Source organism: Bubalus kerabau, chromosome 3, assembly GCF_029407905.1.
Source record: "Bubalus kerabau isolate K-KA32 ecotype Philippines breed swamp buffalo chromosome 3, PCC_UOA_SB_1v2, whole genome shotgun sequence".
Lineage (NCBI taxonomy): Eukaryota > Metazoa > Chordata > Mammalia > Artiodactyla > Bovidae > Bubalus > Bubalus kerabau.
In genome coordinates, this window is record NC_073626.1 from 87,965,742 (window position 1) to 88,542,457 (window position 576,716).

A 576,716-nucleotide genomic window follows, 5' to 3' on the forward strand; every position below is an offset into this window, starting at 1 on the left:
TGTTGTGGTTTTTTTTCCTCCAGTTCACTTCCTATACCCCAGTTTCAACAATCTCTCAACTCCACAAACACTTCTAGTCCATTGAGCCTACAAACTTTTCACTGGTTCTCCTTGTATCCTCACTCGCTTTCCCATTATCCAGGTTAAATTCCATGGTCACTTATTATAATCACTCCCGTAAATTTGCTCCCAATTTCTTTGCCTTGCTCTTGCTTCATCACACTCTTTTGGATTAAAGCCCTATTCTAATTAAATACAATGTCTGCCTACTCTATACCTATACCTTCCTGGTTGAACTTGCCTAGAGAAAAATCCACTGATGACATCAATTGAAATTCATGATTACCAAAATGTTCACAAGTGAGTCTTTCCTTAATGGACACTTTCATAGGTCTCCAGTAGGATCGCTCCTGAATGCCTCCCCTGAGATTCCCTTGTCTCAGACAGGCAGATGCATCCTATTATGGATTGTCAAGCGAAGGGTGACCAACCATCCTAGTTTGTTTGGTAGTACCCCTGTTTCAGCATTTACAGTCCCATGTCCTAGGAAACCCTTCAGTCCTGGAAAAACAAGAATGGTGGAGCATCCTAGTCATAGGTGCCCTGTACCCCTTCATTAATCTGATATCAACGCCAACTGCTGGCTTCTGGTCCTTCACTCATTTAGGGCATTAGATAAAATCAATGATAATCATATATTGATTCACCTACACAAGTGATTCACGTCTCTGGTCCACAGAAAATATTCTCTGGCTGTTTTGAAATCTGGAGGTATAAACCCTCCATCCTGCCTGAATCCAAATATTTGCAGTGGTCATCTCCAAAAGCAGCTTCTTGTACTTCCCCTCCTTTTCCTAAGAGGAATTAAGTGTGTCTTGGGCCCATTGGAACAGATTCCTCCCCATGGCCTCTGGGAGGGTTTGGTGATGGCCAAGAGGCCTCAACGGGGGTTGGGTTTGGGCTTCTCAAAAAGATACATGTTCCTCACAGATGTTGGTCATGTCTGTATATAACCGTTATGATAAGTATGGTGAGCCCATAAATAACCCTACCCTGGGCCTACCTACCTTGCTTACTCTATGGTGGAATAATAAAAACTTTAATTACTGTCACCTTTTAAAAACAGTAGCAATTTTAGTAGAATAATAAATAAAATAAAAATGTTATTTTAAGCAAAATAATAATAACCAATACCAAATTTTAATATAATAAGATTTGTAATAAAAAAAATAACACTTTTTCTTGTTGCCATTGCTCTAAGTCTTCTGAGAATTGGGCAGTAGTCTAGTGAGAATCTCAACTGCATGAAACATGTTTCAAAACTCTCCAAACAGACACACTGAAGTCTCTTCTTACTTAAGTTGCAGTAAAGGAAATAATGATGGCTCAGACGGTAAAGAATCTGCCTGAAATGCAGGAGACCTGTGTTTGATCCCTGGGTGGGGAAGATCCCCTGGAGAAGGGGATGGCTACCCATCCCAGTATTCTTGCCTGGAGGACTCCGTGGAGAGAGGATTCTGGTGGGCTACAGTCTATGGGGTCACAAAGCATCAGGCTAGACTGAGTGACTAACACTTTCACTTTCATCATTTCCTATAATGGAGCAACTTCTCTTCACAAAGAAATCATTTCAAAATTCTCCTCCATATCAGCTCTCTCCATATGAAAGTGATTGAGGAGTTTCAGACACGGAATGTAAACTTTTCACATTGTGATCTGGCTACGGAATATTATCTCAAGTCTATATTGGAGTTTCGGTCTCTAACTTTAATTTGAACATTCTAGTATACAAGATTATCCAAAATAAAAACTGTACCCAGTAAGTGGCACCTGCAGAAATATGTGCAGAATATTTGTAGCAGATTGTATTTTCCACCAAATGTGATAGCAATATTTATGTTCTCATATAACCTTGACATCCTTCCATCAAGCAGTGGAATCTATCCTTCTCTCTCCAAATATGGGAAACCTCAGTGACTCACTTCTAAAAAATGCAATGTCACGGGAGCCTGACTTCCTAGATGAGGTCAGAAAGGGCCATATAGCCTCTGGCAACTTCTCTTTCTCTGGCTCTCAATCAAGACCAGCTAGATAATTGGGACCCAATACAAAATGGGACTTCCCTGGTGGCTCAGATGGTAAAGCGTCTGCCTACAATGCGGGAGACCAGGGTTCGATCCCTGGGTCAGGAAGATCCCCTGGAGAAGGAAATGGCAATCCACTCCAGTACTATTGCCTGGAAAATCCCATGGACAGAGGAGCCTGGTAGGTTACAGTCTAAGGGGTGGCAAAGAGTCGGACACGACTGAGTGACTTCACTTTCACTTTCAATACAAAATGAAAATGAGCAGCCCCTTTTGCAAAACTTAAAAATTTCAAGACAAGTACCACAGAACACTACACCAAGCATGAGATGAGTGTGGGGCCTTGTGTGATGCACAGGTCACCAGCCAGATTTGCTGAAGATGCTTACCCTTGAAAACCAGCCACCATGTGGAGAGAAAATCTAGGCTAAACAGAGCAGTCATGTGTACCACTTCTAGCTGACAGCCCTAGAAAGACCCTCAGCCGATAGCCTCGTCGCCCACCTGACACGTGAGTAAAGGAGCATTCAGACAATTCCAGCCACCAGGCCTCTAATCTTCTGGATGAAACTCCAGACCTAATAAAAACAAGCTGCCTTCCTTGTTAATATAACTATAGATTTTTTTTTAATGCCACTATATCTTGAGATTGTCACACAGCCATGCTAAGTACAACAACCTGATTTACAGACACAATACGTGAAAGACGTGCAGCCGGCCACACCTGCCCTTTCTCTGCTCTTCAAGCGTCTGCACACAACCTGTCTCCTCAGACACCAGAGTCCTGTGTTCTGCTGAAAAAGCTTCAACCACCGCAACAGCACGGTAACGGAACAAGTGCAAGTCTCCCCTCTTCCTAAAGCAGCTCCTGCCTTTTAGCACCTTTGCCAGCATCAAAGTGTAATCTCCTTGAACTTCCTTGTCCAGCAGTTAAGATTCTGCACTTACAATGCAGGAGGCATGGGTTCGATCCCTGGTCAGGAAATTAAGATCCCACATGCTGCATGGAGTGGCCCAAAAAAAAAAGCTTAATCATCTTTCACATTAGAGCTCCTTTAACAGGGTTTCAATCTCAAGACAAGAGAGCCACTCAGAACATCTAGCCCTGACTCCACAGGCAGCCTTTCAGGTACACTTACCAATGGGACAAGCTTCCCGGCTGTAGTTTTGGGGTTACTGTTCCAGCAACCATGTATATTAAACTTGCCCAAGGGAGTGGCTTTAGAACTTAGACCAGGGATTTTTATTTATATTTATATCAGGGTTTCTATGAAAATGAGGGTCTACCTTTTTGTTAGTTAAAAACAACAATCCAGTCTGTAATCACATACAATCCATCATTGGGCTTAAACAGCTGTTGGAGGCCAATGACTTCGTCTTTCTGCCTGTTTGTTTAGTGACTTTGGAAGTCATATCTCTCAGAATTTAAAACACTCAACCCAAAGCAATTTAATGTTATTGCACTCTAGAAAAGAACTACAAAAACCAAAGATTCCAACTAAGAAGTTTAGGTTTTACAAATTATGAAACCATGACCACAGAAAGAAGCTCATCTATTATACAAAATGATGTCATGAGTTATTTTGAAAAATATAGGAATGTTCTCAAAGTAAATGTTGTTTTTACCATAGTAAGTTATTCAGTGCAACAAGTCCCTGAAGTATCTGTCTGCTCTACTCTTGATAATTCCCAAATTTAGTCATTCCTAAGTGAAGGTGTCTTTTATCCCCTGACTTTTCATGTCAGTCATATATTAGTGCATGTACCATTTCAATGCCATGCAAGCATTAACTTAGATAAATACACACTTTAAAAAAATCTAAATAATCTCCAACTTTGAAAAGATTTCTTGGACTTCCCTGGTGGTCCTGTGGTTAAGAATCCACTTGCCAATGCAGAGGACATGTGTTCGATCCCTGGCTCAGGAAGATTCCACATGCCGCAGGGCAACTAAGCCCATGTGCCACAATTACTGAAGCCCACACACAGCTATAAAGACTCAGAGCAATCAAAAAATAAGGTTTTAAAAAATAAAATATTTCTTACATTTCTCTTTGGCATCCAGTTGCCAAACAAACATAAATTCAGATTTTATCAAACTTGTTTTCCATACCGAAAATGTAATTATTTGGGACACACCAAGCATCATAACACTGAAGAACTGTTGCTTTGAACTGTGGTGTTGCGGAAGATTCCTGAGAGTCCCTTGGACTGCAAGGAGATCCAACCAGTCCATTCTGAAGGAGATCAGCCCTGGGATTTCTTTGGAAGGAATGATGCTAAAGCTGAAACTCCAGTACTTTGGCCACCTCATGTGAAGAGTTGACTCATTGGAAAAGACTCTGATGCTGGGAGGGATTTGGGGCAGGAGGAGAAGGGGACAACAGAGGATGAGATGGCTGGATGGCATCACTGACTCGATGGACGTGAGTCTGGGTGCACTCCAGGAGTTGGTAATGGACAGGGAGGTCTGGCATGCTGCGATTCATGGGGTCGCAAAGAGTTGGACACAACTGAGTGACTGAACTGAACTGAAGCATAATAAAAATTAAAATTAAAATAAAATGGCACTGTATCCTTAAGGGATTAAATTTCATTATTAAAAAATAAATTTGTGAATTTCTTTTTTCTGTTTTTTTTTTTCTTTTTCCTGGACCAATCCAAATTGAACCAAGCAGGATCATAAATTGGGATATCAAAATACTCACAGTCCAGATTCTCTAAGGGACCATCCATATCACCGTAGCACGACAAAGTAGAAGTATCAGTAAACTATGAGGAAATGTGAACTCCTTCCTGGGAAATCCAAAAACAGGATGTTCAAGAACAATGAAAATCTGCCCTGCCTACTGGTGTATGAATGATGAGAGTGACTGGCCAACCAAATTCTGTCATGATATAAATGGAAACAGTATCATTTGATTAAGGACTGGGAATGTTTTCACAATATTTAGCTCCAGATTAACTCACTGTTATAAGCTTGCTAAATAAAATCATCTTGCTTATCTCATTTTTTTCCTCTCTACAACCTCTCAAGATGAGTAATACTATCCACCATTACTGGAAAGAAGTCCTGTGTTCAAGAGCTACTGCCTATGTACAACACTCTTTCAATATGACAGTCAATCAGATACTGCACTCATCCATCCATCTGCCCATTCACTTACTCTTCAAAGCCAAACTTGTGGTTAGTACATATGAAGAGCACACAGTCCCAATGGGAACAGATGGGGAACTTGAACACTGCATTCCAGACTGAGTGGTGCAATACAGGAACACGGTTGTGGAGGTATTCAGGGCTCCCTGGAAGAGGTGATACATTGCTGAACCCTGAGTAGAGGTAATCTAGTGAAACTGTTTTAATCCACATATTGTCTAACTCAGCACTTCTCAAGCTTTGTTCAAAGGAACACTAATGTTTGGCTTAATATCAATAAATATCCTGTGGATGATGGAATATGCCTATTAGCAGCAGTTACCCTGTGGTCTGACCTAGCATTTCATTCATTTTAAATAATCAAAGTTGACCCACTGTTTCACCGATAAACCTGCTGAATTTGATCATTCAGAATTAGTCCAACATGAACTGGCTCATTTATGCAATAAGACTCCACAGATGGGCTAATAGCTGACTATTCTGACCTGGTGGGATGAAGACATACCCCAGAACAAGTGTGGTATCATTGCACCTGACCACAATTCTCAGCCTTCCTGGAGCTAACACTCTGGGTAGCTTTTCTTATTTGCTTAAGGTGAAACTGGACATTCTTTGGATGAATTTAGTGGGTGTGGTTAAAAGATAATTTATTTAAAAGCAAGCCAGAAGTGATGAAAGGTTGTTGCTGAACCACACAAAGACGCCGGGAATCTTGGCCTCCAGAGGAGAAGAATTCAATCTGGGGCCAGAGACAAGGCTTGATCGGTCAGAGCTTTTATGTAATAAAGTTTTATTAAAATATAAAGGAGATAGAGAAAGCTTCTGACATAGGCATCAGAAGGGGGCAGAAAGAGTACCCCCTTGCTAGTGTTAGCCATGGAGTTATATACTCTCTAATTAGTTATTACAGTGAATCAAAAGAATGTCTGGAGGTTGTAAAGACCTCACTAGACCTACTCCCATAATTTACACCTTAAGATAACAGGATCAGCCAGAAAGTTTTTTCCAGAGACTGTCCTCAAGCACATAAGATATATAATCTTAAGGAATATAGAGGGACAAAAAAGTTTGTCCTTAATTCCTCCGTGAGAATTCCAGACCTCTATCTCCTTGGGGACCCCTAGACTTCTTATCAACCTGCCTAGGAAATGACTCTTTAATTCCCCCCTTTTCTTTTAGGAGAATTATGTTGCCAAGGGAAAGGGGCGTTGTTTTCATTCCATAACTACTTCCTGCTGTTTAGGGGCGAGGTCCCTAAATTGTTGAGGCAACATATTCTCCTAACCCTCATATTGAGGGTCTCTGATCCAGGGGCCCCAAGTAATAGTTGGAGGAGGCTGTGGCATTTGTAGGAGCTTGGACAACCATTTGTAACTTTAAAGCTTTTATACAGTTACAGACGTAAGGCAAAATAGTCATTAAACCAAGTTAAAATCAAAATGGAAAGTCACATTATGTCCATAGTTACATCAGTCCATCTTAATGTTGTTAGATGTCATCAGTTTAAGAAGAGGCATTGCATATGATTGTTGTGGAAGGTATTTGCAGACTTGGAGAAAGTATTTTCCTTGAAGTGGAGATGTCCACCACGGGAAGCCTTTCACTGATGAAGAGGGGAGTGCTCCAGAGACCCAGCAGTTAGACGGATTGTGAAATCCTGCGTAGGAGTGAGCCCAGGACAGGAAGGCATTGTCTTGAGGATCAAACAGCAGACACAGGATTTTTGGAGTCAGCAGAAGTAGGCTCACATAGATTATCAGGCCCATCTGAAAAGTACAAAGTCAGAGCATAGACAGTAAAGACATAAAATGAAGTCACTTAGTTCTGGTCAGGGTGTCATCTCTTAACTTGAGTGTGATGTACCCATGAACCAATTCCTGGCACTTTGACAGCTGTGGGAGAAGAAAGAATAACCTGGTGAGAGCCTTCCCAGAGGGGCTCAAGGGATGGGCCCCCAGGCCCCAGTGTTTTTATGAGGACCTCGGTTCCTGGCTCAAATAGAGGCTTGCTTGACTCAGAGGCTGGGTCAGGAGTCGTCTCCCAGAGGTCTGTTAATGTCTGTTGAAAAGCTGAGAGCTGAGTTACATAACTAGTTAATTTCAAGGCTTCAGGGTCTATAACAATGTCTGTGCATAACAAAGGCCTTCCATAAATACATTCAAAGGGGCACAGTCCCTCCTTTTTTGGGGCAGTTCGAGCCCACATTAAAGCTATGGATAGGACTTTAATCCAATTGTCCTGTGTCTCTTGAGTTAATTTGCTCAGATGTCTTTTGATAATGTCATTAGCTTTTTCAACCTTCCCTGAGGATTGGGGTCTCCAGGAGTGTAAGTGATATTCTATTCCTAGAGCTTTAGACACCCGCTGAGTTACAGCAGCTTTAAAGGCGGAGCCATTGTCATTCTGAAGGCTCCATGGCAGCCCAAACCTGGGGATAATTTCATGGATTAAAATCTTTCTAACCTCCTTAGCCTGTTTACTACGACAGGGTAAAGCCTCAATCCATCCAGTAAAAGTATCTATTCAAACTTGTAAGCAAGAATATCCATTAGCTTTTGGCATATGAGTAAAATCAATTTCCCAGTCCTCTCGAGGATACTTTCCACTTCGTTGTAATCCAGATTTTGCTAGCTTTTCAGTCTTTGGGTCTTTCTAATTCTTCCTCAGTATATTGTGGTTTTTCCTGTTCCACAGGACCTGTCCAGATCAAAGGCGTCTGTAGTGAAGGGGTTTCGTAAAGTGCCGCTTTTCTGGCTTGACAGTCAGCCAGCTGATTCCCTTTAGCTACTTTACTCCCATCTTTGTTGTGTCCTTTGCAATGCAGAACAGCTACTTCTTTAGGACAATATATCGCAGTTAAAAGTCTCTTGATCTCTCTGAAATGTTTAATAGGTTCTCCTGTTGCTGTTTTAAACTGTCTTTCTTTCCATATTGCAGCATGAGCATGTAAAGTCAAATAAGCACACTTAGAATCTGTGTAGATATTTACCCGCTGCCCTTTGCTTAACTCTAGAGCTCGGGTCAGAGCCATAAGCTCCGCTAACTGAGCACTGGTTCCCTGGGGGAGAGATTTTGCTTCTAAAACCTGTTCAGCAGTCACAACGGCATAACCTGCTTTACGCTTTCCATCCCAAACAAAAGAACTGCCACCTGTAAATATTTCCATGTCAGGATTGTCTAATGGGGTATCCATTAGATCTTCTCGAGCTGCATAGTTTAAAGTTAGAAACTGGGAACAATCGTGATCAGGTATTTCATTTTCCTTCTCAGGAAGGAAAGTGGCAGGATTTAAATTTCCACAAACTTTAAGCTTCGTTACTGGTCCTTCTCGGAGAAGGCAATGGCACCCCACTCCAGTACTTTTGCCTAGAAAATCCCATGGACAGAGGAGCCTGGTAGGCTGCAGTCCATGGGGTTGCTAGAGTCGGACACAACTGAGTGACACTTTCATGCATTGGAGAAGGAAATGGCAACCCACTCCAGTGTTCTTGCCTGGAGAATCCCAGGGACAGGGGAGCCTGGTGGGCTGCCGTCTATGGGGTCGCACAGAGTCGGACACGACTGAAGCGACTTAGCAGCAGCAGCAGCACTGGTCCTTCTAACAACAATGACTGATATTTAAGAAGCCTACTGTCTGTCATCCAAATATTAATCTTAGAATTTAAGATTCTACTCACATCATGAGAAGTCAGTACAGTAAGGTTTCGTCCATTAATTATTTTTAAAGCTTCAGGTGCTAATAAAGCCGCTGCCCCAATTACTCTTAGGCAGTGGGGCCACCCACATGAAATTACATCTAATTCTCTGCTTAGATAAGCAATAGGTTGCTGGTGAGGCCCTCGGGGTTGTGTCAAAACTCCCAAGGCCACACCTTTTCTTTCAGTGACAAACAAATTAAATTTTGACCCTCTGGGCAACTATTTAAGAAAGAGAAATCAATTTATCAAAGAAGCTTTTTGGAGCCGCAGGAGGCAAAATCATCTATGCACCAGGGTGAGGTCAAGTAGCACACACCACAGAAAGCCACTCAGCTCCCATATTTCCCTGGAGAACAGAAAAGAGTCAGGAGGGTTGTCTGTTTAAAGTAGAAAATCTGAGCAGAGGACTGTTGAAGTGGAAGTCAGAATTAGATTAGTTAGAAAAAATTTTAAGTGAGAAGAAACCTCTCCACATATCTCCAATTGTGCACAGCAGCAGCCAGACCTCCACTAAAATCTTGAGAAAAGCACACCTCTTTGTGAATTAGAAATATGGCAGCAACCTCTGTAGGTCCACTTCTTTAGTATATTTCATGTCAAAACACATATAGAAGTCTCAAATGGGTGCTGATAATTCCTTCTAAAACTTTCCCTCAGGATAAAATTGGCAGTCCTGGGAATACATTGTAGGAGTTCTAAGGTTTGTTTGCGCTTGTCATGTTCTTAAGTGTTTGAAGCAGGATAGCACAAGTTTGAGGTGGAAGGGATGCCCTTGACAACAAGACAGGACCCATTCTAACATCTAAAGAGGCTTGATAGCCCATAACACAGAATCCTCCTTATTTCAGATGATACTTCATACTTGCTAGTCAACTCCTTGGACACTGTGGGGCTCGATTAATTTGCACCAAGGCTCCTGTTTGGCGCAGTCTGAATAGTGACAAAGATTTGTTGAGTATTTGCTCTGTTCTAGCCTCTTCACATTAATTATTTCCTATCTTGGCAGAGAAGCAGGACTTTCTGATTCAGAAGTACAAAACCCTGGTTGCTGATGCCTGCAAACTTGTCCCTATGGCACCTGACTTGGGACAGAACAGGAACACACTTCTGTCCCTCATTCAGAGAGTCCTGGTTCTTTTTTCTAAGGTTCATGAGAAGGCTAATGTGCTATCTTATTCTACTGAACTTCACAGAGAGGGGAGGAGTGGGAGAAAAGAGGAACTGAGAAAACAATGCTTGGCTTTCCATATGATGCCTGTGAAGCTTTCTTCCTTGAAGCAAGCACAAGCTGCACGAGAGGGTCATGTTCCTCCTCTTTCTACATCTCTTCCTCCACCCTATTTTCTTGGCTCTTTTTCTAAAACCCATCTTGGAGCACAAGAGAGTAAAGGGTGGATTTGGGCAAAGAATGTTTGAAATAATGCTAGTTCTCTCCTCCTTATTTCAAGTTCACAAACCATGAAAAATCACAACTTTTCTCGTATTTAGCATCCCTATCTAAGCTCCTGCCATAGCTGCACTGGTTCCAAGAGTCCTCTACCGTCACACCTCACCAGCACTCCCTGCCCTGTGATAAACACATGAGTGAGGACACAGCACCATCTCCATACTGTGTGGATGCTCAATTCGTTGTTTGTTTTTTAATTTGGAATTTCAAAGCAAAACCAAATTGTACTTTTTAGAAAAACAAGTTTTCCAAACTACATAAACAAGTGATGCTTACAGGAAATTTTCCAATAAACCATTTATGACATTTGGCTTTACTCTGTTTTAAAAACACCAAATCAGTCATCACTGATCCAGTCCAGTGAGAAATGAGACTTAGAAACAAAACCAACAAAATAAAAAGACTCATTTTTTTAGCATTCGAAGGAATTTTCACAATTAAACACAATCATGTGTGTATGTGTATTTGTGTACAAGTAATCTTGTAAGTTTATTTACTAATTTAGCAAATATTTTTCAATCATCTACAATATACCAAGTTTGCCAACTCATGCTAGGAGCTGAAGATAGAGTAGAGATTTAATAGAACAGTGTTGTGATTATCTATTGCTGTATAATTAACCACCCCAAAACATAATTTTAACCTTACTACGGATGGCATCACTGACTCGATGGACATGAGTCTCAATGAACTCCAGGAGTTGGTGATGGACAGGGAGGCCTGGCGTGCTGCGATTCATGGGGTCGCAAAGAGTCGGACACGACTGAGCGACTGATCTGATCTGATCTGATCTGATAATTCATTATGATCTCTCATAGTTCAGTAGGTTGACTAGGCTCAGCTGGGTAGTTGTCATGTAGGTCTTTCATGTAGTTACAATCAGATACTGGTTGGGGCTGAAGTCACATGAAGGCCTGACTGGTCTGGATGTACTGGACCAGTACATGGTGTTTGCTTGCAACCTGGATGGCTGGACCAGCTGGAGCTAGCCAAATCTGCCTGTCTGTCTCTCTCTCTTAAAATCGCTCTCTCACCATCTGGTCTATGCTCATAGCCAAGTTAGGCTTCCTTACAGCCAGGCAGTCCCAGGTAACCAGAGTTATCAATTTCCTCCGGAGCACCGAAAGACCAAGGCAAACATTGCAAGGTTTCTTGTGACCTAGCCTCAAAAGTTATGCAGACTCAATTCCACTGAATTGTATTAGCTACATAGGACAAGACTGGATTCACTGTGGTAGATAACTACCCAAGATCCTGAATGCAGGGAGACATGGTTTGTTGGGAGTCATCTTTAGAAACTAACCTAGGTAAACAAGCATGGTCCCCAACCTCTAGAAGCTTATAGAAATTAAATACACTCTGAAATAAGAATTGTAATTTTAACTACTAATTTTGGTTTTGCCATGCTATTGTGGAAGAATTGTTGCTTTTAAACTGTTATGCTGGAGAAGACTCTTGAGAGTCCTATGGACAGCAAAGAGATCAAACTAGTCAATCCTAAAGGAAATCAATCCTGACTATTCATTGGAAGGACTGATGCTGAAGCTGAAACTCCAATACTTTGGCCACCTGATGCAAAGAATTGACTCATTGGAAAAGATGCTGATGCTGGGAAAGATTGAAGGCAGGAGGAGTAGGGGACGACAGAGGATGAGATGGCTGGATGGCATCACTGACTCAATGGACGTGAGTCTGAGTGAACTCTGGGAGTTGATGATGGACAGGGAGGCCTGGCGTGCTGCAGTTCATGGGGTTGCAAAGAATTGGACAGAACTGAGTGACTGAACTGAACTGAACTGAACTGATACTTATCCAAATTTTCTATAATGAACACGTATTGCTTTAACAACAAAAAGTATACTATATTTATAACTAGCATGCTGAGAAAAGGAAAGTGAACAGCTAATCCTTATACTTATTTCTGGGACTTGGGCTTTCTAAAATCCCCACAGAGGATGATAAATTATCATAGAATACTAGTATGATGATCAGCAAAAATGAAGACACAAGGTGGCCAGGAGTGCAGTTCACAGGACTTCAGTGTCAGCAATCTTATGAAAGATGAGTAAAGCAACAGGGTATTTCCTAAATTCCCTTAAAGGCAGAAACCACATCTTGACAAAAGAGAGAGTCAAAGGCTTGGGCTTGTCCTGGAACACTGAAGTTCTCAAGAGAGAAGTGTTTTGGCCACTTCTGTACGAATCTGTACAAATAAAAGAAGGTGAAAGAGTACATATACTTAAATATAGTATTACTCCACAGTGTATGAGAGCAAGAGATCAAGGCCACCCATTGAAGATTCCAATAAATTGAAATATTGATGGTGAAGAGGTGCTTTCCTGTCTCAGATGGTTATATAGATGGGAATAGGATGGCATTTCAGTGGCAGGAGCCCATGCATGGTAGCCAGAATCACAGACTTAGTGGTGAATGTGGTGGCCAGATGAGCACTGAGCCATAGCTCGTGTGGCTCAGCCTCAAATCTAGGTCAGAGACAATGACATTTAGTACAGAAACCAAGGTTTTATTTCAAAATAACTCAGATTCTTCACTTCACATCTCAAGGACTGTTAAAAACATTGAACTACACAGTCCACAACACCACCTTAAAATTATCTTCTCTTTCGGTATGGGATGTCTGCTATTCCTCCCCTCCAATGAGTGTTTTCCTTTCCTTCATTAGGCTGTACATCTCGAATAAAATCAGACGATTCCCAGGTGTGGTCAAGCGACTAAGCAATTTCCTTAAAGAATGTCGGCAGGCCCTCTGTGTCCCTTCTTCCTTTATGCTGGCAATAATACAGACGATTTGGCTGGAACTGAAACATCTATTTTGGACCATGGGAGAGCATGCTAAGGTTAATGGAACAGGAAAAGGATCACAAGTCCTTGATGGTCTGGAACTTCCATGACGGTGAAATACTACCTGCATTTGGACTTTGTAAGTGATCGAGGAACAATCTTCTATCTTATGTAAGCTATTATTGTTTAGAAGTTTTTCTTGCTTGCAGCCAAACATAATTTAAACTAATTTAAAGTCAAATCTGTACATTCTGCATTTTCCTTTCCTAAAATTCCTGAGAGAAACACCCCCCTACATGCAGTCTCCAGAATCCCAGCCCCAAGAGAGAAACATCTCCCCTTTCTGATGAAAGGAATGTCTGATGATTAGAGGGAAGCCTCTAACCACTCCGCCCCCTCCTTTCCTCCAGACCCCGAGGCTCTAGCTGCCTGTCCTCATTCTCAAATTCTGCAACCCACATTCCACTTACCTGGTGGGCAACAGGAGGAGGAAATAACAAGCAGGCACAGCCTAACCTCTCTTTAGGAGGAGGGGGATAAGGAATTAAAAGCTGTAGGAAGATTCCTACTCTAATTGCTAAATCACACCACTATTTTCAAAGTAAAACAATGAAGGAAAAATGTCAGTGTCAACAAGACACCTTTTTAGATGTGCAGATAACTTTATTGAAACATGTAATTTTTATTTTCTGTTTGGAATGAAAAATTGAAGAGGGAAAAATTGCATAACTTTTTGGAGATGATATCTGAGAAAGAGCATTATGGGGCAGCAATTAAATCTTTTCCACTCTCACATTTACCTGCTGTTTGAATGCATTACTTCATCTTACCTCTAAACAACCCTGAGGGGTGAATATTATTACCATCCCCTATATACAAGACAAAGTTGAGGCTCAGAGAGATAAAATGTCTTGCTCAAGTTCATGTAATATGTCAAGTTGTGTTTTTTGTTCTCCAATATTGGCTGCCTGGCACCACTTGTAGGATTAGATGTTGTCACATCTTTGACATCAAGCTTAATGCTGTGATGATCTGCTTGAGGAAAGGAAAGTAGTAAAAGTGTTGACTAATAAGAGTTGTGTTAGTTGTGTTCCACTCTTTGTGACTTCATGGACTGTAGCCCAGCAGGCTCCTCTGTCCATGGAATTCTCCATGCAAGAATACTGGAGTGGGTTGCCATTTCCTACTCCAGGGGATCTTCCCAACCCAGGGATCAAACTTGCATCTCTTGCTTCCCCTGCATTGGCAGGAGGATTCTTCACCACTGTGCCACCTGGGAAACCCGAAGGCCAGGTGCCGATTCCCAACACAAACTGTAAAGCAATTCTTCCACCCTCTTTTTCCTGGCATAGACTGCATGCCCCAGGTAACTGCTGGGTCATTGATCAAATACTCAGATTTGAGCCCCAGATGATGCACAATGCACATGTAACCGGAGCAAGAAAGAACAGCATGTTTATTTGTGGGTCATTTATTCCTGTCATATAATTTAGACTAAGGTGATCAATGTACAAAGTGAGTGAGTAAAAATCCTGGGGCTGAAAGATCATCCCATTTAAGGCAGCATTTGTTTAGCACCACCAGACATTCCAGCAGGACCCAAAGAGCAGAAGGGGTTAGAGGCAACTATCCGCTCCCAATCTCATCCCCCATCTCTCATGGTTGGAAGTTCTCCAACCTACAGGTAGATCTCAGAGATAATGCGGTTTGGTTCCAGACCATTTCAGTAAAGAGAATATCCCATGTGCATTTTTTTGGTTTCCCAGTGCATTTGAGTTATCTTTACCTTATACTGTGGTCTATGAAGTATTCAACAGCACTATGGCTAATAAAGCAATGTAATGCCTTGGTTAAAAATTACTTTGTTGCTAAAAAATAATAACCATCATCTAAGCCTTCAGCGAGTTGTAAGCCTTTTGTTAGTGGAGGGTCTTGCTTCGATGTTGATGGCTGCTGACTGACCAAGGTGGTGGTTGCTAAAGGTTAGGGTGGCTGTGGCAATTTCTAAAAATAAGACAACAATGAACATTGCCTCGTTGATTGTCTCTTCCCTTTACAAAGAAATTCTTTGTAGCATGCAATCCTGTAGCGTGCAATCCTGTTTGATAGCACTTTGCCCACAGTAGAACTTCTTTCAAAATAGGAGTCAATCTTCTCAAATACTACTGCTGCTTTACCAAGTAGTATAACAGGCTCGTGTAATATTCTAAATCTTTTGTTGTCGTGAACTGTACCAGTACCTCAACTGTGGCTGCCATGGCTGCCAAGAAAAACCCAAGATCCCCAGATTTCACAGCAAAGAATCAGCTTGAGAGCTGGGGGACAGAAGCTTAAGGGTCACGGAAATCCTGCTGGGTAGGACACAACTTGGTCATCCTCTCCCAGGCTGTTGTGGCCTGAAAAACATTATATACAGTTTATTTTTCATTAATACACTGATTGTATTTGCCATAGCAGGTGCTTTGTTGCTAAAAAATATTTTTCCACCACCAACAAATACATGGACTACTCACTATGCCTTTGAGATGCATGAAGGTTCCCACATCTTACTATCAATAGAATCACCATTTATTGCTATAAGAGAATAATGAGGACATTTTCAACATCTATAAGGAAACAAAACTGCATCACTTTCAGTTTTATGGAAAATTACTGTTTGACTTTTATTTTTTTGGAGCCATTATGGATTGTAGTAACTCCTTTGAAGTTTATTTTAAAAACTCATTTCCTCTAAGGCTTACTGAAAACACTACAGTATAGTAAACTGAGTGGAAAAACATCTTTACCAGGGCAAGTGATATGAGGAGATGTGGAGAAAAGGCCCGGATACATTTCTGATGTTTTTGTGGCAAAGATACCTTCTTTGAAAGGTCTCTGTAAACTTACTAAGAACCTGTTTATCTACGCAGGGGGGCCACACTTTAGCTATTTGACCCAGTCCTGAAGAGAGTGAAGTCTGATGGCAAAGGAAGAGGATTAGAAATTGGAACAGGAGACAACTCAAAGATTCAAAGGAGTAACGTGTGCATTTGCCAAACAGGTTTGACGTGCAGTACGGAATTGATACCGAAGCCAGATAAGGTGATATTTTACTTGCTACCGAACAACTTGACTGTGTTTTGTAACTGGATCCATTTCTATGTTTAAGTGTTCCGGCAAAGCCGTGTGTGTGTTTCCCAAAAGCTAAGAAGAAAGGGGATTTTCCCCACTGTGGCAAAGCTAGCTGAAGAAACCTGTTTCTAGATGCTGTAAAATCCTGTAGTGGCAGCTGCTTTAACTGGATAGCCAGGGGAGAAATGCAAAAGGCAAGATGGAAACAGCCATTGTAACTGATGCTATGCCGCTCACTCCTCCCTGAAGATTCCGTTCATAGCTGTTAGTGTTTTTTCACTTTTTGACATGAGCTCTGTATTTTAACACTCTTTCCCCAGATCTCCTCATGGCCACTTTCTCACCTCCCTCAGGTTTTCCCCCGATGGCCCCTTCAAGTGAGCCTTCTCCAACCTCCCTATTCAAAATTACAGCTCTAAGCTTCCCTGGTGGCTCAATGGTGAAGAATCCACCTGCCAGTGCAGGAGACACAGGTTCGATTCCCGGTCCAGGAAGATCCCACATGCCGAGGAGCAGCTAAGCCCGTGCCCCACAGCTATTGAGCCTGTGCTGAGTCTGGGAACCACAACTACTGAACCCATGCAGTGCAAATACTGAAGCCAGAACACCCTAGGGCCCGTGTTCCACAACAAGAGAAGCCACATTGAGAAACCCAAGCACAGCTAAAGAGTAACCTTCATGTGCCGCAACTAGAGAAAACCCCACACATCAGTGAAGACCCAGTCCAGTCAAAAATAAATAGATAAAATTGCAGTTCTTCCCTCTCTAAGCCAACATTCCCTATTCCCTATTTCTACTTATATTATCCATAGTCCTATTTTATTCTTTTAAAGTATAATATTTAATGCATACAAAAGGATATACATATACATGTAAATAATAAATCATGTTCATAAAATGAAATAAAAGTTCACCACAACTTAAGAATTGAAACATTTTGAATGCTCTGTCCTCTTTCTCATTGTGTCCCTGATATGTGCGCCAGGAGAATGTACATGATAGCACATATAATCACAACACAAAACTGAAAGCAACAGAAATACCCATCAAACAAAGAATAGATAAGTGAATTATGAAATATTCACCGCATAGAATATTCATTTGGTGGAAATGAATGAACTACAGCAATACACAATGAGCATGGAGAAATCTTAGAAACATAATGAGTAGAATAATTAAGTCCCAGAAGACCAAACTGAATATGATACCATTTATATAAAGCTCTAAAACAAGCAAAACAAAATTATTAGCATGAATCTTAATAAATGTTAGCACTATGATATATTCATCATCTTTATCTTAGTTTATTATCCAAAGAGGACTCTTCCAACTTCAACATACATACATGTAAAATAATGTTTTATAAATTCATGCCAGTTTTAAAAACTCTTAGTTCCAAAACCGTGAAACTATATTTAGACCTCTAAGCTGAAAACAAGAATCAATCTTGATATCTTTTGTTTCTTGCCCACCATAAAAAACTGGCTACCCAATCAGGTAACTGCCTCTTGAATCCTGCCTCAGTCTTCATCCAAGGTCAGATTATCCTTAGATCAGGTGATCAACTTTGAATTCTAACATTTAATAATTTCCTAACTCATCCTTCCAATTTAGTCTATTCATAAAGTATCTTTCTGTGAGTTATACAGAAGATTAAATTTTTTAGTTTTTATTTCAATGATAAATTTCAAATTATTTAATGAGCATAATTGACTTCTCAAATAGCTTAAACCTGACACAAATTTGTACTGGAAACAGTTTTATTTATTTCTCCAATTGCCACATTCATTCATACTAGGATAAACCCTCCTTTCAGGTTTCCCAGGTGGCGTTAATGGTAAAGAACACACCTGCCAATGCAGGAGACATAAGAGATGCTGGTTCGATCCCTGGGTTGGGAAGATCCCCTAGAGGAGGGTACAGCAACCCACTCCAGTGTTCTTGCCTGGATAATCCCATGGACAGAGGAGCCTTGTGGGCTACAGCCCATAGAGACTAAAAGAGTCGGACACAACTGAAGCAGCTTAGTATGCATGCACACAAACCTGTCTTTCAGTCACTTTCAGATAATTTCTAATCTAGTTCATTTTAATCCAGCTAAAACTTTATTCTCATAGAGCTCCCTCCCTCCCACTCTTAGCTCATGCTGCTTGACCTTTTATGGCTTGAAATCTGTAGGGCACAAGAGTGCCCTGATTATTGCCTCTTCTCTGGCAAGTATAGGTGGGTGGGGGAAAAAGAGTTATGGAAAGGGATGACTGGGGACTACCTGAGATGCTGTTGTGGTTCTCTCTTGACTACACTGGTTACTTCTTCACTCCCTCAGTATAGCAGGAATCCAACTGATGCTTCTTTGTGGGGGCAGAGTGAAGTTCACTTTGGGGCATAGTGTGTTCTTGTTGGAGAACATCACCATTTGATTCTGGGGATAGGAGATCCGATCCAGCTAGACTTATTCCCATCTCTTTATCCTGTTATCTGCTGCAATTGTTAAATTTTTAGAAATTTTGTGAGCAGGATGTTAATCTGCTGGTAAGCTTGAAAACAGCCATGGTGGCTGCTTTATTTCTTTTTGGCTGTGCTGGGCCTTTGTTGCTGTGCGGGCTGTTCTCTGGCTGCAGTGAGCAGGGGCTACTCTCCAGTTGCCATGCACGGGCTTCTCATTGCAGTGGCTTCTCTTGTTGAGTAAGATGGGCTCTGGGACACATGGACTTCAGTAGCTGTGGCACATGGGCACGTGGGCTCAGTAGTTGTGGCTCCCAGCCTCTAGAGCACGTGCTTAATAGTTGTGGCGCGTGGGCCTAGTTGTTCCTCGGCATGTTCCTGGACCAGGGCTTAAACTCGTGTCTCCTGCATTGACAGGCGGGTTCTCTACCACTGAGCCACTAGGAGAGCCCTTTTGGTATGATTTTTTGAAAGTAAAATTTATTAAAGTATAATATATATATACAGAAGAATGCCTGATAGATCTTCATACAGTGCAACATCCATGCAGCCAAAAGCCAGATAAAAATCCAACATCAGGGTCTACCTTGTGTTTCCTCCTAGTCACTTACAGCAGAAAAGAGAAGCCATTCTCAACTCAGTCTGAATTCCTGACTCACAGAATCTATCAGCATAATAAAATAGAGGAAAATCTTATCTGACTTCTAACTTCATAGATGATTTATGCCTGAATAACATCTTTATTGAGATATCACTCACATTGCCATACAATTTAATCATCTAAATTATGTAATTCAATGGCTTTTAATATATCGATGAACTGTGCAACCATAAGTACAATCTAAAATTTTAAAACATTTTCATCAGCTCATGAAGAAACCCCATATTCATAATCAGTCATCCCCTAGTCTTCCTCACTCCTCCTTAGCTCTTTGAAATAAGACTTTGAAATGATTATCTCTTCACATTCTTGAGATCTGACAACAGAAAAACTTAATTCATTTATCTGCAACTAATTAAACATTTCTAACAGCTGAAATTATAAACCAATCTAAATGGCATTTCTTCCCTTAGCAAATCTGATATTGATATTTCCTATTAAAACATGAATGGTGCTCAATATTGGCACTTTGTCGAGGATGGGTAGTCTGCATCTGGCTGGTGAAATAGACAGGTACATGTACAGACGGCAGGTGCCACCTTGGCTGTGCTGAGCACTCAGAATAGCGGCAGAGGAACATGGGGACCTCATGACACTCTGTGTTCCATGAGAAAGGAGAAAACAAAGCCTTTGGCCATTTCTTTAGTCCTAATCGGTGTATCTAATGCCTAATAGTACGCCCTCCAAAATGAGAGATACCACCTATTTGTGGTGTTTGGAATTGCTAATTTTAGAGACTAAGGAAAAAAACTTAGTTATTATTCTATGAATAAGCATACTCTGGATTATCCAGATGACTACCACATAAAGATGCCTTTTTAATGTTCCATGTTGGTTTCTTGTGTTATTCTCATAGCTGTGATAGTTTTCAAATGTGGTTGAAAATTCTTCAACACTCCTCCCATTATGACATGGGGTCTATGCCTCCACTCCCTGAATCTAGATAGACTTGTGGTCTCACTGTAACCAGTAGAATACAGAGGAAATTATCTTGTGTGACTGCTGAAGCCAGAACAGAACATGTGAAGCAAGCTCTACTTTGTGAGCTGGGACACTTGGGAGCTCTGAGCTGCCATGTAAGAAATGGGAGCTACCACTGAGTTCTGCCAATGATATGACTGCCCTGGGTTCCATGCATTGCGGAAGCTGAGTCTACCTGCAAAGGCACGTACTGAAGCTCCAGTCAACTGCCCAGCTGAGGTCCCAGCCCAGAGGTAGCATCAATCACCAGAGTGAAGATGTTGAGTTATCGCCAGCCCTTGAGTCTTCTCAGTTAAGCCCCAGGTATCCTGGAGAAAAGAGAAGCCATTCCCAGCTCAGTCTGAATTCCTGACTCACAGAATCTATCAGCATAATAAAATGACTATTTAAGCAGCTAAGTTTTCAGGGAAACTTATAGCAAATGGAGGTCAAATGACTTCACAGCATGTGATATAGATGAAAAATATGCAATAGTTTGAGCAACAGAAAGAAGTGGAAGAATTGAATTATCTTAAAACATGAAGTATTATAGGCATGCTGAGATCTCATGATTAAAGACATTAATTTTTTTCATGAATTAATTTTAGCAAAACATACTCCTTCATGTTAATGAGAATGTGAACTTTAGAATTCATATGGTTTTGTTTTTATTGTATCAATCAATTTTGGTTTAGTTGTATAAAAATTATAAGCAAAAAGAATTTATATGTAATTAGCCAAAGCCTATACATATAGGATATCTATCATAATAAAAATACATGTCAATCTTGAAAAAGTCTTCAAAAAAGATTTCTATTAAAAGGATGCATGGAATAATCACATTTGGGAAATACTGTCTTCTGCTTACGGAGAAGGCAATGGCACCCCACTCCAGCACTCTTGCCTGGAAAATCCCATGGACAGAGGAGCCTGGTAGGCTGCAGTCCATGGGGTTGCTAAGAGTCGGACAAGACTCAGCGACTTCACTTTCACTTTTCACTTTCATGCATTGGAGAAGGAAATGGCAACCCACTCCAGTGTTCTTGCCTGGAGAATCCCAGGGGCGGGGGAGCCTGGTGGGCTGCCGTCTATGGGGTTGCACAGAGTCAGACACGACTGAAGCGACTTAGCAGCAGCAGTCTTCTGCTTAATAACCCACCATTAACCTGTTGCCTTTGGATTGAGTCCAAATACCTCTATAGGAAACACAAGTATCCACTCCAGAAGTATCCTGATTTCTGTCTTCCCTTTATCCATTTGCTTTATGTTCTAGCCACCTTGAAGTTCTCCCCCATCTCTTTAGGAACTCCCCCCTCCCTAAAAGACCCATCCTCAGTGCCACTTCTGTGAAAGTCTTTCTGGATTCCCCAAAGAGTTCTCTCCTCTGTGTTCCCACAGTGTGTCAGTAGGGTCTGACAGGAAACAGACAGCACAGTCGAAAGAATAATTCGAGGACGTTTCCTGAAAGCAGCTATGACTGGCTGACAGATGCAAGCAGCCCCATGTGGAAGGAGAAGGGGGGTTCGATACCTCACCTCAGCTATCCCTTCCTCCAATCTGCTGCCCAGGTCCCCATTGGTTGAGCCTAACCAGAAGCCAAAGGGCAAAAGAACCCATTGATATAGCCCACTCAGATCAGCCTCCCCAGGGAAAGTGCAAGGTGGAGATTGAATATGGGGGCAAGGGAACAGAAGATATCCAGGTTTTTTAATTTATTCTTGAACGACATTCTATGCTATGAACTTTTTCATGATTGCTTTCATTTTGGACTCACCCTGCCATTAATATCTCCAAGCTTTGCTTGGCAAAAGCTACTAGGACTTCCCTAGTAGCTCAAACAGTAAAGAGTCTGCCTGCAAAACAGGAAACCTGAGTTTGATCCCTTGGAGAAGGAAATAGAAACCCACTCCATTATTCTTGCCTGGGAAATCCCATGGATAGAGGAGCCTAGCAGGCTACAAGTACATGGGGTCGCAAAGAGATGGACACAACCTAGTGATTAAACAACAACAATCTATTAATAAGTATTTATTGAATTGATGAATTAATAAGAAAATGACATGGATGAAAATACCAAGAACATTACTTATATTCTTGAATATTCCCCAATTGTTATTTAAATTTTTTCTCTAGTTATTAGTTTATTTCTATTTTTTGAAATCCATTTTTTTTTCCTAAAATAAGTTTTGTGATTTTTTTTCCCTGAGTAAAGCAGCTTTTTGTATTGTATTTTTGTTTGTTTGAATTTTGTTAGTGAGATTTTAGTTCTTTAAGCCAGTTAGGGTGATATCTTATAATAAATCTCATTTTAATCTGTTTTATTTTTGTGTATATATTTGTGGGACAATTTTAATTTATAAACTAGGACACATTTATGGCACATAGTTTAAAATTTTCCCTTCAGTTTTTTACTGATTTCCTAAATTCCTTTACACTATTTGTATGGATCTTGTCAATCAAATTTATTCTGTATAAGAGATTAATAGAGGGATGCTACATTATAAGCTTTCCAGTTTCCTTGAATGATTTTTAGTATTCTATAACACTTTTTTGTAATTAAGATTTAAATACCCAATCCCTCAAGACTTGCCATACAGAGAGCTGTCAATCAAGGAATTGGCAAGCTCTATGAACGGCATGATGAAATCTTTATCCCTACTCTCTGATGCCTTCAAGACCAGCTTTTGCAAGTTGATCCTTCATTTCACATGTCTTAGAACTCACTCACACTTCTTATGCTTGGAAATGTAACACACAGAGTGACAATGTAATCCACAGCTAATAAGTTAGCGGCTATAAAAATGAACATCCACATTAACTTGCCAAGCATGGAGGCTGGAGGTGTTATACTGTACTCGTGTATATATGTCTGCCAGGGCAATAGTACATATGCCTTTGGAAATGCTTCTAAGTTATGCAGAGAAGCCGACAATAATTCTTGAACTTTGTTGTCAAGATCCAGTTTCATTTAAGAGCCAAACCAACAGCATCAAAACACTTGGCCATGATCAGCTACAATCCAACCGAAGAAGAAAACATACAAAACTAGCCCTTGGGTTGTAAATTTTGTGGAAATAAGGCTATCTCGTTACTTTCTGTTGTGAACTAGTTTCGAGTATTATACATTTTCACTGAAAAAGTAATAACAATGAAGGAATTAAAAATCTTTTCTCTGCATATCTCTTAAATCATTACACAGTCAAGTAAAATGAATAATTACTATTATTATTTACAAAAAATTTTTTATCTGAAATTTATGTCATCATTACAAGTATAAAAACATAATGCTATTGCATTTTTTAACTTACATTTAAAATTGTGTTTTTGGAGTTTATTCTGTTACAAACAATATTTAAAATAATGCACTATAAAATTGCATAGCTGGTTAAAATTTTAGCCCCCACACCATAAAACTGAGCTCTACCCATCAAAATCTAATATTAAATTTACTTATCCTGTACATTAGGATAGGATGTTTGACACATAGTGTTTTAAACATTTGTAAACTCTTTATATAGACATATCCTCTTAATGTGTTATACTTATGAATGTTTTTAATAAATATAAAGCTCTCCTACTACTACTACTAAGTCACTTCAGTTGTGTCCGACTCTGTGCGACCCCACAGATGGCAGCCCACCAGGCTCCACTGTCCCTGGGATTCTCCAGGCAAGAACACTGGAGTGGGTTGCCATTTCCTTCTCCAATGCATGAAAGTGAAAAGTGAAAGTGAAGTCGCTCAGTCGTGTCTGACTCTTAATGACCCCATGGACTTCAGCCTACGAGGCTCCTCTGTCCGTGGGATTTTCCAGGCAAGAGTACTAGAGTGGGGTGCCATTGCCTTCTCCAAAGCTCTCTTACCTTTAACCAATATAATTTTTTTTTAATCATGTGGACTTGTCATCATACCCATGAGGGAAGATCATCTTGAGTCCACTGGAAAGTTGAGTAGAGATTTATGTTAAATGGAAGCTGTGCTATATGTTGGGAGAAAAAGGAAGCCAACATTATCCTGTGTCTATTATGGTACTTGTTTAATGTCTCCTATGTTGTTACCTATAAGAACCCAATGAAGTAGTTGTCATTTATTGCTATACTGATTCATATGTTAAATCTCAAGAAGGTTGGATAAACTGCCCAAATTCACAGGACTGGTAAATCATAATGCTGGGATATAAATCCAGATCTCTTTAAAAAGTGTGTGTGTGTGTGTGTGTGTTTTGTCATTCCACATCCTCTTTCAATGTACAGGAAATACTACATACTACAAGCTCCTCAAAGACAGGAGCTCTACCCAAAGCACCATTGTGAATCTGACTGTCCATCTGTCTGTTTCATCCATTTATTCCATAAGTATACAGTCAGTGTCTACTCTGAGCCAGGTACTGTCCTAGGCCCTGGGAATACAATGGTGAACAAGACAGACAAGGGGTCCTGTCCTTAAGGAGCTCGCAGACTATGAAAAGTTCAGAAAAGCAGAAAGGCAGTGGTAATATAGAGAGGTCACTGCTTCAGGGAGAGGGGAACAGATATGCAAGGGGGATTCACATTTGGCGGATCTGGGAAGGCAACTTAGAGAAAGCAGCATTTAAACACGGACAACAGATGAGGAATTTCAAACTGAAGCTGAAACTCCAATACTTCGGCCACTTGATGCGAAGAGCTGACTCATTTGAAAAGACCCTGATGCTGGGAAAGATTGAAGGTGAGAGAAGGGGACGACAGAGAATGAGATGGTTGGATGGCATCACCGACTCAATGGACGTGCTGCTGCTGCTGCTGCTAAGTCGCTTCAGTCATGTCCGACTCTGTGCGACCCCATAGACGGCAGCCCACCAGGCTCCGCCGTCCCTGGGATTCTCCAGGCAAGAACACTGGAGTGGGTTGCCATTTCCTTCTCCAATGCATGAAAGTGAAAAGTGAAAGTGAAGTCGCTCAGTGAATGTGAATGTCCGACTCTTCTCGACCCCATGGACTGGAGCCTTCCAGGCTCCTCTGTCCATGGGATTTTCCAGGCAAGAGTACTGGAGTGGATTGCCATTGCCTTCTCCTCAATGGACATGAGTTTGAGTAAACTCCAGGAGTTGGTGACGGACAGGGAGGCCTGGCGTGCTGCAGTCCATGGGGTTACAAAGAGTTGGACACAACTGAATGACTGAACGGAACTAAACAAACAAGGAGGACTAACCCAGGTTATCAAGCATTGTAAGGTATTTAATCTTTGAAGGGGCTAGTGGTCTTAATCTGACTTCTGGTAATGCAGGACATAGGGGATGCTGCTGGGGAGAGAGCTCCCAGAAAACAGTACTGAACAACCAGAGGTTGGGAATGGCACCCTACTCCAGTACTCTTGCCTGGAAAATCCCATGGGCGGAGAAGCCTAGTAGGCTGTAGTCCATGGGGTCGCGAAGAGTCAGACACGACTGAGTGACTTCACTTTCACTTTTCACTTTCATGCATTGGAGAAGGAAATGGCAACCCACTCCAGTGTTCTTGCCTGGAGAATCCCAGAGACGGGGGTGCCTGGTGGGCTGCCGTCTATGGGGTTGCACAGAGTTGGACACGACTGAAACGACTTAGCAGCAGTAGCAGCAGCAGCAGAGAAGGTGGCAGGAAAGAAGGGGAAGGGAAGCGAGGTTACAGAGAAGTGTATAGACATGTTCAAAGGATTGGAAATGAAAGGATCAATATTGCATTTGAATATAACCTCCCTGAGCTGGGTTTCCCTGGTGGTTCTGCTGGCAAAGAATTCGCTTGCAATGCGGGGGGAGCATTGATGAGGGAGGGAGAGCATCCTGTGGGCTGTCCATGAAGTTTTGTTAAATTTCTCAGGACAATTGAGAGGAAAGTGAAAGTGAATGCCGCTTAGTCGTGTCCGACTCTTTGTCTCCCACATTGCAGGCGGATTCTTTATTAGCTGAGCCACAAGGGAAGCCCAAGAAAACTAAAACAATTAATGCAGGTGAAATCCTATCACAGAGAACTCCACAGGAAACTAGTATTAATGAAAACTCCCAATGGATGAAAGTGGAGACTTCTCATAAGCTCTAAAGTATAACTCCTCCTTTAAAAATCTTAAACTGCAGCATCCAGAGGGAATATCTCTAATAAAGAAGGACTCAAGTATTTTAAGGTGTTTATCTTTGAAGGGGCTAGAGGTCTTAACCTAACTTCCTATAGGAAAGGAGCAATTCTTTCCTCTCTAGTCAAGGTGCAGTCATTCTATAATTGTGGAACATTTTCTTGTTTTCCATATAAAAAGATTTACTCCACAATTAGTGAGCTTTTTAGTTTCTCCTTATGTTTATGCTGCACGATACCATCAGATACTCATTATCTCCTTCATTAAGACTGTCTATTGGATGCGCACACTCTGAAGAAGAGCATTATCTCTTTTGCATAATTTAGAGTTGTGAATTCTCACTGTACAGGGACTAAAATATAAGCGAGGGAGTTGACTTTTGAACATTAGTCAAACTTTCAAACCCAAAATGATTCATCTATTTCTTGAAATTCCCATTATTATAGTTTATTAAAATTATTATTAATTTTTCTATTTGATTAACACTGTATATTAGCACACTGTATTCAGTACAAAGTAGTTTTTTTTAAATGAAGCTTTTTTTTTTAACTACATAGTCTTTAGTGAGATAAAGGGAGATTTCCCAAACCTCCTCAACACCCTTCACCTCTGACTCAAAGAATACAATAACTAGTTGCTTCACAAAATGTTATTGACTTAAGGGCTAGCTAATAGTAAACCAATATATTTTTTATAATTATAAGGCTCATATTTAATTACTGGGTATAAAATAACATAATTGGATCTTCTTTCATCAGCTACTGGTTTATTATCTTATGGAATTATGGTATCATGTTCCTATTTTGCAACTGTACTTAAAACAACTTTTGAATTTTGGAAATTTAAAAAATTTTTTGAAGTGTACTGTGCTACTATCAGAACATCAGTTTTACATGAGTATAGTATAGAATGAATTGTTTTATGAATAAATTCTGGACATATTAAGTTATACTATGTGAAACCATAATTACATAGATCAAAAATGGTCAAGGTCAATATCATATGGTTCAAATTAAATCTTCCCATACAGATTTTCTCATCCATTTCATTATCAGGAGGAATTAGCAATGGTTTTGTTGTTGTTCAGTTGCTAAGTACTGTCTGACTCTTTTGCAACCCTATGCACTGTAGCCTCCAGGCTCCCCTATCCATGAGATTTCCCAGGCAAGAACACTGGAGTGGGTTGCCATTGCTTTCTCCAGGGGATTTTCCAAGCCCAGGAATTGAATTCATGTCTTCTGCATTGCAGGCAGATTCTTTATCACTGAGTCACCAGAGAAGTCCTTTACCCAATCATTAAATGAATGCTTAAAGGAAGTACTGTTCATATAGCATATAGCTCATTAACCAATACCTAAAAATATAGAAGTTAAATAAGCAGGGTGACAATATACAGCCTTGATGTACTCCTTTTCCTATTTGGAACCAGTCTCTTGTTCCATGTCCAGTTCTGACTGTTGCTTCCTGACCTGCATACAGATTTCTCAAGAGACAGGTCAGGTGGTCTGGTATTCCCATCTCTTGAAGAATTTTCCACAGTTTATTGTGATCCACACAGTCAAAGGCTTTGGCATGGTCAATAAAGCAGAAATAGATGTTTTTCTGGAACTCTCTTGCTTTTTCCATGATCCAGCAGATGTTGGCAATTTGATCTCTGGTTCCTCTGCCTTTTCTAAAACCAGCTTGAACATCTGGAAGTTCACGGTTCGCATACTGCTGAAGCCTGGCTTGGAGAATTTTGAGCATTACTTTACTAGCGTGTGAATGAGTGCAATTGTGTGGTAGTTTGAGCATTCTTTGGCATTGCCTTTTTTTGGGATTGGAACGAAAACTGACGTTTTCCAGTCCTGTGGCCACTGCTGAGTTTTCCAAATATGCTGGCATATTGAGTGCAGCACTTTCACAGCATCATCTTTTAGAACTTGAAATAGCTCAACTGGAATTCCATCACCTCCACTAGCTTTGTTCATAGTGATGCTTTCTAAGGCCCACTTGACTTCACATTCCAGGATGTCTGGCTCTAGGTGAGTGATCACACCATCTCACCCATACATAAAAATCAACTACTCATAAAAAAAACTCAGTGGATGAGAGGTCCAGAAATCTGATTTTGTATATGTTTGAGTTAACTTTATGATTTAGACTAAAATAATGAAGACTGACTTGTTTTACAGTAAATTCTGTGTTTGGCTGAAACTTCAAAGGGTAGTTGCTAAACATAAATGATCTCTTAGCAATTACGCCTTTCAAAACAATAGAGAAGAGAAAGCTACTGAAAATTTTCTACCAGCAATGACTTCATAGAGAAGTGTAGGGAAAAACAGAGGCTCATCTTGGGAAAACATGAACTTTAATCAGAGAACCTAGTTACTCCAGGCTGCTTTATTTCACTCCCTTCAAAAATGAGAATGCCTAGGCCACTCCTCTGTTAAAAAAAACTGGATCTGGAGAGGACAGCAGGTCATCACGGCTAGAGCAAGAGGCATCCTATGCCTCTGAGTGTCGGAGATCCAGGAAGGAGATTCCATGTATAGAGTGGAGGTCTCTGCAGGGCCAAGGGTTGCTGTATTTTGCCACTATGTGTGATATACCAGGTGCTGCACAAAGTCATTGGATAGAAACTCTTGACAATTGTATCAAATCTTGCCAAATATAATTTTATGAATTGTATTTATACGAAGCTCTACACATGTTTAGCAACACAAGTAACTTGAATTTCTGGGTCTGTTTTATCCATATGTGCCTTCTTAGTTCCTGAAAACTAAGAGAAAGAAAAAGAAAGGTTATAAAAACAAATGTGAAGACATAGTCTCTGCTTATAAAGGGTGTATATTCTTCTCGGGCAGAAAAGATGAACTATACACAAAAGAATTAGAGAATACATCTTCTCTTACAATTCCCCTCCTCTCTTGGGACATTAAATATTTCAGTTACACTTATACCACCCCCTTTCTCAAGAGCTCAAACACCGGCTGTGGAACAAACTTGGATAAAACACTTCTCACAATCCCTTTTTAGCCAGTGAGCCCATCTGGGAAACCCATGCAGTGTCTTCATACTAATTGTAAGTTCCACTGACTTTGGGATCTACCTTAGTCAGTTTTCCCCATGAGGCAATACCTCCAAAGTCTTAGATGGAAAATTAAGAAAATAATGCTAGCAAAAAGTACTAATGATAAACTCACTCTCATTGGAGCCTACCACTTGCGCTTTCATATCTTCTGTATTTTCTTACATCAGGCTTACAATACAGCCTGCAGGTGTGTTAGTCACTCAGTCATGTCTGACTCTTTGCCACCCTATTGACTGTAGCCTGCCAGACTCCTCTGTCCATGATATTCTCCAGGCAAGAATACTGGTGTAGGTAGCTTTTCCCTTCTCCAGGGGATCTTCCTGACCCAGGGATTGAATCTGGGTCTCCTGTATTGCAGGCAGATTTTTTTTTACCATCTAAGGCACCAAAGTGCTGCTCAAAAAAGACAAAGAGGTATAGCCTGAGTAAGTCCTTGCCCTTTCTCTCACTGTATCAACATATCTCCCATGTAATAACTACCAAATGAGCCAGAGATTAAGACATGAAAATTGTCTTGGATTTTTTTGGTGGCATGACTATGAAAGTCTGACCAGTTCACCACCCTCATTCCATCCAGTTTTAAAAGTTTCTAGAAAAAATCTGCAACACATTTTAAAAAATCAATTGGTATTTAGAGGAAAAAATGTAAAATATACCTACTACCCAGGAAATAAGGGTTTCCCTGATGGCTCAGTGGTAAAGAATCTATCTGCCATGCAGGAGACATGAGTTTGATCCCTGGGTTGGGAAAATCCCCTAGAGAAGGAAATGGCAACCCACTCCAGTATTCTTCCCTGGGAAATCCCATGGACAGAGGAGCCTGGCAGGCTACAGTCCATGGAGTTGCAAAGAGCTGGACAAGACTTAGCGACTAAACAACAACAACAACCCAGGAAACACTATCAATACTTGTCACCTACCTTCCAGCTGAGTGGGATCCCAGAGCACTCAGGATATCCCAGGATATTCTTTTATAATGTTTTGCAGAAGTTTCACCTGTCATTACTCTAGTTGTCCCTTTCCCCATATCTCAGCCTTACAGAGGTCAGTCTAGCCCTATTGCACACTCTTCTCTGTGACTTCTGGGAACATCTGCTCAAAAGCCTTCAAACTGGAGTTTGGAGGTTGCTCAGGGCACTGGAATACAGACCCTAGCTTACTTTTCTCCAAATTTTACTGCAACTATTTTTTAGCCTTGGAAATCATATTTTTCAACATTTAGGTCTTTTTTTTTTTTTTTATCTCTGCTCATTCTCTCCTATTTCTCTGTGTTGTGTAATATTCCTTTGAGTTATCTTTTTCCAAGGAATTCGAAGAACTCAGTGACTCAGCTCTCCACCCACATGCCCACATGAGGCAGGAGGTTCTCCTCCCTGCTGCCCTGAGATACAAAACTGTTTGCCTCCAGAGTGGCTCTGTTTTTCCAGCTGTCGAGCAGCAGCTGGCCAGATTTTTTCCTACAGGCTGAAAATTCACATGCAGCAAAGTGGGCTATGGTGTGGCAGCGTGGATGCAAGGTCTCAAAAAGAGCACAGAGGAGAAGTGGAATCTTGGAACTCAGAGAGACAGTGAAGCTATAGAGAGAGACAAGTTTATTGATTTTACATGCCACGTACCAGGCTACTTATTGGGAATACATGGAATAAAACCTTCTCCCTGGCCCTTAGTAGGAAGAGACACAAATGTATTAGCATTTACTCATTCAATGAATCTGTAAACACTATGTGAACAGCTATTACATGCCAATCCTTACTGGAAAATGGTGGAGTAGGAGGACATTCGATCATCTTCTTCTGTGAGAACTCCAAAATTACAACTCACTGCTGAAAAACCATCAACAGGAGAATGTTGGATCCCACCAAAAAAAGATACAACATGTCCAAGGGCAAAGGAGAAGCCCCAAGAAGACAGTAGGAGGGGATAAATTGAGTTTAGAATCAAACCCCATACCACCAGAGATGCTCAGAGAGCTCAAACAAAGCACTGTGCGCACAAGGAGATGTCATGTCGCTCAGTTGTGTCCAACTCTTTGCGACCCCATGGACTGTAGCCTACCAGGCTCTGAGGAGCCTCTCAGTCCATGGAATTTTCCAGGCAAGAGTACTGGAGTGGGTTGCCATTTCGTTCTCCAGAAAGACTAGGCCAGACCTGTTTTTGAGTGTTTGGGTGTCTCCTGTGGAGCTACAGATCAGCAGTGGCATGCCACAGGGGCAGGGGCTCTGGGTGCAGCTGACCTGCATATGACATAAGCCCTCTTGGAGGAGGTCGCCATTACCCCACCATAAAGCCACCAGAACTTACACAGGACCAGGGAAACAGACTCTTGGCACAAACAAAACCTTGTGCACACCAGGACACAGGAGAAAGGAGCAGTGACCCCTCAAGAGACTGACCCAGATTTGCCCATGAGTGTCCAGGAGTCTCTTGCAGAGGAGTCGATTGGTGGTGGCCTGCTGCAGGGTCCAGGGCACTGAGTGAGGCAGTGTGCCAGGGACTTTTTGAAGGAGGTCGCTATTATCTTCATTACCTCCACCATAGTTTGGCCTCAGGTCAGACAACAGGGAGGGAATACAGCCCCACCCATCAACAGAAAATTGGATTAAAGATTTATGAGCACGGCCCCGCCCAACACAAAAAGACCCAGTTTCCCCCTCAGTCAGTTTCTGCCATCAGGAAGCTTCCTTAAGCCTCTTATCCTTATCCATTAGAGGGAAGACAGAATGAAAACCACAGTCACAGAAAACTAACCAATCTGATCACATGAACCACAGCCTTGTCTAACTCAATGAAACTATGAGCCATACCATATAGAGCCACCCAAGACAGATGGGTCATGGAGGAGAGTTCTGACAGAATGTGGTCCACAGGAGAAGGGAATGGCAAAACACTTCATTATTCTTGCCTTGAGAACCCCATGAATAGTATGAAAAGGCAAAAAGATAGGACACTGAAAGATGAACTCCCCAGGTTGGTAGGTGCTCAATATGCTACTGGAGATTAATGGAGAAATAACTTCAGAAAGAATGAAGAGAAGGAGCCAAAGCAAAAACAACACCCAGGTGTGGATGTGACTGGTGATGGAAGTAAAGTCTGATGCTGTAAAGAACACTATTGTATAGGAACTGGAAATGTTAGGTCCGTGAATCAAAGCAAATTGAAAGTGGTCAAACAAAAGATGGCAAGTGTGAACATTGACATTTTAGGAATCAGCAAACTAAAATGGACTGGAATGGGTGAATTTAACTCAGATGACCATTATATCGACTACTGTGGGCAAGAATCCCTTAGAAGAAATGGAGTAGCCCCCATAGTCAACAGAAGAGTCTGAAATGCAGTCCTTGGATGCAATCTCAGAAATGACAGAATGATCTCTATTCATTTCCAAGGCAAACCATTCAATATCACAGTAATCCAAGTTTATGCCCCAACCAGTAATGATGAAGAAGCTGAAGTTGAATGGTTCTAAGAATACCTACAAGACCTTCTAAAACTAACACCCAAAAAAGATGTCCTTTTCATTACAGGGGACTGGAATGCAAAAGTAGGAAATCAAGAAACACCTGGAGTAGCAGGCAAGTTTGGACTTGGAGTACAAAATGAATCAGGGCAAAGCTAACAGAATTTTGCCAAGAGAATGCACTGGTCATAGCAAACACCCTATTCCAACAAGAGAAGACTCTACACATGGACATCACCAGATGGTCAACACTGAAATCAGATTGATTATATTCTTTGCAGCCAAAGATGGAGAAGCTCTATACAGTCAGTAAAAACAAGACTGGGAGCTGACTGTGGCTCAGACCATGAACTCCTTATTGCCACATTCAGACTTAAATTGAAGAAAGTAGGGAAAAGCACTAGACCATTCAGGTATGACCTAAATCAAATCCCTTATGATTATACAGTGAAGTGACAAATAGATTCAAGGGATTAGATCTGATAGAGTGCCTGAAGAACTATGAACAGAGGTTCATGACATTGTACAGGAGGCAGTGATCAAGACCATCCCCAAGAAAAAGAAATGCAAAAAGGCAAAATGGTTGTCTGAGGAGGCCTCACAAATAGCTGAGAAAAGAAGAGAAGTGAAAGAGGAAGGAGAAAAGGAAAGATATATCCATCTGAATGCAGAGTTCCAAAGAATAGCAAGGAGATACAAGAAAGCCTTCCTCAGTGATCAGTGCAAAGAAATAGAGGAAAACAATAGAATGGGAAAGACTAGAGATCTCTTCAAGAAAATTAGAGATATCAAGGGAACATTTATGCTAAGATGGGCTCAATAAAGGACAGAAATGGTATGGACTTAACAGAAGAAGAAGATATTAAGAAGAGGTGGCAAGAATACATGGAAGAATTGTACAAAAAAGATCTTCATGACCCAGATAATCATGATGGTGTGATCACTCACCTTGAGCCAGACATCCTGGAATGTGAAGTCAAGTGGGCCTTAGGAAGCATCACTACAAACAAAGCTAGTGGAGGTGATGGAACTCCAGTTGAGCTATTTCAAATCCTGAAAGATGATGCTGTGTAAGTGCTGCACTCTATATGCCAGCAAATTTGGAAAACTCAGCAGTGGCCACAGCACTGAAAAAGGTCAGTTTTCATTTCAATCCCAAAGAAAGGCAATGCCAAAGAATGTTCAAACTACAACACAACTGTTCTCATCTCATACGCTAGTAAAGTAATGCTCTAAATTCTCCAAGCCAGGCCTCAACAGTTTGTGAACTGTGAACTACCAGATGCTCAAGCTGGATTTAGAAAAGGCAGAGGAACCAGAGATCAAATTGCCAACATCTGCTGGATCATCAAAGAAACAAGAGAGTTCCAGGAAAATATCTACTTCTGCTTTATTGACTACACCAAAGTCTTTGACTGTGTGGGTCACAACAAACTGTGGAAAATTCTTCAAAAGATAGGAATACAAGACCACCTGACCTGTCTCCTGAGAAATCTGCGTGCAGGTCAAGAAGCAACAGTTAGAACTGGACATGGAACAGCAGACTCGTTCTGAATCGGGAAAGGAGTACATCAAGGCTGTATATTGTCACCCTGTTTATTTAACCTATATGCAGAATACATAATGTGAAATGCTGGGCTGGATAAAACACAAGCTGGAATCCAGAATGCTGGGAGAAATATCAATAACCTCATATATGCAGATGACACCACCCCTATGGCAGAAAGCCAAGAAGAATTAAAGAGCTTCTTCACGAAGGTGAAAGAGGAGAGGGAAAAAGTTGGCTTAAAACTCAACATTCAGAAGACTAATATCATGGCATCCAGTCACATCATTTCATGGCAAATAGATGGGGAAACAGTGGAAACTTTATTTTGGGGGGCTCCAAAATCACTGTAGATGGTGACTGCTGCCATGAAATTAAAAGAAGCTTGCTCCTTGGAAGAAAAGCTATGACCAACCTAGACAGCATATTAAAAAGTAGAGACATTATTTTGTCAACAAAGATCCACCTAGTCAAAGCTATGGTTTTTCCAGTAGTATGTATGGATGTGAGAGTTGGACTATGAGGAAAGCTGAGTGCCGAAGAATTGATGCTTTTGAACTGTGGTGTTGGAGAAGACTCTTGAGAGTCCCTTGGACTGCAAGGAGATCCAACCAGTCCATCCTAAAGGAAATCAGTCCTGAATATTCATTGGAAGGATTGATGCTGAAACTGAAACTCCAATACTTTGGCCACCTGATGTGAAGAACTGACGCATTGGAAAAGACCCTAATGATGGGAAGGATTGAAGGTGGGAGGAGAAGGGGGTGACAGAGGATGAGATGGTTGGATGGCATCACCAACTTGATGGACATGAGTTTGAGTAAGCTCCGGGAGTTGGTGATGGACAAGGAAGCCTGGTGTGCTGCAGTCCATGGGGTAGCAGAGAGTCAGATATGACTGAGTTATTTAACTGAACTGATTACATGCCAGACTTTATTCTAAGCCCTGGGAGTACATCAGTGAACAACATAGACAAAATCCTTGGAGATTATTGGATACAAAAATGGATGGTTGGGACTTCCCTGGCCATCCAGTGGTTGACTTCGCTATCCAATGCAGGGTGGTACAGGTTCAATCCCTGGTCGGAAAACTAAGATCCCACATGTCTTTGGCAGGAAAAAAAAAAAAAAGGCACAAAAATATAAAATAGAAGGAATATTGTAACAAATTCAATAAAAATTTTAAAAATGATCTACATAAAAAATCTTTAAAAATATTTTTTTAAATGTAGATTGGATAATCATATGGAGTCTGTAGTTAGACCTCTTGGGTTCAAATGCTGGCTGTGTGATACTGAGAAAAATATTTGTTAATACTTCTCTATGCCTCCATGTCCTCCATCTGCAACGTGAGGATGATAACAGTACCTGTTTCATAGGATTTTTATGAGACTAAATGAGCTAATACAAGTAAAGAACTTAAAGGAACATCCAACTTGTAAAATAGGGTCCATAAATCCTGGATGACTCAGCAGTAAAGATTGCTCCTGCAACGTAGGAATCACAGGTTTGATCCCTGGGTCAGGAAGATCCCCTGGAGGAGGAAATGGCTTCCCATTCCAGTATTCTTGGCTGGAAAATCCCATGGACAGAGAAGCCTGGCGGAATACAGTCCATAGAGCCGCAAAGAGTCGGACAGGACTGAGCACGAACTCACACACACAATTATTATATTCGATAATTACATTGCTATGCTAAGTCGCTTCAGTCATGTCTGACTCTGTGCGACCCCATAGACGGCAGCACACCAGGCTCCCCCGTCCGTGGGATTCTCCAGGCAAGAATACTGGAGTAGGTTGCCATTTCCTTCTCCGATGCATGAAAGTGAAAACTGAAAGTGAAGTCGCTCTGTCGTGCCCGACTCTTAGCAACCCCATGAACTGCAGCCTACCAGGCTCCTCCGTACATGGGATTTTCCAGGCAAGAGTACTGGAGTGGGGTGCCATTGCCTTCTCCGCGATAATTACATTACTCAGTGACAAATGCTTTGTTAAAAAGATGTAAGCACAAAGTTCCCTGGAAGCAGAGAGGCAAAGCACTTCACTTGGACAAGTGGTGGGCAAGGCCTCTTAGAGGGAATGGTACTGGAATCTGGGAGGGTGACTGGAATTTAGCCAGATGAAAAACAAGGGAAATGGAATACCAGGCAGAGGGAGCATCATGTTTGAAGATCTGGAAGTAAAGGAGAGGACAGCAATGCTTAGAAATGCCAGTCGCTTGATATAGGTAAAAGGTTAAGGAGGTGAGCTTAGAAGGAAGATGAAGGAGAGACAAGATCACGTTAAGGAATTTGGACTTTATCCTGCATCAGAAGCCACTAACTTTAAACAAGAAAGTAATAGAGGCTTCACTGGAGTGAAATTACAATAAAAGAGGCCAGCTGGGAAAGATTGAAGGCAGGAGGAGAAGGGGACGACAGTGGATGAGATGGTTGGATGGCATCACTGACTCGATGAACATGAATTTGAGCAAGTTCCGGGAGTTGGTGATGGACAGGGAAGCCTGGCATTCTGCAGTCCATGGGGTTACAAAGAGTCATACGACTGAGTGACTGAACAGATCAGAGAAGGTTGGAAGGATGGTCTGAACTGGAAGAGAAAAAGGCCTAAAAAAGATGGAGTGAGCTTAAAGGGATGCGGACAAATAAAAGAGATGCTGATGAAGTTGATGTGTGGGGTGCGAGTAGACCCTGAGGAGGACCCTGGGTTTCTGGCGTGGGCGATGTGCAGCACTACCTCTTACCAAAGTGGGGCATGAGGGAAAGGCCAGAACTTTGTAGATAGGGCTGGGGATGAGCAGGGTAGTGGCAACAATAATTAATAATTAACTTACTCTTGGATAAATTGCACTTGATAGGCCTCTGAGTCATCCAGGCCAGGACATCCAAGTGACTCAGAATCCAGCCTAGAGATCCCAACTACAGAGATACATCAGCATGTAGATAAATGTGCAACGTTCAGGGAACGGCCGAGATTACTCAGTTATTATCTCATTAAATCTCCACAACTCTGTGAAGTAGCTTTCTCAAAAAAGACCCTTGGGCATGTAGTAATTGAATGACAGACCCAGGCATGTCTGACTTCAAAAGCCTTGCTCTTGTCTCCTCCAAGCTGTCTCCTCGGTGGTACATTCTTTGGCTAGATGAAGCTGGTATTTCTCTGTTCATAGCTTTGGTACTTTGCCGAGTTCACCCAAGTCCAACACTTCTGTAGTTTCTCAAAATATAAATATTAATGATACATACCTGCCACAGTCAAAACAGGATAAGAGAAATAGAAAGCCAAGAGATAATGTCAATGAAAAAAATTAATCTGTCGAGCTAGGAAAGTAATAAGAGAATTTTACTTGAGCAAAATTGAGGATTATAACCCAGGAAAAGCCTCTTAGAAAGCTTGGAGAACTATTCTTCCCATTAGAGGTCAAAGCACAGTTATATAACTTTTTGAGACAGAGGGCTGTACATTAAATCATGTTGATAGTTTGCACAACCCAGATCTGTAAGTACAAAGTGAGTAGTGAGTCATGGGTCATTGAAGCCCCTTACAAGATTAAGAAGCTTATCTCCTAGGGCATCATCTCACTGATGTTTGAACAATGTTGCTGTTTATGGCTGAGAAGGTATTTTCTGCCAATGAGGAACCCTGGTTGATGCATGTGCAGATATACAATGCATAGTAGAGGGGGGAGACATGGCCACAGGGAAGAGAAAAAATAGTATGCTTACATTTTACTTAACTAGCCTTAGAATATGAATTTTTGCTTCATTCATAGTAAGGGGAGTGATGGAGGTATGTGCAGGTGTATTTGCCAAAACATTTTGAAGGCTTCTGGCCTTAGAAGTCCTGACAAAATGCCTATGTCAATCCTGTCAACCTCCAGGAAAAGCTGCTTACAGAAGAGATGGAATTTGAGAGAAGAGAAAGGGGAGGCGAGCCTCTGCCTCTGGGGATTGGTTCAAAACAGATATTCCTGAAAGGGATACCATAACACAGAATAGAAAATGAAAGAGAAGAGACAGCAAGACCTGGGAGGGAAACAGAAGGAAGAGCATCTACAGGAAGAAGCCAAGAGGACTGACGACCAAACTCTAAACATCAGATCCACAGGCCAACACACTCCCGTGGTCCCTGGGAGGCTAACCTCTCCCACCCCACCCTCCCCTCCAAATGCTTTCTAGGGGTCTACTATTGTCTTTCAGTCACTAAGTCATGTCCAACTCTTTGGAACCCCATGAACTGCAGCACCCAGGCTTCCCTGTCCTTCACTATCTCCTGGAGTTTGGGCAAATGTGTGTCCATTGAGTTGATGATGCCATCCAATGATCTCATCCTCTGTCACCCCCTTCTCCTTCGGCCTTCAATCCTTCCCAGAATCAGGGTGTTTTCCAATCAGTCATCTCTTCAAATCAGGTGGCCAAAGTATTGGAGCTTCAGCTTCAGCATCAGTCCTTCTAATGAATATTCAGGGTTGATTTCCTTTAGGATGGACTGATTGGATCTCCTTGCTGTCTAAGGGGCTCTCAGTTGTCTTCTCCAGCACCACAATTGTAAAAGCAGCTATTCTTCAGTGCTCAGCCTTCTTTATGGTCCAATTCTCACATTGGTACATGATTACTGGAGAAACCATAACTTTGACTATTCAGACCTTTGTCATTAAAGTGATGTCTCTGTTTTTTAATATGCTATTTAGGTTTGTCATAGTTTTTCTTCCAAGAAGCAAGTGTCTTAATTTTGTGGCTGCAGTCACCAGTCTGCCACTCTTTCCATTTTTTCCCTGTCTATTTGTCATGAAGTGATGGAACTGGATGCTATGATATTAAGTTTTTTGGATACTGAGTTTTAAGCCATCTTTTGCACTTTCTTTTTTCACCCGTATCAAGAGGCTCTTTAGTTCCTCTTCACCTCTGCCATTAGAGTGGTATCAGATTTGTATATCTGAGGTTGTTGATATTTCTCCCAGCAATCTTGATTCCAGTTTGATTCATCCAGTATTAGGGGCCAGTTGAGTTTGGGTGAACTCTGCAAGTTGGTGATGGACATGGAGGCCTGGTGTGCTGCAATTCATGGGGTCACAAAGAGTTGGACACGACTGAGTGACTGAACTGAACTGAATGAAAGCTTGGAGAAGGGAATGACAAACCACTTCAGTATTCTTGCCTTGAGAACACCATGAGCAGTATGAAAAGGCAAAATGATAGGATACTGAAAGAGGAACTCCCCAGGTCCATAGGTGCCCAATATGCTACTGGAGATCAGTGGAGAAATAACTCCAGAAGAATGAAGGGATGGAGCCAAAGCAAAAACAATACCCAGTTGTGGATGTGACTGGTGATAGAAGCAAGGTCTGATGCTGCAAAGAGCAATATTGCATACGAACCTTGAATGTTAGGTCCATGCTAAATGCTAAGTCACTTCAGTCATGTCTGACTCTGTGAGACCCCATAGATGGCAGCCCACCAGGCTCCCCAGTCCCTGGGATTCTCCAGGCAAGAACACTGGAGTGGGTTGCCATTTCTCTCTCCAATGCATGAAGGTGAAAAGTGAAAGTGAAGTCGCTTAGTTGTATACAACTCTTAGCGACCCCATGGACTGCAGCCTACCAGGCTTGTTTGCCCATGGGATTTTCCAGGCAAAAGTACTGGAGTGGTGTGCCATTGCCTTCTCCATGAATCAAGGCAAATTGGAAGTGATTGAACAAGAGATGGCAAGAGTGAATGTTGACATTCTAGGAATCAGCTAACTAAAATGGACTGGAATGGGAGAATTTAACTCAGATAACCATTATATCTACTACTGTAAGCAGGAATCCCTTAGAAGAAATGGAGTAGCCATCATGGTCAACAAGAGTCTGAGATGCAGTCCTCAGATGCAATCTTAAAAATGACAGAATGATCTCTGTTTGTTTCCAAGGCAAACCATTCAATATCATAGTAATCCAAGTCTATGCCCCAACCAGTAATGCTGAAGAAGCTGAAGGTGAATGGTTCTATGAAGACCTCCAAGACCTTTTGGAACTAACACCCAAAAAAGATGTCCTTTTCATTACAGGGGACTGGAATGCAAAAGTAGGAAGTCAAGAAACACCTGGAGTAACAGGCAAATGTGGCCTTGGAGTACAGAATGAAGCAGGGCAAAGGCTAACAAAGTTTTGACAAGAGAACGCACTGGTCATAGCAAACACCCTCTTCCAACAACACAAGAGAAGACTCTACACATGGACATCACCAGATGGTCAACAACGAAATCAGATTGATTATATTCTTTGCAGCCAAAGATGAAGAAGCTGTATACAGTCAGCAAAAACAAGACCGGGAGCTGACTGTGGCTCAGATCATGAACTCTTTATTGCCAAATTCAGACTTAGAGAAAACCACTAGACCATTCAGGTATGACCTAAATCAAATCCCTTATGATTATACAGTGGAAGTGAGAAGTAGATGTAAGGGACTAGAACTGATAGAGTGCCTGATGAACTATGGATGGAGGTTCATGACATTGTACAGGAGACAGGGATTAAGAGCATCCCCACGGAAAAGAAATGCAAAAAAGCAAAATGGCTGTCTGGGGAGGCCTTACAAATAGCTGTGAAAAGAAGAGAACCAAAAAGCAAAGGAGAAAAGGAAAGATATTCCCATTTGAATGCAGAGTTCCAAAGAATTGCAAGGAGATATAAGAAAGCCTTCCTCAGTGATCAATGCAAAGAAATAGAGGGAAACAACATAATGGAAAAGACTAGAGATCTCTTCAAGAAAATTAGAGATATCAAGGGAACATTTCATGCAAAGATGGACTCAAAAAAGGACAGAAATGGTATGGACCTAACAGAAGCAGAAGATATTAAGAAAAGGTGGCAAGAATACACAGAAAAACCATACAAAAAAGATCTTCAAGACCCAGACAACCACGATGGTGTGATCCCTCACCTTGAGCCAGACATCCTGTAATGTGAAGTCAAGTGGGCCTTAGAAAGCATCACTACGAACAAAGCCAGTGGAGGTGATGGAATTCCAGTTGAGCTATTTCAAGTCCTGAAAATTGGTGCTGTGAAAGTGCTGCACTCAATATGCCAGCAAATTTGGAAAACTCAGCAGTGGCCACAGGACTGGAAAACGTCAGTTTTCCTTCCAATCCCCAAGAAAGGCAATGCCAAAGAATGCTCAAACTACCACACAATTGCACTCATCTCACACGCTAGTAAAGTAATGCTCAAAATTCTCCAAGCCAGGCTTCAGCAATACGTGAACCGTGAACTTCCTGATGTTCAAGCTGGTTTTAGAAAAGGCAGAGGAACGGAGATCAAATTGCCAACATCTGCTGGATCATGGAAAAAGCAAGAGAGTTCCAGAAAAACATCTATTTGTGCTTCATTGACTATGCCAAAGCCTTTGACTGTGTGGATCACAACAAACTGTGGAAAATTCTTCAAGAGATGAGAATACCAGACCACCTGATCTGCCTCTTGAGAAACCTGTATGCAGGTCAGGAAGCAACAGTTAGAACTGGACATGGAACAACAGACTGGTTCCAAATAGGAAAAGGAGTACATCAAGGCTGTATATTGTCACCCTGCTTATTTAACTTATATGCAGAGTACATCATGAGAAATGCTGGGCTAGAAGAAGCACAAGCTGGAATCATGATTGCTGGGAGAAATATCAATAACCTCAGATATGCAGATGACACCACCCTTATGGCAGAAAGTGAAGAGGAACTAAAAAGCCTCTTGAAAGTGAAAGAGGAGAGTGAAAAAGTTGGCTTAAAGCTCAACATTCAGAAAACGAAGATCATGGCATCTGGTCCTATCACTTCATGGGAAATAGATGGGGAAACAGTGGAAACAGTGTCAGACTGTATTTTGGGGGCTCCAAAATCACTGCAGATGGTGATTGCAGCCATGAAATTAAAAGATGCTTATTCTTTGGAAGGAAAGTTATGACCAACCTAGATAGCATATTGAAAAGCAGAGACATTACTTTGCAAACAAAGGTCCGTCTAGTCAAGGCTACGGTTTTTCCAGTGGTCATGTATGGATGTGAGAGTTGGACTGTGAAGAAAGCTGAGCGCCGAGGAATTGATGCTTTTGAACTATGGTGTTGGAGAAGACTCTTGAGAGTCCTTTGGACTGCAGGGAGATCCAACCAGTCCATCCTAAAGGAGAGCAGTCCTGGGTGTTCATTGGAAGGACTGATGCTGAGGCTGAAACTCCAATACTTTGGCCACCTCATGCAAAGAGTTGACTCATTGGAAAAGACTCTGATGCTGGGAGGGATTGGGGGCAGGAGGAGAAGGGGACGACAGAGGATGAGATGGCTGGATGGCATCACCAACTTGATGGACATGAGTCTGGGTAAATTCCAGGAGTTGGTGATGAACAGGGAGGCCTGGAATGCTGCTATTCATGGGGTTGCAATGAGTTGGACACAACTGAGAGACTGAACTGACCTGAATGAAAGCCTAATCATTTCTGACATTTGGTCTTGGGTTTTGCTGACAAGCTTGGATGGATTCACATTTTTTGTAAACACTGTGATCCCCCTATCGGACCTGACTTGTTCACTGTGAATTTTCCAGTACACTGCCTGACAAAGTAGCATATCAAGAAGTACAAACCTTGATTGAATTAAAGTTAAATGTAAATAAATAATCACCCACAGTAAAAATATTTTTTAAGAATCTAGTAGAATAGTTTAGCACCCAACTAATAAAAGTATAAAAAATAAGTCTTCAAAGTCTGAATAAGATTGGAAAATGCTTGATTTAGTGACATTTTTAGAACACCAACTAGTAATACCCATTTATTTTTGAAGTTCCCATTATATATTCTCAAAGGTAGGCCATGTGCTTAGCCATAAAGTAGGTCTTAAGAACTTAAAAATTATTTTCTGATCATAACAAAATTAAGTTAAAAGTCAACAACAATAAGAAAAGGTAAGTAAATAAATAAGTAATAAAATAAAAATCTAAAATATATTTTGTATTTTACATAATAGACTTGGCATATTGAAATATTTTGGTCTCCCATTAGTAGAAGGCAGACTCCTAGGCTAACCTTTGAGCAGCCACCAATTAGGCTTTCTTCTCAATATTGATGGCCATCACCTAGTTTCTATCTAAAAGTCTTTGGATGGTCTTTGCTTTGTTACAATTCACATGAATTCACAATTCACATTTTAGCTACTGCTGAATTTTTTTTTTTTTTTAGTTTATCAGCCCACTGGTGGATATGACAGAAAGTCTTAACTCTAAAGAGAAAGCATTTCTAGGAAAATCCTCAAGTAGTCATTTGAGCAGTGAGCCTTTTTCTGGACCATATTAAAATCGAAGTTAACATGTAAATATTCAAGAAAGTAAGTAACAGTGTCTTTGTATGTATAAGACTCCCATTGAATGATTTACTAAACTCTTCTGGCACTTGCCTGCATTTCCAAATATCTTTGAATATTATGACTGCTGTAGTTAAATAGCCAAAACATCACTTGAGTTATTCACACAGTGTGACTGATAAAGGACAAGATAAATAACAGCCTTTGGGATGGTTGAAGAAAACAGAGATCCATAGATGAGCCATGCATGCTACTGAAACACTGAAATGGAGAAGTTAATTATTAAACCTGTAGTGTCTCTTTAAATATGTAGGGTCTTCCTTGGCTGCAATCTTCATTCTGTATTATGGAAATAAACAAAGATCACCCAAATGAGAACAAGCCGCGGCTATTTTTTCAGAGCTTAATATAGCAAGAATCAGCCCATAACGACATTTGGACTCAAAGGGCAGCAAGGGAGTGGCAGTGCTTTACCCTGAAGGTGGTGGGGGCTTCCAGCATGCTGGACCTGGAGATGGGTCTCCTGTGGGAAACAGGAGGCAGGCTGATGAGAAGTGGGGCTTCTGACAAGATTGAATTAATGAGCATATTCATCTTTTTCTGGTTGGTTCTGGGTTGGAAAGAAGGGCAAAAATAGGGAAGCTGACAATCAGTGAAGACGTGACCACTTTGGACAGATTGTTGTAGAGGCTGTGAGTGAGAATTCAGTTGTCTGGCCCTTGTCTATTTGCGTGTTCAGTCTCTCAGCGTTAAGATTTCATACGTCAGCTTTACCAGAGTGAACTCAGTATTTCTATCCTATGCTAGAACCAGCACACTCTAAAGAAATAGTTATATTCTGGTGATCCTGAGTAATTGCCACGTCCACTCTGAAATCAGTGTCGCTACAGAGCATACATTCTCAGTGAGGGCAATATCACCCCCTTGGGAGTGGTTCTTGGGGGCAAAAAAAGGTTCTCTTCTGATGTATGAAGCACAGATTTATGTAGAACATATAATAATATGCATTTATATAGAACATGTAATACATAAACAGACATACAGAATTCAAGTTGAATGTGGGGCTCAGGAAAAAAATCTCTGAAATAGAAGTGAGAGTGGGGAGAGGGTAGAGAATAAGGAAATTAAAAGTTTGAGAAACATGCTGTAGAGCCTAGATAAATACTTCTACCTAAAACAAAGCTTTTCCGCCAGGGAGTTAAACAGCATTGGACCTTCCCTCTTGGAGTACCTTCGTCTGGTCATTTCTGGCTTGAAATTTCTCCCCAGTTGGTTTAGTTTCTGTTCTAAATACAACTACTGTCCCTTCTCTCAAAGCACTAGGTATATCGCCAGAATAAAGGTCCATACAGCCATAGCAGACTCCCCTGTAATATCAGTAAAAAGATCCAATTCCCACATAGTCACTCTTTTCCATTGCCAGAAAACAGATGTTAGTTCAAAAAATATACAATGAGAGTCATGGTTTTACTCCACCATTTTGTCAAGATAAAGGAGAGTCATGTAATTTTAACCTGTATGTTTGATCCACTAAAATTACACTACAATTACTGGACTATTATGGATAAAAAAGAAATGACAGTACACTTAAAAATGGTTAAGATGGTAAATTTTATATTATATATATTTGACTACAATTTTAATAAATGACAGGCTAACTTTTCACTCTAGTCCAATGCCAAGGGCTTTGCATATAGCAAAGACCCTTGTGTACATGAAGTCTTTTTTCCTGTCTTACTGTTCTTAACAGCGTACAATGAATCTGAAGGCCTTTCTGCATATAACTTTCTGATTATGTGCTCTACCACTCAGCATAGTATGTGTTCCCTCCCATGGCAAATTAGATATCTCAGTTTAGTTAGAGTCGCTAGCTTTGTTCTATTGGCTCTTGCTCTTTCCTAAAATGAGAGCGTCCACCAGTCAGCCTCTCCACTCCTTCACTATTGCAGCCTCATATACATGTATTACCATCACCACATCACCTCCCATTTACAGATTGCACGTGTGCATGCTCAGGCTCTTCAGTCATGTCCGACTCCTTGTGACCCTACGGACCTTATCCCACCAGGCTCCTTTGTCCATGGGATTCTCCAGGCAAGAATACTGGAGTGGGTTGTTTCTAAAGTCTCCTGCATTGGCAAGCAGGCTCTTTACCACTAGCACCACCTGGGAAGCCCAAGCCATAAAGGAATTATCATAACCATGGCCATTTTGTAAGAATCTAGCTCCAAGGATCTTAAACATATTTTCTCATAACATCATATAATTATTTCTTAAGTCAGTAGCTAATATAAGCAAACTGTTCAAATTTTTAAAAACCCATAGACTATTCAAAGAACAATCAAAGAACTGCACAAAAGCCTCCTCTCTGGCTAATGTCTGTTCTAATAGGAAGCAAGAGACCTTAATTATGTGTAAGATGAACTACTATTTGGTATTACTGATCATTGGGGCAAGGAAAACATTTCACACTACACATGGGAAATAGTTTTTAGAGACTTGTATGTAAACAAATACAAATCAACATGATTTAAATTCTTTTATGACAAGCTCCACAGAGAGAAGCACCTGACCAGTTAATTTTGCAACATCCAAGTTTATGATTCTCATCCCATCTCTAGTTCTTCCATTTCTAAGCTATCCAGCCTATGCTGTGGCCTGTTTTTTATATCTAAAGTTAAGTCTGATTGTGTTCCTTCACCTGGCAAAAACTCTAAGTGGCGCCCTAGAATACTGAATTTACTGAATTTAAGACTAAAGAATATGTCCAGGATCAACCTTTATACCCTATATCCTAGTGAAACTAAACTAATAGATAGTCCCTAAAGATCTCCAGGTTTCTCACTCAGCCTTTGTGTACAGTTATTCCTTTGGCTTGAAATTTCTTCTTTCCAAACATCTAAATCCATAGGATTATCCACCTAGCTAACTATCATCTCTGTATCTCTAGGTGGAAATTAATTTGGTTGTAAATAACACACTCGCTTGGTGGCTCAGTGTTAAGGAATATGTCTGCTAGTGCAGGAGGCCCAGGTTCAATCCCCGGGTCAGGAAGATCCCCTGGAGAAGAGAATGGCTACCCACTCTAGTATTCTTGCCTGGAGAATGCCATGGACAGAGGAGCCTGGTGACTATAGTCTGTGGGGTCGTGAAGAGCTGGACACGACTTAGCAACTGAACAACAACATCACAAGTAGAATAATCTGCCAAACTCTGGTTGGTAGGGAAGGCAGAAAATGGTATGGAAACAGATGGGGTTATTGTTGAAGGTAACCTGGAGGAAATGACTTTTGACCTGGGTTATAAAGGGCATGCGGAGAAGACAATGGCACCCCACTCCAGTACTCTTGCCTGGAAAATCCCATGGGCGGAGGAGCCTGGTAGGCTGCAGTCCATGGGGTCGCACAGAGTCGGACACAACGGAGCAACTTCACTTTCACTTTTCACTTTCATGCATTGGAGAAGGAAATGGCAACCCACTCCAGTGTTCTTGCCTGGAGAATCCCAGGGACAGGGGAGCCTGGTGGGCTGCCGTCTATGGGGTCGCACAGAGTCAGACATGACTGAAATGACTTAGCAGTAGCAGCAGCATAAAGGACATGCTAGAAAAGTCATTCCCACACAGGTGGACAGAGTTCTCTAATTAGGTGGAGGTCAAGAAGGGCACTGGGCAAAAGAAGAAATACCTTTGTACTTCCTTTACTTCTCTTGCAGAGCAGAGGGACAGGAGTAAGATCTGTTCAGCTCCCTCACCGCTCTCAGCCCTGTCATTCTCACTCTCTCCTTTCTTGCCACACATGAGATCCCATTTTTTCCTCACTTCCAGTTGCAGCCACCAAGAACACAGAGAAAGACCCAATGTTATATTTTGCTCATTTAATTTTTCATTTATTCCACCAACACTGATTGACTACTCTTTTCCAGGCATTTAACGAGGCACTAGAGAGAGAAGGATGGAAGAGAAAGATAAAAGAATAAATGGAACATCTCCAATCTTTATTAGGAGACAATTTAACAAATAATATGTAGTGTTGGGCTGTTTATTTGGTTATTTTTCATTTAGACACTCCTGTCCATCCTTCACCCTTATCTTCCCTGCCCATTGCCCCAGGAAAATGACGCCTGCAGATAATATCCTCTATTATCCAGGTTCCTTTGTCCTCTGCCTTCAGTTGGGACATACAAGCAGGAAAGACTAGAAGAAAGAGACCAGAGTATTTATTCCGTCTGTTTTTTATCTGCTTTGTGCTGCAATCTGACATTGGCTGCATCCTTCCAGGGCAATAACTCACAGGACCCTACTTCAAAGACTCCGTTTCCTTAAAGAAGCTATTACTATAAACATCTCCAGGGATAACATGGTAATCAAAACGTGTAACCTCCAACGGTGGTGTTTCATTTATCATGGGGTACTTAAGAATGAAGTTCATGGGTAACATTCTAAGTTATGGTTTGATATCACCACTTAGAAAAATTCTAAATCTGAGTCAAAAATCTCACTTTAGTTGCCATAATAGAAATTCATGTCTTTTCATCGTTTCCAGATTCAAATCATTTCGTAAACCCAAAACGCCCTGTTTGAAACAGAGGCCAGAGCCTGCAATGCTCCTACAGTACATCCTTAAATCTTCTTCCCAGTCTCCTTCAGAAAGACATGGGACTTACAGCTACGTTTGAGAATGCTCAGTGAGAAGGGATATGACCAGACCTCCCAGGAGTTATTAAATCCTGGCTCTAGGAGTTAAAACATCCATTGCTATAGAGTTAAAACATCAGCCATGTCCAGGGTACATTAATTTTTCTATTACTGCTGTAACAAATTATTATAACCTAGTGGCTTAAAACAACACAAATGTATTGTCTTATACTTCTGGAGCTCAGAAGTCTGAAATAGGTCCTACTGGGTTACAGTTGGAGAAGGCAATGGCACCCCACTCCAGTACTCTTGCCTGGAAAATCCCATGGGCGGAGGAGCCTGGTAGGCTGCAGTCCATGAGGTCTCTAAGAGTCAGACACAACGGAGCGACTTCACTTTCACTTTTCACTTTCATGCATTGGAGAAGGAAATGGCAACCCACTCCAGTGTTCTTGCCTGGAGAATCCTAGGGACAGAGGAGCCTGGTGGGAGGCCGTCTATGGGGTCGCACAGAGTCGGACACGACTGAAGAGACTTAGCAGCAGCAGCAGGGTTACAGTCAAGGTGTCATCAGAGCTGCATACCCTCTAGAGGTTCTAGGAGAGAATTCATTTCCTTACCTTTTCCGGCTTTAAGAGGCTGCTTGCATTTCTTGACTCATTTCTCCCCTCACCCACAGAGATGGTGCAGGTTCCCTACCCTATACTCAGTTAACTTCCTGCTCAGCCCAGACAAAAGATGGATTATGGAACCATGTCCATTGTACCAGCATGATAACTTCACTGGACCAGACAATACAATCCTAGTATCTGTGGCTATTACCTTGAAGAGTACTTTTTTTTCCTTCAGGGCCATCTCAAATTGCCATCACCTGGAAGGGTAAGCAGTATAATTTTACCATCTTACTTTCAGGGAAATGTCAACTATCGTGTTGTTTAATCACTAAGTTATGGCCATCTCTTTTACAAACCCATGAACTGTAACCTTCCCAGCTCCTCTGTTCATGGGATCTTCCAGGCAAGAATACTGGAGGAGGTTGCTATTTCTTTCTCCAGGGGTAGAACTGCATTGTCTCCTGTGTCTCCTACATTGACAAATGGATTCTTCACTGCTGAGTCACCAGGGAAGCCCCAACTCTCTTCTCTATCATAATATAGCCTCCTGGGATCTTGATCATCTTGAAATCCCATAGAACATCACATGGGTCCACTACATTGGTGACAAGCTAATTGGACCTTGGGAACAGTAAGTAGCAAGTTCCTTATATATTTCAACAAGACAAATATGACCACAGAATAAAGGATAAGTCCTATGAAAATGTTTGCAAGGATTCAAGGGATTTAGCAGTCTAGAACATGTTATGATATCCCCCCTAAAATGATGGGTAAGCCACTACACCCTGTGTGCCCACCAAAAAGAGGAACAGTATTTGCCAGAACTCTCTGGATTTTGGAGACACCGTATACCACAACCAGCTGTGCTTCTCCAACCTATTTGCTCGGTAGTACCTATGGCTGTCTGTTTTGAATGGAACCTAGAACAAGAGAGGGCTCCCTAGGTCTAGGCTATAGTGCAAGCTGCCCTGATCCTTGGATCTTAATGACCCAACAGATAATAGGTATTACAAGTGTCTGTGGCAGGCAAAGCTTCTGGCAAGCCCCAAAAGGAAAATCACAGATAATCTGCCTAGGATTTTTAGAAAAAAGTCATGCCCTTCGCCTAAATATTAGTTATTTTTTGATGTATATTAAGGTTTCCCAGATGGTGCTAGTGGTAAAGAACCTGCCTTCCAATGCAGGAGACACAAGTCTGCAGTTCGATCCCTGGGTGGGGAAGGTACCCTAGAGAAGGAAATGGCAACCCATTCCAGTATTCTTGCTTGGAGAATCCCATGGACACGGAGCTTGGCCGACTGCAGTCCATGGTGTCATAAACAGTTGGACACGACTGAAGCAACTTAGCTCACATACACAAAGGTAACACCCAAACTCTGGGGCTCATTTTAGATGTGGGCTACAACAGTCAATGACTATTCACTATATGAAAATCAGTTCCTCTCTTTCTACAGGGCCCTGGTAGACCCTGAAAACATGATTGTAGAACAGCTGGTATATTAGTGTGTGGGGGCCATTTAATACACAGATAGGATGGCTTAACAGCATTTCATTGCCTGACAGTTCTGGAGGCTGGGGTTGTTGTTGTTCAGTTGCTTAGTTGTATCTGACTCTTCATGACCCATGGAGGGCAGCAGGTCAGGCTTCCCTGTCTTTCACTATCTCCCGGAGTTGGCTCAAATGCCTGTCCACTGAGACAGTGATGCTATCCATCTGAAGGCTGAAAGACTGAAATCAAGGGATCAGCAGGGTTGGCTCCTTCTGAGACCTGAGGGAAAGGATCTGTTCTAAATCTGCCTCCTAGACTTGTAGATCATAGTCTTCTTTGTGAGTCTCTTCATACCATCTTCTCTCTATGTGTATCTGTCTCTGTTTTCAAATTTTCTCTTTTTATAAGGACACCACTCATAGGTCCCACCCTAATGACTTCTTTTTGACCTGATGACCTCTACAAAGACCTTGTCTCCAAATAAGGTAACTTTCTGAAAGTTACTGGGGATTGGGATTCCAGCATATCTTTTTTGGAGGTGACACAATTCAACCCATAACTATACAACCTGAACTTCAATAACAAACTGGTTGTTACCTGGCCCACCAAATGACAAAGCTGAGTATGTTCAGCCATGTCCCATGATTAAGTGAAAATGGTATCTATAGACTCAGTAGATGAGCACAAGTGATTCAGATGGCATAAGAAAATTACTTAAGCAATGAGCTTGGACTCCATGGTGCTTCTCCCTCTGCTTGGTGTTTTTCCCTAAACACACACCTATAACTGCATAGCAGTTCCTCATAAACAGGCAACAGAGAAGGGAAGAGTCCGCCTTATTCAAAGTAAGCAGGCACCAGTCACGAATGATGGCTGCTACATTATAGCCCCTCTCAGGGATGCTCTGAAATAGAGTAGAAAGAGAAATCTTCCTAACAGCGAGAACTTGGAGTAGTACATCTGTTTTCCATTGTGCATGAAAATAGAGATGGCCTAATATAAGATTTACACTGACTTACACGTGGCGGCTAATGTGTTGGCCAGTTGGTGTCTTAGAGACTTGGGAAGAGCAAGATGGAAAGACTAGTGACAAAGAGGTCAGGTGGGAGAAATTTAGGAACGAATCTCTTGAAGTTGACCGAGTGTGGAGATATTTGTGTTTTGTGGAATACTTTCCAGAGAACAAGAAGATCTGCCCATGGATGTCAGCCAGCTTCCCTGGGGCTTGCTGAAAGGATAGTGTCACGGTGGGGGTATGGAGGTTAAGCATGTGGGCCGTTGTACAGACTTCCCTTCTCCATTGCTGAGTGCACGAACCGATGAGAGCTGAGGCCAGCACTGAGCCATTCCCTGGAGTCCTTTCCAGCTCCAGTTCACAGGCTGCAACCACACTATTGATTCACCTTTCCCAGCAGCTGGAAGAGGATTCACCATCTCCCAGCAGAGGAGGAGATGGATCTGAGAAATACTTGTAAAGGCAGAACTGAGAGGAAATGATGGCCATGTGAAAGTAGCAGGAGAATAGAGAAGAAAAACTGAGATGACTCAAGTCTTTCGTTTTTGTAACTGATGAGTGAGGACACTTTTAATGTAATTGGTGAGTGGGGGTACTTTTAACGAAGACAGAAATCATCAGAGGAAGGTGAGGTGAGACTGATGGAAAGGATAAAGAGTTCAGTTTGGGCCTCTGAAGGTGGGTGTGGGTAAGTGGATGTGTCATAAGCAACTAGCGGTCAGAGGGGAAAATGATTCCTGAGTTCAGAAGTGCCGTTCAGACTGGAGATAAAGGATGGAAACTGAAATTTATTCATAATCATATGTTAATGCCCCACAGGACTCTGCATTTCGAACTTTTTACCTCTAACTTTGGAAGAGAGACTTTGTTTTGCAGCTGAGTGAACAAGTTGAAGAGGCCTTTTAGAGAGCAGGAGTGCTTATCCACAAGAGGAAGTAAGTAGAGGGACCCTAATGCAAAGGTTCTGTTGTATATTTCAGACTGAAAGTGCCAAGTGCACAAACCTCATCTATCTTGTCTCACTTCTCTATCTCTGAAATCTAGATGAGAGTCTGATGCTTTGTATCCACACAAGTATTTGTGGGATGGGTGAAATAAATGGGAGGATGTGGGGATGAATGAGTAAAGGAAAAGGGGAATGAGTGAAGGAACCTACCGGGCATCCTGGGGACCTGGAGGAAGAAGCCACACCTGCTCTTTTACTTTTTTTTCCCCAAATGCTCTTTGGAAGACTGAAAGATAAAAGGCTGTGTGGAGCGGCAGTTAAGAACATGTACTCTGAATTCAGGCTCCACGACTTCCTAGCTGCCTTTACTTGGCCGGCTGACTTAACCATCTTCTTCCTCCCTGTAAAATAAACACAAAAATGTTGAGAGCAGCTCCTGGGAAAAAGTAAGTTGCACATAAGTGTTAGCGTTATTATTTCTGGCATCATGATGAGAAGGTAAGCCTGAAAGACAAACCAGAAACCCCCTGCGGAGAATGAATCCAGACACTTAGCCTCTAAGTGCCATCCACAAGAGAACAATCACTTTTTATCTCTCTGCCTTCCAGGAGCTTTAAATACCCTAGAAATCCTCACCATACCATTCACTGGCAAAGGACAGAGATCTGGGTTTTAGTTTCAGCTGCCAGCGATGAACTCTCTGAGTCTACAGAGCCCTATACCCTCTCTGGGCTAAGTGCCCTCACTTGCCCACTCGAGGTTGCGGGAATTGAGCGCAGAGGTCCCTTTCAGTGAGGGCGGGCCATGCTCTCCCGCCGACCTGCAGCCTCCGGGTTCCACGTCGGATGCCTGCCGGGCGCCCGCTCGCCGCAGCTCGGGCTGTCACACCCCTCCAGCGCGTTCCCGGGACCTCGCACCCTGCGCGTCCGGCGGCCACCCAGTGCCCCGCGCGCCCATAGGGAGGTGCCTCTCGGGCGCCCCCCGGCCGGGACGCCAGTTCTCCGGGGCCGGCGCGCCTTCTCCCGCAGCCTGCCTGCAGCCCTTTATACCCTGCCAACCCGGCGCTCACTAATGTTTAACTCGGGGCTGAAACTTGGAAGCGCCTTGTGACTACGTGCCCGGAGCTCCGGAGCTGCACGCGCGTCCGGGCGGCTAGCCAGACTTCTGACTGCGCTCCGGCTCCGAAACTTCAGTTTCGAAGAGACGCAGACCATGAAGGTGAGTGATTAAAGGGCCCCCCCATCCCGCAAAGAGCCCCAGGGGTGAGTTGTAGATGCCTCTTCACTAAAGTCTCCCCAGATTACCCCCCACCCAAAGCTCGCAGATCGAAACCAGGGGCTCTCATTAGGCGGAAGCTCCAGAGCCACCCTCTGACAGGTGAAGGGACGCCCCAAGGCTCCTGGCTCGCTCTCGAACCCGCGGGACTAAGAACCCAGGGACCGAGCCTTGGAGGACCTGGAGAGCCACGGGCAAAACACGCCCCAGAACCCTTACTTGGCTTCTGAGGTGCGTTTAAACGCAAACATTAAACTGCCCGGAGGCCAGAAGTTCAAGGGAAAGCTCTCTTGCAACCTCCGACTCGCGAGCTCCAAACTCTCCCAGCCCCCTGTGCCCCTCTCCCAGTGTGCGCGCGACGGCAAACTCCGCTGCCTCCTGGGCAGCCGGGGCCCCGACCCTCTTACCCAGACTGGGGCCAGATGGCTGGCTCTAACTGGACCTGACCTGCCCGACTTGCAGACACCATGGAAGGTGCTCCTGGGATTGCTGGCGATCGCTGTGCTCGTCACCGTCATCACTGTGCCCGTGGTTCTGCTGACCAAAGGCAGTAAGTTTAAAACATTTGAAAAAGATAAGACAGTTGGAGACCGGGATCAGGTTCTATTTTAACATTCCAAGGAGACCTAGGAATTTTGCTGGGGACTGGGTGGGACCAGTGTGCCAGGTCGTGGAGCTCAGGCTTCGCTGGCGTGATCGCTGCTTCTAGCGTAGCCGCTAGATTCGCTTCGTTGGTCTCCAGTGTTTAGACTGCGAGAGCCCTGCACCTGCCACGTTTTACATATGGCAAAAACATACTTCCTGAAAATAAGGGGAAATTTTGAGATCTCTTTTTATCAAATTTAAATTTAGTACCTTTTGAATCTCCGTTTTTTTTTTTTTCTTAAAAAGAACTTTCATGATTGTGATCTTCAAAGGAAAAGAGACAGTGTTTAAAGATCCCAACAAGCTGTAAGGATGCCATGAAGGGAGGGAAAAAATTAAGAAAAAAAACCCCAAATACAGTTTTGAGAAAAGAAAGTCCATAGGGAACCCAGGTGGTTTTCCATAAAGCTGATGGAAAATATCACTGTGTCCATGGTGAAATTCAGGTGGTTTTCCATAGAGCTGATGGAAACTATCACCATGTCCATGGCGATATTCAGAGGAGGTGGGATCAGTTGTGTTTAGTGGAGTCTTTCATTTAAATCCACCTTGGTTTCTTTTAGCTGGCTTCACTGTTTCAGTTTAGTCCTAGTTTTTAAGATAAAACATCCATATAATGAAATGCACAGTATTGGATGCAAACAAGTGAGAATAACTAGTTTGGGTCTCCTCTGGCCCTGCTGCTGCCTCTGCTGCTAAGTCGCTTCAGTCGTGTCCAACTCTGTGCAACCCCATAGATGGCAGCCCACCAGGCTCCCCCGTCCCTGGGATTCTCCAGGCAAGAACACTGGAGTGGGTTGCCATTTCCTTCCCCTCTGGCCCTACTTCCTTTTAAATAGTTCTTTCATTTAAGTATTCACATTCTAGTCAGCTAACAGAAGTGCCTTCTCTGATGGTCTAGTCAACCAGGAAATGTGTAGACAGTGCTTATATACTGGGAGGTCTTATCTAGATTTCAAAGTGACAGTTCAGAATTAGTTTGTAGAACCATCAAAAACATGTTTGGCCAGCAATTTCAGGGCCACGGCAAAGGTGCCAAAGGTTAAATAACTGAGTCTGTTGACCTATTGATAATAACCTTTAGTAACTTAAAAAACCCATGGCTACCACCATTTTAGGCTATTAAATGGGTGGGCATCTGTCCACTTTCTCAACTCTTTGTTACAAGCTGTTAAAATATAACTGCTTTCATAAAGTGGTACTTTGTATATTTAAACAACCACACACACACAAAGCCTTCCTGTGGGGAAAGGATGGGTTGCCCATACAATCAGTAAATATTCACATGACCTACATTATGTTCCAGGAACTGTGCAGGTCGCTGCAAATCCAAAGATTAAATTTTATAAATATAAAGACCTCCAACTTCAGGAAGTTTACAAGCTAGTGGGAAACAGATATGCAAACAAATCAAAGTAACCTGGATAGTCTGTTCATGTCTAACATATTGTGAGGCACCCAGGCCTCCTTGGCAGAATGGATGAAACTATAATTGTCAGAACTTCCCTTCAAGAAAGTTGAAAGGAACAGCAAACTTTGATAATAAGTCACTTGAGATGGCAGTGAAATGAGTTAGGGGCCTGAGTCATGCAGCTGACTTCTGTGGGATTTGTTTAAGTTAACTACAGAGATTTTGTTTTGCTGGAAGGAGTATACAGACTGGGGAGGGGCTGTTTCACTATTTCCCTTAAACCATACCTAATCTCTTCTCCAAATGAAATTTGAACAAAGATTTCAAAGACATTCTCTTGAAGGGGACTTCCAGAGAGGTTCACATGTCTCCACCTAACTTTTATTATGATGCAGTGAGGAAGTTTAGAGAGGCTTGAGCAAACTTCTCAGAGTGTTAGGAAGATCGCTTCTGGGAAAGATGTCTCACAAGAGGTTTCTTTTGTGGGGAGGCCTGAAGGGTTAATATCAATTCCTGGAGGTAAGTTTTCAAGAAAATGTAGAATGACTTGTGAGTCATCTTGGAGACACAATATCACCTCCTCTATCTGGGATCGTTCGAGGACTCTTAGCAAGAGAGAAGAGTGAGTGGCAGGACTTTAACCTATGGATGATGGAAAATTCTAGTGTGCCTACAATGTGGAGCAGGACAGTGGGAAGGTGGACGGACATGGGACAAGGCTGGAGGGGAAGAAAAGGAAGTGACCAGGGGATTGACGATGCAGAGTAGAATTTGGAGGCTATAGGGATACTCAGAAATGTGTATGACTAGACTTTGATAATTGGAAACATAGGGAGAAAGGGGATAGGGTGGCTGAGAACTCTTAAACTACTGGTGGAGATGTGGTTTCATTGTGTGCTTTATTTACACTTAGGCAATCAAATTATTTTTCTCCTGTATTTCTTAATTGGCATGTATGTATATTTGAGGAGAAAAGGGAAATTATCTTGTTTCAACTCCTCCATTATCATAAGGAACAAAGATAAAAGCTCAGCTTTTTTGCTAAGCCAGCAATACCATTTCTGAACCACAATAAGGGATAACCTTTTTACAAAGGATCCAGTCACGTCACCCAAGAAGCATCCCTCGATATTGTCCATCAAGGTTTTAAAGTCAAAACCAGAAAGGAAGAGAAGAAGTGAGATGGGAGAAAGGAAATATAAATGAAAAGGAAAGGAAGTGGGGGAAAAAAGAAAGAAGGAAAGAGGAAATGAAGAAAGATTTTGATAAAACAACAAAATAAAGTTTTGGATTACGTGGAAAGCAACGTATTAAAAAGCCAAGAGAAAAAGGAAGAAGAAATGAGCAAACTCAAGTTCATCCCCCAGAGAGGTTGGTTTAAAAGGTTAAGTGTTTCCATATGAAGAGCTGACTTCGGCAGAACTCTGGACACACTTGGAGCAGAGAGAGAGAGACTGAGACAGAGAAAGACAAAGGTGTAAGCTTAATACTGTTCACAATATTTTTTTAGAATAAAAGCTTCTTGAGGTCAGGAGTTATGCATTTCACCAGGTAATATTAAAAGTTTACCTCCTTCTGTATATATACTAACAGATTGAATTTTGTTTTTAATTCCTCAAATATCCTAAGAGAGAAGGATATTGCATATTTAGACATCGTTTTTCAAAGAATCAGCAATAAAATGTATAAAAATAATTTACTCATAGTGGAATTGAAATCTTCATGGCTTAGAGGCAATAAAACTTTCTCACTCAGTATTTGCAATCCCTTTAATTCCCTCTTTATGATATATTATAGGCTGAGTTTTTAAAATAGTTGTCAAATTGTTTTATTATTGAGTTTTGTTATTTGTCAGATAGTTTTCTTACTGGGTTTTGTTACGGGATAGAGACATATCGGTTCTTCTTGTATTCTTTCCACTGCTGTAGCAGTAAATTTCCTCAGTATCTTCTTTCAGTGCATAGGAAATTTGACTGCTCTGCCATCCACCAGTAATAAAAGAAAACCCAAATGTGAAGGAGGAGACAGGAATAATCAGAGAAAAAAAAAAGATAACATCTATGAAGTTTGCCTGAGGAAGTCCAGGATCTATTCCAGATTTTAAAACACAGAAGCAAGTCTGAATGAAAGCTTTGTATATTTCAGAGGACGAATTCTAAACAAAGAGCCCTGTAAAAGCTCTAGCTGACTCCAAGCTCACTCAGTTATCAAGCTTTGTAGAGTGTTCCTGAGGTCAGTGGGTTGGCCGTTTTCAGGCCAGCTATTTTGGCTTTTGGTTCCCTAGCTATAGGATGTGCCTTAAATTTCTCTATCTTAGACATCTTGCCTCTCGTCTTAAAAGAGGTCAGAAAAAGGGAAGGCTATTTGCCTAACCAATGGTCAGAGAAAAGTGACATCAAGAGACTGACTAGAGCTAGATCAGTGTGCTTGAAATTTTAAGACTTAAACTACTGAACTTAGGAAATGTGACAGTAAGTACATGCAGGACCACCTTCCTTGTGGAAGAGAAGGTGCAAAGATGTAATAACCAACACAGATTCACTCTGTGCCAGGTACTGGGCAAGGGTGTTCAATACACTTCTCATTTGATCCTTACAACCCTTTGACAGAGGTTATTATTTCCAGTTTTACAGAAGATTTAGAGAAATCTTGAGAGGGCACTTTAGTTATTTATTACTGCATAATGAATTGTCTCTAAACTTAAAACAAATATTTGTTATCTCACAGTCTCTGTGGGTCAGGAATTTGTCAGAGGCTTAGCTGGGTGATTCTGGCTCAAGGTCTCTCGTGAATTTACAGTCATCTGAAGGCTTAACTGGGGCTGGGTAATCCGCATCCAAGCTCTCTTATGTGGCTGTTACCCAGAGGCCTCAGTTCCCTGCCAAACAATGGGCCTTTCCAAGCAGCTGTCTCCCCTCAGAATGAAGGATCTAAGAGAACAACCAAGTAGGGAACCTCAGAGTCTTTTTGACCTAGCCTCAGAGGTTCTGTACCACCACTTCTGCTGTGGTCTATTGGTCATACACACCAACCCTGACACAAAGTGAGAGGGCATTGCACAGGCTGTGAATATTGGCGTGGGGCTCAGTGGGGCCATCGTGGAGGCTGGCTACCAAAGAAATTAAGGAACTCGCTCAAAGTTCCACAGAGCTGGGATTCATGCTCAGACACCACGCTTCTACAGTTGGTACTTTGTGATCAAGTATAAAATTAATGTGGCCATATTAGCATAAATGTGACCGCTTCGTCTCTATATGACTGTATTTCATTTCATGACTGCTCATCCCTGAATGCTAAGTGTTCTGGGGGAAAGTAATTGCCGCTGCTGCCTCTGTTCCTACACAAAGCTGTAGAGAAGCAATGACTCCCAGTCCAGAACTGACATGCCACTCTTTTTTTTTTTTTTTGACTGTGCTGACTGTATTGGGTCTCCCTTGTGGCCCTTGGTCTCTTCATTATGGTACACAGTCTTCTCTAGTTGAAGCAAGCAGGCTTAGTTGCCCTGCAGCACGTGGGAATCTTAGTTCCTGGACCAGGGATTGAACAGGCATCTCCTGAACTGCACAGCAGATTCTTTATCACCAGAGAATTCTTTGTCACCTCTTCTGACTGGTCTTATAGGTGTTTTCAGTGGCGATAGTTGGTCCAGGTTTAGTACTTGGACTGGATTACACATGCTTCTAATGCATGTTATGTCATTTCATTTGATCCTCACAAAACAATCCAGGTCAGAGAAGGTATTAATTTCCTGACTTGGTACACGGAATAAAACTAAGGCATAGAAGTTTAGTGCTTTGGGAGGAAGTACTAGTACTTGGGAATTCAGATCCTGTAACTTCTAGCCTTCCCTAAGTCTGCTGATTTCCATGTATGCTCAGTCACTTCAACTGTGTCCCATTCTTGGTGACCCCATGGACTGTGGCCCACAAGGCTTCTCTGTCCATGGGGTTTCCCAGGCAAGAATACTGGAGTGTGTTGCCATTTCCTCCTCCAGAAGATCTTTCTGAGCCAGGGATCAAACCCCTGTCTCCTGTGTCTCCTGCTTTGGCAGGCGATTCTTTACCACTGAACCAGCTGGGAAGCCACTGATTTCCATGAACACTGTTTTAAAGAATTACTTTGGTGGCAACTTTTGTAACTTAATGACTAATCATTGCTTTATGGCTTTCATTACTGTAAATCAATTATCTTGTAAATATTTTTACCTTTAGTCTTCAGAGGTCCCTTGTGACCTCCCAAAGAGGGTGTGTCTCTCAATCTGAGAGCAAACTGAAACTACAAAATCAGCACTTCTGAGTTAGCTGTTTTATTTTTGCCAAGTACTATACTTGCGGTTGTGTACTGTACTTCAAAGTCACAACTTCCTAGGAAATCTTTTCAAACTTAATGATAAACCATTTGCTTTAGCTAACTGTCTGCATTAATAAGCACAAGCGATCAAGAACACAGAGGGACACAGGAAGGAGTTTCTCTGTTTCAAGTGTGAATGTGGCCTGATCTTGTTTGTATTTCTAAAATGTCTTTGACTCTGGTCTAGATCATGGTGCAGGGTAGGGAGTGATTTATCCCAGTGAGAGATGATGATTACTTGGACACGGTGGTATCAGTGGAAGGAGAAGACATAAGGATGACTCCCTGAACAATTGACTGGCTGTTCCAGGCCAAATGGAGAACTTTCTTTTGCCCTCATGGTTCTATGCTCGCCACAAGAGCTAATCTGCCGTGGTTCCCCTAACTCTCTCATCCTACTCGGATACATTTCCGCTTTCCAAGACAGGCCTCTGAGGGCCTTCTACATTATGCACCCAGCCTGTCAACATAAGGTCATTCTTTAATCCAGCAAATATTTATTGAGTATTTTCTACATCAGGCACTTTGTTGATCACTGGAGATATAAAAATAATAGACATGGCCCTTGCCCTCAAATAATTCACAATATTAAAAGAAGCATAAACATTAACTATAATAAAAAGCCCTAAGCGGCCTTCTAGTAAATGATCAAAGTGTGCTGTGGAAGGTCTACAGAGAACATGATAAATGCTGCCCAGGAAAGTTCATATGGAAACCAACCAAGCATAAAGAGTTAATAATTATTGAGCCTGGATATAATCCTTCCAACCTTGGGGCCATGAGAGTAAACTGGCTCCCAGGATTGCAGTTCACCTGTGTGTTTAGCTCTCAAAAACGTAAAACCCCTCCCCCCATCCTGATTCTGTATGAAAGTTGTGTCAGATAGAATACTTTTGGCTGCATGTAACAAAATATCTGGCCCGAAGTTATTTAAACTCTGCTGCGGCTGCTGCGTTGCTTCAGTCATGTCCGACTCTGTGCGACCCCATAGACGGCAGCCCGCCAGGCTCCACCATCCCTGGGATTCTCCAGGCAAGAACACTGGAGTGGGTTGCCATTTCCTTCTCCAATGCATGAAAGTGAAAAGTGAAAGTGAAAGTGAAGTCGTGTCCGACTCTTAGCGACCTCATGGACTGCAGCCCACCAGGCTCCTCCGTCCATGGGATTTTCCAGGCAATAGTACTGGAGTGTGTTGCCATTGCCTTCTCCGATTTAAACTATAGAGTCTATTTCATTATTACTTCTCAGGTGGTGCAGGTGGTAAAGAATCTGTCTGCCAATGCAAGAGACAAAAGAGATGCAGGTTCAGTCCCTAGGTTGGGAAGATCCCCTGCAGGAGAGCATGGCAATCTCCTCCAGTATTCTTGTCTGGAGAATCCTTATGGACAGAGGAGCCTGGTGAGCTAGAGTCCATGGGGTCACAAAGAGTCGGGCATCACTGAGTGACTGAACACAGACACTGCGTTATTGCTACTGTCTTCTGTAACTGGAGGTGCAGAAGGAGGACAGTTCTAGAGTTGCAGTGGTCCTCCCAACCTCTTCAAAAGCCTGAGGTTGCTTTCAGCTCTGCTGTTCTCATACTGCTGACTTTCATTCTCAAGCTTGTCCTCTCAGGTCGAACTGCAGCAACACATCATTTGCTCACACAGCCATTTCACAAGGCAGAGAGATTGCTGTTCCTCATTCACAGTCTCTGTATCAAGGAGGAAAACTATTTCCAGAAGTCCCCTGGCCCAAGGCAGACTTTCCCGCATGTCTCCTTGGCCAGATTTGTGTCACTTGTCTATTCTAAACTGATCTCTGGCAAGGGAAATGGATTGACATGCTTAGACTAGATAAATCAAGACTCATCTTTTAGCACCAGGAAGAAGCTCTTTCCTTAGCCCTTGGAAGGGGAAAGGGAATTACTTAAGTTGAACTGGAGATTCTAAAAGAAAGAGAGGGGAGGTCTATGTGGGCATATCAGATATTCTATGATTGCTCATTTTTCATTACATTGGAAAATTTTAATTTGCTAACAGAAGAAAATAGATGTCAAGCTACTGATTAAGCTAGCTCTGATCTCTAAAGAATCTGATCATATAACTCTCTCTCCTTCTCTTCTCTTTTTTTTCCCTATCCAAATGAATTTATTGTAAAACAGGGTGTTTTGATGCTGCCTTTTTTGGTCCTGAAGGAATTTTGAGCCCAGCACTTGCTTTCTCTTGGCATCCAAAATGATTAAGAATATGAAAGAATTAAGTTTGTAACATTTAAGATACAAATCAGAAAATGGAGTGGATCAGAAATATCTGAGGGAAATTACTCCCAAGTTTCTCATAAAAAGCACAGATAAACTGTTATATTTTATCCAGTTCATAAAGGGTATTTTTGTTGTCGTTTTAGTCACTCAGTCATGTCTGACTCTTCTGCAACCCCATGGACTGTAGCCCACCAGCTTCCTCTGTCCATGGAATTTCCAGGCAAGAATACTGGAGTAGGTTGCCATTTCCTTCTCCAGGGGATCCTCCTGACCCAGGAACCCAAGTCTCCTACATCGGCAGGTGGATTTTTTTACCAATGAGCCACCTGGGAAAAACAACAAAAGGCATTATTTACCTACTATTTGCTCCTGTATCTCCACACTCCCATTAAAATGTAAGCTTCATGAGGGCAGGAATTTTTCGTGTTTTGTTCACTCCAATCTCTAGTGCTCAGAACATTGAGGACACAGTGGACATTGAGGGGCTTACAGCAGCAATAACAAAAATATTCTTTTCACAGTTATGAAGCCTAGAGGTCCAAAATCAAGGTGTCATCAGGGCTGTACTCTCTCTGAAAGTTCTAGGGAAGGAGACCTTCCTTGCCTCTTCCAGTTGCTGATGGTTACCAGCCATCCTTGAGGCTCCTTGACTTGTAGCTCTATGACTCCGATTTTTCCTTTCATTGTTACATGGCCTTCCCTCTCTTTCTGCATGATCCTCTTCATTTTCCAAGTCAGCAAAAGCCTGTCTACGTCGCATGGCCTTCTTATTAGGACACCAGTCAGTATGACCAGGCCAGCATGACTTCATTTTTTATATTTTTATTTTAGATTGGCGTATAGCCGATTAACAATGTTGATGGTTTCAGGTGCACAGCAAAGCAACTCAGCCGTACGTCTATGTATATGCATTCTCCCCCAGGCTCCTCTCCCATCCAGGCTGCCATACAACCTTGAGCACAGTTCCCTGTGCTATATGGTAGGCAGTATGACATCATTTACTTAACTGATTACATCTACTAAACTCCTATTTCCAAATAAAGTCAACTTTCTGGGGTTTTCAGTGGACATAAAGATTTTGGGGGGTCTACTCAATGCAGTGGTGCTGGTGGTGGTAAGTCTATTCAGTCATGTCGGACTCTGTGCCTCCCTGTGAACCGTAGCCTACCAGCCTCTTCTGTTGCTGTGCCCACTTCCAGGTGATCTTCCCTACCCAGGGACTGAACCCACATCTCTCATGTCTCCTGCACTGGGAGTGGGTTCTTTACCACTAGCACCACCTGTAAAGCCCACTCAGCCCAGTACAGCTTGATAAATATTTGGTGAAATAAAGAAATTATCTTAGAGCTCATGTAAAAACATATTTTTGATGAACATTTTTAAATGTTACTTTAATTCTTTTAAAATTCTTTCATAAATATGGGGTCAAGTCATCCACCACTAGATCATGCTCACCTATTCATACAGTACAGTGCTAGCAGCTTTTCAATAAAATAAATTCAGCCTTTCAGCTTACTTACAGTCTACTTAAGATGTGACTGTTCAGATTAAATTTTTAACTAACCATAGAAAATTACTTGATTAACTGGCAAACAATTTGGTATAGGTAATAAATACCAAAGAAGATGATGGGGTAGCAAAGTGTGATGGATGGAGCCAAGGGTAATTCCAGAGCATGAAGAGGGACCATGAAAAACTGAAGACCACAGATGTGGATTGTTTACTTCAGAAATTTGCTAAGTTCAAGAGAAGAAATAAGGAAATGACTATAGGAGGCAGCAAGGTCAGTGTTTGTTTGACACGGGTGTACCCTGTGCATGCTAACAGAGAGCTGCTGCTCAGTCATGTCCAAGTCTCTGCGACCCCATGCACTGCAGCCCACCAGACTCCTCTGTCCACAGGATTCTCCAGGCAAGAATACTGGAGTGGGTTGCCATTTCGTCCTCCAGAGGATCTTCCTTGACCCAGGGATCAAACCCACATCTCCTGTGTTGGCAGATGGATTCTTTACCACTAGCAACCACCTGGGAAGTCCAGGACAGAAGTAAGCAATGAAAAGGAAGTGAAGATGATGTGGGAGAAGAGATGAAAAGCCTCAGAGCCTCTAAGAGGAACCAGGATCTGAGCCCGAGGCAGGCCCATTTCTGACTCCAACTGCCAAGGAAAGGGTTAAAAAATGGCAGAACAGACAGCCAGAAGTGGAAAGCCCAGGAAAAAGCAAGCCCCTATGGTGGCTTTTGCTCTAAAGGAGGAATCATTGAATCTTTTCACTGGAAAACTTCATACTCTTTTGAACATGTGTACTGCAGGGCCTGAGTTATTCAAAATTTGTTATATTTAGAGACAGCAAAAGAGACACTGATGTATAGAACAGTCTTATGGACTCTGTGGGAGAGGGAGAGGGTGGGAAGATTTGGGAGAATGGCATTGAAACATGTCAAATATCATGTATGAAATGAGTTGCCAGTCCAGGTTCGATGCACGATACTGGATGCTTGGGGCTGGTGCACTGGGACGACCCGGAGGGATGGAGTGGGGAGGGAGGAGGGAGGAGGGTTCAGGATGGGGAACACGTGTATACCTGTGGTGGATTCATTTTGATATTTGGCAAAACTAATACAGTTATGTAAAGTCTAAAAATAAAATAAAATTTAAAAAAAATAATAAATAAAATAAAATCTAGGAAACAAGGGGAAAAGGCAGGAAGAAAAGAAACCAGTTATAAAGCTTGCATGACTACTTTTCATGAGTGTAGGGAAAAGATGAGAGTTACGAGTTGGAAGAGAAGAAAGCGCTACAACTTTCTTTCCAGAAGTCATAGAGTTGCCATCCTTTATAACACTCCAGGGAGAAAATTTTAGGGTATACAGAAAGAATCAGTGCCCCTTTGACTTCAAAGCACTAGAAAAAATTATATTCTAATGTAACCTATCTACTGTCCCAGGTTCAAATGATGCTACCAAGCTGCCTGTTTAGATTATTTGCAAGCATTTCATCTAGACACTTCTATAAAGTCTAATGTATCTATGCTAACTCACAGAAACTTCCAGCAAGCCTTAACCATGTACCTCACCCTGCTGAACACTAAGGTTGTTTACAATGGTGGTTATGACCACAGGCTTCAGAACTCTATTGCCTAGGGCTTACTAGTCATGGGACTTGGGTCTGGTTTCTATCTACACCTCAGTTTCCTTTCCTGTAAAATGGGGATGAAAATAAGTTAATAAGTGTGTGGTGCTAGAATAGCACACAGAAGGTCTCTATGAGCGTTTGTAATGATTATTCTTTATATCTCTGGTGGCTGAGATGGTAGAGAATCTGCCTGCAATGCAGGGGACCTGGGTTTGATCCCTGGCTTGGAAAGATCCCCTGGAGAAGGGAACTGCTACCCACTCCAGTATTCTCACCTGGAGAATTCCATGGACAGAGAAGTCTGGCAGGCTACACTCCATGGGGTTGCAGAGTTGGACACAACTGAGTGACTAACACTTTCACTTTTCCCTCTGTATATATTTTTAACATTACAAAAATTTTAACAGTCCCAGAGGCATGTACTATAATAATACTTGTCTCACACTCTTGAAAGTTTTGCTGGGTGAATGCCGGAAAGGGCAATTCTGTGGTAGTTTTGTTTTCCAGTGATCATTTTCTTCATCTCTTGGAAGACAAACAGGTGTCACAGAGAGTAGTCTTGCTGATTATACCTATAAATCCTTCTGGAGAGTTCTTCAGTGACAAAGTATTAGAGCTTTCAGCTTCCCCAGATGAGAAGTTCTCTAATCAGTTTTCTCTCCAAACTAATCGTTTTTAGCTTTGATGTCTCACTACAGCTACCGACTATTTTTCAAGAGAAACCAGCCCTTTGCTAAAATAGTAGCTTGTTCCACAGGCCTCTGGGTCATTTATTTATACGGTTAAGATGTTTCTAACTTTCAACTGTTTCTCATCACCTTGGATTACACTGATTAAAGTCAGTCAACATAGTGAGGAATAAAAGCCTTGTCAATATTAATTTTGGCCACTATTATCCAGTTTCTTTATTCTCAGAAGAGTCCTAGCAAACGGTGAGGGAGTGACTATAATCAGAATTTTTTTAAAAATAGGACAATTTGCATTTCAGAAAGGAATAAAGCCATCCTGAGGTCCTGTTTATGCTGGCTTCCTGTGTGTGCAGAGCCTCCTGGCTCTTCACTGGGGAGAAGCAGGGTGAACTGGATTTAGTTCAGGCAGTGTCTTCAGCCTTGCATGTCTTCACCAGTGGCTATAGATATTTCCATCTTGAGCTGAAATTTGACACATGAATATTCTGCCAATTTCACTTCTCTGCCATATATATTGAAGTCTTATGTTGATAGTTGTGTTGTTTCAAGACAATTAGAATTTCCATATCAGCTTCTATATTTCTAACTGATCTTGGGAGCATTTTTTTTTTTTTTTCAGGATGGTTACTGACCATTCCGAGGAATGTCCAGATAGGGTCATCAAGCCATAGCCAGGGCTGACTGCCTATTTTTGCAAGTTAAATTTTATTTGGAATACAGCCACATCCATTCATTTACCTGTGGTCTGTGGCTGTTTTCAGGCTGCAATGGCCAACCTGAGAGGTTGCAAAGCCTAAAATATTTAGCATCTGGCCCTATAAGAAAGGAGCTTCCCTGGTAACTCAGTCAGTAAAGAATTTGCCTGCACCACAGGAGATCTGGGTTTGATCCTCGGGTCAGGAAGATCCCTTGTAGAAGGAAATGGCAACCCACTCCAGTATTCTTGCCTGGAAAATCCCATGGACAGAGGAGTCTGGAAGGCTACAGATCACGTGGTTGCAAGAGTCAGACATGACTTAGAGACTAAACCACCACCTATAAGAAAAAGTTTGCCAACCTCAGATCTAGATGTTGTAACCTTGTAGCCAAAAGAGACTTTCTCATTTTACAGGTAAGATGTGTAAATCTTCACAGAGATATGACAAATATAGAAATCACACTAGATGTTTAGCAGAGAAATTTGATATAAGAATTGGTTATACAAATTAGAGCAACAACAACAAATATTTCTGAGGTAAGTGAAAGACAGGAGCTGTAGGAAGGAGGTACCTCTAGGGCTTTGGAAAAAATGGAGAAGAGGAACACAAAAGGTCTGGATTCTGAGCTGCAAGGCGTGTGAGGCACGTGACTGCTTCTGACACCCCTGAGAGGCAGGATGCAGTAGGTTCAGGTATAAGAAGGGAAGCGTGAGCCAGCACGGGCACTCCTTTTGGGGCACATGCTGACAGAATGAGCAAGACAGAGGAAGACCCCCTGCTCTTCTAGTCACTCCACTCCTTCTCTGTGTTCCCCTAATGGCAGGACCCAACAGGAAGCCTGAGGATGAAGGGGCCTGGGAAGCGTAGCTATAGACTCCCTGCTCAGCATTACTGAGCAAAGAATAAAAGTGTACATTTGAGCTGAAAGACGATACGTAAATGACGGTCACAGGTGTAGAGAAGCAACATGTCCTGGTGACCGCATGGAAGGTCGGAGCCTGAGGCTCCTGTCCTGCTCTGTTTAGACCCAGCTGGCCCAGCAGCTTGGAGTTCACAAAGCTCATATTTAGAGCTGTGTTTCTGTGTCTGTGTTCTCCTGTTGATGTTGTCTGGCTTTTACCTTTTCTTTTGACAAATATTTATGAAGTACCTGCTATGGCCAGACACTGTTCTAGGCCATGGTGAGATAATAGCAAACTAAAGGTAGCACAACCCAATCAGTGTCCTCCTGGAGCTCACAGGTGACCAAGAGAGGCAGACAAGTTAAAAAATATAGTATGTCAGGTGCTATCACTGTTGAGGAAAAAATGTAAAGCCAGGAAGGGTGATACAAAGAGACTTTCTTAACGAGAAGATTGTAAACATTAGTTCAGGGAAGGAAGGTGAGGTTTAAATAAAGACCTAAAGGAGATAGGGAGCAAACTTTGGGCACATCCCAGGGGAAGAACATTGCAGGCCGAGGGTATAGTGAATTCAAAATCTCTGAGGCAGAAGTGGGCCCAGTGTGTCTGGGGAACAGAGGGAAGGCCAGAGTAGATGTAGAAAAGGGAGAGGAGAAGAGGGAAGGGGAGGAGGAGGGGAAAGAGAAGATGGAGGCCAGAGCCATGACATGGACAACCCCTCGTAAAGTTGTTTCCTTTGTTTTAAACTGTTGCTGTTCTGGAAAAAGTGCATTGTACTATTTGGTTGGCCTTTGAAAATACATTGGTTACATGCCTAACAGAAGTTTGGTCATCTGACACTCTGATCTTAGAGTAAATGCATAGGGGACACAGTCCCGGGTTCAAGGGCTCTAGCTCAATGGCAATGCATTTATCAGATGCACTTGACATCCCTGGGAAGTTTCTCTTATTGAGAAGGGAAATCTGGTGACAGTGATTATATTCCAATACCTCCTGTGTATAATAACCTTCTGTGTATAATAATCACTCCTCACAAATCCGGTAATTCCCCTAAGCTCAACATTTTCTCTCCATGTGAGAACACTGTGGATAGTATTAAACTTGTCAAAGGAGGAAGTGATGTTCGTTAGTACTGAGCAAATGATTTGATTGTGCTTATCCTGGGTGCTTTCTCAATGTGATGCTCTTGTGCTATCTTATTAGGATCATTTGGCATATGAACACAGTAGAACTTAATTAGCTTTTATTTTATATAAACACAGTGAAACTTAATTAAAAAATAAATAAATTTGCAGTCAAGTTTCTAATCTCAGCAGCACTCCTAGGTACTCCCAGGGAGAGACTCTTCTTTCATCTCTCTATCTTGATTGCCTAGCACATACTTGGAAGAAGACAGTAATAGGTAGTATAACCTATCTAGAGGACTTCCTAAATTTTAAGTCCTGAGCCAAGAACTTTACATCCACTATCTCATTTCATCGTAGTAGATCCCTTGAGACTGGATAATGCTATTATTATTTTATAGATTACAAAGTTGAGGTTTTGACAGCTTCAATAATTTTCCTAAGGCTGCTGTGCAAGAATTAGGTCTGGGCTCAAATCCAAGCTCTCTGGTTTCAAAGCCACCAGGGACCCAACCCCTTATTGGTATTTGTTGACTCATTGGTGATGGGCAGCAGACCACATATGCTCCTGGTTTATAAGGGATGTGAGCTGATTTCCAGTCAATTTCTTCTGCCTTCTTGATTTTTCTTTCTCTTTTCCCAATGTGAAGGCTGCTATTTTTCTAGAGCAAATTCTAAAGTAATACTCATTTTATTTCTTTCACATCAGTATTAAATGTTAACTGATTACCATATGGAACACAAGAACTCTGTAACCAGGTATCTTTTCCCCATGTTTAACAACTTTATGAGTTTATGAGCTGTAAAGTGTGCATTTCTTTTTAGTTGCATTTCATTAGCCATTTATTTACCAAAATAATTTAGCTTTCTGAAGTAGAAATATTTATATCATAGTTTCATACAGGTCAAAAAAATTTAGTATTAATGAGTATAAAAATATTCAAAATATCCTATAATCATAAAATAACCATTGGCCAAAGCAAGGCTAGTCTGTGGAACTACAGCACTCTAAAATTCTTTTTTGTTCAGAAATGATTTTGATCCTATGACAAGGGCTCATTAAGATATCATATACTTTGCTGCTGCTGCTGCTAAGTCGCTTCAGTTGTGTCTGACTCTGTGTGACCCCATAGACGGCAGCCCACCAGGCTCCCTGTCCCTGGGATTCTCCAGGCAAGAACACTGGAGTGGGTTGCCACTTCCTTCTCCAACGCATGAAAGTGAAAAGTGAAAGTGAAGTCGCTCAGTCATGTCTGACTCTTTTCGATCCCATGGACTGCAGCCCACCAGGTTCCTCCATCCATGGGATTTTCCAGGCAAAAGTACTGGAGTGGGGTACCATCGCCTTCTCCATCATACACTTTAAAGAGAAATTATTCTTAGGTTGAACCATTCTAAAAGCTGCTTTTCTGCCATTTTTGATGGATAGAAATAACATTTTCATTTTGTTCAATGTAATAGTTGCTCTCAGTGAAGAAAGTACAGTAAGTTCCCTACATATGAATGAGTTCCATTCCAAGAATGCATTTGTGAGTCCAGTTCGTTCTTCAATCCAACAGAGTTAGGATTCCCAACTAACACAGTTGGTTATACATTGTGTGTGTAATAGGTTCATATCATAATAGGTTTATAATATTTTTCATACAAATCACATGTACATAAAAAACAAACAGAAAAAATCAAAAACATTTTTAATCTTATAGCACAGTACACTGAAAAGCATAAAAGTACAGTGCAACAGCTGGTATACAGGGGCCGGCACTCACATTCACATCTTTGAAAGTTTGCAACTTGAACGTTCGTATATAGGGTACTTACTGTATTAAAGTTGTTTACTGTTTTCTGATTTTTAATTCAAGGAGGCGTAAATCTTGGAGTTTTGGTATAATCTGATGGGTAACATATGATTAACCTCTCTGCTTGGCCAGCACAGTGCTTTGAACGGATCAGTCAAATGAACAGCATGTTCCACCCTCACCAGGAAAACCAAAGGAGCAGCCAAAGACCTTCAGGGGTGCCCTGTCAGTGAGCAAGCAGACAAGGAAAGAGAAATGTGAGCGTGTCCTCTGGTGTTTGACAGAATAGCTTGGCAGCGAACAGTGAACTTGCTAAAGGTCAAAACCTGAACTTGGCACTCACATCTCATAGAACTTGCTTATCTAGAGGTTTCGAAAGTGTCTTCCAATGAGCGCTGCTCATCAAATGGCAAGGCAAAAAACAAGGAATGTTTGTTGCTCTGCTTGTTCCAGTTTTGCAGTGGTGTTTGGGGTGTGGGGAACCAGGATAGGGAACCCTGGCACGCAGGGTAGTTGTAAAGGAACTTAGTGAGGGTACCACAAGCTGAGGGCGGCCCAGGCCTCGCACCCATGTTTTGGGCCATACCAAGAGCACAGCATCAGTGTTGGTATCTGAACATCAGCAGATGGATTAGAGTCATGCTGAGCAGAAGGGAGCCTGAATCTGGTGGAGATGGTGGGTTTAGAAATTCTGAGGCCTGATGAGAGGATGAGTCCCGCAATGTCTGAGGTGAGTAAGGTGGTGGGAGAAGTAAGTGCCCCGTGAAGGAGAAGCAGCCTCTTCTGAAGGGGTCAGCAGGTGACATCACAGAGGACTTTTGCCCCAGTTATTTTATTATTCCAGATTGAAGTGTGCTATAAAAGCTGGGCAAATACCCCAACTTAGATAGCACTGTATCTGATCTACATTGTAGGTACTCAGTTCATTCTCTTCTTATGAAATCAAAAGTCAGTGATAGATGGGAATTCCCTGGTGGCCCAGTAGTTAAGACTTGGTACTTTCACTGCCAGAGGTTTGATACCTGGTCAGGGAAATAAGATCCTGCAAGCCATGTGTCTCGGCCAAAAATTTTTTTTCAATAGTCAGTGATAGATGTTTTATGTTGCTATGTCTGTCTTCTTATAGATATGTATGTCTTAGTATGTGTGGACTGCTGTTATAAAATAACCAGAGACAGGTGGCTTAAACAATAAGCATTTATTTCTTACCGTTCTGGAGGCTAGGATGTCCAAGGTCGAGGTGCCAGCAGACTTCATGCTTAGTTTCTTGTGTCCTCACATAGCATAAGAGGCAAGAGAGCTTTCTAGAGTCACTTTGTAATTTTTTATTTTATTTTGGTCACAAGACACATGGGATCTTAGTTCCCCGGCCAGGGATGCTACACACGCCCACTGCATTGGAAGTGTGGGAAGTCACTTTTTAAAGGGTATTAATCCAATTCATGAGGGCTCCACCTCATGACCTAATCACCTTCCAAGGGCTTCCCCTTCCAATACCATCGCATGGTGGTTAGGATTTCAGCATGTGAATTTTAAGAGGACACAAACATTTATTTGGTTGCATATATATGTGTGGTCGGTGTATAAATCGACCTATTTCTATAGATCTGTCTAAACATATTCATCAGCAGATAATATTTGGAATGTGCACATTTATAACCACTGATACTTTGATTTGTACTAATTTGGGGATATGTTTTACATCTGTCCACTTTAGACTAATAGCTCTTGATAGCATGGTATTTATTCTCTGCAATAATATTCTCTTTATAATGATTTGATATATAATAGGATGATTGGATGAATATAGGCAATTGAGGGTGTTTAGTGAACAAATCCAGATTTGTAGTTTTGTAGTCCAATATGAGTCACAAATACTATTTTCTGTAGCACAAGGCTTTATTTCTTATTTAAAAGTTAGGTTCAAGGACCAGCTTCACCCACTTGTATCTTTGCTAACAAATACAAATGTTTTACTAACCTTCAGGGGAGAAATGCAGGACTGAATTGAAAAAAACAATAGTTAAAAAAAAATCTTTACTTAACAAACTAGGCTTAAGCAAAATCAATAAAATAATAAAATGAAGTGTAGCAAGTTTATCTGCCAAAACTGAAGGTTTTATAGGCAGAAAAAAGATTATGTTATGAGATCAAATCCAAAGAAATAAAATCTTAAAAACATTTTTTGAAGTGACATTTCCTGTAAGAGAACTACCTTTCCATGGGCTGTAAAAAATTAACAAGAGAAGATGCCGCTGGCTTTGAAATCCCTCTTAAAGAACTGCAGTTATAGGAATATTATGGTAGTGGCTAATTTTGTGAGTGTTTGTTTGTATCTATGTGAAAAATATAGAGAGTTTGGAAAAAGACTTTAGGGTATTTGTAGTCAGCAGATGCTCTGGAACTGAGGAAGAGGAATCACATTGGCTTAGCTGTGCTTAATGATACCCAACACCAACCAATGAAAACTTTTTTTACTTGTCTTTATTAAGGCATGGGCTTCCCTGGTGGCTCAAATGGTAAAGAACCCCCCTGTAATGCGGGATACCTGGGTTTGAGACCTGGGTTTGATTCCTGGGTTGGGAAGATCCCCTGGAGGAGGGCATGGCAACCCACTCCAGTATTCTTGCCTGGAGAATCCCCATGGACAGAGGAGCCTGGCAGGCTACAGTCCATGGGGTCATAAAGAGCCGGACATGACTGAATGACTAAGCACAGCACAACATGTTAAGGCACACCTCTGTGCTAGATGCTAAGGTTGATAAAAAACAAAAAACCCCAAACCAATCAACAAAAACACAAAGCCTTGTCTTCAAAGAATACATGGCCTACCTGAGTAGGTCACACAGGTAGGCATGGAAAAAGAGTTGTCAACACGAGGTATTAAGTAATAGGAGCCCAGTGAGTAGTGTAGGGGCAAAAGTCAAAGGCAGAACTGAATGATAGACGAAGGAAATGGAGGCTGGAGGATTGTGACAGATGGAGAAATAGTTGAGGACGTTCCAGGAAGTAGCTTAGGGCAAGGAACAGAGATAGATAAGCCTGAGAGGATCCACTGCCTCCAGCAAGATTAGTGTGATTGGACCAGAAGGTTCTTGCAGGAAGAGAGCAGAAATAAGCCTAGAGCCTCATGTCAGATTGTGGAAGCTGCAAGTGCCAGGGGAAGGAGTCTGAATCTTCCTGTAGACAGTGAAGATTCAGTGAAAGCTTTTGAGGAAGAGCTAACCAGGTGACATTGGCACTTTGGAAAGATCATTCCAGTGATGGTGTAGTACAGGAACTGGTGTGGAAGAACGTGATGGCAGGATACCTGGAGAAAGGATTTCAAAGAAAGAGTCAATAGGGTAGATTGTTTGTAGGTGATGGTAAAAAAGAGGGAGACATCAAAATGATCTTCAGATCTTGAATTTGGGTCTTCAGTAACAGAATATAAAATCACACAATTTCCTATGGAAATCTAGTTTTGAAAGGTGGACAATTATTCTAGACAAGATATGATAGGTTTAGAGTGGGACAAGTCAAGTAAGAAGGCTGAACACAGCACTGGAAATGTGAGTGTGGGTGTAGTAGGCTAAGGTAATGAGTGCAGGTTTTGTCATTTATCTAAGTGGAAAGTATTCCTGAAGCCGCATTCTCTGGAGTTCCCTGCAAGGAAGACTGTAGAGAGAGATGAGCAGAAAGTTGAAGACTAATTCCAAAGCATTTCTGCCTTACAAGTCAATGGAGAAAAAGAGAGTCAAAGTAGGAGATGGAAAAATAATGGTCAGAGAGTTAAGAGAAGGACTGAGGTGTCACAGAATCCCAGAGAAAGATTCCATGTAAATTTTAATCAAGGTCAAGGAAAAGTGATGATAGAAACAAAGATCTCTGAACTAGGTGATTAGCATATCTTAAAGGTTTGTGTGGAGCAAGAGGACTTAGAAGTGAACCTTAGGGCCTCACAGAAGGATGATCTAGCTTTGTGTCACCCATTGCATGGCTACATGACTGAAAAAGTGCCTATCAAGTTGAGATATACTCAACTCGGTACATCAATTGCATATCAGAATTTAAAGACAATACAGAAAGGAAATAATGTGAAAAATCTCGTTGTTGTTTAGTTGCTAAGCGTGTCCAACTCTTTTGTGACCCCATGGACTGTAGCCCACCAAGCTCCTCTGTCCATGAGATTTCCTCGGCAAGAATACTGGAGTCGGTTGCTATTTTTTCCTCCAGGGGTCTTCCAGACCCAGGGATCGAACCCAAGTCTCCTGTGTCTCCTGCATTGGCAGGCAGATTCTTTACCACTGAACCACATGGGAAGCCCTTGAAAGATCTCATTAGTAACATTTAAATGTTGATAACACATTGAAATGGTAACATATTTGATATGTTGGCTAAATAAAATATGCTATTAAAATTAATTTTACCTTAAAAAATTTAAAATATGGTTACTAGAAAATGTACTCATACTATATTTCCCTTGAGCATTGCTGAACTAGACCTTTGAAATTAAGCTCATTAATGTAGCACTGTGAAACACATGCTCATCTCCACTTGAGCAGCTAAATGCATGTTTACCCATCTACTCAGTCCAAAATTTTTCAGAGTGTCTTTTGCATTTTGTGAGTGTATTTCTGTATGTTGTGATCAGTGTATACTGTAGAAATCCATTTTGAAAACTTTTATTCAAAATGAGTTATCCCTTCATACTGAATATTTGACTCTTTTTCCCAACCAACAGATGATGCTTCAACTGATAGCCGCAGAACCTACACTCTAGCCGATTATTTAAAAAATACTTTTAGAATGAAATTCTACAACTTGAGATGGGTTTCAGGTAAGGCTTTCTGGTGGAGAGAGGGGCTGATTTTTATGCTTATTTTCATTTTATGCTTAATTTCATTTAGGTTGTGGGGCACCTTTATGGCAATGAGAATATAGTCTTATATTTTAAAACCATATGGGAAAGTATTATTTTCTACTTAAGGGTGCAAAAGGAGATAAGACAGAAAGAAACCTTAGTATTTCTTTGACATGTACTATAAAAAATTAAAAGTGAATTGAACCCTTTACAATGATGATGGGAAAATGAAGGCATATTAGTGTAATATTTATCAGTTCATGTTTTTCCAACTTAGAACTTGTATGAATTTAAATCTTACATTTTTATTGCATGATTTTTTAGTTTATGAAGATGTTTGATAGCAACTTGAAATATTGATCTGGTCGTTTTCTCTCTTTAGATCATGAATATCTCTACAAACAAGAAAATAATATCTTGCTATTCAATGCTGAATATGGAAACAGCTCCATTTTCTTGGAGAACAGTACATTTGTATGTTTAATCACATAATTAATTCATGCTTTAGGGGAATTCTGGGGATTTTTTCTCATAACCTTTCAAATCATGAGTACTATCGTTTCTCATCCTGTTGGACTCTTTCTGCAGCATATGGTGCGGTGGATCTTTCTCTTCTTGGAATGCTCCCTGCCTTGGTTACTTTCTAGTCTCCTTTGACGATTCCTCCTCCTCTGCCCATTCTCTTACGTGTAAGTGCTCCTCAGGGTCCTGTCTTCACTGCGAGCCTCCCTCCTCACCTTGCGTGCTCCCCTTCAGCATATTCCATGCATTTCCACAGCATCAGTGCTTCTCAAATACACGCTTGTAACACTAACTTCCTCCCAAGATCTAGACCTCTGTTTCCAATAGCTTACTGGCTTCTGCACATGGATGGTCTGCAGGCATTTTAAACTCAGTATCCTGAGCTAAGCTAGTTATTCCCGCTTCCCTCTCCTAGCAAAGGGAAGGCATCCTATTCCTCTTCCCAGTCTTGGTAAATAGCGCCCTCCTCCACGTCACTTAAAGCTAGAAATCTCAGAATCCTCCTTGATTCCTCTGTTATCCCCCTTATTTAGCTACTCAATAAACCCTATCCGTTCTCTCTTGTGATGTCAAGTGTCTCTCAGTTTTCCATTTCCACTGTATAGCCCTGGTTGAAAGCCTTGATTAATTTTGTGACAGTGAGTACTATATTATAACGTGTATCTCTCTCCATTCTGTAAATCAGAACACAACTTTGCCCAAGTCCAAGGCCAATGCATCTCATCTTAGCCACTGTGTTGCCAGAGCATCTTTGGACAAGGCAGATAAGATTCTGTCACATCCATGTGCAAAAAAGTAGTTCATAGGTCCATTTCTTGTATTTAGACACTACCTATTTTTCTAATTGTATGTCCTCTCTTTGTCTGACACACCCTATACTGTATTCAGATTACACTTAGGCAGTCTCTAAATATGCATGCCCTTTCCACATCTGGGTTTATACTCTTGCCATTCCCCTTCACCTGAGAAAGTTCTCTGTTCCTGATCCCCACCTTCATAGCCATCTTTCCTTGCTTAAAATTAATCCTTCCCTCCCTGACTCTCTAACCTTGATCACTACCCACCTTGCCTCATGGTCATCTGTGTAGGGGAATGTGCCCCCTCTTCTAGACTGGAACCTCCCAAGGCACGAGACAAAGTCTAGAATCATACCCTCCACATAGTAGGTACTCAACAATAGCAGTTAAATGGAATCATTTAACCTTAATCATTCCTTTTTCTACTTGATTGACAGGATGAATTTGGACATTCTATAAATGATTATTCAGTTTCACCAGATAGACAATATATTCTCTTCGAATACAACTATGTGAAGGTAAAAGAAATGCTTTTTCACTGTGACATTTAAAGAATTCTATGAGTGTGTTATTTTATCACTCATCTCAAGTCTATGAATATTTAAGGTTGTTACCTAAGTCAAGCAATAGGCTCTAAAAACTCATTAATTCAGTATCAAAAGAAGAAATGGTCATTCTCCTTCATACAAGATAAATCTGATGAGTGTTTTAAAATTCATTTTAGGGTTTTCAAACACTAAAAAGTTTAATATTATCAATATAGACTAAAACTATAAGTTAATAAAGTAGAACTTATAGTTTAAGAGTCAGTTTACATGTCTGACTTGTAATATCTAGTAATAGACTGTTTTATTTCCTTTGTCTGACAAATAGTAAGACTCTCGATTATTTGCTTTAAAAACAATTAAATGTCTCATTCCAGAAGAGATTCTGTGAAGTGACTCAGACCACCTCTCAGCCCTCAGGTCCCACCGTATACAAACCCTTCCTAAGGGGCAGGCTCGGCAGCAGTCACCAGCGCCCTGTGGGGAGCACTGAGCTTCCTCCAGTCGCACAGCCCAACATCAGATTCTCACGCCTTCAGGAGCGGTTTCAGCCTAATCACACATCGTTTTCATGTGTAGTTGTTGTTGTTGCTCAGTCACTAAGTTATTGCTCAGATGGTAAAGAATCTGCCTGCAATGTAGGAGACCCAGGTTCAGTCTCTGGGTCAGGAAGATCCCCTGGAGAAGGGAATGGCTACTCACTCCAGGATTCTTGCCTGGACAATCCCATGGACAGAGGAGCCTGGTGGGCTACCGTCCATGGGGTCACAAAGAGTCAGACATGACTGAACGACTAACACTTTCATGTTTAGGGTGGCTGCCAATCCCCAGTGACTGTGACTGCAGCTTTTGATTAGTCATGGATTTGACAATGGCTGTTGAGTATGAGAAGTTCTGAAACATACAGGAAAGATTAGAAACCTGTAGAGAGATTCTGCTTAAAAACAAAACACAAAGCTGGAGATCCCGACCTCTGCCTTTCTTTTCTAGAATAAAGAGTAAATACTCAGTGGTCTTAGCTCACATCATCACTGCCTTACTCAGGTCATGCAAACCATCCCATACTCTATTTCCCATTTGAAGATCGTGACTCCCAATCATAATATTTACCCTGGTTCATTGTGCTGGGCTCCATTTCCTGGACATGAAGACTAGATCCTGCTAAACCAGTCCACCAGGAACGAATCAGAAGTCTATGCCAACTTTAACACATCTGTTTCCAATTAATGAATTAGTATTTGTTTAATTCAGTGGTTCTTATTGCTATCTACAGATTAAAATCACGTTAGAAGCATTTAAAAACTCCTAAGTATCCAGGTCCAACCCCAGGTCAATAAAGTGAAGTCTCTGGGGGTGAAGCTGGCATCAGTTTTTTTTTTTTAACATGTAGAGTATTTTAAAGAGCAGTCAGGGTTGAGAACCACTGGTTAACGATTTCCCATGTTCAAGTCAAACATATAATGACTGTAAAGATAAGATAGAAACAGCAAGGTAAATACCAGCTCAATTTATTCTTTCGCCAAGTTCAACAAGTGCCATGTGATATGTACTAACAGATATATTTCATGGGTAGACCTTGCTGGACAACCATCATTGGTAATTTGTATTTGTTGTGTCACTGAAGTTTTCATGCGCATTTAACTTCTTTTGCTGTTTTCATTCTTTTCCCTTCACCCTGCCATCCATGTTTCCCAAGAGTATCCATGCTCCTTTTAAAACCTAAGTTAGATTATGTCGTGCCTATGCTTAAACTCTTGTGATCAGTAGCTTCTCATCACTTTCAGAATAAAACCCAAACTCTAACCAAGGCAACCTGAGAAGCCTGGGTGATTGGACCTCAGTCTGCCCTTCTGAACTCACCACCACCCCCCAACCCCGCACTCACCGTGCTTGGCCTGTGCTTACAATGGATCACCTGGGGAGGTTTTTTTAAACCTCCCCCACGTCATCTGACTCAGCATGCTGCTGCTGCTAAGTCGCTTCAGTCGTGTCCAACTCTGTGCGACCCCATAGACAGCATAGCTATGGGTAATTTTAAGGACTCCCAAGTGATACAGTCTTCCCTGATAGCTCAGCTGGTAAAGAACCCGCCTGCAATGCAGGAGACCCCGGTTTCATTCCTGGGTCGGGAAGATCCGATGGAGAAGGGATTGGCTACCCACTCCCGTATTCAAGAAACATATCCAGAACAAAGAAAAGTCTAGTTTTATTCCATTTCTCTGGAAGTCTATTTCCAGTGTTCTTTAGACCCTGCTGTGTGGCTTCTCCATGACTGAGCCAGCACATTCAGAAAGATTAATTCTTACTTTTAAGTTGTGGCTATAAAAAGATAAGTGAGTGAGTGAATGAGAATGTAAATAAGTACCAGGCAGCCTAGTACAGATGTTCTCATAGTATCTCCCCACTTTACCTAATGCTGTACGGAGAGTAATAGTTGCATCATCTGTGACGTGTTCACAGGAGCCCTGCTAAGTCCTTCACGTGCATTCTCATGTTCCCAAGATTGTTTCTGTCTCCATCCTCATCTTCCTAAAGAGAAAACGGGAGCTTAAAAAGAAACCTGTCAATATTACACATTAGAGACTTGTCTTCATCCATTTGGGTCCCTATATAACCACAGACTGGGTGACTTAATAACAGAAATTTGTTTCTCAGAGTTTTGGAGGCTGAGAAGTCCAAAATCAAGGTTGCACCAGATTCACTGTCTGGCAAGGTCCTACTTCCTAGGTCATAGTTGGCCATCTTCTCCAAGTGTCCCCACATGGTGGAAGGGACAAGGAAACTAATATATGAGGAGATGAACCCCACTCATGAGAGCTTCCCCCCTGCACAGCCTAGTCACTCCAGAGTGGCCCCATCTCCAGAATACTATCATGTTAGGAGTTAAAGTTTCAACATATGAATTGGGGAAAGGAGGAGCTACAAAGATTCAGTCTACAGGAAGACTTGAGTCCAGATTAGAAGACTCCAAGCTTGTATTCTTAAACATGCTCATTCCTGTCTTTTTGACCTCTCTCTGCCATGAGGCTTTTTTTGCCCATCTCTGTGTGGCAGCCCTCTGAGACCAATAATCACCTTTTCTATAAGCCTCTGCTGCTGCTGCTGCTAAGTCGCTTCAGTCGTGTCCGACTCTGTGCGACCCCATAGACGGAAGCCCACCAGGCTCCCCCGTCCCTGGGATTCTCCAGGCAAGAACACTGAAGTGGGTTGCCATTTCCTTCTCCAGTGCATGAAAGTGAAAAGTGAAAGTGAAGTCGCTCCGTTGTGTCTGACTCTTAGCGACCCCATGGACTGCAGCCTACCAGGCTCCTCCGTCCATGGGATTTTCCAGGCAAAAGTACTGGAGTGGGGTGCCATAAGCCTCTAGGCCTCCCCAGTTCCTAATTTGATTCTTGCCTTTCCCCACCCATCCCCATTGCATGCTCTGTGATTCTTTTCTGGTAGTTTATGTCTCCATATTCCCCATTCAACTATGAGCTCCTTAAAAAGAGGGAGCCTGTCTTATCCAGTAATGCCTAATCAAGAGGATAGGTGCCAATGTTTATAGCCTAAATAGACTGATGAGTCTGTTTCAAAAGACGAAGTGAATATACAAACATCTTGGATTTCCCTTTACAGCCCCTGATAGATCTGTCATCCTGAAATGATCTCAAAACTTCTTAAATCTCTTAATATTTTTAGCCTGTACCACAACTTTTGGCTCTAGCGAGCATTATACTCTGAGGTTTCCCAGAAACAAGCATGGAGTGTTTCAAAATAATCCAGGATTCAAAAAGAAATATATGACTTGCAAAAAGAGGAGACTTAATAAATATTTGTTGACATGAGAGGATAGGAGGGTGATAAATGATGAGTTAGCAGTATTATTCAAGATTAGGAGCCTGACTTGTGTCTCAGCTTTGCCAATACAGCTCAGGGTCCTTGGGCTACCCACTTCATTATTTCAGCTCATAGGTAACATTTAATTATTTTAGTTTGGTTTATTTCTTGAATATATCCTATGTGGCTTGTGCTAGGACAGACTCCAGGTGTTTAAAGCTGAATAAGACACAATTTCTTACCTCTGGGAATATGGTAGGAAAAACAGATATATAGGCAAGTAGTGTTTAAAAAAATTTTTTTATTTATATCTGCATCCTCATATAAACATTAATTTTTCATAAATGCAAATATGTGATCATATTTTTTAAAAGCCTTCAGTCTCACTGTTTTTTCATTTTTTTGCTTGGCCCTCTATTCCTCATGGGCTTCCCAGGTGGCTCAGTGGTAAAGAATCAGCCTGCCAATGCAGGAGTCATGGGTTCAATCCCTGGCTCGGGAAGATCCCCTGGAGAAGGAAATGGCAACCCACTCCAGTATTCTTGCCTGGAGAATCCCCATGGACAGAGGAGCCCCGTGGGCTACAGTCCACGGGGTTGCAAAGAGTCGGCACGACTTAGTGACTAAACAACTACTCCTCATCTCATTGCCTTTTCCCCAGGTATCCCATGTTGAGAATCTATTGTATATTCCTCTCTATATTTGTTTATTCACTTAATTCTATGAAGATAGAGATTCTTTTTAGTTATTGCTTTTTTTATAAAAATGGAATCCTATTTTCCATACTTTTCTGTAAATTGCATTTCTCACTCAGAGATACCATGTGGATATTCTTCCAAGTCATCTGCTATGGCTCTAATTCATTTATTTTTTGAATTAATAGACTTTATTTTTTAGAGCAGCATTAGGTTTACAGAAAATGAGTGGAAAGTGCAGGGAGTTGCCATATACTTCATTATCACCCCTCCACCACACTCCATCCCTGTTATTTTTGCTAATATTAACATTTTGCATTGGTGTAGTAGTACATTTGTTATAATTGATGAGCCAATACTGACACATTATTTTTAATTAGAGCCCATCATTTGCATTAGGGTTTACTCTGTGTTGTACATTTTATGAGTTTGTACAAATGTATAACGTATAATGACTTTTCTCTGTCATTACATTAATAGTATCATACTGTACTAATCCATAAATAACTTCTGTACAAAGAAAACTCTCAGCTCAAATAATTTTACCAGCAAATTCCTTGTTATTTATCCAAATGAGCTAGAAACTTATACCTATGCAAAAAAACCTACACACAAAATTTTTACAGCAGATTTATTCATGTTTTGGCAAACATGAATATTTGTCTGTATGTATTAAAGTCTGTAGTTTACATTAGGGTTTACTCTCTGTGTTGGACATGTTTTCATTTTTCCTAAAAATCCTCTGTGCTCTTCCAGTTTCTCCCTCCCTTCACGTGAACCCCTAGGAACCACTGATCTTTACTCTCTCTGTCATTTTGTCTTTTTTGGAATGTCACATGGTTGAAACCATACACTATGTAGCATTTTCAGATTGGCTTCTCTAACTCTGCAATATGCTTTTAAGTTTCCTCCATCCCTTTTAGTGTCTTCTGGCTCATTTCTTTTTGTTGCTGAATAATATTCCATCGTCTGCATGGCTGGTTATGTCCAAGTTTTGGCAAACATGAATAAAGTTGGTGTAAAAATTTGTGCATAGGTTTTAATGTAGGTATAAGTTTTCACCTCGTTCAGATATTAACAAGAAGTTTACTGGCAAAATTATTTGAGCTGGGAGTTTTCTTTGTACAGAGGTTATTTATAGACTCAGATGTTTATTAGATGTAAAACTACTCAGATTCACACTTTCATCTTACTTTCAATAACTCATTTTTCAAGGAATTTGTCCTTTTATCTTACTTTTAAAATGTATAGGTAGGAACTTCCCTACCATGTATACAAGGAAAAAAAAATTTTTTTCTTTTCTCTTAAACAAATAAAAATATCTTAAGGTATTTTTTTTAATTACTTGTCTATATGTTTGTCTTCCCTACCATACTCCTAGGGGTAAACGTATCGTGGTTGGGACTTCACCTTCCAATCTGGGGCAATGAGGTGTTCAATCCCTGCTCGGGGAGCTAGGATTCCCACATGCTTCACAGCCTAAAACCAACGCATCAAAAATAGTGTTGTAACAAATTCAATAAAGACTTTTAAAATGGCATATCAAAAAACTCTTTAAGAAAGTGTATGGCTAAAACACATTTGACATAAGTTCTTATGATCTTTGTCTGTGGAGCCTGTTGTGGGGCTTCCCAGGTGGCACTAGTGGTAAAGAATCTGCCTGGAATGCAGGAGACACAAATTCCATCCCTGGGTCGGGAAGATCCCCTGGAGAAGGAAATGGCAACCCACTCCAGTATCCTTGCCTGGAAAATCCCATGGACAGAGGAACATGGCAGGCTACAGTCCATGGGGCTGCAAAGAGTCAGATAAAACTGAGCGACTGAGCACATATATACACAAAGCTTGTTGTGGTATCCCGTTTTTTATTTCTGATATATTCATTCATACTTTTTTTCTTACTCTCTGTTAGTAATTTTACTAGTGTCTTCAAAGAACCAGTTTTCAGCATTTTTGATTTTTCTCTATTGTATTTTCTTCTATTTGATTACTGCTTTTACCTTTATTAGGCTTCCCTGGTAGCTCAGATGGTAGAGTCTGCATGCAATGCGGGAGACCTGGGTTCAATCCCTGGGTCGGGCAGATCTCCTGGAGAAGGAAATGGCAACCCACTCCAGTGTTCTTGCCTGGAAAATCCCATGGACATAGGAACCTAGCAGGCTACAGTTCATGGGGTCACAAAGAGTTGGACATGACTGAGCAACTAACACTTTACCTTATTTCTTTTCTTCTAACTTCTTTGAATTTAGTTTTCTTTTCATTTTTTAGCTTCCTGAGATGGTTATTTAAAATATTGATGGTGTGTGTATGAACGTGAAAGTGAAAATCTCTCAGTTATGTCTGACTCTTTGCGACCCCATGGACTATACAGTCCAAGGAATTCTCCAGGCCAGAATACTATAGTGGGTAGCTTTTCCTTTCTCCAGTATATGTGTGTGTGTGTTTTAATATACATTGCCAAGTGACTTTCAAGAAAACTATAGCACTTTGTATTTTCATTACCAATGTAGGAGAGTAAACACCTCTCCTCATCACTATCACCAATAGAATTAGAGATCTTTAAGATATTTTGCCAATAAAATGGCTGAAAAGTGAACATTTGCATTTTTTTAAAACAGATGAACTTAGCATTACTGTGATAAGTTCTGGGAATTATGTTTGCACAGAAAGTGGAACGTCAGCCCACTGTGGTCCTTTGCAGAAGCAAGGCCAGAGATAAATGATAAATGAATCCAGAGGAGTTTGTACTAGATAATTTCTGAGATACTTTCTAATTCAAAAATTTTAAGACTCTAGATAGGGAACTATAAGATATAAAATGTGAGAATTATACAATGTTATATGGCTTTATCTCTCACCTGAGCTTCTATAGCAAGTGGTCAAGCTATCAAGAATCACAGAAGCCTGAAATGTCTATTTTCTTTTGTAGCAATGGAGGCATTCCTACACAGCTTCCTATGACATTTATGACTTAAATAAAAGGTCAGTGACTTCCTCTCAAAATCAATTATGCTTCTCTAGTGTAATAATTAAAAAGAAAAATTCTACTGTGATTTATCCACTTGGAAATATTTCTTTTTATCTTTTTCCAGGAAGTTAATTACAGAAGAGAGAATCCCAAACAACACACAGTGGATCACATGGTCATCAGTGGGTCATAAATTGGTTAGTAAGTCTCTCTTCTTTTCAGGAAAACAATGGCTCAAATCTTTCATTTGCAGAAGCTCCTAACCCTGATACAGAGCAGATTCTTAGGAAGGCTGTAGTCACTATCACATAGAATGTTATTGCCTAAAATAACATTTTATTAGACTAACAAAGTAAATATTAATACAATTCCTGAAAGTTTCTGAACTACTCTTAGGAAATTGTTTATTTACTGGCAAAATGTTCATTAAACTCAAATTCTAACCCTGTTGTATTTTGTTTTTTGTTCTGTTTTATTTTGTTAATTTTTTTCTGAGGCTTTCCCACTTTCTGTTAGTTCTTTGACTTTTTCTATATCACTATAGATACACCTTCATGTTCTATAGTCTTAGGAGAATGTCAGAAGTCCTGAAGAATCTAAACAGGAAGACAGACTGTTTATCTGTAGTTGACTCTGGGCTTGCAGCTGCCTTCTCTCTACTCAGCCCCTGCGGAGAGAAATGCAAAGCACACATCATTCTGTAGAAGTGGACAGTCTTTGGGATTTGCATACACTTTACTATTCAATAGCAGTGGTTGTCGACTGCTTCTTTTTGGTAGATAAAGGGTGTGTTTAGGATTATTTGGATATTATAGCATGTATACTTATACATTTAGGAACGTAAATGACTCTTCCTCCTGCTCAAATGGAATAATCTAAGGTAGTCATTCCACTTGCATATGAATATTATTTGAGGATAAAATAATAGATAAATTTTTTAAACTCTAGGATAAAATATAACATGTTGTGTATCCATCTTTTTTCCCAATCTTTCTAGGCATACGTTTGGAACAATGATATTTATGTGAAAAATGAACCAAATTCTCCAAGTCAGAGGATCACATGGACTGGGAAAAAAGATGTAATCTATAATGGAATAACTGACTGGGTTTATGAAGGTAAAGATGTTAAAATGTTTTCAAATCAGAAAATCTGTTCATTTTCAAAGACAGTTAAACTTGTCTTTGAAAACAGGGAAATTCAATAGCATTCAAAATAGGTTGTATTCTAAAAAGGTCATCAAATCTTTAGCGCTCATGCACCAGGTATCTATCTCACAGACCAAGGATTTCTTCACAGAGAATGTTACTGCTACATCCTCCTGTCACTTCAATGCTCCCATTGTCTTTGCTCTGCTGCTACAATTGACTTGTCTGTGTAGGTAGCTTTTCTGCTTTCAGTTCAGTTCAGTTCAGTCACTCAGTCGTGTCCGACTCTTTGCGACCCCATGAATTGCAGCACTCCAGGCTTCCCTGTCTATCACCAACTCCCGGAGTTCACTCAGACTCAAGTCCATCGAGTAAGTGATGCCATCCAGCCATCTCATCCTCTGTCGTCCCCTTCTCCTCCTGCCCCCAATCCCTCCCAGCATCAGAGTCTTTTCCAATGAGTCAACTCTTCGCATGAGGTGGCCAAAGTACTGGAGTTTCAGCTTTAGCATCATTCCTTCCAAAGAAATCCCAGGGCTGATCTCCTTCAGAATGGACTGGTTGGATCTCCTTGCAGTCCAAGGGACTCTCAAGAGTCTTCTCCAACACCACTGTTCAAAAGCATCAATTCTTGAGCGCTCAGCCTTCTTCACAGTCCAACTCTCACATCCATACATGACCACTGGAAAAACCATAGCCTTGACTAGACGGACCTTTGTTGGCAAAGTAATGTCTCTGCTTTTGAATATGCTATCTAGGTTGGTCATAACTTTCCTTCCAAGGAGTAAGTGTCTTTTAATTTCATGGCTGCAGTCACCATCTGCAGTGATTTTGGAGCCCCCCAAAATAAAGTCTGACACTGTTTTCACTGTTTCCCCATCTATTTCCCATGAAATGATGGGACCGGGTGCCATAATCTTCGTTTTCTGAGTGTTGAGCTTTAAGCCAACTTTTTCACTCTCCACTTTCACTTTCATCAAGAGGCTTTTGAGTTCCTCTTCACTTTCTGCCATAAGGGTGGTGTCATCTGCATATCTGAGGTTATTGATATTTCTCCCGGCAATCTTGATTCCAGCTTGTGCCTTTTCCAGTCCAGCGTTTCTCATGATGTACTCTGCATAGAAGTTAAATAAGCAGGGTGACAATATACAGCCTTGATGTACTCCTTTTCCTATTTGGAACCAGTCTGTTCTTCCATGTCCAGTTCTAACTGTTGCTTCCTGACCTGCATACAGATTTCTCAAGAGACAGGTCAGGTGGTCTGGTATTCCCATCTCTGTCAGAATTTTCCACAGTTTATTGTAATCCACACAGTCAAAGGCTTTGGCATAGTCAATAAAGCAGAAATAGATGTTTTTCTGGAACTCTCTTGCTTTTTTCATGATCCAGCAGATGTTGGCAATTTGATCTCCGTTCCTCTGCCTTTTCTAAAACCAGCTTGAACATCTGGAAGTTCACAGTTCACATATTGCTGAAGCCTGGCTTGGAGAATTTTGAGCATTACTTTACTAGCATGTGAGATGAGTGCAATTGTGTGGTAGTTTGAGCATTCTTTGGCGTTGCCTTTCTTTGGGATTGGAATGAAAACTGACATTTTCCAGTCCTGTGGCCACTGCTGAATTTTCCAAATTTGCTGGCATATTGAGTGCAGCACTTTCACAGCATCATCTTTCAGGATTTGAAAGAGTTCAACTGGAATTCCATCACCTCCACTAGCTTTGTTCGTAGTGATGCTTTCTAAGGCCCACTTGACTTCACATTCCAGGATATCTGGCTCTAGGTCAGTGATCACACCATCGTGATTATCTGGGTTGTGAAGATCTTTTTTGTACAGTTCATCTGTGTATTCTTGCCACCTCTTCTTAATATCTTCTGCTTCTGTTAGGTCCATACCATTTCTGTCCTTTATCGAGTCCATCTTTGCATGAAATGTTCCCTTGGTATCTCTAATTTTCTTGAGGAGATCTCTAGTCTTTCCCATTCTCTTGTTTTCCTCTATTGCTTTGCATTGATCGCTGAGGAAGGCTTTCTTATCTCTTCTTGCTATTCTTTGGAACTCTGCATTCAGATGCTTATATCTTTCCTTTTCTCCTTTGCTTTTAGTTTCTCTTCTTTTCACAGCTATTTGTAAGGCCTCCCCAGACAGCCATTTTGCTTTTTTGCATTTCTTTTCCATGGGGATGGTCTTGATCCCTGTCTCCTGTACAATGTCACGAACCTCATTCCATAGTTCATCAGGCACTCTATCTATCAGATGTAGGCCCTTAAATCTATTTCTCATTTCCACTGTATAATCATAAGGGATTTGATTTAGGTCATACCTGAATGGTCTAGTGGTTTTCCCTACTTTCTTCAATTTAAGTCTGAATTTGGTAATAAGGAGTTGATGATCTGAGCCACAGTCAGCTCCTGGTCTTGTTTTTGTTGACTGTATAGAGCTTCTCCATCTTTGGCTGCAAAGAACATAATCAGTCTGATTTCGGTGTTGACCATCTGGTAATGTCCATGTGTAGAGTCTCCAGATTAACATCAGGTGTTTCTCAAACCAAGTCTACCTAACCCAGAAGTTACTAAGAAAAACTAAAAACTCCAACAACATTCCAAAAGATGACAAAACATTGTCTGGAGATTGTGGAGTCCAGGGAAAGAACATGCTTCTTTTATAGAGGATTTGGGTTCATTTGAACTTGGACAAATTATCATTTCCTGTTTTTAAAGAAGAAAAAAAATAATTAGACTTAGGGCAAAAATGGGTTCAAATAACAGAACCAAAAAAAGTTAAAAAGAATGATTTTCTCTTTTAGGGTAAAGAGTTTTATAAAATATTAGGAAAATAGTATTCGTGTCTCTAGTTGCCAAGATAAAAAGGCATTTTGAGGCTATTCCAAACCCTTTACAAGATTGCATAATGCTTATTAAAGACTCATCTTTTTTTTTTTTTAACCTGTTATTTCTTCTCTATACTTAAAAAAAGTTAGTTTTTCTTCATGTCTCAATTTTGGTTCTTACCAGTTCAAGTTGAGTTCAATCAAGTGGATAACATTGTAAGAACAACAGAAAACATTTTAATAGACAAATAAATTCCCATGAACCAGAAACAAGTGTTAGATTAAAACTTATAATAAAATTTACTAACACTTGTCACTTAGATATTAAAAAGCATCTTTAACACTTGTTGGACAGCACAGCACAACCTCAGGATCCCCAGCATGAGCTGGATAAAGAAATTCTCCTCCCAAAGCTCTGACCCACCCTTCCTTGGAACAGCTGGGCATCTCTAAGATAAATACATCCCAACACTAAGGTTCTTTCTAAGGTAGATAATAGCTGGCGGAATCTTGTTTTGCCTGTTTGTGACTAAGCTATTCACAAGCAGAAGAATGGCTTCACAGTTCCAATGTGGATCTGTCTTTAAAAATGGGACTTTAGTCCCTACAGGGAAATTCCTACAATTGGTTTTGTACATTTACAAATACTCCATACTTAGAAAGAGCATACCTGTTTCTCCATATATCAGATCACTCTCCTTTTGGACCACCCTCTCCGCTGCAACCGTGAAGACTTGTTGGGATCAAAAAAGTACATTTGGAGAATCCATAGGCTGATTAGTAAAAGAACAAAGCTGCAAGATCTAAACAGGGCCATGTGTTGCCCTGGGGAGGGACACTCACAGAGGAGCCTATAATCTGGAACTTGGGCCCCCTCACCACCCTGGGTCCCCAAATAGTTTTCTCTCTCAATTTCTCTGTTTTCACATTATTTCATGATTTTCTAGTTGATTATTATTTATTTAACAAAGAGCTTCCCTGGTGGCTCAGATGATAAAGAATCTGCCTGCAATGTGGGAGATCCGGGTTCAATCCCTGGATTGGGAAGTTCCCCTGGAGAAGGGAACGGCTACCCACTCCAGTATTCTTGCCTGCACAATTACATGGACATAGGAGCCTCTCGGGCTACAGCCCATGGGATCACAAAGAGTCAGAGAAAACTGAGTAACTAACACTTCAACTTCAATGTTTAGTTAATAAATGGTTTCCTTCTTTCTTTTTTAATACTCTATCTTCTAGGATGAAGTTAATTACATAACAATCACTTTTGAGTATGAATATCATTTACCTGACCTAGAGATGAAAATGAAAATTTTGGTGAGAGCAGAGATGAGAAGGGATAGGCAAGGAAATAATTGGGAAGAAGAGCACTCCTTACCCCCAGAGGCAGTAGTGTTGATAAGCGGGTGTGTGATTCACATGGAGTGCCAACCACCAACCAGTTGCTATGCCAGGTGCTGGGGAAACAGACACAAATGCTACTCAACTGCGGCTCCCAGAGAGAGACAAAGAAGCCAGCAAATAATTGTCATGGAGCAATCTGGTTAGAGGGAGGAAACTAGCTCCCGATGGTGCCTAAGGAAACTCAGAGTGGCAAGATGGGGGCTGTGGTGGGATGGGAGGTATCTCAGGATAGTGTGTAAGTGGGTGCTCATAGCCAGTTCAGGTAGGGCTGCAAATCTTTTCTTTCCTTCATTGTTCTTCTTTCTCCCTACCCTTGATCCCTGTATTCTTAGGACTTTGAGTTTGATCAGAGTAGTTTTATAATAATGGTTTTGACACATCATTGTTATGGAAAAATGTGTTCAGTATTCTCCCAAGTCAGAAAGAGACAATAAGTACCATGTGATATCACTTACATGTGGAATCTAAATATGACTCAAATGAACTTATCAAGAAACAGAAACAGACTCAGACAGAGAAAAGACTTGTGGTTGCCAAAGTTGGGGTGGGGGTGGGGAGGAAGGGACTGGGAGTTTGGGATTAACAGATACAAACTATTATATACAGAATGGATAAACAATAAGATCTTGCTGTATAGCATAGGAAATCATATTCAATATCCTGTGATAAACCACAGTAGAAAAGAAAAATAAAGAATGAAAGAGAGAAAGGAAGAGTTCAGTATTCTAAACAACTACTAAATCAAAACATTTAACTCTACCTGCCACCTGTACTTAAACGTGACTTTACAAACCATTACCTTGCTGTCACTGTATGCATTTTATGTAATTCCATCTTGATCTGAGATTAGAACCAATGAGTAGAAGCCACAGGGAATGAGACATCGGTTTGGTATGAAGACGTTTTTAGTGGGAAGTCCCCTTAGTCTGGAGTCACAAGGCCTGTGTTCTTGTCTCTGGCAATTCACTCACTCTCTCTAAACCTTAGTTGTCTTCTCAGTAAAATAGTCTATGAATAGAGTCACCTAGGGTTCAATTAGATAAGTGTTTTGTGAATTCTAAATTGCTGCACGAGTGAGACTCGGTATAAAGCAGCCAAAGGAGGAGCAAGCTGCCTGATCAAGTAGAAGGTTTTCTGTTACTGCTGCTAAGTCGCTTCAGTCGTGTCCAACTCTGTGCGGCCCCATAGACGGCAGCCCACCAGGCTCTGCTGTCCTGGGATTCTCCAGGCAAGAACACTGGAGCAGGTTGCCATTTCCTTCTCCAATGCATGAAAGTGAAAAGTCAAAGTGAAGTCACTCAGTCATGTCCGACTCTTCGCGACCCCATGGAATGCAGCCCACCAGGCTCCTCCGTCCATGGGATTTTCCAGGCAAGAATACTGGAGTGGGTTGCCATTGCCTTCTCCGTTTCTGTTACTAGAAGTGCTGAAATAGGCAGGAATGAACAGTGGAACTTGAATTCCAAAGAGGAAAATGGATTCATTCTTGATTCTAGCAACTATTGGTCACATGCTCCCAAGTAAATGACTTGCTCTCTTTAAGCCTACCTACTTTGCTTTGCTCACCTGCACAATGAATTATTATGAGGATTAAGTGAAATAATAGATGTCAGATATCAGTGTCTGGTGCATGGACAGCAGACGTCAAATGTCAGCTTCTCATCCTTATAATGATTATATTTTATCATTATTATTATTACTGTAACTACTACTATGATTATGACTGTTATTGAAAATAAGCATCTGGAAAATAAACTTTTGTCAGGAGGCTGTGAAAATCAGAAAAGTGGGATAAAATGATTTCCTAATTCTAAGATTCAAGTTTTTATGCTTTTGCTTTTACCTTTACACTCACAGCAGAATATGAAATGTGTAGATTAAGTCTGCATAAGGACTAGAAGGCTCCATCAAATCCACTTGAATCCTCTCTTCCCAGTTGATGAAAGAGGTTTTGGCATTTTAAGAGCCAGAGATTGGAAGTCCCATGAATTGACTCCATAATAAACATAGGAAAGAGCTACCTCTGCCAGAGATTGAGGATGAGTCCAACATTGTTCAGGAAAACAGAGGGGAAAAAAAGTGTCTATCTTTCTGCAACCCAATGGACTGTAGCCCATCAGGCTCCTCAGTCCATGGGATTCTCCAGGCAAGAATACTGGAGTGGGTTGCCATTTCCATTTCCAGGGGATCTTCCCGACCCAGAGATGGAACCCATGTCTCTTAAACCAGATGGAAGTGTTAATCCAAGAGAGTTCTCAGTTTCTAGGCAAAGGAGGAGCTCCTTGGTAGGAGTCTCATGGAGCTCCCTGCCATTCTAAATCCATCCTTCCCACATCTTTTGTGCCAAGAGGAGTAAACTCTGGGCACCATATTGGTTTGATAGCCTGGAGCCACATACCATCCACCAGTACCCTGCAGAATCGGTACAAACTGTTGACTGTTTGAAAATTAGAAAGGAGAATCAGCCCCTTATGTGAGATTTACTTATAGTATATTTTGTGGCATAAATTTAGAGGATTATAAGATAAAGAAAAAAATGTAGAGTTTATATTAAATATTGTGTGCTAAAATATTCAAAAATGGTCCAATGGGTTACTTATTTTTACAATCCAGCTCTATCCTTGAAGATTTTATTTTTATTCATTTGTATTACTCTGATTTTGGAAGCCCAGCAAATGCAAAGTGGTTCATTAGTTGAACTCTACTGTAATTACTAAAGCTAATGAGAACAATATTTTGAATGCCAAAGCCAATTTATCAGTTACTTCTTGTAACAGAACGATTTCTGTCTTTTTTCAGAGGAAGTCTTCAGTGCTTATTCCGCTCTGTGGTGGTCTCCAAACAGCACTTTTTTAGCATATGCCCAATTTAACGACACAGAAGTCCCGCTGATTGAATACTCCTTCTACTCCGATGAGTCACTGCAATATCCAAACACCGTGAAGATTCCATATCCAAAGGTCTGTGCTCTGTTCATATAGCGGTTCCGTGATTTGATGGGAAGAGAATGGTTTCATTTAATCCTTTCCTGCTAATGAAAATATTGTCAGTCTCTCTTCAACAGCTTGCTGTGATTACTCTTGCTGAAGTCAACAGCATCTGGCAATTTTAAAGTATTTTTATTATCCCAGGAAAGAGTGTGATTTAAGGTTTTGTAATTTCTCCAAAAACTTTGAGGAATGACAAGCCGAAAAAGATGGGGAAAATGCTTTTGAAAGAAGCAGGGGGAATGAAAATATTTGAATGGAGGAAAAGAGAGGCTGTAATTGAATCAGAAGCTCATCTCATTTGCAGAAGTTGGATTGTGCCCTAGATAAAGTTGAAAAGCATGCCTATATATCAGGTTGTATTACTAACTAACAGATACATGACTAGTTTTAGTAGTTCTGTGATAAATTTGGCATTGATGTAAATTTCACACGTCCCACACTTGGAATAATAGTGTCACGTCTTGGTTTTCAAGTCTTTTCTCTCTCCAGGATGCATGTTTATGAAAACTGAAGAGCTTTATTAAGCCAAGGAAGAGGGAGATTTAGGAAGGGACCAGGATTCTTCACTAGTGTCATAAAAATAGTGGCCACACTATTTTTTATAGGAAAATCTAATAGTGAAGTGTTTTTGCTGTAAGCAATTTGGGGAAAGGGATTTTTATTTTTACTAACTCACTGTTCAATTTGCTTTATGAAGAGCTGCCATTTTAGGAAGACAGAGGAAGTTAAAAGAAAAAAAAATCAGAGACTAAATATGGGAATGTATTTCCAGTGGAATGTTATTTTTTGAAGAGTAAACTGGCAAAAAAAAATCATAGAACCTTCTCACTAAAAATATCATATTATTTCTAATTTGTCAATTGAAAATCTATGTGTATATATAAAATAATTTTATAGATTTCTGTCACAATATTGACTGTAAAGCTCTGAAGTAGTGAACCTGAATTTGGAATGGAAATGTTGGCTTCCTAATTAGCATTTTGGCTCTGGGCTCAGGTAAACTAATTTTACTAGTGGATTGTATCTTTGGCTGAACCCAGGTAGTCTTCCTAGTGGTTAGCCATCGGTCTTGTTTTCTAGAGTCAGGATATATTTATAGATTAAAATAATTGATTTTAACAAGTTTATCCTTTTTTGCTTGAAGTACATAAATTATGAATAGTCATTACTTAAACGGGAGCCATTTATGTATTTCTGCCTGAATATGAGAAGGTTGCATGTCATGACTCTCCTTTAAGTTTATTTTATCTATATTAAAATGTTTAAAAGTGTCTGGTTATAATTTTATGGGCACAATTTAGCCATTTTTGTATAGCTTTAAACTTGTGCAATGATATCTTTTTTTTTATTATTAATACCAATTCTGTGATTGTTTTTTCCTAGGCAGGAGCTGTGAATCCGACTATAAAGTTCTTTGTTGTAAATATCAGCAGTCTCAGCCCGAACATTAATGCAACTTCCCAACAAATTGTTCCTCCTGGTTCTGTGTTAATAGGGTAAGACTCTTGACCCAAATGGTCATGCTGTAAACAATTCCACAGTTCTCAGGGAGAAGACTTTCAAAATGAGTGACAGAATCAACGGCAGCATCTCATGGTGTCACCTGGCCTGGCCCATCATTCATTCTTCCATTCAACCACTCTGTTGGGCTATAACCCCCAAGCCTACAAGGCCTGCACTTGCCCACATTTAAGACCAAAGATAGAGCCCAGTGTCAGCAACAGAGACATCAGTGGTTTAATGTAGATCTACATGTCTGAAGCAAGGTCCTGGAGCAACATGTGCTCTGGTGACATGACAGGACATGGCAGCAGGCTTTGCTCCCAGAGGGGAAGGGGAGATTGCCAGTTATAGAAGGAATTATGTCAGCTTGGCTTATTAGTTACCATGGAAACCAGCAGAGGGGCATGCCCCTCACCGCCCCTTTGATAAGAACACTCACTAGCTGGGGCCTGGAGCACGTATGTAGGAATGTCGGTCAGGTGAGTAGGGTGTAAGTGGAGCAGGCTCTGGTCCAGCAGAAGATGTACAGAGAGCAAGAGAACAGCCATCTTGGGTGGCCTGACCCTACATACTCTTCACTGAGTACAAACTTCATGTCTTCATGCTGGACAGGGCTCTAGGGGTGGGCTTGCAGAACGTATAGGGCAGTCAGAGTCTCTGGTATCATGGAGCCTACACTCAAGGCAGGGGAGACAACCAACCAGGTAAACAAATAAGGTTATATCATGTACAAATAAGGTTATATCATGTGAGGCAGTGAAATGTGAAGACAATCAAAGGAGGGCAGGTGCGATGGTGATGGTGGGGGGAGGTCAGGGAATGTCTCTCTAATAAGATGCCTATGAGGAGTGATGTGGAGGAAGAGGGGGAGATCCTGCCACATGGAGAGTTTGGGGAGCAGTAGCCAGGCAGAGGAAGAGCAGGTGCAAAGTCCCTACAGGGAGCATGTGTGGTACCATAGAGGCCCTGCAAGGAGCCACAGATTCCAGAGCATCTAAGTGGAGAGGGGAGTGTGGGAGGAAGCTCAGGTCACACGAGTCTTTGCAGGGCCTGGTAAGACCTAGACAAATTCAGGGAAACTGGGGATTAATTTTAGGGACCACTGCCGCCCCATGATACTGATGGGTCTCAAGATGTCACTTGCTTGAATGGTGGTTTGTCACTTGCTTGGTGGTTTGAAATTCTCAGCCTTTTCTTTATTTTCCTATAAACACTAAACTGCATGAAACTTTTGGCTATCAGTTTGCTGTCTATTTTCCATTACTTATGTTGGTTTTGCCATTGCTTCTAAATGATGACTAGCATCTATTGAGCACTTTCTATGTACCAGATACAGAGCATTACAGGCTTTATTTTATTAGTCTTTAAGTAATTCTTTCCAATAATAATTATTATTGTTTTTAAATTTTATTTACTTATTTATTTTTGGCTGTGCTGGGTCTTTGTTGTTGTGCACAGGCTTTTTCTCCAGTTGCAGCGAGCGGGGTCTAGTCTCTAGTTACAGTGCTTGGGCTTCTCATTTCAGTAGCTTCTCTTGTTGCGGAGCACAGGCTCTATAGGTGCTCAGGCTTCAGTAGTTGCAGCCCAACAGCCTGGTAATTGAGGCTTGTAGTTTCTAGAGCACAAGCTCAATAGCTGTGGTACTCAGGCTTAGTTGCTCCGTGGCATGTGGGATCTTCCCAGACTAGTGATTGAAACTGTCTCCTGCATTGGCAGGTGGATTCTTTACCACTGAGCCACCAGGGAAGCCCTCCAATAATTATTATTATATGCCAGATACAGATAAGAAAATGAGGTCTAGAGGTTAGAAAATGACCCAGTAGGAGTCTGTATTCAAACCTTTCTGACTTGAAAGAAAGACCTTATAAGCACTCTGTGAGGTGCCTCTCCCTCTGTGGATTCAGCTGGTGTCCTCAGATGCCTGGAGTTATTATCAGAGCAAAACAAAAGCATCTTCCTGTTCAGGGTTGCATTGACTACATCATGCAAGCTGGAGGCTTTGCTCTATTGTTATTAATTCATTCACTTGCTTAGAAAAGATCTGTATTAACCTATTTATTCTGAGGGAAAATTAATTGTCAATTAAAAGGTTTTATTTTTTTTTCCTGAATTTGTCCAAGGATGTATAAATTTACCTGGAGGTTCTAAAATCTGCTGTCTGATCCCCTCCAGCCATCTCTCCCATCAACATTAATTAAGCGCTCACTGTTTACACTCATGGATGTCCATAGGAGTGAGTCTGCCTTCCAACACTTATGATGGGGTGGAGGATATAAACTATGTCAATAAATGACTCCCAAAACGCCTATGACAGAGGCATAAACAAAAGTCAGGAGGCATTCTGAGGAGGCGGAGATGGGTTTTCCGTGACCCGGGGAATCAAAGAAAGCATCGTGGAGAATGAGCAGATTGGGCAGGGCATGATGCGGAGGAAGAGCGTTGGAGTAGAAGGATGGCCGAGCATGCGGAAGCTCAGGACTGCCCAGGAAGGGACTTTGGATCTTACAGATGTTTTTAAGGACCCAGCAACCTTGGTGCAAGTGAGATAAAACACAGAGGCGTGGTGCCAATAAGCAAATGGCAGGCGGCTGCTTGGGTTACAGGCCCAGTCCCCATGCCCCCTCCTTCCCCTAGGAGTCTCAGAATAGCAGAACCCATCGTTGTTCCAGAAACACTCAGAATACCACTGGGAGGCACAGATGAGAGATCTGAGGCTGAAAGAGGTAAACGTTTGCTCAAGGTCACACAGCAAGTTGGCTTGGGAGCTGGAAATAGGACAGAGGCCCCCGTCTGCCAGCCAGAGTGAATACTGTAATTAAGCTGTACTGGTCGGGGATTGTGCTTGGTGCTCTGCTCACATTGTCTCATTTATTACCCACGTGCTGCTGTCTATGCTATCATTTTCACGGCTATTTCCTAGATGAAGAGATGGCGTTTCCCCACTTGGAAATCACTTTCTGAGGCCTAGTTGTGAATTTCAGAGCTCAGGAAACTTAAGCAGTTTAAAGATTTATTTTTCACCCTATATGAATGAATCCTTAAGTCTCTGTTCTTCATAGTTCTCCATGCTGCTCTCATGGTGAGGGCTGCCTCCCTCACTATGGGTATTTTCTATGGAATGTATTTCAACCAAAGAAGTGTTTTTGGAAATGCTACAGGACTGTGTTGTGTATGAAATTGCAAATCCAGCTCTGGTCTCTGTTAGCATCAGTACAGCTGCAGCTTTTCTAAAAGCAGGCTTGAGGTTCCTCTGGTGAAAAATTTTCTAGTACACAGTGATGCTCCATTTTCTGGCCTCCTGGGAAGATCAGCAGGGTCAGGTTCATCCAGGCAACTTATGCCTCTTCAGCTGCCTTGCAGCCTCTATGGTGTCACATGGTAATTCACTCACTCTTGGAGTGAGGCCCCCCTCTGCCCGTGCCCATCACTGATTTTCTTTCTAGGCTTCATCCTTTCATCATAGAGCTCCCAGCAGCTGAAATCCTACAGGAAGATTAGGCTCGTTTGTTAGACGGGGCTCCTCTGACAGCCAGTGAGAACCAGCCAGTCCTCCAGTGGCTGCCCTCAATGAATTAAAAGTTCAAGTTGATCAGATTAAACTGCTCGTTTGCATTGACTGCCTATGTTGGGAATTTTTATTCTTTATTTCTTATTTATTTATTTATCTTTGATTGTGCTGGATCTTTGTTCAGTGTTGCGGCAAGTGTGGTCTCCTCTTGGTAGTGGTGTGCGGGCTTCTCATTGCAGTGGTTTCTCTTGTTGCTGAGCACAGGCTCAGTAGTTGTGGTGCATGGGCTCTGCATGTGGGATCTTCCCAGACCAGGGAATCAAACCCGAGTCCCCTGCATTGACAGGCAGATCTGCACCACCAAGGAAGTCCTATGTTGGGAACTTGAGAGCTCAAAATATTTGGGAGAAAATAGCAGATAACGTAAAATCGTTAAGTCTTAGAGAAGTGCTTCACATGACTGGACTGAAACAGGACAAGTTTATAGGTAGGGGTTGGGCCAATCCTACAATAATATCTCCAGTGCCTTGAAGGGGGGCTTCCCAGGTGGTGCTAGTGGTAAAGAACCTGCCTGCCAATGCAGGAGACATAAGAGATGTGAGTTCGATTCCCTGGAGAAGGGCATGGCAACCCACTACAGTATTCATGCCTGGTGAATCCCATGGACAGAGGAGCCTGGCGGGTTATGGTCCACAGGATCACATAGAAACGTACATGACTGAAGCGACTTAGCACATATGCACCTTGAAGGGTGCCTGGCACATAGCAAGTGCCTAATCAATACATGTAGAATAAGTGAATAGATCAGTTTGTGTACAGATGGATGGTTGAGGTGACTTTGTGTTGGGGGGATAGGAGTTTATACAGCCTTTGTGTCTCCTCTGAACCGTTGAGGACCCTTGTTCTATAAAGTGGGGACCTTCAGGGTCTGGGATTTTCACTCCGGAGGTCAGTGAACTGGACTGAAATACGCTGCAAGGTATGCAAAAAGGAGGCACTTTCGGAGTTCACATGCCTTGGGCTCTGCATCCCTCAGCTCTGCTCCATCTCACCTCCATCATTCTGGTCCTCAGCAATCTGTCAGTGGACCCAGGAGGGCTGGCATTGCTGTCAGAGCAGAGGGTGGCATGAAACCTGTGGCAGCGCTGGCAGGATGCCCGCTTCAGTGATTCACTGAATTAATCACTCCACCACCTACAGTTGCTTTTAGTGTTGTTGTTCAGTCACTAAGTCGTGTCCTACTCTTTGCAGCCTCATGGACTGAAGCACACTAGGCTTCCCTGTCCCTCATCATCTTCCAGAGCTTGTTCAAACTCATGTCCATTAAGTCAGTGACGTCACCAACCATCTCATCCTCTGTGGTCGCCTTCTCCTGCCCTCAATCTTTCCCAGTATCAGGGTCTTTGCTCTTAGAAGTGGTATTCTTTCCAATATTCTTTCCAGTTAATAATAAGTACTTTATTTTAAGTATCTTTAACATACCAAAAGAAACATTTACACAAATTAGGGGACTTAATATCACACAACAGACATTTATTACATGCTTCCTCTTTGAAAGGCAACAGCCACTTTACAAAGGGATTCCCTGTCATGTGCTTTCAAAGGCAAGTTTCTCCTTGCACATTTAAATAGGGTTTGCTTTGTAATATTCAGATATTCTATCTATACACACTCTTGAGGAATAAATAGATTTCATAGAGTGAGAAGTTTTATCCAGAAAAGAATTAAGAGAGTGAAACTAACCAGCAATGTTTACCAGAGGGATGGGTGGAGATTCTACTGAGGGAGTGACTAGGAGCAGGAAATATGAAGCCAACTGCTTATTTTTTTTAATATAAATTTATTTATTTTAATTGGAGGTTAATTATTTTACAATATTGTATTGGTTTTGCCATACATCAACATGAATCCACCACATGGATGATTTGGGAGAATGGCATTGAAACATGTATAATATCATATATGAAACAAAACTGCTTATTTTTAATCCTGACTCCAGTCCTGTCCAGCAGATGACCTTGGATGAATTACCTAACCTCTCTACACTTCTGTTTATTTGTCTGCAAAACAAGAACTCTGACATTCCTCATAAGGTGGTCATGAGTTTTATGTCAGCACTTAGACCAGTTCCTAGCACAGAGTGGACTCCAAATGGGTTTGAACTCTCCTTGTGTCCAGAAATTACTTCACTGCTTTAGTATTAAAATCAACCGTATTCCTCTTGGACTAATTCTGTTCCAGAAGTTAGAAGAGCTGGTTGAATCACTATGTCTTACCTGGGATAGGCAGTCAGCAGCTCATGGGGATACCAGGCTGCCTATACAGTGCCTGGTCACACTTCCACCCCCTCCCCCAACCACTATGACCAGCCTGTTTTGACAGAATATAGTTGGCACCAAGGGCAAAGTGTAGTCGATGATCCCGCTTGTTGGATTTTTCTGACCTTGAGTGGGGACTTAAATCTTCCTGTAAAAAGTACAATTAAGCCATTGGTTTCCTTATGTCTTTTTCATGACTCACTGACATCCTGACCTGGCATGATCACAGATCAGGGGTGGATTATGCACCCTCATTCCATCTCCCCTGAATTCCAAATCCTAAAGAGAAACTGTGATTAAAGAGAAGTGCGTTTATATGTGAATTCAGAATTTACGGTCCGCTCCACTGGTGCACCGCATTTATGGAGCCCTCCCAGGGTGCAGAGTACAGCTTGGGCTATGAAGAGCAACAAAGGTAGCTGAAGACACAGGTTCAAGAACCTTTGATCTAGAAACAGGCAGGGAAGGCGCCAGACGCATGTGAGTTTCCTGGCAGACTTCCCAAATTCTGTTGCTCAATGTTTTCAAATGGAAAAAAGTGATTTTTACATGGCTGATTGCTGAACCTGAAGCACAATTTATGGCTTTCAGTAGATAAATTTATAGTACCAGGAGACCCACTAATCATGTTAATCAGGGTTTTCTTCCACCTCACCTGCCCCTTCCTCCTACCAGGCCTAAATTTAGAAAAGAGGAAGGCCGTTTATTTCCGGAGTCCACTATCATTATTGATGCCCATGGAGCCCATGGAAAATGTGTGCATGTGTGTGGGGAAGCTTTTTCTCTCTAGACAGAGGTACATGATTTTCATCCAGTTTACAAAGGGGTTTTGACTTAAAACAGTAAAAACTACTGGTACAGAACCAGGGTTAGCACCCCCGGGGCCTGCTGGCCTAATCCAGCCCCCACCCATTTTTGGATGATCCCACAAGTAAGAATGGTTTTCACATTTTTGAATGGTTGGGAAGAAAAATCATTAGAAGAATAATACTTCCTGACACGTGAAATTTACATGAACTTCACATCTCAGCCTCTTCTTGTTGGCACACAGCCACACTCATCCCTTACATATTGTCTCTGGCTGCTTTGTGCTGCCAAGGCAGAGCTGAGCTGTTGTGACACAGAGCAGGTAGCCCAAAAAATTGGAAATATTTACTGGCTGGCCCTTTCCTGAAAAAGTATTCTGACCCCTGGTCTAGAAAGTTAATTTCAAAAATCTTTGTTTTCTATCTTGTGCTTCATTCTTCCATTCCTTTGCAAGTATTTATTCCCTATCCCCAGGAAGATAGATTTGCCTTTCCATTTTCTCATTTAACTCCTCTGCCTTGGGCTCAGTGCAGTAGAGTTTGATGAGATGCCCTCACTCCTGGGTCAGCGGAAGCAGCGTTCAGCTTCTTAGACTCTGCAGCCTGGGGGTTTGGATAAATGGCACAAGACCTGTGATAGCCATTTAGAAGGAGGTCTCTTCAAAAAAGCTTCATGGGCAAGGGATATTTAAGAAAACCCTGAGGGGTTTCCCTGGTGACTCAGTGGTAAAGTAGTTGCCTGCCAGTTCAGGAGATGTGAGTTCAATCCCTGGGTCAGATGATCCCCTGGAGAAGGAAATGGCAACCCACTCCAGTATTCTTGCCTGGAGAATCCCATGGACATATGGGCCTGGTGGGCTATAGTTCACGGGGGTCACAAAAGAGTCAGACACAACTAAACAGCAACGACAACTAAGGAAGTTCAAGCATGTCAACTGAAGGGCAGGTTGACAAAGCTGGGAAACCTCATAGGCTGTTCATGGAACACCAGCCGTGCAGACTGGAGAGGGTGCAGTTCTTAATAAGCAAGAGAAAGGACTGAAGTAGAGAGGAGTCTCTGTGTGAATGTGGTGCTGTGCTGCTGGGTGAGGGGCTCTAGTTTTCTCTCAGCGCCTGCCACCTGCAGCAAGGCAGCCTGGAGGCCCGGGTACCGCCGGGCACATTAACACAGTGAGTGTTCCATGCCATAAAGGTGAAGGATTTAAAGTGCTTTATCTAACCCCTGGTCCATCCTAAGTGCTTGATAAATATTTGTTGTTTGATTCAGTGTCTGTGAAGGGAGCGGAGACAGGAAATGATTATCAATTCTGAGGAAGGACAGAGCTATTTAGGTGGCGAGGACGGGACAGGATTGCCCCGTCTGTTCAGTGCCACATCCACAGAACTTTAGTGAGTGCCTGTTTTGTGCCAGGTAGTCTGTTAGGCCCTGGAGATACCCCGTGAACCCTCAGAGAGTCTGCAGTTAAGCAGGGGAGAGAGCCTAGTAACAAGAGGAGGGGACAGGGAGCAGCCTGTGAAGTAAAGAAGGAGCGTTTTAGGGGGAACAGATACGGCCATAGGGTCAGATGGGAAGGGGCTGGAAGAAAAGATTCCTTTGGAATCCTTGTGACAAAAGGAAGCAAGGTTTTTATCAGACACCTAACGAGAGTGATTTAAGAACAGTCATACAAAATCACACAAGGGTGTGGGAAGCAAATGAAATAACATAAATTATCCAAAGCAAATATTTAGGGAGGCTAGCAGAAAGGTAAATTATGAATTCCATGCATCTCACTATCACTCAAAATGTAATTCCAAAAATTCTTAAAGGTATGTGTTGGAGGAGACTGCACTGCTCGAGATATTTGTATAAATTTATGCTAAAATAACAAAAGTTTCCTAATTTCTTCACAGGATTCATATTTTGACACTTGAGAAGAGATTAGTATGATACAATGATTTGATTTTCAAAGTTTGCAGAGATATGAGTCCGTGTTTCTCCCCCTTTGAAAATGAAGTTGAGAAAGGGGTCAGCTCTAGTTTCTACCTACTAGCAGGAATTTTCTAGAGAAGCACATCCAATCATCAGAAAAGACTCAAATCTCAGCCAGAGTCCCTGGCTTCACTGTAATGCTCCTTCAAGACTGCAGAAAAGAGACAGGAAAAGGTCCCTCTTGACACCCCAGCTCCACCAAAGGCCAGTTGAGGACTTGCAAAGTCCTGAGTCATGGTATGGGCCACATATGCTGCCCTGTGGGATGCTAGCTGCTTCTTCCCGTCAGATACATTTTCATTTCCATTCAGATCTAAGTTTCACTTTGTGCTCTAAGAAAGGGTGAAATGCTATGGTGTTAAATGGTTTCAACAACTATTGAAAATTGTATTCCCATGAAGATTGATTTCATTGAGCAAAATGTCTATTTGTACCAAGGTCTGGAAATAGTTTCTCTCTCTCTCTCTCTTCCCCACCCTCCCTTCCTTGCATCCTTCTGTCCTTCCTTCCTTCCCTCCTCTCAGGGATCACTACTTGTGTGACGTGACATGGGTAACAGAAGAAAGGATTTCGTTGCAGTGGCTCCGCAGGATTCAGAACTATTCGATCATGGATATCTGTGACTATGACCGGTCCACGGGAAGATGGATTTCCTCAGCGGTAAGGCTGAATTAGGATATTCTGCTTCCAAAGCTCCATGTGCTCTGAGGGCTGTATGAAAACAGGAAGAATGCTGTCAGGAAATACAGTTTGAGTTTCTATTCTTTCTACTGTGTCTGACCCTGAGGCAGTGAATAAGTCTTGATTGACGTTTAGATAATTTGATAACCTGGTGGTACTTCTATTTCACCTTCTTTCACTGCTCTGTTTTAGTTATGGTGACTATCACTTGGGATATGGGTGGTGGCTGGAAAACCAGAAAATGGAATCTGATGTCAAACTTCACCAAGTCCTTGCAGTCCATGGGCTGCAAGGTCAAGGAAACATGTTTCAATAGAGAAAACAGAGTATGCAGAGTAACTTGCTGAATATATGTTCAAGAAACAAAACAAGTATCAAGAGGCCACAAACCTATTATTAATAACCACTCTATGACTATGACTGCTTTTCAGCAGTAAACAGCTTTAGAAAGTAAATAGATAACTTCTAGGCTGACAGGGTGGCAACATTAAGGCAAGTGTTAATCCAACCTTGACGTGCTGGGGGCCTTTCCAGCCCACAGACCACAAGGTTCAGCTCTTGGATCAAATTTAAAGCCCCTTAGAATAAAAAAGTTTATATTAAAAAAAATTTATATTTAAAAATAAATAAATAAATAAATAAAGCCCCTTAGAGATCAACAGCCTCAGGAGGGGCAAGTCTGGGGGAGGTTTTCTGGCATATACCAAGGACACCTCTATGAGCCCTTTTCTGGTAATGGGCTCTGTGCCTGCACACCCCCTCTCCCTGCTTCATTCTGGGTAGTCACAGGGCAGAGTTGCCTCAGAAATCTTGGGCCCCGTATCTTGATCCACTCATTCATATGTATATAGCAATCATTGAATATCTATTTTGTTCCGAATTCTATGCATGGCTCTGGGTGGAAAAAAATATTAGGTAGCATGCCTGTCCCCAAAATGTTTATTTTCTAGTAGGGAATACTGTTATGCAGACCAATAATAATTAGCATTACTGTGAACACTCACAGTAGCCAGACACTGCAGAAACAGGCTCAGTAATGTTAAGGAGCTTGCTTAGGTCACAACATCAGCCAGAATCTAAACCATAAAACCAAGCTCTTTGCTTCCTGTGAATTAAATCATCCCAATATCAGGATAGTGTGCTCTAAAAGTATATATGTAAGGTACAAAGGAAATCTAGGGCAAACGAGATAATCAACTTGATTAGGGACAGGCGAAGGGAGATGGGAGATGACACAGAGGAGACGAGAGCAGCCTGGAGTAAGCTGCCATAAGTGGGGCACAGGATGGCATGTGGACCCTATGAGCAGAAGCTGTGCAAAGGCATCTAAAGTGAACAGCTTGGATCCCACAGGGGCTGGGGATACACAGGACTAGGGTTAAGGGAGAGGTGCAATGTTGCTGAGGTTTGAGATATAGGCTAAGGCTCGGGTACCATTCTGAGGGGTTTGGCCTTACCCTGTAAGACAGAGGGAGCTTACTTCAAGGTTTTAAACAGGAGAGGATCATAATGAGATAAAACTATCTGTTGACTGATGAAGTCATTTGCGGGTTGAGTGGAGTGGAAAGCAGATTGGAAGGAGAACAGAACAGCAGGGTCTACAACCAGGAGATCAGGGCAGTGGACCTGGGAAACCCGACAGGACACCAACTAAGGCAGAAGCAGTGGAGAAGGGTGAAAGAAGTCAAAAAGTAGAAGACAGGGGCTAAGGAGGTTCCTGTGAGAAGAGTGGGAGGCTGGAATGATTCCCAGGTCTCTGGTTTGAATAAATGGTGCCACTAACCTGGAGAAGAATAAAGGAGTAAGAACAAGCTGGCGGGGATGGAGGAAAGATGATGTAATCTTCAGTTCTGTACTCACTGAATTGAAAATGCTAGATGAGTTTTAGAGATGGCCTACGAGTTACACTCCCAGGACAGAGCTCTAGGCAAGAGAGGTAAATGTTCTAATGTAGTTATGTAAAAGGTACTAACATAAATATAAATATGGGAATAGAGATAGCTTTCGTTTCAGTACAATAAATCTTGCATATATTGCCACCAATTGCAGCTAAAGATACAATTCATATCTCATTTCTCTATTTTTCCCTCCCTAGGGACGGCAACACATTGAAATAAGTACCACTGGCTGGGTTGGAAGAGTAAGTTGTAAAAATTATGGATTTTTCTGTTCTGTGGATCAGATACTCAGAGCTATTTCATATGCAGATATAACAAACAAGGGCTGTATGTTATTTGTTATTAATAGAGATATTAGTTTTTTTCTCATAATATTTAAATGCTCCCTCTAGCGAGACCTTTTTATAGAGAATATATAACATGTTCAGTTGAAAAAAATTAAAAGGACAACTGAAAATTCAAGAGAACAGCAGATAAAACAAAAGACCTACTCCAGGCAAATTTCTAGCTCCCGGAAAGTTAAAAAACAACCGTTGCTGAGAGGCAGCCAAGATACCAAATGTCCTTGTTGACCTCATGTTTGAAGTTAGGTACTTTGGAGGCAGAAAACGTGGTTTTTGCCCACAGCCTGCACAAATGCAGAAGGAGACATGACTACCTACTGTTGAATGGAGGTGGCATACACACCACACCCGCTCTGCCCCTCTCTTTGGAGGAATCATATGTGGGTTCATACTTTATTATACCCCGAGGCAGAACTTTATCCAAGAAAGCAGGTGCCCCTCAGTGACTTCTCCCGCCTCACACTACGCCTCAGTCAGGGCTCACTGGCCCGCTGCGACAAGACCATGGAGTGAAGCGAGCTGATGAAGGCACTCCAGCCACTGTGGCGGTGTGAAAGAGGAAGATTGAATCACACCTAATTTTTACAACCACTTCTATTCAGCCCCTTTATGAGAGAAACAAAGTGACATTAAAAAACATTTCTTCTCTCTCAGAGCACAGAGGTGCGGCCCCCTGGTCCAGGAACATAGCCCTTCCAGCTGGGCTTGGAGCCCCCGCCCCCGAGCATTCACACGTCCTTTTTGTTCAGGCATTGATTGGGCAGAGGGGAGAGGTTTGCCAACATGAAAAGTGGTTTCCTCCATGGCAAGAGACATGCTACACTTCCTCACGACTCTTTGAAAAAAATATGTTTTTTCCTCTCTGTATTTAACCAGACAGATGCCACTTTTCACACATTTCTACTAGGCACAACTCCATCCAGGGGAAACAGGGAAATGTATTAAAAAGATAAGGCTGTGAACACAGGTCTAGAGAGGGGAATGTGTTTCCGAGCTCTGTAATGAGAACACCAAGTGTACTGCACGCCTCGGCTTGCTCCATAAATGAATTCGCTTTGAATCACTAAATAGAAGAGAGAAGCATTTTTCTTCCTTCCCAAAATGGGAGCTGATGAGAGAGGAAACAGCGAGGGTGAAGTGAACCAACAATTTTAAAAGACCATCTTCTACCTGCTCTCAATGTAGTAAGGAAATAGAAGTCGGAAAGAGACATATTCTTATCAGGCTGGGAGAGACCCTCTTCTGCTTAAACGACATTATGTTCTGAGAACTATCTTCTATCGAACTGTAGAAAATGGAAATTTTGTTCTATATTTCCATACAACTATTTTTTGGGGTAAATTGTTGATCCTATTTAGCAAAATGAGAAGGCTTATAATAAAAAATGATAACTATATGAATGTTTCCGTATGAAATATACGACAGACATTCCTTATGGTATCTAGTCCAGAAATGATTAAAGAGTTTCTAAGTCTGACTTTCAAAAAAATGATGTATAAGAAACAAGGTTGGGGGCGGGGCATCCCTCAAATTACAAACCATCCTCCAACCAGAAACAGTCAAAAATAATATTAGTCTGTTTCAAGAAAGCACGTTGTGACATGGAGGAAATTTACTTAATAGAACTGAAAGACTGATGCTATTTTTTTTTCACGCTTGTATCACAACATCATAGCATTATTCTCCACAGATAGAAGATGCCTAAGGGTTAACAATGACCACTGCTATATGTTGAATGTCATGTGTAATCCCCCCTACATTCTTTCGTTTGCATGCATGCATGTTAAGCTACTTCGGTCATGACCGACTCTGTGACCCTATGGACCATAGCCCACCAAGCTCCTCTATCCCTGGGGTTCTCCAGGTAAGAATACTGGAGTGGGTTGCCATGCCCTCCTCCAGGGGATCTTCCCAACCCAGGGATCAAACCTGCATCTCTTACATCTCCTGCATTGGCAGGCAGGTTCTTTACCAGTGGTGCCACCTGGAATGGAGAAGGAAACGGCAACCCACTCCAGTATTCTTGCCTAGAGAATCCCAGGGGTGGGGGAGCCTGGTGGGCTGCCGTCTATGGGGTCGCACAGAGTCGGACACGACTGAAGCGACTTAGCAGCAGAAGCAGCAGCAGCAGCCACCTGGGAAGCCCATTCTTTCATTTGCTCCCCACCAGAAAGCCCTTAGGAGTTAAATCTTTTGTCTGTATTTTCTAGGAGAATTTTCTCTTGAGACCCTCTGATTGCATTTGGCAAGTAAATGAATCATGGGTTTTGAGCATAGGTGTTGGAAGGACTTTCTGAAACTAAAACTGGTACTGAGCTAAGACTAATGTGCTTTAACATGTTTCATGTTTTCTATTATTTTCTAGTTTAGGCCTGCAGAGCCTCATTTTACCTCTGACGGGAATAGCTTCTACAAGATCATTAGCAACGAAGAGGGTTACAAACACATTTGTCACTTCCAAACAGATAAGAGAGTGAGTATTTTTACATGATTTATTTTGGGTTGATCTCCTTTTTTGGGAAACTAATTTGAAGTGGAAATCATGTGGTAAAGTCGATCACTATGTACAAATAATCAGACTAATTCAGATACCCCGGTGGTATCTGGAGTAAGGTAGGATGGGGTAAAGAGACCCAAGAAAAAGACCTGAGATTACCTGAATTCCTGATATAAATTATTTAATCCTCCCCTTAACTTGATCAGAGAGAGAATCTAATAAACCTATTTTTTTTTTAAATCCCATCAGAATTGCACATTTATTACAAAAGGAGCCTGGGAGGTCATTGGGATAGAAGCTCTTACCAGGGATTATCTGTAAGTATTCTAATCATCAGTAGGATGTCGATGTATTTGTCAGAATCACGCCCTCCTTTGCCCAGAAATAAGGAAAAAATCTTCTACAAATAAAGAGTAGTCTATTTGGAATGTGTTCAGGACTTTTTTCTTTCTAACATACGGAAGCCTTAATGATTTTCACATATGCTCAGCAGACTTGATACCATGCCACCAATCAGCACTACCTCTTGCTCTTACCTGCTTTACATTAGAAATGCTGCAGCCTCTTTTTCTTAAACGTTTTGGAACACTGAACTATTCTGGGGCATTTTGATAGATTTCAGCTGACGCCGTATGTTTAGAAGGCTTGGAGAGGCTACTGTACCTGTCTCAGCCTTCACCTGTGGCAAAAGGAAAGCTCTGTGGAGGCTCAGTGACCATGCCCAAGATGGCGGGTCAGGGAGTGTTGTTTTCCACTAGAACCTGAGGCACTTTTATAATTTTGTATCAGTTTCACCACAGAGGAGTTTTGCCATTGCTCAAAGCAGTTTTTGAAGGTCCTGTTTAAAAGTGGCTCTGCCACTCTCAGAAGGATAGGGCACCTGCCACCGAGTGGGCTGTGTTATGAAACAGAGAATATGGAAAATAGTACAGATAAATGGGGGCTTCCCTGGTTGGTAAAGAATCTGCCTGCAATGTAGGAGACCTGGGTTCGATCCCTGGGTTGGGAAAATCCCCTGGAGAAAGAAAAGGCAACCTACTCCAGCATTTTTGCCTGGGAAATCCCATGGACAGAGGAGCCTGGCAGGCTACCGTCCATGGGGTTGCAAGAGTCAGACACAACTTAGTGACTAACCCACCACCACCACATAGATAAATGGGGCTTCAACTTCAGACTAGTTGTCCAGTCTTATTTTTCTGAAAGACTTTTTTGAGTTTTTACTTGTCATGTTAACTAAGGGAGTAATCCTCATATTCAGATACTTCAGCCTGTTTAAAAAAAAAAAAAAGAGTCCCCTATTTAGAGATGATGCCCCTATTTCTGAGAAATAAAAGGGCAGGAAAAATGATACAAGTAGGGCAAGCACTAATACACATGTGCCTGTATGAACACTAATGCTGGTAGTTGAGTTCAAGGGCGTATACTTGACTTTTTCTGTAAAACATAATTAATACATTTCATTTGTTTTCTCCCCAGATACTACATTAGCAATGAATATAAAGGAATGCCAGGTGCAAGAAATCTTTATAAGTAAGAATTTTATCAAATTGTTAATGAGCTTTTAGCTAATGAACATTTTCGGCTCTTATGTTTTCATTTTTTATTTTATTTTTTTGCCTAGTCCTAATATATTAAATTGGAACTACTATCGAATGCTTTTATTCCTGTATAAACCAACCCATATGTCATCAAAAGAGCATGACTTTATAGATGCTTTGTGATATTTGCAAACAATGGGAGGTTTGAGGTTATCATGGATTAATTACTGCATTTATTGCATATGAACTCATTAAGTTTCATGAGTATTTCTTGGCATTCTGATATTTTTGAAACTAGTACCTGGCATCATTTAATTCCTTCTTTCATTTATCCCTTTATCAAGTACTTAATTTCCACCATTGGTTTTACAGAATCCAACTTAATGACTACACAAAAGTGACGTGCCTCAGCTGTGAGCTGAATCCAGACAGGTGTCAGTATTACTCTGTATCATTCAGTCAAGAGGCAAAGTACTATCAGCTGAGATGTTCCGGTAAGTTTGAACTGAGCAGAGGGTACCCACAAAGTCCCTCTCAAGTCGCTCCCTCCATCCCCTCCCCTCTCTGGACAACCTTCTCACCACCCTCCTGGCTCAGCATCTCCATCCCTGAAACCTCCTTTTCAGTGTCCAGTTTAGGAAATATTTTTTCTGCCTTGATCACTTCTCTCCTATTGAATCTGAATGCTTGAAATCACGTAAGTCCTTTTCCCTTTCACTCACGGGTAAGTGGTGAGTTAGCCATCCTTCTTTCCCGTTCTAACCAAGAGGCTTGCTTTTAGGCTGAAAGCACACGTACCCAGAGCTTATGTATGGCAGAGGCACGTGCATCCTTCTGTACACACCTAGTGTGCATTTTTAATGCAAATTATAATTGTATGCACTTGCCCCTTTAAATGAGAAAAATGTACGTAAGGCAGGGCCCTGTGACTCAGCCTGCTCACAGCTTCATCTTCTGTAACTGTTGTTATTATTGTTTTCTTTATTAAAAATGAAGAAATCTAGACAAAGAGGTAATGTGATTTCACAGGTCATGCAGCCATAAGAAGCACAAGAGGGTTTAGACAGACCTCTGCCATTAAACACTAGATTACTTCTCAAAGTGAGAGGAAGAAATTTGGATATTCTGAAAAGTTGACAAGAACTGTCCATTGCCAAAAAGAGGTCTCCTTATCTGAACCTTTCTGCATTGGCACATTTTCTTTAATGTCATATTTTTCTTCCTAGTTCTTTACTATGGCTGTTTCCAGTCACCATTTTTGGGCATGTGTTTTATGTATATTAGGCACTGTGCTCAAGTTTTGTATTCATGATCTTATTTGATCCTTAATAAAACTCTGTAATGTAGATATGATTATACTAATTTTATACATGAAGAGACTGAAGCATAGGTATGCTGTCCTAAGTCACAAAGCAGGAAAGTCAAGGATTCAATCCCAGGTCCTTAGAATGCCTCCACTGTGGTTCTGATCAAATGTAAAAATTAATAGTGTGATCCAAATGTGTCAAAATTAAATAGCTCACTAAGTAGCTTTTTCTATACATTACCTTCCACTCTGCAACTACCACAGTTGGGATAAATAGTGAAGATCTGAGCGTGTGAGAAAAACACTTTCGCATGCCAGGAAGGAATCGCTTATCCAAGTCAGGCACATTGCAGATGTGCCACCTGGCCCAGTCCTCCATAGTGGGGACAGCAGCGGAGGGGATCTGCCCTTTGAAGGTGGGGAAGTGGAAAGTGGAGTGGCAGTGGAGTGTGGGTGGCGGGGTACCTGTCTCCTGAGCTCCACCCCTAGTGGGCAGGGCCTGCTAGAGGGTGTGGCCTCTCTGGACCTCGGAGTTAGAGCCAGGAAGGCTGGGGGCTTACTCTGGGTCTCAGAGGCTTAGTTCACAGGAAAAAAAATGGGTTCAGACATGATAATATGCGTAAGGCACTAAGCAGGGCCAGATGTGCAATTTCTGTTTCATTCTCCAGAGCTCGGTACCTTCCCAGTAATATTAATACTTCTTAGACTCAAATTGCGCTCATTCTAAGGAAAAAGAAAATCAGCTAACACTTATAAGCCTCTTATCCACTGTGATATTTATTCTATCAAAGCTAAGTGGTGTCAAAGTTATATCAAAGTTAAATGGTAACAAATGCTATTTTTGAAAAATATGGTATTTTTCTTTTAAAGCTCTGAAATATATTTTTTTCCCTGATTATTTTAACAGGTCCTGGTCTGCCCCTCTATACTCTGCATAACAGCAACAATGATAAAGGTAACATTTTCATATTTTACCCTTGGTTTGGCTTTTAGGAAAGTGTGTGTGAATAGGAGCAACATGTGCTTAGCATAATGGGATTTTCTTCAGCTTTAGAGTGTCTTGACAATGACTTGAACACAAGGCTTAAAATATGAAGTATGTATAGTCTCATCAGTGAATCACCCACTTGTTCCTTATTGCTTTGCACAATCCAAATTCTTCACGTTGTAACAAATGCTTCAAATGTTTGTTGAGAACTGAGAGTCCTGGAAAACAATTCAGATTTGGATCAAGTGCTGAAGGACGTCCAGATGCCCTCAAAGAAACTGGACTTCATTGATTTGCATGGGACAAGTAAGTGAAATTTCTCTCGGAATGTAACTTTTCATGGAAACACCAATAAAATTATAACTAAATGTAACTTGATCTGACAGTATGTATTTTATACATAAATCTATTATAATGTTACTTTTTCATAAAATGTTCTATCACAAGAATGACTAGTTTTATATTTTTTTAATCTAAAAATATAATATTCTACATAAAATGTATTACCTTAATTGGAAAATATTTGGATAAAATGCACTGTTGCTAGCTAGTTCAGCGTCATCCCATTAGTAATTTTATCCTACTATTAAGTATTAATTGTGTTTTTAACAATGAAATACTAATATATTTTACCTTTAACCCAAACAGATTGAAAATGACTTGTGTAAAAAAATTTAAGTTTGGCTATAAAATGTTGAAACTTCAGTCCCAGGACAGAAATCTTGAATTTTTCCTAACTTCCTCTCCATGATAGGCCCTGGCCTAATGGCCTGATCGTGTATTATGTTCAGGGACCACTAAGAACAAGGGGTTTCTTTGAGTAGGAAATCCTGTCTTTTTTTGTAGTTGTTTTTGTTTGTTTTTTCCATTAAGGGCTAATAATTCATAGGGAAGGGGGGGATCCATTAAGAGTGATTTATTTTAGATTATTTTTTAATAAAGGCTAATAGTAGAAGACATTCAGCTCCTCCAGTTTTAAGTGGCAGGAAAAGCATGGAGAGTGGAGGGTGCTTCTGAAGAAGAGCTTAGAGCAATGCTCCTGAAACTGCAGGTGCTTATGGCTCACCTGGGACCTCATTAATGTGCACATTTTGAGCCGGCCCGTGAGCCTGGGCCCAGGATTGACGCTTGTAATAAACTCCCACCTGATGCTACTGCTGCTGGCCCTTGAATCTGGTTTGACTGGCAAGGGCTTAGGGTTTTGAAGAGCTAACTGGACTTCCTGGAACAGAAGGCATTGAATATTACAATAGAACATATTAAATATTTGGATGTGACCCCCAGAGAAAAGACTGTGCATCTTAAATATAGGAAGTAAAACATTTCCAGTTAACTAGTGTTGATTCAAACAAAGAGAGATCAAATACTGGGTTTGACATATTTTTAAAAAGCATCGTGATCAACTGATAGTTTGACATTCTACTCAAATATAAAAGAGACTAAAATTTTAGTTCTCATAAGCACATTTGATCAGAAAGCATAAAATAACCAGCAAAATACAAATTAAAGAAAAATCTACCTATATAAATATTTTACTCCAAAACTTTTCTTTTTTTCCTCAACTAAAATAATTATAACAACCAAAATACAAAAGAAAGGTGAACATAAGGAAGAAACATCTCTAGAGATAAGGATTTTTTTTCCTTGGAGGTTAAATCTACTGAAGCTGGAAATAATCTTATTAAAATATGAAACAACTCTCCTCTCTCTCTTTCTCTCTCGTTTTTAAAGATTAGTCTAACTAATCAGCCTGAATTTGGTAGCAAAGGTAACCAATTTATTGTTTAGGGACAAATTTTATTAACCTGATGTTAAATCAAACGGAGCGAATTAAATGGACCTGCACAAGATCGTGCAGAACAGTTTGGCCCACATAAACCTAGCTTCATTCTGTGAAACACAGAGCTGGAAATGGGGACTCAGCTTACAGCCTGCGATGGCAGTAAGGATTACAAAAATGTTATTAAATCAGAATTTTAAAATAGTGTTAAGGCCAACTAAAAATCCTAAACATCTTCAAAGAAATTCAAGACGAGGAAAACATTTTGGAGGAAAACTTAGAACATAAGCCATAAACAAACTAGATAAGTAGATCAGATGCCAAAGAACAGAATCATAAAAACAAAACATTAGCAATTCTAAGATGCACTTTTATTTTACAAAACACCAATGTATTTAATAAACCCATTAGAAACAACTTTGTTTTAACATGAAACTAGTATTTTAACCTGAAGGAGACTATTTTTTATAGCTGAAAAGCATGCTAAATCAAAACAGTTCATTTTCTTTTTCTATTCTAATTTAACAAATTGCTAAACTCTACATGTTACTTGTCACTGACAGAGATAAGAAACCAAAACCACGTGCTAATGTGTTCTTAATTCATTAGTTAATCTTTCTGTTTGTTTAGAATTTTGGTATCAGATGATCTTGCCTCCTCATTTTGATAAATCCAAGAAATATCCTCTGCTATTAGAAGTGTAAGTATTCAAGCTAAAGGAATAATGTAGACGCTAACCATTGTACATATTTACCCGGTGTAGCTCACTGAAAAATAGAGACAAATGCATCCTTTCTCTCTTCCTGAATTATTGTAGAGCAATTTTAATAATTCTTCCATTTTGCAATCACAGATCCAAGCCTGTATTGTCTACCATCTTTCTAATAGAGAAGCTAGACACTCTTTTTCCCTCATAATGGCATATGGGTTTTGTTTTGATTTTTTCCCCCCTTGAACTCCAAGAGAATTTGAAAGAGATTCTCAAGTCCCCATTTTCATCCTTACCTCTTAGACATTTTAATAAGCAATAGATGGGTATTACAGTCTTCACAGTTTCCTTATCCCTAAATTTACCCAGATATCTCTCATTGGTGGTCTTTAATTCATTCCAGTGTCAGGTTTCTCTTTATTTAGGTCCTGAAATATCATTGCCTGGTATTTTCCATTCCCGTTTTTGGTGAAGAGAAGATATGATATGAGAAAGTATTCATTATATAATTTAAACTTCTCCAAGTCCTAGAGAAAGTTCTGAAATCACAAGTCTTTGAGCAGTAAATGTGAGCTCCCATGAGGTCTAACTATGGTATCTTTGTATTTTGGGTAATTAGTAGGAAAGCATTTTTCTTCAATCTTTCCAAAATTGCCCTGACTCACATATAGTGCCACAATGCCACTCTTCCGATCCCAGCTTGCCTCATTTCCTTTATTCAAAACTAAACAAACCAGCACATGAGCTATGTGCCTGCTGCATGCCGGGTAATTTGCCTTATTCTGTCCACACTGCAAGCCTGTATAGTCAGTTCTATCGGGTCCGTTATACAGAAAAGAAAACTGAAAACTTGGGGATACTTTCCAGTTGTTACTAGCAAAAAAAAAGAAAAGAAGGAATACAGATACTAACATGAGACACACCCTTTATACAGCACGTTCCCCTGCATTTACAATTCCATGTAAGCCAAACATAAAAGTTCAGAAAAAGAGAAGGAGGTATTTTAAACTTTCAGATACACTGTTGGATTCTCATTACACCTAATTTAGTCAAATTTTGACTACAATAACATTCACTTGCTTGGGGCCTTAGCCCCAGTACTGAACAAGATTCTTTACAATTAAAAAAGAGTAATGTTTTGACACAAGGGTTTGTTTAAAAAGAAAAAAAGTGATATTTTTATCTTCTTGGACTGCTCAGTAAATATTAACTAAATCTCCCTTTCATTAGGAAAGTTTTAAGAAACAGTTCTTTTCAGTGATTTTCCTCTTCATTTTCTTAGATGTCAAAATCTTTGTTTTCTATTTTTAAAAATAATGTTGCTTAATCTTCAAGTTTATTTAACCTGACACATAGTTAATACTAAGGGAACCTATTAACTCTACCAAATTTAATATCATTGAAAGGACCAGGGTATTTCACAAATTAAAAAAAATGTTTACTTGCTTAAGAAATTCATGAATGCCTTCTTTTTCTAAAACTTAGAATGATACAATATCTAGTGTAAAATTAAAGTTGCACAATAAAAAAAAATGTGAAAGTGTTAGTCAATCAGTTGTGTCCAACTCTTTGCAACCCCATAAACTGTAGCCCATCAGGCTCCTCTGTCCATGGAATTCTCCAGGCAAGAATACTGGAGTGGGTAGACATTCCCTTCTCCAGGGGATCTTCCCAACCCAGGGATGCAACCCAGGTTTCCTGCATTGCAGGCACATTCTTACCTATCTGAGTCAAAATTAAAGTCATATAATATTTGGCTTAAAACTGAAGTTCTTTTGACTGCCATCCCCAAGGAAAGGGAGGAAGATGTTAACAAAGATGTCCAAGCAGGTCTTGTCCAATCCTGTTGGCAGGGAGAGTGAACAGATGAGTAGGAGAGATGGGCTGGGAAGGGAAGAGTTACCCGAGAAGTTCTGGGTCCAGGAGTCTTGTAGATCATGCAAAGAAGACCTATTTACAAGACCCGATGACCTGGAGGGAATGTCTTGATTAACAAATGGAAATGAGAGGGCTTGATGAAGACTGTATACACAGCTATGTATGGATAAGTTACAGCCTGTGAAGAATGCAGCTATGAGAGAATTAAACTTGTTAATAAGTAGAATGCCAACAATAACCCATTTTCCAATAGTCTATTTCTTTCTCCTTTGAAGTTTGTTTTTTTGTTTGTTTTGGCTGCACCATATGGCATGTGGGATCTTAGTTCTCTGACCAGGGATCGAACCCATGCCTCCTGCACTGGGAGTGCAGTCTTAACCACTGGATCACCAGTGAAGTCCCTTCCTTGAGGTGTCCGTTCATACTTTGGCCCATTCCACAGTGCCTTGTGGAGCCTTAGTGAGCAGCACTGTGCTGGCCACTGAAGCAAAGGCAGTGCATATCCTACAACAGTCAAAGTCCTTAAGGAAGTAAGTGAAGTAAGTGAAGTTGCTCATTCGTGTCCTACTCTTTGCGACCCCATGGACTCTTAGCCTACCAGGCTCCTCTGTCCATGGGATTTTCCAGGCAATAGTACTGGAGTGGATTGCTATTTCCTTCTCCAGCGGATCTTCCTGACCCAGGGATCGAACCCGGGTCTCCCACATTGTAGATAGACGCTTTACCGTCTGAGACACCAGGGAAGTCCTCAGGAAGTTCTAATCAAGGAAACGTGTAGTCTAAGAGTGTTTGTAAGCTCAATCAGAAAGATATATTTGAAGCTGCATTTATTGTCATCTTCATTATTTTTTCATAACACAACTCCCCTCTTCTAATTATTAGAGTATTTACTTCTTTGATTTCCAAGATATATGCAACCTAGTAAACATTGGTCTCAGAGAAGGCGATGGCACCCCACTCCAGTACTCTTGCCTGGAATATCCCATGGATGGAGGAGCCTGGTAGGCTGCAGTCCATGCGGTCTCGAAGAGTTGGACACGACTGAGCGACTTCACTTTCACTTTTCACTTTCATACATTGGAGAAGGAAATGGCAACCCACTCCAGTGTTCTTGCCTGGAGAATCCCAGGGACGGGGGAGCCTGGTGGGCTGCTGTCTATGGGGTCGCACAGAGTCGGATATGACTGAAGCGACTTAGCAGCAGCGGCAGCAAACATTGGCCTGTGAAGTCTGTGTTTGATAGCAATCTTCAAAGATAAAACTGATGGGCATCTTCGGAGGAAACACACAGCCATTATAGTCATGTTGTCATGACTATCAAGTTTGACAGGACCCACTGAGAACTCCCTGGTGGCTGGCACGATTTCAGGCTCATGAACAGGAAAGATGTACACTTCTTGTCCACAGGGAATTAGAAACGCAAGCCCTCTTCATTTGACTCAGGAAAACCACAAAGGCTAACAATTTGGGATTTTTCACAGATATGCAGGCCCCTGTAGTCAAAAAGCAGATGCTATCTTCAGACTCAACTGGGCTACTTACCTTGCAAGCACAGAAAACATTATAGTAGCTAGCTTTGATGGCAGAGGAAGTGGTTACCAAGGAGATAAGATCATGCACGCAATCAACAGAAGATTGGGAACATTTGAAGTTGAAGATCAAATTGAAGCAACCAGGTGAGTGACTAGGAGGTGAATTCAGAGGCTATTTAATTCCCCGCCCCCCATTTATATTTTAAAGTTGTGAAGTATAAAGAATTTCAAGTGTCCTGGGAAGAATCATTCATCCCTGGGCTGGATTTTTAGTGAAAATATTATGTTCAGGCTTAGAAAGGGAATTGATATGCGTGCTACCATCTTCTAGCAATAGGGACTCAGAATTCATCAAACACATGGACAAAACAGGGATAAATGTGCCTCTGAGTAAACATCTAACTAAACAAGCAAGCCACCCCTATGGTCAAGGATAAATAGAGGAGATTGGTGTACATTTATGTCAGAGTAGGATGACAGCCATGTAGTCTTAGGAGTGGTACCTACATTCTGCTGAGTTGAGAGTTCCTCCCCCAGTTTGGGAAAGTTGTGGAATACGACCGTTGTCACTCAGTTATAAGGGATTCTTTAAGGAAGAATCACATCAGTCGTGAGACTATAAATAGATGTGGTCTGACTTCAGAAAGATTTTAATCTTAATTGGTGGTTATCCTGGAGTGCACATATAACATGCACTGTTTTACCTGCCTTATCCCTGAAGCTACACAGCAACCCTCAGAGATGAGTGTTCAGACCTTACACTTAAGGTAAAGAAATGGAAGCTCTTAGGTTAGATAATTTGCCAAGACTGTTCAGGTCTTGAATCTGGGTTTCCCTTCAACTTACTTTCAGTTGCATTCAACCAGTAAATGGGGAATGTAGTCTTTGAGGTTCCATAACCAACTGCAGAGATGTCTGGAAATTAACGATTTTAAATAGTGTTGTGAAATCAGAAACTAGGAAATGGAAAAAAAAATTGTGAATGATTAAATGGATGGAAGAAAATGCCTTTAAAAAAAGGAACAACCAACAAGGAGAAAAGATGACAATTTATTAAGTAATCCTAAATCTGTTAAATCAAAGTTAATGATTAGCTATTTTCCTTGAAAGTAAAAAAATAAATAAGATTTAGATATGACCATAAGTTGTTTTCAAGAGCGAGGCTTTGATATTTTTACAAGTTCATTTTTATTTATCCAGATTGGTCCTCTGTGAGGAAGGGCATGGCTTCCAGCGCCTCTCAAGTCTAAAATGATAGAATTGTGTTACCCACAATATACAACTCTGTTTCAAAAGTAATGAGTAGTTACTTTTTTTCAGCAACTCAAAGGAACTATGTACAACAACACAGATGAATCTCACAGACTGATGAGTGAAAGAAACCAGGAACAAAAGTATATATCTTATATCCACAATTGAATTTATATTGGTACAAATTCAGGTGAAAGTTTTCTGGGATTCAATGAAAGAATTTTTTTTTTTTTCCAAAGAGAAAAATGACCCAGAGGCTTCTGGGTGATAGTATTGCCCCATTTTTTGGTTCAAGGTATGCTCACTCTGTAAAGGCTTACGAGCTTGCACACTTGTGATTTGGTACACGTTTCTATATATATGTGTTCTAAGTTTAAAAAGTTTACATGGAGAAGATGAGTTGAAAAGTACTTACATTGAATTTTTTCTAATATTGCTTAACTCAGAGCAGTCTAAGACATATACCGTCAATTGAAAACAAAGGTTCTTAAGGTCACATATAGGTCAGTGGGTGAGGGTCCCCCACCTCCCTCGATACTACCAAGTTAAGAACTCCATTTGCTAGATTTTTTTTTTTTTAAGTAAACCAATTGCCTTTTGATGTAAGGCTAAGACTAAGAAATAGATGCAAAGAATATTTTTCTCCTTTCTTTACCTGGATTCCAACCACACAATTTAGTGACAAAAAGACATCTTAGTCCTTCAAGGAAGAATTGCCTCATATTTCACAGTGTTGAATTAACTAATCAACACCCATCATAAGAAGGGATGTATTTAGAGAATGGTGTTTAAGTCCTCAGGTAGGGGGCCCAGAGATACTTCTCAGCCCTGCACAGATGTTCTCCATGCTCCCATGTTTCTCTATTGCAGGGGCAGCCTCTCTCAAACTGAAAAACATCTGGAGAGGTTTAAATTCAATTATGTTTAAAAAAGTGCATCTGGGCTGCAAATTTTTATATACAGCTGTGAAAAAAACAGCCAGGATTTGTTTTCTGTGAATCATACAGACACACACACACACATAATTTTTATGGACTCCAAAACAAGTAAACCTTGTTCATCTGGCTCTTAAGTTAAAAATGATAGACATTGATCTCAGGTGTTTATTTGATTGCTGGTAGCAATTAATCTTAATTTCTAAGAGAATGAAATAGAGAACAAATGGCAGGGTTTCACATTTGTGCGGTTACCTTCGTTTTCTATACACAGTGTGATACTAATTCGTGGACTTCCTCCATGCATTTTAGACAGTTTTCAAAAATGGGATTTGTGGACGACAAACGGATTGCAATTTGGGGCTGGGTGAGTACTTTGGCTGATGTGTTCCTTACTGAATGTAATCCAAAACAGGATAATTTACTTTTGTTTGTCCATATTTGGAGGTGTAAATCACAACCATCATGTCCATCTAAGAAGGTCCAAATGTCTTAGATTTCTGGGCAATGAGTCCTCCCCAGGCTTACGCTTTTGTTTATTACAATGGGGAAAGGAGGTGAGCAAGTAAGAAGAGGAGGCAAGAAAGAGGGATAAAGAGAAGGAAAGACAGAGGGGGAGAGGGAAGGAGAGACACTTTTTCTCGGGAGTCCAAAAAAGTAAAAACTTAGAGTTTATTGCCTTTTTGTTTTGTTTTCTTTAACTTTTTTTTGTTTTTGTTGTTTTGTTTTTAATTAGTACTACTCAGCAGAATGTCAGTACTTTCCCTCTTACACCTACCAAGAAAAGGGACCAAGGCTCTGAACGGGTAGTCTTTAGATACTGCCCAATTAAGGCCAATTTAAGCCTCCTCTATCCTGCTTTCTATCTCGAAAGAGGCACAGTATATAAAGATGTGAGAAATGTGGAAACTGCGACTTGCTTACCATATGTCCTTAATTCCTTTACCTCCATAAAAATAACTGTTTCCATTTCTTAGTCATACGGAGGGTATGTAACCTCAATGGTGCTGGGAGCAGGAAGTGGTGTGTTCAAGTGTGGAATAGCCGTGGCGCCTGTATCCAAGTGGGAGTACTATGGTAGGTGATGGCCCTCAGGTACAGAGATGCTGAGTGCGAACCTTCACATCTCAATGCCATAATCATTCTTTTTTAGTTTCCCTGTTTCTACAGTGAAGAAGCTGATTCATCTTAGATGTACTTTATGGATACCTGTAATAAAACAGTCTCACTTCTTCTGCTGTTGGGAAAGGCTGGGTGGTATTAAATGCTGCTGCTGCTGCTAAGTCACTTCAGTCGTGTCTGACTCTGGGCGACCCAATAGACGGCAGCCCACCAGGCTCCCCCGTCCCTGGGATTCTCCAGGCAAGAACACTGGAGTGGGTTGCCATTTCCTTCTCCAATGCGTGAAAGTGAAAAGTGAAAGTAAATGCTACCTACATATTTACTTAGCAACCAATTGTGTTTCCTAAATGTCTTATCAAGAAATTATGTTTTCCACATTTTAAAACATTCCCAATGCTACAGTTCTTCAGATACCCTTCCTTATCTTTATTCTACTTTGACTTTGGTGCTTCACATATTACAAGAATAAGAAAAGTATTTCTTTCCCTTCAGGTTAAGGTTGAATATAAAGTAGGATTTTGGGTGGAAAGAAGAGACTTTGGCAGGAGAATTCCTGGGGGCTTTGTTTCCACTAAGTAGGTGAAAGCCACTCTAGAATATTCTTTTCACCACTGAGAAAGTATTGTTCTATCATACACATGTAAGGCTATGATTCCCAAGGGGAAGGGGGAAGCAGTGGAACTCTAGGTAGTGGGGAAGAGCCAGAGGTGGTGAAAAGATGAATTATTTTCCTGTATCTCTTCTGACCCCATCTCAAGTCGTCTATGCAGTATAATGATAGAATCATTGATAATGAATATGCTTATTAAATATTTTATGACTTAATGTATGGTAGTATATGGTAATGCCAAAGCTGTGGAAAACTCCAAAGTCAAGAGAAGCCAATGTGTAAAAGATACATCATTGTCTTTCTATCGAAAAAAATTGGAGAACATGGTTAGGATTGACCCTCACACAATAGATTTGTTTTCTTATAATACTTTCCTGCTTGATACTAATTGTTCTGTATGATGGCTTATTTCTGGAGACCTCTGGTGGTCAGTAAGATAATAGAAACAATCTTCATGAATTTGGAAATATATAATGGTAAGAAGAGTTCATTAAATGTATATGGACCAATCTAACAAGAACTTTCTAGAATTCTTACATATGTGAAAATTTGAACAATATTACTCAAAAATCAAATGGAAGGTGTGCATAAATGGTATTGCAAGACATACTTCTAAAAGTTTACACCGACATTAATGAAAGTGAAAGATGCCTAGTCATGTCTGACTCTTTGCAACCCCATGGGGACTATACAGTCCATGGAATTCTCCAGGACAGAATACTGGAGTGCGCAGCCTTTTCCTTCTCCAGGGGATCTTCCCAATACAGGGATTGAACCCAGGTCTCCTGCATTGCAGGCAGATGCTTTACCAACTGAGCTATCAGGGAAGCCCCACATTAACCCCTGACATTAAGCATTTTTTAAATAGTATTTAAAAAAATTTAGATCTTCTTACACAAGAAAACCTGGTTAGCATAATAAGAAAGGGCTATTATGTTCTAGGACAAGAAGAATTGTGCCTGTTTGGGGGAAAAATTACTTTGCCCTTAAAAGCTATTCCTACTCCCCCACCCCATTAAATGTACATCACGTTATTTATATTTAAGAAAAAATTAGGGTTAGGGTTAGGGTTAAAAGATGAACATTTTGGGAAAGTCTTATATTTTAAAGTGTGCTTTAAAATATTATATTTCCTACATTAGTGTCCTCTAGATATGTACAATTGCATATAGTCTATATTCACTTTAATCAAAATGATAAAATAATAAAAACTCATTTTGGAGGAAAATATTTTGATTTCCATAGAAAGGGCCTGAGCAATATATATGGAACAGCTAATACTAGTTATCAATGCCAGTCATTCAAAAAGGGTTAGAATGTTGCTTAATCTTATTGTTTTGATGATCTATTCTTCTAAATAATTAATTAAATTGGTATTGAAATACTGGTACAATTACAGTGACATCCATTAATTTATATAGCACAATGGAAACATATTATACTTATTTACTTACTGTAACCTGGCCATTTTTCAAAAAGTTATTTCACATTTTTAAAGTTATATTGGAATTCAGCAACAATACATTTTCTCACTGATATTTTAAGAAATATATATGTGTGTACATATAGCTATATGTATATATATGTCTTTCTCCACAAAATGAGAGAAAACAGATGTTTAACTTGCCTTATGATGGAGTAGCTGAGCCAGTGTGGTGTTGTATTTCAAATAATGATAACTGAATTTTTTCCTTTCAGTCTGTCCCTCCCCCACCTAAAAGAATATGTTTTAAGTGAGCAACTAGTAATTGAAAATTATGAGGTGTTTCCAGTAGGAGAGAGAATATCCTAAAGTAGGGTATATACATATGTCAGGACCAAGAAATTCAAGACAATTTAGACATTAAATGACTTGCTAATCAAGATCTTTAAGGGAGTCAGATGTTTAATGTAATGTCCTTGTCACTGAGCATTTCACATTTGACTTTTCTGCAGGTGGGTTATTGATTGGGTTTTAGATCACTCTGTTTTGATCTCCCTCTGCCCTCCAGGGAAGGGCTAATGGGAATTGGTTACAGGGCTGAGAATGGAAAGACAGGAGTCTGGATGCATCAAAAAGCCAAGGAGAAATGATCTGAAGAAGATACTTCTGATGGTATAACATTGTAGACCTTTGCGCAAGTTAAGACATAAAGTAACCCAGTAAAAGGGGGTAAAGCTTTTATTGTATGAATTAAGTTTTTTTTTTTTCTTTTTTCCATCACAGACTCCGTGTACACAGAACGTTACATGGGTCTTCCAACTCCAGAAGACAACCTTGACTCTTACAGGGTAAGCGATGGTGAACTAGATCCATTTTATAACCTATTTATAAGTGGTATAAGAACATTTTTAAGTGCATCTATTCTAGAAAATATATATTTTTTATTTCCAACAAAATTCTTGTTAAAAAAATAACACAGGTGGTTTAGAGTTACTCCAGTAGCTTCCCCTACTATATTCTGCATAATTACAGCCTTTATCGTATGCTATATAGGTCACAATATGCATTCATATGGAAATACAAAGCAACACCAGATAATTACTTTAATTATAAAAAAATTTCCGTTTAGAAAACATGTCAAATTCAACATATTCCTTTAGAGCCCAGAAGACACTCGAAGTCTTTAACCACATATTAAAATTTCTTATGGTATTATCATAATTAAGATGTATGTACAAGCCTATAATTTTCTTATTCTTAGCCAAATGTGTACATTTTTTTTTCACACAAGATTTGAGTAAAGCAGGTGTCCTATAGGTGCAGGAGGGTAATACTCTGAAAAGCTCTTGAACCCAAATTACTGAATAGCATCCACCAGGCTGGTTGCCTGCTTGGAAGAGCCAGTGGGCAGGTTACTGCGCAGATGGGCTATAGCATCTGAAGTGGGGCCTGGGTGCAGCCATCATTGGCAGCCTGCATGCTAGTGTGGGTGCCACTGCGGGGCCAGGGCATCTCTTTGGTAGCACATTTGCTTCAGCTGGAATATCAGCCTAAGTACTAGGGACCCTTCAGGGCATTGGACCATTCCCCAAAACTTCCAGATTTTGTCATGTAAGTTGGAAACCCCTAAATGTACAGATGGCTGGGTCAGTCATCCGGTGTTTACATTCTTCAGAGGATATTCAAAACTCTTCCCAGGACAGTGAATTAAAAAGAAAGAAAAACAATAACCCGTATAATTTAAGAGCACAACTTCTTCTCATCTGTGCCACAGCTCTCGGACGCTTGGGCTTTGTATTCATACATTGTATTCATACATTGGTCTAAGCCATAGTTGTACATTTTTGTAAGATGTCATCATCGTTAGGGGTTCTGAAGCCATTTGATCAAAGCACAATAAAATGCAAATACAATTTCCAGTTTTGCTAGACATGTACAGTTTAGTTTTACATCTTCCTTTCAGCTTTATTTAGCAAGGCTTGTGTGGGGTGTAGCGGAGAGGGGTATGAGTACATTTGTGTCTGAGTGTGTGTTTTCATCTCTGTTTACCAGTCAAAATAGAAAAGTAACAACTGTATAAAATAGATAGCTAATGAGAACCTACTATGTAGCACAGGGAACTCTACTTAATGCTCTGTTGTGATCTAAATGGGAAGGAAATCCAGAAAAAGAGGAGATATGTAAACACATAGCTATTCACTTTGCTATACAGCAGAAAATAACACAACATGATAAAGTAACTATACTGCAATACTTTAAAAAAAAAAAGAGAGAAAAGTAACAGCTTATGAAATGGGATGTATGAATCACCTTCTACTATAAAGCAGTCCCATAATCAGGTTGTCCTTATGTCTTCTGATTGTCCCACGTGATACTTTGGACTCAGTGTTTCCCATTCTTTCTCCTCCACATCCAATCAGCTGCTTTAGACATCCTTTCCCTGCTTCATGATCACATTGCTGATGTCACGTGACCACCACCTTTCATAGCCATAACCCCGCTGCTCATTCCTTAGCTGGTGTCCCTACACTCCAGGCTGTATCGCACACAGAGGTAGGAGCTTAACCTATACTCACAGCACTTTCATGGACTTTTCCCATGGACTCAACTAAGTCCAGCTCTTATTCTTTAACCAGGTGTTCAATACCTTTCTTACAACGGCCCTGGAATGTCATTTTCCCCCTTCCACCTCCATCTATTAGGTGGAGAAGGAAATGGCAACCCAGTCCAGTACTCTTGCCTGAAGAATTTCATGTACAGAGGAACCTGGCCAGCTGTAGTCCATGGGATCACAGGGAGTTGGACTCGACTGCAGGACTGTCACTCACTCCATCTATTAGGACACTTGTACTGCTCTCTTGGTGAACTAGCATCCTCTCTTTTGACTCACATGACATTTTCCTTGTATATCTCTCAATCCTTAATTTATTGTTCTTGGATTCATAGTTATTTTGTACTCCTTTCCCCCCCTCTGTTTTTTTTTAAATATAAATTTATTTATTTTAATTGGAGGTTAATTACTTTACAATATTGTATTGGTTTTTTTGCCATACATCAACATGAATCCACCACGGGTATACACGTGTTCCCCATCCTGAACCCCCCTTCCTCCCTTCCTCCCTCCCTGTACCATCCCTCTGGACCCCCTCTGTTTTATTATTAGTCATTCATAGCTTTCCTCAATATTGTATTCTTTGGATCACCCAGTATAAAATAGAAACCTTAAAATCTTTTCTGATTTAATTTTAAAACTTCTTGAGTGGAAACATTGTTATAAAAACTATACATCTCCATCATCTCTCTCATTTTACAGCTCTAATTTTCTTGTCAGTGACCTAATCAGGATGCTTACACTTGAAAGCATCCCTCCTGTGGTGCGCCATATTTGGGCCATGGCTAAAAGTCTTTCTCCAATAATCCCAAAGTACTAAAAAAAAAATCCCAAAACATCAGAGGTATACTGCCCAGGACCCTCATCCTGACTCTAGATCCTGGTGGATGATAAGGCAAAGTTAATTTTAAAAATCCCATCTTGAAAGTCTTTGAACCTCCAAGGACAGAGTGAAGTCCAAACCTTGATATCCAAGGAAGTCCATGGCACCTACCCTACTGCACTCCAAAGACATCAGCCCACAGGGTGTTTCCTCTTTAGTCAGTCCTCGCCCTAGAGGATAAATAGTTTTAATCCGCCATGTCAGCCTCTATCTTTTTCCAGATTTTCCTAGAGGCTCCTGATTCCCATCCCCATCCCCCTCTTCTCCAACTCTGTCCCCCCACCGAGGTGGCCATTTTCCTCCCTCCCCTTAGGTGTTCTCCGCATGAGGTAGTCATGTAAATAGAAGTCACTTCCTACTGCCGATGGCAACACACGCGCGCTGGGAGCACAGAGTCACTGTCTCACTTTGCTGCACAGATGGCTCCCGAGGACTGTTTAATCCTTCCACGCCAGGAGTCGGGTTTTCTTGGCACAAAATTCTCTGCTGGCAATGGACACATTAAAACTGCCAGTACCAGGGCGCTAAAGGTTCCCAATGTGTTGCTCAGAGGAATTATTTGGGTGGGCGATAGTTAAGGTGGGCAGGAGAAAGTGAGGTAAATGTATTCTCTGTACTGTTTCTGCCCTGTAAGTTGCCTCCTCAGAAAGTGGAGAACTGAATCTGAGTACCTATATTTGGTGCACAGCAGGCTTTAGAATAAAGCTGCCCTCCTTTGTTTTTTAAATGAGTCTGTGCTTTTGTCTCTGGCAGGAATACATTCAAAGATTCTATTTTCCTCTAAGGCCCCAGCTGCCCCTCTGGACCCCCATCTTCTTTTACTTTTCTTTCCCAGGTTGTTTTAATTTCCCCCCTTTCTCTCTCCTCCTCTCCTTCCCTCCTCCTATCCTCTTGGAAAAAACAAAGGAGACAATTCCTTACAGCATTTCCCTGTTCTCTGTCTTCCCGTGGGTCAGGAGAAATATTTTGAAAGAGTCCTGTATAGGATAGCCTGTTGACTTTCTTCAGTACATCCAGGATAGGAATGACCGAAGTGTGTAACAAGCAAGGTCTTGATCTTTGTACACTTTTTCAACTATAGAATCATTTATCTGTAACCAAAATTATAGCCTTTGGAAGAGAATATAATTTTTGATGAAACTCAGATGAGGAGAGGATTCATTATTAGGTCATTAATGACCAAGACTTGGAAGAATGTAGAGAAACACACCAAGAGAAGGACATTTTGTGAAATAAAGGTCATACTTACTATTTAGGAAAGGAACTTGAAGGAAGCATTTGTATATGTAAATGGAACACGTGGGGATGTCATGTACAGCTGTGCAGCTTGTGTACTGCTAGAGGCCAGTCAGCTCCATTCACTAAGGCATGCACCTCTGGGGCTGCATCCAACCAGAAGGCGTGCCTTTGTTTATTCTTACAAAGCCACCATATAGATTATGGGACCCTGGGACTAAGGCTTGGACCCAGTGCCGTGACATAAGCAGTGATCCATAAGACCCTTTTTGTAGATAATCACCCACCTACTGCCAAGTGGCAAGATAGAAGCACTTTAAAGAATACTGGGGACTTAAAGAGGAAGAAGACATTCATGGCCCTTAAACTCCAAGGAGCTGGTCCCAGAAGCTCTAAGCAGGCAGGCAAAGCAGAGGGATGACAGCGAAGCTAATAGGGCAGTGAAGCTCTGTGGAAGCATTTTTCTTTCTGCTGAAAGTCTCAGTCAGAGTCTCAGTCCATAGCCAACAGAAATGGCAATAGATTTGAGCAAAAGAATCAGATAGACAATAAGACAATGCTCACCCCCAATGTGTGCTCGACTCTGCAACCCGTGGACTGTAACCCACCAGGCTCCTCTGTTCATGGGATTTCCCAGGCAAGAATACTGGAGTGGATTGCCATCTCATACTCTAGGGGATCTTCTCAACCCAGGGATAGAACCCTCGTCTCTTGTGTATCCTACACTGGGGGGTGGATTCTTTACCACTGCACCACCTGGGAAGCCATCACCCCCATAGCAATAAGCAAATAGCAACCATGGCCCCACCTTGAGGAGTGGGTTCCTAACAGTGATGAATAGTTTCTACATGGCCAATCACAGTTTCTACAAGGCCAAGCAAATCTGTGAAAAATCATTAACAGGGTAGACTTTCATTCACCTATTTGAGGTCCCTGGTGTTCTAGTTGTTCAAAAGTTGGTGACCTTGTTGGTGGGACAAAGTATGGAGACAAAATTTTTGAAGAGAAATGAAAGTAGTAATAAAGCATGAACTCGAGCACGACAGAGTGCCCAATATATATGGAAAAGGTTAGTGATTTCCAGATTGTGACTGTGGAGCCCCAGCATGCCTTCCGAGCAGGTAGTGGGGAAGGGAAGTGGCTGAGAAGCTGGGATTTCACCTCCCCCCCACTCCTCTCAACCAAGGGGACTCAGTTTCATTTATTTCATTCATTTTTTTATTCACTCATTAAGTGCTTCTATGACCAGATGGGCTTCCCTGGTGGTTCAAGTGGTAAAGAATCTGCAGGAGGCCCAGGTTCAATCCCTGGGTCTGAAAGATCCCATATAGAAGGGAATGGCTACCAACTCCAGTTTTCTTTCCTGGCAAATTCCATGGCGGGAGCCTGGTGGGCTATAGCCCCTGGGGTTGCAGAGTCAGACACAACCGAGTCACTGGCACTTCACTGTTCTAAGCTCTTTACATGGATTATTAGGTCCAGTTCTCCCTCAAATTCTCTGAGATAAGTGCTTTAATTATCTCCATTTTATTGACCCAGAAACTGAGGTGCAGTGATGTTATATAAGATGTAGCTACTGAGGGGTAGGAAAGGGAGAGGGCACTTATCTGGAGCCAGTCAAGGAAGACTGCAGGGATACAGAGGAGCACAGGTGCCTTCCGTAGGCTGCCCTAGGGGTGAGGCAGAGGAGCACAGTAGAGGAGTGGTGGGCAGAGCTGTTTCCGGGGATTTGTGAAGCAGATCGGATGAACCGAGGGATAACACAGAGCAGGGCTGTGGGAAGAGCAGGCCAAATGGTGGCTAGTAAGGCAGGATGGGAGGCTGGGGAGGGAAAGGATTCACAGAGAGCAGCATCAGATCAAGGGCAAGAGAAATGAGGCCCGAGTCCTGAGCCTCGTTGCCAGGAGAAGAGGGCAGCCTGGAACACACAGAAGGGACTGATTTAACTTGTAGAGGAGATTTATTTTGCATTTTGCTCAGAATTTGATAGGCTTTTGGCAAGTGTACGAAACAGTCATAGATTTGGCAGTCTTCTGCTAGCAGATTTGAAATGTTCAATCCTTAAGAACTGCTGCATCGTTAGGTTATGCAAAACAGGGTGCAATTTTGTAAATATGCCATCTTGTACTGATTTGACATTTGTTCTATTATCCCAGAATATGCCAAAGGGAGAGAGACCTTCAGATTTAAGCCAAGCCTTAACTTGTTTGTTGAGTGCTGATAAAATGTTGACTGCTGTGTGATCTTTAAAGAAGCCAGTGTTGCTGGGTGAGGCCTGAGGTAGGGCCCCCTGTCGGCGGATAGGGACTGTTTCCTTGGTACAGTTGTTTGATTGATGTGAACTAATAAAACATCTGATGTGTTGGGTTGAATTAATTTTTTCTTAAAAATTTTTTGTGGCCTTTGTCGTGGCATGAACGGTGCTTCCTTAAATAGCTTCATTTAATATTACTTATGAGGCTTTGACGGCAAGTGGGAGTCTGCGCAGGGCAAGTCAGCACACTGAGGGTGCTCTCTCACTGAAGTAATGGGGTGTCCATTAGACCAGTGGCTGCTCTTTCTACCAGATAACAATGAGTTATTTGGCTGTGAAGTAAAGGGGCATTAGAATATGATGTTAAGAGGTGAGGACTTTTGAGTTTGACCTGTGCTCAAATTCTGTTTCCACCATCTATTCGCTTGAAGAGGTTACTAAATCCCTGTGAACTGCTGTTTCCTCATCTGGATGATAGGGATAATCAGACCTGTCTCTGAGGTTATTGAAAGGATTAAAGGAGACACCTGAGCCTGCCACGAAATAAGCTTTCAAAAACATGGCAGCTGCTACCATTATCCTTGGGAAGCAAACTGTCCTTCTGGTTCCTGGATGGCACAAGGGGTAGCTTAAAAATTGTTAGACCTTCTGTTTCTCACAGTACTTCCCCACTCTTATCAGCTCTCTCTTTTATTTCAAAAATACAAAGATTTATTTGTTGGAAGGTAACTGAAGAACCAGCATGATCCAACGAGCAGCTACAGATGGTTCTTCTTGGGGCTTGAAGGAAAAGCTCCTCGCAGAGATGCTGAGGATCGGCGCTGCCACTGGTCCAGTCCTTCCCACTTCGCTTTGCCAGGCTGTTGCTGGCAGCGGGGCTCTCCGGAAGTTTCTAGCCTCGGGAGAGTGCCAACTGCACCACCATTGCATCCCTGCCCGTTTATCACTCTAAGCTTCCTTTTTAGGAGCTGGTGACAGACTATTCGGCTTCTGACTTAGTCATCCATTTCCTTTTTTATTTCTGTTTCCATCGATAGGCAAGTGGGGATTATCCTATTTTGGTGGGTTGAATTAGCACAATTAAATTATTTCTGGTCATTAATCCTCCCTTAAATTAGTGCCTGCATTTCTTTCACTGGCTTTGGCTGCTGCCCTTCACTGGTTAAAGTGTGCCATACAGCGGGCTGTCAGGAGTCTTTCTCTTCGGAGAAGCCAGGGTGCTCAGTCTGGTAGGGAAGGATCAGTGTTCTGGAGGCAGGGGGACACAGCTGCATCTTTCCCAGGGGGGGCGGGGAAATGTTCTCAGCAGCCTGAGAGCCTTGAAATGGGTGTGTGCCTGAGGCTGCCTGGCTCCCACGCAGGGAGAGGTCCCAATGATGCATCCCCAGCGAGCAGGGGGACGTGCACGTTGGAAATGACACTCTTATCTTGTGGTTGCAGGGGAAGCCTTTGTTTTATTTTTCGCTTGCTGCATTAAAGTATTTGTCTTTCTTTCTTTGTAGTGTAATATTGTTAATGTAAAACAATTTGCATCATGACACTTTTATCACAGTTTTCGTCTTTTTCTCAGTATGTTGCATTTCTCACCATGTCTAGTTCATCACAGCTACAGTGTGTACATCACAACATTTATCTTAGGCTCAGGGTTTTACTTGTTTATAAAAATTGTCTTCTTTCAGCCTGTATTCACTCCATTTAAGAAAAAAAAAAGGCAGCCAGAAACTGTTTTGGTCCAAACTCCAGTAGTTATCACATTCCTTGCTAACTGTCCTGCGTATTTATATGTCTCCTAACTATTACTCTATGTTTCAATGACATTTCTCAGTTTTATGGCTCAGGGAGGTTGTGAAGTAGCTTTTGCTCTGCACTCTGCCAAGCAAGGAAGCCCTGGGAGGCTTTTAGAGGTGGGGGGCGGGGGAGGTGACACAGCTGTATATTCGGGTCAGGTCTAGGTGTTAAAGTTGACTGTCTTTGGCAAATGAAGAACTTGCTTCTCGGGAGAAACAAGGTGAAGGAAACAACTGCGCAGGCGCAGGACGGACTCGGGCGCCCGGGCCTGGGGCTCCCTCGACTGTCAGCGTTCACTCTCCGTGTGTCAGCCCTAGCCTCTGCTGGCGCCAGGTTTGAATCCTACACTGGCCTTTTTGGTAGATTGATTTTGACCCTTTCCTCTCTCCGGGGCAGAACATCGCTCAGGGTTCTATTGCTGCGATAGGCGCCGCATCAGTCACACAGTCCAAAAATGCCTCATAAATTTCGCAGGGCCCTGCAAGGGTGCTCTCTTCCAATGAATGCTCTCTTCCGATGAATTCTAAGGAGGCCATGAGCACGCAGGTGCAAAGAATACCCCGTGTGTCGTTTACTGCAAATCCCAGGACAGTTCAGTAACAATTTCTTTCCTCCTGTATTTTTGCTGGAAGATCACATCATAAGTAGCTTGGAACTTCACTGGAGACTCAGTGCAGCTTAGGAGGTAAAAAAGGTTCTACCGTCAGACTTTTTGTCCAGCTCAGATTTCCTCCTGTAACCTGGTGCACTTGATTGTCTCCATGTAGAAGTGGGATTGCTATTAATAGACCTATCTCGTAGGAACGTCATTAAATAGAGCGGTGCTTTGATAAATCCTTTAAGATGCTTAGCAGAGTGACTGGCACAGAGTACACAGTAAATGTCAGCTGTTATTACTAATGGCATTGTGCATGGATTGAAAGTGGGCAAAGTATATTTCGGTAAATTTCAGAATGAGAGTATTTTATTTCACTTCCCCTAGCTGTTCCCACTTGCCTCTGCACAAGTAGGACGGAATATAGTGAACAGTACAATATAAGTGGTTACCTTTCTTTCATTTATCCCTTTAATTGATATTTAGCACTGCATTAAATGCTCAGAATAATGAACAATATAGACAAATTCCTTTTCTCATGGAGTTTATTGTTTAGTTGGGTATATAACAAACAAATATTGACTGACAATGAATAAATGAATGGGTAGAAGAATGGATGAAGTAACATTGGGATGGATGAACAGATGAAGGGATGGATGAATTCATATGGGACATCTCACCAGATAACACATTCCCCTAAAAGTAAAGTAAAATAAGAGTGTGACTTTTAATGAGTCCTAGATGTTTCTCCTGAAAGTTTGTGGGTAAATTCTCAATTGGGTCAGAAATGGCATATGGTCAGGACAAGTGGAACCCAGCCTGCACAGAGTAAGAGGGCCTTTGCACTGTTTTCTGGGACAAGATCACTTTGTCAATGCAAACATGTTGGGTGACTTTGTCCTGAAAGCTGTAGGCAGAACGTCTTTTTTCCAGGAACACTGTTACAGCATCCTGACATCAGTGTCAGTAATTTAACCTTAAAAAAAGCCATGTCTCTTGATTCCTATTTCAGTGACAGTAAGAGGAGTTAATCTTCCTCCCATTTCAAACAAAACAGTGCTCAGCAGTATGTCTCCTGGTGCACAGTTCACTGATACCTAAGCTGGGGCTAGAATACAAACACTCGGACCATAGCCTCATCCTCTTCCTGCCAGACCTTCAGGGTTCCCATCCTGATGTTAGCTACAAAGATATCTGTAAAACATAAACCTTGCCTCTCATAAAGTTGCTGCAGGACAAGTTGACTGATTTGAAATCTGTCGGGAGGCTAATGGCCCTTCCTCTGCCCAACTCATAATGAGACAACAAAAGTAGGCTCCAGCTCACCCCTTCCCAAAGTCACTACAATGTCTGTGACATTTTTACCTTCATCCCAACTCTGCAAACATCTCCAAATTAAGACCGGATGACTAGTTCCATACTTTCAAAATGTTTTCATTCGAGACCCCAGCCTCATTTTAGAAGTCCTTCCTAAGGTTATGAAGCAGCCTTCACAAAGCTGACCTCCCAATTTTTTCTAATTATCTGGCTTGGTCCAATAGTGACATTTTCCTCAAGACAGAATGAGGCAGGCAACCAGCCACTGATGATTTTCTAAGGCCATATTTGATCTTTGTCACCCCTCTACCCTCCCATATGTTATATTTGCCTAGGTTTCAAACATCTGTTTCAAAAAAGGTAATGCCTGCTTCTCATTCAGAGCCTAGCAATGTGGACCAAAGTTCATATGACATATTGCAGAGTATGTTTAGTTGCAAATGCTATGTACAGGCTCTTTGAAATGTAGCATGTATGGCACCATGTGACACATGGTTGCCATGGCAATACACTTTTTGGCTGAACTACAGCATAAGCCCATGGAACATACATTGCTAATATGAGACTCTGCCCTGTGCTAATGCATAGGACCCAGCCAATCTGGGTTCTGGGACTTGAGGGGTTTTGTATGCAGCCTGGGTGGCAGGTGCCCTCTTCTGCATGTGCAGGGAAGCTGTGGCATTCTCCCTTTCCAGTCCTTCTCCCAAGCACAGGGCATGCTGTGCATTCTGCCTTGCATGGAGACAGCATTTGCTTGAATATCGGTTTGCTATATTTTGTATCAAAGGGGGCCCCAGCTGAAAACATTTTATTTTGTAAACTGAAGTGAAAAATCAGTTTATGGCAGATCTTTTTTTGAATAATGACATTCTTTTTCCCAATTCCAGAATTCAACAGTCATGAGCAGAGCTGAAAATTTTAAACAAGTTGAGTACCTCCTTATTCATGGAACAGCAGATGGTGAGTTTCAGTTAATTAGACTTTTTAGTATCACAGACAGGTTTGCAATTTCACTACTGACAAAACAAAAGCATGAGGGGCAAGACTGTTACATTTACTTCAATAAAACAGTGTTGCTTTCCACAACTCACTTGTCTTGGGATAAATGGGATGCTGAGTCCTAGAACTTCAGACAGTCCCCTTTCTTCTTGTGCCTTTTCCTACCAGAAAAGTGAAGCAGCTATTAGTTACTTTCTGTTTCCTTTCTCTCCCTGCAGATAACGTTCATTTTCAGCAGTCAGCTCAGATCTCCAAAGCCCTGGTGGATGCTGGAGTGGATTTCCAGTCAATGGTATGTAGCAAAGCTTCCTGCAAGGGGAAGGAACTTCCTGGTGGGGTCTGGTTCCCCTCTCACGATTACTTCTCTCATCAAGGTCCCAGGAGAAAGGGACAAAAGCAAAAAAGAGTCTTATTTTTCCAGTAAGAAGTTGAAGTGATATACTTGAGCCAGAAACACAGTCATGTTCAATATCAGTTAGGGGTTGAAAAGCACAATATTGCATATCTTGTGAGTATCAGATCCCTAGTATTGTGATTGCTCTTCTAGCCCTATGATTGTCCCCTCTCTCCCTAATTTGACTCAAAAGTAATCACTTACCCAGTGAAAAGTATGGCAAAGTAATTCTAAAGTGAAAGCAGCATGATAATCGCTCAGCTCAAATATGAAAATCCATCTCTAGTACGTGTTCCTAGCCCTTCTAACAAAAGTGGGGTATAATAATCAGCAAGTTTCAGTTTTTGCAGCTTCCATGTTATCTTTTGTTGAGCAACTACAGGTAATAAACAATTAGGCTGGGTTTATAAAGTCAGAAATGGCTAGAGAGTTGTTGTTGCCTGTTCAGAGGATGCTTCTAGGTACTAAGCAAAATTCATTTTATGCACTAGATCTTTTCAGATTAAGAGAAAAAAAAGATTATATGTGTGTGTTGCACTAAAATATGTTTGTGTTAAGAGCTTTCTTGTCTGTATTAGCTTTAATAGCCTGCTTTCCCTCGCTCTCTTTTAACATACACACTTTGCTCTGTGCTCAGTTCAAGCAGTACCTACTGTATTTAAAAGCGGGACAGTCATTTGATACCAGAAAACATGGCATATATTTTTGAGGTTAGATTCTTATGAGGTTATGGTGTATATTTCCACTGTTCAAAGAAAAGACATGATACTTTAAGCAATTTTTGAAAGTTAATTTATGTCTCCATGATATATGTTTTCCTGGCAGTGACTTCCCACTTGTTTAACATGGTGGTATGAGTTGATAAATTTTTGCCTCAGGTCATCAACTCTTCCTAAATAAATGTCAGACATACAGATAAGAAATTCCAGTGAAAAATCTTACATGTTTGAAAAGAATACATTTGATTTTTGACTTCACTTATGCTAAACATATATATGGAATATGGAAGTAGATTTTTCTAGTTCCTTAGTGATATACATTAGGAAAAATTGCTTTTTAAAAACATTTAATAGTTTTTTTTTTTTTTACTGCAGTGGAGGAGAAACTTAACAGGTGATAACACTTAATTAAAGTGGGCTTTATGGGATAAACATTCCATCCTATGCATGATGAATTTCTAAGTGTCCTTTGAGTCAAATTTGAAAATGGACTTAGATATTTTCGTGTAATACACATATCCTTAAAGCAGTGTGCAGTGAAGTCAAACTCATGGTGAGTTGTCTCAGCACTTAGCAGGGACAATCGGAGACTCCTGCAAGACAGAGCCTACAGGTCTTGGAAAAGCTCTGGGTGGGGGGAGAGGGGGATAAGAAAACTTGTTTGATCAGTTTACAAACTGATTGAAGAGTTAAAACATTGTGTGTTATTCCATGTATGCTCATGAGAACTCATTTGAATTAAAAAAAAAAAAAAAAAAAAGGCAACTGACTTCCTAATTCTGACCTCTCTCTTTTGTCTCTCCAGTGGTATACAGATGAAGACCACGGGATCGCCAGCAGCACAGCACACCAACACATATACACCCACATGAGCCACTTCCTAAAACAATGCTTCTCTCTACTTTAGCATCTCAAAACGGCATGCCATTTAAAGCTTGTGAAAAGCTACTTTTGCTCTCATTATCTCAAAACTGCACTGTCAGGATAATGCCTTAAAAAAAAACCACTCAAATCAAGAAATGTAAGTTTACCTTGTTCCCAAATTTCGTATCTATAACCTGAAGTAGGGACTTCTGTCTTTGCAACAGACTTACCTTATGGAAATTTCAGTCTGTATTTTTTTATTATTATTTAAAATAATTTCCATATCAGTTGGTGAAACAACTAAGAATTGTTTTTATGGGAGCTTTGCAGAGGTTCCCTGAGCAGCATTATTTTCTAACTGAACTAGTGCAAATTTTGTTCTCTTCTTTGAAGGAATGGCAGGATGTGGGCAGTGATGTCACTGAGGCAGGGGTAAGAAAAGAGGGGTTAGGGAGAGAAGCTGGCAGGGCAAGGCTGTGAACCCAAGTCCAAGCCTGCTGACCCAACCAGGCTACTGTCAGCTCCTCAGAGAAGAGCTGTTCACAGCCAGACTGGCACAGTTTTCTGAGAAAGACCATTCAAACAGTCTCAGGAAATCATATATGCAAAGCACTGACTTCTGAGTAAAACCACAGCAGTTGAATAGACTCCAAAGAAATGAGAGGAAAACTGCCAACAATGCAAGGCCCCCAGGTGCCAGTTATGGCTATAGGTGCTACAAAAACACAGAGGGGTGATGGGAAAGCATTGTAAATGTGCTTTAAAAATACTGATGTTTCCTAGTGAGAGAAGCAGCTTGGAATGGAGATGTGAACACATCAGCTTGCCCTGTTAAGATATGAAAATATTTGTATTGCAAATCCTAACTTGAAGGAGTCTTTGCATCAGTTTTTCTTACTTCATTTCTTTGAGCATCTAATTAAAAAGAATATTTTAACTTTCTTGGACTTGTTTTTAAAAATTGAAAATAAGCTACAAATGTATATAGTATGATTCCCATTCTATATACTGTGGAATTTCTCCTGGTCAGTAATAAATATGCCTTCATTTTTTCAGAGGTGTTTTGTGTCTTGAATCAGACCTAAACTGTATTGGCATATGGACATGCTTACCCAGAAAGGCTCTTGTTTATTTTGCTTGTTATCCCAAACTGCCTTGTAAACATGGAGAGGGTTCAGCTTTTGTAAGAAACAGATACAAAGAGATGTGCTAAATCAAGCAGTTCATAGGGTTTTAATCTAATATCTCTCTATATACAATTTCTGTTATCATACTTATATATAAGCTTTTAAAAGTCAACTTAAAGTAATTTTGGTTATTTATGTAGTATGTAATTTATAATTTCATTCCAGGGAACTATGATGAGGCACATAATATCAAAAATATCATCTTAATAGCCCAGATGGCTTAGTGGAAGTTTAAAAAAGTCAACAACTTAAGTGTTTAACTAATTATTTTTGGTTGACATAACTATATTAATGAAACCATAGATTTAAGATGCTGAATTTAGCCTAGCAAAGTAAAGTCTCGATAAATGAGAACACATAATATTTTTGTTCAATTATTTGTAAAATGGCCTCATTTTTAACAATTGATTTTATAAACTCAAACATAGTTAGAAAAAGTTGTCACAGACAGGATGAGCTACAGCACAAAAATCTAAATAGAAGAATTGGAAAAAAATTTATCAGTTCAATATGAGACTGGTGAGTTGTGCATAGGAATGGACAGAAGATTCTGAAATTGTTTCAACTGTATTTTCAGAACATGGAATTGAGTGGTTTCTTCTTAATTAAGTCTCATATATTATTCATTCATTTGGAACCATAAGTCAACCCTCAAACCTATAGGGTTCTTGTCATAATTCTAATAAGAGAGTTCATTCATCATGAGTAGTGAGACCAATCTTTGAAGAGTTCTATATCCAGAAACAGAAATCATAGGTTACATGTTCACATCCCGGACTGAATTTAGTAATCAGAAAAGCAAAGTAAGTAGAAATTCTCCTTTTATGTTAATTGAAACTGGATATAGTACAATATCAGATATTGTTTAGATACTAATAAGATCATTTTACAACCATATATATTGTATAATATTAGATGCTATACAGATACTAAGACCATTGCATGATATCTGATAGTGTACAAGTATTGAACAATATCAAAACTCTATGAATTTATTGTTTCTTTAGTTTCAAAACATGCTCCATGTTTTCAATGGAGCCCAGAGATAGTTTTAAAAATCCCAGCACATATTTTTCACATAATGAGAGTTACAAAGGGTGATAATGTGCTTGAAGTTAATTTCATCTGACCCTCATAAGACAGTTTTACTCTCCAGTAAGAGTTTTAGATGAGTTTTTTGGGAAAGGAAGTTAAATTGACAAATAAGAGACAGACAATCTGAGGGTATATTTGAAACACACAGAACTAGTCATGCCAGTAAGACATGCAGACTTGTTTGCCTGTAACTGTCGCAGCGTCCACAGGTACCTGGATGATGAGATGCCTTCATAAGCAACCTGTTAGACCACAACAGCACCCAGGAGTGCACATCCCAAAGGAAGGAAGAAATGGTCACATCTCTATGGATACAGTGTTTCTTCTTAAAGTTTTGACCAAGATTTTTAGAAAATCACTTTTTAAATTATTTTTTAACTTTTTTTGTTGGAAACCTTGCTAAAAATGATTACACACCTTCAAACTTTCTTAAATAACCTGCATAGACCATAATTCGGTGCATCCTGATGACTCTAGGCCACCACCGTGAAGCTCAGGGATCACATCAGGCTGTATGTCATTCTGAGTGTTTCTTATCTGCAGGTGGTCACTAAGGCTACCAGTTTCATCACTTGGCATTTGTTGCTTTTGCTCTAAGTTGATGTGAGAATTCCAATTTATAAAACTATTACATTTGTACAATATTTAAGATTGAATAATCTCTAAATTAAAAAAAAAATCAGTCAATCCTAAAGGAAATCAACCCTGATTATTCATTGGAAGGACTGATGATGAAGTTGAAGCTCCAATATTTTGGCCACCTGATGCAAAGAGCCAACTCATTGGAAAAGACCCTGATGCTGGAAAAGATGGAGGGCAGGAGGAGAAGGGGGAGACAGAGGATGAGATGGTTGGATGGCATCACTGACTCAATGTACATGAGTTTGAGCAAACTCCGAGAGATAATGGACTGGGAAGCCTGGTGTGCTGCATGCAGTCCATGGGGTCACAAAGAGTCAGACACGACTGAGAGACTGAACACAACAAATGAAAAAAAAAAAAGAATGGGTTTCTTCAGAGTGAAGTAAGAGAATCTTGTGGTTCCAATTTTGTGACAGTTCTTTCAGCAGTGTCCGAGAGCATTTTTATATACATCCTGAAAGATTTGGAGTGTGTACTCAGGATATGTCTGAGGGATACAGACGGTTGAGAGTGAGAGATGAATGTGAGTAGTCAAGCATAACGTCACCACCCGTAAGAAAAGCTCAGAGTACAGTATTAATAAGACCAATGTCATGCTCAGAAGAAATGTATCATCTTTCTGAATGTCACCTTTCTGTGACAGGATTACCATTTAAACTCAAAACTTTGAATTAATAAAAAGAAAGGTAATTTTCTTACTGCTAAATTGACAGTGGTTTTTCTGGAATTAATCTCCAGTAAACTCAATAAAAATTCTTATTCTAAATAATCTTTCATCTGAACATTCACCCCAAGTTGGTCAGATTATGTAAAATACATATATGATGAAAAGTGTTGACTTAACGAAAACTCTAGTTATTCCAATAAGTTTTGCCTGTGCATGGCAGGGTTATGCTGACTTACGGTGCTTAACTCACCCCTGGTCATAGGGTTATTGGGTTTTCTAAAGCATCCTCTGACCTTATTTGTTGAACTTTCTGGCAGATGTGCACGGTCTCTTGTATGAGTCCTCTAAACCCTCTGTAGGGTTGTGTGTCCGAATCTGTGTTAAGTGTGTTCCTTTTCATACTCAAGAGACACGAGTTTGATCCCTGGGTCAGAAAGATCCCCTGGAGTAGGAAATGGCACCCCACTCCAGTGTTCTTGCCTGGAGAGTTCCATGGCAGAGGAGCCTGGCAGTCTACAGTCCATGGGGCCGCAAAGAGCCAGATATGACTGAGCGACTGAGCACATCCAAAGTCATAATATTTGTAACTTGTGAGGAAAAAAGTATTTTCATTGATTAGGTTTGGTTTCAAGTGTGAATCGCAGAAAGATGAGTGACAAGGAAAATGTAACATTGAGAAGAAATATTATTCAACCCTGTGCTGGTTGCATGAACCTGAATGACTGTCCGGTTAAGGAGGAAGGCGGTCACATCGCACTCCTGCTGGGCGGTGAGTGCACTCCAGTCTAGGCTAGACAGACGTGCGTTACAATCTCAGCATGGACACTCACAGTGAGGAACATTTTAAAGAACATTATTCAGCTACTTAATTTGAAAGAGATACCAGAATGCCTACCTTCCATAACAGTTACACTGTTGTGAAGATTTATGCACTTTGCCTGGTTTGGTGATTTCATAGTTTACACCAGTTTTCCCCACAGGTGTCTTGTGTCCACGGGTGTAGGGCACATGAAGTTTCTCAGTGAGCATGTGCTTTTCTTCCAGTGCTGCCATGTCAGTGAGAATCCTTTATGGAGCTTGAATCATTCTTAATAAACGAAGAAGCCACATCTTCTGATGTATTTTACTTACAATTCTGTCTACAGCCTTTGCTGGCTGAATAAACACCAAAGCACAGGAAGAGCTAGGTTCTAGAGAATTACTAAGAAGGGATAAAACACTATTCTTAGCTTTAGGGAGCTTATAAGCAAATGGTCTATAACTCTACACACACCAGAAGGTACAAATATATAAATCCAAAGCTAAGTCTATGGGAAGACTGGATGAGGAATGTGGGATCAAAAGGTAAGCAGTGGGGACGGTGGTTTCTGGACTCACATGAGCCAGCCCCTGGCTGAATTTTGTTTCAGACTTAAATGTTTTTAATTGTCTCAGGATTACTGTTGATACCATGTTTTTCTGAACATTAAAAAAAAAATCAACCCCAAACACATTATATAAAGGAATACTCTTATGTGAAAGGATGTATCATGAAGTTCTTGGGCCTGGAATTGCTTATTAAGTACCTACAGAATAGGCTTCAGCCTGTTTGGCTTCAGTCATAATACAAGTTTATGGACCACTGATAGAGAGTTTGGTTTCAGTTTCTGAGAGTCACTCTGGGTACAGGATTCACTTTTTCCCCATTATGTTTCCGATCGTGCTGCCAGACTAATCTTTCCTAAAATGCATGCCTCTTCATTACTCAAAACCCTTAAAGGATAAAGTTGAAATATCCTAATATAGAATTTAACAATATTTATAATGTTTCCAACTTGTGTTCCTACCTTTTCATATGGGTCCCCACTAGTCTCCTAACATCCCACCATATTGGGCTGTCTGCTGAGTTCCAAAAATCCTATATTATCAAGTACGTCAGGCTTCTGTATTACCGTATGTATTTACTTTTTAATTTTATTGTTTTCTATACTGACATGTTTGAGAATCACTGCAGTTCTTGGAGTAGGTTTCCTTCCCCATTACCATCCTAATTCATATGTTACCTCATATAACATTTTCTTCAAAGTTTGCCGTACTCAAAATTCCATCCTTGAGTTATTCGTTGCTTTTATTGTACAACCGACTCTGTACACATCACATTATGTTAAAGCTATGTGTCTACCTTGCCCTTAGAAGAAAGGATCACAGTCCTATTTTCAAAGTTCCAGCACAGAAAGTAGTGGCTAGTATACCAATAGAAACTGTAATGAAGTGACAGTTGTATCCATGAGCTACAATTTTCTAAGAAAAACACCCAGGGATCTCTCTAAAAGGATTCTGAGTAATCCTTGAACATTGGGTTTCTTCAAGGTGACTGATTACAAGTAGCCTTTCAAAGTAGATATTTAGTGAATCATCATATTACCCAAATTACACTCATAAGTTTTTCAAATGGTTATAATTTCTTTCATTGTATGAATATGTGAGAGAGATATACAGGAAAATTTGGAGAGCATTCTTGCAATGATAGTAAAATAGTCCCACATCAAGAGCAAACAGGCTAAAGTTAAATAGAAACAGAGGTAGATCAGTGAAGATTAAAAAACAAAAACAAAAACAAAAAACTGAGTCACACATTTAAGAGCCAAGAAAAGTCCTGAAAGATCTAGGGATTGTCTTTAAATACAAGTTGCTAGTGAATCATCAGTGGAGAGTTTCTATCATGCTAAACTACAACAAGGAGACACTCAAATTATATTTAGGAGAAAACTTCCCAATATTGAAGGCTGTTAAGTGATAGCAATTACAAAGTCAATTCATAAGTCAAGAAAAAACTACTAACCAGTACATTAGAGTTCTGAAGGCAGTTATCTCCATAACATATTGCCAGATCACAACAAAAGAACAGTAATATCATCTGACCTACTATAAAAAATAAGGAGGATGAAAATTTTAAGAAATGCTTTTCCCAAGAGGGGTAAAAACAGAAGTCTAAAGAGTTTCAATGAAGGGAAGCCTTACTAATGATCTTGGAAGTTTTTACTAGTAATGAGTACAATGCCATTTGTATCTAAGTCACTGCTTTCTGGGAAAATGAAGAGGTACATCCTAATGTATCTCTCATCATAGTTTGCTCATGAAGTTCAAATTGTTTCAATACTCTTGAAACATCTACATCACCAAGTCTTCTTGACATCATTACTTGTGTCTAAATTTAAATATTATGTTCAAAATGTTCTACATTGATTTACTGTTTAACACTAATGAAAAAAAGACAAGACACTTTGCATCACAATTTAAAATGTGCAAGGAAATTAGTTAGGATAAATATTTATTTCCACATAACATGTCTTAGTTGTGAAAAACACAATATCCTAGTCACATTTACACATTACTTAAACTTTGCAATAAATTACATTCAAGATATTCAATAATTTTGACCAGGAATCTGAAATTAGGAGGAAATATATAACACTATGCTTTTCTTATATTTTATATGATTTCAAAATATTAAGATCAACATAGGGATAGCATTAAAATTCACACAAGAACAAAATGACTATAAAAGTACTCAGAAATACATAATTTTACTGGATATGAGTGCTTATTCAAATAGGTGATCATGTGAAGATTTTAATTCACTATGATCATCTTAAACAGAATAGTCATTAATATATTAAAACACTAGAAGGCTGCTTTGGGGACTGACTGACATGTACAGCTAGTCTAACTCATAAAACAATGGGAATGTTTACATCTAGTGTCTGTATTATAAAATACACAAAGGCAATGCATTTGGAATGGAAAGTTTCTGTAGTTTTTCCTTGGCATTTATAAACACAGACTTTATTAACTATAAACTCTTCTTATATTTTTTAGGCTTATGCTCCATTGAAGAAATGGCTCCTTGAAAAATTGTAAGGGGAATTTACAGAAGGTACCAAAATGTTGAACCTAGTGGAGGCCCTGTTGTTTATTTCCTTCATAAGCTTAATCACAAGAGGATTTGTGTTTTTTTTTTCACTTTCATGTACATTTATACTCAGAATATTTATAAATAGTTTGTAAAAGCCACAAGGCTCTGAATTATTGTAAAACTAGACACTGAAGATTATAAGGTTGATGATCATTGGTAATTCTTAAGAAACAAGAGCACTATGAGATTTCATCTTTATTAATTCACATTACTCAAAAATTCTATACTTTCCTTCCTCTTGTATAAACTTAGTAAAGATTAATTATTTCATATAGACTGAAATATCTATAGAAGCTTCTCAAACAGAATCTGAGATTTTCATTTAAAAGATTATTTTTCTACAACATGCATTTAGTTAAGAAGTGGAAAAGAGCTCTGCAGAAAAAAAAAAGACAATTGGAGACCATCAGTCTAACATTAGAACATGATTCAGAAGCAGCATTAAGCAGTCTATGACCTTTAGCAGTGGAATAAATGTACAGGAGTGGAATTTCACATACAATGACTCACCATGTGGCATTCCATAAGTATGTATATAATAGGCTTATTTGGAAAAGACTTGTCAATGGGAGATAAATTTAACAGTATATTTCTGATAAAGATTTATATTGAAAATCTCACAAAACCTACAAAGTTTTTCTAAAGCATTTCATACAAGCCTAGTATCTGATCATGTAATCAAAACTTGAATATTAAGCAAATACTACTTGGTTCTTTGCATTAGTATCTGATTCTTTTAAACAAGTTGTGAATAGGTTTCCATATATATTTTTCAAAATGACTTTAAGTTTTAGTTACATATAAATTCTTAAGTATTAAATATCATATTAAATCAAGGAAATGCATAAATACAATTATTAAAAATGCTTTCAAACTAACTTTTTGATTTGGGTATTTTGAAATAAGTCACTAATGTTAAGCTATAAAAAATAAAAAGGAGTAAGACTACCTTCCAAAATTCTTCTGAATGAAATTATCAGGTATCTTCAGGTCCCTAAGTAGGAAAATACAAACTAGGTAAATAGGACTTATCTCTTTAAGAAAGCTATTGCTCTCGTAAAACTGACAATGAGAATCTAGTGTTTACAAATGTCTAAAATACAGCAAGGAACACAGAGATTCTTGCATTAGCTTTTGTATATGCTCACAAGGGTGTCTCACTGTTCAGAAGTTTAAACACAGTAATGAAACAAGTATTGCACTACTTACAGTATGAAGGTGGATTTGAGATGAAAGACAGAATTTATAATACATGATCAAAGCGGTTTTATGAATAATTGTGGCACTCTTCTCTTATATATGTAAAAAATAAACTGAAGATCAGTCATAGACAAGTCTCCCTGTCAACACCTCTCCCTGAGTCAGCTTTCTTCTCTTTTCGGCTTTCAATGCTACAGGGGAAAAAGGAGAAATGAATTACTTCAGTCCAGTGAGGCCCCTGGGAGACCTCATTCAGACGCAAAACCTATCAGTTTCAAAGACCACAAGGGCCCTTAGGCATTGCTTTTTCGTGCTGTGAAGCATCCATAGATAGCAATGATTAAAATCCTTTGCACTCAGTGAGGTAGAAACCAAGAACTGCAGAAAAAGGGAAATTCAAAAAACAGAAACTAAAAAACAAAACCAGACATTTTAAAAACAGCCCCCAAAGCATGCAAGATTAATACCATGGTCCTCATTTGGCCAAATGAATCATTGATGATTGTTGCAAATGCCAGTCATGCCCCTCCCTGTCTTAAGATAGCACTGTACGATGAATGACATAAACAAGATGTCGCAGTAGGTATTTCTGGGCCCTGCTGCAAGTGGCGCATCCTTTGTGAACAGACTGGAGTCTGATCTTGCGTGAGAACTGCATTGTTGTCAGGGGAACAGACCTGCCTCCGCTGGTCTCAAGGACCCGGTCACCCCGCACACTGCCCTCCAAACACCCATGCCATCTCCTCACAAACTCCTCCTGTCCATTAGAGGAATCATGTTTCACCTCACTCCTTTTGGAACAAACCCATTCCCAAGTGGCTTCTGTTTTAACTATTCTCCAATTAACTTTATCAATGGGCAACCTGGTAATGTGACTCTCTCATTTTTTTAAAAAATATTTTTCCAATACACACTTTACCTAATCTCAAGTTGACAGTTTTCATGCAAAATTCAAATAACGTGCTGACACACAGGAAGCTCACACCAAGAGCACATGCTCCAGAGGGCAGCTCGGCTCCTTCCCAACCACGTGCAGCACAGGCGAGCCCCACACTGAGGCCTCTCCCCCGCCTCTCCTGCTGCTGACTCGAGGGCAACCCACAGTCGGCCTTTGGGTCCCTCAGCTGCAAGAACCCATACATTTTTAGTGCTAATTTTGGCTCAATATAACTATGAAATGGTTGATGGTGGGGACACCCTTGGTTTTATATAACTCTCCTCCAAGTAAAAAAGTGACAGTTAAAACCCCCTTTCTCCTACGGGGCTTCCTGTGCAGCTTTCTTAGTGGTCAATAACTTAAGACACATTTTAAGAATGTGTTTTTTAAATTGTTTTTTCCTCCAATTCAAGCTGGAAACAGCCCTTCTCAGTTGTCACCGCCACCCGGCGCCATCAGGTAAGAAGTGCTGGAGCTTCTGCCATCTGTGGCACGCTGCCAGCGCTGAGAGCTGGTGTGAGCGGGTGTCTATGGCACCCGGGTTTGTGCCTGCCATGCTTCACAGCACACACTCCTTACAGGTCAGAGCAAAGCAACTTTTTCTCTTTTCTTTTCTCCTTCCATGAGAAAAGATGACAGTGTGCACATGATGTGTTGAGAGGCTTAACTCTGTATTTTTAACTCCTCTATCTGCATGACTCACTTTCTTCTACTTTAAGTTCCTTTCAGATGACAAGTGTCTGCTACCCTACTTTCCAAATTAACTTTTCCCTGGGTGCTACCTGACTCCCAATCTCTTCTGGAAAACAAAGCCAGTGAAAAGGGGCAGCATAGAGCAGTGGAGGAAGCCCTGGGCTTAGAGTCAGATGATGACATTCAGTTCAGGAAGCGAAGAAGGAGCTCTGTGACCTTGGACTAGTTATTTAATTTATCTGGGACTTGGTTTCCTCATCTGTCAATTAGTTTTGGACTAAATGGCCTCTCATTTTCTTGCAGCTTGAATACCAGAATCCTGAGGCTAATAGTCTCAATTCCAGTGAGCTCTATCTTTTGAAAGATAGAAAAGCACATTCTATCTGATGAAAATTTTAAAACTTGCTCAAGACTTTAATGAAAAATATTATTGACTTGAATCTTCTTAGTGCATGGCTATTACTCTATTCCTTGTTACATCATTTTCAGGATGCCAACCAATTCTAAACTTCCATTGTAACAAATACATTAGATGTATGTATTAAATTTATATCATATCTATTACATGCTACCACAATAAACACATATTGCATACCTATTATATACCAGGTACTCTATAAGGACCAGGGGACACAAGATGGATGAGACAAAACATAAGGAAGTCATATTTCAAGAGAGGGCAAAACATGACCCACTACCTTCATGCTGCCAGGCAAGCTATGAAACTGCTATTTGTCAATGACACCATAATAGCTGATACACACAACGTTTACCAAGCAGTCATGAGAGGGCTGAGGCCTAGCAAAACAGCGTGAAGAAACATCCAACACAGAGTGGGGTGGGGTGGAGGGACAGAGGAAAGCAGCGAGAGAGTCCCTAGACCCCGTCTCTGCCACCAAAACAAAACCAAGTGCTGCCAGGTACCTGCCCAAGAAATGCTGCTCTTGGGTGTCAGTTTATCAAAGCAGTTGCCCACCTACTCTGAGTCAATGCGGTTTTTAATGGGACCGGTTTTCACCAGTTCATTTAAATAAGCTGTGGAGGAGCTTGTCACAGGTTTGTATAGCGCTGTTGAACTAGGATCAGATTAGACACCCCACAGATGTGGTAGAGCCCACAGTCAGTTCTTGGATCCTTCTTTCAGTTAAACTGGATGAATATTTTTAGACAAGTAAAGTAAATGAAATAATGGAGAAAATATAACCGCTGTATTCTGCCACTCAGAAGAAGGTACCTGGGCTTCTCTGATGGGCAGTAGGGCCTATAGCGGGGCAGCAGGGAAACAACTAGGGCTGGGGAGTCAGAGACACTGGGAAGCCAGCTTAGGTCTCGAGAGTCAGACCCTGGGAAGCTGGCCTTTAGGGCTTTTCTTGCCGGTGGATACTCTAGCAGGTATAGCATTTCTACAGTTCCTAGTCGTCAAACTGCAGTGCCTCCAACAGATACCAAGAGAGCGCAGTGGCTTTGGGAGAGTGCTGCTGTTACTAGTATTGGTAGTTTTAGGATTTCTAGAAGCCACACTCTTTCTGCCAGTTTCCACCGTTACGAAGACATTAATCACTAACCAATAGACATTTTATCACATGGAAAGCTACAGATTTTTATCACATTTAAAGGTAAAGAAAACTGGGCACACTTTCATTCCACAATAGTTTGAATCTTATGCTAGTGGGAACATATGTTCAAAGAATACGAAAAAAAAAAAGTGGTTAGATGAAAATATAAAGGATGATCTATTTAAAATCGGATCTGCTTTTAAGCATGGTACATTGTTCACTGGAATTAATCTACTGTGAGAAGTAATCTGACATAGATATTTTAAACAATTGAATTTTTCTGGTGAAAAGCATCACATGACATTTACTTTAAGGAGTACCTAAAATATCATGACATAAAACTGCTGCTTGAACCAAAGGAAAATAGGGAAAGCGTTTTCATCTATATTGCAGGAAGAAAAGCAATCTCTAAATTTGATTGCCTCAAATTTCCCACATATTCTCATGCCTGGAATTTTATTTTGAGCTCATAAACTCGGGGTTCACATTTTTAAAAATCAGAAAAATGCCATATTTTTAATGAGAAAGGGTCCCCATGCATATATTGCAATATCTTTGAGAAACTACCCTTCTCATGACTCTGATTTTCTTCCAAGACTTCTAGCAAAACAGAGTTACTGTGAGGATGACTCTATAAGACTGCAGCAGGGATCTTTGGGAAAGGAAGATCAAGCATGGCTTAGAATAAAATATTACTTCCACTTGAGCCAAGCGAAGAAATACATGAAGATTTTAAAGCCCTGTTAAAAGACAGAAAATATCAACCAGAAGTCTTTGAAAGAGCCTTTCAAGTAACTTTTTGAACAACTGTTGGAGGTATTTGAAGGAGGGAAAGAGAGGGAGATGGGGAGAAAGAAAGAGAAAGAGGGAGAGGGAGAGAGAGAACTGGAAGTAATCCCCAGCTTTATGGGGTGAAGACCCCTAGGCTCTCTGCACATCCACTGCTGTTTGACATAGATAGGACACTGAAGCAGCATGCCATTTTGGGGTGACAAAAAAACAGCACCAAGAGATAGTCTCTAAGTTTAATATTGCTTCTTCTTCTAACCCATGCTTCCAAATAATTCTCATGAAGATAAAGCTTGCAGTTTTGGAGGCATGTTAAATGGAAACTCTCAGCTTTACAATTTCTTAATTCAAGGGATAAATTTTCTTTTTCCAATATAGAAATCTGATGTTATTACAAAATACAGTTCTATGAGATTTATTGATTTATATACGATGCATTTGTATAAGTCACGTGCAGGAAAAAAGTACTCAAGTTGCAAACCCTCTTAAAGAGCTGAGGAGTTTAGGAACACTGTAAACAGTCTGATACTGGACCTAAGCCCAAGACTCTCCATGCCTTTTGCCTCCCCAAAACTCACACAAAGAACATGGGCTGATCAGGTTTCTGGAAGACACCACTTAACAAAAGGAAATGCAACCAAGGAATAGGTTTGAGGGAAAGGGTCTTACCTTTGGGAAATCAGCTTCTAGAGTGATTAGGAAGGGGAGCTTATGACAAAAACGTAATATAAAAAATTAAGTAGAAAAAGTTAATTTAAGGTCATAAAAATAAAGGAAATTAATAATTAAACACTGTTCCAAATCCCTCAGTCTCTCCTAATAAGAAATATTAGCATAACACAGAGATTTTTCTTCAGATCAACATCTAAGAAGACAAGATGGTTTGAACTCTTACTTCTAAATTCTGGAAAATGCATTTTGGAAATCCTGTGATGACTCTTGGTATTTAAGAACACATTCTTCCCACCTCATGCATTTAAAACTGTCATCCACAGCTATAGGAGTTGTACGTAATGTTTGCATACAGAGAAGAAAAATGCATAAAACTTTCTGGAGCTGAAAGTTTGGGGGTAAAAAGGTTAGGGAAGATTTTTCAGGGCTGGAATAAGGGACTGGAAATAAACTAAATACAAAATTACCATTGCAGGTGCCATATGGGTTTTAAAAAGAACAACAGGAGGATGCAAAATATGGTCAGACATCTAAGGGGGTCCTAAGAAGTGGATGATGAAGGAATACACTAAATCCTACTGTCAAAGAGTAGGCCAAAATGAATGTCTAAAAATATCCTGCATTGAAACTCATTTATACCCCACTTCTCCCCACTGTCATAGTTTTGGAGTGAGCTTTTAATTTGAAAGGGAGATATTGAAAACATACCAACAAATGGGATCCTTGTGATTTCTAACCTCTTTTTAATTTTCTGAAATATTTTAGAACTAAGTTAAATGGAAACCAATACTATTCTTTTGCTCATGGAGTCATGTCATTAAATGACTGGGTTCAGTACAAATTCACATTATTTTAGATTTCAAACCTTTTAGAAGGAAAGCTTGACTCCTTATCTTTTGAGTTATCGGCAGTAATCAGAAGGTTCCTCCACAAGGCAGTCTTTGACATTTCATCAGAAATATTGATCACAGATGGATCATCTCTAGATAGGAGTTTACCCAAAATGAGATAATAAACATTAAATAAGAAACTGCAGTTATCTATCCATAGACACTAAATATAGGACAGTATTATGCCTCTGTACAGAATTTTTGATAATTAAAAATTAAGTATTATTAATAATTGTTCTCTCCAAACAATTTCACAACTATGAAAAATAAAAATCTAAATGAAAGATTCTAGTTATACAGAAACTGGTTTGGGGTACAGTTTTCCTAATTCTTTCCCAATGACAGAGTTTAGGTTCTGCATATTCACTGCTGGGCCTCTTGTCCCTATATTCATAGCCCAGCATAGCACTTCACCCCTCTGCTCAGACTCCACAGTGGCTCCCATCCACTCAAAGTAAAAGCCCAGTGGATGGATTCTAAGGCTCTGTCCCCCTGCTTGCTTCCCCTGCAGCTTTACCTTCTGCTATTACTCCCCTGATCTTTCCTCTCCAGCTACAGTGCAGTGCCTCCTGATTGTCCTGGGACCCCACAGGCTTGCTGCTCCCTCAGGGTCTTGTACTTCTCTTCCTCTGCCTATAATGTTCCTTTACATGGTATGGGTTTGGCTGAAAATGTGTTAGGGCTTTTCCATAATTTAAGGAAAAACCCAAGCAAACATTTTTGCCAACCAAATATAAATAACCCTTTCCATTCTTAGTTCAAATGTCACCTGCTCCAATAGGCCTTTGTTGACTGCTTTATTTAAAATTTCTGTTTCCATCTCCCCGTAGCAACTTCATCCCTCTTTCTGCTTTGTGTTTTTGTTTCATTTTTCACCATTTGAAATATATACGATATTACTTGTTCATTTATGTATTTTCTGTCTCCCCCACCTCTATTCTACTTGAATGCAAGCTTCATGAGAACAAGGATTCATGAACATTGGTCCTCTGCTGTTTCGCCATGAACTAGACAAAGTCTGACATTTGGTATCCACTCAACAAATATTTTATTCAGTGGCTGGGGGAGCCTGTAATATAACGGCCTGTAATTATGCTGGATGCATTTTTTTACGTTTTAAAACTGCACCAATTATGTCCATTTAGAACTCTCTAAAACATTCCCAGGGCCAGAAAGGCAACCAAATATCAACAGAGATAAAACACAGGCCAAGCCAAAGAAAGTGTCACTGTGTGAGAAATCAGTACTCTTTTCTACCACAGGTAAAAATGATACTCTGCTATGGAAAAAGTCATGTTCTACAGAAATCCTACACTGATCTCTCATACCCCTCACTGTGGACATTCACAAGAGGGCAACAAATTAAATTTTTAAGAGGAACACTGAGAGTCTGGAGCAAAACAGTTCTCACAGACTCCTTCCTTCCTAATCTGGACATCCTAATCTGTGTTCCTTAATATGTCTCATTAATTCAGCCCTTGGTAGCAAAGAATGAGATCAACTAGTTTCCAAAAGAGTCATGAAGAATACAAGTTTTTCATAACATTATGTGAAAAAGAGTCTTGTGAACAAAAGAGTTTAAAAAATGCTGGCTACAACAAAGTTAAACTTTTTTTAAAAATGCCAATACTAGTTAAGATTCTTTAACATGCCAATATGCATTGTGAATCTCTAAACTGGAATGTGGCGGAGAACATTTTTCAGACTTATTAAACCACAAAATCCTTTTAAGAGGGGTACCACAGGAAACTAGGCAGATTTCTATAGAATACAGTTGAGAATATGCTGATTCAACTAAACAATCAACAGGATTTTAAAACTTGAATATTATTTTAAAAAAAGAAGATAAAGGGAAAAATGTCTTCTGTACTTATGCTCACTCTTAAGTGGTAGATGATAATTGTATTTTTTATATCTAGGAAATATGATCTTACAGTCAGACCCTGAAGATCCACTCCTATTTTTTTAATGCTATGAAAAATTTCCTCCTTAGTCAAAAGCCTTCTATGCTTTTTTCTTGGCATGGCCCTAAATTATCCTTAAGCACTTTGGGATCATATATATATAATTTTTTGCCAAATACTTTCAAACGTTTTTATTATAACTTAGAGGAGTTTGCTTTTTTTGCTATGTCTCTGCACATGAAGAAGATTAGCATATTTTGGAGAGTTACATAAATATTTCCTAAAATTACTAGTATAACTGAATCCTTCAATTCAGGAAATAGATTATCTCTTTGGAAGTGTCTTTCAGTAGGAGTAAATCCTATGTTTTTCCCAGAGTTCAAACATTTACAAGTGATGGCTTTAGTGAATACCTAACTCATTTATTCCACAATTGAATACTGATCTGTCTTCAGGTGCTACTTTAAGAGAATATGAAAGAACTTTCATGCTCATTATAAAATACGAGACCTAAGAGAACAGTTTCCCACCTCACTTCATTTTAAGCTACTTAGCCAGAGTCACGCGGCTTCTGGTGGCAAAACTGGGGCAGGATAATCTAACACCCAGTTTTAGTTCTTTCCACTCTAACACAACTTCAACAAACCTCAGTAGGAATCCACACACATGAAATTCTCAAGTAGCATATATAACAACATATTACATTACTCCAGTTGGTATGTTTTTACATTTATATCTTACCTATAGTGCCCTTCCAGTGGGAGCTGTACTGTGCCTTCATCTTCCATAGCTAGCATACTTTGTTCTTCCTGGAAAGACAAATGTAAAATATATAATGTGAATCTGATGAGCCTCCATTTTAAATTAAAGGAGAAACAGAAATTAATATTTCACTATCTCATTAACCTCAGAACCTTCCACTTTGTTTGCATTTATTAATGCTAGCACAGGTCCTTTCAATAAAGTATCAGCTACCAAGAACAGAAGTAATTAATGAGAGTCTCATACCACAAAGCAATTTAAATGCTAACAACAATCTCCTTCATGTCATTCAATATAAAATATGGCTAATTTCCAAGCAGATTAAAACAAAAATCTAAATTTTACAAGGACAAATGTATTGATAATCATTTTCATTATTGTAAAGTTGAAATTACATTCCCAGAATGCTCTATTAGAAAGCAAAAGAGACGTATTTAATAGAGCAGTGGTTCTCAAACTTTCGTTTACACCAGAATCACCTGGAAGGTTTATTAAACATATAGATTACTGGGCTGTCCCTCGAGTCTGATTCAGTCGATTTGGAGTAGGGCCTAAGTACACATCTTGGGTGATGCTGATTATGCTGGTCTGAAGACCACACTGAGAACCATTGCTCTAGAGACTTGGTAACAGACAGTAGAAGATATCTCCCTGAATGGACCAGAACACAGGAGTACTTTCCACTTAAGACTCATTATACGTTTTTGTTTTAGGCCTCAGATTTCTTCTTTAATGCAATATTCCACCCTTCTCCAAAGGGTAGAAATGTTTCATATATTCATTTCTTCATATATAAAGTCCATAGAGTCAAAGTTATAGTTTTTCTAGTAGTCACGTACGGATATGAGAGTTGGACAATAAAGAAGGCTGAGTGCCAAAAAATTGATGCTTTCAAACTGTGGTGCTGGAAAAAACTCTCGAGAGTCCCTTGGACAGCAAGGAGACCAAATCAGTTAATCCTAAAGGAAATCAACCCTGAATATTCATTGGAAGGACTGATGCTGAAGCTGAAGCTCTGATACCTTGGCCACCTGGTAAGAAGAGCTGACTCACTGGAAAAGACCCTGATGCTGGGAAAGATTGAACGTAAAAGAAGAAGAAGGCAGCAGTGGATGAGATGGTTGGATGGCATCACAGACTCAATGGACATGAGTTTGAGCAAACTCCAAGAGATAGTGAGGGACAGGGAAGCCTGGTGTGCTGAAGTTCATGGGGTCACAAAGAGTCAGACATAACTTAGCAATTGAACAACAAACGTTTTAAAAGTATATCTTTGGGATGAAGATAACTTATGTAGCACGAAACACCCTAGTTTAATTTACAATAATGTTATCATTAGCCTTTTTCCGTGTACCAAAAATTAAATGTAGTTTCTACAGATTATAGCTCCTATTTCATGCATTTATTTTCAAATGGGTCAATTAGGAATGTTCAAGTTTAGAAAACTATTTGGGGCCATTTAAAACTGTTAGAATTATTGGCCCTAACTCCAGAAATGAAATTTTAAGTTGTGGAGAGATGAAGAGCTAGGTCATTTTCCTGACCAAATGGGAACTGAAGAGAGAAAAAAAGAAAGGCCCTGGAGGATCATCGCTTTCCCTCTTTCAGTAGCTTAGCAGAAGCTAGGCTGGTCTAAATCAGCTTTGGTTGATGTCATTTTTCCTGGCATACAAGACTATTCCCTAGGGTCCTCAGCTTGCATAGAGCCTAGTCTGAAGAACCACTGCCATATTTCTTGATACTTAAAGAAATGGTGTTTTCTACCTCCTCTTCAGCTAGCCTATGAATTTATGAGGCAATGTGGTGGCAGGTCTTGTTTTCACTCTTGAAACGCTCTCTGAACAGATCTAACCTGTGATCAGGCAGGCTCCCCGCTGCTGAGCCCTTACGCCTTAGAATACTTCTGCCCAACCTATGCTATGTAATAAAGGAGAGGTCAGGGGACTGTATGGGATCTGCTATTTCTCTTCTTTGAAGCTGCCCTCCCAACCAACCCAGTGTTATATCTGTGGTCTGTGATACTATTGACATGTAGCTATTATCCCTTTGCATTATAGGAATTTATTCTATTCCCTTTCTCTGTTACATTTCAAGGAAAATTTTTCTTTGAAGACCTCTCAGATATATATTATTTCTTATGTATTATGCCTGTTCCTCATGTTATGTGGAGGTACCATCAAAACTAATTCAAAGTGAGTAGACAGTATCATTGGTTTGAGTTATGTATTTAAGCACTTGTGCAGAGCTAATCTGTAGTCTAAAATGACGCATGCCTTACAAATGGATTAGTTTCTATATATGGAAATGATACATGGACCATATTAATTTATATGCACACCACTGAGGCCATGGGTAGAACACATTTATCCTTTCAGGAATAAAAGGTTATTTTTTCTATAGAAAAGGTTATCTTAATGCACATGTGAAAGTGAAAGTTGCTCAGTCGTGTCCGACTCTTTGTGACCCCATGGACTATACAGTCCATGGAATTCTCCAGGCCAGAATACTGGAGTGGGTAGTCTTTCCCTTCTCCAGGGGATCTTCCCAAGCCAGGGATCAAACCCAAGTTTCCCACATTGCGAGCAGATTCTTTACCAGCTGAGACACAAGAGAAGCTCAAGAACACTGGAGTGGGTAGCCTATCCCTTCTCCAGCAGATCTTCATGACCCAGGAATTGAACTGGGGTCTCCTGCATTGCAGGCGGATTCTTTACCAACTGAGCTATCAGGGAAGCCCTGATGATGCACATGGAGGGACATAATGAGAAAATAATCAGCAATCCCCAATGCTGTTTAAGTAAAACCAATAGAAGCAAAATGTAATTCTTTTCTTGGTTGTCCACTGAAAGGTAAGATTGGTATGTAGTATCTTTTCTGACCAACTCATAATAAAATGTAAAGAAGCCAGGTAGAAAGGTTTAATAAAGAGTAAAAATTGGGGGAAAAAAAAAGAGCTGAAGAGAACAACGGTGCCATCAATGCCTGGGTTACCTGGCAGCAGAAAACGAAGGCTCAAGATTCAATCTAACAGCAAAAAATTGGATCAAAGCTTTGGGAACAATTTTGTTTTTTTCCTCAGATGATTTTCCACTTTTCTCTCAAATTACTTTCAATAATTATTTTGCACTCTGTGGCTTGTTAGCATGTGTGGGCTTTATACTAGTCATAATTCTATCCAAACAAAAACTCATCACCTCTAAAGATAGCATTTCCAAGCCATGCTTATCTGAAGAGAAGGGTGGCGGAGCAGCCGCTGCCTTCAGTGCCAGAAGGAAGCTGGGTGGGCCCCAGAGCTTGGGGATAGAGGGCCGGCTGCATCCCAGGCAGCTCTGTGAGGAAGCCAAAAATTGAGACTTTCTGGGGAGGAGCAGTCAAATCAGGCACTAGCCGTCACGACAATCACAACCTCTTTTATCTCCATCATACAAGGAAAGAGAGAGAAAGCAAAAAGCTTACTGGGTATCCTTAACTTTGTTAGTCTGAAATATCCTAAAATGAGTTCCATTCAGCATTTCATTTACACAGTGTCCATCAAAAATCTGCTGAGTTCTACAAGGATGATGATCAAAGTTTACCAAGGAGCACTTGAGGGGGTTTTGCCAATTTGATTACAGGAATGTTCATAGTCTGATTTGAGAACACCAACTTTTCATTCAGATAGCCAAAGCGTTGTTCTGATATTAAACAAGTGAAGGACAGTTGATTCTATACCCAGGAAAAAGCAGAAATATAGAGGCTTAAAAATGAATCTCTTCAATAGCACTCAAACATTTACTGGGTATGAATCATGTGCTAAGCACGCAGTGAATAAAAAGAATAATCCAGGAGCTATTCATGAATCCAGTAAGCAAATACATATTAAGCATGATTTCATGACAGGTTGTATGCTAGGTACTGGGCATACAACAATGAAAAGAGAGTCATAAACCTTACTCTTAGAGGACAAGAAGTATCACTGTAAAAAGAATAGAACAAGAGGCAGTGGTATCTGGGCCAGTCTCATTTGATCAGTTTGGTAATAGAAAGGAAGAAATTTAAGTAGGAAGAAACAAGGTAATAAAAGGTAGGAATAAATAAGACATGTTTTCACAATAATGAACAACTAGCCTGGCTAGGGCAAAAGGCCTGTGCTAAGTAGAAAAGGAAAATAAAATCAGAGGTAAATTGTGGTGTGTTTTGATGATGGATTTACATATAAAGTTAGATCATGAATCTGATGGAGAAGGCAATGGCACCCCACTCCAGTACTTTGCCTGGAAAATCCCATGGACAGAGGTGCCTGGTGGGCTGTAGTCCATGGGGTCGCTAAGAGTCGGACACGACTGAGCGACTTCACTTTCAATTTTCACTTTCATGCATTGGAAAAGGAAATGGCAACCCACTCCGGTGTTCTTGTTTGGAGAATCCCAGGGACGGGGGAGCCTGGTGGCTGCTGTCTATGGGGTCGCACAGAGTCGGACACGAATGAGGTGACTTAGCAACAGCAGCATGAATCTGAATTATGGTTTGTGATAGTGTGAAAAATACAATTCATATATTATGATATCTACAAATGCTCTACCTTTAGTGAAACAGATAGCATGCTACTGTATCCATTTTTCATGTAAAGTCTGTATCTATGGAGGAGTCCTCAAACAGCTCAAAGTACAAACAACAGCAGCACAGAGCCAATGTTCACAAAGGTGTCTAGACTATTAAACATTCAGCAATTTTAAAATTCCTAGATATTAAAAATGGAAGGGAATTCAGAAATCAAGTTCAACCCCTTTAATTTCATGCAAGAGAACATGAAATGCAACAGAACGCATGAAGTGCCTGAGCATCTCCTTCCTCATTACTAATAGGATAGATAATGCTGCAAACATCACACACACACACACACACACACATACATACACACCCCTAAAATTATTTGTAAACCATAAAATACTATAAGAGATATTCCTTAAGACTTCCAATATGCAGAAGAGCCAATACATACAACTACTCACTTGAACGATGAAAACTGAAAAGAAAAAAAACAGGGAGGAGGAGTAGTCCATATAGAATTCATATAAACAGATGGAGGCAACATACGTTTTTCATCAGCATATTTGATTCAGTTTCTCTAATTGACTTATCAAAATTATTATAAAATAAAAAAATTCTGACAGAGTAACTCTGGATTTAGAGGAATATATTCTGGTGATACAGAGTCTGGGGGTTTAGGAAAGGTCATACCTCAAATTTCAGAACTCATGAGAATCACCTGGAGATCTTGTTAACACAGATTTCTGGGCCCATATCCAGAGTTTTGATTCAGTAGGTCTGGTGTAGGGTCCAAGAATTCAGATTTATGACAAGTTGACAGGTGTTGGCTGATACAGCAGAGATCCTAGGACCACACTTTGAAAACCACTGTTTGAGGAAGAATAATATGCTTGCCTTGCTCTGAGATTCAACTAGAAGTAAGATTTGCCTGTACAATAATTAGGCCATGCTTCCTAAATCCACAACTGATGCTGATCTTTCTTAGCATAAGATATGCTCTCTAATATGTATAATCTTGGCCTTCTCACGAGCCTGCTTCAGACAGATCATAAGTCCCACTTGCATGCCTCCTCTTCTTCCCCATAGCATATATGTTGGAGTGAACCTCCCACAAACCAAGAGATGTCAATATCATGATCACTGAGCAGAGCTGAATTTCTAGGATTTATCTAACATTAACCTCCTCTTCCCTCACTGAGGAGCAAACATTCTGCTGGGGCTTTCTGCTTTATCAGCAGCCCTTTTGTCAAATGTGTACAATGTCCTAGAGAATACTGAAGTAGGAAGTAAAGTGTGTTGGTACTCTGAGCACATTTGGACATCCAGAATTTGATTCTGCAGTCTTCCCTTTACACAGAGCAATGTGCAAAATGTCAGGGTTCCAATATTCATTTCTATCCTGATTATAATCCTTTCTTTCTAAAAACTGAACCATATGCATATGCATATGCATGAAGTACATGAAAATTTGGAACAGAAGCTCTGCGACCTTGGACTGGCCTGTGTAGCTATTTATTCTGCTTAACTCATTATTGAATTTTAAGGTCAAACTAATGTTTTCTCAATGCCATAAGACCAGAAGTGGGCTACTGATAGTAAAGCCCTGAAAGATAAAGGTACAAGCTTGTAACTATCATCAAAAGGACAAGAGGTGAGTCTACTTAAAATTCAAATCTCAGTGAGCTGAGACATTTCTGCTCTTTACCATCTTTCTGGATCACAATCAGAGTTACTCAATTAATCTAAGTAATTGCAGAAACGCAACATTTTGGGTAGAACTTGTTCATTTACCACATTCATGTAAATGTCTTCTCCAGTCTTCTAGAAGACTGGGCCTTGGTATAAGATGCTACAGTAAGATCACACTCTTCAGTGGAGTCCATAAGCCTCAAGCAAATGAAATACGGAAATCTGGGTTACCAAGTAGAAAATCAACCAGAATTTTAGTTTCAGTATGCTGCTGCTGCTAAGTCGTTTCAGTCGTGTCCGACTCTGTGTGACCCACCAGGCTCTGCCATCCCTGGGATTCTCCAGGCAAGAACACTGGAGTGGGTTGCCATTTCCTTCTCCAATGCATGAAACTAAAAAGTGAAAGTGAAGTTGCTCAGTTGTGTCCGACTTTTTGCAACCCCATGGACTGCAGCCCACCAGGCTCCTCCATCCATGGGATTTTCCAGGCAAGAGTACTGGAGTGGGTTGCCATTGCCCTCTCCGAGTTTCAGTATAATCCTTCTTAAATCTTCCTGCTCTCTATACTGATCGTATTCTTTTAATACTAATTCCAGGTTAGAAAGTTAATATCTTTAAATTATACTTTCTCTCTCCAGTTGTCAAATGTAGAATTATCTTTCGTTGCACTGGTCTGAACTATATTTTAATGTCCTACTATGGATTATTTCATGACTGTATTATTGGTTTACTTGTTTCTTTATAAGTACTGAGGATCACATTAAATTACATCATATTAATCTAATTGAGAATTTAAAGGTCTGTAAACCTACCTGATTAATGTATTGCAAGGCATTTTCCTTTACTTTTTGTCATACTCTGAACTGAAGGATACAGCTGTAACTTTTCCTCAATAAATCCTTTATCTCTTTTTGAATCCTTTTAGAAAATACTTAGAAGATTTAGTAATATTAATTACTTTTAAATTATTTATCTACATAATCATAAAACAGTCAATAACCATTGGTATATAATGAGTCTATAATGTAAAAAGATTAGAAGCTCATTCCATAGCATCTCTGCCTATCTGAAGTTACTAAATTCCAAAATGGACATATGGCACACATACATATGAGTACCATACATATGCAGCTATGTGAATGGTTCTCAGCAATGGAAATAGCATATTCTAATACATTTATGATTACTGTCAAATTTGCTTTCTCCTATTTCACAGACATATAAAGGAAGAATATGAAATTTTCTTTGAATGAAAAAAGGGAAGAAATATTAAGCATAATATATTGTATATATTATTCATATGGATCAAGCCAGTTGATCCTAATCCTAAAGGAATCCTAAAGGAAATCAACCCTGAAAATTCACTGGAAGGACTGATGCTGAAGCTGAAACTCCAATATTTTGGTCATCTGATGCGAAGAGCCGACTTACTGGAAAAGAGTCTAATGCTGGGAAATACTGAGGACAAAAGGAGAATGGGGTGGCAGAGAATGAGATGGTTAGATAGCATCATCAGCTTGATGAACACAAATCTGAGCAAACTTCAGGAGATAGTGGAGAACAGAGGAGCCTGGCATGCTGCAGTCCATGGGGTTGCAAAGAGTAGGACACAGCTCAGTGATTGAAAGACGATAACAATTATATATACATGGTATTTTTCTTTTTACGAAGTTTTAGAAGGGCAAGAATGCTCCATGGTATGGATATGGCATAACATGAATGCTGCAGAAGATATGATTGTATGCCTGGGGCTGTTGCTAGCTGATTCCTACAGAAGTAGTAAAGACATTTGACAGGAAATCAGAGCAGGAAAATAAGGCAAAATTACATTTACAAGTTACTGCATCAGAATACTTAACATTCTCATTATTAGGGAATCGAAGGAAAATCTTGCGGTCAATGAGTTTTGTATTCAAAGTTGTCTTCCTTAGAATTTGAAACTTCTTAGAAATTATTTTCAACCTAAATAAATTTTAATTATGTCAAGTATGAATAGTTTAAGCCTTTAATATTTCTATACTCATGTTCACTTTATTTACATTTATTTTATACCAAATTCTGTTGCATTTTTCTTGAATACTACCTGAGGAGGACAGCAAACCTTTAATAAAGCCCTAAAATCATATACAGATTATCCAAATACCCTAGTTAAAGCACTATTAAAATATCTCTCACACTTAAATGAGAGTATAAACTTAGAAAAGTAGTTAAAGCTTAGAAAAAAACAGAAAAATAGTTAAAGCACTATTTTTTAAAAAATTTCTCATACTTAAATATGGGTATATCAACCTTAGAAAAATAAAGAAGCTTGATAACTTTGTATTGACATTTTCAACATTATATCAGTATTACTTTTCATACAGTTCATGAGGTTCTTGAGGCAAGAATGCTGGAGTGATTTGCCATTCCCTTAGTATGGCTAGAAGTATAATTCAAAGTATGCCTTCTACAACATATAGGACAATCTCTTCACCATGGAAACGTGAAGAAATGCCAGATGGTCACATATTATGTAGAGATGTTTGTAGAAACATCTGAGCAGAAATCCCATTAGACTTCATGGCCTAATCTGGACTCATCTAATGGTTAAGTAAAACCTAAGACCATTGAAATGTTTGCAAACAAATTCCCCAGAAGAAAGAGGAATATGCCCATGGCTTGAGAAAATATACCACAGAGAGGAAACTAAATACATTTACTGACTGCTTTGTAGAACAAAAAAAGGAGGGAATAATGCACAAGTCTCACTAAGTATTTTCTTTCAAATTCATTTCCAGCTATACAGAAATTTTGTTCTTCTGTTTTACAACTTATGGACTCAGTCATTCTGCTAAATGATGTACTGGTCATTTTTTTTTTTATTTATACTCTTTGCAATACTTTAAAAATATTATGACTACTAGCCTTCAAAATAGATCCAGATTTATACATGAATTTTAAATGTCATAAAACTTAAAACAAATTGTTTTAACATGTAAAACAGAATAGGATAAATCAGTAGTTTGTGAAAGTAATAAAATCCCCAAAGTTTCTCAAACAATATTTACTCAGTCCTAAAGCACTTTGAAAGATTGAGGGCAGGAGGAGAAGGGGACGACAGAGGATGAGGTGGCTGGATGGCATCACCAACTCAATGGACATGAGTTTGGGTAAACTCCGGGAGATGGTGACGGACAGGGAGGCCTGGAGTGCTGTGGTTCATGGGGTTGCAAAGAGTCAGACACAACTGAGTGATTGAACTGAACTGAAAGCACTTTGAAAGAAAATCACACTTGATCTAACCAAAAGGCCAAAAAGTGATGAAAGCAAATCGGAGCAACATGCTTTCCTATTAAACATTTCATATATTTCAAGAATAACTAATTTTATCTTTTAATTAGAATTAGAATCTTTTGATTAAAACTTTGTTCCCTAGGAAAATACCAACAGTAATAATGTCTCTTTTTTTCCTTCTCACATATTCAACCAAAAAGCAATCACTGTTTGATTGCAATTTGGAAACAGTTAAGGATCAGCAAGTTTCTGCCATCCTAAGGGGAAGAATCAGAAAAATAAACCTTATAATTTGAAGGATAATGAAGTACAAAGTATTTGCATATTTCACTAGAGTTTGCTCATATAAGATATGTGCTCTCTCTGTTCAAGTTTCAGCTTTATGATTTTATACCCTCATCTTTCAAAGTAGTCCACCTGTGCTTGTTAGTAATCACTAAAGATAAACACAATAATTTATTTTGCAGAGCTGTTACTGTGCACGTGTTGCTTTTTCTTTATAAGATATTGATTTTGCTCTGACTTACTTCTTTTTCAGCATCTTCTAGTTTCTTTTTCTTACTCTCAGGCATTAAATCATCCAACCAGCTGAGTTCCCGTTTGGTAAACAAAAAGTCCATCAATTTTCTTACAAATACCAGAGCTAACACCTGAAGGAAATAATAAAAGATTTTAAAACAAGGAAAAAATATAAATGGGAGATTTAGATTTGTTTTTTTTTGGTAGAAACAAGTCAACTAAAATTAGGTCTGATATTAAAGTGAAATTTTGATATATGTGTGTATAATAGATATTGTCTAACTTTTGCTTCCTTCAATTTCTTTTCTTACCACATCTCCAGAATAGCGGCTATGATTCTACCCATTATAGGAGGCATTTAAAGAAGCAATGAAAAAACTATATTTTTGACCATTTCCTTAAAAACACTTTAAGAATATTAAACCTTTAATACCTATGCTGATAATATTTTAATCATTTATAGTCATTCAAATTCTAGTACTTTAGCTTTGAAATATTTGAAACTCATCTAAAATATTTAATAAAATTTAATTTTAAAAGTTTCCTTAACTTTTCAGATTTGCTAGTATATTTTTAAAGTTAAATTGTGCAAGTGTACATTTTCTACCCAACTTTAATTAATTCAAACTAATGTTCAGAATGATAGAGATAAAACTAGTATGAATCACTGAAATTCATATATAATCTAAAACCCAATCTTAATTACTAGTTTTAGTGGCTAAAGTTTATACCAAGGTTTCCAATAAGTGTTCAAAATTATTCTATTGTTCCAATCTGTTCATGGATTTTTAGTGAGAGCAGAAAATCAGAGGGAGAAAAAGAGCTGACTTAGAAGTTTCATACCATCATGGGAAAGACAATAGCAGCTCGTGAAACTTTTATTATCCACAAAAGGCCAAGGCAACTCATCTGAATAACTGTGAAGAGATGGACTTTTCGAAGTGGCACATGCCTTAGATATATAAAATCTGGTTGATGTTTTGCAGGCATCCAGAAGAGCTTTATTCTATCAAAGAACTAAAAGATAAACAGACTAAATTGCTTTTCACAGACAACAATAAAAGTAGGACAAGTAAATGTATAATATAGTCCAATATATGGTACATCTAGATCACACTTACGTTGACATCTGGGCGTCGGGACTATGCGGTTGTTAAGTGTATATTCTGAAATACCACAACTTCAGTTTTATAATATCCCATAGTTTCTCAAATGTGGATACAGGTTATAATTAAGAGAGTTTAATAACACTGATGCCAATGGTAAACATTGCTCCCTCAGAGAGGATAGCCTTGAGACAAAACATAATCATCACCCTCGTCTTCATCATCACCTGTCAATTTCTTCCCTTACTTGTCCTTTAAGTACTGGGGTTCCCTGCACCCTTCTTTACTGAGTATTTCATCCATACCCACTGTTTCAGCTTTCACACACTTGCTAGACTCCCAGCCCTCAATCTCTACTGCAGCTCTTTCTGTCTCGAGCTCTAGACTCACATGCAGCTGCTGTGTGGGATGTTCCTCCTTATTTTGATTCTGCTGTTTTGACCTTGCCACTTTCATCCCCATAAAAGGTTTTGGTGCTGTTTCTAAAGATACAAATACCTTGGACATAAAGATTTAACCTAGACGAATTGTTATTAATAAAGTATTTCCAGAGCAAATTTTAACAGTTTAATTTATTGATCAGTTTCCTCTACTACACTGTCAAATCATTTATATATATTTTCAATTGTATCTTATTAACATTATTTTCATCTGGATCAAGGTTATTCCTGTTTAAACTTTATCATAAAGACAGTACATTATTTTTGGACTAGATATGATTTTAATAGCTTTGACATTTTTACCCATCAAAGTTAATTTTCTCAATTCAAATTTTATAGATTAAGTGTCCACAAGAATCTGAAATCTTCAATCATAGTTTACTTAACAAAATGTACTGCATGTTAGCTTTGTTTTATGCAGATCATTTTGTTTAATTTTTCTCAGGCCAAATTTTACAGTTTTCAATGTTTCCAACAAGAAGTGATGATTTAGAAAATGACAGTTTCAATCACTGTCAGTTCTATTTTATACCATGGAATATCTCCTATGTGTTTTGAGAGTAACATTAGATTTAGTCCTTAGCTAATTTATATGAGAATATTGTAAGCAATCTTCACCAAATTTTCCAAAATTACTCGAATACGCCAAGGAACAAAAATGCCCATAGAGTCAAATAGGTGTCAGTGTAGTGTCCGGAGAAGGCAATGGCACCCCACTCCAGTACTCTTGCCTGGAAAATCCCATGGACGGTGGAGCCTGGTAGGCTGCAGTCCAGGGGGTCGAAGAGAGTCGGACACGACTCAGCGACTTCACTTTCACTTTTCACTTTCATGCATTGGAGAAGGAAATGGCAACCCACTCCAGTGTTCTTGCCTGGAGAATCCCAGGGACGGGGGAGCCTGGTGGGCCGCCGTCTATGGGGTTGCACAGAGTCGGACATGACTGAAGTGACTTAGCAGCAGCAGCAGCAGTGTAGTGTCATACATCATGTTTTACTGACACCTTCTCATATCCTCAGTTCAACACGTTCCTTCTGTTTTTACCTGTCTTATGGCACAGCATGACCTTCCCTGGGGCATCTAAACCAGAATCACACATAACTGAGTCCATCCAGTGTCCATTTATTTAGTCATATTCATTTACACCTTCCAAAAAATTTGTTGAAAACCTATGCAGAGTACTAAGTGCTGAATTAGTTCCTGGTTTGTTCCTCTCTATATTGTCCACAAATATTTCACTGGGTCTTTTTATCTCTAACTCCTAAATATCTCTTAAAATTACATGTCATTAAATAAATAAAACTCAGTGCATGGTGGAGATAGGAATAGGGAAAAAATAAAGTTAAATCCTCAGGGCTATAAATGAATGTTTCAATTTCTATAGAACTAATTTTTTCCCCAGCTACCATTTCTCCATGTGTGAAGTTATGTTATTGCATAACTGTACTTCAGTGTGTGGGTGATTCCATTGTTATTGCTTAAATGGCACATTTGCTTTACTTTGGATCCTTAAAGTGTTGGAATGAATATAAATGTGGTTATATATCTGAGTACAGAAACAGCGTTCATAAGAACACTATGTTCTGTTTTTCCTGCCATGTTGCACAATATGAAACCTAGATAAATTTCTTAATATTGCCAAACAGGTAATATACAAGATTCTTTGAACAAACGGGGTAACAAATTAACATGTTTCTTGAACTGCTGATATTCTGCACATTTTTCATTATTACTGCTCAAGTACCTAATGATAGTCATGATAAATGTATTCTGAGTTTTGCATGTACCTCTGATCTTGTCCTAATATCAGCATCCCATTTCTCCATCCAGTTAGCCACAATATTCCAAATAGGAATTTCAGTTCCCTGAGTTCAGGGCTCACTTAAATTTTCACTAACTCTGTTTCTTAGTGTGAGACCCTATTTGCTGTTTCATTTGTGCTATTTAGAACTCATTATACTTTTCTCATGGGTCTTTGATAATATTTTCCTCAACTTTCATTTGAAAGATTCACACCCCAAATAATTCCAAAATTTGACATTCTTGTTTAGTTCCAAAGCTCATGGGTATAATAAAATCATGTGAGTGGAATTAGGGGGGAAAATCTGTTGAAGCTATCAAAATGATTTTACTTTATTTCTTAAACTTCTGCTGCTGTATTTATGTGAGCCTGAGGCCTAATAATAAATACTTTTCACTTACAGATGAAATTAGTACTCATAGAACTTTTGCCAAAGGCAAAAAAAACCCCCAGCAAAACAAATAAACAAAACCTCTTCAGTGCTCTTCCCTATCTGTCTTACCAAACCAATTCTTTTAAAAAATATTTTTCATACATAAAGTTATAAATGAACAAATTAAATGTAGTTAGAGTAAAATTAAATGCATAACACTTCTCAAGTGTTATAACAGTGAAACATTCAGTTATAACCCTGAGGACTGTACTTTATTTCTTAAGATTCAACACATCTCCTTCCAAGTTACTTTTACCCAGTATCAGGATGAACACACTCATCCTATCAACTTTGGGTGATTAGTGATCTGACAGTAACACCATGTTAAAGTTTTGTCTTGGTTCTGACATCCAATAGCATCCTCGGGCCTAAGAGGTTTTCCTTCTCCCAAGGTCAGAAGCTGATTTATTATTTTTTCAGGAGAAGAGTTCCTGTACTGCCTGTCCCTCAGCGTTGAGAGTTTAGCCAAGATCTTCCACGATGCTGCTGCCACATCACCCATTCTGCCCCATCAAGCAGGCTGCAGCGACCTTAAATTACCCTAGCCCCTCATGCAAGTGCATACTTTAGATAGCTACCTGCAGAGTCACAAGTAAATATAAGTTCCTAGTATAATTTCCCCAATGGCCCTTGTGATCAACAACCTCCCCCGCCTACTTCTCCTTATGCACCCCTTAGATAAGAACTCTGTAAAGCTCACCAGACCCTGCTCTTCCGATCTGAAGAGCCCAGTTTCAGCCTTAGCCAAGGAACCCCAAAGTGCTCCACCCACTGACCCTAATAAAGGCATCTGCCCTAGGTCCTGTCTCTCTCTGTCTCCACTTTGTCTTGGCCTCCCCACGTGGCCCCTCAAGACCAGGTCCTTCTGTGAAGACCTATGAGTGATAAACTTTTCTATTTCTGTTTCTCTTGTGGTCTGTTGTTAAAGCGCCAGTTCACCATCTAACACCCTGTGCTCCACTTAAAAAGTGTTAATTTGACGAATTAATAACATTTAGTCAGACGACTGTTCCTTTATAGGTCACTGAACAGTAATGAGTCTATCTTGTCAAAGAAAAAGTGGCAATTCATATTTTCTTTTAGCCAACAAAAATAAATTATACAATAAATAATCCTCAAACTAGTCTCCTTTTCAAGAAAGTGTAAGTGTTTGGGAACAACAGTCTTGTTATAAAACAAGATTATTCAAAGGAAATTTTATTTATTTTTTTATTTGCTAATGTATGTGTATTTAGTAGTATATTCATTTTTAAAAATTTAAATTTATTTATTTTAATTGGAGGCTAATTACCTTACAATATTGTATTGGTTTTGCCCTACATCAACATGAATCCGCCACGGGTAGAAATCTGTCTTAGTTTCCTAGTGCTGCTGTAACAAATTATAACTCGGTGGCTTAAACAATAGAAATTTATTTTCTCACAGGTGTGGAGGCAAGAATTTCAAAATCGAGGTTTTGGTGGGGTCTTGTTCTGTCTGAAGGCTGAAGAGAAGAAAATTTTCTTGTCTCTTCCAGCTTCTGTTGGTTCCTGATATACCCTGACTTGTGGTGCAAAAATTCCAGTCTCTGCCTCGACCTTTATGTGGCTTTCTTCCCTGTGTCTCTGTGTCCTCTTGTCTTCTTATAAGGACTCCAGTCATTGGATTTAGGATTCATCCTAAATTCAGGGTGAGCTCCTCTTGAAATCCATAACCGATTTTATCTGCAAAGACTTTATTTCCAAATAAGGTCACATTCTGAGATTCCAGGTGGATGTGCGGGGAAGGGGTACTATTCAACTCACTATAATAACATAAGCAGGAATAATTTGCCAACAGTCTCAGTAAAAATGTAAAATAATCTGTGGCACTTAAAAAAATATTTTAAATTTTACTCATTTAATTTTGGGCTGCTCTGAGTCTTCATTGCTGCAGGCAGCTTTTCTCCAGTCGCAAGCTGGGGCTACTCTTTGTTGCAGAGCATGGGCTCTAGGGCACACAGGCTTCAGTAGCTGCAGCACACGGGCTCAGGAAACGTGACCTGAGGGCCCTAGAGCACGGGCTCAATAGTTGTGGCGCACGGGCTTAGTGGCTCCATGGTGTGTGAAATCTTCCCGAACCAAGGATCAAACCAGTGTCCCCTGCACTGGCAGGCAGATTCTCATCCACTGTACCACTAGGGAAGTTCCTCTTCTGGTATTTTTTAAATGCATCCGCAAATTCTTTGATATTATTCTCTTCAAGCGATGGAGTCTAAATTTCCCTCCTTGTGTGCGCAAACTGGCCACAGTGACTGGCTTCTAGCAAATATAAGAAAAGTGGAAGTGACCACATGTGACTTTGTAGACTGTCAGTAGGCACCGTGACTTCAGCCTCACTCTGCCTCATATTTCTCATTCAGATGGAGGTCAGGGTCTCTGCTGTGGAGAGGCCGCTTACCAATAGCCAGAGAGGCACTACCATCTCTTGCCCTCAGCACTGGGATAAGCCATCTTGGATAAACACCTTCTAGTCCTATCCAAGCCTTCAAATGACTGCAGTTCTTGTCCACATCTTGCTAGCAGCCATATAAGGCACCTTGGGCCAAAATCACCCAGCTATTATGTTTCCAAGTTTATGACCCACAGAAACTGTGAGATAATAAATGTTTACTGTTTTAAGCCAATAAGTTTTATAGCAATTTTTTAGATAACAGTGGGAACTTAATGCAAAAACTATATTTATTTAACAAATAATTAAACAATCTATAAGGTTTTCCTTATTAATTTATAAAAATAATTCTATAAAGACAATTGCAATAATAACAGAAAAGCAAACATAAAAGGCAAAAATCACCCAGAATCTTATTACCTTAACAAATTGTTTTTCTTTCTCCACCTTCCTTTTTAATCTACCCACACTCAGAGTTTCTTAAACCTGTGGTAGTTACAACTTGTTTTCCCACTTTTTCACCTCACATTTCACTTTGTCATAAGCATTTTTACTGTGTTATTTTTATGGTCATTGTATTTATCAATTTTAAATTACTTTATCAAATTTAAATTAACCATAGATTGCTTAATTATTTTACTGTTGTGTATATTTTTTTTACTATTTTCATTGATCCACATATCATACAGTATCAAAGATTAAAAGCATTTTAATATTTTATATAGTTTTAAATATACTGATATCCTTTTCTAAAAGGATAATAAAGTATAAACTTTTTACAGTTTTAACATGTGTGTGTGTTAGTCACTCAGATGTCCAGTTGTTTGCAACCCCATAGACTGTAGCCCGCCAGGCTCCTCTGTCCATGGGATGCTCCAGGCCAGAATACTGGAGTGGGCAGCCATTCCTGTCTCCAGGGGATCTTCCCAACCCAGGGATTGAACCTGGGTCTCCCACACTGCAGGCAGATTCTATACTGTGTGAGCCACCAGGGAAGCCCCACAGTTTCAATATACTAATAGTAAACAGAAGTACCCTCAGATTATGAACCATTTTTAAGAATTTTTAAGACATTTAACTGTAACTGAGAGCTACTGCTCAGATAATGACATTTTCTTGGCTCTCAAGTGACTTTGCATCAACAGGCCTTAAGGCCTGGCATCACAGCTGTACTGTAGATACTTCACTTACTATATTACTATAAAGTAATTTACCTGAATTCCTTTTAGTGATGAAGCACCCATATAAAGAAACACTCCATATAGCACTGGCATAGGAATAAACTGTAAAAGAACAATTAGAAAAAAGGCACAGGTTATTTTCAAATATAATGTGGTTGAGACATTTTGTACTTCCAAAGAAAAACACAGAAAGGTAAATATTTTAGAAGGATGGGGCAGAGCCAGAAGACACGGGCTCAAATCCCAGCTCTAGCACTTTTTAGCTGCATAGCCTCAGGTAAGTCACCTAAGCTTTCTGTGCCTTAGTTTCCCAATATCTAAACAGGGATAATAAGAAGTCTATTAGACATATTTAATAGGTCAAAATCAATAAAATCACATGATGTATAATAAACAATTAATATCAAGTATATTTTGCTACATTAGGGAAATTTAAATGAATTCAATTATTTTAAATGAATTAAAATCTTTAAAATGAATTCAATTATTTTAAACATAAAAAAAAGTATATCCAATAACGATGTCCATGTAGTAGTTTTTGGAACATTTAAAATACAAAACTGTATATGTGGCCATGATCGTGGCACTGCTTATCTCTATGCCTCCCCCTTTACTGCTGCTGCTGCTATTAAGTCGCTTCAGTCATGTCCAACTCTGTGCGACCCCATAGACGGCAGCCCATGAGGCTCCCCCGTCCCTGGGATTCTCTAGGCAAGAACACTGGAGTGGGTTGCCATTTCCTTCTCCAATGCATGAAAGTGAAAAGTGAAAGTGAAGTCGCTCAGTCGTGCCCGACTCTCAGCGACCCCATGGACTGCAGTCTACCAGGCTCCTCTGTCCATGGGATTTTCCAGGCAAGAGTACTGGAGTGGGGTGCCATTCCTTCTCCGTCCCCCTTTACTAAGTAATAGCAATTGCAAATGTATCTGTCCACTGACAAGAAATTAGAAACTTTCTTTTGTGTAGGCATACAGTAAACTCAGGTCACAAGTTAGTCAGAGATGAGTGACTGTTTCCCAGAACCTGATTACCATTTCAAAATTACAATAATAATTTATACATCAAATTTACTTGGCCAGATTAAATTTTTTACATACTTAAGGATTCTAAAATATAGCACATAATTTCCCTTGGTAAGAAGCTATATAAACATGATAAAAAAAATTCATCACTTTCATCACATGCCATACAATATTTACAAATTGATGGCTTAGACTCAAATGAAATTTCTTAAAGAATAATATATATATTCTGCCTTTTCTCAAATTCACAAAGGGAGATTTCATTACCTTCAGAATACTAGTCATAAAGACTGATGAGCCCATGAGAATGAAAATCATAAGCCCAGTAACTCTTTGCTCCCGAATGCCAAGAAATTTGGGTTGTTCTCCTGGAGCTGAACATTCAGATTCCAGTTTCAGGCTGTTGACATGAGTGATGGAAAGGACAGTGGCAGCCACAAACCACGGCAGGCCCATGATGGAGCACACACCCAGCATGACAGCCACCATTAACAGATCCAGATGGTACCCACAACCTTTCTGTTAAGAGAAAGAAAACAGGATTCTCATTCCACCTGAATTTGGCATAAATACCGATGATACCACCACAGAACAGAAAAGAGGTACTGTTTTGAATCTTATATAACTGATTCTGAAATGCAAAATAAATTAAAGATAAAAAGAGAATAGTCTCAAAATATACAGTCCACTTACAGAAAAGCTACAGATGTTCCTACTGCAATTATGATTATAGTGACTTCTACATATTTTAATAGATATAATTCTGGCTTACTAGTACATTAGTTTCCATTCTATTTCTACTGAATAGGTAAAGTCATTATCAAATACAGTCCCTTTACTTTGGTTCCTTAAATGGGCAGGCTAATTTGTAATTCATGTCTTTCATCATTAATTTATACAAAAAATTGTTGAGCATCAATTATATATCAGGCATTAGGCTGAGAAAACAAAGTAACGACTGTGTCCCCAGTAGAACTAAGAATGGCCTGGTTGTGACTAGACACCACTTCCTGACAATATCCAGGAAGCCCCTTGCTAAGAACTCCTAAAGGATAAACTCTTGTTAAGTCCTTTCCATTTACCCTCTTTTGTCTCAATGGTTGACTTTTATTGTGAAAAATAATATCATAGAACCTAAACTTCCTTTTACATACTCATTTTTATCCTAGCATAGAACTATCTTGTTCTCATCTCTTGCAGCACTAGAAAATTTGGCCTCTCCTTAAAATGACAGTTTTGTGCTTTCTATCCCCTATATGATTCTACTCCATCACTGACTTACAGATGTTGCAAACTTCAGTGCTCTCTTGAATGAGATAGGAAATGTAAATAAGGAAAAATGTATGCATGGGACATGCGGAGGTGTGGAGAACTGAAGACTGTTCCCTTGAGGAAACTGGTTGGCTAAGAGTCCTTAGAGGACACAAACAAGATGAGGAACAGCTCTGTCACCATCACCCATAGGAAACAGTGTAAAGCCTAAGAGTTAGCAAACGCTGTTTTACATTCCAACTTTAAATGACTACTTCATGAGAGGTAGTGTAATAAGATGGTTAAGAGTATAAGTTCTGGAGACAGGTTCAGTTCAGTTCAGTCGCTCAGTCATGTCCGACTCTTTACGACCCTATGAATTGCAGCATGCCATGCCTCCCTGTCCATCACCAATTCCCAGAGTTAACCCAAACTCATGTCCATCGAGTCGGTGATGCCATCCAGCCATCTCATCCCCTGTCGTCCCCTTCTCCTGTCCCCAGTCCCTCCCAGCATCAGAGACTTTTCCAGTGAGTCAACTCTTTGTGTGAGGTGGCCAAAGTATTGGAGTTTCAGCTTTAGCATCATTCCTGCCAAAGAACACCCAGGACTGATCTCCTTTAGAATGGACTGGTTGCATCTCCTTGCAGTCCAAGGGACTCTCAAGAGTCTTCTCCAACACCACAGTTCAAAAGCATCAATTCTTTGGCGCTCAGCTTTCTTCACAGTCCAACTCTCATATCCATACATGACCACTGAAAAACCATTGACTAGACAGGTTGGAAGAAGCACAAGCTGGAATCAAGATTGCCGGGAGAAATATCAATAACCTCAAATATGCAGATGACACCACCCTTATGGCAGAAAGTGGAGAGGAACTAAAAAGCCTCTTGATGAAAGTGAAAGAGGAGAGTGAAAAAGTTGGCTTAAAGCTCAACATTCAGAAAACGAAGGTCATGGCATCTGGTCCCATCACTTCATGGGAAATAGATGGGGAAACAGTGGAAACAGTGTCAGACTTTATTTTTTGGGGCTCCAAAATCACTGCAGATGGTGATTGCAGCCATGAAATTAAAAGATGCTTACTCCTTGGAAGGAAAGTTATGACCAACCTAGATAGCATATTCAAAAGCAGAGACATTACTTTGCCAACAAGTGTCCATCTAGTCAAGGCTATGGTTTTTCCAGTGGTCATGTATGGATGTGAGAGTTGGACTGTGAAGAAAGCTGAGCGCCGAAGAATTGATGCTTTTGAACTGTGGTGTTGGAGAAGACTCTTGAGAGTCCCTTGGACTGCAAGGAGATCCAACCAGTCCATTCTGAAGGAGATCAGTCCTGGGTGTTCTTTGGAAGGAATGATGCTAAAGCTGAAACTCCAGTACTTTGGCCACCTCATGCGAAGAGTTGACTTATTGGAAAAGATTCTGATGCTGGGAGGGATTGGGGGCAGGAGGAAAAGGGGACAACAGAGGATGAGATGGCTGGACGGCATCACTGACTCGATGGACATGAGTTTGGGTTAACTCTGGGAGTTGGTGATAGGCAGGGAGGCCTGGCATGCTGCAGTTCATTGGGTCACAAAGAGTTGGACATGACTGAGAGACTGAACTGAACTGAACTGAACTGAGACGGACCTTTGTTGGCAAAGTAATGTCTATGCTTTTGAATATGCTATCTAGGTTGGTCATAACTTTTCCTTCCAAGGAGTAAGCATCTTTTAATTTCATGGCTGCAATCACCATCTGCAGTGATTTTGGAGCCCCAAAAAATAAAGTCTGACACTGTTTCCACTGTTTCCCCATCTATTTCCCATGAAGTGATGGGACCAGATGCCATGATCTTAGTTTTCTGAATGTTGAGCTTTAAGACAACTTGTTCAGTCTCCTCTTTCATTAAGAGGCTTTTTAGTTCCTCTTCACTTTCTGCCATAAGGGCAGTGTCATCTGCATATTTGAGGTTATTGATATTTCTCCCGGCAATCTTGATTCCAGCTTGTGCTTCTTCCAGCCCAGAGTTTCTCATGATGTACTCTGCAAAGAAGTTAAATAAGCAGGGTGACAATATACAGCCTTGACGTATTCCTTTTCCTATATGGAACCAGTCTGTTGTTCCATGTCAGGTTCTAACTGTTGCTTCCTGACCTGCATATAGGTTTCTCAAGAGGCAGGTCAGGTGGTCTGGTATTCCCATCTCTTTCAGAATTTTCCACAGTTTATTGTGATCCACACAGTCAAAGGCTTTGGCATAGTCAATAAAGCAGAAATAGATGTTTTTCTGGAACTCTTTTGCTTTTTCCATGATCCAGCCAGGAATCAAATGCCAGCTTAAGCAATGATCTTGAATGAATCATCTAAACTTTTGTGCCTCTGTTTCCCTATCTGAAAAATGGTGATGATGATGACAAGAGACATAGTGCTGAGTTGTTCTGAGAATTAAATAATTTACAAATGATTTTCACATCATTTAGAACAATGTCTGATATATTAGCAAGCACCAAGTAAATGTTATGGACTACCATATTTTCACAGTTGAACAAAAACTTTCTTCTTTTGTACTTACTTGTTTCAAGGCTTAATAAAAATATGTATATGTTTCTTAAGGGCAGGTAAACTTATCACATAATTTCTCAGTATATCCCAGTTTTTAGTGCAATCATTAACATACAGTAAGCAATCAAAAAGTCACAGACTGGCAATTTTAAAAGGAAATATGCATAACTGAAACATTTTTAGAATCAAATTTAGGTGTAATTTTAAAATAAATATAACTGTTAAATTTATTATTATGAATGTGAGCAGAAATTCCTAATTATTCTAGAGGAGTAATTTTGACTGTTTTTACAGGCAGTTTTACCAAGCTGCAAGCAGTGTCTAGTTTATCTGAAAGCCAATATAGCCTTGAAGGTAAAACATACTGAGTATTTGATGTGTATTTGTCATGGTAGTGTTTTCTTTCTGCTATTTTATTTCATTGTTTTATTATGAAAAACACCCTTAAAATTAGTTGTACTTCCTTCCCTTTCTGCTTACCCTTGCCAAATTATAAAAGTGCAGGAAATGACAGAGAAAAGAAAATGAGACATATCCACACAAGAACCTTTTTCCCCCTGCATTGTCACCGATTCAGTGGCACTCTTCCTTGGGTCAGCTTAGCTGCAGTAATGCTCCAGGTTCACCCAAATGCCTAAACTCAATTTCACTTGTGAATATGACCCTAGACAATTTTTTGGCTAATAAATCTGGAGACATTTTCTGCTAATAACTCTGGAGAGGTTTTCTGGAGAGAGCTGGAAGGCGGGAAGAGAAACACCTTTGTATCAGCATGACCAAGAAAGTATAAGAAGCTTCACCAGAGCCAGACTATGGTCCCCTAGTCCTTTTGCAGAACATCTTGGAAGATGTAGTTGCATACGATAGAACTCAAATTTTAGTCCCATTGGGCTTCCTATGACTCAGTGGAAAAGAATCCTCCTGCTAATGCAGGAGACATGGGTTCGATCCCTGGTCGAGGAAGATCCCACATGCTGAGGGACAATTAAGCCCACATGCCACAACTACTGAGCTTGTTCTCTAGAGCCTGCGAGTCCCAACTACTGAGTCCACATGCTCTTGAACCTGTGCTCCACAACAAGAGAAGCCACCACAATGAGAAGCCTGTGCATTCCAGCTAGAGAGTATCCCCCACTCACCACAACTAGAGAAAAGCCTGGATAGCAACGAGGACCCAGCGCAGTCAAAAATAATAAATTAATTAAATAAGTAAAAATTTTTAGTCCCAAAGAAAAAGAAGGACAGAGTCTTAACCAGTTAGACAAGTCTTTTCCTAGGAACAGTGCAGTGTGAACATAGGACAGCAAAGGACCTGATCTTCCAGCCCTTGCCACTGAGGCAGTGCAATGTAAATGGTGCCCCTGGGCTGTTGTGCAAATCTGTGGTAGTGCTAAGAGAGAATGGAAGAGGTGCTAGCAGCTGAGAGAGAGACACGAGAGGAAGGCAGAGGACATGGGGACTTGAGAGTCAGGCTTATGCTTTCAGGACACCCCGGTCTTTCCCACAGTATATGCTCCCTATGGCATAAGAACATGAGCAAGGCCTTCTTCATGACAACCATTTCCTATAGTTCTTGTCTTAGTGTTTCAAAAATATGACGTGGTAGCCTGGATGGGAGGGGAGTTTGGAGGAGAATGTAGGGCTGAATCCCTTCGTTGTTTACCTGAAACTATCACAACATTGTTAGTTGGCTATACCCCAGAACAAAATTATAAGTTTTTAAAAAATAAAATCACTTGCTTGCTGTTAAAAAAAATATGATACAAATGTAAACTGTGGGATGCTAGACTGCAGTAAGCAGACAAAATAACACTTTCCAAGAGAATAATTTCCTTTTTAAATTTAGAAAGCTAGCTTTGTAAAGTCCAAGCAGATAATAAAATCAAAAATACAATTTCCCCCTGATTATGTTGTACAACAATGGGAGCAGCTTAATTTAATGTGAGTCAAAGGAAATAAAGCAGTTCTGGCACTTCCACTAATTAATCATCATCCTTCATCTTGCCTTCCATTTAAAATGTCTTCAAAACCATGGTCTTTGTAACCAAATTATTAGCTTATAGGCATGCCAGCCAAAAGGAAGTATCCCTTTGTCAGAGAGAGAACTCTGTACCTTCTAACATATTTCTGTAGATTTTTTTTCTGAAATAAAGACAGAATCAGAGCTTCTATTCTCACATTCATCCATGAAACACGGGAAATGGACATATGGGAGGAAAAGGGAGCATAGCAACAGGTGATGCTACACCAGACCCCACTGAAACCAACATGCAGCAAGACAAGAGGCCAGCCAAGAGGACCATCTGATGCCCAGATGCCACTGCTGAAAAAATTCATTCCAAGCTTGGCAGCAATTTCCTGCATCTGTCAAGTTAACCACATAAAAGACTATAGATTGACATGAAGAACCAGGCTGACAAAGAGGGCAGAAAAGAACATATCAAATGCCATAATCATCAAGAGAATGTGGTGCCAAATGAATGTGGCAAATGCATTCATTTACTCCAGTGATCTGGGATTGTATTGCTGTTTATTAAAAAATGATGTCAAAAGAAGCCTGAACTGTCTACAGAAACATGAAGAAAAGCCCACAGTTATATCTTAACAGAAACTTTCTTTTCTGAAAGACAGTAGCTTTCCACTTTTAGAGAATATACTTCTTTTAAAAGTGGAAATTTTTCATGATTTTCAAAGGGATTCAGTTAACCAATGTTTATTCTACTTCTCTAGGGTAGAAACAAACAAATGAGAAATGCTAGAGAGAGTATGGATTTGCATCTACATATAATATGAATAGCAATTTGCATTCTCAAGTTTTTACATTTGCAACTCTGATGCTTTTGAGTGACCTAAAGATCATGAGGTGTTGTGAGTTAGAGTTTTGCTGGTCTTGAAATTCTTCATTCTGAGGGAGGAGTCAGTCACTTACCCTGTGAGTTGGCGCTAGACTCTTCAGCTCAACACAGCTTTATTGCATATGTTGTAACACAAAATGACAAAAAAAAATTTAGTAGTAGGAGAAAAATCCTCTAAAATAAAAAAATTCATCTAGGAGAAAACCTCAGCAACTGGTTTTGGTAATGGAAGGGAAGAAAAACGTGAAAAGATCTAAAACGTAAGTTTGGAAGAGATAAAGAATGAAATGATGAAATTTCTAGGTGACTTGGCTATATGATGTCGACTTAAATATATAACATAACCTCTACCAGATGCTTGATACAGAATCTAGAAGCCGTCATTCATTTAACTATCTCAGGGAATGCTCCAATCAAGAAAAAAACGGGTTTTCAAATAAGAAAAGAAAATCAGCAAAAGTTGATAATGTGGTTAACTTGTGGTCTGGGGATATATTCAAGAAACAGGTGTCTTTTTGTGACAATGTGGTTCAAGTAAAAGGCAGAGAACGTGCAGACATTTCAGGGAAGCAACAGGTGGGGAGAGCGGTTATGGACCAGACCGTTACTCTGAGTAAAGAACATTCTGAGAAAGTGATTTTTTGCTGTTAACAGGAAAATCAGTAGCAGCAGGCCACGTGATACTGAAGCTTAGAGAACACAGGGTTAGAGGCCAAAAAGAAAAGAATTCGGTGTAGATAAAACACGTTCACTGGACAGAACTTACTTTGAAAATGTCCGTATCCAAAGGAAATTGGGGGTGTTCAGACTCATAGTGGCCAAGAAAAGACCAACTCTTCTTCTTGTGACAATATAGCAAAGCCTTATCTGGCTTTATGATTAAACCAGATTTGCTCTGTCTATTAAATCCAGGCTATTAAGGGGTAAAATAGGCATCTTTTGACTACACAGCAATTTGTACAATAAAAAGTAATGTATAAATAATATAATATAGTTTAATAATATAGTCTCAACTTCATTTTAGTGACAAAAATATTAAATGCTTTAATTCGACAAAAGCATTTAATTCTAGAAAAGAAGGTAATTGAAAGGACAACTTAAAGAATGCTTTACTATATTTTAGCTAGTCTACATGATACATAAAGGTGGAATAACATAGTACATTTATTGATCTGGAGCTTTGGAAAGTCTGTGAATGTCAAGGGCCTACCATGGACTCAGGAAGAAAAGGAACAAGCATTATGTGATTATAAGGTAGAGAGATTTGGAAAGGGCAAGCATACAGGACAGCCAAAGAGATAACATCACCCTTGGCAATTCTTCATTTACTTCTATGTTCTGTTTTAATATAATTCCACTAATATTTGGAAAACAAATATACAAAGAGAATTTTTCAGTGAAATTAGTAATATTTCTGCCTAATTATAAAAGCAAAAACAAAAAAAACCCCAACTTCCTTTGAAAGGGAAAGAATGATTATATAGCTTTCTTTCTAAAACAAGAGTCTTTTAGTTCATTTAAAAACACGTGTCATACAAGGAAATATATAAACTTCCATTAAAATGATAATGCAGCCTTATACTGTTGACATGGGAGGATTAACATGATAATGCTCTTACGCAAAAAAAAAAAACATGCAACATATGCAGTATGAAAATACATATTTTGGTATACAATAAAAATAGAGATGAGAAAAATGGAGATATTTTCAGTTTTAAAAAATAAACTGGTGTCCAGGAAAAATGTTTTCCTACTTCTTAGAGAATAGCAGACTAACAGTGTTCAACATAAAGTTCTTAACACCAGCTTTATAGATTACTTAACTCTGTAACTTTAATAATTAGGTTGTGGCAGTATTTGCTTTTGCAGAAGGCTGATATTTTAATATCAAATATTTTTGAATGATTGATATTAAATAAGTTGACTACTAACTTGGAAATCTGAATTTCTTATTTCGAGAGCTGTAAATGATTCAAAGTTTCCAATATTGAATAATGTAGTTCAGCAGTATTTTGGAGCCAGCTCATATAGACTTATAAGAGCCAATTGTTTAATTTTCAATTTTCTTCCTGCCAATTGATGTCACTTTGGTAGCTTGAAATGGGCCATGATGGGAGTATTCACATCATGAAAATCGGCAAACATTATAAATCAGGGTATTTTTTTTACACACAGAGAACTGGTTGTTAAACATGTACCAGCACATCATTGGTCTAGTAACTAAGAACTTCATGTGATATTTTTGTAGAATATACCTTTAATAATTAAAATTTTTCTTTGACAAAAACAAGAAGTTAATATGAGCTCATTTTTTTAAAAAGGTTTTGAGCACTCTTGTTACTTTCTAAAAACAAAATAAAAAAAATGCTTTTTATTTTAAAACAGATACACATTCTCCCCAATATAACAGACAAAATTCCTTTTCAGTAGGATTTATTGCAAATAACTGTGGTTTCTTATATTTATGTCATTACTGCTGCTGCTAAGTCGCTTCAGTCATGTCCGACTCTGTGCGACCCCATAGACAGGCAGCCCACCAGGCTCCCCTGTCCCTGGGATTCTCCAGGCAAGAACACTGGAGTGGGTTGCCATTTCCTTCTCCAATGAGTGAAAGTGAAAAGTGAAAGTGAAGTCACTCAGTCATGTCCGACTCTTCGCGGCTCCATGGAGGGCAGCCTACCAGGCTCCTCCACCCATGAGATTTTCCAGGCAAGAGTACTGGAGTGGGTTGCCATTGCCTTCTCCATACTGGAAACCTAAGAGTTTCAAATTTCTGGAGGAGTCAGATAGAGAGAAAATTTTTTATAATTGTTTTGTTTATAACATATAATTTTACCAAATTATTTTCATAATTAGTTTGAGAGGAAGGTTTTCCCTACTCCCAGAAAACACAAGATTCAAACCTGTAATTTTTCAGATAGAAACCATAAAAGATAATATTCGCTGGTTCATTCAGTCCTTTATTAACTTTTGTGAAGTCATCAGGTTTTACTATGTCATTACTACTTCCTATCAGATAGTTCAATCAGGTTTTTAAAATCTTTCTAAGGTACATACTTAAAAATTCTATAAAGTATAATTTCTGTTGCTCTGACAAAATTTTTCCTAGAATTTAAAGACTATATGACGATAGCTCACCATTATCCCATGATACCAGAAAAAAACAAGATTGTGTGTGTTCTGATTTTTATAAGGTTTGATTCAGAGTACTTTTAACCATTCAGTGATTTTGTTGGTTCAATTTAACTTAATATATTCCTATAAACAACAGTGCTCACATTACATATCTCATACCAATGAACAACTTTATTCACAGTTGCAAAATGGCAGGGTCAGAATATAATAAGTAAAATATATTTATATTTATTCTCTTTGTAAAAGAAAATCATTGAAATCTGCAATAAAACTAAACAAAGATGTCACTTAAAAACTATAACATTTATAACTTGGTTTTGATGTCATAGACATTATAGATGGAGAAATAACTAAAGAAAAATGAGAATTATTTGAAGATGTAATTTTTTCCAAAATAAATGCAATCTAATAGACAGAGTCAAATATAGAAATGGAAGAATCTCAGATGTAAGACAAATTGGTAAAACTACACTTCACCAAAACAGACCATTTCATTAAAATGTGTTAAACATGGTAAAGAACACTAGAACTTTGGCAACATTTTTAAATTTTAAGTCCTAGAGGTAGGGTTTTAGAATTTAGAGCTCAGCCAAGTGCCATAAATAAATTAATTAATAATCAATTTAAGCTTATTGTAAGACAAAGTACCATGAATATAGAAAATAAAATTATAAATCTGAAAATTTTAATATTTCACTCTGCAAATGACTATAGAATACAAAGTATAATATAGAATACAAAGCATAATAAACATAACAAACATCAATTGATCTCAGTTAAATCATAATGATTTACATTAAAATAGATGCTAAAATATACCTTTAGCTTATGTTCTTTTCTGTTGATAATGACAGCTGTAATCTGTTGGTCCATAAAAATTAGAATAGTACAAAGTAAAGCTGGAATAATAGCAGCTATTACTGTCCACCATGGATTTGGACCTAAAGGTGTAACAAACCAGCCACGATCATCTCTTGTGGGCTGTGAAAAATTAAAGAATGCATAGTTATTAACTGGATTAATAAATATCTAATCAAATGAAGTCTTACAGACAATACCAGGAAAGCCCTAATTATAAACTGATATGCCAAGTAATTATATTTAATAACAATATTCACAAAACATGGTACCAGGCACCATTCTAAGTGTTTTAAATATTTCAACTCACTTTTTCCCTTCACAACAGTCTAAAGAAGTTACAGACAAGGAAACAGGCATAGGGAATAAATTTCTCAAAGTCCCAAAGCTAGTGAGTGGTGAAGACAAGATTTCAACTCTGATAGACTGGCTCAAAAATCTGTGTTCTCAATCAATATCTATATTAAATAAAATTATATTACCATTATCATATGTGCTATTGGATTGGCAAATTCATTCACTTTTACAAATATCACATTGACAACTGTGTACAACTCATTTTAGATGTGTATCCAGGCCACTAAGTAAAAACAGCAAAAAGACACTCAGGGAAGGGTTCTAAACATGGTTGGTGCCTGAGATGAGTCCCAAATGAATTCATTTTGACAATTCTTTGAGGAAGTCCCCAGCTCTGTTTGATAGGTGAGGAAACAAGGTTCAAAGAGATTAAATAACTGGCCCAAGGTCATAGTTGTAATGTGGTTCAAACTCTATTTCAGACCTAATTTTATTTGTTTTCCAATCCCTATCCATTGTGCAATTCTGCAAAAAGAAAATGCATTTCCCTTATTTTAAAAATGTTTCCTTATCTTTTAGAATATAGATATTCCTACTGGAAGAATTAACAGGAAACTTTTTCAAGTGGCTTCCAGGTCTCTATTTCCGTGATTACTATTTATTTTTTAATATTAGGCCAAAATTGTAGTTGGGCTGTGAGCATTTTATTTTCTGTTATATTAATCACTATTCTTTATATTTTCATGAAAATCCCAAGTGGTAGGTTTATAGCCATCATCTGAATAAAAATTAGACCTACAGAGATGGAGAGATAGTAAATGCTATGATAACTTCACCTTGAAAACACTTGGTACTTGTAGTTTTGGAGACGGGATCCCAATGGCATAGTCAATTAAAACCATACATAGAATCGTAAGAAAGACAGCAAAGTCGCTCACTATGGATCGAACCTAAAGATAATTAAAACACTTGTCACTTGAAGGAACTATAAATAGTGAGGAATACTCAGGAACATAATCTAGAATCACACTTTATGACATGATATCATAATATTACATTTTATACATACTATTACTGTTAATTCTGTCATATTTATATTTATGTACCTCTGTCATTAAGATAAATATATACTCAACATTTTCAAAATGAGGCATTATGGAATAGCTACAATGCTGATTGTGCTGTTTTCAGTATTTATTTAAAATTTAAGTTTATTATGGGAATCATGCATGGCACCATTACACCAGTGATGCTGATAAAAATCTAAGTTTATTATGAATTCCAATGTGTGAATATTTAAAATACAGAATAACATTGATGGAGAGAATTTGGCTAAATTTTAATACTCTGTCTCACACAGGTAACATTTTAATATGATAAACCCCCAAACACTATAAAATAAAATCTGTTTTTATTGAAGTATCACAATAGTTAGTTTATCTGAGATGTAAGTATAGCAGCAGGTAATGTGCACAACAGAGTAAGTAAATTTAAAAGTTATTCTATTTCTCATTTATAAAGTCTTCTTTGAGCAAAATCCTTAAACAATATTCAGTAAGATCTGGCTTTTATTAGGATGCCTTTATGTCACACACACAAACACATACAAAATTCAGGAGTTTAATAAAAAAATCAATTCTATATTAATCAAATTAAGCTTTTGGAGGAAAGAAATGAATCTTCCAACTTAGGGAAGGAAGAGGTAACAAAAACAGAAGCTTCTCTCAAACAGTTCTTAAAACATTTTCCCAGAGTAGAATTTTCATCACAATTTTTAGCTCATCTCTCAAAAGCTTGTTTTCTTGTTTCTCTTCTTTCTTTTCTTCTGTCTCCCTCCCTTCCTTCCTTAGTCCTTTTTTGGCTGAGTCAGGCCTTATAGGTGTTACTTTGCAGTGTTAAATATTGAACTAAGCTGTTTCTCTGTTTACTTTCTTTTCCAAATATGCAGATGCAAACGTGGTGGGTTAGGGGGAGGGACTGACACTTTAAAAATGAAAAAGAGGATAGTGTTCCAATGAGTCTTGCAGGGGCTTTCCCAATTACAAAATGTAACAGTGGCTCCTATGAGGTGTCTGTCAGGCTGGAATAGTTCCCACTGTTCACTGGGCAAGAAAGTGACAATCAGTAATGCAGTGTGTGCTTGTGCTTTTGAGTTCCAAAAATGAAAGTCGGAACGTGGGAGTTTATCTCTGGGATTTGAAGTTAGGAGATAAGCCTAAAGGCCATCTGCACTCCCAGCATCAGTCTCACGAAATGCTTCCTCTTCCCCACCTCACCACACCTCACTCCTAATATGGCAGCTCAATCACCCAAAAACCTTTAGTGGCCCCTTTAATGACAGTAATCGCTCTTTCTTTTGTCCTAAAATACACCTATCACTGTAACATGCTTTATGCTGGTAGACATTTTGATCAGAAAAACTGTAGTCTGAGTACCTTGGTTGGAAAATAGCGGCTAGTCTTGAACTGCTTCAACGTGGCTGACAGAGTAACTGTGGAAAAGAAGAGGATCACTGACCAAAACAGAACATCTGGAACATAGGGGTGCTCGTGGCCGCAGGCTCGTCCAACATACTCCCCATGCAGTGATTTGCATTCCTGCCAGAGAAGTAAAACAAATGGAGCTGTTAAGGAAAAAAAAGGTGGACGTAGTTCTTTCAGAAAACTAATGTCTTAGGATCACTTGTAGTTGAGTTGCCAAGGTTTTTCATTAAGGCTCATGTTTGGATAGGTAGTGAGCAGTAAGAACTATTTCTAAAATTTTTGCCTTTTAAAAATTAAATCTATAAAACTGATTCACCAATCATCATCTTTATTAAGTATCACATCAACCCTATAAAATAGGTAGTTGCTATTATTTCCATGTTGTATCTGAGGAAAATATAGTATAGAGAAGGTAAGTAATTTGCTATAGCCTCACCACTGCTGGGCAGCAGCAGAGCTGGTGGGAATATTATTGCATATTAAAGGAGAACAGTGATTCTCTAGAATTATCTAGTCCTAAAGCTCCCAAGAAAGGTGAGAAAAGCAACAACAAAAAAATACAATATATTATTACTGAAGTGAAACTAGAAGTCAAAGATGGAGCTCAAACTTAAATTATAGAACAAAAGAGAAAAAGTACTATAGGAGCAGGGCAAAGTTCATATTTACTATGACTTTTTCAGGAGCTTCATAGGTGGCTCACAGGTAAAGAACCCACCTGCCAATGCAGAAGACCCGGGTTCCATCCCTGGGTAGGGCAGATACCCTGGAGAAGGAAATGGCCAACCACTCCAGGATTCTTGCCTGGAGAATTCCATGGACAGAGGAGCCTGGCAAACTATACTCCATGGAGTCACAAAGAGTCAGACACAACTGAGCAACTATATAACAACAACAACAACAAATGACTTCATGATCTTTCATTTTTTTTTTTCCTGGTATTTATTTTATAAGCCCCTGAAGAACCATTTCTAATTGCTGTCTTAGCCATGAGGTGGCAGCAAAGTCAAAAAATTTTTCTTTCTTGGAGGAAAAAACAGCATTTAAAATTATTTTGAAATTAAGACTTTTTTTTAAAGCTCATATAAGATTGGGTTTTACCATTTCATTTTAAAGATTAGAACATTAAATTTTAATTTTTTATTTCAAAACAGAAAAGAATGGTTTAAGTGATCCAGTGACCTTGCTAGTACCTTAGATATTCTCAGCCTGAATTAGGAATTGAATTGTGCCATGGTACAGGAAGATCTTAGGAGAAAATATGGACTGCCAGATTGATCACCAGCAGAGACTGTCCAATGAACAAAGCTTCAAGCCCTGGAGTACAGCAGGAAACACATACCTTTGAAAGATTCTAGACTAAATCACAGACCTTGTTATCTAAAAACAAACTAGTAAAATCACTTGGGACAGTTACCTGTAAGGCTAGGATTTTTGAGAAATATTGTTTGTATACTTTATAATTATCTAAAACAATTCTGTTCCTTTTTCTAATCTAACTGCAAATGCTACATTTTTTGCTAGCTAAAGTTGAATTCCAATTAACCATGTTAATACAGAGCACAGAAACTTTGCTAATTGGGGAAAAAAAAAAATCCCCAAGCCTTAATTATAGCTTTAGTTTTTCCTTCTCTCAAAACTCTGTTAAAAGGGATAAAGTAGCAAAAACAAATCCTTGAAATTTTTAGTCCCTTCTCTTGCCCCTTGTTCAGCTTTACTAGTAAAGCAATTACTAAGCAAAGTAATGGAATAGAAGCTAGAAAGCTAGAAAAATGATACTGATGAACCTATCTGCAGGGCAAGAACAGAGGCCCAGACATAGAGACTGGACTTGTGACTGGGTGAAGGAGAGGGTGGGATGAACTGAGAGTAGTGCTGAAATATATACATTGCCATGTACAAAATAGATAGCTAGTGGGAAGTTGCTGTATAACACAGGGAGCTCAAGCTGGTGCTCTGAGATGACCTAGAGGGGTGGGATGTTGGGGGAGAAGTTCAAGAGGGGGCAGGTATATGTATACTTATGGCTGATTCATGCTGTTGTACGACAGAAACTAACACAACACTGTGAAGCAATTATCCTCCAATTAAAAGTAAATAAAAAAAAAGAAGAATGGATAAATACAAAGAGGAGCTAAAAGTTCCTTTGTAAACACATTTACCTATATATTTGTGATCATCTTCTATCTTTTGTGCAGATATAAAAGTCTTCCAAGTCTTGGACTTGGTTGAGTCTTGTTCTCAATTCTTGGTAATATAGAAACCATTTAAAGAATTATTTGTCTTATAAGCTATAATACATTGCCATTAGCCTGCCTAGTCACTTTAATTCAAAGCAAATTTGAAAAGTATATTTTTCTTTCTTTTAGGAGGGCAGTATGTTATTTAAAAAGGAAAAATTGTGAGCTACTATATTCTACATTTATTTTCTGGTTTATACCAACTGTACCCTTAAAACACACACACACACATGAAGTCCTAAGATTTGGAAGAGAAAACTAAATCTAAATCCTGTTCTCTTATTTTGAGTCTCACATATGGTTTCACTTATGAAAATGAAAAAAATGCTTGTTGACAAACTCATTTCTACTAATTATTCTTCAACACGTTTTAAGCTTCAACAATTTTATAAGTTGGTAAAAATTAAGTTTGATAAAATAAGAAATTAGAGTTGGCATTAGTGTCCTGCCCCTTATTTATGTATAAGCTAAATATGTAATTCTGGCATTGAAACAATTCTTAACCAATTGCTAGTTAATTGCCTGTGAATATTTTAAACCTTGTCTAGGAATTCCTTATAATGACAGATTTTGATATACTGCTAAAATATATATATAAACATAGAAACTTAAGTACTCTAGCTTGCTATAAAACACTTGAATTAAGCATTATTCACAATAGTCAAGATATGGAAATAACCTAGATGTCTGTCAATGGATCAATGGATTAAGAAACTGTAGTATAAATATACAATAGAATATCATTCACCCTTAAAAAGGAAGGAAATGTTGTTACTGCAACAACATGAATGAACCTGTAAGAAATGCTAATTGAAACAAGCCAGACACAGAAGACAAATACTATATGATTTATCTTCTATGTGGAAGCTAAAAGTCAAACTCAGAAGCAGAGAGTAGAATGATAGTTACCAATGACTAGGGAGAGAGGAAAAATGGGAAAATATTGGTTGAAGGGAACAAAGTTTCAGTTATGCAGGATAAATAAATTATGAAGTGCTAGTGTATAACACAGTGCCTATGGTTAATAATATTGTATTAAATAATTGAAATTTGCTGGGACAGTAGATCTTAATTGTTTTCACCAAGTAAAAAGGTTGCTTATGTGAGGTGCTATGTGTGTTAATTAGCTTGATTGTGGTAATCATTCACCTTGTATACATTCATCAAAACACATTTTATACCTAAAATACATAATTTTTATTTGTCAATTATACCTCAATAAAGCTAGAAAACAAAATAAACCAAGACATTTACATTAAATAGTAAATCTGTGATTTGAGACTGCATTTCAAAATAATCATTAAATGTTTATTGGACACTTACTATGCATACAGTAATTTGGGAGAATCAAAGAAAGCTAAAGTTCTTGCCATTGCTGAGTTAGCAAGGTAAAAATTACAGTTCATGAGAAATGTAACAATTCAATTAAAAATTATCCAGTGAGTAATACACAGAGTAAATATTACATGACCATTTTTACAAAACTAGTTATAATAGCCATTAGCACTGTTAATAAAATTAATAATTTGCTTTTGATGATCCTGATGGTTATGCTGAGAAAAAAATAGAATAACAATTAAGACAAATCATTATGGCCCTCGATGACTTAAAATTTTAAGTTTTTTTCATTATGTTGAATACCCTTTGGTGATAAGTGCTATTTCTGGTCAAGATTAGCAATTATTCATTGCAAACAGTGCTTTTACCTAATTAAAAATAATATGAAAATTTCTGCCAGAATGTTAACACCTAGTGCAGAACTTAACAAAGAAAAAAATAATAATAACAATCTCAGGATTAGATTTGCTTTGTTTGATTGCAAAATATTTTTCACTGTACTCTTCTTGACCCTAAAACTTCTAATATTGATCTAGGTAGATCAATTGTGCTATGAGTCTCTTAGAAATGTATGATTCAGGATTTGCTACTATATGGAATAAATATTATTATTTAACATTAAATTATTCAAGACTATAAACACATAGAGTAAATTTTCATATTAAATAATTTAGAGATGAAATTATTGGGTAAGTGTATTGTAGGGGACACCAAGATGAGGGACAAAAGCAAGGAACTCTTAAAATATAATATCTTTATAGTTTATAAAAGGGGAATATAAATGGAAGATGCATTGCTGAATGGATCAACCATGTCTAAATTCTGAACAACTGTAGCATTCTTTCTTGTTCAGCTCATCATTTCTTTTATTGGTCAACTTAAATGGCTCTCTGAAAGGGAGAAGTTCGATAAATCTTTTTTCTAAGGAAAAATACAACAGAATAAATGTTAACTATAATAGAAAAAAAATGAAAGTGAAGACATTTTAGAGCAAATGACTAGGGTAAGAAGAAAGGTAGTAAAATATAGGTCAAAGATAGAATTTTAAAAATTTTGATTCTGAAAAAAATACTTAATGAGGAAAAGTGAGAAAAATAGGCAACAGATCAAGTGCTCTTGTAAGAACTGCGTTTAGAGTTTTATAATTGTGCAACAAAAAAGGTTTGTGTGTATCACTAACTGGCTCACTTACTAAAATGTGTTTCTCATGAAATGAACTAGAGTTCATATAGTTTTATGCTGATGGTTATAATGGGATTTGAGCTTATACAGGTAGGTAAATAGGCAGAAGCTTTGGACTGTAATGTTTGTAACTGAGAAGAACAGAAAAGAAACTAGAATGACTCAGATTTTAATACTTATTAGAAGCAGAATCTTTGTATTTTTCCAGTTATGAGACTTGATTGACCAGAAGTAAAGGATGTAAATATAGATGGAAATAGGTGTGCACAAATATTACAAGAGATTAAGAAAACAGTACTTTGGCCACCTCATGCGAAAAGCTGACTCATTGGAAAAGACTCTGATGCTGGGAGGGATTGGGGGCAGGAGGAGAAGGGGACGGTAGAGGATGAGATGGCTGGATGGCATCACTGACTCGATGGACGTGAGTCTGAGTGAACTCCGGGAGTTGGTGACGGACAGGGAGGCCTGGCGTGCTGCGATTCATGGGGTCGCAAAGAGTCAGACACGACTGAGAGACTGAACTGAAATGAACTGAAGAAAAATAGAGGCATTCAACTATGAAGGGGAAAAAAGATATCATTATAAAAAGGAAAGACAGAAATATTTTTAAAGGTGTAAGATTTAACTTTGATAGATGAAAAATATGTTGTGATTCTTTTTGTTAAATGGAAGGAAGATAAGGAGAAAATGGAAATAAGAAAACTCTTTCTGAGGGAGGTGCCAGAATTTTAAGAAAAGTGACTTTGGTTTTCCCCAAAAGTTCAATATTTATACCAAAATATTAACAAACATCCCCTCCCCCTCAACATATTCTGAACAGCTGGAGCAGCACCATGGAGCGAAGTAAAAGCATTCTTTACACAGAAGGCTGACTTAGTTCTGTCATATGGTTTAATTTAGGTCAACATTGCTCTTATTTAATGTGCTTTCAGTTAATCTAGTCACATTATGCCATATAGGTGTGCTTTTGGAGTAATTCAGGACTACTAACTACTGGAAAAGCTTAATAATGAAAGGAAACCCCTGTTAACTTATGCATTTTTGAATGGATGAAATAAAACTATCACTTTTGTAATAGTATTTATTTAAAATAATTTACCTTAGTGGCAATAATTCATTCAAAATGTCAAAAAAGATCTTATAGTAATTAGAGTCAAGATATGTTTCACTTACCGAAACAGTTAGGTTCTCCCAAATTATGTCAGAGGCAGAAATATTGGACTCCCTCCATTCCTTCAATGTATTATTACTAGGATTATGTGGCTCCACACAGTTACATCTGCAAAGACAAAACAGTGTCTTTTATGAAATAAGTATATTTTTGTAACCAGACTCTTCCCCAGTCACAGCCTTCCTCCATTTGAGAGATAAGTAGTTAGGTCATCCTAAATATTCCAAAACACACTATTTTCAGACATATGATAGATATATTACTAGGACATTAGAGCACTTTTAATGTTCCCTGGAATGAGATGTCATTCCCTCTCTGTTCCAGTCAGAGGAAATTTTTTAAAGTATAGGTTAGAACACAAGGCTTTGGGGGCCTTTTAAATCAAGATGCTTTCTAAATCTTACAACAGCCATTTACCCCTCAATCATAAGTCAAGTGGGAAAAAATGATAAATATCCAAATGTATTTTTATAATTTATTTTTATTAATATTATAAGAACATATCATATATGTTTATATATATATTTCATATTCTAGAGATCACTTAGAATTTTGCTATGTAATTTTAAATTAAAGCTAAGTTGAAGTAAGAACCCTGTGTATCTCAGAACCAAACAATCAATATGCAAATATTTTTTGAATAGCTACTATATATGCAAGGTAACAAGATGAATGCTGAGGGTAAGAGCAAACCAGTAAGAAAAGAAAATCAATCCTCTGTCATCCGCATACTCATTGGAATGACTGATGCTGAAGCTGAAGCTCCAATCCTTTGACCACCTGATGCAAAGAGCCGACTCATTGGAAAAGACCCTGATACTGGTAAAGATTGAGGGCAGGAGGAGAAGAGGACAACAGAGGATGAGACGGTTGGATGGCATCTCTGACTCAATGGGCGTGAGTTTGGGCAGACTGAGAGATAGTGGAGGACAAGGAAACCAGGCCTGCTGCAGTCCACGGGGTTGCAAAGAGTAGGGCACAACTGAGTGACTGAACAACAACTACATACAGGGTAACATGACGAATGCTGAGGGTAAGAGCGGAAAGAATAGGAAAGATCTGGGCAATTGTTACTACCATGTAATAAACAACAGCTTTTGATATCACATTCTTTATAACTTTGTAAGTAAATGAGAACACACAAGCAAAGATTATCAACAAGTTAATGGTCTTAGATGTTAACTTCAATTTACAAATGGTTTGTTTAAAAAATTCATTAAGTCTATTATTTGCCCTTCAGAGAGCATTTTCTTCTAGAAGCATTTTATAAAAATCATATTTGGGCTCCCAGGTTAACCCACATATACTACAAAACTTAAAGATAGGTTGGACTGCTATTTTAGTGATATTAATTGAACTGCAGAACTTAACTACTATTATTTCTATAGGAAAATATATTACAGTTTCTACTTAATAAATTTCTTTGCCTGAGCTACAGTCTCTCTTTCTACATCAGGAATTTTAGTCTGTTCTTTTTTATCACCACTCATTCATTTTTCAAAGCGTACTCAGTGTCTATTATTATACAAAATTCTACTTGACTTGAGCAATACAGACAGGCCTGCACCTATTCTCACTAAGGATGGTTAAGGTATTCCCACCTGGGCTCACTTGGGACTGGGGCACTAAAAAAACAGAGGATTTCAACGAGAAAGTTGTTAATGAGGATTTTAAGGGAATGAGAGAAGAAGTATTAGCCACTATGAGTAGCTGCAGTGGCCACTGTGGTATCAGAGGGAGGAGACAAAGCAAAAGGGAAACAAAGGTCTTTGAGAGGCAGTAATAGTCATTCATTAATGCAATTTGTTCAAATCTATAGGTTCCCAAGTCCCAGATAAGTTGTACATAATCACAGAACACAGGCCTTTGTATCAGAAAGCTTTACTGGTTATGTGGCATGGGCAAGTTATTTAAGCACTCTAAACTTTGGTTTCCTCATAAAGTAAAATGAGGACTGACATGCCTACCTAGTAGAGCTATTATGAAGAATATGTAACATGATATATACTAAATGGCATGTATACATTTATGCATTTTGTAATTGTTGCTCCTATCATCATCATGATTATCATCATTATTTTCTGGTTCATTTATTGGTTTTTCATAAGATGTAATAAAACTGTTAACTTTCAATTGATGTAATACAAAAAAGAACAATAGGCTTTTCTCTAACATGCTGATACTCTTTTTTCTTTTGCTTCCAATTCTTTAAAGAGAATTAAATTCTGACCAGCATTAAAATAGTTTCACTACTAAGAATCTATCAAAAGAAAGAAAATTCCCATTCAATTTTGACTCTGGGTCATTAGATCACTAGGCAAATACAGTAAAGATAATATATGAATAGAGAGAATAATTTCATTTAAAAAATAGCTTAAATTATTAAAATTACATTAAATCACTGATTATTTTCTAAAATTAAAAATCAGATTTGGCTTCTACCTTAAAAAAGAGGACTGAATACACGTTTATTTTGTTATGACCTCTAATTCACTAAGCTAAGGAATAATATAAAAAGAGACACGAGGAAAAACATCAAAAAGAGAGATATATAAACAAACGGAATATGAAAGTCATATAAAAATAGGATTTTTGAAAAAGCAGAACAGAAGAGCAATACTACTAATAATAGTACCTTTACATTTAATCCTTAAACTAGGTTGTCACATGAATATATCGAGACACAAGTGACATGGCCAAGTTTACATAGCTAGAAATTCCAGAGCCAGAATTTAAACCTAGGTAGTGCTCTCTTACTCACTCACTCATAAATATATGTATATATTTATATATAAACAGATATATGTAATTACATATAAAAATAAAATTTATAAATTTATATAGGATATATATATATTTATATAGGATATATATGTGTGTGTGTGTATATATATATATTCTTCCAACTGCAGTAAAAGAGGGAGCTGGCCTGATGAGTAAAATATCAAAGAGGGTCTTGACTAAGAGAAGAGTTTATACTCAAAAAAGAAACAGAGTAAACAGATGGAGCCAAAAACATGAGAAGTAGTTTAAAGTTTGACTATACAATAGTTGATACCAGAAATCCATCCCCAACTGCTACAGACTTACATACGTACCGCTCCAAGAATAGCCTCAGTCTTTTCTCTAAGCAATACCATCAACACTGTAAGGCAAAATTACTTTGGACCTAGAGGTCTCTATTGAGTGAAATCATCAAATCAAATATAAGGAAGAATGAAAAAAAATGTTTATTCTTTGCAGATTTTAGTTTTTTGTGCATGTGTCATTAATTAGAAAGCATAACTTGTAAGTAAACAAAGAAGATACAGGATGGAGGAAAGAGGGCTCCCAACCTAAGACGGCAGTGAAAGGAGTCTCAGAAGGACAAATGCAGTAGAGCCAAGAGTAAATCACAGAGGGAGTGAATCACAAGATGGGCGAATGCAAAGTTCCACTCTCTTTTCCCCACAGAAACTGCAATTTAACAAAATATGGACCAAAATACTGTAATGAGAATTCTAGAATCTAGTCAAGATGTTGCAGTACCAGAGTGCAAAGCTGTGAAAAGCCACATTCAAATGGATAAGAAGAGCAATTTCACTTTAATTGCCTCAGCCCCTTTTCTAAGCTGGCACAGCTCAGCAGTGGTAGAGAATAACCTGGCTCACACTTTTTACACTCGGGGTGAAGAGAAAAGTAGAGGCTGTATCTGACATTCCAGCTCTTCAGAGGGCTACTGAGGAACTGGTATCTGTCTTGCCTAATTCAGAGCACTGACAGAACCATTGTAGTCTGGATGCCTTGGTGCCACTGAGAATAAAGAAGAATGGGTAAATTGGCTTTCAGGGACTAGGATGGCTCAATGCAGTTAGGGGTAGGAGAACAATCTGAGGCCTCTCCCTCTGGAAGGAGTGAAAGGAGCATATGTCTGATGTTCAAGCTCTTTAGAAGAGTTCAGAAGGGGCTGGTATCTGTCTCACCTAATCCAGGCTGCTGATGGGGAGTCAGCATACAGCAGAAATCTGGAGGCCTCTGAGAACAAGGGACATCAAAGCAGCTTGCTACTGTAAAACCAGGACTTCCTAGGTGGCACAGTGGTGAAGAATCTGCCTGCCAATGCAGGACCTGCAGGAGATGCAGGTTCAATCCCTGAGTCAAGAAGATCCCTTGGAACAGAATATGGCACTCCACTCCAGTATACTTGCCTGGGAAATTCCATGGACAGAGGGTCTGACAGGCTACAGTTCATGGGGTCATGAAGAACTAGACACAACTCAACACAAACACGTATCGTAAAACCAGACAACTTGCAGTACCACAGAGTGACCCCAGGTAGAGCAAAACATTATGAGTCCCTGGAAAAAGAAATCAGCCAACTCTACCTAATTGAGAAATTGCACACACAGGCTCAAAGAATTTACATTCCCTTTCCTCTAAGAAAAGGTTACAGAGACCCCCAGAATCTCTAGTCAAGCTGATTAGAAGTCTTCTGCAGAAAGGGCCAGTCTATAAAGGCTATGAGATGTGGCTTTTATTTCAAGTGTGCCAATCCTAAAACAAAGTTAAGGGAAACATGAAGAAACAGGGAAACATGGCCCATACAAAAGAATAAAATAAATCAAATTTATCGTAAAGAAATGGAGGCATGTAAATTACCTGACAGAGAATTAAAATAACCATTATAATGATACTCTATGAGATCAAGACGATGCATAAACAAATGAAAATATCAGCAAAAAATAAAATATTAAAAAGAACAAAACAGAAAATTTGGAGTGAAAGAATACAATAATTGAAGTAAAAAAATTCAGTAGGAGGATTTAACACTACGTTCAATTAAGCTGAAGAAAGAATCAGTGAACTTGAGGACAGGTCACTTGAAATTATCCAGTCAGAAGACTAGATTGGAAAAAAGAATGAAACAGAGTGAAGAAAGCCCGAGGAACACATGGGATATCATATGCAGATCAAAATATGCATCATGGGAGCCCTGGAAGAAGAAAAAGTATAAGTGACAGAAAGCTTATTTAAAGAAATAGTGCCCCCAAACTTCCCAAAACTAAGGAAGGAAATTATATCCATATTTAAGAAATCCAATGGATTCCAACGATAGTAAATCCAAAGAAATCCACACTAAGACACATTATAATCAAACTGTCAAAAGAAAAATACAGAGAAAATTCTAACAGCAACAAGAGAAAAGTGAATCACCATACACAAGAGAAGTCCCATAATACTATCAGTGAATTTTTCAGCAGGAACTCTACAGGCCAGAAGGCAGTGGGATGATATATTCAAGGTGCTAAAAGGGGAAAACTGCCAACCAAGAGCACTATATGTGGCAAAAAAAAAAAAAAAAGGTGGTACTTGAAAAATGAAGGAAAAATAAAACCTTCCCATGTTTAAAAAAAAAAAACAGCTGAGGGAGTTCATCATCACTATAACTGCCTACAAGAAATGCTAAAGGGATTCCGTCAAGTTCGAACAAAGGGATGCTGAACAACAACACAAAGCAATGAAAGTATACAGCTTGCTAGTAAAGGTAAATATACAGACAAACACAAAATACTGTAACAATAGTACATAAATCACTTTTAATTCTGGTATAGGGGTTGAAGGACAAAAGTATTTTCAAAAACTATTACTATAAGAATATGTTAATGGATACATAATTTAGAAGGATGTAATGTTTTGACATCAATAACACAGAAAGTATAGGGAAGAGGGAGTCAATGTGAAGAGTATTTGTATGCAATGGACATGGAACAACAGACTGGTTCCAAATAGGAAAAGGAGGACGTCAAGGCTGTATATTGTCACCCTGCTTATTTAACTTATATGCAGAGTACATCATGAGAAACGCTGGACTGGAAGAAGCACAAGCTGGAATCAAGATTGCCAGGAGAAATATCAATAACCTCAGATATGCAGATGACACCACCCTTATGGCAGAAAGTGAAGAGGAACGAAAAAGCCTCTTGATGAAAGTGAAAGAGGAGAGTGAAAAAGTTGGCTTAAAGCTCAACATTCAGAAAACGAAGATCATGGCATCTGGTCCCATCACTTCATGGGAAATAGATGGGGAAACAGTGGAAACAGTGTCAGACTTTATTTTTCTGGGCTCCAAAATCACTGCAGATGGTGATTGCAGCCATGAAATTAAAAGATGCTTACTCCTTGGAAGAAAAGTTATGACCAACCTAGATAGCATACTGAAAAGCAGAGACATCACTTTGCCAACAAAAGTCCGTTTAGTCAAGGCTATATTTTTTCCAGTGGTCATGTATGGATGTGAGAGTTGGACTGTGAAGAAAGCTGAGCACCGAAGAATTGATGCTTTTGAACTGTGGTGTTGGAGAAGACTTGAGAGTCCCTTGGACTGCAAGGAGATCCAACCAGTCCATTCTAAAGGAGATCAGTCCTGGGTGTTTTTTGTAAGGAGTGATGCTAAAGCTGAAACTCCAGTACTTTGGCCACTTCATGCGAAGAGTTGACTCACTGGAGAAGACTCTGATGCTGGGAGGGATTGGGGGCAGGAGGAGAAGGGGACGACAGAGGATGAGATGGCTGGATGGCATCACTGACTCGATGGATGTGAGTTTGAGTGCACTCCTGGAGTTGGTGATGGACAAGGGAGGCCTGGTGTGCTGCAGTTCATGGGGTCGCACAGAGTCAGACATGACTGAGTGACTGAACTGAACTGAAAGTTAAGTTTTATCAGCTTAAAATAGATTGTTGTAAACATACGATGCTTTATGTAAGCCCCATGGTAACCACCAAGAAAGTACCATTTTGTGTAAAACATCCACAAAAGAAAATTAAAAAGGGATCAAAACATATCACTACCAAAAGAAATCAACAAAACACAAAGGAAGAAAAAAAGAGAGGAAAGAGGGTTAAGGATAAATATAAGACAGAAAACTACTAACAAAATGGCAATAGTAAGTTCTTCTCTATCAATAACTACTTAAATGTAAATGGATTTTACTCCCTAATCAGAAGATATAGAGTGGTTAAATGGATTAGAAAAAATCCAACTATATGCTATCTAGAAAAGATTTTTGATTTAGGAACACACATAGAGTGAAAGTTAAAGTATACAAAAAAATATGCAAATAGTAACTAAAAGAGAGCAGGGGACAGGGTGGGCCATAATCATACTAGACAAAATAGACTTTAAGTCAAAAACTGTCAAAAGAGACAAGGAAGGACATGATAAATGATAAAAGAGTCAATTAATTGGGTAGATGTAACAATTAAAAAGATATATGTACCTTATAGCAGAGCACCAAATATAGGAAGAAAACACTGACAGAATTGAAGGGAAAGATAGATAATAACACAATAACATTAGGAGATTTCAATACCTCACTTTAAATAATGGATAGAATCCAGACAGAAGATGAATAAGGAAACACAGGATTTGTAAAATACTATAGACCAAATGAACCAAATATCATATACAGGGTATTTCATCCAACAGCAGCAGAATATACAGTCTTTTCAAGAACACACAAACCATTCTCCATAAGAGATCACATTTTAGGTCACAACCCAGTCTTAACAAATTTGAGAAGACTGAAATCAAAGTAAGTGTACTTTCAAAGCACAGTGCAATGAAACTAGAAATCAAAAACAGAAGGAAACTAAAAAATTCGAAAATATATGGAAAGTAAGCAATGCATTCTTGAACAACCAATAAGCCAAAGAAGACATCAAAAGAGAAATTAGAAAGTATCTTAAGACAAATGAAAACAAACAGAAAAAAATACTAAAACATATAGGATGCAGCAAAAGCAGCACAAAAAGGGAAGTTTATAGGAACAATTGCCTATATTAAAAAGATGAAAATTCACAAATAAACAACCTAACTTAAACACAGAAGAGACTAAAAAAATAAAAACAAACGAATCCCCAAATTAGCAGAAGGAAGGAAATAATAATCATCAGAACAAAAATAAAACAAAAAATAAACAAAAAAATGAAATAGAAAATAGAAAAACAATAGTAGAGATCAATGAAAATGCATTTTTTTTTTCAAAAAATCAACAAAATTGACAAACTTTTAGCTAGATTAAGAAAAACATTAAGAAGACTCAAAATTATTAGAGATGAGATATTACAACTAATACCACAGAAGTTAAAAAGATTATAAGAGATTACTATGAGAAATTCCAAGCCAACAATTTGGATAGCCTGGAAGCAATGAATAAATTCCTAGAAACATGCAATCTACCAAGACTGAATCATGAAGAAATAGAAATTCTGAACAGACCTATAACTAGCAAGGAGACTGAATGGGTAATCAAAAACCTCCCAACAAAGAAAAGCCCATGACCAGATGGTTTCACTGGCGAATTCTACCATACATTTAAAGAACTGGTGCCAATCCTTCTCAAGCTCTTCCAGAAACTGAAGAGGAGGGAACACTTCCAAACTCATTTTATGAAGCCATAATTACCCTGATACCAAAGAAAAAGACATCAAAAGAAAACTAAAAAACAATATCCTTAATGAATATAGATGCAAAAATCTTCAACAAAATATTAGCAAACTAAATTCAACAACACATTAAAAGGATCATACATCATAACCAAGTAGGATTTATCCCTGGAACACAAGAATGGTTCACCAAACAAATATTAATCATTGTATTACACCACATTAATGGAACAAAGGATAAAATCATATGATCAACTCAATAGATGCACAAAAAGCATCTGATAAATTCAACATCCTTTCATGATAAAAGTACTCATCAAACTAGGAGTAGAAGAAAGCTGAGCACCGAAGAATTGATGCTTTTGAACTGTGGTGTTGGAGAAGACTCTTGAGAGTCCCTTGGCCTGCAAGGAGATCCAACCAGTCCATTCTAAAGGAGATCAGCCCTGGGATTTCTTTGGAAGGAATGATGCTAAAGCTGAAACTCCAGTACTTTGGCCACCTCATGCGAAGAGTTGACTCATTGGAAAGGACTCTGATGCTGGGAGGGATTGGGGGCAAGAGGAGAAGGGGACAACAGAGGATGAAATGGCTGGATGGCATCACTGACTTGATGGACGTGAGTCTGAGTGAACTCCGGGAACTGGTGATGGACAGGGAGGCCTGGCGTGCTGTAATTCATGGGGTCGCAAAGAGTTGGACACGACTGATCTGATCTGATCTGATCTGAGAAGGACATTATCTCAACATAATAAAATCCAGTATGACAAGCCCACAGCTAACATAGTAAACAATGGGGAAAAACCAGAAGTTTTTTTCTCTTAGATAAAGAACAAAACAAGGATGCCCATTCCTGCCATTTCAATTCAAAACAGTACTGAAGGTCCTAGTTAAAGCGATTCCGTTAAGGGGAAAAAAAGCATCCAAATTGGAAAGGAAGAAGGAAAATTATCTCTACTTGCAGATTATATAATATAATACAAAGAAAACTCTAAAGATCACACACACACTCACACACACACACACACACTGTAAGAATAAATGAATTCAGCAAAGTTGCAGGATCAAAAGCAACATTAAAACATTAAAAAACTCAGTAGAGTTTCTATAAACTAGCAATGAATAATCTAAAAAGGGAATTAAGAAAACAAACCCATTTACAATAGCATCAATAAGAATAAAATACTTAGAAATAAATTTAACCAAAAATGTGAAAGACTTGTACAAACTTGTACAAACTACAAAGCACGGTTGAAAGAAATTAAAGAGGACACAGACAACTGAAAAGAAAGAAATGTGTTCATGAACTGGAAGATTTGATATTGTTAAAACTACCCACATTACCCAAGGTGATCTACAAATCAGTGCAATTGCTACCAAAATATCAATGACATTTTTTATAGAAATAGAAAAATTAATCCTAAAATTCATATAAAACCATGAAAGATTCTGAACAGTCAAAACAATCTTGAGCAAAAAGAACAAAATTGGAAGTCTCACACTTCCTAATTTCAAAATATATAGCAAAGCTAGAGTAATTAAAAAAAAAAAAAAACACAGCATGGTACTGGAACAAAGACAGATACATAGACCAATAGAACAGAACAGAGAGCCCAGAAATAAACCTTCACCCATGCAGTCAAAGATCTTCGACAAGAAAGGCAAAACTACACAATGTGGAAATGTTGAAGTTTCTTCAACAAATAATGCTGGGGAAATTGGATATCCACAAGCAAAAGAATAAAATTGGACCTTTTATCATACACAGAAATCTATTCAAAATGAATAAAAGACTTAAACATTAGACCTGAAACTAAAAATTTTCTAGAAGAAAACAGGGGAATGCTTTATTACATTGGCCTTAACAATGATTTCTTGGATATGACACCAAAACACAGTTAATATAAGCAAAAAAATAAACAATCGGACTACATTAAACTAAAAAGTTTTTACATAGCCAGGGAATCAATAAGCAGAGTGAGAAAGCAACCTATGGAATGGGAGGAAATACCTGCAAACTATATCTGGTAAGATATTAATATCTAAAATGTATAAGGAGTAACTACAACTCAACAGCAATAAACATATGTTTAATGGTGCAGCCATTATGAAAAACACTATATAGTTTCCTCCAAAAAATAAAAAGAGGGCTACAGGATCCAGAAATATCATTTTTAGATCCAAAGAGACTCGGATCTTGAAGACATAGTGTATTCCCATATTCATTGCAGCATTGTTCAAAATAGCCAAGAAGTGGAAACCATCTAAATATCCATCAACAAATGAACTTTTTAAAAAGTGTAATTATATATACAGTGAAATATTATTCAGCCATTTAAAAAAAAGGAAATTCTCTCATATGCAGCAACATGGATGAACATTGAGGATATCGTGCAAAGTGAAATAGCCAGCCACAGAAGGACAAATACTACATAATTCCACTTACATGAGGTATTTAAAGTAGTAAAACTTATAGAAATAGAAAGTAGAATTGTGGTTTCCAAAGATGGGAAGAGAGAAATAAGGAGTTGCTTCAATGGGTATAGAACTTTAGTTATGCACCATGAAAAAGTTCTAGAGATCTGCCATGCAACATCTGCTGTTCTATATACTTATACTTTTAATAAGCAGTTAACAGGGTAGAATTATTGAATTCTTGGGAAAGCTTGAGGACATTCAAGCGTGGAAGGCTGGAGAAAGAGCAGTTAGCAATACAAGGGGGGGAAAAAAAAAGCTTTACAAGAAAAACATGTTCCAAGGAGGAAGAAAACTGAAGTCTATATAATGATTTTGAGCAGCTCATGAAATGTTGAAAGGAAAATTCATTTTATCATGATGTTATGAACATTGTTGGGTTTTTATTCTTCACTATACATATTTTCAGTTATTTTCTTAGGACTTGCTGAAGGGATTACCACATACATTCAGTTATTAGGCTCCATTAACTGCCGGGTCATTACTCTATTGTTTTGTTTGTTGTTTTTTTTAATCAAGATTTAAAAAAAATTAATTAATTTTAATTGGAGGCTAAGAAACCTAGGGCATAAAAGACTCTGGTGACATGATGCAATTAAACTCTAGCTTCTTTGCAACTGAGGTTATTGTTTGAGTTTTTTCTGACCCCAAGAGGACTTTCCTTAGCTGTTTCTTTCCCTGGTTCTCTCTGGTATAGTAACTGCCCTATTGTTTAGTCTGTCTCTCATAAAGCTACCTACCTTCTCTTAACTGCTTCTTAACAAAACTTCCAATATTTTTAAAATTTAGTTAAAATTTTATTTTATATGAGAGTAGAGTTGATTTACAGTGTTGTGTTAGTTTTAGGTGTACAGCAAAGTGATTCACTTATAAATATACATATATCCATTCCTTTTCAGATTCTTTTCCCATATGGGTTATTATAGAATACTGTCCTGAGTACAGTTCACTGTGTTATACAGTAGGTTTTTGTTGATTATGTTATACACAGTAGTGTGTATGAGTTGATTTGAAACTCCTAATTTATCTCTCTCAACTTTCCTCACTGGTATCCCTAAAACTTGTTTTCAAAGTCTGTGAGCCAGTTTCTTCTTTGGAAATGTTCATTTTTTTTTTTTTTTTTTTAGATTCCATATAAAAGTGATTTATGCCCTTAAAACAATTCTATTATTGCTTCCTAAAATGATTTTTTACCAGTACAGTTGTTTCACCAGTGTGAGGGTCCTTAGAGTTCCTTATGAAACCATTCTGAAAGAACATTGTTTTCTGAATGCCAAAGGAGTCACAATACTAGAGCCATAGAAAAGAAAATGTAACCTAAACACACTACTTGACTGGAGTGAGAAATATTTATATCAATATAACTATGTAAAGGTTTTTTAAAATGTGGGTTAAAAAAAAAAACATTTTAGAACCGATCTTTATACAAATTCAGTGTAATTTAGTTGCTCAGTTGTCTCCAACTCTTTGTGAGCCCATGGACTGCAGCACGCCAAGCTTCCCTGTCCATCACCAACTCACAGAGCTCGCTGAAACTCATGTCCATCGAGTCGGTGATGCCATCCAACCACTCATCCTCTGTTGTCCCCTTCTGCTCCCGCCTTCAATCTTTCCCAGCATCAGGGTCTTTTCCACGGAGTCAGCTCTTTGATCAGGTGGCCAAAGTACTGGAGCTTCAACTTCAGCATAGTCCTTCCAATGAATATTCAGGACTGATTTCCTTTAGGATGGACTGGTTGGATCCCCTTGTAGTCCAAGGGACTCTCAAGAGTCTTCTCCAACACCACAGTTCAAAAGCATCAATTCTTCGGTGCTCAGCTTTCTTTATGGTCCAACTCTCACATCCATACATGACTATTGGAAAAATCATAGCTTTGACAAGATGGACCTTTGTTGGTAAAGTAATGTCTCTGCTTTTTAATATGCTAAGTTCATCATAGCTTTTCTTCCAAGGAGCAAGCGTCTTTTAATTTCATGGCTGCAGTCACCATCTGCAGTGATTTGGGGGCCCAAGAAAATACAGTCTGTCATTGTTTCCATTGTTTCCCCATCTATTTGCCATGAAGTGATGGGACCAGATACCATGATCTTAGTTTTCTGAATGCTGAGTTTTAAGCCAACTTTTCATTCTCCTCTTTCACTTTCATCAAGAGGTTCTTCAGTTCCTTTGCTTTCTGCCATAAGGGTGGTGTCAACTTCATATATGAGATTATTGATATTTCTCCGGGCAACCTTGATTCCAGTTTGTGCTTCATCCAGCCTGGCATTTCTCATGATGTACTCTGCATATAAGTTAAATAAGCAGGGTGACAATATACAGCCTTGATGTACTTCTTTTGCAATTTGGAACCAGTCCATTGTTCCATGTCCAGTTCTGATTGGTGCTTCATGACCTGCATACAGATTTCTCAGGAGGCAGGTAAGGTGGTCTGGTACTCCCATCTCTTTAAGAATTTTCCACAGTTTGTTTTGATCCACACAGTCAAAGGCTTTGGCATAGTCAACAAAGCAGAATAGATGTTTTTCTGGAACAATCTTGTTTTTTCAATGATCCAATGGATGTTGGCATTTTGATCTCTAGTTCCTCTGCCTTTTCTAAATCCAGCTTGAACATCTGGAAGTTCTCGGTTCAGTTACTGTTGAAGCCTCACTTGAAGAATTTTGACCTTTTATTTGCTAGCATGTGAGATTAGGCAGATTACTTAACACTTAACTTTGGTTACAGAATAAAGGACCACTACAATAGAATAAGAGGTAGGGAGATAGGAGGAGGAACAGAGAACTGGAAGGAAAGATAGGTTTGTTTATCTCTTCTTACAAGTGTAAAAAATTAATAAACAGCAACCTCAATTAAATAGCCTTGGGAGACCAGATAGGGGAGCCTCATAGCAGACTCCAATAATAAGAAGAAACATTTCCCCTTCTTCTCTGGCAAGAGCTCATCCAATTCAGCCAATGAAATGGCATGGACTGTTTGGTCACTGTGGCCCTCCCAACTTCGTTTCCCTCTTTAGAAGAGTTCTCCTTTCCATTTTTGCAGGGAGCTTACATGTTGCAATGGTTGCAGATCCCAAATTGAAATTCTTTGCAGGTCCTGAATAAATTCTTTTTTTTATTTTGCTAGAGAAATAACTGGTAGTCTATTTGTTGTAGGTCAACAATTTAATGGCCCTTAAGAGGATCCCCAGAAATCCCCCAAGAGCTCTGAAGCTGGTGAGCTAACAGGTGTGGTACCAACATTGAACCTATTGCTTCTCACTGCTTTTCTCACCAACCCTGGAGTTTGAGGGTGGGTCTTTCTCCTGGATCTGAGCTTCCATCTACTTTGCATTTTGAAGCTCTCCAGGTTTTACTCAGTATCTATTTTAAGGTTTCTTCCTTTCTGGTTAAGGCCTTGTTCTGTATGTGAGTATTCATTTGGCACTTTGGTCTGATTTTTGAAATCAGACTGTTCCAGCTGGAACTTGCTAGCTTTCGGCCCATTCCTTTTGGAACATGGGATGTTTCACTGGAGTTGTGCCGATTCAGCCTTTGGCCCCATTCCATTTTGAATAGGGGCTGTTATATTGGAACTGTGCGGAGCAGCTTTTGGCCTGGCTGCTCTGGGACCAGACTGTTCTCTTAGAACTGGCTGGTATTAGGCCTGCAGGCTATTTGCACTGTTTACGCTATCTGAGCTATTTGAGTTGTTTGAGCTGCTTGAAAATTATTCTCTTTACTCTAGAGAAAACCCTCCAAGATTTGGGATCCCAGTTATCTAAATATTTTGAGGGTACCCCTCTTACAGAGACTCTAGCCAATTTTTATTTGAAAACCATGATTCTTATTCAGGCACATTTCTAACTAAATGTACTGACCCAATCAAAGACAATGTATGGTATCTATGGCCATTACGAGAAAATTTTGAAGTCCCCTTAACTTTTCTTAAGGCTGAATTGGACAACCACAGCTTTAAAATGTCCAAAACTGAATGGAATTCATATTTCAATCAGTCATTTGAGGCTTCCAAATGTTATCAGGAGCTTAAAATTACCACACCACACAATAAGATTTGAAGATTTACTGAGGCAAACAAAGATAAAATGGCTTCCTAAGCTTCATGATCTTCTTCCTTGGTTTCTTTATCTCAAGCCTCACCTCTTGTACTATCTTCCTCCTTTCCTGCTGTGCTATGTACAGCTCCTCTATTTGGTGGCTCAGATGGAAGGAATCTGCCAGCAATGCAGGAGACCTGGGTTCCATCCCTGGGTGGGAATGATCCCCTGAGGAAGGGAATGGCAACTCACTCCAGTATTCTTGCCTGGAGAATTCCATAAATATAAGAGCCTGGTGGGCTACAGGCCATGGAGTTGCAAAGAGCTGGACATGACTGAGTGACTAACACACAATCTATGTACACTTAGTTCCTCCGTATTAATTCTCTCAATGACGTTTCCTTTTTCTCTGAAACAACACACTCCCCCTTTCCTCTGAACTTGTCCCTTAAAATTAAACATTCTAAGGATCCAGAGGCGAAATGCTTAATTTCTTCCACTCCCTGGATTAAAGCAGAACTGCCAGCCATAGCCAAAGATTTTCCTAAAATAAATGAAGATTCTCACAGATTTGCTCAGGGATTTAAAACTCAGTCAAATTTATCAACTAGGTTTCTCTGACTAATATCAACTAGCTCATATCCTTGTCATGATGACCAGACTCAGCATTAGATGAAAAATGCCAACTGGGAAAATCCTGAAAGGTCTCTAGAATTACAAACAGAGAGGAGCCCACTAACATTATATGATTGTGCTAAGTTGCTTCAGTCGTTCCTGACTTTGTGTGACCCTATGGACTGTAGCCTGCTAGTCTCCTCTGTCCATGGGATTCTTGAGGCAAGAATACTGGAGTGGATTGCCATGGTCTCCTCCAGGGTATCTTCCCAATCTAGGGATCAAAGTCCCATCTCTCATGTCTCCTAAATTGGCAGGTGGATTCTTAACCACTAGTGCCATCTCAGAAGCCCCTGGGCTTGAAACTTGGATTTTCTAAATTTCATGCCCATCATTTAAAAGTGATGGTGTTGGACTTTTAAGTACATTTTGCCTAAGGCCCTAAATGATACAGTGATAATCAAGATAGATACAGTCCCTGTCTTATAGAGCTTGGGGTTGAGTGATAATAAAAGCTGACATTATTTTTATAGGCCCAGTACTATGCTAAAATGCATCATATGCACTATTTCATTTACTCACACAATCCTACCAACCTAGGGATTGAACTCGCATCTCTTATGTCTTCTGCACTGGCAGGCAAGTTATTTACCACGAGTGCCACCTGAAAAGCCAGTTATATGATCAGGCTCAGGCAATTGCTAGGTGTCTTCATAGGGCAGTTCCTAGGGCTTTTCCAAAGCTTATTAATTGAAACAAAATTTGGTCCTATACACAAAATCCTAATAACTCTGTTCATTACAATTACAATCAATTTCAGATTATTTTTAAAGAAAATTCTGGTCTTCCTTCAGATGTTCATTTCACCAAGGTAGCTTTTAATTCTGTATTTATTAGTGGGATGATCCTGGATCTTTCCCTTCTAGTATGAAGGAACAGGATGGAATAGGAAACTGTGTTTACTCTAGATTTAATCTGGCAAACCAGCTCTTTCATGGTCTAGATGAGTAACCTAAAAAGAAGACTGCTAAAATTCTTAATCTTCAACTCCAGCAAATTAAATCCCCTAAATGAAGCCAAAACCCTCCTAGTTTCTGCTAGTATTGCAAAGAGAATATTGGAAAGGAGATTGTTACAAATTTACCTTCAGCCCTCTAACTAGCCTTTCCAATGTCCACTCAATTATCAATGATGTGACTCTGAGGGACTACAGGGGCTCTCCCCAATCTTCTTCCTAACTGATTTAAAGAAACCTTTCTTCAGACTGAGGATGACACTCTCCCAGTCCTAACTGACAAGAGAACCACACTCTGGGTCCTCAATCCGACTACAACAAAGCAGTCTCTGCCTTGGTGTACTAAAACAGTCCAAATAGTGGGCATCTCTAGTGAACCTCAAGAGGTTCCTGTCTCTGAAGCTATTTCCTTTTGTTTAAGCTCTTTGAGACATACACACCCTTTCTTCTTAGTTCTTCCGCCTCTAAGCATTTGCTAGGCTGAGACTTCTTATAGAACTATCATGCCAGAATTTCTTTCTCCCAAAAAGAGTAAATAATTCTAGAACTTCACAGTAATCATCTAGGAAGCCAAGAAGATGATTTAAATGGCTCTTTGACATTTTTTACTTGTTCTCTCTATGATGGTGCTAGAGCCGAATTCAGGAAACACTGATCATTTCTCCCTATTGAATCAGCTACCATCCTCCTCATGGAGAAAATCTCCAACTAATATTGGCAAAATTCATAGCACAACTCCCATCAATATTCAAATACATCCTTCAAAAGTTCTTCCTAGAATTAGTCAATAGCTTATAATTAGAGAAATCCTTCAAGTTATAAAGCCCATAAAGAAATCTGAGTGCCAAAGAATTGATGCTTTTGAACTTCGGTGCTGAAGAAGACTCTTGAAAGTCCCTTGGACAGCAAGGAGATCAAACAAGTCAATCTTGAAGGAAATCAGTCCTGAATATTCATTGGAAGGACTGATGCTGAAGCTGAAGCTCCAATGCTTTGTCTACCTAATGAGAAGAACTGACTCAATGGAAAAAACCCTGATGTTGGGAAAGGTAGGAGAAGAAGGGGACGACAGACGATGAGATGTCTGGATGGCATCAACTCAATGGACATGAGCTTGAGCAAACTCAGGGAGATGACAAAGGACAGGGAAGCCTGGTATATTGCAGTCTATGGGGCTGCAAAGAGTCGGACATGACTGCATGACTGAACAACAATAAAAGCTTACAAGGCTCAAGACTGCATTATCCCTTGTCCTTGTCAGTTAGTTCCTATGACACTTCTAATTTTTGTGGGGTGGGGCACAGTGGGTGTTGAGAGAGTTTATTCCTTAAGTAAGAACCAAGCTTTATTCATTTACCAAAAAAAAAAAAAAAAAAAAAAAAAAAAAGCTGGGGCAAGGGAAAAGACAAGTTTTACAGAAAAGTATAACAGTAACTCCCTTTGGTAAAAAGGATGCAAGTTTGTCTAGGACGTCCAAGCAAGAAACAATATTATTATCCCTTGACACCCTGTTGCTTCTAACCCTCATATGCTTCTAACATCCATTCCCCTTGGAAATAAATTCTTTACTCTAGTTGAGTGATGTGGTGCATTCTTTAGTATTCCAGTTGATGAAGCTAGCCAATATCTTTTTGCCTTTACTTGGAAAGAAAGACAATTCACCTGGACAGTAATGCCTCAGAGTATTACTTAGAGTCCTTTTTATTTCTCACAAATTCTGAAGGCTAATCTAGTTGACATAAAGTTCCCAGGGGTTCTACTTTGTTGTAATATATGGATAACTTGCTTCTTTGCTCTCTGTCTCAAGCCTCCTCAGCATCCATTTGCTAAAGCTTTTAGCTTAAAGGGACATTAGATTTCCAAGGAAAAACTGCAGTTTTCCCAAACCCAAGTTTGATATTTGGAGCATCTAATATCAGAACAAGAGTTACACCTAAATTTGGATAGGCTTCATGGTGTCTGTTTCCCCAAACCCGAAACTAAGCACCAACTGCAAGCTTTTTCTAGCTGGTTATTGATGAAATTGGATTTCTATTTCTCTCCTATGGCCAAAAGTCTGTTTTTTTGGTAAATAACCATCCTGACTCAATTTTATGGAAGAATAAGATGATACAATATTCTAATACTTAAAGGAGAGTTTGATAAACCCACTTGCCCTCAGGCACCCCTATTCTCAGATTTCCTTTGTGTTATGTGAAAAGGAAGGGAATGCCTTTAGGGTACTCAACTAAACACGGGGACCACCATCAACGTGCTGGGTGCTTTAGCAAGTAATTAGATCCTGTGGCAAGAGGACAAACCCCGCTGTCTTAGAGCCATTACTAACGCTGCCCTTTTGGTTAAGGCCATGAGAAAAATGTTGTGGGACCCCTCTGACAATTTTTGTACCTCATGCCATGTAAGCCCTCCTGAATTCTCAATCCACTCAACATTTCTCAATTGGCTTCCTCGTCTCCTATGAAGTCCGTTTGTCAACACCTCCTCTTTTATGTTGTAATAACCTTAACCCTGATACTCTTCTCTCCTCTGTCATTGATGAAGTCTCTCACAACTGCTTAATGCTGATGACTCACCTTCCTACTACTCATGATAATCTACAGGAAATTCATTTTGGCAATGCTGACTCCTCACTGATGGCTCTTATTTTAAAGGTAAAAATGGCATATATTGTGATGGCTATGCTTTTGCCCTTAATATTTTTGAGGGAGCGTCTTTTCCTCTGAGTACTTTGGTCCCAAAGGCTGAATTATACACTCTTACATAGGGTTGTACTTTAACCAAGGGCAAAACTGTCAATATTTAGACTGACAATAGATATGCTTTCAGAGTAACTTCTGAAAGCAATAGCAATAGTATGCTTTCATGATTTTTTAATATTATGAAACAATATGGCTTCTTTACTTCCATTGGAAATAAAGTTTAACATGGCCCCTATGATTAAGAATTAATGGATGCATTACTTTTATTTGCCACTTTGTGAAAAGTAGTTAAAGTATTAGTCACTCGGTCATGTCTGACTCTTTGTGACTTCATGGACTATAGCTGTCAGGCTCCTCTGTCCATAGAATTCTCCAGGCAAGAATACTGAAGTTGGTAGCCATTCCCTTCTCTAGGGGATCTTCCTGACCCAGAGACTGAACCCGGGTCTCCTGCATTGCAGGCAGACTCTTTATCATCTGAGTCAGCAGGGGAGCTATCTGCCACCTTAGCTATCTATTATCAATATGCTGGGTCATTCTAAACTTGACTCTCTGAAAGCTAAGGGAAATTGCCTTGCTTACATTTTCACAAGGAATGCTGCCCTTAAGGGAACTAACAGCAGAGAAACCTTTCCATGGTTCAAAGGGATATTTCTCCAAATGACAACTTAGAAAAACTGGCTAGAGAAGCCCAACAATTGACCTTGAAAAGGAAAGGCAAGATTAGAAATTCAAGAATTGTTGGTTTGATAAAAAGAGAAAGCTCTGGTTTGCACTAAATAACAATCTAGCCCTGCTGGAGACTCTAAAATTCCCACTCCTCACCGCTGTACATGCATTAAATCTCTGGTCTACTGACAAAATGATAGCCTTCATGAATTAATATTGGTAGGGAAACTTTAACAATGCCACAAAAAGTGCCTACTTTACTTGTTGGCTTGTCTGAAATACAACCTGGGGAAGCCTGTTTGTACTGTTCCTGGACATTTTAAACCACCTAATTGACCATTTGAGGTCTGGCAAATGGAGTGATACAATTTCCTCTGTCTCATGAATATGTTTTAGTCATGGTCTGTATGTTTTCACACTGGACTGAAGCTTTCTCTTGCAGACAAGCCACTGCCTCTTCTGAGGTTAAAGTTCTTTTGGAAAAGAGTATCCTCATCTAGTGAACTCCTCTTGAACTTCATAGTGATCTCATTTTACTAGTCAGGTACTTCAACAAGTCTGAACTGTTTGGCTTGTCTTACATTTTTACTGCGCACACCACCTCAGTCCTCTTGTTTAGCTGAATGCATGAATGGCACTGTGTGTATATGCTAAGTCGCTTCGGTCGTGTCCACCTCTTTGCAACGCTATGGACTATAGCCTGCCAGGCTCCTCTGTCCATGGGATTCTCCAGGCAGGAATACTGGAGTGGGTTGCCGTGCCTTCCTCCAGGGGATCTTCCTCATCCAGGAATTGAACTCACCTGTCATATCTCCTGCATTGGCAGGCAGGTTCTTTACCGCTAGCACCACTTGGGAAGCCCATTAATGGCATTATTAAGACTCAGTTGGCAAATTTTGTAAAATTCCTCCAAATATATTGGCCCAAAGCATTGCTATTGGTCTTTTTAAATCTCAGATTCACCTCTTTTAGAATTCATAAATTCTCACTCTTTGAGACAGTCTCTGGATGTCCAATGCACTTGGCTCCTTGCCTCTTTTGAGTCATAACTGATGAAAGGCTGCTTGCTGCTAAGTCTCTTCAGTTGTGTCCAACTCTGTGCGACCCCATAGACGGCAGCTCACCATGCTCCTCCATCCCTGGGATTCTCCAGGCAAGAATACTGGAGTGGGTTGCCATTTCCTTCTCCAATGCATTAATGCATGCTGAGTCGCTTCAGTCGTGTCCAATTCTGTATGGACAGCAGCCTGCCAGGCTCCTCTGTCCACAGGATTCTCTAGGCAAGAATATTGGAGTGGGTTGCCATTTCCTTCTCCAAACCGATGAAAGGAGATATTCCAATATTTCAAAGGCCTGATTACTTCTATTAAAAATGCAAAATATTTCAGTGGAGCAATCTTGTCATAGCTCACTCTCAGGAGACAAAGATCTTGAGCATCAGACCTGGAAATGTGAAATTTTGTCATTGGAAAAAACACATCCAGAAGGACTCTCTTCAACCTTGCTGGAAAGGTTCCTATTAAGTGTTGCTAACTGGCCCTTTTGCTGCCAAACTCCAGGGAATAGACTCTTGAGTTCACATGACACACCTAAAAAGCAACAAATCCTAACTGGATTGCACATTATCTGTTGACTTCAAAGTAAAGATTTTCCGGAATTGAAGCAGATGACATCTGATGAGACATCTTTTCCAAGTTATACAAATCAGGCCATTGGATATCTGTCACCAAACCTTTGATGATATCATATGTTCAGATGATCTCCAATGTCTGTGATTTTGATAACATGGACTTAGATAAAAAGTATCTGAGAGTTCTTCCTAGATCTCCTTGTTACTCAAATGTGACAAATAGGTTTCAAATTTGTGCAATTTCATTCTAAACTGGGACACTATACTCAGGTAAGGTCCTTCCTTGTATTGAGGGACAAAAAACTGGTGAAACCAGAAAACTTCTTTTTTAACAAATTTATTTAATTGGGGGATAATTGCTTTACAATATTGTGTTGGCTTCTGCCATATATCAACATGAATCAACCATATGTAAACGTATGTCCACACCTCTTGAACCTCCCTCCCACTTCCCACCTTCCCACCCTCTAGGTTGTCATAGAGTATGGGTTTGAGCTCCCTGCATCATACAGGAAATTTGCACTGGCTATCTATTCTACATATGGTAATGTACGTTTCCATGCTAGTCTCTCAATTTGTCCCACCCTCTCCTTCCCCCACTGTGTCCACAAGTCTGTTTTCTATGTCTGTGTCTCCACCGCTGCCCTGCAAATAGGTTCACCAGTACCATCTTTCTAGATTTCATATATATGTGCTGATATACGATATTTGTTTTTCACTTTCTCATTTACTTCACTCTGTATAATAGGCTCTAGGTTCATCTACCTCATTAGAACTGACTCAAATGCATTCCTTTGTGTGACTGAGTAATATGCCATTGTATATATGTACCACAACTTCTTTGTCTATTCATCTGTTGATGGGTATGGGTTGCTTCCATTTCCTGGCTATTGTAAATAGTGCTGCAATGAATATTGGGTACATGTGTCTTTTTTAATTCTGTTTTTTTCAGGGTATATGCCCAGTAGTGGGATTCCTGGGTCATATGGTAGTTTTATTTCTAATTTTTTAAGGAATCTCCATACAGTTCGTCATGGAGGCTGTATCATTTTACATTCCCACCAACAGTGCAAGAGGGTTCCCTTTTCTCCACACCCTCTCCAGAATTTATTGTTTGCAGACTTGTTGATGATGACCATTCTGACTGATGTGAGGTGACACCTCATTGTAGTTTTGATTTGTGTTTCTCTAATAATGAACACCATCCATATGGCAGAAAGTGAAGAGGAACTCAAAAGCCTCTTGATGAAAGTGAAAGAGGAAAGTGAAAAAGTTGGCTTAAAGCTCAACATTCAGAAAACGAAGATCATGGCATCTGGTCCCATCACTTCATGGAAATATATAGGGGAACAGTGGAAACAGTGTCAGACTTTACTTTTTGGGGCTTCAAAATCACTGCAGATGGTGATTGCAGCCATGAAATTAAAAGACGCTTACTCCTTGGAAGGAAAGTTATGACCAACCTAGACAGTATATTCAAAATCAGAGACATTACTTTGCCAACAAAGGTCCATCTAGTCAAGGCTATGGTTTTTCCAGTGGTCATGTATGGATGTGAGAGTTGGACTGTGAAGAAAGCTGAGCGCCGAAGAATTGATGCTTTTGAACTGTGGTGTTGGAGAAGACTCTTGAGAGTCCCTTGGACTGCAAGGAGATCCAACCAGTCCATTCTGAAGGAGATCAGCCCTGGGATTTCTTTGGAAGGAATGATGCTAAAGTTGAAACTCCAGTACTTTGACCACTTCATGATAAGAGTTGACTCATTGGAAAAGACTCTGATGCTGGGAGGGATTGGAGGCAGGAAGAGAAGGGGACGACAGAGGATGAGATGGCTGGATGGCATCAGTGATTCAATGGATGTGAGTCTGAGTGAACTCCGGGAGTTGGTGATGGACAGGGAGGCCTGGTGTGCTGTGATTCATGGGGTTGCAAAGAGTCGGACACGACTGAGCGACTGAACTGAAGTGAATAAGGAACAATGCTTAGCATCTTTTCATATGTTTGTTGCCTTCTCTATGTGTTTTTGGAGAAATGTCTGTCTAGCTCTTTTGCTCACTTTTTGATTGAGTTGTTTTATTAGTACTGAGCTACATGAGCTGCTTGTATATTTTGGAGATTAATCCTTTGTCAGTTGTTTCATTTATTATTATTTTATCCCATTCTGAGGGTTGTCTTTTCACTTTGTTTATAGCTTCCTTTGCTGCACAAAAGCTTTTCTAAGTTCAATTCAGTTCAGTTCAGTCGCTCAGTCATGTCCAACGTTTTGCGACCCCATGGACTGCAGCATGCCAGGCCTCCATATTCATCACCAACTCCCACAGTTTACTCAAACTCATGTCCATTAGGTCAGTAATGCCTTCCAACCATCTCATCCTCTGTCATTCCCTTCTCCTCCCACCTTCAATCTTTCCAAGCATCAGGGTCTTTTCCAACGAATCAGTTGTTCGCATCAGCTGGCCAAAGTATCAGAGCTTCAGCTTCAGCATCAGTCCTTCCAATGAATGTTCAGGACTGATTTCCTTTAGGATGGACTGGTTGGAGATCCTTGCAGTCCAAGGGACTCTCAAGAGTCTTCTCCAACATCACAGTTCAAAAGCATTGATTCTTTAGCACACAGCTTTCCTTATGGTCCAACTCTCACATCCATACACGACTACTGGAAAACCATTGCTTTGACTAGACAGACCTTTGTTGGCAAAGTAATGTCTCTGCTTTTTAATATGCTGTTTAGGTTGGTCATAACTTTTCTTCCAAGGAGTAAAGCGTCTTTTAATTTCATGGCTGCAATCACCATCTGCAGTGATTTTGAACCCCCCAAAAATAAAGTATGTCACTGTTTCCATTGTTTCCCCATCTATTTGCCATGAAGTGATGGGATCAGATGCTATGATTTTAGTTTTCTGAATGTTGAACTTTAAGCCAACTTCTTCACTCTCCTCTTTCACTTTCATCAAGAGGCTTTTTAGTTCATCTTCACATTCTGCCATAAAGGTGGTGTGATCTGCATATCTGAGGTTATTGATAATTCTTCCAGCAATCTTGATTCCAGCTTGTGCCTTATCCAGCCCAGCATTTCTCATGATGTACTCTGCATATAAGTTAGATAAGCAGAGTGACAATATACAGCCTTGATGTACTCCTTTTCCTATCTGGAACCAGTCTGTTGTTTCATGTCCAGTTCTAACTGTTGCTTCCTGACCTGCATACAGATTTCTCAAGAGGCAGGTCAGGTGGTCTGGTATTCCCATCTCTTTCAGAATTTTCCACAGTTTGTTGTGATCCACACAGTCAAAAGCTTTGGCATAGTCTATAAAGCAGAAATAGATGTTTTTTCTGGAACTCTCTCACTTTGTCGATGATCCAGTGGATTTTGTGTCAACCTGTCAACCTCTGGTTCCTCTTCCTTTTTTAAATCCAGCTTGAAAATCTGGAAGTTCACGGTTCATGTACTGTTGAAGCCTGGCTTGGAGAATTTTGAGCATTACTTTACTAGCGTGTGAGATGAGTGCTATTGTTTGGTAGGCTGAGCATTCTTTGGCATTGCCTTTCTTGGGGATTGGAATGAAAACTGACCTTTTCCAGTGCTGTGACCACTGCTGAGTTTTCCAAATTTAGGCCATATTGAGTGAAGCACTTTCACAGCATCATCTTTTAGGACTTGAAATAGCTCAACTATTGAAATTCCATCACCTCCACTAGCTTTGCTCATAGTGATGCTTCCTAAGGCCCATCTGACTTCACATTCCAGAATGTCTGGCTCTAGGTGAGTGACCATACCATCATGATTATCTGGGCGGTGAAGATCTATCTTGTATAGTTCTTCTGTGTATTCTTGCCCCCTTTTCTTAATATCTTCTGCTTCTGTTAGGTCCATACCATTTCTGTCCTTTATTGAGCCCATCTTTGCATGAAATGTTCTCTTGGTATCTCTAATTTTCTTGAAGAGATCTCTAATGTTTCCCATTCTATTGTTTTCCTCTACTCTTTGTACTGATCACTGAGGAAGGCTTTCTGATCTCTCCTTGTTATTCATTGGAACTCTGCATTCAAATGGGTATATCTTTCCTTTTCTCCTTTGCTTTTCCCTTCTCTTCTTTTCTCAGCTATTTGTAAGGCCTCCTCAGACAGCCATTTTCCTTTTTTTCATTTCTTTTTCTTGGGAATGGTCTTGATCCCTGTCTCCTGTATAATGTCGCTAACCTCCATCCATAGTTCCTCAGGCACTCTGTCTATCAGATCTAATCCCTTGAATCTATTTGTCACTTCCCCTATATAATCATAAGGGATTTGATTAGGGTCATGCCTAAATGGTCTAGTGGTTTTCCCTACTTTCTTCAGTTTAAGTCTGAATTTCACAACAAGCAGTTCATGATCTGAGCCACAGTCAGCTCTGTCTTGTTTTTGCTGACTGTATAGAGCCTCTCCATCTTTGGCTGCAAAGAATATAATCAATCTGATTTCGGTGTTGACCATCTGGTGATGTCCATGTGTAGAGTCTTTTCTTATGCTGTTGGAAGATGGTGTTTGGTATGACCAGTGCATTCTCTTGGCAAAACTCTATTAGCTTTTCCCCTGCTTCATTCTATATTCCAAGGCCAAATTTGCCTATTACTCCAGGTGTTTCTTGACTTCCTACTTTTGCATTCCAGTCCCCTATAATGAAAAGGACATCTTTTTGGGGTGTTAGTTCTAAAAGGTCTTGTAGGTCCTTATAGAACTGTTCAACTTCAGTTTCTTCAGCATTACTGGTTGGGGCATAGGCTTGGATTACCATGATATTGAATGGTTTGCCTTCGAAATGAATAGAGATCATTCTGTCATTTTTGAGATTGAATCCAAGTACTGCATTTCAGACTCTTTTGTTGACCATGATGGTTATTCCATTTCTTCTAAGAGATTCTTGCCCACAGTAGTAGATATAATGGTCATCTGAGTTAAAGTCACCCATTCCAGTCCATTTTAGTTTGCTGATTCCTAAAATGTCTATGTTCACTCTTGCCATCTCCTGTTTGACCACTTTCAATTTGTCTTGATTCATGGACCTAACATCCCAGGTTCCTATGCAATATTGTTCTTTACACCATTGGTCTTTGCTTCTATGACCAGTCACATCCAAAACTGGGGTTGTTTTTGCTTTGGCGCCATCTCTTCATTCTTTCTGGAGTTATTTCTCCACTGTTCTCCAGTAGCATATTGGGCACCTGGGGAGTTCATCTTTCAGTGTCTTATCTTTTTGCCTTTTCATACTGTTCATGAGGTTCTCAAGGCAAGAATACTGAAGTGGTTTCCCATTCCCTTCTCCATTGGACCACATTTTGTTAGAACTCTCCACCATGATCCGTCTGTCTTGGGTGGCCCTACATGGCATGGTTCAATTTCATTGAGTTAGACAAGGCTGTGATCCATGGGATCAGAATGGTTAGTTTTCTGTGATTGTGGTTTTCAGTCTGTCTGCCCTCTGATGGAGAAGGATAAGAGGCCTATGGAAGCTTCCTAATAGGAGAGACAATTTGGGGGAGACTGGGTCTTGTTCTGATGGGTGGGGCCATAATCAGTAAATCTTTAATTTTCTATTGATTATTTTCTGTTAATTAAGTTTAATTAGATCCCACTTGTTTATTTTTGCTTTTATTTCCATTACTCTTGATGGTGGGTCATAGAGGATCTTGCTGTGATTTATATCAAACAGTGCAGAAAACCTGACTCTTGACCAGCAGTATTTTCAGAGGAAGACGTTGATCAAAGGAAGAAAACGTAAAAAATGGATAAACAGAAACCTCAACAAAATAGGGTCAAGAGACCAGAAAGTGAAGCTCTCATGTCCTATCACAACAGCAGAACCCAACAGAGAGAAGAAAAGGTTTGTTTTTTTTCCAGGCAAGAATTCATCCAATGAGAGACTTCAGAACTCAGCCAATGGAAAGCCATGGACTATTGGGTTACCATGGGTTTCCCAATTTCCTCTCCACTCTATAAAAGAGTTCTCTCCATTTTTTCATGGGTCTTATACATGGCTTGCCATGGTTTCAGATCCCAAACTGAAATTCTTTGCTGATCCTGAATAAACCCATTTTTTCTAGAGAAATAACTTGCAGTCTATTTAAGTCAATACAAAGTAGAAAGTAATGAGAATTATCTACAACCTGTGGAGACAGAAATAGTTTATGTTATTTGTGGTTACTTGTGTATTTATAGTTACCAAGGTTATGGGAATGATGGAACTTAAGATATGACAGAATTATTTTGGAAGGAGAGACAGAGCAACAAGAAAGGCTGGAAGTGGGAATGCATGCATGCTAAGTCGCTTCAGTCATGTCCGACTCTGTGCGACCCCATGGACAGCAGCCCACCAGGCTCCTCTGTCCACAGAATTCTCCAGGCAAGAATACTGGAGTGGGTTGCACTTCCTTCTACAAGATAAAGACTGCTGCTGCTAAGTCACTTCAGTCATGTCCGACTCTGTGCAACCCCATAGATGGCAGCCCACCAGGCTCCCCTGTCCCTAGGATTCTCCAGGCAAGAACACTGGAGTAGGTTGCCATTTCCTTCTCCAGAAGTGGGAGTAGAAAGGGAATTAAAACCATATGCATAACAGCAAGAGTAAATGAGTCACATTTAATACTGGTAAACAAAGAAATGGTAATATAAGCATATTATTTAGAGAAATTTAGGTAACACCAAAATAAACACAAATCTAGGTTAAAAGAGTTGTCTTTCAGTGAGCTGGTGCTTTGATTATAATCTTTCTTTACTATTTGCATTTTTCCAGGGTGTATACGGATTATTTTGATAACAATAAAATGTATCTGAAAAAATAATTGTTTCCCCTTGTGGAAGCTCTAAATTTACTTTTTTATTTCAATGTTACAAATTATCTTGAGGTCCCTCTTGTATTTAGTTTTATCTTTTTTTCTCTCTTTCAGTTCAGTTCAGTCTCTCAGTCATGTCTGACTCTTTGCGACCCCATGAACAGCAGCACGCCAGGCCTCCCTGTTCATCACCATCTCCCGGAGTTCACTCAAACTCACGTCCATCGAGTCGGTGATGCCATCCAGCCATCTCATCCTCTGTCGTCCCCTTCTCCCCCTGCCCCCAATCCCTCCCAGCATCAGAGTCTTTTCCAATGAGTCAACTCTTCACATGAGGTGACCAAAGTACTGGAGTTTCAGCTTTAGCATCATTCCTTCCAAAGAAATCCCAGGGCTGATCTCCTTTAGAACGGACTGGTTGGATCTCCTTGCAGGCCAAGGGACTCTCAAGAGTCTTCTCCAACACCACAGTTCAAAAGCATCAATTCTTCGGCGCTCAGCTTTCTTCACAGTTCAACTCTCACATCCATACATGACCATGGAAAAACCATAGCCTTGACTAGATGGACCTTTGTTGGCAAAGTAATGTCTCTGATTTTGAATATGCTGTCTAGGTTGGTCATAACTTTCCTTTCAAGGAGTAAGCGTCTTTTAATTTCATGGCTCCAGTCACCATCTGCAGTGATTTTGGAGCCCAGAAAAATAAAGTCTGACACTGTCTCCACTGTTTCCCCATCTATTTCCCATGAAGTGATGGGACCAGATGCCATGATCTTCGTTTTCTGAATGTTGAGCTTTAAGCCAACTTTTTCACTCTCCTCTTTCACTTTCATTAAGAGGTTTTTTAGTTCCTCTTCACTTTCTGCCATAAGGGTGGTGTCATCTGCATATCTGAGGTTATATTTCTCCCAGCAATCTTGATTCCAGCTTGTGCTTCTTCCAGCCCAGCATTTATCATGAGGTACTCTGCATATAAGTTAAATAAGCAGGGTAACAATATACAGCCTTGATGTACTCCTTTTCCTATTTGGAACCAGTCTGTTGTTCCATGTCCAGTTCTAACTGTTGCTTCCTGACCTGCATATAGGTTTCTCAAGAGGCAGGTCAGGGGTCTGGTATTCCCATCTCTTTCAGAATTTTCCACAGTTTGTTGTGATCCACACAGTCAAAGGCTTTCTCTCTTTAAAATATACAAAAGTTTTCCAATCATGGGGAAACCATTCTAGTATTTCTCTTAAATCATATTCAGATTGATCAAAATTATATTCTCAAGGTATTTAGATTGTTTTCAACTTATAATTATTTTGAACATCAACTAATTTTAAAAAGTTATTATCTCTAGCAGTATCTGTCCCTGGCAGCTTTTAAAACAGGTTATTTCTCAATGTCATTTTCACTGTAATTCACAGCTTATTGCTTCTATGATAAAGAATCATGTTAAATTTGCTTTCTGGTAAGTAACATATCCATTTATTTAGATTCTGAGATAAACAATGCTTAAGTTGTTAATAACATTTCTTTTGACACCTTGAAAAATTATGTTTCGAGATTTTATTTGTAAGAATCACTACAATAATGTCAGAGTTAGCTTTTACTTGCAATCAAACTTTTTATGAATTTTAGTTTATAAAAACTGCCTCACTTATTTTTCCATGTAGAATAAGCATTGCAGAAATACTAAAAACATAAATTACTTGTGGATATTGAATACAGGACACTTTTGTGGTGGTCTATGTATGAGATAATTTGTATACCACTTCAAATCTTATCAGCCACACCTCTTCTTCCAGCCTCTGCTGCAGTGATCAATTCTTTATGGATTTCAACAGCTCACTTTCAAGTGCAATGCTTTGATGCCTTTCTTCAGGTTGCATCACATATCTTACTTCCTACTCTTATACTTCTGCCATCCTTAACCAATGGGCTACAAAGGCTGATAGATATATGCTTCCCCTTTTCATCCCCAGGGAAAACAATTTCGTAAGTCTTCAAATCAAGCATCACTCACCTATACTTTTAACCAATGCAGTAACACAATTTCTTACCAGCTTTATCTCTTTCCCAATGTCACTGTATTAGCCTATTCAGGCTGCCATAACAAAATGCCATAGACTGAGTGGTTTAAACAATATAAATATATTTTCTCACAGACCTAGAGGCTGCAAGTCTAAGACCAAGGTGCCAGCATGGTTGAGTTCTTCTGAAGACACTCTTCTGGCTTGCAGAAAACCATTTTCTCCCTGTGTCCTTACATGGCAAAGAGAGATAAGAGCACTTCCCCCCTCCTTACAACTGATCAGATTTGGGCCCCACTCTTATTACCTTATTTAATCTTGATTACTTTCTGAGACACTGTCTCCAAACACAGTCACTGGGAGTTAGGGCTTCAAAATATGAATTCTGAAGGGACATACTTCAGTCCATAGCAATCACACTTTTAATGTTCTTCACCCCTGCTCCTTAAGATCAACTAACCTTCAAGGAAGCCTCTGACTTAGGCTATGCTTTCAGGGGAACTGAGGTTACAGTATGTTTTGTTCTATATGTGTGATAACAGAAAAAAAGGATTCACAGAAAGTGCAGTCATGAGGCATTATTCACAATGCTTAATTAATTCAATAAAAAGGTAATGAGTATCATGCAAGACACAATGCTAAGTGAAAGTTGCTCAGTTGTGTCCGACTCTTTGCGGCCCTATGGGCTATATAGTCCAAGGAATTCTCCAGGCCAGAATACTGGCGTGGGCAGCTGGTCCCTTCTCCAGGGGATCTTCCCAATTCAGGGATTGAACCCAGGTCTCCCGCATTGCAGGTGGATTCTTTACCAGCTGAGCCACAGGGAAGCCCATGCTAAGACACCATGCTAAGTGTAGTATTAAATAAGAGACATGATCCTAGTGTTTTTTTTTTTTTTTAATGCAGAAGAGAAATACAACACAGTCAATTATAATTATATAAAGACATTTGCGAAATGTACTATGAAGAGGTCTAGGTTGCTAAAAAGATAAATAAAAGGAGAGCCACACTTTGAGTCTAGATACTGAAAGAAAACTTTAAGAAAACAAGGTTTAAGTTGAGGTCTAAAAGATTAACAAAATTTAGTAAGAAATGGTGTGGACACAGTGGTGGGGGTTGGGGATTGAGGGTGGTGGACTAGAGACAGCAAAAAGCAGGTAGAAAGGCTGAGTCAGGAGCAGACATGCACAGGAAGGTTGTTAGCATAGCTGAAACAGAAGGGTAGTCAGGAAGATATGAGAGGTGGGACTGTGGCATAAGCAAGGCCCAGACTGTATGAATTGAGAATTGAAGGTCCTAGTAAGTACTCTGAATGCTAAAATGAGAACTGTAGGAAGCCTTTGAAGGATTTTGTGAAAGATTTGTTTATCCCATTGTTACTGTGGTTTTTGGAATGTATGTTGGTTATGCAGCCCTCATTTACAGTACTTAAAATCATTAGTTGAAAAGATCAGATCTAGGCATACATAGATTAATTTCAGCTCAAGCTCTCAAGAAATGACATTAAAGGAAAGTACTCAGGTCACTGAGAGGTCTTGCAAGGAGTCAGTGGACATGGCAGGGAATTGTGGTAGGAAAGGTCCTTCAGCTGGCATTCACCAAGGGAAGATTAGGAGTCACATCAGGTGAGCTACTACAGATGCCTAACCCATGTTGCCCAAGACATGATTCCTGGGTCCCAGGTTTAGAGCCAAGGACAAATTCTAATATGAAAAACCTTTCCACTCTTAATGAAGATACCCAGACACTGGCCTGGGAACAAAAAAATTAACAATAGAGCTCCAAGTAGCATGTCCATAGTGTGAAGTAATATGACTACATGTTTTTTTTAAAAAAATGTGTATTTAGTTGTGTTTGACTCTTTGTCCCATTGGAATGTAGCCCACCAGGCTCCTCTGTCCATGGGATTTTTCAGGCGAGAATACTGGAGTGGGTTGCCATTTCCTTCTCCAGGGGATCTTCCCAACCCAGGGATCAAACCCGCGTCTCTTCTATCTCTTGCATTGCAGGCAGATTATTTACCTGCTGAGCCATCAGGGAAGCCCTAAAAAAAAAAAATAGTAAAAGAAAAAAAAATTTTCCACACTGATCATGAATCCTCCTCTAAATGGAGGCTTAGAGATTACACTTATGGTAGCTTCCAGAAATTATCCATGGTGTCTACAAATGTCTTGTCTTAAATCTCTTGCTCCAATTTTATAGTTGTGCTAGGATTAGATTAGATGAAAAAGCAAGACTTTCAGGTATACAAATGTCTTGCTGCTGTCCTGCTCATACATATATGAACTTGCCAACATCTGTCTTTAAGGCAGTTCACTAGTAAAGGGTAGTGTACTTCTATGATTGGAAATTCTTCCAAATGAATCTTTGTTACTTTGCCTCAAAAAAAAAAAAAAAAAAAAAAAAGGCCTAATACTATAGGAACTTAATGGGAAAAATCTGGGAAAATACTTTTATATTCAGAAAACTTGATAAATTTATTGATGACAAAAGAAAACTAAAATGCAAAATAAAGAAAATATGCCAAATGTCTTACAGGAGAATACAGTAAGAAAGATCTAGCATTATAGTAAATGTATGCATTAAACATACATCTAACATAAATATACATGCACATATATATATGTATATATATAACAGAATTTTATTTGAAAGAAAGTTGGGAACAAAAACATTTATTAGCTAGCCATTTGATCCCATTTATATTACTAAATCAGAGGACAGGTAAGCTTGGCGTGTTGTAGTTCATGGGGTCGCAAAGCATTGGACATGACTTAGAGATTGAACAACAACAGCAAGATACTAACAAACAGCTAATCCATGGATATTTCAGGTTATTTATGTGCATATTTTACAAAAATCACTAAATTAGTCAACTCTTCTGTTAACTTTCCCCACTAAAGCAACAAAAACCAAGCAAACTACTAGTTCTGACTCATTTGAATAATAGGCAAATATATTTAGGACCTAACTGTTAGTAAAATAAATTCTTTAAAGCTATAACTCATGCCCTTTACTTTACACTTGGGAAAATTAATCATTATTTCAAATGAAAATTTAGTCCTTGTTCAAAATTAAAATATTTACTAGTCATGTTCAAAGATTAAAGCATTAATTAGTACATTTTAAAAGAAGAAGAAATCAGGATAAAACCTTCATCTTACTGGAAGACTCATGTAAGTTGGCCCCTGGGAACCAGGATCATGATGCCTAGCTATGAGACTGACCCATCCATCTTCAGCAGCAACCTGGCCAATTCAGGGGCTGAAAATCTCTAAATGCTGGCCTCTGAGGCTGATTATCTGCACCTGGATACAATAGATGGGTATTTTATTCACATTACTTTTGGCCACCCTATGGTAGAGTCTCCAAAAGCAGAGAGGACAGGATCCTTTCTTTGACATGCACAGGATGGTTTCTAGGCTGGAAGAGTAGGTAAAGCCAATGGCTATAACAGGAGTCAATCCATATATACAAGAATCCAGGGGCTTTCATTAAAGACATTTGGGGCAATGAGATAAAGGTTGGACTTGCCATCAAACAAGGAACTACAGTTGAGTATTTGGTACCATGGGCTAATCAGATAGACATGGTTTTAGATATGTCAGTTGAACCTGGATTTTGAGGGTAGAAGTTTACTGAAGATATGATACCAAAGTTTGTTGGTTGAGAACACAGTTCCTGTCTTTTGGCAGACAGGTTAATGGTAAAACAGATCATGATACTCTCCATAACTATGCAAACTCAGTGGCTAACATTGTGTCTGTCAGTGATATTATAAGCAATGAAGACCCCATATTCATGATAAACCTATTAAGACATACTTTCTCAAGAAGCTGCTCAGAAGAATTCTCTTCACAGGTGAAATTTCAAGGAGTCCAATGAAATTTCTGTTTCTGTTCATGAAATTTCCCTTTTATTGGAAAATGAGAATGTTGACTACCAAGTCATATTGCATGAAGCTGTACTGCTCTCCTAGGCAATTATTCACTCCAATGATTAAAACCTACTGTGCAAAATGTTCTAAGAGATTAGAAACTGGGCTGCACACCTACATTTTCAATGATGGAATTTAAAGATTGTTGTTGTTCAGTCACTAAGTCATGTCCTACTCTTCACAACTCCGTGGACTGTAGCATACCATGCTCCTCTGTACTCCACTATCTCCTGGAGTTTGCTCAAATTCATGTCCATTGAATCAGTGAAGCAATCCAACCATTTCTAACCAAATTTAAAGATTAGAGTACGAATATGATCCAGTAATTCCACTCCTGGGCATGTATCTGGAGAAAATATAGCCAGGACATGGAAGCATTCCATAAACAGAGGAATGGATCAAGATGTGATACATACATACAATGGAATATTATTCAATCATTAAAAAGAATGAAATGATGCCATCTGCAGCAACATGGATAGACCTAGAGATTGTTATACTAAGTAAATCAGACAGAGAAAGACAAATATCATGATATCACTTATATGTGGAATCTTAAAAAAATGTTAATGAACTTATTTACAAAACAGAAATAGAGTCACAGATGTAGAAAAGAAACTTATGGTTACCAAAGGGAAAGAGAAGAGGGATAAATTAGGAGATTAGGATCGACATACCCAATGCTATACATAAAACAGATAACTTAGTAGGACTACGGTGTAGCCCTGGGAACTCTACTCAATACTCTGTAATGATCTACATTGGAAAAGAATCTAGAAAAGAATGGATATATGCATTTGTATAACTGATTCACTTTGCTATACAGCAGAAATTAACACAGCATTGTAAATCAACCATACACCAATAAAAATTAATTAAAAAAAATAAAGATTAGGACACTGAAATACCCTGTTTTTCCTGGGAGGCTTCATTTTTATAAAGAGTAAAATTATAGCTGTCTTAAGATTATAAACAGAAATGTATCTTAATGCCTAAAGAAGGCATGTTAGCTATTATGAAGAAAATTATTTTTCTGCATTTATGGAAAGAATTTTCTGTTGTTTCCCATCTATTAGCCAAAAGCAATGAAGTCCTTATGTTTCTCCTGTTTTATCACTTGTGATTTGATAAAATGAGCAAAATAAAACTAATGAAAACTATAAGCTTGAATCTGGCAGGGATGGCATGCCATATTCCTTTTGCATCTAAAACATCTATTCTTTTCCCTTCTTACTGTGTAGTCAAACACACAAAAACTATTTTAAAAACGTGTGAAGCCCAGGGGTTTTCAGGTGATCTGCTGTAAAATATAAGCACAACTTTATCTGGGTGTTTTCTTTGCTAGCTTTGCTGAAGGAGCAGATTATTCAGTGACTTTTGCCGCCTTCTTAATGCTACCTACCATAAAATATTAAATAATCCTGTTGCCTTAGTTCTGAGTACAAAGAAAAGTAACATCTCTATTTGGAAGTAATATTGAACTAAATCTTGACTCTGTCCTTTAGGTCTATTTGACCTCTGAAAATCACACAACATCTTTGAGCTTTTATTAACTATTATATATCAAATGTATTTTAACAATTGTGCAGGATCATGTTGAGCCTTAAAAGAAGTACCATAACACAAGTAAAACTTCCAGTACTATTCCTAAGAATTTAGCAGATGCTTAATACAAAGTAGCTATCATTTTATAAGTTTATGTCATGAGTTATAAAGTACTTTGGTATAATTGAATTAAATTTATAAATCATTCTTATGACTGCTAGGACAGGTACTTTTGTCCCCATTTAAAAATAAGAAACTAAAGCTCACCAGCAGTCTAGTACCATGGAAAGGCTCTAGTAGGGCGTAGGAATTTTGGTCTGTACTCTTTTAAAAATGGAACCCATAGGCAACACATCCCAGCAAAATAAAGACCATGTGACAAGCCCACAGCTAATGTCATACTTAATGGCAAAAAAATTGAAAGCATTTCTTCTAAGATCAGGAATAAGACAAGAATGCCCACTCTTGCCACCTACATTCAAGGTAGTATCAGAAGTCTTAGCCACAGCAACCAGACAGAAAATGAAATAAAAGGAATCCAAACTGGAAAGGTAGTAATTAAACTGTCACTGTTTGCAGATGACATGATATTATACATAGAAAACTCTACAGACACCACATACACACACATACACACACACACACACACACACACACACACACAAACTAGAACTAATCAATGAATTGATCAAATTGCAGGATATAAAATTAATATACAGAAATCTCTTACATTTCTGTATACTAACAATGAGAACCATCAGAAAGAGAAATTAATGAATTAATATTGTTAAAATGATTAAACTACCTAAGGTAATCTACAGATTTAATGCAATCTCTATCAAAATACCAATGCCATTTTTCACAGAACTAGAAAAAATAATTCTAAAATTTGTATGAAAACAAAAAGACCCTGAACAGCTAAAACAGTTTTAAGAAAGAACAAAATTGGAGGTTCATACCTCCTGATTTCAAACTATATTACAATGGTACAGTAATCAAAATGGTATCAAAAACAGAAACATAGTTCAATAGAATAAAGTGGAGAGCCCAAAAATGAACTCATATGGGCATTAATCTATGATGAAAAAGGCAAGAATATACAATAGAACAGGTAGCCTCTTCAGTATTGGTGTTGAGAAAACTAAACAGCTACATACAAAAGAATCAAACTGGACTATTTTCTAACACTATGTAAAAAAATAAACTCAAAATGGATTAAAGACATGTAAAACTTTAAAGAATAAACATTCTAGAAGAAAACATAGGTGGCAGCCTCTTAGATAATGGTCTTATCAAATAAAAAAATGGGACCATATCAAACTAAAAAAAAACAACAAAAAACAATTGTGCACAGCAAAGGAACTATCAACTAAATGAAAAGTCCACTTACTGAATGGAAACAGGTATTTACAAATGATATATCCAATAAGGGGTTAATATCCAAAATATACAAAGAACTCATACAACTCAACATCAAATAAACAACCCAACTAAAAAATGGGCAAAGAGTATGAAGAGACATTTTTCCAAAGAAGATATAGTGATGACCAATAGGCACATGAAAAGATGCTCAATATCACCAATCATCAGAGGAAAGCAAATAACAACCACAGTGAGATACTACCTCACATCTGTCACAATGACTCTTCTCGAAATCACAACAAATAACAAGCATCAGCGAGAATGAAGAGAAAGGGAATCCTCATGCTCTGTTGACAAGAATGTGAACTGGTACGGTCACTATGAAAACAATATAGAGATTCCTCAAAAAACTAAAAATAGAACTGACCTAAACTTGAAATCAATGGAATAAGGTAATTAATGGGTTAAAAGAAAACCCTTGGCAACCCAGAACTCTATAACTAGTCATATATTCATCACAAATAAAGGTGAAATAGTGAAGGTGATCAAAAGGTACAAACTTCTAGTTAGAAGATGAATTCTGGGAATGTAATATACAGCATGGGGATATTGTTAACAATGCTCTATTGCATATTTGAAAGTTGCTAAGGGGAAAGATATTAAAATTTCTCACAAAAAAAATATTCACTATGTGTGGTGATGGATGTTATTATTAAATTTACTGTGATGATCATTTCACAATATAATATATATCATTAAATCATTATGGTATATACCCCCCAAAATGGAGCCCATGTAAGATGAGGTGGGCAAAGGCAACTTTTTTACTTGACATTGTCTTATTTCTAGTTTAACTTTATTCTGTAAAGGAACCAAATGGCTAGGAATATTCTAGAACTATGAATATTGTCCCTAGTGATATATATTTTATTATTCCAGAGTAGATTAGGAGATAACAGGGTACATATTTAATCCATAAACCATAGTATTTATAACTATGTTCTAAATTATAATTAGAAAACAAATATGTATCAACCATCTTATTCTTACACTCCTAATGTAACAAATATTGCCCCCAAAAATGTTAACAACAGGTATCTACTATATTTTTCTGCCTAAATTCTCATTTTTTAAATAAAGGTAAAAATAAATCTTTTCAAGGTCAGTTCTGGGGCCTCCAACCTTGTGAAGAAGAGATATTTTTTATATTCTTGATGCTTTCAAATCTCTGGGGATGGTTTTGAGAGTAAAATATACTGAAGGCAGTGAGGGGAAGGACAAAATTCTACCTACCTTCACTTCCCAATGGGGAATCCCAGCTAACTAAGTTTGTGCGAGTGAGGAAGCAGCAAGCACCTTGGAAAGCCACTCGACCTGCCAGCTAAAAAACATCAAGGTCCTCCTGACAGATGGTGTCCAGTCCTGACAGATGGTGTCCAACCCTTTGGTCAGGGATCTCGAACTCAGAGCCATGTGAACATGTGCCTGGTTTTGAAACTGGTGTATGCTCCCTAAAGACATCTTATTAGAACCAGTTCAATTCAGTTCAGTTCAGTCGCTCAGTCGTGTCTAACTCTTTGTGACCCCATCAGCAGCACACCAGGCCTCCCTGTCCATCACTAACTCCCGAAGTCCACCCAAACCCATGTCCATTGAGTCGGTGATACCATCCAACCATCTCATCTTCTGTTATCCCCTTCTCCTCCTGCCCTCAATCTTTCCCAGCATCAAGGTCTTTTCCAATGAGTCGACTCTTCGCGTGAGGTGGCCAAAGTATTGGAGTTTCAGCTTCAACATCAGTCCTTCCAATGAACACCCAGGACTGATCTCCTTTAGGATGGACTGGTTGGATCTCCTTGCAGTCCAAAGGACTCTCAAGAGTCTTCTCCAACACCACAGTTCAAAAGCATCTATTCTTTGGCTCACAGAAAGTATTTAAACTGCTACAGAGATAAAAATAATTATTTTAAATATCTGCATAGGTATATGTATATATAGGCTGCCCTGGAAGCTCAGACTGCAAAGAATCTGCCTGCACGTAGGAAACCCAGGTTGGATCCCTGGGTCAGGAAGATCCCTTGGAGAAGGGTATGGCAACCAACTCCTGTATTCGTGCCTGGAGAATTCCATGGACAGAGGAGCCTAGTGGGCTGTAGCCATAGAGTCGAGAAGAGTTGGACATGACTGAGTGATGGAACAGCAGCAGCTCCTTTAAGTTATTCCCCCCAAAACACCATGCAGCCCAGCCTTCATATCATGACAACCACATCACTATCACCTCCCTTGTCCAACTTCCAGATTCTTATTTCCTCACAGCCTCATGTAAATCTGGCCACCAGGCTGGTATCACTTCATTCACTTTGCTTGCTGTGTGCACCATTCTCTTTGGGCCATGGTCTCTTGTTTTTCAATGTGCTGGTACTGTGTTAGTGAGGTCAATGGCTTAAAGTGTTACTCTATTCCTGGGAGTACATTTACATTACAAGAGTGACTTTCTGACAGTGTTGCAGGGGGAAAGTGAATTCTGACTCCTTGTTGAAAACTGTTTTTTTGACTTGCTTTTATCATTATAATCACACTCCAAGGCTGTGCCTGGAGGACCCTGTCTCTCTGCTTGACTGTAAACTAAAGTACCTTTGTTCAGTTCATGGAGAGATAGTTTGTCCTTGCACACCTGTGAACAGAAGAGATTAACACACCTTTTCTCGGCTTTCCTGGTGGCTCAAATGGTAAAGAATCTGCCTGTAATGCAGGAAAGCTGGGTTCAATCCTGGGTTGGGAAGATCGCCTGGAGAAGGGAAAGGCTACCCACTCCAGCGCTCTGGCCTGGAGAATTCCATGGGGTTGCAAAGAGCCGGACACAACTGAGTGACTTTTACTTTCACTTTGCTGAAGGCTCACCATTCCTTTGGAGATGTTTTGCAAGACTGAAGACCCTTTCACTTTACTTCCCCACTGCATTTCCCTCTCTATTCTGCCCTTTGACTTTAGTTCCTCATCGCTTCTTTCCCTCTAATCTATAAAAGAACCTGGCATCCAGGTCCCAATAAGATGATTATTTTGAGGTGCTAGCCTGTCATCTTCTTGGTCTACTGGCTCCCCAATTAAAGTCTCTTCCTTGCCTCAACACCTCCTCTCTCGGAGTCAATGGCCTATCGCACAGCGGGCAGAGTGAATGTGGACTTGGTAACAAAAGTATTAAGAAATTTGGGATACAAATGTCAAGCTCATAGGGGAGACATTTTTGGGAGGGATTCAGCTCTATAAGTGAATGTTAGTCACCTATGCCTCCTTGCAGGACTTTCTCTGCTTAATAATATTCCTCTTCCAGAAATCAAATCCAAGGAGAAAAGGTATGTTTTTTAACCTAAAAGATTTATACATCACAGATATCAAGTAAATCATCATTGATCTTTCCTGAGTCCACACCTCTAATATTTGAAATCTCTGCAGATACTTCTCAGAGGCTTCACATTTATATAGGAAATTTGATAAAGATCTCTGTACCAACCCTTGAAGGCTTAAAGAGAGCTTTGGCTTAGATTTTATGTTTTTAAAATGTCAAAAGCAGATATTCTAAATAAATAAGATAAAATGAGGGAGAAAAAAATCCCACTTTCTTTTTTTTCACCTATATTGATGAACTTAGTCCAAATAATTTTTTATCCAAACCTACAAAAAAGAAAACAAAAAAGAACTAGAGAAAGCAATGTGAGGAGAGAGAATATGAGTTTAGAATAAGACCTTCTGTTAAGTACATATTATTAAGTACTAAAATAAAATTTAGTGCCTCTGTCCTTAAGATGGAAATATTAATGCAAAAAAAATTCTTTAGGTACATAAGAGAGCCTGGTGTCTATGACACTGGACTGATTCTTCAGCCAGAGTTCCTATATCATTCAAATCCAAGCACTTAACTGCGTGACCTTAGACAAATTACCTAATCTCTCTATGTTTTAGTTTTCTTAAAGTTGGAATAGTGATATCAATCTACTTCACAGGGTTATTATGAGGGTAAAATGAGTTAATATAGGTAAAAGCATCCAGAACAGGGTCTGGCGTAAGGAAATACTGATTAGGTGTTAGATATCATCATTGTTGTGGTGGTTATTACAATTACGCTACCACCAGCTCATAGATTAGAAATTCAATGATCCAAAGGCAAAAGAATGGGCAGTATTGGCACTTTTCCTACATGTTTTTAAAACGCCAGCATAAAATGCCATCATTGGTGTTGGACTGTTTAGCTTAAAACATATTCTTCACCAAACACAACCCCTACTATCCTTTACTACCCAAGGAAAAGTATGCGCTCTAAACCACCATAACTATATATATAAATGGCTATGGAATGATTAGATAAACATTATAATTAATGCCTTCATCCAGAAATCTCTGCTTTCGTTACAAGGCTAATGAAGGTGATCAGTCTTCCTTACACAAGAAGGGCCTACGGGTGCCTTCTAGAAACATAATTTGGTAGAACTCCCTTCAACATTATTACCAGTTTTAGTCCCTGAGTTGCAGATGCTCTGCTTTGCCTTTGTAAATTATTAGTACCATCCTGTGTGCACTGAACAGTAATGTTTGTGGTTCTTTCTTTTTTTACAAGTCTCTTTATTTATTAAATTGCCTTAAGAGTGCTGTATGACAAGTTAGGTATTAATACAAAAATCATAGAATTATGATATATCTGTAGAAGTCAAACCTGTTTGTATGTCTATTCATTTTTATTTTTCAAAAAGTATTATAAATTTCAAAAAAACAAAAGCCACATTATAGAATATTTATAAAATAAAAAATGAAAAAGAAATCTCTCAGAACCCACCAGTAACTAATTTTTTGATATATTTCTTGAGTAATCCTTCTTATTTATATTTTCAACATATTTATGAGCATATGTTTCTAATCTCTTTGATATAGAACTATAATGTAAGTACTTTGTATTAATATTTGCTCATTACTCTTCATAACCACAATTTTTAATGGTTGTGATACAGTTCATTCGTTCTTCTATTACTAAACCTTTAATCTGTTTTCCATTAGGATAACTATGTAAATAATAGTCTCTTTTGAGTACATCTATTTCCATGTTTCAGATTTTATTCTTAGAAGAGATTCTGTAAGTACTTAACACTTCTCCCTCTCTAATAAATTATTTAAACTTATAGCTATATCATATTATGCAGGAAACAGCTTTTCAAAATATGTAAAATAACTCTGCCAAACACCATCACTACTAGCTAAAACTAAAAACATACTTTCTCCATGAAATTCTTCTTAAACTTTTTCTCATCTGAATTTTATCTCCATTCCTATAGCTAGTTTCTCCTTGGCCCCCAGACACAAATAACTTTGGAAGTATTTCTCACTCTCATGGCATTTTGTACCTTTATGTGATAGCACTTATGTCAAGTACAATTAGTAATTATTTGTGTGATATTTAATGCTTATGTCTTTCAGTAGATAATATGTTACACTGTTGCAGAGACTCACCTATGTTGCTACTTTTACACCCAAGTGTCTGGCACATAGCATGTGTCTTGTTTGTTGATTCAATGATTTAACAGTTTAAAATTATTTTGTACAGTGTTATGCTAAGTAGTATGGGGAATATATAGTAATATATCACAGTTATTGCCTTTAAAGAATTATAATAAAAATTAACCTTTACTATTATTTTTATTTTAATACATCATAGAAAAAAGTTCATGGGCTATAAAACCAAATTGACCTACAAAACAAAAAGGCAACCTACTGACTGGGAAAGATATTTGCAAATTATATGACTCATAAAGGGTTAATATCCAAACTATATAAACAGCTCATACAACTCAATATCCTTGACTCGTTTCTGATCTTAATGGGAAAACTTCTAGTTTCTTACCATTAAATATGACATTAGCTGTGTTTTCCATAGATATTCTTTAACATTTTGAGGAAGTTCACCTCTATTCCCAGTTTACTGAGAATTTTATCACGAATGGGTGTTGGATTCTGTCAAATGCTTTTACTGTATTTATTGATATGATCATGTGATTTTTTTCATCCATAGTCTGTTGATGGGATGCCTTACATTACTTGATTTTAGATGTTGAACCAGGATTGCACATCTGAGATAAATTCCACTTGGTTGTCATGTATAATTTTTAAATACATCAGTGGATTTGATTTGCTAAAATTTTGTTAAGAATTTTTTGTATCTATGCTCATGAGAGAAATTGGCCTATAATTTCTTTTTTAAAAAATAATGTATTTGTCTGGTTTTGGTATTAGTCTAAGACTAGCCTTATAGAACAAGTTAGGGAGTATTTTCTTTGCCTCTATACTCTGAAAGTGATTATAGAGAATTAGTATAATTTCATACTTAAATGTTTGGTATAACTCAACAATGAACTCATCTGGATCTGTGCTCTCTTTTTTGTAAGCTTATTAATTATTGATCCAATTTCTTTAGTAGATATAGGCCTATTCAGATTTTATCTATTATCTATTTATTCTTGTGTGAATTTTAGCATATTGTGTCTTTCAAGGATCGGTCCATTTCATCTACGGTAGCAAATTTGTTCATGGTACTATTTTATTATCCACGGGACCTTTAGTGATGTTCCCTCTTTCATTTCTGATATTAGCAATTTGTATCCTTTCTTTTTTTCTCTTAATTAGTGTGGCTAGAGGCTATAAATTTTATTGATCTTCTCAAAAACAAATTTTAGATCATTAATTTTCTCTATTGATTCCCTGTTTTTGAGTTCATTGATTTCTTTAATTTTTTTATCATTTCTTTTCTTTTGCTTACTTTATCATTAATTTTCCTTCTTTTTTTAGTTTCCTAATGTTGAAGCTCAGATCATTGATTTTAGATATTCTTTTCTAAAAAACATGAATTTATTGCTATAAATTTCCATGTGAAAGTGAAAGCGAAAGTGAAGTCATTCAGTCGTGTCCAACTCTTTGCGACCCCATGGACTGTAGCCTAACAGGTTCCTCTGTTCATGGGCCAAAATTTCCTTGTAAGCACTGCTTTTACAGCATCCCACAACTTCTTATAGCTGTGTTTTCATTTTTGTTTAATTCAAAGTGATTACCTTTAATATCGCCAGTATAGTTCAGTACACTGATTAACAAGCTAGTACTTTCACCAGTGAACATCCATTTCTGTCATTCAGCAAAGTCTTAGTATTGATTGAGATGTGGATACCAGATGGGTTTATAGTAACCTTTCCTGGAGTTTAGACTTTCCGTTTTAATATTAGCTAACCACTTCTGGAGTTTAAACTCCTGATCAAAATATTACCTGTACATGGTTGTAACTTAATCTGATACATACATACACATGCTACCTCAGGGTCTGGGCTGAGTTTTAACGTAAATTAAATACATCATTATATATATCCAGGATATGGAAGCAACCTAAAAGTCCATCAACAAAGGAATGGATAAAGATGTGGTACATATATACAATGGAATATTACTCAGGCATAGAAAGGAAGGAAGTAATGCCATTTGCAGCAACATGGATGGACCTAGTTGTTGTCATACTGAGTGAAGTAAGTCACACAGAGAAAGACAAATATCATATGATATCACTTATACGTGGAATCTTTTAAAAAAGGCTATAAATGAACTTATTTACAAAACAGGAATAGAGTTACAGACGTAGAAAACAAACTTATGGTTCCCAGAGGGTAAGTGGGGGGGAGGGGGGTAAATTGGAACATTAAGATTGACACATACATACACACAGTACTATATATAAATAGATAATCAATAAGAACCTACTGTATACCACAGGGAACTCTACTCAATATTCTATAATGGCCTCTATGGGAAAAGAATTTAAAAACATGGATATATGTATATGTATAAGATTCACTTTGCTGTATACTTGAAACTAACACAACACTGTAACTTAACTATACGCCAGTAAAAAATTTTTTAAAAAACATTGTAATATTCCACTTTAAATATTTCAGATTATATCCTTAAATGTAGGTCAATTCAGGAAGAGAAATGGGGTCAGTACTTCAAAGCCTGTGAACTCTCTGGTAATGGTCATCATATCTCCACAAAGTGAAATACTCTGTATTTGATATGTAGTCACATAACTTTTGGCCATTCAATGCATCTTAAAGAAGAAACCATCAATTCCTGCTTAGTGCTCTCACTCTAATATGGGATGCTCATTTAAATTTCTGCCCTTTCATAGCTACTTGATAAGAAAGTATAAAAATAATTCTATTTAAGCTCTGTATATCTGTAGTTACAGAGAAGAAAAATAATAGCTAAAGGTGAATCTGAGAAGTAACATTGTTGAAAAACATTTGAGAAAGTCTTACTGATTTCTACCAACTTCCCTGGCTTTCTGGAGGCAAAAAGTTAAAAGGACAGTCTCATACACAAAAGACTCATAATCCATTGGGAACAGTGAGGATAACACAAGTAAATATTAAATGTATACTTATCATCAAGATAAGAATTTTGTTCAAAAGCAAGACAGGAAACCAAGGACAGCAAGTGTTTAGATTAAGAATCAAGAATTAGATGGGCTATCAGAAGTTTAGCTGTTGAATATAAATTAAAAGATGCTTACTCCTTGGAAAGAAAGTTATGACCAACCTAGACAGCATATTGAAAAGCAGAGACATTACTTTGTCAACAAAGGTCCGTCTAGTCAAGGCTATGGTTTTTCCAGGAGTCATGTATGGATGTGACAGTTGGACTATAAAGAAAGCTGAGCACAGAAGAATTGATGCTTTTGAACTGTGGTGTTGGAGAAGACTCTTGAGAGTCCCTTGGACTGCAAGGAAATCCAACCAGTCCATCGTAAAGGAGATCAGTCCTGCGTGTTCATTGAAAGGACTGAAGTTGAAGCTGAAACTCCAATACTTTGGCCACTTGATGTCAAGAACTGACTCACTGGAAAAGACCCTGATGCTGGGAAAGATTGAAGGCGGGAGGAGAAGGGGACCACAGAGGATGAGATGGCTGGATGGCATCACCAACTCAATGGACATGAGTTTGGGTAAACTCTGGGAATTGGTGATGGACAGGGAGGCCTGGTGTGCTGTGGTTCATGGGGTCACAAAGAGTCAGACATGACTGAGTGACTGAACTGAACTGACTGATTCATTTATTGAGTACCTGCTATCATGTTTATTTGATTCTGAAATGTCATATAATTCAGTTTCTTAATATCAACTTTTTTAAGGGGGAAAAAAACTCTAAATTCTATGCTAAATGTGTTAATTGGTTATAAGATACATTTTCAAAAAATTTAAAAATGTAAACATACATGTTCATTCTATATGTGCTAAGTGCTATATGTGCTAAACACGGTGGGTACAAAGATGTGCTAACTAGTCATGGACCTAAATTAGGGAGGTTAATCTATTGGAGTTACACATGCATCACACAAACACATAAAATATTAGTCTGCTAATATATTGGATACTAGAATAATAGATCCTCTTCTTTGTGTTGACCCAACCAACTGCAAAGATGAATACGTCTCTAATCTTTCTTTAGCTAGCTATCGTGAGAGCTTTAGCTTACTACTATATTGAAGAAATATTTCATCTTACATAAGCAGAATGATTTATTCTATTTTGCCATTTGTTAAAATCACAACAACCTAGAGAAAGTTATTTCCACAAAATGATTACTTATTGATAACGAAATATTCACCTTGATCATCTGGGGTAATTGGTATATTCTTGAAACTAAATTATCTTGACACTTGTTCTTGGCAAAAGAGGAAAGCTTATTGCTTCAAAGATAGGGTTATATATTACCACATTATAAGGTTAGAATGACAGAGGAGCTAAGAAACTCTTTTTAAAAAATTAAAGACATTTTGTTATTTGGTTGGTATAACTATGAATTTAAAGATATCTGAATGTAGGAAGCCCAAGTATAAACAATATCTGAAATGTAGGTTGCTAAATATAAAACCTCTTTTTCAATATCTCACGCTTAAACAAAATATGTGGCAGCACAAGCATATCAAGCTTACAAAGAGTGCAATCTCAGATATTCTGCATCCTAGCTATGACACTTTCTAATAATTTTTCTCATAAAAACTGTGAAAGCATGAGGCCAGTAATATCAGTACAAAACCTTAGGTGAGCATGAGTTTAACTATGCCTACACACTTCAATCACTCAGTCGTGCCCAACTCTTTGTGACCCCATGGAGTGCAGCATGCCAGGCCTCCCTGTCCATCATCAACTCCCGGAGCTTACTCAAACTCATGTCTATTGAGTCAGTGATGCCATCCAACCACCTCATAACTGTGGTCCCCTTCTCCTCCTGCCTTCAATCTTTCCCAGCATCAGAGTCTTTTCAAATGAGTCAGTTCTTCGCCTCAGGCGGCCACAGGATTGGAGTTTCAGCTTCAGCATCAGTCCTTCCAATGAACACCCAGCACTGATCTCCTTTATGACGGACTGGTTGGGGATCCTTGCAGTCCAAGGGACTCTCAAGAGTCTTGTCCAACACCACAGTTCAAAAGCATCAATTCTTCAGCACTCAGCTTTCTTTATGGTCCAACTCTCACATCCATACATGACTACTGGAAAAATCATAGCTTTGACTAGATGGACCTTTGTTAGCAAAGTAATGTCTCTGCTTTTTAATATGCTGTCTAGGTTGGTCATAACTTTTCTTCCAAGGAGCAAGTGTCTTTTAATTTCATAGCCGCAGTCACCATCTGCAGTGATTTTGGAGCCCCCCAAAATAATGTCTGCCACTGTTTCCACTGTTTCCCCTTCTATTTGCCATGAAGTGATGGGACCAGATGCCATGATCTTAGTTTTCTCAATGTTGAGTTTTAAGCTTACATTTTCACTCTCCTCTTTCACTTTCATCAAGGCTCTTTAGTTCTTCTTCACTTTCTGCCATAAGGGTGGTGTCATCTGCATATCTGAGGTTATTGATATTTCTCCTGGCAATCTTGATTCTAGCTTGTGCTTCATCCAGCCTAGCGTTTCTCATGATGTGCTCTGCAAATAAGTTAAATAAGCAAGGTAACAATATACAGCCTTGATGTACTCCTTTTCCTATTTGGAACCAGTCTGTTGTTTCATGTCCAATTCTAACTGTTGCTTCCTGACCTGCAAACAGGCTTCTCAAGAGGCAGATCAGGTGGTCGGTATTCCCATCTCTTTCAGAATTTTCCACAGTTTGTGGTGATTCACAGTCAAAGGTTTTAGCATAGTCAAAAACGCAGAAATAGATGTTTTTCTGGAACTCTCTTATTTTTTCAATGATCCAACAGATGTTGGCAATTTGGTCTCTGGTTCCTCTGCCTTTTCTAAAACCAGCTTGAACATCTGGAATTTCACAGTTCACATATTGTTGAAGCCTGGCTTGGAGAATTTTGAGCATTACTTTGCTAGCGTGTAAGATGAGTGCAATTGTGCAGTAGTTTGAGCATTCTTTGGCATTGCTTTTCTGGGGACTGGAATGAAAACTGACCTTTTCCAGTGCTGTGGCCACTGCTAAGTTTTCGAAATTTGCAGAAATATTGAGTGCGGCACTTTCACAACATCATCTTTTAGGATTTGAAATAGCTCAACTGGAATTCCATCACCTCCACTAGCTTTGTTCATAGTGATGCTTCCTAAGGCCCACTTGATTTCACATTCCAGGATGTCTGGCTCTAGGTGAGTTTTCACACCATGGTGTTTATCTGGGTTGTGAAGATCTTTTTTGTATAGTTCTTCTGTGTATTCTTGCCACCTCTTCTTAATATCATCTGCTTCTGTTAGGTCTGTACCATTTCTGTCCTTTATTGAGTCCATCTTCACATGAAATGTTCCCTTGGTATCTCTAATTTTCTTAAAGAGATCTCTAGTCTTTCCCATTCTATTGTTTTTCTCTATTTCTTTGTACTGATGACTGAGGAAGGCTCTCCTTGCTATTCTTGCTACACAAGAGAAGACTCTACATATGGACATCACCAAATGATCAACGCCGAAATCAGGTTGATTATATTCTTTGCAGCCAAAGGTGGAGAAGCTCTATACAGTCAGCAAAAACAAGACCAGGAGTTGACAGTAGATCATGAACTCCTTATTGTCAAATTCAGACTTAAATTGAAGAAAGTAGGGAAAACCACTGGAGAAGGCCACGGCAACCCACTCCAGTACTCTTGCCTGGAAAATCCCATGGACGGAGGAGCCTGGTAGGCTGCAGTCCACGGGGTCGCGAAGAGTCGGACACGACTGAGCGACTTCCGTTTCACTTTCATGCATTGGAGAAGGCAGTGGCAACCCACTCCAGTGTTCTTGCCTGGAGAATCCCAGGGACGGCGGAGCCTGGTGGTCTGCCATCTATGGGGTGCACAGTCGGACACGACTGAAGTGACTTAGCAGCAGGGAAAACCACTAGACCACTCAGGTATGACCTAAATCAAATCCCTTATGATTATATAGTAGAAGTGAGAAATAGCTTTAAGGGACTAGATCTGATAGAGTGCCTGATGAACTATGGATGGAGGTTTGTGACATTGTACAGGAGACAGGGATCAAGACCATCCCCAAGAAAAAGAAATGCAAAAAAGCAAAATGGCTGTCTGAGGAGGCCTTACAAATAGCTGTGAAAAGAAAAGAAGTGAAAAGCAAAGGAGAAAAGGAAAGATAACGATGCTTAAAGATTTATTAGTGTGAAAAGTTCCCAGCAACAAGAACAAGACAGCCACTAAAAGTGTCATGTGGAGTTCATGAAATAGTAAATGTTTTGTGCAGAAGTGTGAGGTTATATAATACATTAGAGTAGCCACTATAGTCAGCAATAACTTTCATTTAATGCACATGACTAAAAGTGCAATGATAAATACAAGCATTATATGCATAGCAAAAAAGATTTGTTTTACTACTCCAAAGAGTAAGTAACGGCAGTACCTAAGCAAATTCATGTATACAGTGTGAGTGGTTCTAGAAATTAGGGAATCATGGTATGAAAGCTGAAGACAATGCAGTAAGGGTATGTGGTCAGCACCACATTTCTCAGGGAGACTTTTATTCTACGTGTTTTTCTTTTACCCGTTTCAGGGTCAAGCACCACTAAAACCTCACTATCAGGATGAACCAGTCTTTCCATCGCTTCTACCTCCTAACGTGGGTTGGGGAGGACAGCTGGGCAACGGAACACAGTGATTAGCACACCATTCCTGCTCAGTCTTCAAACTGTTAGCTTTCAGACAAGCACACTGTGATAAACCATAACTGTAACTTAAACCTGTGGGCATCTTTCTTTAAAACATGGAGATGGAAAAGGAGAGGACCTGTGCCACTCTTCTCTTGATTGCCATGATAGGAAGGAATCATGGACAAATACAGCTATGTTTATGCTGAAAATATCCTCTGATCATTTGTCTTAACCCACAATTCAACTTGATCTCATCACATTTTGACTTCTGGGAGGCTACAATCCATGTTTATCTGCGCTCTCTGCATGATCTTTAATCTCTCTCTTTCCCTCATCTCTCTGTTTTCATTTTCAAACACATGTAGCTCTTTTTCTATCACAAGTTACCATTCTCATGATCTCATTGCCTTCTCCAGAGGCACTTTTTTCATTTTTTGGACACCAAAATGGCCTATGCAATGCTTTTTCCATTTCTTTACCACCTCCTCCCTTCTGAATTTTTTGCCAACAGGCTTGTAGTCCTGCTCCCCTCCTCACCCAATACCTTTCCTTAAAACTAACAATGATCTCTTTTACTTATTCTGTTTGATCTCTATAGCACTGTCGTCTCTAAAAATTTCTTGATACAGTCTTGACCCTTGCCTTCTATAGTCTGAAATTACTCATTGTTTTCTGCCTTTCTGATGACTCTTTCTTGTTTTTTATCTATTGGTTGCATTTTTTCATTCTTCTTCCCTCAAGCTGTGACCATTATTCAGAGTTCAGTCCTTGCTTGTCTGTTTTTTTTTCCTTTCTAGACCAGGGGATTTTAAATTGTGTTCCTTGATCTAAAATACCTTAGAATCTGCCACTGAGAACCCAGGGAATGAATGAAAGTGTGGACAACTGGTGCCTTCCCACTACTTCAAACAGAATAGCTCTGATTTTATCTGTTTATTTGTTCCATATTGTTTATTTTGGAGAGCTTCACTAATTTACTGAAAACTACATCAGGATCATAAAGCCTTAGTCTAATTTCTTGTTTTACCACTATCTATATAACTTTGGAAAAATATTTCAAAGCGTTAATAAATTTCTATATCCAAGCTTGTGTCCTTCCCTCCACCTAAACTACTCTCCAGCTCTACTCCCCAGTACCTTTTTAATTCCTACTAATTTTCTAGTTTTCTGTCACTTCCTCCAGGAAGTCTTCTCTGAATCTGAGATCTGGGTTAGGTGTTCTGACATGGTACCATAGCATTCTGAACCAATCCTTTAACACAGTACTTATTTGGTTGTCTGTTGGTCTATATTTCCTACTAAACTGGAAACTCATTGAGAGCAGACTATTCATGATTTACCCAGCTTAGGGCATGTAGTAGGTTTGAAATCCCAAACAGAGGTAATTTTATATCCAGCAAAGATACCCAAATTTGGTGACACTGCTCTCTTTTCAACTAAACATAAATGAAAAGCCATGTATCAATGTTATCTCTCATTGTGATCACACTGCTCTCCCCATCTGCCTGCTTTCTGAATGTCCCTGACACCTCCTTCATCTACTTTTGAATCCTGTTCACAACATCCTCACCATTTACTTTTATTGGGGAAGTTATTTTATATTCCACTGATTTTTTTTTTGGTCCTAAAACAGAGATGCACTGTTAAAGATATCTGCAATGACCAAGAAAACATCAAAATACTAATTCATCTTGTTTTCAACTCTGTATCATTATATCATTCTTAACAGGATTATAACATTGCACTATTTTGGCCTAATATTAACAATATCAACTTCTAATAATAAACAAAGATGAAAAATCTTCAAAGGAAGATTTTGAGGGCATATCTGAGCAGTTTATAAGAAAAGTATTGGTAGCTGATATAGAGATTATAACTGCCTGGTAAAGAACGTATTGCTTTAAATATTTGCTGTTTAAAATGTATATATAATAACAACAAAAAATCCTAAAATTAAATCAAAGAAGAGTAATATAATGTTCACATATACTCTGTTAATATGGCCTTAGAGAAATTCCATCTTTAATCCTAAACTGTAACATCACCCTCAGCAACCATATTAGGGTACTTTCATCATAAATGTCATAGGTTCCAAGAGCAAAATTACATTTCAATTCAGTGCTATTTTATTTAAGAGTTTATCATATTTTCAAACACCAAGCTAATACAATTTAGACCCAATGAGTATCTTTTACCTCACTGCTTTAAATCTGGAATCTTAGCTTTTTACTACTATGGTTCTTTAGATTGTATTAAATGGAAAAGGTCCTAAGAAAGACCAAAATCAAAAATATTTTGCAATAAAGCAATCTCTGTATAGCAAAATTGATCATGGTTCATTATCTGCTTAACAGAGAATGCTTGACAAATAGAACTTCAAAAAGATATTATTATTGGAGTTGATGTTATAAAGAAAACTCATGTATCAGATGAGTAGCTGATTAGATGAAATCCTGTACAGCACTGAGAGACCAAGATTTAGGTCATGAATCAATTCAAGGAAGTCGATCTGCTGACTAAGTTTCTCATGTTTCTTATAACAATAGTAATATTTGTATAAAGAAAAGCCCCACAGCCAACAGGGGAAATGGTACTTACGAGTACTGTGTCAGCAGTTCCAAATCATTATGCATGTTGATTGGATATGCTTCGCTGAGTTCAAACAACTTCTCTAGGGCCTCATAAATGAAAATGATGCAAATAAGAGAAGCAAAAGCTTCTTCAGTAAACCGGGTGATATAGCAGACAAGGGAGCTTGCATCAGTGGCCACAAGTATGATACACAGGGTTGCAGTCCAAAGTCCAATACTAGCTCTTAAAGACAGGTATGACAGCCCATATTCTCTAGGAGGAGGGAAAGAACAGGGGAAAGAAGGTCACTGAACAGCTTGTCACCATTTTTAGTAGATGGAAATAAGTCTAACTCAGGAAGCGAAAATAAATAAGCTTCACATCCCTTGAGTATCTAAACTCAAAACTTTGTCTACAGGGAACACCTAAGGGTATAAAACTCAAAGAGGTTTCTCAGTGCTTAGAACTGAATATAATTTTTTATAAATATTACATTAAAAATACATAAATATTTTACTGTTTCTTTATTTCCATGGAGAGACAAAAATGGCAAACTGAATCAAATCAGCAACTTTCACCTCTGCCAGCAGATTTCCAAATGTGATGTTGAGAGAAGCATAAACACAGTAGAGGGATAGACAGGGACTAAGGGCGAAAAGTATATAATACTTACTTGCAAAATTTAAACAAAATCTTTTCAAACACCAAAACTGGTCCTGTACTGCCTAGTATGGTAAGGGGCTGTCCACCAAAGAGAGAATAGGCTATTCCAGTCATGGATGCTCCAAAGAGAGACTCGATTGCACTCTGTGTGGAGATATAAATGATTCCATTGTCTAAGCTGTACAGGCCACCGTTATAACTGGGGAAAAAATATATAAAATACATGGGGTCTATTCTCTGAAGCACCTACCAGCAACCTTGGGCAGGAGGTAGAGTGGGAGAATTAAAAAAGGGGCAGGCCGTCAAAATATGAATGGTAGTAGGCAAGGATACATTATCTCCCTCTTCCTTATCTTACCTTTCTTTCACTTACTGAAAGTTTACATGTATTTACAACAAATGTCTGGCAGAAGCATGGCCTATATAAGTGGGAAATGGGCCTCTTAAGAGGTAAGAACCAATCTAAAGCTAGCCTAAGACTGGGGGCCAGGGATGAGATCAGAACCTTGTGCAACGTAAGAATTATCTGTTCTGAGATAGTCCAGTCCCTGATTCCCAGTTCCACTAGTCAAGAAATTCATATGAAGTTTATCTGCTAGACCATACATCAAATCTCTCCTCATAAAGGAATTCAAAATGAAACGCACACTCATCTAACTATGAATCTTAAATGCGGATTCAAATTCAAAGTTCAGAGAAAAGAATAATACGTACTATTCGACCCTCAGTTGCTTCTCCCAGCAGTCCTCCAAATGTGATGACAGGAGACATACATGCGCAGTAGAGAAACAGAAAAGACGCTAAACACTGCAGGCTGAGAGCGTCTGTGAAGTCACTCCAGAAGTATGGAGCTTTTCTTTTGATATCTAAAATAAGTCCCCCAAAAAGCCTAAGACGGGGGGGGGAAACACAATAGTGACATACAAAGATAAAAAACACATATGTCAAAATACTCGTTTGCTTTGTCGCCAGGTCATAGTATAGGTTTTCCATCAGCAGAGATGAGACCCGTATTAACCTGCTAGGTTTTACATCATGATCTACAGGAATAGCTTTGTACCACTAAGGCACTTCAATTCCTAGCGAAAAATCATGCCAACAACCTCAAAAACCCTAGGTTCTCTCAGACTAGGTTCTCAGCTGTTCAATAATCAAAATTCAAACAGTGAGATTTAAGGATTACTCTAATCTCTGTTCCATTTTACAAAAACCTAGTCCTAAAATCAGGCCTCTTATCCTCAGTCATTGGCAATATTGGAATTGTTTACATTCCATTTAGTGTAGCAGAAAGTGAAGGAGGGAAGGTAAACTGATTTTTATATAGCCCAATAGTGAACATCAACCTAGAGAGAAAAGGTGTATATAACCATGGCTCCGGCTATCCACTCTGTCAAAAAAATCGCTTGCCAAATAATATTTCATACAGGGACTTAAATGGCCTAATGGACGACAATAATGTTTAGTAGAGAGAGGTAAGTTCCATTCTTGTTTTCATTTTTGGAAAACTAACACAGGGGCCTTATAATAAGCAACCTAGATAAATGTACTTTTGATCCACTGTTGCTAAACATATTCAAATATCTATAATTAACAAGACAATAATGACCTTGCTTGGGGTAAATGCGTGTATTCTAAAAATATCAAAAACACATTAAAAACATGTAAAGGATGATGTTTTGGTAGGAGGAGAGGAGTGGGAGAAGCATTAAATTGTGAAATGTCTAAAATCTGAGGATGAAATTTTTTAATCTATTAGGAATGAGAGCATTAAACAGGTATTCTCATTCTTTGAACATTGACTAACAATATGCAGATTTAACATTTGACTACTAAAAGCTCTTTGTGCTCTTTGGAATAGAGATGTCATACTAAAATGAATAAGGCTATGATTAAGTTCCTACATGGAGGTTAAAAAAAACTGTTATGTTCAACATACTGCAAGTATGCTAAATACACCAGGGTTATGGAAAAATATTAAAGGTTTGTTCTTTATTTTCTTAATAGGAATATAATGTGGCAATCTAAGAATCACTTCAAAAATGATTGTTCTCTTGAGAAGCAAATTCCTATCTGCCTTGAAAAACGTACCTCTTCAGAATAACTCAAATTCTATTATTTTTAATTGCCCTGATATAGACACAATAGTAACATATTAATAGCTATCTTATTATTATTTGAGTAATCGAATCATTACATTTTCCACATCCACCAGAGGGATGTGGACTAGGAGAGGTTGAAAAGGATGAAATTTCAATTGAAAAAAAAAGGGACATTTAAAATTCAGAGAAGTTTGTAAAGAACCTATGAAAACTCACACACATACACAGATACCATCTTAGTTTAGGTTCTCCTACTTGTGTTTAGTAAAATACATGCATAATTTTTATTTGGGGGATCATTTCTGAATGATGTGTTAAATTCTCCAAGTCATAATTCAGAGCAGATTTAATCTACTAGTCTATTTATTCATGTACTTAATTTTTACATCCCACCTAATCCCCAAAAGAATGTGAAGTGGTTATGAATGATCACTTTGTAGTTAATATTCATAGGCTTGATAGCACTTTCTATTAGACTACTGTTTTCTAATTAATTACTTATTAGGCCATACATTAGTCTAAACAGCTGTTATATTACAGTGTAATAAACGTGCTTTTAGCAGCAAAAATCTAAATCCGGAAGTGGGAGGTCATTGCAGAGAACAGTACAAAGCAGCCCAGATGTGCACCAGCAACTCCAGGAGAGCAGATGAGTAATGGATACTTCAAGTCCTGTCAGCAACAGAATCTGTGGAAGAACTCTGGAGAAGCGAAGATACCGGATATTGGTGACCTGGGAGGATTTAGGAAGCAATAAGGAAAAGTGAACTTTGAAAAAAAAAAATCTAAGCTACGTGGCACGTTACACCTGAGAGAGAGGGAAAAAAATAACACCAAAAATAAAAAGACAGCATTTGAAAATTTGGAAGTAAACAGAAGGAGTTACAATGTTTCCAGTAAAGGGAAAGGGAAAAAATTGTCTGAATCATCTCAAATTAGGTACCAGACTGAGGAAGACATTTCCTTAGAGACAAAACATAGAAAAAGGGAAAGAATAGAGGAGAATTAAAATGCACCGAGTTGTCAGGAACTGGAAAGTCAGCTTAGAGGACACAGGGAGAGTGGTACAGGAGATGGCCCTGAGGAGAGGGGAGCACCAAGCCTGCAAAGTTTTTGCAATTGCCTTCGATTATAATGGAGGCTGTGTGCACATATTCCCTGAAGAGAGACCCACCCAAAGGTTTCTGATTTTCTGCTCACACATTTCTTGGAGAGAGACAAGCCGTCAAAAAAAACTTAAAAATCATTTTAAGAAATAAATTGAAGCTTTCATCTCTTCAAAGATGTGTGATTAGAAAAATAAATCATATAGCTCTTTCAGATTACTATCATAAAAATAAAAAATATTATTATATACATCCCACTTGCATGTAATGAGACAGGGTCTATAAGACTGAATTCTTGGTATTTATTTTCGTTTCCATTTTGAACTTGAAGTTTTTAATAGGCTCTTTTGGAAGGGGCAACTGACAGTTTTCTCATTTATTCTAAGAATCTGTGAATGTGTTTTATGCACAGCAATGTGAAAGACTATGTATATAAAATGGAATGGTGTATTCACTGTTCTGGTTTAATAATAATGACAATCATTAATGATGAGATATCAAATTTATTAGCATATTTACCCCCAAAGAGTAGGTATTCAAAGTATAAAAACAAATTAGTCCTCAAAACAGTAATTCCCAACACAAAAGTGATATACCATTTGGTCTTTGAAGTCCCATACAAGGGCTTTTCACTAACCTTCCGGTTCGCTGGAGTTCAGGTCCACTATGTCCTCCATGGGGCTCAGCTTCCCCATGAGCTGCTGTTCCATTTGGTACAGCAGGAATCTTCCTCTTCTCCTGTGGGAAGTTTTTTCGGTTTTTAATTTCAGGTGCTAGTTGTAAACAATAAAAACAATTTTTTTCCCTTGAGGCAATATGCAGAGCAGTTAAGAATCCAGGCTCTGTACTTATTTGCTATACAACCTCTAGAAAGTTATTTAGCCACCTAAAGCCTCAGTTCTCGCCTCCTTTTACTGGTGATAACTCTGACGGCAAAGGGTCTGCCTCCAATGCGGGAGACACAGATTCGATCCCTGGTTAGGGAAGATCCCCTGGAGAAGGAAATGGCAACCCACTCCGGTACTCTTGCCTGGAAAATCCCATGGACGGAGGAGCCTGGTGGGCTACAGTCCAAGGAGGGGGCAAAGAATCAGACACGACTGGGAGACTTCACTTTCACTTTCCATTGAGAGAATGAAATGAGGTAAGGGATACTTACTCTTTCTTTCAACGAATATTTATTGAGTGCCTAGTGTGTGCCATTCATTTTTATGGGATGCTATAGACGCAAAAGTTAGCAAGAAAAAGCATTCTGTTAGTGGAGACAAAATAATCCTATAATGTCAGGGAGAGATAAAGATGATATAGCTAACAGTGTTAGTCGCTCAGTCATGTCTGACTCTGAGTGATCCCATAGGCTACTGTAGCCCACCAGGCTACTCTGTCCATGGAATTCTCCAGGCAAGAAAACTGGAGTAGGTAGCCGTTCCCTTCTCCAGGGGATCTTTCCTACCCAGAGAGGGTAAAGAACTTGCCTGCAATGCAGGAGACCTGGGGTCAATCCTTGGGTCCAGAAGATCCCCTGAAGAAGGGAATAGCTACCCACTCCAGTATTCTTGCCTGGAGAATTCCTTGGATAGGGAAGCCTGGAGGGCTACAATCCATGGGGTCGCAAAGAATCGGACATGACTGAGCAACTAACACTCTCAGTAATACTCTGAGATAGAGATCTGAAAAAATCTAAAACAAGAAGCGGTGAGAGGAGACTGGGATTAGGATAGGTTGAGGTAAGGAGGTGTTAATGGTGGTGTAGGCCTGGTCTAGTTCAGCTGTTCAATGAACATTAACTGTTATCATTAGCTATTTTTAAAGTATGTTTCCCTCTCTGATTCTGGCTCGTATCTTCCTACTCAAGCTTCTTTCTGATACAAAGCAATCAGAAAGACTACTGCAAAAGGAAGCTTTTAATTGAGCCAATGACAAAATACTGAGGTTATGTAAGTGCTGTTTCTCTTCAGATCTATTCCACCCACTTTTGTCAGCGATAGAGAGTTTTAAAAAAGAAAATCCTTCCTACTGGTGATCTTAGAGCATAGAGATGTGTTCAAAAATGCTTAAAAGGAAAAAAAAATTTAAGGTGAAATTAAATTTTTTACTTAACTGCCATTCCAAAATTGTGTAAACATATAAACATGTTCTTCATGCTTAGTGTAAACTGAACAAGTGGGAATAATCAAATGATCTTATTACAATGGGATACTTAGATAAAATGGTACAGATTTAAAACATGACAAAAAATATATTTTGAAATGCAAAAAATATAGGAAAGTTCATTGACTGATATTTTATAATTTCCCAGGTATATAAATAGATACAATGAAATTAAATTCAAAGATAAAAGACAGTATGTCTGTCAACAGATGAAGGAACTGCCTTTACATAAGTATCATATGTTAGTAAAGGGCTTTAACAGTGGCCCTTAATACCCTCAGTACCCAATAATCACCTGGGGAAACACTTCTTAACAAGTCTAAGAAGGCAAGTGGTATTATTTGTTCTTCTGGGGAATTATCCCTTACTGCATAAATTAATTCATTGTTTTACAATGGGAAAAAGCTATTTGCCTTATACACTGATAAGGCAAATGATAAACCATGAAAGATAGTCATCATTCTAAAGTACCTATTTCCTCAAGGAGTGCCTTCTTATAGTAGGGAGAAAGGGTTTAGAAAAAATAATTGTGTACTGGTGAATATTCTGAGGGAAATACAGGAAAGTTTTTTTGTTGTTCAGACTTGACTAACAAGGGCCCACTGTACAGCACAGGGAACTATACTCAATATCTATAACAACCTATAATGGAAAATAATGTTTAAAACAATATATATATATATCTACACATACATATGTATATTTGTATGTATATGTACAAAACTGAATCACTGTTATGCACCTGAAACAAACACACTGTAAATCAACTATATTTCAATAAAAATTAAAATAAATAAATTTGTTTCCGAGTTTCTTCTGGTATCTTCAATATGAATTACTGGAAGGAAACACTGAACAGATCTGTTTCTTCCTTTTGGGGATTGAGAGAGGTTTGCTAGATTTAATAAGATCCCCAAGATGTCCATATTTATGTAGCATTATGTACATGCCAGATTCTAGGGACAGTTATGATGTTAAACTTATTTTTCATATCTAGAATTTATAATAATAAAAAAATAAAGAAATAAAAATGATGAAAAAGCAAAAATTTAGAGCATACTTAAGGGATCTGTGAAGTGCGGGGAGGAAGAAATGGAAATGATAAGGAGAGTGGTCAGGCAGGCTGAGAGTGTCATTTGAGAAAAACTTGAGGGAGTCAAGAGAATTAGCCATAAAATAACTGGGGGAACATCCAGGCAAAGAACAGCTAGTGAGTGGGATAGTCTTAAGGCAGGAGTGTGCTGCAGAGATTGAAGAATAAGGAGGCAGAAGGCCAAGGAGAGGAGTGAGCAAGAAAGAAAGACATGGGAGTTGACTTAGAGGCAAAAGGAAGCCAGACTGTGGGGGTTTAGTAGATCATTTTAAATATTTGGCTTTTATTCTCAGTGAAATGAGGAGCTTTTGCAGGATTTTAAGGCAAAGAGAGCATGATCTAACACTCTGGCTTCTGTGTCAAGAACAGATTCCAGGAAACGAGAGTAGAAGCAAGGAGACTGGTTAGGGGGCTATTTCAGTAATCCAGGAGAAAAATGATGGTAGCTTGGAGCAAAAGAACTGATGACATAGGGGATAAACAGGGAATTGGTGGGGTAATCTCTTTGAGTAGGTATAAAGAGATGAGATCTACTGCACAGGTAGAAAACTGACTTTGGATAATTCATCAATAGTAATATAGGAACAGGCAGAGAAGGCAGGTGCAGATGCTGGCAGGTAGATACACATGGTTTGGGGAATCTAAGCAGGTAAGTGGCATGACAGAAAAGCAAGGAAGTTGAGGGTATACCTAGGGGAGTGATTATAATGACTGACATAAAGTTCTAATGAGTATTTTCAGGGGTATCCTTTGAGGTGCTGGCTATTATTCTCTTAACTGAAAGTAAATATTTTTTAAAAATACTGTGATTTACACACTTCTGGAAGAATAAAAACCATGGAGATTATCCCAGAGAGAAAAATATTTGAATGAATATGAATTCAGTACTTAATTTATTTTGATTCATTTTGCTCCACTTCATAAAAGAAAACATACTTTCATAGTATCTATTATTCAATTCCAACATACATTTTAAAAATACTAATGTTGTAAAGAAACACAGAACATATCTAATTCAAACTCATTATATAAAATTGTGTTGTCTAACATGATAGCCACTAACTACAGTTGGCTATTTAAATTTAAATTAATTAAAATTAAAAAATCAGTTCCTCACTTGCATAAGCACATTTCTAGTGCTCAATAGTGGCTTGACTTAATAGATAGCATAGATATAGAACATTTCTATCATTGCAGAAAGTTCTATTGGACACACTGATATATAACATCAGTACAGAGAGGTTACAGCATCTGTTTAAGGTAATAAAAAGAGATAATATCAGAACCCAGGTGCCTTGATTCTTAGTTCAGTGTTCTTTCTACTGTTGTCACTGTTTAGTCTCTAAGTCACATCTGACTCTTTTGCAATCCCATGGACTGTAGCACGCCAGGTTCCTCTGTCCATGAGATTTCCTAGACAAGAATACTACAGTAAGTTACCATTTCTTTCTCCAGGAAACCTTCCTGACCCCAGGGATTGAACGCAAGTCTCTTGTACTGGGAGCTTCCCTCATAAGTCAGTTGGTAGAGAATCTGCCTGCAATGCAGGAGACCTGGGATTGATCCCTGTATTGGGAAGATTCCATGGAGAAAGGAAAGGCTACCCACTCCAGTATTCTGTCCTGGAGAATTCCATGAACTATGCAGCCCACAGGGTCGCAAAGAGTCAGACACTACTGAGCGACTTTCACTTCACTTCACTTCACTCTTGCATTGGCATACTGAGACCACTGCTTCTCAATACCCAGACTCCAACATCCAATAATTAATCCTGGTCTTAAAGTCTCATAAAATTAATTTTAGCTCCCATGTCTCCACTTGTCTCAGAAACATCATTTCTCAAAGGCAAGGTGTTTCCAAAAATGCTTGACTTTAGTTTTAATGTTTGAAAAACAAATTGGTATTAACAAGTGTCTTTCAAACTCTCACATTCAGCATATTAATATTTTTACTGAATTTTCCAAATAATATCAATTAAAGAGATTCTTTCTTACTACTTTAAGAAGCATTACAGTGTCTTTATTAATACTGTTAGTGTGAGGATGTATACAAGTACAAAGTAAGATAATCTAAACCCTTAAAATTACTCTTTAAGCAATTTACTAATTTTAGTAGTACATCAAATGAAATTATGTGATTGCGATTATAGAATCCCAGACTATAGAATCTCCTCTGAGAAAAGGAGAGCAAATAACCTTCAATAATTATGAAGTAACTTCAGGATAGAAATGAAGAAATGAGCCATCAGTACAGTTTCCTTCAATTAATAGTGGGTTTGAGATGACTTTTTAAAAGACTCATGGTTAAGTCTTTTACTCAGTCATTTACCCATCTCTGGCTAACCAGAAAAACATCTATGCTTAGAGCTGGGTCAATTAGGCCATCTGTTACTTCAACTAAGGCAGCAGAGTCAACCACAAATGCAGCTGGACTCTATAGGAACCAGAGCCAAAGGCAAGAGTGAGTAGATGACAACAGGGAGAGCTGTAGGAGGCAGATGCACTAGGAATAGAGATGGCAATACCAGTGGGCTTAAAAAACATTTGGCCACCACCCTCAACAAAGTCGTGCCTGCATAAGAAAATGACCTCAAACAGTATCAATAGTCTTTATTTCTATCTGCATTGTATGCAAGTAAAATGCACATCAGATTTTTATATGGAGGATTTTTACAATTTTCATACCACATGCCCACACAAAGGTAATAACAAACATAAGAATTATGAAGAAAATTCTTGAAATCATAAATCTGGTTAACAACAGTAATAGGGAGTTTTCCATACAAAATGACAATCATGCTTTTGAATTTTCCTAACACCAACTTCAAAGCTATGTATCTGAGTATGGCTGGTCCGTAATGGGGTTTTCTTAAGCATATTTTCCATCCTCATTAAAATTTAAATTTTCCTCCAGTATAGTATGCTTTACTGCTAAGTCACATCAGTCATGTCCGACTTTGTGCAACCCCATAGACGGCAGCCCACCAGGCTCCCGTCCCTGGGATTCTCCAGGCAAGAATACTGGAGTGGGTTGCCATTTCCTTCTCCAATGCATGAAAGTGAAAAGTGAAAGTGAAGTTGCTCAGTCGTGTCTGACTCTTCGCGATCCCCTGGACTGTAGCCTACCAGGCTCCACCGTCCATGGGATTCTCCAGGCAAGAGTACTGGAGTGGGGTGCCATTGCCTTCTCCGATAGTATGCTTTAAGGTGGGTCTAAAATCTTTTCAGGCATGCGGTACTGTTGTTTAGTAGAGTATCACTGATACACCAAATTTGTGTTGAATACAAAGAAGGAAGATTTTGTGTCAGGGAATTTCACATCCCTGCCTTCTTAGAGGTTAAGTAGGTTCTGGTACCCTGGTTGCTCAGACACTAAAGAATCTGCAAGCAATGCAGGAGACTTAGGTTCAATCCTTGGGTCCGGAAGATCCCCTGGAAAAGGAAATGGCACCCGGCTCTAGTATTCTTGTCTGGGAAATCCCATGGACAGAGGAGCCTGGTGGGCTACAGTCCATGGGGTTACAAAGAGTTGGACACAACTGAGCGACTAACACACACCAAATCAAATGTGGTGGGAAATTTAACTCAATTCTGACACCATCTACCTGGAAGTAGCATCAGATTCCACAGGTCGAGAGTTCAGCCTTGGAAGACTATCCACCCCTCACACCCCATTTCAGATGCCCGTCACAAGCTCAGATTATTGCTGGTGCTCCGAACCCACTGGGGATATATCTGAAGCTCCTGTGAACCCCTTCTCAGGTTGGACTAATTTGCTAGAATGGCTCATAGTGAAGTGAAGTCACTCAGTCGTGTCTGACTCTTTGCGACCCCATGGACCATAGCCTACTATGCTCCTCCATCCATGGTATTTTCCAGGCAAGAGTATGGGAGTGGCTTGCCATTTCCTTCTCCATAGGATCTTCCTGACCCAGGGATCGAACCCAGGTCTCCCGCACTGTAGGCAGAAGCTTTACCGTCTGAGCCACCAGGGAAGTCCCTAGAGAAACATTTTACTTACTTGATCACCTGTTTTATTACTAAAGGATATACTCAGGAATAGGAAAGGATTACTCAGGAACAGCCAGATTGAAGAGATGCATAGGACAAGGCATGGGGAAAGGGAGAGAAACTTCCATGCCCTTTCTAGGCACACCACTCTTTCCAATCTCCACGTGTTCACCAACCTGAAAACTCTCTGAACCCGGCCCCTTTGGGGGTTTATGGAGGCTTCATTACACGGGCATGATTGATTAAAGCACTGGCCATTGGTGACTGAACTCAAACTCCTGCCCCTCTCCCCTCTCCCCTCCCTGGAGGCAGGAGGGTGGAACTAAAAGTTCCAAACTCTAATCTCTTGGTCAGGCTCCACCTGGCAATCAGCCCCCATTCTTAAGAGAGTTTCTAAAGTAACCTCATTAACATAACAAAGACATCTTTGTTGCTTTCCTCACTTAGAAAATTCCAAGCATTTTAAGAGCTCTGTGCCAGAAATAGGGACAGAGACCAGATAAATATTTCTTATTATAATCACATCACAGAAGTTACAATTTAAATCATTTGAATCTTCAGCTATACTATCTTAGTACATATATTTAAAAGGCAAAAAAATGATGGTAGTCCTAAGAGTATTTGCATATACACATACTTGGGAAGGAACATTTTTGGGAGGCTCTATTCGAATGCTTGGGTCCCACTCTCCGGGAGGAAGGACAGTCACCTGATCCAGAAATTCGTCAATTCCTGACACCAAGTCATTACGATCTTTTGCTTTGTAAGCAACATCATGAAACACCTATAGAGAGAAAATAACCATTCATAGATTTAAAAAATGCATCTAAAATCTTAATGTATTTTGTGTTTTCATTTCCCAGTTAGCACACATGTGATTATAACAATTTGAATACGAAGCTCTTAACTAAAGAAGTTTTAGTGTAAAATATTATAGTCTCTTTTATTCTATGATTGCACAGATGTTTATCTTTTCTTAGAATGCTAGATGAATGTTGAAATTTCTGGTGGAAAGAGAAAAAGAAGGAAAAGGAGAATAGAAGGAAGCTCATTAAACTAGAATTAATGATTCAGGTTTGACAAACATTGTTTATATATATGTAAATCAAACTTTCTGAGAGAAGCCCTTGCTTTAAAATAAGAGATAAAAGTTTATAACAATATTTATACCATGGCATAAAATAATGCTTGAATAAATGATGGACTAATCAATAAACAGTACTAAGCCAAGTTATTATCTATATAAAAGTAAAACAGGATCTTTATCCATATCCCACTTAAAAAGCAATTCTAGGTATTAAGAACTTAAATATGAGTGTTAAACTATTAAATTAATTGGACATAATGTAGAAGGATATATTTATGACCTCAGAGTAAACAGTAATGCAAATCTCCAAGATTTAGTGTAGTGTCAAAACAAGCACATAACTAATTTCTTCTGTTCTTCAAGGAGGAAAAAAACTACATGTTCAGTAATGTCAAATGCCAATAAGAGATTAAGTGACGTGAATACCGAACATAAGATAGTATATTTTGTAAATGATGACCTTACAGAAAGCAATTTCAGTAGAGTGGTAGTGACAAAAATTACACTGCAATACATTGAGATAAATGAAATTATTATATTCAGGACCAAGTAGAGATTACTCTTTCAAAACTCTTAAGATTCAGGTTCAACCAACACTTCAGTGGGACGTGCTATGTTAAGGAGTAACAAATTTTAAGGATGGGAAAATCCTGGCCTTTTATTTCATATGTATTTTCTAAGTAGCTACTATATGTTAGGCCTGTTTGCTAAATGAACCAAAGGAGTCAGTGTTGACTTGGCTATGTGACAGAGAGAGAAAACTGTTGACACAAAAGTCCAGAACAAGAAAAAGAAAAGTTTCCTTTTTTTTGCTTTTGTTCTTATAAAACTATGTTATTTATGTTAATATACAATTACTTTATTATTATTTTAAAATAAATTCACAAATATATTTTTAAAAATTCTCATTTTTAAGTTCTCTTATAAATATCAGCATACTATCAATATAAACAAAAGCTCTTTGGAGAGCTTAATAATTTTCAAGACTATGAAGGGATTAATAAATTGGTAATAGTGCCAATAAACAAAATCATATGTGATATCTCCAGTCATGCTCCACAGGAAGGGCGAAAAGAAGCTAGCTTAATTCAAGATAAGGTGTTGCTAGGATGACTAGAACATTCAGTCATTAATTCGTATTAAAACAATGTATTGAGCCCTGACTGAAGGCCAGACACCACGCTAAATGTGAAGAGACGAAAGGAAACGACAGTCTGCCTACAAGAAGTCCCCGGTACAGAGAGGAAAAGAACAGCTTAGTCAACAAATCACTGTTTGAGCACCTGACAAAATCAAAGAACAAAAATGAATATTAATGGTAATTGCTCACATGGAATTTAGAGATTAATAATGAAATTCACTTCATCATTTTCTTAAATTGCATCAATCAACACACTGAATTTTATTCTTGAATATAATTGTTCAATGTATTTCAAAGCAGTTAGATGGCAGAACAATTTCTCCACCTGAGCTTTGAACAATAAAAACCTTTCATTCTCTTTTAAAAGTATTTAAATTTTCTTTTAATATTCAATGAATGTACTTCATAATTAACATATCCTATTATAATTAACAGCTCTCATCTTTTGCAATAACTTTCTGGTTGAGTTTCCTCTTCTCTGTTTCGCTCCTCATAGAGTTGGAAATTGCTCCAAGCTAACTTTCAAGTCTAAAGGATTCATGTTTGAGCCTTCATTCAAGGGCTCATTTGTTGTTGTTTAGTTGTTAAGTCGTGTCCTATACATGTATATATAGGAAACTAATACACGACTGAAGTGACTTAGCATGCATGCATGCGTTGGAGAAGGAAATGGCACCCCATTCCAGTGTTCTTGCCTGGAGAATCCCAGGGACGGGGGAGCCTGGTGGGCTGCCGTCTATGGGGTCGCACAGAGTCAGACACAACTGAAGCGACTTAGCAGCAGCAGCAGTTGTTAAGTCATGTCCTATACATGTATATATAGGAAACTAATACTCTCTTTAAGTTGGTTCTTTCTAAAACAGATGAAAAAATTGGTTTTGTTCTAACTTTTGGTTTCCTATGTGTAAACATCAATAACTAACTCATATAAAATCAATAAACATAATTTGAACAGATATAATAGAATTTATATTGAACTCCAAACATAAGTTCGAATTTTCAGATTTCATAAACCTAGGAAAAGTTATATACAATACTAATTCATAGATATTTGAAATATTTCAATAAATTATTAAATACTAATTAAAAGTTATATACAATACTAATTCATAGATATTTGAAATATTTCAATAAATTATTAAATTATTTAGATGAGATTTCAGAAATGTATAATCTCATTTGGTATTTACTACTGAATTTTGAATTTATGTCAGTTCTGTGATTTTTGCATCTCCTCTTCTTTTACAATAAAAATAGATTTTTGCAAGGCATAGTAGAATTCAAGAAACCAGTTATATGATATGATATTTTATGTTTATTTTTATGATCTTACATTTTTTAGACATAGTTCTTTGAGAAGCTGACGAAAGTTTTTTCCAGTTCAAAAAACTACATACAGTGTTTGTACACAGAAAAAATTGTGTGTTGAGTCAGAGATCACAGGCCTCCTTGAAATCTATCTTCAGCTCCTCTAATGGTTAAAAGGTTCCAAGGTTAAAAACATCTCCATTTAGGCAATAACAAAGAGAGTTGATAGATGTCTTACAGCTTTTGGTGTCATGTATACTATCCAGATAAACTGCCTCTTTTATTTTTTGAGAGCTTAAAACTATTTTGCCCCAAACAAGACCCTCAATGATATTAACAATGGTGCTTACTTTGGCAACACAAATGCTACTCAGTTCACTTAAGGGAATATTAATAAATACACTCTAAATTCACTAAACAACAGATTTTCTTTAAAGTATAGGGTTTTAAAATGTTCATGTGTGTGAATGAATTTATTACCCTTTTTGAACAAATTTTTCCAAGGGAAATTTTATAATAGAAGCATTTAAAGGGGATTCAATACAGAGAAATCTGATTCAAAGTAAACTGTCATGAATACAGAACTCCAAAAGTTAGGTGTACCTAGTAGGGGGAAATGTTCCCAATGAACTTGAATAAATACCTCATCTGTCATTAGGGTTGCAATTGATCTGCCAATCTCATGGTACTGTTGACCCTTTCCCAGGGGTCCCAGAAGAATGAACAAAAATCTGTAATGAAGAAGAAAAAAACATGTTTCAATGTAGAAATTAAAAATAATTTTAGTAGTACAGCATCACTTATCTCAAAGGAATTACTGAAGATAGGATTTCAATGTAAATATAGGATTTCTATATTTTTCCAAGTTATTATTACATATTTTGAAATATTTTATGTTTCAAAATGACTCATGCTTAAGATCCTTGAGCAATTGGAATCTGGGGTATTTTGCTGTTTCTTTCATTTAGTTACCTATAATGCTTAAGCAGTTAGTATGAATTTTAAGGATTCTATAATTCTTATAGGAGAAAGTTAAGAAAAATAGAATCTGATTAAATCTTTTTGAATTGTAAGATAGAGAACTCACTATCATATATGTAAACTGTAGAATTAGGTAGAAGAGGGGAATGGTAATACAGTAGCATAAGCAAAGAAAGAATATATGGTAAAAAAAAAAAAAAAGTTGGTGTGTGCAAAATTTACATTAAATAGAAAAAATGATTGCCCGGAATCAAAAATTAGAATTAAAAGACTCCATTAATTCCAATGCTTGAGGAATAATAATAGCAGCTGCACTGTGATATTCCATCTATTTAAGGTTGAAAGTCTAGCAAATTCATCATCACAACTGGAAATTTTGAAGAAATCAACATGTGTTTTAACTTTGGAGGACAATTACTGTTCTGTCTCTGAAAAGGTCAATTCTACAAGGAAATTATGAGAATTTTAAGACGCCCTGTATTTCATAATATAACTACAGCATTCACTTGTTAAATGGTTTCTGCTTTTAAGTATGAAGACTAATGACTTTATAAGGTATACTGAAATAGATATCACAATTTTACCTTTCATTCAGTTATAAACTTTAGAGATTGTACATGTTTTTACATGATGTATATATTACAGTCTTAGAGGATCTGACAATTTTTTGTGTCAGTTGTAACTGAATCCAATTCTACTATACAGAAATGTCCACTATACACTTAAAACAGGAATAATTTAGTGTGGTGGCAGATGCTTTACTAATTATAGTCCTTTTAAGAAATTTCCTAACCTGTGTACATCTTACTATTTTCACATTTCTATTCCATGGACTATTTATAAACCCTAAAATTATTTTCTGGTATTTTTTACTATGTGTTACTGTTATACACACAGTGTGCCCTTTTGTCCTCCTAATAAAGGATAATTAGGAACCTTGAATGGCTTTCTTTATTCTATTTGTCTAACTAATCTTCTTCCATTTTTCACCTTTCCTAACTAAACAGTCTAGTCTTTAAAATTTCTCCTTACACAGTGCCTCCACCGTGCCCCTAATTTCTCCTCCACTGTTCTCTAGACACACTTTGCTATGTCAGTATGAAATGAGGTCACTTAAACCTTGACAGTTTTCAAAGTGAGGGTGTATAACCCCATTATGGCTTTTCTCTACTCCTGTGAGTTTTTTTTTTTTCTTTCCTTTGAAATACAAGAGCTATCATTGTCATAAATAACCATCATTTATTCAGAGTTCATCGGACACCTTCTTAGCTGGTGGAACAAGAATGCACTGCTTGGAAGACACAAAGGAATTTTAATCTACTAAAATAATACCACTATGGTTAGTAAATTTCACATTAAATCTGAATCCCCAATTCCCAGAAACTCGGAATAGATTACATGGTGTATATGGAAAAGTATAGCCTTAATCATACGTCAGACACCACCTTAATGTGTTCAGTTCATCCTTCTCCTTTTTAATAAAACTTGGTATGCATCAGAAGTCTTGGTAGCCCTCCAGATGAACAGACACACTTCTCTCTATAACTTGAATTGGTAGCTAGTTTCCTGCCTCAAATCTGTTCATACACAGGTTCAGGCAGAGGTTCTCAAACACTGAATTCCTTTCCAGTCAGCTGAGCTCTAATGAAATGAGGCCTCTTCTGACTAAACTATTCTATATTTTTGGAATATCATATCCACAATCAAAACACAGAGTGATATAATTGGCTATGTTTTGAGTTAAGGCTGAAAGGTTCATAGAAGAAACATTCTACTAACCGAGTTATCATAGCACCTGAAATTATCATCAGTTTAACTTGACTAAGACCTTCAATGTTTGGAAGAGGAGACAATTAACAGCATCTGAGACAATTATATGGTGTGTTGTGCTTTGTTGCTCTGTCATGTCTGACTCCTTGTGACCCCATGGACTGCAGCCCACCAGGCCCCTCTCTCCTTGGGGATTCTCCAGGCAAGTATACTGGGGTGCATTGCCATGCCGTCCTCCAGGGGATCTTCCCAACCCAGGGATCGAATCCAGGTCTCCTGCATTGCAGGTGGATTCTATACTGACTGAGCCACCAGGGAAGCCCAAGAGACAATTACGGCATCACACAAAGGGCACCAGTCATGATGGAAACAGGGCCATACATAGATAACAGGGCCATACATACATAGATTTTGCTGTGGGAACAGGATCAGAGTGAAAGCCTGTCTGCACACAGGAATCACATTTGATGGAGGGAGAAGGGAGGAAAACAAGGTGCCCTAGAAGAATTGCTAGGAATGTAATGTGTTGTGGCCAATATTCATTTTTCTTCACGAATTTGCCCCTGGACAGTCTTATCACTATAACATGAGATAAATAATAAATAACAAAATTCAGTTAATATTATGGCAAAGTTGTTAGTTTTTATGTGCACCTAAATGAAAAACACGTTCAGGTAATCAAGTTAAATTTGTCCTTTTGATTCAGATTCAACCACAGTAACTACCAATGATTCTTAAGACTCTATGTATGGGAACTATACTAAGATTGAAACATATGGTATGTAAGACACAGCAGGTAGTATCCTAATGATGGCACTTAAGCATAAACCAAGCCTTGAATACTTTGATCTTATCGAGTATGATCACACTCATATACAAGATCCTCTTTAGCCCATGCATGCATGCCTGCTAAGTTGCTTCAGTCATGTTCAACTCTTTACCACCCTATGGACTGTAGCCTGCCAGGCTCCTCTGTCTATGGGATTCTCTGGGCAAGAATACTGGAGTGGGTAGTCATTCCCTTCTCTAGAGAATCTTCCTGATTCAGGGATGGAACCCGCCTCTCTTTGTCTCCTGCATTGGCAGGCGGGTTCTTTACGACTGGCTCAGACCGTAAAGAACGCCTGCAATTCAAGAGACCCAGGTTTCATCCCTGGGTGGGGAAGATCCCTTGGAGAAGGGAATGGCTACCCACTCCAGTACTCTTGCCTGGAGAATTCCATGCACAGAGGAGCCTAGGGGGCTCCAGTCCATGGGGTCGCAAAGAATTCCACAGGACAGAGCGACAAACACTTTCACTGTCTTTACCACTAGCGCCACCTGGGGGCCCTGTTTAGCTCATGCTGCTGCTGCTGCTGCCAAGTCGCTTCAGTCGTGTCCGACTCTGTACGACCCCATAGACGGCAGCCCACCAGGCTCCCCCATCCCTGGGATTCTCCAGGCAAGAACACTAGAGTGGGTTGCCATTTCCTTCTCCAATGCATGAAAGTGAAAAGTGAAAGTGAAGTCGCTCAGTCGTGTCCGACCCTTAGCGACCCCATGGACTGCAACCTACCAGGCTCCTCCGTCCATGGGATTTTCCAGGCAAGAGTACTGGAGTGGGGTGCTATTGCCTTCTCCGGTTTAGCCCATAGTCTAATGCAATCTTTGAGAAAAGCCTAATACTTTATCACTTTTCACCAAAAGTCTAAAAAAGGAGTTCCAGTATTCTGGCCTAGAGAATGATTATACACCTTCTGAGGGATTCCCTGATAGCTCAGTTGATAAAAAAAAGACACCAGTTCAATTCCTGGGTAGGGAAGATCTCCTGGAGAAGGGATAGGCTACCCACTCCAGTATTCCTGGGCTTCCCTTGTGGCTCAGCTGGTAAAGAATACGCCTGTAATGCGGGAAACCTGGGTTCGGTCCATTCCTGCATTGTGAAGATCCCCTGGAGAAGGAAAAGGCTACCCACTCCAGTATTCTGGCCTGGAGAATCCCATGGACGGTACAGTCCATGGGGTCGCAAAGAGTTGCACATGAGTGAGAGACTTTCACTTCACTTCATGATGATATAGACCAGGGTATTCAGAGATAAGGAGTGTGCCTAAAAGAAAACATTTGGCAAAACTAATACAATTATGTAAAGTTTAAAAATAAAATAAAATTAAAAAAATAAATAAAGAAAGAAAAGAAAACATAGAAATTTGAGAAGAAGGAAGAAAGAACAGAACAATTTTTAAAGCACTTTTGGCACTCTTCCAAAAAGAAGAAACAACAGTTTTGTGGATTATACTTTAGTTTCAAGAAAAAACTCTCAGAGGAAATTATATTTATACCTTTTCTCCCCCCACCAAAAAAATGGCTTAAGTGCAAAAGACGCTCTTATACTTTTACCTGGTTGGGATTGGGACCTCTGCTAACCCTTGAAGCAGTACAGCTGGGGACAGCCTGACAAAGGCAACTACAGCGCGATCCAAAAATTCTAATTCCCCAACTAAGATGTTTGAAGCTTCAGCACCTGGAGGAATCTTCTTCATAAAATGCAGATCGACCTGAGAGCATCACAAAGGAGAACACATCAAAACTGGAAAAACCTGTTAAATCATTCCTAGCAGAGTACTTCACACATGGTAACCCATCATTAAATATAGTTTAAATAAATACAGCTTATATTAAGTATTATTTAAATCAAATTTAAAATAGTTAAACATCTTTCTTGCCCTTTAAAAATACTTTTTTTACTTCTGTATTTTTGGAATTTGTTAATACATTGAATACTCTAGTTTTCTGCTCAATACTTTTCAAAGATGCTTTTCAGCATCAGTAATCTTGAAATCTTCAGGGTGAAAAGATTATGTGTTCAATTAAAATGCATATATTCTAATCATAATTTAATTAGTACTTGCCAATATATTTAAATATTTGTATACTACATTATCTTAATTTTGTACATAATACATTTCAATTAATGTATAAAATATGCCTATTTCAAAAGAAACATAATCAAAATTTTCCTTATAATATAAATTATGACTTTAGTATTCAACTTTATTTTAATTGTTCTATAGCCTTCACATAATACTTGTCCTGATTAATCTTCAATTTCTCATCAGAGTATTTAGATATGGCAAAGTAAAGGAAACAAGAATAAAAATATTAACATTTAGAGTTGCTGAAGAGCCACAGTTGAATTTCTGATATGAGATGTCTATGACTGAAATGAATGCACACAAAACAAATCCATCATTAATAAAAAGAAATGCTTAAAGGGTGAAGTCTGAAAATGAATGTAAAATATTCAAAGAATAACTATCAATTCTCACATAGAGAGCCTCAGTGAAAACCTAGTAGTGATTTTTAAAGTCACTTTTACAAAGCCTATTTCTTATTTCTAATTCATTGACTTGCTTTTAATGGAAACCTATTGGTAGGTAATAATGATTGCTGTAATAATTCTTTCTATGCTTCTAATGAAATGGAGACTAAAGACCAAAGTGGGAATAGGAGAGAGTGAGGCAGAGAGAAGGAAAAGAAAGAGAAGGAGAAAGAAGGAGAGGGAGGGAGATGACAAGATGAGGAGGAAGCGGAAACGAAGAGAGGAGAAAGAAGAGGAGAAAGAAGAGAGAGAGAGGGTGAGAAAAGAGCTCTCAAAAATACTTGAGGTCAACAAGACTTTTTTGGGGGCCAGATACTCCTTCTGTTTAATGATTTTCAAATTTTTTTCAAGCAGTTTAAAATGAAAAAAAATTAAAACTTTTAGGAGGAATAACTTAGGAAGTCCATAGCCAGACTATATTGACTATACTAAATTTGCCGCTTTCTGAAACAAGACCTCAGCACACTTGTATAGAAGGTTTATAAGTACTTAATTTTCTGTGAGATAAAGGTGCCTCAAAACATAAAATCCATTATATGAAATATTTATTTTATCATAAGGATTAAATGTAAAAATAATCTAGTATGCCACTAAAATATCAAATAGAAGTAATGTTCTATTTTAAAGAAAAAGAAAATGATTTAACAAAGCAAAACTGCCTATAAAATTTGATGAATATTATAAATTTCAAAAATTTTAACCTATAAATATATTTCCAAATATAAATTTGTAAACTTGTAATACCTATACACTATTAGCTCTGTGAGAAAAACATATTAAATCTCCACAAGTCTTTCAGAGCCTAAAAAACTAAAATAAACTATTAAGTTTTTTCCCCCAATAGAAATATGATATCAATACACTGGAACCAAGAGAAAATGGCTTTTTAAGAAAATCTACAACTGGTAAGCAATATGAGTCATATTGGTAATATCTGTCATAACTCTAATGAGAAGTTTGAGTTCAACCTGGAAGACTGTGTAAATTCCTTTATTCAATATTTCCTGACATATGCCATAACCTTAACTACTGATGTCTGTGTCTCAGGCACGGGGCAACTACACACACGACTGCTTTAAGATTTACTTTAATTAAATCAAGGAGTACCTAGTACGCTGTGTGCACATGTGCTAAGCTGCTTCAGTCATGTCCGGCTCTGTGTGACCCTATGGACTGTAGCCTGCCAGGCTCCTCTGCCCATGGGATTCTCCAGACAAGAATACTGGAGTGGGTTGACACGCCCTTTTCCAGGGGATCTTCTCAACCCAGGGATCCAACGTGCATCTCTTGTGTCTCCTGTATTACAGATGGGTTCTTTACCACTAGCGCCACCTGGGAAGCCCACCTAGTATGCTGCTGCTGCTGCTAAGTTGCTTCAGTCGTGTCCTACTCTGTGCGACCCCATAGATGGCAGCCCACTAGGCTCCTCTGTCCCTGGATTCTCCAAGCAAGAATACTGGAGTGGGTTGCCATTTCCTTCTCCAATGCAGGAAAGTGAAAGTGAAGTCGCTCAGTCGTGTCCGACTCTTACTGACCCCATGGACTGCAGCCTACCAGGCTCCTCCATCCATGGGATTTTCCAGGCAAGAGTACTGGAGTGGGGTGCCATTGCCTTCTCCTATGCTAAAGTAGCTTAGTTTTATAAAAGAAAATACATGGTCCTTAAATTTTGTTTTTGCATTATATAATACTTGATATATCACTGATTGATACCCATTACTTAGAAAATCCACTAAAATATTTAGAATTTAATTTCAGGATTAGGAAATTTATTCTGATTTAAAATGTAACAAATTATAGTTAAATAACATATATCAAAAGACCCATTATATTATTGTAATACTCTATGCTATATATAGTATAATACTATACTAAATACTAATATATATAGTATAATACTATTCTCCAGGCCAGAATACTGGAGTGGGCCTTTTCTTTCCCCAGGAGATCTTCCCAACCCAGGGATCAAACCCAGGTCTTGTGCATTGCAGGCAGATTCTTTACCAGCCAGCCACAAGGGTAGCCCAAGAATACTGGAGTGGGTAGCCTATTCCTTCTCCAGAGAGTCTTCCCAACTTTGGAATCAAACTGGGATCTCCTGCATTGCAGGCAGATTCTTTACCAACTGACCTATTAGGGAAGCCCACTCTAAATTATAGTACTTATTATTCTTGGACTAGTCATATATTTGGGGGTAACAGATATATATTATCTACTTATTTTATTATATTATACAATTATATATTATTCCTGGGATAGCCCTATATTTTTATATTTATGTTAACATACAATTCATAAAGAACCTTATTTGTCAATCTAACTTTTAATACAACAAAAGGTCACATTTAAGGACCACAGTTTAACTTTTATAAAACTACAAATATCAAAAATAGCTCTGAGGAGTTAGGTTGACCTACATTCCTAAGACAGTCCTCAAGTGGACTCAAATATGGAATACAGAAATCCTGGAATTTTCTAGTCCTCTGAAGAGAATCTTGAAGAAACCAAGCTATATACTCATGGATCTGGACTTATACTCATGCATCTGGGGTCTCCAGACCTTTACACTAGGAAGGGAAACATGCTTTATTCTGGTTATTTGACACTTAAGTTGTGAATGAGAAACAGTTATATCACTGGGGAACAAGGTTAGACCAAAGATAATGGTGGAACCATAAGACTCTGGACAAGCTACACACTAAGATGTGAAGGAAATACACATAAGTCTTTAGGGAGAAAGTTTAAGTCTCAAGCCCATTGTAGAATGTACATGAAAATGAATAGAAATTCCCTGGGGAGACATGGTCTTGTAACACTAACCAGCGAGTGATCTCTAGTAGCTCTCTTAATCTGGGATTCAGTTTTCTCCCCTTCTCAATGAGATTTTTAAGGTTTCCTAGAACTCTAGGATTTTATAATGCAATATATTTCATACTTTAAAGACTGATGATGAAGTGAGTTCCTTCTACATAGAAAATAATGCGGCAGTTCCTTTAAGTCACTTGAAATTAAAAGAAGCCATCAACATTTGATATGAGCCACAGTCAGATCATGAACTCCTTATTAACAAATTCAGATTTAAACTGAAGAAAGCAGGGAAAACCACTAGACCATTCAGGGATGACCTAAATCATATCCCTTATGATTACACAGTGGAAGTGACAAATACATTCAAAGAATTATATCTGATAGACAACAGTGCCTGAAGAACTAGTGACAGAGGCTCATGACACTGTACAGGAGGCAGTGACCAAGGCCATCCCCAAGAAAAAGAAATGCAAAAAGGCAAAATGCTTGTCTGAGGAGGCCTTAGAAATAGCTGAGAAAGGAAGAGAAGAGAAGGCAAAGGAGAAAAGGAAAGATGTACCCATTTGAATGCAGAGTTCCAAAGAATAACAAGGAGAGATAAGAAAGCCTTCCTCAGTGATCAATGTAAAGAAATAGAGGAAAACAATAGAATGGGAAAGACTGGAGATCTCTTCAAGAAAATTAGAGATACCAAGGGAACATTTCAAGGGAAGATGGGTTCAATAAAGGACAGAAATGGTATGGACCTAACAGAAGCAGAAGATATTAAGAAGAGGTGGCAAGAATATACAGAAGAACTATACAAAAAAGATCTTCATGATCCAGATAACCACAATGACGTGATCACTCACCTTGAGCCAGATATCCTGGAATGAGAAGTCAAGTGGGCCTTAGGAAGCATCACTGGGAACAAAGCTAGTGGAGGTGATGGAATTCCAGTTGAGCTATTTCAAATCCTAAAAGATGATGCTGTGAAAGTGCTGCACTCAATATGCCAGCAAACTTGGAAAACTCAGCAATGGCCACAGCACTGGAAAAGGTCAGTTTTCATTCCAATCCCAAAGAAAGGCAATGCTAAAGAATGTTCAAACTACCACACAATTGCATTCATCTCACATGCTAGCAAAGTAATGCTTGAAATCCTCCAAGCCAGGCTTCAACCGTACATGAACTGTGAACTTCTAGATGTTCAAGCTGGTTTCAGAAAAGGCAGAGGAACCAGAGGTCAAATTGCCAACATCTGTTGGATCATCGAAAAAGCAAGAGAGTGCAAGAAAAACATCTACTTCTGCTTTATTGACTAAGCCAAAGCCTTTGACTGTGTGGATCACAGCAAACTGTGGATAATTCTTTAAGAGATGAGAAAACCAGAATACCTTACCTGCTTCCCGAGAAATCTGTATGCAGGTCAAGAAGCAACAGTTAGAACTGGACATGGAACAACAGACTGGTTCCAAATAGGAAAAGGAGTATGTCAAGGTTGTATATTGTCACCCTGCTTATTTAACTTATATGCAGAGTATATCATGTGAAATGCCGGGCTGGATGAAGCATAAGCTGAAATCAAGATTGCCGGAGAAATATCAAAAACCTCAGATACGCAGATGAAAACACCCTTATGAGAGAAAGTGAAGAACTAAAGAGCCTCTTGATGAAAGTGAAAGAGGAGAGTGAAAAAGTTGGCTTAAAACTCAACATTCAGAAAACTAAGATCATGCCATCCGGTCCCATCCCTTCATGGCAAATAGGTGGGGAAACAATGGAAACAGTAAGAGACTATTTTTAGGGGCTCCAAAATCACTGCAGATGGTGACTGCAGCCATGAAATTAAAAGATGCTTGTTCCTTGGAAGAAAAGCTATGACCAACCTAGACAGCATATTAAAAAGCAGAGACATTACTTTGCCAACAAAGGTCCATCTAGTCAGAGCTATGGTTTTTCCAGTGGTCATGTATGGATGTGAGAGTTGGACCATAAGGAAAGCTGAGCACCGAAGAATTGATGCTTTTGAACTGTGGTGTTGGAGAAGGCTCTTGAGAGTCCCTTGGACAGCAAGGAGATCCAACCAGTCCATCCTAAAGGAAATCAGTCCTGAATATTCATTGGAAGGACTGATGCTGAAGTTGAAGCTCCAATACTTTGGCCACCTAATGCAAAGAGCTGACTCCTTGGAAAAGACCCTGATGCTGGGAAAGACTAAAGGCAGGAGGAGAAAGGGATGACAGAGGATGAGATGGTAGGATGGCATCACCGACTCAATGTAGATGAGTTTGAACAAGATTTGGGAGCTGGTGATGGACAGGGAAGGTTGTTGTGCTGCAGTCCATGAAGCTGAAAAGAGTCAGACACAACTGAGCAACTGAACTGAACTGATCAACATTTGGGAAATAATAAAATAGTCATATATATAGTCAAATAATAAAATAGTCTCTACGTCAGTTTAAAAACACAACATATCTGCTTTTTAAAAGCATTATAGGAATCAAAAAAAAATGAAACTGACAATTCAGATTATATTCAAAACCACTCCTAAATGAGTAAGTTTGATGGGCCTAACTACTGGAAGGGTTAAAAGATACATGGTTTGAATGTAGATAGAACATAGGATCAAGTAACATGAAATGAAAAAAGACTTTTTTTTCACCTTCATATTTCAAAATTCTACCAGGTTTTGGAATCTACATATTAAACTTAAAACACTTAAGGTAATATGTAAACTAACTGATCCACTTTGATAAATTTACTACCAATCTGAAATCCCTAGGTTAAAAATCCTTAACTCATATACTTGTAAAATCTGGCACTAAAGTCTCTTTCCATAATGATGTACCACTTTTGTTCTTTCCAAATCCTACTTCTCTACCCTTCCACAATATAAGGTAAGAAGTATTACTTTGCTGGGAAAAAAAAAATCCAGAGCCGAAGGTTTAAATTGTCTTGAACCTCACAGGATTCATTGTACACATACATCCAAGACACTGTTCAAGACACTAAAGATCCAGTAGAGACCAAATCACATTAAATTTTGCTCTAGTGTTTACTTTTGGCACTACTGTTTCCACTAATATCAACAACAATACAGCAATAATAATAGCAGCCACATTTTATTGAACACCCAAAGGGTTGGCAGAGAATTAGACGGTTAGATAGTATCACTGACTCAATAGACGTGAATCTGAGCAAACTCCAGGAGATAGTAGAGGACAGAGGAGTCTGGTGGGCTACAGTCCATGGGGGTCGCAACGAGTTAGACAGTACTCAGCGAGTGAACAACAGGAACACTATAAACCCAGCACTCTGACAGGCTCTCTCTATTTTCTCATTCAATCTTCACAAAAAATTATAAATAGGTATTATTCTTATTTTACAAGTGACAAAGGTGAAGTTCAGAGAACTTCTCCAATATCAGGTAGCTTGTAAATTGTAGAGTTAAGATCCCATACTTGTTCTCAAAAAACATGTTCTTTTCAATGTGCCATGCTATGGGCAAGACACCAAGAAATACAGATGGTTGGCACTGCACAGAGAGCTCTAGAAATTTAACTTTCCCATTAAAAACTGGAGTGGTCCAGTGATCTGAAACGTAATAAGAAAGTAAAGGATTAAAGAAAAGAAAATCTATTTTTCACTCTTTTATAGTTCAAATTGTTCTAGGGACCCTGAAGATAAGACTACTGTCTCCCATTGGCTATATTCATTTTCTTTCAAATGTGTTGAAGCATTTTTGAAGGCTGCAAAAATAGGTCAGACAACTAAAAGCAAAATGATATAGAGATATAAAATTCAGTGTCAGTGGGTTATATCCCTTAAGAAAAGGTAAAAGGTAATTTATTTGAAAAGATGTGATTTATTATCACTGTTTTTGAGAATGTTCACTGTGCCCTTGTTATACTGTTAATGCTTGAACAAATAAGTAAGCAACTTTTTATGTCATTGCTTTTAAGATATTATTTCAAATGAAGAACATCAAGAAATTAAATGTATGGCAATTTTCAACAATTTTATTCCAACTTGCAGACGAATGAAGATGTAATGCTTTAAAAAGATATTTTTTGGAGCAGAAATGGAATGCACTTGAACTGGCTTAATATTGAGTCACACGCCTCCATACAGTGAGATGAGCTTCGCGCCACTGTCAAAACAGAGCCCGAGGATGCCCTCACCTCTCTGTCTTGCTGGTGTGGAGGTCCTTTCTCATGTCTTTGTTTCATCCCACATGGGCTAGTATGCCCCTTTTGTTGGCCTCCCAGCCCCTGCACGCATAAGTAACAGACTTAAGCTGGTACACCATGCTCCCACAGGGACTCTGCCAGGCACCAGAGGGAGAGCATGCACATGACTAGATCCAGACAATTTGGGCCTTGGCAGAGGGGTTCTGAAACAGCAACAAGGGGCTGGTCGCTATTACTCTTTTCAGAAGCTTGATGCAGGCAACCTCCTCTACACTGCCTCCCATTCCCATCTCCTCCCACTGTTAGAACCATTGCCAGTGCTAAGGACTTTATGGGGAGAAAAAAATTACTCTGAGGTACCGCTGTTTCAGCCACTTCAATAAAGAAAACTGTTGACTCCCTTTATTTCTGGTCAATATTAAAATTCTTTCATGATTTAGTTTGCCACAGCCTACAATAGCACATATAGGATATCAGGAATTTGCTAAGCAAAATCACATTATTTTCACAGAATACATTCAAATCAATGATTTTTCATTTGAATTGTATCCAATTAGATGGATCTCTCAAGAGAGTCTTTATTATGTTTTTATTCAAAATTCTGTCAGTCTTAATATGTTCTAGTGTTTCTTAACACTAATGCCTTTCTCTTAATTACAACAATGAAGCTTTAAGTTATACGATTTATTTTCCACAAATAGAGGGGGAAATGATTTTGAAAAATGAAACCAGTGAAAGTTTTAAACAGTAAACATCTGTTAAATTCCCTGTGAAGTTCAGTTATCCTTTTTACTGGAAGAGATGCATCATACCAAGTGGCTGAAACCTGAAGACTATGTGTAAAATCTACGCATTTGATTTTATGAATAGGCAAAACATTACACATGAACTTAAATGCTAACATTATAACAATATCAAGCTTTGGCTAAGAAACAAAACATATATGCATGCAAAAAATTGTGTGAACACCTCTTAAAATGGTTGGTAACATCTAGTAACAACTTAACAGACTACTTAAATGAGAGGGAGAAAACCTTACCTTGCTGAAGTCAACTGTGCTGTTTTCCCTGCTCACATCATTTTTATTTTCAACACAGGCTGGTGCAGACTGAGGAGAAACAACCTGGCCTGCTAAAGAGATTGTTATTACAAATTACAAACAATTACTTACATAATTCTAGACATACTGCATGCAATATGAATTAAACTAACATAGGTTTTTTTAATGAACTTATGAGGTAAGCATGAAGGGTCAATATAAATAGATATCAAGAAATACAAATATTCTTATTTATCAGTTACAGATAGAAATGGGAGAATTCAGTCAAGGAGATGAAAATTCATTCTCAGATTAAAACTAAACAGTTACTCTCTAAGAAGAAAGAACAACTACAAAAATGATTTTAATCTAATTACAGTCTTGAAACATCAGTGATTTTTAAATTTTATCCAAAACTAATGATATATATACATCTCTTATGATCTAAACTCAGACTGAAGAATTTTATAGATAATTTTTTTTAAAGAGCAAATATTTATCTGAAAAGTACATAGTGTATTTACAGTTTTCTACTGCATCTGAAAAACAAACCAAAGAGAAAAAGTGCTTTGACAACAGCTTTTGGAAATTTCTATATGAGAGATTCAGTTAGAACTACCTTCACCTCATATATTACAAATACTGTGTATATATTATGCTTCTCACCATTCAACTGTATAAATATATTGATATTGGTCTGCAAAACATCAATAAATTTGAATTGTATTTGTTTTCCATTAATACTAACTAGCAACTTAATTATTTCATAGTCTTTTTCCCATTAAAAGAAAGATTATGATATTAGTTAAGTGGACAATACAGCTAAGAACGTCACAATGGTTAACAAAGGGTAATTACATTTCATTATTCACTAAATATGAAGTATTCTTTTCAATCACATTATCTGAAATCTGTTCATATTTAGCAATTAAGTTATAAAAATAAATGTTTGCTTAATCTCACATGTATCTCTCTTTTCCCTAACCTCTCCCTATCCTCACTTGTTATTTTTACTGTGATATGAGTAATGACAATCCAGCTTTGAAGCCTTGATCATATTTTATGACCATTACTCAGTTACTCCAAAATACTGCTCTTATTCTCCACTGTCTTAGATGGTAATATTCTCATTTCTCTCTGCCTAACTCTTCTCTCTACCTCCCTAAATCCCAACTTTATTCAAAGTTTACTTTTAGACTCATCTCTAATCACTGCAGTCTGTACATAACTGAAGTTCTCTAAACTGCTAGTGTGCATACACATAATACTTCTTTAAATTCTCTCTTGAAATCCACTTATCCATTGATAGCTAGAAATTACCAAGTGTGGTGTAAAACACTAATAATTTACTTTCAAATATTACTATCATTTTGCTTTTTGAACATTAAGCCTCTCAGGCAGGGGTCATTTTTTAATAGGTACAATTTTTATGGTTTAAAATTATTATCTTGCCAGAGAGTAATGGGCTTAAGATTCTTCTAAAGTTTAAATATTTCACTGCTTTCATTAAACAAAGTAAAGTAACATATTTGATGAACATTTTTTAAAATGATTTTAAGAGAAAATTCACCTTAAATCATGTATACCAATTCTGATTACAGCAAGTTCCAAAAATTATATTTTAGAGAGGTGACAGACTTAAGCTTCATCAGTTATTTTCATTCTCCCATTTCTAACTGCAGTGTGCAGCTATGACTGTGAACTGTTCATTAGCAGACATTTCATTTATCATTCTCAAAATAATAACTATACTTAAAAAAAAACCTTATACATAATGCATTTGTGCTACTAACAGATGTCTTCAATCACCAGTTTCACATCATTTCTCCATATGAGTTAGAACATTAGATATATTGAAACCTAAATTTACTGAATGTTCCATAAAGCTGAATGGTGAAATTCAAGGCATGGATAAATTAAATAAACATATATCTGCTTTCTTATAATAATTTATTTCATGTGATAGAAAACCACATGGAAGAACAATTATTTTACTCAATGAGCAGACACAAAAATAGTCAACTTAGTAAAAAGAGTTGGATGAACTTTAAAGAGATTTCATGGGACAGAAAATATGCTGCAACTTAAAATTTGAAGAAATTGCACAGCCTATGTTTTCACATATATACTCCAAAAGCAGACTATTTCATAAATTTCCTTCAACTCATGAGATATGTTTTAGAACTGGCACTTGTATTTCCTCTTATAAACATTAATATATTTTGAGATTTACTGTTATTCTTTTTTTAAAAATTTTATAAAATATACCTCATAAAGTTGACCATCAGGAAGGGATTTGAAAAATGTTTTCTATAACTGTTTTAGTGACATGGATAATAACCAGTGGAGAGTATTTAACTAGCAGAAGACATATTAGATGATAATAATTTTCCTACTAGTTCCGGATTCTAAGTATGTGCATAGAATGCATATGCCAATGCAGGGGACAAAAAGTATAAAAACTGTAAGTTTGTGACATATGAATACAACCCAAAAGTTTGATATCACTCATATGTCAGTGATAATAGTTAAATATTAACAAATATTAGTAAACACATTTAATCTCATCAAAGTTTAAAAAGTACTCCAACCCTTATTTCTAGTGTGTATGTTAATTTGTTAAAATGAAACAACACATATTAAATGTATATACTTTAAGGCAGTATCTGAAAATGACAGGATACAGAAAAATGCACAGGTATAATATTATTATTGAAAAATTAAACATAAGGTTTGGTTTAGGTTATTTTGAAAGAATTGAAGCCTTTAAATAAAGCTTAAAATTTTATTTGTTCTATCTACCTACCACCTGTCTAAAATGTGCACATAAACTACAGTCTATTTAACTACTGAAAATTTCACAAATTAAATCATTTTTATAATTCTGTTATCAACTATCTTTTTCTGTCTAAACACTGATTTCTTTAGTTTATTCCAGTTATCGCTGCCTTTCAGAAGAAGGTGATGGCTTAGATTTCAAAATGACTCTCATTAACTCAAATATTATTACATAAGAAGAATCAGTAAATTTAGGTTTTGAAAGAGCCTCCCTTTTTTTCTCATTCATATCTAAAGCAATACTAGTTCACAGAATACAATTTTCAGGTACAGGATTTTATACTCAGCCAGAAGTGAATATGTTTCCTAAAAGGATAACAAAGAACTTGCTAGGATTTTCCCCACTCCAGGATGAAAGAGTATAAAGTTAGGATTTAGCATTCACATACACATGTAGCTGCTGCTGCTGCTGCTGCTGCTGCTAACACTTTAGTCATGGCCGACTCTGTGCGACCCCATAGACGGCAGCCCACCAGGCTCCCCTGTCCCTGGGATTCTCCAGGCAAGAACACTGGAGTGGGTTGCCATTTCCTTCTCCAATGCATGCATGCATGCTAAGTTGCTTCAGTCGTGTCTGACTCTGCGACCCTATGGACAGCAGCCCACCAGGCTCCCCTGTCCACAGGATTCTCCAGGCAAGAATACAGCAGTGGGTTGCCATTTCCTTCTCCCATACACATGTAGAAGTTCTATGAATGCTATTTTTATTATAATTTTTCCAATCAATATGCCACAATGTTTTTGAACATACATGTTTTTGCCTGTTTCTTTATATTACCTTCATTTCAACCACTGATCACTGTCCATATTAATATATTCTATAAGTAAATGTCATTGCAATATTTAATCAATTTGTTATTATAATATCTAAATAACTTTTAGAGATTAAGATGATTATCCAAAAAAAGACATTTATTAACTTAAAACTTTATTATATCTAGGGTAAATTATTCAAAAACTGATGAATTAGCTAAAATATAGCTGAGACATGTTCATGATTGGGTTTCCCTGGTTGACTCAGATGGTAAATAATGTGCCTGCCATGCAGGAGGCCTGGGTTCAATTCCTAGGTCAGAAAGATCCCTTGGAGAAGGGAATGGCTACCATTCATGATTATTTAAATGTAAACACTTAAGAAACCAGTACTTTTATTTTTCCAACCTTTCAAATTCAAAGAATTCACCATCTTTTTTTTAATTTTATTTTATTTTTAAACTTTACATAATTGTATTAGTTTTGCCAAATATCAAAATGAATCACCATCTTAAATCCAAAATTCCAGTATTTGTTATACATCTATATCAAAGTATATATTACATAGTATTCATATCAACAACTGCTTGAATTGATTTTCCTTTGAGTCATGAATTCATTTTTTTCCTCTGGACCTCCATGTAGGGATCATATATAAGTTAAATAAAAAGTTATTATATGCCATGTACTTTTGCAAGGCAAATCATAAAATAGATATGGGCAAGCACAGGAGGAAACTGAGAGCAATTCAAGCAACCTCTAACTAGAAAACAGAAGCTCTGCTTGTTACACAAAAATTTTTCACCAAGTCTGTTGTGAGACTAGCAGAATCATTTCCCTCACCATAAAGTTGTGGGGGAGGAACATGAGATTATCTCAAAAGAATTAGTTGTTTTTTTTTTTTTTTTTTTACTTTAAGTAGTGTCAGTATCATTAAAGCCTCTCAATACTGAAACACAACCATAAAAAAGTTCTCAAAAAGATTATTAAAATTACATTAATTCATTTAAGTCCTTACTTATAGTTTTCTTCCTCTTTAAATAAATTATGTATATAAAACAGCAGCCTTTAAATCTCTATTTGGCCAAATTCAAATCAGTAGGAGAAAAATATATCACTGAAGTAAACCAGTATTTTCTATTGCTTAATCCACTGAAAATCACATGTAATAGAAGGAAACTGGGATGAAGACATGGAGGTACAATACTGTTAACCTATAGACCAAGCTGGTTTACACTACCTCAGAAACCTTCAACGCATTTAGAGTACCCAAAGGGTAGGAGATGAGGGAGGTACAGAGATGAGATGAGCCTGTTAGAGACAGACACAAGACAGAGCAAAATAAAGAAATATAAAAATGAATGACAAAGTTACATACATGTGTAATAATACATTTATCCATGGGAATAGAAAACATGAAGAAAGAAAGGCTAAATATTTAGAAAATGTTGATTAGGTGAGCTATACTTCAAAAACATGAAAATATGCACATAATTAAACTTGGAGAAAAATTAGTATGTCTTAAAATAATTATGTAACATAAGAAATAAATTGAAACACATCACCCTAGAAATATTTTCGCTGTTAAGACATACTCTCGAGTTTCCAAACTAAGTAGCAACAGTACAGTTTCTCAACAGACCAAACGAGTTGTGTCAACGTCATCTTGATTTTTTTTTTTTTGAGAAATGGAAAATACTTTTACTATATAAGGTTTGATTGTATCATCTACATGAGTTTTTAAATGTTTTCTCTCAAGTAATTCTAAGAATTATTATTCTAGCTTTTTTTTCCCATCAAGGTTAAAAACATTATAAACGGATACTTTTTAAACTCTTGATATCTCTTATGAGGTAACGGTATTTTAAAAATAAGAAAGCACATAAATATGTAAACACATAAAACATTATACATCTGGAAAAAGTATAGCATTTGTAAAAGATGCAATTATAAAGCCATAATACTGATTTTTAAAGCCATAAAAAAAAATCATTCACAATACAGACGTGTACATCACTTTAAGGGCTGAAATCTGTGCCGGCCTAAAGAGTCAAGTCATTTCATCCTTCCAAATCTAAATGTTCTCCAGAAACCTACAGTTTTGAAAGTAAGTCAGAGACCTTCTGCTCTGCAATTCCTTTTAAGATCCTAAATAAAAGGTACAACTGGAAAGTGTTCAGAATAGGAGAGAGAAAAGATAAGTGAAGGAAAAGAAATAAGAGAATTATTAGTAAAGGAAACAGTGGAATGAAGACACCCTACACCTAAGGAAACTAAGTCTAAGTTATTTTTTTAATGTAAAGGTTACCACAAGGGTAATAATATTTTAGAATAGATTTGTAATCCAGAGTCTCAAAAATACAATTGAATGTATGATCTAAATGATTACTACAAATACTGATATATCTTGCTTTCTAAATCATTAAATACAAAAGCCTTTGTTTTATTTTGGAAAGTCCTTCCAGTTTCAAGAAATTATTCAAATATCTTTATATATTTGAGTACTTTCCACAGTATTCTTTTGAGTTCTAATGTTAAAGAAGATATGAGCCTTCTATTATCTTTTTGCTGTTGTTTTGCCAGATAAAACTGTCACTTTTTATTGAAACATCAGAATCAGACATTTAATTCTCACAGTTTTGATGCTTAATGAAAAGTGAAAGTTAAACACAGCATGGTGGCATTAAAAATGCATGGTGAATCCATAACATCCTGTGTCTTAGCCCTTAAGAGAATGTGCAGTACACCAAGAAAAAAATTATACAAAGAAGTTAAGCTAGCATACTTGGAGAGAAGATTGATTAATGATCACAAGTTACTAAAAAAGTTATGAACAAAATACAGCAGATGGGGAGAAGAGCAACAAAATCATTACCTTGTAAGTCTAATCTACAACTTGGAGAAGAATCCCACTTGGTCTTCAGGTTGAAATGTCTAAACATTTAACCCTTGGGACTACTACCAAGGTAGCATGTTCAAGGAACAGGTCAACCAAGGAAGCAGAAACTTTATTCGATATGACTCTTTTATAGAGCTCCCTATACAAGTATCAGTTTGTTGCTGAGGGAGTATCAGTTGTTTCACTTCTATAAAGGTATTATATTATATAATGTTTTATATATTATATAATACTTTAAACAAAAGGGGGCTTGTTTCCATCCCTCTACTTGGCAAGGAAAATGTTTGCTGTTTTCTAGTTTCTAGGAAATCCTCACTCTATTTAATTCCTATAGTTTTAATTTTCAAAAGACTCTTTTTGCATAAAATAGTGAAGAGATTTTTTTAAATAATGAAATATTATCTTTACCATTTTGGATGTATTGAAACCCTTTTGTATGTCTCTGTAGTATACTGCACAAACAAATGTAATCTCTATTACATATCTTGAAGCAGAATGTCAAATCTATATTTATAGTGAGTATTTATTTAGAGTGAACCAGTTTTTAGAGTCCATAAGTAGATTGAGAACCTTAGTAATAAAGGTCTTTCACCCTCTTTTTCACTTTCACTTTTCACCCTCTTTCACTTCTGGATAGGAGATTTATTTCTAAATTGGTGATGTCTATTCACATTTTCAGAATTCTTAACACACATAATTATGCAAAGTGTGTGAGGAGGCAAAACAGAGTCACAGGGAGGTGTTATAAGCCTAGGCTTAGAAAACCACTTCTGACAGTGTACTTTATGACGATACTTAATTGGGTGTATGCATTTTAGTAGAAATGTTTCCAAGTTTTTATTACCCTAATATATGCCTCAAAAAGATCTTATGTGTTCAGATAAAGACTGATTATACAGATGGTGACAGAACCACTTCAGAACTATTCATATTCTAGTTTTGAGAAAAACTAAGCAATTGCCTCAATAAGACAAAAAGCATGCTCAGAAAAACTTTGTATCTTTATGTGGATTTTTTATTTAAAGCTATAATTCTATCACCTCTTCTTATGTTTAATGAAGGTTTACAGCTGTAACAAATAATGTGTCTAGGTCTATATGATATTACAATAAATAATTCATCCAGTGAATTCAGTGCCCTTTCCCTCCAAAAGTATAATGTAATAAAATCATTTTATAGTAAATGTTATCCCCAGTGAAAATCTGAGATACAAATTATGGCTAGCTCACAAGGTCCTTACATCTTTGAATAAACACATATTATTCTTACAGACATATATTTTATTGTCTGATTTCCAGTAAAGGTAATGAAATAAAAATAGGTTAACTTTTATAAAATTTGCTTGCATTCAAAGAGATTTATGTCATGATACTATTTTATTTTGTTTTATTTTTTTTTTAGTTATAATTTTTATTATAGATTTCTGAAATATACCTTTATTGGATAAGGTGTTGTTTTTATACTATTTTAATAAGGTCTTTAGAATCATCTAGATATAAGTCAATAGTCAAAATTAGCAAATATCTCAATCTGTTTTTTGTTTCTTAATCTGTTTTCTTAAAAAATATCAAGCAAATACCAGTATTGTGAGCATAATAAAAGCACTATATTTATAATAAGTTTCAGAATATAAAAACTTCATTTTGTCATTTTCATATATAACATATTTTAAAACAAATTGTGATTTAGAATATGAATATATTTTAAATGTATGATGTAATTCAAAGCAAGCTACAAATCCTCAAAATATCCAGTGGGATTGATAAATACAATATTGTATATTCTATAAAGCACTCATAACACTTTTATTGAACTTTATATATGTACAACTATAGAGTTTTCAATATAACAATGATTTACATTCAGTCATTAAAGGCTCTTTAAAAAAATCAAATTAGTATTTCAAAAATTATTTTGCTGTTTAGAACTGGTTCTGTGTTCTGAAACAATAGTACATCTAACCATTTTTATTGATTTATTAAGCATTTCTTCTATCTGTCTATATTTGATTTGGTAGTATGGAAATTACCAAAGTACCTATATAAAGTAGAATCTGGAAAAACCTCATTTTCATGCATTTGTATTTAAGGTATCTTTTAAGCTTTTGAAAACAGGAGAGAAATTACATAAAGTCTATGCTGCCAATATACATGCTTCAGTCCATTTGTGGAAATCAGTCTCTCTAGTAAAACACCTGAAATTACTTTTCACTAATTTGTATTTTCTAAAACTGGGAACTTTTCTAGCTAGCAGAAGTATAATAAACTCATATCATCTGCATGATAACTTCATTTTCCTTCACAGGACCGATGGAAAGGATGAATGACAGATCTCTAAGCAACTTCCTTAGTGTAAAAGATGAAGGGTCAAATGGATACCAGGAGGGAACAAAATACACAGAAAGGATAAAACAGTCAGAAACATTGTTTTGGCTTCCTGATTGCTAAGGAGTAAGTCATGAATGAGTACTAGAAAACAATGGTTGGCATCATCTATGTTGGTGTGCCAAGATGGTAAGTGTGGTGGCTCCATGGACACTAATGAAACAGTACTGCAAAGGGCAATGAGCCCATGAACTTGAAATCAGGCTTAATATATGTAGAGACACAAGTAAGGTACTAGCTGCTCTTTTCAATCGTGATCTCAAAAGGGATTCGTTGACCATGAACAACATGAAGCCAATATTTTCCTCTCACCATCGCTAAATGTTGATGATTATTCATGTTAACTAAAAGACATTAAGTCAAAGCACTGTTAAGCTATGAGACGCTCATTAAGCTATGACATAAAGACTAGGATCTTATTTGGGATGCAACTGACAGTTTGTGTTTGCTACAATGGAGTCTATAACCTCCTATTAGAAAAAAGTTTCCCTTGCATTCTTTCATGAGCCTTTCAGGAAACTTAAATTCTTTGTCAAAATTCCTACAATTTGAATTTCAATAAATCATTTTCAAGTAAGATATATTTTAAAGGACTTTGATATTTCAGATAACTATAATAAACAATAAGTACAATAAAGAAACATTTACCATTTTTATCCATGGAATTTGGTTCTGATTGTTTCTTGCCAATATCAGCAAAGGAACGAACAATGGGAATCCTATTGGTGAGCTTCTTCTGATTCTGGTGGTGATGCTGTTTCATCAGAGCCTCGTGGACCCTGTGGCGTACATCCTCATTGAGCTGACCTGAACTCACTTGTTGGTCAAGGACCATATCTGTAGAGTGAAGGCAGAAAGGAGATATAAGCATAGCTTTCCTGTGAAGTGACATTAGTGAACACTGAGTCCAAATATGCATACCCTAGGTAATCTTAGAAACAGAAGTTTGTCTTTGTAGAAGTGTTACACAAGAAAGACATGGGAACTTTTTCATTATAAATCAAACATTTTAAAACATGTATCATATGGAGTTTTATTTTTTAAATATGAATAGCTGTATTGAGAACAAAATGCTTTATTGTCTACTTTATTTACACTGATGAGAGGGAATAGTAGTAGGGGTGATATAAATACAAATAGTACGTCTAAAATTGGAAAATAGCCTCATACTTATATTTTAATATGATCTTCCTCTCCTTTTCTAGTAGAGAATAACTTCAATGTTTTTTCTTTAAGTGAACCAAAGTCCACCTGTAAAAATCTGATGCAAGGCGGCTTAGGCAACTATCTGTGTGTGTGTGTGCTCAGTCATGTCCGATTCTTTGCAACCCCATGGACTGTTGGCAGCCAGGCTCCTCTGTCCATGTGATTTTCCAGGTGAGAATACTGGAGTAGGTTGCCATTTCCTCCTCCAGGGGATCATCCTGACCCAGGGATCGAACCCTGATTGGCAGGTGGATTCTTTACCACTGAGTCACTTGGGAAGTCAAGTAAACAACTCTTTCACATTAATATAAAATCAATCCTCTCAAATCTTCCTTGATACTGTGTTTATATTTAAGAAAAAACATTCTATATCCATAAAATAAAGAACAAAAGATGAAATTTTCAGAAGGCTATAGTTAGGCAGATTGATATTTATCATATGTAAGTGTCAGAAATGCCTATAAAATAAGTAGATGAGTAAAGGCATTTTTAGGTTTCTTGATAATACAAAGTTCACCTCACTAAACCTCAGTGTAATTAATCTGCTTTCCTATGACCAAATATTAACTGTTTGATTTTCTTATATAAAGCAGATTACAGTGAATTGCCTTCCACTGCCCCGTTGAGTATACTGAAGATTTGAAAACTAGCAGAATCCTCCTTCCAAACAATGTCTTCCTTCCATGTGAAAGGCTAATGACTGGGGAAGCAGACTTGGGTCCTGTCTCACGTTCCAGCTGTGTGGCCTCGTGATGTTGAATAACTGCAGTGTCCTTATTTCTAAGACAGAGATAATAGCTATCTCATACCAACACTGTTGCCGGGACATAAGGCATGACTGGAATATGGAGGTCCTCAGTAATTTCCAGGTACAAGATTTTCTTTGAAATTTCCTTTAAGTAGGTTATGGGTTTGTGGTTTAAATTTTTGGATAGTTTTAATTCATTTATCTATATTTGATAATAGTATATCAAGCAGAGGCAAAGTTGGATTTATCAGTAACAGAAAATCCAAATCAAACTATCTAAAACAACAAATTTCATTGGCTCACATAGCAGAAAAATCAAAGTTAAGTTGGATTCATTTCATTTTTTCAGTGATTCTATTAGATTTCCCCCTCCTCATGGTGAGGAGGGGTGAGCTTTAACCTCAGGCTGTTTTCCTCATTATCATAAAGTGGCTGCCAGCAGCAACAAAGAAATACACATCTTCTTTCATATCAGAGTTTCTTTGCTTGTTTGTGACTTTCTCTTAAAAGAGAATTCCTTTCCCCCCTTCCTAGTGATAATTCTAAACTCAACTGACATAGTCCTGTCTATCTTTGCTGAGCCAATCACTGACTAAGAAGATGGGATCCCCACTTGCTTTAGGCTAATCAAGAACTTCGCATTACTCTGGAGTCGTTTCCCTAATTCAGAGTTAAACAAACCTTTTATGTACTGGGTCAGATAATATTTTAGCCTTTGCAAGCCATACAATCTCTGTCACAACTATTCAACTCCATTTATATAGTATGAAAGTAGCCACAGACAACATGTACTGCTGCTGCTGCTGCTAAGTCACTTCAGTTGGGTCCGACTCTGTGTGACCCCATAGACGGCAGCCCACCAGGCTCCCCCATCCCTGGGATTCTCCAGGCAAGAACACTGGAGTGGGTTGCCATCTCCTTCTCCAATGCATGAAAGTGAAAAGTGGAAGTGAAGTCGCTCAGTCGTGTCCAACTCTTAGCGACCCCATGGACTGCAGCCTACCAGGCTCCTCCGTCCATGGGATTTTCCAGGCAAGAGTACTGGAGTGGGGTGCCATTAACAATATGTACAAATTACCATAATTGTGCTTCAATAAAACATTTTTATGGACACTAAATTTGGATTTCACAAAATTTTCACATTTCAAAATATTGATCTTCTTTTTATTGCTTTTAATAATATAAAATGTAATATTCTTTGTTAGTGCACATGCCTAACAAGATCAGGCAGTGGCCATATTTGCACACAGAGCATAATTTGCCAGCCTTTGCTCTATCACTTGGCTGTTTACAATGGAAAGAGGTAGAATGCATGTCTGGGAACAAGCCATAAAATCCTCTATAATTACCTCCAAAGTCTCTTCTGAAAATGTATGATAATATATTTAAACTTATATCTCAATTTTTTGGAGACTAGTAGTTATACTACACTTGGATTAATTTGAAATAAAGGAAATGGTAAATTGTCAACATATGCTATGCTATGCTATGCTAAGTCACTTCAGTCATGTCTGACTCTGTGTGACCCCATAGACAGCAGCCCACTAGGCTCCGCCGTCCCTGGGATTCTCCAGGCAAGAATACTGGAGTGGGTTGCCATTTCCTTCTCCAATGCATGAAAGAGAAAAGTGAAAGTGAAGTCGCTCAGTCGTGTCCGACTCTTAGCAACCCCATGGACTGCAGCCTACCAGGCTCCTCTGTCCATGGATTTTCCAGGCAAGAGTATTGGAGTGGGGTGCCATTGCCTTCTCCGTGTCAACATATATGACTTCACATTGCAACCCTGCCAAGAGTGAAAAACATATATAAAACATGCATCATTGTTGTTGTTTTAGTCACCAAGTCATGTCCAACTCTTGCAACCCCATGGACTGTAACCTGCCAGGATCCTCTGTCCATTTTCCAGGCAAGAATAGTGGAGTGGGTTGACGTTTCCTTCTCCAGGTAATCTTCTCCAAATATGCATTATATACTTCATAATAGAAGTTGTAAAGTAGGTTATTCAGGTACCATCACATAGCAGTTTTATCTATAAGTCATGATATGTATCCCAAGTTTAATATTCTAATCAGAATAAAAATTAATCACATAATAAAACATGTACATGCTTATAATTTTTCATTCTTACCAAAGCACAGCTTTCCAGGCTTGAGCACCACGAAAAGCAATAAGTTACTGGCTTAAAAGTTTTTCAGAGATGAGGTCTTTATATAAAACATTTGCATAAGAGAAAATAAATAGTGAAAAAAAAAAAAACTCATCTGCTCATTAGTCACACAGAAATAAATACACAGTAAACTCCTCGGAAGTAACTGCATCTAGCAATGCCTTAATGAACTATAAGTTAATCTACTTGCTTAAAAATATAACTCATGCTAAAGGTGGAATTTAAGTACCAAAGGGAGTGTGATTCACTAATCACTTACATTGTTCTCCTCACCACTATAAAATACATTAGTATTAACCTTGCAAAGTAGGAAAGGATAATGGGTCATAATGGCTTTCAGCCCAGAGTCAAGACCATCTCCACAGGCTCTGATGCCTAAATAACACAGTCTAGCCTGCCAGAGTACAATGCCAGGATCTGACGGTAACAGAAGGAGCAGGAAGAAAAAGAATAAATTGGTCAATCTTCTAGCACTAAACGGACTCCAGAAAAACAGCATTTGTGTAAAAAAGCCTCCGAAAGTGAAAAAATACTTCTCGTCCTAATAAGGCAATTAAGTCACCATGATTAGTCCATTCTGATTATTGAATGAAAGCCTCTAGAGACCATGAGATTCTATAGACTCTATATAAATCTCTGTCTCTTTAAAGATGATCATACAATTGTTTTGTCTTAATAATCTCATTGGAAAAGACTCTGATGCTGGGAGGGATTGGGGGCAGGAGGAGAAGGGGACGACAGAGGATGAGATGGCTGGATGGCATCACTGACTCGATGGACGTGAGTCTCAGTGAACTCCGGGAGTTGGTGATGGACAGGGAGGCCTGGCGTGCTGCGATTCATGGGGTCGCAAAGAGTCGGACACGACTGAGCGACTGATCTGATCTGATCTGAATAATCTGTTGTCTTAACTTAAAAGATGCTGGAGGAGAAGTGGAGGATAGAGGCTTCTAAATTGTACAGTTTGGTGGCCAGTACCAACAGAAGTATGTGTAATAAAAATGTATGTGTAATAAAAACTACCATGGTGCTGGTGCTAAGTTGATTCAGTTGTGTCTGACTCTGCAATCCCATGGACTGTAGCCTGCCAGGCTCCTCTGTCCATGGGATTCTCCAGGCAAGAATACTGGAATGGCTTGCCATGCCCTTCTTCAGGGGATATAAACTACTATAAAAATACTTAATTTCCCGACCAAGAATGGTAACAGTATAGGCATTTAAAACATATATATGGCTATTCTCATACTCCCAAATCTGCAGAGTATATTCAGTGGAGCAAACTATGGATTTTCTTTGGATGAAAGATTTTAAACAACAAAAGTTGTTTTAACGAACTGAGATCTATGATTGCTAATCTGTCCATGATACTAACTTGGTTTGGTTTTAATATATTACCTTCATTGACAGAATTAGGTTAAAATATAAATACCACAGAGCTAATATTTCCATTATTAATCTTTATAGTGCTGAATTTAAAAGAGATTAACATAGATTGCAAAATTACCTACAATTTATGTGAATATAATTGAGCAGCATTTTTAATATAATTAATCTCTATATCAAAATAAATTGTGATAATAAAATATATCTGGAGAATCTTGGATTTGAAAAGGTTAAGTAATATTTTGAAGGAATAAATTTAAATTTATTCTCAGTTCCTTAAAACACTGGGAAATAGACATTTTTAAATTAACTTTATCCAGAAGAAAATCCTACTTTAATTACACCAGAAATTCTTGACAGACCTGCCAGATACAAATGGGATTTTCTCCTACTAAGTCTACAAAAATCTCTTTAAGGAATTATTTAAGAGTCAATCAAAAACATATCAGAACATTGATATAAAAATACTTGACCATTCTAAAACAATATCTGGGCCATATTCCTCCACTAGGAAATGTCTAGAAAACATTAAGCTGTAGAGTCTGTGCATTTACAAAGTACTAGGGCTTAGAGCTCTTAAAGATAAACAATTATATCTAGCTCTCGCAAGACAGAAACTAATGACTAATACATTAGTAACTGTCTAATGTATAGAAATATATAATAAATAAGAGGTGAAGAAAAACTTCCAAATCTTAAAGTTAATTACAATCACTATGGTCCCAAATTATCATGAAGTAGAATAAAACAAAATTTATGATTATAGGTTAATCAGAAGAAGCTATTTCCCATTTCCTGCAGGAATTTCCCATATTCCTGCAGTGAATAGTAATATATCACTATTAATCTGTTTATAGAATGGAGGAAATAGTTTCCTCTCTACCTCACAAGGTGTCTTTGATAATAAAATATAGTAACAAATGTGAAAATATAAAGTTAGAAGTCTTCAAAATGTAAAACATATTTACTACACACTCAATAATACAGCTAAGTTGTCATGAAGTAAAAATAGCAGTGAGTAAACAACAAGAAAATAATTATAAGCTATCACGAGAAAATGTTTTAATGAGATTTTATTGAGGACAGAAATAAATACATATGGATTAAATAAGCCAAATTAAAATTACTCAGAGAGAATCTCTTCTCATTAATGACTGAAAAGGAACCTAAAGTAATAATCATCTACACAAGTATTTGTAATCATATTTTTCTACATGGTATTAGCTCTAAACTACTGACCTTTTCTGAATGGCAATTTACAGACTGTTGTACATTGAAAATGAGACATTAAAAAAGTTAGTCTACTTTAGAGCCAGAAAGATACAGACTAATTAGAAGAGAATAAAGAATACTAAAAAGCTATTAATATTTGGGGTACAGAGACTTCCATTGAACTACTTTCATTTGTAAGAACAGACTTAGAAAATGTAATCTGCTTTAAAAAACTAGATTCAACACAGCTAACGAGCTGAGCTTGGGGAAGAGGGCAGGTTTAGGGAAATGAAACATAAATTTAGACAACAAAACCAAGCTAAGATGATAAGTGTTTTCGTCAAATTATAACAGAATATTCTCTGGTGGAAATAAATTCCTAAAGAAGCCATTCAAAATTACATGTTTTAAGAAATTTAAGGCCTGGTAAAACTACGAGGACTACTTTCTGAGACTAATTTTGCCATGCTGAGGAATTTGACAGCTTCATTAAAAAGAGCCAATATAAAACTCATTTGAATTAATCCTTTTTCAAAGGTAATGAAATGCTACTGACTAAGTAGCAGAAATAGTACCTTATTTTCACAAGACCTTTAACCTTCTGAGTCTCTTCATTTATGAAGGATAGCAATAATAGTACTCGGTTCCAAGTCTGAGAATCAAAAAGATAGCTGTAGAATTACTAAAAAGAGCTTCCTAAATGGTGAAGTGCTACAGAAAGTCTTACCATTTCATTTCTAATTAAAACATAAAATTTTTATTGGTATCAGCAATACTCCATAATGTAAAGCTAGGAAATTGAGTTGGAAGGCTACTATACCAACATTCTCAGGAAGTTTGCTAATTCCCACGTTATTGTTCTACTTGCTAAGTCATCCAACTCTTTGCAACCCCACAGACTGTAAGTCTTGGTTAATGTGACATGTTACTGTATCCTGTGTTCTTCCAAAAAGTATGCTGTATATTTTATACAGTCATTTAGGCTCTAGTTCTGTATTTTTCATCGCAGCACTGTTTATAATAGCCAGGACATGGAAGCAACCTAGATGTCCATCAGCAGATGAATGGATAAGAAAGCTGTGGTACATATACACAATGGAGTATTATTCAGCCATTAAAAAGAATACATTTGAATCAGTTCTAATGAGGTGGATGAAACTGGAGCCGATTATACAGAGTGAAGTAAGCCAGAAAGGTAAATACCAATACAGTATACTAACGCATATATATGGAATTTAGAAAGATGGTAACAATAACCCTGTATGTGAGACAGCAAAAGAGACACAGATGTATAGAACAGTCTTTTGGACTCTATGGGAGAGGGAGGGGGGGGTGATGATTTGGGAGAATGGCATTGAAACATGTATAATATCATATAAGAAACGAATCACCAGTCCAGGTTCGATGCAGGATACAGGAAGCTTGGGGCTGGTGCACTGGGATGACCCAGAGGGATGGTACGGGGAGGGAGGTGGGAGGAGGGTTCAGGATTGGGAACACGTGTACACCTGTGGCGGATTCATGTTGATGTATGGCAAAACCAATACAATACTGTAAAGTAATTAGCCTCTAATTAAAATAAATAAATTTAAATTTTAAAAATTAAAAAAAAATAAATAAATAAAATGTAACTTCTTTCTAAGTGTTGTATGACTGAGGGGAAGGAAGCTTATCTTCCCTGTGTGTGTGTATGTTTTGTTCGTGATTTAACAAACAAAATATCTCTCCATGCTTACTTTTTCCCCCACATATTGCAATGTACGTATGCCTACTAGCACCAACAACCAAATAAATAATTTTAGAGGAATGAACAACATCCATTTCAAGCCATCTCTTTCTTCAGACAGTAGTTGTAATGCCATAGAAAGAACATGGAGATTAAAGTCAGAGGAACTTAAATGGAACTTGAACTGTGAAAGTTTCAGAATTTCTATTTTCTTACTGAAATATGGGAATGACACTTTATGAGGCTATTTGAAGATTAAATTACATATATTATTTTTCTAATACAATATTTTCTCATGTGATCAGAAAACAGTGTTTCGGGGTTTTTTTTTCCCATCCCTGCAATATAATTAAGACATTGAAATCTCTCTGAAGTATTTCTAGTCTACAAATAAACTCCACATGCAACTGCTTTTATTTTTTTCCAAACTAGAAATCTTTTTAAAACTGCTTGAGTCTTAGCTTTGTTTCTATTTTGAAAAAACCTTCATTAACCATTTTATTTATACCCTTTCAAAACTCATTTCTGTGGGGGTTTCTTTCTTATTATTTTGTTTTTACTAAAATGTGTTTGCTTCCAGATCAAAGATACAGGAGTTCTTTTCTTTTATTTCCAGAGTAACAGTAAGAAGCTTCCTAAATATAACTGCTTGTGTGATAACAGGCTTCTAATACAAATCATTCATCCCAGAGGCAAGTCACAGTTTTCAGTTACAAACTAATCTCAACTATATCACTTGGCTTCCTCTGGAATTCAAGACTTTTAATTCAATTTAAAATAAATGGAACATAAAAACAAAAGTAAACAATTGGGACCTGATTAAACATAAAAGCTTTTGCACAGCAAAGGAAACTATAAGCAAGGTGAAAAGACAACCCTCGGAATGGGAGAAATAGCAAATAAAACAACTGACAAAGGATTAATTTCCAAAATATATAAGCAGCTCATACAACTCAATAGTAGGAAAACAAAAAACCCAATCAAAAAGTGGGAAAAATACCTAAACAGACATTTCTCCAAAGAAGACATACAGATGTCTTCTAACAAACACATGAAACAATGCTCAATATCGCTCATTATTAAGAGAAATGCAAATTAAAACCACAATGAGATATCACCTCACACCAGTCAAAATGGCCACCATCAAAAAGTCTACAAACAATAAATACTGGAGAGGGTGTGGAGAAAAGGGAATGCCCTTGCACTGTTGGTGGGAATGTAAATTGATACAACCTCTATGGAAGACGGTATGGAGATTCCTTAAAAAAAACTAGGAATAAACCACCATATGACCCAGCAACCCCACTCCTACACATATACCCTGAAGAAACGAGGGTTGAAAAATACACATGTATCCCATTGTTCATTGCAGCACTATTTACAATAGCTAGAACATGGAAGCAACCTAGATGCCCATCAACAGATGAATGGATAAAGAAGTTGTGGTACATATACACAATGGAATATTACTCAGCCATAAAAAGGAATGAATTTGAGTCAGTTCTGATGAGGCAGATGAATCTAGAACCTATTATACTGAATGAAGTGAATCAGAAAAGGAAAAATATCATATTCTAATGCACATATACAGAATCTAGCAAAATGGTTCTGAAGAATTTATTTACAGGGCAGCAATGGATAAACAGACATAGAGAATAGACTTATGGACATGGGGAGAAGGGAGGAGAGAATGAGATGCATGGAAAGAGTAAAATGAAAACTTACATTACCATATGTAAAATAGATAGCCAACAGGAATTTGCTGTATGGCTCAGGAAACTCAAACAGGGGCTCTGTATCAACCTAGACGGGTGGGATGAGGAGGGAGATGGAGGGAGGTTCAAAAAAGAGGGGATATATGCATACCTATGGTTGATTCTAGTGGAGGTGATGGAATTCCAGTTGAGCTATTTCAAATCCTGAAAGATGATGCTGTGAAAGTGCTGCACTCAATATGCCAGCAAATTTGGAAAACTCAGCAGAGGCCACAGAACTGGAAAAGATTAGTTTTCATTCCAATCCCAAAAAAAGGCAATGCAAAAGAATGCTCAAACTACTGCACAATTGCACTCATCTCACACGCTAGTAAAGTAATGCTCAAAATTCTCCAAGCCAGGCTTCAGCAATATGTGAGCCGTGAACTTCAAGATATTCAAGCTGGTTTTCAAAAAGGCAAAGGAACCAGAGATCAAATTGCCAACATCCGCTGGATCATGGAAAAAGCAAAAGAGTTCCAGAAAAACATCTCTTTCTGTTTTATTGACTATGCCAAAGCCTTTGACTGTGTGGATCACAATAAACTGTGGAAAATTCTGAAAGAGATGGTACTACCAGACCACGTGACCTGCCTCTTGAGAAACCTATATGCAGGTCAGGAAGCAACAGTTAAAACTGGACATGGAACAGCAGACTGGTTCCAAATAGGAAAAGGAGTACATCAAGGCTGTACTCCTTATTTAACTTATATGCAGAGTACATCATGAGAAACGCTGGGCTGGAAGAAGCACAAGCTGGAATCAAGATTGCCGGGAGAAATATCAATAATCTCAGATATGCAGATGATACCACCCTTATGGCAGAAAGTGAAAAGGAACTAGAAAGCCTCTAAATGAAAGTGAAAGAGGAGAGTGAAAAGGTTGGCTGAAAGCTCTACATTCAGAAAAGGAAGATCATGGCATCTGGTCCCATCACTTCATGGGAAATAGATGGGGAAACAGTGGAAACAGTGGCTGACTTTATTTTTGGGGGCTCCAAAATCACTGCAGATGGTGATTGCAGCCATGGAATTAAAAGACACTTACTCCTTGGAAGGAAAGTTATGACCAACCTAGATAGCATATTGAAAAGCAGAGACATTACTTTGCCAACAAAGGTCCGTCTAGTCAAGGCTATAGTTTTTCCAGTGGTCATGTATGGATGTGAGAGTTGGACTGTGAAGAAAGCTGAGCACCAAAGAATTGATGCTTTTGAACTGTGGTGTTGGAGAAGACTCTTGAGAGTCCCCTGGACTGCAAGGAGATGCAACCAGTCCATCCTAAAGGAGATCAGTCTTGGGTGTTCATTGGAAGGACTGATGCTGAAGTTGAAACTCCAATACTTTGGCCACCTCATGCGAAGAGTTAACTCATTGGAAAAGACTCTGATGCTGGGAGGGATTGGGGACAGGAGGAGAAGGGAACGACAGAGGATGAGATGACTGGATGGCATCACCGACTTGATGGACATGAGTTTCAGTGAACTCTGGGAGTTGGTGATGGACAGGGAGGCCTGGCGTGCTGTGATTAATGGGGTCGCAAAGAGTCGGACACGACTGAGCGACTCAGCTGAACTGAACTGAACTGATGGTTAATTCATGTTGAGGTTTGACAGAAAACAAAATTCTGTAAAGCAATTATCCTTCAATAAAAAAATAAATTAAAAAAAATGGCCAGGGGCATCCCTAGTGGTCCAATGGTTAAGAATCTGCCTGCCAATGTAGGAGAGGCAGGTTCCATCCCTGGTCTGGAAAGATCCCATATGCTTGGGGCAACTAAGTCAGTGTACCACAACTACTGAGCCTGTGCTCCAGAGCTGGTGAGTCACAGTCAGTGAGCCCATGTGCTGTGACTACTGAAGCCTGAGCACTGAGAGCTTGGTGCTCCAGAACAAGAGAAGCCACAATAAGAAGCCTGTGCACCACCACCAGAGAAAGCTGGTGCACAGCAACCAAGACCCAGCACAGTCATAAACCAATATATAATTTAAAATAAATGGCCATAGCTTTCCATTCTATTCTAAGCTAATATTTTTCCTATTTATTGAAATTTTTTCATTTGGTTATTTCATGTATCTGAATATTGAAAAAAATCAATCTCTAGCTTTATGGATTTTTCTTTCTGTTTTTTTTCATGGCAGCCTAATTATATACTATGTTGAAAAACAAAAACAGTATAGCCTAGATAGGAGCTAAGATATATAGGTTCTTGTCTACTTGCCACTGTAAGTTAGACCATGTATCTTTGAGATTCAAACTTCTTTTATCTTAAATGAGGTGGTAAAACAAAGTTATTTTTAAGGTCTCATACATTGATCATGAGAATTAATTTCCTAAAAATTATACATATATAGAATTATAAGGAAAAAAAAGAGTAAAAAAAAATCAGCTGCACCATAATGATGAACTAGACTAAGGAGAATAAAAGATATACCTGCAATTTCTTCTAAAGTATTGGCATGCATGTCCAGCAACACAGTTCCATTCAGAATACAACTTCTTAACTCAAATAAGCTGTGCAGTGAAAGAGTAGCCACATAAGGCTTGCTCCACCTTTCCCCTCCATCTTCCACATCTTCTTCAAACTTCAACCACCTATACAAATAAATAATATCATCAGCACACTGAGAGTTACACTGTAGATAAATGAATCTTTATCTCAATAATAAAAGGTAGACACATAAAGATATTGACATTATTTCTTGGTTTCAAGGGTTTTAGAAGTAAAAGCCAACACAAGACCTCTGGTTTATTTCATTTTAATTCCATTTAACATTCTATCTGTCACTGAGAGATATATTTAAAACAAAGAAAAACTTTAAGTTACTTTTATTAATTTTTTGGCACAGGAGTGGCTAGCGGCAGTTGGGCGTCGCAGAAGCAGGAAGCGGCGTGAGGGCATACCCCACGTCCAGGGTAAGAGAAACCCAAGTAAGCTGGTAGGCACTGAGAGAGGGCATCAGAGGGCAAACAGACTGAAACCACAATCACAGACAACTAGCCAATCTGATCACACGGACCACAGCCTTGTCTAACTCATGAAATTAGTCCATGCCGTATGGGCCTGACAGAATGCAGTCCACTGGAGAAGAGAATGGCAAACCATTTCAGTATTCTTGCCTTGAGAACCCCATGAACAGTATGAAAAAGCAAAAAGATAGGACACTGAAAGAGGAACTCCTCACATCGCTAGGTGCCCAATATGATACTGGAGATCACCAGAGAAATAACTTCAGAAAGAATGAAGGGATGGTGCCAAAGCAAAAACAACACCCGGTTGTGGATGTGACTGGTGATAGAAGCAAGGTCTGATGCAGTAAAGAGCAATATTGCATAGGAACATGGAATGTTAGGTCCATGAATCAAGGCAAACTGGAAGTGGCTAAACAGGAGATGGCAAGAGTGAACGTCGACATTCTAGGAATCAGAGAAATAAAATGGACTGGAATGGGTGAATTTAACTCAGAAGACCATTTTATCTACTAAGACATGAGTTTGGGTAAACTCCGGGAGTTGGTGATGAACAGGGAGGCCTGGCATGCTGAGATTCATGGGGTCACAAAGAATCGGATATGACTGAGCAACTGAACAGAACTGAACTGTGGGCAGGAATCCCTTAGAAGAAATGGAGTAGCCATCATAGTCAACAAGAGTCCAAAATGCAGTACTGGGAAGCAATCTCAAAATCGACAGAATGATCTCTGCTCATTTCCAAAGAAAACCATTGGCTATCATGGTAATTCAAGTCTATGCCCTGACCAGTAATGCTGAAGAAGCTAAAGTTGAACGGTTCTATGAAAACCTTTTAGAACTAACACCCAAAAAAGATGTCCTTTTCATTATAGGGGACTGGAATGCAAAAGTAGGAAGTCAAGAAACACCTGGAGTAACAGGCAAATTTGGCATTGGAGTACAGAATGAAGCAGGCAAAGGTTAATAGAGTTGTGGTAAGAGAATGCACTGGTCATAGCAAACACCCTCTTCCAACAACACAAGAGAAGACTCTACACATGGACATCACCAGATGGTAGACACCAAAATCAGATTGATTATATTCTTTGCAGCCAAAGTTGGAGAAGCTCTATACAGCCAGCAAAAACAAGACCAGGAGCTGACTGTGGTTCAGATCATGAACTTCTAATTGCCAAATTCAGACTGAAATTGAATAAAGTGGAGAAAACCACTAAACCATTCAGATATGACCTAAATCAAATCCTTTATGATTATACAGTGGAAGTAACAAATTGATTTAAGGGACTAGATCTGATAGACAGAGTGCCTGATGAACTATGGACAGAGGTTCATGACATTGTACAGGAGACAGGGATCAAGACCATCCCTAGGAAAAAGAAATGCAAAAAAACAAAATGGCTGTCTGGGGAGGCATTACAAATACCTGTGAAAAGAAGAGAAGAAAAAAGCAAAGGAGAAAAGGAAAGATATACCTATTGAATGCAGAGTTCCAAAGAACAGCCAGGAGAGATAAGAAAGCCTTCCTCAGCAATCAATGCAAAGAAATAGAGGAAAACAATAGAATGGGAAAGACTAGAGATCTCTTAAAGAAAATTAAAGATACCAAGGGAACATCTCATGCAAAGATGGGCTCGATAAAGGACAGAAATGGTAGGGACCTAACAGAAGCAGAAGATATTAAGAAGAGGTGGCAAGAAAACACAGAACTGTACAAAATAGATCTTCATGACCAAGATAATCACGATGGTGTGATCACTCACCTAGAGCCAGACATCCTGGAGTGTGAAGTGAAGTGGGCCTTAGAAAGCATCACTATGAACAAAGCTAGTGGTGGTGATGGAATTCCAGTTGAGCTATTTCAAATCCTAAAAGATGATGCTGTGAAAGTGCTGCACTCAATATGCCAGCAAATTTGGAAAACTCAGCAGTGGCCACAAGACTGGAAAAGGTCAGTTTTCATTCCCATCCCAAAGAAAAGAATGTTCAAACTACCGCACAATTGCACTCATTTCACACACTAAGAAAGTAATGCTCAAAATTCTCCAAGCCAGGCTTCAGCAATACGTGAACCATGAACTTCCAGATATTCAAGCTGGTTTCAGAAAAGGAAGAGGTACCAGATATCAAATTGCCAACATCCGCTGGATCATCCAAAAAGCAAGAGAGTTCCAGAAGAACATCTATTTCTGCTTTATTGACTATGCCAAAGCTTTTGACTGTGTGGATCACAATAAACTGTGGAAAATTCTGAAAGTGATGGGAATACCAGACCACCTGACCTGCCTCTTGAGAAACTTATATGCCGCTCAGGAAGCAACAGTTAGAACTGGACAAGGAACAACAGACTGGTTCCAAATAGGAAAAGGAGGATGCCAAGGCTGTATACTGTCATCCAGCTTATTTAAATTATATGCAGAGTACATCATGAGAAACGCTGGGCTGGATGAACCACAAGCTGGAATCAAGATTGCTGGAGAAATATCAATAACCTCAGATATGTAGATGACACCACCCTTATGGCAGAAAGTGAAGAGGAACTAAAGAGCCTCTTGATGAAAGTGAAAGAGGAGAGTGAAAAAGTAGGCTTAAAGCTCAACATTCAGGAAACTAAGACCATGGCATCTGGTCCCATCACTTCGTGGCAAATAGATGGGAAACAGTGTCAGACTGTATTTTTTTGGACTCCAAAATCACTGCAGATGGTGACTGCAGCCATGAAATTAAAAGACACTTACTCCTTGGAAGGAAAGTTATGACCAACCTAGACAGCATATTCAAAAGCAGAGACATTACTTTGCCAACAAAGGTCTGTCTAGTCAAGGCTATTTTTTCCAGTAGTCATGTATGGATGTGAGAGTTGGACTATAAAGAAAGATGAGTGCTGAAGAATTGATGCTTTTGAACTGTGGTGTTGGAGAAGACTCTTGAGAATCCCTTGGACTTCAAGGAGATCCAACCAGTCCATCCTAAAGGAGATCAGTCCTGGTTGTTCATTTTAAGGTCTGATGTTGAAGCTAAAACTCCAATACTTTGGCCACCTGTTGCAAAGAGCTGACTCATTTGAAAAGACCCTGATGTTGGGAAAGATTGAGGGCAGGAGGGGAAGGGGACGACAGAGGATGAGGCAGTTGGATGGCTCAGCAACTCAATGGACATGAGTTTGGATGAACTCTGGGAGTTGGCGATGCTGTGGTTCATGTGGTTGCAAAGAGCCGGACATGACTGAGTGAGTGAACTGAACTGAACTGAAAATTATATTAATATAAGTGTTTAATCGGGCTTCCTTGGTGGCTCAGTGGCAAAGAATCTGCCTGCCAGTACAGGAGATGTGGGTTTGATCCCTGAATTGGGAAGATCTCCAGAGAAAATGGTAATCCACTCCAGTATACTTGCCTGGGAAATATCACAGACAGAGGAGCCTGGCAGGCTAGTCCATGGGGTGGCAAGAGTCAGACAGTACTTAGCAAGTAAACAACAACAAATGTTTATTCAGTGGTCACAGGGAATCTGTAATAGAACTAATAAAGAGTGTACACTTCATGGAATGATAATAAAATGCAAAAGGAAATGAAAGAGTAGTCATTTTTATTTAGTGGAAAGTCTAAAAACAATATACGAAACTTTTGAAAATTTTGCCCTTCAATTTTTAGAGAAACTAGTATAATTTGAGGATTATTCTGCTGGAAAAATACTTATTAGGCCTGCTTGCATAAAATCTTGTGATTGCAGTCACTTCTAGGGACTAAATCTATAAGAACTGAGCTCAATTTGCATTACCTAAATGTTCCTGCCAGGGCTAAGAATAGAAGACTCTTGATATCACAGTGCCAAATGGGAAACCACTGCCTTCTTGGAGTGAAATGAACAGTAATATCTGAGATTTTTTTCTAACTAAGATAAATGGAAGGAATAAAGAGAAATTGATGATTTTACTGCTTGGCAGTCATACTAAATATCTTATTCTTTTAAGAACTTCCTTTTTAATCTCAGTAGATAACCAATTTAATTCCACCATTTCTAACAAACCCTCACCTAAATGCCTCTCTTCACTCCATACCATTTTCCTCATTTTTTTCCTCTCCTTGTCACTTTTGCCCTAACTTCCTCTTGCCATGCAGTATCACTCGAACTTCCTCTCTCTATGATATTATATTACTGTTTTACATAAAAAAATTATACAAACACTCCAACTCCAACAGAGGACAAGTATGTTGTCTAGTAAAGAATCAGTATACTAGCCAGCTAAAAAAGCTAACCAAAAGGGATAGTCAGAAAGATTAATGTGTAGAGTTCCAAGAAAGATAAAGAAACTCTGGATCTGTTCTTAGTGTTCAAGGACCAAAATGTCAGGAAGTAAAAAGGAAACTAATAGGGAAAAATGGCTATGTCTGCCACAAGTTTAGAGACAGGAGTATACCTACGCCCACCATGAGTTTATAGAATGTTTGAAGGTTGAAAAAACTTACACTTGAGCACAAATCGTTGACAGCATCTCTTCAAATGGTGGCAATATTACAGCAATTATATATATACATCTATATACAACATATACATGTATTTTTGCCTACACAGTTCAGAATATTTTCATATTAGTGAATCTTAACAATTTTTACCCCTTTCGGGGTCATTATGCATCAGAGACCATGTGATAGTCATTAATAAGGCTCGTCAACTACAGCTTAGCAATCGAACAACAACAAAAGATTCAGTAACTGCCACTATAATCAAAATATGTAACTGCTCCATCATCACAAATGAGCTTCCTTTATAGTCTCAGTCTTCACCCTGTTTCTGTCCCCTAGTAATCATTAATCTTTTCTTCATCACTATAGTTTTGTCATTTTGAGGACATTCAGTTCAGTTCAGTCACTCAGTTGTGTCCAACTCTTTGCGGTCCCATGAATCGCAGCACGCCAGGCCTCCCTGTCCATCACCAACTCCTGGAGTTCACTGAGCCTCACGTCCATCGAGTCAGTGATGCCATCCAGCCATTTCATCCTCTGTCGTCCCCTTCTCCTCCTGCCCCCAATCCCTCCCAGCATCAGGGTCTTTTCCAATGAGTCAACTCTTCACAGGAGGTGGCCAAAGTACTGGAGTTTCAGCTTCAGCATCAGTCTTTCCAATGAATACCTAGGACTGATCTCCTTTAGGATGGACTGATTGGACCTCCTTGCAGTCCAAGGGACTTTCAAGAGTCTTCTCCAACACCACAGTTCAAAAGCATCAATTCTTCAGCGCTCAGCTTTCTTCACAGTCCAACTCTCACATCCATACATGACCACTGGAAAAACTATAGCCTTGACTAGATGGACCTTTGTTGGCTAAGTGTGTAATTATACAGTTTGCAACTTTTGGAGATAGACATCTTTCACTAAAGCACAATGTCTTTGAGATCCATCCAAGTTGTTGTATATATCAGTAGATTGTTCCTTTTTATTGGTGAAAAGTTTTCCACTGTATGGATGTATCCGTTTATTTAACCACTCACCCAATGAAGGATATTTGTGTTGTTTATAGGTTTTTGCTTTCACAAATGAAGCTGCTATGAACATTCATGTAGAGATTTTTGTGTGAATGCGTTTTCATCTCTCTAGGGTAAATGCCTAAGACTGTGTTTGCTGAGTCTTATTCACTAGTACATGCTTAGTTTTATAAGAAACTGTCAAACTGTTTTCTAGAGTAGTGCTACCATTTTACACTGGTGCCAGCAATAGCGGAGAGATCCAGTCTCCTGAATCCTCATCAGCATTTGCTATTATGACTATTTTTTTATTTTAGTTATTCTATTAGGTGTGCAGTAGTATCTCACAGTGGTTTTAATTTACATTTCTCTCATGACTTATGATTTTGAACACTGCTTATATCTCTATTTGCAATGTGTATCTCTTCTCTGAAAAGTCTTTGTTTATTTACTTGTTTTTGCACATTTTCCTAATTGATTTGTTTTTATACTGTTGAACTTTGAAAGCTCTTTACCTATTCTAGATACAATATTTTTGTCAAATATGTGGTTTGCAAATATTTTCTCCCTGTCAGTAGTTTGTCTTCATCCTCTAACAGGTTTTGTTTTTTTCACAGCAAAAAGTTTTTAATTCCAATGAAGTCAAATTTTAAAATATTTTCTTTTAGTTAAAAGATTGTGCTTTCAATATCATGTCTAAAAACTCATCTTCTAGCCCTTGGTCCTGAAGATTTTCTCCTACATTTTCCATAATGTTTGTATAGCTTTATGTTTTACATTTAGATTTATGATTTATTTTGAATTAATATTGTGTACACTGTGAAGTTTAGATTGAAGTTAATTTTTTTTTTTTTACTTATAGAACTCTGTGCTAGTACCATTTTTTGAAAAGACAATTCTTTCTTCACCTTTGTCAAAAATCACTTAGCTGAACTTGGATTCAGTTCAGTCGCTCAATTGTGTCCGACTGTTTGCGACCCCATGAATCACAGCATGCCAGGCCTCCCTGTCCATCACCAACTCCCAGAGTTTACTCAACCTCATGTCCATTGAGTCATTGATACCATCCAACCATCTCATCCTCTGTCGTCCCCTTCTCCTCCTTCCTTCAATCTTTCCCAGCATCAGGGTCTTTTCAAATGAGTCAGCTCTTTGCATCAGGTGGCCAAAGTATTGCAGTTTGAGTTTCAACATCAGTCCTTCCAATGAATATTCAGGACTGATTTCCTTTAGGATGGACTGGTTGTATCTCCTTGCAGTCCAAGGGATTCTCAAGAGTCTTCTCCAACACCACAGAACTTGGGTTAGTCTTTCTTAATTCTCTATTCTGTTCCATTGATCTATGTGTTTCTGAAAAGACATTTTAAAAACAAAACTACTTCCTTTAGAATAATTTCCTTCAAATTGAGGGTTTGGTCTTTCAGAAAAGAATGGAGACTCTTGGGAGTTTCATGCAGTTTGGATGACCAAATATAAGTTATATGCATGGATGGTTTGATATAACCATTATGAGTATTACAGGAGGAAGCATCAGATGCTTCCCATAAAAAGGAACCCACGAGTTACAAATATCAAGTTACTAAACACTTCAAGATTCAGTGCTTTATGCCAACTCCAGAATGATGCCAAAAGCTTTGAAAGATATTTAAATGAATATATTTTAAAGATATATACGTATATCTCTCTTTTCTGTTTTTCATTCCATTTCATACTCTAAAGATAGAAATTAGCAGGCCTGAGAACACACCAAATCCTGTTTCAAGATCTGTAGTCACTGAATATACTGTCAGTTGCAAAATGCCTGACTGCAGTTAATGACCTAAACTGCTGTAATTTATTTCAGTTTTCAAATAAACTCAGCTGACACTTGTTTGACTAGCAAACCAAAGCAAACAGGAGTCTCACGAGCATGAATGAGATGTGAAAGACAATAAGAAAAACTGAAATTGTAGGCCAATTGCATGATATTTTCTATGGGGGAAGGGTGGATTTAAACTCTTTGAGTTTATTTTCATTTCCTTCAGTAAGTCTGGGTCTGTTTTCATCCATAATTAACACATTGGAATCTCTTTCTACTAAGCAACAACAACATAAAATAGGTGTTTCCTGAATTCTTTGAGGATTAAGTTGATGATAATCTCCTCTACAATACACATATAAGAAATCTACAAAATAAAATTCTTCTGTAAATTAGAAATGGACTTTTTCTATGGAATTTAACTCTTTCTGTTTATTTTATTCTCACTAATTCAGTTTAACTTTTCTAATAATTTTATTCTCTGATTCTATCCAAATAAGGAGTTACTGTATCATCTAAAATCATAGCCTTGGGGAAAGTCATGAATTTTCAAGAGAAAACATCTTTTTATGGAGTAGAGTTAAGGATATTGAGGGTTAAAAGGGAACATGGTTAGGATAGGGGCTAGAGAATAAAATATGTGATCATAAAGTGCCTATTTCAAGGGGAAAGGGAAAATAAAATATATCCAAAGTTAGAGTTTATTGACATTCATTTCAGTTCAGTCACTCAGTCGTGTCTGACTCTTTGCGACCCCATGAATTGCAGCATGCCAGGCCTCCCTGTCTATCACCAACTCCTGGAGTTCACTCAAACTCACGTCCATCGAGTCAGTGATGCCATCCAGCCATCTCATCCTTTTTGACATTAGCTGTTCTTAACCCATATTATTTTCACACCTCACACTCCACTGAAAAATCTTGCTGACTTGAACCTCTACCAATTTTGAATATTGAATACCTTCACATCATGAATAAAATTGGTTTGATTTAATCATCTTTTTCCACATTACCATCTATGTATCAGAGGCCTAACTGCTACCCCTGGGTTTGCCTCTGCTGAGCTCATTTGTGGGAAACGTTTTAAAGGGCAACCACAGTGAGTCAAACATGTTTCCACAATTGCACAGCTGTGGTACCTTTGCGTACTTTTCTATTAATAACATTACATGCTATTTATAAGCAGGACATTGTAATTGTGCTGATTTCATGAGCCCAGCCATATGGCTTCTTTTAGGGTCTTTAAAAGTGAACAGCTGGTTTTCACAAACATTTATTAAATAATTATGATTCAAAATTTAGCTTCAAAATCTAAAACTTTACCTAAGCTTTAATTGGCAACAACAGTGGGCATGAAAATTCTAGGTGTGATATGTGGCAGGTGCAATGTGCTGATAAAATATCCTTTTTAATTTCTACTATTAGGGTAGAAAATTATTAATTACCCCTGGAATACTAATCAAAAGAAAGAAATAGTTCAAATGGTTAGGCTAATGATCTATTAGAATTAAACTGCATTTGAAAACTCAGAGTCATGAATTAACTAAAATTAGTCTTTTTAGATGAACTAGGTTGTCCAGAACAAAATTACTTTCACCACATTAAAACCTACTTCATTTCTAAGTCCTCAATAAATATGTTCTGTTCTTTCCTGAAGTATTGTGCCTCAGCCAAAATTTACTACTCTTCTCTTCAATGTCTGTTACTATTTTGACTGCTTATCAGATGTTTATTTGAACCTCAAATATATGCACCAGAAGCAGGGCTAAGAACACAGGCCCTATCTAATAATATTAAATAATACTAATAATTAACTAGATCATCTCTTTCATTCTTTATAAATAAGTAGCAACATATTTTGGTGACTTAGAATAAAATGTCGTTCAAGTTAATCCATTAGACCATGATAAAACCTTACCTGCTCAACTGTGATAGGCAGAGAGCTAGATTCTGGTATTACTCTGCTATCTCCTAGCTTGAAGAGAGTGGGAAAGTTACAAGAAGTTAGTGTTTAAAAGGAATAGATCACCATTTGATCTAGAAGGTAAAAAACCCTAGATTTTTACGTCAGAACACATATTCCTAATTCTCTGCTCTATTCTGAGGGAGGAGAAAGAAGAAATACATTTTTTAAAAAATGCTGCCAAGAAGTAATTCTCAGCAATTGATTAAAGAAACTGTAATCAGAGCTGTACAGTCATCATAACCATCAATCTTCTTTGTTTAAGTCAGCCAGGAACACTTGTTTCTTAGAACTAGTTGAGGATAGATGATTCTAGCCTTAAACAGGGAGGTCTGCACTTTAAATTCCTTATCAAAAACTTTTCATCATAAAAGAGCAAAATTTATAAAACTAATTGGTGGAGAATATTATCATATATTGTTTTTCTGTCATCAAAAAAGATGAGCACATATATTATGTCTTTGAAAATAGTACTTATGTTTTGATGCAGTTCAAAGAAAAAAATTAGGTAGATGGTTCTTAATCTTAAAATTTTACAGGCCATATATTAATAAAAACTGTTTCAAATTTAGTTCTATATTTAAAATATTATAATAGCATCAGAAAGAATTTAATTTATATATATATTTTCATTAAAAAGGGTAATTCACACAGAATAACATACCCTAGTTTTAAGGCATTAAAAAACACAAATAACAAAAATGAATGACTTGAAATAAAACCAGTAAAGGAAATAAACAGCTAGTTCTCCAGAAAAACATAAAAACATATGAAAAGATATTCAATCTCACTAATAATTAAAAATACAGATTAAAACAATGAAATTTTGCACCTATAAAATTAGCTAAAATTTTTACAAGTTTGATGATTTTCGGTAGCAACGGTTTGAGGGAAATAAGAATCCTCATACATTGTTGAAGAAAGTGCAAATTACCAAAATGTTTTATCAAGGCAATTTTGTAATATCTACAAAAGTAAAAAGTCTGCTCTCTTTGATATACAAATCCCACTGTCAAAAAGTCATCCTACATAAATACCTACAAAATAATGCCAAAATATATGTGTAAATGATTATTACAGCAAAAATAAATAAATAAAACAATCTAAATCCTTATAAAGACTGGCTGAATAAATAAATTTCATCCATATAATTAAATGTAATGCAGTCATTAATAGATTAAAAGGACTGAGTAATCTATACTGATAATGTGGAAAATGATCCAAATATATTAGGTCAAAAAAACAAGGCATGAACACAATATAAATTCCTCTTATATAAACATAAAAAGGGCATACATTTACATGCAGATGTGGGCATTAAAATGTTTATGAAAAAATATACAAGAAGCAATTAACAGTGATTGCCTTTGAGGAGAGATACTATAAATAAGAATAGAACAATACTCTTGCTTTTTTACTTTTCTATGGCTAGAGTTAAATGTATGGGTGCTCAGACCTGTCTGATGTTTTGTAACCCATGGACTGTAGCCCCCTAAGCTCCTCTGTCCATGGGATTTCCCAGGATCTTTAGGGGATCTTCCTGACACAGGAATCAAACAGTGTTTAAATGCAAGATCCGAAACTCTGTCCCTGAGCCCTCCTGAATCTATATCTGAAAAAGATCCCTGGCAATATGTAAAACTAAAATTTGGTAGTTCCGTTCAGTTACTCATTCATGTCCAACTCTTTGCAACACCATGGACTGCACCAGGCCAGGCTTCCCTGTCCATCACCAACTCCTGGAGCTTGCTCAAACTCATGTCCATTGAGTCAGTGATGTCATCCAATCAGCTCATCCTCTGTCATCCCCTTCTCCTCCTGCCTTCCATCTTTCCCAGCATCAGGGTCCTTTCTACTGAGTCAGTTCTTCTCATCAGGTGGCCAAAGTATTGGAGTTTCAGCTTCAGCATCAGTCTTTCCAATGAACACCTAGGACTGATCTCCTTTAGGATGGACTGGTTGGACCTCCTTGCAGTCCAAAGGACTCTCAAGAGTCTTCTCCAACACCACAGTTCAAAAGCATCAATTCTTCAGTGCTCAGCTTTCTTCACAGTCCAACTCTCACATCCATACATGACCACTGGAAAAACCATAGCCTTGACTAGATGGACCTTTGTTGGCAAAGTAATGTCTGCTTTTTAATATGCTGTCTAGGTTGGTCATAGCTTTTCTTTCAAGGAGCAAGTGTCTTTTAATTTCATGGCCGCAGTCACATCTGCAGTGATTTTGGAGCCCCCCAAAATAAAGTTTCATTGTTTCCATTGTTTCCCCACCTATCTGCCATAAAGGGATGGGACCGGATGCCATGATCTTAGTTTTCTGAATGTTGAGCTTTAAGCCAACTTTTTCACTCTCCACTTTCACTTTCATCAAGAGGCTTTTTAGTTCCTATTCACTTTCTGCCATAAGGGTGGTGTCATCTGCATATCGGAGGTTATCGATATTTCTCCTGGCAATCTTGACTCCAGCTTGTGCTTCTTCCAGCCCAGCGTTTCTCATGATGTACTCTGCATAGAAGTTAAATAAGCAGGGTGACAATATACAGCCTTGACGTACTCCTTTTCCTATTTGGAACCAGTCTGTTGTTCCATGTCCAGTTCTAACTGTTGCTTCCTGACCTGCATATAGGTTTCTCAAGAGGCAGGTCAGGTGGTCTGGTATTCCCATCTCTTTCAGAATTTTCCACAGTTTATTGTGATCCACACAGTCAAAGGCTTTGGCACAGTCAATAAAGCATTCAATATCGCGGTAATCCAAGCCTATGTCCCAACCAGTAATGCTGAAGAAGCTGAAGTTGAACAGTTCTATGAAGACCAGAAGACCTTTTAGAACTAACTCCCCCAAATGATGTCCTTTTCATTATAGGGGACTGGAATGCAAAAGTAGGAAGTCAGAAACACCTGGCTCCTACTGCTGCTGCTGCTAAGTCGCTTCAGTCGTGTCCGACTCTGTGAGACCCCATAGACAGCAGCCCACCAGGAACCCCCTTCCCTGGAATTCTCTAGGTAAGAACACTGGAGTGGGTTGCCATTTCTTCTCCAAGAAACATCTGGAGTAACAGGCAAATTTGGCCTTGGAGTACAGAATGAAGCAGGGCAAAAGCTAATAGAGTTTTGCCAAGAGAACACACTGGTCATAGCAAACACCCTCTTGCAACAAGACAAGGGAAGACTCTACACATGGACATCACCAGATGGTCAACACTGAAATCAAAGACTTTGGCACAGTCATAAAGCAGAAATAGATGTTTTTCTGGAACTCTTTTGCTTTTTCAATGATCCAACGGATGTTGGTAATTTGATCTATGGTTCCTCTGCCTTTTCTAAATCCAGCTTGAACATCTGGAAATTCTCGGTTCATGTATTGCTAAAGCCTGGCTTGCAGAATTATGAGCATTACTTTGCTAGCATGTGAGGTGAGTGCAATTGTGTAGTAGTTTGAACATTCTTTGTATTGCCTTTCTTTGGGACTGGAATGAAAACTGACTTTTTCCAGTACTGGGGCCACTGCTGAGTTTTCCAAATTTTCTGGCATATTGAGTGCTGCACTTTCACAGCATCATCTTTTAAGATTTGAAATAGCTCAACTGGGGTTCCATCACCTCCACTAGCTTGTTTGTAATGATGTTTCCTAAGGCCCACTTGACTTCGCATTCCAGGATGTCTGGCTCTAGGTGAGTGGTCACACCATCGTGTTTATGTGGGTCATGAAGATCTTTTTTGTATAGTTCTTCTGTGTATTTTTGCCACCTCTTAATATCTTCTGCTTCCAGTAGGCCCATACCATTTCTGCCCTTTATTTTTCCCATCTTTGTATGAGATGTTTCCTTGGTGTCTCTAACTTTCTTGAAGTGGTCTCTAGTCTTTCCCATTTTATAGTTAACCAATGGCACCCCACTCCAGTACTCTTGCCTGGGAAATCCCATGGATGGAGGAGCCTGGTAGGCTACAGTCCATGGGGTCGCTAAGAGTCAGACATGACTCAGCAACTTCACTTTCACTTTTCACTTTCATGCATTGGAGAAGGAAATGGCAACCCACTCCAGTGTTCTTGCCTGGAGAATCCCAGGGACGGGGGAGCCTGGTGGGCTGCCGTCTATGGGGTCGCACAGAGTCGGACACGACTGGAGTGACTTAGCAGCTATGTATGCCTGCAGTTCCTTGTGCACACCTGGATCACAGCATTCATTATACAGTATTCACAACTTTGTTTACTGATCTAAATCCTGCACTGGAGGTGAGGTTGATAAAAGCAAGATCTAAGTTGTTTGTTTTTCTTATTTGGCTGCACAGAGCAGCTTGTATGATCTTTGTTCCCCAAGCAGGGACTGAACCCTGGCCCTCTGCAGGGAAAGCATGAAGTCCTAACCACTGAACAGCCAGGGTATTCGCTAAGACTTTTGTTGTTGTTGCTGTTCTGTTGAACTTAGCACACAATAGAATATAAGTGTTTGTTAAATAAATGAGTAAATACGGAAGAAAAGAAGAATGAAAAAATAAACGCAAATTTATTTATTTTTCAAATAAATTTATTGTATTTATAAATAAATAGATGCAAATTTATTGCTCTTTTATCACAAGCCATCAAATGGCAATATAGAAATATTCATTACAAGTGACAGAAAAAGTGATCTCTTAAAAATTATTTTTTTAAAACCACTATGTTTAAAAGTATACATTTCATAGAAACACATTACAAATATTTTCACCCTCAACAAATAGTACATAAGTCCAGGACTCCAACTAAAATCTCTTAAAATTTTCGTCCTTTCTTTTAAAAAGTCCCACATAATATCACCAGTTGGAGCACAAGTTAATAGTTGAAAAGATACAAATAAATTACTGTTAGATAGCTATTGTTTCTTTGATGACACACAAATTATGCTACTGTTTATCTTTAAGACTGCAGTTGCTGCTGATTCTGCGTCACTGTTTACTATAATTACAGCCTTCGGATCTCATTCTGACCCATATGCCATTATAGGACATGCCCAGGCCAGATTAGCAATTTCAGAAATCAGCAGCACTGATGGATGTCTGCAAAATTGTGGCAATAGAAATCTCTTTTTTCTGGTAGTATGAAAATTCTTTGTATCACTTCCCCCTTCAACCAAAAATTCCTCACCTGGCTGTTTCTCGCCACTCAGCATCCTCACCTTCACGCCAGCAAATCTCATCGAGTTCTGTGAAGAGGTCATGAGGAATGTGCTCCTCATCATCATCCTCAGTCCCAAGAATAAACTGTACTCGCTGTGATGGGGTGTCTATGGATACCAGAGACAAGAACATGCATCAACAAGACCCTGAGCTGCGAATGTCTCAGTTACCACCTTCCACACTACTCACATCTCCCCCACCGCAGCACTCATCCAGAGTAGACTTGAGAAATGAAGACAAATTCAGTATTACATTAAGTCCAGTAAAATATGGGATCATAAACACATAAAATGTAAATATGTTATATTTTACTATACTATACTATAATAGAGTAATAATGTACTATAATGTACTATATTACATAATATACTATATTATCAAAGATAGTACTATATTTGATATGCTATATTTGATAGTACTTTAATAATGTACTATATTATCAAAGATAAAATCAAATGTGATGATTATTTTGGATTACTTAAGCATCATGGAAAATATTTCCACATCTCTCATACATACACGCACAGTTTCTCTTATCACATTTCTTCCCTTTATGGTCATATTCAGAAGAGTTGACTATGATAAAATTCACTTATATTAAAACTATGCTGAGTATAATTTACCAAAAAGAACTCCTTTGCGAGGCTTCTTGGCAATTACACCCTTATCCTTCCCCTCACCCCTGGCAACCATTAATCTGGTTCCTACTGCTATAGTTTTGCCTTTTCCAGAATGCCATACAAGTGGAAACATATGGTGTATAGCTTTTAGAGACTGTTATTCACTTACCAATATGCCTTTAAGGTTTTGAGATTTATCTGTGTCATGGAATATATCAGTAATTCATTCTTTTTATTGCTAAGTAATAGTCCATTATATGAATGTACCTTGTTTTGCTTATCTATTCATTTGTTTAGGGATATTAAATTTACAGTTTTTCAATTATGAATAGAACTGCTATAAATATTCTAAATTTTTGTGCGAGTGTAAATTTTTATTCTCTGGGGTAAATACCTAGGAGTAGAATTGCTGGGTTACCTGGTAAATATATGTTCAATCAATATACTTGTGATGAAAATTATAAAACTTTATTGAATGATACACTGGGACGACCCAGAGGGATGGAATGGGGAGGGAGGAGGGAGGAGGGTTCAGGATGGGGAACACATGTATACCTGTGGCGGATTCATTTTTATATTTGGCAAAACTAATACAGTTATGTAGAGTTTAAAAATAAAATAAAATTTAAAAAAAAAGTACACCTAAATAAATGAATATATTTATATTAATGGAAAAGCCCAATAGTGGAAAACCATCTTATAAATTCAGTGCTATTACAATAAAATATCTGGTATTTTCAAATATTTTTTAAAACACAAGAGAATGAATAAATCAGTAACAAACCATAGTAATCACTTAAGTCTATAATATTAAATATTTTGTGAAAATAAACAAATTAATAAGTAATTTAAAGGATTAGGTTATAATTAAGTCACAACTGTGAGGATTTTGGAAGTCAAAGTGAAAAAGATACATATAATATAAAATATGATATAGTCTCATACTTTTTGTATCAATAAATGTTTGCAGTGGGGCCTTGCTTCTGCCTACCTTAATAGCCTTAGCTTCTGCCTTGTAATTCCACTCTGGGTACCTTAATTTTCTTTCAGATTTTTAAAAATAGCATGTTCCTTCCCATTTCAGGGCCACTGCACATACTGTCTCCTCTAGATCTCCTGTATCTTTCATCATCTACTTCACTATAATATACTTTGGCAAGCCTACCTAATCAGACTCATAAAACACACACACACACACACACACATGAGCACTCATATGCAACAATTAAGTCAGGCACCTGTTATCTTAATTCACAGCACTCTATATTTCTCCTTATTATACTTTCCTTAATTGCAATTTAAAATTTACTGCTCGATAACAAATTAAATACTTTAAGTAGAAAATATTTCCAGCTGCCAGAATTAGTTTCCTAGAAGAAGATAGGATCAAGTTCCTAAAGAAGAATAATGCATGCAAAAAACACTTTTAAAATTATAAAGCATCATACAAATACTATTAATGATGACTGATGCTGATTCTAGTGGTAGTGGGGATGGATACAATGAAAATATAGCCATGTCAAAATAGAGAGGTTTAGAATTTGAAGCAGGGAGAATGAGAAAAATACTAGCGCCATTAATTGAAAGAGGGTTATAACATGGATGAGCCTTGAAGATGCTAAGTGAAATGTCAGACAGAGAAACACAACTACTATTAATATATGATCTTACTTATACGTGGAATCTAAAAAAAGACAAAACAATAAAACCAAAGCATTAGCTGCTCAGTCTTTGTGACCCCATGGACTATAGCCCACCAGGCTCCTCTGTCCATGGAATTCTCCAGGCAAGAATACTGGTATAGATAGCCATTCCCTTCTCCAAGGGATCTTCCTGACCCACAGATTGAACTCATATCTCCTGCGTTGCAGGCAGATTTTTACCATCTGAGCTAAACTCATGGAAAAAGAGTTCAGACTTGTGCTTACCAGCAGTATGGAGTACAAAGAGGAGAAAGTGGAGAAAAAATGGTCAAAGGGTATAAACTTCCAGTTGTAAGTACTAGGGATGTAATAGACAACATGATGACTATACTTAACACAGCTTTATGATATGTAAGTAAGTTGTTGAGTAAATTCTATGAGTTCTCATCTGTGATGAATGTTAACTAAACCTATCATGGCAGTCATTTCACAACATATGTAAAGCAAACCATCATGTACTTATACCATGAGGTATAAGTTATTTTTCAACAAAACTCGGGGGAAAAGGGTTGTCGGAATGAGGAGCCAGTATTGTAGGCTGAGAGCACAGGAGACATCTTTTAGATATGCTGAGTTTGAGGTGATTATAGTTCAAACATAGAAAGATGGTCACAGGACTGCTGGATATTTGATTCAGTAAAGAGGACAAGGTCAGAGGTAAAGACACAGGTTGCACGTAACTAGAGAAGTAATACGATTACAACGAATGAGGACTCAGAAATGAAAGACAAGAGAAGGCTCAGTATCAGGGGAATTATATGATTTAATATTTAGGATGAGGAAGAGGAGTTAAAAATCAGAAAAGGATTAGATAGATATGTAAAAGGATTGGTACACTGAACAAATATATAATGAACACCTTCCATTGGTCAGGTGAATTAGACAGACATAAACAGAAAGAAAAAAACCCTCTGCCCTTATAAAACTTACATTTGATGAAGAGAGTAGTATAACAGGGTCAAGGTAAAAAAGAACAAGTCAATAATGTCAGATGCTGTAGAATCATTGATGAGGACTGAGAGTAATAGGATTCTAATAGCTTAATATTCAACAGTACTGGAATTCCAAAGACCATATATTACTTTTATAATCACAAATAAACTATTCTATTGGAATATAGACCATATTTTCAACAAATGGTTACTTAAAATCAAATTTACGAAGTTATACTATAGGAAGAAACCCACTAATAGAATCATAATTGGAAATAAGCAAGTTCTTTTGCAAACTTGAACCTTTTCATTACTAGTTATGTTACTCAAACTGATTTAGTTACTCACATGCTAATTATAAAGTGTTTGGCTATGGTGAGACTATAAGACAAGGTAAAAAGTCAGATTTTTAAAAGTATCAATATCTTCTATGGATCGAGCATTTTCATATAATATCTCTTTATGTCTGAGCAATAAACTACTCAAAAGGACACACATCACTCAGTCTGAAAATGCAGTGAACATAATAAAAGAGCTATAACATCCATGTTATGGATAAGAAGACTCAATATTAATGGATGAGACATTATGGAAGAACAGGATGACAGTTCTTCCCAACTTGATCTGTAGATTTAATGCAATCCCAATCAAAATCCCATCAAGTTATTTTATGGACACCAACAAACTGATTCTAAAGTTTATATGGAAAGGTAAAGGCACAGGACCCAGAATAGCCAAAAAAATGTTGAAGGAGTAAAACAAAGTTAGAAGACTGACATTCCACAACTTCAAGACTTACTATAGAGCTACAACAATCAGGACAGTGTGATAATATCAGAAGAACAGACAAATAGATCAATGGAACAGAATAAAGAGCCCAACTATAGAATTCTGTAAATATAGTCATCTGATTTTTGACAAAGGAGCCAGAGTAGTAAAGTTTCTTCAACAAATGGACATCCACATGCAAAAACACTGATCTAGACACAGACCTTACAACACTTTTCCAAAATAAACTCAAAATGGATCATGTGTGTGTGTGTGTGTGTGTGTGTGCTCAATCATATCTGACTCTTTTGCAACCCCAGAGACTGTAGCCCACCAGGCTCCTCTGTGCGTGGGATTTTCCAGGTGAGAGTACAGTGGGTTGCCATTTCCTCCTCCAGGGGATCTTCCCCACCCAAAGATCAAACCCACATCTCTTGAGCCTTCTGCATTGGCAGGTGGATTCTTTACCACTGCACCACCTGGAAGTCCCCAAAATGGATCATAGATCTACATGTAAAACACAAACACATAAAACCCTCAGAAGATAACATAGGAGAAAACCTAGATGACCCTGAGTATGGTGATGCCTTTTTAGATACAGCACCAAAGATAACTATCCATGAATGAAAGACAATGTTAAAAAAAATTGGAAGACAAGCTACAGACTAGAAAATGGCACATCTGATAAAGGACAGTTATCCAAAATACACAAAGACATCTTAATACTCAACATTAATAAAACCAATATGAGAGTTCCTTGGACTGTAAGGAGATCCAACCAGTCCATCCTAAAGGAAATCAGTCCTGAATATTCATCGGAAAGACTGATGCTTAAGCTGAAACTCCAATACTTTGGCCACCTGATGCGAAGAATGGACTCATTGGAAAAGACCCTGATGCTGGAAAAGATTGAAGGCAGGAGGGGAAGGGGACGACAGAGGATGTGATGGTTAGATGGCATCACCAACTCAATGGACGTGAGTTTGAGTAAACTTCAGGAGTCGGTGATAGACCGGGAGGCCTGGCATGCTACAGTTCATTGGGTCGCAAAGAGTTGGACAAGACTGAACTGAACTGAATAAAACCAACAACTTGTTTTTAAAAAACAGGTCAACAATTTTAATGGGTAACTCACCGGAGAAGATACACAGATGGGAAATAAATATATGAAAAGATGCTCCACATCATATGTTATCAGGGAAATTCAGAACAACGAGATAACATTATGCACATATTAAAATGCCCCCAATCCAGAATTCTAACCACACCAAATCCCAGCAAGGATGTGAAGCAACAGAAACTCTCATTCACTGCTGCTGGAAATGTAAAATCTTACGGCCACTTTGGAAGATGACTTAGCTTCTTACAAAACTAATCATACTTTTACTACATGATCCGGTAATTGCTCTACTTGGTATTTACCCAAAGGAGTTGAAACTTATGCCTACCAAAGAAACTCTATACACGGATGTTTATAGCAGCTTTATTCATAATTGCCAAAACTTGGAAGAAAGCAAGATGTCCTTCAGTAGGTGATGGATAAATATGTTATGACTCATCTAGACAACAAAATATTATTCAATGCTAAAGTTAAATGAGATACTAAGCTATGAAAAGGCATGGAGGAATCTTACATGTGTATTAGTTGTTGAAAGAACCTAACCTGAAAAGGCTACATTCTGTACAATTTCAACTATGTGACGTTCTGGAAAACTACAGTGAGAGTAAAAAGGTCAGTGGTTGTTGGAAGTGGGAGTGGGATTTAAGGACTGAATATAGAGGATTTTTAGGGCATTAAAACATTCTGTATGATATTTAAATGACAGATATATGCCATTATACATTTGTTCAATCCCATAGATATACAACACCAAAGTGAGCCCTAAGGTAAACTATGGCTTTGGACATGATTATGCTGTGTCTACACGGGTTCATCCTTGGTAAAAATGTACCATTTTGGTAAGCAATATTAATAGTAGGGGACACAAGGAGTGGGAGCAATGAGTATATGGGAATTCTTTGTACCTTCCTGGGAATTTTGACGTAAACCTAAAACTGTTCTAAAAAATAAAGGTTTTAAATGTAGGACACCTCAGTTGTCAAATTGTTCAATTGTTCCCACCAATATGCACCACTGTATCACATATATAATGACATATATTCAAGAAATTATAAAAAAAAGGAAAAAGAAGCTACATTTACATAGTTTATTTGCTTCAGGCATTAGCAAAACATTTCTCTTTTAGAATGTTAATATGTAAGATTTGGTTTTATTACTAAATATTTTAAGAAATTTGTTAACTAAATTTTACAGCAAAATGAATAAGAATTAAGTCAATAGACAAGTCTCCAGCTTAACTACTTCAAAAGAAGATGCCAATTTCCTAGATGTAATATGAATGTTGATTTTGAAATGAGGCTGCTGAATCCCCATGAATGTCCTTAAGGAAATTACAGTGTGGCAGATACATTTATGATTTAGTTTATCTGAAGTAAGATGCTAATATTATATTTTTACTAAAAGCATAATATCTGGGTGATAATAATAAATATTAAACCCAATATCAGAGTCAAGACAGCCTGTTACCTTTATGACTGGTTGCTCTGGACCAAAAAAAAAACTTAAATCAGAGTTTCAAATAGCTATAAAAAAAGAGAAAAAATTGCAATTTTAGAGTTACACTAAGAAATCAATTATATTTTTCTATTAGACATACCCATGTGACAAGACATAGCAGTTTTGTATCTCACAACAGTCTGTTTTAACTACTAACTCACTTATCACAGTCCAGAGCAGCCATGCCTCAACACTGGCATTGTTTCTCATGCTTTTGAAACAATTTCTCTCATCACTGTTTTCAATGACTTATTTCAGTGTATTCTGCATCAGTAATCTGGGGATCTGTAATATTTACCATGTACCCAATCTCCCTAACTCTACTATGGGCAGGAACCTTATGTTTAAGACTTCTTAGTGTTTCCCCTAATAAAGCACAAGGATCACTCACCACAACAGAGCCATGAAATAATATGAAGAAATAAGAACCTCACAGTTATGAATAAAGAGGTTTGGAAAGTCTGAGGTAGGGTATCATATATTTAAAAGACTTCTCAAAGACACAATGATAATAGCATAGGAAATCATTTTAAGAGTAGATAATTTATTCTTAGACAAAAGATATTTTATTTGGGTTTTAAATAAATAGAACTTCTTGTATCTGGCTTTTCATTCTTCAAAGTAGAAATGATTTTACAGATATTGCATTATGCTCACAAAAATCTTTTTATGATCATCCTATCACCATATTTTTAATGTCTTAAAAAGAAATTCAGATTATGTTTCAACACAGCAAATGTTCAAAATGTTATTCAATGACCTTTTAAATGTCTATTCAACTTAAAATTATATGACATAAATCATGTAAATTATAGTAATATCAATATAAGAAAAAAATTTCTAAGCATAAATATTTTTCTATGTTGATAGCTATTTTATTTATTTTTAAGATAGCCACTGAAAACATCCTGACCTGCATGCTCAGTCATGTCCTACTCTTTGCAGCCTCAGGGACTATATAGTCCGCCAGGCTCCTCTGTCCATAGATCATTGTAATACAAACTGTAGCTAAGGCTCTAATAGATTAAGATAAGGATTTGTTTCTGTATTTAGTAAAATTATAATGGAAATAAATTACAAAATATAGAAAACTACGCTAGTGAATAAGGGTCTCAGCCTCTTACTAGCCTCTTCTGGAATCTGTAGATACATCAAACAATATCATTAAAAGAATGAAAGTATAAGCCACAAGTGTGGGAAGATAATTGAAATGTGAAAACAAAAGACTTATATCCATAATATGTAAAGAACTTCCACAAATCAAAAAGAAAAAAAAAACAATCAAAAAAGAAAATCAAGCATAATACTTGAATAGGCACTTCATAGAAGAGACTATCCAAATGGCCAAAAGGCAAATGCTAAGTTACATAACCTCACTGGTAATCAAGAAATGCAAATTAAGACAATGACATACCATTATGCCCCTGATCAGATGGTTAATGTTAATAGAATGAAATTGTCAGCTGTTAGTTAGAATGTAAACAACAAACACTCTCACACTTCACTGGTGAAAGTATAGACATGTACCCTGCTTTGGAAACTGGTATCATCTACTAAAATTGAAATACACATATCCTATGACTCAGTAATAAATAATTTCATTCTTAGGTATGAGAAATGCATATATGCACCAAGAGCCAAGAGACATATGTTCACGGCACCGTTCTTCATAGTATCTCCAAAAATTAAATGATCTAAATGTCCATAAATAGTAGAATGCATGGTATTTACAAATGAATGAACACTATACCATAATAAAAATGAATAAACCAAAGCTACAGTCAAAAACATTTTGAATCCCAATAACACACTGTTCGGAGAAGGCAATGGCACCCCACTCCAGTACTCTTGCCTGGAAAATCCCATGGGTGGAAGAGCTTGGTAGGCTGCAGTCCATGGGGTCGCTAGAGTCGGACACGACTGAGCGACTTCACTTTCACTTTTCATTTTCATGCATTGGAGAAGGAAATGGCAACCCACTCCAGTGTTCTTGCCTGGAGAATCCCAGGGACGGGGGAGCCTTGTGGGCTGCCATCTGTGGGGTCACACAGAGTCAGACATGACTGAAGCGACTTAGCAGCAGCAGCAACACACTGTTGAGCAACTGATCAAGACACATATACCTCCTGTATGACTTCATTTATAAAAAATTCAAAAACAGGCAGGACACCCAATATAAGAAGAGAGACTAGAGATCCTTTTGGGGAGAAGCAAGAGAGTAACTGGGAGTGAGGACAAAATAGGTTTCTGGAGCACTAGCCGAATTAACGGTTACACAGATGTTTCTCTGTGATAAATCATTGAGTTGTACACTTGCGTTTCTGTTTTAACATTTATAAATATTTGTGTTATATTTTATTAAAAATATTTTAAAAAAAAACTAATTGATATTCTCTTCTATCAGCCAGCTGCGAGTTAAATAGGACAGAAAGCCATTGCCATCAATAAACAGATTTGAACTTAGACATTTTCTGTATTTGCTTCATTTGTCCTAAAGCATGTATACAATTTAACATCTAAGAAAAGAAAAATCCCAAGCCTAATTCCAGGGTTGTGTTAATTCACATAGTACCTTTGAGTACCATATTTTAAATAAGCAATTAATAAAGTATATATCTTTAGTATTCATTTCCATGCTTATACATTAACTAATTATAATGTACATATTCCTGTTATATTCTTTGTTGGGAGGCTGAGGAGCAAATTAACATTAAAGTGTTCTGAATTTTCTGAATTTCCCTCAGTATCTTTTATATTTTCACTGACTTCAAGCTTACTCTTTAAACTTATTTTTAAACAATTCATCCATGTTACCAGTTGAAAATATAATTTTAAATTATATTAGGTGAATGAAAGATGACATTAAAAATAACTAGATGTAAAGTTTTAGCAGTTTTCTGTCACTAGGAAATTGATTACAGTATGAAGAAAAATTAATTAGTCATCACATTCTTATACAAACAATTGTGTTTAAGTGCAGTAACAAAAGTAGGTTGAATTTAACTTCAAGAATCAAAAGTTTTCTGTAGGGCATGGCCAGAAAGGCGACTGCCCCCTCGCCCATCAGGCACCCCATGTTCATGGGCAACCGGGTGCTAAACCATTTGTAGATGACCTGCTTCTGGGTCGGGGTTTCGTTCGTAGAAGAGCAGCTCCCTCGCTGTGATCTATTGAAAGTCAGCCCTCAACACAAGGGTTTGTAAAAATAAGATAAAAGTAGAATATAAAAAAGAATAAAAAATGAAAAAAAAAGTTTTCTGTAAAATCAAAGTATCACAACCACCATTACTGCACGGCCAGAAGCTGGGTCTGTCTTTGGACTCACCTAGAAATCACATTCCAACCATGGGCCCTGGCGGACTAGACCCAGCTGTCCCAGGCCTGTGACTTGAGCAGGCTCTTTGGCTTCAGTAAGGCCTGCTCAGTTTTCCCTGGATGCAGCATTAACACAATCAAGTTCCTAACAGCATCGCTTTATGTGACAGGGTCATATAATAAAATGGGATTCTGGATGTTTTTCATACACTGGAGAAACAAAATTTTTAGGAGTGCCAAAATTCAAACATTTACACTAAAATCTTTTTGTTAAATTGATCCTTGCTCCAGAAATATGAGTCCAAATTATTCCATGTCTCCATAGACACACACTCCAATTTACAATATAAAACCTCTGGAAGCCCACCAGAGGAACCTGATGCTTCCTTACACTCTCCTCTAACCCATACCTCTTTGGAAGCTGAATTTTTAATCATTTTAAAGCACTTGTAGGCATGCATTCAAACTATTTTCTTGGAAATCTTTCCAAGTAAAATAAATATTTCTTAAGTAGTCAGAAATTTTCTTTGAAGCCTTCAGAATAGTAATCACATATATTCACACTATGCTGACTATCAAAGCCCAAATCAAGGGAATGGTGTTCATAACATGGTTTCAGTCTTAGCATATAGCTGAGTACTAAATTATCAATGCATTTAAACTGACTGTGGGATAGGAATAAAAGCAGATTATTAGTCCTGAAGAAATTGAAAAAAAAGTGAAATCTAGGAAGTTCTACTGCTTAGAGATCACCAGAGTGCCAAACATTTCTCCCTGATAAAACACATCTTAGGTCTCAATATCAATAAAGATACTCAGATGGTTGGGGGAAGAAGGAATAGGTGGCATCCAAAAACAGTGGCTAACACAACAGAGCGAGACTCTGGCTCACCTGACTTATTGCCAAGTTTCACCAAATAAAGAAGCAGGACTCTCTTAAGATCAATGGCTCTTGATCCTTGCTGGATATTAATCACCTGGGTACTTTTTTAAAAATACCAGTGTCTAGAGAAACACCCAAAATTAAGTAAGTAAAAGTCTCTGAGCATCAATATTTTTTAAGAGCTCTTCATGTGACTCTAACATGTAACAAGATTTGACAAGCAATATTCTAGAGTCTGTCTAATTTTAATTGGCATATAAATTACCTAAGGTTGTCGTTAATGCATGGATTCCTATTCAATAGGTCTAGGAATGGGTTTCAGATTCTGTATTTCTAAGCTCAAATGTGATGCTAATATTGCTGGCTCATGACCACACTTTGAACAGCAAAGTATCTAGAACAGTGGATCTCAATCTTGGCTTTGAATCATCTGAGGTACTTTTAAAAATACCTATGCCCCACCCACAAAGATTCTGATCAGTATGGGGTTTGGCCATCAAAATGTTTTTAAAATTCCTGGGTTTTAAAGGTGAGGGCCACTGTTCTAGAAAAACTGGCATAATGCATCCAAATAAGGGTAAAAAAGAATAAAACGACAGAAGCAGAGGGAACAAGCTTATTTTTGTTTGCTTACTAATCACTTTTAAGATAATATGAATATATTTCCTCCAATATTAGAAGAGAATGAAAACTCAAAGTAACCATGAAAGCTAATTCCAACAGATATTCCATTCTTAGAGTTTATGAGGGAGCCTTTCCTAACTACACAGACGGAGCTGGAGAAAGAGAAATCTACCCAGCTTTGTCTTTATCATACTCCCAGACCCCACTTCATGAAACAAAAAGCCCTAAAAATGTGGGAGACACTTTCGTACCTCCACTCTCTGCCCACTAATTCAGAGATGACCATCCTTCCAACATGCTAGTGTAGGAGACTCAGAGTATTTTTCTTTATATGTTCCCCACTATCAATCAATCTACCTCTGACATAAGTACAATATATCTGGGGAATTTTAATGCCCATAACTGTACACAACAATGGAGACAAACAGCACACTGAGGGCACTGTCTCCGTAAGCACTCTTAGGATAAAGCTGGACATATATAGTATGGATATCTTTGCCAAGTAAAAAATCTGGGAGCCTGTAAAAACACTACAAATCAATAGAAAGTCAAATAATCTTGATGGCCCCAAAGAAGATCATACCCCTGAAAATTATCTGCTTCCTGTGGTGGATTCATTTCAATATTTGGCAAAACTAATACAATATTGTAAAGTTTAAAAATAAAATAAAATTAAAAAAAAAAAAAGGGCAGAATCAAAAGAAAATGTCCAGAAATAACGGAGACCATCAAAGGACTAAAAACAGGCTCTCAAGCAAGAAAAGTGTTAGTTGTTCAGTGGTGTTTCATGCTTTGCAACCCCATGGACTGTAGCCTGTCAGGCTCCTCTGTCCATGGGATTCTCCAGGCAGGAATACTGGAGTGGGGACTTCCCTGATGGTCCAGTGGTTAAGAATACACCTGCCAACTCTGCTGGGACACGGGTTAGATCCCTGGTCCAGGAAGATTCCACATGCTGCAGAGCGATTAAGCCTGTGAGCCACAGCGAAGAGTAGTCCTCACTGACTCGATTAGAGAAAGGCCACAAAGCAAGGAAGACCCAGTACTGCCAAAACTAAAATAATTAAAAAAAAAAAAAAAAGAATACTGCTATGGGTTGCCATTCCCTTATCCAGGGGGATCTTCCCAATCCAAGGATCAAACCTGGGTTTCCTGCATTCCAGGCAGATGCTTTATTATCTGAGCCACCGGGGAAGCTCATCAAGCAGGAAAACCAAAATCTAGGAAAGGACAGGAGGAAATGTAAAGAAAAATCACATGAGATAAGAAATTAACTCAAGAAAACCAAAACTACAACAGCAAAATCAAAACCCCTAATAGAAGTAGTAAAATGTAGAACTGATACTGCAGATAATCAAACGAATAATGAGAGACTAACTTCAAGCTACAAAAAAAGGACAAAGAGCAGATATCATAAATCCAAGATGCAGATGTAATCCAAGGTGCAGATGTATTAATAATTGACAAAGAAGAGACCAAAGTAAGTGGAACAAAATCAGAAAAGACAAGAAAATGTTCTCTAAATGGAATACATCAGTGTGTGCAGACTGTAAAGGCGTTTTAATATATTCACCATTAGGCCTATCTTAGCAAGTTTTCTTAAATAAGAGAATGCAAAAAAAACAACCCCAAAAACTGTCTATAAGCATTCAAGCTTAAAATAAATAAATTTAAAAAATGAAAAAATATAGAGACTAAAAACTTCTCTGCAACACTTAGCAAAACTAGGTATTGAATAAAGCAATGCCTATAAAGTATTAAAAGTAAAATTGTTACCCTAAACTTAATATGCAAACTTAACCTCATATTTGAATACAATCTGACGGGGGAATGTGGGTTTGAGGAAGTTGGAAGGATAGATGACAAGAATAATCCAGTTGAGAAGAAGAAATCAACTAGATTATAAATTGTGTAAATTTCCAGGTGGGAGGGAATAGGAAATAAACATAATTGAAAACTCCCTTATTGTTAAAGTGGAAAAAACATAGTTGCAGATATAGGTGTATGTTTATGTCTATATGGGAGGGAAGGTGAGTGAATTCTTTCTAGTGACATATTTTCCTTTTGAAGTAGAAAGCGGCTGCTAAGTGACTATGAAAAAAGAGGTGTTAGAGAAGGAAGGAGATTGAAAAATAATTATTACAAAAATTGAAAAAATGCAATAGAATTGGGAGAAAGTGTTGAAGGTTCACGGTTACTAACATTTTTTTTTTTTTTTTTTTTTTGGCACACCTGTGCTGACCATGGATCAAACCCAGCTTGGCAGTGAAAGCGCTGAGTTCTAACCACTGGGCCACTGGGGAATTCCCACTTGAGTAATGAATTTAAATTGCTACAATCTGCCTGTTGAATGACTACAACTTGCAGAGCATGCCTATCAGGGGAAGTAGGCACATGGAGGAACCCCAACATAAATATGGTTTAGAGGTGAAGGTATGGATAAAACTAAAACAGGGAACCTAAGGTAATTTAGAATATTAGCAAAAGTACTACTAAAATTGGCCATGAAATCAGAGTAGGATAAGGAAATAAATGTAACATGGATAAAAAAAAAAGGAGAGAGGCCAAGTAGTTGAACAAGCAAATGAGAGAAGCTGTGGTCAGAGAGCAAAATGAATGCATTAGTGACTTCAGAGGAGGCATGACTACAGGTGAGTAAGTGAACAAGGCTCAGTGAAAGAGGTCATAGGAAATGGGACGGTCAGACAACTGAAAGTCAAGTTCTTAATTATGTCATATACACAGACTCTCATGGCACTCAGGAATTGTTAGTAACTTCCATATCAATGTGCTTTGATATTCTGTATACAGTTGACCCATGAACAATGTGAGAATCAGGGGAACTGACCTTCCTCCCAGTTGAAAATTCATATATAATTTATGGTCACTCATATCTGGTTCCATATCCATGGATTCAATCAACCACGAACAACGTAGTGCTGTGGTATTTACTATTGAAAAAAAAATTCATGTACAAGTAGACACTCCAACTTCAAATCTGTATTGTTCAAAGGTCAACTGTATACTTTCAAAAGAATAACACTTAAAATAGTAGAAATTTCACATCTTAAGAGTGAAATTTGAAGAGCATCAGCAGTAGTTTAAATGGGAACTTGATAAAGACATTTCTGTCTGGATTTTCAAACAATTTAGAGCAAGCACTATTATTTTAAATAATTAATGGACGAAAACTTACTGTACTGACTTCTCATGATGTGAGTGGAATCTTAAATTCTAAGGTTAATATTTGGATGACAGACAGTAGGCTTCTTAAGTATCAGTCATTGTTGTTAGAAGGACCAGTAACTAAGCTTCAAGTTTGTGGAAATTTAAATCCTGCCACTTTCCTTCCTGAGAAGGAAAATGAAACACCTGATCACGATTGTTCTCAATTCCTAACTTTGAACTATGCAGCTCAGGAGGATCTAAAGGATACCCCATTAGACAATCCTGACATGGAAATATTTACAGATGGCAGTTCTTTTGTTTGGGATGGAAAGCGTAAAGCAGGTTATGCCGTGGTGACTGCTGAACAGGTTTTGGAAGCAAAATCTCTCCCCCAGGGAACCAGTGCTCAGTTAGCGGAGCTTGTGGCTCTGACCCGAGCTCTAGAGTTAAGCAAAGGGCAGCGGATGGGCCTGATAATCTACGTGAGTCTACTTCTGCTGACTCCAAAAATCCTGAGTCTGCCATTGGATCCTCAAGACAATGTCTTCCTGTCCTGGGCTCACTCCTATGCTACATTCCACAATCGGTCTAACTGCTGGGTCTGCAGAGCGCTCCCCTCTTCGTCAGTGGAAGGCTTCCCGTGGTGGACATCCCCACTTCAAGGAAAAGACTTTCTCCAAGTCTGTGAATACCTTCGACAACAATCACATGCGATGCCTCTTCTTCATCTGATGACATCTACCAACCCTAAAATGGACTGCTGCAACACTTTGTACTTTAACTATGGACATAATGTGACTTTTAATTTCGATTTTAACTTGTTTTAATGACTATGTTGCCTGCATCTGTAATTGCATAACTGGATTTGTTTCTAGCCGCATGAAAGCTTTTAAGTTGCAAATGGTTGCTCAAACTCCTGCTACTGCTGTAGCTTCCTCCAGCTACTATTTGGGGCCCCTGGATCAGATATCCTCAATATGAGGATTAGGAGAATATGTTGCCTCACCAATTTAGGGACAACGCCCCTTGTCAGCTTGGAAGCAGTTATGGAACAAAAACGACGCCCCTTTTCCCTAGGCAACATAATTCTCCTAAAAGAAAAGGGGGGAATGAGAGAGTCAGTTCCTAGGCAGGTTGATAGGGAGTCTAGGGGTCCCCAAGGAGAGAGGGGTCTGGAATTCACAAGGAGGAAGAAAGGACAAACTTTTTTTCTTTCTCCACATTCCTTAGGATTATATAACAATAATGTATCCTGCCTAAGGACAGTCTTTGGATTCAACCTTCTGTTATCTTAAAATGTAAATTATGGGAGTAGGTCTGATGAGGTCTTTACAGCCTCCAGACATTCTTTGGATTATATAACCTCATTGTTAACACTAGCAAGCAGGTACTCTTTCTGCCCCCTTCTGATGCCTATGTCAGAAGCTTTCTCTAGCTCCTTTATACTTTAATAAAACTTTATTACACACACACACAAAAGAATTAATACAATAAATTCTACTACTTAAGTATATTTCCTCAATCACAAATCTAAGCTAATTCTCACCTGCACAAAACAGATGCACAAGAGAAAAAGATTTAACATTCTCTCTCCCACGTTTCCTCAAACTGCCCAACATCTTTTATAAAGGTATAAACAATTTTATGAGTATGAAGCATTACTGCTCATTATGGATTGTCTAAACAAGTATAATATTACAATGATAAATTTAATTAAAACAAAGAGGAAGATTCTTACCAAAGGAAGGTGACTCCCTTCCATCCTCTAGTCCTGAATCTCTCTCTCTATCTCTCTTTCTGTGTTTATGACCACGATGCCTGTGACGTCGATGGCTTTTTCTTCCTCCCAGGGGCACATGAACTCCAATAAATAGTGTCCGATGACCTGTATAAGAAGTAAATACACAAATTAAACTTTGAATTATTCCAAGGCACAGAAGATGATTATTTACTTGTTATTGGAAACCCAATACAATTCAATCCATTAAATGGTTCTTGAGTATTTATGATGTGATAAGCTTGCAGCTTAGCACTGTACTTTGGTACATATGTCTATCAAACATCTACAATACTAAGTATTTGGTTATACAGTATTTTATAACCACCATTATTTTATTAACTATCACAACAATCCTGTGTGTCTATTCTGCATAATTTATATTTTTTTCATTAAAAATTTTTTGTTCTATTTTCTCCCTGCACTTAACCAACCAGTTATTTTACCAGTTCACTTCCCTTCACAGTTAAGTGTGTAAAACAATCATTATCTCTAATTAAAACAGATTTCACCAAGATCCTAGTAATGTCAAATCCTGTGGAATTTTTAGGCTCTACTGTTTCTATCTGTGGCATTTGATACTATTGACCATTCTCTTCTCTATGATTTAACTTTCTCTAGGTCATCCTCCTCCTTTATTTTTCTTTTTTTGCTCAAATTAGTTTCCTTTTCTGGCTCTCTTTCTATTTATTCATTCAAGATTGGGATCCCCAGGATTTGACACCAATTCTCTCTTACACTGTAGACTTACATAACCATCTATTAGACATATTCACCTAGACATCCTGCCCATAGGCATGTTAAATTCCATGGGACTCATCCTTTACTTTGTCTCCCAAGTATCATCTATCCAGTACATGCAAGATCTGTCCAGTCATCTCAAAGCACATCCAATTTGTAACCAGGTCCTCTTTTACATCTCATTAATTCATTCTCTCTTCAATATCTCTGGTGTCACTGTCTTAATTTGGACCTTCATCTCTCACCAGGACTATTAGAGCATTCTCCATAGCATGTTCTTCTCTAATTCCAATCTTGTCCCATTCTGAATACTGATGCCATTTTTTTCCCAAAATGCAAATCTGACGACATTACTCCCTGTTTTAGACTCATTGATTGCTTTCTGTTGCCTAAAGGATAAAGCTTTTAGTAACTATAAAGCCAAACAATAGCTGACATCTGCCTAGTTCTCTAGGCTTCCACTCTGCCACACACACGATAAGGCAGCATGTATCCTTTCATTCCTAAATTGCCAGGTGTTCCCAAGTCTCTCTTTCACTTAATGTTGGTACTGTTCTTCCGATTGTATGAAATATCTTTGTCTTTCCTGATGAATACCTAACTCAGCTCCCAAGTCTTAGTTCAAGGATTATGCCATGTATGAAACTTTTCATACTCCCTCAGTCTAAATATACATGACCGTTTTTCCCCTTAGGATCCTCTGGTGCTTAATCATATACATCAAAGCACTTGATTGTAGTTGTTTACTTATAAGTAGTTTTCTTATGAATCCTGTCTGGGGAAGGTCCATGTGTCAGTATCTTTGTCACCTGACACAGTGCCTAGCATGTAACAGATGCCTAGCAAATGTTTACTGAAATGAACAACTTATTGAATGGTATCGTGAAGGGTATCAGGGATGCAAATACACATAAGACATTATTTTATTCTTACAAATCAACTGGTTTCAGCCTTCTCCAATTTATATAAAAAACTAGCATTCACAAGTATGGTATATTGCTCTGAATGTATATATTAGAATCAATTTGAAGATGTGAACCCACCCCCTCAAAAAGACATGATTTAATCTATATACTGAAAAAATTAAAAATTTCCAACATCATTATTTTAACAGAAGTGGAACAATCTAAAATACACTCAGAAAAACTTTAAAGAAAAATAACCAGCATTATTTACAATTGCCAAGATATGAAAGCAACCTGTATCCATCAGCAGATGAATGGATAAAGGTGTGATATATATCTGTGTGTGTGTGTGTTCAGTCACTTCAGTCATGTCCAATTCTTTTCAACCCTATGGACTGTAGCCTGCTAGGCTCCTCTGTCCATGGGATTCTCCAAGTAAGAATACTGGAGTGGGTTTCCATGCCCTCCTTCAGGGGATCTTCCCGACTAAGGGATCAAAGACTCCTCTCATGCATCTCCTATATTACAGGTTAATTTCTTATCACTGAGTCATCGGGGAAGCCCTGTGTATTTGTATATATATACACACACACAATTAAATACTACTTAGCCATTAAAAAAAGAATGAAATTTTGCCATTTGCAACAACATGGATGGATCTGGAAGGCATTGTGCTAAGTGAAATAAGTCAGACAGAGAAAGACAAATACTGAAGGATATCTCTTATATGTGGAAACTAAAATACAATAAACTAGTGAATACAATTAAAAAAGATGCAGATTCACAGATATAGAGAACAAACTAGCAGTTATCAATAGTGGGGGGAATATAGAAGAGAGGGAGTGGAAGGTACAAACTATTGGACATAAGATAGGCTAAAAGATGTATAGGACAACACAGGGAATATAGCCAATATTTTTTAATAACTGTAAATGGACTGTAACCTTTAAAACATATAAAAATAAAATTTCAATGAATTAATTAAAAGGAAAATAACAAAAACCTTTTGAGGAAGCACTAGGAAGGAGAACTTACCTTATAAGATAACAGGACATACCACAAAATTAAATATTTAAAATAAGTCACAAACATTGGCATTTAACATTAATAATTTTGAATTACTTGGCCATCACTACATTGTAATCCTCTACACTAGTAAGTTGAAGGCTATTAATCATGGAGAAGGTATAAAGCAACAAAGATTGAGACTTGCATAAAACTAACACTAAAGAGTTACAGAAAAAAATCAAAGACTTAAGAAACAATAAAAAAAATGAAGAGTGAATTTCCAATTGAATTAAACATGGGAGATTAAACACTTGCTTCTTACCACAGGAAAAGCTTCTGGGTGCTAAAAATGTTCTTTCATGATAGAAGTTTTTGCTTTAAAAATATTTGTTAAACTTTCTACATAAGCTTTGTGCACTTCTCCATATGTATGCTTCAGCTCACAATTTTAAAAATTTTAAAAGAAACCAAAGAAAAAGAGTTTTAAGAAGGTGAGAGTTACCACCTTATATGCTATAAAGGAGTCAAGCAAAATTGACTAAAAATTAGCTATTACATTTGGAAATTAATGTTTATCTGTAACTTTCTTGAGAGCAGTTCCAGTGGATAGGGAAATGAATAAAAGTTGTAAGTTTAGACAGTGACTATTTCCTAGAGCTAAGCCTTAAAGGTTGTAAAGGTTTCTGCTGCTGCTGCCAAGTCACTTCAGTCGTGTCCGACTCTGTGCAACCCCATAGACAGCAGCCTACCAGACTCCGCCATCCCTGGGATTCTCCAGGCAAGAACCCTGGAGTTGGTTGCCATTTCCTTCTCCAATGCATGAAAGTGAAAAGTGAAAGTGAAGTCACTCAGTCGTGTCTGACTCTTTGTGATCCCATGGACTGCAGCCTACTAGGCTCCTCCGTCCATGGGATTTTCCAGGCAAGAGTACTGGAGTGGGTTGCCATTGCCTTCTCCTAACAATTGTGAATTAAGAAAGCCATTACCAGACAGTCCATGGGGTCACAAAGAGTTGGACACGACTGAGAAACTAAACTGAACTGAACTGATTACCAGACAGACAAAGATAAGGAGAATCGTGGACCTGACCGGCCAGTCCACAGGGCGTGGTTGAGGGTAATTAATATTGCCTTTGTTTGTAGAATGTGAATATCATGGGCAATTTCCAGAAGTAACATCCTAAGAAGTTGCCAAGTCAAGGCTGAAATAAACAATCTGAAACTATATCCAAATATATCCAGATAAAAAGAGGATGCCAAGACACAGAGCTGACCTAATGTCTTTAGTTCAGAAAAGAAAGAACACTCTGAAGGAATTTCCTGACACAGAATCCTACAGGGCTGGTTAAAAAGAAGACTCATTTGGGGTTTTCACTATTAGTGTAATTGATGGATTATATGGTAAGCTTAGGCTTACCTTCGTTAGAAACTATCAGACTATCTTCCAAAGTAATTGTACCATTTTGCATTCCAATGAGCAAAGAATGAGAGATCCTGTTGCACCACATCCTTGCCAACATTTGATGATGCCAATGCTTTGGATTTTAGCCATTCTAATAGATGTGTGCTGCTGCTACTGCTGCTGATGCTAAGTCGCTTCAGTCGTGTCCGACTCTGTGTGACCCCATAGACAGCAGCCCACCAGGCTCCCCCATCCCTGGGATTCTTCAGGCAAGAACACTGGAGTGGGTTGCCATTTCCTTCTCCAATGCATGAAAGTGAGAAGTGAAAGTGAAGTCGCTCAGTCGTGTCCGACTCTTATCGACCCCATGGACTGCAGCCCACCAGGCTCCTCCATCCATGGGATTTTCCAGGCAAGAGTACTGTAATGGTATCTAATTGCTTTAACTTGCAATTCCTTAATGACATATGATGTTGAGCATCTTTTTATATGCTATTTACCATCTATATATCTTCTCTGCTGAGATTTCTCTCCAGATCCTTTCCTATTTTGTAATTGGGTTATTTTCTTATTGTTGAATTTTAAGAGTTTTTTGTATATTTGGGGTAACAGTCCTTTATCAGTTATCTTCTGCAAGTGTATTCTCCTGTCTGCAGTTGTCTTTGGGGTAAAGTCCTTTATCAGTTATCTTCTGCAAGTGTATTCTCCTGTCTGCAGTTGTCTTTTCAATCCCGTAACAGTGTTTTTAACAGAGTAGGAGCTTTCATTTTAAAGAAGTCTAATCTATCAAAATTTTTTCATGGATTGTGCTTTTTGTTGTTGCATATAAGAAGTCACCTCCAAGCTCAAGGTCACCTAGATTTTCTCCTATGTCATCTTCTAGAAGTTATATAATTTTGTTTTACATTTAGGTAAATGATCCACTTGGTGTTAATTTTTGTGAAAGGTGTAAGGTCTGTATCTAGATCCTAATTTAAGTGCTAATTTACTCACTAGCCATTTGACACTATGAGTTGAAAACTAATGCCCATGTAAAAGGATGCACACAAATTGTTATAGCTGCTTTATTTATAATCATCAAAAACCGGGAAACAACCAAGATGTCCTTTATTAGGTGAATGAATAAACAAACTGTGGTACATCCATGCAATGGAGTATCAACAACAACAAAGACACAGAGGAAACTAAGATTCATATTGCTGAGTGAAAGAAGTCAGTGAAAAAGAAACATACTCTAAGATGCTAACCTGTATATGACATTCTGGAAATGGTAAAACCACAGAGACAGTTAAAAATGTCAGAGATTCCAGGGGTTCAGGGAGCGGGATTAGGGATGAAGAGGTGGAGTATCAGGCATTCTTACAGAAGTGACAGTATCCTGGATGATACTGTAATGATGTACATGTAATATTGTACACTTGCCAAAACCCACAGAAATATACAAAACAAAGAGTAAATCCAAATGTCAACTATGAGGTTTAGTTAATAATAACCTATTGATATTGCTTTATCATTTGTAACAAATGTTGGGGCTTCCCTGGTGGCTCAGACAGTAAAGTGTCTGCCTGCAATGCAGGAGACCCGGGTTCGATTCCTGGGTCGGGAAGATCCCCTGGAGAAGGAAATGGCAATCCACTCCAGCACTCTTGCCTGGAAAATCCCATGGACAGAGGAGCCTGATAGGCTATAGTCCATGGGGTCACAAAGAGTCAGACACAACTGAGCGACTTCACTTTCTAATGCAAAATGTTAATAATAGGAAAACTGTGTGCAGGGGAGAGAAAGAGCATATGGGAACTCTGTATTTTCCATATAATCTCCCCAGACCTTAAACTGCTCTGAAAAGTACAGTCCTTTAATTTTTTAAAAAATTGTGTTCTCACAGTCATATATTTTAGGAAAGTTTGTAAATATAAAACACCTTCATAATGGGGGGGCATTGCATATCTGGAAACATTTTGGGGAAACTAAGAGGAAATAGGGGCTTCCCTGGTGGCTCAGTGCTAAAGAATTCATATGCCAATGCAAGAGGCACAGGTTCAATCCCTAGTAGGGAAGATCCCCAGGAGAAGGATATAGCAACCCACTCCAGTATTCTTGCTTGGAAAATCCCACAGACAGAGGAGCCTGGCAGGCTACAGTCCATGGGGCTACAAAAAGAGCTGGACATGACTTAGCAACTAAACAACAATAACAAGAGGAAATAGAGTTGGAGATACATTTAGGTTGGGTTTAAAGGAACATATTTATGTGATTCACAATCACTTCCAGATATGAGTAAATTATTAGTTAGCTATCCCGACTATCCTAAAGTAGGAATAATTTCCAGTGGCCTATACTCATTGTGCTACATTGTGACACGAATGTTCAGGGCTGAAATGGTGTCATAATATGAAGAGGTATCATAATCTGCCTAGTATTGGAAGCACGTGGGCAGTGGAAAAGAAGCATGGATTCAACTGCATACAGTCAGAGTTAGTCTTTGGAAAATTCTTCCAAATCTTTCAGGTTATATATGCAAGAAGCTTCATAGAAGTTTTAAACTTTAAGACAACCCTGAAAATTTTCATAAAATTGTAAGTTGTAAAGATGAAAGAAATCTTTCTAGACTATCACTAGTAACAATTAAATTTTAATTAATCATAATAAAGACTGATTTAACTTTCCATATTCTCAACAGAAAATAATGTTTTAAAATCTTTGACATTAAAGTTCAAGAATGTTGGAAGAAAAGTATTACAGATGTATGTTGTTGCTGTTGTTCAGTCACTAAGCCATGTCCGACTCTTTGCAACTCCATGAACTATAACACGCCAGGCTTTCCTATCACTCTCTCAGAGTTTGCTCAAACTCATGTCCATTGAGCAGAGGTATGTCAGGCAGTTTTTAAAAATATGCCATTTCTCCAAATGCTATGATTTTGCACTGCTTATCAGTTTCCAAATAAGTGTTTTGATTTTTCTCATTATAAATAAATATTCACCTTTACATGTAATTTGAATTCAAATTCTGAATTCTTTCTCTTAGAGAATCCTCAAAATTGCTTAAGCTTCAGGTCACACAAAGCCTCAATCTGCCCCTAATACAACCTTTATGTGAGCAGCTCCCAATTTTCTATCTCCAGCTCAAACTTCTTTCCCAAACTCCAAACAAACATACCCAACTGCTTACCTGATACCTCCAGTGCATGTCTAAAAGACATCTCAAGATCAACATGTTCACGACTAAACTCCTAATCTATCCCAACACAACTCCCCAAATAAACTGCTCCCCCAAAATCTTGTCTATCTTAGTTGATGACTAAACATTTTTCAAGTTGCTCAGAAGAACAAAAACCTTGGAATCATTTTTGACCTCTCTTCTTAAGCTTACAACCAAATCTATTGGAAAAAATGTTGGGACAACTTTCAAAATATATCCAAAATTTGTCTGCTTATTATTTCATTTCACACCCAACCTGAATTACTGCATTAGCCTCCAGACAGGTCTTCTTGAATCTACCTTTAACCCCTACAATCTGTTCTAAATGCAGCAGCTAATGTAGCCCTCTTAAAAGGCAGGTTAGATTATGTCATTCCTCAGCTAAATCTTCTGCTAACCTGTTTCACTCAGAGAAAAGGCCAAGATTTCTCTAATTCTCTATGAGGCCCTCTGAGATCCGCATGTCCCCTGAGATTTCCCCATTCCTGTCAGCTCTTCCATCGCCTCCCCTGCTGATTTCCCCGTCACTCCACTCCAGCCACACTGGCTTCTTTGGCATCCTCACTGCCACCAGGAACTTTCTATACAAGTTATTTACATAAGCATAATAAATGTTTACTGTTGAATTTCTAGTTTCTTCTGAAAGTTTTTAAATTTCACAAGAGCAGGGATCTCTAATTTGATCACTGATGTATCCCAAGTATCTAGAATGGTGCTCGATAGTTTCTAATGCTTAAAAAATTTTTATTGCACATATAAATCTTTTCATAGAGATGATATTTTTAGTAAAATACATAGAAAACAGACATAATGATGCATTATGCTACTAAACACACTAAAAAACAAGAATAGAAACAAAGCTAATGGCCACAAATTTCAGTGCAATGATACTGAAATTGCCACAATTCATGGCTATGAAATAGAGAAAATATTATCTGTATGGTTAGAGAATTATACACCAAATAAACTGAAACCTAAGTTAAAGGGTAAACTTTGGAAGTTAAAGATTGCCTAAAAAGATAGACCATTCAGATATGACCTAAATCCAATCCCTTATGATTATACAGTGAAAGTGAGAAATAGATTTAAGGGACTAGATCTGATAGACAGAGTGCCTGATGAACTATGGACTGAGGTTTGTGACATTGTACAGGAGACAGGGATCAAGACCATCCCCATGGAAAAGAAATGCAAAAAAGCAAAATGGCTGTCTGGGGAGGCCTTACAAATAGCTGTGAAAAGAAGAGAACCAAAAAGCAAAGGAGAAAAGGAAAGATATAAGCATCTGAATGCAGAGTTCCAAAGAATAGCAAGAAGAGATAAGAAAGCTTTCCTCAGCGATCAATGCAAAGAAATAGAGGAAAACAATAGAATGGGAAAGACTAGAGATCTCTTGAAGAAAACTAGAGATACCAAGGGAACTTTTCATGCAAAGATGGGCTCGATAAAAGACAGAAATGGTATGGACCTAACAGAAGCAAGAAGATATTAAGAAGATATGGCAAGAATACACAGAAGAACTGTACAAAAAGGATCTTTAAGACCAAGATAATCACGATGGTATGATCACTCACCTAGAGCCAGACATCCTGGAATATGAAGTCAAGTGGGCCTTAGAAAGCATCACTGTGAACAAAGCTAGTGGAGGTGATGGAAATCAGTTGAGCTATTTCAAATCCTGAAAGATGATGCTGTGGAAGTGCTGCACTCAATATGCCAGCAAATTTGGAAAACTCAGCAGTGGCCACAGGACTGGAAAAGGTCAGTTTTCATTTCAATTCCCAAGAAAGGCAATGCCAAAGAATGCTCGAACTACCGCACAATTGCACTCATCTCACATGCTAGGAAAGTAATGCTCAAAATTCTCCAAGCCAGGCTTCAGCAATACGTGAACCGTGAACTTCCAGATGTTCAAGCTGGTTTTAGAAAAGGCGGAGGAACCAGAAATCAAATTGCCAACATCCTCTGGATCATGGAAAAGGCAAGAGAGTTCCAGAAGAACATCTATTTCTGCTTTATTGACTATGCCAAAGCCTTTGATTGTGTGGATCACAATAAACTGTGGAGAATTCTGACAGAGATGGGAATACCAGACCACCTGACCTGCCTCTTGAGAAACCTATGTACAGCTCAGGAAGCAACAGTTAGAACTGGACATGGAACAACAGACTGGTTCCAAATAGGAAAAGGAGTACATCAAGGCTGTATGTTGTCACCCTGCTTATTTAACTTCTATGCAGAATACATCATGAGAAACGCTGGGCTGGAAGAAGCACAAGCTGGAATCAAGATTGCTGGGAGAAATATCAATAACCTCAGATATGCAGATAATACCATTCTTATGGCAGAAAGTGAAGAGGAACTAAAAAGCCTCTTGATGAAAGTGAAAGTTGAGAGTGAAAAAGTTGGCTTAAAGCTCAACATTCAGAAAACCTAGATTATGGCATCTAATTCCATCACTTCATGGCAAATAGATGGGGAAACAGTGGAAACAGTGTCAGACTTTATTTTTGGGGCTCCAAAATCACTGCAGATGGTGACTGCAGCCATGAAATTAAAAGATGCTTACTCCTTGGAAGAAAAGTTATGACCAACCTAGATAGCATATTCAAAAGCAGAGACATTACTTTGCCAACAAAGGTCCGTCTAGTCAAGGCTATGGTTTTTCCAGTGGTCATGCATGGATGTGAGAGTTGGACTGTGAAGAAAGCTGAGCGCCGAAGAATTGATGCTTTTGAACTGTGGTGTTGGAGAAGACTCTTGAGAGTCCCTTGGACTTCGAGGAGATCCAACCAGTCCATTCTAAAGGAGATCAGTCCTGGGTGTTCTTTGGAAGGACTGATGCTGAAGCTGAAACTCCAATACTTTGGCCACCTCATGGCAAGGAGTTGACTCATTGGAAAAGACTCTGATGCTGGGAGGGATTGGGGGCAGGAGGAGAAGGGGACGACAGAGGATGAGATGGCTGGATGGCATCACCGACTTGATGGACATGAGTTTGAGTGAACTCCGGGAGATGGTGATGGACAGGGAGGCCTGGAGTTCTGCATTCATGGGGTCGCAAAGAGTTGGACAGGACTGAGCGATTGAACTGAACTGTAAAAGATAGAGACCTTCAAAGAGATATAGACACTTATCTCCCATATTTATATGTTTAGATTTCAAAAGATAATAAAATCCCAGAGCTACTGGTTTGTATTCCAAAGGGTTTAAACTGGGGACCTTCCCCTTATCTTCTCTGAGATTTGTTTACATAAGGTAGAAAAGATTTATCTGCCTCTCAAGATGGAAAAAGACTGTTGTATAGTAGTTCCTATATAAATTTCCAGATTCATAATTTGGGGCTCCCTTTCTATGCATATTACCATCTGGTTCTCATCTCATTATGCTGAAGGGGAAGAATGGGGTGTGAAGAACAAATGTGGTTACTGCTGTTAAATAATAATAGTCCTCCTTTGATACAGAAATGTTGTGCTTGATTTTAGGATGAATTAAATAATATGTGTATTAAAAATTTATCAATAGATTTAGGAGATTTTCTACAAAAATTATATGAGATAATATAACTGGTATAAAATACTGAACATGTTGCCTATCACCTGGTAGACATGGGTTCGTTCCCTTCCCTCTTCATACTACTCACTCTCAATGGCTTAAAGAAAGAGGAAGACAAATTTTCTGTCTTACTTCATTGTCTTCCAGCTTTTCGATATATTGCCAATTTTTCTAATCCTAACTATATAAAGCCTGGCCTAAGAAATTAGAGAAACACCTTAGAGTCTGTAGAAAAACATATACAAGTAACATTTCCAGGTTAATGTTATCATAAAATTTTCCTACAATATTATATTCAAAATTTAATAGATACCACTTAAGAAGATAAAGAATTCAAGAAACTTAGTGATAAATGACATGGTTCTGAAATGACTTATTAAACATGACTAGACTTATTTTTCAAGATTAGACACAGAACAGTTTTTATTTTATTATAAAGTCCAGAATTTTATTTAAAAAAGGAACTGTTTCAAATGAGCATTTCTTAAATTAATCAAAATGGTCAATAAGAATTAATTTTACATAATGTTAAGAAACCCAATTTAATAAATATTTAAATATGAATATATTTTAAAGAAGTGAGAATGCAACACTGCTATTAAAAGAAATAAGCACTGAACACAAGAATTCATTTGAAATTTACTTGTATGTCAGGTGAGGAAAAATAGTTTTCCCATTAGAAAAACAAAGGGTTCATTAAAGGTAATACTGCTTTCTGAACACAAATCTTGTTAATAAATCCTGGATTTCTGACCCTTATATTGTGGGGAACTATCTTATTGAGCAGGTCCAGAATTATTGTAAATATTTTCATTATGTAAGAAATACCAGTAGTGAAACAACACTTTATGTGTCTGTGGTCATAGTATACTGAGTGTTTACAAAATGCTTTGAGAAAAGAGATGCATTTGGGGATGGAAAGGAATCCTACTACGATTCATAATAATACTAATTAACTACTCTGCTTTATTTAGCTGGCAGGAAAGGGGTCAAGCTATCTGCTCTTGAAGAGAACTGTGTGTTTTTTCCGTGAAATGAAGTCGAATATATAACACAGCTGGTGCATAATTACTGAGTTGCTACAGCCATTTATTTAGACGTGCCAATCATGGGAAAAGGTCAAGTACATTAAGCTGAATAAGCATGTGATCTTTAATTCCATGGATACTCTAACAGAGTCAGAAAACACAACAAGCCATCATTTATCATAACATATCAAAGAGCTGAGATTAGAGCTATAGAGAGCAAGAAAAGAAACCAGGAGGGTGTTGAGTGAGTGTGTGTGTGTGTACATTGCAAAGAGATACTATTAGGCTACTTACTGCACTGTTGTTTCTTGTGCTATTTTGCTGAAAGAATTAAAAAGTCACACCAATGCTGGTCATAGTCACCTGACGCTAGGACCGTATATGTAATGATTACAAAACAAAAGACCACGTGACTGTGACTATTCCATACAGAAAATAAAAATCTTGAAAGTGCTAAAGTTGTTCATCAAAGAAATCACAGTTTGAAGTTTACTAGTTTAGAAGATACTGTGGAATATTTTAAAATATAATATTTCTTATAAGTTTATAATACTATCTCGATTGTATTTATCAAGTTTTTGATAGTTGTTATCAAAACATAACAACTAAATTACTTTGTACCTTGAGATATCAATGTTAGCTTTTATCTTGGAAGATAATAAGCCTCAATATTTTTTGAATAAATGAATGAATCCTAATAACATGTATCTTCTAAGGAAAAAAAAGAGAATTTCTCATCTTGATAGATTGTAAGACAGCTTGATGTTGGATGTTTAGGGTGCTCAAAGGGAATCTAGTCAAAATCAGTCAAGAAACAGGAATAATAAGAAATGCTTATAGGATATGATCCCTGCACTTAAAAAAAAAAAAAAAAGATAGTCATCCAATTGCTCAAAAATCAAATGCCAGAAAAGAAAATAGCAATCAATGAAACAAATAAAAAGTAGGAAAAAAACCTTTATTAAAGCTAATATTCTTGTGTTGTATCAAGCAGTAAATGCTGTAGGAGTTCATAAGAGAGTGAAATCAAAGGTAACCTGAGCTATCAAGGAAAGTTTCATGGAGAAGGACTTGAGTATTAAACTAGGGAATGGGAAATGGAGGAGTGGGAATTCTAGAAAAACAAGATAAATCGCACAAAAATAGAAGAACACTTTAGGGGAATAATGTGAGGTGCATGTTACAGCAGGAGAAAAGTAAGGTGAGATAGAGCATGCATTTTTGTAATTACAAAAGCTTGCAATTTCACTATTATTTTCAAATATTTATGTTTTGCTATTTTATTTTACAAGGAAAAGAGATCAACATATGTTCTGGGATACTTTAAAAAAATGAATGCAAAAGACAAGATTGTGCTCCCCATCTCCTCAACCTCATTTTAACTAAATTATGATTTCTGAACAGCCTTGATGCTTTGCTTCAGGGAAATTGGTAGGATATAAGCAAAAAGGTAAAACTGCAAAAGTTTCCAGATTTAGACTTGTCTTGTATTAATCTGAAAGACATATGCATATGTAGAAAGTGGCTCATTCTAAGAATTGTGGTAATTAAAGACAGAAGGGTTGCCTGGAAAAACTGAAGACTTTGAAGAAAAAAAGATTTCCATGAAGACAGTTGATGTAATTCAAACTGTGAAACTGAAGGAATTAAAAAATTAAAACATCTGAAAGCAAAGAGGGAAAACACTTTTAACATTTCTACACAGAAGTTTACAAATAGGAAATAATGTTGCAGATTTTTTTTTAATGGCAACAATATTTTAGGAGATTCTCCCATCAAATAGTAGAATCTGTTCTTCTAATCTTGAATCCTGGCGTGGCCATGTAACTTATTCTGACTTTTGGGACATTGGCACATGTGATACAAAAAAGAGAAAGCTTTTGTTTTTTTCTCTACTGCTTTCTATAAGAAAGCTTGTGGTTTTTTTCCTTTTATGCCACCATGTAATCATATGTATCAAATCTGTCTAATTTTATCACATACCATTGCCAGTATACATTCTATGCCTGCATGCCTGTGTGGGTGCTGTTGCTTCAGTTGTGTCTGACTCTTTGAGATCCCACAGACTGTAGCCTGCCAGGCTCCTCTGTCCATGGGATTTTCCTGCCAAGAATACTGGAGTGGGTTTCCATGCCCTCCTCTAGGGGATCTTTCCAACCCAGGGATCTAACTCGCATCTCCTGCCTCCCCTGCATTGTAGGTGTACTCTTTACCACTGAGCCACTGGGGAAGCCCATATATTCTATATGCACCTTATATTTCCTTATAACATTTTTCAAAAATTCACTTAAATAATTGTATAATCATGTATATAATGCCTATGATAGGCTCTAGAGGCAGTAATAAGGTCTGTACAATCATGTTCTCATTCCCAGTACCTGGCATATTAAAAGCTCAGTAAGTGTTGAATAAATAAATGACAACAAATCCAAACTCATTTTTATACAATTTTATGCTGAAGTAGGCTAGAAATTTTAAAAACTAGCTCAGAGGAGAGGTAACTTTGAGGAAGATGGGATATGTATTGCTAAGTGAAATATAGATAGCATGCCTTGTGAAGGGAGGCACAAGCACAGAGAGGGTCCAGAGACATGTAACTTGTTTTTATCAGGAAGTAAACAGAATTTTTATTTCTTTAAATATTCATTGCTTAATGAACACTTTATTCATTAAATGCTTTATTCATTGCTCACAAAGAAACATATACCTATACTACATATAGAAACCACACTTCTCTTTTTAAAAATTTTATGGGATATATTAGATGAAGCCCATGACTTCACCACATATAACCTGACAGCAATGGTGTGCTGAAACTGGCTTATATCAATTTGCCAGAACTAGTTGGGCATGTCTCTTCCTAACTCTGTATTCAGTGAAAACATTTCAATGATGTGAAAGCAGCCATGAAAAATGGAAAATGCTATAAATTGAGGCTATGGAGGCAACCAAGAGAAGAGGAGGAGGGAGGGTTATCAAAACACCGCTGCTTGGTACCTAGTGGGAACATAAAGATGGAACTTCCTTTTTTTAACTTGCTGACAACTGTCTATACCCAGATGTGATCTGATCAATTTACCTTAATAAGGCTGGCTTCATTTTCTAGAAAGATCCACTTGTATAGTTTTGTAATTATGTGTATAACAAGTACCCAATTCTAAGTAAAGAGAATAAAAAAATTATTGGGGCAATACAAAAGCATAGAGCTAAGATGATGGTGAAAGTGATGTTAGGGGGCATCTGTTTTCATCCTCTCATTTATATAGGATCATTAGAGCATTTTAGGAAGAAGGGAAACTGCACCCAAATCCTTTTGCTTTGAGATGTAAAGTCATTAAATCATTTCTGAAGGAATATGGTACCCTAAATGAAGACAAGCAGGAATGCATGGAGGCCTTCCACTTCCATTCTCTGTTGAAAGGAAACTCCATAGATGGGAGGAGAGTTTGGACCCTTTTCCAGACTCAACAGCAGCCACCAGATTACTCTGTGTGTGTGTGTGTGTGTGTGTGTGTGTGTGTGTGTGTGTGTGTGTGTGTATTGATGGTTTTAGGTCCATCATGTGAATGATGCTAAACACCTTTCTAACAAAGTCACTTAGGTACTAGAGAGCCTACTCTGAGTGCGGAAAACTTGAAGTATACACTCAAGTCTCAAGGCTGATTTTGGTACGCACATATGTGGAGGAGGAAGTTGTGTAGCTGACTGAATTAACCTGTACAGATAAACCAGGAAGGATCAACAACTTTGGTGGACAGGGCCTTGTTCCAAATAATAGTGAGTAGTCACAAACTCCAGTGCATCTTGCATCATCCCAACTCCCTGGATGCCAGCAGATTTCTACTTGGTAGTAGAAGATACTGAGACTAATAGGTTAAGTTTTCTAGAGTTAAACAGTTGTTGAGATCAACCATGAGGGAGATATCTAGTTTATAATGTCCATATTTTATCTCTTTTTTCACTGCTATATTACTACTACCCAAGTCAGGTCCAACTCTTCTGTGACTGCATGGACTGTAGCCCACCGGACTCTTCTGTCCATGGGATTTCCCAGGCAAGAATACTGGAATGGGTTGCTGTTTCCTTCTCCAGGGGATCTTCCTGACACAGGGATCAAACCTGCGACTCCTGTGTTGGCAGGCAGACTCTTTACCACTGAGCCAGCACTTAATAATAGGCATTAAGTAGAACTGGAGGAATGAATGAATTAGTGAATCTGAAGTTCCATTAATTCTCACTGAGGGTGGCAACTGGTTAGAGATATTAAGGACTGATTAAACCATTTAGTCTAAGTAACCCTATGGAACTTGGAAGGAGAACCCCAGGAGAAATGCCTTACTTTTGGAATATCCTGACAGGTTGTACCTCTGAGCTATTATATTATCAATGCTAACCAAATATGACCTAATTTTATATCTCAAAATAATAAAGCCAGATATACCCTTTCCATAAAAAATTTATATTTGATGATATTTTGCCACATCTTTTCTACTTCAAATTTCTTTCTTTCTCAAGAAAGGTAAAGAATAATTTTTCATGGTTTTCAAGAAGCATGAATCATTAATAGGACATTTTTTAAACCCTTCATTTACACAGAGGGCTTCCCTGATAGCTCTTGGTAAAGAATCCTCCTGCAATGCAGGAGACAACAGTTTGATTCCTGGGTCAGGAAGAGCTTCTGGAGAGGGGATAAGCTATGCACTCCAGTATTCCTAGGCTTCCCTTGTGGCTCAGCTGGTAAAGAATCCGGCTGCAATGCAGGAGACCTGGGTTGGGAAGATTGCCTGGAGAAGGGAAAGGCTACCCACTCCTGTATACTGGCCTGGAGAATTCTATGGACTGTATAGTCTATGATGTCGCAAAAAGTCGGACATGACTGAGTGACTTTCACTTTCACTCACTTATACAGAGCAAGCAGTCCTTTTCAAATTCAAAACTAATGAACTTTTCTTGTCAGAGAACTGAAAACTTCAAAGTATCAGTTAACAAGAAATTTAAATTTTAAAGCATACTCTAGAAATTCATTTAAAGATCATAGAATTTAGAGCTGCAAAATTTAGAGAGCACCTGACTGATTCTCTCATTTTCATGAGAGAAATAAACAGATATAAATGTGAAATAAACAGAAGTTGAAGAATTTAACTCAACACTGCTAAAACTAAGCATTTCTAAGTAATTGTATCCAATAGGGAAATTTTAAAAACTTAAGTTTTTTTCCTCATGCAAAACCCTACTATTTCCATGTAACATAAAACAATGATACAGTTCATCTTTCATGTAACAGTCTTTCAAATACTCAGTTATTTAGCAGTTACGTTCTAAGTATTCCCTTAGCATTTTCCTCAACTAATATTTGTATAAGATGACCTCTACTTTGGAAACATTCATCTTTGTCAGTGCCTACTTTAGGCATATTCACTGTATGAAGGTCCGTATGATGCACATGGAACACTTTGGATACATCCATACAGACTCCTATAGCTCTCATAGGTGGAAATAACATTCCAAGAAGTGAAAAACATTCCAAGAAGTGAATCATACAGAGATAGAATAAAGAAGAAAAAAATCAAGGAGAGATATATAGAGAGTAACCAACAGTTGAAAGATAGATGAGAATAGACAAAGCTTTGATGAAATGGATGGAACCTCTCACACTATGTCAGTGGGAGGGTAAAACATAGATCAAAAATTTTAAACTCTATAACCTTTTGAGTCAGTGACCCTTCTGAGAATTACATCAGAAAAGTCAAGTGCACAAAAAAAATATATATATATAATAATTCACTGAAACTTTGTTTAAAAGAGATAAATGAGAAATAAAACATCCATTGATAAGGCATTGGTATAAAGCATGATATAATCATGCAATGAAATACAAAGTATGATTAAATGGGCAATATCAATATTAACATGGAATGATGCTGATTTTTGTAATGAAGAGAGTAGTTTAAAAGATTATGAATTATACTATAATTCACTTAAATGTAATTTAGCTATCTAAAGAGCCTCTTGATGAAAGTGAAAGAGGAGAGTGAAAAAATTGACTTAAAGCTCAACATTCAGAAAACTAAGATCACGGCATCTGGTCCCATCACTTCACGGCAAATAGATGAGGAAACAGTGGAAACAGTGTCAGACTTTATTTTTCTGGGCTCCAAAATCACTGCAGATGGTGACTGCCACCATGAAAATAAAAGACGTTTACTCCTTGGAAGGAAAGTTATGATCAACCTAGACAGCACATTAAAAAGCAGAGACATTACTTTATCAACAAAGGTCTGTCTAGTCAAGGCTATGGTTTTTCCAGTAGTCATATATGGATGTGAGAGTTGAGCTATAAAGAAAGCTGAGCACAGAAGAACTGATGCTTCTGAACTCTGGTGCTGGAGAATACTTTTTTTTTTAAGGTTTACTTTATTTATTGAAGTGTAGTTGATTTACAAAATTATATTTGTTTCACATGGACAGCATTTTTATAGGTGACTCTATTTAAAGCAACTATATAGTAATGGCCATGCTTATTTTTTTTATAACAAAAGTATTTTTATTTATTTTTTTACTTTACAATATTGTATTGGTTTTGCCATACATCAACATGAATCCACCACGGGTGTACATGTGTTCCCCATCCTGAACCCCCCTCCCACCTCGCTCCCCGTACCATCGCTCTGGGTCATCCCAGTGCACCAGCCCCAAGCATCCTGTATCATGCATTGAACCTGGACTGGCAATTCGTTTCTTATATGATATTATACATGTTTCAATGCCATTCTCCCAAATCATCCCACCCTTGCCCTCTCCCACAGAGTCCAAAAGACTGTTCTATACATCTGTGTCTATTTTGCTGTCTTGCATACAGTGTTATCGTTACCATCTTTCTAAATTCCATATATATGTGTTAGTATACTGTATTGGTGTTTTTCTTTCTGGCTTATTTCACTCTGTATAATAGGCTCCAGTTTCATCCACCTCATTAGAACTGATTCAAATGTGTTCTTTTTAATGGCTGAGTAGTACTCCATTGTGTATACGTACCACAGCTTTCTTATCCATTCATCTGCTGATGGACATCTAGGTTGCTTCCATGTCCTGGCTATTATAAACAGTGCTGCGATGAACATTGGGGTACATGTGTCTCTTTCAATTCTGGTTTCCTCGGTGTGTATGCCCAACAGTGGGATTGCTGGGTCATAAGGCTGTTCTATTTCCAGTTTTTTAAGCTCCACACTGTTCTCCATAGTGGCTATACTAGTTTGCATTCCCACCAACAGTGTAAGAGGGTTCCCTTTTCTCCACACCCTCTCCAGCATTTATTGCTTGTACACTTTAGGATCGCAGCCATTCTGACTGGCATGAAATGGTACCACATAGTGGTTTTGATTTGCATTTCTCTGATAATGAGTGATGTTGAGCATCTTTTCATGTGTTTGTTAGCCATCTGTATGTCTTCTTTGGAGAAATGTCTATTTAGTTCTTTGGCCCATTTTTTGATTGGGTCATTTATTTTTCTGGAATTGAGCTGTAGGAGTTGCTTGTATATTTTTGAGATTAGTTGTTCGTCAGTTGCTTCATTTGCTATTATTTTCTCCCATTCCGAAGGCTGTCTTTTCACCTTGCTTAGAGTTTCCTTTGTTGTGCAGAAGCTTTTAATTAGGTCCCATTTGTTTATTTTTGCTTTCATTTCCAATATTTTGGGAGGTGGGTCATGTCGGAGAGTGTTTTGCCTATGTTCTCCTCTAGGAGTTTTATAGTTTCTGGTCTTATGTTTAGATCTTTAATCCATTTTGAGTTTATTTTTGTGTATGGTGTTAGAAAGTGCTCAAGTTTCATTCTTTTATAAGTGGTTGACCAGTTTTCCCAGCACCACTTGTTAAAGAGATTGTCTTTAATCCATTGTATATTCTTGCCTCCTTTGTCAAAGATAAGGTGTCCATATGTGCATGGATTTATCTCTGGGCTTTCTATTTTGTTCCATTGATCTATATTTCTGTCTTTGTGCCAGTACCATACTGTCTTGATGACTGTGGCTTTGTAGTAGAGCCTGAAGTCAGGCAGGTTGATTCCAACAGTTCCATTCTTCTTTCTCAAGATTGCTTTGGCTATTCGAGGTTTTTTGTATTTCCATACAAATTGTGAAACTATTTGTTCTAGTTCTGTGAAAAACACTATTGGTAGCTTGATAGGGATTGCATTGAATCTATAGATTGCTTTGGGTATACTCATTTTCACTCTATTGATTATTCTGACCCATGAACACGGTATATTTCCCCATCTATTAGTGTCCTCTTTGATTTCTTTCACCAGTGTTTTATAGTTTCTACATATAGGTCTTTAGTTTCTTTAGGTAGATATATTCTTAAGTATTTTATTCTTTTTGTTGCAATGGTGAATGGATTTTTTCCCTTAATTTCTTTCTATTTTGTCATTATTAGTGTATAGGAATGCAAGGGATTTCTGTGTGTTGACTTTATATCCTGCAACTTTACTATATTCATTGATTAGCTCTAGTAATTTTCTGGTGGAGTCTTTAGGGCTTTCTATGTAGAGGATCATGTCATCTGCAAACAGTGAGAGTTTTGCTTCTTCTTTTCCAATTTGGATTCCTTTTATTTCTTTTTCTGCTCTGATTGCTGTGGCCAAAACTTCCAAAACTACGTTGAATAGTAGTGGTGAAAGTGGGCACCCTTGTCTTGTTCCTGACTGTAGAGAATGCTTTCAGTTTTTTGAGGATAATGTTTGCTGTGGGTTTGTCATATATAGCTCTTATTATGTTGAGGCATGTTCCTTCTATTCCTGCTTTCTGGAGAGTTTTTATCATAAATGGATGTTGAATTTTGTCAAAGGCTTTCTCTGCATCTATTGAGATAATCATATGGCTTTTAGTTTTCAATTTGTTAATGTGGTGTATTACATTGATTGATTTGCAGATAGTGAAGAATCCTTGCATCCCTGGGATAAAGCCCACTTGGTCATGGTGTATGATCTTTTTAAAATGTTGTTGGATTCTGATTGCTAGAATTTTGTTTAGGATTTTTGCATCTATGTTCATCAGTGATATTGGCCTGTAGTTTTCTTTTTTTGTGGCATCTTTGTCAGGTTTTGGTATTAGGGTGATGGTGGGCTCATAGAATGAGTTTGGAAGTGTACCTTTGGAGAAGACTCTTGAGAGTCTCTTGGACTACAAGGAGATCCAACCAGTCCATCCTAAAGGAAATCAGTCCTGGGTGTTCATTGGAAGGACTGATGTTGAAGCTGAAACTCCAACACTTTGGCCACCTGATGCGAAGAGCTGACTCATTTGAAAAGACCCTGATGCTGGGAAAGATTGAGGATAGGAGGAGAAGGGGACGACAGAGGATGAGATGGTTGGATGGCATCACTGACTCGATGGACATGGATTTGGGTGAACTCCAGAAGCTGGTGATGGACAGGGAGGCCCTGCATGCTGTGGTTCATGGGGTCACAAAGAGTCGGACACGACTGAGCGACTGAACTGAACTGAACTGATGTCTGTTTATGTACATAATTAAATTGTATTCTGTTTATAATATTAATTCTGTTCAAAAATAATAATTTTTGTTCCTAAGTGGTGAGTTTGGGGGGTTATTGTTTTGTTTGCCTTCTTTATACTTTTTTTGTTTTAAAATATTGTTTTAATAACTTTTAAAACAATAAAAACTATTTTAATTTTGGGAATAAACATAGAAATCTCTAGTTGACTAAGAGAGGCCAGTGGATAAACAGGAAAAATACTAAGGAAGACTTCTCTGAGAAGCCACAGGAAGGGAGATGAGAAAAGAGAAGGAAGATCTAAAAACAAAGGTATAGTCAAAAGTTTTACAAGCAACTGAGATTTCAAAAGGACTGACAAGAGGGAACCACTGTAGTTGGCAATTAAGAGCACCTTTTTAATAGACAGAATGCATATTAATAAACCTTAAGAGAAAATCAAAGTGAGATAGCATGAGATAAGCAATCATTATTTCAACTTAGCAAACATGACTTTCATGTTCTGATCAGTACTACTATCATTTGCATTACAGTATCAAAAAATGCTTTCCCATTATATTGTCATCCTATTAAATAATAGCAATTTATTATTATAAGAAAAAATTGAGTTATGCAAAGGAAAAAATAGGTATAATTCTAAATAATTTAGCTAGATATTATAAATCCTTTTGGTAATAAGACTGTAATATGTTATTCACAAATGCTCCAAAGGTAATTTAGAAGCAGCTTTGAAAAGTCAAAAGGAATATTAATAGTTAAGGACATTATGTATAATCTTAAAGTCATTATATATAATATACAATGTATAATACATAATGAAATATTATTCAGCCTTAAAAAAGAATGAAGTTTTGCCATTTGTAGCAACATGGATTCATGAACCTAGAAAGCATTATGCTTAGTGAAAGAAATCAGAAAAAGACAATACTTTATGTTATCATTTATATGTGGAATCTAAAAAGTAAGATGAATGTATATAACAAAACAGAACAGATTCACAGACACAGAGGATAAAGTAGTTGTCACTATCAGGGAGAGGGAAGGGGGAGCCGCAAGCTAGGGGTAGAGGATTAAGAGATACAAACTGCTATGTATACAGTAGATAAATAACACAGCTATATTGTACAGCATAGGAATTATAGCATCCATCTTGTAATAATGTTAAATGGAGTATAATCTATAAAAATATTGGCTATGCTATAATCTGAAGTAAATACAATATTGTAAATCAACTAAACTTCAATAAAAAGGATATTCATAATATTCCTGGTGCAGAGACAAGATAAAAACTAAATTTATCAGCAGAAAATCAAATTTTTATTTTCTTTTAATCATGCTTTCAATTGTTTTGATTTTGTGTATTATCTTCCCAACTAAAGCTCTCAGTTGGGATAGAGATGATAGAGGAGTAGAGATGGTAGAGAAATAAAGAAACGATAGTTATCTTCATGATGCTTTCAGCAGTCCTGACAAACTAAGGGTAATAGGGATGACCAGGTAGGTTAGGAAAGAGGAATGATAGAATGGGGTATTGTCACCAGAAGAAAATATAAAAGAGCATTCCAAAAAGCAACCTCAGAATACCGCTACACAAAATGGAATTAATTCTATTAAGGTTCCAGTGATACTATTAATAGCACTGATAAAAGTATCAGTTCAGTCCAGTCCCTCAGTCATGTCTGTTTCTTTGCAACACCATGGACTGCAGCACGCCAGGCTTCCCTGTCCATCACCAACTCCCGGAGCTTACTCAAACTCATGTCCACCGAGTAGGTGATGCCATCCAACCATCTCATCCTCTGTTGTCCTCTTCTCCTCCTACCCTCAATCCCTCCCAGCATCAGGGTCTTTTCCAATGAGTCATTCTTCACATCAGGTGGCCAAAGTATTGGAGTTTCAGCTTCAGCATCAGTCCTTCCAATGAACCCTGGTCTCCTTTAGGATGGACTGGCTGGATCTCCTTTGCAGTCCAAGGGGCTCTCAAGAGTCTTCTCCAACACCATAGTTCAAAAGCATCAATTATTTGGCATTCACCTTTCTTTATAGTCCAACTCTAGCATCTATACATGACTACTGCAAAAACCATAGCTTTGACTAGATGGACCGTTGATGGTGAAGTAATTTAATATGCTGTCTAGGTTTGTCATAGCTTTCTTTTTTCTTTTTCTTTTAATTAATTTCTTTTAATTGGAGGCTAATTACTTTACAATATTGTAGTGGTTTTTGTCATACATTGACATGAATCAGCCATGGGTGTACATGTGTTCCCCATCCTGAACCCCCCCTCCCACCTCCCTCTCCATCCCATCCCTCAGAGTCATCCCAGTGTACCAGCGCTGAGCACCCTGTCTCATGCATCAAACCTGAACTGGCGATCTGTTTCATATATGATAATATACATGTTTCAATGTGTCATAGCTGTTCTTCCAAGGAGCAAGCATCTTTTAATTTCATGGCTGCAGTCACCATCTGCAGTGATTTGGGGGCCCAAGAAAATAAGATATAAAATAAAAGTATAAATGTGTATAAAATTATAAAATGTGTGATAAAAGTATGCTGCTGTTAAGTCGCTTCAGTCGTGTCCGACTCTGTGCGACCCCATAGATGGCAGCCCACCAGGCCCCGCCGTCCCTGGGATTCTCCAGGCAACAACACTGGAGTAGGTTGCCATTTCCTCCTCCAATGCATGAAAGTGGAAAGTGAAAGTGAAGTTGCTCAGTCGTGTCCAACTCTTAGCGACCCCATGGACTGCCGCCTACCAGGGTCCTCCGTCCATGGGATTTTCCAGGCAAGAGTACTGGAGTGGGGTGCCATTGCCTTCTCCGGTGATAAAAGTATAGATGTGTAGAATACAGAAAGGGATTTCCAGGTGGGGCTAGTGGTAAAGAACCCACCTGCCAATCCAGGAGACATAAGAGATATGGGTTCAATCTCTGAGTTGAAAGAGTCCCTGGAGGAGGGCATGGCAACCCACTATAGTGTTCTTGCCTGAAGAATCCCATGGAAAAAGGAGCCTGGCAGGCTAAAGTTCATAGGGTCACAAAGAGTTGGACATGACTAAAGTTACTTGGGAAAGGAATACCACAAGGTTGTATATTGTCACTCTATTTAAGTTACATGCAGAGTACGTCATGCAAACTGCCAGGCTGGATCCATTGGCGGGCTCCAATGGATCACAAACTAGACTCAAGATTGCTGGGAGAATATCAACAACCTCAGGTATGCAGATGATACCCCTCTAATGGCAGAAAGTAAAAAGGAACTAAAGAGCCTCTTGATGAGGGTGAAAGAGGAGAGTGAAAAAACTGGCTTAAAATTCAACATTCAAAAATTGAAGATCATGGCATCAGGTCCCATCGCTTCATGGCAAATGGATGGGGAAAAAGTGGAAGCAATGATCGATTTTATTTTCTTGGGCCCCTAAATCACTGCAGATGGTGACTGCAGCCATGAAATTAAAAGATGTTTGCTCCTTTGAAGGAAAGCTAAGATAAACCTAGACAGCATATTAAAAATCAAAGACATCACTTTGCTGACAAGGTCCGTATAGTCAAAGGTATGGTTTTTCCAGTAGTCTTGTACCTATGTGAGAGTTGGACTAAAGAAAGCTGAGCGCTGAAGAACCGATGCTTTCAAAATGTGGTGCTGGAGAAGACTCTTGAGAGTCCCTTGGACTGCAAGATCAAACCAGTCAATCCTAAAGGAAATCAACCCTGAATATTCATTGGAAGGATAGATGCTGAAGCTGAAGCTCCAGTACTTTTGCCACCTGAAGCAAATAGCCGGCTCATTGGAAAAGACCCTGATGCTGGGAAAGATTGAGGGCAAAAGGAGAAGAGGGCAGTAAGAGGATGAGATGGTTAGATAGCCTCACAGACCCAGTGGACATAAATCTGAACAAACTCCAGGAGATAGTGAAGCACAGGGAATTCTGGAGTGCTGGGGTCATAAAGAGTTGTACACAAATTAGCAACTGAACAACAACAAAAAAATCCAGAAATTTAAGAACATCACCTCTTTCAATTACTATTTAACACTTACTATCATCAGTATTTATTGCAATTGATATTTTAAATGTAAACATTTATGTGCAAGGTGGCCACTGTAATTTTTCCCAAGGAAGTTTAGAGCTCAAGTGCCCTTTTGATAGCACCAGTATGTAAACCACCTTGGAAAATAAAGAGCATAAAGCAGAAGTTTTGCTCACAGCTTGTACACCATTAGCACTCAATTAATATTGGTGAATGATGATGACTTCACAAGGGAAGTCCAAATTGATTGGTAGCCCACCTGTGCTTCAATTGTGAGGGGATAACCTGTGGAGGTTCCGATCACATTCAGCTAACGAGTTTTAAAGTAGGATAGCTCTAGAGGGAAGCTAGTAGAAATAGAGATTGAAGAATTTAATCAAGAAGTAGACTAAATTGATTCCTTCACAATGTCACTTTCAGAATACTACTCCCACACTATTAAACTATATAACAAAATAATCAACTCATTTAAGTCTCAGATGTCTGGAAAACTCAAAAGTATAGTGTTAATATAAACATATTAAGAAGCTTTAGTCATTTGTGGTTTGTCTTCAAAGTATTAAATATTTTTGAAGAAAAATATAGAAGGATTAAAGGAATAAATTCTTTGCTGCAAAATACCCTATTTTAATATTTATAGGATTATATTTAAGGTAATGAAAAGGGATTTCTTTTCATCTATTATATCACTAAAATAGTAAATGACTGAAATTTTTACATATACACACACAAATATACAGTTCTCCTTATTCACAAAGTATATGTCTTAGGTCACATTACATAGCAAATACTTCAAATCTGTACTGTGCCTTTGATAAGTAGAGAATAGGTAGTAAATAGAGACAGATTTATAAGGAATAATGAGGGAGATTAAGAATATATGCTCCTATTCTAAAATCAGCTGCCTAAAAACTGACATTGTAAACTAGGGATGGAAAAAATACAACAAGGACTCCTAAATTATGAAACCACAAATTTGCTGGATTTCTTAGTCACATATACACATTAGAATATTTGTTACTATTACTATCCTCATGCAAGGACATACTTGCAAATGATATAACTATTTGCAAATGATCTGATAAGCCATGACCAAATCTAGAAAAATAGATGTTTAAAATTTACAATATACTCCAAAAACAGACTATAAATAACTACCAAGCTACCACTCCAAATAGAAAAAATATCACAAATAAATTTATATATCAAAATAAAGATGTGGGTCACACACAAAATTCATGTGGAACAATTAATATGAAGAAATATGGAACATGATGTATAGCTCACCTGGGAGTTAATTTTAGGAATAAAAGTAATTCCATTATTAGACTGTTTAAAAACAAACATTCTCTTATTTAGTTTTTATTTTTAGGATACCCAGGAGAAAAATAAAACAATTCATTGTGAAATGTACATAGATGGCCAAGATAGTCAATTAGGAAATAAAATTTACTACTGGCTATTTTTTTTTTTTCTGGTATCTTCACTATTAGACTATCTGCCCAATTCCCATCCTCAAATATCTAAAGTGTTTGGCAGGCAGAATGTACAATTTTGAATGGATCCTATGTAGTTAATTAACTTCACTAATTATTACCAATGGACCAAATACCAGTAGAATTTCTCCATCCAGTGACATAGAACCTGTATCACAATATTAAATTGCACAAAAGCTAGAAACCAAAAATAGCAGGAAAAATGGATCTTTCTTTTTCAAATAAAAGACATTTGAAAACTAAACAATAAGATTATTCTTTCTGTGGTACAGCAGAGACAAGAATTTAAATAAGAGAACATGAAGTTACATTAAAAATTGTCTCCAATGGGATAGAGCTCTTCCTTTTGTGTAAATGAATCGGTCTAATGGGAATTTACTAGTTTTAAATTTTTTCAAATTTTTGCAAAATTATTTGGAAAGCTATTGAAATGCAGGTACTATAAAATTCTTTATTGCTTCATTGGATAATCTCAACTTTTTAAAAATAGTTATGACTGAGTAAATATGCCCCAGTCTTCCAGTTAATACACATGTTGCCCCATTCAGTCACCTAAAAAACAAGTCTCCACATTATGTTTATATCTAGGTGTTAAAAGCCCAGATCCTTGAGTGTCTGAATCCCTGCTCTTACACTTGCTAGTCAGGGCCTGGGCAGCCCAATCCTTTGGGCTTTGGTTTCTTTATCCATAAAATTGAGATGATAATAGCACTTACCACACTGAGTAACTTTAAAAAATTAATTCATTCTTCATTATTTGACTTACCTTATGCAAATATTTAAATTCATTTCCAGTCACTCCTTACCTCCATGTACACAATTCCAGTGTGTTAGCCACACCATATTTGCCATTCCCAGAATATGATAAATCCTTCCTTCTTTGTCCTCAGAACTCTCATTCATCCTTCTAAGCCCATCTCAATCTCTCTGAAGGCAACTTTTGTTTCTCTCACCAGAATTCATTTTTGCCTTCTGACGGCAATTTTTGGAGATTAAAAAATCAGAAAGAAAAATATGTAAGCCTAATTTTTGGATTTTTCTTTATTTTTTTAAATTATTTTTTAGTTTGGTTGAAAAATATCATATCATAATCATAGGATCAGCAATTATCTTCTGTTTTTACTGAAAAATACTTTTGACATTATAATAATTATGGTCAGAAAAGCATTTTAGTTATCTTAAGAGCACAGGAATGCATTAGGTGAAATGAAGAAAGTGGGAAGGTATTATCACTGATAAAATTATGTTGCATGACAGCTTTGCACTACATATTTTACTTATATTTTCTCTGGACTTTGGGTCCACAATATTTTGAATGGTCCCAAAAGAAGTAAACTCGTAAACATAATTTTTTGTCTAAAATAAAGTGAGCAAAAGAATATCAAGATATAGGAATAATTTATTAAATCCATGACTTAAAAGTATTTTGCTCTCTGCTAAAAGCTACATAAAATATACAAATTGTCTTTTTAATTTAATCTGTAGGCCAAGATTTAAATATTAGCTTAACTTTTCCATTAAAGTTTAAAATTTATGAATTCCTGAATATCTAATTAAGATGTAACTAGTTTTATTTATCTTGGTACAGTACATAATCAGAACCTCCTGTATTTACATGTTAAATGTTTGAAAGGTAATTAAATATTTGATGAGTGTTAACTATGCATCTAATTATACTACATAAACTTGACTTCTTACATGTTTAGTGACATATTATTGAATTACATATAAATGAGATTCAATGCAACACATTTTTTAGTATCTATTGAGTATAAGAAAAAGTACTGGATAGATACCATGATATAATGCAAATAACAGGTAAAACAAAGATTTGTTCCTGGACAAGCTTGTAATCAAATAAGAATGATAAGAAATATATACATAATAATAATATATGAAATGATGTAAATTCAGAAAGAGTTATCTGAAGGAGGAAGATAATTATTCTGCCAGGAGGGATCAAGTAACACTAATGGATGGGTAGAATGAAAATTCTATTCTTTGTGGAGAAAATGAGAAGGCACCAGTTTGGTATTGTTGTTTAGTCACGAAGTCGTGTCTGACTCTTTGCAACTCCACAGACTGTAGCCCGCCAGGCTTCTCTGTCCATGGGATTTCTGTTTAGGCAAGAATACTGAAGTGGGTTGCCATTTCTCTCTCCAGGGCTCTTCCCAACCCAGGATCTAATCTGCACCTCCAGCACTGCAGGTGGATTCTTTACCACTGAGCCACCTGGCAAGTTCCCAATTTGTGTGCCTAGTTGCTCAGTCGTGTACGACTCTTTGCAACCCTGTGGACTGGGGCCCACCAGGCTCCTCTGTCCATGGGGATTTTCCAGGCAAGAATACTGCAGTGGGTTTCCATGCCCTCCTCCAGGGGATCTTCCCAACCCAGGGATCAAACCCAGGTCTCCTGCACTGCGGGTGGATTCTTTACCACTGAGCCACCTGGGAAGCCCCCAGTTTGGTATGGAACAACTAAAAGGTTTTGAACACAAAGTTTCTAATAATATTCTTAAGGTTTTACTGCCTCCTATATGTTCTCAAGCTGTAGAAAATAGCAGGTATTATTTTAGAAATATGTGCTAAAAACACAGAAAACAAATTGTATCTCACTCACTAAAGAATTTATTTATATATATCAATGATTTTGGGTAAAGTTTAACCTGTGAGGAGGGATGCAAGCTGTAACAAGTATAAGGTTAGGCAACAAAGGAATATGAAGGATAAAAGGGCAAGCATTCTATGCCATATACAGAAACTAACTCAAAATGAATCAAAGACCTAAAGGTAAGACCCAAAACTGAAGTAAACATAGGAAAAAGCTTTATGACATTGGACTTGGCAAGTATTTCCTGAAAATAACACCAAAAACATAGGCAACAAAAGCAAAACTAGACAAATTGGACTACATCAAAACATTAAAATTTTATGTGTACCAAAGGACACAGTCAACAGAGCTAAGGGGCAATCTACTAGACAGGAGAAAATATTTACAAATCATGTATCAACAACAACATTAAAAATACAAATAATGCACAAAAGACTTGAATAGACACTTCTCCAAAGGTGACACACAAACGGCCAACAAGCATATGAGAGATGCTTCATACCACTAATTATTAGGAAAATGCAAATGAAAACCACAATGAGAAAGCACCTCACATGCATTAGGATGGCTACTATCAAGAAAACTTGGAAAACTGCAAGTATTAGTGAGGAGGTTAAAAAAAAATGGAACCCTTGTGCAGTTTGGTGGGAATGTAAAATTGTGCATAAACTATGAAAAACAATATGACAATTCCTCTAAAAATTAAAAACAGAATGACCCTTGTTGTTGTTGTTCAGCCTCTAAATTGTAATGACTCTTTGCAACCCCTAGGACCACTGTACACCAGGCTTCTCTGTCCTCCACTACCTCCAGAGTTCGCTCAGATTCATGTCCATTGAGTTGGTGATACTATCTAACCATCTCATTCTCTGCCACCCACTTCTCCTTTTGCCTTCAATCTTTCACAGCATCAAAATCTTTTCCAATAAGTCAGTTCTTTGCATCAGGTAGCCAAAGTATCAGAGTTTTTCCAATGGATATTCAGGATTAAATATTCAGGACATTCCAATGGATATTTTTCCAATGGATATTCCTTTAGGATTGACCCTAGGATCCAGCAAGTCCACGTAGGGGTATATACTCAAAAGAATTGAAAGCAGGGTCCCAAAGAAATATCTGCATATTCATGTTTATAACAGCACTACTCACAACAGCAAAGAGATGAAAGCAATTATGTCCATAAACAGATGAATGGATAAATAGAATGTAGTATATACATACAATGGATATTACTCAGTCTTCATAAGGAAAGTAAGTCTAACACATGCTACAACATGGATAAACCTTCAAGACATTATGCTAAGTGAAATAAATCAGTCAAAAAAGACAAATACTCATGATTTCACTTACATGAGGTGTACAGGGTAGCCAAATTCATAGAAACAGAAGGTTGAATGGTGGTTGCCAGGGGAGAAGGAAATGGGGAGTTGTTGCTTTACAGAATTTCACTTTTGAGGATGTAAAAGTTCTGGAGATGGCTTATACAACCTTGTGAATAGGTTTAACAACACTGAACTGTACACTTAGAATTGGTTATGATGATAAATTTTATGTTATGCTTTTTTACCACAAAGAACTTCTACTTCATTTCAAATAAGTATCTATTGGTATATTTTATTCATGTTACTAAAGAAGCTCTTAAAAAGTGGTGCTCCCCTCTTTTCCTTTAATTACACAAAAGGAGAAACTACCACACTACCTCCATTACCCTCAAAAATGCCACCTTTCTGTCTGGGGCTCTCATCTTGCCCATGTTATAACATATTATGCAACCAGTTGATTTTTTCTGAACCATGATAGCTGCTTCATTGCCCTGCACTACTTTCTGATGCAGGGTAATCAATTGGGAATCACTAACAGATTTGTTTATTCTTTGCATGCATCACAACAGAATCCTCTACAGCATCCTCAAATGCTGGAATATTTATCTACTCACTATGATCTGGGAGCAAAACAAATACTTATAAAACCAACATAAATAAGGTTTTCCTCATTTTTTAAAATTCTATAATATAATATTATGTTTGCATTCTGTGATGTTATTTTCAATCACCAGTGACTTGGTCACAATTATTCACTTCTGGGATTAAAATTCCCACTATAGACATCAGCAAATGAAACAAATATGATTTATCCAATTGTGTTTTTTCTATCAGAAATCTCTTTTATTTATTTATTTTTTTAATTTTATTTTATTTTTTAAACTTTACATAATTGTATTAGTTTTGCCAAATATCAAAATGAATCCACCACAGGTATACATGTGTTCTCTCTTTTAAAGCATTGTGCACAGTTATGTGCATTTCCTAATCATTCCCAGTAAAAGGAAATGTATGTAATATATGTTAACACAATAATTAAAATGACCTTATAAATCTTATTTTAGCATTATGTATTTTCCATTCAAAGGGACCATTTACCATTTTACATTAGCTATTTATAAATTTCCTTCTCCAGGGGATCCTTCCTGACCCAGGGATCGAACCCAGGTCTCCCACATTGCAGGCAGATGCTTTACTGTCTGAGCTACCAAGGAAGCCCCATTTATAAATTACTAACTGTTAACTTGCATTTATCTGTGTGTGGATTATCAATCATAATCTTTAAACTCAAGATGATTTTTCCCTGGAATGGAGTATATTCTTACACTAAATTCTTGTTTTGTTAGGTTTTCTTGTGTGAGTTAGTGAACATAAGCATAGTTTAAGTCATGGTACAACATAAGTAGGACAGTAAATATACTGCTGAGAAAAAAGCAACAGCATTTCAAATCTAAAGAAAAATTACCTTTATATTACTCATTACTGGGTTAGATTTTTCAACTTTCTGCTTATTTCAGTTTATATAATAAATATGGATAGCATGCAAATTACTGAGCTCACCCAGTAAGTATAAACTTTCTAGACCTTGGGGGTTTTCTGTGAATCAAGCAAATGTCAGGCATAGAGTAGGTATAGTTTGAAAGTTGTCTCTAGATAGTATATTACCTCTTCTCTTACTTAATTGTTGTAGCTAAAGGTAAGACACAAGAATATTTAATTTAACTGTAATTTAAGTGGCTACATTACAATTCTTAAGGGGAATAAACACTTTAGACTGCAGTAGATTATTAGGAGCTATCTCCAATTCATTTTACTTCAGATAATTTGGGTATCACTTTTCAACAAAGAAATGAAAAATACTATATACCTTGTATCCCACTAGTAATAATCATTGTCTGTTTCACCCCCTTCATTGGCTCAACCTAAAACTATACACTTTACTACAAGGTCAAAGCTAAAATACAGGTCTCTTGATTTTCCTTCTAGCCCTCTGTTTGCTAAACACCCAGCTGCTTGATAAATGGAAGGCCAAGGAATTTTGAGTGCTATTAATTCCAAGATTTTGGAAGTACAGCTGCATTTGAAAGTCTGTAGAAATTGCACCATAGTAACCTATTTTCTTCCCTAATTTTCTCATTAAATTTTCTTAATATAAAAAATATCAACTAATGGTGTGCACACATAAATTGTGGTATAATAAAAATTGCCAAAGAATGCTCAAACAACCACACAATTGCACTCATCTCACACGCTAGCAAAGTAATGCTCAAAATTCTCCAAGCCAGGCTTCAAAGTACGTGAAACGTGAACTTCCAGATATTCAAGCTGCATTTAGAAAAGGCAGAGGAACCAGAGATCAAATTGCCAACATCCGCTGGATCATCGAAAAAGCGAGAGAGTTCCAGAAAAACATCTATTTCTGTTTTATTGACTATGCCAAAGCCTTTGACTGTGTGGATCACAATAAACTGTGGAGAATTCTGAAAGAGATGGGAATACAGGACCACCTGACCTGCCTCTTGAGAAATCTGTATGCAGGTCAGGAAGCAACAGTTAGAACTGGACACGGAACAACAGACTGGTTCCAAATCAGGAAAGGAGTACGTCAAGGCTGTACATTGTCACCCTGCTTATTTAACTTATATGCAGAGTACATCATGAGAAACATTGGGCTGGATGAAGCACAAGCTAGAATCAAGACTGCTGGGAGAAATAGCAATAAGCTCAGATATGCAGATGACACCACCCTTATGGTAGAAAGAAGAAGAACTAAAGAGCCTCTTGATGAAAGTGAAAGAGGAGAGTGGAAAAGTTGGCTTAAAACTCAACATTCAGAAAACTAAGATCATGGCATCTGGTCCCATCACTTCATGGCAAATAGGTGGGAAACAGTGGAAACAGTGACAGACTATTTTGGGGGGCTCCAAAATCACTGCAAATGGTGACTGCAGCCATGAAATTAAAAGACGTTTGCTCCTTGGAAGAAAATCTATGACCAATCGAGATAGCATATTAAAAAGCAGAGACATTACTTTGCCAACAAAGGTCCATCTAGTCAAGGCTATGGTTTTTCCAATAGTTATGTATGGATGTGAGAGTTGGACTATAAAGAAAGCTGAGCGCCGAAGAATTGATGCTTTTGAACTGTGGTGTTGGAAAAGACTCTTGAGAGTCCCTTGGATGGCAAGGAGATACAACCAGTCCATCCTAAAGAAAATGAACCCTGAATATTCACTGGAAGAACTGATGCTGAGTCTGAAACTCCAATACTTTGGCCACATGATGCGAAGAGCTGACTCATTGGAAAAGACCCTGATGCTGGGAAAGATTGAAGGCAGGAGGAGAAGGGGACGACAGAGGATGAGATGGCTGGATGGCATTACCAACTCAATAGATATGAGTTTGAGTAAGCTCTGGGAGCTGGTGATGGACAGGGAAGCCTGGAGTGCTGCAGTCCATGGGGTTGCAAAGAGTCAGATATGACTGAGTGACTGAACTGAACTGAAAAATTGCCAACACTTATGTAACTCTTGCACCGGGTACTATTCTAAGTATTTTTCCCTTATTTCTCACAAGAACTTTAGGAAACACATTCCATTGTTATCTTTATTTTAACAACAGAGAAAAAAACTGAGAAAGTGAAAGTGAAGTCTCTCAGTCATTTCCGACTCTTTGCCAGGCTCCTCCCTCCATTAAATTTTCCAGGCTAGGGTCCTGGAGTGGGTTGCCCCTTCCTTCTCCAGGGGCTCTTCCTGATTCAGGGATTGAACTCAGGTTTCCTGCATTGCAGGTAGATGCTTTACCATCTGAGCCACTAGAGGAGCCACAGAGAAGCTAACTAATTAACTAGCTAAAGGTTCTGTACCACATAAGGGACAGAGCTGATATTTAAACCCAGGATATTCTAGTTCAGAATCTCCCTGTTGAATTATCTAGTCACACAAATGATGCCTTGAGCCCTCTCTCACAGATATCGCAATAAAACTAGAACACCAATAGTCCTTAACTCCCAGTGACAGTCTACTCTGACAACACAGACTGAGATGCCTCTCCTGTCCTCCTCTGTCACATAGCCCCCACCCAAGATGCTAGTCTGTCATAAATTTTTTTCTTTTCATTTCCCAATTAATTTTAACTCCTTGAAGCAAGGGTTACTGAAAGACTGGCACACAATACAGTATAGGAACACAGGAGAGGTTCAGTAAAGGTCTGTTGAATGAATTAATGCTCTCATTGTTTGCAGGACTGCCTCCTGGCTCTCCAGACTACACCAAAACAGTCATATCCAGGTCCCACCACCACCACTACTCTGATTTCAACTTTTGCAGTTCTCCACATTACTAAAACTTCACATCTCTTTGAAATACCAATAGGTATCCCCTTCCCCCCAAAAGTCTTACCTTCTAAATCTTCTTTCTCAAAGTGTGTTTTGAGAATAGAACGAGTTCCACCTCTATCCACAACTGCTTCTTCATCATTTCTCTGGAAGAGAGAGAAAGAAGACTAAATGATAGTACTATATATTCTCTTAATTTCAGAAAATAAATTTTAATGTGACATGATAATTTAGAGGTCTAATTCAGTAACATAAACCTATTTGCACATGACTATTCTGTTTGATTATCAAGTGTTAGTTTACAAAAGAAAAGACTAAGAATTATTTGACCACACATTCAGAGAAGGAATGTCACTTGATTTTCCATGAAATTGAGAGCAGTCAAACATTCTAGTTGGTATCATTTTTGTTAGTGAGATGAAAAACAGAAAACAAAGAGTTATCCTGTCAATTTAGTAATATCCATTTTTATCTCTGATAAAGAATTCTTGCTAACAAGATGACACTTTGAACTGTACAAAAGCAATGTGAAAATCATTAATATTAACACCACTAGTTCTATGGCAGGGACAAATAATTCCATTGCAGTTATAAACATGGTTGAGGAGAACTAACCTCTTGAAAGCAATTAGTAGCAATTACTAAATAAAGTACAACTCTAGTGACTTTGCTTCAGTATAATGCATTTTATTCAAACTAAACTGTAAATTACAATCATATGCATTAACCTTCATTCAGTTTCTCTAAATTTTTTTACCTATTTAGAAGAACTGGACATAGGCTCTGTATTTTGAACACTATACACATACTCAAAACAGTAGACTCAGTGATTAGGTATTCAGTAAAATAATGGGGGAGATGTGAGTATATTGCAGTTTGACCATGTAGGAATGGACAAAATACTGAATGAAGAGAAATACAGATTATTTACAACTTGTATCTGATGGTGAACATCTATGTAAAAACTACCTTAAAAGTGAACAATGGGCACAAAAGGAGAAATGAAAGGTAGAATAAATTTGAATGAATGTTTCAAGATCTATGTCTAAGCTTATTCAAGTTTATAACTATTAGAAAAGTAAAATATTTTTGTTTCTTCTTTGAAAGTCTTTTAATTCCTGATCATAATCTTAATAAAGATTTGTCCTCCGTGTTCAGCAAATCAGTACCTTCAGCTGTAGGATTATAGACATGGGAAAAGTGAAAGTGTTAGTCACTCAGTCATGTCTGACTCTGCAACCCCTTGGACTATAGCCCACCAGGCTCCTCTGTCCATAGGATTCTCCAGGCAAGAATACTGGTGGGTTGCCATTCTCTTCTCCAGGGGATCTTCCTGACCCAGGGACTGAACCCAGGTCTCCTGAATTGCACACAGATTCTTTACCATCTGAACCACCAGGGAAATCCAAATTATAGACATATTTCAATCTAAAAAGATCAGCTCTCAGATGCTTCAAACGCAGCAAAATATGTAGCAGAAGGACATGCTTTATACCCTGTTGTCTTTCTGACAACTTGTGCTGACACAAGGCAGGGTAAAGTCTTTGAAATTAGAATTAAAGAAACTTACAATATAATGAGAGAAAAAATTAAAATGAAGATAGATTTCAGAACCCATTGCTCTTCTGTTTGGCAAGGTTTAAGAAAATCTGTTGGTTTAAGCAATAACAGCAATAGCCAAAGTCGAGACATATCATTTTCCTGAACCAAATAAATGCAAGCTTCAGCCTATTTTGAATCTGCTCTTGATACATTTACAAATGAAATTTATCCTCTGTGCAAGACATTTTCAAATATATGTCACATTGGAACACAACTCTGCCCTCTGGGGTGTTGTTAGGAAGAATGCCAAAAGCTAAGTCATGCATCCTCGTTCAAAGGTCAGAAAGAGCACTGTTCCACTATAACTCAAAATGGCAGTCTCTGAAAACAACTGCAAAATGGAAAGCTTTATATAGAATATATGAAGATGTTTTTCCCCATCATAAATATTTGATTTTGATTTCAAAGATCTGAAGCAATTCTCAACTTATACAAAATGTTTTTTCCCCTTATTTATATAAAGCTTGTATACTCTCTGTATACAAAATTTAATTCTCTTGAATAGCTAATGCTAAGATACTGAGATAAAATAAAATTCTGAATCAGAAGTAGAAGTAGAATCTAAATAGGAAATAGCTGATTGATTAAATACTATGCAGGTTACAAACAGAAGTGACCTAATTTTAATTTTTCTTTAAAAGAAAAAGAACTAGAAGCTAGAATATGAATATAACTCAATGTAAGTGACTCATTTTGTAGTTTCACATTATCCTCTTTATTTTTTAATTTAAATTTATTTATTTTAATTAGATGCTAATTACTTTACAATATTGTATTGGTTTATATTCCCTAGTTGTTCCACATTTGCAGCTAAAAATTCCAAAGATATAGATTAATGCTAATACATATACTGAAATTCCTCAACTTTCGCTATAGCTCAAAAGATTGCTTTGATATTATTCAAGACTTTTAGCAGAGTAGTCCCCTTCCCCCATATGACCAGGAGCAGGTAAACATGAGGTGTGATATAGGGAAATGCAGAGCAACATATGGCACTGGGTCCAGTCTATGTGCTAATCCCAAATAGAGCAATAAGTAAAATTTTTACTTCATCTTGAACTGCCATTATCTTTAGAATGGGTGAAAAATCACATATATATATGTGTGCCCTAATTTCCATATGTATTAATATTTACTCATCGAGGAGCAAATTTTAGCACTACGTTAGAGAGACAGCACATAAATATATTATGTGTTGCCTTTCAATACAATTCACCTTTTCTATACTGTTGGGTAAACACTTTTAAGATGGTTGAGTCCAGAAAATAGAGTTTTAATTGGGCAGGGGAACATAGCCCATAGTGAAAAATATATATCCCAACACAGTCACATATTCATATACATGTAATCAAAAGTTTCACAAACTAGCATGGATTCTTACTACAAACAATGTACTCTGATATTTTCTGTTCAAGGGTATACTACTTCATTCAGAAGTCCTAGTCACTACCCATTACATTTATGTAAGGACTGAAAAATGGCTTGTGACCTAAAATTTGAAAAGCATCGGTATAGACTATGACCCTGGGACAGACTAACTCATTCACACAGAAATTTCTTCTAGAATTGTTTATAAATATCATCAGCTTTAAGAGTATGCAAAAAACACCTTTTTCTGATTTACCATGGCTCTTGAGCACAGTCATCAGTGAAATAAACTTTTCTGGTTTTACAAGCTAAAATCTAACAGCAATCCCCTGGACAGGAAAATTGAAACTTTTTCATGTCCTTTTGATAATTCTCATCTCATTTGAAAATGGATTAATAGAGGAGGAAGCAGTTCCTTTTCAATTCGGAACTTTTTCTTCCTTATAACTATTTACCATATTTTTAAAAAGGTAACCACTTTTTCTGCCTTTTAAAAAAATATCAGATATTAGGATATTATGGCATCCTATATATTCTCCACTAATCCTTACAGATCCACTTTCCACTCTTATTCACCATGCTCTGTTTCTTTACAGACTGCATTACTAGGATCCCTTGACTTTTAGCTTCCTATAATGACAGAGCACTATAGACTGGGACCAGAGAAACACAGCCCCTGTTGGACCACAGTTTGGCAATGACTGTGATCCATTATCAAAGAACAAAGCTCTTGTCATGTGACTTATACAGCTATAGATCTCACTGGTTTGCATTAACTACTTCCTTGCTCCTTTAGGCCTAGGAGTAGTAACAGTTTCCAGATGTTACACATTTCTAGAATTTGATTAAGGATTACCCTTTATCCTGCCTACACTTTTTAAAAAAAATTATTAGAGTATAGTTGGTTTACAATGCTGTATTAGTTTTGGGCATACAGCAAAGTGAATCAGTTATACATATATGTAGTCTTTTTAGATTCTTTTCCTATATCAGTTCAGTTCAGTCACTCAGTCATGTCTGACTCTTTGCGACCCCATGAACCGCAGCACGCCAGGCCTCCCTGTCCATCACCAACTTCCGGAGTCCACCCAAACCCATGTCCATCGAGTCCGTGATACCATCCAACCATCTCATCCTCTGTCGTCCCCTTCTCCTCCTGCCCTCAATCTTTCCCAGCATAAGGGTCTTTTCCAATGAGTCAACTTTTTGCATCATGTGGCCAAAGGACTGGAGTTTTCAGCTTCAACATCAGTCCTTCCAATGAACACCCAGGACTGGTCTACCTTAGAATGGACTGGTTGGATCTCCTTGCAGTCCAAGGGACTCTCAAGAATCTTATCCAACAGCACAGTTCAAAAGCATCAATTCTTTTGCACTCAGCTTCCTTTATAGTCCAACTCTCATATTCATACATGACCACTGGAAAAACCATAGGTCTGACTAGATGGACCTTTGTTGACAAAGTGATGTCTCTGCTTTTTAATATTCTGTCTAGGTTGGTCATAATTTTCCTTCCAAGGAGTAAGCATCTTTTAATTTCATGGCTGCAATCACCATCTGCAGTGATTTTGGAGCCCCCAAAAATAAAGTCAGCCACTATTTCCACTGTTTCCCCATCTATTTGCCATGAATTGATGGGACCAGATGCCATGATCTTAGTTTTTTGAATGCAGAGCTTTAAGCCAACTTTTTCACTCTCCTCTTTCACTTTCATCAAGAGGCTCTTTAGTTCTTCTTCACTTTCTTCCATAAGGGTGGTGTCATCTGCATATCTGAGGTTATTGATATTTCTCCCAGCAATCTTGATTCCAGCTTGTGCTTCTTCCAGCCCAGCGTTTCTCATGATGTACTCTGCATAGAAGTTAAATAAGTAGGGTGACAATATACAGCCTTGATGTACTCCTTTTCCTATTTGGAACCAGTCTGTTGTTCCATGTCCAGTTCTAACTGTTGCTTCCTGACCTGCATACAGGTTTCTCTAGAGGCAGGTCAGGTGGTCTGGTATTCACATCTCTTGAAGAATTTTTCCACAGTTTATTGTGATCCACACAGTCAAAGGCTTTGGCATAGTCAATAAAGCAGAAATAGATGATTTTCTGGAACTCTCTTGCTTTTTCGATAATCCAATGGATGTTGGTAATTTGATCTCTGGTTCCTCTGCCTTTTCTAAATCCAGCTTGAACATCTGGAAGTTCACGATTCACATATTATTGAAGCCTGTCTTAGAGAATTTTAAGCATCACTTTACTAGCGTATGAGATGCGTGCAATTGTGTGGTAGTTCGAGCATTCTTTGGCATTGCCTTTCTTTGGGATTGGAATGAAAACTGACCTTTTCCAATCCTGTGGCCACTGCTGAGTTTTCCAAGTTTGCTGGCATATTGAATGCAGCACTTTCACAGCATCAATTTTCAGGATTTGAAATAGCTCAACTGGAATTCCATCACCTCCACTAGCTTTGTTCGTAGTGAGGCCCATTTGACTTCACATTCCAGGATGTCTGGCTCTAGGAGAGTGATCACATCATCATGGTTATCTGGGTCATGATGATCTTTTTTGTACAGTTCTTCTGTGTATTCTTGACACCTCTTCTTAATACCTTCTGCTTCTGTTAGGTCCATACCATTTCTGTCCTTTATTGAACCCATCTTTGCATAAAATGTTCCCTTGGTATCTCTAATTTTCTTCAAGAGATCTCCAGTCTTTCCCATTCTATTGTTTTCCTCTATTTCTTTGCACTGATCGCTGAGGGAGGCTTTCCTATCTCTCCTTGCTGTTCTTTGGAACTCTGCATTCAGATGGGTATATCTTTCCTTTTCTCCTTTGCTTTTCACTTCTCTTCTTTTCACAGCTCTTTGTAAGACCTCCTCAGACAGCCATTTTGCTTTTTTGAATTTCTTTTTCTTGGGGATGGTCTTGATTCCTGTCTCCTGTACAATGTCACTAACCTCCGTCCATAGTTCATCAGGCACTCTGTCTATCAGATCTAGTCCCTTAAATCTATTTCTCACTTCCACTGTATAGTCATAAGGGATTTGATTTAGGTCATACCTGAATGGTCTAGTGATTTTTCCACTTTCTTCAATTTCAGTCGGAATTTGGCAACAAGCAGTTCATGATCTGAGCCACAGTCAGCTCCTGGTCTTGTTTTTGCTGACTGTATAGAGCTTCTCCATTTTTGGCTGCAAACAATATAATCAATCTGATTTCAGTGTTGACCATCTGGTGATGTCCATGTGTAGTCTACTCTTGTGTTGTTGGAAGAGGGTGTTTGTCAAGACCAGTGCTTTTCCCATACAGGTCATTACAGAGAACTGAGTAGAGTTCCCTGTGCCACAGAGTAGGTCTTTGATAATTATCTATTAAGCAAGCCACTCCAGTACTCTTGCCTAGAAAATCCCATGGATGGAGGAGCCTGGTGGGCTACAGTCCATGGGGTCACTACGAGTCGGTCGCAACTGAGCAACTTCACTTTCACTTTTCATTTTCACGCAATGGAGAAGGAAATGGCAACCCACTCGTGTTCTTGCCTGGAGAATCCCAGGGACGGCAGAGTCTGGTGGGCTGCTGTCTATGGGGTTGCACAGAGTCGGACACAACTGAAGCAACTTAGTGCAGAAGCAGCAGCAGTGTATATATTTCATCCAAATCAGTCCTTTCATTAAATATTTTTCTCACAGTTTTTGAGTGACAATCTCCTTCTTGCTATGACTGTGATTCACATGTCACGTTTATTTTAATGATTAAATACTATGACATCAGTTTTGTAGAGATGAACATATAATCAAAATGGCCACCTACATACAGAACTTTGACTAAAAAATATCTGTCAAAAACACTGTCTAGTTTTCAACTAGGTATATTTGTTTATTTTTTGCTTTTATTTCTCTTGTCTTTGGAGACAGATCCAAAAAAAAATATTGCTACCATTTATGTTATAGAGTGTTCTGCCTATGTTCTCTTCTAGGAGTTTTATGGTTTCAAATCTTAGATTTGGATCTTATCTATTTTAAGTTTCTTTTTCTATATGGTGTGTGGAAATGTTCTAATCTCATTCTTTTACATGAAGCTGTCCAGGTTTCCCAGCATTTGTTATTGAAGAGATTGTCTTTTCTCCAATTGTTTTTTGCCTCCTTTGTCATAGTCTATTAATAACTGATCACAGTCATTGGCTTTATTTCTGAGCTTTCTATTCTGTTCCATTGATATATGTGTTTGTTTTTGTGTCAGTACCATGCTGTTTTTATTTCTGAAGTTTAGTGGCATAGTCTGAAGTCAAGATGCACATTTCCAGTTTTATTCTTTTCTCTCAAGTTTGCTTTACCAGCATTATTTACATTAGCCAAGATACAGAAGCAACCCAAGTGTCCATCAACAGATGAATGGATACAGAACATGGGGGTATGTATATACAATGAAATATTATTCAGCCATTAAAAAAATGAAATTCTGCCAGTTGTAACACTGTGCATGGACCTAGAGTGTATTATACTCAGTGAAATAAATCAGAGAAATACAAATACTACATTTCACTTATACATTGAATTTAGAAAATAAAGCAAATGAATGTATAGAACAAAACAGACACACATATAGAAAACAAACTAGTAGTTACCATTGGGAGAAGGAAGGAAGAGAGGCAAGATAGGGGTATGGAATTAATAAGATACAAACTACTGTGTGGATCACAATAAACTGTGGAAAATTCCTAAAGAGATGGGACTATCAGGCCATCTGACCTGCTTCTTGAGAAACCTGTATGCAGGTCAGGAAGCAACAGTTAGAACTGGACATGGAACAACAGACTGGTTCCAAATAGGAAAAGGAGTACATCAAGGCTGTATATTGTCACCCTACTTATTTAACTTATATGCAGAGTACATCATGGGAAACGCTGGGCTGGAAGAAGCACAAGCTGGAATCAAGATTGCTGGGAGAAATATCAATAACCTCAGATATGCAGATGACACCACCCTTATGGAAGAAAGTGAAGAAGAACTAAAGAGCCTCTTGATGAAAGTGAAAGAGGAGAGTGAAAAAGTTGGCTTAAAGCTCTGCATTCAAAAAACTAAGATCATGGCATCTGGTCCCATCAATTCATGGCAAATAGATGGGGAAACAGTGGAAATAGTGGCTGACTTTATTTTTGGGGGCTCCAAAATCACTGCAGATGGTGATTGCAGCCATGAAATTAAAAGATGCTTACTCCTTGGAAGGAAAGTTATGACCAACCTAGACAGCATATTAAAAAGCAGAGACATTACTTTGCCAACAAAAGTCTGTCTAGCCAAGACTATGGTTTTTCCAGCGGTCACATGTATGGATATGAGAGTTGGACTATAAAGGAAGCTGAGTGCAGAAGAATTGATGCTTTTGAACTGTGGTATTGGACAAGACTCTTGAGAGTCCCTTGGACTGCAAGGAGATCCAACCAGTCCATCCTAAAGGACATCAGTCTTGAGTGTTCATTTGAAGGACTGATGTTGAAGCTGAAACTCCAATACTTTTGCCACCTGATGTGAAGAGCTGACTCATTTGAAAAGACCCTGATGCTGGGAAAGATTGAGGGGAGGAGGAGGAGAAGGGGACGACAGAGGATGAGATGGTTGGATGGCATCACCGACTCGATGGACATGGGTTTGGGTAGACTCCGGGAGTTGGTGAGGGACAGGGAGGCCTGGCCTGCTGTGGTTCATGGGGTCGCAAAGAGTCGAACACGACTGAGCGACTGAACTGAACTGAACTATGTATAAAATAGATAAGCACCCAGAGGGTTGGTATGGGGAGGGAGGTGGGAGGGGGATTCAGGATTGGGAACACATGTACACCTGTGGCGGATTCATGTTGATGTACGGCAAAACCAATACAATATTGTAAAGTAATTAGCCTCTAATTAAAATAAATAAATTAAAAAAAAGAAAATTCAAGGAAAATTCATAAAATAAAATAAAATAGTTAAGCAATAAAGATATATACAGCACAGGACAATGTAGCCATTATTTTGTAATAACTTTAAAAGCAGTATAATCTATAATAATATTGAATCACTATTCTGTACTCTGAAACTAATATGACATTGTAAAGCAACTATATTTGAATAAAAAACACATACCACCTAATAAATAATCACATCTGTATTTTTACAAATATACAATCATTTTGTATACAAACAATCTGTAACAATGACATACAATTCAAAAAATGTTATGATTAACAAAAAATACTGTTAAATGAAGATTAGAGGAAAAAATGGTAGGGAGGAGACTGAATCATTAAAGAACTGTCAGTAGCAGTTCAAGAATGCTTAATTTATGAAATAAATGAAAAATAAGGGATAGAATAAACTTCTGGATGTGTAAAAGGAAATAAAAAGAGTAACTAATCAAATATAAGTATTAAACACTTGCAAAGAAGTAATATCTGTATATATTTCTAGCCATGAGGCTCTACACAGAAATTACCTTTTAATTTAGTTTACAGGGTCTCTCTCAACTTATGGATTAATATCTTGGTTAATATTAATGAAACATTTTCCAGTATTGATTTAAGAATTAGAATGGCAACCCGCTCCAGTGTTCTTGCCTGGAGAATCCCAGGGACGGTGGAGCCTGAGGGGCTGCCATCTATGGGGTCACACAGAGTTGGACACGACTGAAATGACTTAGCAGCAGCAGCAGCAGCAGGAACATACAGACATATGTATCTTATAAACATGACCTGAGAGCTCATTTCACTTCAAAAATGTTAAAACATGTTTTCTATAACTTTAACTGGAGCCTATTATACAGAGTGAAGGAAGCCAGAAAGAAAAACACCAATACAGTATACTAACGCATATATATGGAATTTAGAAAGATGGTAACAATAACCCTGTATACGAGACAGCAAAAGAGACACTGATGTATAGAACAGTCTTTTGGACTCTGTGGGTGAGGGAGAGGGTGGGATGATTTGGGAGAATGGCATTGAAACATGTATAATATCATATATGAAACGAGTCACCAGTCCAGGTTCGATGCACAGTACTGGATGCTTGGGGCTGGTGAGCTGGGACGACCCAGAGGGATGGTATGGAGAGGGAGGAGGGAGGAGGGTTCAGGATGGGGAACACATGTATACCTGTGGTGGATTCATTTTGATATATGGCAAGACCAATACAATATTGTAAAGTTAAAACATAAAATAAAATTTTATAAAAACAAAAAAAACAACAAAAAAAACTTTAACATGTCACATACTATATTATTATCATACTTTGCTTGAATAATGGGTTGCTACTGTTTTGCTGAAAACATGCAGAATTTTAACTTCTTGGTTTTCTTATCCATCTCATTACTTTTTATTTTAAATTGTGAAATATAAAAAGTGAACATTAACACCTGAATTCGGTGTTACTATTCACCATGTGTGTCCATATTTACTCTAGAGACATCCTATTTTTTTTCATTTTTCCATGTGAACTAAAGCATTATACAAATTGAAAAAGGTTAATTGTTTAACCTCTAATTATATTATGCTGTATTACACAGTGCAACAGATGAGAAAGCATCAGCTCAGAGATTAACATTTCATAAGAGTTCAATAAATACTAGCTGAACTGAAATCTAAGCATATATCAGGCTTAAGTTTGAGTTTCATTTAGTATATTATATTTCAATAAAATAAATGAAACCATATATTTTTACTAGCATATTATTTTGCAATTAGGTATTTAAATCTTGTATCTATTTTAAAATATAGACTATACCATTTCATGGTAATGTAAGTTCAATCCATCTAATTTATACACTGTACTACCTGAATTATATGAAATATATTTATACTAAAGTAGCCCAAGAAATCTTTCTCCTTTTGGTGTTTTTTAATAAAAAGGCAATGAGTCCACTTCTAAACTGTCTAACTGGGGAGGTGGCAATTAGGTTTCATTTGCTTATGCCAAGTAAATGTGTTATTTCATTTTTACACATACAAGAAAAAATAGAACTGAGACTAAGAATTGGAGAGTAAAACCCTCTGTCATAGGAATAGGGATAAGAAAGCATAAACTAATCATTGTGTAGAAATTTTAAGATTTTTCTCTCTTTTACTTGGAAAACTTCACCCATGCAAATTTTAAAGACCTATTAGAGACTACAGAGTTATGACAGGGAAATGAAGTAGTCCAGAGTCAGGCTTGAAATACTGAAATGTTAAAATGCTGAGAAGCTTACTGATGAAAATCTTGCAATGCTAAGCTATCTCTGGCTCAGGATTACCTTCATCACAACATATAATACTGCATTTATTACCATCACTGTGATTCAAAGAATATTCTCTCTCCTGTTAGGCCTCCTAGGGGGCCTTACATCTGATGGTTTAAGGATAAAAAGTGTATGAGACATTAAGAACAATTTCAATTGGTCAAAAATATTCTAATGGGCAATCATTTTTTATAATTGAGTCTCTGTCTTGTTTGCCCATGTGATCCTCCAGATTTGTTTGCTTGTTTTGATTTCTCAACTCCTGCCATGTCACTGAGTCCTCTTACATCCTCATTTCTCCAGATTAACCCAGTTTTGTACCCAGAAAAACAATGCTGCTGCTGCTAAGTCGCTTCAGTCGTTTCCGACTCTGTGCAAGCCCATAGACGGCAGCCCATCAGGCTCCTCTGTTCCTGGGATTCTCCAGGCAAGAATACTGGAGTGGGTTGCCATTTCCTTATCCAATGTATGAAAGTGAAAAGTGAAAGTGAAGTCGTTTAGTTGGCCCGACTCTTAGCGACCCCTGGACTGGAGCCTACCAGGCTCCTCCGTCCATGGGATTTTCCAGGCAAGAGTACTGGAGAGGGGTGCCATTGCCTTCTCTGAAAAACAATGCTAACTGCTGCTAAATTTCCTGCTGCTGCCTCATGCTGTCTTTACTCTCTTCACACTGCTTGCATATAAAAATGCCTTGCAAGCCTCCATCTGTCTTGTAGGTCTTTTATACACACACACACACACACACACACACACACACACACATATAATATACTTGAAATTTAAAATTCCATGAATGGGTAAAAGAGCGGGCTGGAGAGACAATTAAGGAATTGGGGGAAATATCTGAAAAAATTATACAGAATGTATCACAGAAAAATATTGTGAAAAATAAGAAGTAGATATTTTTTAAATGAGGGATTATATGATAAAGTCTAACATATACCTGGAGTTCTAGAAAATGAGAACAGAGAAAATGAAGTACTGTTTGAAAATAGGTGAAAATCTTCCAAAATTGATAGAAGACATGAATCCTCAGATTCAGGAATCACAATGAATTACAAACAGAATAATTAAAAGACAATTCACACATACACATATCATGTGGAACTGCAGAATGACACATTTTTTAAGCAACAAGGAAAAAAAAGATTACCTACAAAGGAATGACAAACTAATAAAAATAGAAGCCAGAAGACAGTAAAATAATATGTTCACAATACTAAGGAAAAAATCATTAATCTAAAAGTAAATATTTAGTTAAGCTATCATTCAAGAAACGTACTTTAGACAAATAGAAATTAAGAGAATTTATCACTAAGGCACCCTTTCTAAAGGAACATACATCAGGAGGAAATAAAACTATCCCAGAAAGAATGTCTGAGATGCAAGAAAGAATCCTGAGCCAAGAAAATGAAGGATATAAAGAAAAACAAAATTAAAATAAGATAAATTTAAACATTACTTTCATGAATGTTAGGACATATATATGTATCTTTTGAGTTAGTGCTTTTGTTTTCTTTGGATAAATACCCAGATGTGGAATTGCTGGGACATTTGGTAGTTCTAATTTTGAGGAGTCTCCATAGTGGTTTCCCCAGTTTACATTTCCACCAACAGTACATAGGGATTCCCTTTCTTCACATCCTCTCCAACACTTGCCATTTGTTGGTTTTTTGATAACAGCCATTTTAACATGTGTGAAGTGATATCTTACTGTGGTTTTCATTTGCATTTCCGTGATAATTAGTGAGCAACTTTCTATGTACCTGTTGGGTGTCCACACATTTTCTGTGGAAAAAAAAAGTCTATTCGGGAGTTCTGCCCACTTTTTAATCCAATCCTTTTTGCTACTGAGTTGTATGAGTTCTCTACATATTTATCCCTTATCAGATATATGATTTGCAAATATTTTCTCCCATTCAGTAGGTTGCCTTATTTTTTGTGGATAGTTTCCTTTACAGATTTTTAATTTGATGTAGTTCTACTTGTTTACTTTTTCTTTAGTTACCTTTGTTTTTCATATCAAATTTAAAAAAAATTCATTGGTCTCTATCTTTTATGTTAGAAGTTCTCCTCAGAGGTCTTACATTCTTTGCTTTCATGCTCATATGTACAAGGATGAAATCAAAAAGTGAGTTGGAAGCCCTGTGTATTTGGATAGGACTTGTCAGCTTTGAGAATACTGTAAAGTGATTTGGTTTGGTTGTTTCTTGGGGGAACCCTGATGTCAATATGTCTGGGACATTTGTCCTGAGCTTGTTGAGTCCACTTGTATCTTTTATTATCCTGCCTGGCAGACGAAAGCCTTGCTGTCAACTTTCTAGGAGCAAAATGGAGGAGAGTTGGGATCACAGTATTCTTACTGAAGTTGTTTTTAATATGCTGTTTTATGAATTTATCTGTTCCTGGGTTTCTTAGTCCAAAGAGATTCTATTTTACCCCCTCCCTATAATAAAACTTCAGTTGTCTGATGGAGTGACATTGGAATATTTGCCGGTTGATTGAAGTGAAGGAGGATGATCCAGAAATATGATTGAATTTCAATGCACTACACTAGCAGCTTGATTCTCTCTTTCAGAGGTATCCGGTGCTGTTCAGGATGTTTCAGTATACACTGGGCTGTTTCTCAGCTTTTGCCACTGCCAGTTAACAATTCTATTTTCTCCATTAGTCACATCATTCGGCATTTTCCTCCTGTTTTTCGACTGGCAAAACATGCCACTGTTTTCTTTTCCTCTCCCATTCTCCACACCTTAATATAGTATTAGCCTAGAAAAAAGGTTAAAAATACCATTACTTCTTTTCTTCATGGGATTTTGGGAGAAAGAAAAACTAGCTGTGGGTATTCTACTTTGTAGTTTTACAGAAAGTCTCCTGATTTTCCTTTATCTTTGCTATCCTTTCAGAAAATACCTACCAGGGTAGTATTATCTTCTTAAAATTATTCTATTATTAATGTTTATTATGCTACTATTATAGTTCATTGTAACTATTATCAAATTTTCTAATCTCTAATTCACAGCACAAAAAACCCTCAATAAACTTATACTTTAGTATTCTTAGACTTATATAACATAATGCACCTATTGAGCTAATATTTACTAATAATTTAACATATGCCAGTTATCTATACAAGCAGTGGGAATCAGTTCAGCTCAGTTCAGTTCAGTCGCTCAGTCATGACTGGCAATTCCCAACCCCCCTGGATTGCAGCACGACAGACCTTCCTGTCCATCACCAACTCGCCCAGTTTACTCAAACTCATGCCCATTGAGTCAGTGATGCCATCCAACCATCTCTTCCTCTGTCATCCCCTTCTCCTCCTGCCCTCAATCTTTCCCAGAATCAGGGTCTTTTCCAATGAGTCAGTTCTTCGCATCAGGTGGCCAAAGTATTGGAGTTTCAGCTTCAACAGCTTCAGCTTGTTCTTCATCCAGCCTAACATTTCTCATGATGTACTCTGCATATAAGTTAAATAAGCAGGGTGACAATATACAGCCTTGATGTACTTCTTTCCCGATTTGGAACCAGTCCATTGTTTCATCTCCAATTTTAACTGTTGCTTCTTGACCTGCATACAGATTTCACAGGACACAAGTCAGGTGGTCTGGTATTCCCATCTCTTGAAGAATTTTCTGGTTTGTTGTGATCCACACAGTCAAAGGCTTTGGCATAGTTAATAAAGCAGAAATAGATGTTTTTCTGGAACTCTCTTGCTCTTTTGATGATCCAACGGATGTTGGCAATTTGATCTCTGGTTCCTCTGCCATTTCTAAATCCAGCTTGAACATCTGGAAGTTCATGGTTCACATACTGTTGAAGCCCGGCTTGGAGAATTTTGAGCATTATTTTTCTAGCATGTGAGATGAGTGCATTTGTGTGGTAGTCTGAGCATTCTTTGGCATTGCCTTTCTTTGGGATTGGAATGAAAACTGACCTGTTTCAGTCTTGGGGCCACTGCTGAGTTTTCCAAATTTGCTGGCATATTGAGTGAAGCACTTTCCCAGCATCATCTTTTAGGATTTGAAATAGCTCAACTGGAATTCCATCACCTCCACTAGCTTTGTTCGTAGTGATGCTTCCTAAAGCCCACTTGACTTCACATTCCAGGATGTATGGCTGTAAGTGAGTAATCACACCATCATTATCTGGGTAGTGAAGATCTTTTTTGTACAGTTCTTCTGTGTATTCTTGCCACCTCTTCTTAATATTTTCTGCTTCTGTTAGGTGCATACCATTTCTGTCTATTGAGCCCATCTTTGCATGAAATATTCCCTTGCTATCTCTAATTTTTTCTGAAGAGATCTCTAGTCTTTGAAGCCCCAGCAAGATGGTAGAAGAGGTGAAATGACATTTAGAATCAAACCCCATACCCGCAAGAGAAGCTCAGAGGGCTCAAACATACCTTGTATGCACCAGGACCCAGGGACCCCACAGAGACTGAGACAGAACAGTGTTTGAATGTTTCCTGAGGAGGTATGGGTCAGCAGTGGACTGCTGCAGGGGCAGGGGCTCTGGGTGCAATAAACCTGTGTATGGTATAAGACCTCTTGAAGGAGGTTGCTATTAACCCCACCATAGAGCTGTGAGCTTCCCTGGTGGCTCAGATGGTAAAGCGTCTGCCTACAATGCAGGAGACCTGGATTCAATCCCTGGGTTGGGAAGACGCCCTGGAGAAGGAAATGGCAACCCACTTCAGTATTCTTGCCTGGAGAATTCCATGGACTGAGGAGCCTGGTAGGCTATAGTCCATGCGGTGGCAAAGAGTCAGACATGACTGAGCGACTTCACTCACTCACTCAGAGCTGTGAGAACTTACACAGGACTGGGGAAACAAATTCGTGGAGAGGACAAACAAAACACCGTGTGCACCAGGACCCAAGAGAAAGGAGCAGTGACCCCAAAAGAGACTGACCCAGACTAGCCCATGAGGGCCCAGGAGTCTCTGGTGGAGGCAAGGGTTGGCGCTGGCCTGCTGCAGGGCTGGTGGCACTGAGTGTAGAAGTGCATGCATGGGACCTTTTGAAGGAGGTCACCATTATCTTCGTTACCTCCACCATAGTGTGGCTTCAGGTCACATAAAAGGGAGGGAACACAGCCCCGCCCATCAACAGAAAATTGGATTAAAGATTTACTGAGTGTGGCCCAGTAAATTGAGAAAACTAAGATCATGGCATCTGGTCCCATCAATTCATGGCAAATAGATGGGGAAACAGTAGAAACAGTGGCTGACTTTATTTTGGGGGGCTCCAAAATCACTGCAAATGGTGACTGCAGCCATGAAATTAAAAGATGCTTACTCCTTTGAAGAAAAGTTAAGACCAACCTATACAGCGTATTAAAAAACAGAGACATTACTTTGCCAACAAAGGTATGTATAATCAGGGCTATGGTTTTTCCAGTAGTCACGTATGGATGTGAGGGTTGGACTATAAAGAAAGCTGAGTGCTAAAGAATTGATGCTTTTGAACTGTGGTGTTGGAAAAGACTCTTGAGAGTCCCTTGGACTGCAAAGAAATCCAACCAGTTCATCCTAAAGGAAATTAGTCCTGAATATTCATTGGAAGGACTGATGTTGAGGCTGAACCTCCAATACTTTGGCCACCTGATGTGAAGGACTGACTCATTTGAAAAGACCCTGATGCTGGGAAAGATTGAAGGCAGGAAGAAAAGGGAACAACAGAGGATGAGATGGTTGGATGGCATCACCGACTCAATGGACATGAGTTTGAGTAAACTGCAGGAGTTGATGATGGACAGGGATGCCCGGCGTGCTGCAGTCCATGAGGTCACAAAGAGTTGGACGTGACTGAGTGACTGAACTGAACTGAGCACGGCCCCGCCCATCAGAACAAGACCCAGTTTCCTCCTCAGTCAGTCTCTCCCCTAAGGAAGCTTCCATAAGCCTCTTATCCTTTTTCATCAGAGGGCAGACAGACTGAAAACCACAGTCACAGAAAACTAACCAATCTGATCACGTGGACCACAGCCTTGTCTAACTCAATGAAACTATGATCCATTCCATGTAGGGCCACCCAAGATTGACGGGTCATGGTGGAGAGTTCTGACAAAACGTGGTCCACTGGAGAAGGGAATGGCAAACCACTCCAGTATTCTTGCCTTGAGAAACCCATGAACAGTATGAAAAGACAAAAAGATAGGACACCGAAAAATGAACTCACCAGGTCGGTAGGTGTCCAATATGCTACTGGAGAACAGTGGAGAAATAACTCCAGAAAGAATGAAGAGATGGAGCCAAAGCAAGAACAACACCCAGTTGTGGATGTGACTGGTGATAGAAGTAAAGTCTGATGCTGTAAAGAGCAATATTACATAGGAACCTGGAATGTTAGGTCCAGGAATCAAGGCAAATTGGAAGTGATCAAACAGGAGATGGCAAGAGTGAAAATCGATGTTTTAGGAATTAGCAAACTAAAACTGACTTGAATGGGTGAATTTAATGCAGATGACCATTATGTCTACTATTGTGGTCAAGAATCCCTTAGAAGAAATAGAGTAGTCATCATAGTCAACCAACGAGTCCAAAATGCAGTACATGCATGCAATCTCAAAAATGACAGAATGATCTCAGTTCATTTCCAAGGCAAGCCATTCAAATACAACAGTAATCCAAATCTGTGCCCCAACTAGTAATGCTGAAGAAGCTGAAGTTGAACGGTTCTATGAAGACCTATAACACCATCTAAAACTAACACCAAAAAAGATGTCCTTTTCATTATAGAGGACTGGAATGCAAAACTAGGAAGTCAAGAAACACCTGGAGTAACAGGCAAATTTGGTCTTGGAGTACAGAATGAAGCAGGGCAAAGGCTAAAAGAGTTTTGCCAAGAGAACGCACTGGTCATAGCAAATACCCTCTTCCAACAACACAAGAGAAGATTCTACACATGGACATCACCAGATGGTCAATACCAAAGTCAGATTGATTATATTCTTTGCAGCCAAAGATGGAGAAGCTCTATACAGTTGGCAAAAACAAGACTGGGAGCTGATTGTGGCTCAGATCATGAACTCCTTATTGCCAAATTCAGACTTAAATTGAAGAAAGTGGGGAAAACCACCAGACCATTCAGATATGACCTAAATCAAATCCCTTATGATTATACAGTGGAAGTGAGAAATAGATTCAAGGGACTAGATTTGATCGAGTGCCTGAAAAACTATGGATGGAGGTTTGTGACATTGTATAGGAGGCAGTGATCAAGACCATTCCCAAGAAAAAGAAATGCAAAAAGGAAAAATGGTTGTCTGAGGAGGCCTCACAAATAGCTGAGAAAAGAAGAGAAGTGAAATGCAAAGGAGAAAAGGAAAGATATACCCATTTGAATGCAGAGTTCCAAAGAACACCAAGGAGAGATAAGAAAGCCTTCCTCAGTGATCAGTGCAAAGAAATAGATAGGAAATAGTAAATGGGAAAGACTTATACACCTCAGTGAATATAAATTCCTAATGGTGTACAAAGTGACCTAGACTATATGTTTACACAAACATTTCATACTAATTACCCATTTGGATATTCAACAAAAATTTATTAAATAGTTATGGTGTGCCAGGAACAATATTAGTGCTGGTGTGAAAAAGTAAAAGACATTTGGCCTTTGAAACAGCTCAGAGTCAAGACAGGAAAATCAACAGCTTCAATACTGCATGTATTGGGCTTCATTTAAGGTAAATACTAGAATCCATAAGAACACATGTAAAAAACATCTAATTCACTCTGAAGAGATGAAGGAATGTTTCAAAAGGAGGCAGTGCTTAATATAAATAAATCTTGAGACATAAGAAATAGTTAACCAGGTAAAAACAAGTGAAATGAGGGACTAAAGACATAGGCAAAGAGAACAGCATTTTAAAACGTTTGAGAGAGTCTGTCTCTAACTAGTAGAATTTAGAGTGAGTTTAACTAAAAATGGCTAAGTTTAAATGTCACTTCCTCATTCCTCAAAAAATTAAAAATAGAACTACCATATGATCTAGCAGTACCGCTTCTGGGTATGTATTCGAAGGTAATAAAATAACTGTCTCAAAGAGGTATCTGCACTTCCATGTTCACTGCCACACTGCTGACAATATCCAAAATATGGGAACAATCTAAGTGTATATCAATAAATGAATGAATGGAGTAAATGCAACGGAGTATTATTTAGCCATGAGGAAGAAGGCAATCTTGCCATTTGCAGTGAAATGGATAAAGCTTGAGGGCACTATGCTAAATGAAATAAGTCACAGAGGGGAAGATAAGTATTGCATGTTCTCACTTATCTGAACTCCAAAAATTATGAAAGTAATGGGGAGCCTTAGAATGAATTTAAGTAGGGAAATATCTGTTCCTGGTTTCCATCTTAGAAAGACTACTCCGGCAGCTGATTGGTGAATAGGCTGCTTTGGAGATGAGCAATGGGAAGAAAAAGAAATATCAATTAAGAAATGACTATAACAGTTCAGGTGAGAAATGAATGTGAATTTACACTGAGGTCAAGACAATGGGGAATGGAAACAAAAGGTAAATTCTGGACTCCTTAGGAGAAACACTCTACATAACTTGGTGAGTAATTGGACCTATGATTGGGATTAAAAAGTTGAGAATTATTACTAGGTCATCATGCTAGGAAAAACAAAGAGGTTTTGAAGATAAAATAGTAAGTTTTGCTTAGGATATACCAAGTTTGAGATATTGACAAGATAAACGAGCAGAGATGCTATGTCTGGAACGCTAGACAGAGGTTAAAGTGCGGATTTAAGGTACAGATTTGCAAGTCATCACCATGCAAAGCAGCAGTTCTCAATTTTGCCTGCCCATCAGATTCACTTGGAAAGTTTCTTGCAAATATAAAAACATGGGTTATAAATCCATAGATTTTATTTAATACTTCTGAAATAAGCCTAGAGCATCAGTATTTTTTAAAAGCTAGACATTTGATTTTGATGCATAATGACAATTAAGAATCACTGGTGGGTAATTTAAGTCATGAGTATAGATTAGAATTAAGGGTTTCAAACAGCACATTGTCCAATTAGGGGAGATCTAGAAGAAATTATCAGAAAGATTATGATAATAGTAACAACTATAATTTATTGAGTACCTATGGTAGAAACTGTGCTAAAGACTTTACATGTGTTATTTGCAGTAAAAAAGAGATAGAAGAGTGGGTCATATAAAACCTGTCACCCTTGTTCCATGAAGTCTTCCACAGCACTTTCAGTTTACCTTGATGTCTCTCGTCTCAATTTGGCATTTACAATATATGAACTTATACATAGCTATTTAAAATCTAATTTGAATGTATATAGCTCTAAGCCATATACATAACACAGTAGTTAAGAGCAAGAGCTCAGTTAGACCTCCTGGTTTGAACCCCATATCATCCTATCTTTTGTAGGCAATTTTGATCTTAGACAAGCTATTATATATGTGTGTATGTATGTACTGGAGTGGTGTGCCATTGCCTTCTCCAGTATGTATGTATATATGGGTGTTATTGGGTGGCTCAGATGGTAAAAGCGTCTGCCTGCAATGCAGGAGACCCAGGTTCAATCCCCGGGTTGGGAAGATCCCCTGGAGAAGGGAATGGCAACCCACTCCAGCATTCTTGCCTGGAGAATTCCATGGACAGGGGAGTCTGGCAGGCTACAGTTCATGGGGTCACAAAGGGTCAGACACGACTGAGCAACTAACACACTATACATACATATGTACTAAATATGTGTATTTGTGTGTATGCGTGTTATATATATAACATTATATATCATACTTTACACATACTAAAATGTAAATTCCTTCCCAGGTGAATCTAGTGGTAAAGACTCTGCCTGCCAATGCTGGAGACGCAAGAGATAGGGGTTCGCTCGCTGGGTCAGGAAGATCGTGGAGGAAGAAATGGCAATCCGCTCCAGTATTCTTGCCTGGAAAATTGCATGGACAGAGGAGCCTGGCAGGCTACAGTCCATGAGGTTGCAAAGAGCTGGACACAACTGAGCACACACACACACAAATTCCTTCAAGTGATGGATTTATTTTATATCTTGTTTATCTTTTGTAGCTTTCTCCTTAACTTTACCTAGTTTAGTGGGGACTAATTTTAATAAGCAATATTTGTTAAGCTAGGCACTGTTTCAAGTAATTTACTTATGCTAATTCATTAATTTTATTTTCATCACAAGCCTAGAGATTAGCACATTAGTATCCTCATTTTATAGATGACAGTACTGAGGAAGAGAGAGATTAGATAACATTACTAAAATAAACTATGTCTGTAAATGGAGGATATAGGATCTAAACAAACAGATCCAGCTCCATAACTCTGGCTCTTAACTACTGTGCTATCCTGCCTCCCTCCACACTACACAATAGACTCAATAAGTTATTATGAGTTTGAATAAAATTTTGACCAAAAAAAAGGAATGGCTCGAAATAGATAATATACATTTATATGCAGCATATTTTGCATTGCAATATTTAATGAACCAAGTTCCGTTGCCTTTTACAAAGAGAAATTTGAACAAAGATTATTCAATTGTCTTTTTAACTTATTTATATTCCTGTAGTATCATTTTCTAAAAGACTTGGGATAAGGAAAGGATCATTTCAGTAAATGTCTTTTATCTGTTTTTTAAGGAGGGCTTTCTGGCGGTTCAGTGGTAAAGAATCTGCCTGCCAATGCAGGAGCAGGAGACATGAGTTTGATCCCCGGGTCAAGAAGATCCTCTGGAGGAGGAAATGGTAAACCACTCCAGTATTCTTGCCTGGAAAATCCCATGGACAGAGGAGCCTGGCAGGCTATATAGTCCATGGGGGTTGCAGAGTCAGATACAACTGAATGACTGAGCATGCAAGCAAGCTAAAATGTGTTTGAATGTTTAAAAGTTTAAAAAAACCCTAAAATCCAGTATTCTCCAAAGTTTCTCCCAGAAATGTATCTATGGTTCTAAAATAAGTATTGACAATTTTCTGGGCCACTACCATATGTATAGCTATTTCCCAAGGCAACGTGAAGCCAGAGGATTAATAAGAACAACTTCATAGGAACTTCTAGAAAAATGGGTTTTTCAAATAATGCAGTATTCTACAGAAAGAAACTGAGTACTCTCAATTACATGGGTCTGCTATTGCTCTAAATAAAGGGTCAGAAGAGCAACAGTGTCTGGTTTCATTTTTACTCACACTGTGGAATTCCATGTTTACTTCCATCGTTTATATGGATGATGTACTAAATGAGACTATTCAGTTCCAATTTTTTCAGTTCCCTTGCACAAATGCTATCCTCCTGATAACAAAAGTCACATCTCAGATGTCACACCTAAGGGAGATCTGCTCTTGGATGTTACCCAGCCTTTTTGCTAACCTCACACAATACTAAATAAGTTCTGGTGTATGGAACAGAAAATTTATAGATGATATTAAAGGTATTAGCAATGACACTTACTTTATCATTGCTATATTAGCAATAAGCAGAGCTTAAATATCCCTGTAACTTCCATGATTATCAGTAGCAATTTCTCCTTCCAATTTTTCCTAAGACAAAGTCTTTATTATCCAAATATTCACCATAGTGATATGCATATTCATTGTATTAAAATGATCCTTCTAGATTGTCCTTGGTCTAGGAAATGTCTAAAATAAAGCCAAAGCTAAAGCTGATTACTTAACAATAAAAGGGAGTTTACATCAGGGACAAGCAGGAGGTCTCTTAGGGTCTGAAATCTAGGGCTCCTGAGTGGTTGTGGACAGACCAAGAAATACTCTCACGTGCAACTCTGATAGAGAATTTGATTAAAATCCTTCATTTTGCTTCTACCCCCTACCTTGTCTACTAACTACTAAATCTACTCAGGAATTTAATTTTCATTTTCAAAGTCTCAGGAGGGTTAGAGCTCTGAATATGATTGCAAAATATAGGTGCTGGTTTTTTTTAATCTTTTATTTTATTTTCTCCCAAAAATAATTAGTTCAGCACAGAAATGTTCTCAGTTTAGAAATTCATAATATAACACTCAAGATTCTACATTATCTGGTCCCAACAAATCTTTTCTTTGATAGTCTGAGTTACCCGACTGGGCTATAGACCAAAATGAACCATTCCATACTACTCAAACATATTATTCGCTTTCTGTCTCCCAACTTTTGCTCATGTCATTTCCTCTACCCAATATGACCTTTTTCCCGTCTTGGCCAGTCTTCAAGGTCTATCTACCTCATATGCCCCTTGACATACTTCCCCAACTCCTCTTCTAGCTTTTCTTTCTCTCTCCTCACTTAGCTTGAAATATTCTGCCAGCTGAACTCAGCAGAATGATTTATGCCTCTTTCATCTCATTTTTGAAACTCTATGGCACTTACTACTTTCCACATCCTGTTATAGTCATTTGTATTTAGTGTTTACGATTCACTATCTATGATTTCCTGAAGGCAAGGACCTGTTGGTCTTTATATCCTTGCCCTGTACTGCGCTTACTGCAATACTACAGGGTTTTGCATGTTTGGCTTTTTGTTTGCTTTAACAAATTGCATTGTGCTGAAATTTGATCGGCAATTTGATCGACCTTGTGCCAATTCAAGGGAAATAGCTGCACATTGAGAAAAGTACTCAAAAGAGAACTAAAATGCAAAAATGTCACAAAATGTAACACAAGATTACTTAAGATTTAGATTTAGGTTTCATCCAAGCACTAAATTACACATGTGTACTTAGGAGTTTGACAGTTTTTAAGCACACTGATGTCTTTACATTAAATAAGCATCAGTAATTCAAAATATTATACTCTATCAAACAGGAACTTGAACTGCTGTATTCATATATAGTATTGTATTTATATTTCATTTTAGTCTTTCATCTAGAATATAAGTTTTCATTAACAAATAAAATTACTAAAACAAGCTATGTATAAATATGAGTGAAGAGTCTTCATCAAGGATATTTTTTATGATTTAAAAAATAACTCAGGTCAATAAACCTAAGCTCTATAACTTCTCTATTATTTTATTTAAACCTTGATTTTTACTCCTTAATTTTAATCTCTAACTAGCATTTTTTAAAAAAGACCTGATACTACTGTTAAGCCTTTCCAAAGACTCAGTAGTCTTCTGTTATGAAGTGTTTTGAGCTGAATTTCTTACTTGATAAGAAGAATGATGGTGAGAGGTCAAAATTAAACTCACAATGACCATTACCAATAGCTCATCCTAGCTCTAAGAATTTATATAATAATGTCTGCCACTAAGTAACGTTGGCAGTAGTGTGCTTAGTATATTTCAGAACTCTTAAGGTGCTTTACATGCCTTAACCCATTTGACCTTCACAATTCTTTGCCACAGGCACCATTACTATGTCTGTATCACACTGAGAAAACTGAAACCCAGAAAGGTTAAGTAACTTGCCCACAAATCATACAGCTGGTAAGTGGTGTATGATTTGATATGGTAAGACTTGAATCTAGTGATCATGGCAGTCTGGATGCTTAACTACCATACTATACAAACCAGAAGAACTTGTAAATAATTCTCTATTGCTTTAATTCAAGAAAAAAAGCATTATTGGACAGCATGCACCAGCCTGGGATTCCAGAGAAATAAGGTTTTTGCATCTTCTCTACCCACCTCCCTTCATGGCAAATAGATGGGAAAACAATGCAATCAGTGAGAGATTTTATTTTCTTGGGCCCAAAAATCACTGCAGATGGTGACTGTAGCCCTGAAATTAAAAGATGCCTGCTCCCTGGAAGAAAAGCTAAAACAAGCCTGAGTGAGTGAAGTTGATCAGTCGTGTCCAACTCTTTGCAACCCTGTGGACTGGAGCCCACCAGGCTCCTCTGTCCATGGGATTCTCCAGGCAAGAATACTGGAGTGGGTTGCCATTTCCTTCTCCAGGGGATCTTCCTGATCCAGGGATTGAATCCAGGTATCCCGTATTGCAGGCAGACGCTTTAACCTCTGAGCCACCAGGGAAGGAAAACAAGCCTAGACAGCATATTAGAAAGCAGAGATGTTACTTTGCCAACAAAGGTCCATATAGTCAAAGCTATGGTTTTTCCAATAGTCATGTATAGATGTGAGATCTGGACCATAAAGAAGACTGAGTGCCAAAGAATTGATACTTTTGAACTGTGGTGTTGGAGAAGACTCTTGAGAGTCCCTTGGACTGCAAGGAGATCCAACCAGTCCATCCTAAAGGAAATCAGTTCTGAATATTCATTGGAAAGACTGATGCTGAAGCTGAAACTCCAATACTTTGGCCACCTGATGCGAAGAACTGACTCATTGGCAAAGACCCTGATGCTGGGAAAGATTGAAGGCAGGAGGAGAAGGCGACAACAGAGGATGAGATGGTTGGATGGCATCACCAACTCGATGGACATGAGCAAGCTCCGGGAGATGGTGAAGGACAGGGAAGCCTGGCATGCTGCAGCCCATGGGGTTGCAAAGAGTCGGACACAACTGAGCAACTGAACAATAACAACCCACCTCCATGCTGCTTTCAGCCAGCACACTGGTATGAAAGAGAAGACAGTTGTGCGTGGATGTCCAACAGCCAGATGGTTAAGGTCTACTTCCCTACTAGTTCCTCCCAGTCCCCTTCCTCAGAGCTTAAGGTAAATCCTATCCTCCCCAATTTATTCAACAGGCTCCCCAAATGACCCTGACCTACCTAGCATCAAACAGTTCAAAACTTACAACTCCTTACTTCCAAAACTTAATCCCTATGAAATCAAAATCCCCTTCCATAATAACCTATATAGCTCAGTTGGTAAAGAAATCTTCCTGCAATGCAGGAGACCTGGGTTCAATTCCTGGGTCAGGAAGATCCCCTAGAGAAGGAAATGGCAACCCACTCCAGTATTCTTGCCTAGAGAATCCCCATGGACAGAAGAGCCTGTCAGGCTACAGTACATGGGGTCGCAAGAGTCAGATACAACTTGGTGACTAAACCATCCCCAAACTGGATTATACAAAATTGGTCACATCCCTGTTTTGAAATGATAGTTGGGGGTCCCTGCTTCTGCATGCTGCCAATATTTTTGCTCTCAAATTGAAAACTATGGCTTATACAATGTACAAGGCTGAAACTCCAATACTTTGGCCACCTCATGTGAAGAGTTGACTCATTGGAAAAGACCCTGAAGCTGGGAGGGATTGGGGGCAGGAGGAGAAGGGGACAACAGAGGATGAGATGGCTGGACGGCATCACCGACTCGATGCACATGAGTTTGGGTGATCTCCAGGAGTTGGTGATGGACAGGGAGTCCTGGCGTGCTGCGATTCATGGGGTTGCAAAGAGTCGGACACAACTGAGCGACTGAACTGAACTGAACTGAACTGAATTTTATTAACAGTTTATAATGCCCTAATAAAAATAATTTTATTATAAAAGAAGTTAATGCAGTTATCAAAATTATATAATGCTTGATTTTATAGTTTGATCCAATCTTTAATGTCTCTAATATCAAGAGATTTACATGAGGAAAAAAGAATTATATGTAACTCATCCTAAGGTTCACCAATTAATAAATTAGAACTGATAGTAGCATACCACTTTTGAAAAGGCAATTCAAAATATGAGCATAATTCATTATGTACATTTTCTCATAATCTTGGAAACAGGAAACAACTCTTTCTTTTCTGTATTCCTTTCAACACCAAATACAATACTGTGCAAATGATCAGCTTTCACATAATGCTCACTGAATTGAACAATTACCCAAATAGTTGTTTATAGACAGCTTACCTTTAAAAATCTTTACAATGTATAATGAAATGCATGTATAAAATGGTACCAATAAAGGCAACCATTACAAAAAGAAGATGACCAATTGTTACTGAACAGATTTACAATCAATTTCACCATTCTAAAGGTCAAGATCATCTTGCTGTACAGGAAAAAGATTGACATTATATTAAATGTCTCTGACATTCTAACTAATATTTACTTTTTAATGTTATATACTCTGACATAGCAACAGAGAAACACTTTTATCCACCTTGTAAAAGAAATGAGACTAAGACTGTAATTTTTTCACCTTACAGAATTATTGAGATATCCTCATTTAAGTGTCACTGAAGAAAGTAACTAAAAATCTTTATGGTTTGGTTCTTTTAAAAGGTCACAAACACAGTGAAAAATCTAGCAGAATGTTGTGAAACCAATACTTAGAGGAATCCCAAAGCAATGCCAAGAAACAGAATGTACTCATAGTGACTAATACATGCAAATACTGGAAATAAATTCTAACAGATTAAACAGGTTTTGTAGCAACTAAAAGGTATATTCAAATCATTCCAAAACTAATCAAGCTTAAGAATATGGCAAACTTCCCTGCTAATAAGAATCTAAGCAGGCTAAGTAGTCTGAATAGCATATAAAAAATAATAGTCAATATCAGTAAGCATAATTTTTAGTGTGCTTTCAATTAAAAAGGAGAAACTGACCCCTTAACTGAATCAAATCACTGTTTAAGATTTCCATTTTAGTCTTTGATAAGTACATTCATATTTAACACAACATTTTACCTTGATGGGGTATTAAACCCTAATCAAGCTATGGAATCATGAAGACAAAACTATCTTCTGAGAAATGCTGCAACATTTTCTCTGTTTTTGTTCATTTAATATGGGATGCCTTGGCAAGTATCTGCCAGGTCTCCTAATACTGAGGCAGAAATATGTGTAATACAAAAAAAAAAAAAAAAATTCCTTCAAAACTTGAATGTCAAACAGAGGCAAGGCTTCTTATCCAAGCATGTAACCCTGAGGATATGCTATAAAAAAACAAAGTTAAATGCATTATAACATGATAGGTGAAAATGGTTTAAAATAAATAGCAGAGTTTCAGAATAAAATGAATATATAAATCCAAATTCTTTGATGTGATGATTTTCTATTCTTTGTAGTTAACATGTTTAATATAATTAAGTCTTTCATTTTGAAAATGAAAGTAAGCAAAAGTAGAATATCTCTGGATCAAAAATCTTAAACAAGCTTATACGTCACCGGATTTCTTTGTAAAAAAACAAAGAAAAAAAAACAGATTTATTATCTGCTTTAATCTATAAGCAGTGCCTTAGCAGATCTCTACATTAAGGAACCAAAGCATCATTACGTCAATAGATCTGAAATATAATTAAAAGCAATGCCTTTTAAAACAATTTAGATACTGAAAGATAATTTCAAGAAAATAGCTCAGATGCTGATAAACGTAAATTCTACTCATCACAGTTGGGTTGCTGTGTGTGGTTGCACAGTACAGTGGCAGTTACATCTATTTCTATGCTTAAGAAATCCCAGATAAAAAAATTTAATATGTCACTATATATAAGCAGCTAGCTATGGTGTATACTTATCAGTATGAAAGATTTATGCTATTTTTATCATTCAAAATAAAAGCTGCAATTTGACTGTATTCAGGTTTAATCTGGAAAAATCTGTAGCGCCCCAAACCTTGCCCTTAATCACATACAAAGGATCTCTTTCTTTACTTCCCACTTCCCCATAAAAAGCTAAAGTAAAAACAAACTTAACACACACACACATTTCTAAAACTCATATTGTTTATCTGGCATCTATTACTATAAATATTACTTGTTCAAATATCCTAAGGAGAATCTAATAATAAACAATTACATTGATTAATATATTCTAAATGAGCTAGAAAAAGCAATAACTCTACAATCTAACAGCATCATCATAATTCATGAGGTCATACCTGATGACTTAGAGATTGAAAAGACTCACAGGTTCCAGACTGCATGACCTTTCTATTTCCAGAGATCCCTAAAGATTGCATTTCCTGTCTTACAAAAGATAATCACAGCCACCTCTATGTCTCAGCATCTTCAGGGCTAGTGAAGAAAACATCAAACAGCAGATCTGTCCATCAGTATCTGTTTAAGTCATCATGAAAATATCAGATCTCATATGCTGTTTATCATCTCCCCTTTGCAGTTATAAACACTGCGTATTAAGAGAGGATGACACAGTTGTATGTGCTGAAGCTGCTAATGCTGTCTGAAAACAGTAAGCTTACTGCTTAGAGCAATTCTGCATCATCCAAACAGAGAATGAGTCACGTCTTTCAGGTTTCCCACTTCTGATACTATAAAGATTTCACGTGCCCAGGAAAGTTTGAATTTTTTGTCATTTCTTTACAAATAAGCAATGTTCTATTTAATTAACTGTCCAATGCATCTGTTGCCATGTTAAAGCGTTAGTTCTTAATTATTGGGCAATTTTCTCCACATATGACTAAGCTTTAATGATTTAAGAAGCAACATTGTACTCTCTCTTAAAGGACTCTTTCTTCCAAACCATGTGCATCGTCACTTATCCAACCCATCAAAATTAGAATTTCCTAAAAATGATGAATTTTTCTTCTGGAAATCTTTGATAATTGTGTATAATAGCAGATAGATAAATAAGTAAGTGCATATTTACTTTTTAATTCTCAGGAACTATTTTTATTTCATATCTTTCAGACCAACACACTTCAAATCAAAATAATTTTTATACTATTAATAAAAGGTACAAAATCTCCTATAGAACTTAATATGCAAAACACAAAATGCTATTATCAAATTCCAAAAGTGCATGGTTAAATCTAAATCTAGGAAATTAAACCTATGTTATTGGCATTTTTATTGTGGTTTTTCATTGCATATTATTTGTGTTCATTGAGATTCTTATAATGCTTTCTTTTACCACAACAGAGTAGAATTAAGGAATTTTAAGATTAATAAAATACTCTGATGATAGAAAACTGATATCCTCCAAGATTATAAATGGAAATACTTTCTCTTTACCATGTGATAAAAGATCATGTTTTAGAAATAAAACAAAGACTAAAATTATATTTAATTGAATGTAAAATTAGGACACCAAATATAACATATTACCCTAAAAGAGTCCTCACATTATATATAGCCTGAATTAATGAACACTTTCTTTATATACCTATGAATGCTTTATGTGTATACCTGTGATATAAACTAAATGAAATTTAATGATAGCTAACAGTACTATACAGAAAATGTTTCTTAAGTGTAAACTAATTACAAACCAGTATAACTTCCCTTCTCCCATTCACAATATATGATGAACATTTGAGCATAATTTGTATTATCATGGAGACTAATGAGTCTTAAAAATTGGGCTTCTTTAAAAGGCTGATGGGTAGAGGCACAGGGGAGATGTTGGTCACAAGTGCAAACTTCCAGTTACAAGATGAATAAGTTCTAGGGATCTAATGCACAGGATAGTGATTACAGTTAATCATATTGTATTATATACTTGAAAGTTACATATGGTGGTAATTTTTGCAATGTGTAAGTATATCAAATTAAACTTATACAATGTGATATGTCAATTATATCTCAATAAATTTAAGGGAAATGATTATACCTTAAATAGATCTAATTTTTATTTGTAGAAAGAAAGAAATTAGTCTTATTTAATAGTCTGATCCATATTACACCCTTAGAGAAACTACTGCCTCTAACTGCACATGTTCAGACAAAACGTTTGGTAGTTTTGGCTGTATGTATACAATGACATACCTGAATGGAAAATCATATGTATTATGATTTATACATGCAGTATTTACTCTCTTATTGTAATCAAAATAGGTAAGTTTTCTTTAAGAGCTATCTTAACAACTATCTCCCTTTCTATATTTATTTATTCATGTGGAAAATATTAAACATCTTCTTTGTGTCAGATGCTGTGCTACAGAATTCATGACAAAGTAAGATATGCCATCACAAAAGCAGATAATTAAACAAGTATGCTTTGCCATGACAGAAGATCAAGGGATATGAGACTGATTAATAGGACAGATCCCTAACGTAAGGACCAGAAAAGATCTTCCTAAGGAATTACTGTTAAAACTGAGAAGATCTTGAGTAAATGATATCTGAGGGGTGCTGAATACAGCATGGTGAGACCATGAAGTCTTAGTAGGATGGAGAGAAGAGATGAGGCTGAAAGGTAAACCAAGGTCTAATCACAGGACTTCTCAGAAACCATTTAAAGAGGACGGACTTAAACTTCAGGGGAATGGGAACCCTTAAACACAATCATTTTTGTAGTTTAATATTATTCTGGCTATGGGAGAGAATCAATTGAGTAAAATAAAACTGGAAAAGACAAGATATATAATTTGGGGCAGGGGATAATGGTGGCCTGAACCCAAGTGGTGGCAGTAGGGATGGAGAGAAATTGATAGATTCCAGATATACTTTCGGAGAAGGCAATGGCACCCCACTCCAGTACTCTTGCCTGGAAAATCCCATGGACGGAGGAGCCTGGTGGGCTGCAGTCCATGGGGTCGCTAAGAGTTGGACACGACTGAGCGACTTCACTTTCACTTTTCACTTTCATGCATTGGAGAAGGAAATGGCAACCCACTCAGTGTTCATGCCTAGAGAATCCCAGGGACGGGGGAGCCTGGTGGGCTGCCATCTATGGGGTCGCAGAGTCGGACACGACTGAAGAGACTTAGCAGCAGCAGCAGCAGATATACTTTTTAGTTAGAAAGAATGTGATGGAAGACTAAATGTGAGAAATGAGGTAGAGAGAAGTGTCAAGGTTTATTCATAACCTCCTAAATTATTATAGATTTCGTCTTGACAGTTCATATACTTTCATCATGTTCCATTGTATTGTCATTAATTTCACATGTATGTGTTTAGTTTTTATAAAATAGCCAGAAAGTGTTGAGAAGGAAAGCTCATCTGACATTCATTCTGTGACCTCTCAAAATGTGCTTAAATTTGAGCAAAATTATTATAAACGAATAAACAAAAAATAAACTGAAAATTGTACTTGTCTTTCATATATTTTGTCACAACACTGATGATCAGGCTTCTTTTTTTGTTATAGTCACTACTTTGTTGTATTTTTTAGATTCTACATATAAGTGATGTCATACAGTATTTGTCTTTCTTTGTCTGACTTATTTCACTTAGCATAATGCCCTCCAAGTCCATCCATGTTGCTACAAATGGCAAATTTTAATTATTTTTTATATGGCTGAGTAGTATTCCATTGTGTGTATATACTACATCTTCTTTATCCATTCATCAGCAGCAGGTCGTATTTTCATCTCTTTCATGGTTTCCTAAATAAACGCTGTGAAAAGCTTTTATTTAGGCCCCAGTTGTTTAGTTTTGCTTTTATTTCCTTTACTTTAGGAGGTGGATCCAAAAATTATTGCTGTGACTTATGCTGTGTTCTGCCTATGTTTTCCTCCAGGAGTTTTTTAATATCCAGTCTTAGATTTTGGTCTTTAATCCATTTTATGTTTACTTTTATATATGGTGTTAGAGAATGTTCTAATTTCCTTCTTTTACATGTATCTGATCAGCTTTCTTAGCAACATTTATCGAAGAGACTGTCTTTTCTCCACTGTATACTGTTGCCTCCTTTGTTGTAGATTAAATGGCCATAAGTGCATGGGTTTGTTTCTAGGCTCTATCCTGTTTCATTGCTCTATATATCTGGTTTATGCAAGAACCATATTGTTTTGATTACTGTAGCTTTGTAGTAGTCTGAAGTCAGGGATCATGATTCCTCCAGCTGTGTTCTTTTTTTCTCAAAATTGTTTTGGCTATGCAGGGTCTTTTGTGTTTCCATACAAATTTTAACAATAAAGAAGCAGATTCACAGATATAGAGAACAAACTATAGAGGGAATGTACTTCAACATAATTAAAAAAACATATATGACAAACCAGCAGTTAATGTTATTCTCAATGGTGAAAATTTGAAATCTTTTCCTCCAAGATCAGGAAAAAGATGGATGCTCACTCTTGCCACTTCTCTTCAACAAAGAATTGGAATTCCTAGCCATAGCAATTCAGCAAGAAAAAGAAGTAGTGGGCAACCAAATTGGAAAGAAAGAAGTGAAACAGTCACTATTTGCAGCTGACATGGTATTATATATAGAAAACCCTAAAGACAGAACCCTCCAAAATCTGTTAGAAATGATAAATAAATTCAGTAAAGCCAGAGGATACATCAAGATACAGAAATCTTTGGCATTTCTATTCACTTATAGTGAACTATCAGAAAGACATATTGATATAACATTCTCTTTTTTCAGTTTTATTTTTAACTGGAGGATAATTGCTTTACAAAATTGTGCCGGTTTCTGTGATGCATCAACATGAATCAACCACCCTCTTGGGTGCCACACAGTACCAGGTTTGAGCTCCCTGTGTCCTACAGCAAATTCCCACTGGCTATCTGTTTTACATATGGAGATGTATATGTTTCAATGCTACTCTCTCAACTCATCCCACTCTCTCCTTTCCCCACTGTGTCCACAAGTCTGTTCTCTATATCTGCATCACCATTAGCATCAAAAAAATAAAATATCCAGGAATATTTCAAGAAGGTGAAAGAGCTGTACACCAATAACTATAAGACTGATGAAAAAAACTGATGCATACACAAATAAATAGAAATATATCCAGTGTTTATGAAATGCAGGAATTAATATTGTTTAAAGGTCCATACTACCCCACACTACCCAAAGAAATCTACAGGTTCAATGCAATTCCTATCAAAAATCCAATGGTCTGTTTCACAAAACTAGAAAAACAATTCTAAGATGTGTATGAAGGGACTTTCTTGGTGATCCAGTGGTTAAGACTGTACTTCCAATCCAGGAGTCATGAGTTCTACTCCTGGTCAGGGAACTAAGATCCAGCATGCTGCATGGCATGGCCAAATAAATAAATAAATATTTAAAATAATAACTTTTAAAAAATAAAGTATGTATGGAACCACAAAATATCTCAAACAGCTAAAACAACCTTGAGAAAGAAAAAAGTTGGAGGTATCATGCCCCCTGATTTCAAACTATACTACGAAGCTTATGGTGTTCAAAACACTACGAGTACTGGCACAAAAAAAGAAACACAGATTAATGGAACAGAATAGAAATCTCACATGTGTATGTACAATGAATTTATGATAAAGAGGCAAAGAACATACAGTAGAGAAACAATAGACTCTTTAATAAATGGTATTGGGAAAACTGGATCAGTTCAGTTCAGTTCAAAAGAATGAAGCTAGGCCACTATCTGACAGCATACACAAAAATTAACTCAAAATGAATTAAAGATTTGAATGTAAGAACTACAATCATAAAATTCCTTGAGGAAAACACAAGCTGTAACCTAATGCACATAAGTCTTAGCAATGGTTTTGAGGATTTGACTCCAAACTCAAGGGATTAAAAGCAAACATAAACAACTGGGACTGGGCATGCTAAGTTACTTCAATTGTGTCCGACTCTTTGGGACGCTATGGATCATAACCTGCCTTATGGCAGGCTTCTCCTTCCATGGGATTCTCCAGGGAAGAACACTGGAGTGGCCTGCCATGCCCTCCTCCAGGGGACCTTCCTGATCCAGGGATCGAACCATTATCTGGCATCTACCGGCATTGGCAGATGGGTTCTTTACCACTAGTGCCACATGGGAAGCCCCAAACAAATGCCACTACATCAGACTAAAAATCTTCTGCACAATGAAGGAAACCATCATCACAATGAAAAGCAACATACTGAATGAGAGAAGATATCTGCAAATCATATATCTGATCAGAAGCTAATACCCCAAAATATATAAACAACTCATACAACTCAACAACAACAAACAACCTGATTTGAAAATGGACCCAGTAGCTGAGCAGACATTTTTTCCAAAGAAGACATACAGCTGGCCAAGAAGCACATGAAACGATGTCCAATATCATGTCATTATTAGGAAAATACAAACTAAAACCACAATGAGCTATTACCTCACATGTGTTAGAATGGCTATCATCAAAAAGACAAGATGTGAAAAATGTTAGGAAGAATGTAAAGAAATGGAAATCCTAAACTGTTAGTGGGACTGCAAATTGGTATAGGCAGAATGGAAAAAGTATGGAGATTCCTAAAAAAAAAATCAAGAATAGAACTACTACATGACCCAGCTATTCCACTTCTGAGTATTGAAGTGAAAAACATGAAAATACTAATTCGAAACTCCTGCGTTCATTGCAGCATATTTACAATAGACAAGATCTCGAAGCAACATAAGTGTCCGTCAATGGGTGAACTGTTAATGAAGATGTGATACATATACACAATGGAACACTGCTGCTGCTAAGTCGCTTCAGTCGTATCCGACTCTGTGCGACCCCAGAGACGGCAGCCCACCAGGCTCCCCCGTCCCTGGGATTCTCCAGGCAAGAACACTGGAGTGGGTTGCCATTTCCTTCTCCAATGCATGAAAGTGAAAAGTGAAAGTGAAGCTCCTCAGTCGTGTTCGACTCTTCGTGACCCCCTGGACTGCAGCCTAGCAGGCTCCTCCATCCATGGGATTTTCCAGGCAAGAGTACTGGAGTGGGGTGCCATCGCCTTCTCTGCAATGGAATACTACTCAACCATAAAAAGGATGAAATCCTATCATCTGTGACAACATGGATGGACCTAGGGGTTATTATGCTAAGTGAAGTAAGACAGAGAAAGACAAACATTGTAGGATTTCACTCATATGTGAAATCTAAAAGGACAAAACAGACAAAATAAAATAAAAAACAAACCCATAGAAACAGAGAACAGATCAGTGGTTACTGGGGGAAAGGGATTGGAGGGTGGGCAAAATAGATGAAGGAGGTGCATGGTGATGTATGGTAACTGTATTTGTGGTGGTGATCACTTTGTTCACAGATGCCAAATTATAATGTTATACCCAAGAAACTTATATAATTAAAAAAACTCACTTCAGATATAGCCAGGCTACTGACCCCACAAGCCATGGTGGGTGAGGACTACTAATAAGAGGGTAGCATCCTCTACAATAAAATCTTTAGCATGAAACAAATGTATGAGACTCTGGAGCCACCCACGGTATGGCTGGGTGGCATGCTGGGGCTGCTCCTGTTGCTCGAAGCAGACCCTCTTCCCCCAAAAAAAGTTTATTCCAGAGAATACCTCTGAAAACCTAACTAATCTATTTTGTTTTATGTAATACTGCTTTTTATTTATTTATTTATTTGCTTTTTAAAGTATAAATTAGTTCACTTTCCAAAGTAATTTGGCAAAATACATTACAATTCTTAAAAACATTGAGTCCTTTCTAGTATTTCATGTGGAGAATCTGTACAAAAGAAATAGGCAGATGAAGGTTTCTGCACAAAGATGTTTGGTGCTACATTCTTAGAAGAGAAAAAACAGAAATAATATGAGAAAGGTTAACTAAATTATGAGACAACAAAATGGAATGCATTAGTAACCAACAAAGATGTTAATGACAATGAAATGTGTACTGTAATAGAATATTGAATGAAAAACAAAATCCCAATATATTTATGTAGTACAATCTCAAATCAATGCAAAGAAATAGAGGAAAACAACAGAATGGGAAAGACTAGAGATCTCTTCAAGAAAATTAGAGATATCAAGGGAACATTTCATGTAAAGATGGGCATAATAAAGAACAGAAACGGTATGGACCTAATAGAAGCAGAAGATATTAAGATATTATGGTCTTCCTGATAGATTTAGCTTTCATTAAAATACAATTTGGGCAATACTAAAATTTGCACGAGCAGCTGCAATCGGCACACTTAGCATGGCAGAGAGGAGCTACCCCACGTCCGAGGTCAGGGGCAGAAGCCAGAAGGACCCCATGCCCGAGGGGTGGCGGCCAAGAGGACTGACCCCACGTCCAAGGTCAGGGGCAGTGGCAGGGAGGAACAACCCCACCTCCCAGGTCAGGGGTGGCGGCTGAGAGGAGCTACCCCTGCCCGAGGCCAGGGGCAGCGGCCAGAGGTACAACCCCACGTCCAAGGAGTGGTGGCTGCGAGCGCACAGGAGGGCCTAGAGGAGCTATTCCACATTCAAGGTCAGGAGGGGCAGTGGTGAGTACCTCATCCAAGGTAAGGAGCAGCAGCTGTGCTTTGCTGGAGCAGCCGTGAAGAGATACCCCACGTCCAAGGTAAGAGAAACCCAAGTAAGACGGTAGGTGTTGCAAGAGGGCATCAGAGGGCAGACACACTGAAACCATACTCACATAAAACTAGTCAATCTAATCACACTAGGACCACAGCCTTGTCTAACTCAATGAAATTAAGCCATGCCTGTGGGGCCACCCAAGACAGGCGGGTCATGGTGGAGAGAGAGGTCTGACAGAATGTGGTCCACTGGAGAAGGGAATGGCAAACCACTTCAGTATTCTTGCCTTGAGAACCCCATGAACAGTATGAAAAGGCAAAATGATAGGATGCTGAAAGAGGAACTCCCCTGGTCAGTAGGTGCCCAATGTGCTACTGGAGATCAGTGGAGAAATAACTCCAGAAAGAATGAAGGGATGGAGCCAAAGCAACAACAATACCCAGCTGTGGATGTGACTGGTGATAGAAGCAAGGTCCAATGCTGTAAAGAGCAATATTGCATAGGAACCTGGAATGTCAGGTCCATGAATCAAGGCAAATTGGAAGTGGTCAAACAAGAGATGGCAAGAGTGAATGTCGACATTCTAGGAATCAGCGAACTGAAATGGACTGGAATGGGTGAATTTAACTCAGATGACCATTATATCTACTACTGCGGGCAGGAATCCCTCAGAAGAAATGGAGTATGGTCAACAAAAGAGTCCGAAATGCAGTACTTGAATGCAATCTCAAAAACGACAGAATGATCTCTGTTCGTTTCCAAGGCAAACCATTCGATATCACAGTAATCCAAGTCTATGCCCCAACCAGTAACGCTGAAGAAGCTGAAGTTGAACAGTTCTATGAAGACCTACAAGACCTTTTAGAACTAACACCCAAAAAAGATGTCCTTTTCATTATAGGGGACTGGAATGCAAAAGTAGGAAGTCAAGAAACACCTGGAGTAACAGGCAAATTTGGCCTTGGAATATGGAATGAAGCAGGGCAAAGACTAACAGAGTTTTGCCAAAAAATGCACTGGTCATGACAAACACCCTCTTCCAACAACACAAGAGAAGACTCTACACATGAACATTACCAGATGGTCAACACCGAAATCAGATTGATTATATTCTTTGCAGCCAAAGATGGAGAAGCTCTACACAGTCAACAAAAACAAGACCAGGAGCTGACTGTGGCTCAGATCATGAACTCCTTATTAACAAATTCAGACTTAAATTGAAGAAAGTAGGAAAAACCACCAGACCATTCAGGTATGACCTAAATCAAATCCCTTATGATTATACAGTGGAAGTGAGAAATAGATTTAAGGGCCTAGATCTGATTGATAGAGTGCCTGATGAACTATGGAATGAGGTTCATGACATTGTACAGGAGACAGGGATCAAGACCATCCCCATGGAAAAGAAATGAAAAAAGCAAAATGGCTGTCTGGGGAGGCCTTACAAATAGCTGTGAAAAGAAGAGAAGTGAAAAGCAAAGGAGAAAAGGAAAGATACAAGCATCTGAATGCAGAGTTCCAAAGAATAGCAAGAAGAGATAAGAAAGCCTTCCTCAGAGATCAATGCAAACAAACAGAGGAAAACAACAGAATGGGAAAGACTAGGGATCTCTTCAAGAAAATTAGAGATACCAAAGGAACATTTCATGCAAAGATGGGTTCGATAAAGGACAGAAATGGTATGGACCTAACAGAAGCAGAAGATATTAAGAAGAGATGGCAAGAATACACAGAAGTACAAAAAAGATCTTCATGACCCAGATAATTACGGTGGTGTGATCACTCACCTAGAGCCAGACATCCTGGAATGTGAAGTCAAGTGGGCCTTAGAAAGCATCACTACGAACAAAGCTAGTGGAGGTGATGGAATTCCAGTTGAGCTATTTCAAATCCTAGAAGATGATGCTGTGAAAGTGCTGCACTCAATATGCCAGCAAATTTGGAAAACTCAGCAGTGGCCAGAGGACTGGTAAAGGTCATTTTTCATTCCAATCCCAAAGAAAGGCAATGCCAAAGAATGCTCAAACTACTGCACAGTTGCACTCATCTCACATGCAGTAAAGTAATGCTCAAAATTCTCCAAGCCAGGCTTCAGCAATATGTGAACCATGAACTTCCTGATGTTCAAGCTGGTTTTAGAAAAGGCAGAGGAACCAGAGAACAAATTGCCAACATCCACTGGATCATGGAAAAAGCAAGAGAGTTCCAGAAAAACATCTATTTCTGCTTTATTGGCTATGCCAAAGCCTTTGACTGTGTGGATCACAATAAACTGTGGAAAATTCTGAAAGATGGGAATACCAGACCACCCGACCTGCCTCTTGAGAAATTTGTATGCAGGTCAGGAAGCAACAGTTAGAACTGGACATGGAACAACAGACTGGTTCCAAATAGGAAAAGGAGGACGTCAAGGCTGTATATTGTCACCCTGTTTATTTAACTTATATGCAGAGTACATCATGAGAAACGCTGGGCTGGAAGAAGCAAAAGCTGGAATCAAGATTGCCAGGAGAAATATCAATAACCTCAGATATGCAGATGATACCACCCTTATGGCAGAAAGTAAAGAGGAAGTAAAAAGCCTCTTGATGAAAGTGAAAGAAGAGAGTGAAAAAGTTGACTTAAAGCTCAACATTCAAAAAACGAAGATCATGGCATCTGGCCCCATTACTTCATGGGAAATAGATGGGCAAACAGTGGAAACAGTGTCAGACTTTATTTTTCTGGGCTCCAAAATCACTGCAGATGGTGACTGCAGTCATGAAATTAAAAGATGCTTACTCCTTGGAAGAAAAGTTATGACCAACCTAGGTAGCATATTCAAAAGCAGAGACATTACTTTGCCAACAAAGGTCCATCTAGTCAAGGCTATGGTTTATCCAGTGGTCATGTATGGATGTGAGAGTTGAACTGTGAAGAAAGCTGAGCCCCAAAGAATTGATGCTTTTGAACTGTGGTGTTGGAGAAGACTCTTGAGAGTCCCTTGGACTGCAAGGAGATCTAACCAGTCCATTCTGAAGATCAGCCCTGGGATTTCTTTGGAAGGAATGATGCTAAAGCTGAAACTCCAATACTTTGGCCACCTCCTGCGAAGAGTTGACTCATTGGAAAAGACTCTGATGCTGGGAGGGATTGGGGGCAGGAGGAGAAGGGGACGACAGAGGATGAGATGGCTGGATGGCATCACTGACTCGATGGATGTGAGTCTGAGGGCACTCCAGGAGTTGGTGATGGATAGGGAGGCCTGGCATGCTGCGATTCATGGGGTCGCAAAGAGTCAGACACGACTGAGCTACTGAACTGAACTGAACTGAAAATTGTATTTAAAAGGAACATTATGAAAAATTGAAAACAAGTTTGTCCTTTTTGATTTTAATATAGGACTTGGGTCACATTAAAAATAAATTTTATTTACTGCAAATAAACGACTCAAAAAATACCCCTAAATAACCTTTGTTAAAAGGATTCAGGCTTATAGCTAAAAGCACAAGCTATGGAGGCAAACTGTGAAGTTCAAATCCTGGTTTTGCAAACTTGGAATATTTATATACTGTCTGCCTCAGTTTGCGCATGCCTGCATGCTAAGTCACTTCTTGTCCGACTCTGTGTGGTGTGATCCTATGGACCCTCCATGCTCCTCTGTCCATGGAATTCTCCAGGCAAGAATACTAGAGTGGGTTGCCAGTGCCTGCCTCCAGGGGATCTTCCTCACCCAGGGATCAAACCCGCAGTCTCTTTTGTCTCCTGCATTGGTAGACAGGTTCTTTACCTCTAGCGCCACCTGGAAAGCCCTGCCTCAGTTTGCTTATGTAAAATGATGATAATCCTACTAGTGTTGTTGTAAGGATGAAATGTAATTAACACATATGAAACAGTTAAAGCAGTGCCTGGCACAGAGGAATCACTGAATAAATATTTGCTATTGCCATTCTAAGAAAGACACAGTTGCAAGTTTGTTATAGTGTCAAAAAAATGAAGAAGAATAAACAACTACATACAATAAGATTATAAAACAATTGGAAGTATATAAATGATTGAGTTCAAGATCTGAGGATGAGAGTGTAGACCCTCCAGACCTGGGTAAGCAGAATATATTTTTTTTAAAAATTAGGTATATAATACAACTTTTATACTATACTGGTTTGAAGTCAGACAAACATTGATTAAATCTTAGATTAACCAGTTAGTGACCATGAGCAAGTTGCTTAAACTCCTCACCTGTTTCTTCACCTGTAAAATACACTTAATCATACTTCATCATTTCATGTATCTCACAAAGCTGTTTTGAAGGTTAAGTAAGAGAATATACATAAGGCAGTCAGCACAAACTACTAATATATTGAGTTGGCCAAAAAATTCATTCAAGTTTTTCTGTAAGATGGTAGAGAAAAACCCAAATAAACTTTTTGGCCAACACAATATAAACTCAATAAACAATGAAAATAATAATAATACTATTATTGTTTATTGGTTCAGGGAAAAGAAGAATCAACAGATCATTTTAAAAGTTGTTAAGCTAAAGGTATGGGGGGATAGTATATAATAAACAAGGGAAGATGACCAGTTCCTTTCCCTTTGTCAAATACAGTAACCACCTCTGCCCTCATTATTCTCAATTTTGCCATCTGCCTCAAAATCCTGGCATAATGTAACCACAGAATAAATGTGGTTGATTTATTAATAATCAGCTAGTCACCAAATCCAGCAACCATTTTTTATCTTTGTTATTTGCAACCTATCTCAAACTACTGTGTCATTACCTAGTCAGGAACTCTCTACAAATGTTCTAGTTTAGCACTTGATGACCTCCATGGTCTGACCCTGAAATATCTTTCCAATGTTATTAACAGGATCCTCCTTAAATTGTCTGATATTGCACCTAAACTCAATAGCTCACCATTCCCAATAATCATTCTGTGCTTGAGGCCTCTAGCTTTGTTCATGCTATTACATTTTGATCTTGGTTCAGATCCTGGTGCTGCTATTTATTACTGAAGACCATTTTACAAGCTATAAAACTTCCACAGGCCTCAGGTTCCCTATTAGTAAAGTGGAGAAAATAACAGCACCTATCTATATAGTGCTCCTGGAAGATTAGATGATATAAAAATATAAAATGCTTAATGCACACAATGACTACCTAGAACATAATAAATGCTTTACAACTATTATTGTTATTGTTAGAATGCATGCCTTCTTCCCCTCATCTCCATAGGTCTAAATTTATTAGACATTGAATTTAGCTTACTTCTCCACACACACATATAAATTCATCAAAATTTAACAAACAAATCTTCCATGATTCCTCTTACCACAAACTTTCAGTCTTACCTAGCTCTCTCACAGCTCTTTAACAAATCCTCAATTATCCTTTCTGACTTCTCTGAAATATTTGTGCTTTCTTTTAGTGTTATATATGCCCTTATCTAATCTGTCTTAATTATTAAGTTCTTTAAGATAAAAATCTATATTTGATCATTTTTATATTGCACTTAATATAGTTTCCTGAACTTAACATGTACTTGAAAATATCTATGGAAGTAGTGAAAGAATGAAATCCATATCTTCCTTTCTGGGATAGTTGTTTCAAAACTGGTACTCTAATGGCAAATACAGGAGCAGTTTCAAAGATGATTCAATAAGGCAAGTATGCTAAGTGTCAGTAAATGTCACAAAATGTTTGTTCTGTTTAATTTTTATTCTCTTTAGTGCTATAGTTGTAGAATGCAAGAATTAGCCTATTAAGAAGCCCTACAACTCATCAATTAATTCAGTAAAGTTGAAGGATACAAAATTAATATATCAAAATCTGTTGCATTTCAATACACTAACAATGAACTATCAGAAAGAGAAGTTAAGGAAACAACTCCATTTACCATCGTATCAAAAAGAATAAGATAACCAGGAATAAACCTACCTAAGGAGGTAAAAGACCTGTACTCGGAAAACTAAAAGACACTGATGAAAGAAAATGAAAAAGAAATAACACATGAAAAGATATACCATATTCTTAGATAGGAAGAATTAATATTATTAAAATGGTCATACCCAAGGCAGTCTACAGATTCAACGCAATCCCTATCAAAATATTAAAGGTATTTTTCACAGAATGAGAACAAATAATCTTAAAGTTTGTATGGAAACACAAAAGACCCAAATAGACAAAACAAAAGACCTAAATAGCCAAAACAATCTTGAGAAAGACTAACAGAGCTGGAGGAATCACATTCCTTGGCTTTAGTCTATACTAAAAGCTACAGTAATCAAAACAGCGTATTACAGGCACTTCCACCCTACAGAATACAATTTTGTTTGTTTACCAAGATTTATTAGTTTAAAAGTACATGACTGTGGAGTAACTCTCTCCAATACATCACCAGAGAAAGAAAAATTGTAATTAGAAAGTGTTTTAGTGAGTGAGTGAGTGAAAGTTGCACAGTCATGTCCGACTCTGTGACCCCATGACCTATACAGTCCATGGAATTCTCTAGTCCAGAATACTGGAGTGGGTAGCCTTTCCCTTCTCCAGGGGACTTTCCCAACCCAGGGATCAAACCCAGGTCTCCCACATTGCTAGCGGATTCTTTACCAGCTGAGCCACAAAGGAAGCCCAAATGAAAGTACTATTGCTCAATCATGTCTGACTCTCTGGGACCCTGTGGACTATAGGCCGCCAGGCTCCTCTGTCCATGGAATTCTCCAGGTAAGAATACTGGAATGGGTACCCATTCCCTTCTCCAGGGAATCTTCCCAAACCAGGGATCAAACCAGGGTCTCCTGCACTACAGGCAGATTCTTTATCATCTGAGCCACCAGGGAAGTCCTGTTTCAGTGAGGATAGCATCAAACCTAGATGACTAGGGTATAAAGTACAATGTTTGATTGTTTTAAGACATCCCATATATATCTATCAGTCATTTAAGGTGTTTGATAGGTCAAGGACACAGTTCCCTACACTGGACTTAATGGGTACTATCAGAATTTGCCCTAGTCACCTTCTGTTGTCCATGTTTAGCTGCTGACTATTCCTCCTTCTGACTGGATAGTCTTTCTTTACCAATGTTAATAGTTGAATAAACTTTCTTAGATTTGGGAGTCATTTGGCCCCTTTAAATCAGTGTTTCATATCTCTATGTATTATATGTTGGCTCTAAGGTTTAACTTTCATAAGGTACTTATTACCCTGTATTTAAATAATTTGGGTGCAACATGCTGAAAGAAAATTCTACCATAATGCAGACAAAGAATATTTTCCCACAATGAAATGGGTCAAATATGTTCAACATTTAAAATTGCATCCCACACTGTAAAAGCAGTGCTAAGGGGAAGGTTCATAGCAATATAGGCGTACCTCAAGAAACAAGAAAAAGTCAAATAAATAACCTAACTCTACACCTAAAGCAACTAGAAAAGGAAGAAATGAAGAAATGCAGGGTTAGTAGAAGGAAAGAAATCTTAAAAATTAGGGCAGAAATAAATGCAAAAGAAACAAAAGAGACCATAGCAAAAATCAACAAAGCCAAAAGCTGGTTCTTTGAGAGGATAAATAAAATTGACAAGCCATTAGCCAGACTCACCAAGAAACAAAGGGAGAAAAATCAAATCAATAAAATTAGAAATGAAAATGGAGAGATCACAAGACAACACAGAAATACAAAGGATCATAAGAGACTACTATCAGCAATTATATGCCAATAAAATGGACAATGTGGAAGAAATGGACAAATTCTTAGAAAAGTACAACTTTCCAAAACTGAACCAGGAAGAAATAGAAAATCTTAACAGGCCCATCACAAGCACGGAAATTGAAACTGTAATCAAAACTCTTCCAGCAAACAAAAGTACAGGTCCAGACGGCTTCACAGCTGAATTCTACCAAAAATTTAGAGAACAGCTAACACCTATCCTACCCAAAGTCTTCCAGAAAATTGCAGAGGAAGGTAAACTTCCAAACTCATTCTATGAGGCCACCATCACCCTAATACCAAAACGTGACAAAGATGCCACAAAAAAAGAAAACTACAGGCCAATATCACTGATGAACATAGATGCAAAAATCCTAAACAAAATTCTAGCAATCAGAATCCAACAACACATTAAAAAGATCATACACCATGACCAAATGGGCTTTATCCCAGGGATGCAAGGATTCTTCACTATCTGCAGATCAATCAATGTAATACACCACATTGACAAATCGAAAACTAAAAGCCATGTGATTATCTCAATAGATGCAGAGAAAGCCTTTGACAAAATTCAACATCCATTTATGATAAAAACTCTCCAGAAAGCAGGAATAGAAGGACCATACCTCAACATAATAAAAGCTATATATGACAAACTCACAGCAAACATTGTCCTCAATGGTGAAAAATTGAAAGCATTTCCCCTAAAGTCAGGAATAAGACAAGGGTGCCCACTTTCACCACTACTATTCAACATAGTTTTGGAAGTTTTGGCCACAGCAATCAGAGCAGAAAAAGAAATTAAAGGAATCCAAATTGGAAAAGAAGAAGTAAAATTCCCACTATTTGCAGACGACATGATCCTCTACATAGCAAACCCTAAAGACTCCACCAGAAAATTACTAGAGCTAATCAATGAATATAGTAAAGTTGTAGGATATAAAATCAACACACAGAAATCCCTTGCATTCCTATACACTAATAATGAGAAAATAGAAAGAGAAATTAAGGAAACAATTCCATTCACCATTGCAACGAAAAGAATAAAATACTTAGGAATATATCTACCAAAAGAAACTAAAGACCTATATATAGAAAACTATAAAACACTGGTGAAAGAAATCAAAGAGGACACTAATAGATGGAGAAATATACCATGTTCATGGATCAGAAATCAATATAGTGAACATGAGTATACTACTCAATGCAATCCCTATCAAGCTACCAATGGTATTTTTCACAGAGCTAGAACAAATTATTTCACAATTTGTATGGAAATACAAAAAAACCTCGAATAGCCACAGCAACCTTGAGAAAGAAGAATGGAATTGGAGGAATCAACCTGCCTGACTTCAGGCTCTACTATAAAGCCACAGTCATCAAGACAGTATGGTACTGGCACAAAGACAGAAATATAGATCAATGGAACAAAATAGGAAGCCCAGAGAGAAATCCACGCACCTATGGACACCTTATCTTTGACAAAGGAGGCAAGAATATACAATGGAGAAAAGACAATCTCTTTAACAAATGATGCTGGGAAAACTGGTCAACCACTTGTAAAAGAATGAAACTTGAACACTTTCTAACACCATACACAAAAATAAACTCAAAATGGATTAAAAATCTAAACCTAAGGCCAGAAACTATAAAACTCCTAGAGGAGAACATAGGCAAAACACTCTCTGACGTACATCACAGCAGGATCCTCCAAGACCCACCTCCCAGAATATTGGAAATAAAAGCAAAAATAAACAAATGGGACCTAATTAAAAGCTTCTGCACAACAAAGGAAACTCTAAGCAAGGTGAAAAGACAGCCTTCAGAATGGGAGAAAAATAATAGCAAATGAAGCAACTGACAGACAACTAATCTCAAAAATATACAAGCAACTCCTACAGCTCAATTCCAGAAAAATAAAAGACCCAATCAAAAAATGGGCCAAAGAACTAAACAGACATTTCTCCAAAGAAGACATACAGATGGCTAACAAACACATGAAAAGATGCTCAACATCACTCATTATCAGAGAAATGCAAATCAAAACCACTATGAGGTACCATTTCACGCCAGTCAGAATGGCTGCTATCCAAAAGTCTAAAAATAATAAATGCTGGAGAGGGTGTGGAGAAAAGGGAACCCTCTTACACTGTTGGTGGGAATGCAAACTAGTACAGCCACTATGGAGAACAGTGTGGAGATTCCTTAAAAAACTGGAAATAGAACTGCCTTATGATCCAGCAATCCCACTGCTGGGCACACACACAGAGGAAACCAGAATTGAGAGAGACATGTGTACCCCAATGTTCATCTCAGCACTGTTTATAATAGCCAGGACATGGAAGCAACCTAGATGTCCATCAGCAGATGAATGGATAAGAAAGCTGTGGTACATATACACAATGGAGTATTACTCAGCCATTAAAAAGAACACATTTGAATCAGTTCTAATGAGGTGGATGAAACTGGAGCCAATTATACAGAGTGAAGGAAGCCATAAAGAAAAACACCAATATAGTATACTAATGCATATATATGGAATTTAGAAAGATGGTAACAATAACCCTGTATGCAAGATAGCAAAAGAGACACAGATGTATAAAACAGTCTTTTGGACTCTGTGGGAGAGGGCGAGGGTGGGATGATTTGGGAGAATGGCATTGAAATATGTATAATATCATATATGAAATGAATCACCAGTCCAGGTTTGATACATGATACAGGATGCTTGGGGCTGGTGCACTGGGATGACCCAGAGGGATGGGATGGGGAGGGAGGTGGAAGCGGGGTTCAGGATGGGGAACACGTGTACACCCATGGTGGATTCATGTTGATGTTTGGCAAAACCAATACAATATTATAAAGTAATTAGCCTCCAATTAAAATAAATAAATTTATATTTTAAAAATCAAAAATAAATAAAACTGCATCCCATAGGAAAATGTATAATATTTCATTATTCTTACACATTTTATTTGAATAATTTGATTTTATATTTCTACATAGCAACAAAAAACTTTTAAAATCTTTGAAAAATGCTGATTTATGAAAAGGCAAATTTCAGTAAGTGAAACAATATGTTTTTAAGTCCTTATTCTAGAGTGTTCTACCAACAGGCTCTACTTAGTAATTTTTGCTTTTTTAAGAAGAATTTAAGTCTTACCTCATAAGTGGAATTTTCTTCAATTACCCATATCTAAGTGACTATTCTTTCCTCCTTCCTCTAAAGCTCCGTGTTATGAACCTCACTTATTTGGCATTTAGCCTATATTACATTACATTGACATCTTTCTTTTTATGCACATGAGCTCCCAAATACACAATACTTTATTTGAAAGTCTATTTAATGTAGTTTGCCATTCACAGGCTTGTTTCATAATATCCATGTGTGTGTTTTATCTCCTCCTTAGCCTGTAAACTCCTCAGAGAAAGGATTTTTTTCTTTAAAAAATTTTTATTGTTTTTTTATTGATAAAATTCAAAGATTCTTCTAACAAATAAAATTTGTTACAAGGCACTTGCAAAAGAATGGGAGTCTTTTAACTGCCTATGTCTTGATGCATATGGAACCCAAGGACGCACAGTGTGTTTCAGACCGTGCTCTATACACTGCAGCAGAAGGCTGGCTCTTTGGTAGGTGAGAAAGAGGCTGTTGTAATAAATGACTTAATCAAATATGGTTAAAACTCTTTAGGCAGTTCATATGTAACTGTTAGATAGTGTAGCTGAACACCATGTCAGAGAAAAGGCACAGCTGCAACAAGGTCTAAATAAAAACAATATTTTGAACAGTCCATCCTTACCTGTTAAGACTCTTTATTAGGAATTTTTATTGGAGTATAGTACTTTACAGTGTTGTGTTAGTTTCTGCTGTATAGCAGAGTGAATCAGCTGTACATACATACATATCCCCTGTTTCTTGGAATTCCTTCCCATTAGGTCACCACAGAGCACTGAGTAGAGTTCCCTGTGCTATACAGTAGGTTCTTGTTATCTATTTTATACATAATAGTGTGTGTATATCAACCCCAATCTCCCATTTGTCCCATCTCTTCTTTCCCCCATTGGTATCCATATGTTTGTTCTCTATATCTGTGTCTGTATTGCTGCTTTGCAAATAGGTTTATCTGTACCATTTTTCTGAAAGGATTTTTAATTATATATATAAACATTCAATAAATATCTGCTGAATTAAAGAATAAAAGGCTATCTGATACTTCAATTAGATTATAAACTTAGTTATGGCAGGAAACATTTTATGATTATTTAAAATCACAGAATGGAGTGCATAATAAGTGCTCAGTAATATTTTTATTGATGACAATATTAATTATATATCTGTAGGAACACAGTCTCTAGTTTTTAAATTTAAATTCTAAACTTTCTATTTTTAAGGCAATAAACTGTTGGGCTAAATTTGCATAAATGTGCTTTTTATTCTCTCAATGTACAATGAAAGTTTATATTCTCATCTTTGTATAATATCTGATTGCAGACAATAAAACACAATGTGAAAGATATTTTATACAGACTCTCTCTATGCACACACATGTATATATAGTGTATATTCACACAGAAATAAAATTAATATCTATTAATATCTATATTAATGTGACCCTCACCTCTTTAAAATTCCAGTTTAAGAAAATTGATTCTATGTTGTTGACTCCAGATCTTTTTAGTACACAAACAGCACCTGCCATAGTATAAAAGGAAACCAAATAAGCAAGGTTCTGTATGAGTAGCTTTGGAAACAGACCAAGATGGACTGGGCAGGCTCACACACCGGGATTTAAGACACAGGAAAAATCCCAACAGTGCCTGAAATTCTCAGCACCAGCTGTCATTCCATATTTTACTGGATTAAGAAATTATGTTACTTAAATGGAACTTTTAATTCATTTTGAAGATGAGTATGTGTCATGAATCCACTACTTTCTTTGAAAAATGAGAAAGTTTTAAGTAGTCTGGGAATATGGGGGTACTCAGGGCAGAGCTTGCCAAGTAGAATCTAGATAAAGAATCTGAATAGAAATGCCCCAAAAGAAAAGGTGAAAGGTCCAGAAATGTGTTTGTTTTACTTCCCAGTTTTGCCAAGAGCCTGCTGTTCTTACTGCAGAGTTGACTTGCCCACTAAAGTGTTGATTTAAATAGCAAAAAGTTTTGGTGCCCAGAAGCATAAATTAAAAATTCATTATAACATCTGTAAAGATCTTGTTTTTAAAAGACTATGATCTCTAAATCTTAATTACTAGAAAATCAATCATGCCTGATAGCACTCTGCTTGCTTTCATAATTTTCCCTTTATTCCTTCCTGAATAGTGAAAGCAACCACTAAATTGCATCAACAATATTGTGAATATACCTTATCACTTAGTTGTGAGTGGAAGACTAAAGGACATAAAAATGCCAAAAGAGATACTTCAGTCAGTTCCTACACAATAAAAAAATCATTCCCTAACATGAAAGCAATAGTTTCAAAGAACAATTTTAAAACCATAGTTTTGAAGGTAGAAGTTTTACCTAATAATTTTATAGAACTAATGAGTGAAACAATGTAATAGTTGTCGTCTTAACTATCCAATCTCAGCCAGTACTAATGCATTTCAGACTCTACACAGAAGATATATTTAGAGACTCTATTTGAGTCAGTAACTTTATAATCATTATTCTAGGGTATACTTTTCATTTTTCTAAATACAAGGAATGGAGAAAATACTCTTTCTTAAAGACTATAAAATTAAAAATTATAAGCAATAGCAAGAGGTCATTAAGTCAAGTGATTCTGCCTCAGTAAGGATTAACACCTAAGCCTTCTAAAGCAGATGGCTTTTCTATCCTATTTTTAGACACGATTTTTAGAATGGAGAGCTTATCCTTGGTAACCCTATTTAGTGTTTACTTTAAAAACTTTGTTTATAAGTGGTTTTCTTACTATAATTAAGATCTTTCACTTTGATAACTGAATAAACTACAATTATACTGTTATTTTTTTATGATCAATAAAGAACAACTGTATTGAGAGAAAGATGATCATAGCTGACCATGTCTCTTAACATGAAGACATTGCTTAATAAATGTCTATAAGACATTTTATTTGGAAAAAAGTATAGATTAGGGAGAAAAAAATCAGAGAAGTTAGGAAAGGCTATATTAAACTTTTAAATTATTATAATTCACTTAATTTCATAACTGAACTGACACTAACTTATATGATCATTTTAACTTATAAATCCAAGATATTATTTTAAACTATGTCCATTTATTTTTTCTTAATTGCTAAAATATACCTGCTTATTATGGAAAACAGAGCACAAAGAAGAAAAACTTACCTGCAGTTTTAACACAATGAGAGAACCACTGCAAACATTTTGATGTATGTCCCTCCAATATTTAAAGGCATCCACAGAATCAGAATACATATATATGTTTGAGTATATATATGTATTCTGAAAAAAGAATATATATATACATATTCTGAAAAAAGTATAATTAGGTATGTATACACACACACATATGTATATATGTGTATATATATGGAATATAGGTATGCGTATATATGTGTATATATTAGGAATGTATACACACACACACACACCTTTTTTAACTTAGGAATTCATTATGGATGTTTTTTATTACTTTCTTGAAAGTCTTACATGCACACAAAAAGTCTTCTACAACCCATTGCTAATGGCAGGATACCAATCTGTCACAAAAACAAACCTCATCAATCAACCAGTAAGATTTCCATCATTTTGCTGATGTAAATGATGCTGCAATATAACTCCTACACACAATTTTGCTCAGACTTCTGATTATGTATTTCCTTCAAATGAAGTACTAGTAGTAAATTTTTCTTACAGAAGAAATGAATGCTCCCAGTACATGTTGGCAAAGGATCCTCTAAGAAAAGTGAAACTAATCTGTGTCTATAAATAGAGAATGGTAGTGCCCCTTTCTCTTACCCTTGCCTCATCAACACTGGCTATAATCAAGCTTTTCATTTTTAATAAGTTGATATTTGAAAAACATATCATTTTTGTCATTTCTATTATTTTAGGGTCATTTGTAATTCTTTTGAGAATTGCTTGTTCTTTTTGTTCTTCCACAAAGACATTAACAATGTGCTTTGTTAATTTCCTCTCTCCAAACCTAGTCTAAGAAGTTTGATTTTTAAATTGTTTATAAAAGTAGTATACATACGTATCACATATTTTGTATCACATATACTGTACATCTTTTTCCAAGTTTGTCACTTGGTTTTTAGTTTTATTGTTTCTTTTTAATCATTTCCCCTTAAACTTTCAGGCAACTCAGCTTCAACTGGATTATCTTTCCTCTAGCTTTTTTCTCGACCTCTATGTTGAGGGCTAACTCTTCTGCCCCCAGGACCTCGTCCTTCATTATAGTACTTGTCTGTCCATCCCCACCACCAGACAATCACCTCCATGAAGGCAAGACTCCTTTCTTAATATTGCAAATCTAAACCTTTATAATTAAAAAAATATGGAGAATACATAATCCCCAGGAGATGTTTAATAAATATTTATCAGATGAATGTAATGAAAGAATGTCCCTTTGCTCTGGTATAAGTTCCAGAGAAGGAAACTTAAGAATAAAAATATTACTTGAAAAAGACAATATTCAGTGATTTCATAGCATCCTCCTCAAGCTTAAATGCAACATCTTCGCCCCTGAATTATTTTGATGTATAGTGCTTCTCTTTGTAGAAATGTAGAGAGATAAAAATTAACATTAAGCAAAATACTGAATCTTTTCTCATTTTAACCCTCCTAATTATTCCTTTTATAACTTAGTAATTGAGAATCTTTGAGATAAATTCTGGGTAAATGTAATTGGTATTAAGTCAAATAACTTTGGATGATAGTTATCAGGATATAAAAAGGGGAAAAATCATTTTTGTGTAGTAGTTAAAGGCTCAGTTAAGACAAAGTGCTTGAGCTCAAATTCCAACTTCACCACTTTTTAGTATACAATCTTGGACAAATTACTTAAACCTCAAGTTCTTCATCTATAAGATGGGATTCATGATGGTACATACATCATAGAATGGTTGTGAGGATTATATGAGATGACACGGGTGATGCACTTAACACAAGGTCTGGAACATAGTAAACATTCAATAAGTGGTAGCTATCATTAGTTTTTAACTGACCTACCTGGTGTTGCTTAAAAGAATCAATAACCATAACTGAATAAATTTCTGCTGGGAATCACCCTGAGTCTAGCAAAATTGAGTTTCCCAGGTGATAAAGCTGCTCAGTTGCAAGTCAATACCTGCAATCAGGCTATCTGCCTTATGCTTCTCTATGGGGTCCATATGTGAACCTGTTGCTTATCTTCTCCTCCCACAGCATCTTAATATGTGTACCATGTGACTTTTGAGCCAGTCTCTTTTTGGACTTCAGTATCAGCAGGTCTGGGAGATGATTACCCATTTTTCACTACACTTTCTCCAGCCCCTGAAAGATTATGCAACAAATCCACATTTTAAGTTATATCATCCCTGGAATTTGATCTAATATTGGTGAAATCCAAAATCCATGATGCCAGGGGGAAAATGTGCAGAACCTTCATTCAATTTATTAACCTCTAATGAGCTAAGTACTTTAATTTAATTCCTGCAACAAACCTGTGAGATAGATATTATTTCTACATTTTACAGTTGAAGAAACCAAAGTTCAGATAGATCTAGTATGTTATCCAAGATCACACAGCTACCTAAGTGGCAAAATTATGTCCCTTTCCTTTTATAAAAACTCTATTTTCACACAAACATCATCATCTTATTCAAGCCCTTCTCCAACCATGAGAAAAGAATGGCCCTGCTTTCTATCTATAGCTGTAATATGTCTTTCACTGTTCTCTCTGGGGCATCTTTCCAGAAAATTTCCTGAATAAGCAGAACTAGGAAAGGAAATATGGAGAATTCAAACAGACTTCAAGCTAAGAAAAATTCAAAATTACTATTCTCATGCAAAAAAACAAAAGAAAAAAGTCACAAAAACTAAAAGGTAGAAACAATCTATGGATAGGTGAATGGATAATGGATAAACAAACTGTGGTATATACATGCAATGGGAATACCATTCAGCCTTATAAAGAATGGAATTCTGAATCATGCTTCAACATGGGTGAGCCTTGAAAACATTATGCTAAGTCAAATAGCCAAATACAAAGGGAAAACTGTTGTATGATTCCACTTATATAGGAATGTAGAGCAGTTACATTTATAGAGAAAGAAAGTAAAATAGTATTACCAGGAATTGTAAGGAACAGAGGGAAAAATGGGGAGTTCATGTTTAATGGCTACAGAATTTCAGAATTAGGTGGTGAAAAAGTTCTGGAGATAGACAGTGATAATGATCACACAACAATGTGAATGTGTTTAATGCCTCTGAACTGCACATTCAAAAGGGTTAAAATGGTAAATTTTATCACAATTTAAAAAAACCTAGATATGATTTCCACTGCTGATTGTGACTCTAGAGTTTATTGTATTTCCTGATCCTATGAGTTTTTATATATATTATTAAAGATTTTACAAAATTATAACATTTTACAAAAATGTTTCAGTTACTTGAAAAGCATTATTCCCCTTTAAGTCTAATTATCATTATATGAATTCACTGGGGTCATTACACTTTAAAGTGCCAAAAGCAAGAAATTTAGTTAAGTTTAGAGATTTATAAATTTGAGAAATCTCTTCAACCAACCAACAAAGTAAAACAGAACAGGAAGGATACTTGCTGCTTTAAGGAATGCTAATAAAATCTTAAAGGCTTTTCTCTACCTTAATTCTCCTTGACTTTTACAGTGAATACTATCATCCACCATCCTTTCCATTGAAACTGTCCCTTTGGCTAATTCTCTGTCTTCTACACATCCCAATCTGTGATTCATTTTCTATTTTTTCAGTACTTAACCCTCTGATCTGCTCTTTAGATATATTCATTTATTAAACAAAAGTTTATTGAATTCCTCCTAAGTACTTCGCATTGTGCAAATAGCTAGGAATATAATGCATGCTAAATCACTTCAGTCATCTACGACTCTTTGTGACCCTGTGACCTGTAGCCTGTCAGGTTCCTCTGTCCATGGGATTCTCTAGGCAAGAATATTGGAGTAGGTTGCCATTTCCTGCTCCAGGGGATCTTCCCAACCCAAGGATCAAACCCAGGTCTCCCACATTGCATTCAGATTCTTTACCAGATGAGCCACAAGGGAAGCCCAAGAATACTGGAGTGGGTAGCCTATCCCTTCTCCAGCGGATCTTCCTGACCCAGGAATTGAACCGGGATCTCATGCACTGCAGGTGGATTCTCTATCAACTGAGCTATCAGGGAAGCCCTATCAAGGAAGTGCCACCTGGGAAGCCCAGGAATGTAATAGAAAACCAAATACAACCCTTGACTCAAAGTTCTAGTGTGGAAAAACTCAACTATTTAGGAAATTTAAAACTTTTTCTCAAAGGGACCCACTTTCTATTCCCTTTGCTGTATGGCATCTGTAGTAATCTGTTGTATGGTGGTCCCCTGTCAACAATGCTACTCTGTATTTACATCCTTATGTAGTCATCTCACCTTGAAGCTGAGCTAGGCCTGTGACTTGCTTTAAACAGAAAATGCAGAATAAATTTATGTTGTGCCAATTCTGAGTCAATGTCTGCAGGTAGCCTGACAGCTTCCACTTTTGCATTGTTGGGAACCATGAGCTGCCATGTAAAAAGTCTGTCTACCCTACAGGAGATACAATTAGGAGAGGTCCCACGACTATATGGAGTGAGGCAAAAAACCCAGCCATCCCAGAGTCTTAGCTGAGCCCAACTCCTAGCCAACCCTAGATGAGAACTCTCAAGAACAGCCAAACAGGTATCAATATGCACCCAGTCCAGATTGCAGAATCATGAGCAAATGACTGGTATTTAAATTTGGGTGTGGTTTGTTGTGCAGAATTAGATAAACAAAACAGCATCTCACCATACTTAAATCCTGTAAACTTTCAAATACACATTAACTTCTCAATCTTAGAAACTATAAACTGAATTCATCTATCTTCCCATTCAAGTTTCATCTGGCCAGCTTTCTTTTACCAGTAGCACTTACCATTCTTACAAGTATAGAAGTCTAAAACCATCATCTGTATTCACTCCTTTTAAGGTACATTAGTATTAAGGGATATTAATTAATGTTAGAACAAAAATAATTCCACAAACAAGTATCCTTGAAAAACAATGGATTATATGAAATTATGAAATTGTTTTTACTATTAGATTTCTTAGAATCTTTGCTATTGAGTTCACTGAATTTAAGAAAGAAATATAAAATGAGTATTTTCCAAATATATTTGATTTGGAATTCTGTTTTCCACAAAGTATTTGGTGGGACTAGCTTTTTAAACACACTTTAGGAAAATGGACAAAGTAAAGATAAAGTGACATATTAAGATCAAGAAACAGTTTCCAGGTGGTGGCAATGTGGAAGATTCAGGTTCGATCCCTGGGTGGGGAAGATCCTCTGGAGAAGGGAATGGCTCTTGCCTGGAGAATCCCATGGACAGAAGAGCATGGTGGGCTATAGTCCATGGGTTCCCAAAGAGTTGGACACAGCTGAGCAACTAACACAGGGCTTCCCTGGTGGCTCAGTTGGTAAAGAATCCACCTGCAGTGTGGGAGACCTGGATTCAATCCCTGGGTTGGGAAGATCCCCTGGAGGAGGGCACAGCAGCCGACTCTAGTATCTTGCCTGGAGAATCCCCCAAGGACAGAGGAGCCTGGCATGCTGCAGTCCATGGGGTCGCAAAGTCGGACACAACTGAGAGACTGAACTGAACTGAACTGAATCATGTTAAAAGATTTAAAATATGAGGAAAGCTTAGTACATTAATAAGGAGTGTATTATAACAGCTATATATGTTCTATAGACCAAACAGGCCGTCATGTGTAGGTAGGTATTAATAGAAGGTGTGTAATTGAGTTAAGTAGCTCCTGAAGACACAGATCCTGGTAAAGATGAGGAGCCTGTTCAGTTAGTACAGGAATACAGGAGTAAAGCTATTAAAATTTTGGTTGAAGAAAGATCTAATCATGTTTTGGAATAAAGAATATTAGGGTTAGAAAATACATTATGATATAATTAAAGGCTTATTGGACTAAAATTCAGAAGACTAAGAAGTAACTAGCTGTATTACACTAGGTAAGTCAGGGAATATTTCTAGCCTCAGATCTCACCTCAAAAATGAATATTAACTGTACAGTTATATACTATATATATATGTATAGTAGAAAATTCTTTCTGTTTTCAAACTTCTATGAGCCTCTGATTCAAGGTGGATTCCTGCCACACGATGATTAAGTCTTCACCACTGCATGGTTGGTTTGAAGTGCTGACAGTGAGGAATTATGTGAGTCATGAGCATGATGTTCACAGCAAACTGCAGGGAAAAGAAGATTGTCAGTCCATTATGTTCCCTATGAGTGTTATAAATGGATTTGGGTGGACAGTAAATAATAATGAGGATCTTAAGTATAGAGTATCAACTTCACCCAAGATGAAGGGAAGAAAGGTGTACAATTTGATATTCATGTAAAACTGAGTAAGCCAATATCCCCAGTTTCTTACTGAACAGAAAAGAGTTCAAAAGAGAAATGGATTTATGTCCCAGTCTATTGTTTGGTCATATCAATATGTCCTTTAAAATATTACTTGATCTATCTCTTCCTCTGTATCCACAGGGTCATTATTGTTATCTAAATTCTCATCATCTCATCTTGATTACCTTGAAAAACTTATATTTGATCTCATAGGTTCTAATATCTCCTCTAATATTCATTCTGCAGATTTCTATTAAAATAATATTCCTTAAAACTTTCTTTCATTACTTTATTCCCCTATTCAAAGACCTCTAATGACTTCCTCTTGCTATCCGTATCAAGCCTAAACCTCTTAAGACTCTTAAAGGCCTCCATAATCTGACTTCATCCCACCTTTTCAGTCTCTAGTCCTCTGTTCCTCAACATAAACTATCCATTCAGTCCAGTAGAGGCCACTCTTCCAGACACCTCTCCATTTAATTCTCCTGTTGCCCATACACATAATGTTAATTCCCACCTCCATGCTTTTCGTATATGTTCCACTTCTCAAAAATACTTTATCCCATCCTGTTCATTTAGAAAAATTCTATATAGTAAGTGACTAAAATTCCAGCCAATCTACATATTTATTGACTGCCTATTAATTATAAATGACAGCAGCTTTGCCTTCAAGAAGATCACAGTCAACTAGAGAAAATGAATAAATGAACCAACAATTACAATACTCTGTGAGCAGAATACATGGAGTTCTGAATACATGGAGCACAGAAAAGGAACATTTAAACGAGATATGGTTAATCAAAAATGGTTTCCTAGAAGTAAACTTTCATTCAAGTTTTAAAGGAATAGAAACACAAAGGAAAATATCATATGCAAAAGTATGAAATATCATAGCAGATTCAGAAAAATGGAAGTAATTCAGGGTATACAGAAAATTATTTGTATACCCGTGAGAGGTGGCAACATACAAGGCAAGAAATATTGTCCAGAGATAGAATATGATAAAAATTTTAAGTAACTTGGTAAAAAGTTTGATTTTGCCCCCAAAATAATAGGAAACAATTGAAGAATATCAAGTAGGAGAGTGACTTCAAATGATGAAACCTAGCTTTTAGAGAGAACATTCTAATGGGAAAATAGACAAAAAGCGACTTGAAATGAAGGGAGAAATATCACTCCCAAGGCAATTTCAATATAGGACACACAAACCAGCAAGTCAAAAATGTTGACCTGAAGTTGCAGTAAAAGAAGCAAGAGATTTCAGATATTCAGAAAGCAGAATTGATAGCATTTAGTAATTGATTCAATATGAGAAACTGAGGAAGAAAAGTGCTTGTAAAGTTTATCTAAAAAAACACCAATGTCAATTCCTTTTTTCCATACTACTCAGTCTATCACATACAACTCAGCATTTACATGTCATCATGTCATTTTGGACTCTGCATTTTATATGCATTGTTTTTATCTCCCTACACAGACTGTGCAATCATTGAGAGCAAGCACTATGCTTCTACTTTTACTTTTTGTATCCTTCTCAGCACTAAACACACTACTAAGTACTTAACAAGTATTAGTAAATGTCTAATTAATAAAGTATTTTATGCTCCTGAACTTAACCAAAACGTGACTTAATGAGTTTGGACTAAATACATTTGAGCATCTTGAACACAAGAAGCTTGAAATAAATATTGATATCTGTTGAACAGAAAAACAAATTAAAGATACACAAGTCTTAAATTCCTCCCCATGCATGAACGAACTGTCTATGTCACCCAAACAATCACCAGAATGGCTAAAATATGGCTGCCAATACCAAGAATTAGCAAGTATGTGGAACAAATAGAATTCTCATATGTAACTGGTGGAAATGTGAAAACCACCTTGGAAAACTGTTGGGCCACAGGTACTAAAGCACAATGTATGCATACACTATGACCCAATAATTTTAGCCCAGGAGAAAGAAGTTTACATGTCTATAAAAAAGAAATATGGGGACTTCCCTGGTGGTCCAGTGGCTAAGGTTCCAAGCTCCCAATGCAGGGGGCCCAGGTTCAATCCCTGATCAGGGAATTACATCCCACATGCCACAACTAAAGACCCTACAACTAAGCCCCAGAGTTGCCAAACAAATAAATAAATATTTTTTACAAAAGAAATATGCAAGAATGTTCTTGTCAATTTTATTCATAATAGCGAAAAATTGAAATAATCCAATACTGATCAAAAGTAAAATGGGTAAAAAATAAATTATGGTGTATATTAATGTAATGTAATGTACAGACAAAAGAGTGAAATATTACCACATGAAAGCTCATGGATGGATCTCATATATATAATGATAATCAAAAGTAGAATTCAGGAGGCTTCCCTGGTGGCTCAGTGGTAAAGAATCTGCCTGCCAACACAAGAGACACACGTTCCATCCCTGGTCTGGGAAGAGCCTACATGCCACAGGACAACAAAGCCTGTGGGCCACAACTATCGAGCCGTGAGCTACTGAGTTGTGGCTCTAGAGCCATGAGCCACAACTACTGAAGTCTGTGTGCCTAGAGTCCGTGCTCCACAAGAGAAACCACTGCAATGAGAAGTCCACATACCACAACTAAAGAGTAGCCCCTACCTGCCACAAATGAAGGCCCACGTGCAGTAACAAAGACCCAGCAAAGCCATAAATAAATCAACAAATCTTTTTTAAAAAGTGCTAGCAGGAAAAAGAATTCATACCATATGATTTCCATGTATAGGAAGCTCAAAAACAGGAAAAATTAATCTCTGGTGATAGACACTGGAAAAATGGTTACTTCTGTATAAGAAAAAATTGACTGAAAGGGGCAAGAGAGATGATTCTTAGGTGTTGAAAAAAATTGTATCTATTTACTAGAATGGTGGTTACACAGGTGTATGCATATGCGAACATCCACTTGCTGCACAATTAAGATATATGCATTTTATCATGTGCATATTATACTTCAATACAAATTTTAAATATTTATATCATCCCTTATTTTGGCATTAATAAAAACAAACTGTTGTATTTTGAGGGAAAATATGAGCATCTAGTTTCATGTGTATAATATTTCCTCACTATAAACAGCAGAAATGAACTACTTTTTAAGTAGGTAAAGCACTTTCTTATCTCTTTGGAGGTATCCAGACCTTGAATGCAATGCTGTATTCCCATTTCATACTCAATCACTTCCTAACTCCCCCAGATTCATTATCTAAATTAAGCATCCAAACTTCGTCCTCAAAGAAGTTTAGCTGGAGGAATTCAGGTTATGAGAAAAATGAATCTGTCTAAAGTCAACATTTTAAAATACACAGCAAAAGAGAGAAAAGAATGAAAATGAGATTGGTGAAGAAGAGAAAAAAGGCCTCCCTCTTTCAAAATAACACCTTTTTGCTAATCTACCTGAAGCAGTAAGCAGCTCTTAAATTTTGGGGGATTATGAGCTCTTCTGGGGCCTCTCTGATGGCTCAGCAGGTAAAGAATATGCCTGCAATGCAGGAGACACAAGAAACGCTGGTTTGATCCCTGGGTCAGGAAGATCCCCTGGAGGAGGAGATGGCCATCCACTCCAGTATTTTTGCCTGAAAAATCCCACGGACAGAGGCACCTGGCAGGCTACAGTCCATACAGTCACAAAGAGTCAGAGACAACTGAGTGACTAAACAACAACATAATCTGACAACAGCTTTTTATAATCTGACAACAGCTCTCTTATATACACATAAGACACATCCACAAAGTGTTGTGCCTACAATTTCAACTGACTCATGGAACCTTGAAATGTATCCATGCTCTCTGTCCCTCAGGTTCTAATCTAGAGGTTTAGTATAAATGGTGCTTTCCCAGCCTGCTTAATTCAAAAATGGAAATCTAATTTTGAATAAAAATCCAAAGAAAAGATACATTATTTCATTGAGGGATTCAAATACTTGTGACAGAGAATTTTAAAAATATGCATAGAAAAGCAAAGCCAAGATATACGGTATTTATTTTGAAATAAAAATGCTAAATTAAGAGCTTATGCTTTACACATTTCTCACAATTTTTTTTTGGTAAAAGTGAATTGCAGCAAAATATAACTATTTTATATTTAAACAGACAAAATGTAGAAATGTAAAATAATATATAAGAAAAAGAGTCCAAGAACTACAAAACTATAGAATTCTTTGGGAGTTAGAAAAGTACTTAGAAAATATTAGAATCCTTGTATCGTATAGATGAGGAAAACAGAAAGCCAAAAAGGTGAAAAGCCTTGACTAAAGTCACATAGCTAACAAGTGTAGCATATATTATGCTTTCTTTACTTTTACTTTTAATGCTTTCTTAATTTTTTTAATCCCATAACTATCTTTCAAAATAAAAAACTGCAATGAAGCCTTTTTTTTAGTTTTGAAAAGATTATTATTTGAAAAAAGCTAACAGAGCAACTGATATTCTGAGCCTTCTAAGCTGGACAGACACTGTGCAGGCAGACCTCAGGTCTATCCTCTCTCTGTCAGAAAGATATTCACTATGATGAAGGTCATCTTTAGTATATGGTAAGGGCAATCAAATACAAAAATAGAATGAGAGGAAACTCATGAGGTTTCAAGAAGGCCTCAAGGGCACAATTAAGTCAGTGGCCAAGTGGAAGTTATCCCTCATTACATAATACAGGCTCTGGCCTTACAGGACACTGTCACACAAAGTTAATTACACCTACAGTGAGCTGCTTCGATTGCAACGTCACAATTCTAATCTTGAAATAGATTTTATTTTCTTAATATTATTGAAGTGGGATAGGTCTGCAGTGTTAAGAACTTTCTATTAAAAGTCCCATTAAGCTGCTATAACCTGAAAGGAGAAACAAGCACTAGATGCTTGCACATTTTGAGAAATGTTATGCTTGAAAGATAGATGCTTGAAAATGAAGATGGTTTCTTTTTTAATGTTTGAGTTAGCTTAACAAAAAACCTTAGCTCTTTGTGTCTGTCTCAGTAGAATGCAGACTTGTTAATACCAACAGTCATTTCTATCCTATTCACTGATATATCCCTAGGACATCATACAGTAGTTTGTGTCAAGTACATGCTCAACAAAATGATTTACATATTTATAGAAGTAATATTTGTAGTTACTACTATCTATTAAATATCTGCTATAATACATCACTCATCTAGTACCTACCAGGTACTGCTGCTGCTGCTGCTGCTAAGTCGCTTCAGTCATGTCCAACTCTGTGCAACCTCATAGACGGCAGACCACCAAGGTCCGCCGTCCCTGGGATTCTCCAGGCAAGAACACTGGAGTGGGTTGCCATTTCCTTCTCCAATGCAGGAACGTGAAAAGTGAAAGTGAAGTTGCTCAGTTGTGTCCGACTCTTCGTGACCCCATGGACTGCAGCCCACTAGGCTCCTCCGTCCATGGGATTTTCCAGGCGAGAGTACTGGAGTGGGGTGCCATTGCCTTCTCTAGGTGCTTTAAATGTGCTATTCCTAACTCTCACAATTTTGTGAAGAAAGAATTTTATTCCATTTTACAGATAAGAATACTAAGGTTCAAAAGCAGGAGGCATAACCCTCCCAGACTTCACACAATACTACAAAGCTGCAATAATCAAAACAGCATGATACTGGCACAAAAATAGACTTAAGAATCAATGGAACCATCACCCCAATACCAAAATAAGATGAAGATACTACCAGAAAAGAAAATTACAGGCTAATATCCCTGACGAACATAGATGCAAAAATCCTCAACAAAATTCTAGCAAATTTTGTGGAGAAAAGGGAACCCTCCTACACGTTGGTGTTCTCCATTATGGAGAACATTATGCAGATCCCTTAAAAAAAAAAAAACTAGAAATAAATCTACCGCATGATCCAGTAATCCCACTACTGAGCATATACCCTGAGAAAATTACAATTCTAGAGGACACATGAACCCTAGTGTTCATTGCAGCACTATTTACAATAGCCAGGATGTGGAAGCAACCTAAATGTCCATCAACAGAGGAAGGGATAAAGAAGATTTGGCACATATATACAATGGAATATTACTCAGCTATAGAAGAGGGTGAATTTGAGTCAGTTCTAGTGAGGTGGATGAACCTAGAGCCTGTTATACAGAGTGAAGTAAGTCAGAAAGAGAAAAACAAATACCTTATATTAACATGTATATATGGAACCCTCCTACACTGTTGGTGAGTATGTAAGTTGGTGCAGCCACTATGGAAAACAGCATGGAGGTTCCTCAAGAAACTAAAAATAGAATTGCCTTATGATCCAGCAATCTCCCTCCTGAGCATATACCCAGACAAAACCATAAGTCGAAAAGATGCATTACAATGTTTGCTGCAGCACTATTTACCACAGTCAAGACACAGAAGTAGCTTAAATGCCCATCAACAGATGTGGTTACATATATACAATGGAATACTACTCAGTCATAAAAAATAATGAAATAATGCCATTTACAACAGCATGCATGGACCTATAGATTATCATACTAAGTGAAGAAGAAAAAGACAAAGACAATAGATATCACTCATATATGGAATCTAAAATAAGACACAAATGAACTTATCTACAAAACAGAAAGACTCACAGATAGAACAGGAATCATGGTTGCCAAGAGGGGAGGCGGGTGGGGAAGGGATGGAGTGGGAATTTGGGGTTAGAAGATACAAATTCCTATATATGGAATGGATAAACAACAAGATCCTACTGTATAGCACCAGGAGCTATACTCAATATCCTGTGATTAAACCATAATGGAAAAGAATATTTTAAAAAGAATGTATACATATATAATTAAATCTCTTTGGTGTACAGCAGAATTAACATTGTAAATTAAGTATCCTTCTATTTAAAAAAAAATTAAAAGAACACTAAGGTTTAGAGAGGTCAAGATACTTCCTAAAGTCTCACAGAGAGAAATATTAGATCCGGATTTCAAATCCAAACCTGCTTAATGCCACATTCCACATCATTTCAGTACACCCCATTGCCTTCTTAGGAAAATATTTAATAAATATTTATCCATTAAATGATGTTTAACCATTTCAACTGATAATAAATGTGAACATTTTATTGAAGTGCACCTATTTTTAAATATATTAATAGATTATATTTTTTTAAACATGTCTGATTGGAAATAGATTTTTTCAAATAATGAACTTCTAGTCTTCATTTAAGAAAAAAAATGCGTTGTTATCTAATATACCCAATTTCAAGGCAACTTTTAAAAAATATTATGTGGCATTTTAATGAAATATAGAAGCCGAGGCTGTGTTACTTGTTTAATCTGTTTGTCAAAGTAAATCATACTCATTGCTCTCAGGAAAAATCTTACCAGATTGCATCTTTTAGATAATTTTGATAAAATGGTTATTTATCTCCTCCCCATTTCCAACCCCAGCAACTTACTCAGAATCAATGCTAATTTCTCTTTTTTTTAAGTGACTACCATCACTGGAAACAGTGACTATTATTTCACCAGGTTATTTCTATCAAATATTTCAAAGAACACCTTGATCTGATGAAACTAACCCTCAAGACAAAACCATTACCAACTGAAATCAAGGCAATGAATGCTGTGTTCTAAACTGAGGAAACTAAAATCTCGGGGTCACACAATGAGTTAGGGAAAGAGGCCAAATACAAACTCAGACATTTTCAACATCCATCCAAGAATGTTGTATCTAATTCCATGTTGCTAATTCCATTCTTAGTTATTCCACTGCTTCAAGAGTGTTAGCTCTATAGTTTAGTGTATCAGTTAGTGTACAATTCATTTCTCAGCTCCCTGCCTGAGGCAGTTTCCGAATGAGATAACACTATATTAACATACCCAGACAATATAAGCATTGGTCTGAGTCTCAGAAAACTCCAGAGTGGTTTGCCCTTTTTTTTTTTTTTTTGATGACCTAAAATAACTGTCCTTATTTCCAGAGCTGCACCATTCCAAGATGTTTTTCTTTTACCTTGTATCTCTGAACACAAATTTCTAAAATAACCATAATAATTACAGCTAAGTGAAAAAAGTAAAAAAAAATCCTTCATAGCATTCTTTATACTTAAACAGGTATAAAATTAGACAGTCACTTTGGTATAATTTAGCACTGGAATTTAATAATGACTAAGAATTAGATCATAATTTGTATCCTAGGTTAAAGCCTGATAACCTCAGTTGTTAATGCCACAATTAATTCTGCTAAATTGTGAACTGCTTGTTTATCTTGAAAGAACAAAACTCTATACACAAAAAGTGAAGTAAGTAGTACGGCATAAAATGTTTTCATATTTCTAACACCCCTCAAAGTAAAAGACAATACAGAAAATCAATAGGCAAAGGAACAACTCAGTTAATCAGAAAGACTGCTGCCTCTAATTCAAAACAGAAAGGGGAGGTAGATACTTGCTATTTAATTTCTCATTAGAAATGCTGGGCTTTTTTTACAGCATTAAATTTTGAAAGACACTCCTTAGATATTTTTCAAGTTTCTAAAAATGCATAAAGCTGAAAATTTTCTTACAGTAAAATTGAAATTCCCTTTTCAAATCATTCAAATCTCATTTATCACTAAATAAAGAGTCCAGCAGGGCTGTCATGCTTAACCAGTTTGGTCCATGTTATTTCACTTCTCAAAAGCCATCAAATCTTTAATGAACTGATTCCCAACTACATCACCAGCCTCACCTCAGCACATCCCATCGAGGACCTACCTTCCTATCATGACAGTTTGCCAACATCCCCATTCTCCTTCTAACAAATTCCTTTTGGGAGTTAAAGCTCAGCTCAATTTTCTTAATAAAACATTCTCCTAATCAAAATTAAATAGTCCTTTCCCCACACCAGTAATACCAGTTCTTAAGAATCTTTTCCTTTTGGCCTTGATTTATGCTTTCCCTCCCTTTTTGAGTTGTAAGTACCTAGAGATCAAAGATCATATTAACCTTCTACATACCCCCACAATACCTAGCATTATGATTATAATATAAAAGTTAAAAATTCCCTAAACTCTGAATTGCTATGAAAAAGATTTAACATAGTTCAGTTATATTCAGACATGGAATTTATATTATATTTAACACTAAGATGTGTAATATAAAGAAACTGCCTCATGTGTCAATAAATGAAATCAACTGATATTTACTGAAGATTTATTATTATTTTACCTGTCCAACACCAAATGTCAGAAGGAAGGATACAAAGAAATATTAAAATGGCTCCCACATTCAAAGAATGTTCAGCAACAGGCTCTCAAAGAAGGAAGATAAATTTCACTTAGAGTGTTCTAAGAAGGCTTTATTGAAGAATAAGGCTTGATCTGGGATCTGGAGAATGTAATTACCTGACCTCAAGAAACACTATATTCAAGTAGAATGAACTATGTAAGCAAAGGTGTAGAGATAAACATGCTCAAGATAAATAATCATAATTTTCGAAAAACTAAGAAAATTAGGTTGGGCCAGACTGAAAAAAAAAAAAAAAACACTTGCAGACAGTTAATTTTGTGACCTGATTATGATCTGAAAGCAAAGTTAACAGGGGAGTAAATGAGGTGGATGTAGGATAAAATTTAGCCAAGAGCAGAAAGGATTCAAAATCTGAAAGACAAGAAGAAATGAGGGGAATCAAAGAGTCTAGTACCCTTGCCTCCTTCATTCTGGACAGCAGAACAGTTCAAAACAAGAGGCCTTCTAGACCAGCAGATTGTTCACTCTAACAAACAGGGGAAAAAAATATTCTTCCCTTCATATACAATGCCTACAGCAAAGGAAATGCTCAATAAATGCCTGTGAAAAAAAAAGGGAGGGAGGGAAAACTGGAAACAGCAACTTAAAAGGTTGTTTTCAGAAAAACAGATACTGTAACCCTAGAGTCTAAAATAATAATATTTATCACTCTGTGCCAGGCATAGTTATAAACATTTTATATGTAACAATTCATTTAATCCTCACCACAACTCAAAAAAGTAGGTACAATTATTACAACAAATTTATGGATACAAGAACTGAGGATCAAAATGACAGCAAAATGCATACAAACAGTAAGCAGTACAACCAGAATTGTAACACAGATCATTTGACTCCAGGCCCTGCACTTATAACCCTGAAAAGGAGGTCATTTTCCTCAGCCCTTGGAGAATGTATCAAACCACAGCTTCAGAATGTGTCTAGTCAGTTTCACTGAGTCACCCAGTTGAAGACCTGGATGGGAAACCAAATTATGACTCACCACGCTACTATTTTACAGTGACAGCAACAATGAGCGTCTGTTGCCTCATCCTTAAAATAAAAAAAAAAAGTAACATACTTTCCTCTGCCTACTCTGGATGAATAGTGAGGGTTAATCACATTTTAAAGCATCAACTGGGCTTTATATTTATATATCACATGATATTCTTATTACCAATTTAATACTACAAAAGGTACCTATCATCATAAACTGAGCTCTAAATCCAAATGTGTTATTCACATTATTGTTGTGTTGCTGGTGTTTAGTCATTAAGTCATGCACGACTCTTTTGTGACCCCATGAACTATAGCCCGCCAGCCTCCTCTGCCCATGGGATTTCCCAGGCAAGAATGCTAGAGTGAGTTGCCATTTTCCTCTCCAGGCGATTTCCCAACCCAGAGACCAATCAAACCTATGTCTCCTGCATTGGAAGGCCGATTCCTTACCAATGAGCCACCAGGGGAGCCTTCGTATTAGCATTGTGCATAACATTACCTGTGTACCAAATTAATTGCACCAAAAGTAACCATGGCACATTTAACTGCCAAATTAATCTCCTTAGATGGTAAAGGGGGGCAGCCCCAAAACATTAATCTGTATTTTGTAAAATATATAATCTCAAATAAGGGAAACAGATCAAGTGCCTTTTTACTTAGAGATATCTTTCAGTGTTTCTGGATAGGAAATGCTCAGTTCAGTTTAGTCACTCAGTCGTGTCCGAATTTGTGACCCCATGGACTGCAGCATGTCAGGCCTCCCTGTCCATCACCAAATGAAAACTGACCTTTTCCAGTCCTGTGGCCACTGCTGAGTTTTCCAAATTTGCTGGCATACTGAGTGCAGCACTTTCACAGCATCATCTTTTAGGATTTGAAACAGCTCAACTGGAATTCCATTACCACTAGCTTTGTCCATAGTGATGCTTCCTAAGGCCCACTTGACTTTGCATTCCAGGATGTCTGGCTCTAGGTGAGTGATCATACCATCTTGATTATCTGGGTCATGAAGATCTTTTTTGTACAGTTCTTCTGTATATTCTTGTCACTTCTTCTTAATATCTTCTGCTTCTGTTAGGTCCATTCAGACGCTGCTGCTGCTAAGTCGCTTCAGTTGTGTCCGACTCTGTGTGACCCCATAGAGGGCAGCCCACCAGGCTCCCCCGCCCCTGGGATTCTCCAGGCAAGAACACTGGAGTGGGTTGCCATTTCCTTCTCCAATGCAGGAAAGTGAAAAGTGAAAGGGAAGTCGTTCAGTCGTGTCCGACTCTTCGCGACCCCATGGACTCTAGCCTACTAGGCTCCTCCATCCATGGGATTTTCCAGCAAGAGTACTAGAGTGGGGTGCCATTGCTTTCTCCAATTCAGATGCTAGTTTATCACAAATACTGACAGAAAGCAAAATTCAGCATGAAATAGAAACAAACTGATTCACTCAAAAGGGAGGAAAACTTCCACACAAAATTCCTAGCATAAATCATGAGAAACTAGAACTTGATAGCATGACACAATGCTTTAATTTAATGAAATATGGCATCTTGAAGAACATTCAAAGTGAAACAAATTGAAAGGTTAAAATGCAGTCTTATTTCTCTGTGCACAAATTTAAGATAGAGAACCAGGAATAAGGATAAATTAATGTTAGAAATCTTCTATAAAAGACTCCTCTAAAAGGGGGAGATTATGCATATCCATATTCTCTGGGGATAAAAAAAACAAAACCAAGTAATGCATTCCAAGAGACTATATTATAACCTGAATATATTCCAAGATATGAGAATTGAAATGTATGTAAAGAATGTTTTGGATTCCCTGCACCAGTAAAGTCTATTTTGGAAAAGAAAATCTTCAGCTGTCACAGAATCACAGGTTGACAAAACACTATCATCTAATATTTCAATTCCCCCTCAATATGATCAACTGATCATGTGTTCTCTACCTGAATACTTCTAGTGATGAGGAGCTTACTGCTTCTGAAGGTGCCTTTTCCAATGAAGATAACTGTTGCTCTGTATCACACATTCACTGGCTCTAGCTTTGTTCTCTAGAACACACAGAATAATCCTAATTCTTCTACATGAAAGCCCTTCAGATAATTTCAAACAATTAACATATCTTCTCTGAATTCCCTCCCACCTAGGCCAGATTTTCTTGACTCCTTCACTCATTCCTTGCTGGCATATTCAAGTTTCTTCTCCTCTTCTTCAACCCCAGCTGCTATCCTCTTCAATCCAAAACTCTTAAGTACATAGACCAGAAGTGAGTGAAGTGAAAGTCACTCAGTCACGTCCAACTCTTAGTGACCCCATGGACTATATATAGTCCATGGGATTCTCTAGGCCAGAATACTGGAGTGGATAGCCTTTCCCTTTTCCAGGGGATCTTCCCAACCCAGGGATTGAACCCAGGACTCCCTCGTTGCAGAAGGATTCTTTACCAGCTGAGCCACAAGGGAAGCCCAAAAATACTGGAGTAGGTAACCTATCCCTTCTCCAGCGGATCTTCCCGACCCAGGAATAGAACCAGGGTCTCCTGCCCTGCAGGAGGATTCTTTACTAACTGAGCTATCAGGGAATCCCTAGAAGAAGGCTTACGAAAATCTGATAGTCCTTATTCTAGTAGAATATTTAAAAGTTTTCAATGTCATTTAGTGTTAGTCGCTTAGTCATGTCCAACTGTTTGTGATCCCATGGATTTTAGCCCACCAGGCTCCTCTGTCCATGAAACTCTCCAGGCAAGAATACTGGAGTGGGTTGCTATGCCCTTCTCCAGGGGATCTTCCCAATCCAGGGATCAAACCCAGGTCTCCCTCATTGCAGGAAGATTCTTACCATCTGCGCCCAATACGTCATTTATTAGTCAAATAATACATACACACTGCAACTCTAAAGTTGCTGTTACTGAAGCAACATTGCTGCTCCAATGCAGCATGTTTTGATAACACCTTTTTTGAAACTGCCTTTACAGTCAGTGTACAATTATAGAAGAAAATAAAACTCATTGCCTCATAGTCACACTCTTGTTTGATTGCTGTATCTGTTATTTTATTATAATTTTTAAACAACAAAAATAATTTTGCACTCTTATTTAACTATTGTATTTGATATCTTTTGTTCTGGATAATTTCTGGATCTTTTGGAAAACCAAATCTACCCTCAAAGCATGAAAATCTGCAACTCTAAATCAAAGCAATTTGCTGTAGGCTCTGAAAACAAGTCAAAAAAAAGAACAGCAAACATAGTTTGATTCAAGGCAGTATTATTTGAATGTACTTTTTTCTCAAAGTAACTGACATCAAGTTATTGTAATAGTTAGATTTTTTTTAATTTTATTTTTAAACTTTACATAATTGTATTAGTTTTGCCAAATATCAAAATGAATCCGCCACAGGTATACATGTGTTCCCCATCCTGAACCCTCCTCCCTCCTCCCTCCCCATTCCATCCCTCTGGGTCGTCCCAGTGCACCAGCCCCAAGCATCCAGTATCGTGTTAGATTTTGATATGTTAAAACCTCCATATTAGCTTACGGTTATAGATTATATTGGTGGCACTACTGGTGGTGGGTGGCTCAGACGGTAAAAGCATCTGCCTACAAGGCAGGAGATCCAGGTTCGATCCCTGGGTTGGGAAGATCCCCTGGAGAAGGAAACGGCAACCCACTCCAGTTTTCTTGCCTGGAAAAATCCCATGGACAGAGGAGCCTGGCAGGCTACAGTCCATGGGGTTGCAAAGAGTCGGACACGACTGAGCGACTTCACTTCACTTCAGTGGTAAAGAACCCGCCTGCCAATGCAGAAGATGTAAGAGACGCAGGTTTGATCCCTTTTAGAAAAATCCCCTGGAGAAGGGAATGGCAACTCACTCCAGTATTCTTGCCTGGAGAATCCCATGGACAGAGAAGCGTGGTGGCCTACTGCCCATAGGGTCGCACAGAGTCTGACATGACTAAAGCAACTTAGCATGAGTAGATTATATTTAACATATGCTGAAATAGTAAGTAGGGATGTCACAGTTTCTTCTGTTCCACTTTATGCAATGTCAAATTAGACATTTCTTTTTACTGCTGAATTATAAATGGCTAAGTGTATGTACATAATATATTACATATTGGGTACTGCAATTATTTGCTAACTTGTCTTTCCCATTAGAATATAAGCTCCCTGAGGGCAGAGGTATTAATTTTCATCACTGTTTCACCAGCTTCTTGAACAGAACCTGGAACACAATAATAACACTTGCTAATATTCTCAATATTTTCAAAAATCGTAAAATTAGATAACTTATCCATATATTTCACCCCTCTTTTTTTCAGTAGGTTGGAAAAATGGGAGGAAAACAGATCCTACCATCCACATGCTACCTTGAGACAGGGTGCTTAAAATTCTCAGGCCTATTATATCCCCAAATAAGGTAAATGAAATGTTGCACATACATATGAATCCATAAACTATATGTCAATACAAGTCAATAAAAATTATGATAAATACTCTTTCCAGTTTCAATAGTTCAAAAAGCCTATTTTTAATGAAAGGTATGTTTATTATTCACTTCATACAACTAAAGATTTTGCAAACCAACCCAACAGTGTCAAAGTAACCAAGTCTATTTATAGACTATAACTTATAAGCAGTGAGTTTTACTATTAAATGGTTCATTGCATTTTAAAAATCATTAGCATGAACAGAAATATATTTACATAAATTACACTGTTTCTTTCAAGCTATTATTAACTAGAACATGAATTTCAATAGATGCTGGAAAGAATTATAGTATATTCAAGTAAGTGTATAGCAAATCTTTAAGAATTCCTTCTATATTAAATGTTTCATATTCTTTATTATTTGTTATTTGAGAAATACTTGCTCATGAATTATTCATAATATCTAGCCAGATCTGTTACATCAGGTGTCAGATTAATCTAGGAGGTAGAAAGAGCTGAGTTTTACATGAAGTATTCATTAAACTTGGTGAACTCATTAAAGTATGTTAATTAGGTAATAGACAAAGGAACTTGGTATTTGGTAGAGATTGGGCACTGTTAATACCTTGCTTTGTGTTAATACCTTGGCTGCAGTTTTTTCCCCCTTAATGAGCACAGGGAAAAGCTGATTATTCCAAATGCAGAAAAAACATCACATGTGTTACGTGTTGGAAAAACTGCCCCAGGTGACAAAAGGAAACACATACCCAAGGAACTGGCATTCTAACAAAGAGAGTATCATTTCAAGCTTCTAAAATTTTCTTTGGTTCGATATTTGTCATGACAAAACTATATGTTAATTTTTATATTCTCAAAAATATTTCATTGTTAGCAATTACTTTTTGACTAACACAGCTTTTTATCTCAACCTGGTTCTGCCAATAACACAAGTATATGATGCCTGTCCTTGTTTTACTATTTTGTTTTTTTTTTTCTTACACTGAAATTTAAAATATCTGAGAGTTTGTGTGTTTATTTATAGATAAGGACAAAAAAAATCATGGTGTCACTTTAATAAAATAATTTCCTATTAAATGATAGCATTTTAAGGGTTATATACAGACTTCTCCAAAGACTTAATTTTGAACAAACAAAGAGAAAATATATGAATGGCCATGACATATCAACACATAAACTATATGAAAAGATGGTCTCTGGGCTCTTCCTACTTTTTATCTAGCTACCTCAAATTTGACTAGTTTATACAAACCAATGTTCTATATGGCTCAGTGTGATATGTGAAAGTTTGCACATAAACCTTAACTTTTATAATAAGATGGAGTTTATTCATGAAAATAAAAATAAATGTCTCTTTCCATCTGTTAAAGACCTTAGGATTTAGCTCCTTTGTGAGAATTAAGGAGTTCAAAGTGTCTGGTACTATGTATTCAACCTTTAATTTAAATCCCCAGAGCCCAACATGAGTGGTGAAACCAATCTTCAAACATGTTTTCTTTTCCATAGGACATAACCTATCTCCTATTTCTTCTTTTCTGTGAAAACCACTGCCATTTTACATATAGAATTTAACTACACAAAGCAAAAGGATTCAACTAAGATTAGAACATATGTATCATATTTAGTTAGTGATAAGAGAACACCACAGCTGGCTTCATTCAAAACATAATTATATCTAAAGACAAACAAGTAAACAAAACAAAATGGAAACAGACTCACAGATACAGAGAAAAAAACAGGTGGTTGTCAGAGGGGAGGTAGGTAAATGTTGGGCAAAATAGGCAAAAGAGATTAAGAGGTACAGACTTTCAGATATAAAATAAATAGGCCATGGGGACATAATATACAGCATAAAGAATATGGTCAATACTATTATAACTTTGTATGTGGATATATGTTTACTCAACTCATTATGGTGACCATTTCACAATACATGTAAATATCAAATCACTATGTAGTGCACCTGAAATTAATATTGTGCATCAACTATGTTTTTCTAAAAAATGACTATCCATGCCATAGGCCAGGCTAAAATATTAATCTTCTACCTTTGTTATCAGCATACCACACAGGCTCTCAGATACATGACCTTGAAAAGTAAAATAAGATACAATAATTTCTTTGGAAAAGCTAAGATACAAAATAATTTATCACTAATTGCAAGGGTACAATACCTCATTCTAAGGAATTACTATAGTAGCATTTATCAAAAGATACTATTTTTAGATTAAACCTGTCTTTCATTGGATGATTTCAGTTATGCTACTGTAATTCTGTTTATAGAAATACATTCTTCAATTTCTGAAATATTTCACATATGAAATGTCATAAGAGACTTTTCTATGAATATATTTCAAATTTTAATTGTATATTCATTAATAAATAACATTCATTATTAATAAATATTTATAATAAATGTCAAGATACTAAATAGAATCTTTTGGTGTTGCCACTTCTTAGATTATTTCTCAAAACTTCAAATACTCACACGAAAATAAATGTGCCCACTGGGAAAACCATATGTATATATAAAACCACATGAATATGAAAATCGGCTAAAGCACCTAAAGATAGCACTAAGTCCTGTCTGACTCTTGAGATCCCACGAACTGTAGCCCATCAGGCTCCTCTGTCCATGGCATTCTCCAGGCAAGAATATTGGAGTGGGTTGCCATTTCCTTCTCCAGGGGATCTTCCCAACCCAGGGATCGAACCCAGGTTTCCCTCGTTGCAGGCAGATGCCTTACTGACTGAGCTAGGCAGGAAGCCCCAAAGTACCTAACTTTGCCCATAAAAGCAACTATGGAACTATATAACTTTCTGATGTCATATTAACTCATTCCTCTAAAAATCAGAAAATACCAAAAATGAAAAACTGCTACTGCTACTGCTAAGTCACTTCAGTCGTGTCCAACTCTGCGCAGCCCTATAGATGGCAGCCCGCCAGGCTTGCCGGTCCCTGGGATTCTCCAGGCAAGAACACTGGAGTGGGTTGCCATTTCCTTCTCCAATGCATGAAAGTGAAAAGTGAAACTGAAGTCACTCAGTCGTGTCCGACTCTAGCGACCTCATGGACTGTAGCCTACCAGGCTCCTCCATCCATGGGATTCTCTAGGCAAGAGTACTGGAGTGGGGTGCCATTGCCTTCTCCAAAAATGAAAAACAATACCCACTAAATTTAGACATAAGATGTCACTGTTTCCCATTTATATTTTTTTCTTTTTAAATTTTTAATGCTTTATGCAGTTCATTTTTAAAAGAGCAATACTGTTGGAAAAGGATGTATTCAAAGATGAACTATAAATCTAAGTAATTTAATTTGGTCTAGTAATAGACCAAATTAAATGTATCCTCTAAATGTACTAGAGGCAGTTTTGTTTACATAAAGCCATTGTAATGGAATCTGTAACAGCTCCTGTGGGGTCATTATCTCTGGCTATAATTCTAAAAATGCTTTCCTATTGGTTTATTCATCAAATGTCTAATTTATCAACATTCTACAATTTACCAAGGTTTAAACACAAATGCTGTTCTATTTGCTAGCCCATGTAACTTTTAGGGATTTTTTCAATAACACCGCACAAAAGTTTCAACTATTCTGTTCATTTTTTCATATCAACTTTTGTGACACATTCATTGCAATAACCTGAATGTTTGTGCCCCTCCCTCCAATCCCAACCCAGATTCACATGTTAAATCGTAATCCTCAATGTCAAAGTATTTGGAAATGGCCTTTTTGGAAGTCAAGTGGGCCTTAGAAAGCATCACTACAAACAAAGCTAGTGGAGGTGATGGAATTCCAGTTGAGCTATTTCAAATCCTGAAAGATGATGCTGTGAAACTCCTGCACTCAATATGCCAGCAAATTCGGAAAACTCAGCAGTGGCCACAGGACTGGAAAAGGTCAGTTTTCATTCTAATCCCAAAGAAAGGCAATGCCAAAGAATGCTCAAACTACCGCACAATTGCACTCATCTCACACACTTCCCTGGTGGTTCAGACGGTAAAGCGTCTGCCTGCAGTGTGGGAGACCCCGGTTCGATCCCTGGGTAGGGAAGATCCCCTGGAGAAGGAAATGACAACCCACTCCAGAACTCTTGCCTGGAAAATTCAGTGGACTAAGGAGCCTGGTAGGCTACAGTCCATAGGGTCGCAAAGAGTCGGACACGACTGAGCGACTTCACTTCACTTCAATTCACACGCTAGTAAAGTAATGCTCAAAATTCTCCAAGCCAGGCTTTAGCAATACGTGAACCACGAACTTCCAGATGTTCAAGCTGGTTTTAGAAAAGGCAGAGGAACCAGGGGTCAAATTGACAACATCTGCTGGATCATGGAAAAAGGAAGAGAGTTCCAGAAAAACATCTATTTCTGATTTATTGACTATGCCAAAGCCTCTGACTGAGGGGATCACAATAAACTGTGGTAAATTCTGAAACAGATAGGAATACCAGACCACCTGACCTGCTTCTTGAGAAACCTATTTGCAGGTCAGGAAGCAACAGTTAAAACTGGACATGGAACAACAGACTGCTTCCAAATAGGAAAAGGAGTACATCAAGGCTGTATATTGTCACCCTGCTTATTTAACTTATATGCAGAGTACATCATGAGAAATGCTGGGCTGGAAGAAGCACAAGCTGGAATCAAGATTGCCCGGAGAAATATCAATAACCTCAGATATGCAGATGACACCGTCCTTATGGCAGAAAGTGAAAAGGAACTAGAAAGCCTCTTGATGAAGGTGAAAGAGGAGAGTGAAAAAGTTGGCTTAAAGCTCAACATTCGGAAAACGAAGATCATGGCATCTGGTCCCATCACTTCATGGGAAATAGATGGGGAAACAGTGGAAACAGTGTCAGACTTTATTTTTCTGGGCTCCAAAAACACTGCAGATGGTGATTGCAGCCATGAAATTAAAAGACGCTTGCTCCTTGGAAGGAAAGTTATGACCAACCTAGATAGCATATTCAAAAGCAGAGACATTACTTTGCCAACAAAGGTCCATCTAGTCAAGGCTATGGTTTTTCCAGTGGTCATGTATGGATGTGAGAGTTGGACTGTGAAGAAAGCTGAGCACTGAAGAATTGATGCTTTTGAACTGTGGTGTTGGAGAAGACTCTTGAGAGTCCCTTGGACTGCAAGGAGATACAACCAGTCCATCCTAAAGGAGATCAGTCCTGGGTGTTCATTGGAAGGACTGATGCTGAAGCTGAAACGCCAATACTTTGGCCACCTCACGCGAAGAGCTGACTCATTGGAAAAGACCCTGATGCTGGGAGGGATTGGAGGCAGGAGGAGAAGGGGACGACAAAGGATGAGATGGTTGGATGGCATCACAGACTCGACTGACATGAGTTTGAGTGAACTCCAAGAGCTGGTGATGGACAGGGAGGCCTGGCGTGCTGTGATTCATGGGGTCGCAAACAGTGGGACACAACTAAGCTACTGAACTGAACTGACTGAAGGCAGAGCAGTCATAAATGGGATTTAGTGCTTTGGTAAATGATAATCTGGACAGTTCTTTGCCCTCATCCACCAAGAGAGGATTCCCCAGTGGCTCAGAGGTTAAAGCGTCTGCCTGCAATGTGGGAGACCTGGATTCAATCCCTGGGTCAGGAAGATCCTCTGGAGAAGGAAATGGCAACCCACTCCAGTATTCTTGCCTGGGAAATCCCAGGGACAGAGGAGCCTGGTGGCCTACAGTCCATGGGGTCGCAAAGAGTCAGACACGACTGAGCGACTTCACTTTCACTTTCACCAAGAGAGGACACAGCCAAAAGAGGCTCTCTGTGAACTGGGAAATGGGCTCTAACCAGACATTGAATGTGCCAACACCTCGATCCTAGACTTCCAAGCCTACAGAACTGTGAGAAATAAATTTGTTTTGTTTATAAATGCCCAGTCTGTGGCATTTTTGTTATAGCAGCTCAAATGGATTAAATCATAGATACACCCAAAAAACTCATGTATTTTATTAAGAAAATAGCATTACATGCAAGATCAAAAAAGAAGAATCAGAGTTAGAATCCCAGAGTTTCTTGTTTTCATTTTTCCTAGTTCAACAACCAACAGCAACAATTTAAAATATTTCCTAATTGAAGCTTAACATTTTACTAGTGCAATAAAGCAAATCTAACTGCTAAATGCTCTTTAAGATCATCATATTACTTTGCTTCAGAAATTTTCTTGGTAGGTTAATAAAGTTATAAATATATATTAACAGAAAACTCATATGATTATGAAATACATAGCTTCCACATTTCTACATAAATATCAAGGTCTCTTACTAAACTAGCAGCCATCAAGAAAATTCATATTATAGAATAGAAATAATTTGAAAAATAATTGTAAATAGAACTAATCTGTTTTATCAACATCTCTGGAAACAACCTGAAAGAAAAATAGTGTCCAGATAAAACAAATTTTTACTACTGCTCCAACTTCATAATACCTTGCAACACAGATAATGCAACTGTATGTTCAAAGAGAGTTTTCTGCTTCTCCTATATTACCACCCTCACCCCACAGACTTCTGGTCTTCACCTTCTTTAACTAAACAGTTTTAAAACTTACATTTTCCTCCACTTTATATCCTCTTTCTCCATTTCATAAGGACTATGTCTAGACTCAAATATGTTAAAGGGAAGTGTTAGATAATATTACATTCTAATGGGATGTAATGATTACAATATCATATCACAACTTAACAACAATCTTTAAAAGGGAAAGCAAAGATTCAGAATGAACAAAAATAGTGAAAATTAGTGACCTAAAATAATTGTGTAGAGAAAAATCGAACTCTAAAACCAAGCTACCAAAGAAAAAGATGAGTAACTATAAGTACAAAATAAGCAAAGGTAAACTTCTCATTCTGCACTTCAGTTTTGGGGGAGTCTTTTGCAGGGGTTGGGGGAATACTCCTATCTTCCTAAAATTGGTTTACAATGTGGGTGTTTTTCTCTAGAAAACTTAGCTCCAATACGGTAAAACATTTTTTCAGTCCCTTCAGAAATGATATAGGATATAAACAGTTAAACTGACTTATAGAGAGATTCCTAAAAGGCAAGTGAGGTACTGTGAGCAGTAGCATGATATTGTAGTTCTTCTCTACAGCAAATTTCAGATTAGCTGATAAAGCCAGGTGGCTGAGCAGAGGGAACAATACTCTCTACCAAAACTACCAGGTTCATATCTATCTTTCCTCTTGATTGAAAGTTAAAAAGAAACATGTTGTCAGTCTAACAATCACCCTCATCACCAAGTTGGTTTTTCAAAAATATCCACTTCAAGACAAAATAGACACTTGCAAGAAGCTTTACTTAGGACATACACAGGTAACAACAGTTTGTCCATTTAGGGACCAATAGGTAACTGTTACTAAGCATACGTTCAACTGGTTCAGTCCTGGGTAGAGAAACAAGAACACAGAACAAATAATCCTAAAATGTACATAAAGTCACAAAAGACCCAAAGCAATCCTGAGGAAAAAGAACAAAGCTGGAGGCATAACCCTCCCAGACTTCAGACAATACCGCAAAGCTACAGTAATCAAAAGAGTATTGACACAAAAACACATATAAGGATCAATGGAACAGAATAGAGAGCCCACAAATAAACCCACCCATCTATGGTCCATTGATCTTCAACAAAGAAGGCAAGAACACACAATGAAGAAAAGACAGTCTCTTCAGTAAGTAGTATTAGAAAAGTTAGACAGCTACATGTAGATCAATGAAATTATTGATTTCTCTCATACCGTCATACCATATACAAAAATAATCTCAAAACAATTTAAAGACTGAAGTATAAGACATGCCACCATAAAACTCCTAGAAGAGAAAACAGGCAAACCATTCTCTGACATAAATCACAACAATATTTTCTTAGACCAGTCTCCCAAAGCAGTAGAAATAAAAGCAAAAATAAACATTTTCAAACCTAAAACTTATGCAAAGTAAAGGAAATCATAAGAAAAATGAAAAGACAGATTATGAACTGACAGAAAATATTTACAAAGAATGCAATGAGAAGGGGTTAATTTCAATAATTTAAATATAGCTCATATAGTGTTAGCTGCTAAATTGTGTCCGACTCTTTGCAATCCCATGGACTGTAGCCTGCCAGGCTCCTCTCTCCATGGAATTCTCCAGGCAAGAACACTGGAGTGGGTAGCCACTCCCTTCTCCATGGATAGCTTATATAACTCAATAACAAAAAACAAAACAACCCAATTTAAAAAATGGGCAAACTCTCCACTGTTAATAGGAATTTAAGCAGGTGCAGGTACTATGGAAAACAGTATGCAGATTTCTTTAAAACTAAAAATATGGTCTATCATACGATCTGATATCATATGATCTATTATATCATACATCATATGATCCTGCAATCTCACTCTTGGGCATATATACAGAGAAAATCATAATTTGAAAAGATACATGCACCCTAATGTTCACTGCAGCACTATTTACAATAGCCAAGACATGGAAACAACCTAAATGCCCATTGACAGATGAATGGGTACAGGAGATATGGTATATGTATATAACGGGATATTACTCAGCCATAAAAAGAATGAAATAATGGTATTTGCAGCAACATGGATAGACCTAGAGACTATCATACTAAATGAAGTAAGTCAGAAAGATAAAGACAAAATCATACGATATCCCTTAATATGTGTAATCTGAAAAAAATATATACAAATGAACTTATTTACAAAACAGAAACAGACTTACAGACATAGAAAACAAACTTATGGTAAACAAAGGGAAAGGTGGGAGGAGGGATAAATTAGGAGTGTGGGATTAATATTTACCCACTACTATATACAAAATAGATAAGCAACAAGGACCTACTGCAACAAGGGAACTCTGCTCAATATTCTCTAATAACCTGTATAGGAAAAATTCTGAAAAAGAATAAAAATTCATATATGTATAACTGAATCACTTTGCTGTACAACTGAAACTAACAGAACACTGTAAATCAACTATATTTCAATAAAATGTATTTTTTAAAAAAAGATGTGGTATATATACACAATGGAATATTACTCGGCCATAAAAAAGAGTAAAATAATGCCATTTGCAGCAACATGGATGAATCTAGAGAATATCATACTAAATAAAGTAAGTCAGACAGGGAAAGACAAGTATTGTATACCATGTATATATGGAATCAAAGCTGAACCACTGGGGAAGACCCCAAAAAAACAATACAAATAAATTTATTTACAAAACAGGAACAGACTTGCAGACATAGAAAACCTTATAACCAAAGGGGAGAGGAGTGGTGGACGATAAATTAGAAGTATGAGATTAACAGATACATACTACTATATATAAAATAGATAAACAAGAAGGATTTACTGTATAGCACAGGGAACTATATTCACTATCTTGTGATAACCTATATTGGAAAAGAATCTGAAAATAATATGTGTATATGTACACACATAAATACATATAAATGTCTAATATATTTATGTCCACACATGGACATCACCAGATGGTCAATAATGAAATCAGACTGTTTATATTCTTTGCAGCCAAAGATGGAGAAGCTTTATACAATCAGCCGAAACAAGACTAGGAACTGACTGTGGCTCAAATAATGAACTCCTAATTGCAAAATTCAAATTTAAATTGAAGAAAGTAGGGAAAATCACTAGGCCATTCATGTATGACCTAAATCAAATCCCTTATGATTATATAGGAGAAGTGACTAATAGATTCAAGGGATTCGACTGATAGATGAAAGTGCCTAAGGAACTATGGATGGAGGTTCATGACATTTTACAGGAGGCAGTGATCAAAACCATTTCCAAGAAGAAGAAATGTAAAAAGGCAAAATGACTGTCTGAGGAGGCCTTACAAATAGCTGAGAAAAGAAGAGACAGGGAAGGCAAAGGAGAAAAGGAAAGATATACCCATTTGAATGCAGAGTTCCAAAGAATAGCAAGGAGAGATAAGAAAGCCTTCCTAAGTAAACAGTGCAAAGAAATAGAGGAAAACAATAGAATGGGAAAGACTAGAGATCTTGTCAAGAAAATTAGAAAAGTCAGGAACAAGACAAGGGTGCCCACTTTCACCATTACTATTCAACATAGTTTTGGAAGTTTTGGCCACAGCAATCAGCAGAAAAAGAAATAAAAGGAATCCAAATTGGAAAAGAAGAAGTAAAACTCTCACTATTTACAGATGACATGATCCTCTACATAGAAAACCCTAAAGACTCCACCAGAAAATTATTAGAACTAATCAATGACTATAGTAACGTTGCGGGATATAAAATCAACACACAGAAATCCCTTGCATTCCTATACACTAATAATGAGAAAACAGAAAGAGAAATTAAGGAAACAATTCCATTCACCATTGCAACGGAAAGAATAAAATACTTAGGAATGTATCTACCTAAAGAAACTAAAGACCTATATATAGAAAACTATAAAACACTGGTGAAAGAAATCAAAGAGGACACTAATAGATGGAGAAATATACCATGTTCATGGATTGGAAGAATCAATATAGTGAAAATGAGTATACTACCCAAAGCAATTTATAGATTCAATGCAATCCCTATCAAGCTACCAACAGTATTCTTCACAGAGCTAGAACAAATAATTTCACAATTTGTTTGGAAATACAAAAAACCTCGAATAGCCAAAGCAATCTTGAGAAAGAAGAATGGAACTGTTGGAATCAACCTGCCTGACTTCAGGCTCTACTACAAAGCCACAGTCATCAAGACAGTATGGTACTGGCACAAAGACAGAAATATAGATCAATGGAACAAAATAGAAAGCCCAGAGATAAATCCATGCACATATGGACACCTTATCTTTGACAAAGGAGGCAAGAATATACAATGGATTAAAGACAATCTCTTTAACAAGTGGTGCTGGGAAATCTGGTCAACCACTTGTAAAAGAATGAAACTAGAACACTTTCTCACACCATACACAAAAATAAACTCAAAATGGATTAAAGATCTAAACGTAAGACCAGAAACTATAAAACTCCTAGAGGAGAAGATAGGCAAAACACTCTCCGACATACATCACAGCAGGATCTTCTATGACCCACCTCCCAGAACATTGGAAATAAAAGCAAAAATAAACAAATGGGACCTAATTAAAATTAAAAGCTTCTGCACATCAAAGGAAACTATTAGCAAGGTGAAAAGATAGCCTTCAGAATGGGAGAGAATAATAGCAAATGAAGCAACTGACAAACAACTAATCTCAAAAATATACAAGCAACTCCTACAGCTCAACTCCAGAAAAATAAAAGACCCAATCAAAAAATGGGCCAAAGAACTAAACAGACATTTCTCCAAAGAAGACATACAGATGGCTAACAAACACATGAAAAGATGCTCAACATCACTCATTATCAGAGAAATGCAAATCAAAACCACTATGAGGTACCATTTCACAGCAGTCAGAATGGCTGCTATCCAAAAGTCTACAAATAATAAATGCTGGAGAGGGTGTGGAGAAAAGGGAACCCTCTTATACTGTTGGTGGGAATGCAAACTAGTACAGCCACTATGGAGAAGAGTGTGGAGAGTCCTTAAAAAACTGGAAATAGAACTGCCTTATGATCCAGCAATCCCACTGCTGGGCATACACACTGAGGAAACCAGAAGGGAAAGAGACACGTGTACCCCAATGTTCATCGCAGCACTGTTTATAATAGCCAGGACATGGAAGCAACCTAGATGTCCATCGGCAGATGAATGGATAAGAAAGCAGTGGTACATATACACGATGGAGTATTACTCAGCCATTAAAAAGAACACATTTGAATCAGTTCTAATGAGGTGGATGAAACTGGAGCCTATTATACAGAGTGAAGTAAGCCAGAAAGAAAAACACCAATACAGTATACTAACGCATATATATGGAATTTAGAAAGATGGTAACAATAACCTTGTGTATGAGACAGCAAAAGAGACACTAATGTATAGAACAGTCTTATGGACTCTGTGGGAGAGGGAGAGGGTGGGAAGATTTGGGAGAATGGCATTGAAACATGTAAAATATCATGTATGAAATGAGTTGCCAGTCCAGGTTTGATGCACGATACTGGATGCTTGGGGCTGGTGCACTGGGACGACCCAGAGGGATGGTATGGGGAGGGAGGAGGGAGGAGGGTTCAGGGTGGGGAATACATGTGTACCTGTGGTGGATTCATTTTGATATTTGGCAAAACTAATACAATTATGTAAAGTTTAAAAATAAAATAAAAAGAAAATTAGAGATATCAAGGGAATATTTCATGCAAAGATGGGTGCAATAAAAGATAGAAATGATATGGACTTAACAGAAGCAGAAGATATTAAGAAGAATGGCAAAAGTACATAGAAGAACTATACAAAAAGAAGATCTTAATAACCCAGATAACCATGATGGTGTGATCACTCATTCAGAGCCAGACATCTTGGAGTGTGAATTCAAATGGGCCTTAGGAAGAATCACCATGAACAAAGCTAGTGGAGATGATGGAATTCCAGCTGAGCTATTGAAAATCCTAAAAGATAAGGCTGTTAAAGTGCTACACTCAATATACCAGAAAATTTGAAAAACACAGCAGAGGCCACAGGACTGGAAAAGGTCAGTTTTCATTCCAATCTCAAAGAAGGGCAGTGCCAAAGAATGCTCAAATTACCACACAATTGCACTCATTTCACAACTAGCAAAGTAATGCTGAAAATTCTCCAAGCTAGGCTTCAACAGCACATGAACCGAGAACTTCCAGATGTTCAAGCTGGATTAGAAAAGGCAAAGGAACTAGAGATCATATTGCCAACATCCGTTGGATCACAGGAAAAGCAAGAGAAGTCCAGAAGAACCTCTACTTCTGCTTCATTAACTACGCTAAAGCCTTTGACTGTGTGGATCACAACAAAGTATGGAAAATTCTTAAAGAGGTAGAAATACCAGACCACCCTACCTGCCTCCTGAGAAACATGTATGCAGGTTAAGAAACAACAGTTAGAACCAGACATGGAACAACAGACTGGTTCCAAATTGGGAAAGAAGTACATCAAGGCTGTATATTGTCACCTTGCTTATTTAACTTACATGCAGAGTACATCATGCAAAATGTCAGACTGGATGAAGCAAGAGCTGGAATCAAGATTGCAGGATGAAATGTCAATAACGTCAGATACGCAGATGACACCACTGTAATGGCAGAAATTGAAGAGGAACTAAAGAGCCTCTTGATGAAGGTGAAAGAGGGGAGTGAAAAAGCTGGATTAAAACTCAACATTCAAATAATGAAGATCATGGATCTGGTCCCATCATTTCATGCAAACAGTTGGGCAAACAATGGGAACAGTGACAGCCTTTAGTTTCTTGGCCTCCAAAATCACTGAAGATGGTGACTGAAAGCCATGAAATTAAAACACGCTTGCTCCTTGGAAGAAAATCTATGACAAGCCTGCTGCTGCTGCTGCTAAGTCACTTCAGTCGTGTCTGACTCTGTGTGACCCCATAGACGTCAGCCCACCAGGCTTCCCCGTCCCTGGGATTCTCCAGGCAAGAACACTGGAGTGGGCTGCCATTTCCTTCTCCAATGCATGAAAGTGAAAAGTGAAAATGAAGTCGCTCAGTCGTGTCCGACTCTAGCGACCCCACGGACTGCAGCCTACCAGGCTCCTCCGTCCATGGGATTTTCCAGGCAAGAGTACTGGAGTGGGGTGCCATTGAGCATATTAAAAAGCAGAGACATTACTTTGCCAATAAAGGTCCGTATAGTCAAATCTATGGTTTTTCCAGTCATCATGTATGGATGTGAGAGATGGACTATAAAGAAGGCTGAGCACCAAAGAACTGATGCTTTCAAATTGTGATACTAGAGAAGACTCTTGAGAGTCCCTTGGACTGCATGGAGATCAAATCAGTTACTTCTAAAGAAAATCAACCCTCAGTACTCATTGGAAAGACTGATGCTGAAGCTGAAGTGCCAATACTTTGGCCACCTGATAAGAAGACCTGACTCATTGGAAAATACCTTGATGCTGGGAAAGATTGAAGGCCAAAGGAGAAGAAGGCGGCAGAGGATGAGATGGCTGGATAGCATTACCAACTCAATGGACATGAACTTGGGCAAACTCTGGGAGATCGAGATAGCAAGGCCTGGCATGCTGTAGTCCATGGGGTTGCAAAGATTTGAACACGACTTAGCAATTAAACAACTACTATTTCAATCAGATAGAATAATTTCTAGTCACAGGGATTATTGACAATTAGTTATTTTTAAAACTGCTTCTTTTAAATACAAACTAATTATGTGAAAGTCATTCAGTCGTGTCCAATTCTTTGCAACCCCATGGACTGTAGCCTGCCAGGCTCGTCTGTCCATAGGATTCTTCAGGCAAGAATATTGGAGTGGATTGCTATTCCCTTCTCCAGGGTATCTTCCTGACCCCAGAATCAAACCCGGGTCTCCTGCATTGTAGGTAGATTCTTAACTGTCTGAGCCACAAGGGAAGACCCTAATCTAATTATAATTATGCTGCTGCTGCCGCTGCTAAGTCACTTCAGTCGTGTCCGACTCTGTGCGACCCCACCGACAGCACCCCACCAGGCTCCCCCGTCTCTGGGATTCTTCAGGCAAGAACACTGGAGTGGGTTGCCATTTCCTTCTCCAATGCATGAAAGTGAAAAGTGAAAGTGAAGTCACTCAGTTATGTCCGACTCTTAGGGACCCCATGGACTGCAGCCTACCAGGCTCCTCCATCCATGGGATTTTCCAGGCAAGAGTACTGGAGTGGGGTGCCATTGCCTTCTGCGAATTATAATAACTATATAAAACTAAGATAAATAATAATTTTAAAGAGACTAGAGTGCCATTCTGTATTTGCCTCCTCAAAACAATGAATAAAGAGGTTTGATTATTTTAGACACACTTTTAAATATGTACAATTAAGCAATGTTTTTTATTAAAAAATAATTCTCTAAAATATTTGACTTAACCCACCAAGACATACAAAAAGAGCCTGGGTCTCTTCAGCACTTATCTATGATATCAGGAATGTACACAGCAGTTATCACACCATACTAGGTCATAGCACTGGGAAAAAATTAAAGACTCCATATAGTCAGGATATTATTCACTATAAAAATAGTTATTAATGAGGAGAATCTCTTCATAAAGCATATTTCTTAAGACTACTATTTATGCTTTTTAAAAGTAATGGCTATGAGGTCTTGTGCTTAGCTTATGAGTATTATTACAAGGTGAAATAAAATTCTGTTGCCTGAAGTAAAATATCCTAATGTACTAAAATATGAATTTATAGTGAAAACACATAATTTTCTGCTGAAAGCTTATGTTTCAACACTTATACTCCCTACTCAGCTTTGGACAAATCACCTGAACTATGCAGTTTGAGTAATTCAATCTGCAAAATGGGAATGAAACCAGCAAACAGAAAACTTAAAAATATTGGCTTCCCCAGTGGCTCAGCGGTAAAGAATCTGCCTCCAATGCAGGAGCCACAGGAGACACGGGTTCAATCCCTGGGTCAGGAATATCCCCTGGAGGAGGAAATGGCAACCCACTCCACTGAATTCTTCAGACAACCATAAACAAACATTACTAGGAAGAAAAGAAGTACATTCTCAGAGGCTTTCTATCTCTAAGAAATTTTCATAAAGCATTTTCAAACAGAAGCTAAGTATCCAGACTGTCATGAAGGCTTGTACTCTGAAAACAATCAGAATAAAGACTGCATCTATTCTATTTCACCTACATTGTCATTAAACATTATTGTTATTTGACTTTCTATGATTACACTGGCAGAGAAGTAAATTAAATTGAAATATTCTAATAAGCAGCAGTGAGAAAAGAAAACTATATAATATAAATTAAAAATTGCTGAGATTATAATTTTAAATTGACAACATGTGATCTGCAGTGTTCTGAAATTGTATTCATATAATCAGTGCTTATATCTGATTTAATGGGTGTCCGAGGTAGCTCAGTGGGTAAAGAACCTGCCTGCAATGCAGGAGATGCCAGAGATATTGGTTCGATTCATAGGTCGGGAAGATCCCCTTGGAGGAGGGCATGGCAACCCGCTCCAGTATTCTCGCCTGAAGAATCCCATGGACAGAGGAGCTTGGCAGGCAACAGTCCACAGGGTCACAAAGAGTCAGACACGACTGAAACAAGTGAGCACAGCACAGCACACACAGAAGTATTTAATGAATTCACAAGGTACATTTGTCCTTCACTTTCATTCAAGCGGACTGTATACTGCTTTTGAGAAAATATAGTAAAAGTTGGACAATAATGCTCTCACATACCTCCACTGCTTCTTACTGAAAATCATTAATACAGAATAACATTTTTCAATTTTGTATACTCAAGTTTTAGCAGATTAAACTTGCCACATAATAAAATGCTCAGAACAAAGTAAAGAGAGATAAGGAGAGCAGTATATAATTTGGCTGTATCAAAATGCTAGAATGCCACGCAACTCCATGTTCTTTACACCTTTATTGAGACATACATACAATCTGCACACTCAAAGTGTACAATCCAATAGCCTTTAGTATGTTCACAGAGTTATGCAATCACAACAATTGATTTCAAAATCCTTTTATCACCCCAAAAAGAAACTCTGTGCCCATTATTAGTCACTTTTCTTCCCCGTCAACCCTCTCCCTTTCACCGACCCTAGGCAACCACTAATCTACTTTCTGTCTCTATGGATTTGCGTAATCTGGACATTTCATATAAATGGAATCATGCAATATGTGAAGTTTTGTGAATGATTTCTTTCTTTCAACTAGCATAATGTTTACAAAGTTTGTTCATGTTATAACATGTATCAGTACTTTATTCCTCTTTATTTACACATAATATTTCATTATGTGGATATACTATATTTTATTTAACCATTTATCAGTCAGTGGGCATTCAGGTTTTTGCATGTTTTGTCTATTATAAATAACATTCCTATAATTATTCTTGTACAGTTTTTTTCTGAGCATATTTTCCCCAGCAATTCCATTTTTGAATACTCATTTTTAAAAGATATATAAAATTATTAAGACATAGTAAAAATATTTTATAAGTGCCAGATACCTTTTCTTGGTGGTTATGATCATAAATTAAGCATAAGTTTGCCATACTATACACAGTTCCAGTTCCCCTTATATTTTGAATTTCAGTCAAAATTGCTAAACCATTAAAACAATCACCAGATTTAAGTTCCAAGAGACACAAAACCAGGAATTTTTCACAAACTCCTATCTCCTGTTCTCTATCAAGTAAACTAAAAAGGCATGAACCTAGTAAACAAGCAAGGCAAACATTACCATGTTTTATTCTAAATGTTTTTATTCATCTGGATTTTTCTTTAAATTGATTTTTTTTGTTTGTTTCTGGGCCAGGATATCTAAAATGTAATTGATTCAGTCTAAAAAACTAAACAATCCTAATGCAAAATTTTAATTCATTCACAGTAATGAATTAAAGTATCACTAATTTCAAAGTGTAAGTCAGTCAGTCAGTTCAGTCACTCAGTCGTGTCCAGCTCTTTGCCACCCTATGAATCGCAGCACGCCAGGCCTCCCTGTCCATCACCAAATCCCGGAGTTCACCCAAACTCATGTGCATCAAGTCGGTGATGCCATCCAGCCATCTCATCCACTGTCGTCCCCTTCTCCTCCTGCCCCTAATCCCTCCCAGCATCAGGGTCTTTTCCAATGAGTCAACTCTTCACATGAGGTGGCTAAAGTATTGGAGTTTCAGCCTCAGCATCAGTCCTTCCAGTGAACACCCAGGACTGGTCTCCTTTAAGTAGAACTTCTCAAATCATAGTGTTTGTTTGTTGGCATAATTTACAATCAGAGACACAAATTTATATAACACTTGGGTAAGCAGAAGGCTAAGCTGGCCCCCATGATTACCACTCCCTGGTATTTACAGCTTTGTGTTATCCCCTACCCTTGAGTGTGGGCAGGACCTATAACGGCTTCTAACCCAGAGAATAGGCAGAAGTGAAGACTGTAACTCCCATAATTGTGTTATGTTATGTGGCAAAAGAGAAGGGATTTTGTATATGCAATTAAGGTCCCTTAATTAATAGTAATTTAGTCAAAAAGGAGGTTTTTCTGGGAAGGCTTGACCTAATCAAATGAAGCCTTTAAAAGAGGATCTAGAGATTATAGACTTAAAGTAGCAACATTACAAAAATAATCAGTATCTACTCAAGTATCAACTTAAGACAATTGCTTACAGGTACATGCATGAGGACAAAATCCAAAAGCAGATGAACAAACACAGGGTTGAATTTCTAAATAGTCATCCTTATGTATTATAGTGTTAACCATTCTTTAGAGTCAAGTTGAAGACACTACCAAGCAAAGAAGCTTCATTCAGAACCTAATAGTGATCCTTCCAATATAGAACATTGAAAAACTGCCTATGATTTACGCATGGTGGAGAATATGGAGTGAACAAGACAGGTTTATATCCTCTAGCAGCTTAGCATTTACTGGCAGAATCAGAAACATACAGACAATTATCTATACCGCATGCAAATAGCTACAAGGAATATAAAAACAAAATACATCAGAGTGCAAATGGGGTAGGCATAAATAATGACTAAAGAAACAGACCCACACAAGTTGACCAAATGCCATGGAGCAAATTTCTAATGTCACTACGTAAAGGAAGGGGCTCACATTTACCACCTTCTATGTGCCAGGTACCCCACTAGATTCTTCACAAACAGTGCCATATTAATTCTCACAATCCTGTAAGGTAGTTACTGTATCTTTATTGTATAAATAAGAATATTTCTAATCAGAGAAATTAAATAATGAGACAAAAAGGGAAAAGAGACTGCCAGGATTTACACTTAGGTCTCTAAGGCTCCCTAGCACAATGCTTCCTTATACTAAAATAAGGAAGCAATATAAGAAAGTAATATAGTTGTTGTTATTATTACCACTTTATAGCTATAGAAACTACCATTCAGAGGTTGGCCTTTCACTCAATTAGTGAATAAGAACTAGATCTTGGCCTTCTGATGCCTGGCCTCCTACCTTTTTCACAATATTCTTTTCCACAACACTTAAGAGAGAAGCCAAGAACAGAAAAAGAAAATAAAACATCTGTAGTTCTAATTGTAGCTGTCCTATAACAATGAAGCCCTATTTTCATATGTTCAGTCACTCAGTCGTGTCCAACTCTCTGCCACCCCAAGGACTGCAGCATGCCAGGCTTCCCTGTCCATCACCAACTCCTGGACCTTGCTCAAACTCATGTCCATCGAGTCAATGATGCCATCCAACCATCTCACCCTCTGCTGTCCCCTTCTCCTCCTGCTTTCACAACATCAGGGTCTTTTCCAAGGAGTCAGTTCTTCCCATTAGGTGGCCAAAGTATTAGAGTTTCAGCTTCAGCATCAGTCCTTCCAATGAATATTCAGGACTGATTTCCTTTAGGATTGACTGGTTTGATCTCCTGCAGTCCAAGGGACTCTCAAGAGTCTTCTCCAACATCACAGTTCAAAAGCATCAATCAAGCACTGGACTTCCCCGATAGCTCCGTTGGTAAAGAATCCACTTGCAATGCAGGAGACCCTGGTTTGATTCCTTCGCTGCAGAAGGGATAGGCTACCCACTCCAGTATTCTTGGGCTTCCCTTGTGGCTCGGTTGGTAAAGAATTCACCTGCAATGTGGGAGACCTGGGTTCGATCCCTGGGTTTCTACAATCAAGCATCTAGTTAACTTCCATCAGTCACTAAATTCTCTCTGTTCACAGTCTATGATGTCCTTTCTTTATTTGTAATCCTGAAAAAGTAGATTCACAGATACGGCGTCAACTGAAGGATCTACTGGCGTATTCCTTTGCTTCTGTTATTCTTTATTCTTCTCCAGTCTTCTGCAAAAATGACACAGGACAACTAACTGACCTAGTTCCTCCACTCTCCTTATTCTTTCATATGCTCATGTTACTTCCTGCACTATCCATAGCTGTCTTTAAACATTTCTTCTTCCTATTTGCTATATGTTTCCCTCTAAATCTTCCTTCAAACGTCTTGAACTATTATCTTCTCCTTTTTACCTATAGAGATTTACATTGCTGTTACAGTGTCTAGTTCCAGAAGTCCTCCCTAGAACTCTAGGAATTATATTATCTGAAATACAGGACTGAAATGCTTCTTAACTCAATATTCTTTCTAAACAAAAAGAAGAAAGAAAAAGAAACCAAAAGAGGCAAATGTTTCATTATTAAAAGTTAAATGGGTTTTAGAATGTTTGAAATGATGCTTTTTTGATGCCTAAATATCTACCAACTAAGTTTTTATCAAATTATAGTGACTTTCTTATCTTTTCTTTGTATGCCTTACTTGGTTCCCTATTCATTGGTTCCCATGGTAAGTGCATAATGTACAGAAGTACTACAAGCCAGGCAGCATGAGCAATACTGAACCACTTGTTACCCAAAATGCTGCTAACTGGTTTGCCTCTGCCCTAATGATCATGCATAGAATCACTTCTGCTAATGAAGGTAAGTGCTGCAATCACATAAAACCTCATGAAATATATGCTGACCATGCAACCCAGGAAACAGGACAAGGGAGCACAATGCTTGGCATTAAACAATGAAATTATATTAAAAGACACACTCCCTCTAAAAGATAATGAATAGGGTTCTCTCAAACATCAACTAAGGAAATATTTCCTTCACTCTTTCTTAGTGCTCCTATATCTACAAACATTATAAAGTAAATAATAGGTTTTTAACTAAATAAGTTAAATATAAAACTAAATACATCTTTTTATGGTACTTCATCATAACTGACATTTTAGTTATAATGTACATGGATGATTGCAGTCAAATGGAAGATGTAAAATCAAATTTTACACCTTAGATAAGAACTAACCATTTAAATATGCTTACTAGACATAATCTAATTACAGTCATGCTATTTTCTGACACAACATTATTTCATCTTTTAAAAGTTTCAGAGTAAGATTTCAAATCTAACTCAAATTTTTGAACATGTGTTATAAATTTTATTTCTAACAAAATGGCATGGCCATCTATATACTCGCCAGTGTTTTTCCTTAAAAGTTAATTATTTGCCAGAAATAGAGATTCCTACAAAGCTTTAAATTTACATGCAGTCATCCACTCAAACCTTCTGAGTTAGAATAGATCTCAAGTTGAAATAGCAAACAAGCAGCAAAATATAGCCATGGGGATTTGTTTTTAATTTTAGGTACAGAATAAAATTTTAGTTCTCTGCCCATATTTTTTGTAATAAGAAGTTCATGATCTGAGCCACACTCAACTCCTGATCTTATTTTTGCTGACTGTATAGAGCTTCTCCATATTCAGCTGCAAAGAATATAATCAACCTGATATCGGTATTGACCATCTGGTGATGTCCATGTATAGAGCCATCTCTAGTGTTGTTGAAAGAGAGTGTTTGCTATGACCAGTGTGTCTTTGTGGCAAAACTCTGTTAGCCTTCACCCTGCTTCATTTAGTACTCCAAGGCCAAACTTGAGTGTTATTCCAGGTATCACTTGACTTCCTACTTTTCCATTTCAGTCCCCTCTGATGAAAAGGACATCTTTTTTTCGTGTTAGTTCTAGAAGGTCTTATAGGTCTTCAGAGAATCATTCATTCTTTAGCATTAGTGGTTGGGGCATAGACTTGGATTACTGTGATACTGAATGGTTTGCCTGGGAATGAACAGAGATCATTCTGTCATTTTTGAGATTGCATCCAAGTATGGCATTTTGGACTCTTTTTTTGACTATGAGGGCTACTCCATTTCTTCTAAGGAATTGTTGCACACAGTAGTAGACGTAATGGTCATCTGAATTAAATTTGCCCATTCCAGTCCATTTTAGTTCACGATTCCTAAAATGTCGATGTTCACTCTTGCCATCTCCCGTTTGACCACTTCCAGTTTATCTTGATTCATGAACCTAACATTCCAGGTTCCTATGCAATACTGTTCTTTATAGCATTGGACTTTATTTCCATCATCAGTCTCATCCACAACTGGGTGGTGTTTTTGTGTTGGCTCAGCCTCTTCATTCTTTCTGGAGCTATTTCTTCACTCCTCTCCAGTAGCACATTGGGCACCTACCAACCTAGGGAGTTCATCTTTCAGTGTCATATCTTTTTGACTTTTCATACTGCTTATGAGGTTCTCAAGGCAAAAAAATCACTGTATATGGTGACTGAAATCATGAAGTTAAAAGATGCTTTCTCCTTGGAAGAAAAGACAGCATATTAAAAAGCGGAGACATTACTTTGCTGACAGAGGTCCGTCTAGTCAAAGCTATGGTTTTTCTAGTAGTCATGTATGGATGTGAGAGTTGGACCATAAAGAAAGCTGAGCACTGAAGAATTGATGCTTTTGAACTGTAGCGTTGAAGAAGACTCTTGAGAGTCCCTTGGACTGCAAGGAGATCAAACCAGTCAATCCTAAAGGAAATCAGTCCTGAATATTCATCGGAAGGACTGATGCTGAAGCTGAAGCTCCAATACTTTGGCCACCTGATGGGAAGAACTGACTGAATGGAAAAGACCCTGATGCTGGGAAAGACTGAAGGCAGGAGGAAAAGGGGATGACAGAGGATGAGATGATTGGATGGCATCATTGACTCGACGGACATGAGTTTGAGCAAGCTCCAGGAGTTGGTGATAGAGAAGCCTGGAGTGCTGCAGTCCATGGGTTTGCAAAGAGTTGGACACAAGTGTGCAACTGAACTGAACTTGCCATACATTTCTCCAGTGGACCACATTTTGTCAGAACTCTCCATCATGACCCATTGGGTGGCCCTGCATGGCATGGCTCATAGTTTCACTGGGTTAGACAAGGCTGTGATCCATGTGATCACTTTGGTTATTTTTCTTTGATTGTGGTTTTCATTCTATATGCCCTCTGATGGATAAAGATAAGAGGCTTGTGGAAGCCTCCTGATGGAAGAGACTGGCTGAGGGGGAATCTGTGTCTTGCTATGATGGGTGGGGCCATGCTTAGTAAATCTTTAATCCAATTTTCTGTTGATGAGTGGGGCTATGTTCCCCCCTGTAGTTTGGCCTCTGGCAAAACTATGGTAGGGGTAATGGTGGTAGTGCTGACCTCTTCCAAAAGGACTTTGGCCAACACTTCCAGGACTGTTGCAGTCAGTGCCCCTGATCTTGCAGCAGGCCACTGTTGACCCATGCCTCCACCAGAGATTTCTGAAGACTCACAGGCAAGTCTGGTTCAGTCTCTTGTATGGTCAGCTCCTTTCTCCTGGGTCCTGGTGCACACAAGGTTTTGTTTGTGCCCTCCAAGAGGCTCTTTCCCCAGTCCTGTGGAAGTTCTGTATTCAAATCCGACTGGTCTTCAAAGTCAAATTCCCTGGGAGTTCTTAGTCCCTTTACCAGACCCCCAGGTTGGGGAATCTGTTGTAGGCCCTAGAACTTTGCAACAGTACACGAACTTCTTTGATATAACTGTTCTCCAGTTTGTGGGCCATTGGCTCAAAGGCTCTATGGTGGAGCTCATGAGGCCCTGATGAGATTCAGCCAAATTAACTTAAATTGAAAAAAGTAGGGAAAACAACTAGACCATTCAGGTGTGACCTAAATCAAATCCCTTATGATTATACAGAGGAAGTGAAAAATGGATTCAAGGTATTAGATCTGATAGACAAGAGTGCCTAATAACTATGGACAGAAGTTTGTAACACTGTACCGGAGGCCGCAATCAAGACCATCCCCAAGGAAAAGAAATGCAAAAAGCCAAAATGCTTGTCTGAAGAGACCTTACAAATAGCTGAGAAAAGAAGAGACAGAAAGGCAAAGGAGAAAAGGAAAGATATACCCATCTGAATGTAGAGTTCCAAAGAATAGCAAGGAGATAGAAGATAGATTTCTTAAGTAAATGATACAAAGAAATAGAGGAAAACAATAGAATGGGAAAGACTAGAGATCTCTTCAAGAAAATTAGAGCTATCAAGGGAACATTTCATGCAAAGACAGGAACAATAAAGGACAGAATGATATGGAACTAACAGAAGCAGAACAAGACTACATAGAAGAACTACACAAAAAAGATCCTAATAACCCAGATAACCACAATGGTGTGATCCCTCATCTAGAACCAGACATTCTAGAATACAAAGTCAAGTTAGCCTTAGGAAGCAACACTATGAACAAAGCTAAAGGAGGTGATGGAATTCCAGCTGAGCTATTTCAAATACTAAAAGATGATGCTGTGAAAGTGCTGTACTCAATATGCCAGCAAATTTGGAAAGCTCAGCAGTGGCTTCAGGACTAGAAAAGGTCAGTTTTCATTCCAATCCCAAAGAAAGACAATGCCAAAGAATGTTCAAACTACTGCACAATTGCACTCTTCTCACAAGCTGGCAAAGAATGCTTAAAATTCTCCAAGCTAGGCTTCAACAGTATGTGAACCGAGAACTACCAGATGTTCAAGTTAGATTTAGAAAAGGCAAAGGAACAAGAGATCAAATTGCCAACATCTGCTGGATCATAGAAAAAGCAAGAGAATACCAGATAAACTTTTGCTTCACTGACTACGCTAAAGCCTTGACTGTGTGGATCACAACAAACTGTGGAAAATTATTAAAGAGATGGGAATTACCAGACCAACTTACGTGCTTCCTGAGAAATCTGTATGCAGGTCAAGAAGCAACAGTTAAAACCAGACATGGAACAATGGATTGGTTTCAAATTTCAAAAGGACCATGTCAGGGCTGTATATTGTCACCCTGCTTATTTAACTTAAATGCAGAGTACATCAAGTGAAATGTCAGACTGGATGAAGCACAAGCTGGAATCAAGATTGCAGGGAGAAACATCAATAACCTCAGATATGCAGATGACACCATCCTTTTGGCAGAAAGCAAAGAAGAACTCAAGAGCCTATTGATGAAAGTGAAAGAGGAGAGTGAAAAAGCTAGCTTAAAACTAAACCATTCAAAACTAAGATCATGGCATCCAGATGGGGAACAGATGGGGAAATAATGGAAACAGTGACACACTTTAGTTTCTTGGTCTCCAAAATCACTGGAGATGGTGACTACAGTCATGAAATTAAAGGACACTTGCTCCTTGGAATAAAAGCTATGACAAACCTAGACAGCATATTAAAAAGCAGAGACATTACTTTGCCAACAATGGTCCTTATAATCAAAGTTATGGTTTTTCCAGTAGTCATGTATGAATGTGACAGGTGGACCATAAAGAAAGCTGAGTGCTGAAGCACTGATGCTCTTGAACTGTGGTGTTGGAGAAGACTCTTGAGAATTCCTTGGACTGCAAGGAGATCAAACCAGTCAATCTTAAAGGAAATCAGTCCTGAGTATTCACTGGAAGGACTGATGCTAAAGGTGAAGCTCCAGTACTTTGGCCACTTGATGTGAAGAACTGACTCATTGGAAAAGACCCTGATGCTGGTAAAGACTGAAGGCGGGAATAGAAGGGACGACAGAGGATGTGATGGTTGGATGGCATAACCTACTCAATGGACATGAGTTTGAGTAAGCTCTCAGAGTTGGTGATGGACAGGGAAGCCTGGCGTGCTGCAGTCCATGGAGTCACAAAGAGTTGGACATGACTGAGCAACTGGACTGACTTACTGACTGCTCATATTTTCCTGCAAAGAACTATATAAATATGTATTTTTTTTATTTTTTTTTAATTTTATTTTATTTTTAAACTTTACATTAATTCCAATGTGGACAGGCATTGTAGAGGGACTTGCACTTCTGGTAATAGTGGATTGAGTAATTCAGACCAATCGTCCCACTGATAACTCTAAAATCCTTTAAATAAACTTAAAAAATATGGGTGAACCACAACTAAAATCTTTCTAAAAGCATAGAAGAGTTAATGAAACAGTAAGGAATTAATGGGCAAAAAACAGACTGAAAAGCAAAGAGGTAAATACAGATTGGGGCCAGTTGCTGCTCTGACCTGATCTAATCTGGTTGAGAGGATGAACTATATCTTCTGACAGCCTCTTTGAATTGGGGAGTAAAGTCTAGAGGAGTGGAGATGTCAAAAGGCAGGAACCTAGATATAAAGATAAACTGAAAGTAAAACAGCCTTAACATTGATTTTGGTCATGCACTGAGTTATCTGAATGGCACAGAAAGATCTGACATAAAAATGGATTAAGATGTTCCAGAATTGCTGGTTCCCTGGATGCCTGGTAGCAGCAGAGCAAAGAAAATGTCTTTTATAGCATCATCCTAGACCTTAACTTATTTCTATGAATAATTTCACAAACATAATATTCAGCACATGACCAAACCTAACCAGATAGAAAATGAGCTATATAACATGAATAGGGACCACCATAAATAACAAACAGAAACACACTCACCACTTTCCCATCTTGGAAAAGAATTATCAGAGACAGAACTTTGTTTTTTTAACTGTACTTATTATAGTTATAGCCACAAAAATCAGTTAAAATGTGTCTAAAGCTAAAACTATAAAAAGGAGTCTCACATGTTGATGAAAGAATCATCTAGAAAGAACTAAATATAGATCTAAAACCTATTATGAATGAAACTAAGACCTCAATGAATGAGCGATAGGTAAAAAAAAAAATCTAGGAAAAAAAAAGGATAAAGAATTAATCTATAGAAAATACAAGAGAAAGAGTAAGATGTCAAAGATATGGAGAAAATCTAACCTAAATTGAATGAAATCCCAGGAGGATAGGAAATAAAAATAAGAGAGGCAATATTCAAAAATGTAATTGCTAAGAATTTCCCAAAGCTAATGAAAAGCATCAAGTCACAGATTTAAGAAGCCTGATTGACTTTGAATAAGAAAAAAAGAGCAAACAACTAAGAACTGTAAACTCTTGTTTTTAGAGATGGCAAAGGAATCTGTAAACATATGTTGAAATGAAAAATGACTCAAAAGATTAACAATACTAAGAGCTGGCTTTTTGAAAAGATAAACAAATTGACAAAACTTTAGCTAGACTAAGGAAAAAAGAGAGAAGACTCAAAAAATAAAATGAGAATAAAACAAGAGACATTACAACTGATACTACATAAATACATGGGATCGTAAAATATTAGCATAAATAACTATATATCAACAAATAAGATAATCTAAAAGAAATGTAAGCATATGTTGAGGCAGTAACCATCTCCTAAATTAACAAGTCAGTTAAAACATCTAAAAGCCACACACTGCTTGCAGGGAAAGAAAAAATATAAGCAAGTATGGCATGAGCTCACTATAAATAAGTGAAGTCACTCAGTCGTGTCTGACTCTTTGCAACCCCATGGGCCGTAGCCTACCAGGCTCCTCAGTCTATGGAATTTTCCAGAAAAGAGTACTGGAGTGGGTGCCATTTCCTTCTCCAGGGAATCTTCCCAACCCAGGGATTGAACCCGGGTCTCCCGCATTGCAGGCAGATGCTTTACCATCTGACCCACCAGGGAAGCGCACTATAAATAGGAAAAAAAAAAAAAAAGCATGTTATTATCTAAAATACTCTGTCATTTACTGTCATTGCCCTGAGGATTGCATCTTGATCCCATGTCTACTGACTTCCTAGATGGTGCTAGTGGTAAAGAACCTGCCTGCCAATGCAGGAGTTATAAGGGATGTGGGTTCCATCCCTGAATCAGGAAGATCCCCTGGAGGAGGGCACAGCAATCCACTCCAGTATTCTTGCCTGGAGAATCCCATGCACAGAGGAGTCTGGTAGGCTACAGTCCATAGGGACGCAAAGAGTCAGACAGGACTGAAGTGACTTAGCACAAATGCACCCGTGTCTATTATAATTTCTTATTTTAGTTTTTTAAGCTAACACTTTAATTTCACGGAAATATCTTTTTTGCTTCCCATGGTAACAATGTCCAAATTACAGAAAGGGTAGCTTTAATAAATTTATCAAATCAACCATAAATGCCTGTCATCATATTGTCAACTAACACAAATAAAATACACAATGTGAGAGCTATGAGTTCAGTTTTATTTGGGGCTTACTGAGGACTATATAGCCCAGGATGCAGCCTTTCAGGTAGCGCTGAGGATCTGCTCCAAAGAGGTGGTGGGGGAGGTCAGTGTATATATGATTTTGGTAACAGGTATGAAATCAAGCATGCATTTCAGTAGAAGGTTGCTGCTAGTCACAAGGAGCAGGTGTCTCCATTAATGGTTTTAATGCTTGTGAGAAGATATAAGAAATTGGGTTCTTAAAATTTTCTCCTGAAAATATCTAATTATCTGAATGCCTGTTCTGCCAGTTTTTCCCAGAGCACAGAGTGCCTCATTCCTGATCTCTGCCCTAAACGCCTTTTGGTGCATTGCTCAGTCACTAAGTTGTGTCCAACCCTCTGCAACTCTATAGACTCTAGCCCACCAGGCTCCTCTGGCCATGGAATTTCCCAGGCAAGAATACTGGAGTGGGTTGCCATTTTCTTCTCCAGGAGATTTTCCCAACCCAAGGATCAAAGCCATGTCTCCAGCATGTTCTGCATTGGTAGGCAGATTTTTTTTTTTTTTTTTTTTTTTGTACTGCTGAACCACCTGGGAAGCAAACTCCTTTCAGAGTGTGTTAAAAGTCAGCGCCTGCCGTGGCTAGTGACCTCATCCTTGTACAGCTGAATAGGAGTGACATTCTTTAGTTGGTAGTATCTTATATAACAAAAAGTTGTTGTTATAATTTCTTTATAAAATGTGTTCTCAGCCAATTATGAACATTTGCCCCATTGGGGAAAAAAAACTCCTATAAAATGTTTGTTTGTATTGATTCATTATAAATATCCATAGTGGTCTTAATAGATAAAATATAAGCAATATATTATAAATAACTAATAACTCTAGAAAAAAATCTATCAGTGAACTATAAAACACTTATTTTTTAATAAGTTTTATATGATAAAGCAAAAAAGAAAGGAATTAACATTTGTGGATCTATACTTATGTGCCAGGGTTAATATTAGATGTTTCTAATTATCTCATTAATAACTATAAAAACCGTGCAATTATAGGTGTTATTAGATCTCTCTTTTTCAGATAAACCGAGGTTCAGAGTAAGCTAGTTAAGACAGAGTGTTTTATCTTCCCACCCAGTGACCATATAATTTAATTAATAAAAAAATTCATAGAGCAACATCACTAACTCTGTATGCTGCAAATTTATTGGTTTTGATTATTATAGCTTGCTACAATTAATTAGCATTAAAATATTAATTTTAATGATGATAGATTTACTGTTTGAAGTAGAATCATCAAATACTTCTCAATATCATCTGAAATGTTTTATCTTAGAATCCAGCAAATTGTAAATCTTTGTAAATTTGATCACACTGTATATATTTTTCATGTTCAGGATACCAATTTTAAGCCCATACAATTCTCAAATTTCATTTTAAATGAGCTTTGGTTTTTATCATATGAGACTAAATAAAATAGACACCTATACTAAGAATACATATGTATTTCACAATATATTTATAAATCAAACTATTTTTTAAAAATTCTTACAAAAGAATGTTCTGATTCTGAGGTCTATGTTCTATTGGCTTGAATATTAGCATCAAGTTAGGAATCTCTGAATGACAGGTGGCCCATGAACCAAACAGTATTTTCTTTTGCAAGTTATCACTTTTATGCAAAAATATGTTATTTAATTTTATGTTATACTAATGTTATACATGTTATTAGAATGCAGTTTCAAAGATAAGAGATTTTCCAAAAATTCTGAATAAGTAATTGTTAAGTAGTGGTCACTTTGGTTTTAATATATTCTACATATAGTCACTTATTTAAAAACAAAATTTTGCAATTGATAAGCAATAATTTTCCTATATTTCTTGTTTGCAAAAATTTTTTAATTTAACAGCAACCTTTATATATAGTGGACAAATCATTCATTATTTAATACGCTGCCACTCCCAGGTGGCACTAGTGGTAAAGAACCTGTCTGCCAATGCAGGAGACCTAAGAGACGCAGGTTTGATCCGTGGGTCAGGAAGATCCCCTGGAGGAGAACATGACAGACAACCCACTCCAGTATTCTTGCCTGGAGAATCCCCATGGACAGAGGGGCCTGATGGGCTCCAGTCCATAGAGTCGCAGAGTCAGATGCAACTGAAGCAACTTAGCACACACACACAAAATATAACTAGACAGTAATAAGTTGAAACAACTTTATAAAGAGACTTGTCAAAATACAAAAGAATTCTTAAAAATGAAATGTCCTATATCACTTTAAGTCCTAGGTATTTTCAAAGCAAAAGGTCAATATAACTGGAAATTATGTATACATATAATTTCAATATAATTGGAAAAATAAGTATTTTTGTGTGTTATTACTTTTTTTTTAACCCAAGGCATATATATCTTTTCTCTTTAATTCAACATGATCCCTCAAAACAACAATGAAAGATAGTGAGGAGTGAAACTGAAAATTCCCAATGGCCAAAGCTAGAATAATTTGAGAAAAAAATACTAACACATTATTGGATCATAATCCAATGAATAAAATAAATATGCATGAGTCCATATTGATATAAATAAATGATTGGATATATAGATTAATGGAAGAGAAGGGATAAATCTTTCTCAGAGAAGAATTTCAAATAATATATGTAGATACTTACCCCCTTCCAGGAGGTAGAACTTCCTCTCTCTTTGAATGTGGACTGAACTTAATGACTTGCTTCCATAGAGTATGGAAAGGATAAAACAGTAACTTTATAATGAAGAAAACCTGGCAAACATTACTTTAACCAAGTGATCAAGGTTAATTAACATCAACACTGATGAGTCAAGTTGGTATCATGTACAACCTGATATAATGTAAAGAGAAAAGCAGTTCACCTCTGTGGTAATGTTCCCTAAACCACATAACCTCAGTTTAATTATATGAAAAATGTGAGACAAAACCAAACTGAAAGTCATGAAAAATGAGGAAACAGAAACTATCACAGACAGAAGAGTCTAAGAAGACACGAATACTGAATGCAATGTATCTTGGATAAGATCCCAGAACAGAAAATTAGCAAAAGTGGATAAACTAGTGAAACCTGAATAGAGTTTGCAGTATGGCTGAAGTGAATACGCCGACATTAATTTATTTTTACAAATGTACCACTTATGATGTTAATATTAGAGAAACTGGGTGAAGAGTGTATGGGGACTCTGCATCTCTGCAGCTTTCCTATAAATCTCAATTTATTCCAAAGTAAAATGGCTAGTTTTAAAAAGTCATTAGGTTTTGAATCACTACAAGAAAGTCTACCCAAGTATTTGACTACTTCACAATGAAACACTTCTATAGGAAGAATATCACAAATAAACATGTAAAATCTGCAAAATAAAATGTATAATGTAATTAACAAACAAATATTAGAGCATATAAGGATTATATTGGAGAAGGGCATGGCAACCCACTCCAGTATTCTTGCCTGGAGAATCCCATGCACAGAGGAGCCTGGTGGGCTACAGTCCATGGGGTCGCAAAGAGTCGGACATGACTGAAGCAACTTAGCATAGCATAGCATATAAGGATTATGTAAGAATCTACAAGAAAAAGTCTTTTTCAAGTGGACAGAAGAAGAAATGGACAATCAAATCAAAAATATATTCAAAGGAAATAATTTTTAAATAATTTAAATGTTTTAAAAACATATTGTTTTTTATCCATTAGATTGGCAAAACAAAAATTTCATAATATGTTTGAAAGAAGGCAAGAATTAAAAAATCTCATAGGCTGCATAAAAATACTCTAAGGAAATACAAATGTTATAATTATTACAAATTGTTTTTCATATATTAGCTTAGCAAAACCAACTTTTTATACCATATCACATTTGGGAGAAGGCATGGGTTAGCAAAAATATTTCAGAAGAGGCATAAAATTGGATCAGCCAATTTGGAGGGGAATTTTCTCAGCATTTATTTAAAAAGTTAATGCAATTAAAATGCATTAAATGCAACTCTAGAATACATGTTTTGCTATGGCATTGTTCATAAAGAAAAAGAAAATTGAAAACAGAGTAAATGCCCATAATAGAAAATGGTTACACAGACCATGAAATATGAAACAGACAAACAATTAACAAACAATTAGATCAGTTATCCAATACATATAGATTCCCAAATCATACTGCTTAAATTTAAAAAAAAGAAAAAACAATTTATAAAGCAATAGTATGATGTCATTTTGTAAACGCTTGCAATGTTATATATTATCTATGGGTACATGCTGTGTCTAGAAGCACACTCACCAAACTGAAAAGAGTGGTTAATTCTGTGAAGAATGGAGGGAGCAAGCAGCCAGGGTGGTGATCAACAGAAACCTTGGCCTCTATATTTTCTTAAATGGAAATACACTAATTTTTTTTAAGCTTTATGAATTTCTTGTTTTAAGAATATTTTAGTCCTACTTATTAAGAGTCTTAGCAAGAACAATATGCTAATAAACATTACAACTATCTCTTCAAAGTTCTTTGAAGTACCAAGGAAGTACCAAGCATAAAGGAAAACTGAAATCAGCTGAGCCAAGTCCTTGGCATTCAATGGCACATAATGTATGTCTTCAATAAATAACTGAATGAATAAGTGTATGAGTTAATGAAGTACTACAGAAGAAAACTGTTTTGGAAAATACAGTTACAGCCTCACCTGAGGAAATTATAAGGGAATTCTGCCATTTCACACAGTAACAGAAAAATGTTACCAAATTTAAGATTTAAGACATTTGAGTTTTAGCCCTGCTTTAGACTAACTAGGATTTCCCTGTAGCTCAAACAGTAAAGAATCTGCCTGCGAGGCAGGAGATCAGGGTTTGATCCCTGAGTTGGGAAGTTCCTCTGGAGAAGGGAATGGCAATCCACTCCAGTATTCTTGCCAGGAGAATTCCATGGACAGAGAAGCCTGGCAGGCTATAAGGTACATGGGGTTGCAAAGAGTTGGATGTGACTGAGCGACTAACACAGTAGAGACTAACTTCTTGCAAGATGGTCAAATGCCCACTTGAGCTCGAATTTGTTGATCACATTTTCAGGATAATAATGCTGCCTGCCCTACTAACATAGAGATGTGACAGAGGATGCGGGGAGACAGAATTGAGATATGGATATAATAATATTTTGAAAAATGCATGGATGCTAGTACAAGAACTTCTGGAGAATTTTTAAAAACCAGTCATTGTGCTATTTGATTGGGTTGGTATCACTGCCCTCCCAACTGCTCTTAGTGAAAAACTGGCCCATGACACTAGACCTACTCCTGTAACCCAAATTGTTGGTCTATATGACATCTGGATGATGGAAAGAAATTTTGTAATGTAAAAAATCCAGAAATGTGTGGGTGCTAAGTCACTTCAGTCATGTTCACATCCAACTCTTCACAACACTATGGGCTATAGCCCACCAGGCTCCTCTGTCCTGGGATTCTCCAGGCAAGAAGTGGAGAAGTGGAGTGGTTTGCCATACCCTCTTTCAGGGGATCTTCCCAAAACAGAAATCAAATCCCTGTTTCCTGCAGTTCCTGCACTGAGGGTGGATTCTTTATCACTGGGCCACCAAGGTAGCCCATATTCAAATTTTAAAGAAACTGAATGTAGAAAAAGAACAGTTTCCAAGAGAATTATCATCAATTTCAATAATGTCATACTAATACTTTCATTTTAGCTCAATCAACCTAGGTTTCCTTTTTTGCTGATAGAAACTTATTAGATAACTAATCACTCTGGTAACTATGTTGCACTCACCCCTTTTTCCAAGAGTTTTTTCCTTAAACAAAACAATTTATACATTTATTCTAAGTTGGCTGCAAAATTAATTTCAAATTTTGGTGGATATCTACACTAGTTGAGAACTTTAAATTACTTTGTATTAAATGCTCTAAACTGTTGATCAAACACAACATCAAAAATTCAATTATAATCATGTACATAAAAATAAGACTTGTACATTGATTTGGACGTATCTTCTTGATTATCAATGTTTCAAATTGTTCACGGTTTAATCACCTCTAATTTGGACATGAAAATAAGTGTTTCTGGATAGTAACTCTGACAGACTTTAAAACACTTGAAATTATTTTGCTCAACTGTTTGAAGAATTACAACACTATTAAACATGATAGGCATGTAAATATAGCTAACTACGTGGTTACAAGGACATCTAAGGAACCAGTTAAATTGGGGTAATCTGATTTCTCCAAAGGAGAGAACAATCAGAATAGATTTTGTTAAGTCTTCAATTAATAAGATTCTGTATAATCATTCCAGAAAAAGGATGAATGTTTAAAAGACTTCTAAATTTTTGAGCATAAAAGATATGCAGTCTACAAGAATAGTATCTATTTTAGAATTATGAATAGATGAGGAAAATCTTAGAAACTGCATTGTCATAAAATTCTGCTTGCCAAAAAGAATGAAAATTCCAGAAATAATACATCGGACAAAAGGAAGAAATTCAACAAATGTGAAATGTTTTTATATCATAGTAGCTAGGCATGCCATAAGCTTTTGTCAATATATCAAGGATAAAAATCGTGACAATGGTTATGTCTAATTTTGAAGCAACTAATTTACAAGGGAGAAATCATTTGCTGGTTAAAACTTCAGAGCACAATCAGTAGTCCTGATTATAAAATATATTTTTACTTATTTAGACATTTGGAGATATGTTCTCTCTTGATTCTCTTTTGATTCCCACATAGAAACTTCAAATCAGTCAATGGTCTATACAGGAATGAATCTGAGCTGTAATGTGTAGCTATAAAGACTTCCACAGTACCTGAAATTATAGTGTGGAAATTATCAATTTAGTCTGAAGTTTTTTTGTTTTTTGCTTCACAGATCAAAACAGTTCCCATATATTTGTGATGCAAAATTTAAACTGGAAAAATGAGTGGAAGAGAAATTTTTGTATCCTAAGAGTCAATTTGATTTAAAGGAATTTTTAAAACAAATTTTAACAATTCAAGTTGAAGAGCATCACAAATAAATGTAGCCAGACTTTAATAGGATTAATCCAAGGAGTTTAAACAGAGAGTACTCTAAATTGTAATTATGAGCCATAACATACTTTGCTTTTATGCATTGCTACCTTGACTCTGAAAATGACTCTTTTGGAAATTTAATCAATTTATATGTTTAGCTACATTACAAATAGATCACAGAATTCCATTGACTTTCCCAAAAAAGTGTCACTAGTACTAGAAGTTAAAATTGTCAAAGAAAACATTGGGCAATTACCAAATTTTGTAGTTAGTTAACTATTAAATGGAAATTTAAGATTCTGTCAAACTTTTATAAAAACTTGATTTAATTCATAGAATAGTCATGTGCAGTATAGAAGCTGTCTGTAATGAATCTTAAGTCTTTTCCTTTCATTCATAGGTAAATGCTTACTAATATTAAATGGAGTTTTGTATATAATTCAGCAGAACAAAAATGAACCAAGATTCAAGAAGTTTCCAAATACATTCTCAGCATTTGATAAACGTTCATTGGTCTTTATTTGACTGGCCCTCAGATTTATGCAAAATTCCTTTACTTGGTTTTCAACTTGAATGTTCTGCCAACAATAAATTCTTGGGAATATTACATTTTTTAAAAATCTTAGCTTCCTGAAAATATATCAAAGTCCAAACAATACAATGTGTTTTCTCATGCAGGCTTTTCCAAAATAATCAAAGGTGAACCCTTGTACCTTTATTTACATAAAACAAACCACTTTAATGGCTATCAGAAAGGAGTATGTAATTAGGAAGTCAGACTAACATTAAATAATCACTAATCCATTTGCGAAAGGGTAGAGAGAAAAATCAGTGTGAGGCTAACGAGAACTATACATTGTCTTTCCTATACATTTCTCTTTGCTGATGTCATATATATACATTTATACACATTTGTGTGCGTGTGTGTTTATGTACTCAGTCATGTCCCACTCTTTGTGACTCCATGGACTGTAGCCCACCAGGCTCCTCTGTCCATGAAATTTCCCAGGAAAGAATACTTGAGTGGGTTGCCATTTCCTTCTCCAATATATACACATATATATGTATTAGTATACATACACACACATACATTAGCTATGAGCAAGTAATATCATGAGATTTTATAATATAAAATATATTACTGATATATCTGCAATTTTTAATAAAAATTCCATCAAAGTCCATAGTTTCAGAGGAGCATATAAAACTAAGAAAATAAAAAGGTGTTGGGGAAATTCCCAAAATCCTTCCCACAAATGGATGTAGATAAAGTGGGTTGGTCACACCTGGCCTGACAGTTATTTTATTTTGTTTTAAAGAGAATTTATAGATTAATACAGGATATCCATTTGTTCTGTGTTTATCTGTATTTATCTATTTGACATCTATTCATCATCAGACCAATTATGGTAACTGTATATACTTTCTTATTTTTTGTACTATTTGTACTATGGCATCTGGAACCTTATAGACTGGAGGAGAGATTCCTCCTTTGAGGCCTAGCTAAATTCTACAGAAAATTAAGGACTTGTCCATAAACATGCCTTTCATATGCAAACCAACCAAACCCAAGTCTATACCTTCAACTTCCTCCTTGTTAAACTTACACAACCAAGCCAATATTTCTCCTGCCCTAAATCATCCTAGGACTAGGTAACCAGGCAACTAGAGATCACCCCAATAGACAAAGCCTGCCAGAGGTATTCAAACTGGACAGTTCTAAACTGCTTACCCTACCTTGCCTTTCCAGCAGAAACCCCAGTAAAGGCCCTGGCCTCAACTTTTTCCTTGCTCTTGCTTTCTGCCACCTGACTAAGATCTGGGCTTCTGCTTGACCTGGATGACCTGTCTATGGCCTGCTGCTGCTGCTGCTAAATCACGTCAGTCGTGTCCGACTCTGTGCGACCCCATAGACAGCAGCCCAACAAGACTCCTCTGTCCCTGGGATTCTTCAGGCAAGAACATTGGAGTGGGTTGCCATTTCCTTCTCCAATGCATGAAAGTGAAAAGTGAAAGTGAAGTCGCTCAGTCATGTCCAACTCCTAGCGACCCCATGGACTGTAGCCAACCAGGCTCCTCCATCCATGGGATTTTCCAGGCAAGAGTACTGGAGTGGGGTGCCATTGCCTTCTCCGGTCTATGGCCTTTAAGTATAATAAACATGGTTTTCCTAAGCCTCTCTCATGTCTCTTCCACAACTGGCTGCTGCTGCTGCTGCTAAGTCACTTCAGTCGTGTCTGACTCTGTGCGACCCCATAGATGGCAGCCCACCAGGCTCCCCCGTCCCTGGGATTCTCCAGGCAATAACACTGGAGTGGGCTGCCATTTCCTTTTCCAATGCATGAAAGTGAAAAGTGAAAGTGAAGTCACTCAGTCATGTCCAACCCTCAGCGACCCCATGTACTGCAGCCTTCCAGGCTCCTCCGTCCATGGGATTTTCCAGGCAAGAGTACTGGAGGGGTGACCATTGTAAAAAATGACCTTATAAAAGAACATAGAACACAAAATCTTTTAGAGATAATCGTGTCACTTGTAATCATATTGTTCCAAACACATACATAATTTCCCTTTATATATTTATTAATACTTGATCAACTGACACATAGTTTCAATCCTATCTTTTGTTCAATATTGACAAATTTTATAAAATAATGCTCCTCCTGACCTTTTTTTAAATATATATTGTCTGTTCACTTTTTATATAGTGGCTCTCCAGAAAGTATTTATTTTTCATAACTGAAATATTGTACCCTTTGACCAACACCTCCCATTTCCCCGTCTCCCCCGATCCTGGTTAACCACTCTCTTACTAACTGCTTCTATATGACTATTTTAGATTCCACATATAAGTGAGATCATGCATCATTTCTCTTTCTGCATCTGGTTTATTTCATTTAGCATAATGTCCTCCTCAATTGCTTCTGATTATTAAATTATTACCTTTGAAAATAAAATGGTCTCTAACTCTCACATGCCTAATCACTTATTGTGAAGCGTTAGATGGATTAAGATCCATCCATATTTATCTTACTCTAACCTTACTGTCATTTCAAATTGTAGTACAAAAGTCCTCAAATTTTTTTGACAAATATATTTTTCTAGTTTGTGAGTTTATTTTTCTTTGAAGAATACTGGATAGTGATGAAAATTTTATTTTACTCAGCCTCTCCTGGCTGTACCTGACTGGCCATCTCACAAAAAAACACAGAACACTGAAACTATTGACTTAAAAAGATCACTTTAATTATCTTTGAGTCTCATTTATTTGTATGGATCTTATTCTCCTTTTATCATAGATCATCTGTACAAAAACATCATGATCAAAGCAGTGCAAAATATTTCTTAAGGCCATGATTGGAACATTTCATGATAGCTCCCAGAGAGTTATTAATAGAATCCTTGCTGCATTTCTTAAAAGACAGTAAAGCTACTTCTTTACTTCTCCATTCTCACCCAATATAAGGGCTCCTATAATAGTAATTAATGTAAATTAATTAATTGAAATTTCAGATTCACTAAATAATATGAACTATTTATATATTAAGTTCAATTGCATTTTGTCAAGTGCTCTTGCTTCTTGCTTTCTATATAGGCAGGTACTTTTAAGATAAATATAAACATGTGTTTATAAATTACTGAAACATCATCAAATTATTATTTTATGAAACAATCTGCGATTCAATAGACTTTGGAAGGCTTTCCATTCCTTCCTTCAAGATATTTTCTGAACCAAGAAAAACATCAGGAAAGTATATTTTCCCAAGAAAAACTGATTCTAATGTCAAAAGTTTCAATGCAGTCATGAAGTTGCTGCTGCTGCTGCTGCTAAGTCACTTCAGTCGTGTCCGACTCTGTGCCACCCCATAGACGGCAGCCCACCAGGCTCCCCCGTCCCTGGGATTCTCCAGGCAAGAACACTGGAGTGGGTTGCCATTTCCTTCTCCAATGCAAGAAAGTGAAAAGTGAAAGGGAAGTCGCTCAGTCGTGTCCGACTCTTAGTGACTCCATGGACTGCAGCGTACCAGGCTCCTCTGCCCATGGGATTTTGCAGGCAAGAGTACTGGAGTGGGGTGCCATTGAAGTTAGGTGGTAAATATTTGGTCTATATGAAATCAAGAGCTATTGAGCTAACTAGATACTGTGAGCTAACTAGATACTTTGCATCAAGACACATTATTCTGCAGAATCAAAGATACAAGCCTTTTTTCGTCCTATGCTAGACCATGCAATCATCTGCAAAGATGGGAGAAATTTATTTAGATGAGACAGACTAGGAGTACTGAGTTATATAGCTAAGAGAGAGAGTTAAAGTTAAGGATGTGAACGGAAGTGAAATAATGTTTTTAAATCATAAAAGGGGAACAAGCAAAATTATAAGCTACTAAAATTGAGTTCATGTAAGGCTGATCTTTTTAAAGCTGGGTTCAAGGCTGACTCAATATGCTTTAAATGAATATACTAGGGTTAGAATTTCCTGAATTATGAGAAAGCATCATTGATTTTTGAATGGACAAAATTAGAGTTCACCATTTCTGTGTTTTTGTCCTCATAAAGATTTGAAAAAATATTTTTTATTACCTTACATTGCAGAAATGGTCTGTATGAGATTCCAAGTACCTTTTATTAGACGGGTACTGTTTTCTAAGCTTCTAGTACCAAGCTAAGAGAATTAATATTCAGAAATTATTATTATTAAGCTTTTATGATAACCATTTATAATGGATATTTATGTTAAAGACCTAAATAGAAAGTACTTTTTTACTAACAATGCCAAGACAAATGTGCAACAGTTACTGTTGTACAACTGTTACTAAATTACTTGATTTTAAAAAGATTACTCCTAACCCCAGTTCTTATGAACAAATTTTTTTCAAACCACTAATAAGATAAAAAGAATTATTAAATCAGAGAATTATGCTCAGAGTCCAAATCATGTTTTATTTAAATAACAACAGATAGTAAGGTCTAGAAATTTCACTTTTGTCAAGTTTGTCATCAGTTAGGATCTTCAAGTACTTCCTCAACATGATTTTGATGACATGAAAGATCCTAGATGGCTCAAATAAAAATGATAGTCTCATCATCTTAAGGATCGATAAAATTGAAACCACTGTCCATAAGAATCATCTTAAGACAGCAAATAAGATCTGAGTGTCTATATCTATTCTATAACAGACTAATCCTCCTGGGGATCTTTCCCACCCCAGGATCAAACCCGTGTCTCTTATGTCTCCTGCATTGGCAGGCAGGTTCTTTACCACTAGCACTACCTGGGAAGCCCAGTAAACAGTAAGGCTGAGGAAAATGACAAGACACTGAAACACCTTATTAATTGGACTCATCTCAACTTCATTCTTTTAAAAAAAATTTTTTAAATAATGTCTGTGGTTTTTGAGAAAGTAGAGGAACCATTTCATTCTATCAGACTGAAAATTCTCATGGCCAAAATGGTACCTAGTACAGATCTGTAATGACAGGCTTGAGGCTCATACCTTCACTGTACAAAGGAGCCATGTATAAAACAGATGTTAATAATCGACTTATGCAGCATTTCGGTAATACGTTATGTAAGGTGAATTAAACAGAGGGATTTTTCAAGTAGTTCAATATTTCCTCATATGAAGAAACCTACTTTATAGAAAAACACTACATAAGAGTAACAAAGTTGGAAACGGAATACAAAAGGCTATGTTGTTAAAAAGTTTACTAGGCAAATTGTCACTTTTTAAAACACTAGTGAAACTTCAAGCGAAAGTTAAAACTGGTTATATAATCTTTTCAGAAAAAAAAAATTGGCAGTATTTATAAATATCCTTAACACTTAGCCTAGTAGCTCCTTAAAGAAATAGTTGATTCTGGATCTGAGGCAGGGTAAATAAAAGATGACCCTGGAAAATCTTACGGTCCCAGATACTACTGAAATGCTCAAAAAAGAATGGGGGCATGTTGAAAGGATGGAAGTCAGATGAAAGGAGTTCCTAATCTCCAAATATAAAACCATTTGAGCAACTAAATGAATTAATTCTTAGAGTACTGGATTACGGCCTATAAAATAAAATAAATATCTTTGTGTTGTTTAATCACTTAGTCATAGCCGACTCTTCTGACTCCATGGACTGCAGACCGCAAGGTTCCTCTGTCCATGGGATTTCCCAGGCAAGAATATTGGAGCAAGTTGCCATTTAAGCAATTAAATAAATAAATAAATAAATGGAGGAAAAGTGACAGCTATTCCTTACAGGAAAAAAATTCTAATTTCCAAATGCAGAAAGAATGAGAGAAATAACAAGTCACTATTAAGCAAATAAAAAAGTAATAAATAGGTAATACACAGGAAATATTCACTGATGAATGCTAAAATTAGTAGGCAAAAGTTTGAAGAGAAATAAGATATTTGCATAGTCTCAAAGTATCTCCCCAAAGATATTATTACAAAAGGAAATTTTTAACTCTACAGTGGAAAATCCAACCAACACTTCTATAATCAAGGTTAATATCCCTAGAAATAAGACATCATCTATCCCCTGACACGATGCACTGGAACAGTTCATTTCATTTCAGTGATATTAAATAAAAAAATATGCATGACCTCAGGATAATTAGGAGAACTGCAGACAAGCACAAACTGAGAGATAATCTACCAAAAAAAAAAAATCTGTATACCTCAAGAGTGTCAAAGTTATGAAAGATAAGGGAAGACAGTACCTCACAAATTGGAGATGATTAGAGACATGATACCTAAGCACAAAATGGAATCCTGGAACAGAAAAAGGATATTAGTGGAAAAACTGGTGATACGCTAATAAATATTTGGTTTAGTTAATAGAATTGTCCCAATGTTAGTTTCCTGGACTTAATAACTGTAGTTGTGTAAGGTATTAGCATGGCAACATAGATGAAAGGTATTCAGGAACTCTTTGTACTGTTTCTGCAATTATTCTTTAGGTATAAAATAATCTCAAAATAAAGAGCTAAAAAATAGTAAAATGAATGTTTCCTTTTGTATTTATTTTTCTATGCTTTCTAAGCTACCCTAAAATATATTAATTTTATAATTAGGAAAAATATATTTTATTATACTTCCAAGATTATATTACTGGCACACATCTTATTACTGTTAAATGAATAAAGTTATTTTATAAGCATTATTGAATCACTGATTGAATGAATTGTGCATATTAGTTATAAAAATCTTCAATATAATTATTTTCAAAGGAAAAAAATTAAGCTAATAACAACAATAATCACTATTTGTCATTACTGAAAAAAAGTATAACATATATACAAATATATATACATGGGAACATAATATGAGTGCATAATATTTATACATGCAAATATATATGTATGGGTACACAATTATGTACGTAATATGTACATAATTCGTTTATGCTCACAAGCCCATGAGACAGATGCTATTATTGTTATCATCCCTATTTTATAGATAAGTAAAGGGAGGCTCTGAACCACTAGGCAACTTGCCAATGCTGTCATACCTACAAATTAGAACAGTTAGAAATGTCTGTCTTCAGTTTCAGTTCTTGACAGTTGATGTCTACTGGTGTCGCTGCCTAATAACCCAAGAGACATTTAAGAAGGACTTTCCTGCACTTAGCTTTGTGAAAGCGGCACAAAAGTATCTAAAGTAGACTCTACTTTTAAGAACCTACACTCTAATTGAGGAAACAAGTTACATGTATATGTATTTATATATAAGTAAAAATAGTTTTACATACATATAAAAATTACAAAGTGATACGTAATATGTACTAAATGCTAAACAAGTAAAACAAGCAGTAAGAACTTAATTTTCTAATCCATTATGACTTATTTAAAAAAACACATATGATATACATCAGTGTCTCTTTTGCTGTCTCGTATACAGGGTTATTGTTACCATCTTTCTAAATTCCACATATATGCGTTAGTATACGCACGATACTAGATGCTTGGGGCTGGTGCACTGGGATGACCCAGAGGGACGGTACAGGGAGGGAGGAGGGAGGAGGGTTCAGGATGGGGAACACGTGTATACCTGTGGCGGATGCATGTTGATATATGGCAAAACCAATATAATATTGTAAAATTAAAAAATTAAATTAAATTTAATTGAAAAAATAAATAAATAAAAATTTAAAAACAGCTCTATTTTATTGCAAGCTTTTGTCTTCTACCATTCATTCCCACAGGAAAAATAATTCAAAGAATTTTGTTTGTTTGTTTAGGTAAAGATTCCCAAACTTCCATATTCATAAGAATCACCTGCAGAGTTCTTTAAATTCCTTGTTTACTGGCACCATCCCTTTGATATTCTAAGCCTATAACTTTGAATAAGGCCCAGAACTTGCATTTTTAATGAGTCCTCCTGATGATTCTGACGCAAGTGGTCTTTGAGTTTAGGGTTTTCAATAATCCTTTTGCTTAGCAGAAAAAAATACCAAAATTTTATATCTACCAGAAGTGCTCTGTGGGATTACATAAAAATCAGATTTTTGGACAGACATTATACTGTGAAGTTATTTGTTAATTAAACAAAGTGTACAGTATGCACTCAAATTACAATCATATTATATATTAGGTTTATGTCTACTGTCTACATTTCTTTTTCATTTTTTTAACCATATTCTTGTTTCCGAGCAAATCAAAATGAGTTTGAACAAGCTTATTACCAGAGCAGCTTAAATATCAACAAAAAATCACCATTGTATTTATGCCCACTGTACTTATGATAGAAGCAGTACAAATATAACAATAATCAAATATGCTTCATAAACAAAGCTATGTTTTACAGTAGTTGTTATATATCTAACTACTTTTTATGGCATTTGCTTTCTGGAATTTGATTAGGTCATCATCTTTGATATCAAACCCTCATGTGTCAAAAAGGGAAAAAAGCCATTAGGAAGCAATAGCAATCTCTAAATAATTTTGGTTTCTCAGGGTAAGCAAGAAGCAGAAGTACAAATAAATACTGGAGGCACTCCAGCAACCTAACACATTCAATATGGAATGAGAAAATTCTTTAAAAACTTGCTTATTAGATTTTTAGAGCACAACTTTCATGATGAATGAGCAAGTTTTGATGATACTGATAATGTAAGGTCTTTATCATTAAATCAAAACTAAACAGAATCCTTGGCTACACTACATTCTCACTCTATTACACTGAGTCCATATATTAAACTCCATTTAGGCCCTCTGAGAAAACCCCTGGAGTTCTGAACTATTTGGAATTGGGTCTAAGCTTAATATAGAAACGTCTGTACAAATGGCACCTCAGGAATTTTTATGTCATCTTTGATACAGCGCATAAAAATTCTCACAAGACAAAACTAGGAAACACTGCCACAAGAAATTAAAGATCTAAAAACTGTAGAGACAGTTCACATTTGGAAGACTCAATATTGTCAAGATAGCAATTTTCAAATTGATCTACAAATTCAAAGCAATTCCTATTAAGACCCTTGCAGGCTTTTCATAGCAGTCGACAAGCAGGCCCTAAAATTTATATGGAAATGTAAAGTATCTAGAAGAGCCAAAACAACTTAGAAAAAGAACAAAAGTGAAATATTTATACCACTTGATTTTAAATATTATTAGAAAGCTTCAATAATCAGACAGTGGTATTAAGGTGAAGATATGCAAAGGAAATGGCAACCCACTCCAGTACTCTTGTCTGCAAAATCCCATGGACAGAGGAGCCTGGTGGGCTCCAGTCCATAGGGTCGCAAAGAGTCGGACACAACTGAGCGACTTCACTTCACTTATGCGTGTACATCAACAGAACAGAATCAGAGTCCAAAAAAATAACCTTATTATCGATTTAATTTCAACAAAGCTGCCAAGAAAATTCAGTGGAGAAAGGAGGTGTTTTCAACAAATGATGCTGGGGAAATTAGATATCTATCTTTTTTTAAAAAAAAAAAGCAAAAACAAAAAATAGCAACTTTTATCTCATACCATACATAAAAATTAACTCCGAATGGGTATTAAAAAAAAAAATGTTAGTAAAAGTGTGGAAAAACCAAAACTGTAAAATGGCACAATCTCATTGAAAAATTCTTTTAACATTAACTATAACCCTACCATATAGTAACATAGTATTTTATGAAACTAGACCAACAATGACCCTAAAAATATTAGTAAAACAAAGTGACCTTTAATGGAAAAAGTAGCTTCTCAGAAACTTAGTTGCTTCGATTTTCCTTATGGTAAAGTTTAAAGAGTATCAAGAGAAATTTAGAAAGGTGATTTGGATAAGAAATAACAATTTTACCCAAGTTAAATACTTCTCTTCCTCTCTATATATTGTATATGACATATACTTTCTTAACTCAGCTTTGAATATATATTTCAGAAGATCTCTACAAATAGTTTGCTGAAACCATGGCCAACCTCAACATTATATTCACAAAGAGAACAAATTTTATGGTATGGACTGGGTGTGGGTGTATACATGAAGTTATTTTTAATTTTCCAGAGTATCTTATTTGCCCCTTCATTGATTTGTATAAATATGAATAATACAAGCACTGTCTAAATCAACCTTCTCCCTGTTAGTGATAATGAGTAAACAATGAATTATTTTGTGATTTTCTTACATAAAATTGACCGTTTTGCCATGTACAATTCAATGGTGTCCAGTACTTCCACAATGTTGTGCAACCATCACCACTACCTACCTCCAGAACACTCCCATCACTCCAAAAAGAAACCCCAGAGCTCTTAGTTCTCAGTTCTCTGCTACACCCTAAGCCTTGGAAAACATTAATCCATTTTAGTCTCTAAGAATGTGCCTATTACAGACATTTCAATAAATGGAATCCTGCAATATGCAACCTACAATGCCTTATACTTCATAGCACCTTGTTTCATAGAACTTTCATTTTTGAAGATGTAGATATTAAAGCTCACTTTATAATGGGATTCTTATTTTTATTTATTTCTCAGTTCAGTTCAGTCACTTAGTCTTGTTCAACTCTTTGTGATCCCATGGACTACAGCACACTAGGCCTCCCTGTCCATCACCAACTCCCAGAGCCTACTCAAACTCATGTCCATTGAGTCGGTGATGCCATTCAACCATCTCATCCTCTGTCGTCCCCTTCTCCTCCCGCCTTCAATCTTTCCCAGCATCAGGGTCTTTTCAAATGAGTCAGCTCTTTGATGCCATCATCGTCATTTTTTGAAAGTTGAGTTTTAAGCCAGCTTTTTCACTGTCCTCTTTCACCTTCAACAAGAGGCTCTTTAGTTCCTCTTTGCTTTCTGCCAAAAGGGTGGTGTCATCTGCATATCTGAGGTTACTGCTATTTCTCCCGGCAATCTTGATTCCAGCTTGTGCTTCATTTAGCCTGGCATTTTGTATGATGTACTATGCATAGAAGTTTAATAAGCAGAGTGACAGTATACAGCCTTGATATACTCCTTTCCCCAGTTTGAACCAGTCTTTTGTTCCATGTCTGGTTCTAACTCATGCTTCTTGACCTAGTACTAATGAATGGTATAATCTAAAAGCCTGCAAGTATTAATTTTATGTTGAAAATACTGCAATCAGATAAAGAAGTGGGATAGTTTATGATGGAAGATTACAAAATATCTGAACCTTCATCTAGAACTCAAATAGTCAAGAGAGACTGGCAGAAAAATAATCATACCTCCAATGTGTCATTACTTTCTAACCTTAGGATGATGGTTATTTCAGAAGTCTAAACTGGGTATAGACTGCAGTGCATTGTAAGATGCTTCAAGTGAATGGAAACTAGTGGGTGCCATTCTCAACCCATTTTCTATGCAGAGAAAAGTCCACTCTTCCCTTCTCATATCTCATACGATACATGCCACTTGATCATTTGGCTTTTTGTGAAGATACTACTTTCAATCTATATAGTAAACATTAGTTACATCTTACTTATTTTTAGATAAATGTAAATTAAAGTTCTAGTATATCCTTCCTATTTAAAGATTGTCTAAGATACTCCTTGAGATTTATTGCTCTTATTTAGAAAAAGGGAATAACTAATATATAATACATTTACTGCTTGAAATAAGATATGTTTTGGTCAGAAAAGAACTGTAGCAATCAATTGGAGACTAGAATTTTAAACTAACTTAATTTACAGATGAAGCTGAACATCAAAGAGATAAGCACATGTATTTAAGGGCAGGCACTTATACTAGTTAATGGCAGAGCTTGGTCTTGACTCGCAGTTCATCATTCTTTCCACTGTCCTATTCTAGCATAAACAAATGAGTGCTGAATTGAAATGATGATGATAATTAGACAATCTTTGTGAAGTAATAATATTAATAGGTACTGTCTCAGGCTTGTGCTAAGCACAAACATCTCTAGTCTTTATGATTCTCTTGATAGGTTGCTAATTTTATCTAGCCTTGATGGATGAGAAACTGATGCTAAAACAGACTGAATAAGTTACCCAGATTCACATAGCTAAAAACTGAGCTAGGATTTTAAAATATTGCATCTAACTAAAAATTCATTCAATTCTTTTAAATTAAAGCCAATTAAATAAAAATTGCACTCATCTCACATGCTAGTAAAGTAATGCTCAAATTTCTCCAAGCCAGGTTCAGCAGTACATGAACCATGAACTGCCAGATGTTCAAGCTGGTTTTAGAAAAAGCAGAGGAACCAGAGGTCAAACTGACAACATGCACTGGATCATTGAAAAAGCAAGAGAATTCTAGAAAAACATCTACTTCTGCTTTATTTACTATGCCAAAGCCTTTGACTGTGTGGATCACAATAAACTGTTGAAAATTCTGAAAGAGATGGGAATACCAGACCACCTGACCTGCCTCTTGAGAAACCCATATGCAGGTCAGGGAGCAACAGTTAGAACTGGACATGGAACAACACACTGGTTCCAAATAGGAAAAGGAGTACTTCTAGGCTGTATATTGTCACCCTGCTTATATGCAGAGAACTTATTTGCAGAGAACATCATGAGAAACGCTGGGCTGGAGGAAGCACAAGCTAGAATCAAGATTGCCAGGAGAAATATCAATAACCTCAGATATGCAGATGATACCACCCTTATGGCAGAAAGTGAAGAGGAACTAAAAAGCCTCTTGATGAAAGTGAAAGAAGAGAGTGAAAAAGTTGGCTTAAAGCTCAACATTCAGAAAACTAAGATCATAGCATCTGAACCCATCACTTCATGGAAAATAGATGGGGAAACAGTGGAAACAGTGTCAGACTTTATTTTGGGGGGCTCCAAAATCACTGCAGATGGTGATTGCAGCCATGAAATTAAAAGACGCTTGCTCCTGGGAAGGAAAGTTATGACCAACCTAGACAGCATATTCAAAAGCAGAGACATTACTTTGCCAACAAAGGTCCATCTAGTCAAGGCTATGGTTTTTCCAGTGGTCATGTATGGATGTGAGAGTTGGACTATAAAGAAAGCTGAGCACCAAAGAATTGATGCCTTCGCATTATGGTAGTGGAGAAGACTCTTCTGAGTCCCTTAGACCGCAAGGAGATCAAATCAGTCAATCGTAAAGCAAATCAACTGTGAATATTTATTGGAAGGACTGATACTGAAGCTAAAGCTCCAATACTTACAGCTGATGCAAAGAACTGACTCATTGGAAAAGACCTTGATGCTGGGAAAGATTGAAGGCAGGAGGAGAAGCGGACAACAGAGGATGAGATGGTTGGATGACATCACCAAGTCGATGAACATTAGTTTGAGCAAGCTCCAGGAGATGGTGAAGGACAGGGAAGCCTGGCATGCTGCAGTCCATGGGGTTGCAAAGAGCTGGACATGACTGAGCGACTGACCAACAACAACTCATACCTATCTTAGCATCCTATACATATAATTTATTTCTATATTCACTCACCATGAAAGTGAGTCATGAAAGTGAAAATTCTTATAAGAAAATTAATTTCTTATACTGTATTTCTTGCTTTCTATGTATTACCATGTGTAATGAGTACATTTTCTTTAAATTCATATAATCTAAATTATAATAAAATAGAAACATCAATATAACTTAGTTAACCTAAGTTGCTCTTTTTGTTACTTTGACATTTAAGTTCCATTTTTCTTTTCCTTAAGATAATAATATAAAATGTTTTCATAATATTTTTTCACAAATAAAACAATTCAATATACTGGGTCATTTGGAAATCTGGAATGAATATTCTAAATGGTACTAAACTCTACCATCTATGCTATACTGCTGCTGCTGCTGCTAAGCTGCTTCAGTCGTGTCCAATTCTATGTGACCCCATAGACAGCAGCCCACCAGGTTCCCCCGTCCCTGGGATTCTCCAGGCAAGAACAGTGGGGTGGGTTGCCATTTTCTTCTCCAATACATGAAAGTGAAAAGTGAAGGTGAAGTCACTCAGTCGTATCCAACTCTTCGCGACCTCATGGACTGCAGCCCACCAGGCTCCTCCGTCCATGGGACTTTCCAGGCAAGACTACTGGAGTGGGGTTCCATTGCCTTCTCTGCTATGCTATAGTACATTACCTTTAAAAAAGCAACCTTTATTCTAGCGGCATAACTCAAGGCAGTTTTATAAGTAAGTTTAACTTAAATTAAGTTCCTTTTGGGACATCTGAATTTTAGAAGGGATCTAACATGGACCACTACATATCATCTAAGATTAAAGGTATAAAATAGAAATATTTGTTATAAAAAGATTCACCTAGAAGCCTCCTCCATAGCCTATAATTTAAAGATTATCCAATTATTTACCCCTAAAACAAATTCAGCACTGTCAATAGAAAACTGAAAGTGATGTGCAATAAACTGGTTCATACTTTTTTTTTTTGGTTCATACTTTTAAAAGATTAATTCCATCCTCTAAAGTAATGCCACCATCATTACTATTACATAGAGTTTCTATATATACTCATATCAAAGAGCTTACAACTATGATTAAATATTGAAGACAAAACAGCAGTTTCTCAAAAAGTTAAATGGAGTCCTATCTCTACTCTAGATTAGCTAGATTGTGAGGTCCACATGCACAGGGCATTTGTCTGTCTTGTTCATTGCTTTACCCCCACCACCAAGAACATGGTTGGCCAATATTAGGCATTTAATGGGCTTCCCTGGTAACTCAGCTGGTAAAAAATCCAACTGCAATGCAGGAGACCTGGGTTCCATCCCTGGGTTGGGAAGATCCCCTGGAGGAGGGCATGGCAACCCACTCCAGTATTCTTGCCTGGAGAATCCTCAAGGACAGAGGAGCCTGGTGGGCTACAGTCCATAGGGTCAAAAAGAGTCGGACATGACTGAGCAACTAAGCACAGCACACAGGCGTTTAATAAGTTAATGAATCTTCTGAACCTAAGTTTGTTCTATTGCTTTAGAAATAACAGTCAGGTGTTAATGAAAACCAGACTCAATTCTGAGCCTATGAGAGTTGAATGTCCTACCCTTAGGGTATCTAGGGCCTACAACGCAACCATGCCTGGTGCAACAGAAGAAAATAATCTCTGACACTCGCTTGGAAGGACTAAGAGAAAAGGGGAACTGGCAGGGCCTCCTTCACACAAAGTCTGAAGATGTACTCTATATATACTAAATTAAAGTAAAAGTTGGAGGCTTAAGAAGAATGTATTCTACCCTTTCACTTAAGTCAGAATTAATATATTCAGGCATTTGCATTCTTATCCATTCTTATTGTTTTTCTCTCTCTCTTACTTCTCTGCCTACCTCTGCCTGCTGCTTTCCCATATCTAATCTTGGCTTTTAATGCCTTTCTGCTGCAAAGTTTCCATAGCTCTAACTAAAAACTCCACCTTCCACCTCCACTGTACAGTGTTTTCCAGTGTTCCATTTCCCCACTTTTCCTTCTGAGCAGATAGTACTGATAAGCCATCTGTCACAAAAGCCTTAAACCTAGAATTTATCTCATCTATACTTCCATCAACAATGATAACAGCAGCTTTTACTTAGAACTAAATACCAGCCATTTCCCACAGATTATTTCATTTGTTCATCACAAAACACAAGAGAAAATTACCATCACCTTCCCATTTTTCAGTTGACGAAACTAAGACTTAAATCTGTCTTCCAAAATTATATAGCATGTAAGTAGCAGTGCTGGAACCTGTAAGACTGTATTTTAAAATACTATGTCATACTGCCTCTCACATAATTATTTGCAAAGTCATCTGATTAATTTTCTAAAACAGAGCCCCAAACTATCTCTTCCTTTTTCTTCCAAGTATAGAAACTCCAGCCCAGTGTCCAACTATTATAGGTCTGGTTAATGATATAATATTTTTTTTAAAAAGCTTTATTTTCTGAACTAGATTTAAAAGACCTATATTGTAGTTCTGGTTTCATCACTAATATGACCTTAAACATGTGTTTCAAACTACCTGTGTCTTCATTCCTTATATGTAAAATTAAGACAGTAAAATCTGCTTTACTCAACATGATTATTTGAGGCAGAGAGGTCATAAAAGCAATTGAAGAGGTTGAAAATACTATACAGATATAAAAGTAGGCCAATAATTCAACAAGAATTTTAGCCTCTCTTGCTTATTTTCCTTATAATGAACTGCTAAGATGATTCTCTCTTGCTATTAACTTTTGTAACAATTTTGTGCTGGGCATAATCCACATGAAATGCACTTTCAACTCTTCAAAAATGTCCAGCCAACTTACTGCAGACCTTTTCTAGTCAAACTTGTATTTTCTCTACTCTTTTAAGTCACAAACTGTTTGTCCATCTAGCCCAATAATGTCATCATCCTCTAAACTTTTCCAGTTAATCCTCATTTGGTCATAAACCCTTTAAATATTTCCCACCTGGGACAATTCATATACCACATCAAACTGACTTCAGCCTGCTTTTCTAAGACAACCTCCAAAACCCTTCCCAATTAAAAAAAAAAAAAAAAAAAAAAAACGTTCTTCCCCTATATCCTAATCTTCCTTAAAACTTCATTCCCCAATTCCTGTGTTTAGTTCCTCTCTCTCATACAGGGTACAATTATTATCTGACATTCTTGATACTCTTTATTCTGAATACCCACAGAATCCTAATTTATGTATCTATTCAAGTTTGGAAATACAGATAAGACTTTTAGTCTCATTTTTGTAAAATAACTGCACTTTGATCTGTAAAGAAATCTCTCTATTTTTAAGCAGGCAGGCCAACTGGCAAGCTTTCCTTTTTCCCCTTTGACACTCTCCCTGCCTTAGATCTAGGCTCCATTCTTAGTGGTGACCCCTGCATTATTCTCATCTCCCAGCTCCCTCCCTGCCCAAGACTGGCGTCCTGAGGAGAACTGGGCATGCTCAGTAACCACAGCCAATTCCGAGATGCAAACTGGAATCTTCTGCAGATTTTGAGCCCGGCAGGAGAGGTAAGGCCCTAAATATACAGTGGCCCAGAATTTACTCACTCCCCCTGGGGAATTATTTGATTGAAAGATGTGTTCAAAGACTAGGAATGGTCTCAGAAATGGACAGCTTGCTGCCAGTCCCAAGTCTGCAAGGTGGGTCACCAACCTGAGTAATAGAGAGCTGAGAACAGCCCCTCGGCCTGGTTTGGTGCAGGGAGGAGATTTCTGCTGCCCTGAGCCGTGACAGTGCTGATAGCGCGTGGCATCTCTGTTGCCTCAAGAAAATAGTACTGTTGTTTTTATTTTCTTTTTTTTCCCTTGAACACAGCAACATCAGCTGCTCTAGACTGAGAAAGGATGTTGCCTGAAGAACTACAAAGTCTGTGAGCCAGCCAAAGATTGTGGAGAGGAGAGGCAAATCAACTGCTCACCCAGGAATCAGATCCAGGGAGGCAGCCTGTGACCTAGAGATAAACAGGCGATTTCTAAATGACAGTTCAGGGACATTTCAGATATTCAAAACTGAATCGTGTGCCTGACCCCCAAAATACATACCTTCTTTGTATGTGAACCATGACACATTTCCCTTTGAGAGGAACTGACAGCACGCGCACACACACACACACACACACACACACACACACGTTCCTTCTGTTTTCCTTTTCCCTCATTTCTGCAGAGACTAAATCTCTAGAGCTATAACAGCAGCAGATTCCCTCACCTCACTGGCAGGGGGATGAGGCATGGGGAGGAAATTTATCACAGAAGAAAAATGATTAAAAGAGGGCTTCTTTGCAGGGGCTTGACTGCACAGCCTAACAGAGAGACAGGCAGTAACAGACAGGGAAAGAGATACACAGCTGCCCCTGCTGCTAAACCTAGCCATCTCTTCAAACAGCAGCAAACATGAGACATTTCATCACCGTCGTGCATCCATATTGAGAAGGGGGAAAAAAAATCATGTGCTTCGTATTATGCATTTCAGTCACCCAAGATGGGAGGAGACCCCTGTCCATATGTCGTGGGAGCTATCCACCACCCCAAAAGTACACTTATTGAACCTAGCTTGCAGACCGCTTGCCTGACAGGTTTTGCTGCAAACGCTGCTAATCTACGTGACAGCAGGTTATCTCTTACCGTAGGCAGCAGCGGCTCCATTTGGGCTCCCTGGTCTTTAATCTCCATGTTCTGTAACGCCTCTGGAATAAGCACCTTTCTCTGCAGTGTCTTCAGTGTCTTACACTCAGCCCGGCACTCGCTCTGCTTAGTATTCGGATCAGGTAGCTCTGAAGCAGGAGGCAATTGCACACTCCAACTCACCAGAGTCACATGGCTCCTACTCACTCGGGCTGCTAGCCAGGTTTTGCACGGAATGCCTTGGATTCCTGGGCCGGTAAGAAAGATTTCCCCAGCCAGTATCACTGCCCACACCTGGCTACTGGCATAAAGTACAGTCTGCAATGCTGCAAGTCTGATGGACATTAGACACTCACATAAGACGCTAACTTCTTATATAGACTAGTCCAAGGCGGACTCCAATCAGTTCAGCCAGATTTTGACACTTTGAACCAATTCACTTTATTCCCAGAAACTGACAGGAGACAAAATTCAAACAAGATGATCTAATAAGGTACTTGGTATCCTGCTCTGAATACCTGGGGTCACTAAAAACAGATAATATGACATCAAAATTGATCTCTTAGTGAAACTACATTATGCGCTAACAAAAAAATCCAGCATTTTAGGTCATTGCTGACTTAAGAAGAATTTGGCAGACAAATACTTTCAATATTTTAATTGTGAAAACCTTAGATATCACACATTGTTACAAATAAAATATCTTTCTATTATTTCCCAACAAAAATAACAGGGAAAGAATGTATTTTTGAGTAACTAATAATTATCAAAGATTATAATTGTATAATATTGAGAAGTATAGGACAAAATACAATTATTGGAGGACAACTGCTCTACAGTATTGTGTTAGCCTCTGTCACACATCAGCACGAATCAGCCGCAGGTATACACATGTCCCCTGCCAGCTGAACCCCCTCCCGTCTCCCTCCCTGTGTATTTTTGTATCATTGCTCCGAGAGGAAACTAAAGAACTTTAAAAAGAATGAATCTAAACCAAAGTAACCCAAGAACATACCCTTTTGCTTTACTAGTCTCAGTGAAAGAGGGGTGGGGGATTCTCCAACTAATACATGGAAGAAAAAAAAAGTTCAAGAAGCTCTTCTGTAGGAAAAGCTGTTGAAACTGTTTTTTGAGTGACTATACAGATTTCCTAAAGTAATGAAGTCATATATCAGTGGACCCCAGATTGAGTAGGAGGTTACAAATGAAGAAAGGTTAAAAGATAACGACAAAATTATTAAGATAGTTTAAGTAAGAAAAATTTCACCAGATTTTAAAAACTCTTCATCGGAAGGACTGAATATTAATTATCTTCTGCAACACACAAAAATTTTCCACAATGTTCACCATACGTGGAATTATACATATCTATTTTCCTTCTTAATGCAATTTTTATAATATAAACTCCTATTATTTTATGATAAGAAAATATTTTATTCTTAAGCCATAATGATTAATATATTTGAGTAGCAACTTTGTGTACAGCACATTGAGATGAAACCAAGGATTTAAATAATAAGATGTCTGATAAAGAATTTGCTAATCTAGGGCTAAACTAGATTTTCTTTTTTTTTTTTTTAATTTTTCGTTTTGTACTGGGGTATAGCCGATTAACAAACAATGTTGTGATAGTTTCAGGTGAACAGTGAAGGGACTCAGCCATTATATATATGTATCCATTCTCTCCTAAACTTCCCTCCCATCCAGGCTGCCACAAAATATTGGGCAGAGTTCAATGTTCTATACAGCAGGTCCTTGTTGGTTATCCATTTAAAATATAGTAGTGTGTAAATGTCCACGCAAACTCCCTAACTATACCTTCCCCCATCCTTTCCTCTAGTAACCATAAGTTCTGAACTTGACTTTCTACCATGAACTGAAGAATAAAAGCTCCATTCTTACTCAAATGACCATAACAAATAATCACACACAACTGACTAGAAGAAAAATAACTTCTATTTAGAACAATTATTTCTATATCATTAAGAAACCCTAAGTCACCCAGTTTATATTTCTTAAAAACAGAATTTAAATATAACTAGGAAAAAGTCTGAACTCTTTTATTCCAAGAGTCAAAAAATAAAACAGTATTTTAAGTGACTTTTAATTACTATTTTCCTACAATGTGTATTATTAAACCATACAGATATTTTGCTGAAACAGTCATTTCTTAAGTGCTTACGTATGCTAGAGCTACTATTTCTACCAGTATAAGACTTACTCAGAATTTTGACAGCAGATGTTAGACTTCTAAAAACCAAAAAAGCCCATGTATCTAAAGGTCTCTGATCCAAGAGGTTGAACTCTAGCCTAGCAAAAACAAAGTGGAGAAAGATAAAGTAATCCTCATTTAATCTACTATCTTTGTCTTCAACTTCAGGCTTTAAAATTAAGGTTCATAACCTGACAGAATATATCCAGATATTAAACAAGTTCCAGTGAATGAGGTAAACATTGATAACTTCTGGGAATAAAATCGTCACTAGGTAGCAGAATTTTTACCGGCAAAACCATTCAATTTTTTAAAATATAAATTTATTTATTTTAATTGGAGGCTAATTACTTTACAATATTGTAGTGGTTTTGCCATACATTGACATGAATCCACCACGGGTGTACACGTGTTCCCCATCCTGAACCCCCCTCCCATCTCCTTCCCCATACCATCCCTCTGGGTCATCCCAGTGCACCAGCCCCAAGCATCCTGTATTATGCATCGAACCGGGACTGGCGATTCATTTCACATGTGATAATTTACATGTTTCAATGCCATTCTCCCAAATCATCCCACCCTCGCCCTCTCCCACAGAGTCCAAAAGACTGTTCTATACATCTGTGTCTCTTTTGCTGTCTTGCATACAGGGTTATCATTACCATCTTTCTAAATTCCATATATATGTGTTAGTATACTGTATTGGTGTTTTTCTTTCTGGCTTACTTCACTCTGTATAATAGGCTCCAGTTTCATCCACCTCATTAGAACTGATTCAAATGTATTCTTTTTACTGGCTGAGTAATACTCCATTGTGTATATGCACCACAGCTTTCTTATCCATTCATCTGCTGATGGACATCTAGGTTGCTCCCATGTCCTGGCTATTATAAACAGTACTGCGATGAACATTGGTGTACAAGTAACCCCTGCAGCTCAATCCTAGAAAAATAAATGACCCAATCAAAAAATGGGCCAAAGAACTAAACAGACATTTTGCCAAAGAAGACACAGATGGCTAACAAACACATGAAAAGATGCTCAACATCACTCATTATCAGAGAAATGCAAATCAAAGCCACAATGTGGTACCATTTCACGCCAGTCAGAATGGCTGCTATCCAAAAGTCTACAAGCAATAAATGCTGGAGAAGGTGCGGAGAAAAGGGAACCCTCTTACACTGTTGGTGGGAATGCAAACTAGTACAGCCACTATGGAGAACAGTGTGGAGATTCCTTAAAAAACTGGAAATAGAACTGTCATACAACCCAGCAATCCCACTGCTGGGCATACACACTGAGGAAAACCATCCAATTTAACAGATAGTCTGTGGCCATTCACCCTGAATGCACCTGAACTCTTCTGATCTCAGAAGCTAAGCAGGGTCAGGCCTGGTTAGTATTTGGATGGTAGTAACAGATAGGCTCTTAGAGATCAACTTCTCCATTGATTTTCAAACTCAGGAGGTAAAGTGAACAGAAGGCAGGGAAGAGGAAATCCAAATTGCATGAGCTGCTTTTTTTCAACTACATAATATCTGTGGGAATACTCCCAGGTAACTCATGCTTTTTCAAGTCCAGAGCTCTTTACACTATAGTCAAGTTTCCTTGGATCCTGGATTGTTAAAAATGCATTCCTATTTAGTCTGTTCTCATTTAGAAATCCAATAAGATTTTATTAGAACATTTTGACAGTTTCAAACACCAAATTAAATACTGCGAGACTGAATTTGTCCAACAAACTAAATGCTTCAGACACTCTACTGGAATGAGACAATAGTCAGATTTTCATTCAGTCAGTCCTACTACGTGCAAGGCGCTGTGCTACTGAAGCTATTTTATCATACCCAGCAATATTAAAGTGGAATTTTCCTCTCTGATGAATGAAAAAAAGCAGTGATCGGCCACAAGCCAACCATACAGAGAGGAATTACAGAAAGCACTAAACACAAGAGCCACCTTCCTCTCCAGCTGCTCACGTTATGGCCAGTAGGAAAGGAACACAACCACCATGGTGTGCTTCCTTCCTTGATCTGTCCCGCATCATGGGACTCTTGCTGACCTCAATTTTTTATTAATCCCCCAAGTATACAAGTCAGCATGCATCCAATATCCTTTCAGTTCCTACTTCCTTTTGCTATTTTAACCCCTGGGGGTTAAGATATGCACATTAATGCAATGTTTATCTTAGAAAAGAAGCTGTCTAATAGTATTTGTATTTGAAGAAGACACAGGATTCTAAAAAGTACTGCCAACACTAGTCTTTCAAGAGAATACCTTTTCAGTTCTGGTAATATTAGGTTTCTGGTTTAGACTTCAAAGTCCTTTGCTTCATCTCTTTTTTGTATCTGAACTTTAGGTAGGCAACAAGATCAGAAATATATTCTGAATACTAATACTATATTGGTGATTACATTACTAGCTTAATATTAATATTTCAAAAACTTGTTTTTCACATGTGTAAAAATATCATAGCACTGTTCATATCTTTTACTTATTTTTATCCCTTTGTACTTCTATCTTTTGGAACCTGTACAAATGTTCTGAACAACTAACACATATTACGTAGTTCTGGCTGATTTACCAATCCAAAAGTATTTAGTTAAATTTAACAAACTCAAGAAATAACAAAAATGCTCTTTCTTGACAGCTTAAAAATAATGATATCTGACCAACAAGGAAAAGGGTAAGAATTTCCAGTCCCAAATCTGGCACACAAGGAACTTCATTGTATAATACTAGAGTTTAAAGGCGTCAAATATTACTCCTTTTTTACAGATGTTCTTAGCCACCAACTCGATAGTCATGATTCTAGCCATCAACTATTAGAAAAGGAACATATGAAATAATTAGGAAGCTCATTACAATGTTGGGTGAATGTCCAGATTTAAGAAATCCTCTGAGTCCCATTTCTCTTAGTTCATGACTGGCTTTTCCAGTCCTAAACAGTGGAACAAAGACTTGATTTTCATTCTTTGACTCATACAGGGAAACCTATAGTAGGCCTGCTCTCTAAATTGAGTACTAGAGGATAGCATCTTAATCCAATTTAACTCAATTCAGTAAATATTTGAGTATATATCACATTAGCAATAACACAGGGACAAACAAGAATCCTGGACTCAGAGGTCATACTTTAGAAAAGAAATAAAATATTTGATAAGTGCGTAAGTAACAATATATGCAAAAAACAGAGGTAGACTAGAAGACAAAATGATTAACTTTTAATAGCATTTTTCTCACCTTTACTGTAGAGATTTAAAATCCTTAGGGAATTTCCTTTTGTGGGAAAAAAAATTCTAATTTTTCTTTACTTGTTATGTAAACAAGAAGTATATGTATGCCTCAACTTATTACATCTCCAATTATCAGCCTTTAAGCCTAATTATCACTGTCTTTGTTAAATGGTCCTAAATGTATCATTTCTATTCCTAACTTGAAAATAATCACTATCACACTTATTACTGAAATAATCTTATAGCTAAATAATCCTTAACTTGTCCTTTTTCTATAAAGTTATGAAAAATTACACTAAAGTAATCATTATTCACAGTGTCTCATGTGTGAATTTTACTATACATTCTCAAATTAAGACAAACAAGAAAAATATCTCAGTGTTTATTATTGAGTTTACACTGTCAAAAAAAAAAAAAAGATAACAAGGGATGACAAATGCCATACAGGAAAAAGGGAAGAAAAGCTATCAAAACTCTTTCTCGCAGCAATTTCTAAGCTTCATCGCAAGCAACCAAACTATTAGTGAAGATAGTCTTCAGATATATTTTACACATGATGTTCAGATATATTATATACATGGTCTTACATTAACTAAGAACCTGAACTTGTGTTCTAAACTTGCAATAATATTCAGAGTTCCACAATTCATATGTCTCCACTTATGTCTTTTCAACCTATTTATAAGCAGTTTTTTCTAATGAAGAGAAAAATCTTATCTGAACCTTTAATTTGGGCTACCCATAAAATAACTTTTGTTGAATTAGTTCAACAAAAAGAATTATCAAACACCTATTTTGTAATATATGTCAGTAAAAAGATAAATAAGATATAATCCTTGCCTCTGTAGAAAACGAAACAGGTGATTATTTCAAAGTACTATGGCATCTGGTCCCATCACTTCATGGGAAATAGATGGGGAAACCGTGGAAACAGTGTCAGACTTTATTTTTGGGGGCTCCAAAATCACTGCAGATGGTGACTGTAGCCATGAAATTGAAAGATGCTTACTCCTTGGAAAGAAAGTTATGACCAACCTAGATAGCATATTGAAAAGCAGAGACATTACTTTGCCAAAAAAGGTCCGTCTAGTTAAGGCTATGGTTTTTCCAGTGGTCATGTATGGATCTGAGAGTTGGACTGTGAAGAAAGCAGAGCGCCGAAGAATTGATGCTTTTGAACTGTGGTGTTAAGAAGACTCTTGAGAGTCCCTTGGACTGCAAGGAGATCCAACCAGTCCATTCTAAAGGAGATCAGCCCTGGGATTTCTTTGGAGGGAATGATGCTGAAGCTGAAACTCCAGTACTTTGGCTACCTCATGCAAAGAGTTGACTCATTAGAAAAGACTCTGATGCTGGGAGGGATTGGGGGCAGGAAGAGAAGGGGATGACAGAGGATGAGACGGCTGGATGGCATCACTGACTTGATGGACGTGAGTCTGAGTGAACTCCGGGAGTGGGTGATGGACAGGTAGGCCTGGTGTGCTGCAATTTATGGGGCTGCAAAGACTCGGACACGAATGACTGACTGAACTGAACTGAACTGAACTGATGGTAGAGAATGAGATGTCCAGAATATTAAAATAGTATGAAGTAGGGATACACTGCTGAACTAAGGATTAACGGGGAAGATAAAGACGTGAACTATAAATAAGATGAGTGACGTTTAACCAAGCAAACCAAGATGAAATCACAAGCCATTGCATTCTGGAATTTTTTCAATATTCAGACCAGTATAAATATAAAAATGACAGACATTCATAATCCCACCATCAAGAGATAATCGCTGTTAATATTTCAGCATGTTTCATTTACATATTCCTTTTAAAACTTAGGGGGTGGAATGGGAATTACTTTTTTTCCCTAATGGTTGAATACTTTCTTAATTTTTTTAAACTGTAAAAACAATTTATGTACAATTTTTAAAGGTTACTTTCCATTTAGAGTTATTACAAAATATTGTCTATATTCCCCATGTTGTACAATACATCCTTGAGCCTATATTACACCCAGTAGATTGTACCTTCACTCTCTGACCCAACATTGCCCCTACACTGGTAACTACTAGTTTGTTCTCTATATCTGTCAGTCAGCTTCTTTTCTGTTATATTCATTAGTTTATTGTATTTTTTTAGATTCCACATGTGATATCATAATTTGTCTTTCACTAACTTGATTCACTTAGCATAATGCCTTCCAAGTCCATCTATTTTGATGTAAATTGCAAAAGTTCCTTCTTTTTCATGGCTGAGTAGTTTTCCTGTGTGTGTGTGTGTGTGGTGTGTATGTATGAATCTTCTGTATTCATTCATCTGTTGATGGAGACTTAAGTTGCTTCCATATCTTGGCTATTGTAAATAAAGCTGCTATGACATTTTGATGTATGTATCTTTTCAAATTAGTGTTTTGGTATTTTTCGGCTATATAGCCAGGAGTGGAATTGCTAGGTCATATGGAAGTTTTCTTTTTAGTTTTTTGAGAAACCTCCATACCATTTTCTATAGTGGCTGCACCAATTTACATTCCCCACCAACAGTGTACAAACTTTTCTTTTTCTTCACATCCTTGCCAACATTTGTTATTTGTGTTCTTTTTGATGATAGCCATTCTGATGAGGTGAAACCTCAACTGTGGTTTGGATTTGCTTTTCCCTGATGATTAGTTATGTTGAGCATCTTTTCATGTGCTTGTTGACCATCTGCATTTTCTCTTTGTAGAAATGCCTATTCAGTTCTTCTGACAATTTTTAATTGGGTTGTCTGTTTTTTTGATGATGTTATATGAGCTGTTCATACATGTTGGATATTAATCCCTTGTTGGTCATATCATTTGCAGATATTTTCTCCCATTTAGTAAGTTGTCTTTTTGTTTTGTCAGTGGTTTTCCTTGCTGTGCAAAAGGTTTTAAATTTAATTAAGTCCCATTTGTTTATTTATGCTTTTATTTCCTTTACTGTAGGGGAGAGATCAAAAAAAAATATTGCTGTGATACTGTGATATATGTCAAAGAGTGTTCTGCCTGTGTTTTCCTCTGGGAACTGTTATGGTATCCAGACTTATATTTAGGTCTTTAATCCATTTTGAGTTTATTTTTTGAATATGGTACTGGAGAATGTTCTGATTTTATTTTTTTTACACACAGCTGTCCAGTTTTCCCAGAACTACTTATTAAAGATACTGCCTTTCCTCCATTGTATATTCTTGCCTCTTTTGTCTTATATTAATTACCATAAGTGTATGGATTTTTTTCTGGGCTCTCTATATTGTTCTATTGGTCTATGTATCTGTTTTTGTACCAGTATCATACTGTTTTGATTACTGTAGATTTGTAGTATAGTCTGAAGTCAGGGAGTGTGATTCCTCCAGTCTGTTCATTTTTATTTTGATCACATTTCAAACAACAGAATTATCTATCATAAATATGAAACTGAAGTCCTGATTGAAAATCTAATATCCAAAGAATCTTTAAAGGTGATCATTTACTACTATAAAAATATATCTATCCTATTCTTCTATGCTGTATCTGTAATGGAGAAGCTTTCAAAGCCTCTACTTAGGACTGGGAAATGGTTCTACTTTAAAATACTACAAATTTATCTGAATTATCTATCATTTTCTCTTTGCCGTCCAACCCCAAACAAAGGCTCAACAACTGAAGAAAGAATACAAGGCTCTCTCTCAAGGTTCAGTTCAGTCAGTTCAGTTCAGTTGCTCAGTTGCGTCCAACTCTTTGCGACCCCATGAATCGCAGCACGCCAGGCCTCCCTGTCCATCACCAACTCCCGGAGTTCACCAAAACCCACATCCATCGAGTCGGTGATGCCATCCAGCCATCTCATCCTCTGTCGTCCCCTTTTCCTCCTGGCCCCAGCCCCTCCCAGCATCAGAGTCTTTTCCAATGAGTCAACTCTTCACATCAGGTGGCCAAAGTATTGGAGTTTCAGCTTTAGCATCATTCCTTCAAAGAACACCCAGAACTGATCTCCTTTAGAATGGACTGGTTGGATCTCCTTGCAGTTCATTGGACTCTCAAGAGTCTTCTCCAACATCACAGTTCAAATGCATCAATTCTTCGACGCTCAGCTTTCTTCACAGTCCAACTCTCACATCCATACATGACTACTGGAAAAACCATAGCCTTGACTAGACAGACCTTTCTTGGCAAAGTAATGTCTCTGCTTTTCAATATGCTATCTAGGTTGGTCATAACTTTCCTTCCAAGGAGCAAGCGTCTTTTAATCTCATGGGTGCAGTCACCATCTGCAGTGATTTTGGAGCCCCAAAAAATAAAGTCTGACACTGTTTCCACTGTTTCCCCATCTATTTCCCATGAAGTGATGGGACTGGATGCATTATCATAGTTTTCTGAATGTTGAGCTTTAAGCCAACTTTTTCACTCTCCTCTTTCACTTTTATCAAGAGGCCTTTTAGTTCCTCTTCACTTTCTGCCACAAGGGTAGTATACACACTAGCAGTTAAAGCTCTTGCTCCTTTCCAATCCCTCCCCTCCAGAAAATTTTCTGCTATGGACAGCCTAGCTCTTCATCTTTTCTTGTTGTTGTTCAGTCACTCATGCAACCCCATGGCCTGTAGCATGCCAGGCTTCCCTGTTCTTCATCTCCCAGAGCTTGCTCATTAAGTCCATTGAGTCAGTGATGCTATCCAACCATCTTGTCCTCTGTTGTCCCCTTCTTCTCCTGCCTTCAATCTTTGCCTGCATCAGGGTCTTTTCTAATGAATCAGCTCTTCCCACCAGGTGGCCAAAGTACTGGAGTTTCAGGTTCAGCATCAGTCCTTCCAATAAAAATTCAGGATTGATTTTCTTTAGGATTGACTGTTTTGATCTCCTTGCAGTCCAAGGGACTCTCAACAGTCTTTTTCCGACACCACAGTTCAAAAGCATCAATTCTTCAGTGCTCATCTTTTCTTACAGTGCTGTTATTGGGAATTGTGTCCACCTGGGTTTAGGCTTCTCAAACTTAAAATTGACTTTTCTATTACTTCATTCATTTCTGAGATATTAAATGTCAATATTCAAATAAGGAAATGTAAGGCAGTTAAGTAAATGTAGGGGGAAGAATAATTAAGATTAAAAAGACTATCTTACTTCAATATTAATAAAACAAGACAAAATCAAACAACTGAAAATTCTTCTTTTATTGTGATAAGAAAGTTAACTTTGATAAAAGTGTTTGAATTCAATGCTACCTCTCATAATCATCTCATAAACCCAGAAAAATACATTATAAATTGATTTATTCATTTAGTAGACATTTACTAAGTATGTCCTATGAGCCAGTATTGTACTAGGAACTGAAAATCCAAAGTGCCTGACACAAGGAGCTCACAGTATGGAAGGAAAATAAACACTCCAGACATTTCCTATAACACTGTGACAAGCATATGAAAGAAATAGAAAGGGGACCTAATCCGGATTAGTGGAAGCAAGGGAAATTAGAGAAGACTTCCCAAAGGAGAAGTGTATATGAAACATATGAAATAGTTTGCCATATTAAAAAGTAAGTTAGGAGAACATTACAGTAGAGAGGCATATAAAAAAGCATAAGCATTATTATGTTCATACTACATAAGTATAAACAGTAACTGTTGCTCAATGTAGAATTCAGGAGGAAGGGTTGACTGGAGTCTGCTTTCAGGTTTGTTTTTATTTTTGCTTGCGTGCCTTGTTTTGGTGTTTAAAGTTGATGGTCTCTAAATCAAGATTAAATAACTAACATGGGCAAAGAAACTAAATACTGGATTTATTACAAATATTAGTTTAAATCGGACATTATAATCAGAAGCATGTTTTTTCAAATAAAATTGATAATAGATTTAATAGAAGAATTAATACAATTCATATGACCTTGAAATTCCACCCAGAAAATATAGATGCTATCATTTCACATACTCACAAACTAAGAGGTCTACCAGGTGCTGTATTATCAATGTTAGAGGTTAAGTCATCTCAGTAGAAACAACTTCATATAAAAATGAAACACTTAAATCAGTTAACAATTCTCAAGAAAGAACATACCTTATAGGTAAGTATTTCTTAAAGCTTATCCAAGGGCAATTTACATTAGAATACAGTTGAGTGCTTCTGAAAATATGTGATTCCTAGGTCCCATCTCCAGCAAATTGGGATGATGACATGGAATCTGTATTTTAACAAGAGACTCTGATACATCTGTGCATCACCTATTTCAAAATTGATCCCTATACTTTATGTTTCTCTAACTACAGTCCTTACCTTTCCTAAAAGGAAAAAATTTTAATGTTTTTATATTATTTGTATCTAATAGTATTAATATTTAATAGCTAAATATCTATAATTATTTAGCAAACAATATATAGCACTGTATTATAATAGATCCTAAATGAACTAACATGACATCCATTGTTTAAAAACAAATACCTACCATCTATTTAGTGTTTACTACACGTCAGATACTATCAAGTATTTTGTATGATTATTTAATTTACTGCTCATATCAACTCTGAGATATGTAAATTTAACCTCTATTTATACATGAAAATGTTGAAGCTAAGTGCAGTTAAATAACACTGAAATCCACAGAGCTATTAAGCAGTAGAGTCAGAATTCTAATCCAGGCCATCTGCCTTTGAAGCATTTTCTTTTTGTGTCATGCTATAACTTATCTCTAATTTGTCCAGGTTGCCAGAGGAAAAGTTTACCCCAGTTCTAATTACCACACAAAAAAAATAAGAGCACCAATTCCAAACTCAAAGTTGGTACTACAGACATAAAATTTTAACAGTAATCCTGATCAAGCCAAAAATGAAGTATCTGTGTCACCAACGATGCATACAAACTCTGCTTCATATTTAGGTTTCTTGTAAGTTCATTCAAAGACTAATAGAGTTTTGCCAAGAAAATGCACTGATCATAACAAACACCCTCTTTCAACAACACAAGAGAAGACTCTATACATGGACATCACCAGATGGTCAACACCAAAATCAGATTGATTATATTCTTTGCAGCCACAGATGGAGAAGCTCTATACAGTCAACAAAAACAAGACCAGGAGCTGACTGTGGCTCAGACAATGAACTCCTTATTGCCAAATTCAGACTTAAATTGAAGAAAGTAGGGAAAACCACTAGACCATTCAGGTATGACCTAAATCAAATCCCCTATGATTATACAGTGGAAGTGAGAAATAGATTTAAGGGACTACATCTGATAGATAGAGTGCCTGATGAACTATGGAATGAGGTTCGTGACATTGTACAGGAGACAGGGATCAAGACCATCCCCATGGAAAAGAAATACAAAAAAGCAAAATGGCTGTCTGGGGAGGCCTTACAAATAGCTGTGAAAAGAAGAGAACCAAAAAGCAAAGGAGAAAAGGAAAGATATAAATATCTGAACGCAGAGTTCCAAAGAATAGCAAGAAGAGAAAAGAAAGCCTTCTTCAGCGATCAATGCAAAGAAATAGAGCAAAACAACAGAATGGGAAAGACTAGGGATCTCTTCAAGAAAATCAGAGATACCAAAGGAACATTTCATTCAAAGATGAGCTCGATAAAGGACAGAAATGGTATGGACCTAACAGAAGCAGAAGATATTGAGAAGAGATGGCAAGTATACACAGAAGAACTGTACAAAAAAGATCTTCACAACCCAGATAATCACGATGGTGTGATCACTGACCTAGAGCCAGACATCCTGGAATGTGAAGTCAAGTGGGCCTTAGAAAGTATCACTACGAACAAAGCTAGTGGAGGTGATGGAATTCCAGTTGAACTATTCCAAATCCTGAAAGATGATGCTGTGAAAGTGCTGCACTCAATATGCCAGCAAATTTGGAAAACTCAGCAGTGGCCACAGGACTGGAAAAGGTCAGTTTTCATTCCAATCCCAAAGAAAGGCAATGCCAAAGAATGCTCGAACTACCGCACAATTGCACTCATCTCACATGCTAGGAAAGTAATGCTTAAAATTCTCCAAGCCAGGCTTCAGCAATACGTGAACCATGAACTTCCAGATGTTCAAGCTGGTTTTAGAAAAGGCAGAGGAACCAGAAATCAAATTGCCAACATCCGCTGGATCATGGAAAAAGCAAGAGAGTTCCAGAAGAACATCTTTATTGACTATGCCAAAGCCTTTGATTGTGTGGATCACAATAAACTGTGGAGAATCCTGAAAGAGATGGGAATACTAGACCACGTGACCTGCCTCTTGAGAAACCTATGTACAGGTCAGGAAGCAACAGTTAGAACTGAACATGGAACAACAGACTGGTTCCAAATAGGAAAATGAGTTCGTCAAGGCTGTATATTGTCACCCTGCTTATTTAACTTCTATGCAGAGTACATCATGAGAAACACTGGACTGGAGGAAACACAAGCTGGAATCAAGATTGCCGGGAGGAATGTCAATAACCTCAGATATGCAGATGACACCACCCTTATGGCAGAAAGTGAAGAGGAACTAAAAAGCCTCTTGATGAAAGTGAAAGAGGAGAGTGAAAAAGCTGGCTTAAAGCTCAACATTCAGAAAACGAAGATCATGGCATCCAGTCCCACCACTTCATGGGAAATAGATGGGGAAACAGTGGAAACAGTGTCAGACTTTACTTTTTTTGGCTCCAAAATCACTACAGATGGTGACTGCAGCCATGAAATTAAAAGACGCTTACTCCTTTGAAGGAAGGTTATGACCAACCTAGATAGCATATTGAAAAGCAGAGACATTACTCTGCCAACAAAGGTCCGTCTAGTCAAGGCTATGGTTTTTCCTGTGGTCACACATGGATGTGAGAGTTGGACTGTGAAGAAAGCTGAGTGCCAAAAAACTGATGCTTTTGAACTGTGGTGTTGGAGAAGACTCTTGAGAGTCCCTTGGACTGCAAGGAGATCCAACCAGTCCATTCTGAAGGAGATCAGCCCTGGGATTTCTTTGGAAGGAATGATGCTAAAGCTGAAACTCCAGTACTTTGGCCACCTCATGCGAAGAGTTGACTCATTGGAAAAGACTCTGATGCTGGGAGGGATTGGGGGCAGGAGAAGAAGGGGATGACAGAGGATGAGATGGCTGGATGGCATCACTGACTCAATGGACGTGATTCTGAGTGCATTCCGGGAGTTGGTGATGGACAGGGAGGCCTGGCATGCTGCGATTCATGGGGTCGAAAAGAGTGGGACACGACTGAGCGACTGATCTGATCTGATCTGAAGTTCATTCAGAAAAGACTGAGTAGGGAGCATGTGATCCTTTGTCTAGACAAAATAACAGGAGTGATAACTACTGTGTCAGGGTGAGAATTCTTGCAGGGGGCAATGCCCAGAGCCAGGTGGTTTAAGTCTGTCTTTGGCCAAGTAACACATAGCATTCTTTTTCCATGCTCTCTTTCATAGACCTGATAACTCACAAATTTCCAATAAATTATTTTTTTAGTATTAAATACTATGAAATATTTATCTAATTGCTATTTTCCAAGGATAAGAAAGTTTATTAGTTTTTTTAAATATATATATCAAATGCCTCTTGTGTGTTAGACACTATGCTCCTTGACTGGAGCAAGATATCTACCCTTTAAAATCCCACAGTCCATAGTGGGTTGAGATATGAAAAGAACTGCAATACAGAATAACAGATCCTATAATGTAGACTCAGTGGGAACTCAGTGGAGGATAAAGCATTATTACTACACTTTTTAAATAAAAAATGATAGGTAATATTTTCATTAGTCTTCAGTTCAGTTCAGTCGCTCAGTCGTGTCCAACTCTTTGTGACCCCATGAATCGCAGCACGCCAGGCCTCCCTGTCCATCACCATCTCCTGGAGTGCACTCAGACTCACATTCATCGAGTCAGTGATGCCATCCAGCCATCTCATCCTCTGTCTTACTATGCTGCAATCTCTGAGGGCTTCACTGTATTAACTTACTTAAGCTTCACATTAGCCCTGTGATGTGGATACCTTCCCCACTCTACAGAAAATAATACTGAATTTTTGAAAATCACAGACTCGGTAAATGGCAAGGCTGGGATTTAAGTCCAGGCAAGTTTGCTCTCCTGTGCTTCTTGACCTCCACATTTTACTACATCTTAAAATGGGCAAGGCGTGGAACTGGAAATTTCTGTCTCTAAGTAGTTCTGGATCCATCTGGAGAGATTACACACCCTAGTATTTTATTAGTTAAATAAGAGACTGGACTAAACATGTTGTATTCTGCACTAACATAATACTTAAATAGGTAAAATTGAGGACTCTGACTCAAATTCAAGACCAGCAACTAACTGGTTGAAACAGGTTAAGTCAGTCAGTCAACACTCTTAAGTATCCAAACCATTCCATAACCTATCACTAAAAATTTATGGGTTTCTAAATATACCATATACTCAAAATTTTCCAAAGAACATTAAAAGAATGTTCTGTGCCTTACAATGGGCAAGGTATGGAATTTGAAATCTCTGTCTCTAAGTAGTTCGGGAACCATGGACAGATTATTCACCCTCAACTCAGTTCAGTCACCCAGTTGGCTCGGACTCTCTGCGACCCCATAAACCGCCCATGCCATGCTTCCCTGTCCTTCACCATCTCCCAGAGCTTGCTCAAACTCATGACCATTCAGTCAGTGATGCCATCCAACCAACTCATCCTCTCTCATCCCCTTCTCCTCCTGCCTTCAATCTTTTTCAGCATCAGGGTCTTTTCCAATGAGTCGGTTCTTCGCATTTACTGGCCAAAGTATCAGAGCTTCAGCTTCAGCATCAGCCATTCCAATGAATATTTAGGACTGATTTCCTTTACGGTTGACTGGTTTGATATCCTTGCAGTCCAAGGGACTCTCAAGAGTCTTCAACACCACAGTTCAAAAGGATCAATTCTTTAGCACTCAGCTTTCTTTATGGTCCAACTCTCACACCCATACATGACTACTGGAAAAACCACAGCTTTGACTAGATGGACCTTGGCAAAGTAATGTCTATGCTTTTTAATATGCTGCCTAGGTTTGTCATAGCTTTTCTTCCAAGAAGCAAGGGTCGTTTACTCGTTTAATTTCACGGCTGCAGTCACCATCTGCAGTGATTTTGGAGTCCAAGAAAATGAAGTATGTCACTGTTTCCATTATTTCCCCATCTATTTGCCATGAAGTGATAGGACCAGATGTCATGATCTTAGCTTTTTGAACGTTGAGCTTTAAGCCAGCTTTTTCACTTCCCTCTTTCACTTTCATCAAGAGGCTCTTTAGTTCCTCTTCACTTTCTGCCAGAAAGGTGGTATCATCTGCTTCTCCCAGCAATCTTGATTCCAGCTTGTCCTTCATCCAGTCCAGCATTTCACATGATTACCCTCATATAAGTTAAATAAGCAGGGTGACAGTATACAGCCTTGACCTACTCCTTTCCCAATTTGGCACCAGTCCATTGTTCCATGTCCAGTTCTAACTGTTGCTTCCTGACCTGCATAGTGATTTCTCAGGAGGCAGGTAAAGTGGTCTGGTATTCCCCTCTCTTTAAGAATTTTCCACAGTTTGTTGTGATTCACAGTCAAACGTTTTAGTGTAGCCAATGAAGCAGATGTTTTTCTTGAATTTTCTTGCTTTTTTGAAGATCCAACGGATGTTGGCAATTTTATCCCTGCTTCCTCTGCCTTTTCTAAATCCAGCTTGAACATCTGGAAGTTCATGGTTCATGTACTGTCGAAGCCTAGCTTGGAGAATTTTCAGCATCACTTTGCTAGCCTGCGAGATGAGTGCAATTGTGTGGTAGTTTGAACATTCTTTGGCATTGCCTTTCTTTATGACTGGAGTGAAAATTATAATTTTTAAATTAATCATGCTAGTACTTTCTTTATTTTATTAACTAAATAAAAGACTGTGTGCTCAGTCACTCAGTCGTGTCTGACTTTTGCGATCCCTTGAACTGTAGCCCAAAATACTCCTATGTCCATGGGATTTTTCCAGGTAAAAATACTGGAGTGAATTTCCATTTTCCATTTCCTAATCCAAAAAATAAGAGACTCAACTAAACTCAAAAGGGAAACTTTTCCAACTCTGTACCTCACTGTTAACCAGCCCAATCAGATAACTGTCTCTACTACTTTCCTCAACTACTCAGTCTTTGAAGAGTATTCCCAAAATTGCAAAAACAAATATATACCTACTGATACTCATCTGTATATTCATCCATTCATTGACTTATGGTTTATAAATCAGTACATACATTATGTGCTATAATAAATTATACATTACAATATGTGCTAAATAAATAAAACTGTATAAAGGTACAAAGATTATAAAGAAAAATAAGGCATAAAGCAAATCCTCAGAGAGCTAACACTGTGGGAAACTCTGTGGGAAAGACAAAATTCACTTAACACTCCATATGACAACTTATTATGGCATGGGTTGTAGAGGAGAAGAGAATAAAAGTATTCCAGACAAGAGGAATATCAAGTGTTCCAGAACTCAGAGAAGTTGTATATGGCTGATACATGGAATGTATGAAAGAAAACTGGAGGGAAAGAAGGAAGAAGCAAAGACATACGCCCAATTATAAAAGGCCATATTTGTCATTCTCAAAATAAGATTGGACTTTATCCTACAGATAATAGGAAGCTCTTTAAGGATCTTAAGCAGAAAAGTGATACGACATATAAGCAGTTAAAAAAAAATCTATAACATGGAAGATGCTGGGACAAGACTGGTGGCAGAGAGACTAGTTATCCTTGGTGATAAGAGATGATTAAGAGCCTGAATTATATCTGCAGTAATAATGGACAAAAGAAAATAGATATGAAATATCTAAAAGGATATATATATCTGAAATATATAAAAGGAAAAATACATTGACTTATAGATTATTCTAATGCAGAAAAAGAAGAAGATAAATATGTGTAGGAGTTTGGCTTGACAGACAGTGGTAACATTCAACAACATATGGAAAACAGTAAAAGAAACAGACTGAGACAACACCTACAAAATTCTATCTTGAAAATAACAACAGTGATTAAGAATATAACTTTGTACTCAGAAGTGTCATTTAGTATTAGTGTGCTTGCATGTTTAGTCACTTCAGTCCTTTTCAGTGCTTTGTGACCCTACAGTCAATAGCCTGCCAGGCTCCGCTGTCCATGGGATTCTCCAGGCAAGATTACTGGAATGGGTTGCCATGACCTCCTCCAGGAGATCTTCCTGATCCAAGGATCAAACCTGCATCTCCTATGTCTCCTGAATTGCAGGTGGATTCTTTTCCCACTGAGCCACCTGGGAAGCCCTAATACCTGTGTGGTGTGAAGTGAGGTGAAGTGAAGTGAAATTGCTCAGTCGTGTCCAACTCTTTGCGACCCCATGGACTGTAGCCTACCAGGCTCCTCGGTCCATGGGATTTTCCAGGCAAGAGTACTGGAGTGGGTTGCCATTTTCTTCTCCAGGGGATCTTCCCGACCCAGGGATCGAATCTGGGTCTCCCACATTGTAGGCAGATGCTTTACCATCTGAGCTACCAGGGAAGCCCCAATATCTGTGTAGCCTTGGGCAAATTTCTAAAAATCCCTAGTCTCAGTTTCCTCACCTATAAAACTAAAGTAATAAAAGAACCAACTCAAGGCTGTTCTGAGGATTAAATCAGCTAGCACATGTGAAGCACTTAGAATAGCAGCAAGTAAATGGTAATTCCTCGACAAATGGTGGCCATTATAATAATTCCATTGAATTTGAGGTTGTGGAAGTCATCTGAAGGCAGACAAATCAGAAAAGAGTTGGCAATATAGGTTTGGGACCAGGAGAAAGCCTGATGATGGACTGTGTTTCTTCAAAAGGTTCAACTCTTCCAGACTTTTCATTGATCCATTTATTACCTAAATATGTGCTTCGACTATTCCTGATTCCCAGTTTGCAACTCTAGAAACCATTTTCCCAATACATCCAACCATTTCTCAACCTTCAGAAGTATCTTTAAACTCAATATATTCTTAAAATTGTTTTTATTTGTATAAATCTGTGTTGATGTTTTATCTATTTCAGCTCCCCTGCAAAACTGTAATACCCTACAAGACCCTATGCTGTGCTCTTCATTATAGTTGAATAAAAAAATATAATATTCTCCCTCTCAGTAAAAACTATGTCTATAGAAATAAACCTATTCAGACTATTTCTGACCCAATGGAAAATTATCCTAGAAGCAACAAAATTTATTCCTTTCAATGAATAATTATTTGAGCACTTTTATGTGCCAGATACTTGATAATTTCTGTCCTAGGAACTGGGGATATAGTAGGAAAATAAAAAATTCAAAAAGACTAATTGGTGTAAAGGGATGCTGCTGCTGCTGCTGCTAAGTCGCTTCAGTCATGTCTGACTCTGTGTGACCCCATGGGCTCTCTGTAAAGGGATAGAGAAGACAAAAAGTAAATAGGTATAAGTAAAACATACAGTATCTGAGATGATGGTAAGTACAATGAAGAAATAGAGAGCAGGAAAGAAGAGTAAGGCATGTCTGGATTTTCAACGTTAAGTAGGTAGCCATAGAAGACCTCACTAAGAAGGTGACATGTAAATGAAGACCTGAAAGAAGTGAAGTAGTGGACCACGAAGCTATAATTGGAGTGAATCAGTTCTCCAGCAACGAGAATAAGTGTCAAGAATAGACAGGTTAGCAAAGAAGAAAGTAGAGAAACCAGGTAAGAAGCTATTGTAATAACCCAACCAAGAAATGATAATGGCTTGAACTAGATGAGAAATGGTGGAGTTCTGGATATGTTTTGAATATAGAGCCATCAGAATTTGCTTAAGGATGGCTTCCAGGATGTAAAAAGAATTGAGGATGATGCCAAGGTTTTGGGCCTGAAAATTGGAAGAATGGCATTTCCATTACTCAAAACAGATGAGGAGTAAGAATTCCTCTTGTATTTAACAAGAAGGAAGTTACTGAAGACCTTCACAAGAGCAATTCATAGAGTGGTAGGAGGCAATTTAAGAAACCATAGGAGGAGAGAAATTTAAGTATAGACAATTATACTCCAGGAGACGAAGAAAGAAAGCAAAGAGAGCAGAAACTGGAGGGAAGGTAGGCTCAAAAATTAAAAAAATAGAAGTCAGTTATTGTTTACCTTAAAAACTAGATGAATAAAGTGAAAATAAACACCTTGTCTTTTCAATTTATTGTCTTTTCAAATTATCTTGTCTTTTCAAATTATTTCATTATATCCTATTTGTGAGGTTTATTTTTGTTGTTTTTGCTTCCTTCCCTGCAGCAAGTTAGCAAAATATTGAAGTAATAGGACTCATTCAACTCAAATTACAACAATGTAACAATAATGTCTCAAACAAATTAACTGTAAGAATATGTATAAAATAAGCAACAAATCTTTTTTATCAGAAGGGGAGGTAGAATATTCACTGGGAAAAGAGTTTAGTAGTTTGATCAGAGATGAATAAGAATCATTTCTTTTGTTAAAATCTCTGATTACATAAAAGTGCACAAATATTTTTAAACTGTATCGTGGTGTCAGTTCTCTCACCATGAAATTTTAATTCCTGTGGCCCAGAAGACATAGATCTGCTGGAGACAGGAAGCAAAGAATGCCATTCAGCTGAATGAATGAATGAATCATTATGGTAAACTAAATAAAATTTCCAGAGTCAGGTCAGGACATCAGGGATAACAACAGTGCGACTCTCTTCATAAGGGCATGGAAGTTTTTGGGTTTTTATTTTCCACCAAGAGTGAAAAAAGATACTGATTTTGAGCTTCATTCAAAATATTCTACTAGAGTCTCTTCCACGATAGTATGGAATAAATTTGTCTTGTTCCCTGTTGTTTTTTCAGGATCCATCATCGCTCTGCATGTCTATTATGAATTCAACAAATATTTTTAGTGAACAAGTGAATGAAAGCATGCAGTAATTAGTTAAATGAATAAATGAATGAATAGCACCGTAGTCCTATGAAACTACATTAGACTATAAATTCACAGGAAGAGTCTCAACGAATAAAAACACTTCTACAGTAAAAACCACCACACCTAACTCTACTGGAACCACATACTTAGAACCCTTTAAACACTGCACGTTATCAATATTGATTATTCAAACCCAAAATTATTACTAACCTCACTGGTGTAGTAAAACATTAAAGTGGCTTTGTTTTAGAAGCACTGTAGGTGTTCAAGAGTTACAGTTCTTAAAAGTAAGACTGTCTTTATTTCAAGAGAATAATCATGAAGAAATCTGTGATGTAACCATAAATAAGAATACTGGTGTTGCAAATCAAGCAACTGACAAACAACTAATCTCGAGAATATACAAGCAACTCCTGCAGCTCAACTCCAGAAAAATAAATGACCCAACCAAAAAATGGGCCGAAGAACTAAATAGACATTTCTCCAAAGAAGACATACAGATGGCTAACAAACACATGAAAAGATGCTCAACATCACTCATTATCAGAGAAATGCAAATCAAAACCACTATGAGGTACCATTTCACACCAGTCAGAATGGCTGCGATCCAAAAGTCTACAAGCAATAAATGCTGGAGAGGGTGTGGAGAAAAGGGAACCCTCTTACACTGTTGGTGGGAATGCAAACTAGTACAGCCACTATGGAGAACAGTGTGGAGATTCCTTAAAAAACTGGAAATAGAACTGCCTTATGATCCAGCAATCCCACTGCTGGGCATACACACTGAGGAAACCAGAAGGGAAAGAGACACATGTACCCCAATGTTCATCGCAGCACTGTTAATAATAGCCAGGACATGGAAGCAACCTAGATGTCCATCAGCAGATGAATGGATAAGAAAGCTGTGGTACATATACACAATGGAGTATTACTCAGCCAGTAAAAAGAATACATTTGAATCAGTTCTATTGAGGTGGATGAAACTGGAGCCTATTATACAGAGTGAAGTAAGCCAGAAAGAAAAACACCAGTACAGTATACTAACGCATATATATGGAATTTAGAAAGATGGTAACAATAACCCTGTGTACGAGACAGCAAAAGAGACACTGATGTATAGAACAGTCTTATGGACTCTGAGAGAGAGGGAGAGGGTGGGAAGATTTGGGAGAATGTCACTGAAACATGTAAAAGATCATGTATGAAACGAGTTGCCAGTCCAGGTTCGATGCACGACACTGGATGCTTGGGGCTGGTGCACTGGGACGACCCAGAGGGATGGTATGGGGAGGGAGGAGGGAGGAGGGTTCAGGATGGGGAACACATGTACACCTGTGGCGGATTCATTTTGATATTTGGCAAAACTAATACAATTATGTAAAGTTTAAAAAATAAAATAAAATTTAAAAAAAAAAGAATACTGGTGTTGAAGGCTCAGAGGTGTGTCATTTAAACACTATAAAATGGATTAATCTTTAGCCCAACTGTGCCCTTCTAGAACAAGAGAAATATTTCCCACATATATATTAATATCTCCCACTTGATATCACTTATTACTAAATTACAGAGACTTTTAGGAATATACTATTCAATATTTTTATTCTTTGTCTGGGTAATGGAGATTACATCACACGTGAGGGTAGAGAATTTCCCTAAAAGAAATAGATGATTCTTTCTGTCAATCATCATGGGGCAGGCCTTAGACTGGGCATGAAAAGGAGCTTCTCCGAAATCCAGGATTGCTATAGATTTCTCTATGGTGAGGATTGAGCTTGCCCTGCCACATGATGCCACATGGGAACAAATGGATATGGGGAAAACAGCTTTGAGAACTTCAGACCATCTTTATTCATCAGTACATTTCTAGAATAACAATATTTCAGTGTGTGAATAACTAGTAGAGGGTGGAAAGAACCACCAAGACATATCAGCAAAACACAAAAAATTGCTTTGGTAGTCCCAGACGTTAATTCAGTAAAGGAATCTAGCAGAAAAAATATGAACCACCCTATCCGTGGAATACAAGTTCAGAGCCATGGTTTGGATCTTATATTGGAATTTTATTGTTTTGCCTCTTTTATGGAAAATGTCCCACTTAGCTCGCATTTATTGGTCCAGAAATGAGCATCTGACCCAATGTGAGCTAACAGCATTAGTATCTTTCTCCTGGGTTCTTAAACTTGATACGGGACACATCTAGTCTCCATGCTTATCTACTGGAGGAATGAGAGGCTCTAGAGCTGATATGAGACCATGACTCTCACCATAGGAAAAATACTTGCAGGAGAATGCATAAAATATCACAGAAAATAAGCAAGGAGAGATGTAATGAGTGACAAGTAATAATTATCCCTCAAATCTATGTACAGTCCAGCACTTCTTGTGGTTTGATTACCAAAGCCAATAAGCATCTTATTTCAAAGCTAGTTTAACCTGAATTTCTTTCTCTTTCAATTCTAAAACCAGTGCCCCTTCACTAACCACTTGCCTTATGCTGAAATGACTATGTTATGGGCATTTTGACATTTACTGATGTATTTATAAATTATATTCAAAAGAGTCAATAGTGGATGGGTTCGGAATTTGCAGAACTAGCAAATGGGTTAATATTACATAACTCATAAAGTTTCTATTCAACATAATTTGTTAATAAAGGACTTGCAGTACAACTCATATTTGATCTGGAAGCTTTTTATTCACTGGACAAATACTTGTTTCATGTTACAACTCTGTAAAATAAAACATGATACTAATGTTCTATGCATATGAATCACCTGGGAATCTTGTTAAAATACAAATTCTAGTTCAGTAGGTCTGAAGTGGGGCCCAAGATCCTGCATTTCTCACAAGCACCCAGGTGATGCCAATGTTGCTGGTATGAAAACCTCATTTGAGTAGCAAAGTACTAGAAACTCTAGGAAAGTCTATTAATAATTCTTGAAAAGCTTTTAGAGAAGAATGAAATAAATATTAAATGCTACCTTAGTAAAAATAAAGTGTTATATCAACCAAGCAATATGTGCAACAGACACTGGTGTACGATCTCTAAGTTAAGAAGGTTCAGTAAAGAGGAAAGGATTGGTTATGGGATCAGGAATTGATTGGAAACAAGCCACAGAGTAAGGTTCATGCATAGATAAAAGTCAGTATTGTTGAACACATTACACAAATTCTAAAAAGTCTTTTTAGGGACTTCCCTGACAGTCCAGTGGTTACGACTCAGATTCCACTGCAGGGGGCACGGATGGCATGGATTTGATCCCTGGTCAGGGAACTAAGATCTGCAAGCTGCATGGCACAGCACCCCACCCTCAAAAAAAAAAAAAATTAAGTACTTTTACAATTTACAAATCAAAAGGGCTACTTCAAATTAGCTATATCAAATTGTCATTTCAGAAAAAGATATTCACAAATAAGTATAATATAAGCATTTACCCAATAAACATTCATTAATGTTCTACTGTATGCTAGGAGGTGTTCTAGGCACTGATGAAAAGTATAAAATAAAATACCAAGAAAAATCAGACTATAATAAGTACAAAAATCAGTACCTAGTTAGGGTTAAGAACCTTGGGTATAAAAAAAAAAAAATATATATATATATATATATATATATATACGCATTAGGAATTCAGAGGGAAAAGACTGACTGAGGCTATCAAGGAAGACCCATGAAGGAGATAGCAATTGGCCTTAGTTATTAGCAAGGAGTAAGATTTCCAGAGGTAGAAATAAAGAATAAGGCATTTTATATTGAGGAGATGGCCTAAGTGGAGAAAGAAAAGCAGCAGTTTAACTCAGAAATTGAAAGGATCTCACAAGCCAGTTCTCTGTGACAACCTAGAGGGGTGGGATGGGGTGGGAGGTGGGTGGGAGGTTCAAGAGGGAGAGGACATATGTATACCTAAGTCTGATTCACGTTGATGTATAGCAGAAACAAACACAATATCATAAAGCAATTATCCTCCAATTAAAAATAAATTTTAAAAAGAGCTCATATTGGCTGAATAATAAGGTCATAATAAGACAACTGCTACCCACTCCAGTATTCTGGCCTGGAGAATTCCATGGACTGTATAGTCCGTGGGGTTGCAAAGAGTTGGACACAACTGAACCACTTTCACTTTCACTCAACTGCAAATGATGAGGTTAAACAGATAGGGTTGCAATTAATCTTAAAAATATACAAGCAGCTCATGCAGCTCAATTCCAGAAAAATAAACAACCCAATCAAAAAATGGGCCAAAGAACTAAACAGACATTTCTCCACAGAAGACATACAGATGGCTAACAAACACATGAAAAGATGCTCAACATCACTCATTATCAGAGAAATGCAAACCAAAACCACAATGAGGTACCATCTCATGCTGATCAGAATGGCTGCTATCAAAAAGTCTACAAACAATAAATGCTGGAGAGGGTGCAGAAAAAAGGGAACCCTCTTACACTCTTGGTGGGAATGCAAACTAATACAGCCACTACGGAGAACAGTGTGGAGATTCCTTAAAAAACTGGAAACAGAACTGCCATACAACCCAGCAATCCCACTGCTGGGCATACACACTGAGGAAACCAGAATTGAAAGAGACACATGTACCCCAATGTTCATCGCAGCACTGTTTACAATAGCCAGGACTTGGAAGCAACCTAGATATCCATCGGCAGACGAATGGATAAGAAAGCTGTGGTACCTATACACAATGGAATATTACTCAGCTATTAAAAAGAATGCATTTGAATCAGTTCTAATGAGGTGGATGAAACTGGAGCCTATTATACAGAGTGAAGTAAGCCAGAAAGAAAAACACCCAATACAGTATGCTGCTGCTGCTGCTAAGTTGCTTCAGTCGCATCCGACTCTGTGCGACCCCACAGACGGCAGCCCACCAGGCTCCCCCGTCCCTGGGATTCTCCAGGCAAGAACTCTGGAGTGGGTTGCCATTTCCTTCTCCAATGTGTGAAAGTGAAAAGTGAAAGTGAAGTCACTCAGTCATGTCCGACTCCTAGCAACACCATGGACTGTAGCCTACCAGGCTCCTCTGTCCATGGTATTTTCCAGGCAAGAGTACTGGAATGGGTTGCCATTTCCTTCTCTACCAATACAGTATATTAATGCATATATATGGAATTTAGAAAGACGGTAATGATGACCCTGTATGCGAGACAGCAAAAGAGACACAGATGTAAAGAACAGACTGTTGGACTCTGTGGGAGAAGGCAAGAGTGGGATGATCTGAGAGAATAGCATTGAAACATGTATATTATCATATGTGAAACAGATCGCCAGTCCAGGTTCGATGCATGAGACAGGGTGCTCAGGGCTGGTGCACTGGGATGACCCTGTGGGATGAGATGGGGAGGGAGGTGGGAGGGGGGTTCAGGATGGGGAACACATGTACACCCATGGCTGATTCATGTGAATGTATGGCAAAACCACTACAATATTGTAAAGTAATTAGCCTCCAATTAAAATAAATGAATTAATTTTAAAAGAAAGAGATAGAGTTGATTCAAATCATCTATTCTAGGTGCAGCACCTTTGCACTAGCCAGATTTTTACCCCATGCCAGAACTCTCTTCCCCTAAATCTGCAAATGACATTCTCCTCATTATTCAGATTTCAAGCTAAAAGTTCATCCTCAAGGAAATTTTCCCTGAAATCTCTTTTTAAAGAACTCAAATCTTAATTTACATTAATCATCTTTTTATTAACTATCTCCCCTAAAATATAAGCTCCACTTTCACTTCTAGTCATTACAGAAACAGTGATTAGATTTACTCTCCTTTATAAAACCTGAACAAAATATGTGAAACAGTTATTTAACATGGGCAATGCAGAACAGTGATCCCTAAGAGAGGGAAACAAAGTGGACCGTCTGAATGCTCCAGCTTACCAAAGTTTAGAGAATGGCTGTAGTACAAGAAGGGCGACTCCAAGCATAGCTTGATGGTCTCCTTAAGTTGAACAGATGAAATTTAGGAGTAGAGGCTACCTTCACAGGTGGAGGGTAGGGGGCAAGGTAATTAGAGTGAGCACAGCAAACAAAAAAAGAAAAAGCTGTAAAGAGAGGGAGATATGTAGAGGGACCCCTCCAGTTTTTAGCTGGATAATGATTAAGCATGTAAAAAAACGCATTATTCATAGGGCATTGGATAGATTACTCAGAAATGCACTGTGTCAGATGTGGGGAAGAATTAGCCCTAATTTACAGACTGCTTTGTTCCTTAAAAGGAAGATTTGAAAGGATAAATTGTTCCCAAGTAACTTAACTGTGTCCTTAAAAAAAAAACACTCAAGAATATTTACAGGAATTAAAAATTACCCAGTATTCAGCAAGGTAAAATTCAGTGTTTAGCAACTAATAAAACATTATAAGGTATGTTAAAATGCAGGAAAATACAACCCATAGTAAGGATTTAAAAATCAATCAAGAAAAATAGACTCAGAAATAAAACAGATAAGCAGAAATAGTAGACAAAGACAAAATGATTATTATAACTATATCGCATACTTCAAGAAGACATAGAAATAAGTCATTATGTTAGTTAAAGAGACATACACTACTATACTTACAGAAATGTAAAGAATTATAAGGAAATATTATGAATATTGGAATACTATGCCAACATATTAATAACATATTAAGTACACATATTTCAAGAAAGACAAACTATTAAAATTGAAACAAGAATAGAAAATCTGAATAGACATATAACAAGTAAAACAGATTAAATTAGTAATTTAAAATCTTCCTACAAAGAAAAGCACAGATGCAAATAGCTTCACTGTGAATTTCATCAAACATTTTTTAAAAAGTTAATGTGATTGCATCATATACTCTTTCAGAAACCAAAAGGGCACACTTTGCTACCACTATGGGGGAAAAACCAGCATGAAGCTTTCTCAAAAATTAGGAAGTACCATGTGATCCAGCAATCCCACTTCATCATACATATCTGAAGGAAAAGAAATCACTCTCTTAAAAAGATACTGCCCCACCATGTTCATGGAAACATTTATTCACAACAGCCAAGATATGAAAAAGACCTAAATATCTGTTATGGATGAGTAGATAAAGAAGATGTAGGGTATATATACAATGGAATATTATTCAGTCATAAAAATAAGGAAATGTTGCCATTTGTGACAACATGGATGAACCTTGAGGGTATTATGCTAAGTGTAATAAAAAAAAAACAGATTAAGAAAAGTACTAATTTATTTATGGAATCTAAAAAACCCTAACTCATAGAAAGAGGATAGAATAGTGACTGCCAGGTGACAGGGTGGGAAAAAATGGGAAGATACCAGTCAAAGTGTACAAACTACTAATTATAATGTTAAAAAGTTCTGAGGAACTAATAAACAGCATGTGAAGTGAAGGTCCCTCAGCTGTGTTCAACTCTTTGCAACCCCATAGACTGTAGCCCACCAGGCTCCTCTGTCCATGGGATTCTGAAAGCAAGAATACTAGAGTGGGTAGCCATTTGCTTCTCCAGGGTACTTCCCAACTCAGGGATTGAATCCGAGTCTCTAGCATTGCTAACAAGTTCTTTAACATCTGAGCCACCAGGGAACATAGTGACTATATTTAACACTGTATTATATACTTGAAAGTTGCTAAGAGAATAAATCTTAAATGTTCTTACTACAAGAAAAGATAATTACATGAGTTGATGAAAGCATTACCTAACCTTAATATGGTAATCATTTTGCAATATACATGTGTATCAAATCATCACATTATATACCTTAAACTTATACAATATTATATGTCAATTATACCTTATTAAAGCTGGAAAAAGTTAAAAGTTTTTAAAGTTTCAAGAAAGAAAATGTGCCAGTTAACTCATTATCATTTAGTGACTATCCCTCTCTCTTTTTGAAATAATAACCTCTTTTTTAATTAATATTTAGTAGAATCTTGTATGTCCAGTGGTTCTCAAACTTTTATGTGCATTAGAATCACCTGGCACGCTTGTTAAGCCATTAATTGTTGGGCCTCACCTTGTCTTACACATAGCCAGGTGATTCTAATGATGTTGGTCTAGCAATCACACTTTAAGAACAAGCTTCTATATCCCAATTCCATTGGCATGGTGATTAAGAGCTAAATCTGGGACTTAAATGCTGAATCAAATCGTACTGCCTTGGGAAAATCTGTAATTCTCTATAATCTTCTGTATCCTGATTTTAAAATGCAGATAATAACTGTACCAATATCATTTAACTGTTGAGGATTACATTTGATAATATGTATAATGCCTGTTCTGGGTTCCCTTACCCTACTGCTCTCCACCTGGGTGCACTTTCTCAATAAAGTCTCTTGCTTTGTCAGCACATGTGTCTCCTCCGACAATTCATTTCCGAGTGTTAGACAAGAGCCCAGTTTCGGGCCCTGGAAGGGGTCCGCCTTCCTGCAACAAATGGCGACTCTGGCGGGGATTCTTCTTCGCTGAGACTGACATCCTGACCACTCGGGGTACTCAGGGGCCAGAATGCCTGCCAATGGACCAGACCCAGCGGCCGCAATTGGGACCCTTTTGTCCCTAGTCTCCTCCTGATACGGACAACCAGCCAGAGTGCCCTGACCGGCCCCTACAATGGATTGGTCTATAGAGAAGACAGCTGACCTGATCTCACCTTAAAATGATGCTCAAGAAGGAGAAACTACACTACACCAGGATGAGAAGACGATGACATCAGAGGTAGACAGCTTGCCCAAGATGCTGGACCTGATTTGTATAATCATTTATGTTTTCTTGACTTCTTAGACCTCTGCATATAAATCAAATGCTTTTCTATCATAGGCCTGATTCTATGCTAGTTTTAGAAATCAATTCAATTGTTGGGTTTGTGGCCAATTACCTGTGTCTAGTTCTGGGTTACCTTGTTAAATTTCTCTACTACAAGACTCTAACTGGTTGGCCCTGAGAAAATTTACTTAAAAAAAAATTATAGTTATATTCAGGTTACTGTGATATTACTAGATGGGATCCCCTCACTGGGCCAATTAATTATGCCTGCTCTGACTCTGGTCACAAATTTGAGCTTTTTTCTATTACTCAAGATCAATCAGAGCAACAAGAAAAGTTTCAGCAAAGGAGGAAAAAATCTCCCACAATTATGGGATGGATTTATATAGATAACACCAGGCTATGGTAATTTAGGTTTAAAGTCTCCTCTGTGTTGGAAACAATTAGATCATACTAAGGGCAGACACACTGAAACCATACTCACAGAAAACTAGTCAATCTAATCACACTAGGACCACAGCCTTGTCTAACTCAATGAAACTAAGCCATGCCTATGGAGCAACCCAAGACGGGCGGGTCATGGTGGAGAGATCTGACAGAATGTGCTCCACTGGAGAAGGGAATGGCAAACCACTTCAGTATTCTTGCCTTGAGAACCCCATGAACAGTATGAAAAGGCAAAATGATAGAATACTGAAAGAGGAACTCCCCAGGTCAGTAGGTGCCCAATATGCTACTGGAGATCAGTGAGAAATAACTCCAGAAAGAATGAAGGGATGGAGCCAAAGCAAAAACAATACCCAGCTGTGGATGCGACTGGTGATAGAAGCAAGGTCCGATGCTGTAAAGAGCAATATTGCATAGGAAACTGGAATGTCAGGTCCATGAATCAAGGCAAATTGGAAGTGGTCAAACAAGAGATGGCAAGAGTGAATGTCAACATTCTAGGAATCAGCGAACTAAAATGGACTGGAATGGGTTGGAATGGAATCCAACTAAATTGGACTGGAATTTAACTCAGATGACCATTATACCTACTACTGTGGGCAGGAATCCCTCAGAAGAAATGGAGTAGCCATCATGGTCAACAAAAGAGTCCGAAACACAATACTTGGATGAAATCTTAAAAACGACAGAATGATCTTTGTTCGTTTCCAAGGCAAAACATTCAATATCACAGTAATCCAAGTCCATGCCCCAACCAGTAATGCTGAATAAGCTGAAGTTGAACGGTTCTATGAAGACCTACAAGACCTTTTAGAACTAACACCCAAAAAAGATGTCCTTTTCATTATAGGGGACTGGAATGCAAAAGTAGGAAGTCAAAAAACACCTGGAGTAACTGGCAAATTTGGCCTTAGAATACAGAATGAAGCAGGGCAAAGACAAATAAAGTTTTGATAAGAAAATGCACTGGTCATAACAAACACCCTCTTCCAACAACACAAGAGAAGACTCTACACATGGACATTACCAGATTGTCAACACCGAAATCAGATTGATTATATTCTTTGCAGCCAAAGATGGAGAAACTCTATACAGTCAACAAAAACAAGACCAGGAGCTGACTGTGGCTCAGATCATGAACTCCTTATTACCAAATTCAGACTTAAACTGAAGAAAGTAGGGAAAACCACTAGACCATTCAGGTATGCTGCTGCTGCTGCTAAGTCACTTCAGTCGTGTCCAACTCTGTGTGACCCCATACACGGCAGCCCACTAGGCTCCCCTGTCCCTGAGATTCACCAGGCAAGAACACTGGAGTGGGTTGCCATTTCCTTCTCCAATGCATGAAAGTGAAACGTGAAAGTAAAGTCGCTCGGTCGTACCCGACTCTTAGTGACCCCATGGACTGCAGCCCACCAGGCTCCTCTGTCCATGGAATTTTCCAGGCAAGAGTACTGGAGTGGGTTCCCATTGCCTTCTCCGATTCAGGTATGACCTAAATTAAATCCCTTATGATTATACAGTGGAAGTGAGAAATAGATTTAAGGGCCTAGATCTGATAGATACAGTACCTGAGGAACTATGGAATGAGGTTCGTGACATTGTACAGGAGACAGGGATCAAGACCATCCCCATGGAAAAGAAATGCAAAAAAGCAAAATGGCTGTCTGGGGAGGCCTTACAAATAGCTGTGAAAAGAAGAGAACCAAAAAGCAAAGGAGAAAAGGAAAGATATAAACATCTGAATGCAGAGTTCCAAAGAATAGCAAGAAGAGATAAGAAAGCCTTCCTCAGCAATCAATGCAAAGAAATAGAGGAAAAAAAGAGAATGGGAAAGACTAGAGATCTCTTCAAGAAAATTAGAGATACCAAGGGAACATTTCATGCAAAGATGGGCTCAATAAAGGACAGAAAAGGTATGGACCTAACAGAAGCAGAAGATATTAAGAAAAGGTGGCAAGAATACACAGAAGAACTGTACAAAAAAGATCTTCATGTCCCAGATAATCACAATGGTGTGATCACTGACCTAGAGCCAGACATCCTGGAATGTGAAGTCAAGTGGGCCTTAGAAAGCATCACTACGCACAAAGCTAGTGGAGGTGATGGAATTCCAGTTGAGCTATTTCAAATCCTGAAAGATGATGCTGTGAAAGTGCTGCACTCAATATGCCAGCAAATTTGGAAAACTCAGCAGTGGCCACAGGACTGGAAAAGGTCGGTTTTCATTCCAATCCCAAAGAAAGGCAGTGCCAAAGAATGCTCAAACTGCTGCACAATTGCACTCATCTCACATGCTAGGAAAGTAATGCTCAAAATTCTCCAAGCCAGGCTTCAGCAATACGTGAACCATGAACTTCCTGATATTCAAGCTGGTTTTCAAAAAGGCAGAGGAACAAGAGATCAAATTGCCAACATCCGCTGGATCATGGAAAAAGCAAGAGAGTTCCAGAAAAACATCTATTTCTGCTTTATTGACTATGCCAAAGCCTTTGACTGTGTGGATCACAATAAACTGGGAAATTCTGAAAGAGATGGGAATACCAGACCACCTGACCTGCCTCTTGAGAAATCTGTATGCAGGTCAGGAAGCAACAGTTAGAACTGGACATGGAACAACAGACTGGTTCCAAATAGGAAAAGGAGGACGTCAAGGCTGTATATTGTCACCCTGCTTATTTAACTTCTATGCAGAGTACATCATGAGAAACGCTGGACTGGAAGAAACACAAGCTGGAATCAAGATTGCCAGGAGAAATATCAATAACCTCAGATATGCAGATGACACCACCCTTATGGCAGAAAGTGAAGAGGAACTAAAAAGCCTCTTGATGAAAGTGAAAGAAGAGAGTGAAAAAGTTGGCTTAAAGCTCAACATTCAGAAAACAAAGATCATGGCATCTGGTGCCATAACTTCATGGCAAATAGATGGGGAAACAGTGGGAACAGTGTCAGACTTTATTTTTGGGGGCTCCAAAATCACTGCAGATGGTGACTGCAGCCATGAAATTAAAAGATGCTTACTCCTTGGAAGGAAAGTTATGTCCAACCTAGACAGCATTACTTTGCCAACAAAGTAATTACATTAGTACATTACAAAGTACATTACTTTGCCAACAAAGGTCCGTCTAGTCAAGGCTATGGTTTTTCCTGTGGTCATGTGTGGATGTGCGAGTTGGACTGTGAAGAAAGCTGAGCGCCGAAGAATTGATGCTTTTGAACTGTGCTGTTGGAGAAGACTCTTGAGAGTCCCTTGGACTGCAAGGAGATCCAACCAGTCCATTCTGAAGGAGATCAGCCCTGGGATTTCTTTGGAAGGAATGATGCTAAAGCTGAAACTCCAGTACTTTGGCCACCTCATGCGAAGAGTTGACTCATTGGAAAAGACTCGGATGCTTGGAGGGATTGGGGCAGGAGGAGAAGGGGACGACAGAAGATGAGATGGCTGGATGGCATCACTGACTCGATGGATGTGATTCTGAGTGCACTCCAGTAGTTGGTGATGGACAGGGAGGCCTGGCTTGCTGCAATTCATGGGGTTGCAAAGAGTCGGACACGACTGAGCAACTGAACTGAACTGAACTGAATAATGCCTGTATAGTATTGCTAGGCAAATAACTTCACAGCTCTTTATTAGTGTGTGTGTGTGTGTGTGTGTGTGTGTGTGTGTGTGTGTGTGTGTGGTGTGAATGCATGCTCAGTTATTCCTACTCTTTGCAACCCCGTGAACTGAAGCCCATCAGTTTCCTCTGTTCATGGGATTTTCCAAGAATACAGGAATGGGTTGCCTTTTCCTTCTCCAGGGATCTTCCCAACCAATCTCCAGGGGATTGGTCCCAACAGATTGAACACATGTATCCTGATGTTCCTGCATCAAGTAGATTCTTTACCACTTAAGCCACCAGGAAAGCCCCTCTTTATTATTAGTATACGAGTTTGTCAGTGACTCAGATGGTAAAGAATCCGCCTGTAATGCAAGAGACCCAGGTTCAATCGCTTGGGGGGGTTGCGGGGGTGGGAAGATTCCCTGGAGAAAGGCATGGCAACCCACTCCAGTATTCTTGCCTGGAGAATCCCCATGGACAGAAGAGCCTGGTGGGCTATAGTCCATAGGGTCTCAATACTTGGACACAACTGAGCAACTTTCACTTTCACTATATTTATGTATTCTTCTGTTAATGAAGGTTAGATTCAACAAACTTTGCTGCCATAAATATTTTTATACACTTTTTTCTGGTACATTTGTGCAAAAGCCTTTCTAAAGCATATTCCTGCAACAGAATGTGGAATTATAAGGTGGTAAGAAGGGCTTCCCTGGTGGCTCAGCTTGTAAAGAATCTTCCTGCAATGCGGGAGACCTGGGTTTGATCCCTCAGTTGGGAAGATCCCCTAAAGAAGGGAACAGCTACCCACTCCAGTGTTCTGGCCTGGAGAATTCCATGCACTCTATAGTCCATGGGGTCACAAAGAGTCAGACACGACTGAACAACTTACACTAAGAAGTTCCATTTTAGTAGGTAAAGCTAAATTGTTTTCCAAAGTGATTATATCACTTTCTGGGGCCAACAGTAAAGGATGAAATTCTTGTTGTCCCATATCTTTGTCAATACTTAATAAATTCCATTCCATTTGTTTTGCCAGTCTTGTGGATCTGAAATTGTATCTTGCAATTTTTATTTGCATTTACCTGATTACAAACAAGGTTGAGCAGCCTTTCTATATTTATAGGTTATTTGTGTTCCAACTTTGGAGAAATTCCTGTTTGTGTCTTTTGCTCATTTTTTTTAAAATTAGGGTTTTCATCTTTTAGGTGTTTGTTATACCTTCTGAATACTATTTTGTCAGTATATTGTTGCAAATATTTTCATCAGGTTTAACTGAGATTATACATATGGATAGACAGTAAGCAAAGAGCAATTAGTAAAGGAAGTTTTTTTTTTCCCTCTGGCAATGAAACCTTTAAAGGTCATTCATTTCTGGGTTAAGTGCCTCCACCAAAAACACCAGGGTGATCTAGAGTCAGATTCTTCAGTTTCTACTTTAGTTCTCTCTCCAGCTCTTATATATGTCATGTAAGATAGATAGATGATAGGTAGACAGACAGATAGATTGATTGCTTGATTTTAGATAGATAGGTATACAGATAAATACATATATGTAGGTATCTTCCTCTTGCATATTCCCACCAATCAGCTGGATATCCATTTTATATTACAATGAAAATGGCCTAAACAAATTGCCTTGTATTCACCAGAAGGTGGTGGGGGACTATTTTAGCATACTTCCAGTAGTTCCCAAATTTCACTGTACTTTTGAATCACCTGGGGTCCCTAAAAAATACTTATCCCTAGTTCTCACTCCTCTATATTCTGATTTAAATGGTAAGGCTGCGAACCATACAGTGGGAATGTAAAAAGCTCCCTAGGTGATTTTAATATGCACTGAATTAGTCCTTGAAATTCAAAGTATTATACATGGATCATTAGCATTGTTATTACCTGGGAACTTATTAGAAAGCAAATTCTTAAAATTCAAACTATGTGATAAGACCTGAGATTTTTGAGTGTATAGTAAAGTTAGAAAACATACTGGCTTGTCCACAGTCACCTTGTGCCCCTACTGTGTCTTTCATTTCAGCTTAAAGAACTTTCAGCTATGTGTCCTTAATTTCAAAGGACAACTTTGACAAGTAGAGTATTTTGGGTGGCAGTTTTTACCTTTCAGCAGTTTGAACATATAATGGCACTCTTTTCTGGCCTGAAAAGTTTCCACTATGAAATCCACTGATAGTCCTATGGGGATTCCCTTGTATGTGAGGAATATCTTTTCTCTTGATGCTTTTAAAATTCTCTCTGATTTTAGACAGTTTTATTATACTGTGTTTTGGAGAAGACTGTTTTGGGTCAAAATTTTGGTGGAATCTGTGAACTTCATGAATTTGGATATCCAAATCTCTCCCCAGATTTTTGATGTTCTGATCCATTATTCCTTTAAATAAGCTCTCTATCCCACTTTCTCTCTTCTCTTCTTCTGGGACTCCAATAATGTATAATGCATTCAATTCAGTTCAGTTGCTCAGTCGTGTCCAACTCTTTGCGACCCCATGGACTGCAGCAAGCCAGGCTTCCCTGTCCATCACCATCTCACATAGTTTACCCAAATTCATGTCCATTGAGTTGGTGATGCCATCCAACCATCTCATCCTCTGTTATCCCCTTCTCCTCCTGCCCTCAATCTTTCCCAGTATCAGGGTCTTTTCAAATGAGTCAGCTCTTCACATCAGGTGGCCAAAGTATTGGAGTTTCAGCTTCAACATCAATCCTTCCAATGAACAATCAGGACTGATCTCCTTTAGGATGGACTGGTTGGATCTCCTTGTAGTCCAAGGGACTCTCAAGAGTCTTCTCCAACACCACAGTTCAAAAGCATCAATTCTTCGGTGCTCAGCATTCTTTATAGTCCAAACCTCACGTCCATACATGACTACTGGAAAAACCATAGCCTTAATTAGACGGACCTTTGTTGGCAAAGTAATGTCTCTGCTTTTTAATATGCTGTCTAGGTTGGTCATAACTTTCCTTCCAAGGAGTAAGCGTCTTTTAATTTCATGGCTGCAGTCACCATCTGCAGTGATTTTGGAGCCCAAAAAAATAAAGTCAGCCACTGTTTCCACTGTTTCCCCATCTATTTGCCATGAAGTGACGGGAACGGATGCCATTATCTTAGTTTACTGAATGTTGAGCCTGTATAATGCATAGACTATTTCTTTTAATGAATTCCATAATTCATGTAGGTTTTATTTACACTTTTTCATTCTTTTTCATTTGTTCTCCTCTGACTGGATAATTTCAAATGACCTATCTTCTATTTTAAAAATTTTTTCTTAGGCTTGATCCAGCCTGTTGTTGCTCATTCTTGATTTTTCATTTCACTTACTGTCTTTTTGAGCTCCAAAATTCCTGTTCAATCCTTTTTATGATCTCTGTATCTATGTTAAACTTCTTGTTATTATGTATTATTTTCCTGATTTTATTAAATTGTCTTTCTGCGTTGTCTTACTAGACACTGAGCTTCCTTAAAACATCTATTTTAAATTCTGTATTAGGAAAATCACAGATCTCTATATCTTTGGGGTCAGTTTCCTTGATTTTTGATGTTCCTCAAAGTCTTTCATTGCTGTTTTCACATATGAAGAAGCAATCAATTCCTTCACTCTTTACTGGCTGGCTTCAGAAGAGAAATACCTTCTGTCCACTCTGTTAGGAATTCTCAGGGTTTCTTAAACTTTTCCTATGGATACACCTGCTCTATATCTTTTGTTCCCTCTTAAGATTGTATGCCACCTCTCAATAATGCAAAGCCAGGCCAGGTGCTAACAGCCTCTCTTTTGCTTTTCCTAGGACAGTGCTGGATGCTCAGTTAGTGTGATTTTTCCCAGTCCTGTAGAGTCAGTCTGACTTTCTGCTCATGGTCACTAGTCATCTATAGAGGCTCACTTTCTTGTAGCCAGCCATGGTTGAGGAGGGAGTGTGTGGATGAGGTGGGCCTGTGGGCAAGCGGGGAGGAAGTAGGAGTCACCAGTTACTCATGGATGGGCTTCCTGATGGAGTACATGACACAGTAGGATCAGCAAGCCCTTGATGCCCTTCAAGAGCACTGCCTGCTGTTCTCCTATTTAGGGCACACTACAGACTATTCTATACGGAGTGAGAAAGAAGTCAGTCTCTTTGGCAGCATCCTGAACAGCTGAGAAAACAAGCACTCACTCATATTTCTCACTTTCCCCCACGGGAGAAGTCATGTACTCAGAGATCTGTTTCAACATGGAGCTATGCCACCTTAGGGGAGAAATAACATGGGTCAATTGAAATGGTTCTTCTTACACCCTACAGTTCAGTTCAGTTCAGTAACTCAGTCATGTCCAACTCTTTGCAACCCCATGGACTGCAGCATGCCAGGCTTCCCTGTCCATCACCACCTCCCGGAGTTTACTCAAACTCATGTCCATTGAGTCCATGATTCCATCCAACCATCTCATCCTCATTGTCCCCTTCTCCTCCTGCCTTCAATCTTTCCCAAAATCAGGATCTTTCCAATGAATCAGCTCTTTGCATCAGGTGGCCAAAGTATTGGAGTTTCAGCTTCAGCATCAGTCCTTCCAATGAATATTCAGGACTAATTTCCTTTACAGTTGACTGGTTTGATCTCCTTGCAGTCCTAGGGACTCTCAAGAGTCTTCTCCAACACCACCGTTCAAAAGCATCAATTCTTCTGTGCTCAGCTTTCTTTATAGTTCAACTTTCACATCCATACCAGACTACTGGAAAAACCATAGCTTTGACTAGATGGACCTTTGTTGGCAAAGTAATGTCTCTGCTTTTTAATATGCTGTCCAGGTGGGTCATAGCTTTCCTTCCAAGGAGTAAGCATCTTTTAATTTCATAGCTGCACCTGCAGTGATTTGGGGGCCCCAAAAAATAAAGTCAGCCAGTGTTTCCACTGTTTCCCCATCTATTTCTCATGAAGTGATGGGACCAGATGCCATGATCTTCGTTTTCTGAATGTTGAGCTTTACGCCAACTTTTTCACTCTCCACTTTTACTTTCATCAAGAGGCTTTTTAGTTCCTCTTCACTTTCTGCCATAAGGGTGGTGTCATCTGCATATATGAGGTTATTGATATTTCTCCCAGCAATCTTGATTCATCAGTGCCATCTTTTTACATTCCATATATATGTGTCAGTATACGATATTTATATTTCTCTTTCTGACTTACTTCAGGCTGTATAATAGGCTCTAGGTTCATCCACCTCATTAGAATGGATTCAAATGTGTTTATTTTTATGGCTGAGTAGTATTTTACTATATACATGTACCACGGTTTCTTTATCCTTTCATCTGTCAATGGACATCTAGGTCACTTCCATGTTCTAGCTATTGTAAATAGTGTTACAATGAACATCAGGGTACATGTATCTTTTTCAATTTTGGTTTCCTCACGGTATATGCATAGGAGTGGGATTGCTAGGTCATATGGTGGTTTTACTCCTAGCTTTTTAAGGAATCTCCATACCATCTTCCATAATGGTTGTTATCAGTTTACATTCCCACTAGGAATGCAAGAGTGTTTCCTTTTCTCCACACCCTCTCCAGCATATATTGTTTGTAGACTTTGATGATGGCCATTCTGATTGGTGTGAGGTGGTATCTCATTGTAGTTTTGCATTTCTCTAATAATGAGTGATATTGAGCATCTTTTCATGTGCTTGTTAGTCATCTGTATGTCTTCATTGGAGAAATGTCTCTTCAGGTTCCTTTCTCACTTTTTGACTGGGTTGTTTGCTTTTCTGGTATGGGTTGTATGAGCTGCTTGTATATTTTAGAAATCAATTCTTTGCCAGTTGTTTCCTTAGCTATTATTTTCTCCCATTTTCAGGGTCGTCTTTTCACCTTGTTTATAGTTTCCTTTGCTGTGCAAAAGCCTTTAAATTTAATTAGGTCCCACTTGCTTATTTTTGTTTTTATTTCCATTACTCTAGGAGGTAGGGCAAAGAAGATCTTGCTTTGATTTATGTCATAGAGTGTTCTGCCTAAGTTTTCCTCTAAGAGTTTAATAGTTTCTGACCTTACATTTAGGTCTTTAATCCATTTTGAGTTTATCTTTGTATATGGTGATAGGCAGTGTTCTAATTTCATTCTTTTGCACATAGCTGTCCAGTTTTCCCAGCACCACTTATTGAAGAGGCTATCTTTGCATTATTGTATATTCTTGCTTCCTTTGTCAAAAATAAGGTACCCACAGGTGTGTGGGTTTATCTCTGGGTTCGCTATCTCGTTCCATTGGTCTATATTTCTGTTTTTGTGCTAGTACCATACTGTCTTGATGACTGTAGTTTTGTAGCATGGCCTGAAGTCAGGAAGGTTGACTCCTCCAGCTTCATTCTTTTTTCTCAAGACTGCTTTGGCTATTTGCGGTCTTTCATGTTTCCATATAAATTGTGAAAGTTTTCATTCTAGTTCTGTGGAAAATGCCATTGGTAATTTGATAGGGATCACATTGAATCTGCAGATTCCGTTTGGTAGTATAATCATTTTCACAATATTTATTCTTCCTACCCAGGAACATGGAATATCTCTCCATCTGTTTATGTCATCTTTGATTTCTTTCATCAGTGTCTTATAGTTTTCCATATACAGGTCTTTTGTCTTCTTGGGTAGGTTTATTCCTAGATATTTTACTATTTTTGTTGCAATGGTGAATGGTACTGATTTCTTAATTTCTTTTTCTGATTTTTCATTGTTAGTATACAGGAATGCAAGTGATTTCTGTGTATTGACCTTGTATCTCACAACTTTGCCGAATTCACGGATTAGTTCTAGTAATTTTCTGATAGTTTCTTTTGGTTTTTCTATGTACAGTATCATGTCATCTGCAAACAGTGAGAGTTTTACTTCTTCTTTTCCAATCTGGATTCCTTTTATTTACTTTTTTTCTCTACTTGCTGTAGCTACGACTTCCAAAACCATGTTTAATAATAGTGGTGAGAGTGGACACCCTTGTCTTGCTCCTGATCATAGAAGAAATGCTTTCAGTTTTTCACCATTGAGAATAATGTTTGCTGTGGGCTTGAAAATACTTTTAAAACCAGAGAATCCTTCCTTTCATTTATAGCCTCCAGCTTGAACCTATGGATTTAATACTTGTAATCAGCTAGAATTTACCATTACTCTGAGTCATTCTAGATGTTTTCTCCACAACCCTCCATAGACACTTACCATTCCAAAAGTTTTCCCACACTTACCCCAATAGGTATCTCATTCTTTTATTTGTAATTCGGATGTCCCTAAATGCTCCAACTTCCTGCATCCTTTCTGTTAATATCCAAATAAAATGACTCATCCCTGCCCCAGTACACTCAAAAGTTTCTCATGGGGACTAAGAAAGGTACCTCTACTTTTAATCATATTTTACTCTGGATTACACCTTTTTCTATAATTAAATGTAAATGAATTAAATACCCTAATCAAAAGACAGAGACTGGAAAAATGGATAAAAACATATTATTCAACTATATGCTTTCTACAAGAGACTCATCTAAGATCCAAAGACACAAACAGGTTGAAAGTTAAAGAATGAAAAAAGATATTCCATGCAAATAGCAAACAAAAGAGAACAGGAATGGCTATAGTAATGTCAGACAAAAAAAAAAAAAAAAATCCAAACAACCCAATCATGGTTAAGATTCTGTGCTCCCAATGCAGGGGACCTGAATTCAATCCTTGTCAGGGAACTAAATCTCACATGCCACAACCAAAAGATCCCACATGCCACAGCTGAGACCTGGCACAGTCAAATAAATAAGTAAATAAATGTTTTTAAAGTGGGCAGAGGACCTAAATATACATTTCTCCAAAGAAGACATATAGATGGCTGACAGGCACATGAAAAGGTGCTCAACATTGCTACTTATTAGAGAAATGCAAATCAAAACTACAATGAAATATCACCCATACCAATCAGAATGGCCATCATCAAAACTTTACAAATAATAAATGTTGCATAGAGTATAGAGAAAAGGAAACCCTCTTATATGGTTGTTGTTGTTGTTGTTGTTGTTCAGTCACTCAGTTGTGTCCAACTCTTTGCAACCCCATGGACTCTGCAGCATGCCAGGTTTTCCTGTCCTTCACCATCTCCTGGAGCTTACTCAAACTCATGTCCATTGAGCTGATGATGCCCTTCAACCATCTCATCCTCTGTCTTCCCCTTCTCCTCCTGCTTTCAATCTTTCCCAAAATCAGGGTCTTTTTCTAATGAGTCGGCTCTTGGCATCAAGGGGCCAAAGTATCGGAGCTTACACTGTTAGTGGGGATGTAAATTGGTGCAGCCACTATGGAAAACAGTATGAACATTTCTCAAAAAACTAAAAATAGAGCTATCATTTGGTGCAGTAATACTACTCCTGAGTCTGTATCTAGAAAAGATGAAAACTCTAATTTGAAAAGATATGTGCACCCCGTTCACAGAAGCACAATTTACAATAGCCCAGACATGAAAGCAACCTAAATGCTCATCAACAGATGGACGGATAAAGGTGTGGTACATATATATAATAGGATACTGCTGCTGCTGCTGCTAAGTCGCTTCAGTCGTGTCCAACTCTGTGCGACCCCATAGATGGCAGCCCACCAGGCTCCCCCATCCCTGGGATTCTCCAGGCAAGAATACTGGAGTGGGTTGCCATTTCCTTCTCCAATGCATGAAAAAGAAAAGTGAAAGTGAAGTCGCTCAGTCGTGTCCGACTCTTAGCTTCCCCATGGACTGCAGCCTACCAGGCTCCTCTGTCCACAGGATTTTCCAGGCAAGAGTACTGGAGTGGGGTGCCATTGCCTTCTCCAAATAGGATACTACTCAGTCATAAAAAAGAACAAAATAATGCTATTTGCAGCAACATGGATAGACCTATATATTATCATACTAAGTAAGTCAAACAATTACCATGATATCACTTTTATGTGAAATCTTAAAAATTTTACAAAATTTTACAAATCTTAAAAATTTTACAAAACAGAAACAGACTCACAGACATAGAAAACAAATTTATGGTTATCAAAGGGGGAAGGTAGTAAGGTATAAATTAGGAACGTGGGATTAACAGATACTACTGTATATAAAATAGATAAACCACAAAGACCAATTGAACAGCACAGAGAATTATACTCAATACTTTGTAATAACTTAAAATGGAAAAGAATCTGAAAAAATATATACAGCTGAATCACTTTGCTGTACACCTAAAATGAACATGACACTGTCAATGAAATACACTGCAATTTTTTTTAAATCCCAATGTTTTTGCAGAAATAGCAATGGCAACCCACTCTAGTATTCTTGCCTGGAAAAATCCCATGGATGGAGGAGGCTGGTAGGCTATAGTCCATGAGGTCACAAAAAGTCGAACACGACTGAGTGACTTCACTCACATAGAGTAAAAAGGCAACCTATAGAATAGTAGAAGATATTTACAAATCATGTATCCGATAAGGGATCAATATTCAGAATACATACAGAATTCCTAAAATTTAACAAGTAAATAAATTTATTTATTACCATTGAAGTGTACACTTAAAAATAGTTAAGATGGTAATTGTTATGTTATGTATATTTTAACAGCATTTAAAAAGAAAATAAAATAGCTGAAAAAACTAATCATATATTATATGAAAATATAAAAATGGATGTTACCCTTGTAATTAGAGTTTAATATACATTAACATTTTTATATTCTCTTCTTTACCAAGATACTGTTTGCTACAATACAAGTACTAGAACTAGAAACCAGAAGACAATAAACACAATTAAATTATATATAAGGGAATTTCACTAGTTTTTTTTTTAATTCAAAATATTTATTATGCTAAATACCATATATGTTAAATCTGTGAATCAGTTCCTGGTTAACGTAGTGCAAAATCCTGCTGGGCAGAAAGACATATATGATTAATTAACTATGAATGTTACAATAAACAAATAATAATTGAAGCTCAGATGAGGGAACACTACCTCTAATATAAAATAAATAATATGTAAGCTGGTCCTTAAAGAGATATGTGGTAAAATATCAAAAAGACTAAAGGTTAAAATAGAATCCAAGACCCAAATACAAAAAAGAAAAATAAAATTGGTGCTGCTGCTGCTGCTGCTGCTTAGTCACTTCAGTCGTGTCCGACTCTATGCAACCCCATAGATGGCAGCCCACCAGGCTCCCCCGTCCCTGGGATTCTCCAGGCAAGAACACTGGAGTGGGTTGCCATTTCCTTCTCCAATGCAGGAAAGTGAAAAGTGAAAGGGAAGTCGCTCAGTCGTGTCCGACTCTTCGCGACCCCATGGACTGCAGCCCACCAGGCTTCTCCGTCCATGGGATTTTCCAGGCAAGAGTGCTGGAGTGGGGTGCCATTGCCTTCTCCAAAAATTTGTGCACCCCCTTTCAAAAAAAAATGGAAGAAATAATGGCCCCAAATATCTCATCTACGGTGAAAGATACGAATATACAGTTTCAGTAACTTAGCAATAAAACTCTAAGTACAGTATGATCAAAAACATGAAAACCAAATATAAAGAGAGTATTAAAGGTAGTCAGGAAAAAAATGACAAAGTACTTACAGAGGAACAAGGACTCACATGGACACTGGCTTCTCATCAGAGATTATGGTCATCAGAAGACAGTAGAACAACATAGGCAAATTCTAAAAGGAAAAAATGCCAACCCAAAATTGTATACCCAGTGAAAATATTCTTTAAGAATAAAGGCAAAATGAAGACATCTTCAGACAAAATAAAAACAAGAAATTTTATTGTCAAGATGCCTGAACAACAAGCAATGATAAAGGAAGTTCTTCAGTCTGAAGAGAAAGGATACCAGAGAAGAAATCAGATATTTGTAAAAGCATTAAGAATATTAGAAATATCAGACTAAATATAAAGATTGCTCTTTCCTCTTAATTTATATAAAAGATAAGTAACAATTATAATAATAATGATAAAAGGTAGGTAAATGGATTATGATGCAAAATTCTTATCATTCAGATGAATTAGTAAAATATTAACCCTAAAGAGACTGTAAAGTATATGTGTTGCAATTTTAGAGAAAATAATTTTTAAAAAATAATTTTAAAATAATAAAAAGAGATACAGCCAGAAGTCCAATACATGCTAGAAAAAAATTTAAGAGATAAGAATATGTCATTCTTCTGGGGAAAGTATTTAAACCAGTGGAATGTTAGTAGAAAAAAAATTAAGAATTTAAAGCTTAGAGAAGTAACAAAACAAGTATAATTTTCTTCTCCTCCAAAATAAATTCTAATATTTTTCTTACTGGAATGACACTGATATATCCCAGATTCAATCAAATGTATGAACATACATTTTTGGTATAATTAACAGTCTCTAAAGATGCTTGAGCTCAGAAGTAGTGTTTACTGTCAGTATTGCCACCTGTGGATGAATAGGAGATTAACAACATACATAAGGGAGCACTCTGTCTGCAAGTATAGACTCACTTCCCTTCCGTAAAGAAAAAGGGAAAATAATCAAGAATAGGTTGCGGGGAGGTAAATCATCTTTGGTCACTTTAACAAGTTTACTTTCTGCTTTCAAATATATTCAAACAACAATAGAGTTGGTAAACTTCTAGTTCCCCCAAATAACTTGATTATCTAACTAACTTTTTATCTTTTTTTTGAGCTCAAAGTACCTTTTACTGATCCTTTTTGCATTTTCATAAAGCCATACCCATCAAGAGACCCCTGAATCTTATAATTTAAATAGACAATATTTCATCTGTGACCTAGGCTTTAGTGCCACTTAGTGTTCAAATTATAGAATTGCAGCAAATCAAAGCCACTGGATTTGTCACAGCAGCCTCAAAATAATTCCTTTCAATATAAAGGTCTCTAATCCCTGCCCACTTTACTCTGCATGACACATATAAGCAAAATGCAAAACAGCATATATTAGATATCTTTAGGACTTTTATCAGAGGAAAGTGGAAAATAAAGTGCCACAGATCTTTTTTCTTCCTCTGCTTGAATCATCTAGTACTGTGCCATGACTCCAAATATAAATCAGAACTGACTTACTGAAAGTAGAGGGAAGACAGGTCACTTTCTCAGGGAAGGAAAAAAATCCAGCTATTCAGGAACAAGACCTAACAAATAAATCACACATTAACAGAAAATAAAAACACTGATGCAATTTTATAAACAAATGCTGGAATTAAAACATCAATTATTGAGACTTAGGTTCTATAATCTTAATTATATTTAATAATTAATGATAAAATAACCAAGTAGGCATTTACTATTCAACAAATTTCAAACCAAATTTGCAAACTTTTCACTGCATGGGGAAAAGGAAAATTGGAAAAATGAACAACAGTAATAGTGTGTTACAAAAGAATAAATATTAAAAACAAGACAGGTATTTTTAAAAAGTAGAATATACACTGGAAAAAAATAGCTAATAGAAAGGCAAATATTAATGTGGAGAGATTAAAGAAAAGAAAAAAAGAAAAATTTGGCCAACAAATGAGATAAAGAAAAATTCACATTGAAATTATGAATAAAATAACATCATTCAAGTTTACTTGAGAATAACATTACTGATAACTATCAATTTTAAGACCAAAATAATGATCCAGATGTATTGTTAATCAGAACTTAAAAAATAGAGAAACCAAAATTTCCTTTTTGCAAATCTGTGGCTATGCTTTTTAAAAATCTTAAAAATAGGTAATTTAAAGGAAATTTCATAGTAGCTCTTTTTTTTTTTAATTTTTTTATTGAAGGATAATTGTTTTACATAATTTTGTTGTTTTCTGTCAAACCTCAACATAAATCAAAAAATTTAAATTATGGAAATTTTAGAAAATTTTAAAACACCAACTTGTAGTCCCACTAATTGGAGATAATCACTACCAATATTTTGTTCTAAATTTTCCAGCCTTTTATTAGTGTAAAATTTACATGTTCTAAATGGAATCCTCATGATTTAATGACCTGGTTTTCCTCTTAATACTATATATATATAATTAAATAATTTTTTATCATTTTAAACAACTACTAGTATTCCATTTTATAAATGCACACTAATTTTTTTAACCACTGTATTGTTGGGCATTTTGGCTGACTCTAGTGTGTAGCTATCATAAACAAATATTGGGTTCACGTCCTTGAAACCAGACCTCATACATACAGTTATTTTCTCAGACAAAGAACTAAAAATTGAATTGTAATGTTAAAACTTTATAGAATTTTAAAGAATTTTTAAGGTAATTTTCCCAATGAAAGGATTTATCAATTGTGTGGTTTTTCTATATCTTGCCAATAATGAGCATAATCATTTTTTCATCTGTTACAGTTTCATATAAAAAAGTACCTTCTTATTTTCATTTGCACTTACTTGACTTCTTTAAAAAGTAAATATGTTTTACATGTTTACTGGTTAATGGATGTCTTTCTTTGTGAATTGCCTGTTCATGTCTCTAGATATCTATAGGAATGGAGGGCAGGTAATATAATGGTTAATAGCATAGGCTCGGGCTACGACTGCCTGAGTTTTGAAGCCTTAATCTATCACTAAAAGTACGATGTCTCCAAATTTCAATTTCCTCATCTATAACATAAAGATGGGAGAAGGCAATGGCACTCCACTCCAGTACTGTTGCCTGGAAAATCCCATGGACAGAGGAGCCTGGTGGGTTGCAGTCCATGGGGTCGCTAAGAGTCAGACACAACTGAGGGACTTCACTTTCACTTTCCACTTTCATGCATTGGAGAAGGAAATGGCAACCCACTCCAGTGTTCTTGCCTGGAGAATCCCATGGACGGAGAAGCCTGGTAGGCTGAAGTCCATGGGGTCGCACAGAGTCGGACAAGACTGAAGCGACTTAGCAGCAACATAAAGATAACAACAGTACCTAGCTCTCCAGATGAAATGATGACCTAACACATCCTACATGCTTTTTTAACTCTTTATTCATCATATGCATTGCACTCATTGTCCCCAGTTGTCAGTTGCCTTTTGATCTTGTTTATAATGGATTTTGGCAGACAGAAACTTTAAAATTTTGTAGTAAAAGCTATCACTTTTTCTCAGGATATTTGCCTTTGGTATCATGCTTAGAAAGGCAACAGATAGAGAAGGAGTAAAGATAGTACAACTTTTTCAGGAAAGCAAAATATATCTGGCATGTACATAGTGAATTAGATCAAATTCCAGCATTCTTCTCATGCACCTCTACCAAGCATGCCCAATTTTTAAGTAACTTCAGTCTTAAAAAGAAATGCACAAAAATCACAAGGCTATTCACCATACAAAAACTGCCAATGGTCATGATTTGATGAGTTCCCTGGTTTGACTGAATCTTGACCTTTGGCTTCAATAAAAGATACATAAATATATGTAAATTATAGACATGCCATAGTAACTAAAGTTCCTCTTTTTAACCAGTTTCCCAGATAACTGTAAAAATTTTATAGCAAAATTAATTATTCCACAATCAAAGAACTTCCCAGAATCACTTATATGTGAGGGAATCAGGCTTGTGAGTGAAACTTTCTTCACTCCATCCTTAGCAAACAAAGACTTTCAAAGTTTAAGCAAAATAAATCACTAGTAAGGCAGCAAGGTGCTGACTCATTTGAACTGGAAGAACATTTTCCATCCAGCAGAGGACAGTACACACAAGCTGAAATATCACAAACTATGAGCTGGTTCTTACACATATCTAATAATTAGCATTATCCGTCATGGTCTCATTACAGAGATAGGATTCAGTCAATTAATATTTCTGAATTAAAACTGTAAGCAGCAAAACATAACTGAAATGTATAGCAATGTCTCAAATTTAGTTTAATACTAATTCAGTTTTAACATCTAAAGAATTTATCTAACAAGTAAAAGTACAGGTGAGTATTATATTTTCATTTATAATTCATTCAGAAATTCAAGCCAAAAAGTTTCCACTGGCTATATTAAGAGGATGTTTTTAATCACTACAAGAAACTGAATTCAAGTGAGCCACTTCAGGAACATTAACAGTAGCAATATAATATGCTAAATTTAAAAAATAAGAGCTATGCTTAAAATCTCAGTATTATTCTTACACAGATATTTCAAGCAATTTTTTCTTCTTTCACAATTATAAAATTGTGGTTAAAATTAGAATCATTCAATCAGAAAAGGCTACTGATCTTTCCAAGGTCACAAACAAGTAGGCAATTGTATATCAGTGATAAATTTTTCTTAGTCTGCTACTCTATCCACTACAGTATGTAATTTCTGCATAAACATCTTAAAATATGTAAGAAGTCATAAGAATTGCTAATACTACTTTTCAGCACTGTCATATTTTGTCCGCTGAGCCAAGCATACCAGATGTCTTTAAATAAAAGATTTAGACAGCATAAAAATAAAGTGTTATTGTATACGGAATTTTTTTAAATACACCAATACATTAGGGATACCGTAAGGTTTGAATATATGCTATTACAGAAGAGGGGAAACATTTATAGATACTAATAGTATATACCTAAAGACAAGAAGAAATAGTGATCATAAATGTGAAGGATTAAGAAGAAAACAGTGAAAAATTAATGTAACACTCTGCCTGATAAAGAATATCTTAACTATTTTAACAAGATGAGCTAAATCATACATTCCCATTCTTGGAGAAGATATGGATTTTTCATTTCCTAAAATTAATATGCCCCATCAGTGTACAGTTCTACTAGAATCTATGAAAGACCACTGTTTATAAGTAAACTGAAATGACTGAGGGGATAAACAAATTATGAGGTGATTATTAGGATGAATACTGGGTGTTATTGTATTTAAACACATAGTCACACACCCAGCCAGTAAAACTGAAACTGTCTGTGAGAACAGGTTTGAAACAATAGCTTCATCCTGAGCTGCACTTGTGCATCTGTTACATTTACACAAATCACTCTAGATGTTTCAGTGAACATTTCTCTCCCCCATTTCTAGCCACAGATGATTGTACAGGGGAAAGTAGAAAGAAAAAGAGAGAAGTCAGACTGTCAAGTCTTACATCCACATATGTAAAAGGATATTAAAGGATACATTTGAATATATATAAATATAACAAAAATCATTATTTTAAAATGCTCAGTCAAATAGCTTAAAGTATACTCTCCATTGCCTTTAGACAGTGTAAAACTTCCTTAGCATGACATACCATATTAAAATCCTCAAACCTGTATTTTTAGCCTAATATTGCACCACTCACATATATGACCCCCTTATTCTTTCCACATTGATGCTTGCTGTTTTCCTAAATCCACAGAATGTTATGCTTTTGTGCTCTTAAGCAAGCCATTTCTTTTGCCTTCATTATCTTTTTCCAGCTCACCTATAGAACTTCAACTTATCCTTCAATACTCAGTTTACTTACCAGAAGATGTTATCATTATTTTCTTATTTGGATGTCAGGCTTCGACAGACTAGTTTTTGAGCTCCTAATAGGCAAAAAGAAACTTACCTGTCTTTGTATTCCAGGCATCAATCACACTGCCAGGCATACAGTTGATTTCTAAATGTGTGCTGAATGGTGAACGAATGAATGCACCAATATTCAATTGGTATTCACACTTTTTTTAGGAGTGGCAGAATCTGTTTCCCTCTACTCTTCTCAAACATTCAAAAACACTATAAATAAACCACAGTGAAACTCTCTTCTTTTCCCCATAACTATTCCACTCTTCTTCACACAGCTCCTAACTTCCTAATAAAATATCTCTATTTTGAGGAATTAAAAGACACATTATTCCAGGAAAATGGAGTAGAGGTACTCTTCCATATTCCTACCACTGGGTACAACTAGAAATCCTGGATATGAAAATATATAAACAGTTAATACTATCCAACATAAAAAAAAAAAAAACTGATTAAAAAAATGGGCAGAAGACCTAAAGAGACATTTCTCCAAAGAGAACATGCAGCCGGCCAACTGGCACATGAAAAGACACTCAACATTGCTAATCATCAGAGAAATGCAAATCAAAACCACAATGAGATACCACCTCACACCTGTCAGAATGACTATCATCAAAAAGTCTACAAAGAACAAATGTTAACAAGGATGTGGAGGAAAAGGAAACCCTATACACTGTTAGTAGGAATGTAAATTGGTGCAGCCACAGTGGAAAACAGTATGGAGGTTTCTCAAAAAACTAAAAATAGAATCACCCTAGGACTCAGCAATTCTACTCCTGGGTATATATACCAAAAAAACCACACTAATTCATGAATGTACATGCACCCCAATGTTCATAGGAGCCTTATTTACAATAGCCAAGGTATGGAAGCAACCTAAGTGTTCATCAACAGATTAATGGATAAAGAAAATGTGGTGTATATATATATATATTTATATATATATATATATATATATATATATATAGAGAGAGAGAGAGAGAGAGAGAGAGATGTACACACACACAATGGAATGCTACTCAGCCATAAAAAAGGATGAAATTTTGCCATTTGCAGCAATGTGGATGAACTTGGAGGGCATTACACTAACCAGACAGATAAAAACAAACACTACATGATATAACTTACATGTGGAATATAAAAAATACACAAACCAGTGAATATAACAAAAAAGAAACAGACTCACATATACAGAAAACAAATTAGTGGTTACCAGTGGGGAGAGGGGAGAGGCAACATAGGGGTAGGAAATTAAGAGGTACAAACTATTATGCATAAAATAAGTTACAAGGCTATATTATAGGAGTGACAGAGTATATTATACAATATATATTATATATATCCACAAAGATATACAATATAGGGAATACAGCTAATATTTTATATGTGGACTATAACCTTTAAAAATTGTGAACCACTATATTGTACAATTATATAACCTCGTACATCAACTATACTACAAATTTAAAAATCATTCCCCAAATCCTGGCTATGTATAAAATAAACAGAAGATTCTGAAAAGCAGAGAGAAGAAAGCAGATTGGCTAAGTACATTAAAACTCAACGAACAACACGATGGTGAGTTCCTTGGGTTTTACTTTTGCGTCCTATATCCCAGACTTGCAGTTGAAGAACCCAAGAACCTTGACGACATCAGCAGGTACCGACAAAATGCTCAGACACTCAGTCATGTTTAAGTCTTTGTGACCCTTTGGACTGTAGCCCCCCAGGTTCATCTGTCCATGGGATTTTTCAGGCAAGAATACTAGAGTGGGTTGCCATTTCCTCCTCCGGGGATCTCCCCAACCCAGGATCAAACCCACATCTCCTGCATTGCTGGCAGATCATTCACTGCTGAGCCATCAGGGAAGCCCACAGACAAAACAGTCCCAGTGAAATCTTGTTTTCACCAAAGGGTGAGCAAAAGGTCAGCCTAGTGAAACGGAAAAATTTATACAATAACTTATCTACTCCAGCCAAATACCACAACAAAAACTGTGACTTCAGATTTCCCTGGTGGTCCGTGGCTAAGACTCTGTGCTCCGAATACAGGAAGCCCGGTTTCAACCTCTGGTTAGGGAACTAGATCTCACATGCTACCACTAAGAGTTGTTTACAGGGCATAACTAAGAGTTCACACACTATAGCTACAGATCCTGCATGCCGCAAGGAAGATCAAAAATCCCACATGGCACAACTAAGAACTGGTGCAGTCAAACTAATTAATTACTTTTAAGAAAACTGTGACTCTACTCCAAGCCATACTTGAAAAGGCTGACAGGAAAGCTTAGAGTTCAACTCTCATAAGAGCTGCTCCAACACCTTCACCAGAGTGCTGACAAAGAAAGCCAAGTAGAAAGCTGAGACTTTCACCTCTGCTGACCAGTAATATAATCTCCTCCTCCCTACGGTATCAGTAGAAACCACATGAAGGATGGGAACTTTCTCCCCAACCCAGCAGTAATGAGCACCCTCCCTAGCACAGAGGGAGAGAGTCAGAGAGGCTCTAGCGCAGAACAAGACTTTTGCCATCAAACAGGTAGCAAAGAGTCAGACACGACTGAGGGACTGAACTGAACTGAACTGAAAGGTAATTAGATCACTCCTACCACAGTGTCAGTGGAGACCATGTGGGGAACCAGAATCCCCACCCTCACCCAGCAGTATGAGGAGCCATTCCCACTCAATTGTCAACATTGACTCCACCTCATATTAACAAGGTAGACTTCCTCACTACCTTCCACTGTGGTGTCAGAGAAAGTCAACCAAAAGGGAAGGTTAAATAAAATCCAAAGTCTCATAATATAATATGAAAATGTCCAGGTTTTGATCAAAAATCACTTACCACACTGACAACCAGGAAGGCCTAAAACTCAATTTTTAAAAAATCAATAGCTGCCAATAAGAAACGTCAGAGGTGCCAGTATTATCTAATAAATATTTTAAAGTCACCATTACAAAGTGCTTTAATGAGCAACTGCAAACATATTTGAAACAAAATAGAAAGCTTCAAAAAAAGAAAAGATAGAATCAAATGGAAATTTTAGAAAAATACAATACTATCTTCAATAAACTCACTCCAAATAGAACAATATAGGCCTAGTTAAAGTAAAAAGATGAGAAAACACACAGTACACAAACGTTAATCAAAGTTAAGCAGCAGTGGCTATATTAATATCAGGTAAAGTAATAGATTTCAGAACAAAGAAAATGACCAGAACAGAAAGATACATCATAAAAGATAAAAGGGTCAATCCCCCAAGACAAAGCAATCCTAAATGTGTATGCACAGAACAGAAGAACTGAAAGAAGAAACAGATAAATACAATATTATTATACTTCCAGACTTCAGTACTCCCACTGAACATTATATAGAAGACATAAAATATCAGCAAGGGTATAGAAGAAAAAACTCAATACCACTATCAATCAATAGAACTGAATCAACATTTAGAGAACACTCCACACAGTTAGAGCAGAATACACATTCTTTTCAAATGCCCAAGGAACATATACAAAGAGAGGCTATATCCTGAGCTGTAAAACAAACCTCAACAAATCTAAAAGAATTGAAATCATGAGGAATGTTCTCTGACCATAATAGAATCAAATTGGAAATCAAAAACAGAAAGACAACAAGAAAATCTAAAAAAAAAAATTTAAAAAAAAAAAAAAGGAAACTAGACACAAGTCTCAAGGGAAATTTTTAAAATACATAGAAATGAATGAAAATAAAAATACAACATAAAATTTGTTGGACACAGCTAAAGCAGTGCTCAAATAGAAATTTATAGCACTAAATGCAAACATTAGAAAGAGAAAAATAAACCCAAAGCAAGCAGAAAGAAGGGATAATAAAGATAAGAACAGAAATCAATTAAATTAAACAGAAAAAAAATACAGGAAATCAATGGAAAAAAAAAGAGCTGGTCCTTCAAAAAGATCACTTTAATTGCAAACTGCAGGCAAGACTGACAAGGAAAAAATGAGAGAAGACACAAATTACCAATACCAACAATAAAAGAGGAAACATCACTACAAACCCTGCAGACACCAAACAGATGAAGGAATACTATGAATAACTCTATATACATATTTGACAACCTAGATGAAGTGAAAAGTGTAAGTTGCTCAGTCGTGTCCAACTCTTTGCAACCCCATGGAATATACAGTCCATGGAATTCTCCAGGCCATAATACTGGAGTGGGCAGCCTTTCCTCCTCCAGGGGATCTTCCCAACCCAGGGATTGAACCCAGGTCTCCTGCACTGCAGGCAGATTTTCTACCAGTTGAGCCACAAGGGAAGCCCAGGAACACTGGAATGGGTAGCCTATCCCTTCTCCAGTGGATCTTCCCAACCCAGGAATTGAACTGGGGTCTCCTGCATTGCATGTGAATTCTTTACCAACTGAGCTATCAGGGAAGCCCAGATGAAGTGAACTAATTCCCAAAAGCCCAAACTACCATAACTTGTCTCATATTAAATGCATAATTTGAATATCCCCATAACTATAAAAGAAATTGAATTATCAACTTAAAAAAAGAAATCTCCAGGCCCAGATGGTTTCACTAGATAATCCTACCAAATATTTGAGGGAAAATTAACACCAATTCTACACAATCTCTCTAGAAAATAAAGAAGGAAATCTTTCCCAATTTGTTTTATGAATTAATACTAATTACACTGATACCTAAACCAAACAAAGACAGTAAAAGAAAGAAAGAAAGGGAAAACTACAGATAAATAGCCCTCATGAATTAAATACAAAATCTTTTATCAAAATATTTGAAAATGGAATTCAGCAATATGTTACAAAGAATTATGCACCATGACCAACTGAAATTTCTTTCAGGAATTCAAGGCTAGTTCAATAATTGAGCCAATCAGTGTAATCCACCATATTAACAAACTAAAGAAGAAAAATCACATGATCATATCAATCAATGCAGAAGCATTTAACAAATTCAACAACTGTTCATAATTAAAAAAAAAAAAACTCTGATAAATAATCATAAAGGGAACTCCCTCAACTTGGTAAAAAGGAATCTACAAAAAATGTATACGTAACTAGCATTAAACTTAACAGTGACTTTCCCACTAAAATTGAGAACAGGACAAAAATGTCTGCTTTGACCACTCTTGGTTCAACACATAGTGGGAGAAGTTCTAGCCACTGCAATAAGACAAGAAAGAAAAAAAAAGATAAAAAGATTGAAAAAGAAGAAATAAAAGTGTTCCTTTTTGCAGATGGCATGATTATCTATATAGAAAATGCTAAGAAATCTATACACACTAACACACACACAACCAACCTCCTAGAGCTAATAAATTATTTCAGTGAGGTCACAGGATACAAGATTAACATACCAAAATCAGTTTTATTTCTATATGGTAGCTAAAAATATATAAACATTGATACTTAAAATATAGTGCCATTTATTATTGCTCAAAATGAAATACTTAAATATAATTCTAACAAGATATATCCATAATTTACATGCTGAAAATATACAAAGATGATAAAAGAAACCAAATGACAGATAGATAGACAGACCATAGTAATGGATTGGTAGATTCAATAATACTAAAGATGTCCATTATCTCCAAATTGACATATAGGTTTAATGTGATTCCTATCAAAATTCCAGTGAGATTTTTTAGATACATAGTTTATTCTAAAATTTATATGGCAAAGACAAAAAAATTAAAATAGTGAAACAATCTTAAAAAAGAACAGAATGGGAAGAATCACTCTACTTGATTTCAGGACTTATAATCAAGACTGTGTGGTCTTGGTGGAAGGACAAACACACAGATCAATGGAATAAAAAAACAGAGAACACAGGGGAAAACCCATACTAATTAAGCCTAACTGATTTTTAGCAAAGGTACAAAAGAAGTTAATGAAGGAAAAATAGTCTTTTCAACAAATGGTGTTGGAGCTATTGGACATCCATGCATGGGTGCTAAGTCATGTCAGCCATGTCCAACTCTTTACAACCCTATGGACTATAGCCCACCAGGCTCCTCTAGCCATGGGGATTCTCCAGGCAAGAATACTGGAGTGGGTTACCATGTCTTCCTCCAGAAGATCTTCCTGATCCAGAGACTGAACTCCTGTCTCATGTCTCCAGTATTGGTAGGCAGGTTCTTTACCACTAATGCCACATACCACCTGGGAAGCCAATGGACATCCACAGGCAATAAGATAAGCTTCAACATAAGCCTCACCCATTTATACAAAAAGCAGCTCAAAATGAATCATCGATTTAAATATAAAACTTAAAACAGTAAAACATTTTTTTAAAATAGGGGAAAATCTTCAGGATCTAGGAGTAGACAGAGTACTAAGATTTAACAGATTGTACAGAAAGTACAAAACATAAAAGGAAAAATTGATGAGTTGGACTTCTTCAAAATTTTCAAATTTACTCATTGAAAGACTTTGCTAAGATGATAAAAAGATAAGTTATAGACTAGAAGAAAATATTTGTGAACCACATAGCCAACAAAAGACTCGTATCTAGAATATATAAAGAACACTCAAAACTGAACAGCTTTAAAAAATCAATTAGAAAACAGGCAAAAAAGCATGAAGAGACATTTCACTAAAGAAGACACACCAATGGCAAATCAGCACATGAAAAGATGTTTAACACCATTAGTCATTAGTGAAATGCAAATTAAAATCACAATGAGATATCATACCTATCACACTGGCTAAAATAAAAAATAATGACAACACCATACACCAGTGAGGATGCAGAGAAACTGAATCACTCATATATTAATGGTACGAAAGTAAATGGTACAGCTATTCAAAAACAATTTGGCAGTTTCTTTTAAAAACCAAACATGCAACTACCATATGACTCAGCAATTGCACTCCCAGGCATTTATCTCAAAGCTATGGTCACACAAAAGCCCGAATATGTTTATAACAGCTTTATTCATAATAGAAAAAAACTGGGAACAATGTAAATGTCTTTCCATGAGCCAACTGTTAAGCAAGCTGTAGTTCATCCATGCTGGGAAATGCTACTGAGCAATAAAATGTAATAAATTATTGACACATGCAACAACCTGGATAAATCTCCAGAGAACTGTAATACATGAAAAAAAGTCAATCGCAAGAGGTTATATGCTGTATGATTGCATTTATATAACATTCTTTAAAAGGCAAAATTATATAAATGGATAAAATATTAGGGTTATCCAGGTTTAGAAATGGGTTTGAGAAGGAGTTGGGAGTTGGTATAAAAGGGCAATATGAGACACCCTTGTTGTGATGGAAATACTCTGTATCCTGACTCCAAATTCTGTATCTTGACTCCAAATATTCTGTATCTTGACTCTGTAATTTGGGCACCAAAATCTCGGCAGATGGTGACTGAAGCCATGTAATTAAAAGATGCTTGCTCCTTGGAAGAAAAGCTATGGCCAACCTAGACAGCGTATTAAAAAGCAGAGACATTACTTGGCCAACAAACGTTCATCTAGTCAAAGCTATGTTTTTTCCAGTGGTCAGGTATGGATGTGAGAGGTGGACCACAAAGAAAGCTGAGTGCTGAAGAACTGATGCTTTTGAACTGTGGTGTTGGAGAAGACTCTTGAGAGTCCCTTGGACTGCAAAGAGATCCAACCAGTCCATCCTAAAGGAAATCAGCCCTGGGTGTTCACTGGAAGGACTGATGCTAAAGCTGAAACTCCAATACTTTGACCACCCGATACAAAGAACTGACTCATTGGAAGAGACCTTGATGCTGGGAAAGATTGAAAGCAGGAGGAGAAGGGGATGACAGAGGATGAGATGGTTGGATGGCATCACAAATTCGATGGGCATGAGTTTGAGCAAGCTCTGGGAGATGTTGAAGGACAAGGAAGCCTGGTGTACAAAGAGTCAGACACAACTGAGCGACATGTTGAACATCTGTATTAAATCAAATAATGAAAGAAAGAGTAGGCAATTTCTATTAGCCTATACTTCACCTAGAGGACAGCCCTGTCTTGACTTTCTAAGTAATTAAAATCTAACTCAATATCTTTGTTTTATGTCCTCGTGAGCAATGCAAGCTTAGTATTAAATATTAAAGATAAGAAGGATCCTTAGAGGTCATTCAGCCCAACTCTTTCATTTCATAAAAGAAATTGAGAATCAAAGAGATTAAATGACATGGTCAGGGTTAAATAGAGAGTTAGTAGTAGAACTAGATCTAACCTTCCAGGTCTAAGCTTGCATTCAACAATCCAACATAATTTCCACCATAGTACTTTGATTTACACTTTCCCAAGACTGAACACAGTCTCTTTGATAGTATGTCTATTTGGAGAATTACATAAAGAATCTGCTGCATACCACCTGAAACAGAACTCTTACTTACTGCTCACTCTCTGAAATAGAATGGCCACTTTTATATACGATGATTGAATCCCAAACCATTACCTCTAAACTGTCAACAGAAAAAAGAAACATCAACAGCCTAGAGGCTCATCATCCCTTCTGGAAAAGCACAAAAGAGAGCCCCATAAGCAATGGGGTCCCTAAACCCTTAGAGACCAGGAAGAAACTATACTTTGCCTCTTCACTCTAACTGTACTCCAACATTCTGGCCCCTACAGACATTAAGTAATCAGTATTTACTACATGTCAGGCACTGTGCTAGATGCTAGAGACGGTGAATAAGACACACAATCCCAAGTCTCAAAGAGTTTGCCAACTGAGAAAAAACAAACAATTACAGGCAATTTCAGCACAGCCTGTTAAGGATTAAGAGTACATCCATAATACCCTGACAGCTGTAAGAGGAACATCATCTCCTGATGGGTAGGTAGAAAGGGTAAAAAAAAGAGGAGGAATAAGAGTCGAAAGAGCCAGAGAGGAGAGAATTAAGTTAACTGCTTACTCAATTTACTCAACTGAGAAAGTATCTAAATAAAATTATCATTTTGGATAATGTGTGTCTTACTTAAAGGCTTTTTAAGCACTTTCAGTGTTTCTATAAACCTCATAATCACATTCTAATTTATCTTTTCGTCGAGTAAGTTTAAGAAGACTTTTCACTACACTTTTAAAAAAACAACTGTATCACCTCTCTCCTCCCACCCCCTAAAATCAGTTCTTTCAAAAAATTTCTTTTCATTGTATTTACTTTGGTATCTAAAAATCTAATACATAAGTCTAACAACATGGTTTACATTCACTTCCATGACTATCTTGCCATATGCTGTTGTACCCACTAATCAAATATTTTCCACTCATCTCTGTTACATGCGACACTGGCAGAAGACAATATTATAAATTGCTTTCTAATCACAGTACCTCAAGAGATTCAAAAACACATTAACCTCAGGCAAGAAAGCTTGCTTTCATTTTACAGGAAAATAAAACACTAATTACTGTCCTGAAACCTTCTTTAAAGGTCAAAAATAAATCCATAAATACAATAAAAATTGAGAGAAAACTTAACCTAGATCTTAAAGGAATAAACTCTTGATCTTGGAGTAAATATTTAAAAACCTCACTATAATTTAACTTCTTACATGCCATGGTACCAAAACAAAAGGGTTAATTAAGGACAGTAATTTTTTTGTCTGCTTTTTTTTTTTTTTCAGTCTCATAGGTATAAGTGTAAATTACTTGTCTAGCTTAAGATACTTGTTCATATTTCAGGGCAATAGATATTTGCTTAGAAGAGAGAAATCACTTTCAACAGTGCTCTTAATTAATAATATCTTCACTGCATTGTTATATATTCTGGTAAATTGAAATCAACAGCAAAAATGCCCCCATTTATTTCCGTAGGACTAAAGAAAATTTTAAAATTTATGTAGTACAAACAATATGTGTAGGCCACCTGTTTGCTTTTTAACTAAATGGGTTGGTATGGAATGACAGCTGCTGCAAAACCAACAACACTTCAAATACTATATATTACTTTGCCAAGAAGACTACATTTTGGTATCATTTATTTTATTACCATGGGACATGTTAATGGAGATTCCTGAGGAAGAGCACTGTAATGAATATTTCTAGCCACTAAGTGTCACTGTTCAGTTAAAAATTTTAGATTTGCACTGACGGGGGCACGGTGACTCTGTTGATTTTTTTTGAATGGGGTCAATCGGGGGGGAAGAAAAAGATTAGATTATATAACACACTCAAAGCAAAGCACAGGCAATACACCCGTGTAAACTGCAGAAGAGGAATTCCTAGAGATAGAGGTGTTGCTCTCAGTGGAATGCCAACTGATCAAATCAGACATTTTGCAAGCTTAAATAAGGTTTGAGCTGCACTAAGCCTTGTAATCTGTTTTTACCAATATAAATGCCAAAACTGAATTGCCACTATAAAGTCTGCCAAGTTTCTTTGTATTGTATGTCAGTATGCTGTTTTCCTTGATAGTGCCATCAATAAACATGTCTGGGGATCAACTGCTTGTGATCAGATACACTACTTTCATTGTTTCAAGCTGAGCTGATACTGTACGAAAAAGCCAATGCCAAAGAGGTTCCATTCAGGCTCAGGCATTTGAGAAAAGAGGTAAGACACACTTCCCTCTACCCTGGAAACAAAGATTTAAGTTAATGTTAGAATTCCCCCAAGACTCACAAGTTGTAGACCTCATTTCCAAGACATGCATAAATTGTAGACAGCAGCATAATGCTTTGCCTCTTGCAGGTATTTTCTACATAATTCAACAGATACACACTCAAAGTTTAAAATAACTAGATTTTCAGCCATATATTCATCATATGTAAGAGTTTTGTTACCTCAAAAGAGCAATATTATTGTATATTTTTCTGGTTATGCCACTGCACCATTACAGGATAAAAATGTATGTTGTTGCTGGAGTTTCACTGCAATTAAAGGATCCCTTAAAATGTCTATGCTCAGAATTACCCAAATTATCTATTCTCGCAGGACAGACTACTTCCATTTTGAAATAACAGCTCTCTAGATTCTACTAGTCCCATTCAGGTGAGTATGTTGTGGGGAGCGGGGAGCTTATTCATTTGGTTTGGTTTTGGTTTTTGTTTGTTCAGTCTTGGGCATTTCATGCTGGGCAATCTATAATACTAAGCAGAAAAATAAATGTGCATGCATGCTAAGTCATTTGAGTCGTGTCTGACTCTTTGAGACCCCATGAACCATAGCCCACCAGGCTCCTCTATCCATGGGGTTCTCCATGCACAAATACTGGAGTGGGTTGCTCTCCCCTCCTCCAGGGGATCTTCCCAACTCTCGAATCAAACCTACGTCTCTTATATCTCCTGCATTGGCAGGCGAATTCTTTACCACTAGTGCCACCTGGGAAGACCAGAAAAATAAATGATGGTGAAAAATTAACACTAAAATAAATACTTTAAAAGTTTAGAGGTGAGGGAAAAAAAAACTTTAGAACTGAAAAAAGCAAATTTGCACAAGGTAGGAATGGGTAAGTAAAACTTGGTTACAAAAAAAAAAGGCACGTTTTTTGAAAGTACGCATTAATATATGGATAGAACTTAGAATTAAAAGTGAAAAGAGGGCATGCATATAGATGGAAAGATGTGAGCAAAGGAGTTGAGGCAGTGCATTTTAGCAACAGTGAGCAGAGCAATTAGGATAGAGTAAGGAATCCATATGTAAATATAGTGTGACAAGGACTAAAAGAACTTTGGAACCAAAAAGACTGGAATGAAAACCATGAAGTCAAAAGTTTTAACTCATACAAAATAAGAGACAATGGGAACCACTAAAAATTCTGAACACAAGAATGATATGAAAAAAAAAAATGTATTTGGAAGGTTAATCAGACAGGGATGTGGAAGGTTTGGAGGCGGCGAAGGACAATTTTGAAATATTTTTCATGACTATGCATCCAAATATGTTTAAAGATTCTTAAAATTGAACATTTATACCTCTTAAATTCTTCTATTGAAGAAACAATTCATAAAAAAATTTAAGAAACAAAAATCCACGAAAGGCAAATAACAGGTATACAAAGTAACATTTCTATTAGGAAATAAGAAAAAACAGTTCAATGTCCAAAATTGGGGAAAGTGTGACATATATTCTTAATAGAGTACAGTCAGCCCCCTGAATTTGCAGGTTCCACATCCTTGGATTCAACCAAAAAAGTTCACAAATATTAGGGAAAAATTTCCAGAAGTTTCAAAAAGCAAAACTTGAGATTGCAGGTATGCAGGAAACTATTTACATAGCATTTATATTCTATTTACAATTATTCAGATAGCCATTACATTGCATTAAATACTATAAGTAATCTAAACATGATTTAAAGTATATTGGAGGATACACATAGGTTATAGGCAAATATAATAGCCCAGCATTTTATATAAGGGAGCTGAGTATTGGTGGATTTTGGTATCTGGAGGGGGAGACCTAAAACCAATCCCCAATATATCAAGGAATGAATGTATTATGTAGTAGTAGTTTAATAATTCTGAAGACTATGCAATTACATGGAAAAATTAAAAATTTAATGATATAAACACAGAGTTTCACATAACAATTTAGAGTGCAATAAATATCCCCAACGGCAACCCACTCCAGTTCTCTTGCCTGGAAAATTCCATGGATGGAGAAGCCTGGTAGGCTGCAGTCCATGGGGTCACTAGGAGTCGGACACGACTGAGTGACTTCACTTTCAGTTTTCACTTTTATGCACTGGAGAAGGAAATGGAAACCCACTCCAGTGTTCTTGCCTGGAGAATCCAGGGACGGGGGAGCCTGGTGGGCTGCCGTCTATGGGGTCGCACAGAGTCGGACACGACTGAAGCGACTTAGCAGTAGCAGTAGCAGTAGCAAATATCCCCAAGGGGCAATGTTCCTTTGCCTAAACCACTAGTAACAAGGAGAAAGCAGTCAGTCTCCCACTACTGTAGAAATTCTTCATCTGTAGATACTGAGAGGGCCCAAATTCTTTCAGAAAAAGAGTCTAGAGGGTCCATCCCATCTGGACACACTGGCTGTAACAGAGGAGTATTACTTCTGGATAAAAACTGGCCTTGGCAGGTAGAGACTGAAGCCAGAATCTAAAGCAAGTCCTTGTGCTCCTGTAACAAGCATGAGTGTTGGGGTAACACCTTGAACTGGTAATACAAATTCATCAAAAATCTCAGTTCTACTACTAGTCAAGGAAGCAGGCTCCCAATTAAGTTGAACAGGATCTACTAGATTACAATCCTTTTCATTCCCTCCCTCAACCACTTTCACATTTGCTACAGGTGAAGATGAGATGGGTTCTGGTGACAATTTACAGGCATGAATCGAGGGGTTTTGGTTTTTATGAAACAGTGACTTTTATGGAATACATATGACTAAGCAGCCCCAGAATGCAGAGTAGTCTGACCCAGATAGGATATAGACATTCAAGGGTTTTATATTTCTCCATTCGCTGTCTTCAGATACACTAGTTTAATTCTCCCTTTCTCGTCCCTTACTGACATCTCAGAACAATTACAGAACTTTCTGGATCATTTTTCAGGCATAAAATAGCCCAATCTGATATGAAAGCTCCAACCTGGAGTTTATTTCATCCTCTCCCCTGCAGTGGTATCCAGGCTTTAAAGACCTAGAGTGAGAAATAAAATGGTCTGATCTGTTACTTCTCCTCCCCAGCCCCATTGCTGGGAGCCTTTCTCAGGGCCCATTGACAAGAAGGAAAGAGCTGGAGATAAGTGGCTCATTCTTATCTGATCCCTGTTGTTATCTTTTCTTGGCCAAAGCTGGGGATTGATGAGCTCTGTGTGGCAGGCATTCAAATGCTGGCTCCTTCACTAGGAAAACATGGTTCCATGAGGTTGAAAATCTGTCTCCAGCTTGTCCTTCCTCTTCCAATGTCCCTTCAGTTTACAGCCCTGGAGATTGCTTCATTTCACATCTTCTTTCTGCCAGGATATACTTGGTCTGGTGACAGACAATCTCTCTTGAGTAGGCTTCTGTCAAGATGGCTAAAGCCCAGCGACCATCACACTTGACTCTTCAGAAACTCACACCATCTTTTATTGGCCTAAAATCACAATGGACTGCAGGCTGCTCCACACTGCCCCTCACCCCACCCTGCACTCTCCAATTTCTACACTCCTGTTCTGATAGGCACTGGACAGATCAGCAAGTCTACAACTAAGCAGGCATCAAACCAGAACTTTAAAATATTTCCAAGGAAACCTCTCTCACTTAGTTTATGTGGGTTGAATACCCCTTCTTCTCTTCGGTGAAAAAAAGAAAAAGAAAAGCCACATAACTCTCCCTCTAGGCTAATGACTCAACTCCAGAACTTTTTCTTTCTTTCATCCTAGTTTTCTGGCTTTTTGTTTGGATAGCTAAGAGGGAGGAGAAGGAGGGAAGGAGATGATGGTTAGGAGTAGTAGAACCTGCTGCTGCTGCTGCTGCTAAGTCGCATCAGTCGTGTCCGACTCTGTGCGACCCCATAGACGGCAGCCCACCAGGCTCCCCCGTCCCTGGGATTCTCCAGGCAAGAACACTGGAGTGGGTTGCCATTTCCTTCTCCAATGCATGAAAGTGAAAAGTGAAAGTGAAGTCGCTCAGTCGTGTCCAACTCTAGTGACCCCATGGACTGCAGCCCACCAAGCTCCTCCATCCATGGGATTCTCCAGGCAAGAATACTGGAGTGGGTTGCCATTGCCTTGTCTGAGTAGAACCTGTGTACCTCGTAATAAGTTCTAAACAGGTGCAGGGCCTAGCCTCTAATTGTTTCATGCTATTTAAGCCACATGAGGCCTCCCTGTCCCCAACTTTGAGTTCTAGTCAACAGGAAAAGGACAACTCAATATCTTGTCACAGAAAAAGGCTGTAAGAAGTCTCTCAACTGAGAACACAGATTTTCAAGGAAGCAAATGTTATCCAAACTCAGAAAATGTATCCAGAAGTTGAAGATCTACCCCTGAAGGAAAGGAGCTGAAACACAGAATTAGACCCTGCATCCTCTTTCTGGATATCAGAATTGTGCCCCACTAAGTATGCTCAATGCAGGGAGAGTCATTTCTTAGTAAGCCCAATGCCATATACTTCCATTTTTAGGGCCCACCTCTGGATTCACATATGTGCAATATCTTTTCATTATTAAAATTTAAACATTATTAAAACTTCTCCCCAAAGAGTTGGAATCAGTTGCCAAATGCACTAACTCAAAGATTCAGAACTACTACCATCACCTCCACTGTCTACTCACACTTTCACTTCTGTCTCACTCTGCCCGCCAGTCCCAATTCCCTCTTTAACCTGCCCCAAAGACTCCTTACTCATCCCCAAAAGATTTCCCTAACTTCAAATCACAAGAAAAACAATGCTGGGATCTCTTTTTCTCATCTCCTCCTTTAAACATCACCAAGAGTCTTGAGGTGCACAAGTCTGATCCAAGTGCAAAACAGTCTTCTTAAACTCTTTCTTCAGTCACCTTCCACCCCAGAATTCAGATATATTAATTTTAAAATAACACTCCTTTGTTTTTTTAATATTTTATCTTACTACATACCATAAGATCTTTCAAAATAAAAATCATTTGTAAATGTCCCCAGTTCTCTAGAGAAGTAGTAAGTCCCCAAGTCATACCTGTGAATTTGCTCCAATAGTAACAATTTCATATAAAATAATTATTTCCCTTTTGGAAATGTTTTCACCATAACCAATTGTAATTCCACACAGGGATCACAGAATTAACACTAAAGTTAAACTTGCCACTTTCTTTCCTTCCCCCAAATCTAACTAAATGAAAAATTAGAAAGTTATGTTTATGAAACATTTAGAGCTCCTGAACTAGAAACAGCTACAGAGGACTAAGTGTTGCTATAAAGTTTAATAGTATGCAATTACTATGAAACTGGTAAGGGGGTCAAGCTTTTGTTTTTCAGGGTTGAATAAAACAGAATTTGAGAAGTGTGGGGTTTTCAGAAATAAAAATCATTAGAAACACAGTCTCAAGTAAAATGAGGGAAAAAAACAGAAATACATTTTTAGTAAGCACTGCAGTACTGTCTGGATAACAATCTGAGCCCAGTTCAATTTCCATGGACCATTACCACTGACTAATAGCACACATCATTAGATACTAACTTTAACAGCACAGCCCCATGGAACATATGTGCTGTCTGCATGAGAGGTCTGAGGGCTAAAGCTGGAGCATGCAGCAAAAAAAGTGTGAAAAGCTGCGCACTTCTGAAATAGTTTACTGAATACTAACATCCATTAAAAACTTTCTCTGTTTGGCACACAACTTGTGACTTTTAATCATCTTTCCCCTTCCTAACTTTATTGTATCTGTTTTAAACAACTGAGATAATGAAACAATTCTCAGGTTACTCACCAAAAATAAACCTAAATACAATTCTTCAGTAAGATATATTCTAAGTACTTATGAGCTAGTGAGGCTTCCCACAAGAACCTGGAAATTAGAGAAGTAAGGTTGTTCTATGACTTTAAAACTCGGAATGCCTAAAGGCAAGTGTAGAGATTCAAAGTTACCTTGAAAGGCAAATGGAAGCCAAGCCTAAAAGATTTGGCTGCTAGTTGACCAATTATATTGCCATGCTTTATTAAATACATCATAAAGAAAGGAATTGGCCAACCAAATACATAGATAAGGAAGCTTCCCAACACTTTGGCAGTGCTGGGCCAAAACAAAACTCACTGAAAAGACTACTAAATAAATCAAACTTTCTTTGTTCTGATTAAAGCTTAGAAAAGAACACTATGTCTTTAATTCCCATGTAGGTATGCAGATTTGAGTATTCATTCTAGTTCTAATGGTAGTTACATTTTTATTCATAAATCAATAATTTGATGTTTGGATTAAGATTTGGCTTCCCAAGTAACTTGACTACAAGAATCATGAGCTAATCAGACTTTAATTATGGTTTTTTAGTACCTGTTCCAGTAAAGTTCTCAGAACAAATTAGCAAATATATACTACGTGCTTGGCTACTGTGACTCATTGATAATATATGGATCGAATTAATGACAAAATTAAGGTTCTATGTCTGTTGAGCTGAGGGCTTGATCCCAAGGTAATGAATGACAATTTGTAAAGGCTTTGATTAATAGTTTGCCATCATTCCCACATGGCAGAGATCAATTACACTACCTCCTTATGGTTAATCTACTGGAATATCTACAAGTTATTCCATAATTATTTAGTGATTTTCATGTTTAAACCATAGAAAGAGATGGTCTTTAGAAATTCAGACTTGGACACATTAAAAACGCATGAGATTTCTTTACAGACAATATATTTTTAAATCTAGATTTAAAGGCTGTTTTCTTAAACATAGTTCATTAGTGCCCATCCCATATGTTTGGTATTTTGAAGCACAGGTGAGGTATTTTAAATAGCCATGTGTGCGTGCTCAGTCGCTTCAGTCATATCTGACTCTTTGCGACCCTGTGGATGGTAGCCCACCAGGCTCCTTTGTCCATGGGATTCTCTAAAGCAAGAATACTGGAGTGGGTTGCCATGCTCTCCTCTAGGGGATCTTCCCGAACCAAGGATTGAACCCACGTCTTCTGTGTCTCTTGCATCACAGACAGATTTTTTACCACTGAGCCACCCGGGAAGCCCTCAAAAAGGTATATATGTCACTATTTTTCCATCGCTGCTCTTGGCAGACATCACAACACCCTTTCCTCTGAACCTAGATGCAACTTCTGAACCACTCAACATAATCTTCTAACCTTGTCAATCAAAATTGACATGAAATGAGTTATTTGCCATCTCTGGTAGACTTTAGGTTGTTTGAGATTGATAGTTTATATTCTTTTCATATATCAAACGTCATTTTGAGTTGAAGATATATCTGGTAAAGTGTATTGTGATAAAATTCAGAGTAAAAAAAACTTTTTGTTTCAGAAAAATTAATAGTTAAAACATGTTATGCTACTCACATTTGTCTTGAGTTTAAACATTTGAAAGAGAAAATTATATTTTAATCTTAAATTATTTGAGTTTCCCAGTAGCAAGACTCATCTTCTCAATTTTGTCCAACCTTCCAAAGATTTGTCCCATAGTTCTGCATCCTATTCAATCTTCCATATTCTAAAGAAGTTCACACCAATGATACAGTGTGGCTACTTCAGAGATTAAAGGCACTAAGCCAGCTGGCATAAAGCTTGAAACAAAACAGAAGAGAGCAATTAAAGCTTAGCCAAGAACTAGAGAGGTAGTAATCATGCTTTATTAATTGCATCTTAATTACCCATAGAAAACATATATTATCTTACTGATGGTAGGAACAGTGATATTTTAGCAGCAGTCTTAATACATAAGAAATTTTTTCATACTTATAAGGACTATTTGTCTACTTCTACTAAAAAACAAACAATAGGATTTAGGTTTAAGCTGCCTGATAAAGGACTAAAACTCAATACAAGGGAATTTTCCTCATTTACAAAGCTGCAATTCAGAAGGGAAAGCATGGCCTTCAGTAAGTATGCCAAAAGACAGCATATTTTGATATGGATGAATGCTAAGAAAATGGGTGAAAAAGACCTAGTAGAAGTAAAGAGGCTGTCCAGGCCTAATGGGGGCATAGAAGGAGCCTTGCAGAAGTTGAAAAAAAATGCTATATTCTAAATTAAGTCAGAAATAAAGCTGCACAACTAAATAAATTGTATCTGAAATTTTATCCAACTCAATCAAATTAAAAATAAATAAAAATTAGAAAGAAGAAAATTATTTTCAAATAACAAGGTGACATAACTGGAAAACCCAAGAAAATCAATGGGAAAACTACAACAACAGTTAACTCTATAAGGTACCAGGAGAGAAAATTAACCCATAAATCAACAGCTTTCATATATAATACAAATTAAAACCAACTAGAATATAATAGAAAACCTCTACAATGAAAAACAAAAGTGCAAACCAACATGTAGAAGACTATGAAACTCTCATTAAATAAAATAAAAAATAGATGTGAATAACAAAAGGTATATCAAGCTTCTGAGATGATCAGTTCTCCTAAAGTTTAATTTAACACAATCTCAAAAAAAAAAAAAAAAACAAGAAATTCTTGGATCTAGATATGTTGATTCTAAAGTTTACACATAAAGAAAAGTAATATGGATGGGAATGGCTAGCCTCATCAGATCTTAAAAACATAACAAAGCCTCTATAATTTACTGACACATAAATAGACCAATGGAACAGACTACTATAAAGTCTAGAAATAGAACCATGTACATAGCAAATTTTAGTATATCATTAAAGTGGCATCTCAAATGATTGGAGAAAGGGACTTTTTAATAAATGACGCTGGGACAATTGGATAACCATTTGGAAGAAGATAAAATTGGATCAGTACAGAATAAACTCCAAATGGCTCAGAAGTCTAAATATAAAAATTGAAAGCATGTAAGTACTAGAAGAAATTATGGTTGGATACCTTTATAACCTGGGAATGGCAAAGTCTTTCTAACTATGATTTAAAATTCAGAAACCATAAAATAAAATAAAAGATTGACAAGTTTGACTTTATAAATACAAAATAAATTTGCATGGCAAAAATATATACATATGTATGTGTGCATATAGATATCTACAAAGAGAGCCTTGAAAAACAAAGAAAATGACCAAAATCTAACAGAAAAACAGGAAAAATTGCTAATAGCCCTTAAACAAGTTAAAATATGTTCTACCACCTCATAAGAAAAATACCAAAAGCTATACTGAGATCCATTTTTTTAACCTATAATATTGGCAAAAATCCAAAATTTTGACAATACATTCTGTTGCCAAGGCTATAAAGAAACAGGCACTCTCAAACATTTGTGGCCAGAATACAAAATGATGTGAGCTCTATTGAGAAATTGGTAACATCAAAAAAATTACAGATGTGTTTACCATTTAACCCAGCAATCCCACTTCTCGCAATCTTCTCTGAAGATAAACTTCAAGAAATACAAAACAACACAGCAGAAGGTTATTCAATGAAATATTATTTGTCATACCAAACAACTGAAAACAATTCAAATATCCTTTAGAAGTGACAGGTTAACTAAACTATCATACATCCATGAAGTGTATAGATAGCAACCAGTCACAACAAAAGACTGAAGAGATCTTGCTGGACCTCCAGGATATGTTATGTGAAAAAAGCAAGACACAAAACATGCTACCCTTTTCATAAGAAAGGAAGGGACACAAGAATGCGTGTGTGTGTGTTTATGTATTTGCCTAATTTGCAAAATAAATCCTGGAAAAATAAACTAGAAACTAATACAAATCATAAACAAATTTGAAAGGCTGATGGCGGGGGGAGTCATGTAACACTAATTTTGCCTGTTTTACAGTTTTGCTTAGAACCAGCACACAAGCACGTGTGCATACAATCTATCTTGTTTGTTTTGTTTTGCTAATATAATATTCTGCAGTGCCCTGACAGAATTAGAAATTGAGAGGCACCATAAAGTCTAACATGGCTGTTTTAGAGACCCTTAGGAACAAATATGCTTCATATTTTGTGACAATGAATTACTTACATCTAGTTATGAATGAAACTGGTACCATATAAGAATTGTGTGGCTTCTCTGAACTATGCCTTATATTAAGTCAGTAGATAGAATTTTGATTTTATATAGTGCCTAGGTCACTTCTGAAGATTTCTGTAATGATGCTGGGTCTGTATATTATAGGAAAAACAAACTTTTTCATCACATTATCTTGGAATTACATTCATAAATTTGTAAAACCATATTATCTCTAAAACATGTCCTGTAAATATCCTTAATGAAACAGTAATAAAAGACTAAAAAATACACTCTTACTGTTAGCTCCTACATACATTTCATCCTAAAGATCCATATGATGAATTCTAAAGTATTATATGAAATGAAATCTATACCAAGTTTCACTTCAATAACCATTAAAAAGTTTAAGTTAGGTACGGCCTCTCAGATATCATGCCATTTTAGATGGCTTGGCAAAAAGAAACTAGGAAATGCATATTAGGCTATCCAGATGGAGAAACAGAACTAAACATTCTTTTTTTTAACAAAGAAAGACCTATTAAAAATAGCGCCATCTCAGCTCTTTAGCTATTAAACTACTTTCAACATCAAGAAAAAAGCAATTTAAAGGTAAGAATATTATTTTTCATTCTCAGTGACTAAATATTCATACATAAGAATGTAACCTAACATTCACTATAAGTATTTCATAAATATTTCTTATTTTTACTAGGAAATGTTTGATACATGATACATACAAAACAATACATGAATCCAGCATATGTTTTTAAAATAAGAAAATTATCAGGATTAAAACTCTGTGTTCTTCTCTGACCCTACTTCTCTGCCTCCCTCAAAGTAATCACTAACCTGAATGTCATCATCCCTTTGTTTAAAAAATAGTTTTATCCATGTGTATATGGATCCCTAAACCATGTATTCTTTAGTTTTGCCTTAAAAAAAAAAAAGAAAACAGTTTTTAAACAGCATTAGGGTACTGACAACACTACTCATCCACTGTATACTGTCCCTCCCCTGCTTTCAGATGGAACCTCTGTGATGTGACTTTAGCACCAATCAAATGTCCAGCTCATTTTCAACCATTCATCTAACAGTTTTAACACCAATTAATACTCATTGTCTGAAATAATAATTTCATTAGGAATTGTGAAATGTTAATTTTCTAATTCTAGCTTTTTTTCTAAGCTTATGCCACTGCTTATGACAAAACAGAGCTTTCTCTAACTGTGGAATTCTTTTTTAAAATAGGGCTTTCCCTTTCAGTGGCCCTGAAATATAGTTCCTATAGGAAAGATGGAATAAATATTTAAGCATTGCTCTCCAGTTAACAATTTTCAAAGTAATTCTTTGGTTTAATATCAATCTCTTGGGTCCTTTTTTAAAATAGACTTTTTAGAATAGTTTTAGTGTTATAGAAACCCTGTCAACCCAAGATCCTATACTCAGTTATGATATCCTTCAGGAATGAAGGGAATTGGGGGATGTAAAAAAGTAAGAGAATTTATTTCCAGAAGATGTACTCAAAAAGAATAGCTAAGAGAAACTCTTGAAACAGACAGGAAATGATAAAAGAAGGGAACTCTGAATATATGGAATTAAGAAAGAATGAAATGCAAAAAGAGCAAAAACATGGGGAGACATAATAGACTATCCTTCTCCTCTTGGGTTTTCCAGATTATGTTAGGCAGTTTAAGTAAAAATTATAACACTGTGTAATGCAATTCTCAATGTACAAGAAGGAAAATATTGAGGACAGCTGTCATAAACAGTGTGTTAAAAAGCAGAGACATTACTCTGCCAATAAAGGTCCGTCTAGTCAAAGCTATGGTTTTTGCAGTAGTCATGTATGGACATGAGAGTTGGACTAGAAAGAAGGCTGAATGCCAAAGAATTGATGCTTTTGAGCTGTGGTGTTGGAGAAGACTCTTCAGAGTCCCTTGGACTGCAAGGAGATCAAACTAGTCAATCATAAAGGAAATCAATCCTGAATATTCACTAGAAGGATTGATGCTGAAGCTGAAGCTGCAATACTTTGGCTATCTGGTGTGAACAGCCAACTCATTAGAAAAGACCCTGATGCTGTGAAAGAATGAAGGCAGGGAGAAGGGGTCGACAGAGATGAGATGGTTGGATGGCATCACTGACTCAACGGACATGAGTTACAGCAAGCTCTGGGAGATGGTGAAGAACAGGGAAGCCTGGCCTGCTGCAGTCCGTGGGGTCGCAAAGAGCCAAACATGACTGAGCAACTGAACAACAACAACATTATAAAGGGGAGTATAAAGGGACCTGAAAGTCAAAGTGTTCGTCGCTCAGTGGTGTCTGACTCTTTGCGACCCCACAGACTGCAGCTCTTCAGGTTCCTCTGTCCATGGAATTCTCCAGGCAAGAATACTGGAGTGGGTTGCCATTCCCTTCTCCAAGGGATCTTCCTGACCCAGGGATCGAATGCGGGTCTCCCGCTTTGCAGGCAGATTCTCTACCGTCTGAGCCACCAAAGGCATTTAAAGGAACCTAAATGGAAGTAAATGTTGACACCAGTAAGACTGCAGTAAGTTATATGCACATAATATAATGCTTAGAACAACTATTTTAAAATATATACAGAGAAACACATTTTAAAATTCTAAAGATTAGTTAAAATGAAATTCTAAATAATTCAAGTAACAAATGTAAAAACAAGAAAAATGAAACAATATAATGAGAAAAGAAAGAACAAGCAACAAAACAGCAAATTATATCAATAATTACATTAAGTGTGCCTGCATGCTCAGTTGCTCAGTCATGTCAAACTCTTTGCAACCCATAGACTGTAGCCCACCAGGCTCGTCTATCTGCAGAATTTTTCAGGCAAGAATACTGGTATGGGTTGCCATTTCCTATACCAGGGGATCTTCCCTACCAAGGGATTGAACCCATGTCTCTTGCATCTCCTGCACTGGCAGATGGAATCTTTACGACCTGCATCACCTGGGAAGCCCTACATTAAGTGTAAATGATCCAAATGCACCAAGAGAAAATTAGCTAATGAATTTTAAAACATGGCCCAGAGTGATATCACAGAAGATGGCCAAGTAGGAAACTCCAGAAATCAATCCCTCCATGAAAACAACCATTTAGCTGGCAAAAGCTAGCAAAATCAACTACAAGGAAACTCCAATCTAGGCAAACACTTGTAGTGTTTAAAGGAGTGCTTGATGAAGAAATAGGCTGATAAATTTTGTGAATTTCAGTGTTTTGCATAGCAGCTTCTATTACCCATCAGTCTACCATATAGCAGGTAGCCATAGGAATAGAAGCCCAATTCTTGGTGTGGCTAGATGTTGCCAAGTTAGGCAATAGGGACCTTGACCTCCAAAAATTGTGGTAAGTGTTCTTATCTGCCTGGTAGTACCCTTCCAGGGGACTAGCCCAGAGGCTGGCTATTATTTCAACCCACCGAAGTAATGCAGCTTCCCAAGAAGTGTCTGTAGAAAGAATTTAAGGTGAGAACATATTTTTATTTCTTTTCTTATTGGATCCAAGCTTTGAAGGAAGTCTCTTCTAGATCACTGACTGACCGTGAAGATAAGGAAACACAGACTTCAAGACTGTGCATGACAGTATCTTGTGTGATACTCTGTTTTGCAAAAATGCCTCACAAAAGCCATTAAGGAGATGACTGCAGCCTTCAAAAAGCAATAACATCAATCCCAAGAGATGAAGGAGATTTTTATTTCCAGAGTCACAATATCACAATATTCAAAATGTTCAGGATTAAAAGCATACAAATAAAAAGGAAAGTATGGCCCACTCACAGGAAAAAAAAAAAAAAAACTGAAAGAAACCATCTCTGAGGAAACACAGATACCAGACATACTATTAATGTACAATAATTGTGAGTTAACTGTTTTACTTATCAGTTCAGTTCAGTTGCTCAGTCATGTCTGACTCTTTGCAACCCCATGGACTACAGCATGCAAGGCCTCCCTGTCCATCACCAACTCCTGGAGTTTACTCAGACTCAAATCCATTGAGTCAGTGATGCCATCCGACCATCTCATCCTCTGTCATCCCCTTCTCCTCTGCCTTCAACCTTTCCCAGCATCAGGGTCTTTTCAAATGAGTCAGTTCTTCACATCGGGGGCCGAAGTATTGGAGTTTCAGCTTCAACATCAGTCCTTTTAATGAATATTCAAGACTGATTTCCTTTAGGATTTCCTTTAGGATAGGTTGGATATCCTTGCTGTCCAAGGGACTCTCAAGAGTCTTCTCCAACACCACAGTTCAAAAGCATCAATTCTTCAGTGGTCAGCTTTCTTTATAGTCCAACTCTCACATCCATACATGACTACTGGAAAAACCATAGCTTTGACTAGATGGAACTTCGTTGGCAAAGTAATGTCTCTGCTTTTTAATATGCCTGTCTAGGTTGGTCATAACTTTTCCACTGAATAGCTAAAGGAAACAAAGAACAGAAAAACTAAAAGAAATAAGGAGAATGATACATGATTCAGAAGTGAATACCATAAAAGGGATGAAAATTATAAAAAGGAATCAAATAGAAATTCTAGAGCTGTAAAAGTACAATAGTTAAACAATACATATAATATTGCGCTGAAAAGTACAACAGCCCCTCTAATTGAACTCAAGGGAAGTTCAATAGCAGATTTGAGCAGGTAGAAGGAAGAATAAGTGAGCCTGAAGATGGGGCAATTTAAATTACACTGAGAAGCAGAAACTAAAAGAAATAAAGAAAAAGAACAGCCTAAAAGACTAATGGGGTACCATAAAGCATACCAACATATACACAAAATGGCAGTGTCAGAAGGAGAGAAGAAAAAGAATATTTTAAGAAATAATGGCTGAAAACTTAACAAATTTGATGAAAGACATGAATCTACACTTTCAAGAAGTTCAAAGAACTCCAAATAACATAAACTCAGATAGGTCCATAACGAAGACATATTATTATCAAACTGTAAGATGACAAAGTAAGAGAGAATATCTTGAAGGTATCAAGACAGAAGCAACTTGCCATTATATAAGGAAACCTCAGTAAGATTAAGAGCCAATTTCTTCATCCAAAAACATGGAGGCCAGGAGGCAGTGAGAACATCTATTTAAAGTGGTGAAAAGGAAAAACAAAAACCTGTTAACCAAAATTCTATACCTGGCAGAAAAACTCCTTCAAAAATAAAGAAGAAATTAAAGCATTTCCAGATGAAAGTCCATTACTAAAGACCAGTCCCAGAAATGTTAAATTACTAAAGACCAGTCCCAGAAATGTTAAAAGGGAGTCTTTTAGGCTTAAAGAACACTAAATAGTTACTTAAAACCATATGAAGATATAGATAAACATATACAGATAAACATAAAATCTAGTGGTATTGTATTTTTGGTTTGTAATATAATTTTAAAAAGAAATGCATATTATTGTTCGCCTTTCCAATATAATTTAAAAGAGAAATGTATAAAACAATAATTACAAATCTATGTTAATAGACACATAATGTAGAGGCATATGACAATGCAAACATGAATTGGGATGAAGCTGTATACTAGCAGAGTTTCTGTGTACTACTGAAAATAAGTTGGTAATAATTCAAACAAGATTGTTATAAATTTTAATCCCCATGGCAACCACTAAGAAAATGACTAAAAAATATAGAAAAAAAAGAAGGAAACAAAACAGTATATCATAAAAAAAAAAATTAATTAAACACAAAAGGTAATAATGGAGAAATTGAGAAACAAAAAATATGACACACAGAAAACAAATGTAAGAAGTAAGGACAGAAGTCAAACATAAAAGGCCCTATGCTGCATGGTTCCATTTATATGAAATACCTAGAATGGGCAAATCCATAGCAGATTAGTGGTTGTCAGAGTTTATGGGAAGACAGAAACGGGGAGTGACTGTGGAATGGGTCTGGAGTTTCTTTCTCGGTGATGAAAATATTCTGAAATTAGCGAGTAATGATAGTTGTACATCATTGTGAATGTACTAAATATAACTTAATTGGATACTAAAATGCTTAAAATGCTGAATTTTATATTATTTGTCATAATATATACATAGAGAAAAATGTTCAATGACCATGTTCAAGTGACAATAAGTCAGTAAGACCATCTTTGCTTACTTTATTTATTTCTAGGAATAAGAAAATTGGTAATCCTATATAACATTTCAAAGTTAGTACAAAGTACTGAACTTATTGCCAAGACTCTGAGGGGAGGACCTTTTCTTTCACGGCAATGATGAATTTACTAATTTGAAAAAAAGCATATTACAACAATGAGTGCATGCTAAGTGATTTCAGTTGTGTCTGACTCCTTGCAATCCTATGGACCATAGCCCACCAGACTCCTCTGTCCATGGGATTTTCCAGGCAAGAATACTGGAGTCGGTTGCCATTCCCTTCTCCAGGTGATCTTCCCAACCCAGGGATCGAAGCTGGGTCTCCCATATTTCAGGCAAATTCTTTACCATCTGAGCCCCCAGGGAACCCATTACAACAGTAAGAGGTAGCAAAATGAAATTCATTACTTCCAAGGAAGTACAAACTAATCATGTAAACAACTTCAAAATTATTTAAAGTATAATATGATAGCCAAAACGACTTAAGAAAATTTGCAGTGTTTTAAATCTAACTTTTTTTCCACTTTTATTTTCTACTGGAGCATAAATTGATTTATAATCTACATTTATTAAAAACCTTTATACAACTTAACAGAAAAGCAAACAATCCAATTAAAAATGAGGAGAGACCCTGAATAGACATTTTTCCAAAGAAGACATAAAAATGGCCAACAGGTACAGGAAAAGGTGCTCAACATCACTAATCATCAGTTCAGTTCAGTTCAATTGCTCAGTCATGTCCTACTCTTTGCAATCTCATGAACTGCAGCACGCTAAGCCTCCCTGTCCTTCACAAACTCCCAGAGTCCACCCAAACCCATGTCCATTGAGTCAGTGATGCCATCCAACCATCTCATCCTCTGTCGTCCCCTTCTCCTCCTGCCCTCAATCTTTCCCAGCATCAAGGTCTTTTCAAATGAGTCAGCTCTTCGTATCAGGTGGCCAAAGTATTGGAGTTTCGGCTTCAATCATCAGTCCTTCCAATGAACACCCAGGTCTGATCTCCTTTAGAATGGACTGGTTGGATATCCTTGCAGTCCAAGGGACTCTCAAGAGTCTTCTCCAACACCACAGTTCAAAAGCATCAATTCTTCAGCACTCTGCTTTTTTTATAGTCCAACTCTCACATCTATACATGACCACAGGAAAAACCATAGCCTTGACTAGACAGACCTTTGTTGGCAAAGTAATGTCTTTGCTTTTTAATATGCTGTCTAAGTTGGTCATAACTTTCCTTCCAAGGAGTAAGCGTCTTTTAATTTCATGGCTGCAATCACCATCTGCAGTGATTTTGGAGCCCCCCAAAATAAAGTCTGACACTGTTTCCACTGTTTCCCCATCTAATTGCCAGGAAGTGATGGGACCAGATGCCATGATCTTCATTTTCTGAATTTTGAGTTTTAAGCCAATTTTTTCACTCTCTTCTTTCACTTTCATCAAGAGGCTCTTCAGTTCTTCTTCCTTTTCTGCCATAAGGGTGGTGTCAATAACCTGCATATCTGAGGTTATTGATATTTCTCCCGGCAATCTTGATTCCACCTTGTGCTTCATCCAGCCCAACGTTTCTCATGATGTACTCTGCATAGAAGTTAAATAAGCAGGGTGACAATATACAGCCTTGACATACTCCTTTATTGGAACCAGTCTGTTGTTCCATGGCCAGTTCTAACTGTTGCTTCCTGAGCGGCATACAGGTTTCTCAAGAGGCAGGTCAGGTGGTCTGGTATTCCCATCTCTTTCAGAATTTTCCACAGTTTATTGTGATCCACACAGTCAAAGGCTTTGGCATAGTCAATAAAGCAGAAATAGATGTTTTTCTGGAACTCTCTTGCTTTTTCCATGATCCAGCAGATGTTGGCAATTTGATCTATGGTTCCTCTGCCTTTTCGAAAACCAGCTTGAACATCTAGAAGTTCACAGTTCACGTATTGCTGAAGCCTGACTTGGAGAATTTTGAGCATTTCTTTCCTAGCGTGTGAGATGAATGCAATAATCAGGGAAATGCACATCAAAACTACAATAAAATATCACCTCACATCTGTAAGAATGGCTATTACCAAAAAAACAAGAAATAGCAAATGTTGGCAAGAACATGGAGAAAAGGGAGCCCTTATGTTCTGCTGGTACGTGTCTGTGTGTGTGTGTTCGTTGCTCAGTCGCATCCAACTCTTTGCAACCCCACAGACTGTAACCCGCAAGGTTCCTTTGTTCATGGAATTCCAGGCAAGAAAACTGGAGTGGGTTGTCATTCCCTTCTCCAGGGGATCTTGCTGACCCAGGAATCGAAACCGAGTCTCCCACACAGCTGTCGGATTCTTTACCATCCGAGAGCCACCAGGGAAGCCCCATGCTGCTGGAGGGAATGTCAACTAGTGCAGATATTAAGAAAAACAGTATGAAGATTCCTCAAAAAATTAAAACTAGAACTATCATATAACCCAACAGTTCCTTTGGTATTTACCCAAAGGAAACAAAATCACTATTTTGAAAATATATCTGCACTCCAGTGTTCAAAGAAGCATTTTCTACAACTGGCAAGTCATGGAAACAAGAGATCATTAAGAGAGTTTTTTTTTTAATGTGGCATGTATACAACTGAATATTATTCAATAATAAAAAGAAGGAAATTCTGCCATTTGTGACAACATGGATTATACTAAGTGAAGTCAGACAGAGAAAGACATATACCAATACTGTATGATCTCACTTACAAATGGACTCTGAAAAAAGAAGAAAAAAAGATGAAACCAAAGCCACAGATAACAGAGAAGAAACTAATGGCTGCCAGAGGCAGTGGCTGAAACGTGTGAAGGAGGCCAAAGCTACAAATTTCCAATTATAAAATAATTAACTCATGGGGATATAATATACAGAATGGTGATCATAGTTCATATTTCTTGAAATGAAAGTTGCTGAGAGATTTTTTTTAACCAGTCATCTTTTATTGGCTGTTAAATCTCCACTAGGCTATGAAAGGATTCAGGGGTGCCCAGCAAAGAATGCAGAATGCCCTCTTCAGTGGTACTCGCTTGGCTGCTCTTGTTTAAGTTCCTTGTAAGAACGGCAAACAGTTGAAAAACATGTAAGCTGCCAGCACCATAGAAAGCCCGGCAACGCTCCCTTTCTTCATGTTTAACTTGTTGTAATACTGGCAATAACCTCTCTGAAATGCTCCAGCAATGCCTTTAGGGATGAAATCTCGCATTAGTATCCAGCTTGACAGCTCCCTTAATTTGACATGCAGGAGTTTCTTTTCCTTAAATGGTACAACTGATGCCATCTTGGAGTCCTGGCAGTCTGCTCCAATATGAACTCTTCTGTGTTGAGCAAGGTTTGAGGCACAACAAAAAGCCTTCCCACATTCTTCATCGGGTTTCTCACCACTGTGAATGATCTGATGCAGAAAAAGAGATGAATGTTTCCCAGATACAAACATTTTTCTATTGCTGATTATTTTACAACTTGAATCCAAATCTGTATTCCAGCTTCTTGTTTCTTCCTTCACAACCATCCAAGGGTCTCTTCCTTCCTTCAATAACACAATGATCTCTGGCTTAGAAATGAAATGGCCAATTGAGACCAAGTTACTATAATTCTCCATCATCACATTGCAATACAATTTCTTTTGAAGAGGGTTGAGAAACTCCCACTCATGCGAAAAGAACTCTTATGGCCACACCCCTGAGTGTTATTGGTCCCCGGGCCATGGTTTTAGACCTGCAAAAACTGATTCGTCCTCAGGGTTCCTTTATCAGAAAAACAGAGTCCAGAAAACCACACCGTTCCTTGCTAGCTTGTGTTCCCCTTGCACAGTCGTGTCTGTGGCAACCTAATGGTTTCTTGCTTGGTTTCTTGACATCCTAATGGATGTCATTCACAAGCTGTTGACCTCAAGGAGCAAGGGAAAACCCCAAGGTAGAAGTCACCTGCTTTGTCATTGGAGGTGTTCTATGGGGTTGTAAAGTTACCAGTTCAAAGCGGCCGCCCAACCCCAAATCTAACTTTTTGAGACTAATATAAGGAAAAGAAAGCCTTCCTACCTATAACATATCCTTTGATTCTACTAGTAGAAATTAAATAGAGAGCAAGAAAAATTGTGGGCCAACTCCATACAGTTTTTATATTCTTAATTCACTATACCTTTACAAGTTCAGTGTGTCTTCACCACCTATTTTATCCCAAGCCTGTCCACAAAATATTTCATTGGCAGATGTGGCTGGTGGTAGGTTTCCATTTTTAACAAAAGTTAGTTTCTTGTCTTGAGGATTGAATTTGTTTGAAAATCTTTCTGTATTTTTTTCTAGTTATGTTGGTACATCCTCTAAAATTCTGTTTTCATAACAACTACTATTCACGGATGTCTATTTTTGTTTTATATGAAAGGAAAACTGTAATTTAGAAACACAATGGCACATTTTTAAAATATTCATTTATAAATGGGCTAGCTTTGAACCAATGAGATAGCTTTGGGAAAAAAATGTTTACATTTTTGTTTCTTTTTAAAATTATTCAAAATCATTTATTTACTGTTAGTTTCAGAAAGCTTGCATCTGGTGGTGATACAGGTATCATGCCAATGATTAAGCTCTTGGATTAGGAGTGCTAATAATAATTTGTACACAGATGTTAACAAAAATAACCTCTTCTTATTCTAGTTATGCTTATTTTTATGTAACACACAAAATTGGGGTGGGGATAGCTTAAGTAAACAAATGACATGTACATTTCAAACCCAAATAAGTAAGTTTCTCACTCAACTCCTTGAAATCTACCCTCTGTAGTTATATATCCTTTTCACATCAACTTCTACATTGACTGTAAGGAAGTTTTGCACCAGATCACTAAACTTGTCGGAAAAAAGAATGATAGTCTCTATAGATAAATTAAACAGTAAAGATGAAATATTTGTTGTTGTTGTTTTGGCATACATCAATTCATTCATTCCTTAAGATTTTCTGTACTTCTGCTTGTCAGGCACTAGGCAAGGCATTATATGATGTAATAGAGCACAAATACAGTTCCAGTTCTCAAGGAGGTTACTCGTTTTGTGAAGCTACTGAATACACAACTATTCAAACAACTAAATAATTTTGGAAAAGGTCATGGCATCCCTCTTTTCAGGTGATTTTTTTAAAAACAGATTTTTCAAACAGTTTAAATTTTGCTTTGTAAGACCATTATTAAGAAACATTAGAGATAAACCAAAGTTTTTTAAGAGTAAAGCTTAATGCTTGAAAATGTTGATAAGGTACTGTATTAAGTGGTATAAACATCAGTAATATTTATGTGGCACTGGGGAGTTGGAGAGTGTTCAGCAAAACTATATTATGGCCTTTCATGTTGCAGGGAATATAGATGCGCCCATATGAGACATATTTACTGCAAAAATACATGAGAATGAAAACTCAGGAAACTGACTCAGCCACTGTACAACCAGACAACATGGAGAAGTGCAAAAATAGCTCCTTGTTGTTCAGAATACAACAGCAGTTTTAAAGCCCCCAAAGCAGCTCTTGTAACCAACTAGCTGCCCTGATAATGTGCTCATCTAATGACCTCCTCTGCCTCAAGTATGTATTGCCTGTCTTATAGTAATTCTGCCATTTTTAAGCCATCCTTCAGTCTTCTCTTTTTCATACACAACAACAAAATCATTAGCATACCCTGACTGCTCTAAATTCAAAATACAGCCTGCGTACAACAATTTCCTGTGACCTCCACAGCTAATACTTTCTCAAGCCACCATGCTCTCTCTCGTCAACTACTGCAAGCCCCTTCTAACCTATCATCCTATTTCCACTTTCTTCCCCCAGTCAGTTCGCCCCCACAGCAGCCCAAGTTCTTCTTAAAGTGCTTATCATATCACGTCATTTTCCTGTTCAAAATTGCCTGTTGGCTTCCCATCACATTTAAAATAAAACAAAAGTGCTTCACCATGGTTTGTAAGGCTTTATATAATTTTATCCCTGGATACTTCCCAATCTCATTAGCTACCAATCTCATACTCTATCTCTCACTGCTCCAATAACATTTGCCTTCTTGCTATTCCTTACCCATGACAAACATACTCCTGCCTCAAAGCTTCTCCACATATTATCTTTTCTGTCTATAAATACTTACCCCAGACTTACCCCAGATGCTCTCATGGCTCTCTCCTTCACGTCACCTAGATCTCTCTCTATTCAACTACAGTCATACCTTGATAGTCTCAAGGGATTGATTCCAGGATCCCTTTGGATGCCAAAAACTGCAGGTGAATTCCTTTAAATAAAATACTGCATTTGCATATAATCTATGAACATAATCCCTTATAAATCATCTCTAGATTACTTATAATACCTAATATAATGGAAATGCCATGTAAATAGTTATTGAGCATGCAGCAAATTCAAGTTTTGCTTTGGAACTTTCTGGAATTTTTTTCTGAATATTTTCCAGCAGCAGTTGGTTGACTCCAAGAATGTGGAGCCCATAGATACAGTAGGCCACCTATACCTCCTAAGAGAAGCCTTCCTTGACCACCCTAAAAGAAATCTATTTCTTTCTTTGATTCACTTTGCTTTCTGGACTTAACACTACCCAAAATAATATCACATAATTATTCTCTACTCATTGTCAGTCTCCCCAACCAGAAAGTAGGCCCATGAAGGTAAACTTTGGTTCACTACTGCATCTCGTGCACTTTAGAGTAGTGTCTGGTACACAGAGAATATTCAGTTTTTGTTTAATGAACTAACTATTTCTTATGACTCAGTGTCTGTCTACCTTTCCCTCTACTGACTCTCTTTCTGTTTGTCAGGAATTCAAAACTCTTGAGACAGACAATCCTTGCTGATCTAATCACCACTCAACAGTGAGTGTCTATTCCAATCAGGCCACCCAACAGATGGTCAGATGGGTGTTTTGGCAATAACACCAATCCCCGGTTACCAGTCTTATGACCAGAGTATCAGGTCACATGATATAAAACATGAAGCCTTATTCACAAAATCTACATGGCCATTTCCCTCAGATTGTATGAAAACACAATAGGCATTTAGCTTCTTGGATTCTTCACTAATATAAAAATAACATAGTAGATATTTTGCTTTGATTATTTTTTTTCACTCCTTTTCTTCCCATTACTGACAAAAAATTTTCATACCACCTGCCTAAGGTAACAAAGAGGGCTCCTCCTCCTAGGAAATTCCTTTCTCCTCCCCACAAAAAAAAATTAAGCTATCTCTCCCTCCCTCTGACCAAACCTCTAACCTCACCCTCACTATTTCCCTTCAGTTTTTATGGGGTAAAATTTCTAAACTATAAACCAGTGTGCTGTTATGTATTACAGATAATTTATTACCTTTTTCTGACTTTTTTCATTTTAATAAGAAATTTAACAGCAAGAACCTCAAATATGCAATTTTAGACAATATATAAAGATCCTGGGGATAATGAATTGGAACAGAATGGCCTTCCTGAAATCCCTCAAATGACTTCACTTGCATGATTCTTGCTAGCCTTTTTTATAAGATTACCCATTGTGTGCAATTCTCATTCATTCACACATTTGTTCAATAAACATTATTGAGTGCCTACTTTGTTAAGGCACCAGGCAGTCCTCATGTGTACAAATATGCTCCCCACAGGAGAATGGACTTTAATTTCAGCAGAAAGCTATCCTTCCTAACATTTTATTTTTAGATGTTTCTGGGAATAAATACATTGCTGAAGCATGTTTTATCAGCAACAGTTAGTGTGGATCACTCAAGCTTCTTAAAATGGAGCACCTGTTTATAGGCAGTACAGGTATATTATTAAATTATTAAATTTATGGGAGAAACTTTCTAATATATAAATCCCTGTGCTATGATATCACTGCCAATTTAGCCAAGATAACTGCATTTTCTTCTGCACTCTACCTAACTTGCTCAACAATCTGTTTACTTTTTATTAGGCCAGGCTATCCAAATAAATGCTTACTAAAAGAGTGGAGTACAATACTTAGGCCTCTACTATTGATGCAGATTTGCTGAAAATAGGTATAATCACTTCACTTAGGCTTCTACAAAAATGATATCCACTCATTTTGTTAATATAGTCAAAATGTATTTTATTTCATAAATGAGTTAACAATTCCTAATTTTGATAAAAGGGAAATATTCACTCTTTATAAAGATAACTTGAAAATTTTTCATTTCCATCAGCTTTATAATTGTCTGTTTAGCTAGTTTTAATGTGCCCTACAATATAGCCACAATATATTACATTACCATCTGCACTAAAAGCTATCCTCCCACTCTGCCTTATTATTCTTACACCTAATCCTCTTTGTAACCCTTACACCTCCCACACTATCTATCCTAACTTCATAATTGTCAAAAAGGAAATGATCATTTCATCTCACACATCATCATTTTCAGCAAATTTTCTCATCATGGTGATGTGGCCTTTAGTTCCAGCCAGCTGACTGCATAAGACCTTTATTTTCATGCCATCAGTGGGATGACATTGATAAACTCTGTACCTCAACTCCTCCAAATAAATGATTGCTATGTTTTGCTTTAACCCTTAGACATACTGGACACATATATAACATTCTAATAGCCTCATGTTCACAGACTTTTTCATATCTCCAAATTTTTATCTTCTCCTGCAATGATATTTTAGGATCAAATATCTAAGCCACTTAACATAACTGAGAAACATTATGCTAATTAAGATAAGGATGTGGGTTCAAGTGCTATAATAACCAATTAGCTGGGGGAAAAGGTCTAATTTTGCTTTAGGGTTATAGACTATATCTCAATGATGGATAAAAGGCCCACCATTTCATCAACATCAGAAAAGGTGACCAAGGTGTATAGACTACTAAAGAGTAACACACCATATTTGAAAAAGCAGTTCATTCACAGATATGTCCTACTGTTGACACAAGGTGAGCAGTATCAATTCTGCATGCTCAGGACAATATGTTGCATGTATATAATTATTATATAATATTGATTATACAGGCATAATTAATTTGCATATTCCTATGCACAAATTGGAGAAGGCAATGGCACCCCTCTCCAGTACTCTTGCCTGGAAAATCCCATGGACGGAGGAGCCTGGTAGGCTGCAGTCCATGGGGTCGCTAAGAATCGGACACAACTGAGCGACTTCACTTTCACTTTTCACTTTCATGCATTGGAGAAGGAAATGCAACCCACTCTGGTGTTCTTGCCTGGAGAATCCCAGGGACGGGGGAGCCTGGTGGGCTGCCGTCTATGGGGTCGCACAGAGTCGGACACGACTGAAGCGACTTAGCAGCAGCAGCAGCAGCATCCACAAATACTTATATTTAAGGTGATGGGACAGATCTAATCCCATAGAATTGAAATGTAGCATAGCCTACTGCAAAGATCACTGGGCTAGGAGTTAAGAGACATAACCTGGTTATTGACTTTTTTTTTAGTCCCAAATGGTAACAATTTAAACTGAATTTTAAAAGAAGTTGGAGAATGCGAAAAGGGGAATAATTCTCTAAAGTACTTCTGTTTGGGGGGATAAAAACCTACTATGTCTAAATAGTGGCAAGAAGAAACATTAGAAAGCCCTCAATAAACTGAAAGTCCAAAATAAACTGACAAAAAATAAGCAGTTGGCCAATAAAATTAATCAGATCAGATTAGTCGCTCAGTCGTGTCCGACTCTTTGCAACCTCGTGAATCACAGCACGCCAGGCCTCCCTGTCCATCACCAACTCCTGGAGTTCACTCAGACTCACGTCCATCAAGTCAGTGATGCCATCCAGCCATCTCATCCTCTGTCGTCCCCTTCTCCTCTTGCCCCCAATCCCTCCCAGCATCAGAGTCTTTTCCAATGAGTCAACTGTAGTACTGGAGTCCTCAGTCAACTGAAAGTACCGGAGTTTCAGCTTTAGCATCATTCCTTCCAAAGAAATCCCAGGGCTGATCTCCTTCAGAATGGACTGGTTGGATCTCCTTGCAGTCCAAGGGACTCTCAAGAGTCTTCTCCAACACCACAGTTCAAAAGCATCAATTCTTCGGCGCTCAGCTTTCTTCACAGTCCAACTCTCACATCCATACATGACCACAGGAAAAACCATAGCCTTGACTAGACAAAACTTTGTTGGCAAAGTAAAGTCTCTGCTTTTGAATATGCTATCTAGGTTGGCCATAACTTTCCTTCCAAGGAGTAAGCGTCGTTTAATTTCATGGCTGCAGTCACCATCTGTAGTGATTTTGGAGCCCCCCAAAATAAAGTCTGACGCTGTTTCCACTGTTTCCCCATCTATTTCCCACGAAGTGATGGGACCGGATGCCATGATCTTAGTTTTCTGAATGTTGAGCTTTAAGCCAACTTTTTCACTCTCCACTTTCACTTTCATCAAGAGGCTTTTGAGTTCCTCTTCACTTTCTGCCATAAGGGTGGTGTCATCTGCATATCTGAGGTTATTGATATTTCTCCCAGCAATCTTGATTCCACCTTGTGTTTCTTCAAGTCCAGCGTTTCTCATGATGTACTCTGCATATAAGTTAAATAAACAGGGTGACAATATACAGCCTTGACAAACTCCTTTTCCTGTTTGGAACCAGTCTGTTGTTCCATATCCAGTTCTAACTGTTGCTTCCTGACCTGCATACAAATTTCTCAAGAGACAGATCAGGTGGTCTGGTATTCCCATCTCTTTCAGAATTTTCCACAGTTTATTGTGATCCACACAGTCAAAGCTTTGGCATAGTCAATAAAGCAGAAATAGATGCTTTTCTGGAACTCTCTTGCTTTTTCCATGATCCAGCAGATGTTGGCAATTTGATCTCTGGTTCCTCTGCCTTTTCTAAAACCAGCTTGACCATCAATAGTCAATGTTAATAAAGAGAACCATAAAAGGATTTGTTCCCTCATAGCTATAAAGTATTTACTATGATTTGGATATTATGCCAGATTGAGGCTACAGAAATAAGCATAATAATGTCAGGGAGTCTAAACATTTATTTTCTATAACTTTAAAAAATTTTCTATATCTCCATTTCCATGTTTTTTTAAAACTATTTTCAGCATTTTACCTATGCTAAATACAAGCCTTCCAATAATACTCTACACAGTAATTTTGGTGTCCATGTTGAGTTTTTCTCATCACAAATATATTAGCTCCTGCTGCTGCTGCTAAGTCGCTTCAGTCGTGTCCGACTCTGTGCGACCCCATAGACGGCTGCCCACCAGGCTCCTCTGTCCATGGGATTTTCCAGGCAAGAGTACTGGAGTGGGGTGCCATCGCCTTCTCCGATATTAGCTCCTAATAATCCCTTAATATGACAACAATGGGCTTCCGTGGTGGCTCAGATGGTAAAGAATCTGCCTGCAATGCAGGAGACATGTGTTCGATCCCTGAATTGGGAAGATGCCCTGGAGAAGGAAATGGCAACCCACTCCAGTATTCTTGCCTGGAGAATCCCCATGGACAGAGGAGCCTGGCAGACTACAGTCCACAGGGTCACAAAGAGTCAGACACAACTGAGCGACTAACACATGACATTAAACTTGTAAGGCACTCTCCAACAAGGAATGTTTCAAATGTGAATATTAATCAGTTTTTCAAATAGAATTACTTTAGAATGTTTGTCATTCTTTCTCTCCCATTCCACCCAAAGTATTTGTTGCCTTAAATGTACTTTAAGGGTTTCCAGGTTTTGCTATATTGATGGTATCCACCATGAAATGACTGCTGTGTCTGTCAAAGGTGCTACTATCCAATGATTCTAGAGCACCAATTTCTAAGTTGTCAGAGATAACCTTGTTCCCACTTTGCACCATGTGGGACACTTAAGCCTAAGTAATGCTACTTGTGCCCATAATCCCAAAGAGTCTCATGAAAGCTTCTTCAATTACTACATGCAGCATTTCTCTCC

General features: G+C 37.8%; 2 protein-coding genes, 1 long non-coding RNA gene and 2 pseudogenes across 5 annotated transcripts; 2 read left to right on the top strand and 3 right to left on the bottom strand.

Moving 5' to 3' along the window:
- Positions 1 to 6,427: 6,427 nt before the first annotated feature.
- LOC129647711 (uncharacterized) lies at positions 6,428 to 37,437 on the bottom strand. The gene is made up of 3 exons (XR_008712453.1): positions 37,355 to 37,437; positions 20,562 to 20,694; positions 6,428 to 7,007 (listed from the first exon to the last, which is right to left on the bottom strand). It is a non-coding gene; the product is annotated as an uncharacterized LOC129647711 (long non-coding RNA).
- A 16,232-nt stretch (positions 37,438 to 53,669) lies between these two features.
- On the top strand, positions 53,670 to 138,488 carry DPP4 (dipeptidyl peptidase 4). The gene is made up of 26 exons (XM_055572416.1): positions 53,670 to 53,762; positions 54,282 to 54,369; positions 75,532 to 75,627; positions 76,034 to 76,125; positions 77,408 to 77,488; positions 84,959 to 85,011; positions 85,122 to 85,194; positions 85,995 to 86,115; positions 93,177 to 93,337; positions 94,751 to 94,863; positions 103,999 to 104,134; positions 106,251 to 106,295; positions 108,763 to 108,870; positions 109,144 to 109,211; positions 110,371 to 110,424; positions 110,805 to 110,926; positions 112,646 to 112,693; positions 112,934 to 113,032; positions 115,137 to 115,206; positions 118,575 to 118,769; positions 121,124 to 121,178; positions 121,789 to 121,888; positions 124,750 to 124,814; positions 135,538 to 135,610; positions 135,868 to 135,941; positions 137,568 to 138,488. Exons 1-26 carry the CDS (start codon positions 53,757 to 53,759, stop codon positions 137,667 to 137,669), a joined length of 2,298 nt encoding a protein of 765 aa, XP_055428391.1. The 5' UTR covers positions 53,670 to 53,756; the 3' UTR covers positions 137,670 to 138,488.
- Positions 138,489 to 145,442: 6,954 nt separating this feature from the next.
- On the bottom strand, positions 145,443 to 391,052 carry SLC4A10 (solute carrier family 4 member 10). 3 transcript variants are annotated; one of them, XM_055572417.1, is made up of 26 exons: positions 390,972 to 391,052; positions 362,113 to 362,194; positions 326,866 to 327,012; positions 310,466 to 310,604; positions 295,582 to 295,742; positions 283,601 to 283,789; positions 274,079 to 274,170; positions 273,031 to 273,120; positions 265,078 to 265,235; positions 260,594 to 260,681; positions 257,052 to 257,198; positions 249,798 to 249,898; positions 246,670 to 246,844; positions 245,966 to 246,099; positions 245,320 to 245,565; positions 192,343 to 192,448; positions 186,359 to 186,520; positions 184,760 to 184,873; positions 183,588 to 183,749; positions 173,246 to 173,497; positions 171,990 to 172,058; positions 165,430 to 165,603; positions 164,595 to 164,717; positions 154,555 to 154,622; positions 151,885 to 152,001; positions 145,443 to 146,563 (listed from the first exon to the last, which is right to left on the bottom strand). In XM_055572417.1, the coding sequence occupies exons 1-26, from the start codon at positions 391,050 to 391,052 to the stop codon at positions 146,497 to 146,499; spliced, it is 3,444 nt and encodes a 1,147-aa protein (XP_055428392.1). In that variant the 3' UTR covers positions 145,443 to 146,496. The 3 variants fall into 3 exon arrangements, with proteins under 3 accessions (XP_055428392.1, XP_055428393.1, XP_055428394.1); XM_055572418.1 differs by lacking the exon at positions 273,031 to 273,120; XM_055572419.1 differs by lacking the exons at positions 295,582 to 295,742; positions 310,466 to 310,604; positions 326,866 to 327,012; positions 362,113 to 362,194; positions 390,972 to 391,052 and having other exon boundaries at positions 274,079 to 274,167.
- Positions 225,932 to 226,590, top strand: LOC129647989 (ribulose-phosphate 3-epimerase-like; annotated as a pseudogene).
- Positions 391,053 to 567,742: 176,690 nt separating the features above from the next.
- Positions 567,743 to 568,264, bottom strand: LOC129646380 (ATP synthase subunit f, mitochondrial-like; annotated as a pseudogene).
- Between the last annotated feature and the right edge of the window lie 8,452 nt (positions 568,265 to 576,716).

Excerpts from the sequence above, each read along its gene's own strand:
- DPP4 (XM_055572416.1), top strand. Across the intron at positions 108,871-109,143 it reads ACTTCCAAACAGATAAGAGA|AATTGCACATTTATTACAAA; the intron begins GTGAGTATTTTT and ends AAATCCCATCAG. Across the intron at positions 112,694-112,933 it reads TAACAGCAACAATGATAAAG|AACTGAGAGTCCTGGAAAAC; the intron begins GTAACATTTTCA and ends ATGTTTGTTGAG.
- SLC4A10 (XM_055572417.1), bottom strand. The coding sequence starts at position 391,052 with ATGCAATCTTTAGGGATCTCTGGAAATAGAAAGGTCATGCAGTCTGGA. Across the intron at positions 274,171-283,600 it reads AAATTCCATGGATAAAAATG|CAGGCCAGGTTGTTTCTCCT; the intron begins GTAAATGTTTCT and ends CAATCTCTTTAG. Across the intron at positions 246,845-249,797 it reads GAACTCCAGCGAACCGGAAG|GCTTTTTGGGGGACTTATTT; the intron begins GTTAGTGAAAAG and ends CCCCCGTCTTAG.